The sequence below is a fragment of the Zootoca vivipara genome, chromosome 9 (assembly GCF_965207765.1).
Source record: "Zootoca vivipara chromosome 9, rZooViv2.hap1.1, whole genome shotgun sequence".
Taxonomy (NCBI): Eukaryota; Metazoa; Chordata; class Lepidosauria; order Squamata; family Lacertidae; genus Zootoca; species Zootoca vivipara.
The window spans coordinates 36,506,008-37,082,723 of NC_142592.1; the positions used below are offsets into that span (position 1 = coordinate 36,506,008).

The window sequence follows — 576,716 nt, forward strand, 5'->3', positions numbered from 1 at the left end:
ATTTTTGTCTCTTGAGTCTGAACCGTTTCGGAATCTCCTTAAAAATGGCAATACTCTTGCCTTCGATCACCAGGGGTTCCTGTTTCTTTCTTTGTAAGATTTTATCTTTTAGCAAGCCGGAGTTTAGAAATATCAAACAGTCACCGGGTCCTTTAAATTTCTTGGATCTGTCCCCTCTGACTCGGTATATTTTGTCCACATCTAACGTCAGCTCATCTTCTCCAACACCAAGCCATGCCGCCAATTCTTTGCATATCTTTTCATCGATCCTCTCACCTTGTCTTTCGGGAACGCCTCTCAAACGAAGAATTAACTCTTTCTGCCTCATTTCTACTAAGGCCAGTTGGTCTGCCAGCTCCTCTTGTGCCTTTAGCAGTTCTCTCCTCTCTTTATCATTCCTTTCTTGCATTCTTTTCAGGTCCTTGCTCTCTGTTGTCAATTTACCAATGTTGTCCTCTTGATTATTGACTTTGGTATTTAGCTCTTTCACTGCTTTTTCCATTTCCTTATTTTTACCAAAGAGTTCCTTGATTTGGCCAGTCAATTCTGAAATCACTTTGGAATTATTCTCTAGTTTGGCCTCAACAGAAGGACAGCAGAAAATACCACTGTCTTTTCAATTGGTTCTGGTATATACTACAGAAGCATGCTATTAGGCAGGTAACAAAATTTAATGCACATATAAATTGTTTCTGGGTAATGGACTGGATTAAAGCCAATAAACTAAATAAATTAAAACAGAAGATAGAATTTCAATGCTTTTGCTTTATTGCAAGCTTCACCTTTTGAAGAGTATGGCATAAATCCATGAATAAGGAACCAAACTAGCAATTGCTCTCACCTGCCTCCAACAATTCCTTGTAGGTTTCCACTTCTTCTTATTCTTCAACCATGTCCCAGCCCTGAGCAAAATAAAAAGGTGTGGATTCAAATTCTTGCCTAGCAGGTGTATGGGATCACCCCAAAATGGTTGTAAGGAAGAGAAGCAACTCCTCCAACTGGACCATCACCTTTAAAGACTGAGTAAGATACTGTCATCCCTGGTCTGTACTTCTGTTGTAAAATGAAAATCGTCATTAGCCCATGGTTCTCAATGCTCTAGGCCAGGCATCCCCAAACTTCGGCCCTCCAGATGTTTTGGACTACAATTCCCATCTTCCCCAACCACTGGTCCTGTTAGCTAGGAATCATGGGAGTTGTAGGCCAAAACATCTGGAGGGCCGCAGTTTGGGAATGCCTGCTCTAGGCCTTGGCAACTCTATGGTGAAAGCCAATTTCATTTTGTACCAGAACTGTATAAAATGGAGTTAAGAAGATAACTGCTGGGCTTCAAGAGCAACATTCCTGCAGCAACATTGCGTGGTTACATCAAGGAATTGCAATATAATTATTCTGATGTTATAGCATGGCTATATAACTTTCTTCAGCGTAAGCTAAACAGCATGCTGTCCCACAAACTAATTGTACCTTTGCATGGGCATGTACACACCCAACACCAATGTATATCCGGGGGGACTGAGCTATGAAGAGCCCGAACAAAATAAAGGTGACTGAAAAATCAACGCAGCCAAGTATTCCTGAAGTTTATTCTTGCCAAGCATTCCCGATGTTCTAATTGGAAAAGAGAGCCCATCCTGTGGCGGGGCTAGAAAACAGGTCTTCCTATGCTAAGTCTGAACTGAAAGCAGGAAGGAGAGAAATACTATGTTGAAATCCAAGTGCTAGTTTTTCTTCCAAGACCAAAGAAAGCAGCATGTAGAAGGCAGGCAGGGATACTTCTTCCCACCCCAACATAATAGTTGACACTGGCACACACAGCTAGACTTGCATGGGTGCCATTATGTAAAACCTGTTGGGATCTGAGTCTCAAAGTCTGTGCTGGCTCAAATGGAGGAAGGAGTGGCATGCAGCACACTTCCTGAATTCTCAGAATTACTCATTTTCTGCCTGAATTCTCAGAATCACTGATTTCTTTAAAAACACAAAAACCAAGTTTTCATCAAACCATCAAAATATACATAATAACCTTAAGCCAATATGCACTAAAGCAAATACAAAAATACGAACATACAATTTCCCCACCCCATAATATCCCATTTTTAGGCAAACATAAGATTTCAATGGCCAGTTCAAGGCTGGAAATAATTCTGAAAATAATTCCAGATATAAACAAATGCAGCCATAGCCTGGGAACCCCATCTTTCATCCATGTGATAGATAGGCATAGAGTTAGTTAGTTGCTTTCTGTTTCAGAACAAACTTGTGTGTTAAATTTGTAGTTAAGAATAAAGAATTCTTTTAAGGTGGGGAAACAGATTGAGAATTGCTTACTGAAGAGTATCCAGAGAGTTCAAAATACAGCAGGGAAATAAATACTACAAGCACATTGGAAATGGCAATGTTGCAGGATAATTTTTTGTTAGGACCACAGCAGGGGAGGAACGGGTTAGACTCACACCCTGCAACTGCTATGCCTGCGATGACCCCAATTATCAGCCCCTCTATTTGCATTTTTTACAATTTGCATGTAAAGGCAAAGATGTATTTTTAAATATTGCATCTAGTCTGGCCTTCAGTATAAGGCAAATTCATGTGTTCATGCTACCAATTTAATTGGCATATTTTTCAGGGGGGGGGACGGACCCAGTAAAGTTGTCTTTTTATTTGTCATATTCTGCTATGCCACTTTGGTTACAAAAAAAATTCTTGCTTAAGTGAGAAAATATGTGAAGAGCCTCAGCAATACTGCAGCAGAAAAGGGTCTCAAGTACAAGCATGCATATTCTCTTTTCAGTAAGGAGTCGGAAAAGGTTTGCATTTGTGCAGTGCTTTTTTCCTGGGGGGATGCAGGGATACGCATACCCCTAAACATTTTGTGAATCTAAGTTTGGCCTCATTGAGGGGCAGTATTTCAATATGTGTTGGAAAATGAGAGTACCCCTAAACATTTTTTATATATATAAAAAAGCACTGCATTTATGTGTTGCTTTGTATTCTCCCTCTCAAGGATCTCAAGTCTGGTCCCCTGTAGTCCAAATTCAACACACTGTTAATTATGTAACATTGTCTTCCATTTGTCAGAAAACATATTACACCTTCCCATAACTTATTGAATGTAACCCTGTTCTCCGAATCTTCATTTTTGCAACGAGGAGGGCAAACTTCAATTTGGGGCACAAGAGGAAACGTGTTTTAAACTTTTACTCTCATACAGTCTGTAACTCATTGCTAGAAGGCATTTACCAGTTTGACAGTACAAGCCTAACTGAATTTATTCAGAAAAAAGCCTGAGTTCAATGTGGCAACATCAGGCACACCTCTTGGTACTCACCAAGGCCTCCTGACCCTAACCAATACCTGTATTCAAATTGAGGGTTGTTGGTTTTTTTGCTTTGTGGGTTGGGAAATCACCTATATTCTGGTGTATAAGACGACTGGGTGTATAAGACGACCCCCAACTTTTCCAGTTAAAATATAGAGTTTGGGATATACTCGCCGTATAAGAAATACGACCCGGCGTATAAGAAAACCCCCGACTTTTGAGAAGATTTTCCTGGGTTAAAAAGTAGTCTTATACGCAGGAATATACAGTATTTTGTTTTGGGTCTGTGTATATTTGTTTCAGGTACATATGTGTTTGGCTTACAGGTTTGTTTTCTTTTTATCGGTGTGTGTGTGTGTGTGATTCTGAGCATTACAAGTTTTTCTTTCTCTGCCAGATGGGTATATTGCTGTGTCCGTCTACAGTTTAATTGGATTTCCAAATGTGCCCCTGGGCCCCTCCAAAATTGGAGACCCCTGCCCTAGCAAGTGTGGTTAAGATTGCAGCCAGGCTTCCATCAAATCACTCACCAGGGCCCTTGCTGCACTGGCCACACCCTTCAGAAGGTGTGGAGAGGGAGGGAATCAAACCAGTCTCTCTGTAGGTTAGAAAATGATTGTTCAGTTATCTTATCTACGTTAATAGACTGGAGTCAAGAACGCAGGTTAAAAACAAGACTGCGAGAATGGGAGGTGGAGCTTGATTCACTTTTAGTCTGCAATCCTTGCAGTCACTGAGAAATCTCAGAACTGAAAGTTGTTTTCTAATCTGGAAGGGTCTAGGACAGGGTGGATAAAAACAATTTTAAAAAAAACTTTTTTTTAAAAAAAAAATATTATTCCAAAAATGAAACCTTCATCTGGTTGTAAATATTAAGATTATACCAGCAAGTTTGAGTCTTTCTGTAAAAATAATAATAATAATTAAATCAAGTCTTACTGACTAGTGATTTAAATCATGATTTAAATTGATTTGATTTAAATCAAATCCACCCTGGTCTAGGATCAATAAAGAAATAAAAACAAATGAAAAAGTCGGGCAAATAATCCAATTGCACACTTTTTTTTTCTTTGGCAGGGATTCCAACTTCAGGTTACCTATTTAAATGATACCACTTTTTTTTTGTAAGATCCAAACAAAAGACAAAAGACAGATTTCAGCTGCCTGATGAAAAACCTCTGATATACAGTAGTTTAATGTATTTTACTGGTTGAGCCAATGCATTCACAAGTCAGCACCATTGAGTTCACTAGAGCTTACTCCCAGGTTAAGTATGCACCGTACGGCACTCATGCCCCCCAAAATTCATATTTAAGATACCAAATGATTTCTTGTTGAAACACTGCCGTCACTTCCTTCATTTTCGTACCAAATTTCTTACAGACTACATCTTACTAGCAAAAAAAATATTAAAAAATCTTCATTTCCCCACATTTTGAGGTTTACATAAGAATACAGCTAGATCAGGCCAAAGGCCCATCTAGCCCAGCATCTTTGTCCTCAAAGGAGTCAAGCAGATGCCTGGATAAAGCCCCTAAGCAGGACCTGAGTGCAGCAGCAGTCTCCCTATTTGATTCCCATAAACTAGTGTTCAGAGGCATACTGCCTCTGACAGTGGAGGTAGATAGAACGTAGCCCTCTTGGCTAGTAGTCATTGACAGCCTTAAAGATAAAGGTAAAGGGACTCCTGACCACAAGGTCCAGTTGTGACCGACTCTGGGGTTGCGGCGCTCATCTCGTGTTATTGGCCAAGGGAGCCGGCATACAGCTTCCAGGTCATGTGGCCAGCATGACTAAGCCGCTTCTGGCGAACCAGAGCATAATAAAAGAATAGGCAATTAATTAATTAATCTACTTGCCAAAATGCAATAACTGTAATGAGTCTTTTGTCTGTAATTAAATCCGAGGGAGAGTAACTTCCTCTGTATTTTTATATTATTACTTGCCCCATAATCCTTTGGAAATCCATGTTTGGTGACCCCATATTTCTCTTTTCAGCAGCAAGCTGAAAAGGTTTCTTGAAAATTCCAACAAAGTATCATGAGAAAGCAATTTAGCAGCAGAGAAAGTCTAAAGATGTTGTTTATATCTTTAAAAAATTAACAAACAAAAACTGGATGAAGTCACATAACCACAAATACTTAATAAAGATGTATTTGTCTCAGAATACATTGCAGAATTTTTTCAGGGTGAATCAGATGGGCTTAAGGAATTTTTTTCAAGTCTAAAACTAGGCCACATTAAATGAAACTGTCTTCCACAACAGATTTGTTCCCAACTGTTTAAAAAAACCCATGGACCTGTTCTGCTGACATTAATTCTAGTACGTACAAGACAGACCAAAAATGTAGGCAGTACCTTAGGAATATTTACAGAGTTGTTGTCCTCCAGAAGGGAAACTAAAACTAGAGTTATTAAGTTATCCAATGTCAATAAATTATAGCTTAACTATAAGGTATATCAGTCTCATAATTGTATACTTAAGTAGCAACACGTTTTAACATGTGCATATATCTCAGAAGGTGTTTACTACACATGATTTGATAATAATGCTTAGTCCTATGTAATTTACTCAGAGGTAAGTTCAGAGTTCATAAGGTAAGCTCATTAAATAAGTTCATGGTTCACAAGGAACTAGGCACAGGATTGGAGCCCAAATTTGAAGACAACAAAGTAGTAAATAGGAGTCCAATGCATTGAAAATGTACTTTTAACCAGCTAGTGCTAGAAATAAGGTACCCATGGGAAAAGTGCTCTAAAGAGATATGCTTGCAAATTACTTTTCTCAACTCAGTCAAAAGCAACAGATTTTAATATAGCATTAGAATTAGAAACATGGAAATCTACAGTGCTGTTTTTTACTTTGCCTCCATAGCCATCTTGAACTGGACAAATAGCCAGTTACATATTACTCTCTATAGGATGTGTTCAGGAAATGAATTAACACCTACAAATTTTTAAACCCATATAAACCAGATCCTGAGCATGTTTACTTAGACACAAGTTCCAATGGGAATTGCTTCCTAGAAAGTAAGGCAAGAACCATGGGAAACTCCAATTATTTGAAGTAAACGTAGGGGGAATCAAAGTCCTGCCTATTCATAACAATTGCTTACAACAGACAGATACAACGTAGTTCGAAGCACACATAAATATTTTACTTATTTATCTAGGAAACTTGCCTTTTCAACATAACAATTCAAAAAGGAGAACAAAAATGAAAGCAGGATACAATCTAAAAACAACAAACCTATCTGAAGAAAATAATAAGTGGGAATGCAATACAACAACCAAGAAAACCGATCAGGTATGTTAACCATAAAATACCTATCAAACTGAACAAGTCTCTGAGGCCCATTTAAAGGAGCCACAGTCCTAAAATCTGGTAAATGGTCTTTCTTGAGGCCATTGGCTCAAACAACCTGAGAGCCATTCCTGAGAAAGAGCTCTCTCTGGCAGCCACTAACCCTGACAGGCAATAGCACTCTAAGATGATTATATCTGTGCTAAAAAGGAGGCAGGTACACATGAAAAAAGATACTCTTCCTCAAGTACCCTAGTCCCAGATCACCAAGAGTTTTAAGGGTGCAATCATAAACACTTTTAATTAGGGAGTAAACCTCTCAAAGACAGTGGGACTTACTTCTAAGTAAACATGGAAAGTACTGAATTGTGAAGTTAAGAATCAAATGCAGATCAGTGGAACTCACACAGAATTGGCATTATATGGCCCTAAATCCCAAAATTAGCCTGGGTGCTGCATTTTTAAAAGGTATGAACCCACTTCTTTCATAATTTTCTCAGCTTTAGCAATTCTCAGCTTTAGTAATAAATATGAAAAGATTTTATCTTTGTACTGTATTTCCATGTAACAATTTGTCTTGCAGCAGATGGGTTTTATGTTGATAGATAAAAATGTTTCCATTGTTATGCTGTTTTACTCCCTCCATGGGGCTTCTTTATTTGTAATTGTCTAATTTAAATTGCTCGGAAAGGGTAGGGTTTATGCTTTATAAGTAAAATAAAAATCAAATGTAATTCAAGGTTAGCATTACATGGGCTTCACCCTCCTGAGGAGGGAAAGATGTAAAGCATGACGAACACCCTGGATTTTCTATTACAAAAAAATAATAATACAGTGGAACCAAATGCTTAACATATGACATGGCCCTAAGTCTGAACCATGTATTTACAACCATTCAGAGCTGCAGTTTAAGGCTGCAATTCTACACACAACTTGGGAGAGAGTATCTTTCATCTTTTATGTTGTGAACCGCCCTAAGATCTACACATACAGGGCTATATATAAAAATTTAATAAATAATAAATAGTAATAATCTCACTGGGACCAAATTCCACATAAACATGACTGGGGCTTGCTTGGGATAACATGCCACACATTCATAAATGAATTCCATACCTATCTCTATCACAGTAACTTTTTGTGTTGTTTTCCTGCTGCCACAAAAGTTAAAGAAAAAGCTTTAAGCACACCATTGTTTTATTTTCAGTGCCTAAGGGCATTATCTTACTATAGCTTTATTTATTTTTATTATTATTATTATTATTATTATTATTATTATTATTATTATTATTATTATTATATCATCATTCTGTGGTCAATAGTAATTTATAGAGTACAGTAGAACTCTCATTAACAATATTTCACTGCATTCAGTACCAACTAGTAAAACAGGTTCCTTGTCTTTTACAGGTTCTAAACCACCACAAGCAGATGCCAAAGGGTTTTTCTTAATACTGTACACGTCCTTAAAGGAAACAGTGATGGTGTGTTTGTAGAAACCTGTTTTCACTGTCCATGCATATCATGCAGTATCAAGCCCAATGCCAATTACATGGGGGAATTATCCAACAAGAGAGAAACAAATTGCCTTCATTCCATGGGCTTTACTAAACTTGGTGAGGTGGTGGAATAATGCTTGGTTATTCACAGTCTTTACGGGCAATTTCATTTTGTTCACTAAGAAGAATGGATCAGTTGTTTCCTTAGCTACTTTGCAACCAAATCCTATGTTTATTTGGAATGAAGCCCCACTGTGTTCAACAGGATTTATTTACAAGTGAATGAATGTACTGTACAGGAAATAAATCATTAGAAATGGTTATAGGTTTTTCCCAGTACAAACTCATTGGCACACAATGCCCATTCCTTCTGGGGGAAACAAGCAGATCTAAAACGGCTAGTTTACCACATTTTGAAGGAATGCATATTACCTAATCGACCATTAACAACAACGATTTCGTTGCCTCTTAGCCGCTACCTCTGGGCCACTGCACACTTTCAAGCAGAAAGCACCACCGACCGATCACGTGTCACAATCGCACACACGTACTCAGCGAAGGCAGTGTACACGCAACGGGAAGCTGCGCAGCGCAGCCAATGGTGGCTTACCAGAGTACGTACACGCGTCTGCCACGTACACACAGAACAGATTCGCGCCATCAACACGCTGGTTCGGCATAGCTCCCCGCGATGAAGGAAAGGTTACATATCTCCAGCCAGCCCAACCGGTTTCGTACGACACATTTCATAGAATCATCAGAGTTGGAAGGGACTCCCAAAGTGATCTAGTCCAACCCTCTGCAATACAGCCGTCACCGGGTGGTCTCGAACCACCAACCTTCTGGTTAACAGCCAGATGCACAAACCCATTGGGCCACTGGCACGTTTCTCCGTCCAGCTCTCTTTCAAAACACAGACACCAGAATCTCTCTGACAACAACAACAAAAGCTGCAGCATCGACTCTTTTCCATTGGCAACCTGTCAGTTGGAAGAAATGGCTGCTTCCTAGTGATTGCAAAAAAAAAAAAACCTTTTCAGGGGCGGGCGGGCAGGCGAGGCTGTTATTCAGGGCGACAGGCGCTTATGTTTTGTTTTTGCAACCGCACCACTTCCCTCCCACTCCTATTGTGAGGAGAGCGAGAAAGGAGCGGCGGCCGCTATCGCTGCAGCTGCTAGACGAGCTCCATTGAAAGCCGAGGCGCGGGAGCCGGGCTGTCACGTGACGCGGTTCCTGGAAAGTTCTTGGAAAGCGGCCTTTGCATTTTTACCATTCGAGGGAGGGAGGGAGCGAAGGAAGGCGGCGCAGGAGACGGGCAAGGAGCGGAGCACCCACGACGCGCCTCCTTGTTTTGAAGTTTGCGAGGTGCCGTCGAGCTGAGAAGCCATGCAGGACCCCCCCTCCCTTTCGTTGAAAGCTGCCGGCCCCAATTCCTACAGAGCAAATAAATAAGATGCAGCGAGTCCGGTGTGTGTGTGTGTGTGTGTGTTTGAAGCGTTCCCCACGTGCATTCTGTACTCTTCGTTATGCCTGCCTCTCTCCCCCCCCCCTCTCGTCACCCCTACCCGGCGGCTGGGTTGGCGGTATGAGTGCGCGCGCGCGCCAGCGAGAAAATCCCTCCAGCCCGCCGGGAATTGTTTGCTGGGCGTCACGGCGTCACATGCAGATTTCCTGCCCCTGGTAGTAACAGCCCTTTGCAGAGAAGAATAACCTGAGCTCGCCTGCTCCCGCTGCGAGACAGCCAGTCTTGCCGGGGGGGGGGGGGAGAGACACACACACACACAGCCGCCGCTGCTGCTGCTGCTGGCCGATCCATCTCCGCCCAGCTAGCACCGCGCTTCTCCCTCTTGCAACAAAAGCGAGGCTGAGCGCGCTGGCGGGCGAGCGCCTGCGTTGGCCTCCCGCGTCCAAAAAACAAAGGCGAGCTCCTGCAAGCGCCTTCGGCCAGTCCGGGGAGGGAGAAGCGGAGCGGCCGAGCGGGGAATCCATTGCAGGCGGAGGAGGCGGAGGTAAGAGTTTGCCGGAGTGCGCGCGGCCCCCGGCTCGCCCCTGGGGCCGCCCACCGCGTGTTTCCTCGACAGCAGCCCGCGCGCCCGGCTGCCTGGAAAGCGAGGAGAAGGCGCTCCACCTTGAGGTCAGCCAGAGGGAGCCCGATCGTGCTGTCCCGGGTCTGGCCCAGGTGGAAACCGGCGAGGGGCCCTTGCCCACCTTCTCTAGTGGTTGCCCGAAGGCGGGAAAGCCTGTGAGGAAATCAGGGGGAAGCGGGGCGCACCTCTTTCGCTCCGTCTATTTGCAGCGGATGCTCTGCAAGCCTAGCGGGATTAAGCACGAGCGCTCCTAAGCGGCTGCCGGCTCTTTTTCTCTCCCGCAGGGTTGCAGGTTGCTGGCGGCCGGGATCCGGATGGGCTGGGGCAGCCGCCGGGGCCTCGGGGCCGGGGTACGGCGCTCCTAGCTTCCCCCCTCCCCCTCTCCCGCTCCCAAATCTCGAGCCCCCAAATGACCCTGCGCTCGGCCGAATCCTCGGATGTCACTGACAGGACTGGGGCCCAGTGGGAGGCTGCCGGAGCGGCGGCGGCGGCAGTGGCGGCGGAGCCTTCAGAGGAGGAGCGCCTGGAGTTAGCCATGCGGGAATTGAGGCTCGCAGGTAAGTCAGATTGGGAGCAAACGTGGCCTTGGCGGGCTGGAGGTCCCTCCGGGGTTGCTCCGTGGTGACCAAAGAAGAAAAGGCTGGGGGTTTCTCCTTTTGCTGCGGTCCCTGAACAGTGGCCAGATACAAATAGGGGACTTGTGCGGCATTGGGGACCAGAGGGTTTCCCCCCTCCTTCCCTGCCAGTGCCTTCGGGGCTGTAGCGTGGGAAGGGCTGGGAGGAAAAGCGGACATGGATCGGGTTCCCGAGAGGACGAGCGCGACATCTGCGCGCGTTCTGTAGGATCGGAAAAATGGGACGCGCAACTTCGGGGGCCGCTCGTCGGGGGAGGAAGAGCAAGAGCTTTCGATCGAGATGCGAGTCAAAAATATCCCGCAAGCCTGAATGCTCCCCCCTCCTCCCCCCTTTGCCATTGAGGAGGCTCCCTCGAAAGCTGCGTCGCGGTTTTCGTTCCGATCATTCACGATCTAAAATAATGAGCGGAGCAAAGTAGAAAATCACCCATCTTGTATAATGATCTTAGGGCGAGGCTTTGCGAAGGAGAAGAAAACGAAAAATCCGCACTCTCCCTTTCTAAGCGTTAAAGAAACTTATATAGTGGTGCGCCACAACTTCGTTGTGTCCCTGCTTTCACGTTTTGGATTGGGAGTCTTAGATACGTGTGAATTATTATGCGGGGTGTTGCGTATTAGGATAGCTTCAAGGATAACGATGCCTCTCAAAAGCTGTCTTTTAACTTAAATGGCAGCCTTCTCTGTGAATCGAGAGTCGCTGGAGACTTTCTGGGGAAACAGAACTGTGCCTTGAGCAGAAAACAGTTTAATTTCTTCAGTGTAGTTATGGAGCAGAATCTCTCACATGGACAGAATATTCTCTTAAAGTCTTTCAGCTTATTATGTCCAACATTTCTTCCAGGAAAGGCTTTTCAAGAGGGCAGTGATTAGAATTTTACTGCCTTGTCATGGGGATTTGTACGAACAAAGAGAACAGTTTTACTACAAAAGCTAGACAGCAAAATATTCTCTTTAGTTTTTTTAAAAAAAGATTGAAGATGTGGGAAGTTATTACCTGAAAGGGATGGTTTTCCCATCCCTGATTTGTTTTACCCAAGAATAAAGAAGAATATTTGGCTGTAAGTATGCCTGCATCTAAAGATTATACTGTACAGTATTGTGCTTTGCTGTTGTGCTCTCTGCATATAGTTTCAGGCATCAGAACTTTGTTGGGGTACTTTGGGGTTAAAGTTACTGTTAATCAAATAAGACACATTGCAGGATAGCACGAGCTTAAGTACTTCTGTCACTTATAGCACTTGAGCAGCCTAATTCTGTGCACACTGCTGACTCAAGTAAACCCCTCAGTCTTGAATGGGACTTATTCTCTACAGTAGAGACATGCAGGAGGAAAATTGCTCTTGTCCTTGAGACAGGCCACTTTCACTAAAAGTGAAAGACAGTGAGTTGTTCAAGGCCACCCAGTAAATGTTTGGTTCAGCAGTGACTGGAAAGGGGTGGGGGGGTCCTTCTAGTGGAATCTACTTGAGTCTCTTTGTTTTCTTCCTCTTATCAGGATGGTACTGGGGTAACTTGAGTGTTGTAGAAGCCAAGGAGAGATTACAAGATACGTCTGAAGGTTCTTTCTTGGTCAGAGACAGCTCGCACTCTGAGTACCTGCTTACTATTTCAGTGAAAACGTCAGTCGGACCTACCAACCTACGCATAGAATTTCAAGATGGCAAATTCCGACTGGATTCTATTATCTGTGTTCGGTCAAGGCTCCGGCAGTTTGACAGTGTGGTCCACCTGATTGAATATTACGTTCTTATGTGCAAGGACAGAAGAACTGCGTCTGAAATGCCTTCCAATGGAACAGTCCACCTGTATTTGAATAAACCTCTCTATCATTCAACTTCATCTCTACAGCACTGCTGTAGGGTAGCTATAAACAGATACACAAATGAGATCCAGGAACTTCCTTTGCCAACAAGACTGAAGGAATTCTTGAAAGAATATCAATATCGGATATAAATATATCATCTACTCTGCCTCGCTTTTTTGTAAAGATATGAATACAGTTTTATGAAATCAAAAGCCCTGTGCAGTCAGCTGCAAAAAAGTATTGTGTAAGGTCATTCTGATAATAGCCAAGGTAATCTTTATGTGTAGAAATGGCATGGGATGAGGTAGCTTGAACTCAGGATTCCACAGTCAAAACTTTGCAGCAGAGTAATCTCTGCTGTTTCTCCTGAATGGCCAGTCTCTTAAACCTCATTGAGAAAAGTGCCTGTGTTGCAGTGAGGTTGAGATGCAAGCAGTGAGGTTGAGAGGAAAGGTTTGTCATTCTTCCGCATTGATGCCTTCTTTTGGCTCTTAAAACCCTACTCCTTTATATTGGGGCAGTCCTGCATCTAAAAGTCAGGTCTACCAACCTATATCTCGTTTGGCTCTGCCACATTTGACTGGTTTTCTCTTTTGAGAACCATTGGGAGCAATCTTCCTGTACAACCGACAACAAACTAATTCAAGCATTCTGTTAGTGGTGTGGCTGTCTTTGAAAAATCACTTCTGTACGAAGAATGGGATTTGTGTGATTCATCACCAGTGATGTCATAGGCGTTACCTAACGCATGTCCCTGAGACTTGTGCAACCGCATTGCAAATAGCAATCTCGATCGATACAGTACCTTGTGGGAGATTCACATTTCCCAGTAGCAAAATACTGTAGTTTGAGAGCTGAGGTGCAAGTGTCTTCTCGCCAAAAGGTCTAAGGTGAGAGCAAACATCTGGATCCCATGCAGCAAATGACTTCCTAACTTTGCATTTATGGCACTCCAAACTTTTCAAAATTTCTGTAGGAGAACTTAGATACTGGGATATAAATTTCCAGATGAAAATAAACAACTGGCACAGAAGTTCTTGGTGGGGTGGCAGTTCTATAAGGAATGGGTTAACACTGATTTTAAGATGAACTTGAGGCTTCCTAAGATGCTGTCTCCTTGCAGCATTAATTGCAGCCTGCTCATTCAGTTAATAACTTGTACATTTTAGTTTATGGCTGAAAATCGGGACATTGTAGAACATAGTGGATATTTTACAACATTATAACACCAGAGTTTTGTTCATATTTACCCCCAAATGTTGACCTAGCAATGCTTTCTGATTCTGAATAACTTATGAAAACCTTCCGATTAGTTCTACTCATTTTTGCTCGGAAATAAGTGTTCTTGGGTTGCAGCCAAGTCTCATTTGGACTGTCCATGGAATAGACTTCTAAGCAGATGTGATTAGGATCAGTTTGTAAGACAGCTAATCACATTGAACCAGAATTAATGGACTCTGCTTACTTGTATATACCTACAATGATCTCCCTTCAACGTATGGGGACTGTACTACATTGAGTAATATAATTAAAATGGAACCTTATTTCAAATAAAGCTGAATTGAAAAAGCAAACCCTTCACTCTCTGTTACAAGGGCCCAGTGGATCATTTTTATATTAGTGTAGTATACCAAGGTTTTTGTTAGTGTGACAGAAAACTTCTTTTTCATTTTAGATCCACTTACTGCCTATAATAGGCCTCCCTTGAATGAGACACTATATAAGCCTAGACTGCGGCCTTGCAGTTGTGGTTTCCATGCCTGATCATGGATAGCAGCAATTATAACTTCCTTCTACAATGTAGAATTTTTTATTCTTATTTCCTTGATATGCAAGAAAGTTTGTGTGATCTAAAGATTGTGTTTTCAATGCCTTAGCTGTCAGATTTCAGATTGTATTAAATAAAGTAAACATAATTGCAGAGGCTGCATGTCCTCAATGTGTTTGGGTTATTCGGAAAGTATATTGTACAGCGCTTAAAAAAACATTCATTGCCTTCTTCCTTCATCTCCATTGAGAAATATGTAACAAAGAGAAATCTCATATCACATTTCGTACACGTTCATTCAAAAATTAGGTACCTAACATTGTGATTGGTGGTGTTTGTTTTAGTGTACTTTCTGTGCTCCACAATTTTTGTCTAATGTATTCCCACAACAACATTAAAGTTTAAAAGCACCCAATGTGTTATTGAATTCCCACAAGTGAAATACTACTACATATTAATACATGTAGTAGCATTCATAATTTGGCACCTATGAAGTTAAATAGAAGGGTGGTCAATCTTAAGACGGGTCTTGCTGGATCAGACCAAAGATCTATGTACTCCAGCATATTATTTTCCCCCAGTGGCCTGTCGGCTGCCTTTGGGAAGTCCACAAGTAAGGAAATAGATTTTTCTCAGTGGTGACCTAACATCTGGTATTCAGTGGCGTTCTGATGCTGAACCTGAAGGCTCCACCCATCTATCATGCTTGATAGTGATTTGTAAACCTACACTCTTGTCTATTAGAGCTGTCTGAACTAGTGGTCAGCACCACAACTTACAGCTGAATTCCATGAATTCATTATGCATTCTGTGAAGAACGAATTGCTCTTGTCTGTCCTGTCAGTCTGCTTGTTAGCCTGCACTTTGAACGTTGGTTTTATGAACGAAGGGGGAAGTATTTCTATCTGCTTTCTCTACACTAGGCATATTAGCTGCATACGACATTGTCTTGTAAAATCCTATGCAAGTTTACTCAGAAGTTCAATGGTACCCAACATCGCTTTAGGACTGAAGTTGGGGGCTCCTTGTATCTGTATTCTGCTTTCCCCCCTTTCTAGCTGAAGTTTGAATACCGTATGTCATGACGAGAAGAAGCAACAAAAACTCCGATCTCCTGAAGATTTCTCAGCCCTGCAACAGATAGTAAGACAAACTTTATTTTTTTAATTTTTTTACCCCAGCCCTCCAAAGCTTTAGTTTATCTGCAAGAGTTAGAGTAAGACCACACATTGAGTACACAAGCAGTCTTGGTCTTCCTTGGCTATGTATTTGTGGGGATAAATGTAGGTGATCCACAGAGATAATGAACAAGGGTGGCAGCAGTTTATGTGATTTGGCCAAATCTGTGCTCACTTGGTTCATACATTCCTTTGTTTTGGGCAGCTTTGTCAAGCAGAACCTTCTGTCTCTTGAATCAAGTAATGAGGGACTTGCAATGTCCTCAGGAACAAATTGCATGTTAACATGGTGCTCTGCCACCTCAAGGGACTAATGTGCTTCCTCCAACCCAGCTGCTATCTGAAATATATCCCTGTATCCACTACATCAGGCATCCCCAAACTTCGACCCTCCAGATGTTTTGAACTACAATTCCCATCTTCCCCGACTACTGGTCCTGTTAGCTAGGGATCATGGGAGTTGTAGGCCAAAACATCTGGAGGGCTGCAGTTTGGGGATGCCTGCACTACATGGTTCAAAAGGACTGGGGGGGGACTCACTTCTCACTGGGTGCTGAATATACAGCAGAGCAGGACGTTTTGTGTCTATTCTGGCTGAAGCCAAGGAAAGTGTAAAGGTCCTGGCTCTTGATGGGGGGCATTAATGGAGCTGGCAAATGTTAAAGCCTGATGATTGATGGTGCCGACACAAATACATGCATAGAGAATGCCAGTACCATTTGTTAGTGCAAGAAGTTGAGGAGAAGCGGAAGGACCATGCTACGATTCACAACAAAACATCTGTCTCACTTCCCTGTTCCTTCTCACAAACTGGGATAGGAGGTCTTCCATTCTTTTAGTATTGGTAACTCCAAACCATATCTACGTATTTTTGTTGTTGTTGCTGGTTCAGTTTAGCAAAGGGAAGAAACTAGCTTTCACCTTGGCCATAAGAGGTATAAGAGACTAGGCAAGTTAGATATGTTTCTAATGAACAAATTCAGAGACTCACATTTCACATTTTTTGTCTCCAAACTGGAATGCTGCTCAATAGCCAACTGAAAACCAACTTAGCCCTAACAGATTAAATTTGATGGTACAAGTTTATTTGGTTTTGTTTTCTTAAAAGAAGGGCAGCAACAAATTTTGACTCATGTACGGTAATAAGTCCTGCATACTTCCTTATTTTATAAAATTAAATGCTTTACCATTTCTTAAACCAGTGATGGGGAAGCTGATGCCCAGGGAGCAAATGTGCCACTGCAGGCCTCTTATGTCTGGACCTCAAGGCCACCGCTGTCCCTGGCCCAATTTGCATCAAGTGTTTTTGCCTGGGTGGAATGTGTCCTTAAGTTCCGATAATGCCTTTTGCTTGACTGTGTGGAAGGTAGAGAGAGGTGTGTGAAAGCATATTGTTGCACCACCCCAATCTCCGAGCGGTGTAAGATTCTAGGGATTCCAGGCACTTACGCTGGGTTTCATGTTTCCTTTTGGAAATGAAGCACAGCGGGGACTGTGGTGTCCTTAGGATAGATGACTTATTTACACATATATACATCCTGAGCCTACAATGAAGGGGTTCACAGCATCAACACCCCAAAGAGGTCTTGCTTCTCCCAAAGCCACAGCCGTGGATTCAAACAGAAATAAACCATTGTGCTCTGACCCTCTCTCCAGCTTTATGCCGTTAACCGCCTTGCTGAATCCAGGGATTCGATGTCTGGCTTGATTAAATTCTAGCACTTACTGGGTCCAGGAATTTAGGGGAATCTGGCACCCCAAAACTCATAACTATATATAGAAAGTAGCCTGCTATACAAAGATAAAATTGACATTTTTTTTTGCTCCATTCACTTTTGACTCTATCTGGGCATGTGCTCCCAGATGGTTGTCCAGAAAGTAATGCAGCCGTCAGGCTGAAAAAAGATTCCACATTCCAGTCTTAAATTAACCATGCAATTTATTTATTTATTTGATGTGTCGAACCTCTTGCTATTTTTAGTGGAATTTGAAGACATTGGCGTTCATTCTCTAGCATTAGTCATCCGTGTTCGAAAGATAACAGTATTTTGAGAATACGTTATTACTTTGTCTCCGGTTTTGGCTGGCAAATCCTGTGCTCCAATCCCAAATATGCAATATACAATTGTAGAATTTATTCCAACACAATGTGTTTGGAATCAAAGTTTATTTTCCCAAGGTCATAAGACTTATCCAATAGATATCCTATTTTGTTACCTGCTAGATAAAAACAGCACTGATCAGCTTGTTCATGTACATATATTGAGTGGTACTTAAAGCATGTTTAAGGAACTTTTTAAAAAATGGATAATTATTTCAACATGTATACACTTTTTGTGTACGATTTTGTTTATCACCATTTAAAAATTTTTCTTTATAATCCTAAATGCTTTACCATTTCTTAAACCAGTAAGTAAAACTACCACATCATACACACTGATCTGAAGCTTAGGGATTCATTGAGTCCTAATTTGCTTAGGAAGTTAATGGCTAAATCAGAATTTGATGTGATGTTTAATTTCGTTCCTTTCCCCACAGTTTATGAAAATCCTGTATTGTCAGTTGGTCACCCCATTTCTGAACAGCTGTGGTGAACATTATATACCAGTATTGTACTTCCTTCTTGGCAGGCTATCAAGTTCTGGGTCATTCAGATGTTATGAAGAAGTGCAATGTATTTAGTTTGGAATCAAAGCTGTTTGTGCTGACATCTACCTACCCTGTTCACAATATTCACCCATGCCTGGTCAAATGAGAACATGGTAGCTAAAAACCTCAGGGGACTCAGCTCCCAATCAAGTTTTTTTGGAAACAATAAATGGATTTCCATGAGGAGACTTGGGAGCCATTATTTAACTCACCAGATCCTTTGTTTCCCAGTAACTACTACATATTTGTTTTAAATCATGTTTCAGCATACAACGTGAGAGTTTTTAAGAATGATAGGTGGCCAACAAACATTGAGTCCTTAAACAGGGCTTGGCGTGAAAGGCAAATCTCCAGGTTTAAATGAGGTGGCTTGGCACCAAACGGTGTTGAAGAAAACAGTGTGACTCGATCCACACCAACACATCCAACACACATGACTCCTCCTCAAAGAAGCCTGGGGAAACTGCAGTTCTGTGAGTGGGAAACAACAGTTCCCATGATTCTTTGGGGGAAATCACATGCTCTGAACACACTTTAAATGTATTGTGTGGATCTGCTATTTGATGATACAAAATTAGGAATTCTATAGCATGAAAACATTTTTGATCATTTCTGCAGTGTTCAAAATGCGTGGGTTTAAGAGGTTGCAACCTCTGCAAACAAGAACAATCACAGGCACCACACACCATCAATAATTAGGCTTGAAATAAGTGGCTTTGTGGTGTGTGTTTTTAGAAGAGAGCAAAACATATGCAGAAAGGTGGACATATTTAGTGATCTACGTACAATGGAAAGACCGTGGTTTTGTTTCAAGTCTTGGTACAGTTCCTAGATAGCCTAGTTCAAGCTGAGCAAGTAAGCATGATCAGGTAGAGCAAGTAACACTGTACCTGCTATGACTCACATGCAGGCAACATTTGACATTTTTGATACTTGGTACATTAAGCTCGGAAGCAAACACTGACATCCATTATGAAAAGAAATTGCATTTAATAGCGTTCAACGTACTGTGAGTCACAGATCTGTCATTTATTAGATACAATTCCAAATACTGTAGAAGGATGAAGTAAATGGTGAGGGAGAGATGTTAATCATTTTTGGGACCTATTTTTGAGAACCAGAAACTGGCAAGTTAGAGATTGCTGGTATGGTGATGCACATGGTATGTAAACTGGACAGATTCTGGTTCATCCCCATTGTTTTCAGTGACCACTTCAGGTCCTTCCATTGCCTTCAGTGTGCATTTAATATTAATTGTCATTGGGACCACTGTGTTCAGTTGACTAAGTGGTTAGATGAGTCAGTTTTGACTGATTAAAAAGGTATTCCCAATGAAAACAATTTTTTTTAAAGATATAAATGCTTACCAAAACCACACCATCCTCAAATAGGCAATTTCCCTTTCCCTTACTGGAGATGGTGAAAGGTTAGATGATATTTGCAGCAGGAGCTTCATAATAACTTCTTTTTTAAGAAGAAGTTATTATGGTATCTGAAGAAGTGTGCATGCACACGAAAGCTCATACCAAAATAAAAACTTAGTTGGTCTTTAAGGTGCTACTGAAGGAATTTTTTTATTCTTTTTTAAAGAGCTTGAAAGCAAGGCTAGAAGGGTAGAGAACGGCTAAATTGCATGCCTAATTAGGTCCGCCAGGCCTCCCCATTTTGGCCAAGCCATGCCCCACAGCCCTAAACCTGACATTGTTTATGACACCAGGTGTAGAGTAAGTAGAAAGCTGGTAGAAGCCAAGAAAGCATTTATGCCTGCAAAGCATAGTGCCCAGAGTTTTGAAAGGCCCTACAATCAGATCACACCTCAAGCCAGGGACAGGATAAGGTCCCAGCAGCCCTCTTCAGCATGGGCAATGGAAAGGGGAGGTGGAGTCAGTGTAATACAGAGGGACACATGTTTCCCATTCCTACCCTATACAGTGGTTCGCCTGTCTTCCCAAGTGATGTGTACGGTAAGATTTTTCAGAGACACCGTTGATGGAATCTTTCGAGAAGTTGGAGATGGTGTTTGTAGGTGGTCCATGCTTCACAAGCATACAGCAAGGTTGGTAGTACAACAGCTTTGTAAACAAGCATTTTGGTTTCCCTGCGAATGTCCCAGTTCTCAAACACTCATTGTTAAAACCGTGTTTATGGAAGACAATCTTACTCGGCTACGAGTTATCGCCAAAGAATAATAATACAGTGGTACATTGACTCCTGGAACAGTTCAAAAACCAAGGCGCAGCTTCCAATTGGCTGCAGGAGCTTCCTGCACTCAATTGGAAGCTGCGTCAGATGTTCGGCTTCCAAAAAACATTCGCAATCTGGAACGCTCACTTCCGGGTTTGTGGTGTCCGGGAGCTGATTTATTTGGGACAGTGGTGAAGCTGCATGCTCTGCTACCAGGGGCAGAGAACAGGCAGGGGCATGACTGGCACATCAGGGGTGCGTGGTGCGCTTCCGGGGGCGTGGTACGCCGCCCGTGAGGGTGTGACATGCGTTCTGGGGGTGTGATGCGCTGCCTGTGGGGGCGTGGTGCCCAGCGCACGGGAGGGTGCATGGCACATGTCTGGGGGGGACGCCACAATGGCACCCTACCGGAATAGTGGTGCCAGGGGCGGTCCGTTCCCTCCGCACTTCTGTTCGCCAGTGGTTCGGGAGCCAAGTCATTTGACAACCAAGGCACCACTGCACATGCTTTCTTCTGGAATATTATTATTATTATTTCTCCACCCATCTGGCTGGATTGCCCCAGCCACTCTGGACGGCTTCCAACACATCTAAAAACATAATAATGGAAATAAGTACATTTACTACTACTCCCAGTCTTTTGAACAAGTATCCATACTGTGTTGTTGATTGTGACATTGCATTCCACCAATATAATCCTAAGAAGTTGACAGAATTGCCGAGACTTGTTTGTTCCAAGCCTGCATCTGACAATACCAGGTGGATTATGAGGATGCCTTCCCTCCAAACACAACGAGGCAATAACATCACTACATCACAGCCTATGCTATTTTCAGCCTCAATTTCAGCTCCAGACCACAATACTAGGAGTAAGCCAAGTACAGAGTAGCTGCAAGCCACTTTCTTTGGGCCTCCCACCCCACCCCCCGCAGAGTGGTGATAAAACCACTGGACCACATTGCAGGAGTGTTGCAAAACCACAAAGGTTGCGTTCCACCAGCTAATGTTGAGAAACTGACAGCTGGGACTACTAGTCTCAGTCCATATCTGATCTGTGGAGATTCATGCTCCAGGGTGGGTTTCTTTCACTTACAAACATGGAGTGTGTTGATAATAACAACACGACTGTGTGCTCAGCCTTAGACGCACTTCCACCTCAAACGTGCCATATGAACAGCGGGCTGAGCAAGCTTGGAATCTTTCTGCAAATCTTGTGTTTGTGTGTTTTTAAACAAAACCACTGAAATGACTCTCCACTGCACGCCACCCTCACACGAAATAAAAACCCAGTTTGAAGAACCGCGAACTCCTGCCTGCGCTTCCACCTTCTTCTTCACCTCAGCGGGGCGAGGACAGGGAGAGAACACGCTGCTGCTCACTCACAGTTTATGCAAAAAGCCTTGACATATGAACCATTATTTCCTACTGGAAACTGTCACGTTTAGGGAAATGGCGTCAAAAGTAACCAGGAACTTCCGTCTCCAGACGATGCATTTTATCCTCCGTTTTATGTTTTGCCCTTAAGAAACATGGGCGGACAACACTTCCTGTTTGGATATTTTGCTCTCAAGAAAGTTAGTGCTTGGAGAGCGAGCTGGGAATGCCTGAGCTTGATGAACAATAATCCCTGCGCTTAAATTTGTAAGTATTTTCACCGAAAACATCCATCGCTTCCTCTCTCAGGTGGTCCGACTATACAATTTCTCTCGGTTTTTTTCTGCAAAGCTTCTCCTGCGAGATTCTGCCCTCTTTCGTTTCTCTGCTGTCTTTATTCTTTCAAACGCTTCCGGACATTTTTTCGCTTTTTTGTTTTGTTTTTTCGGAGGGGCTTAATTAAAAACCCGTTATAGAAATGTAGGTATGGCTCCCCACTGTGCATAGATCTTTATTTTTGGTTCTACAATTTGTGATGCAGTTGTGGTGTATCTATTTTGTATCTAGAAAATATAGAGAATCCTGAAACCTTAAGAGCAATGAACAATCTATTGTCGCCTGCCCTGCTCTTCTTTAGCTAAAGGGGGTATAATAAGGATTGCTGCCTCAAAGAGCTTTACTACAACGATTCTGCTACAGTCTGGCAGGTATCTAAGAGAAAAAAAACATATTCTTTCTTTCTAGATTGGGCCCCAGGGCATGGTGTGAATGTACTTGGCGGAAATTAAGGAAATCAAGGTTTGCAGGTTCCTGTCAGGGAACCCCATACATAATTTCTTAACAGTAAGAAATGTAGGATATAAACAGAAGATGAGACACCTGTAATATTTCCCAGGTCTTTTATACTATTTTCTCCGTTTTAATGTTGCTGCTGTCATGGGCGTACCCAGGATCAAAACTAGGGGGGGGGCAAGGGGAGGGGCCAAGGCACGGAAGGGGAGGGGCCACAAAGTGGGCGGGAACAGCGAACTCGCGCTCCGCCGGGCTGTGCCCCTCCCTAGAAGCAGGGCTGGTGGGCGGAGGCGGAGCCCAGCCCAGCGGAGCGCGAGTTCAGCGTTCCCGCCCGCCGCGCCGCGCTCCCTGGTTCCCCGCCGCGCTTGGCCTTGCCTGAGGGCGCGCCGGGGAGCTGGAGGGAGGGTGCGGCGCGGTGCGGCGGGAATGGCGAACTCGCGCTCCGCCGGGCTGTGCTCCGCCTCTGCCCACCAGCCCTGCTTCTAGAGTAGGGCAGCTGCCCTAACTTGCCGAATGGTGGGTACGCCCTTGGCTGCTGTGTCTTCCTGGATTGCAGTTTTGAACAGGTTTTTTAAAATATTGTTTACATACTGGTTGATTAGTTAGCTGTTGTTTGAAAGCTGCCCTGGGAGATGTTGATTCAAATGCTTTTCTCTTACCTCTTCGGTCCCAAACTGGACATACCACCAAGGCTGCTAACGCCATACAAAGCAGCAGTATATATGCTAATATAAGTAAAGCATAACAAAAAAATGATAATATAAGTGAAAGCAGGGATAAAAATCAGCTCTGTTGACCAGAAACATGTTAAAGTAGGACAGTTTTCATAATGTGTCAAAGCATCATTGCTGATGCAGCTGACCTATAGCAGAGAATTCCAAAGTTTTGGTGCCACAGTGGAAAAGGCCCTGGCCTGTGTACCCAACCAACTGAGCCTTTGCTACTGACAGGATATGTAGCAAGCATTTGCTGAAGATTTTGGGTGACAGAATCAAATGGGGAGAATGTCTGATTGTCTGCTTTGTATAAGATGCCTTGATAACGTAAATCAACAAAAGATGCAGCCTTTCATCAATTTGATGCTCACATACTTCCAAAACACTTTGTGCTCTTCATTTACTGAAACCGATCCAGCTAAAGTACTTTCAGGCTTTTAAAAAATAGGTTCCGACCCTGTCTGGGCATAAAAGGCGCATTTGGAAATCAAAGGACCTGTGGTGGAGTCCACGAAATAAAAACTTGCAATGCTCAGAAGGCATCCCCCCCCCCAAATAAAACCCCTACATAATCCCTGTAAGTATAACACAGGCAAATGATAGTAATAATCTAGCACACAAAAACCTGCCCCTACCTTGGAAATCATTTCTGAAAAAAAGAAAAATTTGGACAAATAACATTGGTGGGTGCTGCAGTCCCCACAGGTGCAACATATATAGCATTTAAGTTCTCTCTGTTTATTTTCCTTCAGGATGGACGCCAGGGACAAGCAGGTTCTGCGCTCGTTGCGCCTGGAGCTTTGTGCGGAACTGCTGGTGGAGGGCCTTGTCATTCAGTACCTTTACCAAGAAGGCATTCTGACAGAAAGCCAGTTGCAAGAAATAAGGTCCCAAGTCACCAACCACAGGAAAACCATGATGCTCCTTGACATCTTACCTACAAGAGGGCCCAAGGCTTTTGAGACTTTTCTAGATTCCTTACAGGAGTTTCCATGGGTGAGAGACAAGCTTGAGGCAAAGCGCAATGAAGTTATGCTAATGGCACTTGATGGTAAGTTTTCAAAACTATTATTGGGTCCATTCTTCCTTTGATCGAAGAGCTGCAACGGTAGAATTTACAGTTGGAAGGACTGGACAGGGCTCCTGAAACTCTAATAGATGTGCAGAAGAGGGACTTTCAGTAAGTGCAGCTTGCCACGCAAAGAGCACAGGAAGGAGCTCTGCCTTGTCTTTCCATTTGGCACTGTAATCCTACATGTCTCTACTTGGAAGTAAATCCGCTTGAGTTCAACAGGACTTGCTCCCAGATAAATGCATATAGGACTGCAACCTTAGTCTGTTAGCTGGTTATTTTCTACCGTGTTTCTCATATTATAAGACACGTCTTATATTTATTTTTTCCTCAAAAAAACACACACTATGTCTTATTTTCAAGGGATGTCTTATTTTTTTCCCTCTTCCTCCTGCCGCAGCCAGCATTGCTGCTGCGCCTATCACTATGTCTTATTTTCGGGGTATGGCTTATATTCCTTGAATACTTAAAAATCCTGCTATGGCTTATTTTATGGGTATGTCTTAAAATATGAGAAACAGGGTACATTGTTGTTATGTTGTCTGCCGCCACTTGCCATCTTCTAATTTTTAAAAACCTAATTGAACTTTTTATTGTGTTGCAGTGTGTTTTTGCTTTTCTGACTTATTTTTTTTGTGAGCTACAGTTGAAAGACTGGACAAGAAGTCATGTTATAAAAATAAATATTCAGCTATGTGAGCCTGCACTAGCTCTTCATCACCTTGGTGAGATCTAGGCTGTAGTCAGCCTAAGTAATTCATTTGCGATGTGGAGTTAGCTGTTGCAAAATGTGATACAAAGTCTAGAGTTTTGAGTAGTCAGCTTGCTTCAAAACAGATGTCCAGACTGGTTTGTGTGTATAAAATCCATTATCTATTTAAAGGGTTCGTTTTTACCTTATAGGAAATTCTATGTGATGTACTAAATCTCTGCCCACGACGTTTCCTGCGCAATTCCGGGGTCGCCGGGATCGGTCTTCTTCCCGCGGCTTCCCTGCTTCCCCCTTCTGTTCCCAAGCGGCGCCTTGGCTCAGCTACCTTGCCCGAGCCCTGGCTCCTACTTCCTGATTCCTCGCTAGAGACATCCCCCTCTCCGCTCCCACTTGCACTTGGGGAAGAGCTTGTGGATAAAATGGGAGGCGGCTGTCTATAACTTCTGTCCCTCACACCACCTTTCCTCCAAGGAACTCAAAATGGTCCTGCTCCATCCCATTTTATACTCACAACAACCCCATGAGATAGAGACAGGGATTGGCCCTGTGAACTTCATGGCTGAGTGGGGATTTGAACCTTGGTCTTAGTCTAGCCAGGGGTGTAGCTAGCTTCTCCGGCACAAGGCACAGCACAGGGGCGCTGTGACAATCCACGCATGAGGGAGTACCACACAAGGGCGCCACGGTGATCTGCTCAGGGGGGCAGCACGGCAAGCTGACCAAAGAGTCTGCCTGGCGGATGCAAGCCCCACGCTGCCGTTTCGGGCAGTGCGGGGCTCTGAGCCACCGCGTCACTCCCAGAAGAGTCTTGTGGCTTGGGCACCCTGCAGGCTAGGCCCCGCAGTAAGTGCCGCCCCCCCCCAAGTGTGCCATTTTGTCACCTCCCTCAAGGATGACACCCAGGGCAGACTGCATCCCCCCACCCCTTCCTACGCCCCTGAGTCTAGCCCTCTAACAGCTACACTGAACTACAGTGGAACTGATTTTACAGTTGAATTATTGTCTCTTATTTGCTTGCAAACTAAAAGGCATCTGTATGAATGAGAGTCATTATAAACTTTTCCTCCCGAGAGATGACTAATTCTCATACAGTAAAATGAAGGGAGAATGGAAAGGGACAACAATAGGGTAAAAGGGAAAGGTAAAGGTAAAGGGACCCCTGATCATTAGGTCCAGTCACGGAAGACTCTGGGGTTGTGGTACTCATCTCACTTTACTGACCAAGGGAGCTTCCAGGACCGGTCATGTGGCCAGCATGACTAAGCCGCTTCTGGCGAACCAAAGCAGTGCACAGAAATGCCGTTGTATAATAGGGTAGAGACTGTACAGTGATGGCTTGGTAAACTTGGAATATGTGGGTTTACAGTGGTACCTCGACTTACGAACGACTCGACAACCGAATTTTTCGACTTATGAATGGGGGTAATGGCCGCGCGCTTACGAATGTCTCGACATCCGGAAAAAAAACCGTGGCGGTTTTAGATAGGGATTTTTCGACTTACGAATTTTTAGATAGGTTTTCAGATAGATTTTTTGACTTACGAATTTTTCCATTTCCAATGCATTCCTATGAAAAATTGCATTTCCAATGGCGTTTTTCGACTTACGAATTTTTCAACTTACGAAGGTGCCTTCGGAACGGATTAAATTCGTAAGTCAAGGCACCACTGTGCATCAGATATGTTGTATTCCTTTTTGCAGGGAAAGAAAGAGACATGGGGAAAGGGTTCTGGTAATAACTGGTAATTTTCAGACAACTGCTCATCTCTTATTATCTGATTTATATACACACACATACACACATCCTTGAAGATACCCTTCACTTAGAGCCTTGGGGTCTCTTAACTTTAGGTTTTATCTTGGGCTAAGTGATCCAGTGGCCTCAGACTCATCACCCTAGTACTATTATTGTTCTGTACTGTGGATGGATGAACTTGGATGTTCATGGTTACTATGTTTTCGATCATCCCTGTTGAAGGAGAAAGGGCAACTTAAATGTGGATAAATGTTTATGTTGTTTTAAGGAGGATAGTTACATTTCAGTAAGAGTTCAGGAAGGCCTTTTGTGATAGAGGACAGTGTCCTGTCAACAGCGTTGAAATAAGATTTAGCAGCCAGTCCATTTTTCTTGTTTAGGTGGAATTGGGGTGGTGGAGGGGGCAAGCAGAAAAATGTCTTTGGCCAGCTCCACTGACAGTTTTCTAGCATGGATGTTAAATCAATACTCCCTGTTTTGGGGATAGATTTATGAACAAGGATGACATACTGTAATCCTTAACAAGTTTCTGTTACACAATCCTTGAGGTTACGTAGATTGTAACCTTGAATTACTTTCAAGATGTTTATGGGAACATTTTTAATAATAATAATAATAATTTGATTATTTCACTTAGAATAATTTCTTTCCCCTCTGTCTCTGTTGATGTGACTCTTCATAATTGCAAAGTACGGCTAACAGAGTTTCCAGCTAGGTTTGGAGTGTTCGCTGGTCTGTATTGATGTTGGTCAGTTATCAGGCCTGGCTAAGAGTTGGGAGTGGGTGGTGGTGAATAGGCTGGGGCAAATAATACTATAATCCCACAGCCTCTTCCTAGTCCCATAGCCATAGTTAGTGCCCATGCCTGTGTTATTCTTGCACAGTTGTACAATTTTGGGGGGAAGAGTAGGAAAAGCCTAGTTTGTTTATATTATTTTATTTTTCCACTACGTGGGACACCTTGTGTTTGTGGACAGAAAGGTAGTTAAATACGTTATTCAATAACTAATCTACTTCTAATGATTTGTACAATCCCTGTTGCAACCCAGGGTTAGCCAGCTGGCAGCATAGAGTGGGAATTTACTACCAGCGCAATTTAATCTGGCCTCTGGTAACCCCTTCGTATATTAAAGAGATTGTCCAATTTCACTAAGGTGGAAAAGAACATCATCAAAAGATGTGTACATTTTAAAATGTTTCATCTTTTTTTACTGTGTCATCTATGCAATGCACAGGGAGCCCTGCGCAGTGCAGATTCCTCTTTCGAACTCTGCAGGAGTCAGCCATCGAACTGCACCGCACTGGACTCCCCGTCTGGCCTCACACGTGTGTCACGTGTATGGCATCACATACTCACGACCCATGTCCCATGCAAGATGTCACACAAAGATGATGCACGCTGCCGCCCCACCCAAATCTTGTAGGCAAGACAGCCCCTCTGCTTCCACCTAAATCTCCTCCCTGGACAGCTGTTTTCCCAGCCGCCTTAAACTCCATCATGGAGGCCCCCCCCCCGTGTTCTCTGTGCTCTTTGCTCTTTGCTCTGTTACATGCAAAGCTCATCCACTGCCACACCTGCAGATGGGAAGGAGAAGTAGAGCTGTGTGTCATCAGCATATTGCTAACAATGTACTCCAAAATTCTGGGTAATCCCACATAGTGGTTTCATGTAGATGCAGAATCTTGAGGAACTACATGTTGAAGTCTCCACAAGGCGGAAGAGCATGCCCCAAGCATCACTCTCAAAGGGCAGAACTGGAAAAAAGCAAATGGGGTGGCTGCTTATCAACCATCCAGCATCCTTTCTCTCTATTTATCTACCCATCAAGCTTTCATGGTGTAGTATACATTTAGCAGTTGTTGTGCAAGCTTCTGGTGAAGCTCAATTCTTCACTTCTGTTTTTTAATTATTATAATAATTAAGAAATAATACTTCCTGAGTACCCCAGAGCTGGAAGAAACCTTAGAAAGTAAGGTACATGGTATAATTTCAAAGATAAAATAGTTTTTTACTTAAACCTGTTTATAAAATTACAGTGCGAATTTTGTAAAGTGCTATGGAACGCTCCTTACCTGAGCCTTCATGTATCCGAAAGTTCTTGTCTAGATTCAAATCATTCATGTTCCAGAGACAGCATTCCTGTTATAATGTACCTTTTGATTATTTATTTGACTTGGATGACCTCCCCAGGCTATTTAGCTAATAACCCCACCTTTTCTGGACTGCAATGTGCAATCTGCTTGTTAGCTTCAGTTAGTAACAAAGCTTGGATTTGTGGATTGCTAACCTTGTAATTTTAAGTACTGGTAGAGTTACCAGGGTCTATTCCTATAGGAAGGCTGCATGTACATAGGATTTGGAAGCAATAGCTTTCTACCACAGTCATGGGAGCCAACTTCTAGAGGCTGTGGGGGCTTCAGCCACCACAATAAAATATTTGAGGGGGCTGGGCCCCCCACAGAGTTGATGGGCATTCCCATTCAAATGGTGTGTGTGCACTGCATCATGTGATTGATTATGTGGGGTGGGGCTTACCTGGGCCACCACAATATTCTATTCAAGTTGGCACCCCTGATCTCAGCTGTTCCCCAGCAACTGGTATTCAGAGGTATTCGTCCATAGTTGGGGTTCAGTTTTGCTATAGTGGCTGTTAGTACTACTAACAACTACTTGTGTAGTTCCCCTTCAAAGACACCTATTAGAACATGTGGTTTGGCTGTCTTGGCTTCTTAATGTATTTTTGCATTTAATGAAGGGTCTGACTCTGTTGGGTGTTGCAGCCTCCTTTTGAGGTTCTGAACAGTCGACAAATGCACATACACAGTGTTTTCTATTTTAATTATTTTCCTGGAAAAACTCAAGCAGACTGCTGTGTGGTATTTACAGCGAGAGAGAAATGCTATATGCAGAACATTATTCCATCCCAAAAATTTGAAAAGGAAAGAAAGATTCTGATTTTGTGCCTTGCATAGAGTTAGTATAATCAGATTCTATGAGGGATTCTCAAATGTTGTTCTAACAGCTGGGCCTGTTTGTTGAAGTGGGACAGATATGGGATTGTTTTATTGAACAGTGTGACATGATTTGTAATTTTATTTTATTTTATTTTCTTAAATAATTGTATGTGTTTGCATGTTATGTAGTGACCAGGGATAATTTTCTGATGAAGAGCAAGGTATAAATTTGCAACACCCACGTACAGTATGTAGCTATAGGATCAAGGCATTCTTTAAGAACAACCACATGTAAATTGTATTACATAAGTACAATCATACCTCAGCTCCTGAATGCCTTGGGAGTCAAACATTCCGGCTCTCGAACGATCGAAAACCGGAAATGAGTGTTCCGATTTTTAAACGTCTTTTTGGAAGCCGAACATCTGGCACGGCTTCCGTCTCCCCCCCCCCGGTGTGGCTGCACAATCAGAAACCAATCAGAAACTGCGCCTTGGTTTTCTAACATTTCAGAAGTCAAACAGACTTCCAGAATGGATTCCGTTCGACTTCCGAGGTATGACTATAATTGTGCTCTACTTTATCAGGTTAAAGAAGACCTAATGTTACAAAATAATATGTACTGTATATTGTTTCTGTACAGTAACTTGTAATCTACAAACCGTTTCACACAACTGCATTAAAAACCAGTTCAGTTCCATTACAGTCCGTTGAATTTGGAGCGAAGACTGAGAGGTGAGATGATAGCCATCTTCAGATATAAAATGGGCTTTCACATGGGTGATGGAGCAAGCTTGTTTTCTGCAGTTCTAGAGTGTAGTACCTGAACCAAATGGATTATAGTCACAAGCAGTGAGATTCCGACTAAACATTAGGAAAAACTCTCTGTTGGTTAGAACTATTTGACAGTGGAACGGAGTAGCTCAGAAAGTGGTGGACTCCCCTTTATTGGAGGTTTTTAAACAGAGGTTTGTTGGGGTTTTTTTAGCTGTGATTTCTGCATTACGGAGGGGTTGGACTAGATGACATTTTGTGTTGCTTCCAGCTGTACAGTTCTATGATTCTAACTTAGCTGGCTTGAAGTTAAATGCAGTTAAAGTACTTGGCTTTAAGCTGATGTTCGTGAGATCAGGCGTTCCCATGTTTATATGGGCAATTGTAGAGGAGATTTCTCCCCCCCCCCTTTTAGGGTATGTGTGATTGTTCAAACAAGAAGTAGCAAAAGGAAGTGGGATAGCTGTGCAAATCTTGATTTCAGACTACCTGCGTTTGTGCCTTGCTACACAGTAGGATTTTGATTACAACAAAAATTATCTCTAGGCACCAAAACCGTTTCAATCCTGCTTCTGACATCATTGATGTATTTACCTTGTGAATAACAATCATTTTGCCAAATACTAATCAGCCTCACAGCAGGATTACTTCCTTAGAGAATATTTCCAGTGTGGGCAATCATGACAAAGAAATATAAACGTCTAAAAGCCTCTGCATAATATTTATGATTATCAGGAAAAGCCAAAGTTATTGGCAGGAAAGTGGAGTTCTTTCTAGGAACAGCAGACTGTTACATGGTGTGTGTTTCTATAATGTGGAAAATGTGTGCTATGGAATTGTGTTTTCTAGGATTGCTTTCTTAGTTAACTTCTTTCCAGAATCTATTCCTTTTCTCCTTTCTGATTTCCACCTCTAAACCCCATTTATATAGACAAAGGTTAGATGCTGAGAAATAGCACATAGTCCCTGTACATAGGAATCTCGACATTGGTGAAAGGTTCTAACCTATCCTCCTTTCGGACATAAAATGTTTTTGGGGAATGGGGATGTTAATTGATGAGCATTCAATCCTGTGAATCCTTTGTTGCAGTTAGTAGTGAAGTCAGGATGCAGCTTTCCTGCCATATTTGTTATTTGTGAATAAAAGTATTGTGGCATTTGCTATATTTATTTATATGTAAATATTCCTCTCATCTGTTTGCCCTACTTTATCATTTTCAAAAGTTCTCTTAATGCATTTTTCTTTGGGGGGAGAGACTGAGATTTCTGTTAAAATTAAAGTTATCAAAATAAGAATTGGAAGTTCAGTAACTGTGAATGTACATTTGTTTCCCACTTCATGTTTTATTTTTTTGCTCTTGCCAGTGGGGTATAATTAGATTGTGATTCTAAGACAACAGTCCTATGTGCATTTATAGTAAGGTTACCAGATTTTTTTCAAAGAATCCAGGGACACTTTTAGAGAAAAAAAGTTATTTTTAAAAAAATTAAGAAGTAATACCTTCTCTTCTGTGGTCTCCTCTGTTGTGTGGCCTCAATCTGGGCACCGGCCTGCTCTCTTGGAGCGCTAGCCATTGTGGAGTAGGCTCAGGTCGGACCTGGGCTCAGCCATGTGTCCTTGCCCTTGCGGTGTCTCCTACCTCTCCTCCTCAGCAGCGGCAAGGTCGGGGCTCCCCTCTTTTTTCTCCTTCCTCTTTCTCTCTCTTCCTTCTCCTTCTCCTCTCCTCCTTCTCCCTGCATTGGCTCCAGGGTTTTCCTGGCCCCGGAGCGCTGCTGGGCAGTCCGCCGGGTGGTTGGGTGCTCTCATTCCCAGCTCATATGATGTGTCTTGTGCCGTTGAACCAATCACACAACATTCATTCCCTACTAACAAATCTACAGCACTTAAAATATAAATCCGAGGACATTAAATGAAATCCGGGGACATTCCGGGGACGGATTTTGTCCGGGGACAGATATGTAAATCCAGGGACTGTCCCTGGGAAACGGGGACGCCTGGCAACCATAATTTACAGGGAACACAGTGAGCCAAGTAAGACTTGCTTCCAACTAGACATGCGTAGGATTGCAATGCATGAAAACGATCAGAAATAATTAAAAGCACATTTTCTTTGAGCTATTTCCCAACCAAAGTTAAAAATATGGTTAAGTTCTCTTGAGTTCAGGGGTGATTTAAGTACATACAGAGTTAATAATTCTATCAGGCTTCTCCAGATATGGAAGATCTCAATAATTTTAGACCAGTGGCAAATCTCTGCTTCCTGAGCAGTCCTCAAGAGAGTGGCACCTAATCACTTCTAGACTCTCTTGGATAAAACTGGTTTTCTGGATCCATTTCAGCTGGGAATCAGATCCGAATTTGGCATGGAAACCACTTGGTTGCCCTGCACAATATCGGAAGAAAGTCAGGGGTGTGTGACTCTGTTGATTTTCCTTTAGCTTTTTTTGATCATGTCCCAGCTTGCAATGCTTCTTCTCCTTCTTGGGTGGCTTTCTCCAGAAAGTGGTGCTTTGGGGGGCTGGGGGGGCGGGATAAGTGCTTAGAGTCAAGATTTGTAGTCTAGTGTAGTCTAGTACCATCTGCAGTACTGGGACCCAGGTGGCGCTGTGGTTAAACCACTGAGCCTAGGGCTTGCTGATCAGAAGGTCGGCGGTTCGAATCCCTGTGACGGGGTGAGCTCCCGTTGCTTGGTCCCAGCTCCTGCCAACCTAGCAGTTCGAAAGCACGTCAAAATGCAAGTAGATAAATAGGAACCGCTACAGCGGGAAGGTAAACGGCGTTTCCATGTGCTGCTCTGGTTTGCCAGAAGTGGCTTTGTCATGCTGGCCACATGACCTGGAAGCTATACGCCGGCTCCCTCGGCCAATAATGCGAGATGAGCGCGCAACCCCAGAGTCGGTCACGACTGGACCTAATGGTCAGGGGTCCCTTTACCTTTACCATCTGCAGTGCCACAGGTTCCCCATTCCTGCTCTCAAAGCATGCTTCCTGGTTTGGTCATATAGAGGCGATTCTTAGCCTCTGAGGCTATTGGAAGAGTGTCTGTTTACAGTTGAACAAGCAGCTGTATTCGTATTTGCCTTTCAGTTTATACAGCCAGCAGCATAAGAGATGAGTTCTCCGGCTGTTGAGCCAAATAAAAGGAAAGAACTAATGGTAGCTACGAACACAGGGGAGGAGTAGTGGGTGGTGGTGTTTATAACAGAGTGAGTGTAATGAGGGGGATATATTTCCTAATAACAAGCATAAACCGCCACACGCAACGTGCCTCCACTAGCCTTGAACATTGATCTGAGTGGCCTTCCTGGATCACTGATGACGTAGAAATGCTTCTACAGTTGTTGGAGTCACTAGATGTTGGCTCAGTTCCTCAAGTTTTAATCTGGAGTTTTGTTGTTGTTGGCCAGTTGCTTGTAAACACATATGTGAGTTTCTATTTCTGTTAATAAGATATTTTATCTTATTTGGGAACCTTTGCTCAAAACATTATTTAGTACATGTTTGTTTCCTTTTCTACCTCCTCCACATTGGATATCTATATCTCAGAATAGACTGTATAACGTGTATCTTTCTGTTAAAAGCATGTTTTCTTAACGTTACCATTTCTGTTCCCTTAATTTATTGCTCATTTTTCCCTGCTTCGGTTGGACATGAGGTAATAAGCTCATACCCAAATCTGATTTGACTTTACTCATACAATCATCTCTGATCCTTTGGGATGGACAGCAGAGAATGGAAAAGATCTAGTTCCTTGTTCTTGTTCTATTCATCCATAGAGCAGTTGAATCTGCAGCACACAGATAATGTCCCTCGCTTCCAAGAAAAAGAAATCCATTTATGGCAGGCACCTGTTCCAATAAAGTTATTAAAGTAGCAGATGAGACTGGAAAGTTTTGACATAGATTTCAAGGTGGGTTTTTTTTATTACTACATAGCTTACAGACAAGTTCTTGGTGCTAAATTATTCAACAAGTCAAAGTGACCCAGTGGATTTCCTTCCCATCACTGCTTCTATTATTTAGCCTTTCTCTAATGCCAGCAATGCTAGACTATAACTGTCTGGTTTGTCTTTCATGGGTCTGAATACTTTCCTTCATTGTGACCAGTATTTATTTCCTGGCTATTTTTCTATTACCTGTTGGCCCATCTCTACCAGCTGATGAACTTTATTGTAGGAGTGGTATATAAATGCACACATTCTGAGAGGTGCATCTAAGTTCTTTGCAGTGCTGGGGTGCAGTACATAGGTTGCATGTGGCTGTACGCGATTCTCCATGGTGATACAAGGAATCTTGTGGTGAAGCTTCCAAACTGGAAGTCCCTTGATGGGTGCCACTAAAATAATGACCACTCCTTGGATTATTTGTGCAGGTGGCAATCTATAGAACTGCAGAGCAGGGGTGCCAGCTCATGGGGGCCAAGCTGTCCCCCCCCCAATATCTTTTGTGAGGGGGCCGGCTCCTCCTCCTGCCATGGAAGGAGGCTCATTTGGGAGAGGAGCATTGAAACAGTGCCATGCTCAGCTCTATGCTTGGCCTCCTCCTGAAGATGCTACATCATGCGCATGGCATCACACATACACATCACACGGGCCCCCTAAATCTTTGGCACAAGTTGCCGCCTCTGCTGCAAAGTTTGAATATTACTGCAAGAACTTTGATACAACATGGGTTTTGTTCAAGAATGTGCAACTCCCACTCTCATCATCTTAAGCCAGGGTGGCCAATGGCCAGAGATAATGGGAGCTGTAGTCCAAAAAAAAAATCTCAAGGGCCACATGACTTATTTAGAGCAAACAATATGTTAAGTACAATATTATTAAAATGAAGGGATGCTTCGTACTTCAAAGCTTATACTTCATTCTGGAGCGTTATGCATCTCTCTCTCTTTCCCCCCACCATATCTCAAATGTCCTCATAATGTCACAGCATAAATGCCTAGAAAAAGTCCTAATTTGTGTGGTGCCCACTGTGCCAATATGAAGTTTGGATTGTTTTTTGTTTAACTCGGAGAGGGCTGTGCCTGAAACTGTACATACGAAACTGTGAGGCAATATTTGTTTTGCAGCTGCCTTTACTTTCCTCTTGATAAATAGAGGATTCATGTTTTCCCTTGTGTTGTCAGTCTTCTGATCTTTCTGAATAATAGCAACAGTTATGAAAATTTGCCTTGTAGATTAAGTGTAAAATATGTCACAGATCTGAATTAACAAGCAGCAAAAAGTTGATGTATATCCCTGTCCTCGCAGAAGAGTGCTCTTTTCCATGACTCAGGCAGCCTGGAATTTGCGGGGCAGCTCAGGCAGGGTAGTGGGAGCAAAGAGGGGAAGAGGGAAGGAGATTAAGGAGGAGTGAAGGCATAAAACACACCTTGCCTTCTCAGCACCCTGAGATCTCCCTCTGCTGCGCTGCAAAGTGCTAAAGGACTGCTAGCCTTGAAGAATTTTCATGCTTTTAATACTTGTGAATTTTGGAAGCGAAAGCTCCAGAGGTCAAACATCAGTTGTTGTTGTTGTTGTTGTTGTTGTTGTTGTTGTTGTTGTTGTTGTTGTTGTTGTTAAGTCATTAAGTCGTGTCCAGCTCTTCATGACCCCATGGACCAGAGCATGCCAGGCACTCCTGTCTTCCAAACATCAGTAACAATCCTTAGATGTTTCTAGGGAAATAAAACCCTTTCAGGCTGAATCACAGAACCGTACTGTTCAGCTCAACATCTATGGCTTTATATTGCTATTAACTGTGAATAGTTGAGTTCTTCATGTTTTGCAAGGAGGGCATGTCTTGTTGCAGTATTTTAATAGCAACCTTGCCTCTCTAGATTGAAGAGTTATATTCCTCTGTTTGATGAAATTTGGCTTCAGTTTTATAGAGGTTTCTTTCTTCATAGCACTTTATTTTCATTGTTAAATTTCTGCTTTTGATTGCAGGTTTTTGTGTCTTTAAAGCCTTCTATATCTCATAAGTAAAGCATAACATTGTGCAAAAAACTATTTGAAATTTAGAGTATTTCACTGTAGCTATGCATAATGTTTTAAATCCCTATATACTCCAAAGCAAGTGGAACATGTCTCTGGCCTCAGGCATCCTGTGGCAAAAGAGCACTTAAGGATTTGATAATTGCCCAGTTTGTGCTCTCGTCATAATATATTGAAGCCCAACAACTGGCACCAGCTCCACACCAAATCATATTTCACTTGTGTCAAAAGTAAGGCAAGTTTTTATTAGATTCCTGAGGTGAGAAAATGCCTTCATTTATATGTGTGCTCAGACAGAAGAACATATGCCACATCTTTTGTATCACATCATTTTTATTCTTCCTCAGTTCTTTTGATACTGCAATTTAATATATCATCACTTTCATCCAAGTGACAATGTGCAGGGACATCTTCTTCCGAGAATAACCTGCCCCCTCACTAGTCTGGCACAACTTTTTCTCTTGTCACAAAGAACATTCTTCAAAATAGCTTAAAAGGAGAGGGGTAGTGAGTGAAGAGTTTGGAGACTCGGGGCTTATCCATACTTCTACTTGTGCCGTGTCCAGAAGCATAGTCTGAATGGTTTTCTGCTTGACCTGAGCTTTCTAGGCACAGGTCTGAGCGGATTCCCCCTTGCCCTGCTCCTTTCCAAGGAAAACCCACTCTCTAGCGATAGATCGGAACAAATGGGAATCCAGGGGGAACCCAAATTGTCGTTGGTTCCGATTGAGTGTTAAAGAGTGTTTTTCCATGAATAGGAAAACAGAAAGACAAGAGGAAGTATGAGTAAGCCCTTACAACGCAATTGGCAGATTAGCTGTATCAAATATTTCATGTTTTAGATATTCCTCTTAGTTCTTTAGTGCCATCCTTCTGAAAAAGAGAGCCATTAATACTGGAAACTTCCATAAACCAAAACTAACTCCTTCGTGGGAGCAATTGTGCTGTCACAACTGATGGGAGTTGTGTTTTGATTCTAGACTTCGATTTCAGCATTGCTTAAAATAATGTTTCAAGGCGGTACAAGGTTTCTCCTCTTTTGTTTTTTCTGTGCTGAATTTTTAAAGAATGCAATTTGCTCCGAATGTTTCTTTGAATTGCTTCCAGAACATAAACACAAGGCATGGCTTAATGCCTAACCTTTCTGGAATGTATTTTATGTTACGAAGTGAGGAGTGCCTTTCACTATGGATTTCCAATTAAATCTTTCCCTGATTGTGTCTAAGATAGTGAAATGGCTGTTGCCTTTCTGACTCTGGTCATCTTACCTCAAAAAGGATGTAACAGAATGATTCAGAAAAGGGCAACAAAAATGACCAAGATGATGGAGCAGCTCCTCTATGAAGGAAGATTACAACAGTTGGGGATTTTTTTGTTTAGAGAAAATGCACGTAAGAGGCAAAATTATGGATTTTCTGTAGAAAGTGGATAGAAATAGACTTTTTTCTCCCTCCCTCCCTCTCATAACACTAGATTCAAGGCAGATAAAAGAAAGTCCTTCTTTCTACAGCACATAGTTAAACTATAGAACTCACTCCCACAAGAGGCTATGTTTTCTGATGGCTATGTTCTCCCTCCATTCTTAGAGGCAGTGATGTTTCCAGTTTCTGGAAACTGCAGGAGTGGTGAGTGCTGTTGTGCAAAAACAAGTTAGAGATGAGCTTGCAGTATCTCCAAATCTGGGAGAGTTGTGTACAGCTATTAACCAAATGAAAAACAACAAAGCCAGTGGACCTGATGGGATGCCTGCCGAAATCTTCAAAGTGGGCAGAATTGAACTTACACAACAACTTCACAAGCTCATCAAAAAAATCTGGGAAAGAAAAGAAATCCCAGCACACTTTAGGGATGCCAAAATTATCAGTCTCTTTAAAAAAAGGTGACAGAACTGATTGTGGAAACTATCGAGGCGAGGCATCTCTCTATTAGCTGCAGCCAGTAAAATTCTTGCAAGGATCTTAGCAAACCATCTGGTAACAATATCCGAGGTGACCCTTCCTGAATCCCAAAATGGTTTTCCGCCTTCTAGGGGGACAGTGGACATGATTTTCATCGCTCAACAGCTTCAAGAAAAATGCAGAGTGCAAAACCAACCCCTGTATATGGCGTTTATTGACCTGACTAAGGCTTTCGACACTGTAAATTGTAATGCCCTGTGGACTGTCCTTCTGAAAATTGGCTGCCCAGATAAATTTGTAAACATCATTCGGCTCCTCCATGATAATATGACAACAACAATCGCAGATAACAATGGCTCTCAAAGTGAACTATTCACAATGGGATCAGGTATTAAACAGGGTTGTGTTATCGCCTCAACTCTATTCATTATTTTCATTGCCATGATCCTACACTTTGTTGACGGGAAACTCCCTACCGGAGTAGAAATCATATATCGAACAGATGGAAAGCTCTTCGATCTGAGCAGGCTGAAAGCAAAAAGTAAGGTTACCATAACTTCCGTCATACAGCTTCAGTATGCTGATGACAACGTAGTGTGCGCACGCTCAGAGGATGACCTCCAAACCATCCTAAATATCTTTGCAGAAGCTTACAAAAAGCTTGGCCTATCACTCAACATCCAAAAAACCAAAGTGCTACACCAACAAGTACAAAATAACCGCTCTGCAGCGCCACAAATCCAACTCAGTGGTGTAACATTGGAAAACGTTGATCACTTCTCCTACCTAGGCAGTTACCTTTCCACAAGGGCCAACACTGATGCCGAAATCCAGCATCGCCTGAGCTCTGCGAGTGCGGCTTTCTCCTGATTGAAGTGCAGAGTGTTTGAGGACAGGGACATTTGCAGGGAAACAAAAATGCTTGTTTACAAAGCTATTGTACTACCAACCTTACTATATGCTTGTGAAATATGGACTACTTATAAACGCCATCTCCGAAAATTTTTAGACATCACTTGGGAATACAGGCGAACTAATATCAGTGTATTGGAAGAAGCAAAAATCACCAGTGTTGAAGCAATGATTCTTCAACATCAACTTTGTTGGAACGGTCATGATGATCGTCTTCCAAAGCAACTACTCTATTCTGAACTTAAAAATGGAAAGCGTAATGCTGGTGGTCAACAAAAGAGGTTTAAAGACTGTCTCAAGGCAAATCTTAAAAAATGTAGTATAAACCCTGACAACTGGGAAACACTGGCCTGCGAGCGCTCCAGTTGGAGAACAGCCTTTACCGAAGGTGTCATGGGCTTTGAAGAAACTCGATCTCAGGATGCAAGGGAGAAACATGCTAAGAGGAAGGCACGCTTGGCAAATCCACACCGTGATCAACTCCCGCCTGGAAACCAATGTCCCCACTGTGGAAGGACGTGTTGATCCAGAATTGGCCTCCACAGTCACTTACGGACCCATTGTTAAAACTGTGTTTATGGAAGACAATCTTACTTGGCTACGAGTGATCGCCAAAGAAGAAGAAGAATGGTATTGGTTGTGGGCTTCCCATAGGCTTTTTCAGAAAAATAGAGGACCCCCAAAGCTAGTTTGTCTGGCCTCCAAAACCTCATTTAGAAATAAATCTAAAGTATTGATTGAGCTGCCAGTCTAGTACCCTGATGGGGATGCAAACCAAGCTCTCTCCAGTGATTCATAATTTGATGGGTGGGGAGGGGGTGGTAAGCTCTCTGAGATCAGCTAAAGAGGGAGACTGTGTGCTTGCAAGTATAGGACGCCCCTCCCCAAACTGCTAGCATATAGCTCTCCAGAGTAGATGCCCAAGCCAATGGCAAATTCCTCAGTCCAGAAATGGTTAGCCATTCCTACGATAGACAACTTAAGGTCACGTGAACAACTCCCACTAAAATTTGCTGGGGGGAATACAGGTACAGTATGCTGTTATTAAAGGGTAAGTCATCCTAACCTTAAGCAAGGCACTGCCTACCAGCAAGGAAGACTGTTATGCTAGGTGTGCTTACTCGAGAGAAAGGCCCACTGAACAAAGTGGGACCATTTCTAAGAAAACGTGTAAGTTTGGGCTGTTGTTCTATTTCTACTGTCAGTAACTGTTAGTTAATTAGTATCAACGAAGACTTCCGCAATTTTGCTCTTGCGATCAACTCAAATGGTAGTCGCATAGCCTTGAAGAGACAGTTTTGTTAATGTGCAATCAGTATTAGCGTAAAGGCTTGCGGTTGTCACAATGTGTTTCCTTGTATTGAAGAGTTAGTTAAGTATAAAGCTCTCAAGTTCAAGGGGGGCAGGAGCTGTCTTAATGAAGAACAGCTTCAAAGGTTTTCAGTAAAGATAAAATTCCAGGAAAGGTGCAACATGTTTCCCTACTAAGAATTTTCTGTTTTGCATTTTCTAAGAAATCTTGATGTCATCAGGAATGGTGAAGTTCCTCTCTCCCTTTTTGGAACAGTTGCATGTAAGAACAAGTGAAAGATTTGGATGCAGTCCAGGACTCATGGAAGTCAATGGCAAAATTCTTGTTAGGGTGTGTGCGGGTGGTTCTTGCTGTCACCCTTGAGCTGGTTTAATTAAGAACAAGTACCTATTTATTATTTATTTATTTGCTTCTAGGTTGAGGCTTTTGGGGATGTCAGGCACACCTCAAAACTACACCAGACAGTAATGACCTCCACACTGATCTAGGTAGTCGGAATGACAAACCAGGGACTGTGAGGATCAGTGCAGGTAGCATAGTTCAAAACAGTGATCTTTGGCACACAAACACCACATTAAAGTTGTACCTCTGCCATGGATGGTGCTATATATTGAATGTAAATACCCTATTGTAGTGGTGCCTGTCTGACAACAAAATACTGTCTTACTAAGAGTTCCAGTGAAGTGCTACATTTGAAAATGTTGAATCTTTTAGTATTTAGAGCTGAAGGAGTAAGGCAGCAAAAATGTGAAAAATAAATAAATTGCTAAATGTGGGAAAATATGGGTTTTAATTATAGAGATAATAATCTTTTGAAGCTACTGTTTCAAAGCATCTTTGGCTGTATGTCAGCAGTCCAAAGCCAAAGCATGTGTAATTGAGCTTGTTCATATTGCTCTCTTGTTAGCCATGATTCTTCCATCCTTACTATTTACATTTTAGATTGCAAACCCCTTGGTAGCAGAAACCAATGGGTTTTTTTGGTTGTTTTCCCCCCATATCACTCTCCAAAGTGGTGCTACATAAATATCCTCTGCCATGTTCACTATCAAACCTCATAACATATTAACATAGAATCATAGAATTGGAAGTTGACCCTAGTCTAATCCCCTGCAATACAAGAATATGCAGCTATCCCTTATGTCTTCCTTATTCCAGCCATTTTTCTCACTGTCAAATATTGGAGGGTGGGCAAATACAGGTTTTCAGAATCATGGTAAACATGGATTTTAAAAAGAACACCTTCATGCTTGTTTAATGAAAAATAAAATTCTTCTGCAGCTACTGAACTGCTCGTGTAATCCAGCGTGTTTAACAGTGAGAGATTTCCAAGAAGGCAGGAAACTGTAAAAGGGCAAGGCTTTCCAAGCTCTCCTCTTTGGTTTACAAAACCCTTGTGTTTTTAATGCTAGAACTCCCTCTGCCGCCTCCCCCTCTTTCTCAGAATCCCATCTCTAGGAAATCGAGAGTGCTGGAGAACTGTGAAGCACTTAGATTTGCACAGACGACTCAAAGTCTCATGCTTGAAATAATCTGCTTTTCAAAACACAAACAAACCCACCAAATGACGTATATAGCCCTTCTTGGCCCCCTTTCCCTGCTTGCTGTGTAGAGTGACTTGATAAAGGCAAGTTTTGGATAAAGGTGAAATAAAACACTGGTTAGAAAAAGATTGTGATCCTGGCATTGTGGGAGTTATCTGAAATTTCTTAATCAAATTAAAATCTAGGCAGAAGTGAAGCTTTCGGCGACACCTTGAATCTGATCTCAGGCTGTAAAGTGGAGTGTAGTATTAACACACTAATAAACTCACCCACATCCTCCTCCTCCTCCTCTCTTTCCGCTGCCAATCGATTGCCCTGCTTTCCAGAACTTGTTATCACCTACTTTAATTATGGACAGTGGTGAGTGGAACTTCCTTTGTTATGGTTGGTATTTGCAGGCCCAAACAGAGGGTGGGCCATATGGGCCCTTTGGCCCGGGCCTCCGATTCCAAAGGGGGCCCTGGTCAGGCTCACTTGTCTTATCCCAGCCTACTGTACCAGCTTAGCTTCCTTTCTTGATTAGCTCCTGAACCCCAGAGACAAAGGCACAGGGCAGACTCATGTAAACAAATCCCAAAATCCCTTGCAGAATCCCAAAAATTTCCACTCCCCCACCACCCCAGGGTAGGTGGGCTTACCTGGCTGGTTGCCACCCATCTTTCTATAGCTGGGGGTGGGGCAAAGGTTCGTGAAGGGCTTCATCTTTGTTTTCTTAGCAGCTATACTGCTCTTGGTCTTCGTTAGGTAAGTGCTTCTTACCTAATTCTGGGGCTGGGATGCGACCTGTTGGGCATCCTGAGGATGCCGGGGGCTGGCTCCGGATAGTTGTAAAGGCCTTGGAGGCCTCCCACGGCCTGTAGGCCGATCGCAGAGCCTCTGCAGGCCCGGGGGAGGTTGGGGCTTGCCTCTGGGAGGCTGCAAGGCTTCGGAGGCCTCCCATAGCCTACAGGCCCATCGCTGAGCCTCCGCAGGTCTGGGGGAAGTCGGGGCTTGCCTCTGGGAGGCTACAAGGCTTCAGAGGTCGATCGCAGCCTACAGGCCCATCGTGGAGCCTCCGCAGGTCTGGGGGAAGTCGGGGCTTGCCTCTAGGAGGCTGCAAGGCTTCGGAGGCCGATCGCAGCCTACAGGCCCATCGCGGAGCCTCCGCAGGTCAGGCGGAAGTCGGGGCTTGCCTCTGGGAGGCTGCAAGGCTTCAGAGGCCGATTGCGGCCTACAGGCCCATCGCAGAGCCTCCGCAGGTCCGGGGGAGATCAGGGCTTGGCTTCGGAAGGCGATAAGGTCTTCGGAAAGCTGCGGAAACTCACTTCCAGGTTGAAATCTCAAAGGGCAAGCTGCTAGGATCTGGCAATGCAAATGGTATCACAAGCCAGGGCTTAAATGACTCTAGATCAGGCATCCCCAAACTGCGGTCCTCCAGATGTTTTGGCCTACAACTCCCATGGTCCCTAGCTAACAGGACCAGTGGTCAGGGATGTTGGGGATTGTAGTCCAAAACATCTGGAGGGCCGAAGTTTGGGGATGCCTGCTCTAGATCATGGGTAGGCAAACTAAGGCCCGGGGGCCGGATCCGGCCGGATCGCTTTCCTAAATCCGGCCTGCGGACGGTCCGGGAATCAGCGTGTTTTTACATGAGTAGAATGTATCCTTTTATTTAAACTGCATCTCTGCGTTATTTGTGGGGCCTGCCTGGTTTTTTTTTTTAATACAGTGGTACCTCGACTTACGAAGGAGATCCATTCCACGGCTCTTTTCGTAAGTCAAAACCTTTGGATGTTGAAGCGTTCAGTTTGCGCATGCGCGAAGCGCGATTTTGCGCTTTGCGCAGACCGTGCACGCCGCTTCTGCACAGGCGCAGAACGTGCACGCCGTGCGCGTGCGGCGAAAATACTTCCGGGTTTGCCAACTTCGTAAGTCGAAACCTTCGGAAGTTGAGGCATTCGGAAGTCGAAGTCCCACTGTATATGAGTACATGTGTGGTTTTATTTAAAATGCATCTCTGGGTTATTTGTGCTGCATAGGAATCCATTCATTTCCCCTCAAAAAATATATAGTCAGCATAACTTATTTGTCAGCATAACTTTTGTAAAAATTATTTATATACTTACTTATTTATAAGACTTCAGTGATCCCCAGGGGGGGAAAGGGGGGGCCACATTATCTACTTGGCCCGGGCCTCTGCCTGGCTCTGCAAGGGCCTGGGTATTTGGTTTGCAAATACTGTAATATTAAGCCACAGTTTGGTGCTATGGAATTGCCCTTTAGTTCAACAATTTTGGTTGTGGGTCTTTCATGGAGGGAAACATAACCTGCCAGGTTATTCTTCCAAATCCAAAATTTGCCCTTATCTCTGTTTTTTTGATTCTGACCATTGGGATTTGGGTAAAATAAAAACTCATAACTTATCTGATGTCTTTGGCAAGGTGCACAATAGCCAAATTCAGGAGAACTTTGGATGCTGACCTTATGGCAGTTGACCAACCAACTTCAAGGCTCTAGGAAAATCTAAGATATGGACAAATTCTATGCTGTTTTGTCAACTTTTATTGCTTAAGCAGCAACTAAGGAACATTGGTACGGACCTCTGGATTCTCATGGAAACCTTTGGGGGAACATTTTTAAAAGATAGACATGATAAGTGTAACTACTTCAGTAGAACTGTGCGATGCACTCCCCATTTCAATAATTACGTGTTGTGTTGCATTGTTTGGTATTTGAAAAATGAATAAAAATAAGTTGCATTAGAAAGCTGCTTGTAGAACTAGCACAAATCAGTTTTATGTGGTGACAGAGAATTTTTATATTTAATGGTCTCCAGAGATTATGCATTGTGAGACAACATGAATCAGTATGTTGGTTTATATGTATATTGGTCAAAATTTAGTTTGGTCTTGGAAATGTGCAGTCTTCGATCCCCTGTGGTGAATTGCTGTGTTAAAACAGCTGTAAAATACAGTATTTCAAACAGAATTAATAGTAAAAATTAATAATCCGTGTAGGCCAGTAAACCTTAAAGTCTCAACCAGGATGTTTTCTATGCTTATAGATTATTTTTCTGATTAGCTTTTTCCATTACATATTAAAATTTTCATTGGATGTTTTGTCAGTAAAATTTGTACACTCCGTTTTTAGTATTTGCATGATTTAGAGTGTTGTATTTGTTTTTAGTATTATAGGCCCCATTTATTACATAAAATCTGTCAAACTGACATGAAGGTGGAGCAAGAAAATTATTTGCTGCTTGACAGACATGCATGTATTTGTTAAGCCTGCCTCAACTTGTCAGAAGAAACTGCTTCAAAGTTGTAAATATAGTGGTTGTATAACTAAAGTAGTTGTATTAAGTTTCCAAAGGCGCATGGAAGCATGCTTATTTGTGTTTGCAGCCCAATCCTGTACACATTTATTCAGCAGGAAGTTCAACTGAATTTAAAAGAGCTTACAGTGGTACCTCTACTTACGAATTTAATGCGTTCCAAACGCACATTTGTAAGTAGAAAAAAATTGTAAGTTGAATCCCATAGGAATGCATTGGGAGAAAAAATTCGTAAGTAGAAAAAATCCTATCTAAAAATTTGTAAGTAGAAAAAATCCTATCTAAACCATATCCAAGATGGCGGACAGAGCTCCATTCGTAAGTAGAAACATTCGTAAAATTCGTAAGTAGAGGTACCACTGTACAGTACTTGTAAGTAGTGTACAGGACAGTAGCTTTCATTTTATTGGTCAACACAAACTCTACAAAGTTCAGGCATAAGATAATATAAAACATTTTGGTACTGATTGCTAGAACAGCTCTTGTTTGGTACAATAGCTGTACCAAACTTCTCTCAAGTGTTTCTTATTCTCAGGGATACCATGGTCCTTTTATTTCTTTTTGCTTTGCAAAACCCTTCCTTTCCTATGGAACATCCTGTGGAATGCAGGCTATGTTTCTGTGAATTAGCGTACAACAGTACCTAATTGCTGCTGGTGAAGAACGTAGTCTTAGGTCACGTAGTGCAGACTTTAAGAACAGCATGGTCTTCGAGGGACTTAATTAGTATCCTAAAGCCGCTAGACACCCCTGCATTTCTTTTTCTATATCGCCTTTCCTACATGATTGCTCTTTCTACCTCACTAGCCAGTGGCAGTAAATTGGACAAAGTACTGTACATTGCTGCTGTGTGTTCTACCAATGTATATATATATTTGTTGCTTATGGTGTGCCTCTGTCATGCACTGTATTTGCAGCAAATTGAAATAAGTCTTATTTTTATAATGTGTACACTTGCACCCCATACAGCAGGGCATTGAGAACTCTAACAATGATTTAAATAACGCCGTGCCCCTTCTCTCCCACAAGCATGCTTTTCCTTGCACACACCTGCATGTAGCTTCTTGTCTCCTATTGGACAGTGACACACACTGGGAAGGTGTGTAAACTTAAGGCTTTTCTGTACAAGGAAGCAACTACAGAAGGCCCATAAAGGACTTGTGTATCTATTTTTCTTGCTTTCCTTACCATTCTCTCTGAGGTACCTGTGATGTGGCAATTGCTTCCCCATGCATCACAATGGGTTTTTCACTCGCAACTGAAAAAACACCTGTCTCTGTGCCTGAATAATGGGGCTTGCATTTATAGGCCATAATTTATCTCATTTGTGGGGTCAGGGTGTATCAGCTGTGGAGTCGAGAGTTTCTTAAACTCTATTATTCACTTTGTGGATTTGCAGTTTCTTTTCATGCTTGTGTTTTGAGTCCCTGTGGGAACCCCATCCATGTGCTGGTTAATTATTTATAAGTGGTCAATACTATACTAGGTTTACAGTAGGTTTATTTTGGACTGCGGTTTGCATTCCCTAGTATTGTTTTGCTTGAGAGCTAGAGCTCCACGAGAGTATTTTCATAGCAGGAACCTGTTTTCATGTGATGGGTGGGAGGGAGGATATGAACCCGACATACCAGCACTGCATAAACAAAATACAAATGGTTGACAAGCCAGATATCCTGAAATGGAACATGGCCTCTGAGATTGCAAGGATCAGTCTGAAAGAAAGTTGTTAGGTTTTATTTTTATTTTTTTCAAAAATCAAAGATTTTCAAGGATGCTGAACTGTCCATTAAGACCTCTTAAGTGCATCGGGACCAGTTTACCTACAAGATCACCTCCCCTCATTTGTGCTCACGCAACTGATTGGGTTGGTGGAATTGGCACAACTACAGGTGCCACACAACACCTGTTCTGCATTTGTGAGAACTCAGTCATTCCGTGCAGCAGCCCCTGCACTGTGGAACTGCCTGCCTCTTGAGATCAAGCAGGCGACTTCACTTACACACTTTTCAGCGCCTGCTTAAAACATTCCTGTTTAGACAAGCCTATCCAGGTAATTAGAAAGCTGAGGTAATATATATCTGTTTTGGTATTTTAACTTTTGTATGTTTTAAAGTAGGGTTGTAATTTTTTCTTTCTTGATTTCAGTGTTTTATCTTTTTATAAACCGCTGTGTCGACTCAATCAGCCTGTTTTTACTTACTACTTTAGCAATTCCTAGAACTCAATTTTGTAACAAGGCTGGTACTGACCTCAAAGGTTTATCACTGTACAGTGGTACCTTGGTTCTCAAACTTAATCCGTTCTGGAAGTCCATTCCAAAACCAAAGCGTTCTAAAACCAAGGGACGCTTTCCCATAGAAAGTAATGCAAAACGGATTAATCGGTTCCAGACTTTTAAACACAAACATTGCCTAAAACAGCAATTTAACATGAATTTTACTATCTAACTAGACCATTGATCCATAAAATGAAAGCAATAATCAATGTAGTGTACTGTAAAATAAATAAGACAGTATTGTAGATGATAAAAATAAAAATTAATTTTTTTCTTACCTGAATGATGATAATCATTGTTTGGATGGGGAGCTTTTTATCCATTTCCACAGTCACACAATCAATCAATCAGTAGCTGAACTGGGTTCCACTCAGTCACATAAACAAATTAACCGAAAAAGCCTCAAAAACAAAAATGCAAAATAAATAGCAAAAACAAAAACACCAAACTTAATCCATTCCAGAAGCACATTCTGGTACAGGTGCCCCAGAAACAATAGCCGACAGCCTCATCAGATGTTTGGCTTCTGAAAATCATTTGAAATCCAGAACAGTTACTTCCAGGTTTATGGCATTTGAGAACCAAGGTACCACTGTATCTGCCTACAGAATAAGCATACAAAGATTCCAGAACCAGTAAACATTTTTGGAGGGGGTGCTGCGTGGACAAGGAATGGCATGAATTCAGGGGAATCATTGTATTTATTTACTCTCTTATGTTGCCTGGCCTTTGGAGTTTAATTTATGTCTCTTTTCAGGACTCGCCTTTTGATTTTTGATGTTGTTGTTTTTTACCCTTGACCTGGAAGTGAATCCCACTTTGATCTTGTGGCATTCTTACCAGCACCCACCCTTCCGTACCCTGGCAGAATATTTCACAAGATCCCTATCTGCAGGCCCATCTGCGTGTCCACATCAACTGTTTGCAAATCGCTACAATATAGGCTCAAGTTGAAAACCCATGATTAGTAAGCAGTCTATAGCTCCCAGGTAAGTCTCGTGTGTTTATTCCCTAAACATCCTTTTGGAGTGAAAGGTGGAACAGAAATCTAACAGCCAAGTAGATTAAAAGGGGAGGAAACAGCGAAAGTAATTGAACTTGTCTTGACTGAAAAGCTCCAAATGACTAGAAATATACTTAGCTGTGAGAGTGGGATCATCTTTCAACCTTCAACTTTCGTCTCAGGGGAGCTGTCATTCAGGCCAGGTGTACTGAGTGTGGTTAGATGGTTTTACACTGACTTGATTTCAGTTCTGAAAGAAAGACAGAGGTTCCTTTCAGGGCTCGCTCCAGGTTTTGGCTGTTCTTTGGGCTTGCTACTTTATTTTTTATTTTTTTATTATTATTCTATCCCACCTTTCCTCCAACTAGATTAAGGTGTCATATGTGGGTTTCCCCCTCCTCTTTTTATCCTGTGAATGTGAGGTTAGGCTGAGAAATGGTGATTGGCCCACAGTCACCCCGTGTCTTCCATGGCTGAGTGGGGATTTGAACCCTGGTTTCTCAGATCCTTGTTGAACACACTAACCAGTATGCCACGCTGGCGCTGAGAATCTGAGCATCATTCCTCCCTAAATAGGTCTACCTTTCTACTACAGTGGTACCTCTGGTTACGAATGCTTCTGATTACAAACGCTTCAGGTTACAAGCTCTGCTAACCCGGAAGTAGCTGCTCCTGGTTGCAAACTTTGCCCCAAGATGCAAACAGAAATCACGTGCCAGAGGCGCGCACGCAGCGGGAGACTCTATTAGCAAAAGAGCGCCTCAGGATAAGAACGCTTTCAGATTAAGAACGGACCTCCAGAACGAATTAAGTTCGTAACCAGAGGTACCACTTTATAGTCACTGCCCCTTCACTCGTTCTCTTCCTCTGAGCCCAACCTATATTTGCAAGGAGAGAGCAAGATAAGCGGAGGTTGCTCCTTCTCCTTCATAGGTCTCCAGGGTCCCCCAGCTGGAGTGTGGGTCTTTGCAAGAGCCAACCCTTGACCTTGGCCCCATTGCAAACTTCTCCAGGCAACAGCCAGTTTGACAGATATTTGGAACATGTTGTAGTAGAGGGATAACTGCATATATGCCCTGCTGATGAGCCTCCCAGGGACATCTGCCTTGCCGCTCATGGATTGAAAAGCTGAACTAGATGTATGCTAAGCTAGATGTTCTGATGAGTGTTTTTCTGTAACAAAGCAGCATTGGCTGTAATTGGAACTAAAAATAACTGTAACTGTTTTACTATAATCTCTGAGCTTAACTGCATTATATAACCGCCTCTCGTAAATGGCAATTATTTTTATGATTGTAAGAGCAAACAGCTGTAGCAGAAATCCCAGATCCATGACCTCAGTTGTTGTGATGTTGCCTGTGGAAATTTTCTTCTTTAGAAATTGCTGTAATAAGAATTTTGCCCGGTCTAGTTGATTGTTTTGCAAGCATCCTATAGATGATACAGTGGTGCCTCGCTAGACGAATTTAATTCGTTCCACGGGTCTTTTCTTATAACGAAAAATTCGTCTAGTGAATCCCATAGGAATGCATTGAATTTTTTTTTGAATTTTTTTTTTTGCCCATAGGAACGCATTAATTGAATTTCAATGCATTCCTATGGGAAACCGCGATTCGCTAGACGAATGTTTCGTAAAACGAATTCGTCTAGCGAGGCAACCTCCGCTAGAAAAAAACCTTTCGTTAAGCAGAAATTTTGTTAAGCAGGGCATTTGTTAAGCGAGGCACCACTGTACTTGACAGGTTTTGCAAAGAGAGAAAAAGGAGTGAGATTACCATGAGAGCTTCACTGTTTACCATAAAGACTGCATTCAGACTATCATATTTCAGTTTATTAAGCTAATATTTGAACAAGCCTTATGACCCCACAGTCAGCCACTTTGTTCCTCCTTTTGCAAAGCCATGAAATGAACCAGTTAAACTTAATTTCTCCTTATTTATAAACTGTGACGCTATGGTTAACAACTTCAGAACAGCTTGAAACCATGGTTTCATAATGTGGCTTGTTTGGAAGCCTTGATGTAGCAGAAAACTATGGTTAACTGAAGACTTCTCAGTTTGTTTGCCTGCCTACACAAAGGGGGAATGGCTACATTTAGGGTTCCAAGGCTCATTCCTGCTTGTTGAAGACATTGGGATACATGGGCGTAGGTTTTTTTTCTTCAGTTAAGGGTCTCCTGAGATAAATCCTGAAAGGCCAGGATGGGGTTTTCTCCATATCGGAGGTTGGTTGAGTTTCTGAGGTTGTTCCATATTTCTTCTTTCTTTTTGAAGCAGGTGGAGCACATGATTATGTCTCATGAAGGGGCGTTGGCTTTTGGCATGGATCTTAGAGCTCTGTGTGCCCTGTCCAGATTGTCTACTTTGAGTTTCAGGTTTGGGATTGTGGTTTTTAGCCAGCATACAATGAGATCGGCCGGGTTCTTGTCTTCCATTTTCTTCTTTCCATTTCCCCCAGCGCCAGGGACCCAGGTGGCGCTGGGTTAAACCACTGAGCCTAGGGCTTGCTGATCAGAAGGTCGGCGGTTCGAATCCCTGTGACGGGGTGAGCTCCCGTTGCTTGGTCCCAGCTCCTGCCAACCTAGCAGTTCGAAAGCACGTCAAAATGCAAGTAGATAAATAGGAACCGCTACAGCGGGAAGGTAAACGGCGTTTCCATGTGCTGTTCTGGTTTGCCAGAAGCGGCTTTGACATGCTGGCCACATGACCTGGAAGCTGTATGCCGGCTCCCTCGGCCAATAATGCGAGATGAGTGCGCAACCCCAGAGTCGGTCACGACTGGACCTAATGGTCAGGGGTCCCTTTACCTTTACCTTTACCTTTACAATGAGATCGGCCGGGTTCTTGTCTTCCATTTTCTTGGGGAAATTGCGGAAGCGGATATTGCAGCGTCTACTGTGATCTTCAAGGTCTGCTAGTTTAATTCTCACTTCCATGCTTTTTCTTTCTTGGCAGCTATCCATATCAGCTAATTTATTTTTTAGACGTGTGTTTTCCATTTGGAGTTGCTCTGTTTGTTTTAGCTGCATCTGGTTTTTCTTTTCTGGAGTGGAGATGGTAATTTTGACTTACAGGCAGTTTTTATTTCACTGTGGGGCCCACGGGATGCCGGGTCCATGGGTTAGGGCTAAGGCAACAGTCTTCAATGGTTCAGGCCTCTTGCGTGGGCACTGTCAGGGTGGTTGCTGGCTACCCTCGAGCAACGACACTCCAAACCATCTTGTCTTTAGTGCTTTTATTGTGAAAGCTATTTACAAGGCAAGAGCTTCATGAAAACATGTCTACTCAGTACTATCAGATTCTCCCAATGGCACTTTTCGGCTCCTCCCCCAGCAGAGTAGTTTGGAGACCCCAAATCTCCCCCCCCCCCGTGTTTGCGAGCCGCTGATCGCCTTAGTTCCGGGGTAAATTTGAAAGGACACCCCTCTGCTGTTTCCCCGCTGGAACTCTCTGCTGGCCCCTCCTTCCTTGCTGATATCACAGGCTGCAGGTAGGGCTCTTATATGCTGCCTGAGTCCCGGCCCACTCCGCTCACTTCCTCCTTCCTGTCTCCCGTCCTTCCGCTGTTGTCCGAGCCATTAGAAGAGCTGGATTTGATGGGGGGGGTGGCTGTTCCCTGCAAGCCCACCCCCTTACAGACGCCATTACAGTTCTCCAAAGAAAATAATAAATAAATAAATAAATTCCAGCAGGGGAGAGCCTGCGCTGCATTTGTTTTTTCCTGGGCTGGTCTCTGGTGTGCGGTTCCCCCCTGGGCCCTGGCCTGCTCTTCGCACTAGCCGTCAGGGAGGTAGGCTCAGGGTCAGGCCTGGGCTAGGCTGTGTGATTCCTTGCGGTGTCCCCGGCCCTCCCGGTACACTCCTACCCCTCTTTCTTGGCGATGGTGGTTTCAGTGGTTGCCGCAACAGTGGTGGTAAGTTGGTGCTTGGCTGGGGGTGGGGGTGGCTCTGCCTTGCCTCCTGTTTTCCTTGGTTTTTGTGTTTGGCTCCGGAGGCCTCCGGGCCCCGGAGCTCCACTAGGTTGTCAGTGGGGCGCTCTCGGTCCCAGCAAGATTGAAGTTGTGGGGAGGGGCTGAAGGCCCTGCGTGGCCTCCTTGGTTGTCATGCTGGACACCCCCAATTTCCCCTAATCATGGCAGCAGTGACACAGGGACTAACCAGGTACTGTAGTGCAGTTGGTGCTAGCAGTCTTCAGGAGCTCTGTGCAGCCATGCCCCCGCTAATACCGGTATAGTATTTTCAGCTTCTCCCTTTGCCCTTCTGCTTGAATAAAATCTCTGGTTAGATCAGTAGGAAAACATCTACCATCCCTGTCCTTTTAGGAGTTCTTGGTTTCCATGAAGTCGAGTGAATCAGCACCTTTGGTTATTTATGTGTTTCCTGTTGTGGCTGTTGAAATATTCAAATTGTACTGAAAATGTTACCGTTTTTACCTGTGTTGGCTTGATGAAACGAGCATCTGTTTCAAAGAGGACAAATTGGAGAATACTTGTTTTAAAGGCTATTTCAGTATGAATCTGCGAATCTTTACCAGTGTGTTACACAGATTTTGGCCTTGTGCCTTTGTTTGTGCTGTCAAGGGCACCTAGCATTAAATCACCTCATTTCCTAATCTTTCAGCTGTTGTTTACGGCCATAATTTCTCGTGGGGTTGACTTGGGGCACAAAATGAAACCTGTTCTTTGTATTAAAACTTTAACGTGGGTGACTTAAAAAATAATGCTCCTTGCCATATTTTCCAGTCAGTATATACTTACTCTTGTAAGTCGTATTATGTGATCAACTCCTAAAGCACCCCCTGTTCTTCCTTTCTGCGTTTGTTACGAAGACGATCTTGCAGTTTTAGCATTTCACACTCCCAGCAGCAGCCACTCTAGCATTCAGGGCAGATTTATCACTTAATTCAGTGGGTGATTTTGAATTTCTTGCTGAGGGAGATGAATGCTTTTAACCTTTCATGGCTACACGTATCCATTGCATGTTGGACTTGCGGGCTGTTGAATTCTCTCCTCCCTGGAGGAGTTTATCTCCTTTGTTAGAGGAAAAACTGCATTAGTGACCATACAGTTGTATTGTAAAAATAGAATTAAGTATACTTAAATAATAAAGCAATTATTTAGTTATTATTTCTGTTGGGACTGTGGACATGACTGTGGAACAATCTTTTGTTTACACCTCTCTTAAGGCATTACAACGTAAAAATTATACACACACACACACACATACACACGTATATGTATACCGTATATTCTGGCGTATAAGACGACTGGGCGTATAAGACGACCCCCATTTTTTTCAGTTAAAATGTAGAGTTTGGGATATACTCGCCGTATAAAAAATACGACCCGGCATATAAGACAACCCCCAACTTTTGAGAAGATTTTCCTGGGTTAAAAAGTAGTCTTATACGCAGGAATATACAGTATGTATATAATCTCACTTTACTGAATATATATATAACATAGAACATAAAAAATAAAAAAAATTCCTTCCAGTAGCACCTTAGAGACCAACTAAGTTTGTCATAAGGACGCAGGTGGCGCTGTGGGTTAAACCACAGAGCCTAGGTCTTGCTGATCAGAAGGTTGGCGGTTCGAATCCCTGCGACGGGGTGAGCTCCCATTGCTCGGTCCCAGCTCCTGCCAACCTAGCAGTTCGAAAGCACGTCAAAGTGCAAGTAGATAAATAGGTACCGCTCACTACAGCGGGAAGGTAAACAGCGTTTCCGTGTGCTGCTCTGGTTTGCCAGAAGCGGCGTAGTCATGCTGGCCACATGACCTGGAAGCTGTATGCCGGCTCCCTCAGCCAATAATGCGAGATGAGCGCGCAACCCCAGAGTCGGTCACGACTGGACCTAATGGTCAGGGGTCCCTTTACCTTTACCTACGTTTGTCATAGGTATGAGCTTTCGTGTGCATGCACACTTCTTCAGATAGAACATAAAAAGAGCCTGCTGAACCAGGCCAAGGGTCCAGCATCCTGTTCTCACAGTGGCCAGCCAGATGCCTTTGGGATGCTCACAAGGAGGAACCGAGAGCAACAGCACACTACCCTGAGATTCTCAGCAACTGGTATTCAAAGACATACTGCCTCTGTTCCTAGAGGTAGCCTATAAAAATGATGACCAGTAGACTTATCCTTCTCTAATTCCATTTTAAAGCCGTTTAATTTGGTGGCTAGTAGCCACGGATAGCGTTATTCACCACCGATTTGTCTAATCCTCTTTTAAAGCCAAAATCCATTTGTTGTGTACAGAATGATTAGATACGTGTATTTACCACTCTTGAAATATGCTTTGTATTTTTTACGCATCTCCAGTATACATCCACATAACATTTTTTTCTAAATTAATTGCCCTTGTATTATTATCTTAATTGTTCCTCAACAAATCACAAAACACTTCGTTTGCCTAGTTCCCACGATTTTAAAGTGGCATTTGCCATATGGAACTGTAGAAGAAGAAGCCACGGTGATGCCGTAGCAAAGTGTGGAATTCCTATCTTGAGGAGTTTATAATCTAATAAAAAGGCTTGAGCAAAACCAGCGCTGAGCAGTGCTTTCCTGGAAACAAAGCAAGTGGCGAGCGGTTGCTATAGCTGCAGTGCTTCGAGGAACATATGGCCTTTTAGGAATCACTGGAGACCTTCCCGCTGTGCTCCATGAAGAAATTGTTGCTTCAGTACAAGCATAACCTCTGCAGTGACCTGCTTATTCGCGTATATCCGCTGTGCATTGAAATCCTGTCTTGATCACAAACAGGGAACTAGAAGAAAATGCTGAGAGATGGGCAAAAGCATTTCCTCCAATCAGAAATAGCTTAACTAAATTTATCACACTGTTTCCTCTCTCTCAGCTCTGTTCCCATCAATATTCCTTAACACAGGGCAAACATTCTGGAGCTCCTTAAGATCATCACATTTATTTCCCATCATACAGCCCTCTGAAAAATCACTTATCTATTAAAATATGCCAGTTTCTAACAGGGCACATTCACTGCTACTTCCATGCCAAGCTACTGCTTGTCTGAATGGCAAAGCTGGGTATAGCTGGGCACTGTTTACCAGTAGCAGGCAGTGTGGTGGGTTGTCAGCACACACCTCTGACCTCCTGTTGCCCAGGTCACTGCAACAGACTGAGATGGAGAAGGGGAAGCAGTGAGGAGGTGGCGAGGATGACATGGTACAAATGCAACAGTGGAGCTAATCCCCTCTTCATCCCAGTGTGCAACAGCAATGCAGAAGGTCAGATGGCCACCACTAGCACACCTACTGGCCGCTACTATTATTTATGCTACCACAAGTTTATTCTACTTTATCTAATTTGTCAGGCTAGAAGGCTCAGTCAACTGAACCTTCAGTGCTTTAGTTTGTTTATTTCACCATGGTAGGATGTGTCACCGTTGCCACGAAGTGTGCACCAGTTTTTGGGTGTCAGTGAGGTTAGAACCCAAAAACCAACCTCTCAAATTTGCAGCTGTATCAGGAAGACAATTCATACAACCATTTCTCATCTATCTGATGATGATAACCCCTGTATGTAGAAAGACCCCTTTATTGCATCAGCAGAGTGCTTTATGATCATTGCCTCTGACTTGAAGCTATCATAGCCAAAGCCACCCATCTGAATCCAGAACTCCAAGGTCCAAGCCAAGTACTCTTATTTATGCCATCTGGTTCTCATGGGAGTTGTAATGTAAAACATCTGGAGGGAAACAGGTTGGGGAAGGCTATGGTAGAGCATACAGCGGTTTGGAGAGTGACTTCACTGAACAGCTGTGTGGTAATGCCTCCTTCATACAATGTGATGATTGCAACCAGTACAAGAAGCTGTAGTTTCTGAATTGGACGTAATATCATACCTTTCAGGCCTTCTACAATATTGTGTTCCTTTCCTATATAGATTTTCTTTTGTCTGCCTGACAGCTTCATTATATTTCCAGTCAAGTAAAAATGAAAAGAGCATAGCTATACATTACTTAGCATGGAAAACTAAATCGTTTGGCTTTCTCAGTTATAGTAATGATTGATTACTTAAAGAACGCTAGCAAAATGTTAAATTGCTATTCTGATGGTATCTTGAAGGGAGTAAGGATAAACTGCTTTAAGATAGTTGTGATTATTATTCCTCCCTCCCTCCCTCCCCCCCCTCTCACACACACACACTTCTGCATGTGATAGTGAAATATTGCTTGTGGGAAGAGTCTTATCTGTTATATCCACCACAAAGAGATGATGAGATCTTTGCATGATGTCATCTAGTTCAAAAGGAAGCAACTAACAGTAATGGTTCCCTTAACGGGCAATCTATTATTGCAAAATAGGACGCGGGTGGCGCTGTGGATTAAACCACAGAGCCTAGGGCTTGCTGATCAGAAGGTTGGCGATTCGAATCCCCGCGACGGAGTGAGCTCCCGTTCTTGGTCCCAACTCCTACCAACCTAGCAGTTCAAAAGCACGTCAAAGTGCAAGTAGATAAATAGGTACCGCTACAGCGGGAAGGTAAACGGCGTTTCCGTGCGCTGCTCTGGTTCGCCAGAAGTGGCTTTGTTATGCTGGCCACATGCCCTATAAGCTGTACGCCGGCTCCCTCGGCTAATAACGCGAGATGAGCGCCACAACCCCAGATTCGGTCAAGACTGGACCTAATGGTCAGGGGTCCCTTTACCTTTACCTTACTATTGCAAAAAAGTAGAACACTTATTTTTAACATCCAGTACGTTCACCTTTCAAGCAAGAGCTTATTTCTTTGAAATGTGTACATTTTAGAATTTTAAGACAATCTGAATTGGACCAAAAAGATCTACCTAATCCATCATCTTGTTTGCATCTGCAGCCACATGCCTCTGAAAAAGCCACAATCCCTCTTGAGCTTGAAGGTTCCATTAGACATTGTATCTCCTCATACCATTAATAGCAAAATGTATGTAGAGTGGTGCTGATCTTTTTTTAAAGACATGTAGGCTAGTAACCAGCACCCCAACTTGTGGGAACAAATTCTATATTAATTATGCACCATATAGCCAATGGTCAGGGATGGTGAGGGTTGTAGTCCAGACTGTGGGAGACTGGTCTGCAGCCTTTCTGGAATTCAGTATTCCAAGAAATGAATAAAAATAACAAAACAACAATTGGAAGTCAAACCAGAGTTAGCTTTATTAAATATATTTCAATGCAACAATCTTGATTTACATAATAAATAATTAATAAGCCATTTATTACAAGCAGCGAGACGTAATATAACTGTACACTAGAAAGACCTTTCTGGCACAATGATAGACAGAACAGTTTAGGAAACAGCTCTCCTTCAGACATTAACAAATAAGCTACAGTTGATAGGTGGAAAGATAAAGAAAGATTCCTTTACCCCGGTGTGGTTACATTTTATAACATATGCCAGTACAATCGTACCTCGGCATTCGAATGGAATCTGTTCGACTTCCAAAACGTTCAGAAACCAAAGCGCAGCTTCTGATTGGCTGCAGGAAGCTCCTGCAGCCAATCTGAAGCCGCTGAAGCCCCATTGGATGTTCAGGTTCCAAAGAACATTCCAAACCGGAACACTCACTTCCGGGTTTGCGGCGTTCAGGAGCCAAAACGTCCGAGTATTAAGGCGTTCGGGATCCAAGGTACAACTGTATTCCAGAAAACGAACAAGCCCCGCCACCAGCATTTGGCTCAATCTGGTTGATATAAACATAAATTACTATCTTTGCTTTCAACCCTTCTCCCGCATTTGTAAATATACCAACACTATATATTGTTTCACTGGTAATATAAAAGGAAAAAATGACTATTACTCATAATTAATCTAAGCACAACCATAAGGGCTCATGATTAGGTGTTTTAGCAGGTGATCTTGAATGTTATATGTTAACTATGTTCTATCCTGTTTCCCCTTTGTTATTGTTATTATTTAAACCACTCCGTGAACCAAGAACGTGTACATGGACCACTAATAATGAATATATGTCGTAGATATTACTGCAGATTCATTAGGCTATTTTTGTGATGTACAAATGGCATGAGAATCAGTATTATTTATATCACTTATTATTCCTATGATCCTGTTTATAAAGCCCAATAAAAAGTTTTTTTTAAAAAAAATAGAAGACTCAATCCCACAGACTATGTTTTTGTCAGAAGATCTCTTTTCAAGTTCTTACTGTTTGTGTTGGATAGTTCTTATTATCTGAATAACTGAATGCTGTATTTTATTTTATTTTTAAAAAGGTTGTAATAGTACCTGCCTTTTCCATCTAAAAAGAACTTTGTAATATGCTTATACAATCTGTTCTGAACCATCCAAATTATCTGCTAAGCCTTGCAAATCCATCTATACTCTTCCTAAAAAGAAAAGAAAATGGAAACTTTTGACAATAACGTAGGAGTTGTATTTTTATTATTACTATTGTGCTGCTTTGATGTGGGGTTGATCACTAGCTGACTGTTCCCCAATAACAATATGGCATTAAAAGTTGTAACAATTTTTCATAGTAATGTACATTTTCTTTTATCCTAGATGATGAGATACCTGGAATTTCTCGAGACGCTTTGAAGATTCCACCAACAGATCAGCAGATCAACAAGCTTGCTAGGAGACTTGGACCTGAATGGGAGTGCATTGTATTGTCCCTGGGATTGACGCAAAATGACATTTATCGTTGTAAAGTCAATCACTCATACAATATCCAGTCACAGATTGTGAGCGCATTCATTTTATGGAGGCAGCGCTTTGGGAACAAAGCTACCGTGGAGAGCCTGTGTACTGGTTTGAAGTCAGGAGAAGTGGATTCTTCTGTGATCCAGCAGATGTTCCAGTGAACCCCTAGTGTGACTGGAGGCTCAAAAGCATCCTCTGTATGAAATTGAATCCAACATGTTCGCACAACTGCAAACCGGAAAACATTTGGTGTGCTTCAGTCCCTTTTGAAATGGATATAAGCATGCAGCTGAAGTAGGCACTCATGAGGTAGCACTACAGGTAGGAAGAAGCGGCTGCCATTGGGCAGCAATTGGGCCAGAGGAGCTCCCACAGCCTTTGCTCCATTTTCATCAGCCCCAGTGGTCAGGGATGATTTAGTCCAGCATCCTATGTGTGGGAAACTGAGCCAGATGGGCAGGGTATAAACAAACATGATGATGATGATGATGATGGAGAGCCACAAGTTCCCATCCTTGCATTAGGAAATGCACAGTGACAGAGGCAGCGCTTCATGGAATGCTCCCAACCAATGAGCTGCCATGCACCTGTGTAGTGCGGCATGGGCATACCCAGGATCAAAGCTAGGGGGGCACACCAGCCACGCCCCCCAGCCACCCAATTGTCTAGCTGGCAATGACGTGGCCAGGATCCCCCCAGGAGGCATGGTCAACGTGCACCCCCCCAGAGAAAAGGGGGCCGTTTGCAAGGCAGCACACGGAGCCACCCGCGCTTGCACTCCTGCCTCGCCCGCTCCTTTAATGGCAGCGGCACTTCATTTGCATGTATGCAGATGAGGTGCCGCAGAGCATTGTGGGGCAGCACTTTCTGTGCTGTGCTCACTGTGACTTGAAGGAGTGTGGGCTGAAGTTAGCCCAGGTCCAGGTCCAGGTTTTTTTCAACGGAGGCAGCTTCGCTGCTGCTGCCATTTCGCTTCAGCCAAGCAGGCTGAGGCGGAGCACAGCAGGCAGCGCCCCTGCCTGTCCTCTCCAGTTGTCCTGCTTCTAGGGGAGGGCAGCTGCCCCCCCTGCCCCATGCTGGGTACGCCCATGTAGTGCGGTGCCAAGTCTAAACACTCCTTGCCTCATTTCCAGCCTCACATTTCCTGTCAGTGATATCTGGAGGCTCCTCTTCCACACAGCTGACACCCAGCGGCTGCAACCATTTCTTATCCATTGTACTAACAACTGCAGCTGTCAACGTTTTGTTTATAAAGTAGAAGGGCTGACAGAAATAAGCATCCGCTTGTAGGAGCTTACAGGTGAAACTCAAAAAAATTAGAATATCGTCGAAAAGTTCATTTATTTCAGTAATTCAACTTAAAAGGTGAAACCAATATAGGAGATAGACTCATGACATGCAAAGCAAGATATGTCAAGCCTTTATTTGTTGTAATTGTGATGATTATGGTGTACAGCTGAAGAAAACCCCAAATTCACAATCTCAGAAAATTAGAATATTAAATGAAATCAATAAAACAAGGATTGCGAATAGAACAATATTGGACCTCTGAAAAGTAGAAGCCTGCCTATGTACTCAGTACTTGGTTTGGGCCCCTTTTGCAGCAATTACTGCCTCAATGCAGTGTGGCATGGATGCTATCAGCCTATGACACTGCTGAGGTGTTATATTGCATTTAACATTCTAATTTTCTGAGATTGTGAATTTGGGGTTTTCTTCAGCTGTATGCCATAATCATCACAATTACGACAAATAAAGGCTTGACATATCTCGCTTTGCATGTCATGAGTCTATCTCCTCTATTGGTTTCACCTTTTAAGTTGAATTACTGAAATAAATGAACTTTTCGACGATATTCTATTTTTGTGTGTTTCACCTGTATGTGCCAAAAGCTACTAAAATGGTACCTTGGTTTTCTAACGTCTCTGTTGATGAACATTTCGGTTTTCGAACGCCATAAACCCAGAAGTAAATGCTTTGGTTTTCGGGCATGCCTCAGAAGTCGAACATGCTGAGTGCAAGATCCTGAGGCCTAGCTGTCGGCTTTTGAGTTTTTGGTTTTCAAACGTTTCAGAACTTGAATGGTCTTCCGGAATGGATTACATTTGAAAACCGAGGTACCACTGTATACATTACTTAGCCTTCTTCAGGCATTCAGTTTACTGATGTAAATACAATCACATGAGGAAAGAGAGTAGGGACACATTTTGCCTTCCAACGTAATGCTTTCCCCCCTTTCTTATGGCTGTCTACCATAAGGATGAAGGTCTGAAGTGGTATACAAGTACAGAAGCCTTGCCACTTCAGAACTTCACTGTTGAACTCAAGGAGGACTATAAAGAAGGGGAAAACAATACTTCAGAGAAAGCAGGATTTGCCAGCATGCCTCTAATTCCCCATCCATGGTTGTCTTCAGAATCTGTGAGACGTTAGGAGAAATGTCCTAGGCTCTGAGCTAGATCATCAGTGGGAAAACCTGCTTGAAGTGCTAGCAGGTACTAGGGGGTGTGCTAAATGTAAATGGCCGTGTCTTAGGACAGAGACTTGATATTCACTCACACTTGCTGGAGGTCACTTCAAACCCTGTGAAGATTAACACGGGCAAAGAGAGCTCTGTTTTGGAAGCTGTCACACAGCTTCTTCTGGAATAGAATTTAGTTCCATCCAGCCAGGAAGACAGCTTCCTGTTGATTCATATTGTCAGTATAATAGAAGCAGAGTTATATCCCTGTAACAACACTCTGTGGCAACTTGAAAGGTCCATGCAGTAGGAAGGGCAAAGAAAGTTGTTGTTTCTCATATAAATGTTCCTGGGGCTCAGGTGACTGCGTCGGAGAGCTGTTTCATTCCAGATTTATTCAATTTTATGGACCACCTTTCTGCTTTACTATCTACAAAAGCATAAAATGAAATCCTAAAATCCTATTACAGTGGTACCTCAGGTTACGTTACCTTCGGGTAACGTAATTTCAAGTTACGAACACGGCAAACCCGGAAGTGTATACTTCCAGGTTTTGTCGTGTGTGTGTGCGCAGAAGTGCTCTATTGAACCGCGTGGCACCTCCGGATACCGAATTTTCAGGGTAAGTACGGACCCCTGGGATGAATTAAGTTCATATCCGGAGGGTCTACTGTAATACATTTATAAAGAGAGCAGCAATATAGAATGGCCAATATTTTTGAAATGTTTTGGATTTGTTGAGGCTCAAAATATCCATTAAAAGGCATGGTTGAAAATAATGGTTTTAGTCTGGTGCCTGATTAGTGCTAATGTGGGTGTTTCTCTGTATGGTTGAAGGTTGTTTCTCAAATTCTAAGTCCTGTGGTGTGCCCAGATGTGCCCAGTTCGTGTATAATGTGTTTGTGGGAGGGGGGGAGGGTTTTTTGGTTTTTTGTTTATTGGTCTTGTTTTTAACATATTCTTTGTGTTTTTATATTGTGAACTGCCCTGAGATCTACAGATGAAGAGTGGTATATTTAATAAATGAAATGAATGTAATAATAATAATAATAATAATAATAATAATAATTTATTATTTATACCCCGCCCATCTGGCCGGGTTCCCCCAGCCACTCTGGGCGGCTTCCAACAAAACAGAAATTCTAAAATACAGAAATCCATCAAACATTAAAAGCTTCCCTAAACAGGGCTGCCTTGAGATGCCTTCTAAAGGTCTGGTAATTGTTGTTCTCTTTGACCTCTAGTGGGAGGGCATGTTGCTATGTACTGTATTTACTCGAATGTTATGAGCACCTTTTTTGGTCAAATTCCGTTGCGAAAATTAGGGTGCGCATTAGATTTGATGGCACATTAGCTTCGAGTAAATATGGTAGTTCAGTTCCATACACAGATGGAGGAGGTTAACTGGAGCTGTCCTAGAGCCAGCAGTGGAGAACCTTTGTGGCTCTGGAAGCCAGATCTTTACCTGGCTTCACCTTGCAGGCCAATTTTGACAGGTGGGTGGGGTAACCCACATGTCAATCAAAAGATGCCACTATAATGTCACATGACTTTACAGGTGGGTTGCCCCACCCACCTGTCAAAATTGGCCTGCAAGGTGAAGCCAGGTAAAGATCCCTGCAGTCCCTGTTATCACATTTAAGCAAGGGAGAGTGGGGATTGAACATTCTCTCTGCAGCAGTATCTTCCACCCTTTTAAAGATTACTGCCAGAGTAATCTTTAAAAGGGTGGGAGAAACCTGCTTTGAGTCAGTCCCCATTCTCCCATCTGATGGCAGAGGAATGTGGACTGAGCGGTGAGGCAAGCACATGTTTCTTCATTGCAGTGTGATGGAGCAGCCTCTGTCAGAGCAGAAGCCTAAAACAGACAACAGCTGGTTTAGGCACCCTATTCTGTCATATAGCAATGAAGAGGAAAACCAGGCCTGCTTTCAGGTTTGCTGTACATGCAGCAAGGAAAGCAGACCTGGTCTTTTTTTTGAAAACCTGCCTCATGCTTTTCAGAGGTTGAATGGATCAGCATGGTGCAGGTTTTCCAATAAGGTTTTGCTCTTCAGTTGATGTCACCAGTGATACCAGCTGATTGGCTATTGGGCATCATTTGGAGGGAATGGCCTTGTGGGCCAAACTGGACCCCCTGATGGGCCCATATTGGCCATGGGCCAGAGGTTTCCTACCCCTCTCCTAGGGTGTGATCAAATTTTGCATGCTTGCTTTGTCTGTCTCTACTATACAGAAACTGCTAAGCTTGTCTAATACTTTATTTGCAGTTGGTTGCCATTCAGTGTTGCTAATAAACTTAAGAAATGGAAAGTTTTCTGTGAAAAACTAAAGCACTGGAAAGTGTTCTTCCCCTCCACCACAGGCTTTCTATTGTGATAAATAAATCCAGCAATAAAAATATATACTGTATATTTTAGATTGGAGATGTTAGATTTCTATAGTAATGCCTAGGCAATTTCTGTAGATTAAAAAAAAATGCTGCAAAAAAGTTTGACTAAATATTTTCAATCAGAAATATTTTGCAGCCATGCAGTTGACTCTGTGTGGGTTATGCCTGTCAGCCCAATTTCCTGCCTGCAGTTCCAAGAAACACACCATCAAGTATTTATTTTTGATTCACTATAAAGCAGTGCTGCACCACTTGAAGTAATTTCTGCTCCAGTCAAATTTTTAATTTTATCCTGGTGATAATTATGTAAGAGTATCTGCTTCCCAAATATGTAATCAGTAAGCCAGTTTGGCCTTGGGGTCTTGTTTCTCATCTGTCAATCTTGTTTGAACACCATGGGAATGTATATTTGAGCTGTCAACAAATTAAGTGTAATCTGTTAGGGGTGCTGTTCTGTAAGTACCAAAGAAATTATGCAGTATAGTGGTAAAGAAGTATGAATTACCAGTGGAATTTGAATCTCAGCTGAGCTCTAGAATGGCCTTGTCAAGCCACTATCTCTCAGCCTGGGCTCTTCCCCTTATTGGTACTATGAAGAAAATAATAGCTTACCTTACAACTGGGGACTGAGACCAGTGTACTGGACTAACCTTTTGGAAAGCATTTCCACTTCATATATATGTGTGCAGGACAGAGAGGGCAGGGCTGGGGTGGCACAAAAAAATATTTGCCTACCCTCTGATCTGGCCCCATCCACCATTGGCTGTGGCCCCTCAATTGACCCTGTGTGGGTCAGCTTCATACAAAAAAGTTTCTCCAGCCTTCCTTACAACACTATTCTAAACTGGGGTGGCTAACCTGTGGCCCTCCAGATATTGCTGGTCCCCAATTCCCATTCTCTCTCGCCATTGGCCATAAGGTGGCTGGGGTTGGTGGGAGCTGGCCAACAACATCTGGGGAGGCCACAGCTCAGCCATCCCTCTAAGCGATTATCCTTAGCAGTAGTAGAAACAGCTTGCATTAACTACTACACTGAGGGTTTTCACAGTTAAATTCACAGGAAACTAGCACTAATATGCCCAGGAACCTCACCAAAGTGCTAGAGAGGATGCACCTCCACAGGCACATACTTCCACATGTGGTGGGAATGCCCCCAAATCCAACTTTTCTGGACAACAATCATACAAGAAATATGCAAAATAGCTAAGCAAGTATTAGAAGTCACCCCAGAACTGGCCCTACTAAACATCTTTTAATAATTCCCACTCACATCATAAAGAGCTCATAACCCACCTATCTCAGCAGCCAGACACTGGAGAGACCTGTCAGGAGTAAGCATGGAACAATGGTATCAAATAGTATGGGAAACAGCCTTATTAGAAAAACTAACCAATAAAGTGAAACTGACATGGGGACAAATAGAAGAAGACGCCTTCACCCCGCTATGGCTCCCCTTTATCACATCACAGCCCAACAAGACAATGACGAGAATCCACCAGCAGCATACAAATCAATATGGCTAACCTGAATCAAAAACACACACACACCCAACTCACACACGAAAACAAAGTTCACCACAGCCAATCACAAAGCAACCGCACCCTAGGGCCAACCCCAACCTCTCTCACCACCAAAGGAACACAAGCAAATAGTAAAGAGAACCCACACAAGCGACGCTGACACAAAACCCCAAACATACACTAAGTTGAATAGAAGCATTGCCATCTGACCCCACCCCCACTCTCCATGCCCCCTCCAGCTCTTTTCCCCTTTTCTTCCTAATGTTAACACTAATGTCTCAACAAATGAAACTGATCTGTAGAAAATGTAACTTGAAAAAAGAGACATTACACATTTATAAACCAAGAAATCTTTTTAAAAAATATGTTATACAGTATAGAAAATTCACATGGGCTTTGAACACAGTCAGAGGATTTCTGGATCATTGGAAACATAGTTTTCTTCTGGCATGGAAGAAGAGGAACAGAAGCTTTTACAACAACAACAACAACAACAACAACAACAACAACAACAACAACAACAACAACAAGGTACAAACAATAACATGATTTGCAATTCTGACGGGCATGCAGGTTTGACACCCTCCCTTGCCCAGGATTTAACGGACTCACAACCTGTTTAGAGAACCCTATATATAATTGCTCTCAGGCTTTACAGCATTCTACTGCTACTGCTCTCTCATCACAGTTGAAAGGATTATGCTAAAAGGAAACCAGGACGTTATCGTTATCGATGCAGCAAACTCTGTAACTCTAGCAACAGTTGCTAAAGCACACTGCTTTCATGCTTTGCATGTTAATTACGCTTGAGCAGAGTCAGGTTTTGTACCCATGGGTCCATTATTACCTGGTTTCTTGAAGCACAAGACTAGTCACTCTTGGAAGAATTGTTGGGGGAGGAAGGTTAGAACTTTGAGAGACATTTTCAGTTAAAATTAGACTCACTAAGACATTCCTAGATAGTCTAATTTTAAAAGGTGAATCGGGTCATACAATCCTGAGAGTAAGTCTCATGGAATTTGGTGGGCTCACTTCTGGATAGACATGCATAGAATTGCACACTTACGTACTCACAAGCCAAGAGGGCAGCACCAGTTCAAACAGCAAACAAAAAACTTGCTCAGGTAGAGTACTGGTAGGTGTGCAAAAATATAGATGTGTATTCTTCACAGTGAACTGGTTCACACATAACAGGACCTTCTTGGTAACATTCCTACACTTATGGAATGTCCTCCATGGTAAGGTGCATTTGTCTAAACCCTAAAAATGCTTCTCTTTGCATCTCAAAGTTTACCAAGACTTTATGTATGACCAAGCAACTTGTCTTTCCTCTTTACGTTTAATAGCTTTGTAGAGGTGTCAAATTGCACAACACCCTTTATATAATGCTCTATCTCTCCCATACCACGATAAAGCATTTCAAAAATCCTTTTAAACATTGCTTTTAGGCTTTTGTTCTTAAATGAGGGGAAGCACAGGAAACACAGTGGGTTCATCTCCGGGTTGCGTAATGTTACCACAGCATATCTGTTACATTTCTGGTTATTTTCCCTCCCTTTCAAGATAAAGTATAGCATAATTATTTCTTCTTTTTGTGGCAAACCAGCCTTAGTGACTGAAAGTTACAGAAACGATGAGTGTAGCTCTTTCGTTTTCTCTCTACCTGTAAACCTGTTTCAAACATAATTTGTCATGCTGATTCAACATGGTTTTTCTCTGTGTTGGGATTTTCTGCCTGTTGGGACTTTTGACTGCCGGTTACTGCCTTGGAGATCCCATTGGTGGTACAAAGTGAGGAATATAAATATTTCAATAAACAAATATATGGCTGACGCTATGCGTCTTTATTATGGTAACATATAACCTCCTTTCCTTTTTTTACACTGCCAGGGTAGAATAATAGAATCATAGAGCTGGAAGGGACCACAACGACCATCTAGTCAAGCCCCCAAACCCATGATCCTAAGATTAAGGGTCTCATGCTCTACCAACTGAGCTGTAAGTTAGGGGCTATCAGCAATATGGTCTCTGAAGCAACATTGACGAAAGCCACTACTGCCCACCTCCGGAATCCTTGGGCCAAGTTTGGCGACAATATCTCAAGAGGTGGCCAAGTCTATAGAGTACAAGCAGATGGACAGACGGACAAACCACTTTCCAAAATACACAGCACAAATAACCTGCAGCTTGTGGGAAGTTTACTTTCCAGGGATTGTGTGTAAAGTCAAAATTGCATATAGTTAGAACCACCCTGGAACTGCCCCTGCCCAACCATCGCTACCTTTCCAAAGCCAGTGCCCCAGGCCCCAGGACACATGTTGAAGGTGGGTCGAGACCCTGACAGTGATACTGGGATTTGTAATTCCAGTGTGTGAACCAGGAATGGTCCCATGTGGGAGGAAACACAAATAGTCTCACTATCATGCAGAACCCAAATCATGCACAGCAGAACGCCGAAAGAATTTAAACAAGTCTTCTCTTAAATTAACATTAGCTTTTCATTTTCTCAGTACTGTTTTGATAACTTCCTCATAAAATGTCGTTGCATGTAACAGGGAAGCAACTGTGCTGGCAGTGTCAGGCATCTGTTCCCTCTTGTTTGTATTCTTAGAATGTCAGGCCATTGCGTGAATATTTTGGTGCACTGTGTGCGTCAGTGTTTGTTTCTTTGGGCACTGCATGCAGCAAGCACTGGAATCTCACCCACCAGCTGCACAAACCAAACGGAGATGCAGATAAAGCCTAAATAAGAAGGCTCTTTCCAAACTGCTTCAAGATGCCAGCTGCTGCAGTATGCAATGCACCAACACTGGTGGTTAAACATCAGGTGATGCTAAGACAGAAGAAGAAGAAGAAGAAGAAGAAGAAGAAGAAGAAGAAGAAGAAGAAGAAGAAGAAGAAGAAGAAGAAGAAGAAGAAGAAGAAGAGTAGTTTGGATTTGATATCCCGCTTTATCACTACCCGAAGGAGTCTCAAAGCGGCTAACATTCTCCTTTCCCTTCCTCCCCCAAAACAGACACCCTGTGAGGTGGGTGGGGCTGAGAGACTTCAGAGAAGTGTGACTAGCCCAAGGTCACCCAGCAGCTGCATGTGGAGGAGCGGAGACACGAACCCGGTTCCCCAGATTACGAGTCTACCGCTCTTAACCACTACACCATACTGGTGTAGGAAAGGGAGGAAATATTCAAGGAATTATTGACCCAGCCTTGTATATTCAGCTGTATTCTGGTCAACTGCAAAACAGCAACAAATTTTCACAAGTCACATCCAGCATATACCCAACCACATCAATGCTGGTAGTAGCAACGGTGTTAGTGTCTGCTGGAAATTTTCTCCTTGCTGTTTGTTATTCTCCCAGTCTAAATAATACTTTTAATGTAAGCAACAATACAGATCCTTGACCTAAGGTGCTTACAGTCTACATTTTGTCAGTAAAGGGACAACAAAAGGAGAAAAGATGAACAAAGCCATTGCAAGTGGTGGTGTTGTCGTTTAGTCATGTCCGACTCTTCGTGACCCCATGAACCAGAGCACGCCAGGCACTCCTGTCTTCCACTGCCTCCCCCAGTTTGGTCAAACTCATGTTGGTAGCTTCACAAACACTGTCCAACCATCTTGTCCTCTGTCATCCCCTTTTCCTTGTGTCCTCCATCTTTCCCAACATCAGGGTCTTTTCCAGGGAGTCTTCCCTTCTCATGAGGGGGGCAAAGTATTGGAGCCTCAGCTTCAGGATCTGTCCTTCCAGTGAGCACTTGGGGCTGATTTCCTTAAGAATGGATAGGTTTGATCTTCCTGCAGTCCATGGGACTCTCAAGAGTCTCCTCCAGCACCAAAATTCAAAAGCATCAATTCTTCAGCGACCAGCCTTCTTTATGGTGCAGCTCTCACTTCCATACATCACTACTGGGAATACCATTGCAAATACTTGGGCTTTAAATCAGACCTTGATTTAAAAGGGTGGAGAACCTCCAGTCCATGCAGCTTTGCTCCTGCACTAGTCTCAGTTTGGCCCATGAGGCTGTTTTCTCTGAACCATGCCTACCTGCCCCCATACCTGAAGTCCTCGTGCCTTGGAATCTGTTGAAATGAAGGGTGAGTTATAAATACACCTAACTTAACAAAGAGCCAGTTGAGTCTCTTAGGAGCAGAACATGTGCTGTTTAATACATGAATGCATTTAACATGCCTCTCCCCCATACCTGTAATAATAACAGCCATGGAGGATCAGTACCACAACCCACAGGGAGGGGGAGTTTGCCCTTTCCTCCATGCCACATTTCCCCCATCAATCCCCCCTAAATTCCTATTGAGCTCACATCATAAAACCACACATAGGTCTTAGTAAGCAGGATACTCTTGACCCATGCTAACAAATACAGAGTTTTACCCATGTAACCCCTAGGGTACCATTTTTAAAATCTATAACTAATATGTTCTATCATAGAATCATAGAATTGATCATAAAACCACACATAGGTCTTAGTAAGCAGGATACTCTTGACCCATGCTAACAAATACAGAGTTTTAACCATGTAACCCCTAAGGTACCATTTTTAAAATCTATAATTGATGTGTTCTATCATAGAATTGGAAGGGACCCTGAGGATCTAGTCCAAACCCCTGCAATGCAGGAATATGCAGTTGTCCTTTACGGGGATCAAACCTGCAACCTTGGCATCATCAGCACCATGCTGTAACCAAATGAGCTATCCAGGCTTGATCAACCTCACTCAGTGGCGGTAGGTCCATTAGAGTAGATGCCTACTTTTCACCAGTGCAGGGGGTTGAGCTGCTGTCAGCTGCCTCCTTGTGTTGCCCTGGTAGAACTCAGCAGAGGGAAACTAGAATTAGTTGGCTCTGGCTCCACCTTCTGTTGGTCTCCCTGACTTCCACCCCACCAGTTCCAACAAGCATCAGCTGCAACTGATGCCACTGTTTATTTTTTAATCACTAGTACTTTTTTTATCTTCACTCTTTAGAAGACTCTTGTAAAATCAAAACATTTAGTCAATAGTATTATTTGGTGTGCATGGAGAGTGCATTTCTGCAGAAGGCATTTCTCCTGTAAATCTGAATGCAGAAAGAGCATGGAAGGCCGTTTTGTTTATTCAGCTCTTTGATAAATCCCATGTCATTTAGTGTTGCATAAGAGACATTCCTTCTGTATGTAACACAGGATATAATAATGCTGACTTAAAATAATGCTGGTTGTTGTAAGGAAAACATGAAGATAATTTACGTGAAACACTCTGAATACTTGAAGGTGCTATGCAAATGTTAAAATAATGATGATGTTACTGTTGTGGAAATGCAAGCCATCATTCAGAGTGCAATCCTATGCATGAAAAGTAATCTGTCTCACAGATGTGACCGAGTAAGATACAAAGCTTATTTGTTTACTTATTCATTCTGATATACAAGCTGTTGCCTTTAATGGCAGACAAAACCCTCTCAAGGTTTCTGAGAAATGGCATATCTATCATCTATCTATCTATCTATCTATCTATCTATCTATCTATCTATCTATCTATCTATCTATCTATCATCTACAGCAGGCATCCAGATGTTTTGGCCTACAACTCCCATGGTCCCTAGCTAACAGGACCAGTGGTCAGGGATGATGGAAATTGTAGTCCAAAACATCTGGAGGGCCGAAGTTTGGGGATGCCTGATCTACATTATCTATCTATCTCCTTCAGAGTCAGTGTGAAGAATGTCAGAAGTATATGCTCGAACATAACATTTACAGTCCTTTGGGAGCAAAGGAGACAGTGACACATCCATTCCACATGCGAAGGAACAGAGAACCTGCCACTGGTTGATAAACTGAATCATCATTGTTGCTCTGAAGTATTATTGTTTATGAGTGCTTGCGGTTTTCTTTCTTTCTTTCTTTCTTTCTTTCTTTCTTTCTTTCTTTCTTTCTTTCTTTCTTTCTTTCTTCACAGTAATTTACACTCTAGCAACTAACCTTAACATTGTTGATAGAACCTAATTGCAGATGGATGTGTTTATGATCTGCTCTGTGAGGTATTGCTCACCTAAATGTCTGGGTATTGATGGCAGCAATGCAGTTGTAGTTCTGCTGCCAGAAGGGAAACAGGACTTAAGAAATGCTGATTGGCACAGGTCAAATTCTGCTGGTCGTCATTTGTTTGAGGTTGTGATGTGGCAAGAACTAAGGAAATGAGCTGTACTGGAGGTTGTGCATATTGTGCAGAACAAGGAACAAGATCTGCTCAGCTCTATCAGTCAACACTCTTTTCCAGAAGATGACCTATTGAACATTTCCAGGAATAGCCCTGCCAAGCTTCTCAACTGCTTTCTTGGCAATGCACTCAAGAAAAATGGCTTCAGGCCAACAGAGATGTACAGAAATCCTGGACTGGATCGCGCACTATACTTAGATGGAGAGAAGTCTGCCTTTCACAGCTGCTGTTTCAGGATTCAGAACTTTCATGCTTCCATGTATATTTGCTGCAATTATTTGTTTATTGTTTATTATGGAGGGGTGTTTTTTTTGTCATGGAGATAGGACAAAAGAAAGAACGTATCCTTTACCAAGCTCTGGAGGACGAGGGTGCTGCTCTCTCATTCTAAATGAATTTAGAGAAGCAGTGTATTTTAGCATTTGCTTATATATAGAAAAGGTAGTAGATTTAAGTTAAACTATTTTTGCAGTGCAATCTGATACATGTCTATTCAGCTGAGTTCAATGCAAATGATTTCAAGGTAACTGAGTCTAGGCTGCCTTTCAGTGGAATTCTTAGAGCTGCTTAGAGCAGAACACCACATACACACAATATAGAAATCAAGCAGAACACTAAACATTAAACAGAAAACTTGCTAAACAGGTGGCTGCATCATCCCCAAATGTGCACATTCACATACAGTACTTGCAAATGCAATAATGCACCCTCACAATAACTCAGTCGCTTAAAAACAGAATTTTAAATATGAGATGTTATGAGAGGTTCCGTCAGCAGGATTGGAAATGATCAATGCATTGGATACAAACATCAGGTTCTGTTAAACTCCTCACCATGATTTAGTACCACGGTTGATGTCATTGTGTGGTCTGGGCTGAGACCAAATGCACAACCTAACCCCCTGGGGAAGCTAAACTTGGTGGAAGTAATTAGAAACCAATTAATTGCTGGCATTGGACAGCAGACATTTATTTGGCAGTAGATGGCAGATGATTGTCCCTAGGCTGCAGTTCACTACCAGCTCCTCCTCAGTTCACTATCATCTTCCTACTCCACCCATTTTGATATTTTATTGATTTGGTTTCTCTTCAGAAAAATAATGTAGTGGGTAAATGTAGACACCTGCAGATTTGGTGGGTGCTTTGATGTGCTTGTGGGTTTTGTAGACTTTGGAGAAGATGGCAGCTTTACAAACATATTCAGCTGACATAAACAGGAAAGTCCTTGTGGGGTTTTTCATGTGCGCTTTTAAATAATAAAAAAATCACTACCTGGGAATCTGAAGACTGATATAATGCACGCAAAAAAGAACTTAATAGATATGTCAATATGATCAGATTTGAACTAAGGGTTTGACACCTTTTGTTGACTCCTAGCTTTTCTGCTGCAGGTTCTTAGGATGTCTGCTTAGATGGGTGGCATCTACAGGCTACAGCATAAACCCTGCAGCTCTGGTTGGGCACCACCACCTGGATAAGGGTAAGCCGGGGGGAAAAGGGGGGGGAACTTTGTTGGACTTAATTCAGTGAATGAATGAACTAAAGGCACATTTAATAAAAATTATTTGTTCGCTGGCTCTTACCCTTAGCAAGGGATGCAAGCCCATGATCTCACAAGATTTGCAATCTCCAACAAAGACTTATTCCAGTCTTAACTGAATAATTGAAAAATCATGTAGACATGTTTTTCATATAATATTACTTCCCGGTAAGCATTCCAAAGTTGGGGGAAGATGCTCAGATATTTGGAAAGCAGAACATTTGAATAGTTCCTGAGAAGGGTAGGGTTGTGAGCTTTCCATTTCCCAGAGTCTTATCATTGAGCGTTTCAGATTTCATTCATCAAAATAATTTTACACCGACAGACAACAGACAATATGGAGCTGGTGAGTATTTTTTTAACAGTGGTCTTTTGATAGAAAATCTGGCTCCTGTTACAGACAAATGATAACTGGATAGGAGTTTGTTATAGCAATTATTCATTTTCTACAGCTGAATTTTTCATTTGACTTTTTTAAAAGTCATAATATGAGTTTTAAATAAAAACTACACTGACTTCCAGAACAATTATACCATCATGGATGGCCATCTGTTATGGATGCTCTAGTTGAGATTCCTGCATTGCAGGGGGTTGGACTAGATGACCCTCACGGCCCCTTCCAACTCTATGATCATACACAATCTTTGAAATATTTCACAAGCAGCTGCCTGGATGAGTGATAAAAGTGGTGGTTTTCAGATTGTGAACAGAAGAGCAGGATGTTGAACAACCAAATAGGCAAAACACTTCAGGCTTCAGAATTACCGTGTTTCTCATATTATAAGACATGTCTTATATTTATTTTTTCCTCAAAAAAACACACTATGGCTTATTTTCAAGGGATGTCTTATTTTTTTCCTCCTCCTCCTGCTGCGGCCGGCATTGCTGCTGTGCCTATCACTATGTCTTATTTTCGGGGTATGGCTTATATTCCTTGAATGCTTAAAAATTCTGCTATGGCTTATTTTATGGGTATGTCTTAAAATATGAGAAACAGGGTACTTTATTTTTGTCAAATATTGTAACTCTTTAGTGCCTCATACAAGTTTGGATTTGGAGCCAGAAATAGAGCCAAGACACATAACACTCCTTCTCTTTGAATCTTTTTTGCCCCTTTCCCTCTTTATCCCATCTTGCTTTTCACATGTAACTGGCAGCCCAAATCAAATAATACCTAGTACATTTGACCCTGGGGCAGTTTCTTATTGACAGTGCTGTGCAAATGGCTCTCCTGATCATAACATTGCAGCCATCTCTGTCCTTGGCTCTCGCTTGATTCAAGTTCCTATTATATATTCATGATAAAATGTTGTTACCAGAAGTGCACTTAGTAAATTTAGACTCTTGGGGAGGGGAGGGTGGAATAATGTATCACTTCAAATGGCCTAAGTGTTGCCTGTAATGTGTATGTGTACTTCACTTCTTCCAAAAAATGTTACGCCAGTCCTGCTGCGTTTGGGGTCTCCTCCTCCTTCTGCATGGGACCCTGGACTTCTGACCCAAAGGCCTGCCCTGATTGTTATACTCTCTCCACTTGCCAAATAGCCTGACACATTATAAGGCAGTTCCACTTGTTCATAAATGTGTGTAGGCGGCTCACACACACGACTATGCTCCATGCCATAGGAAAATGGGTGGGGCTTCTCCCTCTTCACCTCCCTGCCATGTAGGAGAACAATATTCTCAGAATTTGATGTGGGACAATGGATTTGGTTGTCTGGAGGAGTGTTTAAGCTGGCTTTCCACTTATGTTTGTTCAACTCGTATATTTATAGCTAAATCAAATATTATTAAACACCATTAGTCTCCAGTGACTTATTCCAAAGGAAACGAAACCTAGTAGAGCGCTGCTCACCTGGAACTTCCACGTTGTTTTGAGCAATATAACAATATCCACATCATTGCTTTGCTTTAGGAACTCTGGTTCCTTTTGAAATAGAAGTATCACAAGTATGTTGCTGGCATTTTTGTGTGTGAACAGTTTGCTTTGCAAATCTCTCTCTCTCTCTCTCTCTCTGTGTGTGTGTGTGTATAATGCCCATGTTTTAATGTATTAATAATAAACATAATAATAAATGATCTTATTGATCTGAAAAAGAATAGTAGGCATTAGTTCTGAGTTAGATCAAATCTCTTAAAAAACAGTTTTCAGTTGGCACACAGTAAGTGAATTATTTGTGCTATTTACAGCAATAGTGCTTCTAGGCATGTTCCACTGCTGGAATTTAAAACCGTGTATTTTTAGACAAGCTTTCAACAGAACTTCCCTTCCACTACTGTACTTAGTTTGCTGTCTTTGTCTTTAAAGAGCAAGTGTAGCCAGTAGCGCCGTTAGATATAATTTTCTGGAGATCATGGACGGGGGCGGTGTGTGTGTGTGGGTGTCTTTAGATGGTTATGTGTATGACTTACTTCAAAACATGGTAGCCAGCCTTGCTGCATTTGGTGAGGGAGAACCTGCTCATTCTGCCCTAACGTTCTACCCTAAATACACCACTCAATTGAGTCATACTATACCGGGAAAGAAGAGACACTCTGTACTGCAGTTCTGATTCTTCCCTATCAGTGTGTGTGTGTGTGTGTGTGTGTGTGTGTGTGTGTGTGACCCTGATACATGCCACTCCAATCTCTGACCAGCAGGAGATTTCAGGAGTTCCAGTGCTAGTCCAGAGTTCAGTTTCCTTGGAACAAAGGTCAGTGGAGACCTTATATATATATATATATATATATATATATATTCACATATATCCAACCTGAGAATGGATTGTGGATGTGACTTAATATGGTTTCTATTTTCGGAAAAGAAGAACTTCTTTGCCTAAGCTCATGGGCTGCACAAACTTGCAAAAGCCAGATCTGATGGGAAATTTCTATGCCACAGAGGACTTATAATGCAAATGGTAAAGAACCTTGTACTAGAACACAAGGCCAGGCCACAGGAGCCAGCTATGTTTTTTAATTGAGTTTCTAGCATATTTTATAATTAGAAAAGCCCTAAGGATAAAATAAATTTAGCTGTAATTATTTCTTTATTGGTATTTTACCAGATGGCTGCTATTATGGCTTCATAAGCAAAAGACTAGCAGCATTATATTTGGCCTACATATCCTGAATTAATTTAGTTGCAAACTCCAATGTCCTCAGGTGGTAAAAATTACAAGGCTTAGCCTCCAAGGCTGTGCCCACTTCCCTAGGAGTAAGCCCTGCTGAAGGCACTGGGACTTACATCTGAAGGGACATGTGTGGGTTTGCACTGTGAAACTATAATACTGCTGCCAACTGTTGTTTAACAGGTCTAACTAGCAGCAACACATGTTTGGTGAGACGCATTGAAAAGTATGGGAGGAACAAATGACTGTTGGGAAGACTATGAACACTCCACAAGCAAACTGGGTTGAATGCTTGTTGTTGTGTAACTTCTCTGCAAGCAGAACAAATGCTCAATAAAGACCAGACATAAAATCTAACCTCCACCTAAGCTTTGTGCAAGCAAATCAGAACCAAGACTGAATAAATAGGTCATTGAAGGAGCCCTTAGTGCAAAGGGGGAATAATGCACAGTGCTTGCTGGATGGCATAGAGAGTTACTTCTTTGAAAGTCTTGTCAGCATGATGTGAAAAGAATTGAATACACAAAAGGAAAGCAATCAGAGTTTACATTTTAATCTTTTGCTTGGCTTCCCAAATATTCTTCAAACTGCCTCTGCTGGATGCGTAAGTACAGAGAGGAATGTCCAAAAATAACTCTTTGTGTTCAACATGTCAGCTAGACGTTACCTTGTGTGTTTCTTAGACAAGGAAGAAAGCAAAACAAAGGCTGTCATGTGTGGACTTATATTTCTTTTAATACGAGTGAAAACTCATGTGGTATAACACTAAAGTATTTGGGCAATTTTGAAACATTTAATCATTTCTGTTTATTCTTTGAATTGCTCCTTCCTATAGACAAAACAGACCATCTCTGTGCATTAGGCTTTGAAAGGAATACATTTCAGTTATGAAAATTCACATTCAGTCGTATAGATGAACACGTGTTTACTGCTTTTGTCAAATGTGAGCTTTCTGATATCTTGTGTACAATGCTGTGTGATCTGAAAATTTGCCAGTAAACTGAAGTTCAGTCAAGACAAGATGGAGGTTCTATTGGTGGGTGGTTACGTTGTTCAGATGAGTGGGGTTCACCCAGTTCTGGATGGAGCTGGACTCCCCTGAAAAAACAAGTTTGCAGTCTGAGAATGCTCAGTAATCCACCTTTGCAACACCTCTCCATGGCATGGTGCACCTTCTACCAGCTTAGGCTGGCACACCAATGATGATTCTACCTGGACAGAGATTGCTTGGCTTCAAGGATCCATGCCCTGGAAACCACCATATTAGAATACTGTGGTGCAATAAATACCGAGTCGCCTTTGAAGAAGGTTCAAAAACTTGCTGTGGAATGTTCTCCGTGGGGAGGTACTTATCCAGGTTTTTAGATCCTCCTCCCTGATGTGCTGCCTCCTGAAAGTACAGATTGCCCTGGGCCAATCCAACTTGACTTGCAGCAATCCATGGTTGTGTATACCCATCTCACCCAAGGCCCTCCAAATATACCCCATTTTGCTCAGGACTTGGTCAAATCCAATGCACAGCCTTAGTTTGTATAGCAAAGGCCACTTATCTTCTTCCTTCCTTCCTTCCTTCCTTCCTTCCTTCCTTCCTTCCTTCCTTCCCTGTCTGTTTCTCCTAAAACAGTATCTATGCCAATTACTATAAAGATATAATTTGGCACAATTAGCTACTGGCTGAAACAGGAGTCTTGTAATTCTGAGAGGCTTCCCAAATTGTGTTATTTGGAGCAAATTCAATCAATTTGCTGCTCTTTGGGATGAAAAGCTTTTTCATCCAATTGGCATGGATGCTCTCCAAGAGGGCTCCATTCCAGTTAAATGCAAAAGATGCAAAAATCTCTAATTACACGGATCAGTAGGATCTTTAGTAGCGATAATGTATCCAAATTCACTGCATGGCTTGCATTTGATAAAACCTCACATAGATTTGAAAACATTTCACTGATGAGGGGCTATAGCTCAGCAGCAGAACACATGCTATACAGAAGGTCCTAAATTCAATCTCTTTCAGGTTCAGGTAGAGCTGGGAAACATCCCCATCAGAAACCCTGAAGAGCTGTTGCCAGTCATTGTAGACAATACTGAACTAGATGAGCAAATGACCTGGCTCAACAAAGAAGACAGGTTCCTCTGTTCCCATGAGCCTGCATATTCATTGCCCATCGGTTAATCATGCAGGTGGCGCTGTGGTCTAAAGCACTGAGCCTCTTGGGCTTGCCGATTGGAATGTCATCAGTTCGAATCCCCACAACGGGGTGAGCTCCTGTTGCTCTGTCCCAGCTCCTGCCAACCTACCAGTTTGAAAGCACGCCAGTGCAAGTAGATTAATAGGTACCGCTGCAGCGGAAAGGTAAACAGTGTTTCTGTGCGCTCTGGTTTCCGTCATGGTGTTCCATTGTGCCAGAAGCGGTTTAGTCATGCTGGCCACCTGACCTGGAAAGCTGTCTGTGGACAAACGCCAACTCCCTTGGCCTGAAAGCAAGATGAGCACCACAACCCCATAGTCGCCTTTGACTGGACTTAACCGTCCAGGGCTCCTTTACCTTTTTCATGCATTAAATGATATGGGATTGGTGGCTGAATACAATGGCTTAAGAATCCCACAGGCATCTTGTTGGCCACAGTGAGAACAGGATATGAGACTAGATGGGTCACTGGCCTGATCCAGCAGGCTTTTCTTATGTCCATATGAATTGGGATGGGTCAGTTTGGACAATTTGGAATGACAACCCTCCGCGGAGAGAGAGGGCATTCTATACATGCTCAAAAGCACTCTGTCCAGTGTTGGGAAGGTTGAGTCCTTCAAGGGGCAAGTCTTAGGGGTCAGCAAACTTTTTCAGCAGGGGGCCGGTCCACTGTCCCTCAGACCTTGGGGGGGGGGCTGGACTATATTTTGGGGGAAAATATGAACAAATTCCTATGCCCCACAAATAACCCAGAGATGCATTTTAATAAAAGGACACATTCTACTCATGTAAAAACATGCTGATTCCTGGACCATCCACGGGCCGGATTTAGAAGGCGATTGGGTCGTATCTGGCCCCCGGGCCTTGGTTTGGGGACCCCCATGAAATCAAGAAACAAAGTTGCTCAGAGACAGGTTCTTCAGAACCCTGGACAGGTCCCAGGGATCAGGCAGCTTGTTCCACCAAGTGCATAATGTTAAGTTCTCATTTGGGCCTAATTACCCCTTGCAGACTCCGCCTCCTTGCTGCGATATGGAATGGCTTACAGGGCCATTGCCTGTAATATGGTACTCCATATTGCAGCGCTGACTTTTACTGGACACCCTCCCTGTAGTAGCAAGCAGGCTCAGCGGAGTGTGAGAACGCTGGGAGTGAGGACCCCACCCCTGCATCCTGATAGTTTCCAGCTTCAGGACTGCAGTGTCTGGGGATTCTGGCTTACAGCTCTGTGGTTCAAAGGCTCTAGCATTCCCTGCTTGCTGGGCTTCAGAACCTTGACAGTGCCCTGATTCAGCACCTCTTCACTATGTGCTACTAGCCTACTTGAGTTGACTGGCTCTCTCTGAGTCCAATGTCCAGGACACTGCTGGCCATCTGGGATTGCTTCTATGTTATATACAGTATATTTTTTTCTGGAATTGTCATCTTTTGTTCATTCCAAGCTGGGACCAGACAGGCCAATGTTGGGGTTTGCTCTAGCTATAGATTTCATGCACCGAGCAGAAGGTTGGACTAGGTGGCCTGCTGGACTTCTTGCAACTCTATGATTGTTTGTTTCCCTTTTACAGAGCACCCAGATGGCACTGGCTGCTTGGTGCTCCCCCCCCTCCTGTGTATTCCCAGACCTGCTATGTGGCAAATGTTTTTGGAATAAAATGCACTATGCAGGCTGGAGTGAGAAAGCTGTATTAAGGCTTTCAGGGTGCTTTATATTAAACACTTCCTCTTTATAGTTCCAGCCCATTTTTATAGCTTCCTGTTGATCGGGGCTGGAGGGTTAGCATGTAATTGCCCCTTCAACAGCCTCTCTGAATTGTTCCAGAGTCCACTTTTGTCTCCATGTGGAAAATTTTATTACTGATTTCTATGGGGCTCCTCTTGCTTTGGGGACGGGAGAATGAATTCAGATCAGAATACACAACCAGATTACCAGTGTCAAGGGAATACCCTTTTATACACTGAGGCTTTTAAATATGGGCTATAAGTTATTGTCTGCTGCCTCTGTGCAATGAGGATTTTGTTGCGCTACACACACACACACACACACACACACGCGCGCGCGCGAATTGTCCTGCAATGTTCAGGCCAATACTACTCTTCAAAGCAAAACTCAGCATAAAATATGCAATATCAAAACTGAATTCAAAATTGAAATTGCTTTGTAAATCAGTGTGTGTGTGTTTGAATGTATTATCCAGCTATAAAATAGTTCATTGGCTAAACTACAAAAAAATCAGTCTATTAAAAACAACAACCAAGCCATTCCCTCTATACCAAAAAAAGTGAATGGTCCTTACATAGCTGGAATAACATAATCCAGTTGTAATAGGAAGGCATCAAGGGAACCTTAAAGTTTGCAGAAGTACAAATTCTGCAAGTGGGGAGGGTGACCTTTAGGGAAGGACCTCCTCCCAAAGTAGCCCTAAGAGGACTGAATATGTCAACAGACTGCTGTGTCCACAGAATACTAACTGTATGTTGTGCAGAGACTGGAGATGACAGAAAACTGGGGTGGGTTGAGGGGGAATGGAATGGGGTGACTAGTATCCTGAACAGTAGCACTCCATACTGCAAGATTTTGTTGCAGGTCCCACTTATTTATCTGCCTTTGTATTAATATAGGAAAATAAATAAATCTGAGGTAGGCACATGTCTGCCTGAAGTTGTCATGGTATGAAAACTTTAATAGCTTGAGTGGCTTCCATACAGAAAATTAGTTCAAACCATGGTGCCATAATATATATTTAAAATGAGGATTCTTTGCTGGTTGAATTTGATTCTTAATTTCCTTTTTCCTTTTTCCAACGTAATTGTAGTCACTCAAATTTGATTAATCCACTGTTGTTTATGTGGCTGCTTTGAGTACTTTCAATTATTTGTGCTGTATACAATTGCTTAAGTAGGTCCTTGTGCAGAAATCCAAGGTCATTAGCTTCAAAACTATGAGGAAGCATAGATTTGGTAATTAAAATACTTATTTTACTAAACAACTGCATGTTGGCACAGACAGTTTCTCACTGCCCTCTTGGCAAAAGCACCATGTACAATTAATGAACAGTACAGTATACGTATTATTTTGTGTAACACCAGCTTGAGTCCAGAAGCTAAGATGCAGTCAGATCTTCAGTTTCCAGGAATTTTGCTGTGGGGTTTCATGTTTCTATAGAGACAGTATTTGTGTTGCTTCACAAAAATAGGCCTGATAATTTGTAACATCTTTCATTTTCTGTAATAGGCGTTACTCTCTAGATAAACTGCAGAAGGCATCATAAATTGCTTCTTTCCATGATATGATTTATGTGAAATACTAACCATTTATTTGGGCCAGAGCTGAAAAACTTGCACACTTTAATTGGTCTCTCTGTAGCAAAAGCTACTTGTAGGTTGTTTGACTGCATTAGTGCCTACGGTGGAATATTTTGTTTTTATTGATTTGAATTATATTTTGAAGCTAAAACACAGGCTCTAAACACAGTATCAACATGCAATGAAATTGCTTTGAATTTGAGATGAAAAGCTTTGTACAATAGTTATTTGAGCAAAGGGAGATGGCTGCCAAGCCTACCAACTTCTTTGGCATCTGTGACTGAATACACAATACTGTTCAAATTGTATGTTGATCATTTCTAGGTATTTTGAGAGTTCTAACCAGAACTCTGATTCTGGTTTTAAAGTTTCAGTGCCAGAAACAGCTAAAACAGTGCTTCCACTTAGTGTTAAGATATACCGGTAACATGAGGTTCATGCCCAAATATATACATGACCATAAGGCATTTACACCAACCATCGGCTGTGGCCGGCATTCTTTTGGCCACTGCACACCCTTCCTCTCATTTCTCAAAGTTAAGGTCCATAGCTCCTCAAGGCTAATCAAAGGGGTTTTGTTTCTTACCTGAAGCAAAAAAAAAAAAAAAAACCTACACAGGCCTCTCCTCCTCCCTGGCACTAAAGATTAATAATAAATTAGATAGATGAACAATTTGCTGCCATTTCATGAAAGCTAATTCACTTGGCCTAATAGTATTTATTGGCTTCTTTGGCAATGGGAGGTTTGATACACTGCAGGTGGGAAAGGTCACAATGTCTTGCCTCTGGCAACTCTCTTGAGGTACAAATGTATCTTGTAGTTCTAATGGATATGCAGAGTTTGGGGTTCTCCATGGGAAGAAGGATGAAATCTGGTTATAAAGGAAGAGTTCGTCGTGAATTTCCATTACATTATACATTATAAATGAAGTCTGGAGTATTAACATTAACGCTCTGTCTAGAATTTCACACCTAGGAGGACTGCTATAATGAGATATCACTGATATGCTTTTCGCAGTCCAGAAAACATGTTTTATATGCTTGTCACGCCAAATGTGTGCATAACAGAAGATGAAAGATCAGAAATCTTAATTAGGCATACAAGTGTTTTGAGGAAGTCTTGGCTCTAGGTGCCAGCCTTTCTTTCTCTCTACCTCTCTCCCAGACCTACCTCTTCTGCCTCTCTCAATTCTGTTCCAGATATTTTTGAAGTGCATCTTGCAGCAGGTGCTCATTGGCTGCAAATAAAATCCTGGCAAAGTGCTGATCCTGGATAGAACTGAAATCTAACTATGGGTAACAATATAGCTCTGGCACAGATAGCACTTAAGGTTTGTGGTTTCATAGTAGTCAATATGGTGCCCTCTAGCTGTTGAACTCCATCTCACATCTGCCTCAACCAGCATGGCCAATGGTCAGAGATGGTGGAAGCTGTAATCCAACATCTGGAGGGCATCACACTGGCCAGCCCTGATTTTGGGGCTTGGAAAGACAAAACCTGGAACAAATCTATTTTCCCAAGGGAACAGACGAGCCGTGTCTATATTTTACTTGGTTAAAAGTGCGAAAACAGGGTCTTCCAGGTAAGACAGAAAGGGAAGCTTAAACTTTGAGCCGGAAGGAGAGGAGGAAAAACTATGCAGACCATTTTAAATAAGCGCTTGTCTGTGAACCTCTTTTCAGAATATTTTAGAAACAGCAAAACCACATTGTACATATTTTAGGACCTTGTAATCATCTGACGAGACAGAGCTTTAAAGTGTTCTTGCTTTGCTCATTTGAACAGCACTTTGTGAGATGGATGCATTCCCAAATTTGTATACCTTTGTCTGGCTTTCTACTAGCTTACAGTTGCCAAATCTCATTATTTTGAGCAGGTCCAGCTATTTCATAGACTTCTTAGAACTGAAAAGAGAGGACATTCACTGGAATCTAGTGGCTTCAGGTTTTTTTTTGTTTTTTTTGAAAAAGAATATTATGTTAACCTGAAATAATATTTAAGCGTCTGAAGGCAAGCACAAAAATTGAAAAATAATACAATTTTAAATCATAAACTGACTCAGTCATGCTTTTTTGAATTTGAGTTTAAGAACAAGATGCAAATATGTTTTCTTGGTTATATATAATGGAAAAAGGGAACTGGCTAGTTTATGCATCTGCCAATTTTGAAGAGCACCTGCCCTGTTCTTTGCCCTAAGACAATGTAGGATTCATTCACAACCACATGCAGACCAGGCTAGCTTTGCATACAGCCACACACCACCTTAAATGTGGGTGTGGTGTGGAAAAGTGGCAACATCTGCTTGTGGCGAGTGAGTCATGTTATCTATTCACCACACAGAGGGAAAATGCACAAAGAAGAGCAGAAAGCCTCAAGCTAATATGTACCTCAGAGAGATGTATTCCTGTAATACACATGCAGTTTGATTTAAGACAATCTTCTATGGAGGCATAAATCAGTTTTCAACCAACGTTCTCAAAATCCTTTATTCAAGTAGTATCCACATTCATATCCACATCAGTCTACATCCCAATTCCAAAGAAGGGCAGTGCCAAAGAATGCTCCAACTACCGCACAATTGCGCTCATTTCACACGCTAGCAAGGTTATGCTTAAAATTCTACAAGGCAGGCTTAGGCAGTATGTGGACCGAGAACTCCCAGAAGTGCAAGCTGGATTTCGAAAGGGCAGAGGAACCAGAGACCAAATAGCAAACATGCGCTGGATTATGGAGAAAGCTAGAGAGTTCCAGAAAAACGTCTACTTCTGCTTCATTGACTATGCAAAAGCCTTTGACTGTGTTGACCACAGCAAACTATGGCAAGTTCTTAAAGAAATGGGAGTGCCTGATCACCTCATCTGTCTCCTGAGAAATCTCTATGTGGGACAAGAAGCTACAGTTAGAACTGGATATGGAACAACTGATTGGTTCAAAATTGGGAAAGGAGTACGACAAGGTTGTATATTGTCTCCCTGCTTATTTAACTTATATGCAGAATTCATCATGCGAAAGGCTGGACTAGATGAATCCCAAGCAGGAATTAAGATTGCCGGAAGAAATATCAACAACCTCAGATATGCAGATGACACAACCTTGATGGCAGAAAGCGAGGAGGAATTAAAGAACCTTTTAATGAGGGTGAAAGAGGAGAGCGCAAAATATGGTCTGAAGCTCAACATCAAAAAAACCAAGATCATGGCCACTGGTCCCATCACCTCCTGGCAAATAGAAGGGGGAAAAATGGAGGCAGTGAGAGATTTTACTTTCTTGGGCTCCTTGATCACTGCAGATGGTGACAGCAGTCACGAAATTAAAAGACGCCTGCTTCTTGGGAGAAAAGCAATGACAAACCTAGACAGCATCTTAAAAAGCAGAGACATCACCTTGCCGACAAAGGTCCGTATAGTTAAAGCTATGGTTTTCCCAGTAGTGATGTATGGAAGTGAGAGCTGGACCATAAAGAAGGCTGATCGCCGAAGAATTGATGCTTTTGAATTATGGTGCTGGAGGAGACTCTTGAGAGTCCCATGGACTGCTAGAAGATCAAACCTATCAATTCTTAAGGAAATCAGCCCTGAGTGCTCCCTGGAAGGACAGATCGTGAAGCTGAGGCTCCAATACTTTGGCCACCTTATGAGAAGAGAAGAATCCTTGGAAAAGACTCTGATGTTGGGAAAGATTGAGGGCACTAGGAGAAGGGGACGACAGAGGACAAGATGGTTGGACAGTGTTCTCGAAGCTACGAACATGAGTTTGACCAAACTACGGGAGGCAGTGCAAAACAGGAGTGCCTGGCGTGCTATGGTCCATGGGGTCACGAAGAGTCGGACACGACTAAACGACTAAACAACAACATCCACATTGTGTGAAAAGTATGCTTCCGTAACAGGGAAAGCAACCAATAGACTCTAAAACCATAATGCTAAGGTAAAGGTAAAGGGACCCCTGACCATTAGGTCCAGTCGTGACCAACTCTGGGGTTGCGCGCTCATCTCGCATTATTGGCCGAGGGAGCCGGCGTATAGTTTCCAGATCATGTGGCCAGCATGACAAAGCCACTTCTGGCGAACCAGAGCAGCACACGGAAACGCCGTTTACCTTCCTGCTATAGCAGTTCCTATTTATCTACTTGCATTTTGATGTGCTTTCGAACTGCTAGGTTGGCAGAAGCTGGGACCGAGCAACGGGAGCTCACCCCGCCACAGGGATTCGAACCGCTGACCTTCTGATCAGCAAGCCCTAGGCTCAGTGGTTTAACCCACAGAGCCACCTGGGTCCCTTATAACCATAATGCTACTTCATTTTAAAACATCTACCAGTCTGGATAAGGATGGTCTTCATTTATCTTTCTCTTTCTCTTAAAAAAAAATAAAAATAAAAGAGGCCATTTACCATCATTTGATGCAGTTCTGGTTCAGATGCACTTGAGTTTCTGATGCTTTTTAAGATACCCACCAGCCTGATGGACCATACTAGAGGATGCCCAGAACTGATATTAAGGGCCAGGCAGGCTCATATGGGTGCAGATGGTTCTTCAGATTGTTGGAGTTTGGTAAAAGATGGAAAAGAACATGTTGCCTTTCTGCCTACCCCTCTCCCCTGCTGGTTCAGGTAACTTATTTTTACTCAGAACACAACCTGGTCCCAAGCCATTTAGAAGTTTACAGGGAACAACCAGCTCTGTGAATTAGGCTAGCAAGTATTTCCTCATCCCTCTATCTCTCCTTTTTATGCCACCTCCACTGCTTTTATGGCCCTTGTGCAGCATGCATACATGTATGCCAAGACTTTTCTAAAGTCCCCAAACTCTGTGACCTTCAATTAATGTTTGTGAGTCTCTCCCTCTGGCCAACAGTGCGGGATTAATTATGCTCAGCACGCTCATCATGGAATGACATTTGTGTGCTTGAAAATGTGTAGATTTTTAATAGGAGAAATTAGGCTGTAAAAGAAGTTGTTGTTCGTACAGCAGATGCATTGGCTGCCTTGAAAAACAGCAGCTTCAAATCTCCTGCTCTCTGATAACATCTAGGAATACTCAACACATGACATAATATTCAGCTCCTGTTAAGATTCCCTGCCTCCACACTTGGCAGCCAGTGAGGGGAAGAATATGGACCTCACAGAGTGATGATGTCACATCATATACTGTACTGAATATCCCTAGATTAGAGCATGGACAAAGAAACTGTGGCTCCCCAGATGTTGATGGACTCCAGCTCCCATCAGCCCCAGCCTGCATGGCCAATGGCCTGGGATGATGGGAATTAGAGTCCAGCAATATCTGAATAGTCATCGCTGCTCTAGAGGCTCCAGGAGGGAGAGGAGGAGATAGACGCCTCCTCTTTTTTGTAGCATCAGAACTGGTTAATGTCTTGCAGTTTCTTTGACTTCATAGATAGACAGATGTATTTCCTCAATTCGCGAGTGAGACACTTTGCATTAACAAACAGTAAGTTCATAGCCTAACTAAGAGCTGCTGAACTTTTGTCTGGGGTGAACAGTAATCCCTTCTTGCAGGAACCTACCAGTGAGTTTTGTCTTCAGGCAGTTTACAAAAAAGATGAGTCACAGAAGTTCATCCTGGTTAAAACACTGCAGACTAATGCCCTTACACATTTAGCCGGGTGAGACACTAGGTAAGCATTGAGTGGAAAAGTTCTGACTTGATAGAATGGATTGTACCACATTAGGTAGCATATTGGTATTTAATTATTTCTAGTATTTTTGCATTCTCCCTTGTGTCAAAATGCAAGCTGAGCTAAAAAACCTTCTCAATGATATATGAGAGTTAAAAAAAACCCTGCAGGGTGGTGCTGGTGGTTATGGTTGTGTTTGTATGTATGTATGTATGTATGTATGTATGTATGTATGTATGTATGTATGTATAGGAGCATTTCCAAACCAGTTGTGAGAGTGCAGTAGATTCAGAGTAAATAAGAGTGTGTATTCAGCCTCTATTTTACATTGTTATAGGAGATGTCAGAGCTTAATTCATGCTCCTGTTTCTTCTTGGATAAACAAATGTTTATAAAGTCATTCTCCCAAACTTATGAACTGTGATTTTGCTAAATTACATACATGATCAAACACAGCTAAGGTTCCACTACACTTGCAGTGTAATCCTATACAGAAGTGAATCTTACTATATTCAATGTGACATGGGCTGCATACAACCCATACATTTAAGGCAGGCATAGGCAAACTCGGCCCTCCGGGTGTTTTGGGAGTACAACTCCCATCATCCCTAGCTAACAGGACCAGTGGTCAGGGATGATGGGAGTTGTAGTCCCAAAAACATCTGGAGGACTGAGTTTATACCTGATTTAAGGTTTTTGGCTTCCCCCAAAGAATCCTGGGAACTGTTTTTTTTTTAAACCACTACAGAGCTGCGATTCCCAGCATCCTTAACAAACTACAATTTACTTCTGGAACCCATCAACATTTGGAGGGCTATCAGCTCCAGTCAGCATGGGACCATGAGATTTGTAGAACAACAACCTATGAAATGCAATAGGTTCCCCATCTCTGAATTATTACCTTAACCTGGGATGCAGTTAAGGAAAAAGGAATCAATTGTCCATGGGCATGTATAGTGGGGTTGAAAAATAATTAAGCAATTGTGACTTGTGGGTCAATCCTAAATGGGTTTACTCAGACTTAAGTCCAAGTTGGTTTAATGATACTTACTTCCTTGTAAGTGTGTTTAGGATTTCAGCCAAGTGCTGCCATCCTGCCTATGTTTACTAAGCAGTGAGGTGGCAACCCTAAACCTACACCTTTGAGAGAAACGTCTAGTAAACTCAATGGAACTTACAGTAGACATGCCTAGAATTGTGTTGTGAGTCCCGTTATATTCAGTGACGCTTACCTGAGATAACTGTACATTGGACTGCAGCCTTAGCCTTAAGGTTGTTAATATGAAAAAGGCTTTCTAAACCCTAGGAAGCCTTCCCTGATTTACAGTAAAACTGAAATCCGATGTATGCTAATTCAAAAATGCATTTCATTTTATCTTTAAAAAAATCACTTGCTTTAATTAATAATTTGTACATTACCACAATACTTAAAATTCACATTTAAAAGGTCTTTATTTTAAGTAAATGTGTTTAAGATCACAATTCAAGAATACGTATTGTGAGGCTGCAGTAAAGAAACCACATTTCCAAAAACTGAGTAATTAGTGGCACCCAGTGGTCAAAGTTGGGATTTGCAGATGAAGATTCATGCCTTATAGATCTCATTCCCCTCCTGCTTGAATTAAAGAGACGGGTAGAATGGATCAAGAGAAAGCCAGGGGAAAGAATAAATGGAAACAAGTATAGTTCTGTCTATATATATATATATATATATATATATATATATATATATATATATATATATATATTCCACCTTTCTCCCAGAACTTGGACTCAAGGCAGCTCACAAAAATTAAAACAAACATGAATAAAACACAGAAAGCTTTAAAAAAACATATAGAAGATAACAGTTTAAAAGCAATTAAATTATAATAAAATTAAAATTATATAAAAACAAATTATATAATTATGGGTAGGAAAAGAGGAAAACACTATTAAAAGCCCTTTGCTTAAAAGCAGTCAGTTCCCAAATGCATATTATAATAAGCCAGAAGAAATCTTTACTGCAGTTTATTCTTTGGCAAACTACCCGAGATTTACCAGATTGTGCATACATTCAGGGCAGATCTTGATTGATATGAATATATTGTTAGACGTGATACTCATGCTAACATTTCTGTTTCTTGTGAACCACTTTGTGGGTGGCAGAAAAGTGGCTTCTAAAGAAACCTGAGCTGGCTTGACATTCCAATCCCTCAAGTATTTGGAATGCTCATTGATTTCAGGAAGAAAATATTACCCTGTGTTCAATCCATTAGATATAATGCTTACCATTGTGACATCACTGGAGTTTGTGAGTGATTGACATTAGACGGAGAGCAACTTTTTTTTTTGGTTATAAAGAAGAAAAATAAAATCCTTGAAGCTGGGAAGCTGAGTGAAATGTGATCTGACTTTCTTTTATCATTAGCTTAACGGATAGTTTTCACCAAGAACAGCGGCAGATATTCCGATGTATAATCCAGAACTATGGGTCCCAAGAGAATATTTGCTGTAGGCGCATTGTCCATTATATGAAGTGTATGCTATTGGATTTGGATAGCATTACATTAGCTCAATAAAAGCTCAGTGGAGAGGCTCAGAAGGACAAACATTTCTCATAGCATTGTGAGAATGCAGCGAAGGCAACACTCTTGTTTTATCTCTCACTCGATAAGTGAGTAGCTTGAACTGATTTGATTAGCACAAAATAATTAGGTAAGACTTGCATTTCTGGAGAGGAAATTCAGACAAGTCTTCCTTTGCATAACTGTGCTTATAGACACAACAATCCGAACCTTCAGATCAAGTGTGGTGTAGGAGACACAATGTTCAACTTTGACTGGGAAGTTCTGGATTTATGGAACTCAGTGAATGGCCTTGGAGCAGCAAGCATCTTTTAGCCTTCTACTTTATGGGGGCATTGTCAAGATAAATTGGATTAACCCCATCTACACCATCCTGATCTTGAAGAAACAACTGGACTCTATTTTACATTCGATTCCCCCCCCAAAAAAAATCAGGGTTGTGTTTTTTTTAGATGTCCAGCTCACTGACTACCTGGGTAGCAAAGTTGGGTACCTCATTTGTTGACATTTTTATTTTATTTTATTTCCTACCACACGTGAGAGGAGGGGCGAGGGAGGCAGCAATTTATTAATTAATTAATTAAAGGTTTTCCAAATAAAACATTCCTTCCAAACACACAAATGGTAGGGGGTGGGGAATCAATTTTTCTAAAATACTAATAACAACTGTTATACTTTACAATGACTTAGAACAAAGGGGAATGAGTGCTACACAGTTACCAGTTAATCAAAGTTATCAGCTGACAGTTATGAAGAATGAAACTTGTCCACTGTAAGTGACCGTGATTTATTTCATAGAGGTAGTATGCTTTGTAGTATGCTCTGGTCCATGGGGTCACAAAGAGTTGGACTCGACTAAACAACAACTCGACTAAACAACAACAGGGACCCAGGTGGCGCTGTGGTTAAACCACTGAGCCTTGGGCTTGCTGATCAGAAGGTCGGCGGTTCGAATCCCTGTGACGGGGTGAGCTCCCGTTGCTTGGTCCCAGCTCCTGCCAACCTAGCAGTTCGAAAGCACGTCAAAATGCAAGTAGATAAATAGGAACCGCTACAGCGGGAAGGTAAACGGCGTTTCCATGTGCTGCTCTGGTTTTCCAGAAGCGGCTTTGACATGCTGGCCACATGACCTGGAAGCTATACGCCGGCTCCCTCGGCCAATAATGCGAGATGAGTGCGCAACCCCAGAGTCGGTCACGACTGGACCTAATGGTCAGGGGTCCCTTTACCTTTACCTTTAAACAACAACAAGTATGCTTTGACTTGCTATCTGATTTGAGCAAACCGAAGAGAAATGGTGTACTCAAAAGGCACCAGAACTCAGTTAAGCAGTTGCCTGGAGGACAACGTTTATGCTATTTTTACCTCTATCTTTCTTTCTCTTTTAGTTTTCTACAACCCCTTTTTTCTTAGTGCTGCAACAGAAATACACAAAGTCAGGAAGTGTATCTGGTATTCCCCCGAGGGTGGCTCAAGTTCTGAGATTATCTTATCTCACCCCCATAAATCTCTTTCCCCCCCCCCAATCTCATGTTTCTTAGCTCACTGAAAGTAAGATATGCCCATACATGCATGCCTCAGCTGCTGCAATCATACGTACACTGACTTGGAAGTAAGGTTCTTTGAACTTAGTGGCATTTGCTGCAGGATCAATATGATTAAGATTGCTCTACTACGCTGTGAGTGTGGAAGCTGTGGTGCCTTGCTTCACCAGTTCAGTTTGTCCAACAGTATGAATGAAAATGGTATAATAATATAGTTCATTTGTAGGCATCTGAAGAGAGTGACTTTCAAAGCACCATGTTCCATATCTACAGACACAGAACTGAATTGAATATTGGTCTGATTATACTCTCATTCTGTGGATTTGCAAAGTGTGCAGTAAACAACCAGGAACAGAAACTGCTGACACTGAAAAAAACTTTTTTTTTGTTGTTTAAGTTTCCACTAGTCAGTTCTACCAAGTTAGGCAGTTGCCTGGCAGCTGATTCTGGGTTGTCATGAAAGGCCAGCAAATGGCAATTTAACACAGTTGCTGTGGGTTTTTCCTGCCAGGTCGAAGTATTTGTTGGATTTTCTAACTTTGGTGAGAAAATGATGTGTCTGGTCCTGGGTATTATGCACTAAAACATGGGCTGAGCAAAGGTCACCCCCTCCATTTTATATTGGGCACCACCATGTTCCCAGGCAGCAAAATGTCTTGGGTTGGACCTTATGCCTGTGACTTATACTCATCAATATTGTGTGTTGTATTTTATCTATTTTTGTAAATTGCCTTGGGATCTTAACAAATGAAGATTTGTTTAAAAGTGCAATAAATGTAAAAAAAGAATCATTAAGAGCACAGTATTGTACCCAGCTATCCACAATTTCAAGTAGCATGCCCTTGTCTTAAAAAAAAAAAAAGACCCCTTTGCCAACGTTTCTGGCATGAAAGAACAACAAATAATGTGTTTCCAAAATTACAATCCATGCAATGCTCCACTGTACATACTTTTTTGTGAATAAGTGTTTGGCAAGCAATATGAAGATGAGCCATCTCATTTGCAGAATGGGATATAACAATGAAATTCCCATGGCTGTGAGCAGAAAAGTGCTGGCAAAAATCTTCTGAAGCCATAAAACTAAAATAGTTGCTCAGGTGCCTGATGGAGGGGAGAAGAGGAAGCAGTCAGGGCAGTGGATCATAGAATTACAGAGCTGAAAGATACCATGAGGGTCATCTAGTCCAACCCCTGCAATGTAGGAATATGATTGAGAAAATTAACATTTTTTCTGTTTGAATAGGCCAAGTGTTGAAATTTATACTACGGGGCCCAAGCCACTGAGAATTTCTCCATGAGCCACAGAATTTCTGCAGAAGAACCTCTTGGTGGGTTGTGTCCTCATTTGCTATTTGACACATTGTTGCTTGCAGATGGAATGCCTTGCTAACAATGTTGCATTACATATGGTCATTATCCAAGTTCACCTCCATCGGAAGATACGGATCTGCTCCAGGAAAATATTTCATGCAGCTTAGTTGCTCTTTCATTTTCTGCTAAGTGGAGAATTTTACTCTTCTTGCTGAGCTTGCAGCATTTTGTTCTACTTTGCTGCTTGCTTACAGGAAAGAGAACTACCATGTACCATATTTAAAGCAGTCTAGCAAATATCTCTATTTTAAGTGAGATGCAATATATAAATTTTCGTTTTGAGGAAGAGGGATGCATGCTACTTTTATTCTGCAGAAAGGTGAGATAAATTGGGGAAATTTATTTCTCTCTCTGATTATTTACACTGCTCTCCTATGCACATTGAAATAAGATCCGCTGAATTCAATACTGTATAATTAATTCACAGGCATATATCCTGCCTTTGCCAATCTGGTGCCGTCCAGATGTTATAGACTACAACTTATGGTTACCAGACGTCCAAGTTCCCCAGGGACAGGTCCCAGATTTACAAATCTGTCCCCTGACAAAATCCATCCCCGGAATGTCCCAGGATTTCATTTAATGTTCCCGGATTTATATTTTAAGTGTTGTAGATTTATTAGTAGGGAATGAATGTTGCGTGATTGGTTCAATGGCACAAGACACATCATATGGGGACTTCTGGCGAGGCAACATGGCGAGCGCCACGGCAGCGAGCAGCTCCTGAAGTTACCAGGCTGGCTCCGAGCTGCTGAGTCTCCCACGGCCGCCACCACTACTGAAGGGGAAACAGGCATAGCTGCCAAGTTTTCCCTTTTCTCACGAGGAAGCCTATTCAGCATAAGGGAATTTCCCTTAAAAAAAGGGATAACTTGGCAGCTATGGAAACAGGGGTGCCTGGCGCATCAACCGGAGGAGCCACTGACCCCCACCCCATGACCCAAATCAAGCTGGGAGCGAGAGCACCCAGCCACCCAGCTGACTCCCAGCGGTGCTCTGGGGCCAGGAAAACCCTGGAGCCAACACAAAAGGAAAGGGGAGAGGAGAAGGAGAAGGAGAAGGAGGAGAGAGAAAGAAGAAAGAAAGAAAGAAAGAAAGAAAGAAAGAAAGAAAGAAAGAAAGAAAGAAAGAAAGAAGCCCCGACCTTGCCACGCCACCGCTGCTGCTGCTGCTGAGGAGAGATAGGAGAGTACCGGGAGGGCAAGGATACATGGCTGAGCCCAGGCCCGACCTCAGCCTCCCTCCACTGTGGCTAGTGCTCCAAGGGAGCAGGCTGGGACCCAGAGGAAGGTCGTGTGGCAGAAGAGACCACAGAAGAGAATATATTACTTATTTTTATTTTTAATAACCTCTCTCTCTCTCTCTCTCTCTCTCTCTCTCTCTCTCTCTCTCTTTTAAAAGTGTCCCCGGATTCAATTAAAAAAATCTGGCAACCTTACTACAATGCCCATCAGCCTCAGCCTGCATGAAAGAAGTTTTATGGGGCTTACTTCAAAGTAAACCATAGTTATGGGTGGGCAATACTGCTTCCATCCTATATTTTTTACGTACAGTAGAATATAGCGGTGACACTTTTTACTGTACAGAATGCAAACAGTTGGTTTAGGAATTTGATCAATGCCTCCCTGCCCAATCACATTCCACATTGATCTCCTTGAAGAAAGGGCAGGGTATGCGCTAGCATTATTATTTTAAAATTAGAATGATGCTAGAGGATATCAGCTATAATCCAATTGTTGTGTGTGTTGCAAATTAACCAGCTGGCAGCATTTAGAAAATAAATACCTTCTGCTCTGACAAGTGATGATCACACTTCCTTGGATGAAAAGGGTATCTAGATTAAACCCCGCCCCCTGGAGGTATTTGATGCTGTCAAAGCTGACAGTGCTAACCATTTGGGGCTAGTTCACATTTCAAACAGAGATCTCAAGATTCCCAAGAACCGTTTAAAAAACCGCAGCCATGCATTTGTGTCAGGAAAATATAGTGTCTTAATAGATTCACCACAAATGCTTTGCATGTCATGAATTTAACAGATGTCACCCAGAAAGGGAGAAGAAATGTAGTAGCTGCAGAGGCCCCAGAGCCTGGAGAGACTCCATTGGCTCCCCTGAGAGGTTTACCTTGCCACACACAGGCACCTTTCTCCTCTGACCATGCACAATGTTAAACGAGCATCATGCAAGTTTTAAAAAACGGAATGAAAATGGCATCAGGTGGCAGGGAAGCTGGTAATTAAGGAGGCTGGCCTGGTGCCTTCATTACATAGAAGAAGAAGAAGAAGAAGAAGAAGAAGAAGAAGAAGAAGAAGAAGAAGAAGAAGAAGAAGAAGAAGAAGAAGAAGAAGAAGAAGAAGAAGAGTTTGGATTTGATATCCCGCTTTATCACTACCCGAAGGAGTCTCAAAGCGGCTAACATTCTCCTTTCCCTTCCTCTCCCACAACAAACACTCTGTGAGGTGAGTGGGGCTGAGAGACTTCAGAGAAGTGTGACTAGCCCAGGGTCACCCAGCAGCTGCATGTGGAGGAGCAGAGACACGAACCCAGTTCACCAGATTACGAGTCTATCGCTCTTAACCACTGCACCACACTGGCCCTCTTTAGGCATTACTGTATGTGAAAATGTTTCTCTTCAACCAGACCTTTGGCTAATAACATTCTATGTCCTCTTAAGTGTGTTTGTGGGAGGGGGGTTATTAGTTTGTTTTTGTTTCTAATTATGTATTTTGTGCTTCTCATTTTGTTTTTGTATGTTGTGAACCACCCTGTGATCTTTGGTTGAAGGACAGCATACCAGTACACATTTAATAAATAGCAATGATCAGGACCAGAGTTGGCATAAAAGTGAAATTTAACCTTCTTCCTGCCCCTGTGATCGTAAGAAAAACCACTCTTCTGGAACTACAGTTTACTTGAAGGGGAGAATAACCTCCCCTTGGCATCTTGTTGGCCCAGAGACAGCACAGTCCTGGGCAGCTGCCTGTTGCTCAACTGCAAGAACAAGTGAGTGGTGGTTGCCAGGGACAGTCCCCTCTGCTGCCTCAGATTGCTCAAGTCGCCTCTCCCCTGGGAGATGTGGAAGATGTGCCACCCAAAGAGGAAGCGCAGGCCAGTGGCAAATAAGAGGAAGTTGCTCCTGCCTGCTTCCCTCAATCTTTGGGTGGTGCAGGGGAGAGGATTGGCCAACCCAGAGAGAGGACATGAAATGCTACCTTCTCATGCTTTCTTTCTCCCTCTGAATGTTGCCGCATGGAGGGGCTGATTCCCGCTGCTGTGCCAGCTAGTGTGTGGTCAGAGGGAGGCTGCTTCTCCCGTTGCTCACTTGTGGTCTCCCTTGGAGTAGTGCAGCTATTAAGATTGGGCCCACTGTGTTGCTAAGGAAGAGAAGGCAAATAAGTGTTATAGGGCAAGCAACTCCTCCCCCCACCCAGGAACTCTCTCTATATGCTCCTAGGCAACCTTATGGGGGACCACCACAGTGGCGGGTAGAGTCCATGAAGAACAATTTTTGTTAACTCCATCTTTATGCAATTCACACACACACACACACACACATGCAAAGCATGATCACGGCTCAAGGACTTATTCCAGCCAGGCAAGTGCACTCAATGAAGGCATGAAGCAAGACCGGCAAGGGGCGTGGCCAACAGATGGGGGCGTGGTCTAGAGGGTGTGGTCAAAACAGGCTCTGGGATAGGGTCATAGGGAGGAAGCTAATTCTTCTCTCGCAACTGGGCCCAATCCTCCCTACGACCCCCTCCCTCTTGTCGTTTGCGCACGCTCTCTCGCTCTCTGCGAACAAGGTCTCGTGGTGGGAGAGCGATTAGACCAGGACAACCAGCTGGCGGAGGGCGCAAGGAAGAGGGCGTGGTGCACGAAAACCCTCGTGTTGCCCAAGCAACCCTCCCCGCAATAATTTGGAACCGGCCATAGAGCTAAGCCACCCCCCTCAAGCGCCTATGGACCCCACCAACGTCTAAACAAGGCGTGGGGTGGGGAGCCCGTTCAGTTGAGCGTTTGTGGGGTGGGGAGACTGGGGACTGGCGAGAAGAAGCGGGCTGGCCAGTTGCCAACACGTGCAGTGCCCCGGCCGCACGCGTCTTCAGGGGGCGGGGACAGAAATTGCCGAGGGTAGGCGGTAAAGCTCGCGCGCGAGAGCCAAGTGGTGCTTCCCAGCGACGTGGAAAAAGGAACTTCTGCGCGCAAGTCTTCTGGGTGGCACAGAGGAAACCACAGAGAGAGAGGGTGGGGGTGGGAGGAAGAGGAGAGAGGGAGGTTCCCGCCCTCAGCGCGCAGCCATGGGGCAGCTGTCGGCATGCTGGCTGCAGAGCCGCCTTAGGTAGCCGGAGCGCGGCGTGCGTGCATGTGTGTGGCCATGGCCGGCTGGTGGCGAAGGCTGAGGGGGCGCCTGGGTGGCGACCTCGCCCGCTACTGCCCGCTGCTGCTCCTGCTGCTTTCTGCCTCGGCGCTGGCCTGGGCGGCCGAGGAGGAGGAGGCGGCGGCGCGCGCGCAGACCTTCCCTCAGCCGCTCGCCAACCTGGCGGTGAGCGCGCGGCGCTTGCTGGTGGCCAGCGGCAATCGCTGGTACGAAGTGGAGCCCTCGTTGTCCTGGGCGAAGGAGCACCGCAGCAACCCGGCGCTCGACTTGGTGACGGTGACGGTCAACAAGCTCCTGCTGCCCTTCGGCGACGACCGCCTGCTCACCTGTTGGACCCAGCCGCAGGGCTCCTGCTACGAGGAACGCCTCGGCCCCAACGCCACCGCCAGCGCCACCTTTTTCGGGAAAGAGGTGGTGACCTGCTTGCGGAATGGCTCCGCCGCGGGGTGGATCTATGCCCAGGACTCCGAGTGGCAGCTGGTGGTGGCCACGTCTCGCCGACTGGACGAGTCCAGTGACTTGGATCCGGAGTGCCTCATTGCAGAGAGCGACTCCAAAGTGGCCGTCGCTCTCCAAGAACGCCAGAAGGGGGTCTCGGAGGACCACCGGCTGCTGGTGGGCTACGGCTGCTATTTGCACTACGCGGACGCGTTCCTGTGGAGCGGGAAATTATTCTTTCCTTATTATCACCAAAGCCTCAGCCTGGAGCCCAAGATGCTCGTCGCCAATCAGATGCCGGCAGACCAGTTCTTCGGCCACGGCCAGGCGATCTTGCGCTGCGGCGGCGGCTTCACCCGGAGGATCCTCTCTTCCAACTACGTACAGGAGCGCGGGCTCTGGGTCGGCGTCTTCGGCTCGGCCGAAGGTCCGGCCACTCCGACCTCCACGGCCCTTTGCATCTTCAACCTCAGCCAGGTGTCGAGCGTTTCGGAGAGATGCGTCCTTGTCGATTCGAACACGATCTGCCCAGACGAGTCTGCGGAGACCTGCGTGAGTAGTTTTGGTTATAGATTGAGCGTTGTTGCCCTGCGGGATCGGAGACCAGAGGGCCGGCTCTAACAGCGCACCGTGGTTGTTGCTGGCTGGTCTGATGCTCAAGTTAGACCGTTTTAAAGATGTGAAATAACTTTGCGGTTTCCTTTGTGCTTGCAACAACCCTATAAGGTAGGTCGCGCTTTCTAGCCCACTCGGTGAGTTAATAGCAGCTGAGACACAGTGAGTTTTCTAGGTGAATAGTAAAACACATTGGCGGCATTACTCCCCTGGGTTCCTAACTATTCTTTTCTTTTTCTTACAGTGGCTTAATGTCACAAAGAGGCAGTCCGCAACAGGATTTCGCTTTCGTTTTTCTTATCAAATTATCTCCCCACCCAAAAGGCAAATCTGCATTAACTGACCTTTTTCAAGGAAACCACCAAAATGCAAAAGTCCACTGCACTGATCCCACAATAAAATACCCTACTCATCTTGGAAGTACTACCATATAAACACCTACATTTTCTGTTCAGTTACTCTCTCTCCTATCCCCTAATCTAGATATGGAGGGAGCAGTAAAAAAAAAAAAATCTCGCATGTACCCTGTGACTCTTGAGAATATTCCTGTCTTCACTGTCAATATTTATAGCTCAAGGTGCATAGAAAAAATACTAAGTAGTAAAGGGCAGAACAGGATGGTGAAAGAGTATAAGCTTTCTGTGTAGGTTTAACCATAAGTTTGAAGTTGTCCATACGGTATTAATGAATGCTGCTGCTGCTGTTGTTGTTCCAATTTATTATCTGCCCTTCACCCTAAGGTTCAAGGGCAGGTTGCAACAATTAAAATACAACATTAATATTAAAACACAATATAAAATTGTTTTTCAACAACTTAAAATTACTAAAACAAGTTAGGTGCTAAAAATATACATTACACATGTCAAAAGTCGGGGTGAACAGGTGAATTTTCCACATTTGCCGAAAGTTGTATGATGTGAAACAGCTGTCGTCAAGTTGCGCTGCAATATAAAGATTGGTAGAAAAAGAAAAAGATTATACCAAGCACCCAGAAATTCCAATATTTGGAGAGCTTTTTAAAAGAGTTAGACAAATTAAAGAAAGTAAAGCAAAAGCTACTGACCATGATGGCTATTCTGCACCTCCATGTTGAAGGTTGTACAAGGGGAGACTACTCTCGCACTTAGATCCTACTTTTGGGCTTCCCACAGGCATCTGGTTGGCCATTGTGAGAACAGGATTCTGGACTAGATGGGCCATTGGTGGGATCCAGCAGGCTCAAATTTAGAAGGAACTTTCACAGGGAATACTACACAAAAGTTTACTTATTGGTGGAAGACAGTCTCGCAACTGATAATGGGTAGCTAACCTAAGGAAGGATGCGGGTGGTGCTATGGTCTACTCTAAACCACTGAGCCTAGGGCTTGCCAATCAGAAGGTCGGCGGTTTGAATCCCTGTGATGGGGTGAGCTCCCGTTGTTTGGTCCCAGCTCCTGCCAACCTAGCAGTTTGAAAGCATGCCAAAGTGCAAGTAGATAAATGGGTATCGCTCCAGCGGGAAGGTAAACGGCGTTTCCGTGTGCTGCTCTGGTTCGTCAGAAGCGGCTTAGTCATGCTGGCCACATGACCCAGAAGCTGTCTGCGGACAAACACCGGCTCCCTCGGCCTATAGAGCGAGATGAGTGCCGCAACCACAGAGTCGTCCGTGACTGGACCTAACGGTCAGGGGTACCTTTATCTTTAACCTAAGGAAGCCTGGTGAACTTACTGCATGAGGGTTTTGGGGGGAGACCTATGACAGGGGATGCTTTTCTCTGGATATGTTGAACCCAGCAACAACAACAATTGCTCTTCACTGTAAGGTCCTAGGGAAGGTTAAAACAACAGCAAGTACAGTGGTGCCTCACAAGACGAAAGTAATTCGTTCTGTGAGTCGCTTTGTCTTGCGAAGCGCGGTTTGCCGCTGCAAAAAAACAAAAAAACCCGCCGAAAATCTTTGTCTTGCGAAACGCAGCCATAGAAAACTTTGTCTTGCGAGTCACCAAAAACATCGCAAAACGCTTTCATCTTGCGAGTTTTTCATTGCGCGAGGCATTTGTCTTGTGAGGTACCACTGTACAGTTAAAAACAAAGTAATCACCTCAAGTGCTGAAAGGCTGTGCAGATGTTGTTGTTGTTGTTTAGTCGTTTAGTCGTGTCCGACTCTTCATGACCCCATGGACCATAGAACGCCAGGCACTCCTGTCTTGCACTGCCTCCCGCAGTTTGGTCAAACTCATGTTCGTAGCTTCGAGAACACTGTCCAACCATCTCATCCTCTGTCGTCCCCTTCTCCTAGTGCCCTCAATCTTTCCTAGTGCTCTCAGATGTACCGTAGAGCAGATGTACCGTTTTGCAGATGTACCGTAACTCTATAGAAGAAGTTCAGTCAACATGAATTACTGTCAAGCCCCCTTTGCTTTCAGAGAGATGTTTCACTTTCCCACGGCAACCAGCGCACTTACTGTTGGATGAGTTGGCAAAAAGACCGGTGTCCTGCTATCTGGACATATATAAATGAAGATCTCATAATGTTGCTCAACATAGGAAGCAGAACATTGGGTTCGCAGTGGCAAGACACAGTTACTCAACAGTTTTGCAAAGAAAGGCATTTCTATTTGAAATGGCAAGTCAGCTCACCACATGCATGTGACCAATTTTTTTTAAAAAGCTTCTTGTACATTAAGTGCATCCTTTATTAAGCATTGACTTATAAATCTCTGCAACCACTCCTGGGGAAAAAAACAACAGTTTGCTGTTGTAGTGTTGTCCATTATCTAAAACAGCTTGTAAGGCAGAACAGCATTTTGTTGGTGCTGGTATCATAAGGAAATAAGAAGAGTCTGCTGGATCAGGCCAATGGCCTATCTAGTCCGACCCTGTTCTCACCAGACTCGCCAGATGCCTATGGGAAGACCATAAATCAGGATACACAATGGTGAAAATTTATCATTGGGATGAGGGTTTCCCAAACTTGGACTACAATTCCCATCAGCCCTAGCTAGCAGGGCCAGTGGTCAGGGATGATGGGAATTGTAGTCCAAAACCAGCTGGAGAACCAAGTTTGGGAAACCCTGATTTATGGATTGAGAACCTGTGACGAGTCTAGATGTTGCTGGTTCAGCATTCTGGATACATTATTATGAAAAGCAAGATGAAAATAGGTTGCCAACCTAGTAAAAAAATAGAAATACACTGAGTATGCACAGTATCACATTTTAAACCAGTGTTGTGGAACATTTTTGGCTATGTGGATCTTATTTGGCAGGTGGGCAGGACATCACATAGTTAGGACTTGAAAACACCTTGCATAGCCAGCCCGGTAGCTCTACCACTCAGCAGCTGATGGGTGTTAGAGTCAAAGCTTGCTGTAGGGTGCATGATGGAATTCCCTGCAGTGAATCCCCTTCCACACGTGTTCCAGAAAATATAACATATATTTAAAGTAAAGATAATAAAATGAGCATCTGTAACCCAACCAGCCACCCTGGCTATAAAACTGTTTTAATAAATAGGAAAACAAGTTATTTGTTTTTTACCGTTGTAACAATTTTCTTCTCAAAATGTGTCTTCTGTATCATGAAAAGTAAATAAAATCATCATCATTATTTTAAAGTGTAAGGAAGAGTCCCTCAGGCCTTTACTAGTCTGGTCGTTGTAACCTAGAGATGGGGCCCCCCAACATGGTGCCCTTGTGAACCCTGCTTGGTTCCCACCCAGGCCCCCTGCACCTCCCAATTTTTATTTTAAATTGAGGTGTGGTTTTGTTTTTTGGTTGTGGGCTGGTTGCATATTTTGTAGCTCCCAAGACCGTCCCTTAGATTGGTGCCCTTTTGCCCCAAGAGGTTGGGAACTTGAAAGGAATGGGAGCAGTGTTTGCTGCAAATGGAAAATGTTCAGGCTGCATGAGATGTTTAGAAAAGTAAAGCCTCTTCTACAGAGAGCCCTTCTAAAGATGAGCACCTCTGGTCTGCAGGCTTTCTCAGAAGTATTTCAATGGGCGTCCTTCCAGTAAATGTATTTGGGATTGCTGCCTTGGATATGTAACATGAGACTGAATGTTGTAGAATAGGAAATCACACTTGGTGGATATTTTGTGCCTTGTCTAGATATTTTTGTTTTCAAATTCCAGTGGTACCTCAGAAGCCGAACAGAATCCATTCTGGAAGTCTGTTTGACTTCCCAAACGTTTGGAAACCAAGGAACGACTTCCAATTGGCTGCAGGAAGCTCCTACAACCAATGGGAAGCCGCGGAAGCCATATCGTACGTTAGGATTCCAAAGAAAGTTCACAAACCAGAACACTCACTTGCGGGTTTGCTGTGTTCGGGACCCAAAACGTTCGACTCGCAAGGCGTTCGAGATTCAACCTACAACTGTACTTCTAACCCCCAGTTAAAGGACCTGTACAACTATTCAGAAACTTAGATTGCCACACTGGTTGTTTTTTAAAAATACTTTATTTTTTATTTATTTTTATATACCATTAAATCATAAAGAATATATCACAACAGTTTACAACAATAAACAGACATAAAATGAAACAATAAAATAATAAAGAGTTGAAAACAAGCTTGAAAGCAAAAGGAAATTAAAAACATGCCTGCTTCTGGTATTTTAGCACTTATTGTTACAGCTATTCAAGTTGCCATGGTAACTGTGCCGTAGAGCTCCACAATTGTCCTCCTCTCACACTCTTGCCACTGAGGAGTGTTCCTCATTATGTGGTGAGCATACCTTTCCTGGCTTCTCTGTAAACCGGGAAAAGGGGAAAGGGTTCTGCCAAAAATAGAAGTTGCGCAAGGAAGTTCTGCAAAAGTCCAATTAGAAATTAAACAATAACTATTTGCCCCTAGTAGTCTAGTTCACATTTGCATTGGACTTGGGGATGCTGAGGGGCCTTTGTTTCACATCCATGAAGGCAAGAAGCAACATGGTGGAGAAGGAAAACCTAAGAGAGGAACTTGCACCATATCTTGTTTTCTCCTAAAGCCCACATGAGGTAAAACAACACCTCCTTCTTCCACAAATCATCTGCAGGTGCTAGAGACTTCTGCTTTCTACAAATGCCATATGGGAGGTGAGTTTTGTTTCTTTTCCAGCATGGCATTTGTAGAAAGCAGAAGTCTCTTGCACTGATTCTGCTTTGGGGGAAAACTCCATAAATTGTATCCCATTGTTCTACACCTTATATATTACCCATAAAAGAAAGCAAAACCAGCTTTTATCTTGTGGGTGGCAAATTTAGTTGTTGTTGTTGTTGTTGTTTAGTCAAGAGTTATGTGAAAAGAATAAAACACAGTAATAAACCCCTCAAGAATAATTTCTTGGACTGCCGTATGCAGACCACATGAATATAAAAGGGTATGCTTGTAATCTGACAAGAATGTTAGCTTAAAGTTAATGAATTTCTTTTTAACATACCGTGTGTCAGGTCTAGCTGTTTTCAAAATGGGGTGCATTTTAAGCATAGCTTTCTTTTAAATAGGAATTAAATCACAGAAGTCCTATAAGCCTTCAGATAAATAAGTCTGATGAAAGATTAGCATGGTGAGCCATCTGGCCTGGCCAGGTGTTTTGTGTATACATTCAGAGAATGAGAGAGAGATTTGGCTACAGAAAGAGAGGCAATTCAGTGAATGATGCTGGAAGGAGGGATGATCTCTCTATCACAATCTGGTTTTATGACAGAGTTGTGTTACAGTTAACACATTCCCATCAACACGTTTCTCATGAATTCTGTGTGGCCCAATTCAAAGTACTATAAAGCCTTACATGGCTCCGGACTTCAATACCTTAAGGAACGCCTTTCCCCCATACAAAGCGACCTGGACCCTACACTTGTCATCAGAGGCTCTTTTCTATGTCCCTACTCCCAGAGAGGTTTGGAAGGTGGCAACAAGAGAACAGGCCTTTTCTGTGGTGGCTCCCCGATTGTGGAATACTCTCCCCAGAGAGGCTTACCTGGCACCATCATCACATGGCCTATGTTCTGTAATGTGTTTTTAATGTAGTACACCACCCTGGGATCTTTTGATAAAGGGCAGTATATCAATTGAATTACTGTAATAGTATTAGTAGTAGTATTGCAAGACCAAATCAGATCTGTGCCAAATCTTCAGATGCCTTAAATGGTATGCTATAGGCTTGGAGTATCCTGTTGCATCTTTTTGTGCCATTTAATACTTGCACAACTTGTCTGTTAGCTTCAGTGGAATAAGTGCTAGCTAAAACAAATACACATTTTATAAAGAAGGAATAAGTTTGCACACTGTGGAAGGGCTTCAGGGGGAGGACTACAGTACGATTGCAACTTGCACAGGGGTTACGTTCTGGGGATGATGCATATAAACAAAAACACATATACCTAAACAGCCCCTTTGGAAACACCCCCCCCCCCAAACCATCCTTATTTTACAAGAAAGGCAGAGAACTTTTAAGCTCTCAAGACCTGCATACTAAGGTCTGGGATGCTCTTGTGAGATCTCACAGGGCCATCCAAGTTTCCATAAGATATTATTTAGTTATTTATTTATTTATTTATACATACCCCACCCATCTGGCTGGGTTTCCCCCGCCACTCTGGGCGGCTTCCAATAAATACCAAAATACATTAAAATATGACAGATTAAAAACTTCCCTCTGAGAGCATCCCAGAGCCTGGTACCAGCAGAAGGAATTTTTAAGCTCTCCGCCTTGCGTGCCATTGATCTGCAAGATTTCAGACATTCAGCTTTCAATTGAGTAAGGTTGAAATTGCTCGGGTTAATTGTGCATAGGATGCCATCCTACTACATTCCTGCATAACTTCAATTGGACAACATTAGCAGAGAACAGCTATGGAACTTCCCCAGCCCTGTTCGTTCCAGAAGAGTTTGGACTCGTTCCCTCTATCCTGCATCCTTGCTGGCATGACTGATGGTTAGTGATGATGGGAGTCGTAGAAGAACAACATTTGGAGAGCCTCATGTCGGTTACTCATTTGGGGTGAAGATCATCCCCACTGAATGCCTTCTAGCAGCTTCAGCTGGTGGCCCAATGATGACAGGGATAATTTGGCTACAGTAATCTATTCAAAGTGCTGGTTTCCATCTATAAATACCTTTGTGGGAGTGTCTCTACACCATTCAATCTTCCTTTGAGGCCCTTCTCCTGTTTTCCCCTCTGAAGGGGGTTAGGAGGGTGTGTTCTTTTCTGTTTTTTTTTGTATGGGTTATTGAAATGGTTTTATTGAACACATTGTTTTGTGGATTTATTCTTTGTAAATTGTCTATATAGTAAGTGAGTGATAAGTCAAATAAATTACAATAATACACAGCAGTAATTGTATTAAGCTGGCTGTGGGTGGTGAGAATTTTAGTCCAACCACATCTGGGGATTAGGTTGAAGAAAACACTTCTTTAAAGCATACCTCTTTTAACTAAGTGTGACATTTGTCATGCAGTTTAGTCCCATTGACACCAGTGGGACTTTTCTTCTTACTGCAACACACACACCCCTCCAGTCCCAACTGGGGTTGTAGTGAGGACAAGGAATTAAAGTTCTGCCCTGGATTGTTTCTGTATTTTAACTTTAATGTATTAATAATATAAATTGGTTAGCGCGTTATATCTCTTGTACACCACCTTGGGATGCCACATTAAAGGTGATCAAAAAATCCTTATTAAAATAAGAACCCCTCTCCATGGCTGTGGTGGCTGGGGCTGATGGGAAACACAGTCCAAAAAAGCATGCAGTTGGGATGACTGGATAAATAAAAGACAGCTGTGCAGAGCCAAATTATCTCACCAGTGTCAACTCTGCCATCACTATGTGTAGTTTAGGCCGTAGATGCTTAGGTTGCTTGGAAGTTAATTTCTGTCAAAATTTTCAAGTGTTGCTGATGGTGTAGTCACACTTTTCTTTCCCCTCCTCTCTTTTGTAGACATGCCTTATTTAATAGACTACATTGTGTGGAGAAGAGGGGAAAAATTATTTCTTTCTTGGTGTTACAAAGTTGTTTTCCTGTCTTGTTTAAAAGTGGTTGTGAAACTTTGTACAGGGGTGAGAGCTGACAAACCGCGTATGTTGATCGCTCAGCATTCCATGCCCTTAACACTTTAGACCACAAACAGCATTGGCAGATGCTACGGGAGCAGCACACATTTTCTTGAAGTACAGCCACAACTTCATGCACACGTGTAATTAATGCCTGGAGCTTCAATAATATGGGAGATTGAGTGGCAAAACACCAAATTATATTTTGTGTTAAATCTGTGTACGAGAGTTTTTTCTTCAGCATCCAAAACACAAACATACCCATGAACCTAATATATAAAATGGTGTTATATGTACTCAAAAACATGATAATCTACCATACATCTTTTTGTAAATGTTGTATAAATGGATCATCATGTTTGTGTGTATAGTATAGCATAATTTGATATATTATTAGGGTTTTGTGTTTGTGTTGTTTTGAGTTGAGCCACTTTAAATGAAATTGAGAATATGATGGAGGGGAAAGTTGGCTGGATTCAATTTCCTGTACTCCCTCTTTACTGTTAGGTGGAATTTAAAAACATTTCTGTTCGGCATTTGATTGCTGAAATATATTGTTCCTGACAACCTTGAAATTATTTACCTGTGAGGATATTTGATCGTTTCTGAATGTTTTCTATTGTTTTGCTGTATGATGCACTTTGGTTCCTTTGGGAAGAAGGAATGTGATTGAAATTTAATTAATAAATAATTGTTAAACAGCACTTTTTTCCTAAAGGGTCCCCTTTGAAAAACATGCAGTCCCCTGTTGCTTTGCATAAACTCCCTTGGATTGAAGATTTGACTGTCTTCAGATGGTTAAAAATTGTAGGTTCCTTTGCTCTTCCTTTCACATGAGCAGGGACACAAGCCAGCAAGCCTAGTTAACCACAGCTTCTTGTTACATTCATTTTGAACCAGGGAACTGTGGTTAATGGCTCCCAATGTTTGCTTCCAAATCCTGGCTTGTTTGAAAGCTGTTAATCATAGCTATCAGTTTAGACATAAAAGGAAGCTATGATTAACTGTGACTTCCTGGGTTGTTTACCAGCTGGTGTTAAAGGTTGAGTGAAATGGGAGAGTATTAAGTTCATGCATATCCTGGCTTCTAAAGCCAAAATCATGATATCTGAATGGGACCCATCACGCCCAGTCAAATTGCTTATTGCTGCAAGTTTTTATCTCCTTTTTAAAATGATACCGAAATGCAGCACAGTTTTTCATTTCTTTGGTTTTTGGCCTTTACATTTCCCTGAATTTATAGTTCAGTTCCCCACCTAATTGTTTATTTGTGTTTGCAATTATTAACTGATCTAATTAAACTGGTCTCCACCCCCATCGTTCAGCCTGGATACTGAGGTCTAGCGCCAAGGACCTTCTGGTGGTTCCCTCATTGCGAGAAGCCAAGTTACAGGGAACTAGGCAGAGGGCTTTCTCGGTAGTGGTGCCTACTTTGTGGAACACCCTCCCATCAGATGTCAAGGAAATAAACAACTATCTGACTTTCAGAATATGGTACATCTGAAGGCAGCCCTGTTTAGGGAAGTTGTTAATGACTGATGTTTTAATGTATTTTAAATATTTTGTTGGAAACCGCCCAGAGTAGCTGGGGAAACCCAGCCACATGGGCGGGGTATAAACAAACAAACAAACAAATTTATTCCTCATTGTGTTACACTCTTTCCTGTAGCTTCCAACATGTAATCTTTAGCTAGGTTCACAGTAAATATGGACTAAAGAACATGTTGCTGTAGTTCTACAGTTAGGAACAGCTAAACTCATGACTGATGAGAAGTTTGCCAGAAGGCATAACTGTTTTCTGTATGAATGCTTCCAGTGTTCAAGTAATACATGCAGTTTGTTTACAGATTTTTCTCTGGTCTTCTGATTCATACTCTGCTTTAAAACATGGCATTTACACCTAAGATATTATTATTTCTCACCCTGATAGGAGAAAATTGGAAGCATCCAAACTTCACCTTAGGGCCGTACTGGGGTGGGGTGGTCATGTGAGTTCAGGAGAAGGCTAGGGTCATTCTCATAATACTAAACTATGGTCTAGCATTGTATCTAAACTGACCCATAAGTTGCCAAAGTTTTGCAATAATACTGTGTGGAGTCCTGCTTGAAGTGTAGCGCTACCTCCCATAAAGAAGCTTTCAGCAGCAAGTTATAGTTAAGGGAGCTTGAAAATAATAAGTTGCATATTTGATAAAATGATGTATACTCATATTTTGCTTCTGTATTTGATTTTTCAGAACAAGATAGCTTGGCCAATCAACAATGCAACTTTGCTGAGCCACTCTGATTTGGTGTCAGTTTATGCCACTGTGGTTCTGAACAAGATTGTTTTGTTTTTGGGAACAAGAAATGGACAGTTGCTGAAAGTATGTGGCTTATGGTTTGTTTCATGGTTTATTTGATGACGCATTGTGGTTGCATTAGTTGATAGAAGCTGCTTGGAATTTTGCATGTAAAAGTGCTAGATAGTTGCTATATTGGCAAATACAGTCGTACCTTGGTTTTTGAACAACTTAGTTCTCGAACATTTTGACTCCCGAACATTGCAAACCCGGAAGTGACTGTTTCGGTTTGCAAACTATTTTTGGAAGCCAAACATCCAGGAGCTTCCTGTAGCCAATCGGAAGCGCTGCTTTGGTTTTCGAATGTTTTGGAAGTCGAACAGACTTCTGGAACAGATTCTGTTTGGCTTCCAAGGTACGACTGTAACTTCTCTTCTTGTATAATATTTGAAAGATGGCTCCTCCCCCCCCCCCCGAGTCCAGTGGCATTCTACAGTGAGGAGGAAAAGTATTTGATCCCCTGCTAAATTTGCCTGTTTGCCCCCTGACGAAGAAATGACCCCCAGTCCATAATTTTAGTGGTAGATTTATTGTAGCTGTGAGAGACAGAATAACAACAGGAAAACTCCCAGAAACCCAGAAGACAAAAGTCAGAGATTGATTTGCATTATAATGAGTGAAATAAGTATTTGATCCCTTTACAAAAGATGACTTAGTACTTGGTGGCTAAACCCTTGTTGGCAATTACAGGGGTCAAACGTTTCTTGTAGGTGGCCACCAGGTTTGCAAACATCTCAGGAGGTATTTTGTCCCTCTCCTCTTTGCAGATCCTCTCCCAAGTCAGTAAGATTTTGAGGCTGATGTGTAGCTACTCGAACCTTCAGCTCCCTCCACAGATTTTAGATGGGATGAAGGTCTGGAGACTGGCTAGAATGTGATTCTTCTTGAGCCACTCCTTTGTGGCCTTGACCGTTTTTGTTTTTTGTTTTTGTCATTGTCATGCTGGAATACCCATCCTCAACCCATTTTCAATGCCCTGGCTGAGGAAAGGAGGTGCTACCCCAAGATTTGATGATACATGGTCCCATCCATCATCCCTTCGATGTGGTGAAGGTGTCCTGTCCCCTTAGCAGAAAAACAGCCCCAAAGCATATGTCCCCCTCCATGTTTGACGGTGGGGATTGTGTTCTTGGGGTCGTAGGCAGCATTCCCCCTCCTCCAAACACGGCGAGTTGAGTTGATGCCAAAGAGCTCGTTTTTGGTCTCATCTGACCACAACACTTTCACCCAGTTCTCCTCTGGGTCATTCAGATGTGCATTGGCAAACTGCAGACGGGCCTGTACATGTGCTGTCTTGAGCAAGGGGACCTTGTGGTCTCTGCAAGATGTCAGTCCTTCACGGCATAGTGTGTTACCAACTGTTTTCATGGTGACTATGGTTCCAGCTGTCCTGAGATCATTGACAAGTTCCCCCCGTGTAGTTCTGGGCTGCTTCATCATCGTTCTCCTGATCATTGCAACTCCATGAGATGAGATCTTTCATGGAGCCCCAGACCGAGGGAGGTTGACAGTTATTTTGTGTTTCTTCCATTTGCAAATTATTGCACCAACTGTTGTCACCTTCTCACCAAGCTGCTTGGCAATAGTCTTTAGCCCAGTCCAGCCTTGTGCAGGTCTACAATCTTGTCCCTGACATCATTGGACAGCTCTTTGCTCTTGGTCATGGTGGCTACTTTGGAATCTGCTGGATTGCTTCTGTCGACAGGTGTCTTTTGTACAGGTACTGTAACGAGCTGGGATTACAGGTAAAACCTCTCCCTTACAGCAGGTGCTTCTAATCTCAGCTCATTACATACAGTGCAGATACCAGGTAGCCTGCCATCTGGCTGGTTGATGGGGATCAAATACTTGTTTCTCTTATTATAATGCACATCAATCTCTGACTTTTGTCTACTGGGTTTCTGGGGTTTTTCCTGTTGTTATACTGTCTCTCACAGCTACAATAAACCTACCATTAAAATTATGGACTGGTCATTTCTTCATCTGAGGGCAAACGGGCAAATTTAGCAGGGGATCAAATTCTTTTTCCCCTCACTGACTGTACATAATTAAACAATGCCTTCTCTCCAACAAAAATATTTGTTGGCCTTTATTCAACATTTCCTTGGATCGGTTTTCAGTGAAATAACTTAAATAATTTAATTTCAAAATAAGGTTTTAGGCTGTTTAGTTTATCTAGCTTTTTGAAAAGCTTTTATTGCTGTCATCTTACACTTTTATTGTAAGCACTTTGAATAGCTGACCAAATCGAAAACATACAAATGCTGATCATTAGTCACTGAATATGCATTCAAAATAGGTCCTTGTATCTTTCTTGAGATAATAGTAAAAGAACATGTTCTCTTTCCAGGTAAAAGTATTTGTTAGTTTATCCATGCAGTTTGCTTCTTATCTGTTCAATTGAGGTTCTGCTTGCACAGTGGGACTTCTGCTTCCCCCTTCTCCCCCCAAACATGTCCCCCCCCCAAAAAAAATCTGTTCCAAATTGCTGATGATGGTGAGGAATAGAGGAACCATAGTGTATTCAAATAGGGCAGATAAATTGGCCCATTTTAACATGATAGTGATTCTTTTTGTTTCCTGTGCTTTTAGGTTATTCTTGATGAAAACATGAAACCAAATTGCCCAGACATTTTGTATGAAATTGAAGAAGAAACACCAATTTTTCACAAACTTGAACTTGACCCTGTGAATAAAGATTACATCTATCTACCATCTGGTAACAAGGTGAGCTAAGAGCAGCAGTCAGCACAAATAGTACTTCTGAAGTTGGCTTTCAGTCATCTGGCAAAGTCCTTGTTAACTGAAGTCCAGGAACCTGCTTTACGAATATGAGTAGGTGTGGTTTCTAGTCAACAGAGATTCAAAACTATGCAACTGACTTGATTAGTTCTGTGTAACTTTAGAGATTAGCTATCACATCATTTTCTTAGTGTTTGCAGTTGCGTAACTGACTTACATTGTCTTAAGTGAGTACAGAGACTTTTAAGAACTGAGTTGATGGAAACAAGAGAAAACTTGGATGTCATCAGCTTGATGACCTTAATATGATTTCTCTCTCAGCATCTATCATTTATCCATTTATCCATTGAATTCAGGAAGCACCAGGAAGCGCTTGTGAGAAATGTTTGGATGGATGATGAGTAATCACCACACAAGAGAACTCCTTTCAGTCTCTACTCAGATTAGGGAATTAATGCATACATCGCTCACTGTTGCATGTGCATGTTCAGGCACCTTTATCCACACAGATGCTTTCAATCTTACGGCTCCAAAAACTATATCCTCCTTTCTTGTGCACATTAGTGGGTGGTACTTGATAGGATGCATGTTACTGCACTATGTAGTGTTGTCTCCTTCCCTCAAATATTATTATTTCCCTGAGGTCCATTGTGGATATGTGTGCAGTTATTTCCTTGCCTGTGTATGCACTTTTTAAAAAAAGTACAAATCTGGAATATACCGGTAAGTTTTTTTCAGAATTGCACAAAAGTACAGTAATTTTTAAATAGAGTGTAATACTCCAAGCCAGATAAGATTAGGAATCCTTCATATGAAAGACTCCTACTTCCTTTCCTACCTTTTCCTTTGCCATCCACATGCAAGGGCAATTTATATATTTTAACATAGCTGCTCTGTGAAAAACAGCTGGGTTAAAAATTAAAATTCCATGAACATGTCTTTGGGGCTGATGGGGAACAAAATGGAAGAAGTAAACGTGGCAATAGAAACCATCCAGTGAAATGTCATCACACATGTTAAAAGCAATGACGCTTCCCACATAATGAGCTTCAGAGGATCCACATTTTTGTATTGCATTTTCTTTTCCTATTGGATTATCCACAGATTGGCAAAGATTATGTCACCACCAGCTGTCTCCTCATAGTCAAGAAGAGTGATTGGTTGTAGAGAAGGTTTCTTCATGAGCAAAGGACTGTCTAGAATTATAGACAGGACTCTGTAGAGATTTCTTGAGAGGCTGCAGCTGGGCCTAGGGTGGGATTCTGGTGCCTCTGGTTTAAGAGCCTCAGTGCAAGGCTGAGAGAACTGCTGGAACAATGGCTTGCTAACCAACACCGTTTCTTGTACCTGATCCCGACCATCTGTTTACCTGGACCTTGGGTTGCCCCTCAACTCTGTTAAAATCACTGCTTGTCTGGAATTGGACCTTGGATTGGCCATGGAATTTGCAGCTCTCCGTCTGCAATAGCCATGGTAATCTGGAAGGCTACTTGCAGCCTGGGACCCAGCTAGAACAAGACAGAAAACAAACTTAATTTAGCAAGGGGAGGTGCAGGCTGCCACTTGGATGAGGAGGATGCTGTATGTACACTGCAAAAGTGAGAGAGAGAAATGCAGCTTCAAATCCACATTAAACTCCAGAGTGGAAGAGCCCACAGTGGCATTGCCAATAACACACTTTAGTGTCAAAGACTTGCAGCAGGATTTAATAGGATTAATAGTGGAGTTCAGTTGCTCGTAGCAATCGCCAGCCAGGCAGAAATGGTTATGAGAGACCACACACTCCTTCCAGACCAAAAGCCACGTTAGCAGGTGTGCAGAAAGTTGGTGGTTTTTAAGTGCTGAAGGGCAACCACACATTCAGCAGCCTTTCCTAGAAACAGAAGTTTAGAGACAAAGGCTGTAACAGGCAGGGAATCTGCATGCAAATTATTTTTGAAGTCCTATGCCACCCTGTTGGCTCTGAATTTAAGTACAAGTGAGCACAGCTGGCAAAGGCCTTGTCACAAGTCCAATTTGCAAATGATCTCCTGCTGATGGTATGATGGATCCAGACAAGGCTAACTTGAAGTGACATGAACAGCATACCTTAGAACAGGCATCCCCAAACTTCGGCCCTCCAGATGTTTTGGACTACAATTCCCATCTTCCCTGACCACTGGTCCTGTTAGCTAGGGTTCATGGGAGTTGTAGGCCAAAACATCTGGAGGGCTGCAGTTTGGGGATGCCTGCCTTAGAAGGTTGTTGCAATATTGTAAGAAACTACATTGAATTCCTTTTTTAATGTTACTGATTTGTTTTTCTTCCTATTTCCTGGGTTTATGGAAATTATTTTACATTTTTGAAAATGTTTACTAGAAACATGCAAGAGTGATTTTTTTCCCCTTTCCATTTTAGATCTGGAGAACAAAGGTTGCCAATTGTAGCAAGTATATTTCCTGTAAAGAATGTTTAACTGCCATGGACCCTCACTGTGGATGGTGTTATTCATATAACAAGTATGTATTTTCTGCTTTATAGGCCCATATGAATAAATGCTTCATTATTGGTATTTTTTTTCATTCTTGATGCCTTTTTAAAAAATAATAATAATATTGAATTTTATAACAAATAATGGTACAAATCTAATTCATGTTATTTACAATTATTCTCCCTCCCCTCCTGGACTTCCCCCAACTCCCCCTCTGTTGAGGTTTTTAGTTTTATTTATTGTATCCTGCTTTTCCTACACAAAAATAAAATCCCTTATCATTTCTCTGAAATATGTTACTCAAATGAAATTGTGAAAGTTCATTCAAATCCTGCCAGTGAATCCAGTCCATTCTGTTGTTTCTGCAAATAAACTGTGAATGGTTCCCAGACTCTTTTGAAGTCCTTTTTGTCCTTCTCTAATAATTTGTCCGTTAGCTAAGCCAATTCTGCATAGTTGATCAGATTTTCTTCCCATTGTTCCTATGATGCTATTTCTTCCATCATCTAATATTGTGCAATCAAGATTCTTGCCGCTGTTGTAGCCTACATAAATAATGTCCATTTTTCTTTTGGTAGCTCTTGATTTGAGATACCTAACAAAAAAGGCTTCAGGGTGTTTTAACAAAATTCATTTTAAACATTTTTTTCCAATTCACTGTATATCATTTCCCAAAATTTTTAATGTCATTCTTGATACCTTGAGGCTGTATCCGCAGTTGTTTTTACAAAGCCATCTTGGATCAGTTTAAGTCTGCAGTGACTCTTCCCATGATGACACTAGCTAATAATATTAATGTAAAGGCAACTCAAGCTTCTCTCTTAACCTTCCCAGGATATTTGTGTTAGTATTCTAATTGGGCTAAGACAGAATCCTGGGGCCAAATAACTTTGAAATTCTAAAACAACAAGAAGACCATAACATTTATTTGCTTTAAAATTATTTTTTTACAAAGTTTGAGCAAAAACGAGCGATAAGACACAATAGTGACAAGCCAGTAGCCGAGCAGTAAATAAGAATTTAGTGTTTTAGCAATTAAAGCTAGCATGCAGTAAGACGCTTCTTAAAAGGACACCTATAATTGTGGTTATAATTATAGTTAGCAGGAAGGAGATATTTGGATAGTTGCATTAAGTTCTCATACCCTATTTTTAATTTGAAATTTGAGAAAGACCATAATGATATATTCTCATAAGACTGAAAAAGTCATAGAGTAGTCCCAAGGAAAATAATGTAAATAAATTTTCTTCAACACTGACTTTCCAAAACTTATATCTACTCTTGGGTCCGTGGCTTCGAGGGACAATGGCATCACAAGCCATGAGAAAGAATCAATGGGTGTAACTGGTTTTTTATGGTTTTAAAGACAGAAATGCAGCAACAATAAAGCAATAAATTTTGATTGGGTTAATCAGTTCTATCTCCCACAAATTTGCATAGCTGGCCAACAGGGTTGGCTTGAAAGGAAATGATGGAATAGATGTTCATTGTTTGATGTACCTATCTTTTTTAAAGCTAAATATCTGGAACACTATTTCTCAGCTTATTAAGAGCTGAGAAGGCACTTTAGAAATGTTCAGTCAAGGTGGCCACAGTTTGGCTAGGAGATACAAATAATGCAGACATATATAATTAAAAGTGTTGGTGCTGAAAGTGTTGGTGCTGACCTTTAAAGCCCTAAACGGCCTCAGTCCATTATATCTGAAGGAGTATCTCCACCTCCATCGTTCTGCCCGGACACTGAGGTCCAGTGCCTAGGGCCTTCTCGGTAGTGGCATCCACCCTGTAGAATGCCCTCCCACCAGATGTCAAAGAGAAAAACAACTACCAGACTTTTAGAGGACATCTGAAGACAGCCCTGTTTAGGGAAGCTTTTAATGTTTAATAAATTATTGTATTTAAATATTTCTGTTGGAAGCTGCCCAGAGTGGCTGGGGAAACCCCGCCAGATGGGTGGGGTATAAATTATTATTATTATTATTATTATTATTATTATTATTATTATTATTATTATTTTATTAAGTGATTTCTCTATTTCTCTCGTGCATATATTTGGTTTTTTTCCCCAGCTGCACTTTAAAAGGGGAATGCCCAGTTTCAAATAACATAATAAACTGGACAAGCATTCCATATGGAACAGATAAATGCTTGAAAATCTACACATCCAAGCATTACAGAGGTGAGGTATGTTAAACATCATTTTCATTTCATTTATAGTATAACTGCACTACTTAATACATCATTTTTACAAATGAGAGAATTTAACCTGGCAGTGCTGAACTCTCTCAGTACTCTGGTCTGACTGAAACATAATAGTCCAATCCTATGCTGCTTACACCTTTCTCCTGGTGTAACAATGGGGTTCTATGTGGGTGAACCTGGGTAAACAAAACCCTATTTATTTTTATGTACACAAAAGCATGTATCTGCCCCAAGCTTCCATATTTGGCATCCTCTTCAAACCATCTTGTAGACAAGTAGTTCATCCTACTTGATAAATCCAATATATATGGCATACTGGCAGAATCCCAGCCTCCCATACTTGCGGATCACACTGTGTCAGTTTGCACACACACAGCAGGATTGGGACCCCTAACCGAACTTCCTTGGGTGGCTCCAGTTGTTTGGTGCCTTGCACAAAAGGAAAGCCCAAGCTGTGAAGGTGCAGGTGAATCCTTGTTAGAGCAATCATGATGTCTTCTGATGCTCCCTGCTTTCTGCTTGGAATGGTTTTAGATCATGTTGCTATAATGTGAAACGGTTAATGGTTCCCTCATGCTGGATATGGATTCCTATAACCATACTCTACCTCTGAGGGGTGGCACTGATGTGGAAAGAACACGGACATACTTTAAAACAGGATTTGTTAATCTCTTAAAGTACACTCACATGTCCGGGTGGACCGTCTGCCTGAATCATTGATCACTGCAGAGTGTAGGGAAAGTAGAGCGAAGCCAGGTTCACCCAGTGGGACAAAAAAGAAACACACGCTATTCTGACTTCTGTTGGTAGTATTATTCTCCCATAACGTTGGCTCTTCAGCATCCTTGTGGATGACAAATTGTGCGCCAGCCTTGAGCATGATGCTGTTTGACCTCCTGCCTCTGAAACTATTTCTCTCTTCTCTTCCTGTTGTTAGTCATCATTTAGACATACTGATATAGTTCATGGTTAATGCAAACCAGGAATCTTCCTGACCATATATTGAAGCCAAGGTTTGAAGCAGATTTACAAACACTGGTTGGTATGAATTCTGGTTTGCATAAAACATGGTCTACATGATGTGTAGAATCATCATCATTCTAGGGAGAGAAGGAAGTGGGAGAATCATTTTGTATAAATCTCATGGCTTCCCAGTAGGAATCATTGGGTGTGATGAATGGAGTTGGGCAGATTGCAGCAGCTCCTACTATTCAGCCAATTAAAAGTTGGTGGTATGTTTTCAATTGTTTCTTGCCATTTACTTTTTATCTAATCTTTAAGTAGCCTATCAACATTTGCCCTGAGAGTTTAACTCTGATTCTCTTGGAAGTTCCTCCAGATTATCATCTAAGAGGTGAAGAAATCTTATCAATTTCTCATTCCTTTAGATTTCTGTAACTGCAGTTGGAAATTCTGAAGGGCCATTCACTTGCAAAGTGATAGATGTGAATACCAAAAAAATTCTTTGTGAGAATGTGAAGGAAGTCATCATGAACTGTTCTTGTCACCTTAAGGCAGCTGATGTAGTCGGAAAAGGCAAGTTTTCTTCATATTTTACCTACAACAACTGGAATGTTTTGTTGTATGGAATGTGTGGGGATCTATATTTGGCCTGTTTTTTAATTACTGTGCTTGAGGCGGGTGGGGCGAGGATAAAGCCACGTTGGTTCTGAAAGAGGAAGCTTTGAAAGTGTGTTATGGATTGCTGTGGTTGGATGTTGGAAGAGAGGTTGGCCGATGTTTGTGGTTGGTATAAGCCTGGCTACTATTTTATCATGTCACACTTGTCAGTCTTTTCTTGTGTGTGCAAGATTGGGGAAGATGTCTGGCACCAAGATGAATGCCAGTTCCTGAAACCAGCCCTGAATCCCAAATCTTGTGTTGACAAGATAAAGACTATTTAAACTACATTAGGGAAAAGTTGCTATAGAAGACTGAAGACTAATTGTCATGCAAGAGAAACGTGACCCATGTTATCAGCTCTTTGGAAATTCATCTTCACTTAAAAGAGCAGCATAAACAGAACAAATAATTAAGTAATACAATTATCTGTGGCATACCCTCTTCATTTATGTCTGCTCTATGCATGGGTATCTGCAGGAAGATAAAGGGGATAGCCTCTTCACCCAATGAGCCTTAATCAACATATTCCTGGCTTTCATTTTTTAAAAGTAAAAACGTAGTAAGTTTCTGGCATTTTATAATTTGACGGATGAGTTAGACCAGGCATGTCAAACATGCGGCCCTCCAGATGTTTTGGCCTACAACTCCCATGATCCCTAGCTAGCAGGACCAGTGGTTGGGGAAGATGGGAATTGTAGTCCAAAACATCTGGAGGGCCGCATGTTTGACATGCCTGAGTTAGACTGTGCCGGCACTATTCTTCTCATTTGCTTCTGTAGACACTTTTTATATGATTTGGCATTCCTTTATGACATATTCAGCAGAAAAAAAATATTTTCAAGATGTCCCTTGTCACTAGCATGGCAAATCTGGAACTATATTTGATGATCTAATGAAGTTGATAGCCTTTACTTGGACTTTGTTATTTTAACTCATTCCACATGCCTATTTCATAGTTTTGTTTTTCATCTTTTAATTTTCATCTGGTGTTATAGTTGTTCTTTCTATTTTATACACATTATAAAATGAAATAATAATAATAAACTTTACAAAGAAGAAAAAAGAAATACTAGCCAATGAAATTTAATAAAGGAGACCTAACCAATTAGTCCAAGAGAAGGCAAGAGTAAAACACCCTTAATCAAAAGTATTGATTTATTGTTAAGCTTCTTCTGTTGGTCTTCCCTGGCAAATAAGTGATTGCTGCTCCATAGAAAACAATTTGATTATACAAGATTTTAAGGTAGCTGTGATTTGGGACAAGTGTGCCAGTCCAAGAACAAAAGATAACAGCAAAGAAGGAGTTCATGATTTTTCTATCACAGATGTAGTAATAAAATAACCTTTTATATGAAATGAGTTTGTAAATATTTTAAAAATTACTCTGCTAGTGCCAGCGCAGATAAAGTCAATCAGTGTTAATAGCTATATTGCAGGGGGCAGGACTATGGCTGAGATAGTATGGGGTACGCCAGCCCTACAAAGTAGCCCAGATTTGTTACACCCATTTTGCTGAATGGAGGGAGGAGGCTGTCTTTTTTAAGTTGTGAGAGGACTTTGACATTGATTGTAGGAGGAGTACAATTAAGAGCTAGAGGAAGTGAAGGCAGCTAGGCAAAGAACTAAGACTTTCAGCAGTGAGTGGAAGGACGTTCCCTGGATGTTTACTCATTGAGAAACAACAGATGGGTGGATCTGACATACAGGTTGCTCAGGGACCAAATCTAACTAGGCCTTTCCATTGCAGAGTCATCAGTGCTGCCAGAAATTTTGACCTGTTCTCTGATGCTAGTTATATTTGTCTATTTATTTGGAGTATTTTCCTTTCCCTCCTTGGAAAAATTCCTGGGGATTCCCTTGTACCTACTTTTAAAACAATTGTATCTCAATAAATGATTATATATATGCTTGTGCCCAATATATAAAAATGTTTTCTTTTTCCTTTTCAGTTGCTCAAGTATTACTCATCTCTAATTCACAGAGTTTATCGGAAATATTTAAATATGACTGCTCATTAGAGAAAACGTAAGAGATGTTTACATATCTTTTTTGTGGATTGTGGAACAACTTCTTTTTTTAAAATTTAAAAATATACTTTATTGATCTTTTAAATTTTTTTACAAATCCTTAAATCATATGTCTCATACATATCAAATCCATTCATACAAAACGTAAAAATTAACTAAATCAAGTAAATCATATAAACCATATAACTCATACTCATATACTCAAATAAATCTTATAAATCATATCCAACTTTCCAACATAATATAACTAATAATTACAAAATCATAATACTTAAATTATATAAAGAAAAAAAGAAAAAAAAGAAACAAATAGAAATCCAAACAAAGAAGAAAAAGAACAAGTCCACAACATAAGAGTAGAGAAGGTTAATAGAAAACAGATAAAAATTTCCTTCCTACTATTTGCAACACGCTTCCCTTTATCTAATCGCTTTTTCTGCTATTTCTCTTTATTTTCTTTGTTAATTTTTTCTATTGTCTGGTCATTTTTCCTCTCCTTTTATATCTCTATTCTAGACACGTTACTATGTTATTTTCTATGTTCTCTTTTTCCAGATAATCTTGTACATATTTCCATTCTTCTATTATTTTGCGCTTAGGTATGTTTCTTACTATCGCCGTTAGTTTCGCCAATTTTAGATACTCTATTAATTTTTCTTGCCATTCTTGGTACCTTTTCTTCTTTCCAATTTGAGGCAATCAATATCCTTGCTGCCGCACAGGCGTATAGTAAAATATTTATTCTGTCTTTTGGTATATCTACTGGGACCATACTTAAAAGGAATAATTCTGGCTTTTTTTTCAAATGTATGTTTTATCATCTTTTTTAGTTTTTCATATACTTCATTCCAGAATTTTGCCACCTTAGGGCATGTCCACCAACAATGGTAATAAGACCCCGTCTTTTCCCTGCACTTCCAACATTTGCTATCTCCTGATCTGTCAAATTTGGCAATCCTCTCCAGGGTTATATGCCATCTATAAAACATTTTTAAAATGTTTTCCTTGATTGTTACACAGGCTGTAAATTTTGTGTCTAATTTCCATAATTTATCCCACTGGTTTACTGAGATTCGTCTTCCAATATCTGTTGCCCAATTTATCATTACCTTTTTAGTTAATTCATCTTTTAATTCCCAATCTAATAAAAATTTGTACATTTTTCCCAATAATTTCTTGTCATTATTTATTATTATTTCTTGCAATTTAGATTCCTTTTTGGGGAAGCCAATTTTTATGTGTGTTTTAAATAGACTTTGTATTTGGTTATAATGTAACCAGCTTGAGCAGTATGTTTTTATTTCTTCATATGGTTTCAGATTCAGACTATCCCCTTCCTTTATTACCAGATCTTTATAGGTGGGCCATTTACCCTCTCTCCTGATGTTACCCATTACCGTCATTTCCACGGGGGATGCCCACCAAGGGCTTTGTGGCTCTACTAAATTTTTAAATTCCTGCCAAATTTGATACAAAGATTTTTTGATTACATGATCTGAGAACAACTTCTTTAGGGTGCTTCCACATTAGATGTTTCCTCTTGAATTGTCACTCTTTGTTCTCTGTACTGTTACAGGACATCTACACAGTGTCATCATAAATGTGTTATTTTGTATTCTCCCCATGGTACTTTCACCTCTTTTGAAACTGTTTTTGGGGATTTTTTTTTAAGGAACAGAACATAGTGCAATATCTGCAGATGCAGTGCTAAGTTGAAATACGCTTCTGTCTTTTTGAAGGAAAATAGTTGTAGATCAGTGATATAGAAATCACCCATTGCATGCAGGACGTCTCAGCTTCAGTCCCTTATATCTCTAGGTAGGGCTGGGAAAAATAATTTTTGAAACCCTGGAAAGCCTTCGCCAATCAGTGTAGGACCAACCTTCCCTGCCAGATGTTTTGTGTGATGACCACAGGCCATATTGAGTGGGCCTGATGGCAGCTGGAGCTGAACATCTGCACAGCACCAGACTGGAGAAGACTGGTGCAGACAATGCTGTTGATCATTCAGGCATCTGAGACTATTCCCAGGTCTCTACTCTTCAGTACATTTTTAGTAATGTTATTTTTTAAAAAGTCAAAATAACACCTTCACCCATATTTTAAATCTATATTTGTATAATTACACTTACATGAAAAAGCTATATAGTGCAACATGTTAAATAGATAAAACACTGTTTTTCTGGTTGGTGCCATTTCAGTTAGCTTAAAAATTATTAGCACAGTAGCAGTTAAGGAAGGGGAAGCGCTTTTTGGTAAACATGGAACACCCCCCCCCCAGTGTGTATGTTTTGAAAATAAACATCGTGCTAAAAGGGTATGACACACACAAGTATGGATGATGTATAACAGGATGTACATTTTTTTTGTAAAGTGTGAGACTATCTGAAGAGTTTTGCTATTCTGCATGTAGGGTGGAGGAAGTGCAATCTCTATATAACACTTGTCAGTCTGGAAGCAACCTAAGCAATTAATAAGACTTATGGGTAGGCTTGTTGTTTTGCTTGGAGCTATTATTAGCACATAGATTTATAACCGTACTTGGCCCATGATACATTCTTTTGCTGAAGCATCACTTTAGATCTCAGCTCTGTTTCCCTGCACTCATAGCACTAGGAGCCAACCTCCAGATAGTGATGAAAAAGAGCCACTGTGGATTCTGTTGTGCATTAACTCTATCCAAGCTACTGTGTGCTTCACACAGAAGCATATTTTCCAGAATTGAGAAGTTGGTGAGTAGGGGGCAAGGAAGGTCCAACATGAAGGCTTGGTTTCCTAATTAATTAGTGCAATAAGACTTGCCACTCAAGACTCCTTTTGTGTTAACCAAAGGGTTGTTGGAACAGCTCCACAACCTCTAGCCCAGGCTTCCTCAACCTCAGCCCTCCAGATGTTTTTGGCCTACAACTCCCATGATCCCTAGCTAGCAGGTCCAGTGGTCAGGGATGATGGGAATTGTAGTCTCAAAACATCTGGAGGGCCGACGTTGAGGAAGCCTGCTCTACTCCCAAGGCAAAACTCTTTCAATGGATTTACAGTTTTAAGTGAGATTATAGGGATGATGGAAGTTTAAATAGCAAGGAGGAATGGATAGTGTGATTTTTTGCACCACCTTCTTAGCATATAACCTTTAAGTCAGATGGTATGAGCCATCTATTTTTGCCAGCAGTTGAAGCAACACTATAGAAATGAACCACTTCACTTGCCATGTTCAGAGGCAGCAGGGCACTGGATTCAGTCACTCAAAATCAACAGCAAAGGAGGACTGTTGTCTCCATGTGATGGATTTTGGACTTCCCAAGGGCATTTGGTTGGTCACTTTGGGAGGCAGAATGCAATGGTCTTTTCATCTAATCCAGCAGGGAGCATTGCTTTCCCATGCCTAATACGACAGAGGTGCCCTTGAAGTTCTCCTGCTGATCCAAATTGACTTTACATGTTACCATTAAATTTCCAAGTTTTCAGCAGGCAGTGAAAGATCTGAATTGTAGACGCCTGTCTGATTTCAAGAGGACCAGTGTTCTGAATTACTGAGGCCACTATATGAAAAGCCTTAGCTTGAGTAGAGCTAAATAAATATTTATGACATGTAAGCACCCTGGGTAAGACCTAGAATTATATATATATATATTATATACCTCTGCTGGATCTCACCAATCCCTGCAGTTCTGTAACTATTATTTTGTATTCCTAGATGTTCAGAATGTTTGTCTCATGCTGGTTGCACCTGGTCTACTAGAGAGAACAAATGTGTCTCCTCTACCATGACTTGTACACAAAAGGTAATTTTTCTTGTATTGAATTTAAATCACTATATGGAAAGCTTTTTATTTGATGAATAGTGGGGTTTTTTAAAAAAAATATTCTAAGGAAATACTTTCAATTTTTTTCAGGTTGACTGTGATTCAATTCCTACCAGTGCTTCAGATGGGAAATATATTTCACAGAGGCCAGAGGTCAGCAGATATTCTGAAACTGATAAGTTATAGCACAATTGATCATGGGGGGGGGGGGGTTTCACCCATGTGCTAACACTATCTCCCCCTCTTCCTATAATGTATCCAGCTCACTGTCAATCATATGCTGTTTTCACTGATGGCAATACCTCTTGCACTACTACCAAGTGTGAAGGAGGCAGAATACTAAAAGGACATGGTGGAAAATAAGGGGAAGCATTGCAGGGTGATGGTTGGCAATTGGACACACTAATTCCCCCTTCAATACAGGACCTTTTTGAGCTTCTGTAGACCTTTCCCAAGTCCAAGCTCAGGAGAATTCCACTGGCTTTTCTAGTCTCTCTTGCTTATGGTATGAAATGCTTTGCATAAATCATAAGACTAGTAGCAGTATCAACAATGTTAGTAAAATACCATGGGATGTTAGTGTTGCCTTCACTTTCCACTGCTGAAATAGGTAGATAGTTGATCTCTCTCTCTCTCTCTCTCTCTCTCTCTCTCTCTCTCTCTCTCTCTCTCTCTCTCTCTCTCTCTCTCTCTCTGTGTGTGTGTGTGTGTGTGCTTTTACCCTTTGTATTTATGGGAATTTGTGCTATAATGAATAACAATACTATGTTTGGGTCAGATACCATGACACTATAAGAAATCATTAGTTGTCATTTCATATAATTAGTGGAAGGATTTCATTTCACAGAGTTATCCTCTGGGTTGAATTCTAATCCTGTTGGATCACATTTCTCCAAATCTAGCTAGCAAATGGCTTGATCAAGCTTACAAAACAACAATACAGAACTGAATACATACATACTGCTGCAATTATCTGCTGTATGTGTTTTCGTCTTCAGTTATTTGGGATATATAAGGTAAAGGTAAAGGGACCCCTGACCATTAGGTCCAGTTGTGACCGACTCTGGGGTTGCGCGCTCATCTCGCATTATTGGCCGAGGGAGCCGGCGTATAGCTTCCAGGTCATGTGGCCAGCATGACAAAGCCGCTTCTGGCAAACCAGAGCAGCACAAGGAAACACCGTTTACCTTCCCGCTGTAGCGGTTCCTATTTATCTACTTGCATTTTGACATGCTTTTGAACTGCTAGGTTGGCAGGAGCTGGGACCAAGCAACGGGATATATACTTAAGAACAAAAAACAGTCAAAATGTAGTTTTGATTTCCTGTGTAACTTTAACTGTGTTTTTCATTAATATTTATTGGATAGCACAGATGTTGTCCAAAGAGCACACTGTTGTTTGAGGGAAGAACTGCGTTGCAATATGCTAGTGAGTTGACTGTATTATTAGTACTGGATAGTATAAATTAAGTTTTGCAATTCTTGGTTTGTGTATTTTTAGGCAACCGAACTCTGTGAATCACCATAGTTTCAATCTGATTTAAACATGTTATTATTGAAAGTGTTTATTTCCTTGTTCTCTCCTTCCCACCACCAAATCAAATTTCTTCCCTGTGTTAGACTGATAAGCCATTACGCATTAGATGGTGCTGAAACTGTAGAAGCAAATGTTGTGTTGGGTGGAGTGAATTAAAACTGATCTGCTTGTTTTAAAAAATGGGGGGAACTGGAGGTTTAATCGAACTAATCTCTAAGCTGGATGGTAAGATTTCCACCACAGGAACAAGAAAAGGGAGGCTGTTGGGTATGGGAGACTCACTGAAAATGGTTTCCCTCCCTATTTTGCTGGCAGAAGACTTATCATCAACTGCTTGCCTCACCCCCCTTGGTACCCCCATATTACTTCAGGTTTCTAGTGAATACGGTGACAAATGTAGCCCGTTTTTCTAAGTGTTGCTGCCTGACCAGGCATGGCAGCAGCCAGCCAGCAAGGCACTGCTCATCAGGTGGGGGCCTCTGATTGGCCCATTTGAAGCTAGCTTTCTGGAGGGAAGTCCCACCCTATGATCCTGCTGCCCAGGGGAATTCCCAAATGGCTGGCAAGCACCTGTGATCTGGTTGCTGGGGATGGTGGCAGAGGGCGAGGGGCTGCAGCTGACACTTACTGAGACCTGGGAAAGGGCCGAGCAGCCATTTACTACCCTCCTACTTCATTTTAAGTATAATTCAGCATCTTTAGTTCTCTTTTATACCAAAATAACAATGAGGTCAACGAAAATGTATCTAATCTTAATCCATAAATAACATTTTTTGCTTAACGTTATCACATTATTAGTATCCAAAGAACTTCCTGAAGTTTTCCCATAGGCCTGTGCATTCCCAGTAAAATTGTTTACTTTTTAAAACTTCAGATATCACTTTTCTCCCCTCTGCTGTTTAGAGCACTGTGCATTTTAAATTCTTCTCAGTTTCAAACCTAAATTGTTTTGTGGAATTGGGTGGGACTTGCAGTTCAGGAAACAGAAGTCCAAAGCCGTCAGTGTTCATATATGAGTATAGTTCCCTGCCTAGATGAGCTTACAAAAGAATATTGTAAGATTTAGTTTGCTGTTTTGCTAATTCTTACGAAACCCCAACATATACGGTAATTTTAATGTGTGTTTTGTGTGTGTGTGAGAGAGAGAGAGAGAGAGAGAGAGAGAGAGAGAGATGCATATTGATAGACACATATCAGATTGGACTTCCTGTTGTAGCTTTAGCTTTTCAGCAGGAAACCAATTCAGCAGCTAACATCAAGGTTAGTTGTTGTTGCTGAGTCCTTTTGAAATATAGATGAAATATTTGGATTAAAAGACTCATGAAGGAAGAACCAAACTAATAATTTATAAACTTTTTGTGTCATTCAAAAGAGGGCTCATGCAACTTAGAAACATTAATTATAGATATTGCTATGAAGGATTGTTACATTGTATCCAAGTATACCATTAAATTTGTGCTATGATTTATGCAGTGCCTATATTATTCTCATTGTGACTTTATTCCAATGCTATTTTGTGGGTATGAGTGTTTTTGTGTTCTCATGGAAATCTCTGTCTTAGGTTTCCCCACTCTGTTTAATGGAGGGATTAGAGTCTCACTTTAATTTCTTGGTTTTTTTTTTTTTAGTGTATGTGCATATGCTCTGGGTGAATGGCAGTACTTTTGAAACTCTGTGGAATGTATGTTCACAGAGAGATATAGATGTGGAATGTGTTTTAATAAACATTTCCAAATTATTGTTGTGCTTTGGATTTTTAGCACCGGCACATAAGTAATGCTAGCTATATGAAACCCAAAGCTTGCCAGTCATACACGGTCCTCTTCTTCTCTCTGGAATAAATTCTCCTGCCAATCTTTTGCTTGCCTTAGCTGTGTTTTATCATTACACCTTCATTGTCACTATCCGGGTTATTCAGGTTCATGGGAACTGTGGTTGGCATTAACTATGGTGCATATGTGACACTAAACCTTATAAAGGCTAGCTCATTGACCACAGTTTGTAGGTGCAATAATTTATTTTAGCTATACACCAGTTTTTTTGCAGGGATGCAGGTGGTGCTGTGGGTTAAACCACAGAGCCTAGGGCTTGCTGATCAGCAGGTCGGTGGTTTGAATCCCCGCGACGAGGTGAGCTGCTGTTGTTCAGTCCCTGCTCCTGCCAACCTAGCAGTTTGAAAGCACATCAAAGTGCAAGTAGATAAATAGGTACTGCTCCAAGCGGGAAGGTAAATAGCGTTTCCGTGTGCTGCTCTGGTTCGCCAGAAGCGGCTTTGTCATGCTGGCCACATGAAGCTGTACACCAGCTCCCTCGGCCAATAACGTGAGATGAGCGCCGCAACCCCAGAGTCGGTCACTACTGGACCTAATGGTCAGGGGTCCTTTTACCTTTTATACACCAGTTTATATTTCACACAAAAAATATTTTAAGCAGTTTACAAATTCCAACCCGAAAGCAATAAATATAAAAAATACAAAAATACAAATTCCATATTCAAAACAATACTACTAATACCATAAAAACAATCCCACATTTTAATTAGCATAATTAAATGTAAACATAAATAAGAACCACAAAAGCAAAACATATACAAAACAACCAAATGCAGCATAATGACATATCATCATTAAAAGATCTCTAATAATATTATACAAAGCACATAATACAATCACCGAAAATCATTTAACCTACACATTCACACTGCCCAAAACTAATGTAAACATATATCCCCCATATGTGCAATTACCCAATAGTCGTCTTGTACCCATCATTTCATCCATTCCTCCCTATTTCTCATCTGGGGCAATACAGACTTGTGTCTCCACCAGCCAGACGCTTGTGGATTTGGTTATGCTCTTCTATCTTTTTTTTTTATATTCCATCCTGAAGAATATGAAAACCAATGGAAATTATGGAGCATGGAACAACACTTAGTATCTACCCATTAACAAGAAAGGTACAAGTTAAACATGCTTAAAGTGCATGGCTGGATATTGAAATCTTGTTATACTTTGTTTCCAACAGCCCATGCACATTACTTCCATTGAACCGATGTGGATATCAACATTAGGCAGCAGTGAAGTACTAGTCAGAGGAGAAAACTTTTCAAATGAAGATGTTTTGTTGGAAATGACTGGAACCACTAGCTGCAAATCAGAGGAGTGAGTAAAAATACAATCAATTATTTTATATTTGAAATTAACACGCACCTGTGCCGCATAGATATTTATCCTGGAAATGTTTGGACTGATGATTAAACTATATAATCAAGATGGAGCCTTTTAACTGTGTGATTTAGACTTGCTTATTCATACTGCGCTTATGTGCTCTTTTGTCACATTAGTTCCAAAAGTGAAACTTTAGTAATCACTGTAATAATCCCAGTTGTTTTAGGTTGTCCTCCTATTCCTTGGTAGATAGTCTAATCTCTATTTCCCCCCACTAGATTACTTCTATTCTTATTTTTCAATTTTCCACATCTGCAAATGGAATTAAAAGCAACGTTCATTCTTAAGATGCTTTCTTCCTCTTCTAAATCACATTACACTATGAATTTTGATTGAATCCTTGGGCTCCGCATGTTGTTAATTTTGAGTTCCAATGAGAGTGGGCTGGCAAACTGCTTTAAAATTAAATAGCATTTGGGTTTGGGGAGAATTTGAGTGATGTTGTTCTTCTTTTCAGAATATTTGTCACCAAAGTGTTAAATCGCACACACATGAAATTCTGTTTACCTCCAAGTCGCAAAGAAGCCAAGAGCATATGTATAAAGAAAACTGGCTTTCCATGTTCACTCCCTGTGACGCTGTATTATGTCTCTCTCCCCGCATGTACTGGAATATTTCCAAATGTCACCTGGAAGAGGTAATCTTAAATTCTTTTACTTCTTATAAAAAGTAGTGCATTGAATATGAATGTGAAATAGTTAACTTAGTATCATAACAGACCTTATTGTCACTTGTAGATCCTTCAGTTTTAAAGGGTGTGGCTGCGCATTGAGTTCAGCTGTTCATGGTGTCATACCAACACATCCATCAGCTCAGCATTCATTCATTCATTCATTTACATTTGTGTACCGCCCTGTACTCGTAGATCTCAGGGTGGTTCACAACATAAAATTACAATTTAAAAAACAGAAAATACATAAAACAAAAACATAAAACAAAAACAAATCCTCCCTCTTCCACAACACATTTTAAAAAGGTATTAGATGTCAGCCAGCCAAAGGCCAAGTTAAAGGGCCCAGCTGCACCCTTATCTGGACAGGGATGGCCTAACTTCTCTGTTAACCTCTAAATTAGATTAATGCAATGCATTATAGGTAGGGCTGCCTCTGTAGAAAATTCAGCTAGTACAGAATTCAGCAGCTAGGTTACTCACTGAGGCAAGACAGTTTGAGCACGTTACATCAATCCTGGTCCGATTGCACTGGCTACCAATTAGTTTCTGGGCCCAATTCAAAGTGCTGGTACTATAAAGCCCTTAAATGGCTCAGGACTGCAATACCTCAAGGACTGCAGCTTCCAGCCATCACCCCTCTTTTATTGTCCATTCTGGGTTGCACAACCACTGGTACAGTGTCCATTTTCTTGGCAGATCAAGATAAACAGGTGACAGCAAAAGTTACAAGGTTTTTAACCGGGGCAATTAGAATAAGATCCGTTATTTGACCCCCGAAATGTATTTTATGTAATTAACTGTTTACCTTTATCTTCTGTATAATGCATTTTGTTTTATTGCTATGGCTAGTGGCTGATGCAAATAAAGATTCGTTAATTCATCCATCCCAGCCATCACCACTCCCATGAGTGACTCCCATACCATTTCAGAACCACTGCTGAAGAAGTCAGTCCTCTAGGGCAGTGTTTCCCAACCAGTGTGCCTCCAGATGTTTTGGGACTACAACTCCCATCATTCCTGACCACTGGTCTTGCTAGCTAGGGATGATGGGAGTTGTAGTCCCAAAACATCTGGAGGCACACTGGTTGGGAAACACTGCTCTAGGGAAAGGGAAGACAGCTGGTAGTCGTTAGATCCTACTGGAGATTCTGTTGCTTACATATCATGCTAGGCAGACTCGGATCAATTAAAACTCCTAAAAGAGGTGAACAGTCACAATCAGTATGGATAGGAATTTTGTCAAAAGAAGACAGTGTACTGTAGGATCTTACTGTCTTACGCATGACACACAAATACTCGTTCCTTAAGCCAGGCTTGAGATTGACATTTGTGTTTGTGAATAAATTTGCTTTGCAGTCATACACTGAGAATATGTAGTAGTTTTTTATTTGCTGTGGGGTAACTGCGGGAGGCAGTGGAAGGCAGGAGTGCCTGGCATGCTCTGGTCCATGGAGTCGGACACGACTAAACAACTAAACAACAACAACAAAATGTCTTCTGAGCTGCAAACTTGATTATTATTTTTTTTGAAGGAGACCCCAAAATTGTAGTTTTTTATTTACTGCGAGTTAAAATGTTTTCTGAGCTGCAAACTTGTTTGTTTCTGTTTTAATTTGAAGTAGACCCAAGTTCCAAGCTTATTTCCTTTCCCTTTTTTTGCAGTGGAGGTCGCAACTTGACTATACGTGGGAGACATCTAAATGTCACAGAAATGGTTTCTGTTTTAGATGGAGGGGGACAAAACTTGGCAGTAAGTGTTGTGAACTCCCCTCCCCCCAAAAAAGGTTGGCTATATTTACATTAATTATAAATGCCACAATTCTGCAAACTGCCATAAAAGGCAAATGAGTGCCCTCCTGGAAAGTGTCATGATGTTTGGGTCCTGTATCATTAGTACTCTTTTTCAGTAGATATTATTGCTGGAACTTGCTTCTCTTTCCCTCTCCCCCCCCCCTTTTGGGTCTTCCAATGAAGGATAAAGGCTCTCTTGTTTTGGAGAGTCTTGGGGTTTTTGCCAATTTGATTACCTTTTTTTTTTGGCTGCTATTATCATTTGAACTTATATAGCTTGCTGATCAATAAATATTTCCTGGGCTGCTTACAAACAAACAAAGTACAATATGTCTACCCCTGTGTAACATTACAGGCTTGCCTCATTAATGAAGCCTAGGATTCCTTGCAAGGCTGTATATAATCTGTATCAAATATCCAAGTTCTGCAGAAAGGAATTCAATTGTTCAAATGGTTGGTTAGCTAGAATGCTTTATTCTGAACTTAACCTGTGCAAAATCTGGTTGTATTAATTATTATTGGCAATTGGCTGTGTGATGATAGATTTATGTTTAAGCAGGCTGAGCAGCATCTGGGTCTCTTTAGTGTAAAGTGGGGCAATGATAGAGGTGTGTATTATGCCTGGTACAAAGAAAGTGGCTGGAGAAAAGTTTTTCTCCCTCTCATAACACGAGAACTCATGGACGTGAAACAAAGCTGAGTGTTGGGAAAATTCAGAATAGATAAAATAAAGTACTTCTTCGCACTGTGTATAAACTATGGAATTCGCTACCACAAGAGGTAGTGATGGCCATTAACCTGGGTGCTTTTAAAAGAGGATTAGACCAGGGGTCAGCAACCTTTTTCAGCCGTGGGCCGGTCCACCATCCCTCAGACCATGTGGTGGGCCGGAGCCGGACTATATATTTTGGGGTGGGGGGTGGGGAATGAACGAATTCCTATGCCCCACAAATAGCCCTGAGATGCATTTTAAATAAAAGGACACATTCTACTCATGTAAAAACACCAGGCAGGCCCCACAAATAACCCAGAGATGCATTTTAAATAAAAGGACACATTCTACTCATGTAAAAACAAACTGATTCCCGGACTGTCCGTGGGCCAGATTGAGAAGGCGATTGGGCCACATCCGGCCCCCGGGCCTTAGTTTGTGGACCCCTGGATTAGACAGATTCATGGAGAATAAGGCTATCAAAGGCTACTAGTCACAATGGTTATGTTTCACCTCCATTGTCAGAGGCAGTGTGGTTTTGAATTCCAGTTGTTGAGTATCTTAAGTGGGGAGGCTACTGTTGCTCTCACGTCCTCCTTGCTGGCTTCCCATGGACTTGTGGTTGGCTGCTGTGAGAACAGGATGCTGGACTAGATGAGCCTTTGATCCAGCAGGGCTGTTCTTACGTTCTCAGCGGAGGGTCCATGGCATGGCATGAAACAATAAAGAAGGGATCCATATTCACAGGACAGAGAAAGTTTATTTGGGGACCCACGCCTGCACATGTGTAAAAGCTAAAAAAAAACAGTGGATTGTGATGTGATTGGTATTTATAGCTTTAAATGCAAGTAAGCTGCAGCCTTTAGACTGCTTACTCTGCAGAAATAAATGAGCTTATTGTAGGAGTAAGCATTTTACGGACTGTACTCCACCTTAAGGTTTGAATTCAGACTTTCGCTTAGTGGAGTTCCAGTCATGCTGGAGGAAGCCAGTTCCTCCTCCCTGCCCCAGTTCTGAAAACCATCTGCAGAGTGTTGGGTGGCTGTCCAGAGCAGCATGAGAAATGGGGAAGGACAGCAGGGGGTGGGGGTGGGAATTGGTGAAAGCAGCTGACCTATGTTCCAGTGGAGAGGCTCCATTGGATCTCAGTTGCCCCCTTGAGTCCAGCACAAAGTGTCTTAATGTTGGCTTGCCATATGTCAGACAAATTCTAGACAGGTCCAGGTTTTTGGTGTCAGGAGGGAATTTTGCCGAATTGGCAAAATTTCAGGGGAAAACCCGGCTGTATGGCATTGCAATGAAAAAAAAATCAGTGTAAACAGCTCCAAAAGCTTAAAATCACCTTTTGGGGGGGGAGGTTTCCCCCAAAAAGCTCAACAAAATATAGCAACCCTACTTAAGGAATATTGTGTATATGAAAGTATTAAGTTAAATTCCATGGAATTCTGTGATGTAAGCATCATAACTGTGCATAGAATTGAAGCCAACATATTGGCTACAATTTAACAGTGTCTGCTATATAAAATTTGGCAGTGCTTTATAGTTTTCTCATTTCCCCCTTCCCCCTTTTTCTTTTTCTAGAAATTTACATGCCGCAGTGACAGATCTGAGTGCAATTTCACAACACCAGCTGTTAATACTGAGAAAAGCAATGTAAAAGTTGTTCTAAAAGTTGAAATGAAAAATATGCCTTGCATTGAATTTCAATATGAACCTGACCCTGAATTTATTCACTATGAACTGACAACTGATATGCATCCTGTCTTGGAGTTAAAAATACATGTAAGATGCTGGTTTGGGTTTTATAAAGAGAAAACACAAATCTTCTTTGAATTTGGTGCATATTTCACACTTCATAGTATTTTCTCATCTCTTTCCAGAAAAAAAATGATGAGTTAAATATTTCAAAACGTGAGATTGACGTTTTTATGTCCTGCACGGCTGCTGAGAAATTGCTAAACATAACTTTCACTGTCCAAAATATTTCACAAACTGAAACTCGCAGCACTATCTACTGCAGAGCCCAACAGACATCCAGTGACAAGATCGATACATCCAGTGTGAAGGTTTATGTGAGTAAAAGCTTATGGGCTATATATTTTTTTCTTATTACATGTGAATATACTATTTAATCTAACATAAAACAAAGAAGAAAATACTGCCATTGGATTAATGAACAAAGAAACATAAGTGCTTTATAGTCTTAACCAAAATTTTCAGTTCTTTAATTAATATATTACTCTCAGTGTGACATTCACAGTTACCAAATAGCAGCTAGCAATGATAAGGACAATACCTTAAATTCATTTCTTGCTTAATTAAGAGAGTATCAGCACAAAACTATGAGTGTGCACTAGCAATAAGTTCCATTATATATCCATGGGCTGAAGGTCAACTATCACTGCATTGGAAGAGGTACATTCTCTCCCAGCACTTGCTTCTAATGTCTGAGCCCTGTGTTGCATACATTTTCCCTCTCTTCAGAATATGCTTCCCAATAAGTAATTAGTTTGCTTTGATTCTCTTACTTTGGTAACATTTGTGACACCAACATTTATTTCTTAAGGATTCATCAATCCAAGCTGAGACTTAAACTAACAGGGTTGGGGGACGCGACCTCCAAAAGTTCCCCCATGAGGGAATGCATTTGGGGGTAGAGTCCCCCCACCCTGCTATATCAAGGGGGTGTGTGGACATGCACACAGCTCACCGAAGGCAGAAATGCCCAGTTTTTGAGAATCAAATATAAAATCAATTAAATTGAGAACAAAGGGGATCAAAACTGTATGAAAACAGGTATGCTTGGGCATTATATCTTCCTATATTAATACTTGTATGATAAATATGCAGTGCAAAATATAGGTAACCAGAAGCCATGCACAAATACTGATGTGTTATACTCCTTCAGCATGATCTTACAGTAATTCTAATTTAGAAACGGAAGTGCTGGTAGAAAAGCATATGATTTAATTTTACATTTAAAAAAATCCCAAAGATATAGCTCCAAAATTAATATGGGGCAAATTTATGCATCTTAGTTTTCCCTGAGTCTTTTGTGGGGAGTAGATTGGTAATGTTGAGCATTATTTTGGTGTCCTCCAGTTTTCCCTCAGGGGTGTAAACTCAGATCTTGTGTTGTACAATTGATTTAATCTTGGGCTAGATAGCACTGTTGAGTTTCCTTCTTTCCTGCATCGCTTCTATATATAGCAGCTCAGTCATTGTTATTTCAGTCATGCGTGGAGCTGCAGCTCCCTGTGCAAATGGAGTGCTAGAAGGAGAGGTAACAGTGTATGGTTTCGTCTATTGATTTCAACACATAGTATTAGCTCAGCTGCAGTGTGCTGTTTTTTCCAGCCACAGAAGAAGGATAACAACCCACCGAGGAGGGTCAAGAACTACATTTCAATATAGGCCTTTCTTACATATTCATTTTCCCCTCCCCAATCCACTAGGTCAAGGTCGGAAACTTTAAGCAAGAAGTTCCAGATGAAGCACGCAACTATTCATATTTGTACCTTCTTTCGTTAATCCCCGTAGTCATAGTCATTGCTGGTAAGTAGCACTATTCATGTGTCCAGTTTTCCATCTGTTAAAAACCAGTAAGCATGTGCAATGGTGGTCAGTGGGGTGGTTTGTTAAGTGAAAGAACCAGCAGCCATGGCACAGCAATCTGTGGTGGATGAGACTTTCTGCCTTTGTTTTGTGGTGGTGGAGGATGGAGGGGGGTTTAGTAGCCCACACATGCAAGTTTACAGTTCTTGCATAGCTGGTCATTCCCTAATAACATCAGCAACCAGTACACTGGGGCAACCAACTTCTTTGTAACAATGTGTTGTAAGGTGGCGGTCACTACTACCTTTTGGTGACTATTCTGAGACACAGCTGTTTTCAAAGTACTGCAAATTCCTCTTTTTGATAAAAAGAATGGTTCTTATTCATGTTTTTTTTTAATTGAGTATCGACTTTTTTTCCCCAGTTGCAATTTTTGTGACCCAAAGAAAATCCAAGCAGTTGAACCGTAAACTGAGTGAACACCTGGAGCTTTTGGAATGTGAACTCCGCAAAGAAATACGTGAAGGTGTGGGTTTTAATTTTTGGAAGCTCTTTTGTGGATGAGCCGCCTCCTGGTCTATCAAGTGCATGTATTCCTTCAAGTAGATCACCATTCTGTGATTTCCCATAGTCATAACACACACAATTCCTTCTTCATGTCAGTATTAGCAGTTCTGTGATAGCATAAGGTTATATCAGGGATGGCCTGTGTGGTGCGGCAGATGGTAGTAATTGGCTGCCATCATTCTCTAGAAGCCAAGGCGAAGAGAGATCAGCTGCTTTCGAGTGGACTATAATGCAGTGCTGTTGGAAGCAGAAAGTAGCTGGGTCAGCACCATGTGTGCAGTTATTGATTAGCCAGTGGCACCTAGTATGGGCACAAACTGGCATAACTAAGAGTGTTTTGTCTCTCCCTCCACTGCTGCCCCACAACTGCCCCTGGTAAGGATCTAGGCCCCAATTTGACCTCGGTGCAGCTGCCATTTTCTGCTGCTAGTCCACCTTCTTTGTACTGCTACATTGTGTTCAACAGTGTAAATGGGATATTTATTTAAGTGCCTTTAGTCCCATTTGCCCACTATTGTGGAATGCTCTGCCAATAAATTCAATAGGCACCTTTTGTTCCAACTCTGAAAACTTTCCGATTCCATCAGGTTTATGCAAGCAGCTAAGAATACATATTTCCATGAGTTAGATGAGTCCTTGTTTTAACATTCTCATATGACTTTTGCTGTATGATTTTACATTTAATTGTTGTAAACTGCTTTATTTTTATGAATAAATAACTATTAAAAATCATATGCAATCAACATTTCCCATTGCATTAAAAATAAGTACAGAGATAAATGTATACTGTGAAAACTGTCTCATGATAGCTACTTTCCAGTATCGTTTTGAAAGCTGTAATTAAGATAATGTTATATTACAAAAACCAGCACTCCAGGGGATCTTTGTTTCTTGCAGGCTTCGTAGAGCTGCAGATGGAAAAATTGGATGTGGTTGATAGTTTTGGAACAATCCCCTTCCTTGACTACAAACACTTTCTTATTCGAACTTCCTTCCCAGAGGTAAACGACTGCTTACGGTATATATTTGTTATAAACCTTTTGCAGTAATTGAAATCACCCAAGTTGTAAATGTGTCATGGCTTTGCATACAGTTAAATGACCTTTATAATAAAAGGGCAGTGCTTAGACAGAATAAACCTTGCTGATTTTAAGACTTGTGGTTTGGTTATGTTTTTGTTGCTGTTGAGCTTTTGTGGGATTTTTTGGGTTGAACTCAGCTAACTCGGTGTGCTAGTGGAGGCCAGCACAAAGACTTGCACTAGTGCAATGGGACTTTCCTCTCATCTCCCCATGTGCCCCCACACCTTCCCAAAATCCACTCTGAAGGGTTAGGAGAACCCCAGAACAGTACACAGGAGCAGGGAAGAGAGGGCAGATGCCATTCATCAAAGTATTTTCAGGGAATGTTGTTTTGCTGCCAGGTTACCTCAGGTGCTGTGACATTCTACTAAAAAGTTCACCAAAGTTGACTTCAACCCAGAAAACTATTACGTGAATCCAGCTTGCTTATAAAAATATGGGGCAGTTTATGCAAAGGTTTTCCTGTGAAAAATCATTTGGTTATTGTGTACATGAAGCTTCACCATATGGGCCAATCCAAACCACTGCTTTTTGAATGCTTTATCTGTTTTGCAATCTTTTGTTTTGCAATCTTCTGTCAACATCATAGTCGCCAATCTGTTATTTTAGGCCGGAGGCACATCGTTTATCTTGATTGAAGACTCCAGTGAACCCCTTGTAAGTGTTTTACATATAATTTTAGTTCTCTTACAAAAGAGGCAACTGGTTTAACAGAAATGAAAACTGAGTACAGTCATACCTCGACAACCGAACGCTTCGATTTCCGAAGGTTCCGACTTCCGAAGTCGACAACCCCCGGAAGTATTTTCTCCCCACGCGCCTGGCGTGCGCGTCCTGTGCCTGCGCCAAAGCGGCATGCGCCAAAGCGGCACTTTGACATCCGAAAACCTCAACTTACGAAGACAGCTGCGGAACGGATCGTCTTCGTAAGTTGAGGTACCACTGTGGTAAGATTCTTTTACTGTTTCTAGTGCATGTCTTTTCTCATTTTTTGCTGTATCTTGCTTTGAATTCCTATACAGATAATGCAACAGATAACTTTTATAAATAAGAACAACAAATCTAATGCTGTAACTAATTTCCATACAGAGATGTGCACAATTCACAGGATGTGTGTATTATTTTCATAAGCATGGCAGGTGGCAAGCTATATTTTACTGGCAGCCTTGTGCCCAACATTGCTTGGGAATTGTAAGAATCTGTCAACCTGAGGAACGCTACCCCTCCCCAGATCCATTCTCAAATACGTTCACAGGCAGAACTAATGTTTAATTAGGGTTTTAAACCACTAATTAAACATGTATCAAGGAGAGGGGTGGAGGAAGTTATCCTTGTGCCTCTTTCCTCCTACCAAGACCAGGAGTGCCTTTCCCCCAGGACTGCACTCTCAGGGGGCAGCCAGGTTGAAAGGAAGGTTTTTCCCACACTTCTTACCTGCCTGTCCCCTGACAGCCATAGATTGGATCACTCTGAGCCACCCAACTAATAGTGATCCATGACTGTCTGAACTCGAGTTGATGCTCAGGTCCTTCCAAATAGGCCCAATTTGCCTCGGGACAAAACCGAATCCCCTGCACAGCCTTCGTAGTAGGCTACCTGCTCTGAGCTAAATAAAAAAAAAATTCCTTCAGTAGCACCTTAAAGACCAACTAAGTTTATATTTTGGTATGAGCTTTCGTGTGCATGCACACTTCTTCAGATACACTAGAAACAGAAGTGTCAGACCCTATATATATACAGAGGGTGGTGGGGGTGGGTGGGAATGGGTGATGGGCTGATGGGAGTGGTAAACCTGTAGATGGCTGTTAATGGCTGCTGATGGCTCTGAGCTGTTATTGATAGGAATACTTATAAATCCTTGCTATACGGGGAGTTAATGAAGTTTGAAATCCTCACGCTCTTCTTTTTCAGAGAACCAAAAATACAGTGAATCTTAAAAACCTGCTAACAGGGATGGTGAAGCTGTGGCCCTCCAGATGTTGTTGGACTACAAATTCCATCTCCCTGAGCACTGATCATGCCCGTTGGAGCTGATGGGAGTTGGCATCCAACATCCTTTGGAGAGAGACAACCCATCCCTGACCTAGCAGTTCCCAGCAGTGGTTGGTTAAAACAATATTACCTTGCCTGCCTCAACATCTTTTTTGTATTCAACTTTTTTTTGTATTTGATGCTTGCAGCTATAATTTAAAATAAAACTAACAACATATTAAAAGCAAAGAAACAGACATACAATTCATGTATTTCAGAGCAGAAATCCTGAGCAGAAGGATGAAAGCATTACAGCATTGTACGCCTTAATTTGTAACAAGCATTTTCTTGTTACTCTGATTCACACGCTTGAAAAACAGAAAACCTTCTCTGTAAAAGACAGGTATGCTACAGAACTTCGATTCTTCAAGTTGTAGAAACACTGAAAGAACAACCTGCACATATAGAAATGTTGTTTCTGTTGACTTTGATCCCTCACACTGCTCCAAAAAAAAATCTCATTAGTCAAACTTCTAGAAAGAAAATGTAGGTGGTAAGCAATGAAGTTTTGGTTCAGAGTACTTATTGAAATTAATGGAGCTGCCTTAGTCATGTTCATTAAGTTCAGTGAATCTACTCTGAATAAAACTTGGTTGAATACAACCTGTATCTGATCCTTACAGAGGTACTTTCACTGTTGGGTCTGTATAATTACTTTGAAATAGAAAGAAACATATTGGAATCTTAATAAGAGTTCAGTAACTTAGAATATTGATACAGAATATGCAGACCAAATTGCAGTAAGATAAGGCACTGTTCTGTGGAATGAAATTAACATATTCATTGGTGTTAGTTATTCTGTTTTGCGAATACTAATAACATTCTGGGCTTTATTGGATTAAACGACTTGGAAGATTGACTGGATGGAATAGCTAGAAACCAAAACTGGGGAAGGTTAGAACAATGCTAATACAAAGGGACACCCAGTAAGATAATTAACTCACTTCTCTCCAACCCTTGCATTTGTGGGCTTGGGGTGTTCTGAGAGTTGAAGTGACAGGCCAAGTTAAGGATTCATCTCCACTGAAGTGAAATTCCAGGTATTGAAGATAGCTGGAGGTTGCTTTTTTTAGCTGCATAATTTACACAAGTATGTAATGTAAATTATTACATTTATCTCATAGGAGCTTCCAACAATCATTTTCCTTCACTTGAAATAATACAAAAAGTTTGCAGCACAGTGTTTAATGGTCTAGATGAGCCTTTCCCAACCTTGGGTCTGCAGATATTGTTGAAATACAACTCCCATCATCCCTAGCTAGCAGGACCAGTGATCAGGGATGATGGGAGTTGTAGTCCAACAATATCTGCAGACCCAAGGTTGGGAAAGGCTGGTCTAGAAAATAACTACAGTGTTCCTGCCATGTGTCCTTTTCTTTGGTTACCTGTAGAGTGATGGACAGAGTTTAAAACTCTGGCATTTTGGTTCTTAGGTCTATGGACAGTACAAGTCTTGGTTTAATTTGAGACCTACTTCTGGAGCTTTGTCATGTGGACTGTTTGTACTCACTGCCTTAAGTCAACAAGCAATCATGCATTTGTATCCTCCATTTTATTGTTCTCCAGGTTTTCTTAGTAGTTCTCCTATTTTATTTTATTTTATTCTGGAAGTGCTGGTATTTCATTCAACTTTATGTGGCAGCTGCCAGGATGAGTGTGGCAGCATATAAATCGAGGTAGTATTTCTATTACTTAGGTAATGATGTCGGTAGAATTACATACAGTGGTGCCTCGCTTAACGAATGCCCTGCTTAACGAAATTTCCGCGTAACGAAAGGTTTTTTCGAGCGGAGGTTGCCTCGCTAGACGAATTCGTTTTATGAAAAATTTGTCTAGTGAATCGCGGTTTCCCATAGGAATGCATTGAAATTCAATTAATGCGTTCCTATGGGAAAAAAAATAAAATTCAATGCATTCCCATGGGATTCGCTAGACGAATTTTTTGTTATAAGACCCGTGGAACGAATTATATTCGTCCAGCGAGGCACCACTGTATTAGCTTATATTCAAGTTCTTCCTCTTTTTGTCATTAAATTTATTATTCTCTTTATAAACAGATGCTTGTTTGCATCTTTCTTGACGATCGCACTACAAACAAACCTAGTCTACTTAACCCATATTCTAGAGGTCTTGACAAGGGATTTGATGGAACAGTCTAGCAATATACAACCAAAGCTAATGCTAAGGCGTACAGAGTCGGTGGTAGAAAAACTGCTGACAAACTGGATGTCTGTTTGCCTCTCTGGTTTTCTTCGGGCAAGTATTGTATCTTTTCATTATACTTGCTTGTTTTCATGCAGAAGGAACCACTTGTGATGTGCATGTACAGCAGCTTTCTTGCCTAGCAGTTTGTTCAGTACTTAGTAACATGCATGCACTCGAAGAGTCCCCTTCAGTTCAGTGGAATACGTTTGCATGAACAGGTTTTATTTTGAATCATTAAATGGGAACCCCACATTTGAGCACCCATAAATATTTGGGGTAAAAGATGAGTAGGAAAATGAGCTGTTTAGACTGAGAAAGAAGCAGCCTTTCCAGGTTCATCTGTGGCATCTACCATTTCAAACATTGCTTCATATTTTTTTAGAGACGCCACATGCATAGGCAGAAACGTGAAACATAGAGGTAGAACATATTTTGTGACAATTGCACATGTGTCTCTTCCACTAAATGTATGCATAACTGTATCATGCAGCTAGCTGCTGCTTCCCATTACACATACATGATATGTAGATGTGAAGAAATAGATGAGCATGCAATCTATATGTGGGGTTCATATCTTTCCTTGCATGGAAATACATATTATTTGCAGCAGACTTTAAGCAGGGGAAGTGATTAAATATGGGCAAATTAGATCACAGTTTTTCCAGTTGTTTCCCCTGTTTAACAGATAAATTGTAATGCACAGGAATGCAAAGAAAGAGGGTATAAGTTAAATAACATTGTGTGTCATTATGTTTCTTAGGAGACATTTGGGGATCTATTCTATATGCTTGTGACAACCCTAAATCAAAGGATAAACAGGGGCCCTGTGGACGTAATAACCTGCAAGGCCTTGAACACACTAAATGAAGACTGGTTACTGTGGCAAGTAACTGAATTCAATACAGTGGTATGTCTTGTTAATTGTGTGTTCAGGAAATGAAACCAACAAGTCTTGTATGGTAGGAACTATATGACTAAACAGGGGTGGAATTCTAGATCAAGAAGTGGTCTCACATATGTAGCCTACGGTCGAATTGTGGTTCTTCATAGACTGACATTCATAACAGATTCTAGTGTTATGAGGGAGAGAAAAAATGCCAGATTGCTTTCTCCATACAGTCTATAATTTGTGAGATAGGTCACTTAGTTTTTAGAGATGGATGATCTTGAGGTTGAGAGATACTGGGTGCAGTTAAGCTAATACACTCTCACCTCGCCTTTCCCAGTGTGGTTGCAAGATCAGAAGCACCCGCTTCTGTTTCCAAGTATCCATAGTTTATCTTATTATGTGAACCATGGCAAATTGTAGCTTAATCTATTGTTTGTCCAAACCAAGGATAAAATGGTGATTTCTGATCCTAGCTTATTTGGATAGGCCATAGCTAAAAACACCAGTTCAAATAAATAAAAAACTAATTTATTTATCTGGAAGCAGATATTTACAATTTCATGCCTGCATCAGAAGAGGAGATAAGAGGTGGTTATTTCATACATGAAAATTATGCTTTATTATGAATAGATCAGGTTACTGACTTGCCCAAGTCCACTCAGCATGCTTTTGGGTATGAAACTGAACTTTGCTGTCTGTGGTCCAAACTTAGCACACTAGCTCAGTTGGGACTGAGTAACTGTGAAGTGTGAAAACAAGTTTTTGAAAGGTCTATATTAATTTCCTCTGACATAATACAAGATTTGCTAACACAGATTATAATGATTTGCATACAAGTGATTTACATATGACTGCTTGAACATTAAGATAATCTTTGGAGGCCCTGCTCCAAGCGAAGTGAGTCAGGTGGCTGTCAAGGAGAGAGATTTTTCAGTGGTGGCACTTCGGCTATGAAATAGGCTCTCCAGAAAGACTTCCTTGGCACCAGCTATAAGGTCTTTTCAGTGGCAGGTGGTTATCTTTTTATTCACCAAGGGTTTTTATGTGCTTTAAATCTGGGTTGTAAATTATAGTGTGTTTAAACATTTGTTCTCTTTCAGGAATTAAATGTTGTCTTTGAAAATATCCCACAAAGTGAGTGTGAAGGCGCTTTTCAGACAATTCAAGTTAATGTCCTGGATTGTGACACCATAGGGCAAGCCAAAGAGAAGATCTTGCAAGTCTTTCTGAACAAGAATGGCTCTCTATATGGTCTTCAGCTCAATGAAATGGCCTTGGGTAAGGCATTGCCACTGCCCTATATTTGATATAACTTTATAATCAGGCATTTATTTTCCTTTGTTTACTCTTAGAGCATAATTTAATAATGGGTTTTTGAAAAACCACAAATGACGATTTCTCTGCTCTTAACAGATGAGACCCACAAATTACTGTACTTTGAATTCATTAAAACCAATCTGTTTTAACTAAACAAATTCTGTCATTTGTGGATTACAGTTAGCTTATGTAATATGTAGCAACCTACTGAGGACCGGGCAAATTAAATGCTTGGCAAGCACAGTATCTCAGTCTGTGTTGTTGCAGTATTAGCCGAAGCAGAATGATCCATTGGGAATAACCAGTACAGCACTGGTAGTAGTGATCCACCTCAATAGCTGTTCTCAAAACCCTATTGTGATACAGAAGCTGATGTGGCCATGAAGGAATGGAATATGGTTTCAAATGGTGCACAAACCCAGCCTCATCAATGCAAGTACTTTTAGCATCTTGACCTCTTATGAGAATTTTAACAGAATGGCAAAATATGATAGGGTTGCCTCGCAAGCCACTAGTAGCATCTTAAAATCTAAGCACAGAATATGTTTGAATTGCAACTGTTTTAATTGTTTGGCAGCTCTTCAGTCAGGTGCACAAACAACCGAACTTTTGGACATAGATAGTTCCTCTGAGATTCTGGAAAATGGAATTACCAAGCTGAACACCATACGACATTATGCGGTAAGAACAAAAATCCTTAATAATTTGAAGATCTCTCTTTTGTAAGGACAATCTGGGATAGTCCAGTCGGTAGGGCATGAGCTCTTGATCTCAGGGTCATGGGTTCAAGACCCATGTTGGACAAAAGATTCCCGCATTGCAGGGAATTGGATTAGATAACCCTTGTTGTCCCTTCTAACTGTAAGATTCTATGAACTTCCATGATCTTCTCAAATACTGTATCTAATAGTTGTCATATGGTCCAGCTGAAAGACTGGACCAGGATTCTCTTGCTAATGCTATCACTTGCTTGATGTGGGTCTACAAGAAGTCACTTAAGCTGCAGTCCTGTACATTCTTTCCTGGGAGTAAATCTCATAGTACTTGTGAGACACAGGATCGCACTGTTAGCCAAACTACATTTCCATGCACATTTGGTTGAAAAAGCATTAGTTCTGAGTGTTTATAAACAGTAAATTCATAGAGAGAAAAATGAAACCTTTTTCATGCCAAACATAAATGTCATTGACCAGTCAAAAGTTAAGCTTTTTAAAGTTTGTTCCTAAACCGTTTCCAGCGTAATCAAAGGGACTTAATTGGTCACAACCAAGTTACTGAAATGGTTTCAATTGTATGTGCAGCACAAGTCCCACCAAGTTCAAAATTCTTAGTTATAGCTGCTCTTAGTTGGATTGGGGTCACTAGAATTAACTGGGTATAAGGCAGAACTTTGTGTTACCGTGTTCTTTCCTACTGTGGTTTGGGGAAGGAGATCAGTGCTGGAGCATCTGCTTAGCATGCAGAAGGTACCAAGTTCAGTCCCTGAATTACCAAGATAGGGTTGGGAGACTTCCCTGCCTGAAACTCTGGAAAGCCACTACCAATCTGTGTAGACAATACTGAGCTAGATGGACCACTGGTCTGCTTCCTATGATTTACACCTACTCATTGCCTTTCCAGGTATCTAGTCAAGTACACAAAACGACAAAATCTCTCTTATGTTCCCTTTAATTTTTTTATGATTGTGTAATCTGAGATGTTTTCAAAGACTTACAAAGGTTCTGGAATATTATATTCCCTTTTCCATTTTTGTCAATGATGTTTAGCACTTCATCACAGAGGGAAGTGAAATTTGTTGCAATGCTCTTTCCCCATAAATCCGGTTGAATTCATCTTGAGTACTCACCCACAAAATACACGTATTTTCTTGTACTTAAATGTTTATTTACCCTTTTGTTAGCCCTGTGCCCCTTGAGAGATTAGATTTTATTAGGAGCTATCTTTACTTTGTTTTTGCTATCTTCATTTTGCCTCTGCTTGGCTGTGCTTCATGTTCTTTTATTTGTATTTGGGGAAAGCCCTATAGCTCAGTAGTAAAGATTAAGCTGTGCATGCATAAGGTTCCAGTTTTAATCACTGCCATCTCTACTTAAAGATTTCAGTAACAGCTGCCTGTGATTTGGGAGAGACACTGCCATTTGGCCTTGGTAATATTTTGCTGGATGGATAGTCCGATAGTAAAAGAGAAAAACAAATGCAGTTTTTTATGTTCTTCGTATTTCAGTTTTTGTAAATTTCCTGTTTCAGGTCATAAAACACTTCATCAGTTGAGCAAAATCTATTTTTCATGCACTTCGTAAATTTTGGTGTAACTGCAGGATTCTATTGGCAAAGTATAAGCTTTACACTGGGCCAGCTGCTGCACTGTGATTCACTTTTCCCCATTTTTGGAAGGCATCCTATTCTGTGCAAGTCATTTCAGTAACTGAGTAGCAATATGGAAGCACTGTGTTTTCAAACACACAGCATTCAACTGCTGAGCACTGCAGCTATCAGCTGGATTACTTTTGGACCCATTATATGGATAACAGCCTGGCTCATCAGAATGTTTATGGTTTTAACAGCCTATGAGCACTGTTTTGGTTGGAACTCTTAATCCAGCCATTCCAAGGTTTGTTGTCCCACTTGATTAATGGGAAAACCTGGACTGCATGCTTCAGCACATACCTCATGCAGTGGAATGTGACCAGTTTATGCCTAAGCAGTCATTATGATACATGTGCTTTCAAATAAGTACATCACATTACATTTTTAAAAAAGTATTGCACACATCCCAAAATATAAGGCCCTTTAGGAACGTCAGCCTTCGGCTTCCTGTTTCCGGCGGTGAGAAATGGCTGACTCCCATACAATCGGATAATTGTATGCCGATGATTCAGGGTTGATATGCGGGTAATTAGCCCTGGCAGACTCCCCAGGGTGGGGGAGGACTGTCTCCTAGACCTGCAGATAGTCCGAGATTGTCAAGCTGCATCAAGGATATATGATTTCTGACATGATTGAGAATTGCATAGCCAGGGACGGAGAACTTTAAAGCGTTAAGATTGGAATGTGGAAAATATGAGAATAACAAGAAGGCGGCAGGAATGAAGATATAGGAGATATACTTCAAGAGGTCCAGACTATGGGGAGCCTGGAAAAATTAATAATTAGGACTGTAATTTGGTTTTTTAAATTTATTGTTTTTAATTGGATTATGATTATGGATATGTTAATTGGCTGTTTTTATTGGAAAATTAATAAAAATGATTTTAAAAAAGGAATGTCAGCCTTCATTGCATGGCTGGCTGGCTGCATCAGAATAGAAACTTTGCACTTAGGAAGCCTCAGAGTGGGGAAATGAACACAGAACATAAAGCATTCTTTGATCTGTGCTGTGTATGGGCCTGTGCTGGCTGGGAATGAAGTAACAAGTCACATACAGTAGATCATGTGAACTTTGAGGAACCATGTAGTTGCAGAAAAAATACATATTACAAAAGCTGTTTTATTTCCTTTTCAGATTTCAGATGGAGAAACTATTAAAATCTTTAAGAAAAAAACAGATCTATCAGGTACTGAAAGCAATGCAAGCCTGATTTATATAATTGTGATGGCAGGATGGGGGATCCTTCCATAGGTTGTTGGACTGCAATGCCCACCAGCTACAGCCAGAGAGGCCAATGGTCAGGGATAGCAGAAGTTGTAGTCCAGCTACATATGAACAGTTTCCTGCCCCCACTGTAATGGGTTTTATAGAGCTATGAGTATATAGCAGATCATTTGAGCCATAGTTCTTAAGCAGCAGTTTATGCCAGGGGTAGACAACCTAAGGCCCATGGGGGTCGTTTAACCAGCCCACGAGCTACCCCCGAACCAAGCTGCCCGCTTGGCAAGTCCTCACACACTGCGCTAAACTGGCACAGCGCAGTGCGGGGACTCGCTTCTGCAGTGCCGGAAGTCATGTCTGCGCATGCTCAGACACCGACGCTGGAAATCACAGCCGCATGCACAATCCGGCCCATAGAGGGATCTCTGCTGGAGTTAACCAGCCCAGGCGAGGTAAACCTTACCGACCCCTGGTTTATGCGAAGGGCCCAGTTTTATGATCTATAAAAAGAATAAGTTGAAGAAACTCACAAGGATGGGGAACCCGTGGCCCTCCAGATGTTGGGCTACAACTCCCCCCATCTTGAACCATTAGCCATACTGGCTGGGACTGATTTCAAGTAACATCAGGAGGGCCACAGGCTCCCCATTTTGGAATAAGCTCCGATTAGTCTAAAAGATCATTAAGCATACAGCCAGATGCTTCAGGGAAGCTTATGTAGGTCATAAAGATAATATTACCCTTTCTTGTATGTTTGCAGAGAATATAGAGGTTCCATTTAAGGCCAAAGTAGACAAGGCACAAGAGAAATTTGTAATTTTACACATCAGATTGATGCAGGGTTGGTTTCACGAATGCAACAGAATGCTACAGCAGATGTTTCATTCTGCTTTTCTTCCTGCTCCCAGAGGGCTGGGATGATATTTTGTGACAGCAGCTGGCAAAAGGGAGCAGTAAAGCCAATGATACAGATAATTTATTTGGCCTGTCTTCTTACTGCACAGAGTGGTGGGAATTACGTTGTGTATTTATTACATTTATATCCCGCCCTTCCTCCCAAAGGAGCACAGGGTGGCAATTACGCAACCTCAAGGTCCTGCACAGGAATATAATTAAACATGGATTACCTGGATGTCCTTTCTTGGCAACTGCACAATCCCTTTCACTGTGTGCATTTCATTCATTCTCTCTCTTCCCCTTTAAGCATGTTTCTCAGATGGGGAATACCCGAACGACTATTGCCATCTGGTAAGTCAGCAATATCGGACAACTAGATGTTTTTGTTATATATTATTACCCCCCTTAAGCACTGAAACTGCATACACATTTATGTAAACCTTTCTTACAGATATTACCAGATTCTGAAGCAGCCAAAGATACACAGGGTGCAAAACACAAAGGAAAACAAAAATTCAAAGTGAAGGAAATGTATCTTACTAAACTCCTTTCTACAAAGGTAAGTGCTGAACTTTATTTCAGGCTAGGCCAGAAAAGATAAGATTAAGAAGCTTCACAAAGGGGCAGCAATTAACTGATGTGACTTAAAAACACAGAATGAGATTGTAGAATCTATAGTAACCACCTACATCTGTTTTTCCTTCTTGGCACATGCAGCTCAACTGGGCTTCCCCATTCATTTACATGAAAAGGGAATTATTGTGTACAGATGCATACAGAGCTGCCCCTTCCATTGAGATGGATCTGAAGTATAAGAAAACACTGAGAAATGGCTTTTATACATTGTGATAGTGCCAGTCTTGAATGGGTGACTGAAGAATGTTCAGCTCCATTCTTGTTGCACAAATTGTCCTTGATAGATGGAGCTCGTTGTTTTGTTAATTTACATCTCAGAAACTCTTTTGTCTAAGCAATAAAAGCATCGCCTTTTTCTTTCTTTCAAAGGTTGCAATTCACTCAGTTGTTGAAGAGCTGTTTAGGAGCATTTGGACTTTACCAAACAATAAAGCCCCAGTTGCTGTGAAATATTTTTTTGACTTCTTGGATGCTCAGGCTGAAAATAAGAAATTTACAGATCCTGATGTGGTCCATATATGGAAAACTAACAGGTATATATATATATATATATGAATGAATGTGCTTCATGTAAAACTCAAACATAATAATGCAAGAACTGGTAGTATGTTCAGTAGTGAAGGGCACATTAGAAATATACTATCAACTGAGGACATGATTATTTATTAGGCTGCTAACTTGCATGAAGCACTGATGTTAAATTACTTTTAGTGGGATTAATAAACTTTTCCTGGAACATTATTAATTTGAAGTTTGCCTTTTCTCTTGCCAGTCTTCCTCTTCGCTTCTGGGTGAATATACTGAAGAACCCTCAATTTGTCTTTGATATTAAAAAGACTCCACATCTTGATGGCTGTTTGTCAGTAATTGCACAAGCGTTTATGGATGCTTTTTCTCTATCAGAGCAACAACTGGGAAAGGTAGTATCTCGATTTCATGTTTTACACACCCTTTCCTTAGGCTATACCAGGCGTTGGCAACGTTTTCCGGCCGTGGGCTGGATCATTCCCACAGACGATCTTCCATGGGCCGGACATGTGCAGAAGCGATTTCCATCGCCGTGCTGCCCATGTCCAGAGCTCCGGAAATCGCTTCTGCGCATGCCCAGACGCGATTTCCGGAGCCCCGGACATGGGCAGCACGGCGATGGAAATCGCTTCTGCGCATGTCCAGAAGCTGAAAATTGCGTCTGGGCATGCACAGAAGTGATTTCCAGCACCACTCGGCGAGTCCCCGCGCCACGTTGCACCGGTTTAGCGCAGCGCACGGGGGACTTGCCGAGCGGGCGGCTCGGTGACCGGGCTGCTCGTGGGCACAGATGTCATGGGCCGCATCCGGCCCATGGGCTGGAAGTTGCCGACCTATGGGCTATACCTTGCAAACCAATTTTTCTACAGTACTGTCTCTGTTGAAGGCAATCATTTTACTCCAGACCATTCTTCTGTAATTCAGCATTCACTCCGCTTCACATGCATGCCCTGAACTTGCAAGAACTTAAGTGTGCAGGTTTCCACATTCAGAGTGCTTTGTGGGATTAGATCCATAAAGGGAGTTACATAGTTAATAAGCTCTATCTGGCATCTGGAGTTGTGCATATTACAATCCTTGCTGCATCAGGTTCACTTAATAGACGAGGCTGTGGGAGATCAAGTAGTTTACATTTAACACACACACTCTTTCTGTGCCCCACTAAGATAATGACACCAATTGTCTGATTTGCATACAGGAAACATATTTCCTATTTTAAAGTTTTTAATGTTAGTGCACAAAAAAGTCAGAATGGAAATAATAAAGGAAATTTCAGAAGTGCTAGATTTATCTTTCAGGCTTCCACCACACTGCTCATGAAAAAGCAACTGCTGCGCTCTGTTATATTTAATGCTTAACCCTGTTTAAAGTTTAAAATTTGAGCCAAAGATGCAATTCCCTTTGCATCTGAGCAAGTGGCTGTGATTGAAACTTCAAAGCTACCAAGAGGCTTCCCTTATTGACTTGTAAGGAACGGGTGTGGTTAACCTTCCTTCAAGGGACCCAGCTGTCTGATGTGAAGCTGGTGATGATTGGGAAGTTGCCCTTCTTGATGTTGACCCTACAGATGGTTGTCTTTTCAGTGCCAGACAATTACCTTTTTATTCTCCCTGGCCTTTAATATCCGTCTTGCTTAGCCAAGGGGCCATCACCAAATCATACTGTAATAAAAAGGTACACCACCAAAAATGTAACTAAAACAAACTATCACAATCCATTGCAGCATTCAGTATCCATTTTTGTTAGAAAAATGATAATAACTAACTAATTCCAACTCTCACTACCAAAAAGGGCCTTTAAAATCTGAACTGCCGTACAGTTTTAATGCTGTAAACCTGCCATTTTATTCTGTGCTTTAATTGTTTGGCACTGTAAGTCAGCCTGACATTATTTATATTGAAATATAGTGTATAGAAATTAACTGAATTTTCACAGGAATCCAAAAAAAGAATTGCAGCATAGCTGTGACCATTTGTAACATTAGTTGTCCTTTGTTTTCTTTTTTAAAGGAAGCACCAACAAACAAACTTCTCTATGCTAAGGATATTCCACTTTATAAAGAAGAGGTTAAAGCTTTCTATAAAGCAATTAGGGATTTGCCTTCATTGACCACTTCGGAGCTAGAAGAATTTTTAACTCGGGAATCTAAGGTATCATTTCATTGTTTCTGCCCACCTATGCAGATGGTATGGCGGTATGCTGTGCCTTGGCCATAAAGTAAGAACTGGCCTCTTGAATGAGAAACATCCCAATGGTGCCCTGCAAACACTAGTAATGTTTCTCCCTCACCTTGCATATTTATTAACCCAGTTCACACCAAGTCCTAAGCCAAACACGTGAGTTCCTAGAGCAAAGATTGTGGCCACTGTGTTTCTCCCACAGTGCTGCTGAGGCATTAAGCCATAGTTTGGCATAGTGTTTATGTCCAAACCTGTAGATAATACCATGAGCCTTTGTTGGGACATAACGTCCATGTATAGTAGAGCAGTAGCAGGCCCAGTAGAGTATAACGGCGGCTGTGATCTTCACTCCAGAAAGCCATACAGTGGTGCCTCGCTAGACGAATGCCCTGCTAGATGAAAATTCCGCTTAACGAAAGGATTTTCTGACCGGAGGTTGCCTCACTATACGACAAGCTTTTCTATGGCCACCGCTTCATTGTGCGAAGCGTGGCCATAAAAACCTCTGATCAGAAAATCAGGACATTCATCTAGCGAAAGGGGAACCAGCTGTAGCAAGGGAATAAGGCAAAGGAAGATCAGCTGAGAGGTCCTGACAGCTGTCAGCGCCTCTCAGCTGATCTTCCTTTGCCTTCTTCCCTTTGCTGCAGCTGGTTCTCCTTTGTGTTCCGTTGGTCTCTGCCCTGGCAGAGACCAGCAGAACACAAAGAGGAACTAGCGGGGGAGAAGCGGAGGGGGGGGGGAAGAGGAACGAAGGAAGGGAAAGCAGCCCTTTCTCTTCCTTCCTTCCTCTCCCCCCCGCCGCCGACAGAAAGGACAAATCCCGGGGTTTGGACAAGCTGCAAGTGCTTCCCCAAACCCCGGGATCTGTGCAGGCTCAGCAGCAGGAGGAGAGGAACGATTTCGTTCCTCTCCCCCTGCCACCGACAGCTTTATCCGATCCCCGCTGTGTCGGGCGGGGTGAGGGGAAAGCGGAGTCCGCTTCTCCCCCCCCCCCGCCCGACAGAGCCGGCATTAGGCGGCAACGGCGCCTTCTCGGCGAAGGCAAGCGATTTCGTTCCTCTCCCCCTGCCACCGACAGCTTTGTCCGATCCCCGCTGTGTCGGGCGGGGTGAGGGGAAAGCGGAGTCCGCTTCTCCCCCCCCCCGCCCGACAGAGCCGGCATTAGGCGGCAACGGCGCCTTCTCGGCGAAGGCAAGCGATTTCGTTCCTCTCCCCCTGCCACCGACAGCTTTGTCCGATCCCCGCTGTGTCGGGCGGGGTGAGGGGAAAGCGGAGTCCGCTTCTCCCCCCCCCCGCCCGACAGAGCCGGCATTAGGCGGCAACGGCGCCTTCTCGGCGAAGGCAAGCGATTTCGTTCCTCTCCCCCTGCCACCGACAGCTTTGTCCGATCCCCGCTGTGTCGGGCGGGGTGAGGGGAAAGCGGAGTCCGCTTCTCCCCCCCCCCCCCGCCCGACAGAGCCGGCATTAGGCGGCAACGGCGCCTTCTCGGCGAAGGCAAGCAGGCGGGCTAGGTGTCCCCCGCTTGCCTTTGCCAAGGAAGCCTAAGCGCAGGCGGGATGGAAGGGGAAGCGGAGGATCTTTTCTCCGCTTCCCCCCATCCTACCCGACACATCGGGGATCGTAGGGGGCTTCTCAAGCCCCCTACGATCCCCGCTGTGTGGCAGGCGGGATGCGGGGGGAAGCGGAGGATCGGCGGGCGCTGCTTGGGGAAGGCAGGCGGGCAGGTGGCAACAGCCCGTGGAAGCTCCGGGGCTGTTGCCATCTCCCTGCCTGCTTCCACGAGCTGAAGCGCCCGGGGGGGGGGCTTTTGCCGTTTACCTTCCCCGAGCTAAGGGGGAGGCAAATGGCGAAAAGCCCCCTCCCACGCTGCACTTCGGCTCAGGGACTGGCTTGGCGGCAGCGGGAAGAAGGGGAGGAATTCCTCCCCTTCTTCCTGCCACCGCCAAGCCAGTCCCCGAGCCGAATTGCGGCGCGGGAGGGGGCTTTTCGCCATTCGCCTCCCCCTCGCAGTGCTCCAATTCGGCTCCGTACCCCGGGTGCTTCGGCTCAGGGCAGCAGGCAGGGAGATGGCAACAGCCCGGGAACTGCTGCGGACTGTTGCCGTCTCCCTGCCTGCTTCCCCGAGCCGTAGTGCATCGGGGGACAGAGCCGAAGCTCGGCGTGCGCTGTTTGCCGGGGTTGACAAGCCCCGCAATTAGCGCCCGTCAATCTTTGTGTGACAGGCGGGGCGGGGGAAAGACAGAGGAACGATCTTCCGCTTTCCCCCCACCCCCGCCTGTCACACAACACAGATCCGAAGATCGGTGGGCGCTGTTTGCTGGGGTTGACAAGCCCCGCAATTAGCGCCCGTCAATCTTTGTGTGACAGGCGGGGCGGGGGAAAGACAGAGGAACGATCTTCCGCTTTCCCCCCACCCCCGCCTGTCACACAACACAGATCCGAAGATCGGTGGGCGCTGTTTGCCGGGGTTGACAAGCCCCGGCAAGCAACGCCCTCCGATCTTTGTGTGACAGGCAGTGGGGAAGGCCGGCAGGCAAGAGAGCAAGCGCCTGCCTGCCTTCCCCGCTGCCAGTCCCCCGGAGCCCATAAGAACGCATTGATTAAGTTTCAATGCATTCCTATGGTAAACCGGGACTCGCTAGACGAAAAATTCGTTACACGAATTAACGAATTAATTTCGTCTAGCGAGGCACCACTGTACATCTGCTTGCTTGCACTCAGCTATGGTTTGGCTCAATGTTGTCTGCAAGCCATGTCATTATTAACTATTTCATATGCTATTAGTCTTGTTTCACCAGTTTCCCTTTCTCCCCCCGCAGAAACATGAAAATGAATTTAATGAGTCTGCAGCCTTGACTAAAATTTACCACTACATAGCAAGATATTATGATGATGTAAGTTCCTCTTTTCACTCCCTCTCTTTCTCTAGTTACCAAAATGTTTAGTAGTATGCCATTTATCTATACTACACTGTGCCTGGGGCTGCAAAACTTCTGAGTGGTTGACTGAGGAAGTCTGTAAACATTCAGACCACTATTATTCCATGAGTAATGTACAGTGCACATGTACCTTTTGATCAGAACCTAAATATACAGCTTGGTTCACGTACAAAATGGAACGCAGGAGGTGGTTGAGCGTGCCAACTTTTGGCATTGCACAGGTTGCTGCTGAAATTTGAAACCCCAAGGACTGCCACTGCATGTCTTTTTATATTTAAAGGTTACTTCAATGTTTTAATTGTAGAACAGTTCAGCTTGTATTATATTTAAATCCATTTATTATAATGTGCTCTATTTGCATATATATATATAGGCATATCACTGTTGATCTACTGTCAAATTCTGTAAGGTAAAATAAAACTTATTTATGGCAATTTTAATAATGCACAAACTATCCCGCATGTCAGGGGTAGTGGCTTAATGAGTGGTGTCAGGCTGGTTAGAGTTGAACAGAAAGTTAACTAAGGATTAGTCTGATGAGAACAGAGGAAGGGGATACCTGGTAGGACCTGAAACAGGAACCTTTACCAAGTTATGAGATTAAGCAATATGATTAAAAAGCAGTGACCAAGTTTCACTAAAGTTTATTGTCATAAATACCTGTTTACTCATCCAAATTCTAAACACTTTTGATGCCACATATAATTCCCCTTTAGTGGAACCTAAAACTGGGCCACTCCTCTCCCCATTTCATAGCTTCCAAAGTGTGACTGATTAATCATCTTAGTCTAAACATGCCCCTTCAAATCACACCCTATTCTTACAACTGTTGAAAATGTTTCAGTCTGTGGCTTTGGAATAAAGGATGTGGTCATTTTATTGATACAAATTTCTGCTTTGCCCTTGTTATGCCACTGGGGGACGGGACAGCTTTCCCATATTGGCTGTGTCTTTCCTCATGACTGTTGCACATTGATATGCTTACTTCATATTGTGCTGCTACCATTACATAAATTTGGGCTTACATTTACTAATGTTTGTGGTTTTTAATTTAGGTAGCTCTTGTCAGAGGAAGTGTTTTATAAGTTTATTGTCACTCACAGGATAACAAGATGCATAGGCTGGCATTAGAAGGAAATGTGGTTTGCTCAAGCAGAGCTACTGTGACATTGAAAAAATGTGTTAAAATAAGGCTGCACACATTTCTTTTGTTTCCATAGATACTGAATAAATTGGAGAAAGAACGAGGGCTGGAAGAAGCACAGAAGCAGCTGCTGTATATAAAATCCTTAGTTGACGAAAAGAAAAAATGCAAGTGGATTTCAGATGAATCAACTGCTCCCTTACTAAGCTAGTATGAACTTTAAAAACTGCTACTGTCAGTGGAACATTCAAAGCATCAAGTTCTCCTCAAGCATTAATAGTATGCAACAGTAAGTCCAGATGGGAATGAGCATCCCTAGCTGCACCGAAGACGCATCTCAGAGCAGCCTGGATAAACATTACATTGTTGATGTAAATATGCAGCCAGGCACATAGGACTGGAAGCTTGCTGCCATGTGCAGATTTCCCTTGCCTGTGGGAAGCAAGATGCTGCACTTGATAGAGACCTTCAGACTGATGCATCAGGGAGCATCTTACATTAAGTAATTTTGGCAGTGTTTTAAGCACTTTTGATGTGGGTTTTGTTGTTGGTTTTTTAAAAAAGGCCCTGAGCCACAAATCTATAAAACCAACCTGCTTGAATTTCATTTTCAGCATAGTGCTCCAAAGGCCTACTTTGCCAAAATAATTTCCTTACCTCATTGAACTGAGACAACCTCCTTCTCTAAGTTCCACATGAGCACAAACATGCAGTATGTTCCAGATACTTGGGTGCTGCAGCCTAAAGAAGCATAACCACTGGATCTAGGAGGCCCGGCCTACTGAGGTCATTTGCAGCATTCCAAGAAAACAGTTTGGAACCTACGTGGAATGATATGGGACACTTTACATACCTTCTTGTGGAGAAGCATGCAGAATGGATTGGCTGGCTCACATCCCACTGAAATTTTCAATTGCTATAGCTGTGTCCAGCATTATCTATGTTCTAAGCATTTCTTCCCCCTGCATAGACAACAGATAAGTTTCAAAACAAACTCAGGGACCACTAAGTATTAAGGTATTTTTAATTGACCCTTTTTCTGAGGCAGAAAAGGGTGCTCTGATTTATTTTGTACCTGCAGTTGTTCATATTTTTTAAAATTCTAGATAAATGGAAGGATTACCAAAATAAATTCTACGTAGCTTTGCAAGTACATGCGTGTTTTCCAGCTGGGGTAGCTACAGTAGTCTTTGGCTTTCATGGCCCACCATCCATTTCAGCAGAAGCATGAAGTGTTATGCTAAGTTGGCAGGTTAGAAATGCTAGAAGTGCAGACTGTGACAATCACAATAAAGCTTAAGTGTATGTAAAAAGCATTACATTCACAAAACATTACAATTAATGAAATTAATACAACTATCTTGGCATTGGGAAGCAAATTTGCAGGTCACTTCTCCAGGCAATACAAATGAGTGGGAAGAGTCACAAACAGTGGTCAACACTATAGGATAGTTGTCTTACCAGGAACATTGCAGGTATTTTTTCATGGCAGAACTGCTTTGTAAAGTGCTCATCTGATATTAACCTCAACTGTAACTTATGAAACTAATGTAGGTGTCAAGCTGTGTTGTTGCTTGTAGGACCTTTGATTGGCTTGATAACTGTACGGTAATATCTTGCATCAGTCAGAGGAACTAAATAGTGAAATGAAATATTTGTGACAATCTACAGCTGAAAGCATAACACTTATTGTAAACTGCGTAAAACAATCAAAACTTATTTTTCAGATGTCTGCAGGTAAATATTTCATCTGATCATGATACATCTTAATAACTCCTATGAAAATGAGACATTTGTATAAAAATGCATTGATGGAAAATACATGATATTTACATGAGATGTTTATTTCAAATACAAAGTATTTGTTGTTTACTTTGCTAACTTGTCTTTTTGTTTAACTTGTAGTTTTAATTATATATACACTTCAACTTTTCAAAGCAACTCAAAGTTAGAACACATGTCAGACTTTTATTGCAAAATCCCTGCTTTACAAAAGGAAAGCTAGAGTGGCATGAAATGACCATTTCTCCATTCTTCTCTGGTCTCTCAGCTGGAGGTTCGTATCACAATTTTGGAATTTCTGGAATCTGGCTGGTATTCTATACAAAGCAATGGTCTGACTTAAGATTCCAGTTGGGAAATAACTCCCTATTTATATGCATAACCTAAGAAGGCCCAGCCTTATTCAGAGCTAAACAAGTATCGTGACACAGCTGTTCTAAAATCATATATCCTGGTGCATAAAGTATGCCTAGAATACGTTCTAGACCTTATTGCCGCCTTCTAATATTTGCACTTCAACATACATGGCACTTTGATATTCAAGTTACAGACAGCATGTGAAGGAATCAGAGATTACCTGTGAATATTCCTTTTACTTGTTAATCGATGACTCAGGAATTGAGGTGATCTCTTCATCCACTAGACATCAGTTTGTTGAGGAAATCTTCCACTTCTTCCCTAGACCCAATTACTCAAGACATACTAGCATAAATTCACCACAGCCAAAAACAATAACTATAGCTTTTGGATTCTCTGTGATTACCTGATAGTTTTAAGATTAACCAAACCGCTTGTGAAAACTAATTTAATGAATTGTCATGCAGGACTGCTTGACAAGAGTTGTATAGATTAGAGCAGGGAGGGGCAGAGCCACCATAGTTCATCTACAATCAGTTTTGAGTCTGTCTCCAAAACTGTAGGAGGAAGTTATTTCATATCTGAAATAATATCTAGAACCACCAGAAAAATGATTGTTCCCCTGCATGGCTTGTTCCCCATTAGAACCCAAAACTGGATGACATTAGGTGAATAGCATGAAACTCTGAGCAACTTCCAACACATATGCCATCACAAAAGCTGTATTTTCACTGTTACACAAAGAAAAGGAACCAGATGCATTTTAAATTATTTGCATGGTAATCAAGGGCACTTTTTAGGAACAAAAAACCCCTAGACTGTATTAAAATAAGAAAATCAGTGCTCTTACACCACTGCTGCAATTAAATAACACACAACAAGGAAGTCGATTTTACAAAAATATATTATAATAAATAGATTTGTTCACTTTTTTGTTAACAAACAAAAATTGTTTTGCACCACACACATCTCTCTATAAAGGTAAAAAGCATATATTCATAATTCATAATCATTTTAAAATATTGTTACTTCTGATATCCTTTATAATCATATTAAAGTGCAGAAAATAAAGTACTTTATAAAGGCAGAGATCAAATTCCCAGAATTTTACCTGCCTTTAGTTGTTAGGGTTCAACTAATAATGTTCTGGGTTGTTTCAGTATTTTTAATTGCATGATGCCAGCCTCAAGCTCACAGTACTATGGAGAACTTCATGATCAAACTGGAAAGGGGGATTTTTCCACACAGCTACTACACTCCCTAAGTGACTTGAGAAAAGTCGTTAGAAAAAAAAGGTTTAGTGCAACATAATGGATCTCCTCTTATAATCTAAACTCGAAGAGCTCACACACACACACACACACCCCTCATTCTTTTCTTGAATTCTACTGCTGTTGTAACTTTTAAAAAACAATCAATTAAAAATATAGAAAATGATGCAGTCTATCCTCTACTTCAAGGCACTTCTGCGTGTGTTTTTGGCAAAGGACAAAAAGTATATGATGCTTTAGAGTCAAGTGTTTATTTGGCATCCCCAGCTGGTAGACCATACTCTTCAACAAGCTTATGTCTATCAGAGTTCGAGTCCGTGCTTATTACTGACCGAGCTCGTTCAGTAGAGGCCTCAAGCTCTTGCAGCTGTTTCCTCTGGGTGGTTTCTAGTTCTTCCAAGCGCTTGCGAAGCAGGGAAAGCTCTTTTTGATGTTGTTCCTCCTTGAAATTAAGAAGCAACCCATTATGTTTAACATTTAGAGATATTCTATGACTAACACTTTCATCGCAATCTGATGTTGTGCTTGGGCCTTTCCAGCTTCTGTTTACTTTTTAGATATTTTTGTACGCCTCACTAAGTCAATGTTGTTGTTTTTTTAAAAAAAAATTAAATATGAAACCTATATATATATAACCTGTATATAAAATAGTCCATAATCCAAATGAGAGGGTGTTGGGATTCTGTTTCTCTAAACAGCAGATATCCATGTAATATGGTGAACAACTTTTGAAAGCAAAAGTCTTCCCAAAGCATTTTTTTATAAAAAGAACACAGAACTCTGATGTTTAAAGCAATGAAGTAAAAACTCTTACTGGCTTTGCTTAAGGTAATTCTTTGAATTCTGGGTCTAGTCCACCACAGACTACCTTGGGGCTGTTTTATATATTTTCTCATACTGTCTCCAAAACTTTCAGAAACCTGCTTCGAATTTTAATCTTTCAACACTTCTTCCTGTGTTACAAGCTCATTTTCTTGTTATCACCACCTTAAACCATCTCTTTGAGAACGGCCATGTAAGTTATCACCTACCGGCAAGAAAGGGAAGGATGCCTCTGCTCCAGGTATCGGAGTTGAAGACAATAAGCCTACTTGATTCAGCACTGGGATGTTGGGAAACAGAATTAACCTGCGGAATTCGTTATGTCTCCTCTGCAAATCCTTTAGTCTTTTCTGAAGGCGAATATGTTCTTCAAAAGGAACATTCTGCCTAAAATAATCAAGACGTGAAACAAACAGGACACTGTCTTCAAACATGCAAACTTTACCACCAACGCCATCTCAAGTGATGCAGCAAAGAATTGACAGTGGCACCTCTGGTTGCGGACAGGATCCGTTCTGGAGATCCGGTCGGATCCTGAGGTTTTTGCAACCTGAGGACTGCTTCTGTGCATGCAGCAAAACCCAGTCAAATACTTCCGGGTTTGCCACTTTTGCATCCTGAAGTTTATGTAACCAGAGGGTTACGTAACCGGAGGTACTACTGTATGTCGAAAGCAATGTTAAACCTTAATGATGACAGTCATTCTGTCTCTAAAACACAGCAAAATTCAAGAGCAAGCAAGATCTCAATGTACCTATTTAACACCTGGTTTTCCGTTTCCAGTTCTTCTCTCTTGGCTTCCAACAGCTCTATCTTCTCCAGTAACCTCTTTTGCTTTTTGTCATTAAGTGTCTTCCTCTGCAAATAGGGCAAATACTATGTATAGTTAGAGAAACAAACATTCATTTGATTGTTGACCTCCAATGCAGCATTCCATTTTCTAACCCACATCCTCCAATTGGAGTATTATCCCCAAATTATCAAATTAGTTACATATATTCATTGGGAAGGAGGTACTTAATACTGAGCACATCAACATGCTTACAATAAGGGAAAAAATCAAGTATGGAAGAGGAAGCATTTGAAAAATTGGTGTATTTATTGGGGGCGGGGACATATCCATTTGGAGTTACTTTGATTGCCAAAAGAGAGACAAAATTATTGTCATTTTATTACAAGCATCATTTGTAAAGTGGGAAAGGCTAGCAGGAATGATGCAAACAGAGACCTTGACTGAAAAGAGGAACAGAAAGAACAACACATCCTACTAGGGCATCAAGTAGTGGGACAAAGCCTTGTGCTTCTTTCTCTCCTCTGTCACTGAATTTTTCTGTTAATTTATTTGGTGTGTGGGAGAGAAGGAAAGAAAGGTCACTGGTACTCTGCAAAGCTGTGAAAACATTTCTGCAACACTTTTGCATTTTTCCACAGAGGGAGAAAAAAAAGCTACATATTTTCAAAATCTAATTACCTTTGGTGTGTAGCTGTTAATATCTATCCACAAACAAAAATTAGATGTCACAACTAGGGGTATTTCTCGGTGCTATCACAGCTTCTTTTTGCCATTTAAAACAAAAGCTTTCAGCAATAGAGGTCAATATTTTGTTTTACAAATTACAAATATTATGTTGGCTACAATTAGAATCGTGTTATAGAAGCATAATTTTAGCTAACCCAGAATGAAAAAGTTTCCCTCAGATATATGCTGTAAGTGACATGCCTTTTTCTGAGCAACTGCTGCCCGGTGCAATTTTTCTTTCATTTGGTCATACTTCTGTTCTACCTCTGTAATACGCTGAATAAGTTTATGTTTTTCTTCTAGCCATTCGACATGTTTGTCTTCCAAATTTCTGGAGGGGGAAAAAAATGGTTGCCCTGCATATCAAATCCACAGTTAATCACCTCATTCATGAATGTGCTGAGTATATCGCACATGGCTAAATGAAACCCAGACATACCTATGGGAAAGGTGATCTGAAACTTGCAGGATGTCAAGTGCTAAATCAGCCCTTACAAAACTGTACGTTGGGGCACTTCTATATGGCCTTATAAATGAATTAGTAGAAGTAAGTAAAGGCTCCTGTGAGTTCAAATATCCATCCAGAGAGAAAACTGACCAACCTTACCTTCCAAGCAAGGCGGAGAACTTTTAGATTGCCAGGCTCTGGATGCTCTCCTGAGATCTCACAGAGCCACCTGAGTTCCTGAGATCTTGCAAGAGCATCCAAGAGCCCAGCAAGCATCCAGAGATTTTAAAAGCTCTTTCTGCACCAGGAAAGTACAATACAAAAGCAGTTTCAACCAGCCAACTTTCAACCATGCAAGAATAAAATTGTGCAAGTTAATTGTGTGCAAGATGTGATCATACTGTATTTTGTTTTTATTGTGAGTTCCTGTGAGAGGCAGACGATAGATTAAGAGATAACTAAGTACATGGCTATATGTACAGGCTACATTCACACTTAATGGAACAAGGTAAATTACTTTCCTGCTACAGAAAAGACATAATTAGTTAATAAATCCTTATGTCACAATTCTACCTAGAGAATCTATGTGTTTTTATGGCAACATTACGTATATCGTCTTAATGTGCAGCACATTCCTATGCATGTTGTGCTTAATAAGGCTTATTTCCACATTAGTGTACATGGGATTGCATTCAGGTTATCAGTGCTATCAAATAAGTACAGGTAGGTAGCCGTGTTGGTCTGACATGGTCGAAACAAAAATTAAACATTTTTTAAAAAAAGTTTTAATTCCTTCCAGTAGCTGGAAGGAATTTTTTTTTCTTTTTTGTTTCGATCAAATAAGTAGGTAAACCAAGAAATAATTAATTCACATTTCAAATCTATCATAATAGATAAAATTCATAAGACAGGCAACTGAACCCAAGATAAACATCTGGGGCCATTTACTCTCCACAGAACTTTACTTTCTTGAGACAACAGTAGCAAAATATTAAAAATGAAATCATACTTCTCTGAATCTAACTGAGCCCTTTCTGCTTGACTTCTCGCATTCTGACATTCATGTTTTAATCTTTCCATCATTTCCTTCAGTTTCTGATTGGAAACTAGAAAATTATTCTCTGACTGTGACAGAGAAGCCACTTGGAGTTGCAAATCTTGGATGCGCTGCAAAAGAAACATAAAAATGATAGATGAAATAATTTATCAAAGCTCTAGAAGTCCCACCAAACAGCATATAAGCCCTATGTACACATCACTCAACTGTAGCAGTTACATGTGAACAATAGGAAGTGGAGCCACACTACAGGACCCAACCCAATGTGCCATAGATCCTACTCCCTCAACACCTGTGCATTTACTGCAGACATCTGCAAATGAGTGCCTACTTGCAGTCGGTTTAAAAAGCCACCCTGAACACCACTTGAAAAGCCTCCATTGTTTCTCCAACCCTCTCCACAAGTCTCTCTGGCCTCCTCTGATCACCCTCTCCAACCGCCTCTTCTGTACCCAAACACTCTCATTAAGGCTGCTGGCCATTTTTTTCCTGCTCTCCTGCAGCCCTCCCTGCACATGCCATGTTTGTGCCATTTTCTTATTTTTCCCGTGTGCCATTTTTGCATCTTTTAAAAGTATTATTTTTCAGTGATATGCATACAGCTGCAAGCTCGTATATTAAATAAGCTGTGGGGGTTGTTTTCTCAGAGCATGATAAAGAACTGGAGGTACGTTAGTGCCTTCCACAGAAGGTGCATTAAAGACAATCTAGCATGGCCCTGCTTCCTGGAGCAAGTAGGAGGAGTCACCTATACAAATTGGTCCCACAGGAAAACAACTCTAGTCACCCAGTGTTAAATGTTTGGCAGACTTGTTGGGACAAAGAAAGCACTTCTTCACACAGCACATAACTAACTTCCAAAATTCACTGCCATAAGATGTGATGATAGTCACTTTAAAAAGGAACAGGAGAGAGTGATGGAGAATAAGACAACAGCTACTTGCCATGATAACGAAACAAGCCTGTTCAGAGGCAATGCACATCTGCATGCCAGATACTACTGACAAGCACACCTGTTATCATATGCTGGTTTCAATACAAGCGGCTACAATTAAACCAGGAAAGTCATGTGATCTATTTTGAGAAGATGACAGAGTATGATGTTGGATCTTACCCCCTTTAGATTAGCATTTTCACTTCTCTCTTTTTCAAGCTCCTCAGAATGAATAGTTTGCTGTTGAATCTTTAGCCTATAAATGAATACAAAGTAGGATTTGTGATTTTTAAAAAGTCTACACTAGATTGGCATTTTTAAATTAAACAAAATCTGACACAAGAGTGGAATTATGGAATTAAATGAAAAACTAATTTCCAGCATATTGGAAAGAGACTCCACAGCATTACCTTTATATTTATCACTGAAATGATTTTTATCCTGCTCTTCAGTCAAAAGAGGTTACCAGAATAGCTTATGAATGTGATAAGATTGTCCCTCTCTCAGGCTTGGATATATACTTAAGACTAATTCGGCAGAATATTCTGCACAGAATGCACTGAGCATCCAATGGAATGTTTTAATAAATGGTGGGTTAATATTAATACCTGTTGGAAGTGTTGGGGACAGGGAAACATTTTGAAACATATATAATGAAAAGGTCCAGTAACTGCTGAATTTTGAGAAGTGGCTAAGCATACTAAGTCGGTCCTAGGAAAATGTGGAAAGTGGTCTTATGGAGTGTTGATATTAGGAAACATCCCAGCTTTTTCAAACTTAGAGAAGGAACAAAATGCTTAAGATTAGAACGGCAAAATTGGCATTTAAATTAAGGCTATTATTGCATATTGGAAATATAGTATAAAAACATACATTGACACCTGGTCATGAAGAGTTAAGTGGATTTGACTATACAAAGAAGAGGTACAGATGTTTTTGACAGATAAAGAATTTAAAAGGAAACAAAACTGAAGACCACCTGCTGCTATGCTTGACTTGAATTCCCCACTTTTCTTTTAATCTCTCCTTTTCTTTTCCTTGTGACCTTCTCTTTGACTCATTTGATTTTCACTGTGTTGTGTGCATCAGAGTGTAAATGGGTATGAATTCATGGTTGAATATATAAAAAGTTCACAAGACGAACCAAAATTCTTAACAGATAGAATGTTTAGAGAATATTGAAACTGGAAAGACAAACTTGAAGGGCAGGAGAGAAAGAATGTTGAGGAAATGAATGGGAGTGACAATGCATGTATTGAGGACTGGTTCCAAACAACTTTTAGCAATATATGTGTGTATAAGATATAAAAAGAAAATCTAATACAATGGTTATCAGTTTCTTCACTGTATTTTATAGCGTACAATACAATATATGTACAGCTACACATATTGTGTAATTGTGAAAAATGTAGAAGTTTCAAGAATAACTTTAGGCAACAGCATGCTTGAGCTGGCAAAGAAAATGGTGCAAAACAAGGGTCTTCCAATTAAATACCTATTTCTAGAAACCCATTTCTAGAGAAACAAAAACATCTGCCCAGCTTAGACACAAGCAGTGAAGTGTCAAGGGCTTTGTTCAGCAGGCAATAACACTTTCTGATAAAGTGTTAAAAACTCCAATTCCTAAATAGAATTAAAACCTCTACAAATTACCTAAGATCCTTTATTTCCCTTCTGCTGGATTCTTCTGCCACCTGCAGAGCAGATAACTTCTCTTTGTACTCATCCTTTTCCAACTGCCTCTGAGTATCTTGCTCCACTTTGATTTTCTCCAGTTCAGATAATCTGGCTTCAAGTTCTAACCTGAAACATTATGGAGTGTTTAAGAGCTGTGAAAAACAGATTTTTGTTTTTTAAATCGTATCACAAAAACACATATATAAACATATATATATGAGAGAGAACACTTCTACTTGGCTGGTATAGCTTCAGTGTTCCATGACTAGTGCAGAAACAGCACAAGCTCCTTTCCTCAGATTTCATAGCCAGGCACAACTAATTCAGCAGCTTCCTTGGACAGGGCAAGAGTGATTTCAGGATACTGAAGCAATGTGAGATGCGTTTAAAACACCCTGTCCACTGTAGCAATAGCAACTAGCAGCAGCAATTTTACAGCTGGAACATAATGCACAATGACTATATTCATAGGCAGGGAAGTTGCTACAATTTTAAACTCTTTTTGAGCAAGAGAAGAAAACATACAAGAACATACTTACTTTTCCTCCTGTAATGCTGCAAGTTTTTGGAAGCCTTCTTCTTCTGCAGCTTGTACTTTGCGTACCAATTCACGATCCTTTTCTATTAAAAGCATCTTGTGCTGCTCAAGTGTTTTCTTACGTATTTCATTATCTGAGTGTAAACCTGTTTTTAAACATTTGCAGTATTTGAAAGCTCTGAAAATCATTACACAGAAGCTGATAAAACTGAATCTGTTGCTCACTCACGTAAGCTACCCTTTTTCTTACATTCAAGTACAACTTTGCCTACAACTTTCCCACTACTTAAATCAGTGTAGCTTTAGGGAAGTATTATAGAATTAGGCTAAGAACCTTCAATGAATATTTACTCAGAAGTAAATCCCACTGGGTTCAGTGAAGTTTACTCCCAGGTACACGCACACAGGATTGCAGCCTATGTCCCACAAGTTTCAGAAGGAAGGTTAAGTTTCTGTTTAACTTTCACCTGTGGGAAAATCAATGACAATTAAATGTGTTCAAACTTCACCAGTAATGCATTTCATATGCATTTACAGAATTAAAATTAGACACTATTTCTACTGGCATTAATGGGAGCATTAATGGAGGGATATTGTGGCATTTTTATGATAAAGTAAAACATGAATATATTCTCATATTGCAATAATTGTGTGAACCCTCTCTTAAATGAGAATTGTCATCCATTCATGATTATTTATACTTAAATAAAGGAGGAGGAGGAGAACAACGAAGAAGAGGGTCAAATCGAGGGATAACTGAAGGTTTAAATGTAGTGAAGGGTTTTTATAGTGTTGTTTACTTTATCTTATTTTTTTTTTACCTTTTTTTGTATTTTTCTGCTTGATAGCGTGTTTAGATAATTGAATTTAAATTTTAGTTAAACATAAACAATTATTAAGACCTATTTAGATTTGAGGGAGGAAATAGGAGGAACTAAGCAGATAAGGCAGAAGTTTGAGGGAAAATTGATATCTCCTTGGTGTTTAAAACTCTTTGCAAGTTCGTGAAATTTATTTTAGTGATTGGGAAAGTGTTATAATATTAATAAAGGAATGAATCTCAATATTATTTCCTGGAATGTGAACGGTTTAAATAATAAACTTAAACGGAATAAGATAGAGCATGTTTTGAAAAAAAGCCAATGGGATGTGATATGCCTACAAGAAGTTCATATTGCAAGAAAACATGAAAGAGTTTTGAAAAATAAAAAATTGGGGGAAGAATTTGTTTCGCTAGACCCAAAAAAGAAAAGAGGGGTAGTAACATATATTAAACATAAAATAAAAACAGAAAAAATATTTCAAGACAAGGAAGGGAGAGTGGTCGGAACGAGACTCTATCTCCCCAATGGTAATGTCATGGTAATAAATGTCTATGCGCCAAATGGGGGGAAAATAAATTTCTTTAAGGAGTTAAATGACTGGATAGGAGAATTTGCGAATGATGAAGAAATAATCCTAGTAGGAGATTTTAATGGGATAGTGAGACCGGATATAGACAAATCAAGCAACCAGAAAAAGAATAAAGGGAGACTACCAGGTGTGTTTTTCAATATCGTGGAAAATTTTGATTTAGTAGATTGTTGGAGACTAAGAAATGAAAGAGAGAGAAGATACACCTTCTATTCAGAGTCTAAAAAATCAGCGTCGAGAATTGACATCATGTGGGTATCTAAAAATTTACTTTCCAAAGTAGTGAAAACTGAAATAATGACAAAATCTTTGTCAGACCACAACCCGGTGATGTTGAAAATAAAAGATAATTATAAGAAATTTACCAGATGGCGTCTAGAGTGTTCTAAATGATGAGAATTTTGTAAACAAAATGAAGAAAGAAATAAAAGAATTTTTCCAAACTAATGAAACAGAAGGTATGAGCTTAGAAACAGTCTGGGATGCAGGTAAAGCATTTATAAGAGGTATGTATATACAGCAGAGAAGCAAAATAAAAAAAGAAAGGGAAAAAAAATTAAATATAATTAAGGGGAAAATAGAGGAAGGAGAAAAAGAATTAGCTAAAAACCCTAAAAATGAGAAAGCAGCAATTCAAGTTAAAATCTGGCAAAATGAGTTATCAGCATTAATGGGTTATGAGTTAGAAAAGAAAATTAAATGGGCAAAACAGAGAACATTTGAAGCCGGGGGGAAAATTGGGAAGTTATTGGCATGGAGGTTAAGGAAACAACAAAACGGGCAAACAATTACAAATATTAGAAACGGGGGAGAAAATTGGATTAAAAGAGAAGACATACAAAAATGCTTTGTGAAATATTACAAGAAATTATATACAGGGAGGAAGGTAGAGGAGGCGAAAATAGAAGAATATTTAAAAAATTGTAAAGTACCACAAATAAGTGAAGAAGAAAAGAGAATCTTAAATAACCCAATAACAATACAAGAGATTCATGAAAACATAGGTAAACTCAAAATAGGAAAATCACCGGGACCTGATGGTCTTTCAAATTTACATTATAAAGTATTCAGATCAGAATTAGAAGGGATGTATCAAAAATTAGTAAATAAAATATTGGAGGATGGCGTCACCCCCAAAACCTGGCAAGAGGCGTTTATAACGTTAATACCTAAAGGAGATAAAAGTAATGATCAGGTGGAAAATTTTAGGCCCATCTCCCTACTGAATTCAGATTATAAAATTTTCGCCGGAATTTTAGCAAATCGCTTGAAAGGGATTCTTAGTAGAATTATAGGAGCAGATCAGCAGGGTTTCCTACCAAAAAGGAAGATGAGCAGAAATGTGAGAATTGTATTAGATCTTATAGAGTTTCTGGATTGGAACCCTGGGAAAAAAGTAGCGTTTATATTCCTGGACGCAGAGAAAGCTTTTGATCATGTAAATTGGAATTATATGAAAAAAATGATGGTGAAAGTAGGAATAGAGGGGAAATTCTTCCAAGGTATAAACGCAATATATAAAAGGCAAGTAGCGAAATTAATTATCAACGGGGAATTATCAGATGAATTCGAAGTGTCAAGGGGGACACGCCAGGGGTGTCCACTGTCTCCTCTCCTGTTTGTGCTAACAATAGAATGCCTGTTGAAAATAATAAAGGAGGATGAGAACATTAAAGGGATCAAAGTGAAAAACAATGTGTTTAAAATTAAAGCATTCGCTGATGATGTAGTAATAATGGTAGAAGATCCAAAGGATTCAATAAAAAATCTTGAATTGGCGCTACAAAAATATGGAGAGGTGGCAGGATTAAGGATAAATTGGAAAAAAACTAAAATATTGGTCAAAAATATAAGAGGACAAGATGAAGAGGAGATAAAAGCAATAACAGAGTGGGAAATCGTGAAGAAAGTAAAGTATCTAGGAATTGAAATAACAACAAATAATATTAATTTATTCGAAAATAATTATGCAAAAATTTGGAAATCCATTAAAAAAGATTTAGAAAGATGGGGAAATTTGAAATTATCATTCTCAGCCAAAATTGCGGCAATCAAAATGTCAGTCTTACCCAAAATGTTATTTCTTTTTCAAATGCTTCCTATTATAGATAAAAAAGAGGTTTTCGAGAATTGGAGAAGGGATTTAAGTAAATTTATATGGGAGGGGGAAAAAGCTAGGATTCAATTTAGGTTACTTACTGACATTGAGGAAAGAGGGGGGTGGGGAGTCCCAGACTTAAAGATCTATTATGCCGCGGCAGGCTTGTGCTGGGTCAAGGATTGGATAAAATTGGAAGATAAAGAAATTTTGGATTTGGAAGGGTTTAGAAATTTAGCAGGCTGGCACATATATTTATTAAATGAAAAGAGAGGAAACCCAAAAGAATTCTCAGATCACGTTTTCAAAAAAGCATTATTAAAGATCTGGATGGACTATAAACACCTGTTGGAACCGAAAACGCCTTGGTGGACATCACCTTTAGAGATGACGGCCGTATGTAGTAGAACTTATGATAAAAGATGGCTAACTTATCAAGAATTATTGATTAAGGAAAATGGGAAATTAATATTGAAACCGTATTATGAGATCAAGGATAAGTGTTCGAGCTGGCTGCAATACCATCAGATGCAGAGTCTTTTAAACAAGCACAGGGAAATTGGTTTTATAGATAACAAATCTAAATTACAGGAGATCTTGTTAGATAATGAAAGTAAACTATTAGCAAAATTATACAGCCACTTGTTAGAGTGGGAATTGAAAGACGAAGAAGTCAAATGTACAATGATAAGGTGGGCACAAGATTTAGGAAGACCGATATTCAGAAAGCAATGGGATAATTTGTGGAGGGAAGGCATGAAATTTACAGCTTGTTCAAATATAAAAGAGAACATGATGAAGATAATATACAGGTGGCATCTCACACCGGAAAAGATAGCAAAAATTTATAAAACTAATTCGAAAGAATGTTGGAAATGCAAAAAGAAATTAGGAAATTATTACCATTGCTGGTGGCTGTGTGATAAAATACATGAATTTTGGAACAATGTGTATGAAAAATTAAAAAAGATGCTTAAGTTTACATTTGAGAAAAAACCAGAGATAATGTTATTGAGTATGGTGCCAGATAATTTCCCTAACGATAGGAAAAATATATTATTATATGCATGTGCTGCAGCTCGCCTTCTTATAGCAAAGAACTGGAAAGGAGAGAAAGTACCAACAATTGGTGAATGGCAAGTAAAATTAGTGGAATTCATGAACTTAGCAAAGATGACAGCAGCAATTAGAGATATCCCGATACAGAAAAGTAAAGCAGAATGGAAATATGTTGAAGAGTATTTTAAAAAGGAGAAAATAAACACAAGTTTGGTGATATGCTTTGAGTAAAATACATATAGGATGAATAACAAATGGGTAATTAATGGAGGAAATGTTAATTTGGTAGATAATGCGGGGATAGAGATAAAGCAGGACAAAGTAGAACTGATAAAGGGAAGCAATGTTCAAACAATAGGAAATATGTTTTCCCCCCCCCCCTTTTTTTTTCTTTTTCTTTTTTAATCTGTATTATATTTCTATGTTTATGTAAGTGTTGTTTTTTATCTGGTATGTATATGTATATGTGTATGCACACATATTACATATGCATGGGAGTATATATATATGCTATACTCCTTTTTTTTTTCTTCTTCTTCTTTTTTTCCTTTTTTTCTTTTTTTTCTTTTTTTTCTCTTCTACTTCTTTTTCTACCTCATTGATTTATGCTCTACGATTTTGTTATGTAACTTTGATATATAATTTATGATTTATGGTATATGTTTTATGATCTCGTTTGTAATTATAAAATACGAAATAAAGGTTAAAATTTAAAAAAAAAAAAGAATATATTCATGTTTTACTTTATCATAAAAATGCCACAATATCCCTCCAACCCCAGAAAAAGACATTAAAAATGTAAAAATTAAATATTCACAATGCTATGACAGTTATGGCGAAAAGTCCCTACTGAATTTAAGAATTACACTAATTATATCCATGATTACTTCTGTTATGTCAGCTTACTGGTATATGAGCACATAGCTGGGTGCAGTGGGGCTACATGTTAGACAAAAACCATGGCAGCTTATTGAAAGTGACACATTAAAATGAAAGTATCCCAGTGAAAGGTATATGGCTGCACGACAGTACTTACTGGACTGTTCTAAACTTTTCTCAAAGACAAAATTCTGTATCTATAATTGGTGGCAATAACAAATCACTGAAGTAATAAAGTTTTACCATCTATTTCACTTTGAATCTTGTTTCTTTCTCTTTCTATCTCAGTCCTAGCTCTTGCCGCTTCCAGCTTGATGTTTGTTATTTCTAACTTGTGTGAATGCTTAAGTTCTTCAACCTATAGAAGATAATGTTTTATCAATTTCCAGTTTTGATCAGAACAGTTTTTCGCCTCTTTCTGCTTAAGGAGGATAAAATCATGCAAGAACCCCTCCTATCTTCTTCTGGATGAAAGATTCTGAGGTTTTCTCCTACTTCCATAGGAGTTCCCCAAGCTAGAAATATGGTAGCTGAAATGATTTATGAAAAATATTTTTAAAATGGTAACCATTTAAAATACAGCCTGCTCTGGGTGTCATTGCCAAATGAGAGGTGGCAGGGCAACCACTAGGAGCAGAGCCTTTCCAACAGTGGCACTCACACAATGGAACACCATACCTAGAGGTCTGTCAGACCCCAACACTATATTCTTTCAGGCATCTTGGGTGCCTTGGTAGAAAGGTAGTATATTAAAGATAATAAATTAATTCCCAAAGTAGGGAATTACAGAAAAAAAATTAAAAATACTGTAGACCATAAAAGCTTTCAGGTTATGTTCATCAATGTCTGACTAAATAGGGGAATCTAGTGCCATGTATCTGTAACAGACTGCATTCAGTGATCAGCACCTTCCTTATACCCAATTTAACAGGAGCTGGGTCTCCACCTCTCTTTTGCACACACAAATATTATTTGGAAATTCTTAAGATAAAATTTCAAACAATTATTAATGAATACCCCAATCTGCTATTATTTAACTTGCAACAGATATTAATAAGAACTGTGACTAGGTAATAACTGATACACATGTACACCTGATACATATATGCAACCTGTAACAAGGCGCCTCTCACATGAAAACTTTTTGTCTGAACCAGGGCTTGCTTGCATGCACATAGACACATGCAAACCAATTTCACATGAAAAACCTATTTCCTGGAGCCATGCAAATTGGCTCCAAGTGGCTTAAGCATTCAGGTCAATGTTTAAATGAAACTGTCAACCTCATTTCAAATAAAAATACTATACACCCATGTGGGAATACTATTTTTTTTAATGAGCACTGCTGAGAAATGCACTCAATCCATTCCAAGCTGTGCTGATCAGTTAGGATACAATACTTGTAGGTACTGCTATCAGAACACTTGTTATCCAAAATTCAGTTATCTGAACATAATTATGCTCAAAATTCACTGTGTGAACGACCGATTCAGATATCCAAACAGGCAGTTTGCCCACTTCCTTAGTTTGTGCTTTGCTGGTCGGCAGCAGCCATTTTCAGGTAGAAACAATGGTGGTGGTGCAAGGAGGGGAGTGGACAAATCAGAGAGCAAGAGAGACTGGGCAACTCAGTTTTTCCTTTGTCTCTCTTCTGCTACCGGTAGTTGGCAGTAGCCATTTTAGGAAGTAACCATTGCAGAAGGGGAAGAGAGACCACAGATTAGAAATATTCCCATAGCAAAGAATGGAAATTGTCAGCTTGTTATGCGATCGCTTTCTAACAAGTGATTTCCTGGGGACACATTTTGTTCAGAAGCTGGGACCTACCTGTACTACTAAACTGGGTAATCAAAGGTGATAACATAAAAGAGCATCCTTAAAGGCCAGCATTCAAATGTCTAAAACTTCTACAGTGTTTTAAGAGATTTTAAAATAGACACAGAGGAAGCACACAATTTGGCAACTTGCTGTTTTTACTGAGTTCAATGTTCTGCGAGGCAATCTGTCACTCGACAACATAAGCTTTCATGCTAGAGAAGTGCTAGTCTTAACTATGCCATTAAAATCACTGACCTGGTATAATTGGCTCAGTATTATGGCAGATCATCTATCTCTTATATGTCACACAGCTAACCTTGGAAAAGAAATTTCAACGTGCTTCGTCACAAACCCAACACAATGTAAAACCGAAGCAGCTGTCTTCCTGCCACATAAGTAACACTGTTTTTTCAATAGAAAAATCAAAACATTGAAGACAATTATTGTCTGAAATGAACTGAAATTCTAGTTTAAACTTTCCTAGTACAGTAATTATAGGGCTGTTAAAAATTAAGCAGTAGGAGAAAGCTCTTTTCAATGTCAAATGTAATCACAATCCGCTACTGTGTAGAAGCTACAAATGTTTTAAGAATTAGTATTTGATTAAGCAACTATAGTTAAGACACTGATTTTCTTAAAGGAAAAAAGGAAGCTCCATTTGTCATTTACACATCACAAGGTTTGACCACATCCCTTCATGGTCTACCTGTCATCAATGGTTATTCTAGTTAAAAATGTTGGTTTTTGTATCACTGCTGATCAGGAACATACGAAGCTGCCTTAAACCAAGTCAGACCACTGCTACATTTAGCTCAGAACTGTCCACAGTAATTGGCAGTGACATTTCAAGATTACAGAGAGGGCTCTCTTGCACCCTACCTGGAGATGCATACAAAGCTATTGCCCTCCAAACCATCTTGGAGATCCTTTTCAGTGGTTACCTGTAGGGCTGTGCAATATCTGCTTTCCATATCTCAATACACCACCAGCTAAATGCCACAGCTTGGATGAGAGCACTCCCTTCAGAGTCAAATCCACATTTATCCCCCATAATCAGGATTTCAGGATAGAAGCTTTCCACCATGAAATTATAAAAGACTTAGACAAATTGGAAAAACGGCATATTCCCATTAGACATAATATTACTAAAGAACAACAAGAATTAATTCAGAAATGGGCAAGTGACCGCTCGATTACAATCAAACCTGCGGACAAGGGAGGGGCAATCGTGTTAATGGACACAGACATTTATGAACAGGAAATTATCAGGCAATTGTCCGATAAAAAAATATTATTCACCCCTCAACAATGATCCCACCCCTAAAGTCTTTACCCTGATCCGAACCACAGTGAATGAAGCATTAGCATTAGATTATATTTCTATACAGACTGCCGAGTTCTTACTCTGCAAAAATCCACGGGTCCCAATCTTTTATACTCTCCCCAAGATCCATAAAAATATTTTACCTCCGCCTGGCCGCCCTATTGTCTCAGCGGTTTGGTTCACTTACTGAACCACTATCCAAGTACCTAGACTCATTTCTATTTGAACACTCCACTGCAACCACCACATATATCCGTGACACCAAAGATCTCATAGCTAAACTAGAAAATGTTCCCATCCCTAGAGGTGCTATTTTAGCAACCCTAGATGTAGGTTCCCTGTATACCAACATTCCACTTGTAACTATGGTATAAGAGGAACCATTGAGAATTCATTACGTTCCAGACAAGAACAAAATCCACCATATCATTTCTTAATCCAATTATTGGACATTGTTCTTGAAAATAATTTCTTCCGGTATAAAAATGACTTTTATCTCCAAACTCAGGGTGTCGCTATGGGAGCGGCTCTGGCCCCTTCGGTGGCCAATATTCATATGTTTGATTTTGAAAACAAATATTTCTATTCTGGATCTAACCCTTACTTACAGGATATTATTTTGATCAAAAGATGATTTGTTTATAATTTTTAAATCTGAAGGAACGTGCACAGCATTTCTAGAATGGGTTAATACTCTGGATCCCCATTTAAAATTTACTTGCCACCATCATGACGAAGAAATTCCTTTTTTGGACGTAATTGTTTACATTTCCGACAAAAACTCCCTGGAATTTAAACCCTACAAAAAGCCAACAGATCGCTACTCCCTACTCCATTATTCTTCCAGCCACCCATCACATTTGAGAAGGAATCTACCGTACGGACAATTAATCAGGCTCAAAAGGAATGCTACTGTCGAGAAAGACTACCAAAATGCAGCTCACAAGCTAGGAGAAGCCCTTACTAATCGGGGCTACCCTGATTACATTATATAAGACGCATACAAACGCATCGACAGTCGCAACAGGGAAGAGTTACTTGCAACACCACCTGACAACACCAACAGAAAATCCTCCTGTTTAGTTATGGGGATGGATTTCACTCCCCTAGCCCATCATATCAGAAACATAATATACAAACACAGGCACATTGTGGAAGACATTCCTGGCTGTAAAGATCCCCCGCTCTTAGGGTTTAGAAAGAAAGGGACCCTACGCAATCAATTGGTGAAAGCAGATTGCCTAGAACCGTCATCTATTATTACCAAAGGCCACTATAGGTGCGGCTCCTGCAATTTGTGTCCTTACAGTTTGCCAATTAAGGAGATCAGGAGTGAACACACTTGGTTCACCTTTAAGATTAATTCGATGACAACCTGCAATTCTAAGAATGTTGTATACTGCATAAGGTGTCCCTGTAACAAACTGTACATAGGAAGCACTACGCGACCCCTTAAGGTTTGCATAGGGGAACATAGATATTGTGCTTCCGTAACCAAGTCATGGAAGCCCCCCTCACATCTCACTTCCTACAAAAGAAGCATAGTGATTCGGACTTCATGTTTTTTTGCATCTGGCAGTATACCCCTAAAAAATACCATTTGTTGTTTAGTCGTTTAGTCGCGTCCGACTCTTCGTGACCCCATGGACACGAAAAATACCATAAACAGGATATTTTAAAGATTCTCAGGCAACAAGAAACCAAATTGATTTTCATGCTTAAGACGTTACAACCGCATGGCCTCAATTCAGAGCTTGATCTTTCAGTATTCATTTAATCATACACCAACTCGGTCTTTTCAGTACTTGAATTCTGCCTCTCCCTCCCTAATTGCTTATCTCCCGGGAAGGAGTTTCCTGTGTATGTGTGACTCAAACAGAGCAATCTTGCTTAGGCCACCTTATTCAATTCTAACAAAGAATATAATATTAAAATAACACATTCTAACTAAGAATACAAAGAATATAAAATGTGTAAGCTTTAATTTCTGATATGCTTGGTTTAGATATCTGTTCTTAATAATGTGTATAACTGAAATCAGTATTCTATTTTTGTTGTTAGTGAATTTGAAAAATTAACAAGAAAACTCTGTGGCCTAAGCCTAAATAAGAAACTGTACTTTCACTGTAAGTATTGCTTGTACAAATTCGTTTGTCCAAACACCAATTCAGATATTTTGTTTAAATATTAACGAACTTAACTTGAATGTATTACAAGAACAGAAAGAAGAAGATACCACTGAAGAAGCCCAATATTGGGCAAAACAGGTCTTAAACGCCGGCAACCTATCTGTTGCGTCGTTGCTGATCCACCCTGTATCGCCTGTACTTTGCGTTTACCTTATTTCCTGTTAATACATTAAGACTTTGGTTTTTTCTGTGCCTTCGTGTTCTGCCTGTGTTGTATCACATTTAAACGTCACGATATGGCAGCATATTACGATGTCGGAAAAGAGGTGGGGAGGAAGAAGGCAACTGCCAGCCATGGAGACAATTAGCATCACTGTGTGCAGCTTCTGCCTGTTCCAAAGCCGCCGCCTCCTCCAGTGCCCACCTTGGCACAGGTGGGGCATGTGGGTGGCCTGCCTCTTCCTCCAGGAGAAAGAGGTAAAATGGCCACTGTGCGTGAGACTGGGGGGGGGGGACTTGATCAGTAGAGAAGTGGGCTTCCTTAATATACTTCCTTTATACTTAAATGTTAATTCTCACAATGAGAATTATTCCACACTGAAGCAGTTGCAGCTCCATTCTCTATCATATGGATGCCTGGCTTCTTTAATAATAGCTACTGCTGCAGGTATCAGCGTACATAGAAGGCCGTTAAGATGAAAGATCACAGTTTATCATTTCTACAATCTCCAACAGTCATCTTGTGGTTACCCAGTTTCTGTTTTTGTGTTTCTGTGCTTTAAAACATAGTTTCTATTTTGCCCTCATGGAAGGAAGAAAACAGAATAATATGAGGAATAATTTCTCTAAACTAACCAGAACGAACCAGAGCAGCACACAGAAACGCTGTTTACCTTCCTGCAGGGGCGGTACCTATTTCTCTACTTGCACTTTGATGTGCTTTCGAACTGCTAGATTGGCAGGAGCTGGGACCGAGCAATGGGAGCTCACCCCGTCACGGGGATTCGAACCGCTGACCTTCTGATCGGCAAGCCCTAGGCTCTGTGGTTTAACCCACAGCGCCACCCACGTCCCCCAAATTAGTTCCCACTAAAATCAAGTCACATTGTGACTTAAGCACAACTATCTTAATCTGGATCCCATCCCCAACCCTTCTCTTTAGGCAGCTTAGACTTGCTGCAAGGAGTCTTATTTTCCCCCCTTTCCCAAACAGAATTGAGATGGAGGGGGAAGGTGCTTTCTAAGAAATAGGCTGTTATCACAGGTAAGATCTGGCACAAGCTTCAGGCTGAAAACATGAAAGTACAATTCTCCCCATCTGAGAAATAAAAGCCCACTAACATTTAAAGAGTGAGAATCTTGAGATCGCAAGTGAAAGTACTGGCTATTTAGATTAACTTGATGCAGCAATTTCTTGTTTATATAACTATTGAGAAGGCATGCCTTACATCTTAATAACCAAGGTGGATTTTTTAAAAAGTCACTGCTCCCACTTCCACATGCAAGGAACTTCCACTCATGCAAGTGGAATGCAGCACATTTATCCTTCACACAGAGAACAAACATATCAAGGAAAAGATTAGGCTAGAAGTTCTCTCTCCAACTTCTAATTTTTGTATGGAGAAACATTATGTGCGAAAGAGCATTCTCTCTATCATACAAGTCTCCACCTACTGGCTGAAGAGGTGCAGGCTAGAAACAGTTTGCTACCTCAAGTAACTACCGGTAGTTCTCAGAGTTGACTAGCGCTAGGCTAGACCAACCAACAGTCTGATGTGGCATAAGACAACCTCCTATATTCACAATAGTAAGTGGTATTAAATGTGATTTGTAGATGTCATTACTGCTTCAGGGAACAGTGCCAAAAACAAAATGCTAGCTATGTTTTCATGCCAACAGAAAAATACAAAGAGAATAAGAACCTGGCTTTTCAAACACTGAATTATGAAAAAGGAGAGAAATAAAGCCATGTAATAGAGACAATTTGTCTCCAAATGGTTGGTTGGAAGGTATGTTCATAGCTAATGGTTCTGGTAACATCTCTGAAAAATCTGTCTTGACAGCATCAAAATACTTACTTTAGTTGTCAAGGCACTGATCTCTCGTTCAGCTTTATGTAGCTTGCTTCTTAAGAGTGTATTCTGCTCACTGCTCAGCTGCAGATCCTTTTCAATGCGTTCAAGCTGCAGCTTAAGGGATTGTTTTTCTGCCTTAAAATTAAGAAATGAAATCTTAAATTGCTTCACAGAAATGAATCCTGAAACAGAGTTCTAAACCTATTTGCACAAAAGTAAGATTCCTTCACCCAAAACCTCATTACCTGGCTGGGACTGATGTGCTGGTTTCAAGAGGCCAATAGAATCAGTGCCATTACTTCTAGTAAGTAAGCATTTGAGGTCTCAAATCTTTTTGGGATCTCTGGGTCATTTTACATTAACATATTTTAGATGGTTAGCTTATTTGCTCTGAAGTTAAATAGCTTCCCTAGGAAGCTAGGGCTAGTTCAAGCACCAGAACTACATCACAATAATCCCTTCTCCCCTCCTAAAAAGTCTCTTCCCCACCTCGGGGGAGGAGATGTTGTGGGCACCACGAGGCCTTCACGTAGGGGGGGGGGATGGTTAGCACTCCCCCCAGCCCATTGGCCCGTTCCCTGCCGCGGCACACCCGCAGCGCACCCAATCCGGGTGTGCTGTGGGGGCGTGGCCCGGTTATTTAAGCGGGCGTGCGGCGGGGAAACGACCTCGCTTCTTTGACCTAGCTCCGAAGTTTCTCCCGCCCACCTCCCCCTTTTAGGCAGGGTTATTCCGTGACTTCGCTACGGACTACGGTCAGTCGCCTATTGAGGCTGGGTAGGAATTTTCCCACCTGGCAAATTGGCTCAGGCCAGGTGGTTTTCGCCTACCTCGTGGCAGTTTGTCACAACTTGGTTTTGGCGGTAGGCATTGGATTATCTCAAGAAGGTACAGGTGTGGGGGGGAGGTTGCTGGTATCACCTCCCCCAAGATTTGGAAAGGTACTCCCTTAAGGAGTCCGGGGGCGTTGCAAAGTCCGAAGCCGTGGTAGGTGAGGGCCAGAGAGCACGCACCCTAGCGGTGGCCCCAGGATGAGTCCTACTTGATGTGCATCGCAGGACTCATTCAACGGTGGTTAACCTTTCACAGACTGCCAGCAGAGCGGGCTGGAGTCGGATATAGTCGGTTAGATTCAATGCCTAGGCCAATACCTCTCTACATCCGTAATCAATAAAGTTGTGGCCTTTTATGCCCATTAACCTTATACAATGTGTTGTGTCTCTTTATTTCTCGGGGAGGCGTCGGGGTATTGCCACACAACAGCCTCTCGCCCTCTCAGACCTGAACAGGAATATAAAGTTCATGCACCTATTTTATGTTTAAATTTGTATACTGCCCTTCATCTGAAGATCATAGGGTGGTTTACAACACAAAAATACAAACTGAAAACACAAAATGCATAATTAAAAACAAAAACAAACCAATGATCACCTCCCACAAAGACATTTAAAAGGGCATAGAATGTTAATCAGCCAAATGCCTGGTTGAAGAGAAACATTTTCACCTAGCGCCTAAAGATATGTAATGAAGGTGCTAGGTGAGGCTTCTTGGGGAAAACATTCCACAAACAAGGAGCCACCACAGAAAAGGCCTGTTCCTGTGTGGCCACCCTCCAGACCTTATGTGGGGGAGGCACCCAAAGAAGGACCTCAGATAATGATTTCAGTTCATATGAGATGCAGTTCTTGAGGCATTGTGGTCCTGTCTGAAGCCCTTATCAGGGAACTGTTCTTGCCCTACAGACCCCATTTATTCTCTCTAATTGGCACTAATTCAAATAAAATTGCTATCAGCTGGCAAGCAAAACAGGGTTATAAAAATAAGTGGTTTCTATTTACCCAGACATCTCCCCAGCTTCACAGAATATGCAAGTTGCATTTAAAGCCTGACAATAACCTGTGAACCTCCTGGACACACACAATGCTAGGGGATCCTTTGAAGAAAAAGAAAATAGGAAACTGAAGGTGGGGGAAGAGGAAATTGGTCTACTCAAGCTGCAAGCAGCTTATAGAAAGTAACCTGGCGAGGGGTGATTAGAATAGGGAGGTGTGTTTCTTTAAAAAAAAACCCTTAACTTCCTGCACTATACAAGTCTTCTGAAACTCCCCCTCACAGCCCTTAGTCTTCTAGTAAGTTTAAACAGCTGTTTATTGTTGCTGGACCTATTTGTAGAATTTGCTTATTGAATGTTTTGTACCTTAGTATATTATTCAGCTTATATATTTATTTATTGTTTCTAGAGACAAATTTGTTTACCAGAGTAAAATATCCTTCCGCTTTCAATCTCATGTAAAAAGTTCAAACCTGTAGACTCCGCAATGATTATTCCAAATATTATGATTCAAACCACCTTGTAGATAAATCTGTCATAATTTTCAGAACTATTTTGCAAAATAGTAATCTTATTACTAATAGGAAAATGGGAGTCTGATTAGGAAGAATCAAGCTCATTGATAGCCTGATGTGAGTTTCTCATTGTTTAAGTTAACACACAGTGTACACCTTTACTATGTCTTGTAAGGAGACAATCAGAATCTCCTACCTCCAAGGATCGTGTTGTAGCTTGCATCTCAGTTAACTGTCGCACCTGTATTCTCTGCACATTTTCCGCTTGCATACCAGAGTTCTCCCTCTGAGCTCTTAGTTCTGCTACTTCTGCTTCAAAGCCCTTTAATTTCTGAACTAGTTGAGCCTTTTCTCTTAATAGTGCTTCCACACGCTTGCCATCTCTTGTAGGATCAATATTAAGCAGCTGATTGTGCAATTCTTCTTTATCTTTGCCAAGTCTCGTTATCTATGAGTAATTGAACAGACAACACTATGGGCCCACTCCAGTCTGAGTGTGACTTCAGAAAACCCATAAGATTCAATAATTATTTGCACCAAATGTACACACAACCATGTATGAAGACGGGAGGGAGGGAATGAGAACCCACTGCACACAAACCATGTTCCTGTGCTTGGAATTGGTCAAAGTGTATTTATATATACGGTAACATTATGTTGATAAGCCCAGAAGTATTAGAAAAGCACATAAGAGTAAATATATTTGTTCTAAAATGAAAATACATTTTGATTTCATTCAAAATAAGCAATACATTGGTAAAACTAGAACTATGTTTTATAGGCCCTTTTCTCACAGAAAAATTAAAGTTGCAGAAATGTGTCCCCCATAAAATTGGAACCAATAATACACTTGCGGTCATTTTAGTCAGGAAAAATATCAACACATTTTCTAAAAAAATTTCACTTGATTAAGAACAGCAGAACAATGAAATATGCAATTAGTTCATTATCACAACTGTAAGGCTGCAGTCCTACACACATTTACTTGGGAGTAAGCTGACTGAATGCAGCAAGACTTAAAGTTAATATATGGCAAACTGCATATTTCCTCCTTTTTCTTAAGACATTCATGAAGCAGAAGGCCTAATTAAGCTTTAGGCAGGGTTCAAATTTATTATGGTTGATTACATTTAAAACTTTAAATTCATATTCAAATGTTATGGTTTTTCTTATATTAAAATATTATTCCTTACCTCAGATTCATATTTTAATTTGTTCTCTTCTAAAATATGGGCATGCTCTTCTTTCTGATGCTCAAACTCTGATTTAAGGAAGGTATGTTCATAGCGAAGTTTGTTATATTCTGTTCTCCATTTTTCTGCTTCCTAATTAAGAAGAACATATGTGACTATATCAAAGTGAATAAAAAATACAAACCCATGCAGGAAAAAATGAGCACACAAGATGCTTAGCAAGTATCAGGTGTAAACTTAAAACAGGTCAACAATTGTTAATTTTTTTGATGGCTACATTTACAGTTGCATCAAAAGAAATACTGTACAGTAATACTATTGGTTGGCTTAAGCTTCAGAAGTAACAGAGAATGCTCCTTTCCAGTCACCGTTGCGGCAGTGGAGTCATATTGCCAGGAAGTGGAAACAGTTGAGATTAGGGCTGTGCTAGAAATCAATATATCAGGTTTTAGATCAAATCATGATAACAGTTTTTTTTAATGACTTTGCAATTTATCACATATTGTGTGTATGGTATTAAAAAAATCACAATACAGTGGAACCTCGGTTTACGAACACCTCGGTTTACGAATTTTCGGTTTACGAGCGCTGCGGACCCGTCTGAAACGGATTAATTCACTTTCCATTACTTTCAATGGGAAAGTTCGCTTCAGTTTATGAACGCTTCAGTTTATGAACAAACTTCCGGAACCAATTGTGTTCATAAACCGAGGTACCACTGTATGCTTCTTCCTGTGTGTGCAGCGCTCGCTAACTCCACCTCACTCAGCTCTTTGCTGCCTCCTGCAGCAACAAGAAATAGCTAAAAATCACTACAGCAGGCTGACTCAAATATCGCCCAGCAGATATCGCCAAACAAAGCTTCAGTCAACCTTTCCTCTCTCCTGCAGGAGAAGCAATTTTTAGGGAACCTTTGATATCTATACTACTAATTACTTCTACAACTTTAATTTTACTGTGTTAATATTGGTACAGTAGTAACAATATGTTAAGTAAATATTTATCAGTTTTAGAGTTAGACCCATACCTAGTAGCAGTTGCCAAGACACTGCCATGTTCATCTCTACATAGCTCCAGCCTTATTTCACATATTGTGATATATCAAAATACAGTGCTACCTCAGTTTAAGAACAGTCCTGTTTATGAACGATTTAGTTTACGAACTCCACAAAACCAGAAGTAGTGCCCCGGGTTTGCGAACTTTACCTTGGTCTAAGAATGGAATCCGAATGGTGAAAGGGCACTGGCAGTGGGACGCCTCATTGGAGAAAGCGCACCTCAGTTTAAGAACGCTTTCGGTTTAAGAACGGAGTTCTGGAATGGATTACATTCATAAACCGAGGTACCACTGTATCACAATGTTTAAACTGGTAATATATCGTTATGTTGAAAACAAGATATCGCCCAGCCCTAGTTGAGATAGCCTTGAGCCACTGTCAAGAGAATCCTGTTCTTTCTCTTAACGTTACCTTTAGTCACTGAAGGGTTGTACCAGCCTCTGTGACTCTCATGTCCCCAAAAGCTTAATAGTGCAGCGGGTAAGATCCTATCTCCAGCCTCCTTAATCACAAAACAGGAGGCACTGCATGGTTGCATAGCATGGAACACTAACCCAGTTTAGCATGACATAGGTGAGCCAAAATGTGCCTGAGCAAAACATTAGGCTTACACACTACTCACTTTCCTCTCCCATGTAGCCAGGGAAAGGACTTTATCAGAATTTAAATTCAGTTTTACAGACACTTGCTTGCTGTTGTGTTCAGCCAGGGAAGCTGAATTAAAACAAACTGTTACGTTTCATGGCAAGATACCTTCGATCCATGGGTCTTTAAGCTCACTTAGAAGATAAACACTGACCTCTCCAGTCCATCAAATATAAGTAACAGTAGATAGGAAAATATATTTTGGTTAGAAAAATTGTACCTAATTATGGAGCTGCCTAAGAATATTTTTGTACTTTGAAGAAAAGGCTGGATATAAAACTTTCATTTCATAGAAAACTTTGTTTCTACTTACTTTATCTAGCTTCCGAAGGTTCTCTTTCAGAGGTGCTTCTATGTTGTCTCTTATGTCTGTTTTAAGCAACTCCAACTTCTGTGGAGTAATTACCTACATGTCCGAAGAAACATATAAAAAGAAATTAACCAACAGTTTCATCATTTGTTTCTATGAAGATTATGCCGCCACTTAAAAGATCTGGAGTTCCCCCACCTCAGGATGGAAATACTCCACTATTATCCTGTTATGCTGCATATATTCCTAAGGTACTGGACCTGGCAACAATAAAAAGGTATAGGATCTGTTTGAACACTGCTATTACAACAAGGTTTTCATCACTGGGCAACTGCCAAAATGACTCAACCAAAGGAAAATACAAACTAAATCTACTGTCCTTAACATACCTAGAAGTAAGGTCTGTTCAGCTCAATGCAGCTGGCTTGTGAATAGACATGTATAAAATGGCACTGCACAATTCCTAACACAGATCAAAGGTACATGCATATTTGTTATAGTATACAGTCTGCCTAACTAATAAAAGTTCAGTGTTGAGAGACAGTATGAATGACTAGGACTATGTAGACTCAGGTACAAATTCCCACTCAAGTCATGAAACTGACTGGATGACCTTGGGCACTTGTCTCTCAACCTACTGTAAGTCATATGGGTATTATTAAGATAAATGCTGGGGGTTGGGGTGGGGAGAGAAACCACAAGAGATTTCTATGAAATATAGAGAGGTGTAAAAATTAATTAAACTCCATAGCTGCCATAGGAAGCCATGCCGGAGGTTCAGCTTCCAAAGAACGTTTGCAAACTGGAACACTCACTTCCAGGTTTGCGGCATTTGGGAGCCAAAATATACGAGTGCCAAGGTGTTCGCTTCCAAGGTATGACTACAGTAAAAGTGCATGTCATGTTCCAGACAACTGGTAAATAAACTACACGAGTCAAAGGGGTCTTTAAACTTATTTTGAAATGGCACCTCCCATTCCTCAGGCCAAATTTATTTTTGAAACTGAGCAGAGTATGGCATGGAGATATTCTGCATGAAGAGGGGGGAAAGTCACAAAGTATTCCTACATGATCTAAGCCACTGGTCTTCAACTGGTGGGCTGGGACTCACTACCAGGTCATGGCTGTACTACCACAATACAAATATGTGGTGAAAAAAAAGTAAGAACTATGTCTCCAAATGCAGTTCTTTAGATACCAGTCACAGTTTAACAAGAACATCAGACATAATTAGCAATGTGGATTAAGATACAGTACTGTATAACATATGAATGAATATGTAACTTAAAGAATTGTGGCCTCACCTGCTTCTTTAACTCCTCTACTTCTCTTGATTTATCCAACAATTCATCTCGGAATTCACTGAGCAGACACTGAAATTTATCATGAACAGTTTGCTTTTCACGTAACAACTGTTTGAGCTCATTTTGTGATTTTGTATATTCATTCTGAAGCCTGAAAAGAAATCATTTTACAATGTATCTGCTTTTTAGTTTATTGATCTATATCTTGGCACATTGAAGATAACGGAGAAAGGAGAGGAAACGGGAAGCAGGATAAACAGGGGAAGCTTATCAGTTTACAGTCATACCTCGGTTTAAGTACACTTCGGTTTGAGTACTTTCAGTTTAAGTACTCCACGGACCCGTCTGGAACGGATTGATCCACTTTCCATTACTCTCAATGGGAAAGTTCACTTCAGGTTAAGTATGCTTCAGGTTAAGTACGGACTTCCAGAACCAATTACACTCATACTTCGGGTTAAGTACGCTTTAGGTTGAGTACTCCGTGGACCCGTCTGGAACAGATTAATCCACTTTCCATTACTTCAATGGGAAAGTTTGCTTCAGTACGCTTCACGTAAAGTACAGACTTCCGGATACAATTGTGTACTTAAACCGAGGTACCACTGTATTTCAGTTACATAAAGGTAAAGGTACCCCTGGCCATTAGGTCCAGTCGTGACCGACTCTGGGGTTGCAGTGCTCATCTCGCGTTATTGGACGAGGGAGCCGGGGTATAGCTTCCAGGTCATGTGGCCAGCATGACAAAGCTGCTTCTGGCAAACCAGAGCAGCACACGGAAACACCATTTACCTTCCTGCAGGGGCGGTACCTATTTATCCACTTGCACTTTGACGTGCTTTCAAACTGCTAGGTTGGCAGGAGCTGGGACCAAGCAACAGGAGCTCACCCCGTCGCAGGGATTTGAACCACCGATCTTCTGATCGGTAAGCCCTAGGCTCTGTGGTTTAACCCACAGGGCCACCCGCATCAGTTACACATACTTAGGCTTAATTACAGCTAATATGACACAGGGAGTTGTGCCAAAAGACTGCACAGAAAAGGAGAGATTTGAAAGAAGGAAGAGCAGTAAGAACACGGAGGTGTTCTGGGTGGCAGCTTTGATGTTTGCTTCCTGTTTTTTTAATACTGAAAATGCCAATACACATTTTTAAAAATCAAGATTGTACATATTTTTAAATACACTAGCACAACAATACAACCCCCACTTTGTGGTGGGCTGGGAGGAAGTTGATTGGGTGCAAGTATCCCTCTACCTAGGCCTGGCAGTCTGTATCTGGCAGAGAATTCCCCTCCCCCCTGCCAAAAATGTGGAAGTGCAACTAGCAAGATTCCCACTGGAAGCAACCAGTAGAAATCTCCAAAACAGAACTCTCCAGGGGCAGGGCTAAACTGGCCTGGGATATGTTGAATCCTAAGCAGGCCCTACTAAAGTAACATGATGGTCACTTCAAGGTTGGCACAGTAACCTGCCAATTCTCCACCTTCTGTGTGGGAGAGCTGTATCTGCCACCCTGCTACTCCATAAAGAACCACCAAGCAGAGAAGAGATAGAATTGTTCCCTAAATCAGCATTTCTCAACCACTGTTCCGCGGCACACTAGTGTGCCGCGAGACGCTGGCTGGTGTGCCGCGACATGCGGCAACAAGAAGGGCGATTTGCACTGTCACGTGCCTGGCGGCCGCCAATATTGGGCACTGACCCGCCGGAGAGGAAGCCGGCCGGGTCACAACGCGGGGCGAGCGCCCGCGTCGTGACCCGGCCAGCTTCCTTTCCGGCAGGTTAGTGTTGTTTATTGGCAGCCGCCAGGCACGTGACAGTGCAAATCGCCCTTCTCGTCGCCGCACGTCGCGGCAAAATTTAGACAAACTAAACTAAAATTTAGACAAACTTAAAGAAGCTGGCTGGATGAGCTCAACATGAAACTTGCTGAGCAAAGGATTGTGCTGGCAGAGAAATCAGCGGCTTGTGAAGCCTTATTACAGGAGATTGCAACCAACACAGCAATTGGCAAGTGTTTCTTACAGTCATAATTATATAGTCAATATAGGGCGGCACAGAGTTAAATTTTTTAACTTTTTTAATGGTGGTGTGCCTCGTGATTTTTTTCATGGAACAAGTGTGCCTTGGCCCAAAAAAGGTTGAGAAACACTGCCCTAAATAACTGAAATCTCAACATCCCAAGAATCTGAGGACCAGTTAAACAGAAACCAGAAGCAATACAATGGCAAAGTGAAACAGAATTGCATGGAGGCTGCTCCATTTGGCAAATTGTTTGTGTGCTTTTGCCAAGCTTCAACAGTACGCTGCCCATACTGGCCAAAGAAGTAATGTTGGGCAGATGGAAGAGCTGGTTGCCACTGCCTGAAGGCAACGCCCAACAGCACACATGCCCACACAGTATGTTCCCTCAGGAAAGACCAGGGTGCAGAAAAGGACGTCACTGTGTGAAGGTGCATTATGTATCTTTGGGTAATGGTGCCTTTTCCACATTGAGGAGGGAATACCAGCTAAAAAATGTCTACCCATCCCTGGTGGCTGTGACTTAACTATGCAAATCCACCTGCAAACTGGCCCCCACTCCCCAGAAAAGTTTGTAGCTGTGTGCTAAACTTGAATACTATTCATCTAACATCTGATTAGTACTGCAACTAGTTTAGCTATAGAAAACCTATGTTTTATTTTCATGATCAAAATATTTCATTAAATAGCTCAACATTAAATAGAAAGCAAGAAAGCATACTATACCTTGCATGTTCTGCTTTAAGAGTTTGGTAATTGTTTTTATGGTGTTCACACCGCATTCTTTCATCATTTAACAGTTTTTGTACTTCTGCTTGTGAGCTAAGATCTCCACTTCCACCCACTGATGAAAGGATATGCGGAAAAGTGTCCATTCTGACTGAATGTTAATGAGATGACAATGTTAATAAGGCTGTCAGCACAAGCCTGCCACCGTCATAGAGACCTCTTTCTCTCCTGAGGGCATCCCCCGAGGCCAAATTACCTGTACAAACAGAAAAGCACCCAATTAGTTGTCAGTGGATTCATAGTTTAAAAGGTTCTGCTTTGAATACATGTTCAAAAGCTTCATGGTTTCTCTGACAATGCTATCTATGAAAAAATTTAATTGTGTAATCTAATTTCATTCTCAAATCTATCACAGTAAACAAATTTAATTTATGAAATTACTGCATAAACTTCCCCATTACCTAAACCATTTTTCTTTTCTACAGTGTTGAAGGGTCCCTTTGGGTGCAAAGGTTCTGTTCCTGCAGGACTGTTTACTCTGAAGGATTATACAGAAGTCAGCCAAACTGTGCAATATCCTCTGAGGATAATGCATCCCACTTATTGAGAGATGCAAGTTGCAACCAGTATAATATTCAACACTTTGCCTGAATTGAACGCCTTGCTAAAATGTTCCCTGCCATTGCTACGGTAAGCACTAAACAGTCCAGTATACCTGAAGGAGCGTCTCCCTCCCCCCATTGTTCTTCCCGGACACTGAGGTCCAGTGCAGAGGGCCTTTTGGCGGTTCCCTCGCTGCAAGAAGCCAAGTTACAGGGAACCAGGCAGAGGGCCTTCTCGGTAGTAGCACCTGCCCTGTGGAACGCCCTCCCACCAGATGTCAAAGAGAAAAACAACTACCAGACTTTTAGAGGACATCTGAAGGCAGCCCTGTTTAGGGAAGCTTTTAATGTTTAATAGATTATTGTATTTTAATACTTCTGTTGAAAGCCGCCCAGAGTGGCTGGGGAAACCCAGCCAGATGGGCGAGGTACAAATAATAAATTATTATTGTTGTTGTTGTTGACCTACCAATGGTATTAGCTGAGCAATATGGCTAATACAGTATTATTTTGTAAAACAATTAATATTTGGTTTATTTGACATATGATGCCTAAACTCATTGAGAAAGAAAAAATATTAAAAATACAAGCCTTCAGGCTTTGGCACAGGATAGGCTATAAATCAAAAGTAAGCACAAACATTAAACTAGTCAATGGCACTTTACACCAGAGCTTTAAGCATGCCCACTACTAAATAAAATTTGGAGAGCTAGGTTGCCAGATACTGTCTTGCAATTAAAAGGCCGAAGGATTTGCAATACAATTTTTAATACTTACAGATGAGCAGGAGGGGGGGGGGGAGAGACTAAGTCTCCTCATTGGATCTCACCCAGTTTTTAAAAGATTCGTTTTTAAAACCATATGTTTTATGATTTGTTTATTAATTATTATTATTTACAGCCATGACAAAAGATATTAGGATACTGTAGATGCACATTGTGGAAGACAGAAGACAGTAATCAATTTGGATTATATTGACCCCTTGTGGTTAAATTTCCAAATGCTTATAAAACTCTGTGAGCGGTTATTTCTCCAGAGTTACTGTACTTAAATCAGTGCAGCTAAATTGCAGGCAACTTTTTAGAGCAGCAGAACTAGAGCGGTTAGCCAGCATTACCTTAGGAGCATCTTGGCGGTATTTTAAAAAAATAAAATAAATCCCTTTGAACGGTGAAATTATCTCGGTGGCATTAGTGCTTTCTTTTTTGTAGAAAAAGAGGTACCGGAACTCACCGGGAACGCCTCCCTTGCTCCCTTATAATGGCAATTTTGCCCACCTGAGAGGTGCGGGATCAAAGTCCCTGCTGTGGGGGTGGAAGAAAACAAAAAGCCCTGGATGGCAATATTCCGTGTTTCGCCGGACTGGGGTTTTTTTTGGGGGGGGGGGAGGCGCCGGTCTTCCTTCACCGGCCTACCTCAGAGGACCGTCGTGAAGGCGAAGGGCGGGCGGCGAAGGGAAGCCTCCAGCCCCCTCCCCCAGCCCCCACGAAGGAAAGCGGCTGACCGACCCACGTCGAAAGAACGAGAACCGCGAAGCAAACGGGCAGCGCCAACCGCCTCGGGAGCAGCCCTGCCCCGCCGGCCCTCCCTGCCTCCTTCCCTTCCTCGCTTACCCGCCACCTCAGGCGGGCATCGGTTGCCTCGGCTGTTTAAAAATGGCGCTTCGGCTCCGCTCGCCCCGCCCCTCTCATTTTCCGCTGAGCCCTCCCGGGACCCGTATGCTCGCCTACCTTTCCATTTTGCCTGGAACCCACCGGACAATGTCTTCGCCAATCCCGGGGCATCACGGGAATGCGGAAGCGTGGTTGCCGCGGTGCAATGGATGCAAGAGGCGGGAGGCGGCGCGCGAATGCAAAAGTAGGCGGGGCCAATTGTGTTAACCCTTAGCTTGTCGGTTTCCCATGAACGTTGCATGATTACAGTACGCCCCAGGTAGAGACCGGTCTAATCGGAGGAGCCATTTCGTGCGTTCTTTAAAAGCGAAGTGCAGTAACCTTTGATAAGAGGGAACCAATATTGCGGGGCGGGGCGGGGCGGGGCGGGGGACGAGTTTTAGGGTACAGTCCTGAGTCCTGACTGACCCTGCTTTCCTAAGAGTCAGCGTCAGCCCCATGGAATGAAATAGGAGCTCCTTCCCAGCAGGCACAGAAACATCTCACAAATTGAGAGGAAGCTGTAAAGCGCGATGATGCTTGAAACAAAGCTGTTCGTTCCCGTTTGGTAGCGCCTTCCTAAGTTTTAAGTGGTCAGGAAAAACCAAAGAGCAGCTGTACATGTTTCATCCTGCAATGTAACTCTTGTTTTCTGATCTCATGAAAAGAAGAACGCACGCCATTCACCTGTTTTGTACTAATCAGATACAGATTTGTAGTTAGCATTAGCCCCCCTAGAGGGTACTATAGCCACAGATATGGAAAATGTCATTTTTGAATGTATGTACAGTAGTTATACAGTACTGTACAGTGTACTGCAATGTTTCCATACAATGTTAGTAGGGACCAAGCACTTCATTGAGCGGGTGCATGGAGGGTACTGCTTCTCAGAAACGCCAGTGGATCGCTGGAACTAGCCATTTTGAGAGCAATTGTAAGAATTCGAGGGTGTGTTTGGGTTTTTTAAAAATCTAGTTGAGTGAAGATAACCTACTCCTGATAATGGGCGTAGCCAGGATTTTTGTTAGTGATGGCATGACTTTTGTTAGGTGGGGGCAGAACCTTCTTGATTGGTTAGTTAAGTATTTCTATTGCTTTACTTGATCTAGAGGGGCAGCTGCCCTTCCCTGCCCCACCTTGGCTCCTGATCTCAACCTGCATAAAATATGAGACGCTCAGACCTGGCTGTTTCTTCTGAGTTTCTTCTGCCCATATAGAAAACACCCTATATTTTGGAGGAAAACGTGCATTGAGATATGCCAGTAGCCGTGGTGGCCAGATAAAGTATGCCATCCATGTACAAGGGACCACAGCTGCCCCCCCCCAACTGTTCACATCAGCACTGGCTTCAAATAGTTTCCGTTTGTTTATACACCTGGGGGCATGTGACAAGGCATAACACCCTATGCAAAGGTGTTAACACTTTTGCTAGAAATGAGTTAGAAATGGCTTAAGGACTCCAAGCGGTGTGAAACTAGCTTGAGAAACAGCATTCAAACAGTAGTGTTTAATAACAAAGTATAGGATACATAGGCATTTTAGAAAATGTCATGTGAATGTGGATGTTCACATGATATTTGTGAAAGTGTCATGTGAAATGAGTGCTAGAAAGATAGTGAGTGTACAGTAAATGAAAGTGTGAACACAGCCTTCCTTGGTTTCAGCTGCCGGTCTGGTTGACTCTTGTATGGGAGTCACCATCTTTTCCTTCATCTCGGGAAACAAAATGCCTTGAGCCATCCCAGCCAACTCCATTACTGTACTTTAATTCCTTCTCTGCTATTACAGTATGTTTGTGTCTCCTCCCAACCCCACTATGTATATTTTCCTCTCTTATTGGCAGTTATTGCCATTCTGAAAATACTGGACATACAGTATTTTAAATAAACTCAGCATAATAACAACTAAATTTAAAAACTTTTATTTTGTTTTTTTAAAAGGTGGCTCCTTGGGGCAGACATTATCGCCTTATGAAATCTACAGAACACAATAAAGAATGAAAATACATTTATATTTACACAGTGCGGCCACACAAAATGTAAGTGGTATGGTTACACTGTATGTTACATACACGGAGACAAAATTGTCATTCAGTGAAAATGGATTGTTCAGAAGACTTTTAAGTAGACTTTCCCCACAGTGCCTAATTGGCATTACTTACAAAACAAGAGGAAGGAAAAGCCTGAGGAACAACTTAAATCACTAAACATATGCAATAAATTAAAATATTACATGACAGCTCAACCAGTCACCATGCAAACAGTATGTACAGTGTTTTAATTCATACTGAGAACAAAGATTCTAAACCTAGATTTGTACAATAACTCGAGACATGAAAGGTTCCAGGAGTATTTCAGGAACCTGAAAGGTTCTGCCTGAAATCTATAATTATTTTTTTAATGCAGAATTAGCTTACATGTAAACATGCTATCTGCTTAGTTCTACTTTGCACATCCTTATTCTATAGTCACATCATTTCATTTATAACCAAACCAGGCAGACACTGACACAGTGCAATATATAACTCTTAGCATTAAATTCTTTCTAAGAAGCTAAACAGTCTTATAAAATACATTGGTGACTTATATTTAGAACATAAAGTATGGATTTTTGATGTTTAAAATTATATATATATATTCAGTAGTGAAGTAGCAAGACCTAGTATAATAGAGAATTTGACAAAATAAAAGCACCTTTGTGTTCCATGAAGAAGACACTACTATACAAGGCCAAAATAATGATGGTGATGATAAGGTAAATGAGAATTCATGATTCTGTTGTGGGGGGAAATTGTAGCAGTTAAATCTTTTGACTCAGATCTGCATCACACATTACAGTTTTACACATACACATAAACAGGATATGAGTGCAAACACATGCATGTTTGCAGACACAGGTCTTATAAAGATAACAAGAAGTCACAAAGTGAATACAAAAGGCAGTTCCAAGAGAGTATACTCTTAATTCACTTTGGTTCCTTGGATGTTTCTGTGAACCTCTGGCTAGTACACCCACAAAGAAGTTGAGTTTGGCTAAAATGGCTTGCTGAGTAGACAAACACAGCTTTGTTATGAAGTAATCCTAAAATGTTGGACCTGACATTCTAAGAGAGATCATTGTTTACAAACTTGATTAGAACCAACCGGGTTTTGTGCCAGCTATGGTTACTGCAATACCACCAAACAAATTACTAATATAGTAGATTAATTATTTGATGGTGGTACGATCAAATTTTAATATTTCGGAAAAGTAACTTCCAGGTTTGTTGGTTTGTTCATTTGTTTAAGTAAAAATCTGATTAACAAATCAGCATAGATTGTGTTTGTAAGAGGAATGGTTTGCTATTGACATCACTAGAACTTTCTTCAAAATAAATATACTTAAAATCAGGTCTAAATCCAAGCACTCCATTAAAAATCAAGTGATTCCCATTTCAGTCAATTGAAACAAAATGATTTATATACTATTATTTTGGCTTAAGGAGGATTCACTGAAAGGTCTGCACACAGCAGAATTTCAAATTCTGCATTGCATCCCTCTAACAATTTGAATTTTACGACCACCTTATTCATCTGTGCCTTTCGTTAGCATGCTTAAAGTAACTGAAGATTCTATTTTTTAAAAAAAACCAGCCAAAGGGCAATAGGTATTTCTCCTTTTTAAGATATTAATGCCTTAAAAGTGTTCTGCTCTCTCCCTCTTCAGATTGCAATCCACCTTCCCCTTAGCCAAGCCAGTATTGGCTACAATGGCTCCCAATTTCTGCTTACAATCTGTATCTGGGCATGAATTCTATTGGATTTCCACTTCTCACTTTTTTCCATCATCCAAGTTGTTGTCTAGAAGAAACCTGGTACAGTAATGGATTTCTTCAGGTACCCAGCAACTGTCATGCATGTATTATCTATACCCCCTTCCTACAGTGGCTTACCTCTGACTCAGGAGTCCTCTGTTCTTACATTTGGAACGATCACATTGGTTTCAATTAGGCATGTCCTTACTGCAATAAATTAACGCCAGGTCTGCAAGTGCTTTGTTAATTTTACAATGGGACTTTAGGGTTCTGTGAACTGTGCTGGTAAGTTGTGACCTGATATTTTTATGCAGCTACATGGGCGTACCCAGGATCAAAACTAGGGGGGGGGCAAGGGGAGGGGCCAAGGCACGGAAGGGGAGGGGCCACAAAGTGGGCGGGAACAGCGAACTCGCGCTCCGCCGGGCTGTGCCCCTCCCTAGCAGCAGGGCTGGTGGGCGGAGGCGGAGCCCAGCCCAGCGGAGCGCGAGTTCAGCGTTCCTGCCCGCCGCGCCGCGCTCTCTGGTTCCCCGCCGCGCTTGGCCTTGCCAGAGGGCGCGACGGGGAGCTGGAGGGAGGGCGCAGCGCGGCGGGCGGGAACGGCGAACTCGCGCTCCGCCGGGCTGTGCCCCTCCCTAGCAGCAGGGCTGGTGGGTGGAGGCGGAGCCCAGCCCAGCCCAGCCCAGCGCGAGTTCGGCGTTCCCGCCCACCGCGCCGCGCTCCCTGGTTCCCCGCCGCGCTTGGCCTTGCCTGAGGACGCGCCGGGGAGCTGGAGGGAGGGTGCGGCGTGGTGCGGCGGGAATGGCGAACTCGCGCTCCGCCGGGCTGTGCTCCGCCTCTGCCCACCAGCCCTGCTTCTAGAGTAGGGCAGCTGCCCTAACTTGCCGCATGGTGGGTACGCCCTTGTGCAGCTACATTTAATCCCTGGACCAAGTCTGTGCAATCTCAGTTAAGTGCTGTGTACAAACCTGGCAAGATCATTATTATACACCGAGTGAATTAACAGTGATGGTTTTGTTCCTTACAAACCTGAATATACATGCTGCTGCTGTTCAGCACTGCTAAACGCTTCTGCTTTATCATTTAGATGCTAGCTAATTACAGCAGCAATATAAATAGAGCAAGCTACATCTGACACAGAAATAATGACAGCGTATTTGGATAAATGTTGAAGATTAATTTATTCTGGGCCACATAAAAGATTTTTGGAATATAATTCTGTTCTGCAGTTTGGAAGGTATTTCGGGGGCATCAAAATCTAAAATAATGTGAGCTGTTAAATGTTGGGTTTATCTTAGCTATTTGGTATGGAACTAAGATAAGACCAGGAACAGAAAACGCAGACATGTCAGTTAGTCTAAAGAAAGTTTCAAGTAAACAAAGAGACTGTTTGGACATAACATGTGCCATCCACTTGGATAGCCTTTGGAATTACCCCAATTCCTATGTAAATGGGGAAAATTCCCACTAGAGTGTGTCTTCTGTGTAGATTCAAGCATTGCACAAGCTCCATTAATTTCAAAGGGGCTTACATAAGCTCCACTGAGATGAATGGTGGTTTATATCATTACTGTACCTACGGTAGAAGACTGCACCATAAATTAGTAAGAAACAGGAAACAGTATAAAGTTTGATCTTTTTTGTTTCTTCTTCAAAATAGTAAAGCTACTAACAAGTGAATCCCACATTTTGTGAAACGTAAAGTATCCCAATATTTTACATATCACCTCAATAGGCCAGCTTGCAGTACTATACATGTAAAGTAGGAGAGTGTAAACAAGATAATACTCATTTGCAGCAATGGGTGATACATTAAGAAAAAATGACAGTTGCACCTGAGGGGGGTAAAAAAGAGGAAAAGATACTAAACTAGAGTCAGAATTAAATAGTATATAAGAGAATCCTTAGTAGTTTGGGGGTGGGGAGAAACAGTTTTTAAAATTGCCTTATGGAAACAGATGTATAACAGAGAAAACTTTTTGAATTTGGAGCATAGTGTCTAGTTCACGGCCTGGAACATCCCTATTGTCAATGCTTACAGTTCTATTCATATGAATAAAGACGGGAAAGCACTGTTGAACCAAAGGAAAAGCAAGATGTTCCACAGCTGCGTCACAAGGGCTGGTAATCAAAACAAGGGAAATCCTCCTGAACAGAAGGGAAGTAATCTCAGGACAAAGTCCCAAGAAAAATACCGTAAATGCCATTACCCAGAAGAAACGCCCGGGGCCAGAGCTGGGGAGGGTGGGGAAATTAAACTCAGTTGGCACATTAGCTTTAAAACAACAGCACATATGCTACTGCAAATACTAATTGTTGTTCAGGCAAGGTGCTTTGGGAACAAATTTAGCCATGGTCAAAATACATAAGCAAGATGCAACAACTCATGATTAAGAGGACGTAGCAGATAAACTCCTATGGTGGAATTCCACATAACGCTAAAGAGATCATTTCGCCAGGCAAGGAATGATCTTCTCTCTGCAGGCTGTTTGGGGGTTCCTCCCAGCTCTCCAGAGTGGATTTGAGGGAGGAAAGCCCTTTTATGCTAGTGTGACTCCTTTCACTGGCTTCCACTAGTGGAACCAGAGGAGAATTTAGGGCAGCATGACTGGTTCCGCAGCACTGGGCACTGAGACTAGGGGACACAGCAGGGCATCACAACTATGACATAGTGAACTGAGCAGAATGGAAGTTGAGAGATGAGGGGGAGGGTGCATGCCGAATTTTGGCCTCAGACAGGGTGCCATTGAAATTTGAAAGTCCACTCATGAATTTGAGTTGTTGAGGTTGGGGAAGGGGGCAAAATTCACTGAAATCTACACTTCCAACATGGACTGCCATACATCCAGATTTCCCCAGACAATTAAGTGATTTCTGCCCAGACGCTGCTTACGAGGGCCAAATGGCAGCTATGTCTGGGAAATTCCGGACGTATGGCAACCAACCCTATCAGAGTCACTGAATCTGGCCTTTAACATATCTGGTGAAGAAAATAGCCAAATGTGACCAAAGGAGGTTTGGGGGAAAGAACCTAAAAGGAACAAACTATTATCTTGAAAAATTTAGAGGATATGATATAGATTAAGGCACTCAGTTTAGTCTCCCCCCTAAAAAAATTAGGGGTACTTTGGGATATTTTGCAAATAATTCAGTTTATTGGGGTATTCTGTCTCATACTTGAATTGTATGAGGGGGAGAAGGGAAGCAAGCTTGTTGGCCCTATTCCATAAATTGCACTTCCAACATTGTTTCCATGTACAGTGGTATCTCGCAAGACGAATGCCCTGCAAGGTGAATTTTTCGCAAGACATGGTGACTCGCAAGACAAATTCATTTTGCGAAAAATTCATCTTGCGAATTGCGGTTTCCCATAGGAATGCATTGAAATTTAATTAATGTGTTCCTATGGGCCAAAAAAGAAATTTCAATGCATTCCTATGGGAAACCACGATTCGCAGGACAAATTTTTCACAAAACGAATTGACTCGCAGAACAAATTAAATTCGTCTTACGAGGCACCACTGTATTGGGAAGGCAAACATCTGCAGGAGGGACCTCTTCTACTAGGTGAAGCTCCTTGTGGGAACCATCAACATCCCATGCAGGGAGCTTATGTGTGTAAAACCAGACTCTTCACTTGAGAAGTTCTTCCCACAGTTGCATGGGGGTCAATGCCTCCACAGGCTCTGACACTGGAGGGGGACAGACCCAGTACACTTATCCACATTCATCCTTCCTCAAATTAGAGATTTTAATGCAACGATAATGGAATATTGGGGAATAAATAGTAAAATGGAGGACTTTTTAAAATAATATATGCCTGTTGTCTCCATTGTCTTCTGGATTACTGATATAGTTAGCACTGCTGTATATATAGACGATGTCTTAGTCTTTGTCATCAGCAAGTTCAGTTCCAGATTTGTTTTTTGTTTTTTTAAAAAGCGAAAATAAAACATTGCACATACTGATTTTTAAAACCATTTTTAAAGTGCAAACTTTACCAGTATTTACATCGTTAGCAAATTAGCTCCTGAAATTATGCCAAGCCTCAAGGGGGCTTTCCAAACTCTGGGCTTTTCTCAGGAGAACTGCACAGCCTTTACTAAGCCTTCACTTTTCAGCAAAATATAATTCTCGCAAGTGCTGCCACTATTGCTTTCCTAGCACTAAAACTGCTAAGTAAACACTAGCCCTGATCCTTCCATGACGGGCAGGGTTCTTACTATAGCAGGCTGGCAACAGCACAGTGCTAGGCTTCTGCACAATTACATTCATAGGCAGATGCCTCCAGCTGGAAGTGCCCTTGGAGCACATTTTCTCCTGTGTGAGGTAGAGATGAGGGAGAAATCCGGTTTGGTTCACATCTTAATGGACGTATCCATGCCCTTGTTTAATCTCAACCTACCTGTACCTCCATTCATTTTCCTTTGTCCACATAGCATTCTCCTCCAAGTCACAGTCTATCCTCCTCCAGATTTTCTCATGCCCTCTCCTTCTGGAGCATCCCTGGTATGAAAGAATCCAAACTGAGGGAGGTCAGTGATTTGGAGGAGAACATCATATGGACAATGGAAAATTAATGAAAGTGCAGGAAAACTTACTGTTCCCATTAAACTACAGTATGGATGAGCCCAATGTGAACATACCTTATTCACACTTCCTGAAACAATGTACGTGAATTTAAATACAGGTAGCTTTCAAAATTCACAGTTCTGTTATTTTCACGACGCAGTTCTCCAACCCAAAGATGTGTACAAAAATGCATATATTAGGGGAAAATGTGCATCACTGTAAAATGCATAGCCAAAACATAAAATAGCAAATGGATGCAGAAATGTGGTAAACTAAACTTAAAATTATAAAAATGTGAAACTCATGAGAAACTGAAACTAACAGTTTCATCATTCTCTAGTGTGAACCCCATTAAAATTAATGGGAGATGTGTGACAGGGTAATTCATTACAATTCAAACAAATTACTGTTACAACATTCTTCTGCAACCAGTGCTGATAATTAAATTGGCAGGTGCCTTTTCATCATTTTTTAAAACAAAAAAAAGCACCACTAATGTATTTCTCACCTTTTCACATCCTAACCATATTTATTCACATATTTTATACAAGTATTGTCATACATGAAGTTTTATTTCAATACAAACCTCACAGTGATTGCGGTATTATTTTAGGCTAAAGACAATGATTTGAGAATACTGCTCTGCTATAGCTAGATGTTGGGAGAGCATCACAAATTATCACCAGAGAAATACATCAATGTATTTTAATGTTTAAAAGTTTTTTAAAAAAACTGGACAGGAAAAATGAAAACAAAAGCCAAAAAGATTTGGCTGTTTGGACTGCATGCTGTTGTTCTTATTTACCCATGACAACATCAGTCACTAGACAGCTGCAGGTTCCTAAAGGGATGTAACTCCTATTACTGCATTTCAGCCAAAAAGTAGTTCCCATTAGACAACATAGATTTCTCGAAAAGAGATAAATATCCATGTTTGGACCACATGATTGGCAGGTCGTCATTTATTCAACAGTTGGGACAGTATACGTTTTTAAGATCATGAAACAAAAGTGGAATGGAATATAATATTTAATATAAACTAATCTGTAAGGCAAAACAATTTTGGGGCAGGTTTAAGTAAGAATTATCTGATTATTGGGCCAATGTCAGCAGCAGGCAATAGAGATAATAAACTCCATCACAGTTTCTACCTTATAAATATCTGTCTTCAGGAGATGCTGAAAATATGACCAGCATTTCTCCAAGGTGTGTAAATCTCAGCTTACTGTTTGCATAGGGATAGGGAACAGTAGCTACTGTACTATGCATAGGGAACAGTAGCTACTGTACTATGTAAAGTGGAATGATGCAGGTGACTGTTCATGAAAATGGAACCTCCCAACTAGGATTGCTGTTTTTTATTTCTATTATACTTCTCCTAAACCCCAGTCTAGTTAAGATCATGTATTCAAGACTTGACCATTTAGGATTTCTGCAGCGTAGAAAAAGTAGATTGGATTAAGGCAGAAAGATTTACACAAGTAATTAGTTGATAACAGATTCACCTCATTTCATATAAGGTGGCTGACGAGGTGAAATACACTGCCAGGAATTATCACTATCACATTTTAATACCCAATAGAAAAGTCTTCATCTAGTCTGCACAGGTAAACTGCAAAATTAAAGATTTGGTAGTTTGTTTAGATGTATTTCTTCTTTTAAAAACAAAAATGCTCTGGGCATTGTGGATTCATCTTGGTATGATCATCTTTTCTATGGCACAGACAATGTGATCCCAGTTTTTGCATAAAATTGCAAGAAGAGTTACTGCGAAGAAGGTGCAAATGATATGGAAACGGCTTCTCATCATAGGAGCTATGAACTTTGCTATGGTGGAGACGCACACTAGGATTACGGTCATGAAGGCCAGGACTACGTTTATACATTTCCCCAGCAAGACTTTGGCATTAACGGTTTCTGACTGCAGGGCCTGCTGTTCTTGTTGATGAATCTCCAGCTTAGATACCCGTGTTTGGCAAGATTCCAAAGCTTCCTGTCGGTATAAAATAGGAAGGAGGGAGGGAAAGAAAAGTTAAGGAACCATCACTTTTATACATAAAATACATTTTCATTCTACCTGATCAGTTAAGGACATCACACCCCATCTGTGCACAAATCAATTAGCAAAACAATTTACAACTCTTGAATCGCGAACTCTATAATTCTATGCACCTCAAAGTTGAAAATGTATTAACACAAAACATTAGAACAGGCAGCTGGATCAGGCCAGTGGCCCTGGCCCATCTTGTCCAGCATCCTGTTCTCACGCTGGACAACCAGATTTGAACACAAGAACACTCTTCCCCTGCTTGTCTCCAGCCATACATAAATGTACACAGAACCATAGAATTGTAGGTGTCTTTTTCCCCCTTGAAGGAGAACTGTGCAAGGGCCAGTGTTCATGTTCAGTTCAACCTCCTAGTGAGGGAGGTTATAATTTTTCCCATGGACAACTGCAGTTGTTCCTATCTTGCAGGAGCAGTGTCATTTCCACGCTATAGTTCCATCAGAGATAATTGTGAAAAATTAGTGGTTAGATGTGAAAGCTCTGGCTATGAGTTTATGGCTGCAATCCTAAACATGAAAGGGAATAAGGTTCATTGAATGCAGTGGGGACTTAGTCACCTGAATAAAGCTGGATTGGATTTGCAGTATTTCTTTGAGGGTGAGATGCAAAAGTTCTTTTTAAAGACGCATTGTTGTTGTTTAGTCGTGTCCGACTCTTGGTGACCCCATGGACCAGAGCAGCGTTTCTCAACCGCTGTTCCGTGGCACACTAGTGTGCCGCGAGACGCTGGCTGGTGTGCCGCAACGTGCGGCGACGAGAAGGGCGATTTGCATTGTCACGTGCCTGGCAGCCGCCAATAAACAGCGCTAACCCGCCGGAAAGCAATATTTCTCCTCCTCTTTCCCAAAGCTCAGTGCAAACGAGCCTGGCGGCCGCCAATATACAGCACTAACCCGCCGGACGGCTTGTGAAGCCTTATTACAGGAGATTGCAACCAACACAGCAATTGGCAAGTGTTTCTTACAGTCATAATTATAGTCAATATAGGGCGGCACAGAGTTAAATTTTTTAACTTTTTTAATGGTGATGTGCCTCGTGATTTTTTTCACGGAACAAGTGTGCCGTGGCCCAAAAAAGGTTGAGAAACACTGGACCAGAGCATGCCAGGCACTCCTGTCTTCCACTGCCTCCCGCAGCTTGGTCATTAGAGAAACCAAAGAATAGGAAGCATGAGTGATTTCCTTCTCCATCTCCAAAGGCCCCAAACTAGTCTTAAATTGGAACTCAGATCTTCCAGTCTAAAATACCCTGTGCTTTCATCACTGGACCACAGTGACCAATTCTTTGGAAACAAGAAAATAGTATGTTATTTAATTTCAAAAGTTGGTACCTGAACATCTCGCGACCGTTCATAGGCCTGATAGGCCACCTTTTCTTCAATACTAGCAAGTTCTTGCTTCAAGTTGGCTGTCTCGTGCTGGTGGAGGTCCGTTAGATCATTCAGCTGGTCTTCTAATCGCTCATACCTTAACAGAAACAAAATTTACTTGGCTTTTATGTGAAATCTAATGAAAGTGCACCTCTCCTTATTTGTAGGTTGCATCATCACCATTCTTTATCAGGGTCACTTTTTGTTTTCCTGAGCTGAAACGCTGCTGGCTTTAGAAAAGTATACTACCTTGAATACAAGATGAACACTGTAAACCTTTAAAAAAGTGACCTTGTTATTATAGAAACTAACATGACAAGAGGTCCCCACCCCCCATGAGTGCTCACCTGATAAACCTGCTGAGAACTCTGAGAATACACTTCACACATTACCCTAACAGCAAATGTGGTTGCCTCTTCAAGTGAATATATGATGGGGAAGCGTTGACATGTGCCTATGTCAAGCATAGGCAAACTCGGCCCTCCAGATGTTTTGGAACTACAACTCCCATGATCCCTGACCACTGACCCTGTTAGCTAGGGATCATGGGAGTTGTAGTTCCAAAACATCTGGAGAGCTAAGGTTGCCTATGCCTGGCCTATGTAGTACATGCAGCTGATCATTGTCATGGGTGGAGTTCAAGGGTACCTAGTTCACTCTTCTCTTTGTTGCATTGCTTTGACACCACCTCATTCTCATCTACCTGTGCACATCAATTTCAACTGGCCAACATAATAACGTACCTGTACCTTTCCTCCTGCAGCGTTTGAGAAATAAAGCCATACTCTCTTTTGAATTGTACTTTTAAATTCTCAATGTCATCTGCCAACTGGGATTGTGCTTCCTTTATTTCCCGCAGTCCCTCAAAGAGAATTGATAGTTTCCCATGGCTTTCCAGAACATTTGTCCCACCATGGCCAAAGGACTGGTTTCCATTGCTGTCCGCAGAGCCAGATGTTGCACTTGAGCACTCATCATCACTGGTGTATTTTGGCTTGGCCACTATAGTAGCACTTCCACCATAGGCCCTGGAAGTAGTTTCTGGCCTAAAATCATCCAGGCTGCTCTTTAAGTGAGCAATATTGTCAGCACTACCAAATTTATTCCGGATCAGGTTTGCAAATTCTCTGGATTTGCTGAAAACAAACACTGGTGGTGTCAAGGAGACCCCTGGAACACCTGTTTTGCTGCTCTCATTGCTCTGGCCAGTAGTACGAGATTTACCATGAGCATCTTTCAGAGCATGTTGGATTTCCTTCAGGCTGTCTTTGGAAGTATCCTTGGTACTTTTGGAGGAACCATTTTGTTCTATCTCTTTGAGTTTTCTGTGATACTGCTCCAATTTCTTCTGCAACTGGGCTATGGAATGGGCAGACTTTTGATTCTTCTTTTCAAATACTTGTTTAATTCGCCCCGCTTGTTGCTTGTCCGCACTGTTCACGAGCTTCAAATACTCTGCCACATTCCCATCCCGAGCTGTTTGTTCTATTTTGATCTGCTCCGTAACTTTCAGAATCTTTTGCTTCAAACTGTCTGCATTGAGTTTTACTTTGTGAAACTCGAACACACCATCAGGTACGTCAAAGTTGAGGTTGGTGTCCGAACCTCCCCGGCGAATATTAAGAGGCAGGCTGAGGGTATTCATATCATGTCTTTCCACCTATAAAAGAGATTAAAATTCAACCTTAGTTTTCTATGAAATAATTCATAAATAATTCTAAGAAGAAATTAATATAAGATCACAAAGCATGACATTATTTGTGATGTGGGAACATTATTGCAATGCAGGAACTTGGGCCAATGGGGAAATAAGTGTTCTGCTCATTCAGCCATGCAGAATACTAGTATAAACATCCAGTTAGCACCACACAATCCCCTAAAATAGTAAATACTAGGAATCTAATGCTGTAGTTCTATACACGCTTGCCTGGGGGTAAGCACAACTGAATATAACAGAATTTCTTCTGAGTAGACTATGCTGCTCATGCCAAAACAGTGCCATATTACTCAAAACTGGCATCAAACGATAAAGTTAATACCATACTTGGCACAAAATGTCTTCCAGATTTAAAAAAATCCATAAGGTTCTTTGTTTGATGCACAAATAAATCATCCTCCATTTTCCTAACTATACTCTCTAAATTAATTTTGCTGAGCAACCGTTTCTGGTTTTCAGACCAACCAAATACTTCAGTTCTTTTTATCAACTTAGTAGCCAATGCAACACATTGCTTTCTTATTTGACCTCTTATTCTGTAGCTCAACTGGTACCCCTAGCAATTTGATCCAATACTACATTATTTCTCTCCCCTGCAAATGAGCAAAGCTAGTTTCTCACAACTCATGAATATTATGTACATCTGACAAATACATAGTAAGTATGCTTCCTGAGACAGCACACCTGCTATACATTTAAAGCACACTTTAAGCACATACTCTCAATCAAATAACGTTGGGCACCGCAATTCACCCCTCATTGAGTTACAATTCTCAGCAATGACAGGGCCTAGAATTCTTTGAGGAAGGAATAATATGCTTTGAATGTGCTTTATAGTGTGTACATAGCCTGAGTGCAAGTAATATACCTTCAATTGTACCCTAAGTCTGAAAAGCTATCCAGTCATGAAGTGGAAAAGTGCTAAGATGGTAAGAGAACCAGGTTTGTAGTGCAATCTTCACACAAAAAGCAAATACTACCACTTCCAAAATTCTTGAAGGTATCCAAAATTCCTGGTTGAGCATCACTAAGTTTAATTGCGCTTCTAAATGTCAGCTTTGTGAAATGCCTTTGAAAATGCAAATTCTTCTTTAAGGAGAAGAGAATGTACAAGGCAGCAATACTGTATCTTAAGTTATAACCTACTGGATACTTTGCACATTGGACCTGATAAGCATGGTCACACGATGCAATAAAGGAGATACACTAATCATTATTATTATCCTTATCCTGATTCTTAATTGCAGCAAAACATAATTTTAATTGTTCAAGACTGCCTAGAAAAAACAACAAATCCCATAGAAATGAATATGTTCCCTTATACAACACTTCTTATGTAGTGTTTGCGCATGCATGACAACATTATTCTAACTAGGATGTAATATGCAGTGCAGGTGAGATGTAACATGCTCATCACAAAAGATACGTGCACCATCAGCCTTAACATTCAAATTATGGTAGCTGTTTTTAATTAAACACGAATGATTTTTTACCACACATAATAACCAGACTAAATCAGAAGTCTCTGCAGATGAGAGAGAGCAAAGGGGTTGACTATATACATACACACACACCATAATCACAAAGCCCAGCATCTCGCTTACTCAGCTTTGGGAAAGCAGCGTGAGGGACATTTTGTGTGTGTGTGCGTGCACCAAAAAGGGCCTTGAGGGGCCATGTGTTGGACCACCCTGGCCTAGAGGCATACTTAAAATGACAGTGAGGCTGAATTCCTTGGTAACAGATTTTAAGAAGAAACTATTTTCTTAAAGACTGGCCATGTTCCAAACAGGAAGGAAGAATATCACACTGTTGGTACTGTATTTTAGTACAGATTTATTAGTTTATTTCAAATATTTATATTCTACCTCCCAGCCTTCATTCTCAAGACAGCTTGCAACGAAATTTAACAATCCATGCAATAAAATGAAGGCAGTAGCCGAACGTGTTATTGCTCGCTCAGTTCACAGTATAGGACAGTTTTGATGAATGAGATTAATGGTCTGCCATGCTAATGAAATGACAAATGCATCGGCTGAACAAAATTCAATCCAAATTAAGCAGAAACATTTCAATATTATCTCAGATCTAACACTAAACAACTGACAAGAATTATGAATTATAAGATGCTCCTATAATAAATGTGGGCATAATATTTGTAAAAGCAGCATTTATTCCATAATAATGACCTAATATCCAATGTGGTTTGCTTTTTGAAAGCGGTAAAAAAAGTAATCTCAACTCTGAATTTATCTGCATGTTCATCCGTCACACTTTATAACTGTTACTCAATAGGCGTACAACACACTGCAAATGTATAATCGATAGTCTGACGTATTGCCACAGGGATTTTAAGAATTCTGGGAGTTAGATCACAGAGTGATTACATGCAATACGCCACACAGCAATTCAGCACCAAAAGCAGAAATGTCCTCAGACCTTCATGATTTTAACTCTTGTACGTTAACACTGAGCCACTCATTTCCTAAAGCAATTCAGCCCTCTCGACTCATTGCAAACTCAGACTAACATTGTCAGCTAACATGTTTATACAAAATCTAATCAGCAATGTTACCCAGGACAAAGCGTACATACTTCCAAGGCCGGGTGGATCTGCTCACAACCTTACATTAATGTTTATTTCCTTTAGTACAAAAGTATTCTAAAAATATTTTGCATATAACAAGACATGAGCCCGAACAGCTGCTGTTCTGACCCTCTTCCTCCCTACTTTAAAGATGGAATCTCTCTTCCTCACAGAGGTAAATCGCTCCCCTGTGATTTCCTATGACATGCCATAGAACTGGACAAAAGGCAACTGCAGAACAGGGAAGAGTTCATCTAAGGCTGTGAACCTACCCCATTTGCTCTGCTTCCAGTGCACTACCACTGCTGGTCTGAGAAGCAGTGTACACATAACATTAGTTGTAATTCATATCTACCCTGTCATTTTTAGAAATTAAATACTGTGTTTTGATGCACCGCAGCTTCAATCCAAACTGAGAAAAAGAACCAATTGTATGTTAAGCTAGTACTGTGTACATAGTGTTAGCTGGAGGAAAACATCATACATACAGAATCACATCACCTACTAAAGCCATGGGGTGTTAGAGGAGGGATAGTACCTATGGTGGGGGACACATTGTGCTCTTTCTGGGGTAGTTTTCCCACCTTTGGTCCCCACTCTGCACTCAGCTCTCACCTGTGGCTCCTAGAAACTATTAGCATGTGACAGGACCACATCCTGGGAACGGCTTCGACTGGCCTTAAACCATCAGTGAGTTAAGGACATTCCCTGCATGCAAAGAAAGGCTCTGGCGGATAAAGCAGACGAGAAAATGGAAGCTAAATTGTTAGGCTGAGATGCACCAGATTCAGCACATCTTGCCTGTGCTAAAAGGTCTATAGAGGCTACCAGTCTGTTTTCAGGCACAACTGAAAGGGATGTTCTTGACCTTTAAAGCCCCAAATGGCTTGTTAGCAAGATTTTTAAAGGACTGCCTTCTTCAATAGAAATCTTCACTATCTTAAAGATCTGCTTCTGAGACTGGTCTACAGGTAACCCAATAGTCAGGAGATAAGGTGAATGGCAACTGGGGAATTAGCTTCTTCAGTGGTAGCCTCTCACCTTTGAAATAGCTTTTCTGGGCAGATCTGTGAAGTGCCTATATCATCATAAGGTGAAATCTACTACATTTTAAAAACACAGGTTTTTGCTTTTGCTGCTGTATACTGAATTTAAAGTTTTGGTGAACTGCTGTTTTTAAAATTGCTGGCTGCTTGTTGTTTCATATTTTCTGTTGTTGTTTCATTGTCAGTTGCTTTAAAATGCTTAACATAATCATTTTTTTCCGAGGTGCTGGTCAGAAAGCAACTCACCAGAGCACAATGTTAACTATCTCCCATTCATTGTAGGTATGTGCACATGAATAAGTAAAAGGTGTGCCACACTTATCTGGGGTGGATCCAGGGCTAAGTTAGGTGAACTTAGTACACACTGAAATCAATAGGAGTCAGGTTCAACTACTTTGTCAAAATTTGACCATTATCCTTTCCTCTCCTTCAAATTCCAGCAGTTGGTTATTTTTAATGATATCTTGTTAATATTCCAGCAATTCCCCTTTGTACCTGGATAGCTACCTAACATGCTCTCCTTTTTTTCAACAGAAGCGCATCATTGTGTGGTTTTAGCTTCTCCTTTTTTGTATGCTACTCTCCAGGACAGAAAGATGTGCTAAGAAGTAATGCACAGCAGCTAATTTTGGTAACATACCTCTAAAAGCTGAAATGGTTGTGATCTATCATTTACACACATATACTTCTCCATATATACCCCACTGTGTGGAAGGAAAGCACTATGCAGTGAGAAAATAAACTTAACATAGTCATGTGGAACTTCCCCAAATGCCATTGCTCAGCTGTAGCTTCCTTAACACATAATCACACTTAGTTTGAAAGAATATATGTCTACAGCATTTCACGACTCTATAAATTATTCCATCATGCAGACAGTACACAAGTGAGTCATTTGCTTATTGTTATCCAACCCTTCCCATTTTCCTGTATACTGAGAGTAAGAAACCCTTCATATGCAGATTTTGACTGTAGAAGAGGCTGTAGATGTATATTGTAAAAGAGAAGTGATGAAACAGCAACACTGAATATTGAACTTATTAAAATCTGCCCAACTCTGAAAAGAGTTATCAGCAGAAGGACACCTTAACATTTCTTTTCCAAGTATTCTACAGTGAAGACTAATTCTTTGTTCACATTTTGCTTGCAAATGTAGATTTGTTGTAGATTTAATTACCTATCTGTACCTTAACTATCTGTATCATCCCAGTAGTGATGTATGGAAGTGAGAGCTGGACCATAAAGAAGGCTGATCACCAAAGAATTGATGCTTTTGAATTATGGTGTTGGAGGAGACTCCCATTGACTGCAAGAAGATCAAACCTCTCCATTCTTAAGGAAATCAACCCAGAGTGCTCACTGGAAGGACAGATCCTGAAGCTGAGGCTCCAATATTTTGGCCACTTCATGAGAAGAGAAGACTCCCTGGAAAAGACCCTGATGTTGGGAAAGATGGAGGGCACAAGGAGAAGGGGACGACAGAGGACAAGATGGTTGGACAGTGTTCTCAAAGCCACCAACATGAGTTTGACCAAACTGCGGGAGGCAGTGGAAGACAGGAGTGCCTGGCGTGCTCTGGTCCATGGGGTCACGAAGAGTCGGACACGACTAAATGACAGAACAACAACCTTTTGTTTACTATGAGGGGAGAAAACATTAATGGGGATAATGAAAATAACGATGCAGCTGAACGAAATTTTGACAAAGTAGTCTCATTGAAATCTTTTGTTGTTTCCAACGAACCAAAGAGCATATAGCTTTATCCAGATTACACTCATTAAACTCTAAGACGAATATACAAGCATTATGCAAGAGCAGCTTCACATCTGGACTGTCAAAATCAACAAACGTGAAATGTGCACACCCTAGAACGTGCAATGTGTCCATGCCATGAACAGTGCTCATAATGTATGTTCCAGTGACCCACACAGAATATCCCCTTTACAATGTAGCAGAGGATCAAGCCAGGTCACCAAAAAACAAAAAAAAACAAAAACAAAAAACCTGTGCTAATCCTTGCTGTGAGGTTCATGCAGCTTCCAAGAGCTGCCCAGGGGAGCAGCTTTGGCAGTCTGTGTCCTGAGTCAACTGTTAGCAAATTAGATTGAAGGATAAGAGGCAGCTCCAGATGTGCCCTAACAGCTTCATCAACACACAGTCTGTTCCTAGTATTTGCATCGCTGGAAATGTAAGATGTAATCATTATTTGGAAAAACATATTCAAGCATTACTTTTTCCTGTGTCCGTGACTGTAAGGATAAGACTGTAAGACAGCCTGGGATTCTGCATGGGCACGTCTAGAGAGGGTATTTGCAAATGCCCAGCAGTGCAATTCACAATGCTTAACACCTACAAGCATGGGGGATTGTTCTGATTGCTGCCTGTTGACCAGCAGAATAAGCACAGGTACTACTATCACTCAACTAACATCGCATAGCATTTCTGGGTAGGATGTACTTCTGAGATGTTGCCTGGTGTACTTTTTGTGCTCCTGAAGGAGCTTTTGCCTGGAAGCTCCCAGTATTTGCAACTGGGGCTGCCTACACAATCATATATTTAAGGCACCCAGATATACTCCAAGAATCATGGGAACTGTAGGTTACCCCTCCCAGAGCTACAATTCCCAGCACCCTTTAAAAACCCCTACAGTTGAAATGCATGGTTTGCATCAAGCATTTTCTCATTCAGAGACCAATTTTATACAAATATGAATGCCACTTGGTATCATTAAGATTATATATTCACCTTAACTATACCAAGTGTGCAAGAACGTAGAATTTGGGAGGCATTAAAATGCACTCTGTGCATAGTGACTGTCAAGTGCCAGCAGATGGAGCTGCTGCTTTTAATCAACTATATTGAGAGGAACAGCAAACCTGAGTGCTGGATGGAATAATACGGCCTCCTCTCTGGATACTGTGATCAAGATTGTGATAGTTATGTTTTTCTTCTTGGTCTCGTTCTCAGGCTACTTGGTGGTCTTTTAATTTATTTATTTTTTAAACGTATCTTTTCAACTCATCCACAGATTCGTGAGACCACTGAAGTGAAATGAAGTGAAACTCACTGGTTGACAGGCATATGTCAAGAATGCTTTGATGGTGTTTCCTGCTTGGCAGGGGGTTGGACTGGATGGCCCTTGTGGTCTCTTCCAACTCTATGATTCTATGACTTTGGGTCAGTCACAGTCCGCCAGCCTAACCTATTTTGCAGAGTTGTTGTGAACATAAAACGAGGAAGCAGGTGAATGGTTTATTCCACCTTGAGCTCCTCAGAGGGAATATTTTATTTATTATTACATTTATAATAAATCCTATTTATCAGATTGTAGGCAACCTGGCAAATGGCATTATCGGGTACAGGGGTGCACATTCCACCCCAATATTTATTTTAATAATAAAATAATAATAAATAATAGAAGTCCCAACATTGAAGAAACTAGGCTAGTAGTGTGGCAACAGAAAGGGTCAACAAAAGTTAATTCCACATCAGTCATGCCAATGCTTGTAATTCTAATCCTTGTGCATTGTTTTGTACAAGAAGATCAAAACACAGAGAGCATTGACTGTTAACAGGAAATTGTGCAAACAGATAAAATGAAAGCATCAATGTGGACACCACCCTAGTCCTTAATTTCCTTTCTCTCTGTGGCATTGGATTTCCACTCATGTCCCCATGAAAATATGTACAGTGCTGTCTTATTATTTATCTTTGTTTTGTTTTGTTTTTATTCTTAGAGAAAGAGTTACTTTGTTGAGATCCCTTTTGTTCATGTTCTTAGAAACAGAAGCTAAAATTAGTAGGGCAAATTATTATCTAAATAGGGCTTAGGTCTGTATGCTATACATAAAATATTATCAGGAAGTGAAATATAACTTCTCATATATGTATAAAGAAATGTTATAAAAGTGGGGTTTTTTTAAAGAAAAAAACATGTATTACCGGCAACATTTTTCTACAAAAATGCATTTTAATCATTTGACAGAACATATAGTCCTTGCCAAAATATCATATTCTCTAAGATTGCATTAGGATATAAAAGCAGTAGATTAGGGTAAAGTAATCTCAGAAGCCCTAGCTTGTATGCCATTTTATCATTTTCAAAAGTCAATTCATTATCAGAATGTCAAAACTGCTAAGAGGTGTAATATCCCAGATAATATCATTAACAATTATATAGCCAGAGTAGTCCTGTTAAAATCAAAACTTGTCAGGACCAACTTAAGTTAATAGTTTTCCATTTATCTACCCTAAAAATGACAGGAAATTGGCTATCACCCACTGTGTTTCACTATTCATTTTCCATTAAATTTATTAAAAATGAAATCGTCTGTTCCAGGTTCCAAAATAAAAAGTCCATATGGTATGCAAGTACTTTTGTTTTATTACATAACATCTAATTTAGTAATGTGCTGTGACCGAAAAACTCATTAAGTATCTCATTTGACCAAAAGATTCAAAGATTCCTATACTACAGAGGACAACCAATTCAGCTACAGACATCGCTTTTAATACCCTCAACACTATTTGTTAACAGCGTTCTCAAATATTATCATAATTAGCCTTCCAAAGCCGTGAAAACCTCATTTGGCAGCTGCAATCTCAGTATTAACAAAGGAAAGACAAACAGCTTAGAGCCAAAATAAAAAATTCCTTCAGTAGCACCTTAAAGACCAACTCATGTTCCCTCATCTGGAGGCAGGCAGGCCAAAATAGAAGGGAGGCCCAGGAAAGCCAAAGACCATTAAAAAAACAAAGTTTGATATATTTGTAGATTGTACCCATCAATCCCATGGACTGCAAGAAGATCAAACCTATCAATTCTGAAGGAAATCAGCCCTGAGTGCTCACTGGAAGGACAGATCGTGAAGCTGAGGCTCCAATACTTTGGCCACCTCATGAGAAGAGAAGAATCCTTGGAAAAGACCCTGATGTTGGGAAAGATTGAGGGCACTAGGAGAAGGGGACGACAGAGGACGAGATGGTTGGACAGTGTTCTCGAAGCTACGAACACGAGTTTGACCAAACTGCGGGAGGCAGTGCAAGACAGGAGTGCCTGGCGTGCTCTGGTCCATGGGGTCACGAAGAGTCGGACACGACTAAACGACTAAACAACAACAACAACCCATCAATCAGAATAACCTCTGCCCATTATCTCTCTGGCAAAAACAATATTTGGTTTTTCTCCCCCTACATAGGTTCTGAGAATTGAATTAATCTGCAGGAAGAGGAACTGCATCCCATGGCCAGTTATTCAAAAGGAGATGGCTTCTCACGTGCTTGTAATACTACTTACCATGAAGGAACATGGAGCAAAAACCAAGTATGGACCAAACATGCAGGGCTGTTTGAAACCAATCATTGTCTGGTGACCGGTAGATACACCATGCATAGGATGGAAAGTACTAAAATTGTTTGTTTTCAACGAGCAGCATCACTTTATTTAGACTTCCATAGATAATTTACTTTCCGTCCTCCCAAACCCTAAAAGGGCCAAACAAGACATGCATTTAAATACCTAAGAATGTTGTTTTCCACAGGAGTTACAGAACCTAGGGGTGAGAAGGAAGGTTAGGCTTCATCACTCCCACACTGCAGTTTGCGTGAGATCATCCCCTGCTCCCTGGCATGGCTAGGAACCTTAGAGGGGGAATCTTCTACCCCTGTAATTAGTTAGGAAAAAACCAAGTACATAGCTGCCTGCTATGTACCGTATTTAAGCAAACATGTAGTCTGGTCCTCAGTCATCCAGTGACACAGATTCAAAAGGAAGTATTTCTTCATCCAGTGCATACAGTAATTACCTCTGACTGTCTCCACCTTGCCCTACTTGTGAGCTTCTCAGTGTTGTGGTTCACATGTAACATTACACTATACAGTACTTAAAAGCAAACTATGATCTACTGTGAATTCGCAGTGAGCTAGTGCACGATGCCAAAAACGTACCACTCTACTCTATCCCCAACTCCTGCTCCTCTCCCCTGCCAAGGAACAAGCCAGTGTGTTGCTTGGCTGTGACATCCAAACCTCTTGCATCTGAAGCAGTGTGTTTGGAGAGTGCTCCAAACCATCAAATGGGAATCAAGCTTTCTTTTTGGCTTACTTGTGGTGCTTGGGGATAAACAAACTGGTGCAGCCAGAGCCGAGGAAGAGCGGAAAAGGAAGAGCAGCATGATACGCATTCACATTAAGCCATTGTTTTTAACTAGGGTTTAATGTGACATGTGGACTCTGGGCTATTGACAGGTGCAGGCTGCTGGATCAGATTGGCTTTTGACAAGATCTAGAATACTATTCCTTACTTTCTGAAGATCTGAAAAACAACAACCCTGTTCTGATCAAGTTTTATGTGGACTCTGATTTCAGAAACCTTTCAGTGGGCAACTATACAGACAGACCTGCTTTCTGTACCTCAATATAGAGCAGGCATCCCCAAACTGTGGCCCTCCAGATGTTTTGGCCTACAACTCCCATGATCCCTAGCTAACAGGACGAGTGGTCGGGGATGATGGGAATTGTAGTCCAAAACATCTGGAGGGCCGAAGTTTGGGGATGCCTGATATAGAGGCAAGGTACAACCTGTTGTATAGGGATTAAAAAAGCTCTGCTTGCCAGAACTCCTACTCGACACAGACCTTAAAAGGTACTGCAGCCTTCCTTTCCCAAAAGACTTATTAATTTAAAAAATGTCTCTCCTGGCTCTAACAAGAGGCACACGTACCACTTCATCCCCAGTCCACCGTACAACCACAAATCCATTAACAGAAGTCATGTGTGTGAGCAGGTAGACATTGATTAGCATCAAGCTGCTGTTTCTAGCACAGAATAAATTGAATGTATATAGAAACCATCTAAATCTAAAAACCTCACTAGACTTCCACAAGAAAAACTACTAACAAGTTTAGAAAATTGATTCTTTGACATATTACAATATTTGCAATGATCTAACATGAAGAAAGTAAGATACCTAAGTCTTCTGTTCAGCTCTCAGCAGGCAGATGAAATTTTACGTTTCCTATTAAAACATCATTTAAAAATATGGCTTCTGTGCAGTGATCTGAATGACAGTTTAGACCTATTACAGTTTAACACAGTAAGTTGATAACCTATGCAGAATGTTCCTCACTGGAAGAGAGAGGGGGAGGGAGTGTGTGTGTGTGTGTGAAGCAAGCCTTAGGAATTAATTATACCTACTAATTATACTCAATGGATTCTACCTTCAAGTGGGGAATGTGATTCAAATGTTGTCTTGTGCCTTCCCTCCCTGTCCGCCTCTTTCCCCCTTTTTTCTTCCCAATGTCTCAACAAATGAAACTGATTTGTAAAAATGATACATGGAAAAAATACGAGAGAGAGACATTGCACATACTTTTGTAAATCAAGAAATCTTTAATAAAAAATGTTGTCTTGTGCCCACTGTTGCATAAAAAATACCTTTGGGTATTCCAGTAGTTGCTGGTGAGTGACTGGTGAGTCAGGGAGTGGATTTATAATCATGCAGTTTAAGTGGCTACACAAGGAATAAGGGAATTGGTCTGGCACAGACTGAAAATGATGACTGAAGAGATAACAGCACTGCCCACTCACCTGAAATGGTTGGTGGGTTGGCCTGGGGGGAGGGTTGAATTATGGGACTTGGATACTAGGGCCTCTTGGCTGTACTAGGCCTTGGCCAAAGGACAGGAATGGAATAACTTCTCTAAGTTGCTTTTGGCAACTGGTGTCAGAGATCAAACAGTTCATGAAGGAAGCAATGCCAAGTCACTGCTACCACTAGTAGCAGTTTAATTTTAGTGTCCCATTAGCAATTCCCCCCACACCCCTGGAGCTGTCCCATAATATCCCAGGAAGTCCAGCCAAAGAGCATGAATAACACTAGCTGAAACTGAAACATGCTACTGTATTTGTGAAGAGTAATACTCAGAAAGAAGGCTATACAGTAAACTCAAGTTTAATCACCTGGATGGTGACCACATTGTTTACAATTCAAGCAACAGCAAATGCCTGAAAGCAGCACTTTGGGTTATGAAACTATTTCTACAAAGGTTGCACCACCTCCAGTCTCTGCCAAAGGGTAGCAAGATTCCAGGGGGTTCCAGAAGCTTACCCAAGGCTGTGTTTCCACTGTGAATCAAGGTATGGCAGAGACTGTTGTGTCTTTAAGAAATATGGTTTATTGTATCACATATTTACACCTAGGTCTACTTTGCAGAGAGTTCATCTCACAAGGCACTTATTCCTCCCAGCAGTGTAGCACTGGAGTCCAAGGCATCCTGCATGCCATTTCCGTGCCTTTGTCCCACCCTCCCAAGGTGGTTCTGGCCTTGACACCAGCTCATGGAGTTCTGCCCACTTCTTCTGCCCAACACACCTTTGCAGAAAACAACTCTTCCCCATCTCTCTGCTCGCCCACCCCCCTTTCCCAGAACTCTGTTTTTCAAAAGGGCAACATTTTTCCTGTGTGACACAAAACACACACCCTGCCACCTTGGCAACCTCCTCTCCTCACTGACAGAGCCTCCATTGATGAGATAAATAATAATAATAATAATAATAATAATAATAATAATAATAATAATAATAATAATAACAACAACTTATTATTTATACCCTGCCCATCTGACTGGGTTCCCCCAGCCACTCTGGGCGGCTTCCAACAAAATATTAAAATACAGAAATCCATCAAACATTAAAAGCTTCCCTAAACAGGGCTGCCTTGAGATGCTTTCTAAAGGTCTGGTAATTGTTGCTCCCTTTGACCTCTGGTGGGAGGGCATTCCACAGGGAGGGTGCCACTACCGAGAAGGCCCTCTGCCTGGTTCCCTGTAACTTGGCTTCTCGTAGCGAGGGAACCACCAGAAGGCCCTCGGCGCTGGACCTCAGTGTCCGGGCAGAACGATGGGGGTGGAGACGCTCCTTCAGGTATACTGGACCGAGGTCGTCTAGGGCTTTAAAGGTCAGCACCAACACTTTGAATTGTGCTCGGAAACGTACTGGGAGCCAATGTAATTATTTGCTTCCAGCATCTTAACAACAACTATACCAGGTGAGGCCCTGAGCTGGAAAAGAAGCTTAGCCTGTATCTTTCACTGGCCTGGCATCTTCCCTACAAAACTCCAAATAGTATATAAATTCTACTATTTATTAATTTCTAACATTCACTAAATCTAGCAGTTATGGGCGCCCTTGCACACACACCCCAAACTCTGTTACCCCAGATCTGTAACATTATGCTTTATCCATGCCACGCTGTGCTTCCCAATAATTTTTTTTAAAATTACTTCTAACATTTTTCTTTTTTATAGTTCAGTGTTTCTGTTTCATGTCACAGTATTGTTTGAAATTATAAATATAACACACACACACCCCAAAAAACCCAGCAACAACTTGAAGCCAAGGGCTGAAAATGAGGTCAACTAATGTAAATGGTGTTTGCAATTTATGCAAGACAGGGAAAAGAAGGATTAAAGAACCAGATTATCTTGAAGCTCAACTAATAGTTGATTAAAGGAAGGAAGTCACTTTCCTGATTTCGTTACCGCGAAAATCATCTTTTTGCTCCCACAGAGAATAAGGCTATCAATGGCTACTAGCCACATTGGCTAGGTTTTACCTCCAATGTCAGGTCAGGGGCAGTATCTGCTGGGAACAACAACTGCTGGGAACCACAAGTCTTGATGCAAGCAGGATCTGAACAGAACTGTTCTGTTCAGATCCTGCTTGCAGTCTTCCCATACGCATCTGTTGGTCACTGCAGAGAAAAGAAGGCTAGACTTGCTTGGCCTGATCCTGTAGGGCTCTTCTTGTGTTCTTATGTACATTTAGGATAAACATACTAGGATGCAAGTCCAAGTAAGACTTACTTCTGAGCAGACACGTTTGCATTTAAACCCTGCTACTACATCGTTGCTATGTTGCTTCATTGATGTTTTGCACTTGCTAATTTCAATCTTTGCTACGTGCTATTTTATTCAGAACTAAAGAAATACAGAAAATGAATAATCAGGCCTATATCACCTGCCTTTGTAACATGCTGAACAAAGCAAACCACATAGCCCTGAAAACCTACAAAATGCAGTGCTCTCTATCTTAACATAGCTATTACGAACAATCCTTCCTTAATCTCATCTTCGTAACCTAACTACTGGTAAATCAAGAAGACATTTGCTTGAACTTCTAACCTTAATGTATTCTGAACATACTTTTTTAATATATAAAAAAATGCTGTAGCTAGTCCAGATCTTTGTTAGCTGAAATTGTTCTTGACAAAAGGTAAGGGCTTTGAACCTTGGCATTTGTGCCAGAGTACCATCAAGACTTTCGCTATGAGTGCAGCACAAATAGTGAGATGGACCACAGATGGAACAAACAAAATGCTTTTCAAAAGAGGTAGTTTATAGAAGGGGTAGCTAACAGGCTGATGGACAGATGTTGTTGGACTACTACAGCCTCCATAATCCCTGACTGTTAGCCATGCTGTCTTGGGCTTATGGGAATTGAAGTCTAACCACATCAGGAGGGCACAACATTGACTACCGTGATTTACATTGGCAGTGTTAAGTTATCATGTACTAAATAAACAAGCAATGAGTGATAAAGATGATGTACAAATTGCATAGTTTGCCTATGCACATCTGAAAAGATTGCATATACAAATGCAGAAAGGGGAATACGTAGTGGTTTTGTTGCCCAATATCTCAAGATCACAAGTATAAAGTTCCATGCAAGGAATGTCAGTATGATATTCTGGAAGAATATCTAAAGGAAATAAAAAGAAATAATCTCAGAATCAGCATCAAATTAATAATAATATAATTACATTATAGAACAATAGCTTCTAGAAATCAAAAGTAGAATTACGGTACTATAGCATAACATTTCCAGAAGACCAAAAACAGAAAAATCATTTGTCGCACCTCAAAAACCAACAATTATTATTGCATAAGATTTCATGGACTACAGAAAATTTCATCATAATATAGATTGGTGTTGTCATCTCTGAGAGTTTCCTTTTGCTGTTATTCAAAGTCTGGTAGAGTACTGTATCTATTTCATACTGTCACATGACCAGGTATCACTGCAACACAGAATGATTTACAACCACCCACCAAGAAAATGTAACTCTTAATTTGTGTGTGTCATCGCAGTGCAATTTCAGTGTCATTGTGAAATACAGTATAGAAGCGAGAATGAAACCAGTTGTTTGTTTCCCCTGAAATCTGAGCTGACATTTAAATAGGCTATGAAACTTGCCTAACTGTTAGAATAGTAAACTGATACACCATAACGTGCTTTCTACAAAGGGTGGCTTAACAGTTACCCAGTGCAAATACAGTAGAAATAACTGCTCTGCAATACTAACAATACATGGCAAAACAAAACAAAACATTAGGACCAACTACTACAGCTCCTTTCTTACTAGCAGTTTTGTTCAGGTTTTACCCCATTTGCTTATTTAGTTCTGAGAATGCAGAAAACATTCATTAAAAAAAAAAGGTTTTTGCATCTCCTTGCATTCCCCTTCTCATTCCATTTTTGTTCACAGGCTAAGAAAAATTATTACATTTTCAGGACAACAACTGCACTATATTTCTTTATGCATGAACTGAGTGTAGAAAACCCTGGTGAAAGCCTTGTCAGTTTCACCAGTTTCCCCTGGAATCACAGCTACAGGTGTCTGGAAACACCATAAATTGCATATTTCTGTCAACTCAGTAAAATAAACCCATAGTCCAAAAAGCTAAGGCTCTATGAGCTAAAGTCCTCCCCACTGCCCATTGTTAATCCGTTGCTGCTTCTCATATCAGTTGATAATGTTTTCAAACAATACCAGCTAAATTATAAATGAAGGAGATTAAGATATTGTGTGCAGAGAAAAGCAGAATGCCCTCAATATGAGATTAATCACCCACAATCTTTGCAGTTCTGAAATATATACTCATTAACAAATAAAGCTCTCTCTTTTTATGACCCCAGATTTTCCGCTGAAATAATATCTTGTCCTTTGTGACAACGATCTCACAATCTAGTGTCATGAAACCTAGGATTATATAAAACTTTTTTATTTTTCTCTCACACATAAGTATAAAAGTTAGACCTGGAAAAGTCAATGATGGAAATTTCTGTCTGTTGGGACAGGGGAATCTGTACTTTAAAATAGAAATCAAGCTGTACTAGTTTCAGTACATTTCAAATAGAAAACCTACCCCTGCAATATGCTGACTCTCGCAAGACTGAGAACTCCCTTAGCCTAATGAGTTGTGATCCATCATCATCTCTCTTTCTCTCTCACACACAAACACAAAGCATGGGGCTTAATTTGGCCAGTATCAATAATGCACACATCTCCCTAATATACAACTTCCTCCAGAGGAACAGTTTGTACTTCCTCACCCTCCAAGGCTAACAATGTTTCTCCAGCCAAATATCTATTTGCAAAACACAAGGACTTGAAGTAAGACTCATTTGAGGGTTGACAAAATTCTCTATAGAAAGAATTCTAATTATTTCTCAGTATTAATGGGTTGGTTTTTTTAAGAAACAAAAAATTATTGAATTTAGGCAAACTTTGCCAAACAATCCAAAGCTTGATAAGTGACTATGAAATGGGATCATACTGATTAATTATGGCTTTTAGTACTCACACTGTACTGATTTCTGTACTTGCAGTACAATCATAGCTGGGAATAAGTCTCACGGAATTCGATTGGACTTTCATGGTGAGGATTGGGCTATTAGGCCTGAACTCCACTAAGACTGCTTAGAATTGCAGCCACAGAATGCTATACAAAAGCAACCTTCAAAATTATCAAATACACTGAAGGAAGAGGAAGCAATAAGGAATTTGCATTTCTAGATAACATATAGAAATAGTTAGCTGTGGTGTTAATTTCTAAATAACTGTGCTATCCATTTCTATATACAAAGATTCTATTTGTAAATTCATAGGGTAAGTGGATCATTTTTCAAAGCACAGGATGAACAGTGAAAACAGCATCAGCTATCTAAATACTGCTTAAAAGGGCAATCAGGTCCCTGGAACAATTAAATTCTGTGTCATTGATTCCTGTTCCTCCCCCTACAAACTTTGCAGATGCTTTCCTATTCAGAAGTCATACCCCCAACCCTCCTCCAAGCAAACGTTTTTCTATACTCTGTCTGGGTCTTTGTCTTACGGTGCATCCTAACGTCTGAGCTCCATTGCTTTCTTTTTTTCAAATTCGCCAGTGAAAATGCTTGTGACTGTCTTCTAACATAACTAGCAAAACCAAAACTTCCAGGGTGCATTTGTGCCACTATTTAAATAAATCACTTCAGAAGCTTATAAGGCACAGTCACATTGTTAGTCTGCAAGCTGCACAGAAAATATTTAAAAGATTTTGTGATGAGAGGGGTACAAGGGAAAATACGTTGCTCTCTGAAGCACATATCCTTCAAAAGCAACATAGGGTAAGTGGATTAGGCAGTTGTTGAGCTTTCTTTAGGTTGAAGTTGTTTTTACCCCAGGAAATAAACTGCCACAGGGGCTGGATTAAACTGACCGGCGGGTCAAATTACCAGGTAGGCCCTCTAAACGGACTTTGGACATGCCTGCTGTATACAGTACTTGACATTAGTTACAACAAATTTGCCTTTCTAAATGGTATGATCCCCCCCCCTATTTTACTATCAAGACGATACAGTGGATCCAATTCATTTCTGTACGCCTTCTAAAATTCTATCTTGTATCAGCAGACCATTGTCCTTCAGAGTTTTCAAAAGGAAAATGCTAAGCAAAGATCATGAAGATACAGTAATTCAGGTTTGCAGAAAGAGGCTGCATATACAGATTGGTTCAAAATTGGGAAAGGAGTACGACAAATATTGTCTCCCTGCTTATTTAACTTATATGCAGAATTCATCATGAGGAAGGCTGGACTGGATGAATCCCAAGCCGGAATTAAGATTGCCGGAAGAAATATCAACAACCTCAGATATGCTGATGACACAATGTTGATGGCAGAAAGTGAGGAGGAATTAAAGAACCTTTTAATGAGGGTGAAAGAGGAGAGCGTAAAATATAGTCTGAAGCTGAACATCAAAAAAACTAAGATAATGGCCACTGGTCCCATCACCTCCTGGCAAATAGAAGGGGAAGAAATGGAGGCAGTGAGAGATTTTACTTTCTTGGGTTCCATGATCACTGCAGATGGTGACAGCAGTCATGAAATTAAAAGACGCCTGCTTCTTGGGAGAAAAGCAATGACAAACCTAGACAGCATCTTAAAAAGCAGAGACATCACCTTGCCTACAAAGGTCCGTATAGTTAAAGCTATGGTTTTCCCAGTAGTGATGTATGGAAGTGAGAGCTGGACCATAAAGAAGGCTGATCGCCGAAAAATTGATGCTTTTGAATTATGGTGCTGGAGGAGACTCTTGCGAGTCTCATGGACTACAAGAAGATCAAACCTATCCATTCTGAAGGAAATCAGCCCTGAGTGCTCCCTGGAAGGACAGATCGTGAAGCTGAGGCTCCAATACTTTGGCCACCTCATGAGAAGAGAAGACTCCCTGGAAAAGACCCTGATGCTGGGAAAGATGGAGGGCACAAGGAGAAGGGGACGACAGAGGACAAGATGGTTGGATAGTGTTCTCGAAGCCACCAACATGAGTCTGACCAGACTGCGGGGGACAGTGGAAGACAGGAGTGCCTGGCGTGCTCTGGTCCATCGGGTCACGAAGAGTCGGACATGACTTAACAACTAAACAACAACAACAATATACAGAAACATCTATTGGTATTTAATGTTGTTTAATGTTTTAATGGATACACTGCTTTGCTATATTGTATTATCTTTTTTTAAGTGACAGTGCAACAGCTTATTTTAACAGAAATATACATAAAGTATACAAACGTTTGAGTTAAGATGATCACAGACAACACATAGTGTTCAAGGGTTTGTCCCAAAAGACTTGAAGGTTTAGATTCTTTTAAAAGTTTAACATTCTCTTCCATAATTAACAAGAACTGCCACAAATTTTGTTATTCCCACTTCTCAGACGATAGCAAAATTACACACCTACTCATAAGATAACGTTAGAGGCCTGAGCTGTTGTTTTCTTTAAAAAAACCTCACCATAAACATAAAATAGTAACTTTAATTATGCGCATGAAACTATAATTGATACAATGATTCATTTTGTTCAGATATGTCAAGAAGGTTAAGTGACACCTTACCTTAAACTACCTCAAAACACTTGACTACCTTCAACAAATTGAGTCACGGAGTATATATTTATCTGTCTGGCCAGCCTATTAGTCATCAGTCATGAAAAAAACATTTGTCACTATATAAAAGGATTCAGAAAGATGAGTCTGAAAACATTTGCAAGCTGTCATTTGGACCCTTCTGAATCAGAAGACACTTTGCCTACCTTTGTATTCTGAAAAGCTACAACTGCCTTAATTTGTTTAGCCACATAGGATTAAGGTTCTTCCTATTTATTTATTTTTTAAGTAACACTTTCTTGTTTCCTATGTTTCAAATTTTGAGAGAGTACTGGGCGAATTGCTTAGAAAGTACCTGCACATTTTGTCCTATACAGTAACTTTCTTTTTAGGAAGACTAGCAAAACTGGGAGGGGCCACTTTATACAGTAGGCTACATTCCAATATGGAATGTATGGACGCGGGTGGCGCAATACGGACATGGGTGGCGCTGTGGTCTAAACCACTGAGCCTAGGGCTTGCCGATCAGAAGGTCAGTGGTTCGAATCCCCGTGACGGGGTGAGCTTCTGTTACTTGGTCCCAGCTCCTGCCCACCTAGCAGTTCGAAAGCATGTCAAAGTGCAAGTAGATAAATAGGTACCGCTCCGGCGGGAAGGTAAACAGCATTTCCGTGTGCTGCTTTGGTTCGCCAGAAGTGGCTTGGTCATGCTGGCCACATGACCTGGAAGCTGTACACCAGCTCCCTCAGCCAGTAAAGCAAGATGAGCGCTGCAACCCCAGAGTCATTCGCGACTGAACCTAATGGTCAGGGGTCCCTTTACCTTTACCTTCCAATAAGGAAATGTTTGCAGTTTCTAGACATGCACACATTTCTCCGTCCTTCAAGCAGGCAAGCAAGAGTTGTTACTATAGTTTAAGAACACACTCCACCCCAGTAAAAGCATTCAAGGCGACTGCAGAGCGGGTACAGGGACAGGCATAGTCTGGAGAGAGGGCATGGCTTAAGGAAAACCCAAACTGCCAGACAGAGAGATCTGGAGGATTACATTCATTCCCAAGGCCTGAGGTTCCCATCCCTGCAGCAGGCAAGGGACCTGCTATTTCCTCAGACCACCACCCTCCAGCTCACCTGTTACTTTTAGGTTGTCACAGCGTTTGTTCAATATTTGATTTGCAGATGCTCCAGAATAGCATATATTTAGAAATGCAGCACTGTCCTTGTCTCATAACCTCTGCCTACCTTAAGAGAGGCCTTTGAAGAAGACACTTGTCACAGCAACTTAACTTTCATTTTGTGACTAAGCATGCAAGAAGCTACATGGAATGTAGAAACTAATTCAGCTCACAGCCTAGAGAACTTATAATCTACTTCAGGGGCACAAGGCAAGAGGAGTATACACATGACCACACACTGAATGAATGCATGGAGGTGGTTTGGGGGACAAGTGGAGGAGCCCTGCCAACCACCACTGGCACACACACTGCCACACACCAACAAACATCTGTTTGACGTTCATCAGTTACCTGCACATACATGCGGAGAGTGTCATGAGCCCTGCAGCAATGTCAAGCTCAGGCTTAGATTGGCAGATTCTGGCACAGGAGGAGGAAGAAGAAACAGAGGAGGGGGTTGAATTGTGGGAACCTGGGTTCAAGAAGGGGGCACATTAGTAGCTTTGGAAGCAGGACAAGGGATGCTGGTTCTCCCCTCCAACCTTTCTGCAAGGCAGAGTGCCTCAGGGGAGGGCTTTGATCAGCTGAGGCAGGAAGCTGAGCACAAAACATCTGGGTCTGAACAACAACCTGGGCAGGAGGGTCCAGTCTTGTCACCTAGAACCAGGCACTGCCGTTACAGATTGGAGCAGGTGCTTGCATTTTGATAGGGAAACTCTGTGGGAGACTCTCTTTGCTTCCATCTGGTTCTGAACCTCTTTCTGCGCTCCAGAACTCCTGCACTGTGAGTCTTAAGGCCTATGGTCTACTCTTCACAGGGCTGGCCAAAGACATTTTGTTACCTGAGGCAAAATCCCAAAATGGCGCCTCCTCTGCCAGGGAAGAAGGGAGTGAGTGAAGATCTACATCAGGAACAAAGGAGGAACAACTTTGGGATTTGCTGCCTGTCTGAGGCAGTTGCTTCACCTTGCCTAGGATGGCCCTAGCTGCCTAGCCTGCATTGTCACTTGCCTGAATAAAGACCTCCTTCCTACTCACAAGTAACAGCTCATGTTTGGGGCAAGAGTCAGGTCAGAGAGCTCATATATGCAAGAATGGGTCCTCTTCCTGGAAGATTGGATAAAAGGGCAAGTATGTGTTAATAGAGAACTAGGTGGCAGTAGCAGTGTACTAAGTAAGAATGTGGGATGTGAGGATAGTAGGATGGCTCAGAAAACAGAGCACAATAACTATGAAATAGAGGGTGTTCCAAACATAGAGAGCAGCATGGCAGAAGGCACAGAGGTGGGAGTAGAACAGCAATATGAAAGGAAGCAGATAAGAACACAAGATGTGCCCTTCTGGATCAGGCCAATGGCCCATACAGTCCAGCATCCTGTTCTCTGTGTGGCCAGACAAATGCCTATGGAAAGCTTGCATGCATGAAATGTATCTGAGAACTGGCAAGCTGCTGGCCTTGGTGACAATAACTGCACCCTATACTCGCTGACGAAGAAAAACAAAAATACTGAAGCAGTCCATCCAGAATAAAACACAGACCAATTTGTACACAAAACCTGCTGTATCTCTCTTCTTTCCAAAAGCAGTACAGTACTGTACTCACTAGACAAGGATTCGTTTTTTGGGAATATGATTTCCAGTAATATGGCCAAGTCCTGTAGCTTGTGAAATAATAACAGAAAAAGTGTCTCTAAACATGCGCAGAATGCTTTCCCTCACCACAAAGAAAGCACACAGCCTGTTGCCAGACCATGATGGTTAAGAAGCAGGGCTATATAGGGCAACTGTTATGGGTCAAAACCACAGGATTAATTACAGTAGCAGAAATGCTGGCAAACATAGATAGCTGAAGAAAATTGGTATGATTCCCAAAATGATTCAAAGAACTCTTTATCAAGTGAAAGTCTGCTTTGGAATGCTGCAGCATGAAAAGACATTTCAAGCAGTTTCAACAACCTTGGTAAAGAATTCTTCAAAACCAACTGATATCTTTGTGTTTGGCAAAAGCTATAACTCACAGGTAGGCTTGAGCCCCAGGACTACTATACCTGGAAATCAAGGGCTGCTCTAGATTCAGATAGGATACTGCTACACAGGCTGGTCAAATGATATTCATGTTGAGACTGCCTTTCTTCCTCTCAGGCGATTCCTAGAATAGAACTAGGTTATTTGTATTAGGCATCACAGATTGTACTCTTGTTCAACAGGGCACAGAGTACACAAGTTCTCAAAGATACCATTTGTTCTTCTGTAATTTTGCAAAATGAAAGCATAAGGATTCAGGTTTTTTAGCATACAGTTTGCAAGTGTAAAAAAAAAGTAGCCTTGTTTGTTTTCTGCATAAAATCCAATGTGCCAAGTCACAGAGTTTCAGCATCAGGAAGGAACTGAATCAGTCTGAGGAAGACTACGAAGGACAGACTTTAATGCGTGGTTTGATTATTCTTGTCAGCCAGAAAGGTTGTTTCTAACTTTAATTACAAAACTAGAGGCCAAACAAAATGTGTTGCACAATGATAAATTTAGCTTATATTGTTAGTTTGAAATTATCTTTCCCATATTTATTGAAGAGCAGAAAGCAAGCTGTGCATTCATACTAGTGGTTATGACAACTGGTTGTTAGAGGTTTAGGGAAGGTCAGTAGGAGAGCAGATTTTCAGCAAATTAAGAATTTGACTCTCAACTATATTACAAACATGGGAGCAGTTTAAAAATGCCTTAATTGTTGAAGGCAAAAGCACAAAGTAATTATAAAAAGTTAAGGGTAATAAATGCGTATGAAGCAATTCCACATCAGAAGCAAAAGCCCAACACAGTAAAAAGAAGAGGAGGAGGAAAAATAAACATTAAATTCAAACTTCTGCAAAACTAATTAGAGTGTATAGAAATGTTAGGTAAATCTGAAGCAAACAAATTATTCGGGAATATTCTGGATTCTTCTTTCTATGAGATTGACTAGGTAAGCAACCAATAGTTGTTTAAATCTAGGATACCATACTTGGGTGTGATGTTCCCTTTAAACACTCTGACTAATTCTCAATAAAACACCCAAGAGAAGAGAGCACTCTTTAAAAACACTTGCCAAGTCCTAAATCACTTAGAAATGTGTAGGTGAGCTCCAGTGGTCCGAATTTGAAGACACAAACTAACAGAGCACGTCTTGGCATGTTTGCTTCAGCCAATGTATATGGGTTGGCTTGTCAGCTGCTGTTCTAGCTCACAGCTGTCTAAAATAAATACTGAGAATAAAGTTGCATTCCAACTATTTACTCCCCAGGCTATTTAATATCTACATGAATAGAACAACTTCCTGAGTTGTCCAGGGTCAGGTGGCACCAATATGATGATAATCCAACTCTACTTCTACTACTTTTTTAACTGAGTCAAACAAATATGTGTCAGGATTATGGAGTGAGTGATAAGATAGGGGTATTGTACATGTGGGGAGAACTTATCTACCCAAGGGCTGGTTCTTTGGCTATGCTGGATAGAGTCACATTTTGCTTAAAACGTCAGGGCTGTAGCTGCTTGGAATGTTCTTCAGATCTTGCCTTTGGAGTCCAAGTGGAATCCATGTTTACTTCACCTCTTATCAGCTCCAAATGATACATCAGCTGCAGTAGTTCTTGAACAGGAATGACCCTCCCATAGGAGATATCCATGCTTTGGTCACATAAAGATTACTGTAATGTGTTTTATGTGGGCCTGCCTTTGATAACCATTCATAAACTTCAGTTGGGCCAAAAATGTAACAGCAAGATTTCTGATTGCGTTATCCCACAATGGACTCGTTAACCTAGCCTGCAAAATCTACATCAACTTCTGGAGTGTTGCCAAGTGCAATTCAAACTGTTGGACTTTGTCTATATAGCCCTAAATAGCTTGGGACTAGAGTATCTGAAAATTTCTTCCTCATGTACAATCCAGCCCATATGCTTTGGATGACCTTTCCTAGGTTCCCCCTCCAAGATGACCCGAGTAAAAACTAAAAATGTCTTCGCCACTGGGCTAGCATGCCTATGGAACCCCCTTCCGTAAGCGTTTAGGTTCCAAACAAAGAACTACCCAACGCAGACTAGCCCTACCATTAGACAGAATGAGGCAGCTGCCTCAGGCAACTGATTTTCCTTATTATGAAAGGGCACCAAATTGCTATTTAAGTTATCGCTATTTTCAAGGAAGGGGAGAGATGGTGCTTGTGAGATTTATTTTTTTGTCTCAGGTGCCAAAACTGGCCTTCAGTACCACACACTTAGACTTAGAAAGAAAGAAGCCATTTGCTTATGGACCTACACAGCAACATGTCTTGGGCTGGCATTTACACTTCGATAAATCATAGTTTCTTTATTTTAGCTTCTTCTTTCTGGTAGTAAAAACTTGAAATAGTAAAAACAATTTCTTCTTTTTCATTATGTCGTTAAGTGTAATTAATTCTATTCTTTTAATTTTTTATTGTGATTATAGTATACTGCTTAGGACACACTATTTGCAATAGTGGAGTATAAATATTTTCCCTTTTAATTCATTAATAGTAGCTATTGATCATGACTTTTTACTAATTGACTGGCTTGTTCATTTTAAGCTACAGATCACATAACTTAAGGGTTACATTTTGTTTTATGTGATTTTATAGAATCCTAGAATCCTAGAGTTGGAAGGGTCATCTAGTCCAACCCTGTGCAATGCAGGAATCATGCATTATACGCTCTGCAATCTTCCATGGGAAGATAATAATTTCTACCACTCAGTGTTTTTTTAAAAAAACATATTTTTAAAAACCACCTAAATGCATGGTTTAGTTCAAAAGGCCCTAGGACTGGCTAGAAGCTCTGTTTCTAAGGTCCCTGTGTAAAGAGCAAGCTCAGAAAATGGTCCTATTGGTTTAATTGGGCCAAGAAACTGTAACTGGCCGTCTCACAATGCCAGGGGGACTTCTGACTAAACTGTAGTATTGAGTAACAAATCAAAGTCTAACTTCAAGAAGTGAAACTGACAGCCTCTGGAGTGCACAGACATGGTGCCAGCTGGCATTGCATCTGAACATTTTGCACAGAGACAGCAGCAATGACAAGTGGAACTCCTTAGTTGTCTGTGTCCCACCAAGGAAATGCCAAGCTGACAGAAGGATAACTACACGTCCTTCAAAGTTTTCCAGAAGCATGATCTATGGTTTCTCAACAGAAATGTTAAGAAAAAGAAAGGTATGCACAGGTTTCAATATATTGCTGCCTTCAATCCCAGTTGGTCACACAGTCACGTAACAAACATCTCACTCTCCAACTCAAACAGCAACTAAAATGCTTTAGAAATTTAGGCCAGGGACGAGGAACCTTTCACCCTCCAGATGTTATTAGCTTGCAGCTCCCATCAGCCGCAGCCATTATGTCCAGGGATAGTTGGAGCTGTAATCAAAGATCATCTGGAGGGTCATGTGTTTTATTCAGAAGTAAATCACCCTGTTTTCAATAGGCCTTACTCCCAGGTTTATGCCAATGGCATTGCATATCCTGAGTACATGGTAAGCTGAGTTTGGTTTGATAAGAATATAATTACAATGAATATTTAGGTTTTTCACAAAATTCCCATTAAGAAGAAGAAGAAGAAGAAGAAGAAGAAGAAGAAGAAGAAGAAGAAGAAGAAGAAGAAGAAGAAGAAGAAGAAGAAGAATTTATTATTTATACCCCGCTCATCTGGCTAGGTTTCTGCAGCCACCCTGGGCGGCTTCCTGCAGGATATTAAAAACACAATAAAACATCAAACATTAAAAACTTCCCTAAACAAGGAAGTCTTCAGATGTCTTCTAAAAGTCAGATAGTTGTTTATTTCCTTGACATCTGATGGGAGGGCGTTCCACGGGGCGGGTGCCACCACCGAGAAAGCCCTCTGCCTGGTTCCCTGTAACCTCACTTCTCGCAGTGAGAGAACTGCCAGAAGGCCCTTGGCGCTGGAGCTCAGTGTCTGGGTTGAACGATAGGGATGGAGACGCTCCATCAGGTATACTGGGCTAAGGCCATTCAAAATATAAAATAAAACAGAGAATTTCTCTCTCAGTATCTTCAAATTTTCCACCCACTCTGGTCCTGCTTCCTCTTGTTTGAAACTAATTTGGAACAAACAACTTTGGAGAATCTGGGAGAAGAAGCAGTGAACCAGACCAGTGAGGCTGATGGATTATCCAGATTTTGACAACAGATAATCCCATCATTAAGCTTCTGACTACTTTAAGTAAAACAGTCTTCTGTTCTCTGTATCTGCGAAGAAAAGGTTCAAAAATGATACACTAGCCCAAGGTTTAGATTGCTGTATGTGGTTGAAACAGTTCTTACATGGTGGGGGAACATAAATGTGCCCGATGGAGTACCGCCTTCTCGGTGATGGCGCCCACCCTGTGGAACGCCCTCCCAACAGATGTCAAAGAGGAAAACAACTAACAGACTTTTAGAAGACATCTGAAGGCAGCCCTGTTCAGGGAGGCTTTTAATGTTTAATAGATTACTGTGTTTTATTTTTCTGTTGGAAGCTGCCCAGAGTGGCTGGGGAAACCCAGCCAGATGGGCGGGGTATAAATAATAAATTATTATTATTATTATTACTGTATGTGGCTTAGGATCAATATCATTTTGTCATATTCGTTATAAAGCATAATGAAAAGCAATGGCATTACTGAAACTTCATAGGAGACCTGAATGATTCAGCAAAGTGGCTTTCAGGAGAAAAATGAACCTGGCTGGCTGTTTCAGAGGGGAAACCTCCAGAGTAATATGGTGTGATTTAAAATATGTAAAAACTTCAGTTACTCCCAAGTTACTCACACAACTATTTAAACATGATCCTCTAGGAAGAGCAGTTCCCTATTAACTCATACTCTACTTCTAGAATGTTACCATCGGACACGGGCTTTGAAAGACATATACTGTACTTTACAAATCGCAGCAGATCTCTGCCAGAATATGAACAGAGGCATCTTAGAGCTGTATCTCTGCATTTCAATTTGATAAGAATGTCAGTGTAATTTGGACCCCTGTTACTCCAACAAAGAGTATTGTGGCATCTTGAAGACTAACAAAAGATAATAACAAGAACAACAACAACAAGAAGAAGAAGAAGAAGTAACAAATTTACTATTGCATACCATGGCGTAGTGTTGGGAGTGGGAGGGGCATGATTTCTGGCACAAATTTATGGGGGGGTGCAACCAGGCACCCCACAACAGGCTCCCTCATCGAGGCCAGAGGTGCAAGGAGGCAAACCACACCCAGCTGGGCCTTCAGGGCTGGGGTTGCGCCTCCTCCTCATACCCAGCGAAGGGACACTGGTATGCGCCCTGACCCTGGGCCAGCAGAGAGAGACGGAGGGTGAGGGTGCTGCAGATGCCCACCGAGAAGGAAGGGAGGAAGAGGAAGTCAGGAAAGCACTGCCGGAGCCACATGCATTGCCTAAAGTGCCTTGCTGCAAGGACAGGAGGGTGACATAGCGGCCCTCCTGGCTTTGCATTTCTCTGCCTCATCTCTGTTTCTAGGTTGGGCCTAGTTTGCAAGGACAGACTCCCTTGATTAGACGCTGGCAGGCGAAGGAAATGCCCAGTTCACCAGGGGGGCACAACACACCCCACCATGGGCGCAGACAACCCACGCTATGCCCATGATTGCATAAGCTGTCCATTGCATCAGATGCATAAAGCAATACTTATATTTATAACAGCGGTTCCCTCCCCCCCCCAAAAAAACCCCACCTCTAGAGTGGGTGGGGAGGGAGAAAGAGTTTTCAGGAAGGAGACTGTAAACAAGGAGGTCAGGAGGAAAGCTGCTTTTAAAAAGAACATATACTGTACGTTTTCATTGTTTTATACTTGTAACGGTTATATTATATTGTTGTAACCCGCTTTGGACCTTATAGTAAAGACTGGGTAAGAAATCTTAAAAATAAATAAATGGATCAGGATTTTTTTTTCCAATAGGGAGACAATTCAAAAGAAAGGGCTGTTGTTGAAGTTATCACCCGAGCTTCATTTGGTTTTTATCTGTCTTCAGTTTGATGGACTTCATGAGTTTGAGACACCAAGAATCATCCATCAAAACACACAAAAATATTTTGGGTCTCCACCACTTACCACCCTGCCCAATGCCAGTAGTCATACTAAATTTCAATCCATAAAGTGAACAAAAAGTTCACTGTTTCCTGTACTGCCTTGTAGAGAAATAGCACTTGAATTAAGCAGAAATTTGTACAATGATGACAATCAAAGCCACAGCAAATGACCTTATTTATTTTAAAATGTTTAATTATGCAGAAACAATCTGAAGCACACCCTCTGTTTAGCAATGTCCCTTAATGTTTAGTAATGTCCCTTAATGTGACGAGAGGAGCTGAAAGAGAGCCTAACATTCTGTTCAGGAAGACTACTTCCTTTCCTACACAGATAAATAATCCAACTGCTTCAAGCTGTGAAGTTTGTTTCTTTTGAAGCACTAAAGATCTCATCCTAGAAGAGCAGACTTCTCATCTCCAGAGCCAAAACCAGCAAGGCCAAATTATAATGTAAATAATCAAGACCCACTTGCTTTGTTTTTACTAGACAGATATTACTTTACTTACTCATAGCTGACTGGCTAAAATGTGTGCAAAATAGACAATTCTTTGAACTACTGTAATCATTTGGGAAGCAAACTCGGTGCAGAACAGTCATCTAGGTTTATCAACACTGCATACAACACTTATCCAATCTCCCAACTAAGAACAGCTCCCTGTGTGACATTTTAATATTAAGAAATATTTCTTAGATGAACTACCTTCCCAGGTCAACAAGCCCCATCTGCCCTCAACAGCACACACAGAAACCATCTTCTTGACCATTGAACCTGCATATTGAGCAGACAAGGCCAATAGCAGGTTCAGTGGTCAAGAATGGGGCTTGTCTGCTCAATATACAGGGGGTATGGGGTATTTCTGGTCGAGGACATGTTGTGCTCCTTCTAGAGTAGTTCATCCACATTTTGTCCCCTCCATGCACTCAGCTCTCACCTCTGGCTCCTAGAAGCTGATAGCAGTCACACCCTGGGAGTCACTCCTTCATGAGAACATGACCACATCAGCAAGGCTGAGAGGGGAGCCGTTTTGTCTGGGCAGCCCAGGACCTCCACACACACTGCCCTGGCTTGTGCCCCAGAGAGTTCGCTTTGGTGCTGTTAACACAGCAAAAACCACACGGGAGGCAGCAGTTATGATTTATAAGCTCCACCTGATTGTTGTAAGATAGAAGTGCTATGGGTTGCCTTAATCGGTAGGGTAATCATCATGTCTCACTGGTCAGCTACTACACGCCTTAAGTTGAGCAGCTCCCGATACATAAAGTACTGACCCAGCATTGTCAGCCTGCTTCAATGGGAGCTTTGAGGTTAGAGTATCATTCAACAAGCCAACCAGGAACTCTCCTGCATCAATCTGTACAGCCACAGCAGGCGCTATAACTCTCCAATGGTTTTATTCGCCCCGAAAGGTACACTTTCCCATTGTCTTCTAAGGCAAACAGATGCCAATGAATAGTTCCTATACAGGGCCAAACCAACAGCAAAACTTTGTTTCAGTGGTCATATCTGGCAGCTCCTGGCATCAGTTGCAGGTGGGTGCAGTCAAGGGGGCAAAGATGTTGACAACAGTCTTGTTTAAAGGACCCTGGACCCAACCAATGGAACACAAATGTCACAAAGAGAGGAAAATCACCAGGGGCTAGAGCAGGGGTCAGCAAACTTTTTCAGCAGGGGGCTGGTCAACTGTCCCTCAGACCTTGTGGGGGGCTGGACTATATTTTGAAAAAAATAAAAATGAATGAATTCCTATGCCCCACAAATAACCCAGTGATGCATTTGAAATAAAAGGACACATTCTACTCATGTAAAAACACCAGGCAGGTCCCACAAATAACCCAGAGGTGCATTTTAAATAAAAGGACACATTCTACTCATGTAAAAACATGCTGATTCCCGGACTGTCCGCGGGCCGGATTTAGAAGGCGATTGGGCCACATCCGGCCCCCGGGCCTTAGTTTGGGGACCCCTGGGCTAGAGGATGAAGCAGGCAACGTGGCAATGACAGAAACCTCTCCACACACCGCCTATTGAGATCTTGGCAGGAATGACTTAACCCCTCTGCCTAGACAGAATTCAGGATAAGAGGCATGGGGCAATCTTAAAGTGCCTGGGGAGAGGGCAGACCTATGCCATACCCCATCCCTGCTTTAGACACTCCAGTAATTAACACCTGACTTGCTTTTCACTCTTTAGATTGTTGCATGTGGTCTTCTCATTTACTGTACTTAACTTTATTCAAGCTCCATCTTTGCAATTTTGGCCTTGTACAAATGTCAACACGTTTTACCACTTAAACGGAAAGCAAAATAGACTTGGTTTAAAATGAAGGTACTTATGAATATCTTTCTTCTAAAACCAAAACCAAAACCCAGATCTTATAATAATTTCAATGCAACAGCACAATTGTTGCTGAGCAGAAGCTGGCAGCAGTAGAATCTTTGGCACTGGCAGATACTGCCTGTGATGTCAGTGGGATCTCCCAACTTTACTTTGAAACCAGCCCTAGCATGCTCTACTTTTTATTAGATCATCAAAACTGGTCAAACTGGGAGAGTTAACCCTTTCCCCTGTGCCATTTCCCTGATCTATTATTATCTAAGATACTATTAGCCCAGATTTCACCCCGGTGGGACTAATAACTCCACAGCAACAATTTATATCACAAAAACGTGTCATGGGTATAACCCCCATCCTCAATGCCACTACCCTGATCGCGTCTGAGCAGGTCCTGGCAGCTTTAAGCTGTGCACACATTACCATTTACTCTGGCTCCAGTGCACTCCCACCACTGGTGTTTGAAGCTGCGTACACATGACATTAGCTATAATCCATATCTAGAGTTCCTTGAGAAATATTGCTATTTGACATTTCCCCCACCCAGCCACTTAAACCAGCTTCCATTCAGTTTGAAAGCATAAGCCACATTCACTCTGCAGTTATACGGAGGTGTGTAAATTTGAGGCAGCCATTGCACATGCGCAGACGACAGCATATGCACAGATGACAGCCCCATGCCCCATGAATGGGTTGCTGGGTGGGTTGCAGGAATGAGAAAACCAAAAAAGTAATGTGGATCAGGTGAAGGCATCCCAGCCCCCTCCCTCTCTGGTGTGTACAGCAACCATGGGAATGCAACCTGAAATGCAACAGACAGACACCGCAACCTCACTGCATTTTAAATCGCTAATATGTACCTAGCCATAAGGTCAAAAGAGCAAATGTTGAGTGTTCAGAACCGCAGGCCCAAAGGAGCTCCTAGGCAAGTAGTTTGATGCAGGGATACAAAAAAAGGCTGTAGAAATGACAGAATGGCCAGCTCTAGTGTTTTATTAATTAAGAGTGCAAACTTTACAACACTGCATGCAGAACATTGCTGCCTTTACAGACACAGGACAGACACTGCAACAATGCGAGGTTGTCATGACTTGTCTGCACTCAAGCAAACGTATACATCCTTTATGCAAAAAGCAGCATACGTCAGTTTGCCCAGAATCTCCCATCACACCTGGGATAGGTGGCACCTGGTATAGGTTCTCCCCTCTCTGGGCCTAGAGCCCATCATCCCAAGGTCCACAGATAAGCATAGCATCAAAGCAAGCCAATTAGGATATATCAAAGCAAGTGAATATAAACATAGGTATGAGCTCATTCTTGCCACAACTACCAATTAGTTTGGGGGTTATCCTGACTACGAAGATGGCATTTGTAGGCCTTCCAGAATATTTCATATTTGGTTCAGCATATCAAGCTCCTGGTTCCTGACTGTTTTGACTGGCCCCGAGTTCCAAGGACACTGCCCACCTGTTTCAACACAGCAAACAGCCACATACTGACTGAGTTCAGGGTGCCAAACACTTGGTTCCAAACGTCTGCTAAACTACATTCAAATAGTTAGGGAGTGGTTAATCCTAGCTTTTAATAATCAGAGCGTTTTCGCCTGTGCAAAATCCTTGCATGGAATATCTTCAGAGAAAGGGGGAAAGCCCTTCAGAGACTCTTGTCCTATTAATTTTTAGCAGCTCTCCCAACTCAGGCGCCCACAATGTCCCAAGTCCGGATAACTGTTACTAAACAACAGAGGCATAAATGCAAGCGGGGGCCGGATGCCCAGCCACCAGCGACTGCTCCTCCGGGCAGCAAGGCAAGTTGAAACCTGACATTTGACACATCGCAAAGGCACGCTGCTGAACTGGAGCCTGTTTTAGGGACATGACACCTGCCTCCGACAACACCCAGAGGCGACGAAAGGCGCGTCCCCAGAAGTAAACATAGAGCGAGCTTCAGCCTTGAACCGTCCCAAAGAGTGCAGGGGCAAGAGGGACGCCAGCGGGTATACTGAATCAAACTAAACAGCAACGAGGTTTTGCAGCGATGGCTCAGTTCGAGCAAGTGCCGATGAGAAAAGCAGCGCCGGGCGCTTTCAAACAAGACCCAGCCTTGCAAGCGAGGGAACCCTCAGCCCTGCTGCAGGAGGAGGGAATCGAGGGGGCAGAAAGATTACCCGAGTCTTGAAGCGCCGGTGCCTCTCCGGGTCCGAGTAGGTCCTGTCCACGGCCAGGGCGGTGTCGCTGCCAGGCATGGTGGCCACGTTCTTTCCTGCGCCCTCGACACCCAGCCAGCGCCCGAAACCTCCGTAGCCGAGTAGCGAGGTTGTCGGAGTCCCTCTGCCTGGCCAGGCACAGCACTAGGCTGCCTGGCTTTCGCCGCCTCCTGGGCGTGTGTGCGAGGGGGGGGGCTGGAGCGGTGAAGCTTGGACGAGGCACGCCCACCAGAGGCTCGCCGAGCTCGACTGACGCCCTCCAGCCTTCCGCCGTCTCGCGGCGCGCCTTCCTGAAAAGCGCTCAGGAGGAAACGAGCGGCGTCTATGCCAAAGAAAAAGAACCTCGCCAGAGACAGAAGCGACCGCCCTCCGAAGGTGAAAGGCAGGGGGCTGCTTGGGGGCTGTGGGCTAAACCGAAACCCCCACCCCCCAAACCGCGCCGCCACCCTGGGCTCGAAACACATGTTGCTGCTCCAGTCCCACCCGCACATCCCAAGAGACCACCAGTAAAATAAATTTTAAAAATGCGTGGAACCTCTTAGTTTGCCAATCAAGCCAAAGGAAACGTGCGCGCGCGCACAAAAATAACAGGAAATCTAACGCTTTGCTAGCAACAGTTATCAGTACAGTAAGGCAAAGTGCTGTAATGGAAACGCGGGACTCTTCAGGATCCAAATGGGAAAACTCATTTCCTTGATACCATATACGGATATGAATCGGTAATCAAATGTGATTTGAGCAGGGCTGCTTGAAAAGTGTGAATGGAAACTGCCCAGTTAATTCAGTGGGAGTGGGGGCCACAGGTCCAGCTGCCCTGTTTTAATTTAAAACACAAAAAAGGATAGTTGGAGAAACGGCAGAGAGGAGTAGGCCAAACGGATCAGTGGGACTGGAACACCTCTTCTTTGTAAAGGTAAAGGTAAAGGGACCCCAGACCATTAAGGTCTAGTCGTGACCAACTCTGGGGTTGCGGCGCTCATCTCGTATTATTGGCCGAGGGAGCCAGCGTACAGCTTCCAGGTCATGTGGCCAGCATGACAAAGTCGCTTCCGGAGAACCAGAGCAGCACACGGAAACGCCATTTACCTTCCTGCTGTAGCGATACCTATTTATCTACTTGCACTTTGACGCGCTTTCGAACTGCTAGGTTGGCAGAGCTGGGACCAAACAACAGGAGCTCACCCCGTTGCGGGGATTCGACCCGCCGACCTTCTGATCTGCAAGCCCTAGGCTCTGTGGTTTAACCCACAACACCACCCGCGTCTTCTTTATAAGGAGAGGCTAAATGTTTGGGACTTTCTAAATTGAGATGGGGAGGTAACTAGGGTGAGGGAGTCTGATATTTATGAAATCACAACTAAGATATTGTAGTATGCAGTGCTCATTTAAAAAGCTTTCCTGCCACCCCATTTCTGCTATATCTGTCAGCCAGCATCCCATGATCACGGAGCATGCACAGAACACATTAGGAACATAGGCAGCTGCCATACTGAGTAAGGTCCTTTGATTCATCTAAGACTGTCTACACCAGGCATCCCCAAACTGCGGCCCTCCAGATGTTTTGGCCTACAACTCCCATGATCCCTAGCTAACAGGACCAGTGGTTGGGGAAGATGAGAATTGTAGTCCAAAACATCTGGAGGGCCGAAGTTTGGGGGTGCCTGGTCTATACTGACGCTTGCAAAACAACATCAAACCTGTGGTTACGTAAAATACACTCAACAAACACACAAGACATAACTGACTGTGCTCTTACATAAATAAAATATATTATTCACTGTATGATATCAAATAACTTATAGAGTTCAACGGAAATAACTCACAAAGTTCAATGGAGTAAGCAGAAGACCCAATAGATCAGTTCATTCACAGATCAGTTCATTCACGAGGTCCATACATGTACAGTGGTACCTCGGGTTACAGACGCTTCAGGTTACAGACTCCGCAAACCCAGAAATAGTACCTCACGTTAAGAACTTTGCTTCAGGATGAGAGCAGAAATTGCGCGGGGGTAGCGGGAGGCCCCTTTAGCTAAAGTGGTACCTCAGGTTAAGAACAGTTTCAGGTTAAGAACGGACCTCCAGAACGAATTAAGTTCTTAACCTGAGGTACCACTGTACTAGTGTCTATTCCACCTGTGTCTTTGTACAGTGGTACCTCGGTTTGCGACAGCAATCTGTTCCGCGGAGGCGGTTGCTCGCCGAAATGATTGTTCGCCGAAGGCACGCTTCGGCACATGCGCAAAGCGCCGATAGAGTACTTCTGCGCATGCTCGAGCCGCGCAAATCGCTTCTGCGCGTGCGCGAGCTGCGCAGATCGCGTCTGTGCATCCGCCGCCGCGGAACCCGGATGTAAACACTTCCGGGTCAGCGGCGGTCGCTCGCCGAAGCGGTCGCTCGCCGAGGTAGGCATAAACCGAGGTTTGACTGTATGTTCACATGGGAGCTTGTACAGTTCCACAGAATCCTTTCACAGAGTCTAGACAAGGATTTCTGAAATATTGGCCTTGTTTCGCCATCCTGTAGTTTGCAACTACTACTATGCCATAAGATCCACAATCTTATTACATCACATATGAACTTGTACAACTGATGAAGCCCAACGAGGCCAACATTCCGGAAATCCTTGTCTAGACTCTGTGAAAGGATTCTGTGGAACTGTACAAGCTCCCATGTGGATTGTTTGGACTTTATGAACATACATAGACACACAGGTGGAATAGACACTAGTACATGTATGGACCTCGTAAATGAACTGATCTGTGAATGAACTAATCTACTGGGTCTTCTGCTTACTCCATTGAACTTCATGAGTTATTTCCGTTGAACTCTATAAGTTATTTGATATGATACAGTGAATAATATATTTTATTTATGTAAGAGCATAGCCGGTTACATCTTGTGTGTTTGTTGTCTACACTGACAGGCAGCACCCTGGATTCATTTAGAGGATTTTTTCCTTTAAAAAAATACTACAAATCTTTGGGTTCCTCCCCCCTACCTGCTCTTCTCCTTTAGCGATCACTCATAGCCAAGTAAGATTGTCTTCCATGAATACGGTTTTAGCAGTGTGTCCATAAGTGACTGTGGAGTCCAATTCCAGCTAATACTTTATTGAACTAAGGACTGACACATGAGCTGTATTAATATTTAGGTTGAGGCATGGTGGAGAGAAAGTGAATAGATTTACACCACCAACTCCCTCCTAACATTAGGATTCAAAGCAACCCAGAAGAACAACAGACAAAAGAGAGTGATTCTTCATCAAAAAACACAATTACTGTATGGAACCCCTTACCATAAGACCTGGTAATGGCCACTAGCTATCACAGCAGAGAGCTATGGATAGTTGCATTCATTCCTGGGAATCTGTCCAATCCTTTATAAAAGTTAATGGTACTGAATTTCCTAAGCTAATTACATACATGCTACAAATAAACTGAGACTCAATTCTTTTATATAAGCTAAACAAAAAGCAGATGTTTTAAGGATTTATCCTACAATATTCTCTCTGGTGCAGTGAATATTTCATAAATCATGAGCAACAGCTGTCTAAGTTGATTGATGAGTAAAAGAAAACCACTCAGGAGGTCAAGCTGAGCAATCTAAGTTTGTGCTTTTATTTTATTCTCTCCCCCCCCCCCATTTCTTCCATCTAGTACAAAAGTCTAATACAAGACAGCTTTCCTGTTTTTCTCAAAATTGCCAGACCATGTGGCTCAATTAGTGTTCTTGAAATGGAAAGGCATTGTGCTGGGCAGCAATGCCCTCCTATCGTCACTTTTTCATCTCCTTCTCTTAAAACTCTATCTGTGCTCCCCAGGTGTTATTTCAGTCATTTTGCATTTTGAAAAGAGGGCCATGCAGTGATTTTCTGATGCCGTTGTGGTAGTATAAGATAACATGAAAGCAAAAGCAATTTTCAAGAAACCCTACTTATAGCTTTACTTTACTATCTGAGATTCTAGGAAAATGTATAATAATAGGATGTAATTTCTAATGGTTCAAAAGATGGGTGGCACCTTACTCTCTAAACTACCCGCTCTATAAATGTTTATTGGGACTATTACACAGAGACTGACATGCAGAGAAGCTCACTTATCTCCCTTTCCTTTCCTCTTATCATGCGGCCTAATCAAGGAGTATGAATGGGACTGAGAAGAATGCTTTCTTTGGTTCCTAAGAAATCTTCCTTGCCAGGGATGGAGATGATTCCAGAGTGGCAGTCTGTTCACATTGAAACAACAACAAGTAGACCATGAAGTTAGGATAGCTCAGTTGGTTGAGCATGAGACTCTTAATCTCAGGGTTGTGGGTTCAAGCCTTACATTGGGCAGGGGTTGGTTTAGATGACATTCATGGTCCCTTCGAACTATGACAGGGCAAGAAGCTGACTGCAACATATAACTTATAATCTGTTTATCACAGGAACTGGTCTCTACACCTCAAACAGGATACTGTACAACTGGAACAAGGGTGGCTTGAATAAGTGCTTCTCAAGCTATCTGAGATGGTGGACCAGCAAACCCACCACCACCAACACACTATATGCCAAAGACTTGTTTCATGTCTGGTCCCTGAAGTGCACCATCCAACCTGGGCTGTGATGGTGTTGCCTTTGAGTAGCAGTGCCTAAATGGGGCTGGAGCAACTCCTCAATGAGGACATATTTGCAACATTTGGGGCTTTTTCATTTATAAAAGACTTAAGTAAGGAAGGAGTAACGTACTAATGAGACATAAAATTATGCACCGAGTGGTGAAAGGAAATTAGAGCTTTCCTCCCTCTCTCATAATAGCAGAACCAGGCTCATCCAGATAAGCTGACTATTGGAAGATTCAGAACAAACAAAAAGAAGTACGTCTTCACATAGCACTGAGTTTAACTATGGAAGTCACCACTCACAAGATGTAGTAGTAATGGATGCTAACTTACTTGAGTAGCTTTAAGTGGTGCAGCAGCAAAACTGCTAGCACATGTGCAAAGCTAAGCAGGGTCTGGTATGGTTTCAAATTGGATGGGAGACCGCGTGTTGAGTTTCCTGCATTGCAGGGAGTTAGACTTGATGACCCTCGGGGTACCTTCCAACTCTATGGTTCTATGAAAAGGGGATTAGACGGATCGATGTCTATATAGTCATGATGCCAAGATACTACATCTAGTATCAGAGGTGGTACACTGCTGAAGTCTGAATGCCAGTTGCTGGGCAACAGGAGCAGGAGAGCCCTGTTGTGCTCATGTCCTGCTTGCAGGCCTCCCACAGGCATCTGGTTGGCTACTATGAGAACTAGATGGGCATTTGTTCAGATCTTGTAAGGCTCTTATGTTCGTGGGTGGACCAGAAATGTGGAGATCAGGAGTTCAAATTTACAAACACAATCTGAATCCTGTCTACTCATAGCAGTTATTGCGATGCATGCACACTGGACACCTGCACAGAATTGTCTAATAATAATCTGAAGGACATTTGGTTCAATCCTCTGTAAATGCAACGGTGTTATCCACATTAAGTACCCTTTACAAACTAGCTGGTATGATCAAGGCTGCAGCGTGTTCAAATTGTAAGCAGAAGCAAACAAGGTGCCCTATACAACTTTGTTTTCAAGCTTCAAGTAACAGCACCCATGAGACATGCATATACATTGCACCTGCAGATACCCAAGGGATTTAATTCAGATTTTCAAATATTCCCATAATTGCTTGCATGGTTTACTAACCATTCTATGCGTAGGAAATACCACAGTCAGCAGTTAATTGTGCAGAATTAAAATATCAAATAAGCTGCATGGAAACACTGATAGCATGAAGAAGAAAGGTAGCTCACACGGCAGTTTTCCATCTCTACCGTATGTATAACTGCGTATATAATATCAATTGTCTTCTTCTTTCAGAAAATTATTACCATTTCAGTGCATTTGCTTGTGAATAGATAGCAGAATTACCCTCTATAATGAGTGCAACCTAGTTTATAGAAACTTTAGGCCTAGTTCCACAAACAGCTGTTGAGGTGGTAAACCTAGGTCCAGACTGTGCAGGCAGGAACTCACATGACTGAATGCTCCTTCCCCAATTTACATTAAATCCACAGGGATTTTTTTTATGAAGGATAATTTAATCATGTACTCCCATCTGGAGTCTGAGGTAGTACAGTTCAGACAGAGGTTCACTACCTCAGCGTTTCTCAACCGCTGTTCCGCGGCACACTAGTGTGCCGCGAGACGTGCGGCGGCGAGAAGGGCGATTTGCATTGTCACATGCCTGGCGGCCGCCAATAACCAACACTAACCCGCCGGAAAGCAATATTTCTCCTCCTCTTTCCCAAAGCTCAGTGCAAACGAGCCTGGCAGCCGCCAATACACAACGCTGACCCGCCGGAAAGCAATATTCCTCCTCCTCTTTCCCAAAGCTCAGTGCAAACGAGCCTGGCGGCCGCCAATACACAACACTAACCTGCCAGAAAGCAATATTTGGCAAGTGTTTCTTACAGTCATAATTATAATATAGGGCGGCACAGAGTTAATTTTTTTAACTTTTTAATGGTGGTGTGCCTCGTGATTTTTTTCACGGAACAAGTGTGCCGTGCCCCAAAAAAGGTTGAGAAACACTGCACTACCTTATCTGCTTTTTTTGGAAGAAGCAAGCCTTAGTGCGCTACCAATGAAGGATGGAATATAAACTTGATCAGAAGCTGCCAAAAGTATGCACTTTGCACAAAACTAGCTGTCTAGTCCTGTTATGTTGGGTGAGTTTCAGTTAGTAAGGCTTGAGGATGCAGACAAGGTGCTTGAATTGGTCAGGGCAGCAACTTGCCCCCTTGGCTGATAAAAACTAGCTGGGAGGGGGCAGGTGGCTGGGCCAGGGAGATGATTACCGTAATGCCTCCTTGTGAGAGGGAGTGGTCCCTGCCTGCTTCAAGCAGGCAATGGTAAAACCCTTTCTGGATCCAGAAAATCTAAGTAATTATATTGGCCAGTTACCAATATCCCTTTCTTGGCCAAGGTTCTTGAGTGGGTGGTTGCAGACTAGACCCAGGTGCTCTTGGAGGAAAATGGTTTTCTAGATTCATTTCAATCAGGGTTTAAGCTGGGTATTAGCACAGAAACTGCTTTGGTCACCCTGTGTGATGCCTTCTGTCGCGGGGGGGGGGGGACGTGTTCTTGTTCATTCTCCTTGACCTGTCAGTGGCCTTTCATACCTTCAACCATGGTATCCTCTGGACCAGCTCTCTGATTTAGGGGTGGGTGACACTGCTTTATGGCAGTTCCAGTCCTACTTGGATGGTTGTTTCCAGAGAGTGATGCTTGGGAGTGCTCTTCAGTTCCATGGAACCTTTAATGTGGGGTTCCTCAGGGTTCTATGTTATCCCCCACACTGTTTAATATCTACATCAGGCATCCCCAAACTGCGGCCCTCCAGATGTTTTGGCCTACAACTCCCATGATCCCTAGCTAACAGGACCAGTGGTCGGGGAAGATGGGAAGTTTGGGGATGCCTGATCTACATGAAACCACTGAGTGGGGTCATTGGGAGTTTTTGAGTACTTTAGCAGCAGCATGCTGATAACATGCAGCTCTACTTTTCCTTTACATCTGCAAGTGTGGCAGTGGATGTACTGGACCGTTGTCTTGCCTTGGCAATGGACTGGATGAGAGCCAATAAACCAAAGCTCAATCCACATAAGACTGAGACACTGTTAGTGTGTGGTTCCTTAGACCAGATGGATGGGACTTGGTGGAGTTACACTCCCTCTGAAGAAGCAAGTATGCAGCTAGAAGGTACTTCTGGATCCACTGCTGTCACTTGAGGCTCAGGTAGCCTTGGTCACATGGTCACCAGCTTCAGCTGGTGGAGCAGCTGCACCCTGTCTGGTGTCATGGACTGGCTGGATGTAGAGGAGTGGTGCAGGGCACAAGCTGGGGAACTGCCAGGGGATTGGTGGTGGGACAACAATAATAGCTGTCTGATAGCTGAGTGGTCAGAGGGAGCAGATTGGGAGCAGGATGTCAGGAGTATGGGCAGGAGTCAGGCTCTGGGGCCTGTAGTGCTTTGCAGGACTGGGGCCTGCCTCAGCTTGTGCTGGGGAAGCAAGGCATGGCCACACAGGTGAAGACATCAGCTTGTGCTGGAGAGGCAAGGAGTAGTCACCCAGGTGAGGCCACTTGAGATCTCACTGCACCTGGTGGCAGGAGCTGGGAGGGATAAAAGCCCAGCATTTCCCTTCAGCTCTTTGCCACAGCAACGCTATCCCTGCCTGTTTGCATCTGGCCTCTTGATCCTTGCTCCTTGGACCCTTGCCTTGCCAACACCTTGATTCTTGCTCTGTGGACCCTTGCCTTGCCAACACCTTGATTCTTGCTCCGTGGACCCTTGCCTTACCGACGCCTTGATCCTTGCTCCGTGGACCCTTGCCTTGCCGACGCCTTGATTCTTGCTCCGTGGACCCTTGCCTTGCCGACGTCTTGATCCTTGCTCCGTGGACCCTTGCCTTGCCGACGCCTTGATCCTCGACCCTTGTACCTTCGCCTTGCTTCTTGTTCCTTGAACCTTCGCCGTGCTTCTTGTTCCTTGAGCCTTCGCCTTGCTCCTTGCTCCTTGGACCTTTGCCTTGCCGACGCCTTGCTCCTTGACTCCCAGACCTTCGCCTCTGCCTTGCTCCTTGACCCTGCGACTGCCTGCTGCTGGACCCTCAGCCCTGCACCTGTTCCTGCTTCTACACCACCATCTTGCCTCTGGTCCTGACGCCCGTCGACCGGACCGTGACACAGGAGGTGTTGGAAGCTGACGAGGTAACAGGGTTTAGTGAGCAGGAAGAGCTCTGGCTATGAAGCACTGCATCACAACTAAGGGTTCTTATTATTGTATGAGCTCTCTCTGTTGTTGACAGAAAAAGCATTTCAGGCCTTATCTGTTTGACCTTGTATGACAGATAATAGCCACTATGCAGGAAATCACAAAGGTTTTATTGTCCATGCTTTTCTCATTTTCCAGTATGCTATGATCACAAGGAAAGTAACTGTCAACCAAATGCTATTTGGCCTGCCATGTAAATAGCAATAAGCTGCAGCAACTATCAGTGCCAGTTCTGTATCAGCCAAGGAATGAGCGGCATGGCTGTGTGACACAGGACATGCTGTATTTCACAAGAACACTATCAATGAACACTCCAAGTAACTGTCATCCTTTCACAATCTCATTAAATGAGGTATTCCAACTGCTAAGGCAAGTGCATCTCTCAGTCTAATGCAACGGACACGAAACCACACAAACTGTTGTGGTATACTACATAAACTTACTCAGGTAGTTGATTCCATTTGTCATTTCCCCTAATAACCGAGGCGGGTGGCGCTGTGGGTTAAACCACAGAGCCTAGGGCTTGCCGATCAGAAGGTCTGCGGTTCAAATCCCAGTGACAGGGTGAGCTCCCGTTGTTCGGTCCCTGCTCCTGCCAACCTAGCAGTTCGAAAGCATTGACATGTGCAAGTAGATAAATAGGTACTGCTCCGACGGGAAGGTAAACAGTGTTTGCATGCGGTGCTCTGGTTTCGCCAGAAGCAGCTTAGTCATGCTGGCCACATGACCCAGAAGCTGTACACCGGCTCCCCCTTCCAGTAAAGCGAGGTGAGCGCCACAACCCCAGATTTGTCCACAACTGGACCAAATGGTCAGGGGTCCCTTTACCTTTACCTTTAATCATAAGCTGAAAGCAACTGGCTTGCATTATATTTATGAATCTGGATTTACTTTTCTCACCTATGTATAGAAAGTAAAAGCTAGGCAGAGAATAAAAGAAGTTCTTCAAGTTTGAGTTCATATGTTTGTTGTTGTTTAGATTTGTATACCGCCCTATACCCATTAGATCTGAGGGTGTTTCACAACATAAAAATACACAAAATACATTATTTATATTATTTATAGTGTGCACATGAGGACGGGTCTCTGCCTAGAAGAGGTTGCAATTTTAAACTTGCCCATGGCAGGAAAGCAGAGGCTGGGGTAAACAGGGTACCAGTATATGATTCTTCCTGTTGCATCTGCTTTGACTTAGGCCACATTCACACCATACATTTAAAAGCTCTATGAAACTACTTTAAACAGTTGTGACTTTCCCCCAAAGAACTCTGGGAGTTGTAGTTTGCTAAGGGTGATGAGAGTTGTTCGGAGACTCCTACACTTCTCACAGAGCTACCATTCCCTGTGAAGAGGGATTGACTGTTAAACCACTCTGTGAATTGTAGCTCTGTGAAGGGAATTGGTGTCTCCTATGTGTGTGTACATACAGGTGTGTTCTCCTAGTACCACCACACATTTATTTTACCTAATTTTCAACCTTGTGATAAGTCCTAAAACCAGCCGTTTAGCATGTTAAAACCATTAGTCAAAAACTGGATAAAATCATGACCTTTAGATAATATGTGCATTTTTCTGCAAGTGGTTTTCCCTGGCTTGCCCCACATTATGCAAATCCTCTTTTGAAATTAGAAAATCAGAGTTCTGTAACTATGTAACCTATGTAACAGGGTAATAGAATGGGTAATAATGCATTAAGTAGTCTTGTGTAATAGCCCATTTAAAAAGGAATAGCCATAGAGGAAATATCTGCATGTCGTACATTACTTAAAGCTCTTAAACAGCTAAAGCCCAAAGGTGTCTTGGAGGTGTCTCTCTAAATCTCCTAACATAGAAATTATGAACGTGTGTTCACTGCATTTAATAAGGGTTTAGTTTCCAATCACAGTTTATTTTGTGGCCCAAACATTCAATGAACACTTACAGTAAATAGAAAACAGCAGATAATCTATTTCATGCTACATACATTTAGAGTTTAAATGAACTGAGGCCAGCTACTGATTCTCAGAAATGCAAAGTCCATGTCCCATTTTACAATTACTGCCGAGGGAGTTATCGACTTCGCCTGCAGAGGTCTAAATGAGCTTTTCATGTCAGATGAAACTGCTGCAATTCTACATTTCTATAACCAATATCATATGCTTTAAAAAAAATGTTCATATTGCACAGTTGAATTGCTGAATTGTAGAGAGACAAAGTGTTAGCAATTTCAGGAACAACTTACCAAAAACATCAAGTTCAAAACATATTTAAACGGCTATTAACTAATAAATTGCACGTCTTTAGTGTCTACAATACCCAACACTGCTGCATTTATGCCAATGCCCTTTTAAAATGCTCCAGCATCAACTGAAATTGGCAATAGAAATATTCAGGACCTCTTCATTTTCTAAAAATGTTTGCTGTTTTATCGCTGGGATCAGCTGAATGGAATAACCAATAGACCAATTAATTAACAGGCCAATTATGTTTTGATTCTTTTATGCAAGGACATTTCTTTATCAGTTTTTCACAGTACCTAAGCAGACATCTCAATATTCTAGAAACAGGAACGTCTGCCCAGCCCTTGAAAGGAATCTGAAGATTCCTGCTAATTTAATCTTATTGACCTCATAGCCACTTTCCCTTCAAGCAGTCTTGACTCTTTGAGAAATGCATTGTTTTTACAAGAAGAGGAGGAGGAGGAGGAGGAGGAGGAGGAGGAGGAGGAGGAGGAGGAGGAGTTTGGATTTGATATCCCGCTTTATCACTACCCTAAGGAGTCTCAAAGCTGCTAACAATCTCCTTTTCCTTCCTCCCTCCCACAACAAACACTCTGTGAGGTGAGTGAGGCTGAGAGACTTCAGAGAAGTGTGACTAGCCCAAGGTCAACCAGCAGCTGCATGTGGAGGAGCGGAGTCGCGAACCCAGTTCACCAGATTACAAGTCTATACCGCTCTTAACCACTACAGCACACTGGCAGAGTTTGTATCATTAACATAATATTTTAGGTTTAAAAATGTCTTAAAACTGACTATACACTACTAGAATGTAAATGAAATTTACGTGTCTTGCGCTCTGCCACCTGTTTAGACTTGGTTCTGGTAAACTGTGTTGGGAATAATTTTATCATATCCATACTTCCCATAGATATAGCATCTATGACTTAGCTGGATTTAGAAACTTTGCCTCCCCCAGCTTTTATAACTTAAAATACAATAAATTCATTTTTCCTGTCTGAGGGTGTGTATTTATTGCATGGAACCAATATTTAGGGGAGGGGGGAGCCAATATGTTGTTTTAGCATGCAAAGGGCAACGGTTTTTCTGTCACTCATAAAATATGAGTTGCTACATGATGAAAAACTGAATTATAGTTATAATTATGATAATAATTCCCGAAAAGAAGTACCTGTATTGCAGTGATTAAATACTGAAAATCCCAGATATTCCATCTGTAATATTTTACTTACAAACATTTTCTGAGCGATAAAGTCATCCTGTAGATCAGGCATCCCCAAACTGCGGCCCTCCAGATGTTTTGGCCTACAACTCCCATGATCCCTAGCTAACAGAACCAGTGGTCAGGGAAGATGGGAATTGTAGTCCAAAACATCTAGAGGGCCGAAGTCTGGGGATGCCTGCTGTAGATGATTTGTAGAGGAACAAAGATGCACATCTATTGATAAATTTGAGAATGTGTCAACATACAGACACTTGGCAACACACCTCGTGTTGCAATCCTGCACTCAGTTGTGCAATTTTCAGACTATAGATGTTAGTATTTAGCAGAGTACAAAAGATTGACAGCAATAATTGATGTTCCCATTATTTTCCTTTCAATAATAGAAATCTGTGTAAGCCAAATGTTTTTAGTATATGAAGAACAAGACTTTCCATAGAGAGTGTAGTTTCAAATCCTAACCAATGAGCTCATCAACATTTCTCTCTCTCTTTCACACATACACACAGAGAGATCTCTTTGAAATGAGAATGATGTTAGTTATGTCATGCATTGGAGACCAAGCGCTATACATGTGATAAATTAATAGCAAAATTCAGTCAAGCAAGAAAATCAGAATGACACAAGACAAAAAGCTTAGTTTTCTTACAAGACAGACCACTTGCAGATTCTCTCTTGTAAATCTTAACCATCCAAAGAATTGTGTTCCCTCTCTCAGATATTAAACTACATTTGTTCTTCTACAGTCATCATAGAAATATGACACGAGTCAGCTATCAACAGTGGTCAGATTACGACATCTTGGGGACAAGCATATGAAATGCAAAACAATATTAGATTACATATTCTGCAGTAGCAGAGATAAAACCATTGTCGAGGAAACTGTCATGAATTGCTGTTGATTAAAGTTTCTTGCTAGTTATTATCCTATGTAACATCACATGTCTGATTCAGCAGATGATTTCAGAAACATACTCATTATATTTCTGCCTGAAACACATTTACACTGAAATATAATCAACCCCATTTGATTTAGACAAGAATTTTCTTCCAAGTAAAAGCTTTGAATTTCACTTTTCTGTTTTGAACTTCAGAAAAGTTCCAAATTAGTTTAAATCAGGCCACCAGAGTATATCTACTATAAAGCAGTACTTAAAAAACTAAATACATTCAACTAAAAATCATTTGCAGTATTTTAATGTCCCCTGTCCAACCAGAGTTGGGAAGCGGAGTCTCAGAGCTCCCCCTTGTGAGCATTAAGTGCTCACAACATGGAACCAGGCAGAGAGCCTTGAGTTGCATGACCTACCGTATCTTCTGAGCTATAGTCTACCTGTGGCCACCTGTACATACTGGCTGGGGTGTGCTGCTATATTTGGAAGCTGCATTACACCATATTGTCTGTTCTGTCATGATGACAGGAAAGGACCATAGCTCAGAGAGCCAGTGTGGTGTAGTGGTTAAGAGCGGTAGACTCGTAATCTGGGGAAGCGGGTTTGCATCTCCGCTCCTCCACATGCAGCTGCTGGGTGACCTTGGGCTAGTCACACTTCTTTGAAGTCTCTCAGCCCCACCCACCTCACAGAGTGTTGTGGGGGAGGAGGGGGAAAGGAGATTGTTAGCCGCTTTGAGACTCTTTCGGGTAGTGATAAAGCGGGATATCAAATCCAAACTATTCTTCTTCTTCAGTTGTAGAGCATCTGCTTTGCATGCAAAAGTTCCCAGGTTCAACTCAGGCATTTCCAGATAGATGTGGAAATGTCCCTTACCTGAAACCCTGGAAAGTTGCTGCTGGCCGTTGTTTATCTCAGATGGATCAGCTGATCCACAAGTGTCTCATACATGACTGGATAAGTATTTGTTTTTTTAAAATTTGTTGCTCCTTTGGGAGAAGAAACTCCAATTGGAAATTATTTATATAAATGAACATGAAAAAACCAAGGGCATGGTTTTTTTTTTTACGTATGGGCTGGTAGAGTTTATACAGGGGAGGACAAGCAAATGCTGTGTTTGCTTGTAGAAAGTTGCCCCATGTGCGCTGCATCTCATCATATACCTCTTTCAAGGTAGTGCCAGGATATGGTGAAGGTTGCCATACTTCTGGAATTTCCTGGACATATCTGGAATACTGCTGTCTCTTGCATTGTCTAGGCGGACAACTTTGCCAAAAAACAACTTTTCTGTCCGGATTTTCACTGTTTGAAATCTGGGAACCCTACCCTATGTGCCAACCAGGTTTAAACAAACCTACTTCTGTGGTGGAGCATAATAGAAGATTCCCATCAGAATCATTCCTATGTTCAGAACTGATTGCCATATTTATGGTTTTATAAATAGAATAAGTAAATGCGAATATATCTCTCTAGTACACAAAGCTGTGGCGAAGTTTGTGAGCTGCAAAGCAGGAAGTTCTGAAACAAAAACAGCAAGATAACACCAGGCATCTCAAACTGAAGACACATTCACCTGGCTGCCAATTTCACTGCAGCAAGCCTGGTCAGGTTTCACTGAGTCACACACAAATACACGGTAGCCCGTGCCAGCTAAATGTGCCAATCTGAACCAATCTAAGCCAGTCACTGTAGCTTGGTGTTACTTCCCTTACAATCATCACCCAACCAACTGGAAATGAAGGAATGTTGATTTTTACTCAATGAGCTGATACTGAAATGAGAAAAGTGGGCCACAGAATTGACACACCTTCTAGGCAGTCAGTCTGACTTATCTCTGATTCATGCATCACACATTTATTCAGTTGCCTCGGCCAACTATTTCTAGGGGCATTTTGCACTCATTTACACACAACGTAGTTTTCTCCTTTAGCCAAGTCAATACAGACAGCATACATTAAGTGGGTGATCAGGGACCATGGGCAGGTAAGAAATCTAATTTAATAATAATAATAATAATAATAATAATAATAATAATAATAGTACTAATAATGCTTCAGTGAAGGTCCATTCAAAGGGATTTTGTATTACCATCTAGGTAGAGCACATCTTCTTTCCTTTCTATGATGTGGCAAGACATCTTTCCTTTCTATGATGTGGCAAGACATAAACCAGTCCAAACCTCTGTCTTACCTACTGGCTGCAGATTGTTCACTTGAGTCCATTGTCATTTGCAGATTCTCCCAGCCACCTATCTGGGAGAAAGTTTAAATGGCCCAACCGCATGACTGGGGACTGCATGCACAGGCCTTTCCTACAGAATTGTCATTGTGCCTGAACAGGATTCAACGGGAAAGCCCCACCTATGTAGTTGGGTTGTTTAAAAATATTGTCCCAGTCAGGGTAAGCGATGTGGTTCCCATATGGCTGTGAAAACATCTAGAGAACATTTGACTTCTGGAACAAAGACTTGATCATTTAATATAGGGTAGACATGACTTTGTCACCAGGCTGCTCAGTTTACAGTGACGGTTCCATTCATATGATAGCTGCTCCTAATTTAGAGCAAAATCAGATCAAACGCTCATTAACTGGAAGACAAAGGAAATTTTGCTTAGCAGGGAGACAAATTTATTTTCTTTTGTATAGTTGATGGACTGTTTGCCATGCAGGAAGAGTAGGTGGTTGACTATGACATCAACCTATTGTCTGTTTCTAATTTAAAAACATGCCATGATTTGAGAGGCCCATCTATTTGCATATTTGCATAAAGCAGCATAATTGCAGAACAGGTGCTGACTGATCACCAATGAAGTCTACAGCTTAGCAATCTTAGCATATTCACCCTATAACTGGAAAATAATGATCATAAAGAGCACATAATTGCTGCCTGGACACTATACTTTAAAAGCCCCTTTGTTCCCATTGCACATTACTACCTATGCGATCCTTATGTCGTACAAGGGAGCGGATGGCAAGATTCAAATATGATTTGCCTTATGCTGAATCAGGCATAAGGCACTTCATATTTCATGGGGTCACGAAGAGTCGGACACGACTAAACGACTAAACAACAACAACAACAATGCTGAATCAAACCATTGGTCCATCAAGCTTGGCACTGTCTACTCTGGACCAACTGGTAGCCAGTCTCCAAAGTTTCAGCCAAAAATCTTTCCCACCCCTATTTGCAGATGCAAGCGATTGAACTTACCACCTTTGCCATGCAGACTACATGTTCTACCACTGAGCTACATGCTAGGGGAATTTTCTTCCATTCCTCTGGTGGGGTTCAAATGCCTGAAACCATGGTATGAAGTGAGTTTCTGATTCCAAAGGACAAAGTTGATCAGAATCTTTTCAAATTCCATGTAGGCAGGATTTTTAGCATACATATTGACATGTGAAATGCCCACTTTTCCTACAATACCAGACTATGAAGACACCATGTGTATACACCACACACCCACACTCATTTCACCTAAGTGTGTGAACAAATGCAAAACAACATCTTTTAGAAAACAACTATTCTGGGCTTCCTATTTCCGGTGGTGAGAAATGGCTGACTCCCATACGATCGGATCTCAGCTGTGCCAGTAATTCAGGGCTGATATGGGGGTAATTAGCTCTGGCAGACTCCCCAGGGTAGCGGAGGACTGTCTTGAAGACCCACAGATTTTCCGAGATTGCTAGCTTGCATTGTGCAAGAGGCAGGACACTGGGTCACAGAGCACGACACAGCTGGCACTCTCTGATGGGAATATCTATTCGATAAAATAATCAGATTTGGACAATAAACAGACATAGCCTGGACCGAAGAAGACTGAGAAAAAACCTGTAGATTTGTACAGTCCCTGGCTAGGACTTGAAGGCTCAAACTTCAAAGAGATTCTCTTCATGGTGTTTGGATTAAGGAGGTATCATATGATCTTTTTTTCTTCACAATACTTACAATTGGCTTCTCTGTCAAGCCTCATTAAGAAATCTAATTTATTTTGAGGAATATAGACGGACTATTTATAATTGGATATTCAACTGCGCAACCTTATTTGGTTTGAAAGACTTGATAAAAAAAGGAACGAACAAGATGGTGCTCGTTAATGACGCAGCACAGAAAAAATGTAAGTTCCGCCCTGTTTTGAGGGAAGTAGAGATGCTTGTTGGCTGACTTTGTAGTGATTTGAAACAATAATGTGGGATAACATGCATAGCAGCTGTTTGCAGAATTTCTTCATTAAGTGCGAGAGAGAAGGCTAAATGGATGTCTAGCAGCCCCCCTCCTAGGGCCAGGAGGGGGAATGTGTGGGCTCCGAAAGCTGATTGATCGTCAAATGATTTACATCTGTGGAATACAGTTTACTTATAGTACAAAATGCAAACAGCATGCCTTTCATTAAGCGACAGACTTCGGTAACAGCCCGGATGGGAGCAATTTAACAACTTAATAACACGGGAGTTGCTGCACCATTAAATTTTAAATGAGGTCTTGGACAACAGCCTGGATTGGAAGTGGAATGAGATTGGGAGGGGTTGCGCTGGTAGATAGACAGTTGGAAAAATACACACTTACAAATAAAGCTGTACTCGATGGATGTAAGGATATATAACTTTTGACATGATCGAGAATCGCACAGCCAGGGACGGAGAATTTTAAAGTGGTAAAATCAGAATGTGGAAAATAGGAGAACAAGAAGAAGAAGCAGGAACGAGACATGAGAAGGCTCTTCAGGAGGTCCAGACTATGGGAAGCCCGGGGGTGTGTGTGTGTGTGTGTTAATAATTTGGACTACAATTTGGCTCTCTTCTTTTTTTATTTTAATTGGCTGTCTGTATTGGAAAACTAATAAAAATGATTTTTTTAAAAAAAGAAAAAGAAAACAACTATTCTGAATCCTGACATTTTATGCCTTCAAATAGCATGTTCTTGTTAATCCTACACACTTCAGTGGGACGAGGGACTTACTCCAATGTGTTTTCTTATCATAGCTGTAATGCACTATGCCGGCTTTTTGAGGCTCTTTCTACTTGTGCAGATAAAAGTGAGTTGGTCCTTTCTAAAGTGGGTCAGAAGCAGTAAGCAAGGCAAGGCATAATCTCAGTTGGAAAGAATTGTTTTCTTTGTGTTCATTAGGATGAAAGCAGCTTCTGTCCCATTTTGGACAATAGGACTTTCATAGCGGTAGGGAGATAATGGGAGAATTAATGACATTAGCCCAGAAATAGCATTCAACAGTCCGCAAAGTGGCCTACAGTAATAACTATCTTTCGCAGTGTTCCTGTGAGGCAAATAAGCATGTACTATTAGACTGATATAGAACCTGTTTGCTGATAAAGAAGACCTACCCAAGACCCATATTTTTAGCAATAGCCTCTAATTTTGAGTACTGCGGATGAATTCCCAAATAGCAAAAACTTACAGGAGGCTGCATTGCAGGCCTGCATTCATGGTTCTTAGCCTGTGGTTGTCAGAGTGGGAGGATAATGTCCAAAAGGAAGCAAAGGCTGATAGCAAAGAAGCTGGATTTTTCCTACACCATTCCACACTCTCCATTCCCTTTTCCCATTTGATTAAAAGGAAAAAAACACAGAACTAGCCAAAAGCCTTCTACAATATATTATTAACAGTTTTATGAGCTGTGTCCACTCCAGTGATTTATTGCTAAACAGAGAGTCCGCAAAGAAGCCATGAACTCAGTGGTCTTGAAAACCTTGTTCTTTGCACTTCCTATACATTGTGCTCCCATTCACCTTTTCTTTCATAACTTACCCTGATAATCAAAACAGCAAATGTGGGAAACACGATATCACAATATTGTGCACAGGTGAAAGGGATTCAGCCCACATGTAGGAATGGGGGAGACAAACAATTCAGGTCATACTTTAAGACGAACCTACCTAATCCACACTTTCTGAAACAATATGAGAACTGCACAGCTCATCCTTCAAAATTTGCACCTCTTCAAATTTTGCAACACGGTTTTCTGATTTTTGCAATGCAATTAAATGCAGCTGTACACAAATACTGTGTACAAAAATGCATACACTGTGGTAAAGTGTGTACAAAAATACATAAATTAGTAAAAACAAAGTACAAAATCAGAGGAAACTGATTTGCAGTTGTTGTTGTTGTTGTTGTTGTTGTTGTTGTTGTGTGTGTGTGTTTTGTATTTTAGGCAGAATTGTATACATTTTTTTATAATATATTTTTATTAGTTTTCCAATTAAAAACAATTATATCACATCCATTATTTCAAATTATACAAATACATATCAATCAGACCGAATGTTATGCCAAATCATCTAAAATTTTCGGGGTTCCCATGCTTCAAGAAATTGGGGATTCCTCGCAGCTGCCCACTGGCGTCTTTTTCTAAAGTCCAAATCATAACTCAAAGTCTATAATAGTCCCGATCTTTCCCCTACAGTCACAAAGATGTTTTCCTCTTTCATCCGATTTTTCCCCAGCTGCTGAGATAAGTATCAAACGAGATTTCACATATGTTCTTTCTCCTGTGTGAGTTAATCAGTCCGGCCTCCCCATAAATCTTCTTGGTCTGGAGCGTCCCTGTTGCGTCGGTCTTTCAACACTGAGCAGCGCCATCTTAGAAAACTCAAATCACTTTCGTTTTCTTCTCATTAACGATCTTTACAGCTTTTCCAGGCAGGAGACCCAGCCGTCACCTTATGCATAGACTCTTGATAAATTAGTGGCTCTCCTTGCCCTATAGCTGAACTTAGCTTCAGGTCGCTGCTCAAATTCAAAGTGCGTCACGCCTCATAAATCCTCCGAACGCTTTCCAGGCACTCCTATCCAATTAGAGGGGGGCTTCTCTCGTCCACAATTTTACATCTTCAAAAAGTATACTCAATATCAACAATTTATAAAGTTCAACTCCCACAGATATCTTTTATTTCTCGTTCGTTCCAAACAAGCAAGGACATCACGTCCGGGAAGGTATGGAGTAACTCGTAGAGTATATGAAAAAAAATAAAAAAACCTCACTTCCCTTGTCGTTCCGTCCCCATCAATCCTTCTTCCAGATATACTACAGCCTTTGACTCCTCACCCTCAGCAGCGTAAATTCCTCGGCAGTAAACAGAGCTTCTGCCCCTCCTTCTGAAGCGTGTCCATGAATTTAAACCTAATTATCTTCTTTAATCATGGAGATCCCACCATGCAGTTTGGCGTCCGGGAGTTCCGACATTCCTCATGAGTGCTCAGCCCAAGCCCCCCCCCACTCCTTAAACAGTCGGAGTGGGTTTGGGGGCATCGCGGGCCAGCGGCCCCTCTCCGTAACCCCCGGAGAGGGTAGGGGGTTGCCATTTACTCCCCTAGCAACCGCCAAATTCCTGCGGAACCGGAACCTCTAGGCAGAATTGTATACAAATGTGTATATTAGAGGAGATATTCACCAAAAATATGGGTGAATTTTCATCAGGGCTTATTTCATTTTCTTTTTTAAAATCACAAACTGGTGTGGTGATCTTAAAGTTGGAAAAATGGGAAACTGAATGAAACAAAAACTGACAGATTCACCCAGCTGTCCCTGGGTGGGCTCAATCCAACAACAACCTATGGTTAAGAGCCAGACACTGACCCATTGCACCACAGACACCAATGCCCATAATGATATCATGTTTACAGTTGATGTTTACAATTTGTTTTATTTGTATGTTAACTTTAACATTGCATGACTCTTTCAAACGTAGAAGCTGTTTCAATGGCTGAAGCTTAAAACTAAATATTATGCTTTCTTGCTTTCAAACCCTGTTCTTGAGCAAAAATATGTTCTCTCTGCATAGCTACAAGGCAAGAAGGAACAGGATTGTTTGCTCTTAAAAGGCATTCAATGTGCTTTCAAAAACATGTTAAGAATGCTCTCCATTTTATCAAGTCAGATGCCTGCAGGAATATCTTCTTAATATGGATTTCAAATTAAAATACTGCTATTGAATGATGCAGTCCATCAAACCCTGGTTCTACAGAACTTCCATTCAGTTGAAGATTCATTTTCAAGAGACTGAAATGTGAAAAGCCTAAATATATACAGTTCTACAGGGGAAAACCCTGATGCATAGAGGACAAAAATGCACATTATAGAGAATATATCTGTTCACAGTTGATGAAAGGAACATTGAAATGCTATTCAAAGTCCAGAGTCTTGCATGGCCATCAATAAATTTTAAAACCATATTACAAACAAATTTAACACCTAGTTTCTGTCTTGCACTCATGTACTCTGACCACAAGAGAGAAGTGCAAGAGCACTTCAAGTGAGACATGTGAATATCTGTCATTCTTCATATTCTAGTTTTTCAGGCATCAAAGACTCTGTGTGCATGCATTCATTTATATCTCAGGGACTACCATATTAAAAGCAAAACCTTCTCAGCAGTGTCCCTCTCTGTCTGAGGAATGCTTTCTCTAAAGAGGCCTACCTGCACCAGGAAAAACATCCCATTTTAGTTAACATTATTATAGACTATTTATTATTAACACTTTTGTCTTTATTTATTGTCACTGGGTAATTTGATTGTGGCTGTTAACATTTATGCTCTGTACTGCTTTTGGGTTTTAATATATATGTGCTTGTTTTAAATTCCTTGTACACCACTCAGAGAACTAAATTATGGGAAGATTTATTGTTATTTTACTATTATTTATTAAATTTGTATACCACCCTTCACTAGAAGATCCCAGAGAGATTCACAATAGAAAAAATACAAAATGAGAAAACAAAAATACCTAACAAAAACCAAAAACAAACCAATAACCCCCCTTCCACAAACACATTTTAAAATGTTTTTATATTAAAGCTCAATAAGGATTTTTAAATGTAGACTTAAAATACAATTGCTTTTTAAGTGCAAGAATCAATGTGCTATGAAATTTGCGACCTACCTGCAGCTCCTCCTTGTATGTGGAACACACCATTTTAAAACAGTTATTAATACAGTATAGGATTACTCTTATTGTATTGCAATAATGTCCTGCGAATCCAACAGAGACCGAGTTACATAAAGACATTTATAGATTATAGAACTTCCCTAATGAAATGCTGAATTAATAATCACTATAATTGAAAGTAAATGAGTGGGAACAAATGTGTCAGAAAATAAAATAAAAATGTGGAGAGAGATTTAAAACAAAATGTTTTGACAACAGGTGGTGTTCGGGCAATCAACATTTTTATATTTCTCCTATGACATGTAAAATGAACATTGTATTCTTTATTGAGATGGAAAGAGGGGAAATAAAACCAAATTTATAGCAATGGTAAAACTATATTATACAGAGACCACTGGGTAGAATCATATAGTTACTAGGGTTAGTTTCATTTTCTCTCAATCTCATTGGCAACAACAATCTTACCATCTGATTTCCTTTAGCTCTCCATATCCAATATTCTCCTACATAAATTATTATTATTTCATAAGAATGGATTTGCTATTTTTTATACTGTACAGTGAAAAGCTTTGTTTTTCTGAAACACGTTTGTGTGAGTCTGAAAAGGGAATTTGTACCTTTCTATCGTGGATGAGAGATTGTGCTCTGTGGGCTTCAGATGCACATGAACACACATGTATCTCATCATTCTATGATTCCATGTGCAAAAACTAACCAAGTCAGGGGCTGGAATTTACTTCAACAGTGGTGATAAGACAGTGCCCTGTGCCCTCACCTCAGAGTGCCAGGCTATCTTAGAGGGGTGAAGGCACAGGGCAGGACACATACAGCTCTTCCTTTCAACACCTCACTGTTCCCCAGCACCTCCTGCCTAAGGGGGTTGCCTCACTCAGCCTCCTGGTGGTGTCAGCCCTATGCAAAGGTATCTTTAGCCTTTTCCTTGAAAGGCTATATATCCCATGAACATAATTGTGAATCCCATAATTGCGACTGACGAAAAAGGACTGTTTTCAATGATCAAATCCCGCACCAGAGCATTAGTAAATTTCAAAATCAGTAAATATATATCTATTGTTGTGGTGGTTCAATTTTTTAAAAAATAATGTTTCAGTATATCAAAATGTTATGAGTTGCTAGGTTGGGAGGGGGGAGGAGCTAAAATCCACCTAAATGTGTTGTGAATTTAGTAAAAGTTAGACTTAATCAAGGCTTGATTAAAGTTTGCCCAACACGGAAAACCCCTGGATTCAGTTATGCTGACAAGATAAGCCAGCTCAGCAGAGGGCAAAGCCCAATGATGGCTCATCAAGTGAATCATCAGAGGGCAATGTAAAGTAGGGGGGGCCTTTTTTTGCTGGGTGCTAGTGGACAGAGGCAAAGGCCAGGTTTAGGGTTTCAACTTTGAATGACGTAGGCTTGGAACTGGGTAGCAGCGAGAAGAAGGCAGGACAGAACTTAAAGTGAGCTGGGGGTGACAGGATGAGAAAGAGACACAGAGGATGGCTTTTTGCTGTCCTTTGAATCCAATGAGGCAGCGTATGGAGGAGGCTGGACCCTCTTGGGATGTGAATGCTCTGAAATCCCTTCATTTAGGTTCAGGTTGTATATATGTGCAAATAAGCCATATATTATAAAGATACCATAATCTCTGCTGTGCCTTATTCCCAAAAGGAAACAGGTAAGTGACAGAAACCACTGGAATATCCAGCTCATGGAGATTGGGGTGTCGTGTAACAATATATGTTTATGTTGCATCCTGCTCTGGAGTTGGTTTTAATGAGTTGGTTCTAAATCACCTAAGTAAATAAATATTGTAAGTCAACTCGGGCATTACAGAATTAGAAATTACATGTATAGATCATAGAGGTGGATGGGATCCTGAGGACCATCTAATCCAACCCTCTGCAATACAGGAATATGCAGCCGTCCCATACGGGGATCGGAACCTCCAGCCTTGGCATTATCAGCAGCACAGAAGATGTAAACAGAAAAGTAATTTGTGCATGAGATTCAACTTGGATGTGGATGAAAAGAAAATGTCACATGCAGCCCTGCACAACATGCTGTAGTACCTAAGGGAAAACAAACATTTCCTTTTGCAAATGGGTCCTTAGATGTTTCATCTAAATCAGCAAGGTTTTAGTGCTTAAGAATCCATAGACCCCATGGAACCTATTGCTCCATAAAGATGCAAAGTCACCAAAAGTATCCTTCACATTGCTACTAGAAACAAAGTACATGCAAAAGCATAGATTACCTTTATTATATTCTTTCCCACATTTTCTAATCCTATGAGGTCAAACCACACAAGTCAATGTGATGAGTATTCAGTACCCAGCAAAATCAAGACCCTTAATGAAAAATTATGCACAATTTGTAATGGCACTGTTTCTCTCTGGTTTTCTTGCTGTTTTACATGTTCTTTCTTTACCTCAGGGAGAGAGAGAGAATAATTTGGAGAACTTTGAAAGCTCATTAATAACAGACTACTGTAATTGCTGCACAATAATATGTTATGTTCTTATAGTAGGCATCCTAAAAATTATACTTTCAGATACATTTCAGTAGCATTTTCCTTACATTTTAGTCATCATGCCAAGTGTCTCATATGAAAATGTTTAAAGGGTCATTTATCTTTTCCCATAACATGAGCATGCACATACAAACATTTCAGTTTAATCAAAAGATACCAATATTTGCACATGCTCACTTACAGTAGTTAAGTAATTCAGGACACAACAAGGCATGGGATATCCAGCCATCCTGTCTGATCACTGCAGTTATATTTTATAGACAATCACTTCATTTTAACATCTATCCATTTAACACCCCAAGGTCTCATGATATTATCAGGCCATCATAAGCAGAACTGAGGCTTGTAAACCACGACAGTACTTTTTATGAGATAATCTTCCTATTTGTAATTTGATTTTGACTGTCTCTTCAAGTCTTGGTATAAGGTATAAGGTAACATACAACTGGAGCATGAAAAAAAGTAAAACTGCCCTGGTGATCAATTCATAGCAATGCATTTTCCCGCTTCAGGCAAACATGTATTAGTGATTTGAGTATCCTCAATTATTTCAAGGTAATATGCAAATGTGTTCTGACTGCATGGTTCATATATGGACATGTGCTTTTGAATCTACAATAGAGGGCACTACATCTATATGGCAAATATATATTTTTGAAAATTAAATTGAATATTTAAATCGTGTGTTTATGTTTATACACACAAACACAGAGAGAGAGAGAGGGAGAGAGGGAGAGGGAGAGGGAACCTTAAAAATAACAAAAGACATTATAAAATCTTTTTTGGGATTTTTTTTCATCCCACCCCACAAAACCACACACTCCTTTGCATTAAAACAAACAAAACGGCAGGTTAATAAAATGCACAATTTTTTTACCAGAGACCAAAAGATCAAATTCATGATTCTGACAGAATTTGAGAATCCTCGGTGTCTTAAAGACATTGGACCACCACCATAATTTCTTAACTCCTTACCAGCAGATCTGCACAAGTCTTCTGCTTTAAATTTCAAGCCTTCGTCTGAATCACAGTCTGGGTCTGCCATTTGGTTGGTCAAAAAGAATTATTTCAGGGTCCTGGGTTTGCCTTCACAAGGCACACCAGCTTGTGACCATGACTTATACTAGCACTAGTACCTACAACAAACAGCACAACGCGTCAGGTAATACCAGTTGAAACCTGTAACACAAAAACGAAGTCTGCTTTCCTAAGGAGGCAAAGTTCATGGGTGGCATTTGCAGTTGATGGCCAGATAGGTTGAGCTGCTGCAAGTGACTGCAATACCAATTAAATTCAATTCAGTCCAGTCATGTGACTTCCAGACAGTATGTAACTATGCAATACAAAGGTGTGGCAACCACTAGACCAGCCCTGGATCATGCTGATTATAGAACCAGGACGAACATAAAAGACTTGACTTAATATTTACCTGTTCTTCTGGGGGTGCTTTCAAGCTTCCCAGGAAAATTTATTACCTAGGTAAGAAGAGGTGGAACCACATTCGTTTGTTAAAATATACAAACAACCCCAGAGGACTTTGGCCATTACAACACAGATAGCAATCTTAAAATAGCTCTGGCAGTGTGCCAGATTACCAATTTATAACCCTCATCTAGGAGTTTCTACATTTTCAGATATTGTTCCAAACTCTTGTTCAGAGGTGAGGAACAAAAAAACCCCAGTCCCTAACATCCATCTCTTTCTACCCCTCTGTAGCGGCAAACCTCCAGTGTCTACTTACACCAGGTTGCTCCACACTCTTTACATAAATTAATGGGGAAGTTTCTCACCCCTTTGCTCTCTTCTCCCCATTAGCTCTCTTACAGAATAATATTATAATAACCAGCTTTTATCACCAGAAATTTCCTTGGATCTGCTGCTTGGAACAACAACCGTACCAGAACAGAATTCACCCTCATAGTAGGCAAAACAAGGGTTTCTAATTCACTGCAACTCTAAATTCCTATCTGCCTGTATACAAGAATGATTTTGGGAGGAGCCCTATTCTTGTAGGTGTATGAGAATGGTCAAACATTGGGTAATGCTGTTTCCTAGACACCACTAAGAGGTGTATGCATGACTCTTCTGCAACATTAGCCTTCAAATTGTCAGACTGGTGCCTACACTTTGCTACACTAACAAACTGATACCTATTAGAAGCAGACATCTTTCATCACGGCTGCAGTGCTTATTTCAACATGTAGGCACATTTGTTAGTAAGACAGGGTAGCAAATGGGTTGACCTTATGCTGTCTCATAGATTTCAGAGAAAGGCAATCAAAGGGGGAAAAAGTTGTCAAGTGCAATTGTGGCTGACAGAAACACTGGGCGAAATCAGCACGCATACTGCTTAGACAGACTCATAGCATCATATATCATGTCCTTCCTAAAAGAGGGCACGTGTTGCGGCGAGACCTGGAGACTGACCTCCTGGTTGTGGGTGGGTATATTGGATAGCCACAACACCTGATAGGTAGGTCCCTCATTGTTGGGTGTATAATCTGGCCAATGGGGTGCAGTTGAAACGGATCGAGGGACCTATACCTACCCTATGCACATGACCCAGAGCTTCCTCTTTCGGCTCGTGCATCGGAACACCCGCCCACCTCTCCCTACTTTTAGGGCATTTTGCGACTGACCTTGCTATGCCTTCGTGTGTTGTGTGTCGTCTGTCATTAGGACAGGGGCACGGCAGGAATTTTCCCCACTTGGCTGATTGGCTTTCGGTTTCACCTGCTGCATACCAAATCATCACAACTTGTAAGGTTGTGGATAGGCACTGGTTCAGGTGATAGAGATGGGAGAACAGTCTCGCCATACCTATGTTAAGGGTATTCCGTTAAAGGAATCCAGGGACTCAACTTGGTTTGGTCAACCCCTGAAAGAGGGTTGTACCCGTGCCTGAGTCCAGGGGAGCATCTGGGGAATTAACAGAGTCTGTTCCCGGGCTTTTCACCTACCTCATGTGTTCACCCTTGGGTGACCTATGATGGAGCTCTGGGTCAGCGCTACTTGCAAGGGTGCAGGGAGCTAGTCGAACCAGAGCCTATGCAACCACTCTCTTTTCTGTAATCAATAAAGTTGTGGCCTAAATTCTGCCAAAAACCAAAACTAAAATTTGAGTCAAATGTGTGTTTACAGTGAGGGGGGAAAGTATTTGATCCCCTGCTAAATTTGTCCATTTGCCCGCTGACAAAGAAATGACCAGTCCGTAATTTTAATGGTAGGTTTATTGTAGCTGCGAGAGACAGAATAACAACAGGAAAAACCCCAGAAACCCAGAAGACAAAAGTCAGAGATTGATGTGCATTATAATGAGTATTTGATCCCCTATCAACCAGCCAGATGTCAGGCTACCTGGTATCTGCACTGTATGTAACGATCTGAGATTAGAAGCACCTGCTGTAAGGGAGAGGTCTTACCTGTGATCCCAGCTCGTGTACAAAAGACACCTGTTGACAGAAGCAATCAATCCAGCAGATTCCAAAGTAGCCACCATGACTGTATTTAGGGGGGAGGTATCTGGGTCTGAACATGCAAAATTGTAGAGTTGGAAGAGACCCTGCAGGTCATCTAGTCTAACCCTCTGCAATGAGGAACCTCAATTAAAGGCATCCAACAAAGGCCCGTGCAGAGCTCATCTGAGGCCCAGGGTAGGAGTCTTGTTGGCAACACAAGAAGTGGCCTTCTCTGCAGTGGCTCCCCATCTGTGGAATGGTTTCCCCAGCGAAGTTCGCCTTGTGCCTTCATTATATACCTTTAGGAGCCAGGCAAAAATGTTCCTTTTTAACCAGGCCTTTGGTTGATTTGATTGACATCCTATGCCCTTTTAAAATGTGTTTTTTCATAGTGGGGGGGATTGTTGGGTTGTTTTTATTTTGATTATGTATTTTATGGTTTTATATTTTGATTTTATTCTGTGAACCGCCCTGAGACCCCCGGGTCTAGGGCAGTATATAAATTTTAGTGATGATGATGATGATGATGATGTTATAAATTCAAACAAAAAAGCAGCTAATGGAGATGTACTGCTGCAAGCCCAGTTTCTTACATATATATGTAATACACTTTCATCCTTACTGACAACTAGCCTCCATTTTTCTCTATGGATTAACAAAATCACCAACGGGCTTTAACATCTTTTCCTGGCAAGATAAATACAGTACTTGTAGAAGTATTCCCAAACTGAAGGTAATCTGTTCTTATCTTGAAGCAGTTATTTAGGACTGGATTCTCTCTTCATTTGTTACAGAAAAAGAAGCTGCAGGAGAAAATATATCTAGGAAAATCAGTGTGAAATATATTTCTACTCTGACTTGTCTGACAGCTTCATTGTTTAAGAAGGCAAGTAGCCTTTAATTTTAGCAAAGAATTGTATCATATTCCAAAGCCCTTAAACTGTTGTTTTTTACTAGTGATATTATTTTCCCATGCTTTCTTCTACAATATATTTATAATTCAGATTCCTGCAGTAGGAAAGCAGGGATTAATTGTCGGAGCTAGAGGCAGAGGGGGATGATACTCAAGGGAGCCCTGACCAACTCCTTTTTCACTTTTTCTCTCATCCATTTTGCTTCTCCCTAGCCACTGAAAGTCGAAAGGAATCTGATGAGGGACTCAAGGCAGTGGCAATGGGCCAAACATTGCTTACAAGACAGCTGCTTGTTATGTCTTGACGTTTTGACACTGTGCTCAAATATTTGCTTTCAAAAAGTCAGGGCTTGGAAATGTGAACATGGTTAGTAGCCTCACCTCTGGCCAAGACAGCATCAGCATATGACTATTCAATGAATCTGTCCCCCAGCATGCTAATAAAATCCATTTTTTAAAAAAGCAAAGCTTTAAAGTTAAACACTTATTAAATAGGAGAGGGGTGAATATAAGACTTAAGTTTAAAAGCCAAACAAATACATTATTTATTAAAACATACAAAATATCATAATATATTTGCAGGTTAGATTTTTAAATGACACTTTCTGTAAACCTACCTAGATATTTTTCCTAGTCTAAGTCAATAGCGAACTCCTCTTATCTTTTCCTCCCCAGCCAACTCACAGGTTTATACTGCCTTCTGTCTAGCAGTACAACTTACTGCTTCTTCTGAACAACTGCCAACAGCTGACAATTTGACTCCTACTGTTCTGGAGGGCTGCTGCTGGAGTCTTGTTCTCCCTGTAGACCTCCTCAGTTTCAGCCTTCTGTGATTTCAGCTTCCTGATCTTCTTCTTTGCACAGCCACTGCCTGCTGCCACTGGGACCTCTCAGTTCTACTCTGGCTTCTGCTTCTTCCACAGGCAGATACTGCTGCTTCAGCTCCCAGATACAGACTCTCACATGAGCCCTTCAGAAGCTCTGCCACTCAGACTATGAATTCCTTTTTATTTTACACATTCAGAACCCTTTTACCTATCAAAAGATTTCACTGGTTTTTAATCAAGGACCATTATCCCATTTAAGGTGATCTCTAATGCAAACTGGCATAACAATAACAAAAACAAAAACAAACCCTGACAAGGCACATACTGTAGTCAGCCTTTGTATCAACCTAGCTGTCCTTGGCAGTCTGTGATACCTATGTACCCTGTTTCTCATATTTTAAGACATACCCATAAAATAAGCCATAGCAGGATTTTTAAGCATTCAAGGAATATAAGCCATACCCCGAAAATAAGACATAGTGATAGGCACAGCAGTAATGCCGGCCGCGGCAGGAGGAGGAGGAAAAAAATAATACATCCCTTGAAAATAAGCCATAGTGTGTTTTTTTGAGGAAAAAATAAATATAAGACGTGTCTTATAATATGAGAAACACGGTATTATAAATCCCAGGCCTCCATTAGAAGTGAATTGCAAATATTCCCTGTGGGAAACTGGCATGCACAGCAAATGCAGAATTGAACCCTGCCCATCAGCCGATGTCACACACTCAATGGTTAACAGGCAAGCGTGCTTCTGGGGGGAAAGACCTTGTAGGCCAAATCAGAAATCTTGGTGGGCTAACATTGGCCTACAGGCCAGAGATTGCCGACCCCTGGTCTATACAAATAATACACATTATCATCATAACACCTTCAGTTCGGGATAGAAGATACGATGAAATAAAAACTCCCCATATTATTGATCACCACACAGGCAATCGACTTAGCACCTCTACAGTTACACAATACTAACATTGAGATCATTATTTTATCTTCTTCCTCTTCTTGAAGTTATAAGTTGCGCTATGAGCAATATCAAATCCCAGAATAGAGACAAAATCAGAGGAACACAATGGCAATGCTGTAATACTTGTTCTGACAGGCAACTGCAATACTGTGTGGGTTATAACTAAGAACCAAAAGCAGATTTGTCAATTTTACAGTATGTACTTGTCAGGATCAAATGTGTTGTGTGACACCATGCCATCTTAGATGAGCCATCTTGATCTAGATAACAGCATCCTGGAGCAAAGACACATTGACTTGAAGAGGACACATCTTGCTGATTAATGTGCTTAGGATCACAGCCAAAATGCACATCTTTAAGTTGTTAGTAAAAAAACATACTGTTTCATCAGTTGTTATTAAAGCTTGTCAAGCAGCATTCAGACCAAGGTTTGATTCTGCTTAATTTAGCTTATCTGCACATTAGGTTAGCCAGTGACACAATGTGTATAGCTTACATCAGAAGCAAAGGCTTCTTGTTATAATGCTCCTTATTCAAAGCATTCCCATCACTGATTTGGGAAGTGAAGGACACGAAATGATAACCACATTTCATATCTATCCTGTTGTTCCGTATGAAATACTGTGTTTGGATTAGTTTTTCCCTAAACCAGCTTTGATCCAAATTGAGAAAAAGAACCATCTACTTGGTAATGTAGACAGCCTGAGACACACTGAAGGACTGAATTGACAATTTACAATGAAATCTAAAATGTATTGTAGGTGTGAATTCTTATCACAGAGCAGCTATCTATCGTCACATGGCATCAGTTCTGAGTGTTGTTTTTTTTTAATGCCATAATTTCTGGAGAATCTCAACGAGACTATTTAATGTGGTAGTGGAATAAAAAGCATATCTTTTAGGTGCACTGTTAATGAACTACAGATTTTAGTAGCGGAGGATCACACATTTAGTAACTGCAAATTACCTGGGAAGTAGACTGAAATCGTATACACACTATGCTTTAAAGCACCTTTGAAACCCATCCTTCCCCTCTATGAATTTTGGGCATTGTAGCTTACCCCTCACAAAGTTAACCCTTAATAAAATACAGTGCCCAGAATTCTTTGAGGAAAATAATGTGCTTTGAATCTGCTTTAAATGCATAGTAGAGAGTGCCTTGAATAAAGAGATACCACTCTTTGAAAGTTCCAAGCCCGCTATTTTAGCTTACATGTAATTTTGCCAGTACATGCTTTAATCCATCCACTGAACAGCCACTGTGGGAGTTTGCTCTACAGAAGCACAATATCCACAGGTATATAATCCATTTGTCTGAAGCCCCAACAGTCAGTTAATACAAATAGCTCAGCAGGTGCTGGAAGAGCCAATGCAAAGAAAAACTGTTACGCTGACAACAAAGATCTTCCTCAAACAGCAGTAGAATCGATTGGAATTTGCAGATCTTAGCCATACTGAAAATCTCTTAGTACACTGATACACCTTGAATTTTTGAAATTAACACTACTCTGTTTACATCTTGGCTCCTTTTCCCTGAATAATGCCCTTGAAATATGCCTTGTAAAATTATTAACTTGTCATGTCTACCACAATTATTATGATATTAAAATCCAGAGCTGTAATGCATAATCATGGGACATTTTATAGAGGTGCAAACTACTTTGAGTGCACCATACAGATAGCCTTCACAACATTGTCAATGGTCAGTGACGCTGGGAATGGTTGTCCAGTTGGAGGCCCACTGGTTCCACATTTCAGCCCTGAACCAAAACTAGATCTTAAGGACCACTAGGGTTAACTTTTAAAAGTTGGGGTTTTTTTTATTTTTGAAAGCTAGTTTGAAAACTGTAACCATTGTTTCTCACTATAACATACTTTACTCATTCTGTTGGCCCAGTATAGTAGCTAATAGTTGTGCAGCACAATTTTATACTCTGCAGTAGTTCTGGTAGAGCAACCTACTTATACGACAACGACAACAGCAGCGTTTTATGAGTTATGTGAATTAAGCACATAATTATGTTCTATGGCTGTACCCATAGATATTTAGAGGTTGTGCTGTGATCAGTGAATTGCTTGGTTCTGCTGGTATCATGTTTTGCTAGACTGCAATAGTGACTGCTGATATCCCATAACTGTCAATTTTTGCTGCTACATGAAGCAATTTCTCTGAGACCTGCCAAATTTTGAAGTATTTCCCACAAAATTTTAATAGCACAAGCTACAGAACACACACACACACACACACACACACTTATCAGACACAGTATTTTCAGCAAATTAAAATTGGATGGGTGATACAGTTTTCTTGATAGAGAGATTGATAAGATAACCAGAAGCTATATTAAGTCCAATCTCCTTGCCAGTGTTCAGTGTGCCCTTCATTAGTTGACCCAATACTGTACTGTGCTGGCCTTTGTACATTGATGATTTATGCATAAAGAACACCTCAACATTCCAAGGTGCTGGGCTGAGATGCTTTCTCAAAATTAGTATTTCCTCATGCAGGAGATACTCCAGCTTGGCCTATGAAAGGGTAGACTGGGGCACCTTGTTGCAAGTGGATTTACTCACTGTCACCAATTACAGGTAAGTACTACAGCCATGCTAAGTAAAGCAGGAGGCTAAAAACCTTCTCACACATATATTTCCTTGCAAAACAATGCATCAGTCTGCTATTTCAAGTGACAGGCTGAACCACGTGCTTTGAAAAGTCTGTCCTGACATCAAAGAATACTGCAGGAAAAGACGGCAGCCTGCAAGTGAACTTACGTTTGCCTCTCCCACTCTCTGCTAGGAGAAAACCATGGTATTCCTGATTCAGCTGCCTTCCTGTATAATGTTATGCTGTGGTTCTACAATATTGCATTTGAGGACCTAGTTGACTGGATTATTTGCATGGTAGCCAACTTAAAAGAATAATAAAGAATTGAAGTTTTATTTTTAGATAAAACGGTATGTTATTATAATATGATCTAATTAGAAGAAATGTGGTTTCTCCTCCAAAGGCAAATGAGATAGTTTACATATATTAGCCCATCACAAGACACTTTATCTTTGCACTTTACAGGTTAATCACTTGTTGGCCTTGGGTTCAACACAGTAAAAAAGAACAAAAAAAAACGATAACCACTTTGTTAAAAAAGGCAAATTGAGTCAGTTCTTGAGAACAGTCTTTCTAAAAAGCCTTCCTGGCATAGCAAGAGTAATCAAGCACTTCATAATTAGAAGTATAGTACACAGAAAGAAAACCCTCTATTGCTCTCAGGTAATTGCTGTAATCTGAATCCACATTATAGTTGTTGTAGCTTACACAAAGATCATCTGTGGGTGATCTCAAGTTGTTTTGGAAGTATTAATAGATTTTCATCAGAGGGGGTTCTTTTTTGTACAGGAATGTGGATCAATGTTACAGTAGCCAGGTGATAATAGTGTAGGGAGCTTAGCAATGAAGAACAATATGTACAAAATTGGCCATGTGGGAACTATTAAAACCCATGAGTTTGTACAAATGCATTTGTATGAAAACCATAGTGTTCCCAGCTGGAGGCATATTCTGGAGTACCCTGAAATGATAGGTTTCTTGCAGTCCATGAGACTCTCAAGAGTCTCCTCCAGCACCATAATTCAAAAGCAACAATTGTTTGGTGATCAGCCTTCTTTATGGTCCAGCTCTCGCTTCCATACATAACTACTGGGAAAACTATAGCTTTAACTATACGGACCTTTGTCGGCAAGGTGATGTCTCTGCTTTTTAAGATGCTGTCTAGGTTTGTCATTGCTTTTCACAAAAAGTCCCCTTGCAGAGCCTGTCCGCAGAAAACAAAAGCTGACTTCCTGTTTTGCCAAATCAATTAATTTAAATCCAATTTCTTCTTTAAAGCTTTATTTGGTCTTTACCTCTAATTGGAAAATTCGCTGCTTAGTGACAGCATGTGGCTTCGGCTGTAGGGTGCAATGAAGCCGTGAGCGGGCTCAAGCCTCTTTCCTTTCTTCCTCGCAATGACAGCGGTGAGGAGGTCGGGGTTGGTGAGTTCCCCAACACTCCGTTGGACCCCTGGGGTCCCCACTCAACCGTGGGGGGGTTTCGGGGGGGTGCCTAGCCCTGGTGCACCCTCCCCCGGAGCCCTGACAGCCAGAACCATGTCATCCTTTACAGTACTCAGATGACACGGAGCACGCTGCCATTCCCTCCACAACGAACTGGAAGTCTGAAGCAAGCATCACCATCTGCAGTGATCATGGAGCCCAAGAAAGTAAAATCTCTCACTGCTTCCATTTCTTCCCCTTCGAGTTGCCAGGAGGTGATGGGAGCAGTGGCCGTGATCTTAGTTTTTTTATGTTTAGCTTCATACCGTATTTTGCACTCTCCTCTTTCACCCTCCTTAATAGGTTCTTTAATTCCTCCTCACTATCTGCCATCGAAGTTGTGCCATCTGCATATCTGAGGTTGATATTTCTTCCGGCAATCTTAATTCCGATTTGGGATTCATAGCCTGGAGGCTACCAGCACATAAACAACAGAGGTCAGGCTATCCCAGTCCAGAACAGTTTCAGTTGTCTTACTGGCAGAAATTGGTAGAAGGCACCCTTAGCCATTTGGGTCACCTAGGCCTCAAGCAACAAAGGTGAATCAAGGATCACCCCCAGACTACAAACCTGCTCTTTTAGGGGGAGTACGACCCCATCCAAAGCAGGCAACAACCCACAGTGCCTCCATCTTGCCAGGATTCAGTCAGTTTATTGGCCCTCATCCAGCCCATAGAACTGCTTTATCTAGCAAGCACTATTCAAGTTTTATTGTACCAAGGCCACATTTTCAGGAAGCTCAGTTATTCATGAGCATGCTGAAATTTTGTTGGTGCGAGGCTTTATTCCACTGTAAATCCCTAGAGCACTTTTAATATCAGGATTTATAAGAAAAGTAACAGAACTAATGGAAAGGACCTGCCTACTCTCAGTTCTCTCTGCTGGTAGAACATACTGAATGATATGTTCTAATGAGAACTCTTACTCTGATGCTAAAAATGAACCGCCGGTGGAGGCACAAAGCTCTGCATGCAGATTTCAAAACTTTAATTTTATAAGCTCTGCACTCAGCTCAATGTTACGCTTCTTCCTCAGGTGGGATAATAAAACATTAATGTGTAAGGAAGTACAAACTCCACAAGCAATTAAAGCTCAAGCTAACTACCAAGTTCCTTTCTTTTTGCTTTTTTTTATTTGAGCCGTTTGATTTAGCAAGTTCAACCACTGTAGTAAAAGGACTATTTACTGGGGGGGGGGGAGTGGATACCGGTACTTTCTTATAAACTGTAACAAACTTATGTTTGCATGCATCTCACAACTCCTGCAGGCACATTTGCTGAAATATTAGATAATGACCAGCACGGCCAATGGTCAGGGGTTATGGAAACTCTAGTTAGCAAACTTAGTAAGGGATTAAGGGAACTGTAGTTTAGCCACAAGCTACCTGCCCCTGAGTTAGAACAAATTCTTTCTGTACCCTGTGGCTATGAATGGATGGTCACCTGGCCTCACTCTATACATGTTCTTTAGCTTCTGTTACAAAAGCAATGGTTGTGCCCGCAGCATGGCATGGAGAATGTAAGTAAGAACAGACTGCCTACAGTGGCTTTAAAAATAGCCACAGCTTTCATTGACCAGAATGCTAGCAGAGTTTGGTGTAGCAAAAGCTGAAGATCCAGTCACAGGACAGTCTTACTACAAACTAGTACCATGGCCCAGCCTGCATGCCAAATGCATGTTGGGGAGTGGAGTGTTGAAGGAATTTCAGGCCCACAACCATAAGAACCATGACTGTGAGCCTGTCCTGTTACCTGACTGTATGGCAAACGTGCTAGTCCCCAAAATGGGCTGGGGCCTTGAAGGGACACCCTAATATCCATGAAAGGATCCCCTGCTTACCTCTCCTGTTGATCCAGCCAAGTGCTTTAAAGTGTCTGCAATGAAAAAGTTGTGACAGAAATATGGAACACTGGAATTAAATGATAAGCCACACGTATTGCTATGAGGAATGTAGAAAGTCTTACACTGCAGAGACCAGCAACTAACCTAAAATATACTTGTCCTGTAGTGACTTCATGCTCTTTATTGCAGCTTGTAAAACAGTGAATCGAATGCCCCCCAAACCTCAGGCTTTTATATACAGTACATTATTTACACAATGAGTCCCATCTGATTGGCTGATTCTGCTTCCCTCCTGGGGCCTGATTGGTCTTTTCCTGCAGGCCAATCAGTTGTTGCATTCTACAATCCTACCAGCCTAATAGGCTGATTAACTTCCTCCTGGAGCCTGATTGGTCTTCTCCTGCAAGCCAATCAGTTGTTGCATTCTAGGATCCTACTTGCTTATTGTTCTAAGATCCAAGCTTAGTACGTACATAACATAACCTTTGTCTAGAGTAAGGTAAAGGATTCTAAAATGTGGGTTAGTATGTGGGCAATAAGCAAAGCTAAAGCTTCTGTTTAGGAGTGGATCAGAAGGAAAAGGTTCTCTTTCAGGTCTGACTCCCCCCCCCCCCGGACCTGCCCACTAAAACAGCCTGTTGCAGGCTGCAGCCCATTGGCTCCTGGACAAGGCCTAGTCACAGCATATTGGGTGATACACTAGTTCATTACGCCACCCATATTTGCAGGGAGATATCCTTGATCCCTCCCACATTTTAAAGTGGCAAAATCATGGTAATGATTCAGGCAGCTCAAGACTTTCACCACCCAGAACGATTTAAGTACTGTATGCAAGTATTCACATGATACATTCTACTTATAGAACTGTACTGTACCACTGAAACACACACACACACACACACACACTTTGGGGGAGGGAGGGGAAATCTCTGCATCAAAACTTCCACTACATATTGTACTGTATTTGGAGGTGGGACACACTCAAACAAGACATGAGGCTGGAGCCTAATTTCCTTCGGGATCTTAGAATGTCATGCAATAGACCTTTTCCTTGGCACCTCTCCTCCCTCAGCCCTGTTTATAAGGGATTCATTAAATAAACCAGAACTGAAACATATTTTATCTTGTAAGGGAGATTTTGTTGTTAATCATCTATATCTAAAATCACATACTACAGCTTAACAAAATGTTTCTTGTAGATGAAGAATTCCTCTTCAATTGCAAGTCTATTGTTGCTGCAGTACTAGAAGGGTCTTAGCAGATGTGCTATTATTCTGTAATAATTTAAGTCATTTATCTTCAGCTTAGCAGTTTAACCATATTAAGTGATCGCTTAGCAATGAGAAATTGTCATGAACAATTCACAAAGTCTTGAGGCAATTATGGGTATGGCTTGCATAAACAACAGGCTGTGGGAAAATAAGCACACAGTATAATGGTTTCTGCATAGTTGGCTTATTTTGGTATTCTAGGGTGAGAACAGAAAATGTTCCCATCTACTTTTTAAAAGCAAACGGGTTTATCTTCCTACCCTTAAATTACATATATTGGCTGTGGCAAAGACATCATTTTGCATTACAAATTTAACATACTTATTCCATAAGCCAGAGCTGTATCACAACAATACCTAAATCACATGCCATAAGTGAATTAATGAAAAATGTATTTGTGATTTAGTTATAACCAAGTTTATATCAAGGACTAGGAAATTAAATAAGAGAAGCACATGCTAATGCTGAATTCCAAATCAATATTTGTCTTAGGAACCAAAAAGGCATTTCAAACACTTCAAAAGGAGCAATTTCCTATCTATCCCATTGCCCATTTCTTACTCAACGGCATAGAAGGCCAAGTACATTAAAGTAGATTTGCTCCAATTTATCCCTTGTTAGTCTTGTCCCTTCTCTCCTTCTGTCCTCTTCCTTCCAAATCTGTATGGCATTTTTACTTATCCTGTAAAACAGGTGTGGTGAAACTTTATCTCTTTGGATGTTGAGCTACCACTCCCATTAGCTCCAGAAAACATGGTTATTGGCCAAGAGGATGGGAGTTGTAATTCAGCAATATCTGGAGGGCCAAAAGGTCCCCACACTTGCTGTAAAATACCAAGTGCACTGATGCCACTAAGATGTTGTTGTTGATGATGATGATGATGATGATGATGATGGAGGACCAGCCATGATTTGCTGAATCTCCAGAAATTTTATAGCTTTAGAAGCCAGTGTGAATGGCTGTATGTACCCTTCCTGTATGAACTAAGCATACAAACAGAATAATTGAGCGTATCATAGAATTGTAGAGTTGGGAGGAACTCTGAGAGTCCAACCACCTGTAACACAGGAATCTCAGCACTTTGCTCCTTATCCAATTTGAAATCATACTGGACCCTGCTTAGCTTTGCAAATGGGCTAGCAGTGGGCCTAATAGATCACGTGTAACCAGTGTGGTGCCCTCAACAAGTTGCTGGACTACAATTCTCATCAGTCCAAGCCAGCATGGCTAGTGATGAGAGAGGATGGAAGTTGGATGGGGATACTATGTTGTAATAGATTATGTTGGGGCAAAGGGTAGTAGATCATATTCAAGGTATGCAGGGTCCAGCCTAGTATAGTCATCTATTCAAAGTTACTATTCTCGTCACATATTAAATTGTTAAAACAGCTTTTTAATTATAAAAAGCAGCCATGAAAACCTTAGGTTCCCCTAAGTGTTATCAATACTCTTAAGTGCTTCCTCTTTGGAACCTGTTGGCCATTAAAGTCTGAACCAAATCCAAATGTGGGTTTTTGGCATTTTATTTTTATGTGATCATTTGAGCCATTCATTCTGTTCTTCCAGGTTCATCAGTACTTTGGCAAACTATATTCAGTCTAAGCGTGGCCAAAAGGTTAACAAATGCAAATGAAAATTCCTTCAAAATGTTTCTGATTTGCAATGCAATTTTTGTAGAGTTGTACCCTATGAGTCATGTAAGAGGTGCTTCAGATCTCCCAATCAGTCACTGATCGAAAGGAAAGTCAAATCACCAATGGGGAAAATCTTTTGATTAATACCCCTGATAATTCGGGCAACAGGTTTGTTCGTAACAAACCATATTTAAAATCCAGGTCACAATTCTACATGTCATAATTCAAACACCAATTTGACCCTGACACCTATTTTCAAGGGGGCCAGGAAGAATGTAAAGAGAATCCCAGTGCAAAAGAGTGGTGTAGCTTGCAGAGTGCTAGACTGGAGACTCTGACTGGCTGCAGGTACAGCTAGCCAGAAGAGTGGGTAGAAAAATTTGGGAAGGAAAAATAAAAGCAACTGGAGTATGGGTTACTGGCATTCAGCTGGATAGGGGTATATAGCCTCTGAGTTGTATGTAATTCACCCTGGCTGGATCTAGACACATCAAAGAAGCATTTTAGTTAAACACGTTGTAAACTCTGTACTGTATGAGAAATCAGGTTGGCAAATTCGAACTCCACAACGCCATCTGGTACCACTGTGTTATAATGCATATTCCTTCCAGTAGCACCCTAGAGACCATTTTGTTATTGGTATGAGCTTTCGTGTGCAAACTAGTCTCTAAGGTGCTACTGGAAGGAATTTTTTTATTTTGTTTCAACTACGGCAGACCAACACAGCTACCTACCTGCAACTAAACAGAATAAATATTATATGATTTTTTTAAAAAAATCCAATAGCAAAAATTTTTTCACATTGCATAGTAATAGTTTCAGAACTACAAAAATACTTCCCCCCCCCAATCTGAAATAAACATCCGTTTGTACAATGCCCACAATGAAAACATATTTTGTTTAATGTTTATTGCTGCTCGCACTACCCACAACCTCTTTCTTCCTCCTCCTACCAAAGCAAGCAAGCCAGCCCAATCATACTTCAGTCCTCAAAGGGATGGAATTACTAACACTGCAGCAAACCCAAACACATTTGCCAAGAGAGACAAACCTATAATTCCCTCAGAGCAGCAGGGCCCGTGTGCCTGCTGAGACACCAGACTAGAACTGTCTAATACAAAATGTCACATTTCAGCCTGAGCTCACTGAATGCATTTACGAAGTGATGCAATTAACTCTGTGAGAATAACTGTGAAAAACAGAGCCTTCTCATCCCTGCGAGCTGCTATAAGCTACTAAGCCTTTCAAATAATTGCTACATCCAGCAAAACACAAATAATAGCACACAGGGGGGGGGGAGAAACATGGAAAACTACTGTATAGCACATGTGACTTCACATGTTTGCATGAATTAGTGTAAGAAAAATGAGAACATTATAACTATGGGATTCTATTTTACTGCATAATAGTCCATCATGCAATACAGAGTCTTTATATTACACTTTTCATTCAGCTTGTCAAAATGTCTTTTGGAGGCAAAGAAAAAGCAGTTATCCCCATAGTCAAAGTACTATTATGCCTGCTAACATTTAATTCAAAATTCAAAATACTGCTGAGAACCACACAGAAACTTGGCCCACTTTTCACAACGGGAAGCAAAGGTTACAGCCTTTCTAATCCAATGCCAGGTTGTGTGACATGATACTTTGGAATACACTGCTGACAATTTTTCACTGTAGTAGTAGTAGTTGTTGTTAGAGAGAAAGAAATGTTTCTTCCTTGGAACTCTTTCTTTAAACCAGTGGTTCCCAACTGGTGGACCATGGACCTCAGGGGGTCAACACAAGCCGCCCAAGGGATCCCTGGCACCATTCACACAACAAAAACTACCACTGAGATATCAGGGTGGTATAATGGTTAGAGGGTTGGACTAGGACCTGGGGAAGCAAGGTTTGAATCCCCACTCAGCCAAGAAGCTCACTGGGTGAACCTTGGGCCAATCACCATGTCTCTTAGCCTAACCTACCTCACAGGGTTGTTGTGAGGATGAAATGGGAGGAAAGAGAACCATGTACACCACTTTGAGATCTTTAGGAGATAAAAGTGATCTATAAATGTAATGATTAATAATAATAATTTCCAAAAAGTAGCTAGCACAGAGCTGCAGCTCCAAAACACCTAGATGGTACCAGATTTTGGTGAAGGCTGCATTAACCAAATAATTAAATAATCTGCCCTAAATCATGTGTTAGCGCCTGTGCATATAAGGATTATCCACATGTAACCACAACAGGAAAATGGGTGGTTGATCCACTTCAGCTTCCATCTCTGCCAACTGTGGGAACACCACTAAATTTAATAAAACTTGGGTGCTACTATGCCACCATTCTCTGTACAAAAAAATGTCATTGTGGATGAAGATTCCAACCTGCCTGTTACTCATCTTAACAGGTGTCTCTTCACATTTCTGCTTGCCAGTTTTAATGAACATTAAGATCTCCTGTGCTTCTCTACTTAAAACTATTATTACGACAAGCTTTACACGAAACGAGCACTGAAAAGTTTTGTCATCTAATAAACTATCTTCCTGCCTGAGATGTTTTGCCAGTGAAATAATTCATGGCCACGCAACCAACAACAGATGCAGGCAGAACTGCCACACACCAACAATCCCTAAAGATAGCTCACGGCAGTTTCTCAGCTCTTATTCTTTGGCTCAGCAAAGGCAAGGGCAAGTTGCTTTCATCAATGCAACCCCTGTATCAAGTAGCTGCTGTCAGTGCCTCTTCTGTGTTTAAGTGCAATGTAGAAAGGGATTCTTCTTAGCCTACTTGAAGTCCTAGAAATATAACACTTTCATTTATTTAAGCTTTGCAAGAGCCATAAACAATAGCATGTGCTATGAAGTTGACTCAGAGGCTGCAGCTAACATTACGTTTAAGTACAGGATTCCATGGCAACTAAAAGCACATACTGTAGTGAGGAGAGGCTTCTGCTGTAGATGGGAAAGTTTCGCTACCCAACAGCTCCAAGCTTAAATAGGTATTTACTGGGGAGCAATCTGATTCAACACCAACAGGATTTACTATCAGGCAAATGCAGAAATGAGGGGGTGGTCAGATGGAAGGCTTTGTTGAACCCCAACACCAAACAATCTCAGGCAACTTTAATCAATCATGATTCAAGCCAAAAGAGTAGCTACATACAGTTGTGCTCTTCTTACTGACTTCAAAAAGTGCTTATGTTGAATAATCCAATGCAAACCTCTGCAATTTCCCTCTGACTAGCTCCTGTGTGATGTAGGAGCTGCAAGATCGACACAGGTTTAGTTGTACTGTATATCGCTTTAACCATTTCAAGCAGCACAGTGGATTTTTTTCAAACACAAGTTGCAAAATGGAGCCCACAGTCCTATAGGTGAGCAAGTGCAGTTGCCACAAATAAAAAGTGTAATGGTGGCATTCAGTCAATCTTGGCTCCATGCTATGCATGGGATTGATTACAGCAAACATGGTGAACTAGGAGGTCCATAATAAAAGTAGCATGCACAAATCTACATTGCAATGCTATACAATATTACGTAAGATTACAAGAGTCAAGGTGTTTTTAAAAACGCCTTCAGGTGATGCTGCAATTCAACTTCTAATTCAGAATCCTGTTCGATAAACCCGAACTCCTCTTAGGTTCCCCCACATTTTTTACTTCATCTTTTACTAGCAGGACCTAGTGTTTATCAATTTTTCCACCCAAAACTGACTCCTGGCATCCTGGTGACACACTTATGGCACACTAGTGGCTCTCATCCCATGATTCAGAATTTTTTTTTTCTTAGATGGTTTTAAGGAAACTGCTGGGTGCACATATCAGATCAGAGGCTTTAAGTTTGGACTGAGCAGACCTGGACTAGATAACCTCCCAGTAAGAGTGGCCAAGGGTAGCTCCGACCTGCACGCCTTCAGTAGTGATGTAGAAGAGGGAATTTCAGCCCCAGCTTTTACATCTGACCATCCTGCCTACCAGGTCCCATGACACTTTCCAGTTCTGTGAATCACTGCACTTGTTAGATTCACATCTGAGTGCTCTTTAACTAGAAACAACTGAGAATGATTGTACACAACTGAAAGACAAAGGAGGTTGGCACAATGCTGATCACAGTGATGACATCAGAGTCATGATAGGAATAACAGGGAACTGCATTGACCTTACCACACACCTGGGCAATAGCTGTGCTAAGAATCATACCCAAGCACATTAATTCCTTGCAGGAAGTTAGCAATTGTTTCCAGAAGTGTTTACAATTACTAGGACTGCCAGGTGTCATTTGAGACATTTCCTTACCTCAAGACATCCAAGCATCACAGGTCCTATATTTGTTGAAATTTTCAGCTCTGCGGGGCATATGGCTTCAGGGCACACCTCAAAACTCAACTGCAGAGCAGTGTTTTTTCTTTTACATGCAAAATGCTTCTCTGGACACCCTTAACACCATCATTTTGCTAAAAGTTTAATACTGGGGAACTATTTCTGAATGAGTTGGTTTATCACCCCTTCTAATAGCAAACTCAGTTGCTGAGTGCAGGTAGGATTGTGCTGGGGCAAGTGGAAAACAAGCATGCTCAGGCGAAACCTACGGTCTACGGAAGTACAAAAAATACTTAAGGGAAGTAAAAAGCAAATGCAAAACAAAAACAAAAACCCACATACCCAGATGCTGAGTGACCAGAAAGTGCTCAGTGTCTGCTGTGGAGGGGAAAACCCAGAAAACCAAGAGAGGTGGAATGGAGTCTGCTGGAGGAAATGAGGCTGGCTACTCACTGGCACCCTAAACCCTGCTACAAATGGAGCACTTGCAGGTCCTATTTGAATATTACAAACGAGAAAAATCATGAACAAGGTCTGGAAGTCCCACTTCATGAGTCACAGCAGGAGCTGGCCAAAAAGTACTTCCGCGCCACTTCCACATAGCATATGAACTGCTTCTGCACAACATTCACAAGGTGCTTCCTCTGATACACACAACTGCCCATGTTCACGCCTGAAACAGGGCAAGTGAACCATGCACATCCCACAACCCAGGATGCTTCCTCTCAAGCAGTGGTATGCACAGGTGGGTAGGGCTCCAGTTCCACACCATCTATGGGCTGTTGGGCCTTGCCCATTGATTTGCCTGAGGTTTTGTTTCAGCCCTGAGCGAAAACACAGCCAACATCCAAAATGAGGTGAAGCAGTCAGGTCAGATGGCTCCGAAAGAATACCTTTCGCTAACTGCCTTACCAACAACCCCCTCACGACAAGAAAGGCACATATTTGAAGATAGACATCTGCCTAGAGAAAGGTACCACTTGAGGCCGAATTACTGGGAAACACCCCCCCCCCCAAAAAAACCCCCAAAGATTCCTCACTGTAGTGTAAGGAACTGGGAGAGATTTTGGGGAAACAGCGCGCTCTAACGGCCAGATCCCGCAAAAACGCCTAGGAGAGCAGAGCAGATCCGTCTCGTGCGCGTAATAAATGGTAAAAGGGCGCCGGGTCACTCGCTCACACAGACACAGCTTTCGTATGACCCACAGAGCTGCTCGCAAGGCTTGGGACACACTGTCCTTTGAAATAGAGAGACACCACTAGCCGTCAAGACACCGAAGAGCCGACGGAAAAGCCCCCTCTGCAATGTACCCTCTCCGGTGTTTCCTCCCTGTCAGTAACGTGTGACAACCTCCCCATTTTATTTGCCTTGGGGCAACCGCACGGAGAGGTGGCGGCGGCCCTCCTTTCCTTCCCTGGGTCTCAACCAAACGAGGCTCCCATATGTCGTTGCCCCGAAGCGCGCCAATTCCGAACGCGAAGCCTCGCCGGCGCCGAGAGGGAGGAAGAGGCACAGCTGCTGCCCGGGGATTCCTCTCAGCCTCGGCGACCCTTCGCGGCTGTGGAGAGAGGAGCGCCGCATCTATCGCTTACCTTCCTTAGCATGCTGGTCAAGCAGCGGCTGGGGCTCCTGGCTCCGGCCGGCTCTTCTTCGCCTTCTTCCTCCCGTTCCCCCCTCGGCCATTCAGCGGCGCCTTTCTTGCTGGGCGATTTCGCCAGCCCGAGGAGCGCACATTTCATGCCCGCCGAGGCAGCGGCTCCGATCCCGGAGTCTTCGCTCCTCGCACATGCGTGTGGCAGCATGCACAGGGTCGCTCCCCCGAGAGCCAGGGCTGCCTCGGCTGCTGCGAGCCCAGCGCCGGCTACTTTGGCTGGAGCGTGCGGCAGGGCTCTCGCAAAGCAGCCTCCGGCTCGAGTACGCGGCGCGGCAGCAAGCCAACCAGGCGGCAGGGGCTGCAGCTGCTGCTGCTGCTGCTGTTACTGCTTTTTGCCGGCCTCAGCAAAGCCGAGGAGGGAAGCAGGCGGCGGCGGGGGGGACTACCTCGCGCTCCCGCCCCCTCCGCCGCCCCCTCCTGCCCTTAGCCTCAGCGCGCGAGCTCTTCCGCGCGCTCGGAAAGGCGCACTCGGAGGTGCGCAAAGGACGCTCGCTCGCGCGCGCTCCGACACCACCAACTGAGAAGACTGGAGTGACCAGGCGCTGCAGGAGCAAGCCGCTTTACAGAACGCGGGGCAGGGGAGGTCCTTAGCTGTGGGGACCTCTCAGGGCTCACACGCTCATACGCCCCCCCCCCCAAAAGAAACCATTTATCCAGCCATTTCTAACAGGGTCAGACTCAGCAGCGTGTGAAGCTGTCTCGTAGCGAGGCAGATAAACCTGGCTAGCCCTGAGTGGTCTTCCTGGCCCCGTATTTTCCACTCCTGCTCTGCTGTTTGACGTCCTTTGGCTGGAGCATTAAATGCACGGCTTGGGGCCCTCCTACCGAGCTTAGCCCCCCTCCCCTCTGAAATAAAAAAAATTAAGGCTATATATATATATAATGAATGTTCATCAATGTACCAAGCAGACAGGTACACAAATGTATAGACCACATGTGTGAAGCAGCCCTGAAACCATTTTTGACTCCCAAACTGACAAAATGTTTCTCTGCAAGGAAGGAGGGGGTGAGGGAACTTTCCCATTGTCTCAGGAATACCATCTCAGAGAAATGGCCATACTACCAGGCAGGAAGGGCAATCAGAGAAGGGATTATCAGATAGCCTGGCAGATAAAACAACATACAGTGTACTGTTGTAGACCACCCTTTTCTGTGATACGGTATAGGTATTATGTATCTGGGGTGGTGGTCTTGGACTCCAGGGTGGGGAATTTAAATGCCTATATAAGGGTGGGCACACCATGGTTCTGGATCCTCCTCCTTTCTCCTGCGTGAGAGGGGAGCACCCTGTTACAACAGTTCAATAAAGATCAGGCTTACTAGCTGCTTTGCTTCTCAATATTCTCTGGTTGGCCTCTGTTATTTTCTCCTACCAATGGAGAACCTACAAAGGACTCTACAAGGGCTCTTGTGTACCCCATAAGGGAATAAGGGTAGATTTTGTTTATTGCACCTTACTGGAGTCTTTTCTTTTCTTTTTTAAGTGCAGTCCCCGTCCCCCCAAGGAAAGCTCCTGCAAGCGTGAAATGACACGTCTGACAAATTCTGGTCATGCTCTGTGAGCTTTTTCCCCAAACTGGAGTGTCACTTTGGTTGTTAACAGGGCAAAACGAATGTTGGCCTCGGTGCAGTGGAGGCTAGGCCTTATTTATCTTATTGCATTTATATCCCACCTTTTCCTCCAAAAAGCTCAAGGGGAAGTACATGGTTCTCCTCCTCGTTTAATCCCAACAACCCTGTGGGGTAGGTCAGGATGAGCAGCAGTAGTTGGCCTCAGCAGGTCACCCAATGAGCTCCATGGGGAGTGGGACTTGAACCCTGGTCTCCCAGGTCCTGATCTGACACTCTAACCACTATACCACATATGTTGAAGGAATGCCTAGATGCCTAGAGGGTAATAGATGTAAAAAGTGGCAGTAGTTCTTGATGCTTTTGAATTATGGTGCTGGAGGAGACTCTTGAGCAGGGGTAGGCAACCTAAGGCCTGTGGGCCGGATGCGGCCCAATCACCTTCTCAATCCGGCCCACGGACAGTCCAGGAATCAGTGTGTTTTTACATGAGTAGAATGTGTGCTTTTATTGAAAATGTATCTCTGGGTTATTTGTGGGGCATAGGAATTTGTTCACACACCCCCCCCCAAAAAAAATATAGTCCGGCCCACCAGATGGTCTGAGGGATGGTGGACCGGCCCATGGCTGAAAAAGGTTGCTGACCTTTTGAGAGTCCCATGGACTGCAAGAAGATCAAACCTATCCATTCTGATGGAAATCAGCCCTGAGTGCTCACTGGAAGGACAGATCGTGAAGCTGAGGCTCCAATACTTTGGCCACCTCATGAGAAGAGAAGACTCCCTGGAAAAGACCCTGATGCTGGGAAAGATGGAGGGCAGAAGGAGAAGCGGACGACGAGGATGAGATGGTTGGACAGTGTTCTCGAAGCTACTAACATGAGTCTGACCAAACTGCGGGAGAGATAGTAGAAGACAGGAGTGCCTGGCGTGCTCTGGTCCCTGGGGTCACGAAGAGTCGGACACAACTAAACAACTAAACAACAACAGTTCTTGGGCTGGTGTGGGAGTGAGGCTGGTCATCACTGCATCCTTCCTCATCTCCTCCCCACTTTTTTCCCTTTAAAAAACTCATTGGAGCAGCTGTGTATGAGAGTAGTTACATAACCGTTTTGTTAAGTTTTCCTTAAAACTTGTATTAGCCATCTATACAACAAAATTGTGCCTTTTCCCAAGTAAATATGTTTCGTTAACATCAGGGCAGCAGAAGGAAACTCCTTTTTATTCCTGTAGTGGCATTCCTGACAGTACTACGATTTAAGTGAATTTAAACTGTGAAATGGGCACATGCTCAGAGTATTCCACCACCACTCCTCTCTCATGCCTGGCAAACAAACCTGTGCATACTCCTACTTCAGGAGTGTAGGAGCAGTTGTAAGGGCATGGAATGGCAGTGATAGAGAATGGTGTGAGAATGTATGCAGAAAGAAACTACTGTACAAAGGCTAAATTTGCATTTGTTGCTTCGCCCACTTTCTTGCCTCCAACTCCACCCACCACTGATACGTGGCCCTTAGAAGTTTCCCCACCCAGTTACCCAGTTTCAGTTGCCTCTTGTTACTGGATCTCTATGCTGTTGCAGTAACCACTTACCTTTTATTTTCACTTTTATTCACTCTATTTTAGTTTTGTGTTTTTATGCGTTGGTAACCAGCCTGGGATCACCTCAGATGTGACGAAGGGTGTTCTATAAATGCAACATGTAACTAACTAAATTCATTTGGTTTGAGGTCAATTATTTATTTTCATATGATCATTTATTTCCTGTTCCTAAGAGAAATCAAATGCGTTGTAATTACAGCTATATGAGCTTAAAGGTACATTAAGCTATAGTCTAATCTACACTTATACTAGTTACAGGTAGGTAGCCGTGTTGGTCTGAGTCGAAGCAAAATAAAAAAAATTCCTTCAGTAGCACCTTAAAGACCAACTAAGTTTTTATTTTGGTATGAGCTTTCGTGTGCATGCACACTTCGTCAGAAGTGGTATCTGACGAAGTGTGCATGCACACGAAAGCTCATACCAAAATAAAAACTTAGTTGGTCTTTAAGGTGCTACTGAAGGAATTTTTTTATTTTGCTACACTTATACTGACAATGTCATTTTATTTTTCTAGTAGAACCACTGTCACCCCATCCTCTCCCCTCCCTACCACCCAACATTGTGTGATGTCAGTACATATTGTGATGTCATCACCATGCTTTATTTTCTGAATTGATTTGATTGGAGCAAAGGGGCCTTGTTGCCATGACAATGTTGTTGTATTGACGCTTGCAGGAAGGAGAGTGGTTTGAAGTGTACTTTTAAAAGCCACATGAAGCTTGGCTGGAGATAACATAAGAAATATCTCTGTGCTCGGGGCACTTACGGAGAAAATATATTGAGTTTTATTCACATTTATTTATGGAAAGTCAATATGCCAAAAATAGATGCACTCTTACAGTGTGATAATAGAGTGTTCAAGTGTTGTAATGTTCGACGGGGCTTATTGTCAGGTAAGTGTGACATGTTTGTAGCCTTAATATCCTAAAATACCTTGGTGGTTAAATGTATAAATATATAAAATTAAGATAAAGTTTAATGTTCTAAGGTGAAATGAATAATGAAATTCTAGAAATTAAGAAGGTATGACACTACCAGGGATTTTGGATTTTCCACATTTCGTTAGGCATAGCATATTTTTTAAATAAAAAGTTTAAAGCACCAACACAGTTTTATTCACAGTTTGCACCTGGGAGGTATCAATAAGTAGAGTTATCCACATACTTTGGTCACCAGCTCCATGCTGTGGGACACTCTTCCCACAGAGATTCAGCAGGCATCCTCACTTTTGACTTTTAGGCATCTCTTGAAGACATTTTTATGCCAACAAGTCTATGCAGTTAAATGCTTAACAGCATTTAACTATCCTAGTCACTATCTATCTATCTATCTATCTATCTATCTATCTATCTATCTATCTATCTAGCTATCTAGCTATCTGGCATCTGGAAAAGAGAGGGAGAGAAAACTCCCCAGGGGATTGGAAGAGAAGACTGAGCAGACTGGGTCCACCCGGCAAGTGACATCAACCAATAGATATCTTCAGGAATGTGAAAAGCCTGCAAGGGGAACATATGGGAATGTGTTTTGCTGTGCATGCTAATGAAGGGTACATTTGCACTAAGCACTCTTAATGAATGACATAACAGAATCAGGAAGGAGATAGAGGCTACTAGACACCACCCCACAGATTATACTTAATCACAATCAAGAAAACCCTCAAAGCATTTGCAGGACATTTAGAGCTGATGGATAACTGGTAAAGCAGAATGGCAGACACAGGCATTCTAAAGGGTGGTAGAAGGGGTGCATAGAAGCATTTGTGATGAAGGCAGTGAGTGTACAGTATTCAATCCACTTCTTCAACCCCAGTTAGCAGTGCTTGCCTGTCTTCATCCAGATAGGAATGAGCAGCATGAAAAAGGGGTGGGTGGGCAGATTATTCTTATCAATGCTACAGACCAGAAAAACATATATGCCTTAAGCTGACTACAAAATTGGGTTTGGGGAACACCATTACAAATGGATAGCAGAATTCAAAGCTGGAAAATTTAAAACATTATGACCAATACAGTCTCACGTTCCAGAAGAATAGTCCTTTTGGTTTGATGCGGAAATGAAAGAAGTCTGGTGGCACCTTCAGTCAAAACTAGCAAACCAGCACACACATTTGTGAGCCAGAGCTCCCTTTGTCAGATGACAGGAGGATTGGCAAATATGTGTTTTACAAAACTGGAAAACACAAAGAAAGAGGGTGTTGTTTTAAATAAAAGTGAGGCCAGTGCAAGAGGCCCTGCTACAAAGAGCATGAATGAAAATGAGATACAGGGTGGATCTACACACAAGGGGAAAAAATGCTATAAATACGCCAGAAATTAAACTGTTATAAGAAAAAAATCCTATGGAAAATCGCTTAGATTTTTTTGCTCTCTGGCGCCATCTAACGTTGCATCTTTATAACACATTTAAAACATTGTTTCTTGACTAATGTAGCCAAGTCCACAGTCACATCATTAGAAAATCCAGTCACTTTCTGTTGTGAGCTACCCCCTTCCCAACTCTACTGAGCCCAAGTGCAATATTGTCAAAATTGCAAATGCATTTTGGCACCTTTATTTTTACATCTGTTACTGTTACAGAATATCTAGGTCAGTGGTGACTAACCTGTAGTCTTCCAGGCATTGCTGGACTCCAATCCCATCAGCCCCAGCCAACATCACCAAATGTCAGGAATGATGGGAGTTTTAGTTCAATAACATCTGGAGGGCCACAGAGACACCACAACCCTGATCTACGTAAATTGAAATGCTCCCCAACTGATTAATCATAGCTTTCTCAGCAAACTTTATGTTAGATCTTCTTCTTCTTCTTTGTTGCCAATAGATAAGCTGAAGAGTACTTATCAGTATAAAAGGTTAGCCATAAAGCTGCTAATGAAATTGGAGAAAAAGGTGGGAAGTAATTTGGTGTTTTATACATTTTTCTCGCTCAAGTTCATTGTCTGAAAGGGAGCAAGGAAATTGCTGTAGCATAGCAACTGTGATGTTAGCAAGCAGTGCAGTGGCATCGTTAGCTGTGATGCTGTTCTTTGTGTCTCCAGGCTTTCGTACGGATGACAACACAACATTTGCCTGCAGTTTCCAATCACAGAAGCTTAAACAGAAAATTAAACAGGGCTTATTCACATCAGGGGCTATATACGCAAGCATAGCTCCTTCACTATCTCAAATCATTACAATAGCACACATATCAAATTAGTATTTAATGAATTGGTTTCATATTTGTCTGAAGATAGATCTGTGACGATTTTAAGCAAACTACGTAACAGAAAATTGCTCTGTAGGAAGTGTCGGATGTTGTTTTACTCTGCTACCTAAGTGATTGAAGCCACAGCCTGCAAAGCCTCTAGCTAGAACTTTCCCTAAGCCAGTTTGGTAGAGCTGAGTAACTGTGAGTTAACTTTGACAGTGTGTCTGTGTATCTATTTTTAGGGACCGGGACAAAACCTCCCCTTTTACCTCGGTTTTTGGCCCTTAATTTGAACAGTGTTTAAGTATTTGTGACCTCTTTTAGAGGAGCAAAGTCTAAAAGACCTGGTTTTTATTTGCATAGATGTCTGTGTTTGTTTTTAGTTTTTATTTATTTATGGCATTTAATGTAATTTGTTTAAGTATTTTTATTGCATCTGTAAGTTACATTGAGTCACTTCCATGAGAAAAGTGACTAATAAATATTTAATAATAATAATAAAATGTATGTATGTAAGCTTAAGTATACACTTTTAAAATACTGTTTGTATTTATATGTCTGTATAAATTCATTATACTGAACTTGTAATCAAAGGTGAGAGATGTAAGGGCAGCTTGGAGCATCTTTCTCCAACCTAGATGTTAAGGACTGCAGCTCTCCTCAGCCCCAGGCAGCATGCCCAGCCATTAGGGATGAAGGAAACTGTAATCTAACCCATCAGAAAGTTATCAGGTTTAGGAAAGCAGGCTTCTACAGAAATTGGGTTACCAACTGAAGGAGTGGTTGGTACCAATTCAAGTGGTTTAGTCTCCCTCTCTGTCCCTGGTTGCAAAAAAACAAAAACAAAACCTGGGTCAGGTTAATTTATTCTGCACAATAAGCTGTTAAATGCAGAACTATAAACTTTCATGTCATAGAGCAGTGGTTCTCAAAGAGTGTGGCAGGAGAGGATGGCAAGTGTGGCGAGAAGATTCAAGGACAGTCAAAGAAACGTTTAAACATTTCATTGTAGCATAGTATAGATGCTCTTATGCATTGTTTTATACTTTTTGGATGCCCCATGATAATATCATAAAGTAGTTGTGCTCTACGTTATAAATCAAGCACTACCAGGAGTTGTTTCTTTTTGTTTTCCAGTGTATTATCAATTTTAGAGTCTATGATGGCAGTAGCCAGAATGGCACCCTGTAAATGCAGTTGGCCTCCAGGTCGCATCAGTTCCCATCAGCCCCAGCTATCATGGCTAATGGTCATCAAGGGCACCAAATTGACTAACATGGTCTATGAAATGCCCAAGATGATATCTGGAACACTGTGTATTAACTCATTCAGAAGAAGACTCTCTTATCCCTGTGGTACATCTGAGGACTACATGTTTCCTCCTTCTCCCGAACATTAAAAGAGCCTGCTGGATCAGGCAAAACTGATGTCTGTGGGAAGCCCTGAAAACAGGACCTGAGAGCAACAGTTCTCTCTTCACACCTGCGATTCGCAGCAACTTGTATTCCCAGACATGTTGCCTCCATTAACAGATTGGTTAATAGGTCTACTTTTACCTTGAAAACTTTACAAAGTGTGCTAATAGCTTCCATTTTATTTCCATGCACAAAACTATCTAAGTTCAAATCAGCTGGGAAGTTACAACCAGACAGAAAATATGACAGCAATACAAACCTATCATATTGCACATTCCAGGGACATTTAGAAATTTCACCAATGGGAAAAAAAGAAGATACACAAAGATGAGGGATGGAACACAGGGATTCACTACAAAGCTTGGAATCAAAGAAATGGTAAAAGGTCTTTCGGCAGTAAAATTGTATAGCAACTGTTGCCATACAATGTGCAAGTCACACCAGTAACTAATTAGACCATACTGCTATATTTATGGAAGCTATAGAAGAAGCCATCGTAATGCAGTGAAGGACTTGTTAGATTGATCCAACAGTACTAAATAAAATTGAATTCTCTTACTAAACTTTGGCTAGAAACACACACACCTCAAAGCAAAAATACCGTATACAGAATAGAATAGCAAACAATAGCATGCAGAAATTGAAGATAATCCCCTTTCTCTATTTTAGGTGGTGAAATGTGAAGATACAAGGTGTGGACACCAACTCCCCTCAGCCCAGCCAGCTTGGCCAATGGTCAGGAACGATGGGGACATTGACCAGCAACTTTTGGAGGACCACAGGTTAGCCACCCCTGTTTGAACAGGACAAGTAGCAGGCAAGGGAAGATAGGAGTTAAATTCTGGAACTCATCCTTACTCAAAGTAAGGATGGTCTGGCTTGCAAGTCACAGGTCACTAACAGCACTGAAGCTGACTTCAGCACTGGAGGAAGTGACTATACTGGGCTGTTGCTTAATTATATTGCTAGAATCAGAGACAACCAGGACCAGGACAACTGCAACTGTTAACAGGTCGATCTCATACAGAGCTAGGGCACCTCAATTAATCTGTAGGTTTCGTGCATAGGATTGGGCCTCACTGAAATTTGTGGAAAGTTTAATAGATTCCAGGCAGTTTAACAGATGCTGATTCTAGGCTCTGCAGCTAGACCTATGGAGTCCAGTATGCTATACCAATCACACCTTTGGCTAAGAAGATTCACAGTGTTTGCCAAACTCAACACATTTGGGGAGAACACAGCAACAGGAGGAAGCCAATTTGCAAGTTTCCTTTCCATATGTATTATTTCCCCCAGTTCTTGACACATTCCTTAAATGATAACCAGGAGAGGAAAGTGTGCAGTAATCTTTAATAGCAGCCATTGTGCCCCTTTGTTTTTAGAACACACTCTATCTATGAGCATGTGATTAAATAATGCAGAACTGATATTAAGGCATGTGCAACCACTTCCCCACATTTACCACATGTGATTAAATAATGCAGAACTGATATTAAGGCATGTGCAACCACTTCCCCACATTTATGATGATTTACCTTTCAGTCTACCTTCCCCCTTCTATCAGATGCTCTCTGTCATTTACTGCTAGCACCATACATGAGGTCAGGAGGACAGCTGGCTGGCAGAGTAGTGAATCTCAGTGACAACAAAATGCCACTGATACAGCCCTACTGTTCTGTTATGCAAAATGGAGAACTTGCCTCCTCTGGGCTTGACTGTGCATAGGAGGACACCCAAATGAATGGTATTAAAACTATATTTACTCATGAGTATTACATGTACTCCAGTTCAGATAAATCATGTGGTTAGGTTTTGCTGTCTCTGCCTTTCAGTTTACTCACCTTTGCACTGAGCTCATACTGCTTGGATTATCATTTTTATTTTCTAGAACAAGTTTTCAACCTTTTCAGACCTGGGACCCACTTTTAGCCCAAAAATGCATTTGGGGCGACACCTCATTCATTTTTTTATGCATTTGCAGAATGGTAATGCTGCTGTTGATACACTTTAGGTCAGCTTTCAACTCAGTAATGGGTCTCAACAAACCATTTGTAGACCAATGTTCTAGGAACCAAACTATCCCTGAATCCATTCATTGCCTTTGTTCGGAAACTCTTTTGAACAGTGATCTACGGCATATGACAGCTGAATTTGACAGCATATGACAGCTAAAATTCCATGTGGCAGAGCCTTCATTTGTCTGAAGGTAATCATCCTTAAAATTCAACGAGTCAAAAAGAAATTAAGCATCATTAACTCAAAATAGATGGTGCTTTCCTTGTGCTCTACTTAGCTCCAGCTAGCTAGATGATGATTCAGTATTCCTTTAACCAAGGTCTAATTCATTTGCTCTATATTTATATTTATGACATGATTGCTCTCCAGGCTGAGCATACTATAGTGAACACCTTTGCATTTTGAGAGTCAGTAGGGGCCATTGGTGCTGTGATGACTATGAATTTGAAAGATCAAAACGCAGCTTACAGTGCAATCCTAACTAGATTCAGGTAGGTAGCTGAAGATTCAGGTTGGTAGCCATGTTGGTCAGACGCAGTCGAAATAAAAAATTAGAAAATAGTCCAGTAGCACCTTAAAGGTAAAGGGACCCCTGACCATTAGGTCCAGTCGTGACTGACTCTGGGGTTGCGGCACTCATCTCACGTTATTGGCCAAGGGAGCCAGCGTACAGCTTCCAGGTCATGCGGCCAGCATGACAAAGCTGCTTCTGGCGAACCAGAGCATCGCACGGAAACACCATTTACCTTCACGTCGCAGGGATTTGAACCGCCGACCTTCTGATCAGCAAGCCCTAGACTCTGTGGTTTAACCCACAGCGCCACCTGCGTCCCGCCAGTAGCACCTTAAAGACCAACTAAGTTAGTTCTGGGTATAAGCTTTCGTGTGCAAGCACACTTCTTCAGATACCTAGTCCAGTAGCACCTTAGAGACCAACTAAGTTAGTTCTGGGTGGTGCTGTGGATTAAACCACAGAGCCTAAGGCTTGCTGATCAGAAGTTCAGCGGTTCGAATCCCTGCGACGGGGTGAGCTGCCGTTGCTTGGTCCCAGCTCCTGCCAACCTAGCAGTTCAAAAGCACGTCAAAGTTCAAGTAGATAAATAGGTACCGCTACAGCGGGAAGGTAAACAGCATTTCCGTGTGCTGCTCTGGTTCGCCAGAAGTGTCTTTGTCATGCTGGCCATATGCTGGCCTGGAAGCTGTATGCCGGCTCCCTCGGCCAATAACGCGAGATGAGCGCCGCAACCCCAGAGTCGGTCACGACTGGACCAAATGGTCAGGGGTCCCTTTACCTTTACGGTGCTACTGGACTATTTTTTAATTATAGCTACTCAAGAGTCCTATTGAATTCAATAGGGCTTACTCCCAGGGAAGTGGACCAAGGACTTAGGCTTTGGGCTTACCTGGGAGTAAGTCCCATTGAATTCAATCAGACTTACTTCTAGACATTGCGCTGTTAGTCAGGAACTCAATGGATGAACCCTCCAATAGGTCAAGTATCATGGCAATTCATTCTGCTTTTGACAAGTGGATTGATTGGCTTCTGCCTGTCAGTTTGTCCAAAAGTCGCAGCTGTCTGAAGCTGCTTAATGTTGACTCTTTTACAAAAAGCAAATATAAGTTGAAATATATCTTTTCCCTGTCCTGTATCACAGTGAGAAAAGGCTGCATTTGGAGGTGGTGGGGGAAAACTAAATAAACTGATTTAGCCTGCAGCTGCTAAACCAGCATCATTGCAATCCTTTTGTTCTCCAGTCATCTTCTATATAACCTTTAGAAGACATCTGAAGGCAGCCCTGTATAGGGAAGCTTTTAAATGTGTAATGCCTTACTGTTTTTATATGGGTTGCAAACCACCCAGAGTGGCTGGGGCAATCCAGTCGGCTGGGCAGAGTACGAAAAACAATAACATTAACAATATCATCATCATCATTGTCATCATCATCATTATTCTGCTCACTCCTGTATACAGAAAAAAATTATTGGATATGCACGTCAGGTAACTTTGGTGTGAGATTGAAAAAGTAAAAAATAAAATATTTGCAATAAAAAGCAGGTTCAAGCAGAGCCAAATAAGACTGCCTGTGGAGGGAGCCACAGACACTTGTATTGCTTTTGCTTGCTAAAGCTAAGCAGATCTGCGTGCGGTTAGTACTTAAGATAGGTAGCTGGCCAGGAACTCTTTTTCACATTGAGTCTCATTATGGAACGAAAAACTGGATATAATAAATTACATGTGTCTCTTTGACAAAGCAAACATTTTCAGAAGGTCAAAATGTGACTACACGGAATAAGTGAGCTTTACTTGTGTTAGCAAGATTCTTCCATGTTTTAGGGCCCATGTGAAAAGCAAGCAGTGGCCCCAGAATTAAAGTTTGTAATTTATTACAGGAATCAATCAAAAATGACTTCAGTATGCTTTGAACCACAGACTATGGTTTAACATTCATGACTGTAAGATTGAAAAACCGAATAGATAATAAACTAGGAGTGATTTGGATGGACCCAGGACTAAGTCTCTATTTAATAATGGTCACTTACCTCAAAGTTGATGATGCGGGAATCTCCTTACAGAATCCTATGGGCACATTTCTCCCATTTTCTGTAGAAGTGTTTTCTGAAACCATAATCAGCAACTGAGAATTGTTTTTCAATACAAGAAGTGACTTATGAGCACTTAACTCCATTGCATGTACATACCTCCTGAATGTCAGACTGGGTGACAGGGAAGGAGGTGCAGAAGGCCAAGGTATGAAGACTTTGGAAGCAAGTGTCATACTGCGTGCTGGTACTTTGGGCTCCCGTTCAATAGAGAAGTATATAGATGTTGAAAGTGAGGGGTGAGCTAAAAGCAGGAATAGGGCTCTCTCTTCAAGTGAGCAAGGAATTCATCCTGGAAAAGGTTCTCGCTGCATCTACCTATTATGAGCGCATTACTCAATAAAGTAATAAGACATTAAAGGGGAGTTAACACACACATGCCCTGTTTCTGTTCTGTTCTGGGCAAACAGATGCAGAATCATTCCTACCTGGTTTGTGGCGCTTAATTATACAGTGTAATTAAAGGCAAACTGTGTGCAATAAATAAAGGAACATTTGGACAGAGGAAAAATAAACTGTTGTTCAGTACTGCAGTGTCAGTACAGATGCACAGAAAAATGGTAAAAGCTTAAACTGTAGAACAGCCCATAAAAAGGATGGATTACTGGAACTCTTAAGCCTAGTGTGGAAAATCACTTGGGCTCCAAAGAATGTAAGTTACAGGGCAACACAAAAAATAATAGAATTTTTTAAAAAATGTATTTAAGTGAACAATTGGGAATGCATGCATGCATTTGGGCATACCGGTAATTGTCCAACTAGAGAATTGGTAGTACACAGAAGGCAAGTCAAAGTCTGGAGAAAAAGCTGCAAACATATCAGGAGCATTTCAGTCATTACAGATCACTGTGGATTGGACACATGAGAATTAGATGTGCAAAACAGTTTTGAGTTCCCATTAGATGACTCATGAGGCTTAGTGGGAAAAGATACAAGGCTTTTAAATGACTTTAAATGCTGTCTCCCTCACCCCTGATTTCATGCCTTTCTACTGTTCCCTGCATGCCTCCCACCTCTTTCTCATCTGCTGCCATTCTTGACACTATTTGCAGAAAAAGATATCATTTATTAGATGTGTGGAAAGAAATAGCATACTTAATATTTTAAATATTAATTATGACATCCAGAGAACTGCTTTTGGTAGCTTCCATGGGGGGGGGACATGAGCACTGCTGAACTTTTATAAGGTTTTGAGCCTATAAGGCAACTTTACACCATCATCGCATTAGAAATGCACCATAGTAGCGAGGTGTGAAAAATAGAAAGCAGGAAAACCCGCTTATGAATTCCATCGAGGGCCTTAGGCAAGTCCGCTGCAGTATCAGGATAGTAATGTCCTGGTTGACATGAAAGTGCCAAGGATTACTGAGATAAGGTATAATAATATCCCAAGAGTGCTAGAAAATCATTATTGGTTGGATCCAGATTCGTAATGAGCAGAGTTCTTTTGAGAGTGGAGAAAGGGAGGTCTTTTTCACCCGTTTCTCCCTCCCCTGCAAAGCTTCTGTAGAATGTTTTGGGCATATTATGGGAAGTGGTTATAGGGACTCAAGGCAGGAGGAATGGGCAAAACCCTCCCCTTCTTCCTGCAGGGATCCTCTGCTAGATTCCAAACCCTTCTATTCACAGATGAAGCACATTTGGATCCAGCCCTATAAAAAAGGAATGCATTTTTTCATTTACTTTTTATGCTGGTTCAGTTACAAAGATGTCCAGACATTTTTTCTTCAGTTTGCAGGAAAGCTGCACATCTGCTCTCACTTTATGAGATATCCTCTCTTATGTGGTGTTCTCTCTTCATGGGATAAAGACCTCCCCTGCAGTGGAGAAATGTGATTATAGCCAAGAATTGCCTGTGCACTGGAATCACAACATATTTTTCATCAGTTGCTGATGCACAACTTGCCTTTGAAATCCCAAGGTATTGCAGCTGTTTGGTAAGGCCAGTATAGCCGCCACCATTCCATATTTTCCTGCATTTTGAAATGTGTTCCTTGTCTCCTAGAACCACTTTCAGTCTATTTTTTCACCTGGATGACGAGTTTGTGTTGAAATGTTCCTATCATTTAGCAGTATAATCCTTGGGTTTTCCAATGAAACCTTCATACTAGCTGTGTGAGATCACCAGCACCTTAAATTACAGTAGGAGCAGTTCAAAATACTCCAGAGAGTAATTTGTAGCAGGAAAGATTTAAATAGACCTGAACTAAGTGCAGGGATAATTGTTAGCATGCACACACCTAAATAGAGAGAAGCTGTGGAGCATGGCACTGAAAACTGAACACGATGGATGTAGGGCTGAGTATACTTTTTTGAGTCCAAAAGTTTATTTATTATTGAATTTTAAAGGCCTAAATGGCACATGATAGGGCTCTAGGAAGGACAGCTTGTTCTCATATGAGCCTACAGATATGGGAGCTCATGTAAGGTAAGATTCAAGGCACATCTGATTTTTAGCTTAGTTTATTAGTCACTATGGTACACCCTGGCAAAGGCCAATCATTACACTGGTCAATTTTGATGCAAAAACTACCCCAGGTTGTAAGTGGGCTATGACAGTAGCACATGCCAAAAACTTACCAGCTTCACTAACATATGCATAAGAAAAGCTGATTGCTCATAAATTTGGCAGTTTCTTCTTTTTTGACTCTCAAAGGACATTAATAATTTGCAGCAGTTCTCAATACTCTGCACTGCATTTTTACAACAGTATGAAACATCCATATGCTCCTAAGATCATCCTATCAATGATATATGGTAAGAATCCATAGTAACAGCTTTTTTCACTCTAGAGAGTACTGTTATTCAGAAATAAAACTTGTAGGTTCCAAATAATGAGAGGATAATCATGGATCATTACTATCCATACTAACGTAAGTTAGACAAAATAATGTGGGGGTGGGGGTGGGGGACTGTGTATGGTTTAATAAACTTCTGCAGAACATAATCAGAGTGCTAGCTGTGTTAATATGTAGACGTTAAAGGTCATCAAATTAGGGCATAAGTTGTTGCATCTGTTGAAGTGGACTTTTATCAACAAAAGCTTATGCCATAGTACATTTTCTGGTCTTTAAGATGCCAAAAGACTCTTGCTTCTACAAAAAGATACTTCATGCACAACTGCTGTCTGACAGATTATTGCATATTCTGCCATTTGCTACTCACTAGTTCTCTTCTCATCAATATTTCTGATTTCAGAAGGTTTCTGATCAAAGACTTTTATTTTGAAAACTGAAGAAAGCTACAGTTCACATTGTAGGTCTAATGCTTTGCAGATCATCATATTCCTTTCTTTTCACTTGCTAGGTGTAGAAGGTGGGACCCACTCTTGTATCTTCTTACGTGTGGTAGAAAATGGTACATACTGTCCAGGAGTACCACTTAAATTCATTTTATGATTCTCCCAAATGAATTTACGAGGCACTGGAGGGTGTGTAGTTGGAGGGTCTTCTGTCATACAGTGAAGCCAACGATGCCTTAAATGGGGGGAAAACACACACACACACAAACACACACAAAACTGATAAATATGTTGTCCTAATAGCCCCTGAAGCATATATGCAGAGAGTTTCAAAAGCAAGCCAGGTTTGATGGACAAGTTACACTGTATGAACCATTTTGAACAGCTACATTTCAATAAGTTTAATTATGCAGGTTCTGTTCAATTTATTGATTGCAGAAGCATGTTTCCTAACTGTTTTAAGATGTTTCTTTTATTTTTAATTGTGTTATTTTATCACTGATGTGTTTGCTGTCCTTGATTCCTTTGGGAAGAAGAGTGGAACATAAATTTTATAAATAAATATGCCAGAAAATGATATATTTAGCACCAGAAAATTAGTATTCTACTACAGACAAGTAGGTGTTGCAAAAAAGGTTTTGCAAGAGTGTTGCCCCAACAGAACAAAGGCAGGTGCAATCCATTTGTGTCATGGGCACACAAAAGGGTGATCCAGGAGGTGCTCCTATGACTATGTAGGTGGTCCTTCTTGTTGGACTATACAAGTAGTACCCAAAAGATACTACTTATCAACTATAATTGGGTAATCGTTGGTGCTGCTGTTGCTGCTGCTGCTGGTGGTATCTGAAGCCAAGCTCTCACTACCTCCCTGTCCAAACAGTGTATGGGTACTATCAAAAGCTGGCAGCATTATGCATCCTACTGAATGCAATGAAGTTACAATAGGACTCTCTGTGAGTACTTCCTTACACAGCATTACTTGCAATAATGTATAATAATAATAATAATAATAATAATAATAATAATTATTATTATTATTATTTATACCCCGCCCATCTGGCCGGGTTCCCCCAGCCACTCATTTTCAACAGGCTCTCTTGAAGGCAATCATTTTTCTAGATTCATTTCAACTGGGGTTTAGATCTGGTTTTGGCACAGAAACTGCTTTGATCACACTGTATGATGCCCTTTGTTGGGGAGGAGGGAGAGAGGGTGGGGAGGGTAATGTATCCCTGTTATTTCTCCTTGAGCTCTCAGTGGCTTTTGATACCATTGAACATGGTAGCCTTTTGGAATGGCTGTCCGAGTTGTGGGTGGGTGGCACTGCTTTCTGGTAGTTCTGGTCATTTTCAAAGGGTGATGCTGGGGGAGTTTCATTTGACCCCATGGAGCCTTCACTTAAGGTTCCTCAGGGTTCACTGTTTAACATCTACATGAAACCACTGAGTGAATTATCTGAGTACAGTGTAAGCAATATGCTGATGACATCCAGCTCTTCTTCCCCTTTACATCTGCAGGTGGGGCAGTGGATATGCTGGACTGATGTCTTGCCTCAATAATGGACAAAAATGAGAGGCAATAAACTAAAGCTCAATACAGAGATGACTGAGGCACTACAGTATAAGTGGGTAGTTCCCTAGACCAGATGGATAGTGGCTGGCCTGCTCTTGATGTTATTATACTACCACTGAAGGAACAGGTATGCAGCTTGTGGGCTACTTCTGAATCCACTGCTGTTGCTTGAGGCTCAGGTGGCCTCAGTGGCATGGAGTACCTTCCATCAGGTTTGGCTGGTAGCCTAGCTGTGCTCCTATCCGGACAGCCTAACTTCTGTTGCCTATGCTCTGGCAACCTCCAGGTTAGATTACTACCTTGGGGCTTAGCCAGCCTGTCTGTAGCCAGGGGTACCGTGGGGCTAAATCTGAATGCAATTTGGTGAGAAACTACAGTGACTGCAGAATTCAGCAGCCAGGTTGCTCACCAGGGCAAATGGCTCAGGACCGCAATACCTCAAGGAATGCCTCTACCCACACAAACCATCCCAGATCCTGTGATCATCATCTGAGACACTTCTTCGTGTGCCTTCCCACACAAGGGATCCGGAGGGCAGCATCACGAGAACGGGCCTTTTCTGCGGTAGATCCCTGCTTGTGGAATGTTCTCCCCAGGGAGGCTTTTTTTTTGCCTTCGTTACATATCTTTAGGCACCAAGCAAAACATTCCTCTTGTCCCCTGCCTTTGGCTGATTAAACAAGCATTAAAATGTACTGGGGAATTGTTTTCTTGCTTTGTTTCTATTATGTTATGTATTTTATGGTTTTATACTGCAACTCATCCCATGTACTTCAGGTGAAGTTCACCTGTTTATAATAATAATAACATAAGAATGAGAATAACAAGAATAAGAATAATTTTCATGTAAATCCTATATGAAGAAATAAACCATTAAAAATGATCCAACAGTTTCCAAGAGCTATAAAAGGCTGCATATAATTTCTCATGTACATTTTACATTATTATTATTTGGCTACCTGTAACTCAGGAGTACACTATCACTATGCACACAACCTCCTTACCATTCACTGACACCTCTAGAAGCAAGCTTCATATTTCCCCATACATCCTCATAGAGTACACAGAGTGAAATAATTGTAAGGCTGGACCCATCTGTTCAATAAATGACTTTTTCCCATATTAAGTGACCCAACAGTAACAAGTATAGCAAGATTAGTGCATACTGTGAGAATGTTGTGGGCACTGGGCAACTAATTCAAGTAGTCACAAAAATAATATTTAGGTCAATTGTTTTTAGTGCTGCAATTATCTGACAAGTTAAAAAATGCAATTTCCTGAAAACACATTTTCAGTAAGCTTACAATTGTGTTAATTGGGGTGGAAATGACAGAGAAACTGACCTGTTACTAAAACCAGGAAAGCTACAGTATGTTTGTTTCTCACCGTTCAACAATCTTGACAAGGTTACTTGTGACCATACTAGATCTCTACATATGGACTGAGCCCTCTTCCCCACCCTCAATGCAAATCAAAGATAATTCATTTGGAATGTGAACATCCAACTTCACAGCTATACACAGAAAATACCGTATTGGCTCGAATATAAGCTGCACCCGCAAATAAGCTGCACATTTAAAATTCGGGGGGGGGGGGAGACAATACCAGACTATAAGCCGCTCCCTTTAAATTGGGTTATAGGCTGAAAATCACTGTGGTTGGTAGAATTGTAACTCCGAGCCAATTTAAGCCTTTGATATTGCAAGCCCACAAAAGTTACCGTACAATCGCTAAAATCGCCAATTGTTATTCAATTGCTACAATTCCACAGGCACTCACACGCGTAAATGGCAAATGAACAGACTCAAGCTCGCAAATTGGCAATACTGTAAAACATTTTTTGGTTCCGTTTTACCGTATGTCTGCTTCAGCAGCAATATTATAAAAGCCTATTTTTGTAAGGCTGTGAATTTAAGCTGCACTTTAACTTTTCATGGTTGGAATTTGGGGGGGGAAAGTGTGGCTTATATTCGGGCCAATATGGTACTTTCAGTAAGATTGTTTTTTCTAAAAATCAAATGTCTTCTAAATGTCACTTCACAACTCTCCTACTTATTCCAGTAAGACTGTTCCAGAGAAAGTGGTATGGAGACTGATACTAACAGGCACAATTCAAAAACTGCCATGACCAACAGTCTATGCCTAGTAGGGCTTTGGTCATACAATTATTGAGCAACACCACAGTGAAACATAATGTATATCATTAAATTAGGTAGTACTGCAAAAGGGGTGACCTAGAGACTAGTGATGACCAACCTGTAGTCTGCCATTTTCCCTGGCTACAGACAGGCTGGCTGAGGCTGATGAGAGTTTAGACTCCAAAAGCAACTACACATTAGCCACCCCTCACCTAAGCACATCTTCAGTTTTCAGGCAGAAAGCATGCATCTACCATAATGTCCCTTTCAAACAGAAGAGTGGTGCCTGATCCATGCTCTATCCTGGAACTGGTGAAGTACTTTTGCTGGCAGAAGATTAGGGGATGATGTACTGTTAAGAGGATTAAATTTTCATTTCCTTGCTTTTGCGTGTCAGCCTCAGATAAGTTGGTTCGTTTTGAGGTTAACTGTTTCACAAGGTTAATACAACATATAATCACAGAAATGCATGCAGTAAACTAGCTGGTTTACCATTCAGGGGGCACCATGCTTCCATCCATTTCCCAGAATGTGTTCTTGCCATTCATTTCATTAGTATATATAACCCACCTATGGCGACCTTAAATAGGAAGATAAGTAAACATTTACAAATTATATTCAACTGAACCAAGAAGTGAAGCATAGATTTATTACATTTTATTAGCTATAAAAAGGCTGTACTTACCACCACCACCACCACCCCACACACAATTCAAATTTTGTGAAGTTAAAATTCTGTGCTCACATTTAATTATTGTGCCTGCAAGATTCTCGCATTCAACAAATACCACTTTTGGGAAAGGACTGGTTTTGCAGAAGGCATGGAAGGAGTAAACCGAGGCAGTGTAAGGCTTCGTTGATAAGAATCCACGTTGGGACCACCTCACATACATGTTTTTTCCCTACAGAATGTAGGACGGTGAAGTGTTTATGTGGCCACTTGCGAAGAGCTCACCGTATTTTTCGCTCCATAAGACGCACCTAATTTTTAGAGGAGGAAAGCCCTGTGCAGCTTTTTTGCAAAGGGAGAAAGCTCCATTTTTTGAGCATCAGCTCAAAGTTGTGCAGCTTCTTTTGCAAATGAGAAAAGCCCCATTTTTGGGGGGGGGGGATCAGCTCACAGTTGTGCAGTTTTTTTGCAAAGGGGGAAAGCTCCATTTTTTTTAGCATCATCTCAAAGTTGTGCAGTACCTTGCAAAGGGGGGGAAATCCTGTTTTTATGGAATTCAACTCACAGTTCTGCAGCTTCTTTAGGAAAGGAAAGGAAAAGAAAGGGAGCCATTTCTACAGTTTCCAGACAGATAATCTAATCAACCAGTCACATGTCGCTGGGGAAACACAACAATGGAGGCCTGGGCAAGGGGGTGGCTAGCTTCTCTTATCTCCCTCCCGATCTCTTGCAATCAGCTGCTGAGCGGGGTTCTCTTTCCCTCTTGTTAGCCTTTAGCTCTTTCTAAAAAAAAAGAAAAAAGCACGATCTGCTTTTTGCCCCTGGGCAACTGGCTCCAGGGACCATGCATTCACTCCATAAGACGCACAGAATTTCCTCTTACTTTTTAGGAGGAAAAAAGTGCGTCTTATGAAGCGAAACATATGGTGGTTTACTACAAACGTAGACCAGAAAGGTGACGAGTATATGGTCTGAATGTAACTAATATATTTGCATCTAACAAGTTACTGCGTTATTTCCCACATCAAAATTATTTTTGTGAAGGAAAAAAGTCACACATGAAGGGACCTCAGAGAGACAAGCAGCAGATGTAGGAGAGTGCACATTAATTTCCATTAATGTAGTGTTTAACAAAAACCCTCAAAATACTATATTAGCCCATGTAACCCAATAGTGCTGCAGCCTCTCTTCCCTGCAATTCGGGTGAATTTTAGCAATCCAAGTGTTGAGACTGGAAAAGGGATCTTAATATTCAAAGTAATGAGACTGCAAAGATAGTGGTACCTCACTACTACTCCCTGAACACCATCTGGTTTCTCTGTTTCTTCACATCTGTGTACCAGTGCAAAAAGATGCTATATTTACAAGCATGCACATAAATCCAAGTTCCTGTTGTGACAACACCTCACTAGGACTTCTTACTGTTATATCCTCCTACTTGACACCAACAATTACTTAGAGCTGACTAAATTGTAATCACACTGAAGAAGTGTAAATTAGCCTAGCTTTTTCAGAAGATTAAATTCAAATTACTGAAGTATATCCACTTACCAAAAAAATATCTTTTGTCTTCATAGTATTTGTTTCCATATTTATCAACACCTACTAGTGCGCCAGTCTTCAGGTCACTGACCCTGCAGGTTTCGAAAAACAGAAGTAGTAAAATTACCCGATACTGAACAAATTTAAATATGAGGAGCTGTTGTTGCTCCATGGTGGAGCACTTTGAATGCAGAAGATCACACATTCAACCCTTGCCATTGCCAGGTAGGGTTGGGATGTAACACTGAGCTAGATAGCCCAATGGTCTCTTTGTGGAAGGTAACTTTAGAAATTCTGTTCGGTTGTCAGTGGTCCTAGAAGTCAAGGGACCAGAAGCAATCTCAGCTTCGACTCTAATTACTAAAACTGAAAAGACAGCCATTTTGCACCTAATGAGCATGAATTATTGCATAACGTGCTTCTTGAACAATTGTATATGGCTAGTGTTAGAAATTCCCCAGGAGTACAGAATAAGTAAAACGGGATGGGGACATGAGGATGCATGCAAACCCAAACCCAATGTCCCTGGGCTGGTCTTCAGATCAGGGTTTTGAAGTGTGTGTACTTGAATGCCCTTAGAAATGCTCCCCACAATTGGAAACCCTGATAATCTAAGGTTCCCACTCACTGGAAGAGTTTCTATGTGTGATCAACCAAAAGTCATTAAAACCCCTTTTCAAGCTTTATTACTAACTTTGCAGAGCTCTGAATGTAAGACTTGTATGCATGCTTCCCCGCTCGCCCCAATCACTAATCACCTTTTCAGGCAAATGGTGTTATAATTTCCAGAAAGGCAGCAGTGTTAATCTGTTGCAGCAAAAAATCAAAGAATTTTGTGGAACCTTGAAAATGAACAAATATACCGGTATTATGGTATAAGCATTCATGAATTACAGCATGGGCTTAGCCAGGATTTTTGGTTTTTTTGGGGGGGGGGGCGGAGGACCTCAGTTAGCGATGTATTTTTATTTATTTTTATTTATTTAGGGGGGCAGCTGTCCCCTCCTTGGCTACACCCATGGACTACAGTCCGCTTCATAAAATGCACCTGACAGACTGTAATCTGAGAAAGCGAATGCTGTAAGACCCTTGTACCAATATATTCAAAATTAAGAAAACTAATTATAAAAAGTTATGTATGGAATCCTACAAGCTTTTTCTGACTATGTATGTATAAATAACTTGTATAATTGAACTTTTCATTGGCTGTTTCACTCTTGCTGTCCCCACAAGCACGATAGACTTAAAATTATAACCAGCCAGTTCCTTTATTCCTGTATTGTTATGCATGCAGTTTTTTTAAAAAAATTGCCTGGATTTTTAACTTTATTTAAAAATTAAAGCCTATGATAGAAAGAGAGAGCTAAGATGTTCTGCCTCACAGCGTAGTGGTGGTAGGGAAGGGGGAAACAGAGCAAGATAAACAAATACAGTACTGTATCCCCAACTTTTCGGCTTGAAAACTGCCTAGCAAGAGAATTTCCTTCCACGGAAACAAGTTCACCAACTGGATGCAGGGCATTTTCCACACCAAGGACCAGTTCATTGGTTTAGTGGAAAAACAAACAAAACAGCTCTGCCGAGTTCAGGAGGACTTACTGCTAGGAATACTAAAGACAACCATATGAACTCGTATGTCAAAACAGCCCAGAGAAAGGAAGTCCGCTTTGTTATCTAGCAAATAACAAGCTTTTTCCAACCCTTTCCCTTTGCCGAAATGACCGGGAGGCGCAAGCCTTGAAATGACCCCGCTTCAGAAAAGGTCCCCCAACTGGTCCACCTTGATCCCCTCGACGGAGTCTTGGGTGCCTGCTCGTCTCTGGGGTTCCGGGAAGGTCTAGAGAAGCGGAGGAGACCCATTTCCACGCCAACCAGACAGCGACCTCCTCCTGCCCATGACCAAGGTGACCCTCGAGCGCAAGCAGCCGCTCCTCTCCCAGCCTGCCGTCACAAGCCGACGAACACGGCGGAGGGGCCGAGCCATCCTTTACCTCAGCAGCTGAAACACGGCCCCGCGAATGCCGCCGTGACCCCCGAGCTGCTGCAGCGCCCTCCTCATCACCTGCAGGTACTCCGCCATCTTCCCGGAGGCCCAGAGCGGCCCGGCGCCTCCTTCCCTCAGCCGCAGGACGGCGTCTGCGCAGCCGCGGCAGGAGGCTCCTCCTCCTCCGACTCCAGTTCCAGGGAAGCGGAGGCAACTAGCGAAGGGAGAGGCGGGCTGCGGCCTGCCCTGGGGCCCCGCAGGTGGCAAGGAGGCGGCCGTTTCTTATATAAAAAAAATCATTACAGCTTAATAATTATTTCACTATTAATATCATTCACTATTAATAATATCACTATTAATAATTATTTCACTGTTAATATTTGTTGTTGTTTAGTCGTTTAGTCGTGTCCGACTCTTCGTGACCCCATGGACCATAGCACGCCAGGCACTCCTGTTTTGCACTGCCTCCCGCAGTTTGGTCAAAGTTAATATACTTCTTTTTAATTGTATTTCAGTTCAGCAATAACTTTGATAAAATACATATTTTGTTATGTGCAAATGGCTTTAGGTCCATAAATTACCATATATATTCAACACAAAAAAGCGACATTTTTTGTTGACAAAGGACAGCTGGAAATATAAAGGGCCTCATTACCTTCAGTAGCTTAGGACCTCATCAAACCTAAATCCGGCCCTGCACCCAGGTAAGTGTGTGTGTGTGTATGACTGCTTTTTGTCTGGGGGTGGGGGGACGCAGGGGGACACATACCGCTAAACATTTTGTGAATCTAAGTTTGGCCTCATTGTGGGGCAGTATTTCAATATGAGTAGGATAATGAAAGTACCCCTAAACATTTTTTTAAAGAAAAAAGCACTGTGTTTACAGTATATATATATATATATATATATATATATATATATATATATATATATATATATATACACAGAGACACACAAATAACTCCCTTCTAAGGAAACATGCGTTCGGCTGGGTTGCAGACTGTATTCAAAACCACAAAACCCCACAGGTACATTAAGTAGAAGCACTGCCACCCGACCCCACCCCCACTCTCCATGCCCCCCTCCTCTTTCCCCTCTTTCTTCTTAATGTAACACTAATGTCTCAACAAATGAAAATGATCTGTAGAAAGTGTAACTTGAAAAAAAGAGACATTGCACATACTTTCGTAAACCAAGAAAGCTTTAAAGGGGGGGGGGATGAAATACTGTTAACTTCAACAACATAGACTGCGTTCACACTTTCCAAGAATGAATTTCTGGCACGAATGAATTTAAACCTTGCCTTTCTGTTCAAATATAACTATTTAGAGCATTGGTTCCTAACATTTTTTGGAAATGCCCCACCTAAGCAACTCTAAAATCCTAATCCCCCCGGTGACATATAATTCATATTATTCAAAAAGTGAACTCCTATTCACGTGGAGGAAGACTAAAAGGTCATTAACTGTTAATAACTCATTCTCAAATTGCCCACCCTTAAAAATCAAATTGCCCCGCTGTGGAGTGTGTGCCCCACATTGGGAACCAAGGATTTAGAAGATTGGGGGGAGGCACTGTATTTTGATGTCAGTGTCAACAGATGCAATGGAACATCCATCCTACATTAAGGATACTCAACATTTTATTTCTGTTAGAGTGTCAACAGATGGCCTAACAGAAGAGAAAAGGGGTTGAGATTGTTGCAAGTGGTGGTGGGGAGATGCTACACAGACATGCTGAAGGGGTACAAGGAAGCCTAAGACAAATTCATGGGACTCTCATGTCATTGGAGGGTGGAAGACCTGCTCTTTAAGTGACATGAGAGGAGTGTGTAAAGAACTCACTAACATTCAACATAGAACAGTCAGGACTGATAAAATAAAGTACTTTGCCCAGCACATAAAGTACGGAATGCACTCCCCACAGGAAGCATTGATGGTGACCAACCTGGATGGCTTGCTTTATTTTTAAAAATTATATCCCACTTTTCACCATTTAGGTTTCAAAGCAGTTTACAACAATAAAATAGACATCACAGAAATTTTAAAACATAAATTGTTGTTGTTGTTGTTTAGTTGTTCAGTCGTGTCTGACTCTTCGTGACCCCATGGACCATAGCACGCCAGGCACTCCTGTCCTCCACCACCTCCTGCAGCCCGGCCAAACCCATGTTCGTAGCCTCGAGAACAGCATCCAACCATCTTGCCCTCTGTCGTCCCCTTCTCCTAGTGCCCTCCATCTTTCCCAACATCAGGGTCTTTTCCAAGGAGTCTTCTCATGAGGTGGCCAAAGTATTGGAGCCTCAGCTTCAGGATCTGTCCTTCCAGTGAGCACTCAGGGCTGATTTCCTTCAGAATGCAAAAACATAAATTAAACCTTTAGAAATTGAAACCCCAAAAATTTAAATTCTCAAATTAACAAACAAACGAAAGGAAAACATGAGAAGTATTCAGGGTGCAAAGGCCCCCTAAAATAAGGGAGTTTTGACCAGCCATCTGAAACTCAGTAGGGATGGTGTCTAACTTATTGTGGGAGGATTAAGAGAATTAGACAAATTCATCGTGCTGAAGGCTATCCTCTGCTTCCGTGGTTTGAGGGAAGAGCACCCTGTTTCTCACAGGGGCCCATCAGATGCTTCTGAGAAGCCCATACGGTTTGAACATGACAGGTCTTTACAAGGCAAGAGACAATAGCTCACTAGAAGACAAGTTGCAACACCTCTGCAATCTACTCATCCTCATCTAGCAGTCTTTTAATCATCTGAATTGAACTTCTTGAAAGCCAGATATATCTCCTGACAAAAAAGGTTTATCTGTTGCAATTTTTTTAGTACTACCAAAGTATGTTGGTACAGTAAACAAAGTTACTCAATTCTGCTATACTGAACATGCAGTAGTAATTTTCAAATTTTAAAAATAAATTCCTGAATTTTTGTACATACATGGACCAAGAGAAAAACTAATTAAAGCACAGATATTAAAGTACCAGTGATACACAATGGCTGGAAAGCTTAACTAAAAATAGCAAAGTGAATGCATCTGAGCCAAAATAATACTTAATTCACTCTATCACAATGCTGTAAAATGTTAAAAAAATAAGGATAGTAGATAACAGTGCATCTATGTACATAAAAAACCTAGTTCATGTGAGCTTTAATTGAAAAGAAGATTAAAGAGATAACAGCATTCTATGATAAAAGTTACAATTTATTTTTAAAAATACAGCCAAAATAGAATTTACACTTCTTCAGGTTTCAAGACATTTACAGTAGTTATTATATAGCAACAATATAGTAATTGGGACATTCTGATGCATACACAAAAACTGAACCACAAAAAATTATGTACACAAAAGTGGAATGAAATGCAGAAACAATTTCCAGTGACAGTGGAGAAGAACTAGCTGTAACAAATTTATTCAAAGCATTCAGAAAATGTGTAATATAGTTTACCTGTACAGACTTAAAACAATGAATTGTTTAACTACAAGATGTACCTAGGAATACATCATTTATTACAACTGTATGATACAAGCCTGCCTGTGCCCAAGTGCATAAGCATGCTTATCTTTTAGGAGAGAAATTAAACTGTTCACTACATTATTGTTGGTTGACTCATTCTGAAGTATATAAAAAGGTACCTCTTTTTATTAAATCATTTTTTTTAAACCTTGATAAAAATAACGCTGTCCAGATTACAGAAGGCCCATTTCATTTGTTGGTAAATACCACAGTTTGACAAGAAGAGGCAGCTGTCTCTAATTATTCAGTATGATCAATACATAACACATGAAATAAGGGTGAAAACAAGATTTACAAAAAAAAAAAGTTACACGGACAATCCTTGACACAGTAAATGAATATTTTGTGTTTATGCTAGATTAACTATTCTATACCGTAATTAAAAAAGGAGTAGCCTTTAATGAATCACAAAGTGCATCTGGAAAAGTTTTCAAAGGCTGAAGATACTCAGTAGCAAACACAATATGAAAACACAAAATCTGCAATGATGAGGATTCTGTGATCACTACAGGGTAGGAAAAACAGAATACTATTCCGTAACACATACTTTCCATCAAGGTTTATTTCTCTCCTTATGAACATTTAAGGAACTCTTTCTAGTCTTATTTGAATTTAATATGAGAACTTGAAACTTGTTTCAACCTTCAGGAAAAGACAGGATTGCTAAAGGAAATCCAATTCTAATATGAATGGTAAGTTTGTGCGAGATGGCTCATATGCTCATGTGCACCTTAATGCTTATAATCAACCAATTTCCTAGCTAGATGTACGAGCACAAATATTACTAAAAATACCCAGTTGGCACTGGTGAACTGATTTGCATATGTAAATAATATAACAGGACTCAGGAAATAACACACAATACTTATCTGATACATTTAAGGTATCTAGAATTTTTTTTACTTCTAAATCATATTAGCAGCGGATAGAACTCTGAACATAACAACTATTTGTGACTCAAGTTAAACTAAATATAATCATTGCTTTGGGGCACTAAAAGGCTTTCAAGCCAGTTTTCCAGCTTTTCTGTAATTAATTTTCAATTTAAATAAATTCTAGTTGGCTAATAAAAATGTTTTAAGTTCCATCCAAAGCTACTGGAAATATATCCAAAGCTTTGTAGTCCAGGGTTTACTATCCACCTAGGCTACTCAGAATATACCCTCTGAAATTAATAAATTGAAGTTAGTCATGTCCATTCATTTCAGCGGATCTACTCCGAGTATGACTAACATGGGATGCAACCCTCAGTCACATCAGAAATAAGTTGCCTTGTTCAGGATTTCAGACTTACATCAAACGGACAAGAATGAATTTGTAGAAACAAGATACTGAAAATACAGCATTGGGAAGAATGTTTATTTTTTGTTTCTAAAGTATCACATAGAAATGCCTCGATGAAGTTTTTCCATTATCAAAGGCTTGTTTTTCTACATTTTTTAGAATTCGTTATAGTCATGTTCCACGTATAGCTAAACTACAAAAATAAGATGAACTACTCTTCTTGATTTTCATTAGATTCTAAAGCAATATACAAAGTTCTTGAAAACCAGATAAAAGGTAAATCATCCTGCACCAGTCAAGATAGTCTACTGTGTTTCCAGAATGTGTTGGTAATGAGGAAGCTGCACCTTCTTGTATTTTTCTTGTTAAAATTGCACAGAAAAACTTGTTATCTCTTGGAGATAGTGTACATTTACAATTACCATGATTGCCATGGTATAGAATCCGTGGTTTTAACTTTTATACAGCATGACCAATTATTTGAGAATTATAGTCTGCAGTCTCCATTCTTAGAATATATGGTATGATGCTGTCAATCTGAACATTTCCAATTAGTCCTGCGAAAAACAGTTCTTCCGTTATAGCAGCACTCATCAGTCTCAGAGCAGGCAATCTGAGAAGCAGCCTAGACAGCCTGGAAGACATATTTGACAAAAGGGTAACACAACTTTACATTCAAAAAACAATCTTCAGCTGTATTAGTAAGCAAAATATATGGTTTGTTAAGAAATATATGCACATGGGGCTGATCCATGCACTCATGGAAGGGCATCATTTGTTCCCTCCTGCCAAAATGAGCCTAGTGCTCTGTCCTTTAAACATTTGCCTCTGAAGTGGCTTATAAAACCAGACAACAGGCTTGACTTCTAGGAAACCCTACTGATTTTAATCAGACTACGTATAACCAGAAGAATGAACTAACCCTTTTCGTTAAGTTTGCAACTTCAGGACCTGCCACTTTGAAGCAAACACAATAATGGAACTTTAACTAGAAATGAAAGCTTACAGCTACGTATTTATTTCATACATGCAAAGTATGAAGGAATAGCATTATCTAGAGAAATTACAACCTATCATTAAAGAAAATATATTCTCACACTTCAAACACAAAACTAGTTCCCAGACGTTTCCCGAATTAATACAACTCAGAAAGGAAACATTTAAAAAATCAGATATGTGTGTATATATATACCTGTAAGTATCATCTGGATATACTTTTGTTACATAATCCTGAAATTCCATATATGCTTTTTCTTGAAATTTTTCGATCTGTAAAATGTTTTCTAAGCCAGGGTGATCTAAAATAAAGTATGTTGTTAAATCGACTGCAAATCAGACATAAAAGGCAGCAAAGGACACATAACGGCAGATATTCTCTTACGACCCAAAATGGAAACAAATTTTGCTACTTAAATTGCCCAGTATCTGCTGAAAGCTGAAACTATGAACTGCAAAGCAACTTTATTAGAATCAAACAATGGGCACTTGGTCTATTTTGTTTCTTCTCTTTTCCTGAATTGTCTTTATGATTGTATTAGTGTATAAAATGGTAAAAATAAATAAAAGCTGTAAATAAACAACCAACTTTATTGCAATAATAAAATATTATTTAGCACCTGTTTTTCTTGTGCCCATCCAAAAAAAAAAAGCTAGAACATTAGATTAAACCCACCCATCGTAAGTTAAGCAAAAAATGCTTCTGTTCAAACAGGAAGAGACAAAGTTCTCTTTCATTGAGAATGCTCTCATGCACTACTGCTGAAGGGAATATCCCAAGCTTTTCAGATGGTATAGGTGGATGCTTGCAGTAGACACCTGTTGAGATGGGCTGATTGCCATCCCAACCATCACAGACCACAGATGGGCTGATAACCACGCCATCTAGACCACTACAATTACCTAACAGCATGAAACCTATCTATTTTGGGGGGGATTCATTTAAGTTTGTTTAACCATATCCACATACTCCAGACATTGATGTAAAACAGGTATAGTTGTTCATGGGTGCTTAAGTTAATAAGATGTAGAACTAGGTATCATCTGCATACTTGTGACATGCCCCCACCCAAACTATGATAGTCTCACACAGTGGATTTATGTAGAAATGTTAACCGGCGACACTAAATGAAATGTCCCCAAAGGGGCTAAGCTATAGCCATAAAAATCACACCCAACGTGAAATCAAACAAAAAAGTCCAGAAGCACTTAGCTTTAGCACAAATAACCCAGCCTGGTCTACTTAGATGGTACAATTCAAAGTAAAGTAGCTAAGCATATCTGCTCCAAGAGCAAGCTGGTAAACCCAGCAAGAGACTGAATGAACAAGGCCAAAGGTTTTAGTTTCTTGTTTTACATACCAGGGCTGAAGAGGACGATTGCTTTCAAATAAGCGTATTCATAACCATCAAGGCAAAGCTTCACCATACTGTTACAGAACTCCTGCAGTTTGAAGATATGCTCCATCACTAGCTTTCCTCTATCTGCTGACAGTTTATCTAAGTGAATACAAAACATTGCAAATTTAATAGGGGCTCTTACTGTCTTAGTTATGTGAATTTGTTAAGTTATATCTGTTAACCCTCTGTGAGAGGGTTGATAGTGGTGTAAAAGCACCTTGAAGGCTAGAGCTGTTTCCACAAGTAAAGGAAAAGGCACAAAATGAATATGAGCAAATGCAATTATTTCAGTAGCGATCAATCAATGACCAAGCAAGTCAATGTTCCCATCCATACCAATTCTGAGACTTGTAACAATGTATCTTACCTTGTTGTAAACTACTATGAAGGTGATTAACAAATGCCGTTAATATAGTTGCTACGTTCATTACTTGTGAACACTGTGCAAGACCAAGTGTAAAAAGTTCATTCCAGCAGGCTTTCACTAATGATATGCTGTTATCCTGCCTATTGAAAAGAAGTAGAACTATATTAATGGAACTGTTTGGTTTGGTTCAGTTCAATACAAGCCTGGTTCACATGTCACACAACTAAACTGGCTTAGCTTAGCTCAGCACAGCAAAGCAGCAAGCTCCTCACCAAAAGCCCACATTCATGCAAACCCATGGTTTGGCTCAGTGTAACGTGTGAACCAGGCCATAGTGCACGTAGTCACAATATTCAACACAAACAACAGGCAGACAAGACCTCTCTCACTATGAAACTGAATTTCCTGGCATACCTGACATGAAAACTCTGATCACACTCAGGTTTCCTAACTACAGAAAAGAATGAAATGTATAGGCAGGGCTTTGAATCATATAAATATTTATTTAGTTGCGTTGCCACTCATGACCCTGGTGATATTTGTATTGAAGACTTTGAGCACTGAATATTTGACCAACACAGGAATCAAGCCACACCACCTTCCATTCTGTTCCTCAAGGTCTCCCAACCCTCTGGAGCTGATTTTCAGGGGGCACTGAGAGTCAGCAAAAACTCCCCACCTCTTGAGTTAGAAGAGGTGTCTGTGAATTTACAGTCCTTCCACGAGTGTAAGAATGCCAACTGGACTCCATCTAATATTTTTAAAGATAAAATGGCAAACTTTTTGCAAAATGAAGTTTACATCCATGCCAAGAGGAATTCTGTTTTGAAACCTTGGTTACATTAAGTGATTTTTTCAATACTCACCCCAGAGCTTGGAAGGAAGGAATAGAACGTGCCCAGTGCATAGATAAGAAGAGCAACCTGGAAGCCGATTCACAAATATAATGAACATTCAGGTACTCAGGCATAGGGGAAGGCATGGTGAGCTGTCACAAAAGTATAGTTTAAAACAATTAATGACTTGTCGTGTCTCAAAGAATACAAATATAGTAATATAGCAGAAAAATTCAAAGAAAATGAAAAATGCTTATTATAATATTAAAAATGCAGGACTGGAAAACTTCATGATACATCAATGTGCTCTACAATTTACCCTAGATAAATGAATGACTTTCAGACGTAAAAGCAGCAAATGTTTCAGTGCAGCCCTTTTGAAAATAAACTACAAGCAGGCTTATCTTTGATAGAATTGATAACATAACAAATCTAGTGTTAAAACAGGCAGGATTTTTTCTCTCAATGGCCCCGTTCACCCCAAGTATGTCCAAGAGCTTCTCTTCAGACACATTCCTATTCCTCTAAGTATTTGCTTCACCCAGAAACCTTTCCTTGAACTCTCTGCTCTCTTGCTGACCTTCCTCACCCTAAACACATGAAAAAGTTCTTTCTCCAAGTAAACAGGAGTTTCTGTACACAGATGCTTCCCCCAGGAGCCTTCTATCCCTTGTATGTAACAATATTGCACAACCAGAGTAGTTGACAATCTCATATTATCTGAAACAAGTGTCAACTGACCACCAAAATATGTTCTTCAAATGTTATTCTTTCAAAAGGTCACCTAACAGGTTTGAATTTGTCTCTACAAAAGTTAAATAGCCTGGGGTTATGAATAATATATTATGTACCCTGAAAGCTACATGAGCATCACTCAGAAGTGGGCCTTCTATTTCAACAATATTCATGCTGGCTTCTTCACCAACCAAACGTGCGCTGGCTTCCATACTTTCTGCAGAACTCTGACACGAGGTGCTCTCTCCTGGATTTAGTGCTTTTGCAAGAGTATCAAATGCCCTATAAATAATATATGGAAAACGTAAGAGCAGTCAAGTTGGATAGGATAGCAAAACAAAACAAAACAAAACCATTTTAGGCCCAGAAAACACACATTAAACCAAATTAAAGTAGGAATGAGGGCAGTATTGACATGCCTGTGGTTCCCAGGAGTCTTCAGTCCTGAAGCATGAGTAATGCTGCACACTTGTATGGTTCCCAAGGCATGGCCACTAAGTGAATGGCTTTTGATGTGGCTTCTTTTGGCTTTCTTAAGTGGGGATATCACAAAGTGTTGGTGCCTGGGTGAACAGGCACCACCAGGATACTGATAATTCACATTATTAAAATCATTCTTTCCTATCGCACCAGTCCCTTCTGGGGCATCATTGGCAGAAATAAGAACAGTGGCATATAACCAGCACTATTTCTCCACAGCCAGCTTTATAAAAAGCGATTTGTATAATTACAAATTAATACTGTATTTTAAGAAGTTGGAAGTATTTCTTCCAAGCCATAAGACACGGAAACTATGGTTACCATATCAGAACAAGTCAGAATCTTAAACCAATTTCAAAGAGTGATTTACAGTCTTGGCTTGTTCTGGTAACGACAGTTTCTCAATTCAGGTGTAATTGAAAAATATGGTTAATTAATCCAGTAAGTCTGGAATCACAGTGTAACAAGAAAAGAGGGAAGGGATCCTGAGAGGACATTAATAATAATAATAATAATAATAATAATAATAATAATAATAATTTATTATTGGCAAAGTACATTTTCCAACATACTTGGAATTTGTTTCGGCTACATTGCAATGTAAACATACACACACTGTTCCACTCACAATACAAATAAGCAAAGAAACCCACCCATAATTGACCTCCCCTTCAGCTACACATCTACAAATTTAACAATTTAATGGCACAAGGGAAAAAACTGTTCCTGTGCCTGGCCGATTTTGTATATGAAGACCTGTAGCGACGTCCGGATGGGAGTAAATCTAGCAGATGATGACCGGGATGTAAAGGATCTGCTGCAATTCTTTCTGCTCTCTTCTTAACTCTTAATGCATGGGCACAAAGCTTTTGCATATCTCTGTCTAACAATATGTGGGTCTGAACCAGATTCTTGTGTTAGACACCATACATTTAGGCTGATTAAAGCATCTGAACATGCCTGTAAATAGCTGATCACTTAACATGTTCATTATGCTATTATTACACTTACCCGTATATTCCGGCATATAAAACGACTGGGCGTATAAGACAACCCCCAACGTTTCCAGTTAAAATATAGAGTTTGGGATATACTCACTGTATAAGAAATACAACCCAGCGTATAAGACGACCCCTGACTTTTGAGAAGATTTTCCTGGGTTAAAAAGTAGTCTTATACGCAGGAATGTACTATTGGAGGCTAAAGTGCGTACTATTGTTCCTATGTTTTTTGTCAGACCATTTACTACTTTCATATGCAACCATTCTTTTACCTTGTAATATCAGTATTTGCATGTTCATCTTGCTGAAGTTCAGACAATGATGTGTCTCCATTGCTTAAGCTTTCTATCATGGACAGCTCAGGACTACTTTGAGGCATGTCTTTGGACTTGCTTAGACTTGCTAATGATGTGACCACATTTGCTAAAGTACTTAAATCTCCTTGACATGTTTCAACCTAAGAAGGAGGGGAGAGGAAGTGAAGAGTTAATTTTTTTTACCACAACAATTAATCTTACAGTGGAACCTATACTAAATTATTAGATAAGAGATCTCAGTTGCAAGTATATCTGTGGCAGAATTGGTAATCACTAAAAAGACAAGCTCTTATTCATAAATACTTTCAGATAACATTGGTTAATATATGTTAAAACAGCTTCCCCCAACTTCAGGGAAGTGTATCATCAATGACTGTAGCAGAAGAGTAATACTGTAAAGCAGTAACTTCCAGCAGATTAAAATGCCTGGGGAAACAACAACAGTTTTGCCTTGTGCCAAAAAGATTGCAACACTTGACTGAGGATATTCCAGGGTGCCACCACTTTTAAATCCCTCTTTCTTGTTATTGAATACCAGTGATAAGAAAGACAGCTGAAGGAGGGATTTGACAGAAGATTTCAGTATGTCTTTAAGAAAATGTAGAAAGAAGATTCAAACTGGCAATGACCATGGTAGTAAAAGACAGCAAAAAACCCTGTGCTTGCCAGATCTTAAGTTCAATGGAAGAGTGTCAAGTTTGTCTCCTAAGTTCACAACGACCCCCCCCTTGTTTGTCTTTGGGGGCGAATATAGACAATCTCACTGAGCCAAACTTTGTATTTTAGCAACTACCCCACCCCATTCGTGAACTCTGGTGAGTGGAGGTGAAAGATTGGCAGGCTTCTTATAGAAGCAGATGAAACATGGTTGATGTCATTTCAGGGTGTACACTTCAAGGGTGGATAGTAGCATTTGCTGGAGTTGAGGGTGTTAGTTAGGAAGATGTTTAACTGAAGCATCCATGGCACAGTGACCCCCCAAGTTTGTATTGGGCTCAGAAGAACACAGTTCGAAGCAATTTGATTTGCTAGCTCTATCCTTAAATGAATAAAGGCAGGTAGGAAGAAAGAAGGAAGGAAGGGAGACACAAGGAAAGAGAGGTTGCTTCCTGCCTCTGCCCTGCTCCCTGCCATAAGGACCTGCAGACATTTTCCTGTGCATACCTCAATGTTGCTGTTTTATAAAACAGGACCACACAGCAGGGGGGATGGACGGACAGAAGAAACATTGATTCCTTAGCATGCCAAACAAATGTGATTACTACAAAATATTTGGACAAGTGAATCCACTAAAGTTTATTTCATTAATGTGTTACTATATCATATACCTTATCCTGAGTCATCAACACTGCAGGCTCATTTTTTATACCAGACTGATGAATGTTCACAAACATTCCGGACTCCAACATTCCTGTTGATCTAAAATAAAAAGGCGAAAATGTTTGCTTATGACCAAAAAAACTGCCACAAAACTATTTAATCTAGAGCCATATATGCATACCTAGCTGTTTCACTGTCTGTTACAAAAGTTGGAGTGGCTGTAAGTGGGCTCCGCAAATCTTTTCGGATATAAATCTTTTCTGTAGAAGCTGCACAATTTGAAGACTTTTCCCGTGATACTTCAACAGGTTTCCTCTCACACTGAACAGCTACAAAAGGGTGTGGAGCTATCAGTAACAATCCAAAATTCACACACAATTAGCTGTTAAAAACAAGTTTCTTTTCAGTTTCTATTGTCAACTTTGTAGTTTAAATAAACTAATCCTAACAAATTTGTTTTCTGTTCACTGAAAACACTTATTGCAATCTCCTTACTATGATCAGAGATTTAAGACAAAGGACAGAACCTCCCATCCCTTCAGTTCTTTCCCTCCTGTGTATTAACTCCACTAGCCTTTAAACATAACTAAAATCTAGTACGTTTACTTTAGGCTTGATACAACTATGGTTAAGTTCACTGGAAGGAATTCATGCATGAGAAGAAAAGGGCTTCAGGCAGAAATTCATAACCCCACAGCTCATATCTAAATACTTTCCAGTCTCTTAGAACTGGCAATGTTGTCTGTTAACTCATGGATACTCAAAAACATTGAAGGGCTATGCCTGTTTATACATTTACCATCATTTGAACAAAGCAGTACGTTTGACAGGAATACTATTATTTGCTTAAGTGTCTCTCCAGCAGGTGCTTTTAAATTTTCCACCTTCAAGGAAATCCTATTCACAGTTGCCAATCAACAGTTTAAATTTGCAGGAGTTTGAGATTAAGGACTTAGTCCCTGTGGGGTATAGCTTGGCCCGTTGGGCCTCATGTCTTCGTAGATAAACTGAATGCACTCTCTAAAACATAGGGATGGGGGACATCTGGCCTGCCAGGAGATCCAATTTAACCGCAAGGTCATTCCCCCCAAACCATGCCCAGCAACTGACATAACTCTTTTATAGGCTTTCTTTGGCTGTTCGTGTGAGTCAACACAGCAAGATTCAACCCCCAACAGCTAAGGTAAAGGTAAAGGGACCCCTGACCATTAGGTCCAGTTGTGACCGACTCTGGGGTTGTGCGCTCATCTCGCATTATTGGCCAAGGGAGCCAGCGTACAGTTTCCAGGTCATGTGGCCAGCATGACAAAGCCGCTTCTGGCGAACCAGAGCAGCACACAGAAACGCTGTTTATCTTCCCGCCGGAGCTGTAGCTATTTATCTACTTGCACTTTGACATGCTTTCGAACTGCTAGGTTGGCAGGAGCTGGGACCGAGCAACGGGAGCTCACCCCGTAGCAGGGATTCGAACCACCGACCTTCTGATCAGCAAGCCCTAGGCTCTGTGGTTTAACCCACAGCGCCACCCGCGTCCCCTCAACAGCTAATGAGAGGAGGTTAAATTCTGCTGAGTTTGGCTGCACATGCCTTTTGCTAGCATAGAACATCGGCTGGCTGTCACGACACTTCGGAACTCTGCACAAGGGATTTTGATAGGTGTGTGGACAAGCCCCATGAGCTAATAATGACTTCATGTAAGTGGACAGTCCCACCCAACTGTCAAATTTGGCTGTGAGGCCAAACTTGATATGAATCTGGTCCATAAAACTAAAGGGATTCCCCATCTGTATTTTAATACTACCCAATCACCCCACTGGTTGGGTGACAGAGGAATGATACTGGTGAGTAAACTATCTTTTGCAGAGGCTTGTTCAAAATTACTGATCATTTAAGAACATGGAAGGCAGTTAGAAAACCACCGCTTTGAGAAATTTTTACTTTTGATTTTGTCTTATTTTAGTACTGAAAATCAAAAGAAGTCTCTCTCAACTGCACAACCACTGCACCTCATATGACCAACCACAATATACAGGAAACAACGGTTTTGCATGTGACCAAAGCACATGCGATCACTGACACACACACTGCTTTTGGCCCCAGAAGCGGGTGGGAGCAGAAGGGGACAGGGGCGAAATGAGCTTACACAAGCATTGCAATGACCCAGAATATAACCCCTGCATAAACAGGGAGTTGCCTGTATATTGAAATATAGAATCATAGAATCGTAGAGTTGGAAGAGACCACAAGGGCCATCCAGTCCAACCCCCTGCCGAGCAGGAAACACCATCAAAGCATTCTTGACATATGCCTGTCAAGCCTCTGCTTAATATGTTTCAATATAGAGCATTTTATGAGATGGTGGGGAAGATCTTGTCAAATCCCAAGTCTGAGTGTCTTCCAGAAATAGTGAAAGGCTTTTTATCTTCAACTGTAAGCAAAAATGTTAGGGAAAGGCCAATATGCTCTTGACACTTGAAGACTCATGTACAGGACTTCAGAGCAAAAAGTGACAATCCTATCATTTAAGTCTTCGTAGCATCAGTAGCATATTGCCACTAAAAATTCAATTAATTCCCAACTCCTAATTTGAATGTAATGAGTGAAGACTGGGTAAGAACAAATAGCAGCAATTAAATCCTCCAATTATCACCCTCCCCACAATAAACCTATAAACACTCATACTTACAATCTTGTTTCATTCCAAATGCAATACATCTCTGAAGTCTACAGTACTGACATCTGTTTCTGTGATGTTTGTTAATCACACAGTCTCTTGTCCCACGGCACGAATACACTAAATTCTTTCGTATGCTTCTTTTAAAGAATCCTTTGCATCCTTCACATGTCACTGCTCCATAATGGCGTCCTGAATACATAATATAATGCATTAATTATGAAATATTATTCTTAAGTTTTGTTTAATTGCGTAAATTTGTATTCATTTAATAGAATTTTATATACAGTACTGCTTAACCATTGAAACTTCTCAGTTTACATATGCTATCTACATTAAAATTAATAATGAAATCAGATACTAAAAACAAGAATTACTATACTAGGAAAGACTTAATTAGTTGTGTTGAACAAATGATGGCCTATTAATATTCAAAAGAACTTGTAAGACATCAGAACTATGCTTGCTGTCCTAGTACAAAAGGCTTGTTTGAAACACATAAAAACAGTGTAGTTACAGGGGGAAATTCCAATTAAATTTTTGCAAAGTAGAACTACATAGTGACTTACCTGATGCCTTGTCTCCACAAACAACACAGAGATCAAATACTTTATTTAGGGTCTGTTCTATGGAAGAATTGTCTGTTAAAATCTGAAAACAATCAAACAAATAAATGACTTCTCAATTCCTCCAACTTCTTGGCTTAAATTATTAGCTATAAATTAAATGCCTGATCCTGTGAAATGCAGGAACATGAAATAGCACTTTTACACTAAACTATAGCCAAGATCCAGAAGATACTTTTGGCAATAAATATATTGGAAAAAATTAAACCAGAGATGGGGAACCTGTGGGCCTCCAAAATTCATTGGACTATAGCCTTTGTAGGGCTACAGGCAGGCCATACTAACTAGGTCTGATTTGAACATGTGGAAAGCCACCAATTTCTCTCCCTTGCATTAAATGAATCTAATACTAAGTAGGAAAAAGTGAACCACAGCACTAATGAGACACAGGACCAATCATGTCACTCTATAGAAGGACAAAGTGTGCCAAATTGCTGGGCACTCAGATGACAATCTGAGCTGCTTGGAGAGTGAGTGAGATAATGATAAATAAATAAAACTGGCTGCCTTTCAAAGCAATAAACCAGCATTTTGTGAACCTTAAAAAAATTAAAACATTTTCCTCTCAATATTGCTTCCTTTTCCAGTAAGAAAGCACACATGTCCTGCAATATTATTAGTTTACAAGACAGCAAATAAGCTACTTTCTTATGCATAAGAGGACTATCAATCCACAAAACATATACAGCAGGGGTGGCCAACTCCCAAGACACTGCGATCTACTCACAAGTTAAAAACTGCCAGTGATCTACCCCCTTTTGGGAGGTTCAAGTTGTTGAGCTATGTTTAGGGAGGAGAAAAGCCCATTTTAAGGGGTGCAGGGCAAAAATGCTGAGCTTTTGGGGGGGCAATGTTGTTGAGCTTCTTTGGGGGGAACCAGTGATCTACCACAGACTTCCAGTGATCTACCAGTAGATCACGATCTACCTGTTGGACGTGCCTGATATACAGGATATTGCACTGCAGCTTATAAAGCAGGACTAGCATGAGCATGAAGTGGAAAGTCTAGGTCTCAAAGTAATTTGATAAGTCGTACAAGTATGAGACACCATACCTGAAAATGTTGTGCAGATATATCTGGGGATGCAAAAAACAGTTGGTTGACTCCTGCAGCATCTGGAGTTGTTAGGAAAACCTTTCCTGGAGTGGCATCTTGTCTTGCAAGGATCACTTTGCTTGGGGTAGAACCATCATGATTTGTTAATATGAACTGCTTGCCTGTTGCAGTCTGATCAAGTGCTGTAACAATCTGAATCTTCTGCCCCGTCTGCTGATCTGTGACAATCTGGTGACACATTTATTTCAAGTTATGGTAGCTTATGATTAAAAGTTGTGTCTAGCAGAATTATGGTGTAGTCAAGCGTGATTAAAGAAAATGGAACTATATTAACTGTTTTCAATAGCTGCAGCATATATTACATGAATCAGCATCCTAGCTCCTTCACCTAGTGTTATGATAACTCAAGAATTAGGAGTGCTCCATACTGTAAGGCACATCCACATTTAATTTGCAAAAAGACAAAAACTTCACAACCGTCCAGCTTGGAAATTAGATGCTGAATTCTTCCTAATTCATTCTAACATAACATTTGTGAAGAACGATTCTCTGTTTTCAAGGAGGGTTACTCCTAGGTAAGTATGCACAGGATTGGAGCCTGTGATATGAGGTCCACTATGGCAGGAGAATTCTGACACTTTAGCTTTTTACAATATACATTTTCATTTGTAAAGCACTCAGTTGTAGAAGATCACAATATAATCTCTCCTAAATTCATACATTTTGAGTGATATTCAGTGATATTAGTCACACATGGAATAGACGTTAATAAAAGAACCTCAAGTCCTTTTATTTCAATAGGTCAACTCTGAGCTTGACTTGATTATATATAACCCTTTGTTTCCAGGAACTATGGGAACACGGATACCACAATGGTGAAAAACCAATCTGCAGTGCACAAATTAAGATTAATTTAGTAAAGCGTGTTAAAGCATGTATTGTGTGCATTCACAATATAACCCCAAACTTAAGAGTTGCCAGGTTTCACAGATTTGACCTGAAGTTTCAGGGTTTCAGTTTCCTTCCCAAGGTTCTCTAGGAAAACAATGTAATGTTCTAAAAAGGGATGGGAGGGCAATATCTTTTGGCTCAGGAGCCATATTTATGGCCTGCCACCTCTCCAAGGATCACATGCTGGTGGTGGGCATGACATTGGTCACACTCACACAGAGGAACATCATATTTGGGTTAAATCCAGTGCTTATAACACCACGCTTTGGTTGTGGGAGAACTGCACAATGGGGTAAGTTTCACAGAGTCTCCATTTATTGTTCAATTGTTTCAGAAATCTATTGTTATATGGTGCTCAGGACACATTTTTCAACTAGTTAAGTATTTTAGACCGGCTGTACCTGTATGCGCTGGGGTAAGGAGAGACCTGTATCAGCAGGAACAATCTGAATTCTTTGTGCCGTCCCATCCATTAGTGTTTGTGTGACAGATCCTTGGGAATGTGCTATCTAGAACAAAAAACAAGGCACACTAACTACAAGTGTGCATGCACACGAAAGTTCATACCAATGACAAACTTAGTTGGTCTCTAAGGTGCTACTGGAAGGAATTTCTTTATTTTTTATTTTTTTATTTTGTTTGGACTACGCCAGACCAACACGGCTACCTACCTGTTACATGAGCAAAGTTTGGCAGGCACAGCAAATTGCTCTTTCACTGCAGCAGCACACAAAAAGCTAATTCAGAAATCAATGTTGATAGCTGAGTATCAAATAATATGCTTCACAGAAGTGGATTTTTCCAATAAGTGTTAGTTAAAGACTGTGCTACAGCAATCCTTCTACACATTTGTATTCCCTGAACCACAGAACAGAATCACTGACTGACAGCTGTGCTTAAAAATTGGCTACTTGTTTAAGATCCACTTTAAGCACAATTCCTAGTTACTCGCACCTGACCCCAAGAGATTCCTGTATCTGAATAACCATTACATACACACACCTGGCTTACTTATAAGCCACTTGGAATGTATCTGCTGTAGATAATCAAGCTAGGTGGGTATTCAGACACAGGAGTAACTAGTGGAAGCAGTTCTTTGTAATAAGTAAACATGACCTTCTCCAAAGGAGGACAGCTGTTATTTCTCCAAACTGTAAGACTTAGCTGAATTATCAAACAAAATCACCATCAGCTAGAATTTTCTGGAATGCAACTTAGCATCTTTAACATAAATCAAAAAAAGCAATATATTACAGAGCAATGGACAATTACTAAGGACATTTTTATATAGCAACTTGATTCAGTATAGAGCTTGTGTAAAAATGTACATGTACCTCCCCTATCTGCTGCTCAATAATTTGATGGGCCAATTCCTCAATAGTTGCCATGATCTTGAGTCACTAGTGTTTCCTGTAAAACAGAGGTTTTTAAGAGAAAACCAGGAAAAAAGCAAGCAATGGTTGTCAAGATTTTATTGATGGCACATCAGCATCAGTGCTCTGAAAAGCAGCAATGCTTGTCAACTCTTAAAATACACAGCAATCTTATTTGCAAATTACACCACACTACTGCTAAGCTAGTGATGTGTCTATAGCTAAGTCTTATGTTTAACAAGGAATTCCATGTTGATGAGGCGAGTGTGCTAGTGGACAACAAACTATTTCTTCTTTTCCTCCCCTGCAAGTTTGGTTTCTGCGCTAGCTGTGGAGAAAAGCAAGATTCCTTCATGGTAGAAGAGAACTTTTTAAATTAGCAGGTCAAAAGACTCAAAGCCTGCATTTCCATGCTAGATGCTGAAGAGGGGACCTCCTGCATGGCCAGCAGGGAAACAGCAGATAAGTTTAAGAATAAGCTGCAAGTCAGTAACATACATGGGCTTATTTACAATTCTGCTATAGTTACTTGTGAGTGGTACCTCAGTTTTGAGTACAGTGGTACCTCTGGTTACAAACTTAGTTCCGGAGGTCCATTCTTAACCTGAAGCCATACTTAACCTGAGGTACCACTTTGGCTAATGGGGCCTCCCACTGCTGCCGCACCGCCAGCACGCGATTTCTGTTCTCATCCTGAGATAAAGTTCTTAACCTGAGGTTCTACTTCCGGGTTAGCGGAGTCTGTAACCTGAAGAGTTTGTAACCTGAGGTGTTTGTAACCCGAGGTACCACTGTAGACAGAAATATTTTCATTCTAGAAAATACTTTTACAGTACTGTCTTTATTTAACAACCACCTCAATGGAAAAACAAATAACTGTCTTGGATACTATGGTCAGAAAGATGAGATATAAATAAATACTATGTCCTGCCACTTGGGTTCTCCTGACATCATACATTTTAAACCATTCATAACATGCCAGATCTTAAGTGCTTTTTGTTTGCTTTCCTTTGGCAGGGTAAATAGTTCCTCTGACAAAACATCCCTCTTGCTCTTCATCCAAAATATTTCATATTGACTAATTGCACAGATGAGACACTGTCATTGCTACATAAAGTGAACAAACAAACCAATCATCAAAATATCAGTAAGCAAACACTCTCCCATGCAGATCCACAAATACCCCTAGTTGCTTTCAACATAATCAAATGGGGCACTAGATTTGACTTAATCAGCAAGTGAGAGAAGTACACAGAAGTAGCAGCAGTTGTGGCCAGGTGCCTTCATTCTCTCCTACCTCCCCAAATATCTTCCAAAACACACACACTAAAACTAGTTGCTTACTAGAGACCTTATCCATGAAGGATCATGTGCAAACATTCTCCAGCTGAACAGAAAACCATCTGCCAATTTTTTTGTCAATTACAAGTGAAACATTTTCGCTTATAATTTATTTTCATAAATCTCCCTCTGGATAACCTTTTTGCACATTTTCTACAGACTTCTCTTAAATAATCATCATAACTGTCTGAGACAAAGGTTATGACTAATTATTTTTGCAGGAAAGCCACAAGATTACAATTACAGTATAATTAATATTTAATTGTTGCTTCACTGCTATAATCTTCAAGCGCTCTGTGAAAAGGGTAATCAATTCATGTTTTAGAAAGCTGGAGCACTTGCAAACATGTGTGTTGTAGTTGTCATTAATTTTTTTTTACTTATTTTATTTATTAGTTACATTTATATCCCACCATTCATTCATAGATCACATTTCATGCACTTGTAAATACACAATCAAAATGTGTCTTCTGTGGCAATATGTTCACCTCTGTCAAAATTCAAGAAGGAAGCAGGACTGATCCTCAGCCTGCTACACTGATAAACCTCTTGTTCTCTACAGAGAACTCACAAGAGGGGAATTTTTCTGCATAAGCAAGAAAGGGAAGGGGCAACTAGGTTTGTGGACCCTTGACCAACTGCCTTATTAACCAAAATACAGTACATGAAATGTACAGTGGACCAAATCCTACACTTTATGACTCATAGTTTTGCATTTTAAATGGAATCAAAGATATGTACAAATTAGCATTCTGCTTACCTATATACCAATGTTATACGCCACTTCTGGTGTACATAATCAATTTCTAGAGACTCCTATAATTAAATAAAAAGAGATCATTTTAGTTTTAACTATCTTATGGAATTGTTTACAGAATGAAAATAATTTATAATTTTATGTTCCACAAATAATTATTAAAGTACCATCTATACAGATTTATAGAGCATTTAATTATATGATTTAAGATTTTATCAGCAATTACTTAAAACTATTCAATAGCATTATTACTTCATAAATAAATGAATCAACTTATAAGGCATTTATCTGCAGAAAATAAAGAGCTTAACTGTACAAGCAACAGCTCTCTAAATATTTAAGAAAACCTAATAGATTTGTGAGATGTGCACTGTTCCATCAAGTTCATAATGGTGCAGTCTAGACATTATCTAGCTCAGTGATGGCGAACCTATGACACGCGTGCCAGATGTGACACGCTGAGCCCTCACTGCTGGCATGCGCCCCATCGGCCCATTCACACTGTTGTTGTTGTCCCCCCCCATTTGTTCTCCCGCTCCTCCTACAGCTCGTCTCCGCTAGAGCTTGTCTCTGCTGTTAAAACCCGGATCCTTTTTTGTTGTTATTGTTGCTGGTAGCCAGAGATTGGTTTTTTAATCTGTGCTTTTTTTTTGGCGCTTTGGCAGACTATGTCGGTGCTGCGTGTTAGTTCCAGCGAAGGTATTATTCGTCATTTATTTCTGTTCTCTTTCCCCCCAAAAAAGTGCGGCAGCTTTGGGGCATCCCCCCAAAAAAGCAAAGCAACTTTTGCACCCTCCCAAAAAACCTCCAAAACTTTGGTCAGCAGCTCCCCCCAAAAAGCTCACCAACTCTGGGCCCTTTGTGATAAATAAGGGGTTTTTGGTTTGGTTTGGTTAAATTATTAGTTTTTGGTTTATTAAATACAGTTATATATTACAATTATACATTTTTGTTATTTAAACTATAAATATCGCAAAATTATGTTTTTTTGGCGAATTTTGACACACCAAGCTCAAAAGGTTGCCCATCACTGATCTAGCTGGCAAAAGCTAGATTCTTCAGTTTATAAATCTGTACTGAGTTTCTCCCTTTACGCCTTGGAAGGTAAAGGGAAAGCGGAGTCTTGGAAGCTGTATTGTGTTGCCACAGCTGGCTAATGTTCATTAACATAGGTACTAAATTTTATTTCCTTTTCTTTGTACATTTGTTTAACTCTTGGCTTTTACTGTACCCAGCAACAGTGGATCTCAATTCATCAGTTATCTTAGGTTTCTAGGAAGACTCTTGTACATGTGAAATACCTGTTTAGTATACAGGGAGTGGGGACTGTCTTCAAATGTTTTATATACAGTAATAAAAGATAGACATACTGTAGTTGAAATAGATATGAGGAAATATTTTGTTTCTTAGTACTACAGTATGTTAAAAATTCACCAAGCTCAGATTTTGTTTCAGTGTGTGCATCTTGTAAAAACTGCTCACTATATAAAACCTTTATTCTCATTAATAATGGAACTCACAGGTGGAAAATACTTTTTATAAACCTTTATTACGTGTAAAGGGAATCATTGTGTGGGTTAATATTTTATTATTCCTTTGGAGCTGTGCTGTATCTTTGTACTTTTTTCCATCTAGGCTGTGATGTTAGAGAGCTATACACCCACATACACACCCACACACTTTTGTTTGCACTTTGTTGTTGTGATTGTTGTTAATACATCAGTTTGATACACTGAATGATAGAATGATAAGAGTTGGACTGGGACCCCATGGATCATCTAGTCCAACTCCCTGCAATGCAGAAATTGTCTCTCAAACTTAAGAGACAACATGAATGCAAATAACTTCTGACGCAGTATGTTAATGTTGATTTATCAGGCTGGTGATGTGCTCTTATTTAAGTGAGGTCTAATGACAATGTTTATAGAAGCAGATGTTTTGAAAAATTGGCAAGAACTAAAAACTCAAATTGGGAAAACTGAGAATATAATTAGATTTCCAGTCCAGCTGGTTTCTAGTTATGAGTTACTGTACTTTCAAGAATGTGGCATAAAGAAACTTGAACTAATACTTATCTAATGCTAACAATAGGTTGAATAGCTCAACAGTGAAAGCGAAGATGTACCATCAATTAATATAGGGAAACTACCGGTAATCTTGGAGTGCTGCTCTTGCTTAAAATTGGTTCATCATGTTTGAGAATGAATGATAAGTGTACAGTACTGAGAGAGGTGATCCAACTGACACTGTGTACTTAAGACTTACAAAAGGCTTTTGGCCAAGTACTTCACCAAACGTTGTTGTCATGTGTTACCATATCTCCGGATTTTCCCAGACATTTTCTTGCTCGGACACTGCTTCCGAAAGCAGTACTGTGTGTGTCCAGGAAATTTTGACGTATGGCAACCCTAGCTTAATATATTTTCCCCACATTATGAGTTAAAAATAGTAGAAGTTTTAAACTCAGTTGGGTTGAGTTGCTGTAGTTTAGCCTGGAGAAGAGAAGGTTAAGGGGTGATATGATAGCCATGTTCAAATATATAAAAGGATGTCATATGGAGGAGGGAGAAAGATTGTTTTCTGCTGCTCCAGAGAAGCGGACACAGAGCAATGGATTCAAACTACACGAAAGAAGATTCCACCTAAACATTAGGAAGAACTTCCTGACAGTAAGAGCTGTTCGGCAGTGGAATTTGCTCCCAAGGAGTGTGGTGGAGTCTCCTCCTTTGGTCTTTAAGCAGAGGCTTGACAGGCATATGTCAAGAATGCTTTGATGGTGTTTCCTGCTTGGCAGGGGGTTGGACTGGATGGCCCTTGTGGTCCCTTCCAACTTTATGATTCTATGATTCTAGTGCAGTGCTTAACTGTAACAGTCATTCGATTACTGTACTGCTACAATTTTATACAATATATTTTATAACTGAACTATTAAATTCAAAGCCTTAACAAGTAGAGAAAAATTAAGATCATTTTTGTTTCCAGACACTTTTAATTTTATGCTTCAAGCAATGAGTGGTTTACAGTACAGCATGCAGTAGTAGGTCACTGGCTGAAAGACTTGGTGGATGTAAAGGATTCACATAACAAGCAAGTTTTACTGCTGATTCTTTTTGCCATTAAGCCATTTCCATTATGAATGTTGATATGCTGTATTTGTATCTGGTATGAATAGTTTTGTTCATGTCCACTGGAATCTGCTTTGATTGACAGCCTAAAAATATTTTAAATAAAGCATGTGCAACTCATGGATACAGAAGCAATCTATAAGGTACAACTCTTGTAAATTATTTCAGTTCTGATTACATTTTACTTTAGATCTTATACACATATGTACACATCAAAACAGCCGGCTGAGCATTTCAACAGGCATTCAGGGGCATACTGTCTCCAACTGGGGGGGGGGAAACAAATCAGCTATCATCTTCTAATCTAGATCATGATTCCTATCAAAGGAATATGTTCAATATTAAGTATCTTTAATTACAAGTTACAAATAAAATTCAGTTTTCCAGCCACTTAGTCACATCATCTGACAGACACGTTAAGAAGGGTAAATTGAAAGACAGGGAAAGTGGTTAAGTGTCATTTTCTCTCATGGCAAAAGGTATGCCCTTCCTTTTCACTGTACCAAAAATACCGCACCCAGGGCCACAAGCATCTCCAGTATGTCAAACAGGAAAATAATAACTGAAGGGCACAGACCAGAATGACCCGATGCCAAATAAAGCTATCACTCCCTATTCAAAGGAGCCACCATTGCACACACAAACAGATGTATAGGAAAGGGGCAAGGAGGAAAATAATGATCTATCTTTCCATTATTGGTTAATCATCCAAAAATATGGAACAAAGGATGACTAGTGGCTACCACTTGGGCTGTATTTTCATAAGCAGCATTTTTGTAAGTGGTAAGCCCGACTCTAGACTACAGGCGCTATAAATATTTGAACACTCCCCTGCGAAAAGTACACTGAAAGCTGGCACACAAGAGACGAGGCGAGGGCAGAGCCTTCCCCCGCCCAGCGAACACTGAACACCCACGTGCGGGAGGTTCTGTCGTCGCTTTTGTATGGGGGATCCTTCAACCAGGTGTGTTTCCTCCACCTGTAACTTTAGTACAGCATACTGTGAAAGACGAGGAAGTGCCGCGGTATCTGTCTCGCGTGCACAAGGTCCATTGGTACAACCCCCACGCCCCGGCATCTCGAAAGGAGGAAATGCCCCCTGCGCTGGAAGGCCGCTGCCGGCCAGTGTAGACAATACAGAGCTAGAAAGGGCCTGGGATGTGACTACTGGGGTAAGGCAGCTGCTTCCTACGTCACACGCCCAAGCTCCTCGCGCCGCCTTCACCTGCCGTTTGAGGCTACAAGGCCTCAGGTTCCAGCCAAGGACCAGAGCCAGGCCAGAGGGAGGAAGGCAGGCGGGCGGGAGCTGTTGCCGGAGCGACCGGGGCAGCGCGATGAGGGCCCAGCCCGCTGTCACTCGCTCGCACAAAATGGCTGCTGCGGGGCCAGACTGAGCACCTCCACCTCCACCTCCGCCACCCGCTCCCACCTCGCGCGGCGGCCGGGCTGCGTGCTCCATCAGCCTCGGCGCAGCAGAGCCCTGGGCCTGCGGAGAGGAGAGGAGCGGGTCCCGGGGCGCGGCTAGGATCCGGGGAGGGGAGACGCAAGCCTTTCCTGTGGGTGAAAGGTCAGAGGGGCGGCGGCGGCAGCAGGAGGAGCTGCTGCTGCCGCTGCTGCTGCTACCGCCGCCACATGGGGAACGGCGCCCTCCCGCCGCCGCCGCCGGGCACGGAGCAAGCGCCGACGAAGAGGCTCCCTGAGGCGCCAGCGCCAGCCGAGGCCCAGGCGCACCGGGAAGGCCTCGGGCAGCGCCACCGGAGCCCCTCCTTCTCCTCCCCCCTGCCCTCTCCGCGTCATACCTGACAGCCGCGGCGCAGCAGCAGCTCCTTGGGGTTTAATTTGCCGGTGGCGGGTCCGGATCTGGGAGGTCAGAGTTCGTGACCCCGCTCCCCGCGTTCGGTCCAGCCCCGTCTCTCGCGTGGCGTAACGCCGTTCTGCCTTCCCCTCCCCCAACCGCCGCCGCCGCAGCTGCCGCCGCCACCAGCATCAGCACGGCTGCGCTTGCGCAAAGCGAGCCCATGGCGGAGGCGGGGCGAGTGTCACCGTGCCGGCGGGGAGAGAGTGGGGGGAGGAGAAGAGGGAGAGAAGAAACCCCCCCCCATACACACACCCTGAAGCAATGCTGTGACGGGCGGGGTCGGCAGCTAGAACAGCCCTTCCGAATCTGTAACCGGAGTTAGCTTAGAAGTTGTCTGCGCATGCTCGCGGAAGGTCTTTTTTGGCAAGCGACATGTCGGGTTGCTTAATTGGAGAAGCAGCAGGAGCTCATCAAGAACCCTGGCTGCTGGCCATTCAATCATGAGGGACCTCTGGCCCGCAAGTCCTGTACTGTATACCTGAAGGAGCGTCTCCACCCCCACCGTTCAGCCCGGACACTGAGATCCAGCCTTCTGGCGGTTCCCTCATTGCTAGAAGTGAGGTTACAGGGAACCAGACAGAGGGCCTTCTCCGTAGGTAGGAGGACCCGCCCTGTGGAATGCCCTTCCATCAGATGTCAAGGAAATAAGCAGCTATCCTAATTTTAAAAGACATCTGAAGGCAGCTTTTAATATTTAAAGCTGTATTGTTTTAATAATCAATTGGGAGCTGCCCAGAGTGGTTGGGGAGACTCAGCCAGATGGGTGGGGTATAAATAATAAATTATTATTATATTATTATTATTATTTGTTGCTTTTGGACTCCAGCTCCAGTCAGCCCCAGCCAGCAAGGCCAACGGACAGGAATGATGGGAGTTGTAGTCCAACAGCATCTGAAGGGCCAAAAGCCAGCCACCCTTGTAAAAGGGTGCATATAGCCTTGTAAAAGGGTGCACAAACAAAAAACAATAAAAATATTTAGAATATTGACATATTTATTATAAACAAAATGTTCTATAAAGGTAAAGGGACCCCTGACCACCGTTTACCTTCCTGCTATAGCGGTACCTATTTATCTACTTGCACTTTGACATGCTTTCGAACTGCTAGGTGGGCAGGAGCTGGGACCGAACAACAGGAGCTCACCCTATCGTGGGGTCGGCAAGCCCTAGGCTCTGTGGTTCAATCCACAGCGCCACCCGCCCCCTCTACAGCGCCACAATAAGGATAGAAGTCATTGAGTAAGCAGGGACATTCAGTACCATTACATGTAAAGGTAAAGGGACCCCTGACCATTAGGTCCAGTTGTAACCAACTCTGGGGTTGGGGCGCTCCAGAGCAGCACACGGAAACGCCGTTTACCTTCCCACTTGGAGCAGTACCTATTTATCTCCTTGCACTTTGACGTGCTTTCGAACTGCTAGGTTGGCAGGAGCTGAGACAGAGCAACAGGAGCTCACCCCGTCACGGGGATTTAAACCGCCGACCTGATCGGCAAGCCCTAAGCTCTGTGGTTTGACCCACAGTGCCACCTGCGTCCCTACCATTACATGTACTTAGGCCTAATTTCAAGAGATATGATGATATTCTTGTTATGTTACCTTGCTCAAAGCAAGTTGCAACTAAACAAACACGACACCATTTTAACGTGCAATATAATGAAAAAATACACACTTGTGACATGGGTACTGTTATAAGAAAAAAACCCTGCTCCTTTCCCCTTATGGGGTATTCCAGAGCACGTAGAGTCCTCCTAAGGTTCCCTATCAGTAGGAGAAAGTAATAGAGACCAACCAGAATATATTGAGAAGCAAAGCGGCAAATTCTTGCAACAGGGTCCCCACTCACCACACGCAGGAGGAAGGAGAACCCTGAACAATGGTGCGCAAGTCCTTATACTTTTGAAATTGCCTACCCTGTAGCCCAAGACCACCCCCCTGAAACATCATACATACATCACAGAAGGAGGCGGTTTACAGCAGAAATCCTGTTTGCCAAGATACCTGATAATGGTCACTGATTTCATTACCTGGGCAGTCTGGCCATTCTTTTGTGATGGCTAATACTTTAGTTCCTGAATCCAGGTCACAGGCTCACCCTATTCATACACAAATGCGGCCTTAAGACAGGATTTGCAAGCAAAAAGACAATGAGAAGGCTTTCCTCATTTGCCTCCCTTTCTGCAGAGGAATATCTGAGGTCATTGGGAGTGTCAAAATGGCTTCAGGATTGCTGTCCTGTACCATTTCAGACACATGGTTTGTATACTTACGTATGTGTTTTGCCTTGTACATTTAATTTATATTTGAGACCTTTGAATTATTGTAACAGTATCTTGCCCCTTAATGAGTCACTGTAAAAACTGAATCTGCTTGGGACCTCCGGAGATCTAGATGTGAGTGAATAAGTACCGTAGTACTGTTGCTTGGGAAGCAGGTGAGCCAAGGATGGGTGTGCAGTTTACCTTTGATGTAGATGTATTCCTTCACCTCCTCCGCTTCAGTGCTGCTGCTGCTTTGGGAAGCTTAGGTGATTGTGAGCAAGACTGCAATCTTGTACAGTACACAGTTATCTGGGAGTAAAAAAATGCCCCTTTTCCTTCAGAAGATAGACTTGGCCATTGTCATTAATGTTTTAATTGAAAAATTCATCTGGCTCCAGCTCTGTTGACCTGCTTATGAACTTGAGCAGGTCACTTGTCTCAGTCAGTAGTCTGTCTAGGTGTGCACAGTGATTTTTTTCTAGAAAAGACGTGCCGGAACTCATCATGAATGCCTCCCTTGTTCACTTATAATGTCAATGGCACCCACACTGAGTTCCAGCTGGGGGAAAAAGCCCTGAGTGTGAACCAATTGAGTACAAGTCACTTGGCTCCATCCCGTTTCAGGCCAAGGGAACCAGCGTTTGTCCACAGACAGCTTTCTGGGTCATGTGGCCAGCATGACTAAACCACTTCTGGTGCAATGAGACACAGTGACAAGTGCCAGACTGCACGGAAACACCATTTAGCTTCCCAACGCAGTGATAACTATTTATCTACGGTACTTGTGCTGGTATGCTTTTGAACTGCTAGGTTGGCAGAAGCTGGGACAACAACGCAAGCTCACCCTGTCCTGTGGATTCAAACAGCAGACCTTCCAATCAGCAAACCCAAGAGACATGGTGGTTTAGACCACAGCACCACCTGTGTCCCTATGTAGTGGTATACACTGTAGCGTAGCCTTGTATTTAAGTGATAGACAAGGAATTGCATTGAGGTGTGTGAGTGTCAGGCTGATTGAGGAGGGATGGATTGCTTTGTCCCTCTATGTATGTCCAACTGAACAACCAAGTGGGTTTCCAAAAGAGGGACAACCCCTCCATGGCCAACATAGAAATGCAAAACTCTGTCCCCCTTTTGCCTGGCCCTGGAAGACTAATAAAACATTTTGTAACTAGTATGGTCTTATTTTATTTCTTTATTAAATTTATATAGCCACCCATCAATAAATACTTCCTTGGTGGCTTACAAAACAAATAATGAAGACAAGTGTACAGTATTTAAAATCAATATGCAACAAAAATTACAACATTTTATTTATAAATTACTTATTTTACAAGGCTCCTCTAAGTGAATGGCTGCTAAAAAGAGCAGCAGCAAGCATCCCGGGGAGGGGGGGGGGCTGACAGTGCAGTAGAAACTCCCAGAAATATGCCCAGGTATAACGTCTAGCACTTTTGTTTTATTTTGAAACACCCAAACTCCATAACTGTGACTGATTTGCAGGCATCTCATTACAGGACCCAAGCTATGTTTCTTTGGAAAGAAGTGCACAGGGGGCAGAGACAGATTGTCAGCCATATGGCTGTCAAATCCAAATTTTGTATTAGGTAAATCTAACAGTGGCAGAGAATATTTTGGGCAAGCAGGTAAGTAATATTTTATCAATACACACAAAGTGTTTATTATATTCAGGAGAATCTGCTTTTACTCATTTGCCACTGGGCGGGGGAGACACGTCAAATTTATTTTGATAAAAACATAACTACGTATTTCTGATTACTTTGTTATTTTAATTTGCAATATTAAAGGTTCTGTTCATTTAGTTATTGTCAGACAGTACAATCTATAAGAGCACTTGAAAAAATATAGAACAGTAGTTGAAGCAAAACTGTCAGTGCCTCTTACATTCTGTGACACTTCTACACTTGAGATCACTGAAGCCTGTTAAGCATATTTCTTAAATTGTTAAGGGATTACATAAACATACCACATTCCTTTTTTGCAGACACTTAATTGGAAACAATATTGGTTGCTCTTTTCTACAGCATCTACTTGACAAGGAGTAAATCACTATAACTATATCAACTCCCTCTAAACCAGACCACAGCAGCGGTAATTAAATAAATCAGAACCCAGGAGGTCATCTTGCAACATCATTGTGCACAGCACATCTTTTGATTCATTTCTCCCTTCCTGCTAATGGCAGCTCTACTGACCAAGCCATCTCTGAACTATGCTTCAAAATGTTTCCAGATTCAGCACCAAGAGCAGGGGAAGAGTGAAAAGGCCCAGCACCCTCACGCAAGCCTAAAAGGGCTGCCTAGATTGTGACTGCAGTGTTTGTTACTTGGTTCATAATGGTAGTGTTATTTGCCGTCTTACATTTCTTTTCAAATACTCAGGAGCAGCCTCTGCCAACCTAGTGCTGTCCAGCAGCTGTTTTGGGGCTACAACTCATATCAGCCTCAAGTCTCCGAGTGTGCTCCAAATTCTTCCTTTGTAGTCACACTTGACCAGTGCTTTTTGAACGCAGTGCCTTTTTCAGAAAAAAAGGGCTCAAAATTGAAGGCATGGCTGTGAAGGAGGAACTGGGAGGACACCCAAGCTTTAGAGCAGTATTATTCAACCTTGGTGCTGATGGGACTACAACTCCCATCCTCACCAGCAAGCTTAGCCAATGGTCAGAGGTTATGGGTACTGTAGTTCAACAACATCTGGGGGCCCAAGTTTGAAGAATACTACTTTAAAGTGTGCTCTCAATATTTCATATCAACTGATGTGATATGCCAGGTATTGGCATGTGGGTGGCCCCACCCAGGTGTCAATATGACCTGCAGAAAGTTGGCCAATTTGGGATTCCATCCCTTGAGCTGAAAGTGGCTTCCCACTTCTTCTTTAGGCAAAACTACTATACTAGCAAGCTCCTTGGTATTTTGCTATCATTCTTCCTGCTTATTAAGAACTCTTACGCAATCACCTTGGGGTTCACTGTTGGGTAAAAAATGTTGTGTGTAGCACACTCTGTACATGGTCCAAGACAAAGTGGGACTGTGAGGCGGGAGCAGAGTGTACCAGCCTTCTTCAACCAGTGCACTCCAGATGTTGCTAGACTCCAATTTCCATTAGTCTTAGCCTGCATGGCCAAGGATCATGGACTCTGTAGTCCAACAGCTCAAAGGCACCAGCTGGGGAAAGCTGAACCATACAGAATAGCTCCTCAGTTCTAAGGGATTTGAATCTTCCCATTGAAAACAGATACCTACTAACATGAAATGAGTTGCTTTTTTTCTCCCACATAGGCCAGCCAATATATTCAAAAATAAAAAATGCACATTCCCTAAGATAAAGCAAAATCTTTGGGACCATATGCTCATCTTTGGAAGCAAGGCAATTTTTCTGTTAGTGATGCTTTTGATACAACCACCCTTGTACTAGAAGCTAACAAAAAAATCAACATATATTTTTCTTCTTCCACATTGTAAAAATAATTAAGAACAATGATGTGAACAAGCAATTTGGTGAACACCAAAGTATCCTATTCTGAAATGTTCACCAGGATATTTTCAGCATAGATACAAGAACTGCATAATTACCCACCTTCCTAACGTTCTAAATACTATTTCCCTGACTTGTCCTACCTTGTAGTAGTACTAGTTTCAATTATTATATACACACATTTTCCAAATATTAAATAAATATACAATTACTAATTGAGTGCTTTCATTTTAAGTAACAGTTTGCTAATATAAAAATACAATAGAAAAATAAAATAGAAAGATTTTTTGACGTGTCCAGCAGATCAAATTGTGATTGAAAACGAGAATGACACCCCTTGTCAATGTTATTCCCCAAAAATATTGTGCATTCTTGATACTAGAATTCCAGTTTCAGCTTGTGTTAAAATAGTACAGAAAATTTAAAAATCCCCTGTTAAGCCCTTAGCTATCATATTCTACAGTATGTATGTGACCTTCTTTTGTTTCTGTGGGAAATCGTGTATCAGGGAAACGTTATTATGCTGAAAACAAACTTTATCCTGCTTGAATGATCTGATTCACGCTTCAGGAAAATACAATGATTATGAACATTAATTTTAAAATCACTTCGGTATTTATGATTTGATACCATCTGTGGTGTAATGTTACACGGGCAGTTAGAATAATAATCCTTTCAGCTTTCTTTTAAAAACAAGGGCAGGAGGAATTTACAGGCGACTTTTGCAAGTGGATATTAACAGGTCCTCTTTGAAGTGAAATTGAATACACAGACTCATCGTTTCATTATGCTATTCTGGAGTCAGCCGAGAACAGTATATGATCAATGGAAGTAATTTAGTTTAAGTGCACATATGGAAGTGTTTACATGTTCATGAATCTTTCTATATGTATACTTAAAAAGGGCTCAGAAACTATTAATCTACCTTGCACTGAGAAAGATTGGACAGCATTTTAGTCAAATTATCACAGATAAAAAATAAGCATAAGGAGAGGCCTGAGAGCCTGCTGAAAGGCCTTGCTCCTTAAACTTTCCAAAAGCAAAATGAACAGGAAGCCTGAAATAGTGCCCATGACAAACCAAGGAGCAACCGCCTGCTACAACTTTTCAACAAACAAAATTCCCTAAGGTCAAGGACACTTTGGAATTCAATGTGAATCTCAGAAATGATTCTGACCATTAAGTAAAACAGTGACAAAGTTTTTAATAAATAACACTTTTTGTATGACAAAAAGACAAGTATACACATTTCTTTAAATATTCCTGAACAAAGATGTTATGCCAGTGAACAATCCAGCTTTGCTTAGGTTGGTGTTTGTAAAATCTGATGACTCTTCAATAAACAGAACCATAGTATCGACCTTGTCATCGGACTTTCTTTCCTTTAAGTAACAAAGCAAGCATGCTACAATATTGTGGCTTCTTGAAAAGCTTCTATCCACCTGTTTGAAAAGGAAAAGCGTTTAATATATTTTGAGCAAACAGAATGGTTTCCAGAGCTTGTATAATTGAAAACTTTCAACTCCATTTGTCACAATATTTATAAAGTACTGGTATATCCAGACACTATTGAACAGCTTTCAAAATCATGAATAAAAACTGCAAAGGACCATGAGATTAGAATGAAAGTATATTTTGAACGTATGCAGTCTTGAACCAGCATACAGCTTGCTGATATCCAATGTATAGGGAGAAATATGTAGTTTTCGCTCCCATTCTTTTGCACTTTGCAGAAGCAGCATGTTTCTGCTTGTTCTTTTTACAAAAGCCTAGTGCAAGGACAGGGCACATTAATCCTTTCCCTAATTTTCTGCAGTTTGTGAGAAGGAGGGCAGAGGCTTTGTAAGTGAACTTGAGGAACCTCTTCTGACTGAAATGAACAGGCCAATCATACCTGTATATACTTCTACAAAACTGTATAAATCCCCTAATAAAACTTAAATAATCATGAGACTTTTTAATTAGCATTTTTTTAAAATGCTCACTTACTTTTGTGTTGAATGGGGATCATCCGCTTTGAATATATAAAATAAAGTATTCTTGTGCAGCAAATGGAAAAGTTTAGATTCCGAGTGTTCATCTTGGACTTCAGCAACTGTAAATCCCAATAAAGGCTGGCTCTCCAATGCAGCCACATCCTAATTTTACAAAGAAAACTACTGTAACCATTTGCAAAATAATCTAAGGTGTCAATAGCTTTCAGAAAAGTGTTTCGTGCAATATCAGGGCATCACCAGATCCATGGGATTAAGGTTTCCTTATGGGATTTCAACACCATTTGTCTATTTAACCAGAGAGCAGGAACAGGCAGTGGATACAGCAGCAGAACCAATCCAGTGCTCTGACCAGTGTGTCTACAGACTCTGCCTCCACCCAAGCAAGCTATAGCGTCACCAGTGTCGGGAGGGCAGCTCTGCCCCATCACACCAGCCACTATTGTCCGTGATTTCCTGAAAGCCCCCTAAAGGTCTGAGCAGGCCTTTAGACTCCATTCCCATCATCCCACTCATTCAACCATGCAATGTTCTACATTAACTTGTGGGATCCGATTTCTCACCTCACTAGCAGCATATGTGTAGAGCACCTTATTTTTTATCACAAACCACAGGTGTTTCCATGGTTTTTTGCTGCCCTTTGATCTGTATAAGTAGCCACTCATTGAAGAATCTTCTGTATTTGCAGATACCTGAAATTAGAACAAACATGGTACTCGTAAGAGTGCATAAGATTGAACAAATAATGTTTTGATTATACAGTACCAACATTCTTCATCTAACCGGAAATGTTGGTATGAATATCTTTATTATAATCCTGCTAAAAAAAGCCTGAAATAACACAACATTATACATGAGGCTAAGGATATGCCACAATTTCCAGCTGAGAAAACCTGAGCTCTCACAGTAAGTTGCTAGGCAATGGTAACTCGTGCTGTGTTTTCCAGGACTGGTTATACAGTAATCCTTTTGGCACTCATTTCAAAGCAGAATTGAAGTTCTACTCAAAATAGATCTATTGAAATTAATGAACCTAATTTAGTCATGTAAATCAACTTCATTGGGCCTAGTCTGAGCAGGGCTAGCATTGCATTGGATACAACCTTGAACTCATTTCTCCTTGAAATATGGCAATAAATATAATCTAGAATCTCAGGCATATAAAAGTTATGACGCTGGAAGATGAGCCCCTCAGGTCGGAAGGCGTCCAACATGCTACTGAGGAAGAGCGGAGGACAAGTACAAGTAGATTCAGAGCTGATGAAGCGGCTGGGCCAAAGCCGAAAGGACGCTCAGTTGCGGATATGCCTGGAAGCGAAAGGAAAGTCCGATGCTGTAAAGAAAAATATTGCATAGGAACTTGGAATGTAAGAACCATGAGTGGAGGTAAGCTGGATGTGGTCAAAAATGAGATGACAAGAATAAATATCGACATCCTGGGCATCAGTGAACTAAAATGGAAGGGAATGGGCGAATTCAGTTCGGATGACTATCATATCTACTACTGTGGGCAAGAATCCTGTAGCAGAAATGGAGTGGCCCTCATAGTCAACAAAAGAGTGGCAAAAGCTGTAATGGGATGCAATCTCAAAAATGACAGAATGATCTCGATACGAATCCAAGGCAGACCTTTTAACATCACAGTAATCCAAGTTTATGCACCAACTACCGGTGCTGAAGAAAGTGAAATTGACCAATTCTATGAAGACCTACAACACCTTCTAGAAATGACACCAAAGAAGGATGTTCTTCTCATTACAGGGGACTGGAATGCTAAAGTAGGGAATCAAGAGATAAAAGGAACAACTGGCAAGTTTGGCCTTGGAGTTCAAAATGAAGCAGGGCAAAGGCTAATAGAGTTCTGTCAAGAGAACAAGCTGGTCATCACAAACACTCTATTCCAACAACACAAGAGACGACTCTACACATGGATATCACCAAATGGACAGCATCAAAATCAGATTGATTATATTCTCTGCAGCCAAAGATGGAGAAGCTCCATACAGTCAGCAAAAACAAGACCTGGAGCTGACTGTAACTCAGATCATCAGCTTCTTATAGCAAAATTCCAGCTTAAACTGAAGAAAGTAGGAAAAACCACTGGGCCAGTAAGATACAATCTGAATCAAATCCCTTATGAATACACAGTGGAAGTGAGGAACAGGTTTAAGGATTTAGATTTGGTGGACAGAGTGCCTGAAGAACTATGGATGGAGGCTCGTAACATTATACAGGAGGCAGCAATGAAAACCATCCCAAGGAAAAGGAAATGCAAGAAAGCAAAATGGCTGTCCAACGAGGCCTTACAAATAGCGGAGGAGAGGAGGCAAGCAAAATGCAAGGGAGATAGGGAAAGATACAGGAAACTGAATGCAGATTTCCAAAAAACAGCAAGGAGAGACAAGAGGGTCTTCTTAAATGAGCAATGCAAAGAAATAGAGGAAAACAATAGAATGGGGAAAACCAGAGATCTGTTCAAGAAAATTGGAGATATGAAAGGAACATTTCGTACAAAGATTACCATAATCAAGGACAAAAGTGGTAAGGACCTAACAGAAGCAGAAGACATCAAGAAGAGGTGGCAAGAATACACAGAGGAATTATACCAGAAAGATACGGAGGTCTCGTACACCTCAGGTAGTGTGGTTGCTGACCTTGAGCCAGACATCTTGGAGAGTGAAGTCAAATGGGCCTTAGAAAGCATTGCTAATAACAAGGCCAGTGGAAGTGATGATATTCCAGCTGAACTGTTTAAAATTTTAAAAGATGATGCTGTTAAGGTGCTACACCCAATATGCCAGCAAGTTTGGAAAACTCAGCAATGGCCAGAGGATTGGAGAAGATCAGTCTACATCCCAATTCCAAAGAAGGGCAGTGCCAAAGAATGCTGCAACTACCGCACAATTGCGCTCATTTCACACGCTAGCAAGGTTATGCTTAAAATTCTACAAGGCAGGCTTAGGCAGTATGTGGACCGAGAACTCCCAGAAGTGCAAGCTGGATTTCGAAAGGGCAGAGGAACCAGAGACCAAATAGCAAACATGCGCTGGATTATGGAGAAAGCTAGAGAGTTCCAGAAAAACGTCTACTTCTGCTTCATTGACTATGCAAAAGCCTTTGACTGTGTCGACCACAGCAAACTATGGCAAGTTCTTAAAGAAATGGGAGTGCCTGATCACCTCATCTGTCTCCTGAGAAATCTCTATGTGGGACAAGAAGCTACAGTTAGAACTGGATATGGAACAACTGATTGGTTCAAAATTGGGAAAGGAGTACGACAAGGTTGTATATTGTCTCCCTGCTTATTTAACTTATATGCAGAATTCATCATGCGAAAGGCTGGACTAGATGAATCCCAAGCCGGAATTAAGATTGCTGGAAGAAATATCAACAACCTCAGATATGCAGATGACACAACCTTGATGGCAGAAAGCGAGGAGGAATTAAAGAACCTTTTAATGAGGGTGAAAGAGGAGAGCGCAAAATATGGTCTGAAGCTCAACATCAAAAAAACCAAGATCATGGCCACTGGTCCCATCACCTCCTGGCAAATAGAAGGGGAAGAAATGGAGGCAGTGAGAGATTTTACTTTCTTGGGCTCCTTGATCACTGCAGATGGTGACAGCAGTCACGAAATTAAAAGACGCCTGCTTCTTGGGAGAAAAGCAATGACAAACCTAGACAGCATCTTAAAAAGCAGAGACATCACCTTGCCGACAAAGGTCCGTATAGTTAAAGCTATGGTTTTCCCAGTAGTGATGTATGGAAGTGAGAGTTGGACCATAAAGAAGGCTGATCGCCGAAGAATTGATGCTTTTGAATTATGGTGCTGGAGGAGACTCTTGAGAGTCCCATGGACTGCAAGAAGATCAAACCTATCCATTCTTAAGGAAATCAGCCCTGAGTGCTCCCTGGAAGGACGGATCGTGAAGCTGAGGCTCCAATACTTTGGCCACCTCATGAGAAGAGAAGAATCCTTGGAAAAGACCCTGATGTTGGGAAAGATTGAGGGCACTAGGAGAAGGGGACGACAGAGGACAAGATGGTTGGACAGTGTTCTCGAAGCTACGAACATGAGTTTGACCAAACTGCGGGAGGCAGTGCAAGACAGGAGTGCCTGGCGTGCTATGGTCCATGGGGTCACGAAGAGTCGGACACGACTAAACGACTAAACAACAACAACAAAGAATCTCAGTACAAACCAGGAGTTAGTTAATGAAAGAGCTGGAAGAAGAGGAGACATTTCCTTGAAATGGAAGGTGGTATACAATGTTCTCTGAGCATGCTGTATGTTCCATATGTATGCATGTGAGCTGTTCACATGCTAAGGTGAAGCAACGTAAAACATATTGCAGATATTCTTCTACTCCCACAATGCAGACCACAGATATTCTCTCCAAAATGTGGAGTGGCTTTCCTACAATAGGTGTCTGTTACGTCCCAAGGGGGATTCCAAACCATGAAATTGTCTCAATTTTTTATTTTCACTGCTTTTCAGAAAGATGAGTAATAACGTTTTAGTAACCTAAGGCTACCATGAGATGATTCCAGGGACTATTAAAAGGCAAGGATGACTGGGTTAGATTAGAATGAGTAGTTGGGACATGTTAGTCTCAAATCAGAACAATGAAAGTGACTGCAATGCATGCCAGGTATATTCCCTGACAGAAAGTGCTATAAAAGAAAGTTATTGTTCTAATTAATATTTTCCATTAGATGCATCTTCCTACATTTTGCCCTATAATGGTAATTTTAATGCAAACTGTAGAGAGAGGATTTAAACACACCTTTTTAAATTCCTAACTGCAGCTTTAAGTACAGTTCAATGTGAACAGTATGGATGAAAGCACCCAAGACTATTTTCAACAGGACATAGCTATAAAGGGTAATAAAACTAAAAGGTATTTAAATAAATTCACCACTTTTCCAGAAAGAGACGCCTTCAGCATGAAAAATTATTTGGCAGTAAGACAGCATCCCTAGAGAGAGAGAGATGGGCCAAATGGCACACTGAACTTTTGTGTGTCAACAATCTATCAAGGCAGCATATTGAAGGTACCGCTCGTAACATCTTTTCCGGGGAATGTGCATGTGCAATACACAGAGAGAATACATCAAGAATTAAAGTAACTCCGAACAACGGGGTGCTAAAAGGTTTCCTACAGCAACAGCTGGTATATGAACACAATCAAACTACATAAATAATTTGTTTCATGAAATTCCTCAGGCTGTATGATGGGAAGCAGACAAGGGGGGAAAGGTTGCCTAATTGAGATTCTACGAATACTCTGTATCAGTATATGCAAAGAAATAGCACACAGTACTACTATGCTAGGGACGCGGGTGGCGCTGTGGGTTAAACCACAGAGCCTAGGGCTTGCTGATCAGAAGGTCGGTGGTTCGAATCCCCGTGACGGGCTGAGCTCCCGTTGTTCGGTCCCTGCTCCCAGGGCCGGCTCTAGGGGTAGGCTGGGTGGCGTGGGGCGCCAGGGCGCCGGGCCGGCAGGGGGGCGCCGCACGGCAAAGCTGTGCTGCGTGCTGTGCCCGCCCACCAGGGCGGGGGCGCCAGAGCGATCTCCGCACCACGGCGCCAGACATGCTTGAGACGGCCCTGCCTGCTCCTGCCAACCTAGCAGTTCGAAAGCACATCAAAGTGCAAGTAGATAAACAGGTACCACTACAGCAGGAAGGTAAATGGCGTTTCCATGTGCTGCTCTGGTTTGCCAGAAGCGGCTGTGACATGCTGGCCATATGACCAGGAAGCTGTACGCCGGCTCCCTCGGCCAATAATGCGAGATGAGCACCACAACCCCAGAGTCGGTCATGACTGGACCTAATGGTCAGGGGTCCCTTTACCTTACTACCATACTAAATGTGAGCACCGTAAATATTCAACAGTCCCCAAGATAGCAATTCATATGCATAAATATATGTTCCTTTTTGCATGCTTAACAAATAATTATCCAGTCATTTTTAAATTTAGAACAGTGAACATGAACATACATTCACAAAAATCATACCCAGCATTGTAGAATTGTAGAAGCCCCCCCCCCTGTCATCTCTCTCTATAACTCTCCTATGGGTCTCCTGAGCAGTCTCCTCCATCTAAAAGACTCTATTTCTCTCTTTCACTTTGGGAATGCTGCATTGTGACAATTCACTTCCCACGTGGTGCAGTATAATATTGGTACAACTGTATAAATGGAAGCCTGCAACAACATCTGTGGCCTACTGGAGCACAAGTACTTTGCCCAAGAATGTTGAAGCAAGTAGTGAGGAAGTTAAGAAGGACAGCCCTTCCCACTCTTTTACCTGGTGACCAAAATAGAAATGTGTGTGCAAATCACTGGTATTTCACCAATTGCAAGAAGCACAAGAATTATAATGGTCAGGTTTCTACATACTAAACCAAAGGACCTCACATAGTTATCTCTTCTGTCTATGTGCCCAGGAGGATTTTTGCAAAGTTTAGTTTAACTCTGAAAGGACTCAAGTTTAGCGTTGGGATCCCTGGTTTGTACCTGGCTTGAATCGAACTAGTCATGTACTTGGTCCCATAATAAGAGGTAAGAGGGAGGAAAGTTTCATTCCACCATGCTTCCCACAATTCAAATTCCCTAGCCATGGAAGGAATTGGAGACAGGTAACACAGGGCAATACTGTATAATATCTGGGGCAGAGGAGGAGGATTGATAGTGGCAGTGGTTGCACCAAGGGAGCAGCACAGTGCAAATTAATCTTCAACCACACCTGACTAAATATATTTCAACTATCTGTCCTATTAAAAGTCTATACCAAAAAAAAATAAGATGCTACACTTGAAAAGATATCCCTTCTAAAAGCAGTTTACTAAAGATTAGCAATGGCGCCATTAATAAAAACAGATAATTTAATACTTAATACTATGCAACACATACTTCCTTAAGAGCAGCTGGGATCTTTTTCTGCTTTCTTCCAGATGGGATACTGTGCAACACTGTGGATAAGGTGCTAGACGGAGTTCTGTGATTTACTGGGGAACCATTTTTAGGAGGTGTGTTCAGCTTATCTGAAATGGAAACAGTTACTTTTGTACTTCATACAAATGGAAACATCAATTTAGAGTGAATTTCTTCACGAATTGCAAGTTTTAAGTGCACACCATCTGCCCACCCGGAGATTGTCATTCTAATAATAATTATTATTATTATTTATTATTTATACCCCGCCCATCTGGCTGGGTTTCCCCAGCCACTCTGGGCGGCTTCCAACAGAAAAATGAAATAAAATAATCTATTAAACATTAAAAGCCTCCCTAAACATTGCTGCCTTCAGATGTCTTCTAAAAATCTGGTAGCTGTTTTTCTCTTTGACATCTGATGGGAGGGCGTTCCACAGGGCGGGCGCCACCACCATTCTAGTTTCTCACATACTATTTGTACACACTGGCAGAGGAAGAGGTGTGCCCCCCCCGCCCGCACTGGGTGCCACGCCTCCGCAGGTGCATGCCACGCCCCTGCAGGCAGCGCACTATGTCCCCAGGACACGCCCAGCCACACCTGCTCTCCGCCCCCAGTGCCAGAGCATGAAACTCTGCCACTGTTTGTACATAAAAAAAATTCCTTCAGTAGCACCTTAAAGACCAACTAAGTTTTTATTTTGGTATGAGCTTTCGTGTGCACACGAAAGCTCATACCAAAATAAAAACTTAGTTGGTCTTTAAGGTGCTACTGAAGGAATTTTTTTTATTTTACTTCGATCCAGACCAACACGGCTACCTACCTGTAACCAGAACTGTTTGTACATATATTGCAGTTTTGAATGTGCTTAAACCTATGGTCCCATTTTCAGTGAATAAGCCTGCCTTCTGAACACAGCAGGATGGTGGACAAGTATTTGGGGGTGATGGTTAAAACAATATTCTCTTGCAAAACTGCTGCATAACAGATGTAAGCTTTTACTGCTATCCATATTAAATCAACTATAAAATGCAATGCGAGTTAATCCATGTTATGTAAAACATGAGTAAAGCAGGAAAGGATATTAATCTGAGCGGTATATTTTCATCTGGAGAACCACACTGTTTAAAACTAAAACAATATTGCATTATTATTGTCTTTTGGGAATTTGATTCTGTTCTATTTAATCCTCAAAAAATTGTGCCACTACAAGGCATGCTAAAATGAAGACTGCTCCAATTTAGGGGGTTCACATGCCCTGAAAACATGTTTGTAGCAAAAAGAGAAGCATCAAAAATTGAAAAGCTGGTTTAGCTTTAGACAAAGTTTTTACCTTACCCTGTTTTTGTAACTCATTAAAGCAATAGTCACATACTCTTGCAGAGTGATGTTTCATATAGTCTAGCCCATGCTTATTTGATGAACAAGCTTGGCAGATTATCTGGAAAAGGAAAAGAAACATGAAGTACACACACCACACATCTCTAGTTTACATTTTAAGATGATAAAGATATGTGGTTCAAAACAATCAGAGAGCTTTCCTATTAGAGTCCTGCTGGATCAGGCCAGTGACCCATCTAGTCCAGCAGCCTTTTTCCACAGTGGTCAAGCAGATGCCTATACAACAGCACTATTCTCACTCGGGCTCCCCAGCAGCTGGTATTCAAAGGCATGCCATCTTCAATACAGGAAGCAACATATAGCCATCCTGACAAGCAGACAGTCATAGCACTTATCCTCTTTGATTTCTTTCTAATCCTGTTTTAAAGCCGTCAAAGTTTCTGAACACCATTACATCTTGGGGAAGCAAATTCCCATGCATTGTATGGAGAAAGTTTATATATATATATATCCTCTGTCCTGAATCTTTTAACATATCACTTCTTTAGAAGGTTCTAACATTCAGCTTCATCCAGGTTCTAGTATTATGAAAGAGGGAGAAAAACATTCCTGTGTCCACTTTCCCCACATAATACATCGTTTTGGACATCTCTACCCTGTCCCCGTCCCCCCTCCCCCTTACTTGCTTTCCCCGCTAGACTTAAAAGCCAAAATTGTGGCTTGATTCATAGGGAAGTCGCCCCAGCTCATTGAATGCACTGCAGTGTGATCTTATCAAAACTGCAACATTTCTTTAACAGGCTGCAGTCAAGTCCAACCACAGAATATTTTGATTAATACAGTAGCTACAATATGGCTGTGAAATGTTTCCAACCTTCCCACATGCTCTGCAATGGTGTCTTCTCCATGTGAGTGTGAACTCACTAGTACAGATCATACACATGGTAGCTCTAGTATCAGGAATCCAGATTGGCGCCTTTGACCCTATAGGACTATCTTCGGTCTCTTTTTCTGGGTCTGCCTAAGGGAGAGAGGAAAGAAGATCTCACATGATCACAGATTTAAAGAAACAACCACCACAATGTTCTAGTTTTCTAACTAGTGCGGTACATATTACAACTCTTCACCAGTTGATGAAATTAAACTGAATTGTTTTTAGCAGACGTCAGTGTGAATTTGGGGGTGTGGGGAGGGAAGGGAACACAAAGCTTTCATCAAGGAGGCATAGGGGGAGGAGATCATTTGGGCCTCTTGCATATATTTGAGATTCAACTGCAGGAAAACTCCCCAAAGAGGAGCATGTTTTAGCAGCATTTGTTACTTTACTATCAAGCATCTGGTGGGGAACTGAAACCTACCAGCGAGGCAGAACAGAGGGGGGGAAAGGCCATTTGCAGGTGCAGGCTGAATCCAAATCACACCAGCAAATGGGCAAAGTGGGTTTTGCTGACAGCAAGCCCTTTATGCTGCACAAGGGAGTTCCTAACAGAGAACTCCTTCATGCAGTTGGTCCCAATGGGGCTCACAGTCAGTGCCATCCAGATGACTGGAGCCATCAGTGAGCCACACATGCAAAGGAACAATCAGGAGCTCATTTTAAGCTCCTGACTGTTCTTTTGTAGCTACATCCTTACCTGCCCCACACCTGACATTACAGGTGAGTGCAATTTGAAGAAAATGGCCTGCATGCCAAATCACAACCCTTGCTGGGCCTTACTAGGCTTGCAGGTCAGAGGTTCCCCTCCCCTGCTATTATTTTTCTTAAAACTTCTTACAGTAAGAAGTACCTGGGACCAAGTACCTAGTAGAGTAATGGTCTCTCCCTCACTGGAGGTCTTCATGCTGGAGGTTATCTGTTGGCTATGCCCTAGCTCTGGATTTCCTGGGTCAAGTATCAAGTTGGACTCTGATGGCCTACAAGGCCTTCAACAGAAGATCACTCTACTAGGTAATTGATTCCACAGTTGAACTGTTCTTACTGTTAAGATGTTTCCCCTAATGTACTACTGAAAAATCACTCACCAGTAACACAATAGCTATGTAACGGTTATCAACACAGGACAAACAACCGGCCTTTTCTCCTGGCATTAAACCCTTGTGCCTTTGGCATGCGTAACAGGTCTATGGACCCAAATCACCATCTCTGCCATACGGTGTGTACAAGCAACAATCTGGACCAGAACAATTTGGACATACCTCTTCAATACTTTTACTGGGGTTAAAAGTGATTCTTTTCTTTGTATATTCTTCGATTGACCTGGAGATGGCTTCTAACCATTCATCTCTTTCTGTGGCAGAACTGTTGGGGGTAAAACACATACAACAATTTGTTTATTTAAAAGCATTTCTATACCACTTAGTGTTACAGTCTAACAACCAAGTAATGTATTATTAAAACAAAAACATAATCTAAAACCAATAAAACAGCAATATAAACAGAGAAACATATAAAAGTGAATCAAACAAAATACAGGAGATTCAAACACATAAAGCAGGGTCCAATCTCTTGGGACCGGGAAAGCCTGGGCAAAAAGTTTTGATGGTTGCTACTTCATGTATGGCAGAGAGAACGACATTCCATAGTACAGGGAAACAGCAGAAAATGCCCTTTTTCAGGTCACCACCCTATGACATTCTGTAGGGTGCTGTAAAGTAAAATTTTACCAGTTGATCTATGTGATCTTACACATCTCTTTAAGGGCAGGTGGTCTTTCAGGTAACCAAGTTGTTTAGGGCTTTATATGTTAACAACAAGACATTGAACATGGTCTAGCAGCTGATTGTAAAGCAACTTTCTCACACCCAACATAACTAAGCAGCTTTGTCCTTTTATCACAACATTTAACTAGCCAATAATTATTGAGGAGGAAGCACTAAGCAATACTTTGTTATCAAAATACACATAATGTTGTGCCCAAGGCATACCTTGCTGACAGAATGAAAGATCGCTCTACACTTTCTATGTTCAGTTCATTCTGATAAGCTTCATGGGTTGGCTTTCTAACCTAGGAAGGAAAAAGAATGAATAATCCAGTTGTAAAACAAGAAAAACAAATGTTCTGTCAACCTGCCATCTCAAAAGGCTTAGCAAAGGAAAAAGGCATAACAGACCAGTACAGTAGTTTCAGAAATTAGAAGCAGAAGACAATTTCAACACACACACACACAAAAGGAGTAACATTTGCAGGAGAGAAAAAAACTTTTAATCTGGGAAACCCAGATATTGGAACGATGAAAATATTTGGCCTGGTTCGCACATCACGGTAAGCTGAAACCTGCCTAAGAGTGAAGGTACCAACTCCCAGGGAAGAGATAGTGGCAGATTCACTCCTCCTCAGTCCTTCAGTTTGGTTTAGCATGTCATCCATATCTGGGCTCACAGTTCTGGTCTCTCCAGAGTAACCATAAACCAACAACAATCCTTGGCTATTGCTCATGGTTAGTCTGGAGGGATTTCAACCACAAGCCTGCGTTCAAACAACATGCCAAGCCATGGCTAAATTCAGCATGGCACAGCAGCAAAATTACAGCAGAGAGGCAAAGTGGCCATGATCTCCTCCCTGGGAGTCTGTGCTATGCTAAGACATGGCTTGACTTAATGTAACATGTAAACCAGGCCATTTTTTCTCTCCGAGAGCAGTAGCATGAGAGGGGGGCCTATTCTGCAGTGCTCCCCTTCCCAGGTTGTGGAGTGCTCTTTCCTCGAAGACAGATCTTGCACAGTATGTCTTTTGTTGGCACAGCTTTTGGGGAAGGACGGGGGACTGTGGTGGACTGTATTGTACAAAGATAAGATACCTTCCTTCAACTGAATACTGTTTTAAATTGTTTTGATCACAAACTAATACAGTTTTATGAGATTGTTTATTTTCAACTAGATGTTACATCGTTTTATCTATGAATGTACCCCGGGACTATTAGTGAAGCAGGGAAAGACGCACATAACAAGCATGTTAGAAGCACAAAAGGCTATCAGTAAATGAAAGACTGTATTCTTTATCAGCATTATAGTATGTCTTAGCACACATTAAATGTCTGGGCAGGCATTCAAGCTGTGAGTGACAAAAACATGTTGCAGAAGAAATTTTATCTACTCACTTTCATTCCAGCCAGTGACAGCATGTTGTTGAGTTTATACATTCCAGACTGTACGGGAGTTGTATACAGCAGAGTATCATTAAACTGCAATATAAATATTTTTAAAATGTAACTGAAATTACATGTAACATATAGGGAATTTTGTATGTTTCACATAACAACTTCCACCAACACAGGGCAAGGTGCAGAAGACCATCTCTGCCCTCTTTCTATCTTCTTTGTTCCCCCATTGTTCATGTTTTTCCTGCCCCTGGGGCAGAAAAGACAAGCAGCAAGGCCTTGCAGAATGTCCCCCTCTCAGTGAGTTTCAGTGGGTGGGTGGGTGCATTTTGATGATGACAAAAGTGGTGGGATTGAGGGGAGGTCCATTCCCCTTCCACCTTAGGTGGTGAAACAGGACAGGCTGTCCGTGTCCCCAGGCTATGCTGGGCCCATAACAATATTCTGTAGCCAGGCAAGGCAACCCAAGCTTGTTCTCTCTGTTAGGAACATCCTGTGACCTTTTTCTCCTCAGGTCCCCATGTGTAGGCTACTCAGCACAAGGATTTCATTAAGTTCCATGCAGAGGAAGCCACGCTGTGGCCAAAATTCACTTGTACCAGTCAAGATTATGGAGTTAAAATCACCCTGCTGCTTCCAGTTATCATCATCATCATCATTAATATTAACAACAACAACCATTATTATTTTTTCTTGCAAAGTTCACCCAAGTGATGTTGAATGCATGAAGCTTAATCAAATTCAGATCTGGCCATTTAAATATTAAAACTTGCTTTTGCAGTGTGTCCTTGTTTCCTTGATAAGCAAAGAATCATTTTTTAATAACATTATTTAGGATAGATTAAAATAAAACATTGCAAGTATAGCTAAATGCTAAATAGTTGCCTTGATAGCATTTGATCAAAGACCCTGATGCATCTGAAAAAGAACCTTGGACTTTGAGCAGAACATTTTTCAAAAATAAATGCTACATTAAAAAAAAACCCCAGCAGGAGAGAAAAGATGCTTTATTCACAAAACCACTGTGAAAAGGAGACAATGATAGCATAAACTGAAATATAAATTATTCAAAACCATTAACTGGAGTTGCTAAGATTTTGAAATTGCAGTGGGGACTGACTGTACCATTATGAAATCACTCTAGCATTAGGTATGTAAAAACATCCATGGCATCTTACCAAAAAAAACATTCGCGGCTGCATAACCTTCCTGGACAGTTTCATCAATGTTCCTTCTTTCAAAAAGACCTGGGCATTCAAGCAAGCAAATAAATGTAGTCAGTTGCTAGGAGTATAAAACTCTCCCAAGGAGAGAGAGCAAGAGCAGTTCCATTTTCAAACATAGTATTAAGTACATACAGGTGAAACTTGGAAAATTAGAATATCGTCGAAAAGTGCGTTTATTTCAGTAATGCAACTTAAAAGGTGAAACCAATATATGAGATAGATGCATGACATGCAAAGCAAGATATGTTAAGCCTTTATTTGTTGTAACTGTAATTATTTGTCGTTAGGCGGGTCAATTATAAATGGAATGTAATTAATGAAATGTAATAGCGATGTTTATTTTTGTATTATTGTAACTATTTGTTTTATTACTGTGGAATTTCCAAAAGAAAGCATTTGTAAAAGTTAAAAGAAATAATAATAATAATAATAATAAGTTGCATTACTGAAATAAATGCACTTTTCGATTATATTCTAATTTTCCGAGTTTCACCTGTACTAGCCAAGAGCCCAATAAGACAACAGAGCAATACTGTAGAGACAGGAAAGGGCACTGCTAAAAGAGAGGTGGTGGGATTGCTAGGAGAGGAACAGCTACTCCTAGTACTAGAAGTAGTTTGTAAGGCCAGGATGCTGCTTTTGCAAGTCAAGTGGGAATGGGACCTACTTGTTCTGCCCAGAGGCAGTATGGCAATGTGGGATGGGCAAATACAGGGGTGCCAACTTGAATAAAATATTTGGGGGTGGGGAGAAGGTAAGTTCCACCCCACCTAATCGATTACATGACTTGATGCACACACCACACCATTTGTATGGCAATACCCATCAATGTGTTTTTTTTTTGGGGGGGAGCCAAAGGGACCTCAGCCCCTAGGAGTTTGCTCTTATGGACAAATATTTGGTTGGTTGGCCTAAGCTAGACTTTTCCAGCCTAGTTTCCTCCTGACATATGGAAATATAATTCCCATCAGTCAGCCAACACAATAGGAGTTGGTAGTTCAAAATATCTGCACAGCACCAGGTTGAGCAAGGTTGGACTAAGCCAGTGATGGCCAAACTTGGCCCTCCAGCTTGGGACTACAACTCCCATCATCCCTAGCTAACAGGACCAGTGGTCAGGGATCACGGGAATTGTAGTCCCAAAACAGCTGGAGGGCCAAGTTGGTCTAAGGCTCTAAACAGACCCCCACAGTGCACTACACACTAGACTAATGGGCTACAGTAGTGGCACCAGCCTTTGTTTGTCTTATTCCCATCACAGGAATTAGCACCTTTGCCTTTGCAGAGGCAATAGTTACTATCACAGATGGAGGTGGCTGATGAAACAAAGAAAAAGGAACCCCAGAGCTTCCTTTTCCCTTTTAGAGCTAAAACCCATAAATGGGCCATAAAAGTGGTTTTCACACACTAAGGTTTGTTTGCTTTTTGCAACCTGCTTTTTGCTTGTTGGTGAACTTACCCTTCCTGGCTGTACAATCTCATGATGACCGTTTAAACTGTACTGTATTTGCATAAGTTTCTGAAAGTTGTCCTAGAGGGTGGAAGCATAAATAAAGTTCTTGTAAACAAACTGATGAAAAGTTCCATGGCGGAAGAATCCTCTGCGAACACCAGGGAGCCACATTAGTTGTTCACTCTAATTGGCTCCAGAAGTGTTGAAGTCAAACACACTTCCACATTCTATGGTGTGTACCAGTATGGGGAAAAAACCACACAAATCAGAAAAGGGATATTTGCTGAATTAAAGGAGCTGAGCACAGGAGATTTAAGCCTTAGAGCTTAAAACTGTAGAGTTAGTTCTACACACAGGCCTCCACAATTTAACACACACTGCCCGTAATAGTAAAAAGCTCAATGTTCTCTCCCTTGTTTCTCATTCGTAAAGAGAATGAAGTTGCTTCAAGTGACCCATTTAAAGTCATGTATAATCATATCTCTTATCTAGAGATCTATGAGCTTTCCAGGCAACTCAAATGTGTCATGGTTCAAACTGAGATCCACAAAGTTGGGCTTTCTAGTATACAGCTAAAGTAAAATGGCAAAATACAGACAGACAAAACCCCACAAAGCTGCTGAAAACCATATTAAAATGTTATTTCATCAAGCCTTCAAAATGGAAGTCTGTACCCCAATTTTTGTCTTTATAGGATTTGAACAGATTTTTCATATGGGCTATTCTTGTAAATGGATGATATATATATGCTTAAAATTATATGTTATTCCTTCGACTTTTCTTATATATGTGGCTTTTATATATGTTCATATTATATCATAAATCACTTCAGGATGCCTCATGGGAAGAGATTAATAGATAAATAATATTTATAATCATAATTATTATCACCAACATTATTCCACAACTGAGATACTTACTCCCTGTTTCATGATGTCATTAGCATGGTTAGCCACTTCTATCACAACAGCAAGAGCATCTTGAAAACAAAACAAAATGTATTTCAGCATTGACTACAGTATGTGAGCCAGTATTAATGGAAAGGACATTGTATTTCACAACTTAATGGAAAAGTTGACCAACAAAGTTCAAGATCAAGGGAAAAATACAAGATCAGAAATTTTTTATGCAATATGGTTTCGATTTATTTCATATGCATTAACAAAGAAAGATGATTATCAACCTCTCATGACTCATGGGGACATGGCAAGACACCTTAATTTAATTTGGAAACATCTGTATAATAATAAATGACACCACTGTGCTCAACAGGGAGGGTGGGGGAAGGTAATTTTTGGGGTATGTTTTCTAAAGTTGTTATATCTGAAAACGATTCCTGAAAAGGCAAGGACACTGTGGAATAAATCTTAAAACAGTAGCTCAGCATCAACAAACATCAGGAAAATAGGCAAGAATGCATGAGATTTTAAACCTTCCAACTGTGGGAGTAAGAAGCTTATATTCTCAACAGAGGCAACTAAAATCTATCAGGCTACATTAGGCCTGAGGAAGGTCTGCAGTCAAACATAATATGGCCTTTGCCCCCTGACACAGAAGAGTTCACACCCCTTGATCCCTCAGAGTTTTTGTATCAGGAACCTCTGTAGCCTTAAGATAGCCAGCAACTATAACACTATAACTATAACTATAACAGCGTTATGACGCTGGAAGATGAGCCCCTCAGGTCGGAAGGCATCCAACATGCTACTGAGGAAGAGCGGAGGACAAGTACAAGTAGATTCAGAGCTGATGAAGCGGCTGGGCCAAAGCCGAAAGGACGCTCAGTTGCGGATATGCCTGGAAGCGAAAGGAAAGTCCGATGCTGTAAAGAAAAATATTGCATAGGAACCTGGAATGTAAGAACCATGAATGGAGGTAAGCTGGATGTGGTCAAAAATGAGATGACAAGAATAAATATCGACATCCTGGGCATCAGTGAACTAAAATGGAAGGCAATGGGCGAATTCAGTTCGGGTGACTATCATATCTACTACTGTGGGCAAGAATCCTGTAGAAGAAATGGAGTGGCCCTCATAGTCAACAAAAGAGTGGCAAAAGCTGTAATGGGATGCAATCTCAAAAATGACAGAATGATCTAGATACGAATCCAAGGCAGACCTTTTAACATCACAGTAATCCAAGTTTATGCACCAACTACCGGTGCTGAAGAAAGTGAAATTGACCAATCCTATGAAGACCTACAACACCTTCTAGAAATGACACCAAAGAAGGATGTTCTTCTCATTACAGGGGATTGGAATGCTAAAGTAGGGAATCAAGAGATAAAAGGAACAACTGGCAAGTTTGGCCTTGGAGTTCAAAATGAAGCAGGGCAAAGGCTAACAGAGTTCTGCCAAGAGAACAAGCTGGTCATCACAAACACTCTCTTCCAACAACACAAGAGACGACTCTACACATGGATATCACCAAATGGGCAGCATCGAAATCAGATTGATTATATTCTCTGCAGCCAAAGATGGAGAAGCTCTATACAGTCAGCAAAAACAAGACCTGGAGCTGACTGTAACTCAGATCATCAGCTTCTTATAGCAAAATTCCAGCTTAAACTGAAGAAAGTAGGAAAAACCACTGGGCCAGTAAGATACAATCTGAATCAAATCCCTTATGAATACACAGTGGAAGTGAGGAACAGGTTTAAGGATTTAGATTTGGTGGACAGAGTGCCTGAAGAACTATGGATGGAGGCTCGTAACATTATACAGGAGGCAGCAACGAAAACCATCCCAAGGAAAAGGAAATGCAAGAAAGCAAAATGGCTGTCCAACGAGGCCTTACAAATAGCGGAGGAGAGGAGGCAAGCAAAATGCAAGGGAGATAGGGAAAGATACAGGAAACTGAATGCAGATTTCCAAAAAACAGCAAGGAGAGACAAGAGGGTCTTCTTAAATGTGCAATGCAAAGAAATAGAGGAAAACAATAGAATGGGGAAAACCAGAGATCTGTTCAAGAAAATTGGAGATATGAAAGGAACATTTTGTACAAAGATTACCATAATCAAGGACAAAAGTGGTAAGGACCTAACAGAAGCAGAAGACATCAAGAAGAGGTGGCAAGAATACACAGAGGAATTATACCAGAAAGATATGGAGGTCTCGTACACCCCAGGTAGTGTGGTTGCTGACCTTGAGCCAGACATCTTGGAGAGTGAAGTCAAATGGGCCTTAGAAAGCACTGCTAATAACAAGGCCAGTGGAAGTGATGATATTCCAGCTGAACTATTTAAAATTTTAAAAGATGATGCTGTTAAGGTGCTACACCCAATATGCCAGCAAGTTTGGAAAACTCAGCAATGGCCAGAGGATTGGAGAAGATCAGTCTACATCCCAATTCCAAAGAAGGGCAGTGCCAAAGAATGCTCCAACTACCGCACAATTGCGCTCATTTCACACGCTAGCAAGGTTATGCTTAAAATTCTACAAGGCAGGCTTAGGCAGTATGTGGACCGAGAACTCCCAGAAGTGCAAGCTGGATTTCGAAAGGGCAGAGGAACCAGAGACCAAATAGCAAACATGCGCTGGATTATGGAGAAAGCTAGAGAGTTCCAGAAAAACGTCTACTTCTGCTTCATTGACGATGCAAAAGCCTTTGACTGTGTCGACCACAGCAAACTATGGCAAGTTCTTAAAGCAATGGGAGTGCCTGATCACCTCATCTGTCTCCTGAGAAATCTCTATGTGGGACAAGAAGCTACAGTTAGAACTGGATATGGAACAACTGATTGGTTCAAAATTGGGAAAGGAGTACGACAAGGTTGTATATTGTCTCCCTGCTTATTTAACTTATATGCAGAATTCATCATGCGAAAGGCTGGACTAGATGAATCCCAAGACGGAATTAAGATTGCCGGAAGAAATATCAACAACCTCAGATATGCAGATGACACAACCTTGATGGCAGAAAGCGAGGAGGAATTAAAGAACCTTTTAATGAGGGTGAAAGAGGAGAGCGCAAAATATGGTCTGAAGCTCAATATCAAAAAAACCAAGATCATGGCCACTGGTCCCATCACCTCCTGGCAAATAGAAGGGGAAGAAATGGAGCAGTGAGAGATTTTACTTTCTTGGGCTCCTTGATCACTGCAGATGGTGACAGCAGTCACGAAATTAAAAGACGCCTGCTTCTTGGGAGAAAAGCAAAGACAAACCTAGACAGCATCGTAAAAAGCAGAGACATCACCTTGCCGACAAAGGTCCGTATAGTTAAAGCTATGGTTTTCCCATAGCTGGACCATAAAGAAGGCTGATCGCCGAAAAATTGATGCTTTTGAATTATGGTGCTGGAGGAGACTCTTGAGAGTCCCATGGACTGCTAGAAGATCAAACCTATCCATTCTTAAGGAAATCAGCTCTGAGTGCTCCCTGGAAGGACAGATCGTGAAGCTGAGGCTCCAATACTTTGGCCACCTCATGAGAAGAGAAGAGAAGAATCCTTGGAAAACACCCTGATGTTGGGAAAGATTGAGGGCACTAGGAGAAGGGGACGACAGAGGACGAGATGGTTGGACAGTGTTCTCGAAGCTACGAACATGAGTTTGACCAAACTGCGGGAGGCAGTGCAAGACAGGAGTGCCTGGTGTGCTATCGTCCATGGGGTCACGAAGAGTCGGACACGACTAAATGACTAAACAACAACAACTATAACACAGAGCATTAGCACTGGCCTTGTAGAAGTTTTTTCTGATCTTCAGGGATTCCTAAACCAGTGGTGCTTACATCAGGGGTTTTTTAAATGCTTTTTATACATGTTGGAAGCCGCCCAGAGTGGCTGGGGCAACCCAGCCAGATGGGCAGGGTATAATTAATTAATTAATTAAACAAACAAACAAACAAACAAACAAACAAACAAACAAACATGACTGGACGTGAAGCAAGGTGATCTCTGGCAATTCCCTCCCTCTGGGAGCTTCCTATGCCACCTTTTCTGTTGTTCAGAGGATGCGCCCCAACCCTAAGAGCAAACATGCAGGCCACTGCAAGAGAAGTGTAACCCAAGAAACCTGAAAGTCTGGATCCAGCCTTGTGGCTGTGCCACCAATGCAACAACACCCCCCGGGCCCATAAATTCAAGAAGATGTATGCTTTTCATTAAACTATGGACTAAATACTATAAAAGCAATTACCCTGAGTATCTCTGAAGTCAGCAGAATCTTCTAAGAGGTTCTTTAAATAATCTGTGGAAAGAGAAATGTTATTAAGGAAGAGAACAGGATGAAGTTATTACAATGAACCTCTAGGTGGCCCAGTTGAGCCATAAGATCATTATGTCTCCGAAAAGGTTTGCATATTTACAAAGAGTCCTCACACTCACTGATTTCAAAGGGAATTAAACACGTTTAATGTAGCTGAAATGCACTCTGAATGCACAGGGTTTAAGCACTGGTCCATGGCATTTCTAGAAGTGCCTTATGCATATATTAAGGAGAGGATCTTCTCCCTGGTGCTCCTTGCAACTTTGAAATGCCCTCCCAAGGAAGGCATTCCGAGCAGCGACTTTGTATTATTTCTGGTGCTAGGTTAGAATATTTTTATATGCCAGGCATTTTAAATTACGGTGTTTGAGAGGATTGAATAATTTTATTCCCCTTAGTTCCATTGCATTGTTGCTTAGGTTTCATGTTAAATTTGTAGGTTTAAAATGCATATGTATAAGTGCCCCCTAATCTATTTTTTGTTATATGGTTTATGAATTTTTAAACATAAAGGCAGCATGAATACGGCACTTGCTCTCTTCTCCCAGCCAGAAGGCAGCAAGCATCTTGGTAAGAAAGAATTGGGCAGCCGGGTCGGACTGAACTTAGCTTTTTTTGCAAGGTGGCTGCATCATGTGCCCTCAGACCATCATCTGAGAGTGAGCATGCTGTACTCTAGCCACACACACACCCCTTCCATAACTTCTCTGCCAGTTGGGGATGATTAACAGCAGCAGTCTGGATGATCTTCCTGACTGCGTGTTCATGCAGATCTCTCACACAGAAGTGGTTATTATTTCCCAGTGGTTTTCTGAGTTTACAGTACAGTAATTAGCACCGCTCTTCTTCAACCTCAAGCACCAACTATAAGTTTACGTTACAGACTTGGATTTTTTTCCACAATGACAACATGGGGGGACAAAATTCCACACAGTACTACTTTCTAGGCAAACGCAGCATTTTTGCAGAGTCATAAGCAGCAGTGAAAGAAATCTTACTATTTATACAGCAGCTGAGAAAATCAAAGTAGCGGATATTTTTCTGGCATGCAGACAAGCCCTAGAGAAGGATGCGACAAATAATAATAGTTTGTAGGATAAAGGTGAAGAAGGCCTAATGGATATGAATAAACAGAAGGGAAAGAAATGACTACACTCTTGAGTCAGAGGAAGGCCTACTCATTTTGCTGTGTTTTGCTCCTGGAATTCAGTCAGTCAGGAATTAAGTTAAGCTAGGGCATCCCAGAGCAGTCCAAGGTTTTATGTATATTATGCTGCTTATGGGTTAGATCAGGCATCCCCAAACTGCGGCCCTCCAGATGTTTTGGCCTACAACTCCCATGATCCCTAGCTAACAGGACCAGTGGGCGGGGAAGATGGGAATTGTAGTCCAAAACATCTGGAGGGCTGAAGTTTGGGGATGCCTGGAATAGATCTATGCTACCAGCTGCAGGAAGAGGGGGTGAAAAGGTGATGTTTGTTTATTTCTCCTTCTCACTTGTAGTCTCCTGTGCTCCAGAAAATCTGTTCCAGAGGGTTAGTGGACCCTCCAGAAGACTATGGGAAATAGTGCTATAAGCTGCAGGGAAACTGGGAATCATCAAAAACTGCTTCTTCCAGAGAGTGTTTCTCCTGTATCTCATAAATGAAGGGGTCCTTTCCTTTGTGGGAGGGCAATGACTCTAACTCAATATGTATAGAAGTGTTTTAGAGAAAGTATATTTTATGTAACAAGCTATATTATGTACCGTATTGCAAATTGGTGTGCACATCCCTTTCCTATATCAGAGTAATTAGCACACTTGACTATTCATTGAGTCATATATTTGAGGATTCAGCTGAAGAGCTACTTAACAGAAATGATGCTCAGAAGAACCGTAGAAGACAGGTTGTGAAATTATTTTCTTCTTCATTTTGTTCTACGGTCTTTCTCAAAGCCTAAGAGCAACAATGTCAAACCCAACATTTACAGCTCCTGATTTCCCAAAGTACATACACTACACAAGAAAAAGAAAATAGAGTGAGGAAGTTTGAATAATGTGAAATTCACTAACTCAGCATAAATCATGTTCTCTGCATCTTTACAAAAACCTGACATTTCTGCAAAAATCCGGCAGAATAAAGCAATAAATAAAAAGACGTCAGAGATTCAGAGAGCCAAATGTTGCCTATGACCAACAACAGATTGGAGTACTACTAGTAGAGCAGCTCTTTCACTATTCATTATGAATACAATTTCATGGGAGCAGCAAAGCAGGAACTGAAAGAATAAGAGGAGATTGCAGCATAAACTTAGCCTGGTGTACAGACCTCATCCCTCCTCTTCAACAGTTTGCAAAAGAGATCAACAGTTTGCTGTTTCGATGCTGCTTCTTTCATTTTCTCTTACTAGAAGATACATTTCCTGTCTTTTTAAATCAAGGATGGGGAACCCGTGGCCCTTCAGAAGTCTCTGGGCCATAATTCCCATTATCCCTGGGCATTAAGCCATGCTGAGTAGGGCTGATGGGAGTTTTAATCCAACAACATCAAGAGCGTCATAAGTTTCCAGATCCCTGATTTAATTAGTCCACTACTACTTGCATGACTATTAATCATTGACAGTACAGGCAACCCCTCAATTACGTGGGGGTTACATTCTGAGGCACCTCGTGTTTTAGTGAAATCGTGTATATTGGGAACACCATTGAAAGCGCCTGCAGACACCCTCTAAAACTCTGGAAACCCTTTAAAAAACCGAAAGTCCATGAAACCCCACCACAATCACTGCCTCCAAACTTCCTTGCTCAAACTCTCCACAGGCCTCAAAGGTTGGTGCAAAGGTTCATGGGATTGCTACACTGTTTTTGAACATGTTTGCTGTTTTCACGCTCTTTTAGGGCCATATTTGCTGCTTTTCATGCCACTTCCGGGTTCGTGGCAACGCTCATGTGTACGGTGGCGTTGTGATTCAAACACCTGTGATTCAAACACAGGAGGTGCCTGTACTACAACCCATGAACTTTTTTATTTTGGGGAACTGCATGACAGTGACCATCAATCCAGGAAATTTCAACTTTTTGTGTAGATTCATAGTAAAGGGATTATATGTTCAGGGCATTACCAGTGAGACATGTTAGAGGTCCATAGATGGCTGAAGTTCCCACACACTGGTAAGGAAACAGCAGAAGGGAGCCTAGATGGGAAGGTGGGACTATGCAGTATCCTTGGACTACTCTCAACATCAAAGAGCAGGGATTCTGTTACAGTGTCATCATATGCATGTTTACACAGAAGTCCTACCATGCTCTATTATTGCTTTATGGCAATAGGGGGGAAAAGGAAAGTCAATTTTACAAAGGAGTAGTAGAGTATGGATTTATTTTTTTAACTATAGCTAAAACTATAACAACATGACCAAAATAAGAATATGCATGGATCAGCACTTGGTATAAGAAAAATATTTATATTATATCAGTTTTCAGAGCTTCCCTTTTCCTTTTGAAATCAATACTGTTCTACCCTGAACAGCAGAACCAGAATGAACAGCTGTGGAAACATAGCATAACATCATAGCCCTGATGCTTATCACCATCAACATTTATTCAGCAGAAGACGAAAAAGAATCAGATGTGTTCTTCCTTTGCATTTTTATTCACTGCAGAAGAATTTCTCTGTACAATAATTTTTCCATGCATCTGAATTCAGGTAAAAATATTCTTAGCAAGTTGAGGTTTGCTACCTGTAGAGCATTGACTTTTTAGCTCTTACCTGTCAAAAGCAGCCTGTACTGGGGGATCCTCTGAACTGGCTTGAGCAAATAGTGCTTCAGTGCCAAGTTAGCACAGCGGGAGCTCATCTGAAAAAGAAAACACCCAGGATTTTGAAACTTAACATTCTTTTAAAACAACTTGCCTGAACCAGACCAAATAGTTTACTCTTGCTACTGTCTGCAAGCTCTATTGGTTGTTTTTTTCTCTTTCTTTTTTTTTAAATGGGCTGTTATTCAATTGTGGCTTTGCCTTTGCAGAAAGAAGTTCTGATGAAGCCAGTGGCTCATCTAGTCCAGCAACTGGTATTCAGAAGCATACAGTGGAGGTAGAGTATAGTTATCTGGTAGCCACTGATAGCCTGATCCTCCAGGAATTTGTCCAATTCTCTTTTAAAGCCATCCAAGTTGGTGGACATCCCTGCCTCTTGTGGGAGTTAATTCCATGGTTTCATGATGTGCTTTGTGAATCCCAGAATCATAGAATTGTAGAGTTGGAAGGGGCAACATAAGTATTTCCTTTTGTCTGTACTGAATCTTCCAGCATTTAAGTTTAATTAGATGTCCCTGAGTTCTAGTATTAAGAGCAGGGCTGAATTAGCCATTAAATGAAACAATATTTTGAATTAGAACTATATGGGGGCACCAAAATCTTTTAAGTGCTTAGGGTCTCCAAAGGTCTTAATCTGGAGCCCTGATTATGAGGGAGAAAAATGTTTCTCTACTCAGTTTCTCAATACCATGCATACTTTTACACACTTCTATCGTGTCTCCTTTTATTTGCCTTTTCTCTAAACTAAAAAGCCCCAAATGCTCACCCTACAAGCAATCTAAAGAAGACTTTAGGCTGGCTCAGATTTATATAGATGTAGGATTTAGCCAACATGTCAGCATGCTATGATACCAACAGCTTCACCATTCTGATCATTTCCTCCTCACCCCCAAGTGAGCAAAGTATAATTGTGTCTACTTTAGTGCCACATACAAAGCAGACAGGCAGCTGCAAAGCGTGATAGAAAATAAGGATTTTCTGACTTAACAAATCTGAGGCACCATGCGTCCATCTAAATTTGTCCTCAGATAAACAAATGGTATAGACTCAACAAGCAATAATTAAGGAATCATGGCAGCACGAAGCCTTGGATTTGCATTTTGGCAGAAAACTGAATCTCAAATGGAAAGGGACTCAGCCAAGAGACTTGACCGGCTTCTAACATTCCATTCAGTTCAAATGGCCTGAAAAAGTCATTTATTGTGGACAGAAGACTTGTACAGGGCTGACGAGAGACTCATTAATAGAGGAAATATTACTTCCTTTCTTGCTTACATTTATTTTCTTAACCTCAGTTATACATTTCACTAGATGAAAGAACAAAGAATGCTGCTGCCAAATTGCATCTGATGCAAACCTCCTTGCTAGCTGTAAGTCCACGGTCACCAAACTTCTTTAAAAAATATATACGGTATATTAGTTTTGATTGTTGCTTTCCATATCAGGTTTTGCCAATTCATTAAAAATGAGTTGTTTCAAGGAAATCAAAACACTCCAGCCAATCTTCTACGGTGCCTATTCTATATCATATTGGTGGATTAGACTCTTACTGCATCAGTTTTCAGAGGAAGCCTATGAGACAGTAATCAATTTTGTGTACAAGGGTTGCATACACTTTATTGAAGAAAATTTCAATGGTGATGCCAAAATTAACAAAAGGTTATTTAAAATGAAAATATTAAATGTATAGGTTTTATAAATCTGTCAACAGAACTAGATACATTTTGTAAACGACAATATGGCAGACAAAATCTTTTGATCACAAAGAGATTCCAAGACACTTTTCATGATATTGTATCTTTGAAGAATCAGTGCTTTTAAGAATGAATGTTTCAGTTAGAATTCTGACTTGGGTGTTTTAAATTTCCAGTCGTTTGCTCTGCATACCTGCCAAGTTGCTGTCGGAGAAATAACGGACCGGCTGGAAGTAGCAGACTGGAAGTAGTGCTGCCGCCATTTTGGAACAGGGCGGAGCATGCTCAGAAGTGACTTTTGATGCTGCTTTGCCCAGTTCCAAAATGGCCGCCACGCCAGAAGTCGCACTGCAGCCATTTTGGAACTGGGCAGAGCAGCATCAAAAGTCGCTTCTGAGCATGCTCCGCCCAGTTCCAAAATGGCCACCGTGGCAGAATAACCCGGGGGAAAACAAAAAAATCCGTTTTTCCAGCTAGGAACAGCTGGAAAAACGGGGATTTCCCAGGGAATACGGGAGACTTGGCAGCTATGTTGCTCTGCTGTACTTCCCCTGCAGAACTTCGGTTATACAGTAATCGTAAAGAGAATGTTTACTATTTCCAGTTTCATATTATGCTCAAATACGATGTGCATGTGTTGCTTACCAGATGTAATTCTTATCGCTTGCTTCTTGATCCTTTAAAAAAGATCCAAGCTACTATGGGGGATGTGCAGCATCTCTGCTCACACGCATTTTAAAAAGGGACCAAAAGTGAAAAAAATATGCACACTATACCTGACAAGAGACACGTGCGTGCATTTTGTATTCTGGCATTGTGCAAACCAGCCCTTAGAGAAAACTAAAGTCAAAAGATGGACTGTATCGTCTGACACCATTGATAAAAGGCTCCATTACCTCAAAGTCTCGAACAACAGCAGCAAACCCAGGGTTCTTCTTGCATTGCTCATCTAGAAGAGCTACATTCCTATCGAATTCTTTGATGTACGTTGAATACATCTTTAGGTATGGTCCTTTCTTCACAAATATATCAGCAATTCGCTGGTGGTCAATCCTAGAATTTAACACCGTGGACAATTAGAACTTAAACCTGAAGAATGCATGATGGAGGGAACATATCCCGGGAGAACAGTGCCCACCCCCAGGCCTCCTCTGCGACCCCCTGCTCAGTCCCTTTCATGTGTTAAGAATGAAAGTGTTTGCAAGGACTGCTATTGAAACGAGCATCTAAATCAGAAGGGGGGCAAGCTAGTAGCCTTTGAGCTAAACCTGGCCATTGGACAAGCCTCACTTCTTCATATATACCCTTCAAGGTAAAAAGAGGGGCCCTTGTAAGCCTGGTCAATATTTTTCTGACTTGGCTTCATAAGGGCAAAAGGTATGGCAAAAATTCAGATTTTCTTCCATCTCCTTTTCCATCCTTGCTACACTGCCTAGCAGAACTCAGCCCCTAACAAGACATGATGCTATCAATGTTGCTTGGCAATATTAATTAATTAGTTTTTACATATAGACATTTGGGATAGGTGGAGCTTTAAACCTTTCTGCCACAGCCCTGGTCCAGATGTAGGGGGGAGGTGCCTGCTATTCAAAGTGGGAGGAAAGCACCCATTGGTACCAACGGATGCTATCCTCCCACTGCAATTAGCAGCCAAATGGCAACAGGAGGCTTGATCAGGAGTATGGTGGAACAAATAGTTAAAGCCTTCCTCCTCCCATGTCATAGTCCTGACCTGGCTCAGCCCCAATCACCCAAATAGCCTATGGTAAAAAATAGCAAACATAGCCAAGCAAGGTCAAATGACATTTTAGAAAGGTTCATTTAGTCATGACTGATTTGGTCATAGAAAGTAAAGATGAAGAGGGGAAGGAACTTGGTACCTTTGACTCCAATAGCCAATCTAGCTGCAAACTACTAATATATGTGAGTACATAAACACACACACACATCCAGGGAAAACCTTGGTTCAAAAATAGCTGCATTGCAACACCATATACGGTATTAGTAATTCAATTTTGTGGTATAAAAACAGCACACAGTACTAGAAGCCTGAATATCTCAAAATTCTAACCAATAAGTAAGCAGGAATCTATGCTCTCAATGTGTAGTTACCAGTGGGACAGCCGCTCTTCAAGTTCTCTCAAGAGGTCCCGATTAAGCTCATACAGTTGAGGTAGGTAGTACAGGATCTGATTTAGAATCCTGTCTTCAATGACTGGCTTTCCAAGTTGCCTGGAAGCATGTGCTACTGAATCCCGGAAATCCTGTTAAGAGTACAAACACAGGCACACAAAGAGCCTCTGAAAAACTGGCCTCCAAGCAACTACCAGTAATATAGGTCATGTTATTCCCCTTGTATACATGCAGAAGGCCCATTCAGCCACATTCCCCAGGACCAGATATGCAGCCCAAGGTCAGACACTCTCACTTCTGTGCTTTGGAAAAGAAGGGAAGTTCAGGCACAGTTGATCTGATCCTACGCTTAAGCTTACTGGAGAAAATAGGTACAACTTCTAGGGGAAATTTGCCTGGAAAATACCATACCTAGCCACAATCCATTTCTCTTTCTGATCTAATAGAATGGAAAGCTGTTTGACTGCATTTTGTCAAAGGTGCTGAAAGTTCTTAGGAGACCCTTATTCTCCTCAAATAGCTACAATTCCCAGAGTTTCCCAGGAAGTGGAATTGATTGTTAAGTCACTGGCAATTGTGTCTGTCTGAGGGGAATGGCTGTCTCTTAACAACTCTGAACTCCTTAAATTATAGCTCCCAGGACACTTTATGGGAGGCAGAAGACATTACAGTTCGAAGTGGCTGCATATGGAGGCAAATACTCAAAAATGTGCTCTTTTCTGAATTTCTCTGTCTTTTATTTTGTGGGGTAAGGGGAAGATCAAACACGCCATCTCCTTACATACTTAACCCACCCACTGAGTGGGTTCAGTTCATCTTTGCCAGCCAAGCAATACTTTATGTAAACAGTGTAATAAGGAGAAATGTACAAATCTAAACAAGGCAAAGCAATTATGTAAATGCACGCACAGCTGTTTTGCAACGTGTGTGGGGGTGGGTGAACACTGGTCAGCACTTTCCTTTCCTTACAACCTCTTTTAAGATTAGAGGACTTGAAGCAGAAAGGAACAGAGGTATGGTTTGGTATTGGAGACTCAGCTGCACAAGATTTCAGTGGAAACAGATGGCCTCATTCATATGGAAATGCTGTGTTTTTGTATGTTGTAAGCCAACTGGCAACACAAAACTTAACTAGCCTTTTTACATCCGGGGGGGGGGGGGTGACCTTCAAACACTGCCTTCACACAGATAAATAAGTTGAGGAATTACTATAGCTAATCGAACCCAGATGGAACACAGGAGCTCCAGAGAACTTTAAGCAAAGCGCAAGATGCATAACATTTAAAAGGGAACACTTTTTAAAACATAAGAGGAAAAATATGCTGGGAATGTGTACACACTTAACTTGCACAGCCCAGACCTGTGTTGCGACCCAATCTTGAATGCATTTATTCATGAATCCAGGACAGTCAAAGGCTAATAAATGGAGGTCTAGCTCTTTTTGGCTTAAGACTTGCAACTAATTATTCCTTCTCCTCCCTATTGATCTGATACATTCCACCCACAAAAGAAAACAAGAACAGATGTATGCTTCATGCTATGTGGAAAAGCAAAACGTTCTGCATGAGCAACTGCAGGTCCAGTGATCCAAAACTCTTGAGCCTAGTGCGGCACATAATGCGATATTTCTCCCACAAAAGGATAGAGTAAAACTATCTTGTAACAGGAGCAGGCAAGGCAGAAAATTCGATTGTTTGTGCTGTACCAGAGACAAGAAAATTATTCACCACATTTCTGAAGCACATACTGCACCTTACTGCCTTTCTTTCTTAACAGAGAGGTCTGGTGCTTTTTAGAGCTGCAAGACAGGCAGCAAATCAACAGAAACAGATTACTCCACCATTGCATTGCCTTGCTGAGGAAAGCCACACACTGAATTTTTCTCAGCTTTTACAAGCAGCTGCTTACAAAGTATCCAAGCAAAATTCGTTACAGGCAGCAGTGCAATACTTTGCACTGAAGACGTTTCCCTCTTAATTCTTTAACATAAAAAGTACATCTGTCCATCTCCAGGAGCCACTGCCTAGTCACTTCAGGTTCTATATGCAGATTCTAACATGCCTATGTGGCTCCTAGGTGAGTCCCAGGAAGGGCTCAATTACTCTAATAAATTTTAATGGGTTGCAGGTGCTGCAGTCTTGAATTACAGACTAGTAAAGTTCAGTTTCATATACTGCCAATTTAAAGCAAAAAAACCCCCAACAACTTCTGCATCGTCTTGCAAGAAATGTTGGAGCAGTGGTGTAATCGAATACTGCCTTTCATCTTTTTTTTAATTAAAAAAAAACTTACTACTATATAAAAATTGCATTTCATTATGCCTGATGTCATGTAATCCACATATATACACATCCTATCACCTTAAAATCCTTTTTTGTTAACTGGGGCAGTGAGGTTATAAACCCAGCACATTTACCAAAGAGAGATCCCGGTGAAGTCAAAGTCTCAATTGTCATGAAAGATCCATACGCACCTATGCTCCTTCCTTCCATTTTGCACACTGCTTTAATCAGTTGCTTTCATTTACATCTGAATCATCAAACTATACTTTGCTCCTACTGACAATTAAAAAAGCTGCACCAGACTCCACAATCCCCAATTACTCCTAAAATTAATAAGAAAAAACAGACTATGGGGATCTTTGCTTTCCATCTGGAGAGATTCAAACAGCTCTTTTTACATAATGGAAGACTCACTGTGAAATTTAAAAAGCCCTGACCTAGCAAGCAGTCCTCAGCCTCTGAACTTTGATTGCCCAAGAATCAGCAAAACCTGAACAGTCAGGTTCAAACCTGGCTGCCTAGTAAGTCAGGCTCCTTGCAATACTTGAAAACAATCTGTAGAAAAACTATTTTCCTTTAATGCCTAGCTAAGCCCGAACACACCCTACTACAAGTATCACTTTTCAGTATTTCTTCCAGTTTGGATGTTCTTCAATGTATATACAACCAAGCCTACACATTCTAAGAGAAGGCAATGCAAGTAAAATGACAGCAAGATAGGGCTGTGACAACCTTGTTCACTGGCATATGGCAACAGGAAGCAATAAATCTGAAGGCATTAAAAGGGTGAGTCTGCCCTTGTCCCCCTCAGTGGTTCACAGAGCTGGCAAGAGTATGCTATTTTCTTTCCCAGCACAAAAGACTACTTGGCAACTCAAAAACGAATTAAACCTGGGTGCACACTATTCTTTAGTGTGCAAAAGTTCACCTGTGTGCACACAAACAAGAGCTTTCGGAGTTCAGAAGCAAAAACAAATAACAAAAGAGCACCCTTCTCCTGCTCTACTGCATTTCTGACCAAACTGGGAAGTCACCAGAATTTCTGACAGCTAGACCTTCCACCTTTCCATCTGCAGGCCTAGAAATATTCTAGTACACGTTCTAAGCACATTTGTAACATTCAAACTTTCTGCAGCACTTCAACAGAAAAATTACCGCACCCCAAACATTCTATTCCTTCTATTCATTAGGAAGCATTCCAGGAGTTTGGGCATTGATATTTAATTGCTGTTTCATTAGGCTATTTTTTTAAAAAAAAGAATGAACATTTAAGAAACTCAGTTGAATACATTTTCTGAAAATAACTTCATAAATAATTAACTTTGTAGCAAACATGCTTATGAAGTGAAATAAATACAGTACTTACAATGTGCAAAAGCTTCAGAACATCTACAAACCTAATACAAAAACAAGAACAGTAAATATTATCTCAACCACAAAGGAAAAACATACATACCTCCATGCATAACTTATTAAATTTTACACCAATACTTACACTTTCTCTGAGCTCATTATTTCTTTAGCAATATGATAAACTTTTGTTTTCTTCCCAGCTGCTTTAATCTGCAAATAAAATTAAACTTTGTAGAATGCAGACATGCTATTTTTAAAAAAATGCAACAGCCCTAAATCTTAGTTTTTTTTCTGCTACAACTTTATTGGCCTATTGCTCTGTACTCTATATTCAAGGTAAAAAAGGTAAAGGACCCCTGGACAGTTAAGTCCAGTCAAATTTGACTATGGGGTGTGGCACTCATCTCCGCTTTCAAGTATTCAGGATACAAGTGAATTCATGTTTAGGTGCCATAAAAAATGTTAATGTTCAGTTAATTGCTAGTTGCCGCCACTACTACCTACTTAGGAGTCTCTCTTAAAAATGGCACCTCTTATCTGTTGAAAGAAATTTGAGTCAGGATGAGGTTATTGAGGCATAACTGAAAACTGAAAGTTCTCCAATTATGGTCTACCAATGAGAACACACAGCCTCTGGTTTTAAAAAAGTTGATTGTCTTCACTTTCAAACAGTTATTTTTTTTAATCAGAGCTTGGCAAAGGCCAAGAGATATATATTTGTTTGGCTAACAATTTATACATGCTTTTAATTTTCTCTGCAGCTGCAGAATGTTTTGCAATGGTCAAGGAAGGAAGGAAGGAAATTTGATCCTCAACTGCAAGATTCAATGTTTGGTAGGCAAGCTTGAGAAAGAAGATGATATTTGCCAATTAAGTCTTAAGTTCCATGTATACTAATACATGTCCTGTGAAACACAAGAAGCTTTCCAATGAAGATGGAATTGTCCAGTATGACTTTCCAGGGATGTTCCATGCACATCATTAGATTTTAAACTATATCTGTGCCTCACAAAGTTCTGGCAACAGGCTTTGCTAACAGCAACAGCCAAGTGCAGTAATTTGGATAAACTTTGGAAGTTGAGGACCAGAAGACCTGGCAGGACTGGGCCCAGGGATGGATGGAGACAAAAAAAAAATCATCCTTCTAACAGAAAAGTGTTATTTTACCCAGTCAATACTGTGATGATTTTACTCCGACCAATTCCATTCAGTGTTTTAACTTTAATTATTATAATGTTATTATTGTTTGCTTTCTACTGTACTTTTCTTATTGTTCTGAGCTGAGGATACAGGGGAACCACCACTTACGCGAGCGTTCTGTTCCTGGCCGCTGCTCACATCCCCAGAATGTGTGCAAGTGGGGATTCCCCGTTGTACCTCACCCTCTTTTGGTGCTGAAAATGGTGCATTTTATGTGCTGTCATGAGTAACAAATTGCTTGTATTTATACTAAGAGGTGGTACAGAAATGGAGGAAGTAAATTAACATTAGAATGCTAGAGGAACACATTTGCTTTGATCCTAATTAATGTGCCACTGATAGAAGTACTAACAGGCCACTCCCACCTGATGGCAGTGTTTTTCCCTTGGTCGCCATGCCTCAAAAATCTACTCTGGAGGGTGGGAGCACTGGTTGAGAGGCAGTGATTGAGAAAGGGGAGAATGGTGAAAAATGTTGCTCTGCTCCTATACTCCAGTAGTAGTTCACAGAGGATCCAAATTCTCTCCGTTTAGAAAGTTAGCTAAGCTCCAAGTCACAATATCTACCTGCTTATTTTCCTGTGTATCAGGCTCTCCTTTGCTAGAGTCTGAATTTGTGTCATCATCGTCATCAGAGCTATCAACATCTCTCTGTATCATCTCATCATCTGAATGTTCATCTTCCAACACCAAATCAGAGCCATCAAGTACTTCTACTGAGGACCTATAAAACAATTGTTTTACAATATAAAACACTGTATTATAATGCTTTTGCTGAGGCATAGTCACTGTTCATTAAATAAAGCTACTTCATTGCTAATACAAACCTAAATTCTTTAACATAACCCAAAGAAACGAGCCAGCAATCCACTTAAGGTCTGCTACTAAGACTGTTTCACAGGTACAGTACTATAATGGCTTCCAAGTGCCTTAAAAACTAAACATCCTGGTGAATGCGTTTAAAATTTCCCAGACAGATGCCAAAATCTATCTTTGTCAATGTTTGGGATCAAGCTCAGGATCTCTCTATATGCATGGTTTCGTTTATTTTCTGTGACACAACCATGAAAGTTGTCCTCCTTTATTTAGTTTCTTATGGATTCAAGAACATATTTTTTTACAAAACAATGTACACTGGTGCTAGAAGACTGTGGCCAAATTCACACTACACATATGATACCACTTTATACAGTCATGCCTTCCTCCAAGGAATTATGGGAGCCATATTTTAAGAGTGTTGAGAGTTATTAGGATACCCCTATTCCCCATAACTGAGCTACAATTTAGAAATTGCGGCTTACCAATCAATCCCTCTCCCTAGGGCACTCTGAGCAGGCATGTATAGGATTGCACTGATAATGTATATTATAAATTTATACACACACTAGTTATTATAGAAGTCAGCTCAAGTCTGCAAACAAAAATGCTTTATAATATTATTCTGACACCTGTCACAATAAATTTTTAAGTGACATCTGGGGACTCCATACTGCTAGGACCCAAGATGCTGTCACTTTTCATTAGATACATCCATCTTCTTATAGCAACTCAGAGAGGTAGGCCACCCTGACATCATGAAGGTGCTTGTTCCTCTAATGCTAGCATATAATCAAATTATTTTTTTAAAGTATGTTGCTTAGTAAGAAATTTATTGAATATTTTGGAGGAGCAGGGAGCACAGTTCTTTCAAACTACTTTTGCCTTCAAAATGAATTGGCTAGAAATAATTGGCAAAGAATGAAGTGGTATAAAGTAGCTCCATCGTGCCAATAGTTTCAAGACACACTGTTTTGTGTGCAGCAAGCCCGCTCACCCTTTTCTGTGGGGGCATTGCGGGACAGAGGAGGCTTCACTGGGCCCCCGATGGGGGAGTTCAACCTGGCTGCGCCCTTCCTGATGGGCAGAGGGGACATAAGCCCCCTCTGCCTATCAGGAATCAGATCCTATGCCTGCACCCGGCTTTGGCAAATGGGGATGCAGGCTGGGATTTGGGCTGTGTGGGGGGTGGAGCCAATGGAGCTGGTAGTGGGCTTCCCTTGGATCTGCCCCTCACTCATTTAAGCACCCAGCACCCTGGGCTCAGCCGGTTTCTTCCTGGGCCATGTTTTCTCCAGGCACCCACCCTCGGTTTAAGCAGATAGTCAATGACATTGCTGTGGCTACGGTGGTCGCTGTCCTTCGAAGGGGCCGGGTAGGAATTTGCCCACCGGGCTAATTGGCACTACCTGACAGCAATCATCACAACTGGTTGGGCATTGGGGCAATCCTTTGTTTTGGGTGGAGGGGAGGTTGTAGTCTCCGCCTGCCCCTCCAAATGCTGGGTATCCCATTAAAGGGATCTGGGGGGAGTGGCCATGTCCACATGCCCAGGTGGGGCCAGGGCCAAAGGCACTCCTCCAGGCCCTGCAGGGGTCACTCTATTGGATGTAAATCTTAGGAACCCCCACCTGGATTGACCACACTTCACTTCCGGCCGGCGGGCCAGAAGTATTTAGATTGCCCCATGCCCAAGCCAAACCTCTTTCATCTGTATTCAATAAAGTTGTGGCCTGTTTTGACCCAAAACGAGTCTCTTTGGTCTCTCATTATACAGGTTGGGGCATGGGAAGTCCGATGCCTGGTCCTGCAAGTCTGCTATAAGTGAATTATAAAAGAAAAAAACAAAGTTCAGGAGTAGGTATTATTATTAGCTCAAGGACACATTTTGGCCAGGCAGAAACTTGAATCTTAGAGTTGGAAGGAAACCCCTGAAGCTCATCTAGTGCTAAGCCCCATTCTGACCTCCAGGAAAGGTTATTCCCAATCATAGGAACAACCAAGTTCTGAAATCTTGATCTCAGGACAAACTACTTGAGGATCCACATAAAGACACAATGACGTGTGAAGCAGCACAGTCCTGGCCACTGTGAGAAGGCACTAAGGGCCTTGCCCAGGGAGAGGACCCAACACCTTAGTCTTATCTGAGAACAATGACCTAGCAGAAAAACTCATGGCTTACATCTGTCCACAATATTACTGTGCAAGTGACAGAGGTGCAGCAATCCTAAAAGCAACAGAATAATGTACACATGAAACCACGTTTATCTTCTCCCCTTGGATTTCTTATTAATTTGATAGAATATCTTTTAAACATCTGCCCAATACTCCTTTTTTTTATTTGAACCCCTGACCTCATATCAGTTTGTCATCAAATTTTCAAATTTACACATTATCTCTGAATAAGTTTACAAAATGAATGAAACGTACAATGTGCCAACTTCCTTTGAAATATTAATCTCCCACATTTTCTATGTCAAGGATTGCCGCATATAAGCTTTTTTTGGAAGAGAAACTTCTGCATTAGCAGTCATGTGAAACAAGTCACCATTAAATCACTGCACTAGTCTTTGAGTAAGAATGCCCTGTTGTATCATGTGAGCCAGCTGCCTTTCAAATACACACACACACACACACACACACACACACACACACACACCACAGCTAGAGTCTCTTTTGCTGAACTTAGAGAATTTGCACTTCTTGAAAAGTATCAGCTCAATCACAATGCAAGAATATTGCACTGCCTTATTAACTTTAAGTTCAGAGCAGGTATCAAAAAAAAGCAAACCCGGGAAAACACATTTATGTACTTAGAATAAAATATTTCCAACTACAACTCTCAGCATAATTTCATCAGAAAATGAGACTGCTGCCAGACATTTTGGAAAGGTCACTCTCATTGGCATATTTACGGTATCTTGCTAAACCCAAAAACTGAAGATTTCTTTTTACAATGATTACAATGCAGGATTACTGGGAATAACAGAGGGCATTTCTGTCACAGTAGTAGTCCAGAAGTGGAGAACCTCAGCCCTGGGACCAAAGGTGACCTTCTCTTTCTGGCTCCCAAGGCACACACTATACCAGGCATCCCCAAACTTCGGCCCTCCAAATGTTTTGGACTACAATTCCCATCTTCCCCGACCACTGGTCCTATTAGCTAGGGATCATGGGAGTTGTAGGCCAAAACATCTGGAGGGCCGCAGTTTGGGGATGCGTGCACTATACCCTCCTCCAGCACAGCACTTCTCCTCAGGCCACTGGTTCTGCTTTGCACCCCCCTTGAGTGTTTTTACCTGCCTGGAATGTGTCCCTGAACTGTGATAAATGTTGCTTGCTTGGATGGAAGGATGGTTGGGAGTGTGTGTACAAACTATTTTATGGTACAAAAATTGTTCTTGTTGTTATTTATATATCACCTTTTATTTCAAAAATAAATAGCAACATCTACACACAGGAATATCAAATCTAATGCTTCAATTCTGGGGAGTTGATACTTACTTTCAACTTAACAGCATAACCAGCAGCTAGTTTATCAGTATACAGTAAATACTCATTGGAAGTCTCATTTAATTGGATACTCTCTCAAGTGTGTCAAAAGTCTATCAATTGCACACAGTTTTACCTTGTGCCACCTTCAGATGCATGCAAGTCCACATAAATTATTACAAGAATAGTCAAGTTCACATAATACAAATGAAGACTTCCTAAACATATTAAGACAGTTTAGCAAGAGTAAAAACAACAACACTTCTACACTTAACAGTACGAAAGAAAGGCACACCAAGATACCACACCTGATTCCTATAAATAAATCTTCATGGCTGCACAGTCAACCCTAGTGGTCACTTAACTGAAAAAGGTGCCCCATCAATGAAACAAAATGCAGTCTTGATCAACAGCAGTGTAGCAGATGTGTGCAGTTGACATGTTGCACCCAGCATGCTCCAAAATCGCAAGATCAACTGTTACAGGGTGTGTACCTTTCAAATCTCACCTGACTTCTCAAAATAGCTTGGGCTGTGCTACTCAATCTTCTATAAAAGTTTATTGTAACAATAAAGGATCTCCTGGTGGCTTGTGATCCTCAACTGAACCCCAACACAACCCACTGTAAGTGAAGCCATCCTAATTTTAACCCCCCCCCTTTAAAGAGAGAAGAAACAAAATACAAATGTGGTCTGTTAATTAGGTGTCATGCTGTAGGTTGTGATTAAAAATGTGTCCACTTATAAATATTATGGATAGTTGCTACAGGAAAGCAGCAAAACATGCAGGTACGTATTGGGCCAGTTCAGATTTACCTTCACCAACAAGCTAAACCATAATTTAGCATCTGAAAATAAGCACAGGGACCACAATCTCCTTTCCTTCCTTTATAATTTATTTATTAAATTCATACCCTGCCCCTCAAAGAACCCCAGGCCAACACCTCAATCCTTGTCTAGTTAGGTCTTTCAGACATAACTGGGAACTAGCTAAGTGTGGTTTAATGCCAGTTTACTAACTAGGATCTTAAACTATAGTTTGGAGTGTGTTTGATGTGTTGTGCATATAATCTAATCCCAGTTCTTCTTAACACCAGCTTCATTTGTCTATGCAATAGTTATATGACAACATTCACAGTATGAATGATGATGGACCTATATTTCCTGCTAGCATATTTTCTGATCCCCTTGTAGCTATCCAAATAGCCAAAAAAACAATATGGAAGTGCTATACAGAATCTATTGGTTGTGCATAGCATGGAAAATGTCAGAGCAACCCCCTGCCCTAATATTTTATTAGCTCCTTATCAAACAAAGCATAAGTATCAGCACTCCACATTTCTATGCGCACAGAGAATAAAGAAAGAACTCATGTGCAGACATGTCTAAATCATTCCTAAGTTACCACATTGTTCACATTAGTGGAAGCTGTAAAAGCAATAAGGGAAACAGGTCTAAACACCACAGGGCTTTTGTCAGCTTTCAGTATATTGGCATTGCTTTGGGTCTTTTTATGTGCTACTAGTGTTATGCTATTCCTGCTTTGAATTGCACCTTACTTGGCACCCATCCCTACCAGTTAAGTATACAGCTGTAACTCATTCTGATCTCCCTGGGAACTTAATCTTCAAAATTACTGAGCCACAATCTGATGAAGGGTACAGTTTAGTTAAACACCTGGACCGTGGCCCCAACATAGTTAACAATGGCCCTCAATTCCATAAAGAAGGTATTTAGAAAAATGGCACTAATAATAAGAATAGCCCTACTCCAAATTATACAAACATTAAACTAGCATGTTAAGGAGAAGACAAGACTAGCTCTTGTTTTCCATGTGCATGGAATTTTGTGTTTTGGTTTTTAGTAAAGTGAAAGAGTCATTGCTGCAGTTCACCACCTGCAGCTTGAAACAGTTTTGCCATATGATTATCTGCTCATCTAGAAAGCTCCTGGCTTGCACCAGTTTTTGGCAGCCTGGTAACATTTGAACCCGTTTACTCTTGCTGTTAAATTACACGACCTCCCATGGGCTTTCCGTATTGAAGGGGGTGGAATCCTTTCCTTATCCAAGAGGCATAGGAAATCCTTTTCTACAATCTGATTTACTATAAACAATAACAAGAATCAGGGGTTCTAAAACAGGGATTAGAATGTCACCATGAAGGGGGAGGGGCAGACGGAATCCAATACTAATTTGTATTTCCTGAGCTAGCTGATGCTGAAAATAACATACAGGAAAAGGCTGTTGTCCAGTTGTACAAAGAGGCCTTTCATCCATTCTGATTTTGTTAAACTTTCCGCTTCTCTTTTAAGTTACAAGTGTCTTCTGTGATTGTGTCGTAGTACATTGCTCTTACAGGAAGATCATGTCTTTTTCAAGGGGGGGGTGTTTGGCAATCCTCCTCTCACTAAGCTGCTACTCAATCCAGGAGAGAAGCTGCCGTTGGAACAGAATTATATAAAAGGATGTTCTGCTTAAAAAGCAAACTAATTTATGGTTTAAGAAGAATGCTGCTACTAATTATAAAAGGGGTAGAGGTAATATTTTTTGTTATTTTTGTGTTATTTGCACAGCAAATTACTGGTGAAAGCTGTTGACTGATATTAAAATTTTGTGGTCCAATATGAAATGTGACAGGGTTCAAATGAATATCCTAGGACATGGGTCAGCAAACTAAGGCCCGGGGGGTCAGATCCGGCCCAACTGCCTTCTAGATCCTGCCTGCGGATGGTCTAAAAATCACATAGATTGGTGTGGGGATTCTGATCATTCCGGCTGCGCCATTTCCCCCCCCACACACACACACTGCAGCAGCGCCTCCTCCCTCCCTCCTCCTGATTTCTTCCCACCCTGCCTAGAGGAGGAAGGAGGCTGCGCTTTGTTGAGCCGCGGTTGGCTGAGCACCATTTTAAGCATCCCCTCTCCGGAGCCAGCCCTTTCACGACACTCATCATCCCTCGGCCACCACCGCCAGCCCCTGCCGCTCACAAGGCACAGGTAAGCAGCCACCGGGGCTCATCTGGTGCTGTGGAGAAGGGAGGGGAGAGTCAAGGGGGATTCCCCCCCCAAAAAAATATAGTCCAGCCCTCCACAAGGTCTGAGGGACAGTGGACTGACCCCTGCGGAAAAAGTTTGCTGAAAGGTTTATTCACGGTGTACATTTTAAGAATACTTGAGCAACTTTATACTTCTAATAAAAAGTTTTACTCTGCTAAAGTTTGTGGTGCTATTTTAAAACAAAACAAAATAGGGTGCTTATTCCTTACATGCACATTATGGTGGGGTGATCTGGGCACTGGGGTGAGCTCTTCCTTCCTCTTTGAGAAATATATGAATTGGTAGAATTATCCTGTGGAAATTACTCAAAACTTCATGTATATGCCTAACAGTCCCTGGGCTGTATACGGTACAAACAATTTAAGACATATATTGTATAGCTTTAAAAAGGTTCCCTGTAGTCAATTTATGTCCAACTCTTCCTTGGACATGCCTGTGCACACATACACCAGGTGTACAAATCCAGCTGCAACAGGAGAAAAAGCACCTGGAGGCCTCCTCTGCACAGCAGGTAAGAGGGCAGGGATAAACAACATTACTATATGGGGAATTAATGTAAGGAACCATATCTGCCTTTCCACTTGATTCAGGTAAAGATTTAAATAACACTGATTAAAATGTTGCAGTAAGAGATGGCAATTTCCATGGAGAATCATTTATCCAGTTTATGCATAAAAGACAGGCTTTGTCTTCTCAGTCACTCCTAATAATCACATGGGGGAAATATTAGGGAGAATTAAAAGATTGCAAAACTGGGCTATAATGAAGAATTAGGTTACAGACATTATTTGGTCACTGTCTCAAGAAGTCAGCATTAAATCAACATTAAGTGTCTAACTAGAGATGTGTCAAGGTTTAAGAAATAACACTTTCCAAAATGACAAGTTATTCAACATCTCTACTGATCATGTATGGATGCAAAAATATGGAGTGATAAGGCCAGCGTAATTCATTAAATATGACTTCCCAGTCCTTGAGGATATAATCGGGAGTGTGTCAGATGGAACACTAGGACACACACAGGATTGCATTGTGACAGTCTGCAGAAAGAGTTTAACCAACCGTTTGTGTAGATGGACACCAAAATGTGTATGATTTGCTCCCAACTCCAGTATCCTACCTGCTAAACTCTGAACAGCTCCTTGTTGCATCATACAGTTCTTGTACCTCATACACATCAGCATCGTGGTCTTCAGCACTGCTAGACTTGTGCCACTCAAAAGGTGGATTTTTATCAGTTGGCACAAAAGGTAAATTTTCATACTCTGGGATTTCTTCATAATGGCTCACATTTTCATATTCTGGTACATAGTCATGAGTAAGAGAAGTCACATGTCCTTGCGATAAGAAACTCTGTTCATCTAAGGACTGTGATCTCTGGCTATTTGTTGATTCATCCTGACCCCTGGACCTCTGCTTTCCCTTTTGTGAGGATAGGCTGCCTATTTCTGCAGAATGTGCCTTTGAGGGTTTAGTTTTCCTTCCATTTGTTGCACTAGCTACATTCCGAGTTTTGCCATGCGCTTCATCATTGGAAAAAGTAACAGTGCCACTATCCGCCGATTGGCTACCCTTGCTCAAAAATTTCTGGAAGTCACTTTTCATTAAGCAAACAGACAGCTTCATATTTAGGAATTTCTTTAGTGAATATTTCTTTTGAGGCTCTTTTGGGGGCTTGTGTATTCTGTCCATATCTACAGAAGACAAGGATTTGGCTCGAGGTTTTGTCACAGCACTTGCAAGTTGAGTGTTTTTTGCATTCTTAGTGTTTTTTAAGGCTTCCGGATTGCCAGAAAATGGAAGAATGGGATGAGGTAATTTCCAGACAGGTCTCTCCAATGACAACTTTGGAGTATCACAGGATTGCAATGTGCTTTGTTCTTTGGCTGACAAATGCCTGATACGAGGTCGCTCCAAGGGAGGATCTAAATCTCTCTGTTCACTAGTATGGTAGGCACTTTTCTCTATCAGTTCCTCTGATGCGGCTTTTTTCAGTAGTCCAGCTGCAGGGATGATATGCCTTTGAGGCTTCTTAGGAACAACTCTTGGTGAACTTTCATCTTTATATTCAGCACCTTTATGTTCCTTCTCTTGTGCAAAATCATCTAGGCTCTCAAAGGCAGGCATATGCTGGTTGCACGATAATTTCACTTGCTTAGGCAAACTCATGGAAAGATTACTACACCTTATAAATCCAGGTTTTTTGTCATTAGCAGCCAACGTGCAGTTATGTTCCATTTGTATGTCAGCAGGATTTACTGAGTTAAGGTCTAAAGACTGCTCAACATTTCCTACGTGGTGAGGGCTTTCATGTAGAACCTCAGGCAAGACATTTTGTTGGATCATTTCTTCAGATTCAGCAGATTCTGCCTCCTGAATCATTTCTCCAGCAACACATGAAGGACTCTCTGATTTATCAAATGCATGTATAAGTTCTTGGTTGTTGTAGGAAACGCTTTGAAAAAGAACATTAATGTTTGTGGTTTTTCTAACAGCACGCTCGGAAAGCCCAGCAGAACTGCAGTCTGAAGCAAGTAGTTCTTTTGTTCCTTCTCCTGAGATATCTATGCCATCTTGCCGGATTAGACATGGAGCAGCACGCAGTTTTCTTGGTTTTGGAACTGGGGCAGATTTAGGGGATGGTGCAGAGCCTGCTCTTAATGAAGATAAAGATTCATCAGTCCCTTTTGTGGAGATGCCTGTGTGCAAATCACTAATATCAACTTTTTCCAAAGGTGCTGTGTCAAGTGAGCAACAGGAACTGTTGATATTTTCAGTCAAAAGAGGATTTTCTGACATTTCAGACTCGATCCTAGGTATTTCTGCATGGTCACTTGAATTGCCCATCATTTCCTCAAACCTGGATGATGGCGAAACCAGGTCTGTAAACTCAATTTCAATGTCCCTTTTATAACTACTCATGTTATCTTTTTCAAATTTGTTCAAAGGTGTTTGCTTCAAACAGCTGTTATTGGGGGATACACTTTGTGTTAGTACGTCTTTGAGCTTTTCATCTAAAAAATTAGCCTTTAAAATTACCCTATTTTTATGTATACTTTTACCATTATGGCTATCAAGTCTTGTTCTAGATTTCAGAGATGATGGTGGTTGTTCAGCTCTATCAATGTTCTCTAAGTTTTCCAGCTGTTCAAAAATGGTTCGATTTTTGCAAGTATTCTCCCCATTCCCAAATTTATGCATGCATTCAAAACTGCATGAACACACAGATATAATATAAGCAGCATTTTCTCTTGGGGCTCCATTTTTGTAATTCAAATGAACCAAGTACTCAGAAGAGTCTATTTTGCATTCTTCTAAACTTTTGGAATTTTTCCTTAAAGGTGATGGCACAGTTTTAATCTCAGGAACAGAAGAACATTTGAGAACCTTTGGTTTTGGTGCTATTGCTGGTTTCGTTTTCTTTGTGGGTTGTAAAACATCTGCAAGGACAACATCTGGTTTAGGTGCCACAGGAGGTGGCACTACTTTATGTCCCACCACAAATTTTGGTTTTGGGGCCACTGGTGGCTTCTTAATTTCTAGAAGGGGAGAAGAAAGAAAAGAAATATTAGGTTGGTCTAATTGATTCTAATTAACAATACTGATCAAATAAATATAGGGTGAAACTTTTAAAAGCCAACTGTACTACTGCTACCGGTATTTGGGGTCATGAAGAGTCGGACACAACTGAACGACTAAACAACAACAACAAAAAAGCATCGATCACAATTTGTAATATACATTCTGGTTCAAGCATGAGACAACTTGAAGAATTTGATTTATCTGATTGTTCATAATCAACAAATTATATAGCAGTGGGAAGGAAGACTGTGGTTACCATGTCCTTTAAATGCTTTCCACACTAGCCATGAAAGCATGACAACCAATGGTAACAATAATAATTTATACCAAGCATTAGATATAAAATATAAATTGCAGAAAACATTTTTTAAAAATCTTATATCACATTACAATCACACTTTGTAGTTTGACTGCACCTCTTTTTACTCATTTCTCCCCAAAATGCTTAAGTCAACTTTGCAAAAATTCCACAAAACTATAGCCACTAGCCAATAAACATTTTCATCTATCTGCTATCCTACACGTAAGTATATTAGTCATCTGTATCCTGAAAGAAAGAAAAACTATCAGAACATCCAGATGCCATCATTAGTCAGCACATCTGGTTCCTTCTTTTCTGCCATCATATGTAGAAGGAAGTGAGGAGCCTGCAGCCAGAGAAGGACAAGACAATCTAATGAAAATCAATAAATCAAATTAAATTTTCCTACCTGGCATCTTAACAGATTTTTTTGCTCACTCTGAGCGACCAAGCCAATTACAAGGCTGTCATAAATTACCATGCACAACTTGAATAATTTGTAGCTCACCAGACAATGCATAGCTGCCAAGTCTCCCGCTGAAAAATGTGGGATCAGCAGCGGCACAGCACCGGAAGTCGCTTCTACACGTCCGGACATGCGTAGAAGCGACTTCTGGTGCCGCGCTACCCATGTCTGGGCACTGGAAATCGGGCAGCGCCAGCACCCAAAATGGAGCCTCTGGCAGGTAGGAAATCCAGGGGATTTCCGGGATTTTTTTCCATTCGGGAGAACAGCAGGAAACGGATTAAAATCTGGGGGTTTCCCACGAAAAACGGGAGATTTGGCAGCTATACTGCCAGACAAGAACATCCAGTTGGGACTGTGAATAAGCAGGTTCAAATCCCATTCACTGACAGTTTCACAAGTGATCTCAGGCCAGCCATACTCCATGGGTCAAGGAGACCTTACTCCCTGGCACAACTACATCCAGTGGTCATGTACCCACCCCATCACCCATGTGTTCAGCATGTGTGTGATGGGACTTCATGTGCAATGTGATGGATGTAAAGTTCTCCATGCAAGGTATTATATTTTTGGAAGTTTTGTGGTATTTTTTTAATGTTGGAATCTGCCCTGAATACTCTGACAGTAGGGAGGGATGTCTTAAAGTAGGTGGTCTCCAAAGCAAAGCAAAAAGCTTCAACCACTTATTTTCTCAGCAGCAACTGCAAGCACTGCTGTTTCATTAGGGAAATATTCAATTATAGCAGATGGTGACAAAATACAGACTAAAATCTTTTAGCTTATTTCTAATTAACATTCTGAGTACTTTCTGTTGAGGAGTCTAATAAAAAGGTCAAGCACAGACAATGAAAGGCAATGCCATGAAGTGTTCCTTGTCCTAAACACAAGGGTGGATTTACTAAAGTTTCATTTATGTCATCCAAACAATGACATTGCTTCAAAATATAGTCTGGTAGATGTTTTCCTAAAAGTCTGAGCTTCGAAGACAATTTTGTTGGATGTGATCCACCCTCAGTGGTCTGAATTATTTCCACATCTAAGCAACTAACCCTGCCATATATTTTATCTTTAATTAATGGATTTGCGGTCTCTATATTCACTGTGATAAACTTATCTGTAGGCGCTGCATAAATAAAGTCCCATACCATTTAATCTAGCAATTTATTTTATTACAAGCTATTCTCACATGCCTTTTGTGGGGGGAAACAATCTACAGCTTTACCCACTGTAAGAGGAAGACCATTGTGTGTACCCTTCCACTTGCAACACTTAGGCCAATTTAGAATCACTTTAATATATTTTCAATCATTTCTAAGAGGTTGTGAGTCCTCCAACCCCCACAGTTTCGTCCCACAAATTTTAGCAGTTACTTTCTCTCTATTAGTTGTAGAAGTTACAAGTTTCCTCCTTTGGCATGCAAGAAATTCAGTATGACCTGTACAATGTACTTTTTATGACGAATGTCTCCATTCCAGTTCATCCCTAAAATATTTCTCCTGCTCCATGTCAAAGTCATCCACAACTCATCTGTTAATTTTAAGCTTATCACCAATCACCAACCACCACCACCCCAAACTTAGAATGTATTTTTAACATCAGCAGGCTCTTTCAGCTAACTTGCCAACTTAATGCTCAGTGGTTACAGGTAGGTAGCCGTGTTGGTCTGGATCGAAGTAAAATAAAAAAATTCCTTCAGTAGCACCTTAAAGACCAACTAAGTTTTTATTTTGGTATGAGCTTTCGTGTGCATGCACACTTCTTCAGATACAGTGAAATGGAAGTTACAGTGAAATGGAAGTTACAGAAGACTTCCATTTCACTGTATCTGAAGAAGTGTGCATGCACACGAAAGCTCATACCAAAATAAAAACTTAGTTGGTCTTTAAGGTGCTACTGAAGGAATTTTTTTATTAATGCTCAGTGATTTCTGTAATGTACAGGGCAAACAAGTGCAGACATGGTGATCCCTCATCCATCTCTTGAGAGAACATTCATCTTCCAGTCCTACTATTTTTCAGTCATAGAACAGCTACATAAATTGCACAGCCTATGGCAGTCTGGAAAACAATTCATATAAAATACACTATAAACCTATGCCCCCCCCCACTCCTGAACAACTGCGGAGCATATGCGTGCGCTGCCCAGGGTGGATGCACTCCCAGGGGGGGGTGGAGATTGCCCTCCCAGGCGCAGGATAGCCGCTTGGGTGCACGGAGCAGCACGCCCTGCAACCGAGGGCAGAGCGAGGCGCCGATGGCGGACAATTGATGTGCAGCCCGGCCGCAACCCCCAAGCCTCCCTCGAGCTGTCAAAATGAAGGGGGGCATGCTGCCGGCAAAGCGGTGCAGCTCCCCCCTTCCCCCGACAGCTCAGGTTATGCTTGGGAGTCGCGGTCAGGTGGCACACCAAATGTCACCCCCCCTCAGTGAAGACACCCAGGGCAGTCCACCCCCTTCCTCTGCCCCTGTTCCTGAACAGCTCTGAGGTGGTGGGTGGGAACCATAGCTGCCAAGTTTTCCCTTTTCTCGTGAGGAAGCCTATTCAGCATAAGGGAAAATCCCTTTAAAAAAGGGATAACTTGGCAGCTATGGTGGGAACAGAAGCAGACAAGGAACAATATGAAGATGTGTGTAGCTTGTAAGAACATGTTTCTCAATGCTCAGGGCAGAAGAGGAAGCTCAGCTCAGAAACTTCTACACCCAGAAACTTCCTGGACTTGTTCCCCTGTAGCTCCTTCCTTCAACCCAAACCAAGTGATGGCACATCAGCACACTAGTTCCAGAAAGACTACGGATTCAAATCCTAACTGTGTCTTTCCCTTTATGGCTGTACATAAAAATGAAACCCTCTCACTAAGATAATTACACATTGTGCTCATACGGATAACATCATCTCAAGTCAGTATAAAAATCCACTTACACTTGTGTGTATAGCGTTGAACTTCAGTGGCCACCATATATCAATGTACTATTGGTTCATCATAATGTATCTATTAATTTATGGTCTTTAAAACTTAATGCCTATTCTACCTATTCTAAAATAACTATGTTTATTTCAATCCAAAGACTAAAAAATCCCCCTACACCAAAAGCTTTCATCCTCAAGTTGTCTCAAGTAGCACTCTGGACAGATATTAATTTCTCAAGCATTATCCTCAAACAAAAGTTCACTTTGTGGCTATCAGCAACCAAGCATCTCCCCATCTTGGTTTTGTAGCAATTAAATGGAATAGTCACCTATGATATCACAGAACATCACCTTTTCATAGAAAACCCCTTCATAATTTTTCAGCAGCCTCAGACGTTAATCAACCCGTCTCAGACAATTCAATTTAAGTCAGGTTGAAACTTGCCTTTTCCTTTATTTATATCATGAGGTGCATTTCCCACACATGTGAAGCATGAATCATACTCAGCTGGGTTTAATAGGCACAGCCCATCTGCTCACCAAGGCGCTCCAGTCTCCTTTAAACAGGATATTCAAATTCTCTTCCAGTCGTTCCTCACAAATGCAGAATCTAAGTTTTCTGAATAAGAGCAGCTCTTCGTGGACACAAAGAGGAATTTCATGAATGCCTGTCTCAATGGCCTTCTGCCATGCCCTGAACCTCTGCACTTCTCAGACCAACTATATGTCTTTTCTTTTGTTATGCAATGCCAAACAGATATTCTGTCTCCTTTCCCTATCATTGACTTTTTTCTTACTTAAACTCATATATATATTTTTAAAAATTCCCTCATTATAAAGGTTATGGTTTTGAATCTAAAGAGTACCAGGCAATGTGTAAAAGTGAATACAGCAGTTCCACCTTCTCAGTCTTACACTGCAAACCTTTTCCACCTATTCCAGGGGTCCCCAGACTTTCTGCACGGCGGGCCGGTGCCCGCCGCGCCGACCGCGCGGTGGGCCGGAGGGCAGGGGAGTGCGCGCACAGCGGGCCGGAGGGCGGGGGAGTGCGCGCCCGTGCGCATGCGCACACGCACACGGGCGGGGAAAAAATCGCCAAAAATTGCTTGTGCGCATGCGTATGGGCCTCCCCCGACCCGGAAGTGCACCAGAAATGACCTCTTCCGGGTCGGGAGAGGCCCATACGCATGCGCACAAAGGATTTTCGGCGATTTTTTGCCGATTTTTTAGATCGTCGCTGCGCCGCGCGCCGTGAGAGCGGGCGGCGGCAGCGGGCGGCGGGAGTCGTCGCGGGCCGGATTGGAAGGCCGATTGGGCCGCATCCGGCCCGGGGGCCGTAGTTTGGGGACCCCTGACCTATTCTGTTTGCTCAGTGTCTGTGATTTTTTTCCTTCCTTCAGGTGCACGAGTGTTCAACATAAACACAAAAGGAAATGACTCACAACATCCCGGAAGATAGGCAATCTTTCAAAACATGGGATTGGGAAAGATATATTTTCTAAAACTGTGATTGTAACTGACATAAATGCATCCCAAGTCCAAAAGGAAAACATTAACTTGCTTTAAACCATGATGAAGGAAAACAGGAAAATTGAGAATAGCTTTAAAATGAATACAGAAGAGATGAACAAACAACTTCCTTAATCCGGATGGTGCAGCTGTACCTGAACAAATAGTGGGCTTTTTAAAGGTTCAAAAGGACACCTTACCCTGCTAATCTAATTTTTTAGCATTTCAAATAAAAACATTGAAAGAGAGTTCATCTAGTTGACTTCCTTTTCGTTGCGTATTGCCCTCATCTGTGGTACTACTAAGAGTTCCTGGTTTTCGAAAACAGAATAAAAACTGCAGTTTAGTGCATTCAGATTAAGAGCTCAAAATTAGGACTTTGTTCTGCAACTGCATCACCACAACTATATTTCTTCCAAGGCATAGTCTCCAACTTCCAGCCTGATCATAAAGATGTTTACTTGGTGGACTCTTCAATTTAGTACAATAGATGTACAGTCAAATCCTATGCATGTTTACATAGAAGATTAAGTTCAGTAGACGTCACTTGCAAATGTGCCTAAGGCTGCAATCCTATGCGCACATACTTGAGAGTAAGTCCCTTGAGTTTAGTGGGAGTTAATTACTGGTACAAGAAAACATACACAAGATCAGAGATGGATGTAGCTTTTAAAATGATTTCACCACTTTTTATGGACCTGCACCTGAACATTTACACTCACAGAACACAAGGCCACATGAGCATATATTTCACAGCAAAAATGCATAATAATCTGATATTTGCTGAATATGCTTTGGGGGTGTGTGTGCATCCTCCTCCTGATACATTTTCATCAACCAAAGAAACAAACAAGCCTTCCAACATTTTTTGTCATTGTGCTCATCCCAAATCCCTAAATCTGGCAAATTAATTGAGCAAGCACAAAGCCCAATTTCTAGACTTGCTATGTCAGCTATCAGATATGCAGGGGGGGTAGCTACACTGTCACACTGTTACAAAATGTTCAACTGGTTCTGCTGCAAAGCTGACATAGTGGGAAGATGCCCTGCCAACATTCAATATTCTACCTTAGCTCCAACCCTAAACCATCCTAACTCAAGTTTATAAATGGGATTATATTAATTCATACCTCGACTTCAACCTTCACTAAAGGTACCTGAACAAATATTCAGTCATGTAGCCAAATTTAGCTTCTATGTAACCACGTCCACTACACACTCTAGGACTCTTGACATATTAAGTGGGGGAAATGCAGGAGATGAAAGCCTACTGAGTGTTTGCCAATAATGTGCATGTTACTTATGAGATCTATTTTATGACCTTCTTCATGATTTAAATTCTCTCATTCAAGAGCAGACATTTACCAGAGTGGTCTAGCTGCTAGGAAAACTCCACTGGCTCTTTCAGAGTACTCCACTGTTAAAGCTACTCTTTGCCACCTCCAAAATGCAAACAAATCCTGTTGCAAGGAAAAAACTTGTTTGAGCAGCTCCCCAAACCAACCATCACAAATCCTGGAAAATGCATTGTTAAACTAAACCCAAAGCTAACAATAGTCCACATCATCCTAACACTGCTCTGAAAAGAAGCTGGTAACTCAGAATTATCAAAGTCTTAGGTACCTACAGAGTTAACATGTACATGCAAGGATTAGCTGGCTTTTTTACACTGTGGAACCCTTTTAACCTTCTCTCAAGCATTACCAAAGCTTCTGTCTCTGATTCCAATAGACAGGCTTTAGAAGGTTTCCAAAACAGATCAATGGAAACATAACACTGAGGATCAATTCGTTTTAATTTTAAGGAGCAGGCCCCAGTTTCACATGTTCCTTCTCTTGCAATGCCAGTTATTCATGGTGCAATGTTACATCTAGTTAGCTGTAACCCAGTTTAGCTCTGCAAATCCTGGTTAACATTTGTTTGTGCAGATGCAACAGCCACACCATGGTTACGAGTGTAGGGGGAATGAAAGGGCTGGGCTGGTAGTTAATGTAGGTGAGGGATGGAGAGCCCATTCCTCTCTCTTTGTGGTAAAGATATCACCAGCATTTCTGTGCTAGGTTATTGAGATGTTTTTACCAACTTTGTAACACTACCACAAAATGTGGAGTGCAATACATTTTGCTGAGCACTTATTTCACCATCCACTTCATTAAGTGCAATTTTGTAATCGGGCAACACTGTTGCCTTTCATTCCCAAGTTGTTTCTGGTACAGTAATAGGAAACTCCCTTCAATTCAATTTGGAACCTGTTGGCATTTACAATATTTATTGGAGAACTATTGGGAAAACCTCAGTTTCCACACAAATTCCCTCCCAACTGGTAACAACGACACATGTGCACGAATGCCTCTTGTTGTATTACTTGATTTTAAGGGGCCTCTAAAAATGTTCTCATTAAAATAATTATGCAAAGAAATAATTTTGGAAAGAAAGCTAGGTAGTGCAGAGACTTAATGGATTTAAGGCACTACTCCAAAATGCTTCCACAGACATCTGAGGAGCAACTATGGGACAAGCTGAGATATGTCTACATTTGACCATAGACCGCAATCACTAATGGAATCCTTCCCATTAAGGAAGCCAGTGTGGTGTAGTGGTTAAGAGAAGTAGACTCGTAATCTGGGGAGCCGGGTTCGCGTCTCCGCTCCTCCACATGCAGCTGCTGGGTGACCTTGGGCTAGTCACACTTCTCTGAAGTCTCTTAGCCCCACCCACCTCACAGGGTGTCTGTTGTGGGGGAGGAGGGGAAAGGAGATTGTTAGCCGCTTTGAGACTCCTTAAGGTAGTGATAAAGCAGGATATCAAATCCAAACTCTTCTTCATCATCATCATCTTCTTCTTAAGTATCCATTCTGCCTTATATCTGTTTTTTTGATACTTCCATGAAAGGAGGTGATAAGGATGATTTATCTGCTGCTTTCCATTCAATGAAGTTTTCTTATTTATGCTGCTCATGAAGGCATAAAGCAGCTATTAACCTAGAGAATGGGCAAACAAAAACATAGACAATGTACTCACCCTTCCCTTAAAAATACCCAGAAATACAACATCTCATTTAAAGGTGAAAAATGGTTAGGGAATGCCAAGCACTGATGTTGATCAGTTCAAATAAAAGCCTAATTAATGCCTTCCGTGATGTTGATCAGTTCAAATAAAAGCCTAATTAATGCCTTCCATGATTAACATATGTGACTAAACTTGTATGATCTTGATTAAGATGGGAGTATGCTCTTCAAAAGGAAATAAATATCAGTGGAATTAGCATCAATAATTCTGGTAATGCCACATAAAGCAACAAAATAATGCTCTTATAAATATTGAGTGTTATAGTAAAACATGTGTATTTAAGATTTATTTTCACACAAGAGGACAATTCTCCAAAGACTTAAGCTTAAAATTCTACTTTCCTACAGCTCACTCTACCCCTGAAACACAATAATTTTGCTGTGCATTAGAAAACCCCAATGACAGTCTACAAAGTCCAGACCTCACCCAGATAATAAAACTGTGTGTCACGGAAAGGGCAACAGATAAGAATACCTAGTCATGTATGCTCCGCTGCTGTAGAGACCTAGTAGCAAGCCATTATAGGTCAATGAAAATTCAGCACTGGATCTGAAGAAAGATTCACAAACCAAGCACCTGTACACCTTGGTCACTTTCCATGTCATACAGAGTATCATGTCATACAGAGTATCATGGCTGCTGCAAGCCCTGCAGTTGTTTCCACGTCATTCCTGGAGTTTATCTGTTGCCTTTGTGCACACATGGCTTCTCAGACACAAGCTCTATTGAGGTCAATTAGATTTATTTCCAAGTAAGCCTATATATGATTACACTTGAAGGCTGCAATCCTATACACAATTAAGTGAGTAATCATGCACTCCTAAACCCAGGTGCAATCCTACCCCCATTCCTACTGGGAGCGGCTAGGATGTGGTGAATCTTAAGTAAATTATTTATCTAGGAGTTATCTACTCCAACTGAGGAAAGGCCTGCTTACTGCCGGTGCAAGTTAAGACAGCCCAAGTTACACTAGGAAAAAGGGGTGTGTCAAGAGTAGGGAATGGGTGGAGTAAGGGAGAAACAGATACATTGCATATTTACCAGTTTTAAAACACAGTACCAATGCATGCACTGCAAACCATTCAAACATGAGCTCCCCACAGTTTTATGATTTTAAACAAAGCTGACTTTGTTTTCCTTAATTGGGGTCATGGCATAAAATAAAATATGCCTTTGTTTTCTGAATCATGAAGGGGTAGCTAGGGTCAACTTTTTTGTTCCACAGCAAAAACTGAAAGAAAGTTTACTAAAGACTATCTTCCTAGGACTATTTGTTTATAAAGTGGGAGCTCTAGGCCTGAAGCCATACAGATCGTTTCTCCACAATGTTAGTAACTGAATCAATTTAAAACCACAAGACGACACAGAGTATCAGAAATGCACTCAACAAGTTATGGGTTATTATGAGTTCTATTTAACTTGAAAGTTTGCCACATGCTCATTCAACACAATAAAAGTCATCTGACCTGTCTGTGTACCTCACAAAATGGCCAACTACACCTAGCAGAGTTTCTAGGAGTAGAAAAGTACAAGCATTAGAAGATGACGCCTCCTTTCCCCATCAAACCAGTAAGTGTCCTTCGGAAAAATAAGTTTTCTACTGAATATCTTTCTCTTTTGGGTATTACCTTGTGGTTCTAACAAAGACACCCACCCACCCAAAAAAGAGAGATGGGTGGGAGAGAAAATGAAGATTAATCATTTCCTTGAGTTTCTGCAGGCACAAAATAAGGAGGAGGATAGAGTCCAACCATACCAAGCAGGAAACTGGTTCTTTTTAATTTCCTTCCAGTAGTTAGAATCACGAGAAAACAAAGACGGACTTCACAGGACACTACCGGAAAAGCAGTTATAATCCCAAAAAGTAAGAGCACCAGATCATGCACTTCTCTCAGGGTACAAACCTCAAGACGAGTATTTCGGAATGGAAAGCTCTCCGAAGGGACTCCGTTGTTGCGTGAAGGGGGGGGGAGCCCCAAAATCTGATGAGGGGCTTGGGAGTAACGGGGGGGGGGCTCAAGTAGAGGTATAGATTAAACCTTCCCAGTAAGTGCTCTTCTCCCACTCCAGCTAAGGGGGGAAGGGACATGACACGAAAGACAACGGGACAGCGGGGTGGGGTGGGGGCTGTGAACAAGGACAGCTCGACTTCCAGCTTAGAGGAAGTTTGCCAGAAGACGACCCCGACCAAGCCTTTAAATGGAAGCAGAGAATGAGTGGAGGCGGGGGGGGGAGTTTCCTTGCATTGTCTGTATCCAGCCGTGTCTGGCTGAATAGCCCCGATGTGTCTACTGTGTGTGTGTGTTTCTCCGCTTGTCTTTCCTGCACCTTGACCGGTCGCAGCTGGCTTAGGTGATGCCCGGCCGGATGAAGAGAAACTTCGCAACTTTTCTTCGCTCATCCCGTCGAGAAACTCACCGGCTGAACTCATGGTGCCTCCTTCCCACGCGCCTCTCTGCCGCTGCTTGCCTGCCCCTTAACCCGGCGTCCTTGTTGTTGTTTTTAAGCCATAGCAGCTCCTCTGGAGTCTGCTGAGAGAAAAACAGGCCTCTGCTCTGTCTCGGCGGCTGCAGAAAAATGCGGCTCGTTCCTCCGGCTCCCGCGGAACATCCCCGTCGAGGAGAGCGAGAGAGCGACTAGCACCGAAACGAGCCCCAACAGCGACCGACTCTCCGTATAGGATTCTTCCACAGCTACAACACGAAAGCCCCCTAGAGGCCGAGAGCCGCCAGTACAGGCTTAAAAAGCAGAACCAAAAAAAAAAGCCTCTGTTCCAAGATAAGCTTCCAATCAGCGGAGCGCTACCTGGTCTGCCTTTCTCAACCCCGCCCCCTCTGTCCTTCGCGGTGGCTGCTGGGAGTTGTAGTTTTCTTACGGCGGCTGTTGGGCCGTACGGGGAGATTATATACCGCCCGGGCTCGGCGGACTCGGTTTCCCATCGTGCCTGGAGGGTAGAAGCACGGATGGCGGAGAAGGATGACACCGGACTTTGACGACGAAGTGGTGTTTGAGGTAGCGATAGCGCGGCCTATCTGGGGGGTGTTTCTGCGGAGGCCGCAGGCGGAGGAGCCGGCGCCGCGGGTCCTTCAGAGCCTCAGGCGGCGGAACGGGGTGGGGCGGCCCCGTGCGTGGACGTTGGGGATAGGGGTATCTCGCGGGGCCTTCTGCTGGGAGCGGGGGCTGCCACAGAGGGGCAGGAGGTTCTGAGGGGGTGCTGGTCTTTGAAACCGCCCCCCTGAGAGGGAGGAAGAGTCGCCTTTATTAAGCCCTAGTGAGGGCAGCGGCTCAGACAAAAGGGGCTGGCCATCTCGCCACGATCCCATCCGTGCCTGCCAGACTGGAGCCAGTTCCAGTAGAGTTCAATGGCACTTGCTCCCAGGTGAGGGTGCATAAGATTAAAACCTGCTTTTGTGGGAGGATAAAGGCACCTTCTTCCCCCAAACCGTGGTTCTCTTTGCCATTTAAGCTCAGTAGCCTCAGAGTTGCCGAGGCAGATGTGGGCAATATGGAAGGGGCGCCACAACAGGGGGCTAGTTGCCCCCATAGTTACCCCCTATTCAAATAGCCTGGTTAGTTTTGGCAACTCACCCCACCCCACCCCACTCTCCGGGTTGAAAATGCTGCTGATCAATGCCAAGCTGGGGAATGGTTCAAATGACAGCTCTCCAGGACACTTGATCCTAGATGCACATGTTGACCTGGTTTTTATTGGATGAAGCTGGGAGTGGGGTTAATTTCTCTCAGCTTTGCCCCACCGGGTTTCTCTGTACAGCCAATGTTAGAAACTCAGATATATACAGTAACGTAATGGCCAATTGGCACCTTAAACCTGTGTACAGCAGCAGGCAAGATCTAGGGGAGGGGTCTGTCCTGATTGCATCTTCCTGACCAGATATCCTCTTCAGCAGCCCACTGGGTTCAAGTATACATATCTGAAGATAGATGGCTAGGGCAGAATAGGGATTCTGCTGAAGTAGTGCCCACCCTGATGCTCAACCGTCTCCTTTTCTGAACTAGCAGGGAAGGTTGGCATTCATGCTGAGGCTTCACTGTCAGTAGTGGATCAGGATTTCATGTCTGCCATGCCAACTTTTGAGTCTGTCCCAAGTAACTTCTGACTCCTACCCATGCTGCAGGACACACTCTGGACTTGGTTTTTTGCATTGAATTGGGTGGTGACTTAGAGTGGAGGCACTTCCTTTAGTTCTCTTCACATGGTTATATCACCACCTTGTGGGGCTTAACCTTGCTGGATCTCAAAGCCTCTGCAGCAATTGGGGGGGGCAATTAAGATGGCCTGCCAAAGAGCACCAGTAATATTTGAGAATATAATTCAGGGTGGTGACCCCCTCTACCAGTCAAAGGAATAGAGGATACCTTTAATAAAGGCAAGAACTATCAGTGAGGGAAAGGGCATAGCAGAGTGAATTCTGACCACTGACCCTCCATTTGTTAACACAAACTCCTAGTGCAGATGTACTCTTTCTGATTAAAGACAATGTATTAAAGTATAAGAGCTTTTTTGAAAGAAAAAAACACCCCACCCAAAGATCATACATCTCTCTTTCTGTAAATAATCTTTGTTTCCCCCACCACTGCCAACTTATTTATATATTTACAGTCGTTCTATGGTAAAAAGGTAAAGGTAAAGGGACCCCTGACCATTAGGTCCAGTCGTGACCGACTCTGGGGTTGCGCGCTCATCTCACATTATTGGCCGAGGGAGCCGGCGTATAGCTTCCAGGTCATGTGGCCAGCATGACAAAGCCACTTCTGGCGAACCAGAGCAGCACACAGAAACGGCGTTTACCTTCCCGCTGTAGCGGTTCCTATTTATCTACTTGCATTTTGAGGTGCTTTCGAACTGCTAGGTTGGCAGGAGCTGGGACCGAGCAACGGGAGCTCACCCCGTCACAGGGATTCGAACCGCTGACCTTCTGATCAGCAAGCCCTAGGCTCAGTGGTTTAACCCACAGCGCCCGTAGGATCTAATTCCCCTTTTTGTGGCAGACCTGGCACAATGCAAATGCTGTTGTCTATTTCAATAATATTGGTTAGATTAGTAAATAAAAAAAATGAATCCAGCCTCTTGAAATGTATGAAAGAAAGCACTTTCTTTAGCATCATAGGCGTATAGTGTAGCATGTGTTTTTCGTGTATGAGGTTTCTTCCATTAGAAATTCTTGTGGTTGAATTGTAATGATAAATAGTAATTACCCCTTGAAGCTGCACTGAACAAGAAGTTTATAGAGTAGGCTTTGAATTGGACATCTCCCTTAAAAGGGGAGACCACTAAAAGAGTGTGTGTGTGTGTGTGTAATTTTGTGCTGTTTGGGTTTTTCTGCTATATTTTAGTTGGCCCAATAAAGGTATTGCCCAATATGAACTTGAGAAACTGTTTACTTAGAAACATACATGGTGAGCTTGGGGATCAGCCAAACATCCATTCACCCAATGGTCTTGAGGTTTTCCTCTTTCTTGCTAGCTACCGTGTTTCTCCGAAAATAAGACACCGTCTTATTTATTTTTCCTTAAAAAAAACCACACTATGGCTTATTTTCAGGGGATGTCTTATATTCCTTGAATACTTAAAAATCCTGCTATGGCTTATTTTATGGCTATGTCTTATTTTTTGGAGAAACAGGGTACAGTATCTACAAAAACTCTTCACTATTTTGTCTTTTAACTGTGTTCCATCAAACTGCTTCCTTGACCCCCTTCCCAGACAAATGGCAGATGTCCAGGAGCTAGTAGTCCCTACAAAATCCTGAAACGACGTTCTCTTACATGTTCAAAGATACTGGTAACGGTCCTATTATGCTTATTATAATAAGCCATGTTAATTTCTTCTCTTTCAGTTAGTTCATTTTTTGCAGTCATAATTAAATTAAAGTGTTTACTAAGTGTAATCATTTCCAGAAGAATATTAGATGAGGATAATGGAAGGGGGGTGGAACTTAACATTTGGGAAACCACCATGGCTTGCCTTCAACTATTGATTCATATTGGTGAAAGTTTTGCAATGAACCTTACTGCCCAATCCTATGTTCTCACTAAGATGGTTCCTGCTACATTCTTACTTGCATCCATGCATGAGTGTAGCCAGGATTTTTGTTAGTGGGGAGCAGAACCAACATGATTGGTCATTAGTTAAGAATTTCTATTGCTTTACTTGATGGGGGGGGGAGCTGCCTCCCCTGACCCCCCCCCCTTGGCTATGCCCATGTATCCATGCAAGCTACGGTAGTTGTTATTCTATGCTGTCCTTTCTCAGTACATGATCCTTTTGTATTAGTGTGTTTGATATCTTTATACAATATACCAGTATTTAAATGCAAAATAATAATTCATATTCTATCTTTGCTGTAGTATGTATGTAATTTATTTATTTGCCCCTCATGTATTATGGTATGCCTATTCCCTCTATTATTTTGGGAGTCGTGCATACATTGCACAATTAAGTTGCATGACCTGATGCAGAGAGTTGACTTTCATGCTGTACTAGTGCAAACTACAAGCAGTTCTAGGCTGCTAAGTTGCTTTTTAAGTCCAGACATTGGTTGATAGTGGTTTGTGGGAAAGACCTAATGTACTGTGCACAACACAGAAGTAAAAAAAAAACTTTTAATGTAATTCAATGAGGTGCAGGCTTGTTTTCAAAAGTTTTAAAAACACTCTTTAAATTGAGAGTAACACCCAAATGTTATATATATTAGATAAAAAAATTCCTTCAGTAGCACCTTAAAGACCAACTAAGTTTTTATTTTGGTATGAGCTTTCGTGTGCATGCACACTTCTTCAGATACACTTGAAACAGAAGCAACCAGACCCTTATATATATATATTAGATAGATATAGATATAGATATCTGATCCATTAATTTGCAAGTCTCGCTGACTTCCATAAGGCTTCCTTCCAGATAATTTGGTTTAGCTTCAGATTTTCTGGAAAGTTTTATGTGTATCTATTTAATTAGGTGTAACTGTGGCAGTTTCAAGATGTGTGGTTTGTTGCACTAATAAATCACTGCTACTGGTGGAATTGCTGTTGACGTTCTATTGTTTTGGGCTTTTTTCTGGATGGTCATTCCTCTGTTTCAACTACACCAGTGGGCATAACATAACTGCCTGTGGTGGAAAAGTAGAAAGTCCAAGGAATGTCAAGTTGGAAAACTGAAACCAAACAATCCTTTAAAAAATAAATACATAAAAATAAATTAATTACCATGAAGCACCTATTCATTTAAGCACAGTTGCCCAATGCTAGTTATGCAATGCCAAAAACCAAAATATTTTAATGTGTTTTGTTTTGTTTTTGGATTGGAAGTATTAATTGGGGGGTGATGGCAGATGCTAAAATAGAAGAAACCAGAATGGGATTTTTCCTAGATTTTTAAATTAGTTTTATTTTGTAATTTCACCATAAAACTCTTTCATTTCAGCACTATTTTCTAATATTTTAAAAATATATACCTGGAGAACCATTTTAGTGCTAATTAAAATATCAATTAAAAATTGTTTAGAAAATGGTACCAACTGCAAAGGTTATAGTAAATATGTGTGATGTATTCAGCTCTGATATGTCACTGCCAAAACCATGACTCTTAAATGTACAGAAGTGTAATGCTACACCTGTGGAGATTGTTATATTCCACACATACCCCACACTTTATCTTCGCCAAAAGGCGAAGAAGCAAAATACTTTTTCAACTATCTCAAAAAAGTCAGACTTTCTGTGTAAGAAAAATGGAAAACTCTAAAAAAAAACAACCATCACAGAATTATAAGTGGATGATAATATGTAGACCTCTTCCCTTTTCTCCCAGTAAAATGTGAATGAACAAGAGGGTGATTCACACTGAATTCCTAGTGTAGAAGCAACCCATAGTTACCAGGAAGTGGAGAATGAAATTGGCATGTATGAGGAAAGAAGTTGCATATGCTTGTAGCATATTCCCAGTCTCCAGCCCATGGAGATGGGCTGTAATGTCTGAATTGAGCCCTTGGTGTAAGATCCTAAATGCTGGCCCCCAAGCTATTGATGAAATGCAAGTGCAAACTGCAGTTATTGAAAAAATATTACAAACTGTGAAGTGAATTCAATATCTAATAATATTCTGTTTTAAATGTGACTTATTCCCATATATTCACAGGATTGTAGCCTCAAGCAGTTGACTTCATGCTGTTTCATATTCAAGTTTGAAATACATATCTATCCATTGCAAAAGCAAACTGGCAAGTGGAATGAAAAAATGGCAGTCTTAATGATCTGGTGCAGTTCTTTTATGAAATGTTCTCATTAGCTTTAAAGGGTTTCCTTACTGTAACCACATCTTTTTTGTAATTTATTCATGAAGCCTGTGCTGTTACTAGAAGCACTGTTGATGAACATTCAGTTGTATTTTCCTTCATGTTATTCATTGTATACTTGTTGGAGATAGGGAGCATTCAGTATGGAACTGAGATGCTTGAGGCACCAGAACGAAACATGGTTGGCAAAACACTTTATATTATCCTTATACTTCTTTTGTGTGAACTTTGATACCTAGTCATTTTCCTGTGTGTGTGTGTGTGTGTGTTTTGTTGTTGATCATATTAATGACATAATTTAAAATGCCTTCACATTTACTTAGTAACTGTTAGCTTCCATTAAGAAAAAGCTAATATTTAAGTTACTCTGAAATACTAAAGCTTGATATGAAAGTTAGAGGACAAAGCCGTTTAAATAACTTAGCTGTAACTTTTCCTTATCCTGCTATGAAAACTATTTTAAGTTTTAATGAAAGCCTCTTGCTTTCTCCTTAGTTTGATTTTGAAGGAATTGGACACGTCCCCAACCCCCCTTCATATCTTTTCTACTGCCTGTAAAAAAAATTATTGTGGTCTAATGGCATTTAATTGAAGTTTTAGGTATTTGATGTTTTACTGTGTTTGATGCTTTCATTTGTTGGAAGCTGCCCAGAGTGGTTGGGACAACTCAGTCAGATGGGCAGCATATAAATTAGTAGTAGTAGTAGTAGTAGTAGTAGTCAAAATTGGAATTGGAGTGAACTGGTTAGTCCAGAATTTCTGAGTAGCTTGGCAGTTGTTGTTTTTAATACAGGGAAATTTTTGAGACTTAATTTAATTATTTGACATATTATAGTGGCTAGCAAATGTCTGAATGACATACAATAAGGTAAACTCTTTTCTATCTTAACTGGATCAATAAAACATTTTTATTATAAACTAATTGTTGTAAAGTTAAAGTAGCCATTTTCATAGATCCACAGGATGAAAATCGTGTGATACACTCTTATGCTGTATCAAACCATACACAACTGAAATAGTATAGGACAAGGGAAAGATTAATGCTGTTAAAGTGTGAAACATAATCCTATCAGTGCTCAGAAATCTTTTTAGTAGGCTAAATAGACTTAACCAAAAGGAAGCATATACGTACATTTTTTCAATTTATTTTACAAATTGCCCTTTTCTTTGCAAATACTTGTTCCAGTTTGATATCAGCCTTCTGAATGTCAGTAACCAAAACTAAAACCAGTGTGTACAATTAGACATGAAAATACAAATATAAAGGTTAAAGTATAAATATTAGAATGACTATTCTCTTGGAATACTAAAGGAATCATGTACTGTACGTCATCAAATATGGAGTAAAATCAAGAAAGAAATTGGAATCCATCAAATTAAATGATCTTAAAGCCTTGTCTTTAATTTGATAGCATTGAGTCTGGCTGTGAGGCAATTTTGGAAGACAGAAGGTTTTCATTTGAAAAAATGTGAGAATCAAGGGAGCAGGAGCACAACCTTTACATAGGGGGAAATAGTTTTTATATTTATAAATAATGTACCTTTCTAGAATCCCTGTCTTGTACTCATTCAAGATGCAATTTATGAGTAATTGGCAAGATGATAAGCAGGCCAAGATGATTATGAGCCAAGGGACTATGAGTAAGACATTTAAATTCAGTAGCTTGGCAAGTCTTTGCAAGGGATTTTATATAATATTGATGTGCATTATTTCTTTTAAGCAGTAGCTTCCTAAAAGCCTTTTAAAATCCATCAACTGATTGTCGGTTCCTCCTATCATACAGTAACAGAAGAAATTGCAGAGTCTTAGTGAGTTGCTGCTGGCTGCTTCTGATGATGCTAGGAAAATGCGCTTGTGTGAGAGCACAGGTGCAGTTTTTCTGACCGATGCTCCTCATTTTCTGCTCCAGTCATCCTGGAGAGGCAAGTAGAAAGAAATGGGGAGGTGGAGGAAATTCTCTCCGATGCACTGCAAGTGTATCTGAGAAAGAGGTGGAATCATATTTTCCAGGAGACAAGGAATGCACTGCCTGTAAGTCTTTTATTCTTCTAATCACTGCACCTCAGAATAAACTTGACTGACTTTTGTTTTAGGCATTAGCAGAGTTTAGTAGTTGTTTAGGCATAAAATTTAGTAGTTGTGAGGGATAAAATTTGAGAGAGAAAGAAGTTTCAAAATGTTGTTGGGAGTGTTATCTGTTGTTTTTATTCTAGTTCAGGCATGTCAAACCTGCGGCCCTCCAGATGTTTTGGCCTACAACTCCCATGACCCCTAGCTAGCAGGACCAGTGGTTGGGGAAGATGGGAATTGTAGTCCAAAACATCTGGAGGGCCGCAGGTTTGACATGCCTGTTCTAGTTCATTATATACTAGATTTGCTGTGGTTTAAAGCAAGAATATTATTGTCTGTTAATCTAAAGGAGGTTTTTAAGTTCCATTGTTAATGTGGTTAAGAGTTAATAAAAGGTTAGATCCACAGGAGATACCATAGGGTGGGAGAGGGAGGAAACCTGAGAGATACTAATGGAGAAAGTCTTAGTCATTTCCTTTATAATGCATCAGCAGAAATTACAGAGGTGTGGTTTTGATTTTAGAAATACTGTAATGAATTGGAGGATTACTCAAATTTGTGTCTTAGTTTCAATTTCACTCATTAAAACAGGTAAACAATGGTAGCTATGCATAGTATGACAAGGGTTGAACAATAAGTTAAAATCTTTCAGAAACTTCTCTGTTTGCTATTTGTTGTCCTGAATTTTTTTAATCTTTGTGGTATCCAGTTCAGTAAAAATACCTTACATCTTTTAAGTAAAATTAGCCAGCTAGTTGCTAGGGGTCTGGGGCATGCATTATTATTAATTAGATTCTTTACAGCAGTGTTTCCCAACCAGTGTGCCTCCAGATGTTTTGGGACTACAACTCCCATCATCCCTAACTAGCAAGACCAGTGGTCAGGAATGATGGGAGTTGTAGTCCCAAAACATCTGGAGGCACACTGGTTGGGAAACACTGCTTTACAGCATGTATTTATTAATACTTCACTTACCACTACACTATCCATGTACAGGCAGGTTCAGCAGAAAGATAGGGACTAGTTCCAGGGTTCTTTAGACATATATGCTAGGCATGTACCTGAGAGCTGTAGAGATAAAAGCTTCAAGTTGTACTTCATCATATTGAGCAATTGGCGCTTTCTGAGGGAAACCCCCCTCCTTCCAATCAGGACACAGCCTGGAAAGGAGAAGAATATTTCATTTTGAGGAGACTTCATCTTACCAGATTGCCATTGCTTGAGTTCAAAAGCAATCACTGGGTGTGTGGAGGAACTGTGGCTGAGAAGAAACTTTTTAGCTTAGGAGTGGGAAACCTGTGTCCCTCCAGATGATGCTGACTCCAGCTCCCTTCAGCCTGAGTCAGCACAGCCAATAGTAAGGGGAAATGGGCTTGTAGATCAACCACATTTAAGGCCACCAGTTTCCCACTGCTATAGTATACGACTTTTTCCATTCTTGTAGGGTATGGCTAGAGGAGTTGACCTTTCAGCTGTTGGAGCTTTGAACTACAGCTTCAGCAGGGAGGAGATTGGGTTCAGTTGATTCCTCCTAGCTGTTTCTCCTACTGTTGTACTTATATGTAAAGGAGTTGGGCCCTTTGCTGTTCCCTTAGGACCTTAAGCTACCGTACTTGCTTACTACAGTAACCAATAGTAAAGTGAAAGCTTACTAATACTAAGCAGCATTTGTCTGATTCATTTTAGTAGTTGGAAACACAACTATTTGGTGGTAATATAAACATTGTTTTAATTTCTAACTAGAATATTGTAGCCAAATAATTGGCTATTTAGTTCAAATTCTTATATTAAATTCAGCTCTCATCTTGTTCTCTAAACCTAACAATCCTTTGTCTCCTAGATCTGATGACCAACGGTGCTCACATCTCCTTTGCTTATTTGTTTCTTACTGCACAGAACCTATGAAATCTCCTGTCCTGAAGCCATATGTGTAGTTTTGCTCCCTCCCATTCCTGTTCCCATAAGTTGCCTCTTAAAGCGCTCTATGCCTTCACCACCTATTTTTCCCTTGGGTTTTTCAGCCTATTGTTTGCTCTCACTTCCTTCACCTCTCATGATTCTTGGCTAGGTTCCCAGCCTGTTCATCTCTCCCGTTTCTTCTTCCTGCCTAAAAGCATCCAGTCACTTTAAAGTGTTTATGCCCTATCTTGTCCTCTTGTATTTTCCTTGGGCATCTGTTTTCACCAGCTACTGTTGCTAAAGTTTCTGTTCCTCAGCCTATTTCCACCCCTTTTTTCAACAACCTCCTTCTCCAGTGTCAGACTTACCTGATTCTGAGCTGTCCAGTTTTCCAGGATTTCTTCCTATTCACCTTTTTTGTTATGAGACTGCCTCCCATAACTCCTCTTTAGTAGCTCTTATGTGACACTTTTCTCTTTCCTTGCAGAAACTCGACTACCAGTATTCTGTTGACAACTTCATTCCTTGAGTAGTTTAAATGTTTGTGAACATTCCACGATATCACTCCTCAGCTAGAAGCTTAGCAGTAAATCCCTTAACATACTATAATGTAGAATGGACTGTTTATAATTGGTCCGGAACAGGTTAATTAAGTTTTTTCATGTCATGAAGAAGTTTGGTTGGACTTTGGCTGGAGGAAAACAAGAATACTAAAGTGGGAGCAACTGGGCAAAAGCTCATACCCTTCCAAACATCTTTGGAATGCCTTTGTTAATTTTGTTATTGATTAGTTTTGTGGTTTAATTGTCTTATTTCAGTAGAATTTGTAGTTACCTTGATTGTTTAAATTGTGGTATTTTTAACATCTGCCCTGAGACTATTCAGTGAAGGGTGGGCTATAAATAAAAATAATGAATGCTTGTTGAACTCAGAATACTTCATATAAACAAATCAATTAATTATACCTTTAATTTTTTATTTTAGAATTCACCACTTTATCAGTACTTACAGGACGTAGGACATACTGATTTTGAAGTATGCTCACCATTGCTACAAAAACCGGAAGAATGTACATTCGAAGAGGGGCAAAAAGACATGGATACAGTTGCAATTCAGACCGTAAGTACTCAATTTGGCTATTCAACTGCTACATAATCTCTCAAATGAAAATCCCAGCCTCTATTTAAAAATGAATTCCCATCATAATGTGTATCCTTTGCCTGCTTTTCAGTGGTACTGAATACTGTGCATTATTGTGCACTGTTTATTATTAACAGTTTATTATTGTGGAGAGCTAGTCCTGCCTTTGGATCCCTTGTGCAAGTTGTCCAGATGTTGTTTTTAAGGGGCAGCTGAAGTCAGGTAATGGTCAGGGTTTTCTCCCCGCCTCCCCTTACATACAGCAGTAAGATCCTACACTCGCTCTCCCCACTCTGTAGTCATGGTATCACTTTATTTTTGTCCTAACTACTTATTTAATGTTGTAATACAAATAGTTTGAGTTCCCTAAAAGCAGACCAGATTCATTCACTGTGTTCTGTTGCCAATTTTTTCCCCTTAACCCACTGCTCTTTTACATAATGCAGCCTAGAGGAGAGGGGGATGATATAATGCATGTGGATTATAGTTAATAGCTTAATGTCTGCTGCATATTGAAGACAAAAAAAGCAAGATGAACTTACTTTAACCCAGCATGGTAAATCATTATTTTCACTTTTCTTTAGTTTGCATTAGACTTCATATAATAAGTGTACCACTCAAATTTTACAGGTTTTTAATTGAATAAATCTCCTAAATCCTGTTGAATTTGTTCAATTTGTACTTTCCCCCACCAGAAACATGTCTCATTCTGATCTGGCTCAGAATCCAATTATAATAATGAAAGCTGAACACTGACCAGTTTCACTATAGCAGGCAAAGAAGCATCTTTTTTCCTGATTAACTGGGGTATTAAGGAACATGCTAGGACTCATTTTCCAATGACCAGTCACTTCCACAGTAGCATGTAGAGTATGCATATGGTCATGCATGCTTTTGTGCAGAAGAAAACACACCAATCTTAACATGGTATATCAAAGCCTGGAATCCACCCTAGACTGCTCAGAAGTGAGTGTTTTAATGAAGATTATTTTGAGTGTCTAAAATATCATAGATTTCAGAGGATCTTAAGTTTCCTGACTCCCAAACAATGCAACCCTATGTATATCTGCTCAGAAGTAAGTTTGAGTCCAATGGGACTTAATTCTAGGTATGTGTGTGTACAATTGCAGCTTTAGTTAAGATTGCTAAAGTTAAATAAAAATATCGGCAGAACTTCTAAAACTAGTAACCAGTAGCTTGCATGACATTGTAAGGGAAAGGAAAAATGTGTGTGTGGTGGTGGTGGTGGTGAAATCAATGGAAAATGGAACCTGAAGTTTAGGGTTTTTTTCCCATGTCAGCTGGAGCCTCATTTGTAGGGGCTTGGGGTACAGGAAGAGAGGAACTGCATATTGCAATTCATCTATATCATCTGCTGAGCTCACACTGTGTCTCATTGCTCCTCCATATTGACGATTTGCATAAAGATGGAGCTAGCAGGCGCTGCCCCATCCAGAGCATTCAGGTATCTTCTTAGTGCAAGGTTCTTCCTGTGCAATCGGTGTTCATTTTTCAAGCAGTTCCTCCTGTACTTTGACAATAAACCCCGCTAGGGAAGAGAACACCTGCATGCTGCTGCTCATTTTGTTTCAAAAATGCAGTGTAATGAATTGTTTGCTAGCAATATATTCTAAGCACAGTGAACTTGTATAAGGATAGCACTGGTCACATGCTGGAAACGCATCCATTTTTATGTCATCTCTTCATCTTTAGCACCTAGCTAGAGCATGCTTGGCCCAGTTTTTTCTGCCTGTCTCTCTTCTTGGTAATGGCGAGTTCCTTCAATGGCCATTATCCATCTATATGCTAAATGGAATCATGGGAGAGGGGACTTTTCTGCAGACTCCCTTTGCTATGACTCTGCAGGCCAGAGGCCTTTCTATTGTCCCAAAGGGGAAGGATATGAAAAACCAGTTGGAAAAATTTGATGATCATATTCTGAAAAACATGGTGTTTTTACTCAGCTATGGTCATGGCATGATGCAATAGAATTGTTAATAGCCAATGGCCTCGTTCACATAAACCATAATTAAAATTGTTAAAAATAGTTCAATGGGATTGAGCAGCATGAAATTGCAGGTGCTTTGCTCCTCCCATGCTGCTGCCATGCTATGTAGGAAATGAGCCATAGTTTGCCATTAAGTCCTAAGTCAGGCTGGTGGTTTGTTTCCCCCCCAAACAGTAAATCGTAGCAAACCTCCTAGGTGTAGCTGCAGCAGGACTAAGGCTGAAGCACTTGCAATTTCAACAGCATGCATCGACATGCAGCTCCTTCACACTAAGCCAGAGATAGGGAACCTGTGGCCCTCCAGGTGTTGCTGGACTTCCATCAGCCCCAGCCAGTAAACTTAGTGGTCAGAGATGATGGAAGTGGTCCAGCAAGATCTGGAGGGCTGCATTAATCCATCATTTACTTTAACAGTGGTTTAACATGTCTTGCAAACCAGGTCAATGAGTCCAACATAATGAGTCCACAATGAGACCAAAAATAAAAGTTGTTCTTAGTGTCTATTTTAGTTCTTTTACTTCTGCTTCTGAGATTTTTCTATCACTGCAGTAAATCTGCTGAAGAACACTGATTCATTGTCAGCATTTTACTAAGGGCAGAACTATACATTATGTTCCCTGTCCCATGTTTCCTCCAATATGCTAATGCAGAAGTCCTTGGTGGGTTGTTCAACTCTTCATCCAGATCTAATTTCACCCTACAAATGCATCATGGCCAGTTTTTAAACTGTTTCCCCACCCCTTCCCAGCTGGGCTCAGAGACTAGAAGTCTTGTTTGTCTCTGCGAAAGTGAGGAGGAGATGACCTGGGGGAGTCATGTGGACGGAGAATTGGCAGTCAGAAGGTTGTATACTGTTTCTTCTGTCAGTCCTCACCTGCAAATTCCCGAACCTTGCAGGCATGTATTTTGGAAACTTGTGTCTTGCTTATATAAATACCTAGTGCTTGCATAAAGAGAACACCTTTGTAATTGGAGACCTCTGCTGGAATTGAGGAACTTGAATTCTTTATTTTCTGCCCTCATTTGCATGTGATTGTGGAAAATGGCTTGGTTTAAACTTCACTGTTCAATATAACCACTTCTATTATTATTATTATTATTATTACCCTTCATCTGTAGATCTCAGGGCAATTCACAGCATAAAAATTCAAGATAAAAATGCAAAATACATAATAAAAACAACAAGAAGAAACCCATCACACCACCCACATCTATAGATGATAATTGCAGTTCTGGCACCATTTTTTGGCAGAATTGTATCTTGTGGTTTTAAATCCGAGAGAAACCTTTCAAATAGAGGAGGGCAACCAAGATGACCAAGCATCTGGAAACTAAGCCTTACAAGGAGCGCTTGAAGGAGCTGGGTGTGTTTAGCCTGGAAAAGAGGAGACTGAGAGAATATATGATAGGCATCTTCAAATATCTTAAGGGCTGTCACATGGAAGAGGGAGCATGCTTGTTTTCTACTGCTCTGGAGGGTAGGACTCAAGGCAATGGCTTCAAGTTACAAGAAAGGAGATTCCAACTAAACATTCAAAAAAAAAATTCTGACAGTAAGAGCTGTTTGGCAGTGGAACAGACTCCCACAAGAGGTGGTGGACTCTCCTTCCTTGGAGGTGTTTAAGTAGAGGTGGGATGACTACTCTTTCATGGATGCTTTAGCTGAGATTCCTGCATTGCAGGGGGTTGGACTAGATGACACTTGGGTCCCTTCCAACTCTAAGATTCTATGATTTTATATTTCCTACATTTTGCAATTCAAAATCATCATTTTAGACCTTTCTTTTATAATGGATAGAAATGAAATATATATTTCGCATATTCTAAATATATATTTAGCTATGAATTAGAGGCCTAGAAACACTAAAATTAGAAGTGAACAGTAGTTCCTATATTTACCAGGAAACTCAGCAGGCTACTTCCTTTTCATCCTCTAGTATTGCTGATGGCTACACTACATATACTAAAAATAGCTTATTACAAAAAAATCATATTTTGTAATAATCATTTTCATCTCAAGTGTTGCTGATTAAAATGATTCCGTGTTTAGTAATGAACAGTGTGATACTCAATGAAAGCAAAAATCCTCTTTAATGAAAATTCACTTGGCCAAAAAACAAAGTGAATATTCCAATCTCTTCTTCCAAAAGTACCTAACCATATATACAAATACTTAGATAATAGAACCTTAATAGGCCATTTCATTAGGCAACTTTTGAAAACTTTTATATCAAAAGATCTTTTGTTTTTTGTTTAAATGAATTGTGTAGGATTTTTGTTGTAATGAATATTGTGATGATGTTTGCAGGAAAGCTGGAGATTCTCAATACGCATCTACCAAAGCACACATTTATAGCTTGCCTCTTGCTAAGGAGCAATTGTGTCAAATAATTTATGCATTTTTTAAAAAATGGTTTTTGCTGCCCTCAATACATTTGTGTACACAGTTATTTCAACATGAAACAGTTCCCCATCATATTCTCTATTCCTTGTCCTTTTTTGGTGCCTAAAGTGTCCTTTGCACTCGTAATTGTGATTTTGGTCAGAACATTATAAACATTGGTGTGCTGGTGTATTTGACTCTTGGTGCAATGACTTGTGTTATTTGTAGGCTTAAGCTACTTAACAGACATCATCTTCACATGTAACTAGACCAGTGGAATAAATGAAGGCAGTTTTTATGATAATTATTATATTTATGTACTACTGTGTTGATTTTTTTTTTATAGAAAGACGTCCTATCAAACTTAGCTGAGAAATTTAAAAGCTGGCTTTCTTTTTTACCATATAAGAAAAAAGATGAACTACTTCACCAGTTGGTAAGCTGCAACTCTGCAATTTCCCCTCAAGCCTTATTTAATTCCCAAATAAATAAATAAATTTCTTCTACCTTTTTTTTTTTTGCTAAACCAATAGGTCACAGCTTGTTCTCTACATGACATAGCAAAGTATGGCAAATTGTTTAATGTTCAAATCTGTGTAAAAGAGGAGGGGATCAAAACTCAAGCTTTGCATATGTTCTGATGTTTTATGAATTACTAGCTGGCCCGGCCACGCATTGCTGTGGGTCATCCCTGTGATTCCCCCCACCCTGTCCCGATCCATGACGTATTCCACCCCTCCTCCCTCCAACCCCCTTGTTCATCCCTGTGTTTCGGTAGGACACCCTTCCCTCTGTTTTCCCCAGGGAGTGTTGTGCCCTCCCCCCTGTACCGTGTTTCTCATATTATAAGACATGTCTTATATTTATTTTTTCCTCAAAAAAACACACTATGGCTTATTTTCAAGGGATGTCTTATTTTTTTCCTCCTCCTCCTGCTGCGGCCGGCATTGCTGCTGCGCCTATCACTATGTCTTATTTTCAGGGTATGGCTTATATTCGTTGAATGCTTAAAAATCCTGCTATGGCTTATTTTATGGGTATGTCTTAAAATATGAGAAACAGGGTATCGCCATACATTGGCCCCTGTGCACGCATCGTGAACATTTTTATATATTTAGATTTAAAAAATTTGAAATAAGAACATGAGAAGGAGAAGTTATTGTTTAATTTTATTTTGGGGGTTGTCATTTATTTTGGTGGGTATTGTATGATTTGGGTGTTGTTGTGTGTGTGTGTTTTATTTGGATTTTCTAATTTTGGAGTAGGTGACCCAGAGAACCTAGAGAACTACTTTAATAATCCCGACTGGGGGGGGGGGTCAAATAGCGAAGACCCACAGCCCCGTAGCAACAGAAGGCGAGTTCCGAAGCACCCGAGCTGTTTGGTTCCATTAAAAACCCAGGAAATGGCAAGGGGAAGGTAGGAGATTGTAAATGGGGGGGGGTGGCCACTGCAAATATCCGAGGACTTAAACTGGGGAGGGAAAGTGCATGGTTGTTGTTTTTTAAAGACACAGAGGCTTGCAATCAGTCATAGTATAAAGCGTAGGTTAAAAGGGGCATTAGTGCTCTTACTTAAAATGGCCACCGGAGCCTCACATGTGACACAACGCCCGCTAAATTTTAAAGTAAAAACCCCTTGCCGTGCGTTGCTGTGGGTTATTCCCCCCCTGGGCCTAGTGGGGGCCTGGCAGTGGGCTACATAAAACAAAGGCCGTGCTGTGTCCTGTGATCCGGGCACACACACACCCCCGGGCCTATTGGGGGCCTGGAGGCCTGGCAGGGGCCTACATAAAACAAAGGCCATGCTGCGACCTGCAGCATTGCTGTGTGTTACTCTGTCAAATGGAGGGTAATAGCCCCCCTTCAGATCCCCCTGAGCCTCAGAGTCCCCCTGTTTTACAGGATCTCATGGCGGAGGCGGGGTTTGTGGGTGTGGCGCGTTGTTGTGGCTAATCCTTGTGGCTGCCCCCACCGTGTCCTGATCCATGATCTATTCTGTTTGTGTCCCCCCCCCTCCATGACCGGTTTATCTCATGACGTTCTGAAGGATGGTATTTATTTTTGTCTTGTGGTTATTTGGTGGGGGAGGCCTAGTGGGGGCCTGGCAGCCTGGCAGGGGGCTACATAAAACAAAGGCCGTGCTGCGGCCTGCGATCCGGGCACTCCCCCCTCCCCCCCAGGCCTAGTGGGGGCCTAGCAGCTTGGCAGGGCCTAGTGGTCTGGTAATGGCCCCTTGGTGGTTTCAGTTGCTTGGTTGGTGATGTCATTATTTGGTTTGTGGGTGTGGTGTAGATTTCACAGGAAGGGAGGGGTGTACTGTGGGAGGAATTCCACTTGAGGGCGCTGTTTTACTTGGTGGAAAAGCAGGTTTCTACCTGCGCAGGTGTAAGATTTGAGGGATTTCCCCCCCTGCAAACACTCGGGGACTGGCATGGATCGTTGTGTCCAAATTTCAGGATGATTGGTCAAGCGGTTACGGAGAAAAGTGGAGCCCACACTTTCACCATTTTTTACATTTTTATATATAGAGATTGCTTGATCATTTCTGTAGCCTGGTAGAAGCACACGCCTCTTTCTTCCAAAACCTGGTTAAAATTACCTACTCCGTCAATATCTTGTTTTGTGATTTTGTTCACAAACTTTGTAATTTAAAAATACTGTTTTCAGCCTTAGAGTGCTTTAAGCAAGAGTTCTAGATCTCCTTTAATCTGAGAATTGCTTTTGAAAGGTTCTGTCTCTGTTAGTGGCTTCTGACCTGTATTGTTGTTCGCCTGCACGGCAAAGTTTAATGTACAAATCCACCTAACTTCAGGGCTTATTGTTGACTGTGCTTTGTTACTATGTGCTTTGTATTTCACAGCATCTCAATTTATGGTTGTACTAGTGTCATTCAGCCCATTTAGAAAATGGGCGCTAGAAAAGTGTGGGCACTCTGCACATGCTCAGAGGTGTTGCTGCCCGACAATGAGTTCCGGAGCGAGCACCGCTCCCGCCGCTGGGAAAAGGGGGTAGGGAGGCGAGACAAAGGGAAGAGGGGGCTGAGGGGAAGCCGTGAGCCCCGCTCGTCGTCGAGGCATTTCCCCAGCCGGCCTCCAAAGGGGGCAGAATGAGGCCTGAGGAAGGTTTCCGAGCTGTCCGGGGGCCGAGGGAGGCAAGCAGCCTGTTTTCCCCTCCCGCCCTCAGACCACCGTGCTCGTGTGAAAAGCAACGTGGGCCAGAGAAGCTCCAGTCGAGCCCAGCCTCTCCCGCCCCCTGCCCTCCCCGTCGCTATGGGCGGACTCCTCGTCGCCTCCGCCCGTCAGGCACTGGAAGAGATCTCCAGGACCTGAAAGCAGCGCGGAGCGGCATGGGCGCCCTTGGCAAGCTCAGGGCGGCGCTCCTGGCTGGCCTGCGGGCAGTTCAGCCGCCAGAGAGGCTCTTCGGAGGCGCCTCCGCCCTCAGCCTCCCGTTCAGGAAGCGGAGGCGGCCGCCGCGCTCTACGTCCATGTGAGTTCGGCGGGAAGAGGAACGCGACCCACCGCACGCATGAGGCAAAAAAAAAATTGGCGGTTGGCGGCCGCAGGGAAACGGTTAGGGAAACGGTCCAGTCTCTGCGTCCAATCCCTGTGTCCCCGGGACACATGCGCATTAGCGCGAAAATGGGACACAGGGACTGGACGCAGGGACAACTTGGACTTTATTATATAGGATGTGTTCATTTCAGAAAACTATTCATATAGCAGAAGTGATCTTGGCAGTAATAAGCAGTCACTAATAAGCAGTCACATGACCATTATTGAGACTTTCCATAGAACTTAGAAGTCTTTGGCATGATCCTCCTTAGTTGCCATACCCTAATGGGCATCCCAGTCAGATGGGCAGGGTACAAATGCTGTTGTTGTTAATCTGACACAACCTGAAACTAAGCCAAAGCATGTGCAACTGAAACAACCATATATTGCTTTCCCATTAGCCTTGCCTCCATTCCTCTTCTCCTTCTGTCTTTTCCCATGTTGAATGTTAAGATCTTTATAGCAGGGATCTGTCTTCTGTTCAGTAAAGAACCATGCAGACTTATGGTGCTATATCTGTATTAGCAATAACAACAGCAACCACATAATGTTTTACATCAGCATTGGCAGCCCCTTTTTTGTCCTGAGGGCCACATTCCTCTTGGTACATCTTCCAGGGGCTGCAAGCCAGTGATGGATATGGCCATCTCATAGACACATGCTATCACAGGCACAAATTTCCTTCACCTCAACTGATGCATGCACATAGGTCCAATCAAATGATCAATGGATGACTGCAGAGGGGTGGCTTGCTTCCTTATCAGGGGCACTGGGCTCTATCCACCTCAGCTCTGTGTCTAGTTGAACCCTGTCCCCTGCCTACCTTTTGCCTCACTCTGTAACCAAAATCAGTGGGGTCTTAGGGGAGGCAGAAAAATCTGCCGGGGAGGTGGTGGTTCGGACTCCTAAAGTAGGAATTGGCCATCCTTGTTATATATTGCATAGTGATTGGGGGGCGGGATATTTTATTTGACAAATGCTTGTGTATGTGAAAGTGCTGTTTTTTCTCAAATTAAGGATGTTGGTTTTCGCTCGGAGGCTCTCTGCACTATCCTGCAACAGGAAGTTCTGCTGCAGGAGGATGTTGAACTGATTGAGCTACTTGACCCCAGTATCCTGTCTGCAGGGCAGCCCAAGCAACAGGAACATGGACATCTTCCAACGCTACGCTCCCTAGCAACTCCTAATATTTGGTATTGCCTTGAGCTATCTGCATAGATTACAAGCTCTGTTGGAGGAAGTATCTTGCTCTTCACATATATAACCTCTTAGAGAACAGGAATTGTTTTTCTTTCTCTTTCTTTCTTTCTTTCTTTCTTTCTTTCTTTCTTTCTTTCTTTCTTTCTTTCTTTCTTTCTTTCTTTCTGGTCCTTATTATTCAACCTTCTATCCCATGGATTTAGAACTGACTTCACCTTTGTGTATTCTTTGCTTTGCATTAATTTGGGCAGTGTACAGCAGGAGCATATTTTATTAGGTGTGAAATTTTGAAGATGGTTATCCACAAGTGTGCATGTGATAGTCCCTTCTTAACAGTTTATTACCCTATCTCTTGTATTGATTTTTAATGCTCTGGCAATTGATAAGCCCATTTTTCTTAGTGAGCTTTCTATTTTGTGGGTCTGTGTTCTGGGGTACTTTAACATACTCTCCCTCCCCACATACACCTCCCCGATATGTTTATTTGAGGCTAATGGAAAGAGTGTGTCGTTTCATACAAATTCAGGTTTCTTTGGATTTTGCATCATTTGATTAAAATTTTTTTTATCATTGTCTTGGGAGAGGCTCGTTATACAAGCCTGGATGTAGAATATATATATATATATATATATATATATATATATATATATATATATATATATATATATATTATGTCTCTGGTTCATTTTAGGCAATTCTGTTGGTTCTTCTGGTCCATTCTTTAGATTACATGGCTTGCACACATAATAATATTGTAATGACCAATGTTTCAAGAAGTAGCATTTGATAAGAAAATGCAAATTTGTCACAGTTTATAATGTGCAAGAAAGGAACTAGACTTATTCATGTTGAATGTTTTAGTGCCCCTGCAGAGACTTGTATTTTGCAACAATTTTGTAACAATTCTGCAAATGTGACAAAAACAAGTGAGAGAAGCTTTGCTGTTGAGCATATATGGTTTTAAGAAAAATAATGAGCAAACCATTTGAAATGATGCCACGAAAAGGTCTTTCATATTCTGCTTTAAAGGAAACCAGGCGTGCACTTTTGGACTGTGATGGTCAGATTAAATGAAAGGTGGGCAACAGCTGGCATGCCCAGAATCTGGGCAAGCTGCAAAAAAACAAGATGTGGCTTATACTGGCTATTTTGTTTTGCAGGGATATCTCATTATTATTTGCCTTCATCAGCACGCTGATTATTCTTCCTTCTTCATGGAATGGATCTCTTGGATTGGTGTGGGGAGTAGGCTTGTTGGTTTACATGTGCTTGCGAGGTTTGGACACACTGAACACAGCCAAGCTGCAAATGTCTCTAAGAAAATGCCAACTCCAGCTAGAAGATATGGTGACTAATTGTCGAGCCTTCACTAACCTTGTGAGAAAATCTCTACGGCTCATTCAAGAAACTGAAGTCATTTCCAGAGGATTTACTCTGTGAGTCTGATTTTTAGGTTATTTTATTAATTGGTTCAGTCATCCCTCTTTAACCAGGAGTGAATAAACTTTTCCTTTAAAATGTATAAATCTAAGATGTTTCACTTATTCACACAACATATTTGTCATGAAGCTCGAGTCACTGGTACCAAAATCAAACTGATTTGTGGAAGGAGATAACAAGGGCATGAATGGGAATGAAGTGGGTTTTGATATGTAATTTGCTTAAGAATAGTTTTAGAGAGATGTTTTAAACATATAGAACATTATACAGGTTATGGAAAGCCCTCTTCCACCCCATGACACTTCAGAACCTTTAAATGCAACATAATTTAACATCATGTGTTTAGGAGATTATTTGTTTCCTATTCTGCTTTTAGATTAATGGCTACACTGAGTTATAAGAGTCAAAATTCTTCTAGATGTCTATTGGCTTCAAAGATTACTTCTTTCTCTAACATACTTCATAAAGAACAAGAAACAGCAATACTATCCAGAGTTTGTTGCTTAAACATTCTCATGTGTATATAACATTTTAATCTCTATTTACAGAGCATGTGCTTCTAATACTAGATCTGCTGTGTGGTTTGCAAATGCAAGCAGCTACATGTAAAACTAAAAGTGTAGCCATCTTACAGTAAGCGAAGTTTCCAAATGCAGAGAATTCGTCTGAATTGAGCTTTACTGCCCCCCCCCCAAAAGATTATCTTGTGGAATGTTTAGGCATGTGGTAAGACAATCCAAGCTTATTCTTGGCAAGGTAGCATACAATTAAGAATAGTTAATACTATAGTTAAAACGGTACTTCAAAAGAGCTAAGTGTTAGCTGCAGTCTGGGCAAAATACTTATATTTTATTTTTGCAGATGGACCATGTGAAGAAAATAGTCTAGTTATCCAGCTTTTAAAAAATAAAAAGTTAGTGGCTAGGATCCAGTTCAGAGAGAGCATTAGCAAAAGACACTTCCATTTCTGAATCTCTCATTTCATCCATTGCCTCATGATCTGCAGGAGCAGTTTTTCAGGGTATGGAGCAAGGAAGCCTCTTAATGATATGGTGTGCCAGAAGCAGCTGCAATGGGTAGCTGCCACATGCTTACTATTGAGCATTTGGAAGACCACAATAAACTTGTGGGTCATGCCATTTGTCACTTAGCTTCTTCAGCCTGAAAGCCTGGCATAAGTATATTTCTTTATAAAAACATTAGCTGGCCCTGCCACGCGTTGTTGTGGGTTTTTTGTGTGATTTCCCCTACCCTGTGCCGACCCATGACGCATCCCTGTGATTCCCCCACTCCTCACCTCACCTCCCGGCTTATCCCTGTGATTCCCCCCTCCCTCATCCCTGTGAATCCCCCCAACTCTGTCCTGATCCATGACCTATTATGCCCCCTCTTTCCGCCACCCCCGGCTTATCCCTGTGATTTCCCCCCCTCTCCTCCCCCTAACCCCCCACTTACCCCTGTGATTTCCCTCCTCTCCTCCATCCAACCCCCCTACCCGGGTTATCCCTGTGACCCGTTCATTTTGCACACAATCATTCCCCCAATGCGCGTGTTCTCTAAAATTTTGCTCTGTCCCAACCCTGACTCCCCTACCCACATGTTATGTGAAATACCAGGCAGAGGGCCTTCTTGGTAGTGGCGCCCACCCTGTGGAATGCCCTCCCACCAGAGGTCAAAGAGAATAACAATTACCAGACCTTTAGAAGGCATCTCAAGGCAGCCCTGTTTAGGGAAGCTTTTAATGTTTGATGGATTTCTGTATTTTAATATTTTGTTGGAAGCCGCCCAGAGTGGCTGGGGGAACCCGGCCAGATGGGCGGGGTATAAATAATAAATTATTATTATATTATAAATAACATTTATTCTACCCAAAGGCCCATATTCAGTTGATTCTATGCTGCGGCCTATTCGCCCCCCATCCCCCACCCAGGCAGGCCCCTAAATCCACTCAGCCTAGTCTGCAAAGCCGAGGCGAGATACTGTGGAGAGGGCAGGTTTCATCCCCGTGTCTTCCCCCACCCTGTTCTGACCCATTACCTATTCCTGCCCCCTATTCGACCATCCCATTCCCCCCCCCCGGCAGGCCCCTACCTCCACTTGGCAATGTTGGGCCTTGTTGCTGCAAAAGGCCTGTTTTCAGTTGGTTGGGCCTTGTTGCTGCAAAAGGCCTGTTTTCAGTTGGTTGCTGTGGAATTTTGTGATGTCATCTGGTGGTGCTGCTTTGGAGGCAGCAGTGGGTGATCTGCCTTTCTATTGGATGCTGCTGGAGTCTTCAGAGCTTCTGCTGGTGACGTCTAATTTGGGCGCCACTTTTTTGTGTTAAATCATTATTTTAGGTATGAAAGGTTTGATTTTTTTGGGGGGGATTATACCAGATCCCTCACTGATGGGCATGGAACGTTGTGGCCAAATTTGTTACATTACAGTTCAGCGGTTACGGAGAAAGGCTGTGACCTCTGCGCACGCAATGCCTACATTTTTTATATATATAGATGAAATTGGTGCCTACAGATCTTATAGGATTCTGAAGACTGGGAAAGACAGGGGATTAAAGTTTAAATGACTTTATACATTGCTACTAGCAATGTGTGGGCTTCTTTAATTTGTATAATAATGAAATAATCATTCAATTTCTCAATATGCATGAAGGTATATTACATAAAATGAAAACATGTAAGATGATAATATTGATTTATTTTGTATTTTTATAATTACTTAGGACATCTGTACAGTTGTATCACATTTTACTTTTCAAGTTTGCTTGACAGGGTCAGTGCTGCTTGCCCATATAATAAAGCCGGACAGCATCCTTGTCAGCATCTCATTGGTCTTCGGAAAGCAGTTTATCGGTCAGTTCGAGCCAACTTCAGAGCGTCAAGGCTTGCTACCTTGTATATGCTGAAACAATATCCTTTTTTTGAAATAGGACATACTGGAAAAGGCTAAATAGATGTAATGCAGAATAAAAGATTGCTGGACCTCCTTTTATGTTTGTGTTGTTCATTTTGTCTCAAAGAACATAACACAACCTTGTGTTTCTTGTCCATGGCCTTAATATCCATAATATTCACTAACTCCATTGTTTGGTTTCCTTCATAACAGTTTTTTCAACCTACCATGCAGCACATGCGTCACTTTATGCTTGCAAGAACCCTGTCAGACAGGTTAAGGACTGACCCACTTCATGGCTGAGTGGAGATTTGAATCTGGTTTCCTTAGTGTCAGTCCAGCACTCTAACCCTGCGATGGGGACCCTCAGGCCCAGCAGCCAAAGGTAGTCTTCCAGGACTCCCTGTCTGGCTTTCATGACTTTCACCAGGCCACATTCCTCCCTTGTGCTACTTTGCACTCTCCTTGAATGTTTTTGCCTGGCTTGAACATTCTGATAATGTTTCTTCCTTTCCTGGATAAAGAAGAGAGGAGTGTGTGAGAGTGTGTGTGTGTGTCAACTAGCCTACTGTACAGAGGTAAAATGGTATGTACATGGCTCAACTGGAATTCCTCCTCCCGTCTTTGGAGTAGAGATCACAGAATTGCAGCGTTGGAAGAGACCCCAAGGATAATCTAGTTCAGCCCCCTGTAATGCAGGAATCTTTTGCCCAACATATCGTGCAAACCCACAGCCCTGGGATTAAGAGTCTCATGTTCCAACCGACTGCACTATTTAGCCATATGTTGAAGTGTGGGGCAATGGAATGCCCCTCTTTGAATAATTTATACTTTTCATAAAGCTCATTGTTTTAATGATACTATATGTGGTGTTGATTAGTATTCTTTTTAATGTAGATAAATTTTTGCATTCAATAAAGATGGATAAACACTTGAGATGACTCTTGTCAGTTTCAATTTTATTAACAGTTATGATTTGTTGCTAAATAGAAAAAAAACAAATCACTTGAGGTTTTTTGTGAATGAATATGTCTTTATTCTGAAGCTTGTTAGAAGTGGAGAAATAGTTGTTTCTTATCTATACATAAGAGCACTTTATAGAATCTTTAACTTCTTTGAAAAGCTTCTGGTCTCTTTTTTACTTCATGTTTGCCCAAGTTGCATGTCATACAAAAGCTTCTTTAACTGCCTTAACACTAACTAAACTTACCCATTGAATTCTGAGAGCGACAATGTGACAAACTACATCTGTGTGGTGCCTTTCAAAGAATTGGGCCTTGGACTCAGTGAAGAGCAGGTGTCTGCGGAAGAAGCACACAATCTCACAGATGGCTTCAGCCTGCCAGCACTAAAGGTAATCCAGCCAGGTTTAACATTGGCCTATTTTGTAACTACTTTCCACTTGTAGCAATTAAACAGGAAAACCTGACTGAGCCTGTTAGCTAACTTTTTTAAAAAACAAACCACCCAATCCAAGGTTCAACTCAGCTGCCTGGAATATATTAAGTTAACTTACATCTTTGGGCTGGACTTGTATGTTACCTTTCATAAGCGTTAGTTGTAGACTCTTGAAAGGATATTTAATTTTCAGAATAAATTGCTATAGTATATAACATTGGGAAACCCCTGATTTACATCTGTTTTTTCCTACTTTTTAATATAATTGTTTAAAAAGAGGGCACTGGATGAGTTCCAGCAGTTACAGGCCATTGAGGTGGATCAAAAGAGTCAGACAACCAATCTCTCTCTGTCTCTCTTGTTGGAGGTTTTAATAGAAATACAGTCATTCTTTGGAAGTCAAACGGAATCCGTTCTGGAAGTCCGTTCGATTTCCAAAAGGTTCAAAAACAAAATTGCGGCTTTTGATTGGCCGCAGGAAGCCGCAGAAGCACAGTTGGACGTTCAAGTTCCAAAGAACGTTTGCAAACCGGAACAATCACTTCCGGGTTTGCGCCGTTCGTGAGCCAAAACACCCGAGTTCCAGGGCGTTCGGGATCCAAGATACGACTGTAGCTCTTACATAACTGAATAAGTTGTTTATTTAAAACATTTCTGGTCTCTGTGGCGGCACTCACTTTGTGGAATGTCCTCCCCTTGCAGGTGCCAACTTGGCATTTTAGCACCTAGTTAAAGCCTACTTGTTGGCTAAAGGTTTTTAAGTGAGTGACTGTGTGGCCTACCCAGTTGTTTTTAGCTACCTTAAATTCTATTTGTAGTATTTTTTAAAATATTGTTTTAGTTTTGTTGTTTATGTGCAATGTATATTTTCTTGTACCCTGCCCTGATATTGATATTCATGAACGGTGCATTATAAACGTTAAAAAAAAAAGTTTGTGGTTTGGTAATCATATTATTGTTGAATCGCTTAAAATGAATGGGAAAGCAGGAAAAACAAAATGTCATTGTTTTCTTCTGTAATAATTAGGACTGTAGTAACTCTTCTGTATTTGTAGGTTTTATTTCAACTTTGGGTTGGACAAAGTTCTGAATTCTTCAGGCGGCTAATTCTTCTGCTGTCCCCCTCCAATGCATCCATCAAGACCCTGATTAGGCCAGAACATTTGCCACTTTCTACCTTTACTGATGTGACTCAGGGTCTTCATCATGCACATGCTGCCTGTTTAGAAGAGCTTAAACGGAGCTATGAATTTTATCGGTACTTTGAAACACAACATCAATCTGGTTTGGAACGTTCAGTCAAAACCGAACAAAAGTCAAGAGAACTAAATCGTCTCCACACAGCAGTGCGCAGTTTACAACTCCATCTGAAGGCCTTGCTTAATGAGTAAGTTGTTCTTTGGGAGTGATTTGTCACTACACACAGGTCCGCTTGTCAGAATGCTTATTATCTGAAATCTCAGTTATCTGAACACAAAAAGTATACCCAAACCTTGCTACACAAACAGCTGATTTAGATATTGGAACAGCCAGAGTTTGCCCTCTTCCTTACTTGTTTCCGTTTTACAGATTAGCTGAAGCCTTTTGGGGCAGAAACCATGGGGGGGGGGAGAGAGAGAGAGAGATCAGGGAGCAGGAGAGATCAGGCAAATCAGTTTTTCCTTTGTTTGGCTTTTGCTGATCGGCTGCAGCAGTTTTGGGCAGAAAGCATGGAGGGAGAACCCATGGATTAGAAATGTTCCCATAGGAAATAATGGAAATCATCAGCTTGTTATGCAACTGCTCTCTTAATGAACGATTGCCTGGGAATGCATTGTGTTCCGATACTGGTACCTGTAGTTTAATTCCAGTTGTAGTTCAAGTTGTTTTTTTAAGACAAGAAGGTAATATGTAATGTTGCAATCGGAAACTACTGATAAGATTTATGGAGGCAGATATTGCTGTAACTTCTTTGCCTTGTTATTCTAGCTCTTATTTAATCAAACAATCTAAGTTACGTTCAGTAAAGAGGTGTGTTTCTTGTACTAGCTGTACACAACTGTATATGTAATTATATACAATACTATTAAAACAACATTGAGAGTTTATTACAGGGCTGATATTTGGCACTGGCTATATGAGAACTGCAGAGGAGTCAGATTGTTGAATAATACATACAAAAAGCAAGAGACCACAACCTAACACGAGTTTTATGTTTGCTGAAGCCAATCTATTTTAATATGTTTCATGAAAATCAGTGGGCTTAACTCTGTGAGCAAGTGTACATTAATGACTTATTTGTTTTACTGAGATTACCCCTAAAGGAAATGATTGTACTGTACTAATAATTTTTTAATGAGAGGGAACAGAAAACTGATTCCATTTTGGTACTATGCCTACTTGTTGTTTAGGCTAGGGTTAAACTAAAAAAAGAAAACATGGATGTGTTTCCCTAAACAATACCTTCTTTGCTGATATGTGTCCCTCTATTCATATTGATCCTTCAGACATGCTGTTTGAAGCAGAAACGTTTACTAGTTCCCTAATAAACTCTCCATTCACTTGCCCAAAGGTTTACAATGTAAACTTATGCATGTCTACATAGAACTAATTCTCACTGAGTTTAGTGGGACTTATTCCAGGATTCAGGATCCAGGATCTTTCTGAATGTCTTTTTAGATGGAGATGTAGGGAATTGAACACAGGACCTTCTACATGCAAAGTGTATGTCACAAGTGAAGTTATTCTTATGAATTTATGGATTTCTCTCTAGCCTTCATTAGAACATAGCTGCTAGTCACTGTGCAGTGGTTGTGGTCTTTTACTGCTGTTTCAAAGGCTTGGATTACTTGTCTAAAACTAAGTTCACCCTTTTAGCCTTGACCCGTTGCTTCTGGCACCTTGATATCATACATATGGGCTCTGCCTACATAGGTAAAACTGATAGACTGTAAGAATAAAAAAGGAGGATATAAAATCTGGAGACTTATAACTGCAGTCACATCAACTCACTGCCCACAGCAGGTCCATAAAATATTTGATTTGGGTCCTAATTAAATTGTTTGTTGTTGTTTTTTGTCCAGAGTAATAATTCTTGAGGATGAACTTGAGAAGTTTATTAGTTCCAAGGAAAGCCAAGAACTAACTTTGGAGGCCTACCAAGTTGTAGAAACAAAACTAAGACTTGTTCAACCTCACATGCAAGCAAGCAACAGCTGCTGGGAAGAGGCCATTTCTCAGGTGGAAAAAATGGTTCGAAGAAATCCAGAGAAAAAAGGTAAATTGTCTTCACAAAAGCATTGAGAAATTCCAATCACAGTAAAATAAAATCTTCAGTAGGCAGTCGTATATGCAATAAATAGTAACTCCAGTATTGCAATAGCAAAATGCCTGGGTTTGTAAGTAGGTTTTTAAAATGCATCAAAAGGATAATGTGGATTGCACATCCCTTTCTGATTTACATAAGTGAAGGGCTACATGAACTCAGACTTTGGGCGTAAATCTGGAAGGAGATACTATCTTGATTGTTCATAGCAGTAGATCTGAGCTTGCCATAAATTCATGGGATCCACTGTGTACTTTCAGCTGTGATTCATGACTCCTAAATAATATCAACTGATGTCCTTAAGTTGTTGTTTATTATGTTTGTTTTTAAAACTTAGGACAGTGTCTACCTGCCCCTTTGGGGCAGATTTAGGTAGGGCAGGGAAAATTGGCTGACAAGAGCCCAATGGGATGACACTCAAATGGGATGACATTAAAAATAATTTTAAAAAACCAATTCTGCTGACTCCTACTTTCTCTGCTGCTTCTCTACTACCTCCAGGCAATCCTGAACCATCATGTGAGAACAAGCAATGCACCATGGTACCTTTGCTGCAACCATCTGTGCATATAGAGGATAAAGACCCAATCCCTGAAGAACAGGTACAAATATTATAGTCTGTAGAGCCTAGAAATGATAATCCATAGGTTTATTTTTTAAAAACTCTTCATTATTTATTTAACAGAATTTCTATACCATTTACTAGAATAGAACAAAACAGACTTCTAAGTGGTATATAATACTGCTTATCAAATATTATCTTAAGAATCTGTCAAGTAAGGCCTTTCTGAATAGATTTGAAATTATGTGGAATAAGTGATATTTTTGATAGATGCTATAGTACTTGCATTGTACCACATAGCAGAGCTCCCAGTCTAATTTAACTGCCTCTTAAATAATACAATCAATAGAACTACAAAATACAGTATGCCTAACTTGGGCTACAGTCCTATATTGGAATAAGTCCCACTGCTCCGAACGAAGCTTTTGAGTAGACTACATTGGATTGAATTGTTGATCAAATTCAGGGTTCAAGCAAAGACTTCCATTTAAAAATAAGATAAGATAAGATATCTTTATTGTCATTGTCCCCTTGCGGGAACAACGAAATTACTTGGTTGCTACATCCACTCAGATAAAGCATTCCGCATAATCCAAAATTACAAAACCTAATTAAAAACAGTAAATATAATACAAAATAACAAGTAAAATAAGATGACTTCAAAGTCCAGACTTTCCATTTAAGGCCAAAATCGCTCTAGAGAAGAAACTGTTCCTGAGACGGCTCGTTCTTGCCTGCATTGTTCTATATCTCCGTCCCAATGGCAGGAGCTCAAAGAAATGGTGACTAGGGTGCGTTGGATCTCTTGATATGTCTAGTGCTTTTCTATGGCACCTGGTGGTGTAGATTTGTTCTAAGGTGGAGAGTGAGCAGCCAATAATGCTCTCTGCTGTTTTAATAATTCTGCACAGCCCTGCTCTATCCTGAGAAGTACCACACACATAAACCATACGTGAGCACACTCTGTATGGCACAGTGATAGAAGGCAAGCAGCAGCTTTTGTGGAAGATGGTTTTTCCTTAAAATTCTCAAAAAATACAGTCTCTGCTGCGCCTTCTTCACAAGCCCCCTTGTATTAATACTCTAGTACAGATCCTCCTGTAACTCAATGCCTAGAAATCTAAACGTTGTTGCCCTCTCCACACAAATTCCGTCAATCAAAAGTGGCTGGACCTTGTTCCTCTGTCTCCTAAAGTTCACCACAAGCGCCTTTGTTTTCTTTGTATTTATGAGCAAGTTATTAACTCTGCAACACTCTGTCAGCCGCTCCACCTCATCTCTATAGTCCGTTTCACCCTCCTTATCAGAGATGAGCCCAATCACGGTTGTGTCATCTGCAAATTTGACAACCCTATTTCTAGGGTGGGCAGCGACACAATCATACGTATAAAGAGTATAAAGGAGCGGACTAAGCACATATCCTTGTGGTGTTCCTGTGTTAGTCCTAAGCATATTAGACATATAAGGGCCCAACCGAACCCTCTGGGAGCGATCTAAAAGAAAGTCCAGTATCCACCCACAGAGTGATAGCGGGAGCCCCAGATTTCCCAATTTTGTCAAAATAAATAAAGCACTCTGCTAAAGTTATAAGTAGACGGAGAATAAATGACATGTCACATCATTTAAAACTAGTGCAAGTAAATACCTTTTTTATGTTGACATATTCTAAGCATTTTTGAGAAAACTATTTGAAAAATGTTCTCGATTCTGTTTCTTCACTTTCCTGTGAAGTGTTTCCGGAGGATTGAGGTCCTTTGAGAAATTGTCCTACGAAGATTCTAGCATACAGCAGCCTGAAATTTATTCTAGTATAGAATGACATAGAAATTTCTAGGATAGAACAGCATAGAAATTGTCCAAGAAAGAGTCTAGCATAGAACAGCCTGTAAAGGGAGCCTTCAGTGTACAGTGAGCTGAAGCAAGATAATACATACATAAATATACCATACATCTTGGAGGACTGTACTGTATGCTTTTTACAATGATATAATATAAAGACAACTGAAGGATATGTTGGAAAGGATTACTTTTGTCAACCACTGGTTAGAATTGACTGAAAATTCACAAAATGTGTCAATATGTATATGTTTATTTGCTGATTGAGGGAAGTATAATAGTGTTCTGCAGTTGTATCAGCATACTTTATTCAACAGATAAAGTCCTCTGCTTATGTATTTACTTATTCTGGAAAACCTAATAAATATATATATTAAAAATTTGTAAATAATTCGCTTCTCATAGAGAAGCTTGAACATGATGAAAATGGTTGTCAGTTGCATCTTGTTACTTGCTATCTTTATTTGCTACAATGTTTGTGCTGGCAAAGAAAATTTCTGCTGCTGTTATATAGGATAAGAGTTTAGTGCTAGGTACTGTATATAGCAGGAATGAAAAACCTATAGCCTTCACATCAACCTTTATCAGCATGACCAGTGAAAAGGAATGATGGGAGCTGTAGTCCAATAACTAATGCCAGGCCACTGATTTCTCCATCCTTGGCATTTTCTTAACATGTGACGCCTTGGATGTAAGGCTATGATACTAGGCTATGTAAGGCTATGATACTAGTGGTGAAGCATCATTTTAAATATTGTCAACTAAAAATTTCAGCCACCCTAGAGAATCTGTTGACAGTCTTTGTGTGTCTGAATTGTATAAATCTGAAATACCATAACTGACCTTAATTAACATTCCTTTAAATATTGGTAGAGTTATTTCAGAATTCCCTTTGGCCTATAAATCATACTTGGGATCCAAATCTTGTAGTTTAAATAAATGGTTAAGAACCATCACTGTCTTGCAGTTTTTGAGTAATTTTTAGATGCAACAAGATGTTTGTTAACTTTTTCCTCAGGAACTTGAAGCATATGTTGATGATGCAGATATAGACAGCGAGTATAAAAGAGATGACTTTTATTACTTTTCCCTGGAAGACAGAGAGAGGCAAAAACGCGAAAGAGAGGAATCCAAGAGAGTGCTGCAGGAATTAAAATCTGTGCTGGGATTTAAAGCTTCAGAGGCAGAAAGACAAAAGTGGAAGCAACTCCTGTTTAGTGATCATGGTAAGTGTTACTTTTGTTGTTAATTTAAGGAAATCTCTATGCAACTCTTTTCTGAATTGGTTCATCTCCCAAGGTCCTAAAGTACTATACATTACAATCACAACTTATATGTATTTAACGAGCTATTTCAACCTTGTGCAGTTGAAGGCTGCTCATTGAAATTGCACAAATGCATGCAAGGCAGAGACCTTAAAAGCTCTATTTGCATTAGGTTTTCTTGGTATGGAAAGAGCCTCTAAGCTCTCTGACTTGATTATTGAGCAAGGCCCATTCAGTGTGTGGGCTCTGGGATGCTGTTTCACAAGATCTTGTCTATCATCCAAGGATAGGCTTGATGCATTGGGTGAGAGTTTCTCTAGACTAGGCATAGGAAACCTTGGCTCTCCAGATGTTTTGGAACTACAACTCCCATGATCCCTAGCTAACAGGGCCAGTGCTCAGGGATCATGGGAGTTGTGATTCCAAAACATCTGGAGAGCCAAGGTTGCCTATGCCTGCTCTAGATTCATAGAATTGTCAAGAGTATTCATAATATGTTCTCTTGAAGGATCCTTTCAGATTTTCCTTCTAGATCAGAGGTGGGGAATTTATCAGTATGAGGGCCACATTCCCTTCTGGGTGCATCCAGAAGCAAACATGGGCAAAGCATGTTTTGCATTTATTCAGTAGCAACCAGTGGGAAGCGATGTAACAGCTCCAATGTATGGGTGATGAAATTACTAGTTGTTTTTTTAATTTTCCATTTTGTTTTATAGTTATTCTATACCTCTTAATGTTTGAGAGGACATCTGTTACCTTATGCGTTCACCATCCTCTGTAGTAAATATGAATTTCATATGAGAGCAGTACATTCTTTAAAACTTACAGTGAAGTTATTTTGAGTACTCACTCCATATTTCCCCCTCTTTCAAGCTGCGATGAAACCCTTGCCTGGTACAGAGCAAGAGGAATCCATAAATATTTTGGGATTGCCGGAGAATTCAGAATCAGGCATGCAGGTGTGCAGCAGAGATGACAGCTTGGAAGAAGCAGTCTCTGACTTCAAAACACAAGCTACTGACGGTGAGAAAGATAGGGTGGAGTACCTCTTTGATGGATCTGGTAAGAACAAAAATGACATTGCTGCAAATGGTGACTCACCAGAAGTTGAAAAAAGAACATGTTACCAATGCAATGGAGAAGGTGAAGAATCTGAGTCAGCTGGTGTGGACAGAGTTGATGTGTCGCAGCCACCTGAGAGAGAGGTGTTACAGTCCTCCATCAAACAAAGACTGGCTGAGCTTCATATATCAGCAGATTTGAATTTCACATCAGGACTCGCAGCACAGGTTGCCGCCAGGTCACTGACATTTACAACCATGGAAGAGCAAACATTTGGCGATGAGGAGGAGGAAGAAGAAGAGGAGGAGATACAGGAAAAGGAAGACTTTTTTGAAAAACACAAAGGTGAAGTAAATGACTGCAAAAATGAAGAATCATAGAGCCCACCTAAACTTTGCCTTGCCTATTTGAACACAATGGAAGGCTAGTGGGATTAACAGCAGCAGCACATGCAAAGATCCAGCATTGATAATATTGGATGTTGAAGAGAAGATAACCATTAAAAATCATGACTTTAATTGGACTTTACTAGTCTTTTGAAATATATCCATGTGCAAATATCAACTAGACTCCAAGTGTATAGTGTGGTTCTAATAGGTACCACGAATGAATGGCATTTCTTTTAATATTTTATCTTTATTTATTTATATTATTGGGCATTTTTCCCCAAAAATGAAAAAGCAAATGGTCTAATTGTCATTTCCTAATTGCTGATTGTAATGTTGACCTTAATTATGCAACTACTTGAAATGGTTCTTTAACAAGAACCTAACACCGTGTGGGTTTTCCTGCCTACTTTGCGTCCTGTCCTTTCTGTATTAGATCACTTAATGACCTGCATATTTGTTGAACTGTTGGTTCATCAGGCTCACAGCCTAAGATGTGGACTGCTTTGTTTAATGAAAGCCATAGCTAGTGTATCCTGGGATGCTAACCTAAAATAATAAGAAGTTATTAGCAAAGGGTTACAAAGCAAAACAAAAACCCAGCACAATCTTGTGTATTTTAACTTCTGGACTGTGGAGAATATTTTGACTGTTTCATGTTTTTTCAGTGATTTTTTCCATATTGCAAACACTCCCAAGTTGTCACATGTGACCCCCCCCCCTTTTTTTTTTGCAGATAAGGGAAATTAAACAGATTCTGATCAGGTCTTCTCCCCTGTTTCTTTCCATCTGTTACCTTGTGTAAAAACAACTTTACTTCTGCAGCAGAGACTAACTGAGACTTGGTGTCCTTTGATTTCAGTTTCTACTTTGTTTTCCATTGGGTCACATTCTCTGAAAATGCTCCATCCAAAGGTAACTCAGATTCTCCTTCTATTGGTTTCATGTTCAGTCTGATCTACAAGTGTTTTCATGTCTTTCACTTCAGCACTTCCACCACCATTAGAGTAACTGCTTCACCTGATTTTCCCTACTGTGGAAGGTAGTGGCAGCAGCTGTTGACTTTCACACATGGAATATAGCCTCAATAACTGTAATTATTATTATTATTATTATTATTATTATTATTATTATTATTATTATTATTTTAATTTATATACGGCCCTCTACCCTGGAGGTCTCAGGGCGGTTCACAGAACAATGTGAAATGATGGAGGGTATGCCTTCCTATTATGTTGTAGCAGCAATATGCTTAGCAGATTCCCATATTGGGTCAAAAGCCTAAGAATGCTCTGTATTCTGCAAATTTTACAAGTACGTTTGCAACATCAAGTATAAAGCAAGGAATTCAACATCATGGTATCACGGTCACTTTGTTAGCGCAAGCAGTTCTGCTTGCCTCATGGAACAATCTACCCTCTCCTCCCCCTAATGCCCTGTTCCAGAGGGAGTCTCCTGATCCTCCAGAACTATTGGGGGACACGGGATGAGAGTGGAGGAAGCCGTATTGTACTAGCATGATTTCTGCTGACTTCCACCAGTGCAATGCTTTAGTGGAATCTGGGCCAAAGTGCATTGCTTTGTTCAATAGTGGAGTCAAATAAAAGTAAAAATGCTATTATCACAAATATGATTTCTTTTTAGTCTGGGGACTAGTAAAGTTACAGCAGCCTGAATTTACTATAATATTTTAACATAATATTTTTTTAACAAAATATTTCACTCATCACCCCAAAAAACCAGAAATACAGTACATTCAGTTTCCTCCCAAAAGTCCCATTTTTCATTTCAGACTTTAAGAAAAAAAGCAAAAAACAACCTCCATCCATCTCACACATCTTTTTCCAAGATTCTTCCTCTCCCACTTCATGTCCATTCTTGGGTTTTTCTTCTTCTGTACAATGATCCTCTGCAGCTCATGGTGATTTTGCAGGGGGAAATAATAATTTGAGTTTGGATCTGGCTTCATTTGTTGAGATGTTCCTGAGTGCTGGTGGCTCCTTTGTATAAGCCGAATAGCACAAAATCATGGGTACTTGGTCTCCTGGTATATTTCAAAATAAAGTACCAAGCAAAATGTGTAAATATTCAACAACAATATATAAAAGAGTTCAAACACAGTCTGTGACCCAGATGGCATGTGTATATACGCACACTGGAATTTTCTGAGAACTTTAAAGAAATGGCCCTGAAGGCCCCAAACACTTAAAACACTATGAACTCTATCCTTGGCTTAAGATTTTCTTTCTAGTGGGGGCAAAACAACAGCCTAAAAAAAAGGCCATTATTTAAGATTCTCATGTAAGACATTCCTTTGCAAATCATTAGCTTGAACTCTTCCATAATTCCTGTGATTTGTGTTACCTCAAAAAGACAAAACATCCAAACCCCAAGGTGCTCATGGTGGACATGAACTGAAACTGATAATTTTTTCACCAGAGCATGTGAAGTTCAAGACAAAATAATTATTTTTCCATACCTGTCAGTGGCATAGCAAATACAACTAGAAATATCGTGTAAAATCCTTGCTTGAGTATGTTCAGGGTAACTCTGCAGGCTGTTTTCAAGAGAGCTGGAATACAAAAAGCAAATTAAAGTACTGCAGTTATAAGAGAAATCAGGGTACACTTCAGTATACTTTATTACTATGTATTTTATAATTTTAGGTTATTAGAACACAGTGGACTTTAATTTTTTTCCTAGACTTAATCACAAGCTTAGTCCAACAACGTTTCCATTGCATATTCATTCTTCACTTAAAACCTAGTCATATAATTAAAAAAACCTAGTTGTATAAGTTAAACCCATAGGTGAGTAGATCAGATCACCTATTTTTTAATTTGGATTCCTGTCTCCCTCTCTGTTCTCGTTAAGGACTCTCACAATTTTAAGTTCAGAAAATTCAAGTGCTATTCTTTCAAGTTTTTTTAAGCATATATTTTAGATCCTTCACACTGAAATCTTACATGCTCTTACCTAGGTGTCACCCCCAGAGTGTAGGACTTATTTCTGAGTTAACAGTGCAATCCCGTATGTGCATGTTGCTCAGTTCAGTAAGGTCTTCCTAGTACTTTCTGGTTTCCCTTTTAACAACAGTCCTGAATTCAATGATAGATAGATAGATAGATAGATAGATAGATAGATAGATAGATAGATAGATAGATAGATAGATAGATTAGATATGTAGGTTTGCTTTTGGGCCCTGGTCATTAATTTATTTTGCTGACCATTTTAGCTTCTCTCATATTTTAGTCTTGTCCACCAACAGACATACTTTAAATCAGGGGTCAGCAACCTTTTTCAGCCATGGGCCGGTCTATCCCTCAGACCATGTGGTGGGCCGGACTATATTTTTTTGGGGGGAAATGAACAAATTCCTATGCCCCACAAATAAATGCATTTTAAATAAAAGCACACATTCTACTCATGTAAAAACACGCTGATTCCTGGACCGTCTGCAGGCCGGATAGAGAAGGCGATTGGGCCGCATCTGGCACACGGGCCTTAGGTTGCCTGCCCCTGCTTTAAATTAATGGAAATAAAAAAGGTGTTTGAAATACTTAACTAAGTACTCAAAGCACTTCACTTACATTATCTCAGAAATCTTTACAACAGCACTGAAGAGAAGGCTTGTGTGATGTCACGGTCTGGCTGGATGCAGAGGAGTGGTGGGAGGCGGCACCAGCTAGGTAATTCCCAAGGGAACCCCTAGGGGAAGAAGACTCAGAGCCAGGGGACTGGTGGTGGGATGACAATGAGTGGGAAGAGGGAACAGGCTGGGAGGAGGAGGTGTCAGAAGCAGAAGAGGTAACAGGGTGAGCAGGAAGAGGCTTTGGCAGAGAGCAGTTCAGACTCTGAGGCTGGAGAGGAGGTTGGCCAAGAGGCAGAGTTAAGACAGGCTGCTGAAGAACCTAGGGGGTCTCCCCATCCTGCTGTGACCAACTCCCCCCACCCCACCCCCCTGTCTCCAAGAAAACTCAAGAGAAATGAAAAGAGCAGAGCAGAGATCGGTTGTATTCAGACGCAGTTTGTAACTGTTTGGGAAAGATCCTGGAGAGGAGGAGCCTTAGAGAGCGGTAGGAAGGCAGGGACCTTCAGTCCTTGCAGCTGCCTCAATGGGGGCAAGACCTACTGGGAAGAGAGGCTGTTTTGGTTTCTTTGAATAAAGAGTTAACTTCACTAACATTGTGATTTTTATTGCTGACCTATGCCTGACTCTGGCTCCTGACATGCAATTATACTTGAATTATAGATTGGGGCGGGGGGGGGGGGGTAACCACATGCAGAGCTGACATTTTGTTTTACTTTTGAACTAGTGCAAACCACTTTATAAGTGCTTATGTTTTGCTTTAAAGTTTACTATAACCAAAACAAGTATTAGAACACTGAGTGAAATTAAACATCCTATTACAAATATTCCATCTGTGCAAGCATTGCAGTTTTCCAGATGGAACAATAGCCCCTCCCCTCATGTGCTGTTTAGAGGGTACTCCCACCTCACCCCAGAGCCAGTTATGGGGGGGGTGTAGGGGGAGGAGATGTGGTAGGTGAATCTCACCCTTTGTTTCTGATATCAAATTAGTTGAATTAAATTCACACTTTCACTGAATCATTTGCAATATTCAGTGTGGCTGTGAAGCCCAGAAAGGGTATTTTAAGATAAGCAACCCAAAGGTTTTTACTTTCTCTTGAATGTTGTTCCATATCTTTGGTGTCTTTTACGGCTCTTAAACAACCATTACTTGACATATCATGGTTCATACTTAGATTTGTTCCTTCTTGTCTAGAATCCAAAACTCATTGTCTATGGTTTTTTTAAAACCCTACTCTTCATTGTGCAAATACATACTTCTCCAGTTTGCAGTAAAATAGAAGGTGAGAGGGGCAAATATCTGCTTCATCAGCACTGCAGTTTTTGTCTATTGTTTGTTGTTTATAACTTGATTTTCTACTGAAGATGAATTTCTTGCTAAATGATATTGGCAACAGCTAGTTATGCAATGCACAGTGCTGGCTCACTGTTCAGGCACTTCACTAATGAATGTGGGTCGGTCCTGTCTTTATACCTGCTGACTGGAGGCACAGTATGTACCGGTATTATTTTTCCTCATGCAGTAGCTCTGAGGGAAACTTTTACTGATTCAGATAAGATCTTAATGACTCTGCACCAATCCAACACACAACCTCTGCAGAGAGAGCTTTTTGTCACACCAAATTAAAAAGTTGCTAGCCAGAGACCATATGAGATTAATCAGTAGAGGGAAGCAGGCAGCACTTGAGGATGCTGAAAGAGAATACTGGACACAAAAAGGTCTATAAAGGATGGCTTCAGTCTGGATAAATCCCAGTCACCCTTTGCATGCCTTTAAAACGGGGGTAGTTGTGTGGCCTCAGATATTGCTGACCATGGCGATAATGGGAGTTGTAGTCCAACAACATTTGGAGGACCACAGGTTAGTGCAGAGGAGAGGCCAAGTTGGTAGCTTTTCTCCTAAGCTCTGTATTGCAGGCTATGTACTCTTCTGCAGAATAATGGCAGCTTTAAAATGCCATCAAGTTTCTGAAAAGTTGTCTGTACATAGCCTCAGACTCTCTCCTTGCCATTGTAGTAGCCTATGATCACAGTGGGAAAGTCAATTCCCTCTGCGAATTTACCTTAAGGTTAAGCCTGTACATTCAGCTGAGAGATTTCTCATCAATATATGAGGTGATGTCCCATCTCTACCTCACTGCTGCTGCTTTGGAATGGAATTCATTTATACAGATAGGGAACTTGGTTTTTCAGCCAGAAAGCAGAAAAGAGATGCTGCAACTGAGGCAAACTGTTTTCAGGAGGTGAATTTACTGTATATTCCTGCGTAGAAGACTACTTTTTAACCCAGTAAAATCTTCTCAAAAGTCGGGGGTTGTCTTATACACCTGGTCATATTTCTTATACGGCGAGTATATCCCAAATTCTATATTTTAACTGGAAAAGTTGGGGGCCTTAAACGCCCAGTCGTCTTATACACCGGAATATACGGTATATTGTGCGGAGATTGACAGTTGCTTGATTATGTGATATACCGTAAGTTTCCTAGAACTAAAGGTCTGTTTTTTCAAGTTCTTCTAATCCTATATAATAATGTCCATGTTGTCCCTGCGTCCAGATGTCCCGTGTGTCCCTGGGGTACTGCGCATGTCCCCCAGAGACACAGGGATTGGACGGAGGGACAACCAGGGACACAGGGATTGGACCCGTGCTCTCGGGACACAGGGAACAGCCAACTGCCGCTCCGCCAACCGCCGCTCCGAAGCCCAGTCTCATGCTGGAGGTGCGCGGTGAGGCGGCGGGGGAGAGAAGCACTCCCCCCCCCGGCAGCCTTGCCGCACACCTCCGGCATGGGACGGCGCTTCCTCGGGGAACCCGAGGAAGCCGAAGCGGCAGCGGGCGCGGAGGGAGGCCCGCTTTGGCTTGGCAGCGGCGGGAAGAAGGGGAGGAATTCCTCCCCTTTTTCCCGCCGCCGCCAAGCCAGTCCCGGAGCCGAATTGCGGCGCGGCGGGGTTTTTCGCCGTTTGCCTCCCCCTCGAGGGAAGGCAAACGGCGAAAACCCCCCGCTGCGGACTGGCTTGGCGGTGGCGGGAAGACCCGCCACCGCCAAGCCAGTCCCGGAGCCGATTTGCGGCGCGGCGGGGTTTTTCGCCGTTTGCCTCCCCCAGGGGAAGGCAAACGGCGAAAAAACCCCACTGCGGACTGGCTTGGCGGTGGCGGGAAGACCCGCCACCGCCAAGCCAGTCCCGGAGCCGAATTGCGGCGCGGCGGGGTTTTTCGCCGTTTGCCTCCCCCTCGAGGGAAGGCAAACGGCGAAAAGCCCCCGCTGCGGACTGGCTTGGCGGTGGCGGGAAGACCCGCCACCGCCAAGCCAGTCCCGGAGCCGAATTGCGGCGCGGCGGGGTTTTTCGCCGTTTGCCTCCCCCAGGGGAAGGCAAACGGCGAAAAGCCCCCGCTGCGGACTGGCTTGGCGGTGGCGGGAACATCCCGCCACCGCCAAGCCAGTCCCGGAGCCGAATTGCGGCGCGGCGGGGTTTTTCGCTGTTTGCCTCCCCCAGGGGAAGGCAAACGGCGAAAACCCCCCGCTGCGGACTGGCTTGGCGGTGGCGGGAAGACCCGCCACCGCCAAGCCAGTCCCGGAGCCGAATTGCGGCGCGGCGAGGTTTTTCGCCGTTTGCCTCCCCCAGGGGAAGGCAAACGGCGAAAAGCCCCCGCTGCGGACTGGCTTGGCGGTGGCGGGAAGACCCGCCACCGCCAAGCCAGTCCCGGAGCCGAATTGCGGCGCGGCGGGGTTTTTCGCCGTTTGCCTCCCCCTCAGGGGAAGGCAAACGGCGAAAAGCCCCCGCTGCGAACTGGCTTGGTGGTGGCGGGAAGACCCGCCACCGCCAAGCCAGTCCCGGCAGGCCGCTTCCTCTAGCGCCCGTTTTTAAACGGGCTAAAATCCACTAGTCATTTATATTAGCTTAATTTGATGCTGATAAGCTTGTTTGCTAAAGAAGCCCTTTCCAGATTTATGCTGCCTTTGTTTTGAATATTTGTTTGATACTCTATCAAAGTGTATACAGGCAAATGCAAGTATTTCATGAGAAAGAGCAACACTACCAGCTGGATTGTCATTCTTTCTTGTGTAAGGAATCATACCTGTTTCCTAAACTAACAAGAATGTACATAGGAGATTGTAACTTTTGAATAAGTACTTTATGTAATAAAACATTATTTCTTGTTTCTGAACTTCTCTATTAATTCTTCTGATGCTTGACTTATATAAACTGTACTTTTATATAACTTTCTGAATTTCTCCTTTCTCTCATTAAAAGCTATACTGCCCTCCTCATCCCCTCTCTCTGCTGTGTTGCTTTGTCACAACAATTCTTCAAATAATTTGCTGGTTTAGCCCCATAGACAAGGTTAGATGGGAACATGGATGGAGCTGAGCTTCAGGCAATGGCCATCCACACTGTGCAAGCAAGGTGCAAGATCGTTTAAGAAAAAGTTGAATAAATACAGGGCTAAGATGCAACCCTGTTTTACCCCTTTGTTGGCAATGATTTCGGGGGTTAGCTTGCCTGACTAGGAGCATCTCACCTGACAGCACATGGAAGATCTCAAGAATATTACATGGCACATTAAAACTAAAGTAGCCTTTAAAACCGTGTGCCCTTAAATTTTAATTGGTGTGCTGTATTTTAGCTCCACACACACACACCAATTAAACTACTGTGGATTTTAAACTATTAATTAAAACTTTGAATCCTAACACCAGAAAGAAACTGAAACAACTTCAAACTTCCACCACTCTGTGAAAGTGTCATCATATGATCTACCAAATTATCTATTATGATGGGCTGCAACAAACCACATTTAAAGCTATGTATCACAGGCATGTCTACACAGAGTAAAATACCTCAATCTATAATCAGGGGGTAAGTGGTAGCCCCTGTTGTAATTGTTCCTTGTCAGGGCAATCTGCTTTTGAAGATCTTTCACTGATTTGCTGTATCCATTGAAAATGTAGTTGGCAAAGAGCAGCTTTCCTTGAATGTACATCTGCCAAAAATACATAAAACATCAGCCTGTAAGTAGAATGCAAAAGCTGCCTTTGAGGAGACATACAGGAGAATGGGACTCAGTTTTGTCTGGAGCCACATTACAAATTTTAAATTCATCAGCAGGCCATATCACACCATCATGAGTCATCCTGCTCACCTGCTGAACTGACTGCCCAGAACTAAATACAATATCACAGCTTTACTCAGCACTGGAGAGACCCGGCACCTTCATAAACCTTGGCTAAGATGCCTCCATCACTGGCATTCTTCTGTATTGTAGCATGAGCTAATGTTTAGTTTGTCACCTGCAATACATTGTTAACCTTTTTAGATCAACTGTTTTCAGCTGGGCATTTGCCATCTTGCTCCTGGGGTAGTTAATTTTGTTTAGTGGCAGGCCAGTAATCCAGCTCATTAAGATTTGCTGTTTTTAGCCAATTGTATGTTTCATGCTCTAGGCTACACAAGTTTCTCAGCCAGCTTGCAAAAAGAGACACCTTCTGCTTCAGGTTGGTAACCCATTTATCTTGAGTACAGGTGATGTGGCTTGCTTATGAGTAGATATGCACAGGATTGTCAAATGCGGGGCAGCCTGGGCAGATTCGGGTCTGCATTTATGGAAACCCTCTCAAACAAAGGAGTCCTGAAAGCTTTTGATGTTGTCCTCTAGAGAGAGTTTTAATTGAAATGTAAAAGTTGAGGAAACTGAAACAGGTATCTTGAATAATGTTTGGGTTGATCACTTCCATGGGATAGTTTCAAGGATTTCTTTTATCCTAATGTAGCACAGTTTGGGGAGAATGTTTCTTTACCTGCATAAAAAGAGGCAGCCCTGCATTCTAGAAGAATGGTCATAGCTCAATGGCTGAGTGCATATTTTGCAGGCAAAAAGCCCAAGGGCCAGTCCCTGGTATCTTCAGTTCGGTTGGGACAGACCCCTGTCTGGAAACCTGGAGAGCTCCTGCCGGAATACTGAGCCAGGTGGATCAGTGGCCTGACTCTGTAAAAGGCAGCTTCCTATATTCTCAACTAACACCAAGAGAAACAATTGGCCTACTTTGACAGTTGATTGGGAAAAAGCAATCAAGTGCAAAAGGCCTTTCATCAGTTAAGGTAATTGATTCAGGTAAGTCAAATTTGAAAAGACTGTGCACAAACCAGAAGACAGATGACACTATATTTCTGCTCTTTCATGACACATATTTTATTCACAACAATCGATTATTATAAAACACTTGGTATTTGTCAGTTTGTAAAGACTAAGCTATATTGTGACAATTGTTTTCACATAACTTTTCCTTTTTTTAACTCGTGCTCCCCAGTTTGCACAAACATTCATAATAACCCTGGAAAACCATATATTTTACGAGACCTACTTCCTCACCGAGTTGAAATTGAGGAGTCAACTGTAGTGGTTCAGAAACTGAAGTAATTTGCAAATAGGAAGTAGCTGCAACAGATTAAAATGGAAGGGAAATCTCTTATAGATTAACAAATCTAGGATGTAGGTGGACAGGGGCCCTCTGCTGGACAAACTTAGAAGTTACAGTTGCTTAGAGGTGACTGCAGAGAGATATTTTGCTTGCTTGCTTGTTTCTTGGAGAGGAATACAATATGCTAGCATGTAAAAATACCCTTCAGGTGAGTCCAATGCACTCATTTATTTATTTGCTTCTGGGAGAGCAGGTATACACTGCTTACTGGATACAGGCATACAATGCCCAATGGAATAAGTGCTCATTAGTAACCATGGAGAAGACGTCCAGTTGCCCCAGTAAGAATAAACCTTACTCTCAGTCCTGGGAAGTATTTGTCCTGCCACTTCAGAGTATTTCAAACATGTCCCTTGCATTGGGAAGGGATCATGCCAGCTATTTCGTTCTTGCTTCTGTTAGGTTCCACAATCCACATTCAGAAAATAAGGTGGAGGAGTCACCTTCCTAGAGTTCATATCATTTGCTGAGAACAAATTTTAGGCTGATTCACTATAGTGCTTCCATCTCTCCCCCTTTACCTATCTATTTAAAATAGTGAGAGAATAGAGAGATATTTGCCTTAGTTCTCAGATCAGAAACATGAGCAGTTGTTCTTACCAGACCCCTTTGAGGGAGAAACTGGAATTTTATGTCTTTTTCCAATCAGTGCCATATCTTTCACTATTCTGCAGAACGAAACCATTCATCCTTATGTTCCAATTGTTGTGATGGCACTGATCCCAATGGACAAGAGGAAGATGTCAGCAATGTCTTTGTGCTACATCGCCATTTGCTACAAAATGGGGAATGGACTGTCTTGAACAGGCTTCCCCAAACTAAGGACTATGAGGCTCATTTATGCGGCCCCCGGCAACTCCTGCCGCCTGCTGCTGCCGCCGCTCGCTCTCACCAGCACGGTGTGGCACGGCTTCCCACTTCCGGGTTGCTGGAGCATCAGAAATAGCCTGTGCGCATGCGCAAGCGTTATTTCTGACGCACTTCTGGGCCAGAGGAGGCCCATGCGCATGTGCACAAGCTATTTCCGGTGTTCTGGCAACCCAGAAGTGCGCCAGAAATCGTGTGTGTGCACACGTATGGGCGCGCTCCGGCCTGCAGCACGATTGGCGCTGGCGGCACCAACCCTCGGCAAGATAAGTTTGGGGACCCCTGGTCTTGAACGAAGAACATAAGAAGTAGAGTCCAGCCATAGGATCTGGAAGCCATTTGCTCAGTATGAGTTGAAAGGACCTGGATGTGCGACAGGAAGGTTATAACCTACCAAAAACATGCCAGGAGCAATATTATGCCTTTTCACTAGTAGTGATCCACAGTGGCCTGTAAACTCATCTGCAGACCCAATATCGTATTTGAGTAGGCGAAAAGAGTCTAGGTGACCCTACAAAAACAAAGACAGCATCATTATAAGACTAGGTCAACAATAGCAATAATAAATCTTATTCTACCAGATGTCAGAGCACAATGTTCCCATTGAACAAGTCAGCATTAAAGGAATTGAATTATTCAGCTATTTACTGCTCACCCTGGCAAGTGGCCCAAGTACATTTAACTTAGTGATGGACAAGCCTAATTGTCAGAATGTCCCTCTGATGTACTCCCACCTTACCAAAAAAAAAGGGGGGGTACTACTGTTAATTTAGATCTAGTGTGTACTAGGGAAACAGCAGCAGCATTCATGCTCAGAAAAAACTCACCCATCTTAGGGCTGTCATATTTTGAAGAGCAAAAAAGAGGACACATTTGCCAACTTCTACTTTTAACTATGGATCGCTAGGACGACTCATTTTACATACCCATGAAAAAGAGGTCATATGACAACCCTAGGCTTGTACCCCAATCCACAAATAATGTAAATGGAGGTTTCGTGGCATTAAACTCCTATGCCAACAACCCAATTTCTCTGTACTTGTAAGAAGTCAAAAATATAAAATGAAGCAATTTTTTCACACCAAGATGTTATTCAAAATCATCTTGCTTTTACATCAGTCATCGGCCCAGTTCAAATGCAATACTAAGTTATACCATGGCTAAGTGTGAACAAGCAAGCAGGTGGGTACTCACAGGAAAATATCCCTCCCCATTTCCTGTTAATGCCATGCTACCTGGACCTAAACCATGGTTTCACTTAGCTTTACATCCAAACTTGGGCTCATGGTTTGTCTGGGGAACAAACCAAGAACAAATGTTGGTTACAGCTCATGGTTTGTGTGGAGCAAGACAAACCATAAACTTAGGTTTGGACGTAAGACTAAGCCACCCACAATTTAGCTCTGGCTAGCATGCCAGCAGGACAATGAGGCACCTGCAATTTTTGTGTGTTCATGCTTCGCCATAGCTTGGCTGAGTGTCAACAGGTGAACTGGGTCACTGATGCGATTAAGACACCAACACCCGAGAGCCCTACCTGTGTACATGGCATACTCCTGTTCTTGTTCTTTCTCTCATAGAGCTGCTCTAGGTGCTTATCTGTGCTGGGGTCATAATCTGCCGCTCTCACTGAAGTAGTCACACAGACCACAGTGATCTGCTCTGAGGAAGACACCTGGTTGTTAATAATGTGGTCGTATTCCAGGTCTGTAACATATGGAATCTGATGGTTGCTGCATCTGCATATCCTCACTTCATCTCCCAGCATCATTCTTCGAAGGACTACAGGGCAGGCACTGTGTGATGCAGTACATGCCTTTTCACTGTCATGAGAAAGCAGTGGTAAAAAGGAGCATAAGTTGGAGTGCGAATGAACTGAAGTAACAAAACTTTAACCAGCTTACACTTACTTGATCTACCTAACAAAGTCTCTCTGTTTCCCAGGTAATTCAAAAGGCTGCTGCAAAATCATATCATTGTTTTTGTCATCATTATGCTTTTTCTCTACAACTTTTAATGTGCCTTTTGGGATCAGCTATTTCCTTGAGGGCTATCCAACATTTTGTCGCTAACTGTAGCTCTTCTGTTTAGTTATTCATTTAATTAACATTGCAAAGGGGCTTACAATATTTTGCTCTAGATCCCTATAGTTTTCAAGGGTCCCTGAAGACACTGAATGACACTGAAGCCAACTTAAGTATGTGTGTACTGTATATACATTCTGTCTGTCTCCTTCTCATCCTCACATCTTTGAACACGTTGTTGTTGTTGTTTAGTTGTGTCTGACTCTTCGTGAACACACATACCTATAAACAAATTTCTTGGTAAATTGCCTTTTTAGTATTTTTGCTTTGTAATGATGTCTATTACTATTTTTTATATCCTTTAACCTTAACCTCCTTGCTAGTTATTTAAAAAACAAATCCTACCACTGTGCTCAAAAGGGAGACCTCCAAAATGATTCCCAAGCTGTGCACCTGGTCCTTCAGGGGCACAGTTACCTCATTCAGGAGCAGGGAGTCCCCCCACACCTTCCCACCCCATGTACCCCCAAAACAGTACTACTGTATTGTCAGGATTCAACCTCAATCTGTTAGCTGCCATCCATCCTCCAACCACCTTCAGACACTCACCCCAGGCGCTTCACTGCCTTCACTGGTTCAGATTTGAAGGAGAGGTAGAGCTGGGTATCATTTGCATACTGGTGAACACCCAGCCCAAACCTCCTGATGATCTCTCCCAGTGGCTTCATATGTTAAAAAGCATGGGGGAGAGGACGTAGCCCTGAGGCACCCCACAATTGAGAGTCCAGGGTCTGAACACTCATCCCCCATCACCACTTTCTGGACATTGCCCAAGAGGGAGGAGTGAAACCACTGTATAACAGTGCCCCCAGCCCCCAACTCCTCTAGACAGTCCGGAAGGATGTCATGATCAGTGGTGTCAAAGGCCGCTGAGAGATCCAGCAGGACAAGGATACAGCTTTCACCTCAGTCCCTGGCCCGCCAGAGATCATCAACCAGCACGACCAATGTAGTTTCAGTCCCATGATGAGGCCTAAATCCCGACTGGAAGGGACCTAAATGGTCCACATCCTCCAGGCGTGCCTGTAGTTCAGCAACCACCCGCTCAATCACCTTGCCCACACTTCTTTTCTCCTTGCATTGTTGTACAAATAAACCCGGAGTCCTGACTTTAGCTGAAATCCATGGTTTTCTAAAGGTATAACTGTGTCGACAGCACTTTGATGCTCTTTCTGATCCTTCAGAGCAGAAGAACTAGCCAAACTAGTACTGTATAAAGAAAACTCCTAGCAGATGTTCTTTGTGTGGATAAACTGGCTGAACAAGTTCTGAAGACAGCTTCGAACAAAAATTGGGTAAGACGCTGAATAAATAGTGGTAAGGTCCTGAAGTGTGTAAGACACAAATGCTTATTTCTGTGGAAAAACAAGAACAACTTGCTTCCAAGACTACCAGAACTGAATCTAGCACTGTTACAGTGATAACATTACAAATGTAAGGAAATATTGGTCGCTTGCTGCAGAGGAAAAGCGCTGCTTTCTTCACATTCCTAGTTGCAGATTGCAACTTCAGAATCCAAGTAAACATAGTAAAATGTAGGCCACTGGATTGCAAGCAGATCAATTTTAGTCTATTTTACAAAGATGAAATATTGTTGGAGGGTACAGAACCATGTATGCTCTCCTGAACTCCTTGGAGGAAAAGTGGAAAATATAACATAATAAATAGAATAATAAATATATAATATAAATAATGCAAAGCTATTCTAAATTGATCTAATTGTCATATTTTCCTTACTTCTCCAAAGTAAAAATACTATAAAATCATCTGAATATATATTTGAGTCATTCTTAAAACATATGCTCCAAATAATATAAATGACATTTAAAGAATCTTAGTAAGTCTTCAAAGAACATAGTAAATGGTATTTAGTTTTACTTACTTTGCTTTGTGAGAGGTTTGGAGTGTGTCATTGTTTACATCAAGGTGAGCTGTGAGTGGTTTATTTGTTCTGAAAATGCTGCTCAATAAATGAGAGTCTCTGCAAGAGAAAATAAACACACAACAGTTTTTCTGCAATTCTAAGGGATCTATGCTGATATGCAATGTAAACCCATTTCTAATGACTGTTTCATACAATGCAGCATATGTGGGGAACCTCTGGCCTTCCAGGTGTTGTTGAATTCCAAGTCCCATCATCCCCAGCCAACATGGTCAATATTAAAAGATAATGGAAGCTGTAATTCAGCATACAGGGTGCAACAGATTCCGCACCTCTGCAGTATCGTTTTAGTAGGTACACGCTGCATATTCAGCACGTTAGAATTCCTAAAACACTTAATCAGAGCAGTATAAGATCCCAGTATAAAGGAAGTTGTTCCACTCCTCTCTGGTGATTTATCAGTTGAGCTTATGTGTGCTGTGGTTAATTCATGACCCAATTTTTAGCATGCACCTATCTTAATTAAGGGACGCGGGTGGCACTGTGGGTTAAACCACAGAGCCTAGAGCTTGCCGATCAGAAGGTCGGCGGTTCGAATCCCTGCGATGGGGTGAGCTCCCGTTGCTTGGTCCCAGCTCCTGCCAACCTAGCAGTTTGAAAGCATGTCAGAGTGCAAGTAGATAAATAGGTACCGCTCCAAGCGGGAAGGTAAACAGTGTTTCCGTGTGCTGCTCTGGTTCACCAGAAGCGGCTTTGTCATGCTGGCCACATGACCTGGAAGCTGTACACGGCTCCCTTGGCCAATAACGCAAGATGAGCGTCGCAACCCGAGTCAGTCACGACTGGACCTAATGGTCAGGGGTCCCTTTACCTTTTTATCTTAAGAGGATTTGGAAACTAAACTCATCGCTTCAAAAAAGAATTAATACAGTATTTCAACATTTTACATCTGCCCCTTTGGAATATTTTCTCAATTTATTTTCCTTTACCCAGCACAAAGTTTTAAAATTAACTTTAATAAAAGAAAAGTAATATTCTGAGCAAATTGGGAAATTTATCCACTAGTGCAATGAGGCTTTTCCTTGGTCCCTGCCTGCCCCCAGCCAAATTGGCTTGGCAGCTTGCAGGCAGAGGAGAGGGGGGAATCGTTCCATCTGGCAAACTGAAACGCTTGCACTGAAGAAAGGGTCGTCATAGTGCTACATCAAATTCCTAAATATATTCACAGAATGGTGAAGTATTTACTCTCCATTGCAAAGGGAGTTGGTAGGCATTTGACTTCTTGTGCTTTTACCTGTAAGAACCAGGTGACACACCTTTAGTGGGGCCACAAGACGGAACAGACTGGAAAGGAGGATGGTTGCCTGGTGTAGGGGTCTCCCTGTCATTCTCTTTTCCCTGCTCTGTATGGAAGCCAAGGAAAGCACCCGCATGTTGTGTTTTGCACCGTCTGCCAGCAATCCGAGGGAAGGCTGAGGTTCTGTGTGTGTGTGGTGAGCTGATTTCTGAAATGCAACAATACACCACCAAGGCAACAAACTTAAAAAAGGCCTTAAGCTCACATATAAGACAGCTGACTTAGATGCATGTGGAATTTAGTTAACTGTGTGAGCACAACTGCACATCACAAGAACTGAAAGTGCAAAGCAAAATGTTCCCTTCAAGTGGAGTCCTTCCCATTCATACAACTTCCAGGAAATATTGTTTTAAGAAGTTAAGAGTATAAAATACCTTTTTATACACTTAAGAAATAATTGCAACCAAATGTTAATTTTTATTATTTATAACGCTTAGTGTTTCTGTACTGTGAAAAGGAAGAACTTTGAAAATAGCTACGAAAATTAACATCACATTTTGATCAAGCAAGACATCTGCTTCCAATAAAACGCTGGCCAAAGGAAAGACAATGTTCATAGACCACATTGCACTCTGCTTCTCTGCTTCCCCTAGGCTCAAGCTTCCACCAGCGCTTCACCTCTTTGCTCTGGTGTAGAGAAATTGTCCCAGTTCTTATCTTCTAGCCTAGTGAGGGTGAACCTTTTGCCTTCCAGGTGTTGTTGGATCCAATTCCCATTAGCCCTAGGCAGCATGACAAATGATCAGCTCAAACTCAAGCTAAGAACACAAAGTGTTCTTCTGCTATATATGGTGAGTGCCCTGGAGATGTAGGATAAGGAAATACCGGTATTCCTGTTTCTCCTGTCAATACAATAGGCTGTGGAACTAAGGGAAATGAAATCACACACAGAATACTGGCTTAGTTCACACATGTATACATATATCATGTGGGGTTATTTTTAATCAATCACACATGACTATGTGATGTATGTATTTTCATGTATACATAAATGAAAATAATTAGTACCAAAAGTCCAATCTCAAAGCATACCCTGCAAACAAACTAATGAAATGTGAAATCAATGGTTATAGGAAAGTGTACCTTTCAGATTAAAAATGTAAAACAAGATAAAGCAGTATATAATTTCATTAAGTGATTTCATATTCCCTTTTTGCAAAGCAGATGCAGCTGTTAGGTTAATATCACATTAACAGATACAAATGCAGATGAACTGTAATGTTTAGTCTATACATACTGATTATAATTTTAAAATATATTTAAATACCCAATGCCAAAAATATAAACCCTGTCATTACTTATTTCATCATTCCTCTGAATTTAGAAGTGTTAGCATCCTCTTTCAATACTTATGCTACTAAATTAAAGACTGACCTAAGGCTATCCGGTAATATTCCATCCAGTCTTCTAGGACATTCTTGATTTTACATCTCAGCACTTTTAATTCTCTGGTAGGGTTGTAGTCTTTGACATGGCTTAGATCCCCTTCTGGAATTCTAGGTATTCTCTCCTGTGGTAATTTTTAAAATCAGAAATCAGATCAAATTCTGAGCAGCACAACAAAGAAAAAGCAATAAAAGTAATAAGGGACCTGATAACAATAGAATGGCTGGTACAAACATTCCCAGAAGATAAAAACTAAATAAAGGTTCTAGCAAAGCAGTCTGAACCTGGAACCTAAAACTGAACAGTGTGCCATAGTGGTTAGTCAGACCTGGGAGACCAGGGTTCCAATCTCTACTTAGCCATGAAGCTTGCTGGGAGTCACTGTCTATCATCCTAACCTACCTTACAGAGGAGTTTCAATGATAATATGGTGAGGGGGTGGGGAGAATTATGTACACCGCCTTTATCTCCATGGAGGAAAGGCAGGGTATAAATATGATGTCACATATAAAATACATAACAAAAAGTCAACATGTGATCCTTTATGTGGCTGGTATTCTCTTCCTTGTTCTCAGCTGCTTTGTTCCACTTTCCATTCTCTTGGCCTATATTTCTGTTCTATTCTATTGCCTCCACTTGATCCCACCTCAGCTTCTGCTTTTCCCACATGTTATCTCCTAATCTGCCTGCTTCATTCTTTCCTTTGTCCCTTCACCTCAAACCCTTGCTTCCTTCCCTTCTCCTTTCAGTTCATCAAAGTACAACCCATCAAATGGGAGGAATATGTACAAAGTCATAGACATGACCAGTAGACCAGTAGGCAACAATCTTGGCTGGCTTCAACTTGTATTTCCTTTCTCTTGGCCCCTGCTTCTTCTGTCTTGTGGCCCCCTTTGCTTCTGCCCTTTCTCCTTCTTTCCATCCTCAGTTATCTCCCCGCCCTCTTATTTATATTTATTCAGTCTCCTTTCTGCATTTGCAGGTATGTGGAATCTTTTTGTGTCACCCAAGCTTCCAGTAAACAGCTGCAAATATTGTACATCTGCCTTTCATTTCTATTGGGTTGGTCAAGACATATTCTTACGTTATTGTGAAATAAGGAATCAAAGCTACATTAGCTGAAGGGGCATTTTGCATACAAGTTTTATGGTGTTAAATCAGCATAACAAAATAAATTGTAGCAAAATACGCTGCTGTTAAATCAGCATAACAAAAATTGTAGCAAAATATGCTGCTGTTACAGTATCCTAGTGGGTGGGCAAAGGCAGAGGAAATGTTAGAAAAAAGTAAGCTGTAGCAGTGTGAAAATAAAATTACATTTACCGTACTTATTTTAATATTGAGTTTCTGACAGCTGATTACTTCTTTTTTAAGAGATTTTTTTGTCTCTTCTGTTTTGCCATGTGTTTTAGAAAAGCCTTTTACTGATGTAGATGGTAGATTAACTTCTGTGAATATCTTGCTCTAGAAAACCAAGAGAGAACAAACAACAGAACTTGCTTTAATTATGTGCAATCCATTGAGTTTCCACCCATTTTTCTTTCCTTCTTGTCCTATAATTTCCCATAGCTACATGACAAGCAACGAAACAGGTGAACCTTTTGTTCGGCAACTGCATCTGCTGTTGAATTGCTACCAGCCATGAAGCACATAACCCCATCAGAAAATAGCGGAAGCTAAATTCTGTGTGACTGACATCAGATTACCTGTAACCAAACAGCAATATACTTCTGTTTGGCTCCTGGCTGTGATGTGGTAGCTGCTTAAAATACTGCTATGTGCACCCCAATCTCCGAGCAGTGAGAGATTTCAGGGGTGCTGTCAGCACATACCTCAGGGTTGGTTTCCTTAAACTGTAGGTCACTGGAGACTGTGGTGTCTTTGTTATATTATGGGATGGTGGGAATTGGGAGTCCCTATCCCTGATGTAGGAGAAAATAATGTGGTAGTGTCTTCTCTATATTCATTTGTCTCACTATTGCACTTGCCTGGATACACGCAATCCACTATGACTCTAACATTTGTGTAGGGCTTCCAATATTATTCCCATAAATTTAAATATCAAGCTAATCCTGATTTTGAACTGAATGGAGAAGTCCATTTGCATGGAAACAGTATGCTGGAAACGGCCCTCTTCTATGTTATTCCTTTTGAAACTACTGTGCAACAAATATTTTATTTCTTGCACATCTTCTCGCAACCAAATTCTCCCACAACCAACCACGGAGAGCTATTATCTCCCTGCAACCTCCCTATAGGCTCTAGCCTGACTGGCATGTTGTGTGGGATTTTTTGCCTCATGAGCTATTGCACCATACCAGATTTTCTAACTGTGGACCAGCCACACCTCGCACCGGTGACAAAGACAAACGCACGCTTTCATGTCGCCACTTGTAAAGCAATCCAACAGCAAAGCGTCCTGCAACCTTCACAGTGATGCACTTGTTAACCTAGAGTAAGACATAAGAGATGTGTACTTCACAGTATTGTTCAGCTAGGAGATTTGCCAAAATGAAGATAGGAAGCCACAAGGGAAATCTGTCACTAACCAGAGAGCTCTTGTTTATGGTGTTCCAGTGCACCTCTCCAGGATACTCCATCCCACCTCCCTTCCCGCCTGATGTTCCATTCCTCCCCCAAAGCAGTTTGGTCCATTCAGCTCAGAATTGTCTATTCTGCTTTGACTGGCTTTGGGGTTTCAGACAGGAGAATTCCCCAGGCATATTACCTGAAGGTGCCAGGGATTGAACCTAGGGCCTTCTGCATGCAGAGCAGGTGTGATACAAATGAGCTATGGTGCTTTCCCAGAAATACTGTTGTGGGAATGCAGGAATCTGTCAACTACTGTATCATCAAAACCACTGGTCTATCTACTTCATTACTGTCAATACTGATTGGCAATGACTATCTAGGATTTCAGACAGGGTTCTCATCCAAGTCTACTTTGGACCTTTCACATGCAGAGCAAGTTTTCTACCACACTCCTTTTAAAAAAAACAAACCCAGTGTCTGCAAGATATAATTGGGCACATATAATTGCAAGATATAATTAGGCTTCTGTACTTCTTGCCAGATGTAGGTTGCTGGGGTAGTTGTAGCAAGTACAGAGCATAGCTAGTTGCCAGGATTGCATAGGGTTGGGTTGCTAGATAAAGGGGTAAAATTTTATCTCTACTTCAAATCTTACATCATAGCAAGGAAAGGTCGAGTGCAAACATGACTTTTCTACTCTTGACAGTTTAAGAAGTGCTAGGTTAAGCATGTTACCTTAGGGGGAAAGGAAGGGACAGGAGCAAAGCAGTTCAGTTTTAAAGTAATGCAGTTTCCCACTTCTCTTCTGTTTTATTATTATTAGGCTTCTTAAGTCAGTTGTTACACAGATATCTCCAGGCAACTTAGGTAAAGGTAAAGGTATCCCTGATCATTAGGTCCAGTCGTGACCAACTCTGGGGTTGTGGCGCTCATCTCGCGTTATTGGCCAAGGGAGCTGGCGTACAGTTTCCAGGTCATATGGATCAGCATAACAAAGCCGCTCCTGGCAAACCAGAGCAGCACACGGAAATGCCTTTTACCTTCCCGCTTGGAGTGGTACCTATTTATCTACTTGCACTTTGATGTGCTTTCAAACTGCTAGGTTGGCAGGAGCTGGGACCGAGCAACGGGAGCTCACCCCGTCACAGGGATTCGAACCGCTGACCTGATCAGCAAGCCCTAGGCTCTGTGGTTTAACCCACAGCGCCACCTGCGTCCCAGGCAACTTACAACACACTTAAAAACATAAATATATTATAATAACTCATTCATACAAAAGCACATGTAATTTATAAAAATATGGATTTCATATATGAATATGATCCTGTTTTGTACCATGATGGCTCAATCTTCATTGTAGTGTTTGTGCTGCTTAATCTTGGGAAGAAGAAAATTAATTCAAAGTACCATTTTCTTCATTAAACTTCATTCCTCATTAATTTTACTGTGAGGTAGCTTAGGTAGTTAGCTACTTCTGTTAGCTGAATAATTTACAACACTGTAAATAACAGCATCCCCCAGAAGGAAAGCAGTACAGTATTAGAAAAAAGAATTGAATAAAAAAAAGAATAAATGCTACCTGCATAATAACTGGGTCATCAAGCTTCCCTTCCCCAGGCCATTTCCACTGGCGTAGTATTTCTCCATCTTTATTAGTCACCATGCCTCCTTCCTGATTAAATATCATTGCTATGCTGCTGCTGCAGAAACCAAAAGCCAGTTTTTCACGGTGCCATTTAGTAAAACATAATGGGTAACTCAAGCTGTCTACTTTGATCTTGGTGCTTTTAATTAACATAGTAATTTGCATATTTATTGCTTCGTCTATATTTTCATATAGCATTCAACACAGGTGTGCACAGTGGCTGTGAATGAAGAATCCAGCCTTAAGAGAGTCACAAAATTATTTCGTAACATAGCCATTGCTTTTTAACTGCAAAACATGAAGGTGCCTGGAAAACCCCATGTTAACACTGGTTCTTATTCTAGGCATACTTTACAGGAATCAATGACCTATCATATATATTATATCCCATTGTGGTATTATCCAAGGCAAAAAACCCACACTTTCATCTGCTAAGGCTATGATCCACAAATCAGTAGAGGCATGCTGCACAGCCTAGGCTGATAGGGTTAAACTAGGTGTGAAAGACTTTGCTCTCCCTTCCCATTCTATTCCATATAAAAAATTTGTGTCAATGGAATGCTTTTAACTCACCACAAGTTGAGAGGATACTTGAACTCTACAAGGCTCTGATTCTACACAGCAAGTTGGTACATGGCCTACCTTGAGCTCTAAACTACCGTGTAAATTAAACAAGATTTTAAAGAAAGGGTATAAGAAGTGCTGCACCAGCAAGGCACCTCCACCTGCTGTGTCAAGTGTTTTGAGCCAACCAATGGCAGGTCACCAGGCCCAACTTGATGGATCAGTGGCTGTCACTGCACAGCAGTGCCAGCTGCTACCTTAAGATGTCTACGCTGTTCTGGGTGGAGTGAATGGAAGCTTTTGAAGCACACTTTTAGTTTGCGAGGGAGTGAGTCATGCTTGAAACAATGTGGGAGCCTTTTAATTATGCCCTACATTCAGTACATTCCAGAAAAACGTCTACTTCTGCTTCATTGACTATGCAAAAGCCTTTGACTGTGTCGACCACAGCAAACTATGGCAAGTTCTTAAAGAAATGGGAGTGCCTGATCACCTCATCTGTCTCCTGAGAAATCTCTATGTGGGACAAGAAGCTACAGTTAGAACTGGATATGGAACAACTGAGTGGTTCAAAATTGGGAAAGGAGTACGACAAGGTTGTATATTGTCTCCCTGCTTATTTAACTTATATGCAGAATTCATCATGCGAAAGGCTGGACTAGATGAATCCCAAGCCGGAATTAAGATTGCCGGAAGAAATATCAACAACCTCAGATATGCAGATGACACAACCTTGATGGCAGAAAGCGAGGAGGAATTAAAGAACCTTTTAATGAGGGTGAAAGAGGAGAGTGCAAAATATGGTCTGAAGCTCAACATCAAAAAAACCAAGATCATGGCCACTGGTCCCATCACCTCCTGGCAAATAGAAGGGGAAGAAATGGAGGCAGTGAGAGATTTTACCTTCTTGGGCTCCTTGATCACTGCAGATGGTGACAGCAGTCACGAAATTAAAAGACGCCTGCTTCTTGGGAGAAAAGCAATGACAAACCTAGACAGCATCTTAAAAAGCAGAGACATCACCTTGCCGACAAAGGTCCGTATAGTTAAAGCTATGGTTTTCCCAGTAGTGATGTATGGAAGTGAGAGCTGGACCATAAAGAAGGCTGATCGCCGAAGAATTGATGCTTTTGAATTATGGTGCTGGAGGAGACTCTTGAGAGTCCCATGGACTGCAAGAAGATCAAACCTATCCATTCTTAAGGAAATCAGCCCTGAGTGCTCCCTGGAAGGACAGATCGTGAAGCTGAGGCTCCAATACTTTGGCCACCTCATGAGAAGAGAAGAATCCTTGGAAAAGACCCTGATGTTGGGAAAGATTGAGGGCACTAGGAGAAGGGGACGTCAGAGGACAAGATGGTTGGACAGTGTTCTCGAAGCTACGAACATGAGTTTGACCAAACTGCGGGAGACAGTGGAAGACAGGAGTGCCTGGCGTGCTATGGTCCATGGGGTCACGAAGAGTCGCACACGACTAAACGACTAAACAACAACAACACATTCAGTACAGCAGGTACCGCCAAAGGACTGTCTCACAGTGCCTGCTGCAGTTAACATTTGATGTTAGGAAGCCCTCTCGAACGTCTCTTCTTACCTGTTAGAGAAGCAAACGCTGCCATGTCCAGAAGGAGTAAATGTTCCAAGTAACGCACGATCGGGACAGTCATTAAATATATTGGTGTACAAGCCACCACAAGGAAGATCAGAGTAACTCTGACAGACTGCAACATGTCCAGAGGGGTAGGTAAATGAAGAGTCAAGGAATTTGTCTGAGATGGATATAGCATTTCCAGGTGTCTAATTATAATGCACTTTAATAATAATAATAATAATAATAAATTTTATTTATACCCCGTCCATCTGGTGGGCTTCCAATATATATAAAAACATCAACAAAACACTACACATTAAAAAGTTTCCCTATACAGGCTGCTTTCAAGTGTCTTCTAAAAGTTGTATGGTTACTTATCTCCTTGACATCTGATGGGAGGGTGTTTCACAGGGAGGGTGTACCGGTAACTGCCGAGAAGGCCCTCTACTGGGTTCCCTGTAGCTTCACTTCTCACAGTAAAAGAACTGCCAGAAGATGCTCAGAGCTAGATCTCAGTGTCCAGCTGAACATGGAGGGAGGAGATGCTCCTTCAGGTATACTGGGCCGAGGCCATTTAGGGTTCTAAAGGTCAGCACCAACACTTTGAATTGTGCTCAGAAATGTATCTTAGCACCAACTATTGCTGGTAAAGGGGAGAAATCTACCGTAGATGTGCAGCAGATCATCAAACTACCAGGAGAGAGAGATTGAATTGGGTTCAGTGACCAACAACAAAGCCAATACAGATTTCTGAGGACCAACGTAAAAAGGTCCCAAGCTTGAAAGCACCATCTAAACTCTGACTGCTGCATTTTGCACCAATTGCAATCTCTGAGGCATCTTCAGGGACAGGCTTGTGTAGTGCAAATTACAATAGTCCAAACAGGAGATTACAAGAATATGGATAATCATGGCCACGCTAGCCATGTCCAGGAAAGCTAAACCAGCCATGCTTGGAAAAAGATACTCCATGGAAGTGGAATACAGGCATATTCCCCCCGCCCTCCACCAAAGCTATGGACCTGATCTTTTAGGGAGGTCCAACCACAGTCATCTTTCTGTTTCCCAGATCTAGAAGCTACCAAACCACAAGCACCTCTACCTTGACGGGACTCAGCTTCAGTTTATTGTCCTCATTCAAGCCATTACTATTTATGGTATAATGAAGAACCTTTAAAATGCTATAAAAATAATTTTAAAATAAAGCTTGCCAAAGAGCTATGGGGAGATGGGTATGTATGACGGATAGCACCAGATACACCCAGTGAACTACTAAAAAAGGTGCCTGCAACAATGACATGCAGTCATGACTGAAACAACTCTAATATTAGTGCCTGTTTTTTTCACTCATAATACATGTAGAATTGAACTAAAAATTGCACTGAGGATTCAGTATTGGGATGTACAATCATGAATGGCTTGTGCGATGCAACTGTAAATTACTCATTCTATTTCTTGTCTACCGTACGTTTGACAGCAGCTCAAACTTGATCGGTGCTTATTCAGAGGATTTACCAAGTACCCATCTACAAACTTCAAAATTATAAGCAGTGTGGTACGCAGCAGTGTACCTATCTGTGCTAAAGTGGATGCTATCATGAATGACTTTCCACATCACCACTGTTGGCAGCTGTTTGTCTGCTCAGATGGCTAGATGATAGATAGATAGATAGATAGATGATAGATAGATAGAGAAATGCAAAGACCTGTTTCTATATAAAACTTTAGACAGTTTGAGGTTTAGTAACTTCAAGTGATAAGGGGTCCTTCTCTGTTTTCTCAAATCAGCAGCAGGTAATCTAAAATTTTGACATTCAAGTGAGTAGGAACGAAAATGCTTGGGTCATGACTCACTACTTTCCTTCTTTTCAGTTTGGATAAAAAGTTCTAAAGCAAGTCCACACACACAAAAATCACGTTTTTGATTCCAGACTTAACCTGCATAAAACCGCACACCATTATTTGGAAACAGATTTTTCAAAATGTCTTGCTCCTGTAAAGTGATCTAGATTCTAGAACCTTTTATAGTGGAACCTCGGTTTATGAACACCTCAGTTTATGAATTTTCGGTTTACGAACACCGCGGACCCATTTGGAACGGATTAATTCACTTTCCATTACTTTCAATGGGAAAGTTCCTTTCAGTTTATGAACGCTTCAGTTTATGAACAGACTTCTGGAACCAATTGTGTTCATAAACCGAGGTACCACTGTACAGTTCAATCCTTAAAGACGTTTACTCAGAAATCCTAAACAAATTTGCTTCCTGCCTGCCAAGTGAATTAAGTAATTTTAAATCCATGCTTTTTCTTTGTTGTAGAAATGTTTCCTCCCATTCCTGATAGATGGAATTCTCTTTTATGTTACACTTTCAAAGGATATTAAATGAAGGATGATCCATCAACCAATCCATAGTGCAGTTTTTTTAAGGCTGGCTCAGCTTGTTTGATCACTGGCAACTGTGGTTTTTCATACAGGCTCTCAGAAGAGACTTTCTTACTGGGCAGCCCTTTGATGTTTTGGGGAAAGGTTTCCTTCTTGATATCACCATAATGACGAAGAATAATAGGCTTGTCAAATCCTGATTCTTTCAGCTTAGACAGTTGCTCAGTTCTGTTTGGGATATATTTTTTTGATCAATTATTTACTAAGAAATTCTCTTAAATAAGGTCTTCAACATAGCTAGCTTTTAGGCTGAAAAAGTTCAGCTTTCTATATGATCTCAATAAGCAATGTAGTACAGCATATTCCAGGCACCAGTCTTCTATTCATCCAAGTAAAAAGCAGTTTAATTCAATCCAAACCCTGTAAGAGCTTTGAAAATACCCTTTATATTTAGAAAGAAAAACAGTTTAGAATGTAAGATGCAAGTCTAAATTCACTTGCCTATTGCTCAGGCAACTCGGTAGAGTCCTAATACAGATTCTGAACACAGAAATCCTAATCTAGACTACGTTTCACCCTCATTTTACATTTTTGGTTTTATTTTCAAAAGATCTTGACCAATTATTTGCCTGTTATTCTGAATAAGCACATTAATAAAGGAACACCAACCAGTGCCACGGCTCAACCCCAGTCCAGATTTAGCAGTAAGTCCATGTGCTGCTCTGGTTTGCCAGAAGCGACTTTGTCATGCTGGCCACATGACCTGGAAGCTATACGCCGGCTCCCTCGGCCGATAATGCGAGATGAGCGCGCAACCCCAGAGTCGGTCACGACTGGACCTAATGGTCAGGGGTCCCTTTACCTTTACCTTTACTTCTAAGTCAATAGTTGCCCCATCTCCCTTTTACACAGAAACCTGGACATCACCTGCAGCTCTTAAGTATCCTAGCAGTTACTGAGCTACAGTACTAGTTAAACAGGGAAAATGCAACAGAGCAGCTAGCTTTCTTCACTGTTGGTGCTGAAGGAGAGTGAGCGTTATATCATTTTGGCCTGCGCTTGCATAAGCTACTATGTGTACTTTATTCAAAGAAGAGCTACTGGACTGGACTGTCCTTTCCATTGGTAGGCAGCATATTTATGCGTCTTCAAGCAGCTTTATTTCAATGTCACTGTGAATTTTCTCATAGTCTATATATTACACATTGCTGACTTTGACAGTGTCAGATATCCAAACCTTTAACTGATGGCAGGAATTAAGCAGGAAAGCATTCCGGTAGCTTGTAATTCTAAATATTAGAGGAAATCTAAGGAGAATCCTTGACTGGAAGCCAACATTCCTTACACCTTAAATTCTGCAACAAGATAGCACTCAGGACACCTTTTTGCTGACCAGGCTAGGAATAAGCATTCAATAACACTAAGTCAAGTTCAACAGCATTGGCACAGAAACCTGGCAGCAGTCAGCGCTGTACCTTCCAAAATGGGGATCAGGATTTCAGCGCCAGGTCTATGTGCCAATAGGGGTGATAAACACTGAAAAAGAAAACATACTCTCCTCCTCAGGGATGGATTGGTTTGCATAGTTTTTGTCTATATAATTATATCTCAGATGAAAATAAATCTTCCAGTAATAATATAGAACATACAAGTGTAAAAACAGTTAAAGCTAACAGAAGATAGTCATTTGATCAAGATTAATCGAGTCATTCACTTAGAACTGTATAGGGAAACACAGGGCCCAAGAAAGTAAAAGACTTCTGAAAATGATATAGTTTTTCAAAAATACTTGCTAGGATTAATTCAGTCCTCACTACATTGGGGACGTTTTTAAAAATTACCAGACATCATGATTCTGAGGTTGTTGTCCCTAAGAAAAAGGTATCTTCATTTCCCACTCCTGTCAAATACCAAATATTCAATTATTTAATTCCCCCCCAATAGGAAATGAGTTTCTGTAATGTGGTTTTATAACATGGTTTTATGTTCCACATCAAGGCTAGCCCAAGACATTTTACTTTCTGAGGGAAAAGAGCAGAGGATGCTGCCCCGCTATTCTACGTCCAAAACCTGCCAGGACTGGCAGTAGGTTCTTATATCAAAACTGTGCTGCACCTGAGGGAAGCAGGAAACATAGGGAAGACCACTTGGTGCACAAATTCCCAACACCTCCTGCCCGAGGCAAAAGCCCTCCTGTGCCTAATGGTATGGCCAGCCCTGCTTCACATGATCATACAGGATTGCTCTTGGGCCCAACAGTGATTGCATGAGGGCACAAACTGCATGAAGCAACACTTTCACATGAGGACTTTTCACACCGTGTGATTTGTGCAGTCACAGTGGCTAAAAAAGAAGATGCTTTGATTATGACAAACTGCAACAGCTGTCATATATGGGTCCCAACTGGAAGCACCCACTCAGGCCATTGGTTCATACTGCCAGGGCCTCCATGCTACCCCTTTCCAGTTAGAAAACACCAGAGGCCCTGCCTACTCTCCCATGGGCCTCTCTGAGCATCTTGCTAGCAATTTAACACATCTTAAACCATCTCTGGTTATTTTAGCCTGTAATAAAATAGAAAATTTTCAGTTTAACAAGAATATATTTTTAAAGCCATAATAGAAAATCCCATTTTCAATATTACATTTCGATCTTTGCCATTCGTAATCTTTCCACTGCCCAGACATATGGTGCTTTCCATTCTAGGTCTTTAGAGTCACAGTCAGAATGTTGAAAAACCCAACCTTTATGAAGAAATGAAAAAAAACACCTCACAATTAGTTAACTGAAATGCTGCAAATAAATAAATAAATTTTAAGTGCCTGTCGAATTCCAAGAAATCAGTACATTTTTGATCAATTAAAAAATATACATTTAAAAGTTAAGAAAGCCGGTTTGTTAACACAAACACAAATATTAGTTATTGTTAGAAGTAAAGGCCACCTTTAATATTTTCTTTTTCATTCCCTATTACAGTCATCCATCAGAACCAATTAACCTCAAAATAAAATAAAAATAGTTTCCTCAAGTATCTCTTGGTAGTCCTGCTAGAAGAAAGGGGAATGGCAGCCTAGGAGAGGGTGAGGGCACCTAGCATAATCTTTGTTGTACGCTAAAGATGGACCTCTTTACCCTGCCCTTGGACAGTTAAGATATTTTGTGTTGTGAGACCCACCTCTTTTGTTTAATCTGTCTTGTTTTCTCTCTTTTTAAAGCTGTTTCACTTGAGTCATCCCCATCTCACCCTTGTAACTGCATCACTATAATGTTGTAACCCACCCTGGGACTGTATGGTGAAGGGCAGGTAAGATATCTTATACAGTAAATGAACAAGCTAACTCCCCTCCAACTGTAGTTCATTAATCTAAACATTAACCTGAATGAAGAGAGAGAGAGAGTGCACACATAATACCTCGTTCCTTGCATAGTTTTGATGACAGTGAGAAACTGATTGCAAAAGGCGAATCACTGCTATATTGCTGAGGGACTGCAGCTAAATAGGAGAGAAAAGAAACATATTGATCATGAGTCCTCAGCAGCATAAGCGCACATAATCACATTTATTAAGAACTGTTTGCTGTTTTATAATTACAAACTTGCAAAGAGCTAGGTAATGGCCAGAATAAGTGCTTATGTGCTGTTAACTTTTTTCATTATTGAATGAAGTGCTCTGGGTACAGATTGCCTCTCCTGGCTGAATACTGTGATTACTTTTTCACTCACCTTGAAATGGGAAAGAGAAGCTTCTGTAATAAATGGTTTGAAAAATTGCCTAGTTTATTTTCAGTTCCACCCACACCCCCAAGTGCTTGTACCTCTCTAACTTCAGCTGCAAGGCCATTTTCTAGTATTCTTCAGCAACTTTCCTCAATTAATCGCAGGAGATCTCTTACTTCTACTTGTGATTGTGGTCTGGGATGAAGATAGCAAATTTTAGAGCTGGCATTTTCTCGCTAGCCTAGAAGTGTCTAGAATAAATATCATTCTAAATGAGTGATAGTTAACTGGTTTTTTGTGTGGTCATACTCACCGGTATAGAGTACCATTCTTTTTGCTGCCCATAGCAGCCAATGTGCACCGGCACTCACAATACTTTTATTTATGTGCACCAGCACCTAATTTTTAACCCCACAAAAAGCACTGCATAGAACCATGTATTAAGACAAACTATATCTTGCAGCCTGAAGATTTACTTTGAAATTAGTCCCACTGAGAGCTACTCCTGTTTATGCTAATCAGGGACCTTTATCTACTGGGAGCTAAATGTATAGTAAAGTAGTCATAGTAAACCCTGAGTTTTGGTATTAGCATAAAAACCAATCAGTTTGCTCCTCATCTTATATGTAAAAGTTGCCCCAGGCATCCTGCATGTGGGTGGAGCGAGTGTAAGACCTCCCCGCCTCCTTCCAGGGCTGAAAACGCATGTCGGCAGTTGCGCACCAAAGAAACACTTGCTATATTGTTGCCACCTGTAGTATATTGGACAAGCTGAACCGCTTGTCCAATATACTACATATATATTAAGTATTAAGAGAAAACCAGTAAAATTCCTTACTCTTGCTTCCATTGAGTCGGTTTGACAGAATTCCAGGATTATCCGTTCCTTTTGTTGCACCCGTGGGAAAATCCACACTTTTCCTGCTTTTCCTTTTTACATTTTTAGCCGTCTCACAGTCAGTACATTCAAATGTAGGTGGCAATCTGTTGGACTCCTCTGATGCTTGTCTTCTCCTTGATTTAAAGTTTTTGTATGCTAATTCTTGCAAATATTTTTTATTTTGCCAGACACCTTCAACGAGATCTTTCCAACTGGAGCTCAATATATTTAAAACCCCTTGTGGTAAAATAAACTTAAACTTGGTAAAATGCTTCAACATTTCTTCCAGCTCACATAATATGCTAGCAGCCATGCATTTATGTTCTTCCAGTGAAGTTGACCGTAGGTCTTCTTCTGTAGGTGGAAATGAAGGTCTTAGGGAGAGGCGAGCCAGAGGATTCTCACAAATGTTTACAGATATAGAAGGACCATCTGTTTTAGTAGAAACTGGTTCTTTCTTTGCTATACTGTCTTTCACTAAAGCATCATTTCTTTCCCTGTGTTCATCCATGCCTCCAGAGTTCCTGCATGTGGACAGTAAATGTATATTATGCCTTTAATTCCAGAATACAGACTTTTCATACCAAGCGGGCCTCAAAAACTGTAGGTCTGCCACTGGGCTGGGAGAGGGGTATCAAATGTTGCATGTTGGACTACCCTGATATAGACCAAATACTATAGGTGTGAAGAAGACATAACTATGTACAGGAATCTTCAGACACACTTATATATATTTTCAGGCTTAAATTCTTATGAGAACAGCAGGACTTAGGTACGGTAAGTAGGAAGTACAGAAGACATACTTGTTTCCTGCTGGAACAGTGCCCATTTACATCCTATTCATCCTTTAAAAAAATAACATCAGAACAATTTTCAAGTTGCAATCTTCCCTTAACAGTTTCCCCATTTGAACTTTCCAACCAACAAAAATGGGGAAAATACTACATTTTAATATATAGTTAATATATCAATTCATTAATGCGTTCAATCAATTATTGCAATTTAAGTACGTCACCACTATTACCTGTGAATTTCATGAGGATCTGGATCTGTGCTGATTAAATTTACATCAACAAAGTGTTCTCCTGGTTCTATTTTCATATTTCGCTTGCGTTTGGTTTTGAGCTAAAATAAAATATAGGATTTTATTAAACCCTTAATAGATTTGGAGAGAGCAATAATAACGTATCAAATATGAGATGGGAAGTACCTGGTCAAAGAAATATATGGGTTCTTGTTCCAGGGTTTCAGCCATTTCTATCAGTAGGATTTTGTGCCTACAAAGATAAAATATGAATATACCAAGAAAAATGGGACACAAGAATACAAATGGTTGCATTTTTAATGAACTATAACCAAGACAAATAAAAAAAAGCACACAAACACTTATACCCAGAACAAACTTAGTTGGTCTCTAAGGTGCTACTGGACAATTTTTTAATTTATTTTGACTGCGTCAGACCAACACAGCTACCTACCTGAATCTATAATCAAGAAAGATTTGGTGTTCCTAAAGTAGTATCTAACAGAAATTGAAAATGTAGCAGGCCTTCTCAAGTGTACAACTGTGCACATAGAGCTCTCATGGGAGAAGTATTTTGCATTCTGCATTCATATCAGTGGAGTGAGACTTGTAGCTAATGAATGCCACCTGAATTGGTTTAATGTGGTATAGTGTGTTTGTGTGTAACACACACACACACACACACACACACACACACAGAGAGAGAGAGAGAGAGAGAGAGAGAGAGAGAGAGAGAGACAGACAGACAGACAGACAGACAGACAGACAGACAGACAGACAGACAGACAGACAGACAGTTTGGAAATAGTTTGACTTCTTTGCAATGGGGTATTAATTTTATGAACTCCTTGCAGAAGTGAGATCTGAAACATATTTGAACCAGGTGAAGAAAGGAACAGTTTTTTTATTAAAGATTTTCTTGATTTACAAAGATATATGCAATGTCTCTCGTAACATTTTTACAAATTAGTTTCATTTGTTGAGACATTGGGAAGAAAGGGGAAAAGAGGTAGATGGGGGAGAGATGGGTGGGGTTGGGGTTGGGTGATGATGTTTCTATTTTACTTAATATATGTGGAGGGGGGGTTGTCAGCGTCGCTTGTGCAGGTTCTCTGCTGTTCGCTTGTGTTCCTTTGGTGGTGAGAGATGTTGGGGTTGGCCTAGGGTATGGTTGTTCATTCGTGGCTGGCTTTGGTGGTCTTTGTTTCGTGTGTGAGTGGGGTGTGTGTGTGTTTTGGGTCAGGTTAGCCATATTGATTTGTATGCTGTTGGTGGGGTTTTGTCATTGTCTTGTTGGGCTATGTATGTGATAAAAGGGAGCCATACCGGGGTGATGTTGTCTTATTCTATTTGTCCCCCTGTCAGTTTCAGCTTATTGGTTAGTTTTTCTAGTAAGGCTGTTTCCCATACTATTTGGTACCATTGGTCCATGCTTACTCCTGACAGGTCTTTCCAGTGTCTGGTTATGGTGCTTCTAGTTGCTGAGAGTAAGTGAGTTATGAGTTCTTTGTGGTGTAATTGGGCATTATTGTCTTGGAAGATGTTTAGTAAGGCCAATTCTGGGGTCATTTCTAATGCTTGCTTCGTGATTTTGCTTATTTCTCGTATGGTTGTTGTCTAGAATAGTTGGATTTTGGGGCACTCCCACCACATGTGGAAATATCTGCCTGTTGGTACACCCTCTCCAGCATTTTAGTGAGGTTTCTGGGTGTATTAGCGCTAGTTTTCTTGGTGTTAGGCACCACCTGTAGGTGATTTTCAGTGTGAGTTCTAGAAAGGAACAGTTGTGGTAGAACAACTAGCTTTCAAATATGGACATTAAGACAAAACTAATATTGCAAATCTGTTGCGTCAAATGAAATACAAACTGATCCGAGGATACAATGGCACAACTGCCATTTCTAGTGTTATGCCAAGGACTGCCTGCAGTTGAAACCAAAATAAACATTAAATTGTTTCCTACCCTCTGAATAAAATTTGTTTATGTATCCAGTGCATTTATTTGTAGCTTGACTAGTTAATACATATTTTCACATTAATTAATATTGGCTTTGATTCTATAACATCAAAATAATATTAAGGGCATATTATTATACAGACTGATACAAACATATACTGTACTGTAATACATACAATTCTGAATTCAGGCTGACAAGCTATCTGTCTCATACTAGGTCAGTAATATATGTTCACCTTTTACAGCTGTATCATTGCTTCAAAGCCATAATCATTATTGTACCTAATACTGAACAGATTATTTGCTTTAAATGTGACTGTTCTGGAGCCAAACCAATGGTGTTAAGAATGAGACTAAAATTACTGTATATTGCCATTTCAATAAAGTTGAAATAATTTTTAGACTTTAAATAATTAGCCCATCATTTGGCAATGCAAATGCATTGCAATGGTTACAAACTCAACCCCTTTCACTGACAAACACATCTTCAAAAATAAAACAAAAAGTATATAAATGTATATTGATGCATTAAAAACAATGTAAACTCCATAGTCATGCAACTCCTTTGTGACATTTTGTAGTAGTGAACATGCTGGATATTACGTTGTTGAATTTTCCAGGCTGGATATTGTTAAATGGGGGGGGGGCAGGGAGAGAAAGGTAGCTTGAAGCTGAAGCCACAAAGTCGGCATTTAGTCACAGTCTTTAAGTTGGGGTGTACTGCAGATGGCAGGTCCACACCATACATTTAAAGCACATCCAAGGCACATTTAAAGCACATGACTTCCCCTGAGGAATCCTGGAAGCTTTAGTTTGTTAAAGATGTTGTCCGTGAGCAGGGCCGGATTTAGGTTTGATGAGGCCCTAAACTACTGAAGGTAATGGGGCCCTTTATATGTCCAACTGTCCTTTGTCAACAACAAATTGTTGCTGTTTTTTGTGTTGAGTATATGCTATATGGTAATTTATGGACCTAATAGGTATCTAAAACCATTTGCACATAACAAAATATGTATTTTATCAAAGTAATGGTTAAACTTATATTATATTTTGGAAATGTACATCCAGGTTTTTTCCCTTTAAATTTTTTTGCCCCCCCCCCCCAAGAGAGTGGGGCCCTAAGCTATAGCTTGTTTAGCTTATACATAAATCCAGCACCGTCCATGGGTGATGCAGCCCATAGGCTGAAAAAAGCTTCTCCACTCCTGGTGTATAAGATTGCAGCCTTAATCGAACTAAGCCATACTATGTGCTATGCAGGTTTCAGGTTGCACCTAGGGCTTTGCACCTCGGGACAAGGAAGCAAATGGCTTTCTCCCCATTTCTGAATATTTTCATTGGCTTCATGCATTCAACATCAATCCTCCTATATTTTACTTAACATCTTGGCTGATTAAGAGTTCTGGGGAATGTATTTCATGACATTTTGGCTGATGCAATTGGAGGTACTTTCCTTCTGCAGATTTTGGATTTTTAATAAATAAACATTTTATATGTGTTAATGCTTTTAGATGTTTTTGAATGTTTCTATTTTTAATTGCATTGTTTTACCACTTTGGTTTTGCTGCTCTGGACTCTTTTGGGAGAAAATGTTGGGATCAAAATTTAATAAATAATAATACCGGTATCAGCAATAATTTATTGATTGCTCTAGTTTACGAAAGCTAGCAATAAAGCCAGACTTAAACTTTTCATCTTCAGACACGATGTAAAAAGAGTTTCGTTAAATTCAAAAAAATACCTTTGCAGGACATTTTATGTGATCATGTTGGTTATATTTATCAAATGTGGTTAGTGTGCCTTACTACCTTTTTCAGGTCCCCAGCAGTCTTCCATCAGTATTTTATGGTTATCATTAATGCCATAAATTTACAGGTATTTATGGACTTTTCTGATAAACTGAACAAACAAATAATTCCCTGTTAAAACTCTTCCTTAATACAGATATGGATAATCCCTTGCTGTCTTTGTTGTACTCTCTCTTTTCAAACCTCCCTTGTATGATTCTGTTTGTATATAGTCAATAAAAGATATAACATACCTTAGAAGTCTTCCCACAGAGAGCAGATCTTGCTTGTCAGTAATGTAAAATGTAACAGTTAAAAGCTGTCTCTTTCAAACTGAACAGAATAAAAGTTTCCTCTCTGTGGTCGCAGTCAGTCAACACACTGTTGAAAAGCCCTGTTGCTTAGTTACCACATGGTGTGGATTATACCGAACCATACTTCCTTTCTGCAACCACTTCTAAGCTTTAAGCAGCAACCTAGCTACTATTAAAGCTACTCATTTGCGCACCAGCATAAGTAAATGGTTATTAGGATGCTTAACAGCTCCAGATGGTGGCTGATATTATTTCATTGAAAATGAAGTTTTTGCTTAGCTTCAGTGCTTTGTTACCATCATTTTATGTCCTACCCTAAAAAAGAAACATGAAAGCATGTTTGTTAACAGTGCTGGGAAATGTAACTCCGTGAGGGTACGCTAACATTCCCAGGATTCCTTGGGGCTGCTTTAAATGTCTCCCTTTTAACAAGCTGTAGTAAGAACTTATTAAGATCCTGCTACATCAGGCCAAAGGCCCATGTAGTCCAGCATCCTGTTCCCTCAACGACCAACCAGATGCCTATGAGAAGTCCGCAAGCAGGACTTGATTGCCACTTGTGATTCCCAGCAACTGGTTGTTGACATCCGTCTGTCTCGGGAGACAAAGGAGAAGTGCGCCTTTGAGGGTATTCAGAGGAACAGTGGAGAGAGAATAGAGCCATCATATAGATATTAATAGTGTTATCCTCCATAAATTTGTCCAATGCTCTTTTAAAGTCAACCAAGTTTATTAAGTACTGTAATCTTAATAAAATGGAAACACTGGGAAACCTTCCGTCTCAAATTAAGTGAATGTAGCTGAAGTGGCAGTCAGCTCTAGGACAGACTACTACCCATTTCGATTCAATTGTTCAATACTGCTTTTTAAAGAAAAACACATTGCCCCCAAACTGCAATATTCAATTGAAACTCTGAATCAAGGCTATTAAGTGGGGAAAGGGGGAGGCAGCACTTCCATATAGTACCATACAGGGATACAGGGAAGGGCTTTTTATTCTGCCCCCTCATTAATAAACATAAGCTGCTATAACTGTCCTCGCAGAAAGCGAGGAGGAATTAAAGAAACTTTTAATGAGGGTGAAAGAGGAGAGCGCAAAATATGGTCTGAAGCTCAACATCAAAAAAACCAAGATCATGGCCACTGGTCCCATCACCTCCTGGCAAATAGAAGGGGAAGAAATGGAGGCAGTGAGAGATTTTACCTTCTTGGGCTCCTTGATCACTGCAGATGGTGACAGCAGTCACGAAATTAAAAGACACCTGCTTCTTGGGAGAAAAGCAATGACAAACCTAGACAGCATCTTAAAAAGCAGAGACATCACCTTGCCGACAAAGGTCCGTATAGTTAAAGCTATGGTTTTCCCAGTAGTGATGTATGGAAGTGAGAGCTGGACCGTAAAGAAGGCTGATCGCCGAAGAATTGATGCTTTTGAATTATGGTGCTGGAGGAGACTCTTGAGAGTCCCATGGACTGCAAGAAGATCAAACCTATCCATTCTTAAGGAAATCAGCCCTGAGTGCTCCCTGGAAGGACAGATCCTGAAGCTGAGGCTCCAATACTTTGGCCACCTCATGAGAAGAGAAGAATCCTTGGAAAAGACCCTGATGTTGGGAAAGATTGAGGGCACTAGGAGAAGGGGACGACAGAGGACAAGATGGTTGGACAGTGTTCTCGAAGCTACGAACATGAGTTTGACCAAACTGCGGGAGGCAGTGCAAGACAGGAGTGCCTGGCGTGCTATGGTCCATGGGGTCACGAAGAGTCGGACACGACTAAACGACTAAACAAAAACTGTCCTTAGTTAATCCCCTTTTCCTGTCTTCCAGTTTTGGGGCCAATACATTTAAATTAACTGGGAAGATTTACAATAAAGGAAAGCCCTGCTTACTTTCCCTGCATTGTTTTATATTGATCAATGAAAGAGGCCAGATCTGTCTCTCCCTCATCAACCACAGCAGTTGTTTTGCTCCAGTTGGCCATGGATGCGTTCTGCACCGCCACCTCCTACAATTATTTTTCTGGCAGGTTAACTATGGGCATTAATTTTTTTCTGGCATGAAAACACATTGGTGGGCATATAGCATTTGTTTGGCTTGAGAACAGCTTGATAGGCATTTGGCTGCGATGTTTTAATTTTATTAAAATTATGGTAAGTTATTTCATAACTTAAGTAGTTCCTCTGATCCAGCTCTAATAGCAGACACATCCCCATTCACATCCAACAGATGTTAGTTATCATTCATTAAATGACAAGACTCTCAGAATGAGCACTGTCAGGTGCAGATGTGCATTTGTGGGTATCCCTTGCTGAATGAGGTAATTACAATAAAAAACAATAGAGAACTGACAACATACTAAAATAAAAAACAAAAACAATCTGTGGTTAACATCTTGTCAGGTAGGTATGCTCCTACTCTATTTAGCTGAGTATAGCTTATAGTACTTTTCAGGGTTATTTTTCAGGTGCATGTTGGGCCTGTGAATACATACTATATAGAACAGGAGTTAAGTCTCTGAAGCAACTTTTTTCAAAATTAGCATTTTAGATTAGTGAAATAAGCAGACAAATCCAGCCTTGTCGAGTGGAAATGGGCTCTGGTCCAGAGAGAATTTATGCCAGAATAAAATGTGTTGGGTTGCAATCCCGCCACAGTTTTAGGTAAAGGGAAGACTCACTCGCTGAACTCAACTGGGCTTCCTTCTGAATGGACAAGCAGCATAGGTTGGCACGGTTAAGTCTTTTAAGGTGCCATGAAGCTCTCTACGTTATGTTTTGCTGCAACCTACTCAGGGAAATTGGTTTGGGGGGGACGGACCCAACAAACACGTGGTGTGGAGAGAGGAGGCCCAGCATGACCTAAACTGCACCTCCCACGGACAGCCTCACAGACAACAACTCTCTCGCTCTTCCACAGCGCACGTGCTCGCTGCTCGTCCTGCTCCTCCTCCCTCCCCCCGCCGGGATTCTTAGCCCTCCATCTTTCCCGACGTGCCCCAGGGCTGAGCCATAGAGTAGCCGGGGCTGGAGCGGCCGCCCCCACCCTCGCTCTCTTGCTCTCGCTCGCTGGTTCTGTCGGCGGCGGCTAGTCGTGGGAGAGGAGGCGGCGGCGGCGGCGCTGCAACATGGCGGCTGTGGAGGAAAGGGGCAGCCCCGAGGAGGAGAAGCACCTGAACGGGGAGGTGCTCTTGGATCCCGAGGAGAGAGAAGGCGCGGCGGGGCCTGGCGCTGAAGAAGGAGCGAAGAAAAAGCGCAAGAAGAAGAAGAAGAGCAAAGGAGCCGCCGCGGGTAGGAACTGGGCCGGGCAAGGCGATGGCGTGGGGGGGGGGGGAGGCCGCCATGGGGACAACTTCGTCGGAGGAGGAGGAGGAGGAGCGGGAGCGAAGCCTCATTGGCCCCTGAGACGTCCGGGGTTGAAGGGAGCGGGGTGGGTCGGTGGGAGGACGAGTCCCTTTTGAGGGGAAAGAAAGACGACGTGACGGTCTCGTCGTTCCGTGGGGCCGTGTGGGTCGCCGTGGTGGGGAAATGTTCCCAGAGTCTGAGGGGTTTAGGGGGAAGCGATAGGGAGGATCTGGGTGTTAGGCCGTCAAGCCTTTTATCATCCTAGCCCACCGCGGTATATAAGATTGGAAATCGTTAAACTAGGGCGTGGGTCGTGTTTGGCAAGGCGATCTCGCGTGTGAGATTTTCTGTGTCGGGGTGGTGACATGCTACCGGGGTTTTCTTGGGAAGCAAGAGAGTGCTGGTATGCAGCTGTCAGGGTGCCTGGGGAAGAGAGTGAGGGCGGGGGGAGTTAATCAACATAACAGTCGGAAGATAACTTCTATGGTGGGAGCATGCACGAAATTCACATGTAATGAGAGATAGGGTATTCGGCATGATGCATTTGCCATCGGACACTCACACGTATGGTATAGAAGGAGGGCGATTGTAACTGCATGATTTCCTTACAGGACTGAGGGTGTGTGTTAAGGCTTAGAGACTGTTGCAGTTGCGTAATGCGGGGGTGGGGATGGATTTACATGCTTTCATTAGCACATGGTACCTGTCCTAAGGTTTCGGGAGAGAGGTTTCAATTTATGGAATTGCTTGGAAGAAAATTATTTTTTACCTAAATATAGAAACAGTTTTGTATAATTTAGAAAGTAGAGACACACAATTTTGAAAATCTTTGTTAGCTGGGTTTTGCGTTATTGTTTAAACTACCTGCTTATTTGCAAACAGGACAAGAAACCGAGAGAGAATCTGAGACAACACTTGATGAGGTGACAAAACAATTAGATAAACAAGCACTGGAGGAAAAGGAGAAAGATGATGATGATGAAGGCAAGTATAATTTACCCTGTCCATGATATATGTAAAATATTAATGTAAAATATTTGTAGCTTGCTTTAGTTAAGGGATTACTGGAGTTGGGAAATATATTTCATGAAGCAGTTTTATGTAGATGGTTGAAAGCGCTGCTGTATTAAAAGGCTATTATCAAATGTTTTGTTCATTGATTTTAAAAAGAGATCATATTATACTAAGTAATTATAACCTTGGAAGTAGCAACTCTTATCAGGGTAATTCAAGATGAGAGATAGGATCTATCCCAAGGGATGGCTGAGCACTGACTTTAACCTAGATCTCCTTTGTTCAGGTACAATAGGCTTTCCACTGCAACACAGTGACTGTGTTATATATTGAAATTCCTGTTGGGAATGGTAATAGAGAATATTGATAGATCTTTGGCTAATTTTATTGGTACAATAATGCTTGAAAGTAACAGATATTGAATTCAATTTATGAAGCCATTTCTGATGAGCTTTTGTTCTAAACAAAATGCCAGTCTTTCTGTTCATTAAAAGAAATGAAATAAAATGCAGCTTAATTCTTAAAGTGACAATTTTACCTAGATTATTCTATAAATTATAAGTCATTTAAACCACAGAAAACAGGCTTTATTACTGTTGTCCATGTATTATATCTACATTTTGAAAAGCCATATGATGGAGAAGATAGGAATGAAATATGAATGACAGCCAGAAGCCCCATTTTACATGGAATGGGCTTTTTCTGGACCAAGAGTTGGGGGTTGTATATAAGACGTGGTGGTTAAGCTAACAATGTTTTCAATACACTTTGATGATTTTCTCCTAGAGAGTTTGCAGTGAGTTTATTTATCTAAAAATAGACAAAACATTTCAGTTCAAGTTCTTTTGCAACACAATACAGTACCTGTTCACATTCATTGGTTTTGAACAAGAACAACCGTTAATGTGTTATTCCTGTTGGGTGTTGGAATAGATGTCTGGGGCGCCCCACACCCACCCATTTAATAGCTTAAGTTTTAATTAACTGGATTGCTAGTGACCTGAGCTTCATATAATTCAGAAGAGATCCTAAATGTTAAGAGACTGTTAAATGATGGTGATTAACTATAGGCTTCAAATCCCTATTCATCCATAACTCACTGGGTGACCTTGGTCAGCCACACACTCCTAGTCTAATCTACTTTACATGGTTTTTGTGATGGTAAAATGGAAGGGGGGGCATGTATGGCATCTTGATTGTCCTGTGGGGAAAGGTGTGTTAGCAATCTAGTAATATAAATAAATAGGCAAAGCTTTTTTAAACCTAATAGCAAAAATATGTCTCGGACCAAATTAAGAACCTTTCAGACAGAATCTTCATTGCTACCTGGTGTTTTGCATTAGGAATCAATTGTTCATGGTGGAAGCTAATACTTGGAATTAAGTTTCCATTCAACTCCTAGGATTATAGCCTTGATTAGAGACAGTGGTTGTGACTCTGACAAAAGGATGGAAATATTGCAGCACTCTTCAAGGACATGGCAGTCTAAACAGTTTGGCTTGCTGATTGGCAAATCTACCAGCAGTACCGCAGAAGAAGCCTGTAATAAGTGAACAGCAGCCACTACAGGACTGAATATTGCCAGAATCTGCAGTGGTTAGCATAGGGAACTGGAAAGTATTCCAAACTGGTAGATGAATGAACTGCATGCCAGAACTTTTTTTCTGATGTAGTGTAAATGGATTAAGCAAGGGCAAGAGGAATCTAATGCAGTTTTCATTAAAACGAGTAGCAGTGTTAAAAAGCATTGACTATTTAAAGAACGACTGTCTTTGTTTCAGAATGTGCTGTGACAGACTGAAATTATGCTTTAAAATGGGTTCTAGGTTTTTTATATTAAAAAAGTATTTACAGTCTTTAATGCCCTAACTATATCTTTTTAGTAAAATAAAATTAATTTAATGTAAAACATAATGTGTGTCATCCAGATCACTATCAAAGTGATAGTTTCTTATTTTAAAACTTAAGTTGTTCTAAAATTCAGAATTGTAAATGAAAAAGTGTGCATAGGTCAGTTACTGGAAACTAGTGGCTATCTGGCTAACTGGCTGCCTGAAGGGTACTCTCTTTCTCTTTATGCTGCCTCTTACCTTTCCTCTCCATAGAACTACAGAAACAAAGGGTTATTTCCAGGCAGCGGTCCTATCTTTTCATACAAGTTATCTCTCTCCTTTTTTGTTGCCAGAAATGTAGCTGCCAGCCAGAGGCCTTAGACTTCTCTGGTGGTGGCTGCTGTAAACTGAAGGGTGATGGAAGTGTGTGGCTAGAAGGAATAATCATTGACAGTGCTGAACAGCATATGATTTGCCCTTGTGCAACCGTGATTTTTATTGATTTCTCATGTGGCATTAATTAGTTCACTTTGAAAGCGGTTTTATTATGAATATTATACCCAACTGTATGTGTGAAGCACTTACACAATATGTTTGAACTATTATGCTGCTACTTAGCATCAGTAGGGTTTTTTATTTAAGAATGTGGTTTTGTTTTTATCTAATGTTGCCCTCTTATTCTTGTATTATTAGCAAAGTTGTATTTAATTACTTTAAACAACCAGGAATTCTACTCAGGGAAGTGCATGGAATTCTCTCCAGAGAACAAATGGACTGGCAGAGGAGGGACAAATCACTTTACCCATCTTTCACTAACTAGCTTGGCTTCAGTATACCCCATGGAGAAAGTGAAGCCCCTTGCTTCTTAGCCAGCATAGAAAGACAGTAAACTAAACTAAAAGTGTGGGGGAGGGGGATCCCCAAAAAACCCACTGAGAATTAAGCATGTCTTGTGGGCATGGAATCCTGATATATTTTTGTGTGGTAATGAAAAAACAGAGGAAATGAAATGGAGGGCATGGCTGGTTGAAACACTGACCAGGAGCATGCCACATTGCAATAGCTTGCTACAGATTCCACCTGTGCATACAAATTTCTATAATGCGTCTTTGTATGCTTCCAAAATTAAGCATATAACATATAGTGATTAGTGTACATTTTAAACTCCAGATTTCTGGTGTCATAAAGGGCATGTTGAAAGCTGCTGATGCCTTATTGAAATCGGAAAGACATCACAGTGAAGATGCTTGTGGTTACAGCCATGATTAAACTTGTCTCAATCTGCACTTAAAGATCTGGCGGTGTTCTATAATAACAGCAGCAGCAGCAGCAACAACATTACTATTACTATTTATTATACAAAGAAATATATTTATTGGAGTGTACTCAGGTCATCACCACTCATTTCACTGAATGATGTTAGCTATGGTTGTGTGTGCGTGAATGTGTGCATAAGGGATAGCTGCTGAGAAACCTTCATTGGTTACCGATTTCCTACTGCCAGTTTCAATGTTCTTGTGCTCACAAAATCATAAACAATTTGGGCCTGAAGTACCACCTGATTCTTTATGCTCCACTTTGATCACTTGTGCTGAGGCACTGAGGTTCAGCTGGTCTTTACCAGGCGCTGAGCCTTTAGTGTAGCAAACCAAATAGAGGTTCAGCAGGAGTTACCCCTGCTTGTTCTTAGAAATCTTCATGTCCTGTGCAGGTGTGAAGTTGCATGCAGTTTGGGAGAGTCTAATCGCGCTGCTCTAATATGTAGCTTTGCTCTAGCTCTTTAGCCAAGCCTCAACTCAATTTTTTCCTCTCTCAACTATAGAATAATAATCTTAGGTAGTAGAGCTATTATCTGTAGTTATTGTTTATTTGTAAATGTTTGTCTTCTGTAGATGGTGAAGGTGAAGGTGATGGTGCAGCAGGGAAGAAAAAGAAAAAGAAGAAAAAGAAGAAAGGACGTAGGTGTTTGTTACTATGGTTGTATCGTGCAAACTTCGTTTCTGCTTATGTCATGTTTATGGAGCTTACACATAGCGCTACCTTATACATAGCAAGAACATTTGTCTATCTTGCTCGGTATCGTCTACTGCAGGGGTAGGTAGCCTTTGACCTGCAGTCGGCACCCAGCTTGGCAAGTTGTAGCAAGTGAGCCTCCACAGCTTTATCTCCCAATTGCAAAGCTGTGGTGTTCAGTGCTGTGAAGGAAAGATAAGGCTCTTTGCCTGCTCTTTATAGGCCAAGTGGGAAATGTGTTATCCCACGCCAGTGCTGGGGGAAGATTACTTTCCCTTCATTTTAGCAGGTACATGGAGTGAAGTGGTGTTGGTATACAGCTATAAGGTATAGTTGGAAAAAAGATTAAATCTCAAAACACCAACCATCCTCATGTATATATTTTATAGAGACCTGGGAGAGGAACAGACACATGAAACACTCTAGTACATATGTGCACACTTTTACAGTCTTACCGGTATATTTTTAAGACAGGATAGTGATTTCAGTGATTCACCAAGGACATGTATCAGAATATAGGTGCTGTATTGGTAAACACCTATATTGGTAAACAGTGGTGTTTGAAGTGTATGCAGATATTTGAATTCTTAAAGAAATTGATTGCTATGCACAACCCAGGGTTTTTTTGGCTAAAAGTGACTCAGTGCTGCAACTGTAAAAGGCACTCAGAACTGGCAATGTTATTTAAGGGTATCTTGGCATGTTTTCAGTTTTAGATGTGAGCCCAAGTAAGAGGCAATGTAAAAAAAAATACAATGTAAAAAAAATTGTACAATGTAAAAAAAAATTTTTTTTAATGCTTTTGTATTGAAAATGATAGAACTATGCACTGCATCGTAAGAGATTCAAATTCTGCATTTCACCCAACAGCTAAAGTCCAGACAGATCCTCCATCTATTCCAATATGTGATTTGTTTACCAGTGGAATATTTCCAAAAGGTGAAGAGTGTGAGTATCCACCAACACAAGATGGGTATGTATCTTGTTTTAAAAATGTATCTTGTTTTAAAAAATTAACATGGACAGCGTGGCACATTGAAAAATTATTTTGTAGGCTCACCTAATTGCCTGTTGTTCATAAGTCTCTGCCCCAAGAGCTAGGTTATTATATTCACTTTCCTATTATCCACTACATTGAAGGTGTTAATTGGAAGTAAGTGAATTTTAGAGCATTCCTACCTGTAGATCTCTGTAAATGATTGTAACTGCATATTTTGTTGGCGGTTGATCTTGGGATGATGTAGATATGCTTAATGACTTGGGACTACTTTTATGTATGAATGGGATATGCATGGAGCAGTGACTTTGCCAGCTAACTATATAGTACTTGAACGTAGGCATAATCAACAAGGCATGTGCTTATGTATATGCTATTAAATGTATACATATAGTTTTAATTCTCTTGTTCTAAGTTTTTAGTAATTCCTTTTTTTAAAATCTGTAAGTTGCCTTGAGTCCCATTAGGGAAAAAGGGGAGGTATTAATAATAGTAATAACTATAATAATAATGCTTGTCACTCAAAAGTGACAATGTACCTGTGTATTTTATAGTTCAAAACAATGTCCTATTTAATTCTGTAGAGAACTGCACTGCAATCCTTAAAGCCTGCAGTAGGTTAATACTGTGATGGAAAAGCTTGATTCATTTATTCATGTTTGGTGGGAATGTCCCCATGTTAAAAACTTTTGGAATGGAGAATTCTCTACTTTATCCATAATTACAGGCCTTTCTTCAAATCCTGCCTTAGCCCTACTATCTTTGGACATAGACTTAGGCTCCACCCTGCACTTCAGATAACTTGTAGGCTTCTTACTGACTGCAGCATGATTAGCATATGAGTGTTTCACTAGACACAAGAGGGCAATTAAAGGCATAACAAATAGAGATACCTTCCAAGAAATGTGGACCCCTTTATGTTAATGACCAAAATCAAGACCTTGTTACACCAACCACTCAATATTCTCAGTGGAGAGGTTTCATTAAGTAATATGTTTGAATGTTGGATGTGTACGTGTTTGTCTAGAGACAATGGATAAATCAAACACCATTAGATGTGCTGCTGGATAAGTGCTTAGTGGTACTCTAATTGTATTAGTCTATTAGTGTAATTGTTTGTTTAAACAATAATTTTTTTTAAAAAAAAATACTGTAATGAAAGGGGGAAGGTTAGGAGAGCCTGCCTACACTCTGCACAGCTGCCTTGCAAAGTAGACCAGCAGTGTCCTCTAAACTATCCAGTAATTGCTGCCACCATCACTCAGTTTTTGCAGTTCTACAGTTGGATGCCAGCCTCCAGTGGGAGGGAATTCTGTGGTGTTCCAGGAAATAATAAAAATCTAGAATTCTGAGTCAATGCTACCTCTGCCTTTCAGTCACATCATTCTGTTTACTCAGGACAATGGGGCTGGCATCTATCTGTCTCTCTCATCATGGAATTCAGCACATTCCCTATGAAATCCACACTTTTGCCCTAGTAGCATATATACGTTCAGTGTTAAGCATGTAGGAGATTACCCGAATCCTAAAGTTTGGCATAAACACCCTTCAGACCCCAGCAGTCAAATAATAGAAAGCTTTATTGAGAACGGAAGAGGAAAAGGCAAATGGACAAATACTGAAAATCAAAGCTCTGTAGATCAAATATACCTATGCTGACCTAGTTATTTACAGACACTGCTTGGTCTACTTGTGAGTAACATGGCTTTAGGTGGTCAGTTACGTGGTTTCCTGATGGTCATCGATGGAGGATAGGTGGTGATTGAATGGAGAAAACAAAGCACTGTATACCCAAGCCCATTTTAAGGACTCTCTTCTGCTCATTCGTTTGAGTGGCATCTGGTTCTTTCTTGCTAGTTAGAGCACATGCCATGTTTTGGTGTTTTGTGATGGCAGTAGAATTGGCAACAAACATTGATTTTGAACTACTCTGGAACTTGGTCAGAGTGGGCTAGCTAGAGTTTAATAACTTGAGTGATGGTATATGTAATTTGAAGCATACCTCTGTTAATCTAAAATGTGTATATTAAAGTACATTTAATAAAACTGGAGCAGCTGGAAGCAGTTGAGGAAACCCCGGCCACGCGGCTGCTTAAATGTAGCAGGCCACGCCTGGATTGGCCAGCCGGCTGGCCTGGCTGATGACGCGGCCAGGATTCCTGCTGTGCACGAGGAGGGCACGTGACTGCCCACAACACCACCTCCTTGCAAGGTGGAAGTGGCTATATTAAAGTAGTAATCCTGTTGAGTATACCTGTGTCATCTAGTTTGGATTACACGCTAAAATGGCCAGTCTGACTATCCTTTTATCCCAATATTAAAGGCGAACTGCTGCTTGGAGAACAACAAGTGATGAAAAGAAAGCACTAGATCAAGCAAGTGAAGAGATCTGGAATGATTTCAGAGAGGCTGCTGAAGCACACAGACAAGTGAGAAAATACGTTATGAGCTGGATCAAACCTGGAATGACAATGATAGAAATCTGGTGAGAATAAAAGATCATAGGATCAAGGGAGGACTATACAAGGGTTCATCTCCATAAGTTTAATTGAATGTGCTGGACATAGAGATTAGGTGTGGGGCTCCCGTATATCAGCTTAGTTCTCCATCAGTTCTGGTGACAGTCGGTGATGATTGTATATATTGGTTTTTTGTTTTTGTTTTTTCACAACTGTTTCTATGGACTATGAGGCTGGGGGACAAGCAGCTAACAGAATGTTGCTGCAAAGTTGTTCAACGAGTATGATACAGCTGGAGATACAGCACTTCCTCAGTTCTTATATTCTTGGGGCAACAAATATCTCATATTCTAAGAGCATTCCCAGTAATATGCGTAGCAAAGGGAAGGAAGGGAATCGCTTGAAATTTTTTTTAATGTAGCAACTAAATAAAGCTGCTGGAAAACAAATCTGTTCATGTAATAAAGACCTTTGCTTCCCTAGCGAAAAACTAGAAGACTGTTCACGGAAGTTGATAAAAGAGAATGGCTTAAATGCTGGGCTGGCATTTCCCACGGGATGTTCTCTGAATAACTGTGCAGCCCACTATACCCCTAACGCTGGAGATCCAACTGTACTGCAGTATGATGATATCTGCAAGATAGATTTTGGAACACATGTTAGTGGTGAGTTTTCTCTTGCTTACTCTGCAGTTAGATCATTTAGTTGAATGCAGATTCTTTTATCTAATTTGTATCTAATTTCAGGTCGTATCATTGATTGTGCTTTTACTGTCACATTCAATCGAAAATATGACAGGCTGTTACAAGCTGTAAAAGATGCAACTAATACTGGAATAAAGGTATACTCGCAAGGGGAAGTGTAACTTTATCTCTTACCTGCCTACTTTGTGAGAGGGAATTTTTATCTTCAATTTCAACCTGTCTTGTGTGTGTGTATAGTGCGCTGGAATAGACGTTCGCCTTTGTGATGTTGGTGAGGCTATTCAAGAAGTTATGGAATCGTATGAAGTTGAAATTGATGGCAAAACATATCAAGGTAAATTTCCCTTATCTAGTACATGTGATAGTTTTGATTCAACGCTAAGAGAGAGAGAACATGTGTGGATACTAAATAGAGGCATTGCATTTATATTTAAGCAGAGGCTTGACAGCCATCTGTCAGGAATGCTTTGATGGTGTTTCCTGCTTGGCAGGGGGTTGGACTGGATGGCCCTTGTGGTCTCTTCCAACTATGATTCTATGATATGACTTGATTACTGTTGTTGCTCACAAGTAAAACATTTTGAGATCTATTAAACTTCTCAAAAGGTTTTGATTTTTGCAATTTATTGTGTTTTCGGGAATTTCATGTTGTCTTTCGGATTCCAAAAATTGAGAATAGGTTTCTTTTTTTAAGAAATTGCTTATTCTAGAAAAGTTAACTTTAGTAGTTACCTACATGTATTGATTTTATAGTGTTTCATATTTTATGTTACAGTGAAACCAATTCGCAATCTGAATGGACACTCTATTGGACCATATAGGATACATGCAGGCAAAACTGTTCCCATTGTGAAAGGAGGAGAAGCAACAAGAATGGAAGTAAGCAAATAACACTTACACTCTTACACCCTTACCCTCTGTACACAGAAGTATAGAGCTCAATTGGCCTTTACTGCCACTAAAGAATATGCACAGTATTAGGCTGTTAATATTTGCAGTTGAACTTCCAGTTTCATCTGGCCCTTGTTTGAAATTCTGTTCCCACCCCCCTCAACTTAGATGTTTTTTTGTCTGTAGTACTAAATTACTTGAAACCCAGGAAGCATATGGCTACTGCTCACAACAGAATGTTGTAAATAAGTGTGTAATACTTAACAGTTGGCATTAGTTTTATTAAAATGAAGAATGAATGGTATGCCTAATGTAATAAGAATGTATTTTCTTGCAAGTAATTCAAAATGCCCTATCCCCACAATTAAAATTTGTATTTAGAAGCAAAAGAAGGTATCATTAAAAAATTAAAAAAAAAACATGTGGAGTTGAACTACCTAATTGGGAAAAGTGGAATAATAATAATAAATTTATTATTTATACCCCGCCCATCTGGCTGGGTTTCCCCAGCCACTCTGGGCGGCCTCCAGAAAAATGAAATAAAATAATCTATTAAACATTAAAAGCCTCCCTAAACAGGGTTGCCTTCAGATGTCTTCTAAAAATCTGGTAGCTGTTTTTCTCTTTGACATCTGATGGGAGGGTGTTCCACAGGGTGGGCGCCACTACCAAGAAGGCCCTCTGCCTGGTTCCCTGCAGTTTGGCTTCTCGCAACGAGGGAACCGCCAGAAGGCCCTCGGTACTGGACCTCAGTGTCCGGGCAGAACAATGGGGGTGGAGACTCTCCTTCAGGTATACTGGACCGAGGCCATTTAGGGCTTTAACTGTGCTAAGGAAATGTACTGGGAAATCTGGCTGTTTAGTTAAGATGACAAAGGGCAGCAGGATTCATGCACTCTCTGATAGTTATCACAACTGGTCAGAAGATCTTGCAAACTGTTCTTTCTTATTCTAATACATGCCACTCCAGAAATAGTTCAGAAGTCTTAGAAATTTATTCTGGAAATGTCCCACTTTCCCTATTCTTATCCACTAGGAGTAAGCTTACTGGAATGCCATTCTCCCACTTGTTTGTGGCATTCTAAGTACTCTACTTTAGTCTGAGTCTATGAAATATAACTCCAGAACAGCTATTCCTAGTACAGGGGATTAAGTTATTCATTAAACTTGATTGGGCAGTGTCTAAGTAAGGAAGTATCACCCTGACAGTATTTGAAAATCTTTGATTTACAGGAAGTGAGTAGATTGATTGTATTTCATGGGCATGCTGCCTGTACATCTGCTCTGTGGGGTATTATGTGTTGTCCTACATTTATAGTTCTGAGAAATTCCAGAGGGGGAACTCTGTTAGTCTCCTGTAGCAAAATAATATTGTGCCAGAACCCATGTTTTCAAATGCAAAAAAGTTCTTGGATTAATTCTCAGCATGGACTCCAGTATGCTTATCTAGTATGTGTGTCTGTTTAATTTTAGGAGGGAGAAGTATATGCTATAGAAACCTTTGGCAGCACAGGAAAAGGTGTTGTTCATGATGATATGGAATGTTCTCATTATATGAAGAACTTTGATGTTGGACATGTGCCAATAAGGTTAGCCCTGCTTTTATTACAGTGGGTAAAGATGTCACTTTGTCTGTACTATTGAAAGAAATATCGTTGCTAATTCACAACTTGAAAAGAATGGTAAGTAGACTGCTTATACACTATAGGTGCACAAATGAGACAAAAAACAACAACTTTTAGGGCTACTTGTCCTTAAAGTTACTTGCTTTACTTGTGTGTTAGTGGACAGTAACTGACCACTGCTGAAAGTCTTCCAGATGTTTTTGAACTAACAACTATCAGCCCTAGCCAGCATTGTCAGTAGTCAGGGATAATCAGAGTCTAAGAACAGCTGGGGAACACCTGATTTGGGAAGAATGGTTTAGCATGACATCCAAATACAGCCAATATGAGCAGCAGCTTTAAATTACTGTGGTTTAATCATAGCGATTTCAAAAAATGCCTAGCATCTTAAATACCTTGAATCATATTCTTGGGGTCAGCAGTGGTAAATTAAGTGGCCCATGGGCTAGATCCAGCCCATCATGGTCTTTGACATAGCCCAGGCATCCCCAAATTGTGGCCCCCCAGATGTTTTGGCCTACAACTCCCATGATCCCTAGCTAGCAGGACCAGTGGTTGGGGAAGATGGGAATTGTAGTCCAAAACATCTGGAGAGCCGAAGTTTGGGGATGCCTGACATAGCCTATCAGCCTCCTGACTCAAATTACCTACAACGACAGGAATAACAACACTCAACAAGGCAGCTCTGTCTTCTTGAATACCGTCATTGATAGCAGGCTGGATCACTCCAGAAACAGGAGTGTTTTGATCTGTTCCAATGAAAGGGCAACACTAGGCTGGTAGGAGCAAGGGGGTTATTTTCCTTCCCATAGCAGTGCTGGAGAGGCTTTTTCCAGTGCTGCAATTGGAAGAAAAATCCCTTCCATGCTCCTTAGCCAACAATAAATGCAACCCTCAGGCGCCACCACAGCTTTATGTGTTCATTGTTACATGAAAGCAAAGACCACTCTGGAATGGTCTCGCCAGAAACAAGGTATGCAGCAGCGATGCGATTCTAGTGCATGCTGAACACTTCTTTTTGTTTACCGTGTCCTGTTGGCTACTAGTGCTATGCATCATGTAATTTTAAAGTATATTTTTACTGCTTCTTTACTGAACACAGCACAACTTACTCATGAGTAAACATGCATAGGATTGTGCAGTATCTGTCTGATCAGCATTTCCTCCTGCTCATTCAGTGCACTCTTTCTTCTAGGCTTCCAAGAGCAAAACACTTGCTGAATGTTATCAATGAAAACTTTGGCACTCTTGCCTTCTGCCGCAGATGGCTAGATCGTCTGGGAGAAAGTAAATATCTAATGGCTCTGAAGAACCTGTGTGACTTGGGTATAGTGGATCCATACCCTCCCCTATGTGATATTAAAGGCTCATATACAGCACAGTTTGAGCATACCATATTATTGCGTCCAACATGCAAAGAAGTTGTCAGTAGAGGAGATGACTATTAAAACTTCAAGGCCATTACCTCACCTATGTACTCTGTTGGAACACATTATGCCAGAATAAATTTGCAGTCTGTTTTAACAGTGGACCCATGTGATAACTTTCCATGTTCGGAAAGAGGAATTTAATCAAAGGCAAGCTCTCTCATGTATCTAACAAAAGGAAAAACAGCTTTTGAGGCCTCTAGAGTATTTCAGGTTACTTCTATTTTTCTTTGGGGAAAATATGCTATAAAGCTCAATTTTTAGTTTGGAATGAGTTATACATATTGTTTTAATATTTTTGAGAGAAGGCTTTTCGAATATTTATATTACCATATTCCCTACTTGAATGCTTTGAATGACTACACCTGATTTCTGCGCCTAAGTCGTCTCTGGTATTGCCTTTTAACTTCCTGGAATCCATTTTGTAAAAAATAAAGACAGATTTATGGATCTAACACCAAATATGGTTTTTTAAAGGGTTAAAAGTGCTAGGCAGCAGTGCTCTGGGGAGGGGAAACCTGCCTTATTAAATCCTGTAGATGTATTCTTTCTCTACTTACACTGGATATCAACACAAGGCATGGTCTACTTTTCTGAAGTTTTGTCTTATATAGCATGAGTCTTCCCTTGCTTTAGGTCATGAAGTTACGAACTTTCAGGAATGTTATCAGCCCTCAGCTGTGGTACACTGACCTATATTGCATAGCTTGATAGGTTATTTCTATGAATGGGCAATTGAAGTTGGTCTTATTCTGCTCATTTTTTTCCAGCTTAAACATTATTTGATACTTCAGTTATGACACTTATTTAAATGACAATGCAAATATTCCATTTATCAGAACTCTGGATATTCTTCATTGTGTTCAGAAACTGGATTATATTATTTTCCCATTACACTTGTTAAAACTAGTTTCATTTGAAATCTCTGCTAATAAAAGTTTGATACATTAGATGCTATTCTTCTGTACCCAAGTAAGTGGCAGTAGGGTTGAGGCTAATCAAAGTATAACAGGACTCCCGCATATTTTCTACAGAATTGTTCGATATTCTAGTTTGAGTCTAGAAAAGGTTTTAGCAGGTTGCATATTTCTTCTGTACGAAGCAACAGAAAAAGTCAAACTTAAGTGGTGCTTACCCGTATGCTTAATTGACCATTCATGCAGTAGGTTTTTGCAAACTGTTAGGATGTGCTTTGGAGTTAAGGTATAGAAAACACAGTTCATGCTCAATAAGGTATTATCTGTATAAACTGTTGTTAGATTGACTCTGGGATTTGTCCTGTTTGCAGTGCTGTTTATTTTATGACCTAGCATTGCCCAATTGCAATTGAGTTGGACCCCACTGCCATCAAGTACTATTTACCTTGTCCATGAGATTACTTAGTTTTTATTAAATTATTGCATAAACGAAAGGTGGTTTTAGAAAATCATTCATTTTATCCAGAAAGCTACCTAAGGGTTGTTTCATTTTATTTTTAGGTAGCCTCTATGCAGTAGTCACTAGATGAGTATAAAGGAACATCTAATGGATTGAGCTTTATGTTGGGAAAAGCTAACGTACTGTACATTGAGGGAGAATAGAAGGGCAAATGTAAGGCTATAACCATATATTAGATCCAGCCCATCAACCCCCTATAGGCTGCAAGCTTCTTGAAGAAAACTGAAGCAGCAAAGCAGCTTGTAGGAAAAGCAAAAAGCCAAAAGGGAAGAAAACCATCTAGTTGTCAGTAATGAGAATAAAGTTTTGAACAATGCTAATTTTGTAGGAGTCAAAGGAGCTGAGCAGAAAATTGGTGCCCGTGCTCATTGGAAGATGTGTCCTGAGCTTCTCTGGACTGACATGTTTCATTGCCTATCTGGAAGGCTTCAGATTCTGTGCCGCATAGGCACAGACAAACTCCTTATCAATACTTTTAAAATGCCTTTTGAGAAGCAGAGAGGTCCCTGCATTGCAGAATCAATTATACTACAGAAGTATAAATATTTAGTATGTATAATTTTTGGCATGGAGTTACTTGAGTGCTTTTGTTCTTTAAAGAATGGTGTTTTGCTTAGGTATCGACTGTGGAAGTTTAAATGAAAAACAAATAGCTACTTTTCTGATGGGCTGTTTTAAAAAGATACATTTTCTAAACTGAATAGGGTAGGGAAGTCCTTTTTCCCCCAAGCCACTTGCAGAGGAGGAGAAGCTTCACTTTGCTGGATTTCTGTTTATGTAGCTTTTTAAAGGCACTGAAACTGCAGCAGGAACAATAAAACCCTCTTAACTGAACTATCTCTCAGGGTACAGGCCAAGATAGAGCTAGATCAGACTTGCCACAGTAGGCCATTCAAAATGTAAGTGATTCTTTTTAAATCTGAAATAGCTTGTTGTTGTTTAGTCGTTTAGTCGTGTCCGACTCTTCGTGACCCCATGGACCATAGCACGCCAGGCACTCCTGTCTTGCACTGCCTCCCGCAGTTTGGTCAAACTCATGTTCGTCTGAAATAGCTTAGAATTGCCTTTTTTCTTGCTCATCTTTACCCCTTTTTCCTCTGCTTTTGTTGGGACCTTCCCTGTTTTTTCCTTTAGTTCTTGGTCTCTGCTTCTTTCTCTACATATGTTCTCTTTGCCCCTCCTGCTTCCTTTGCACAAATATGTTTCATTTACAGATTGGTCTTGTCCTATAACTGTGGGGTTACAGGTGGGTTTTGTCCTGTAACTGTGGGGTGGGTAACCTTTGTTGGGGTCCAACTCCCATCAACCCCAGCCAGCATGCCCAATAATCAGGTTTCAGACACCTGCACCCACAATGACACAATAGGCACCTCACGTGCTCAGAGGAAGACTTTTGACAAACTGGTTCAAGCTCTTAGAACTTAACTAGTTCATAGAATCATAGAGTTGGAAGAGACCACAAGGGCCATCCAGAGCAACCCCTGCTTAATTCTCTTTCGTGGTGTTTTTTTAAGTTGGGATATTGGGTTCTTTTAAGATGGTATGGTTTTCTTGTAGTAGGGAGGTTAACTGTTTGCTGTACTGATGGCCAACAAAGGAACAGAAAATATAGTACCCTTCTAGCCTGAGCAGTAGAAAACAGGCTGCAAATGAAGACATTTTGCTATTTAACATCAAATATTCATAGGCAATGAGTTTTGTGTTTAATAAAATATGTAGTTTTTATCTAGGTATCTCACTTATGTTGGGTGGCTCTCAGTTCAAGGTGGAGTTCTAGGACTAGTAAGATTACAGTAATTAAGACAAGTGTCCATGCTCAAGTTTCTGCCTTGTGTGCAAATAATCAGGGGACCTGCTGTGTTAAGAGGTCCTGAAAAAAGGGCTCTAACCATCATTATTTGGGTTCTTCATGCAGAGAGAGTGCCTGTTAAACTAGAGTATACAAAACTATTTTTTCTGTCACCCCAGATAACTTTGAGAAGAAAGTGAATTAGGGACTTAATACTTATTTTTATGTGAGCGTGAGACATGCATTTTTCTGTGGCATTTGAGAACGTCTGCACAGACAACTTCACTGTATTCAGTTCCCACCTCCCAGCCCTTTCTCTTGGGGTGGTGGAGTGCTTGCATTCCCTCTCTACGGGGAAACTTTATACAGTTCTCTGTGTCCTTCAGAGTTGGAAGGATAGAAGACGAAGGAGCTTTTTGTATAAGCAATACCTTCCCTCCATAATTCACACTAGGGCAAGTCACCCCAAACTCAAATCTATTTCCAGAGGGCAGGAGAGGAAGGGTTTGTGTCTCTTGCTCAAAGAAACCACTCAGCTATCTGAGCATTTTTTTTTAAAAAAAATAGGAGCTTCACATTAACCAGTTCGCTTTCTCAGCACTTTCTTTGTTGGAGGCAGATGTCCTCCAACAGGCATCACAATGTAAGGCTATCCCTCATGCTGGTTCGGAAGTGCTGAAGAATTCAGGAGGATTTTTTCCCCCAAGCAGAGCAGCAGGCAGTTAAAAAAATTAAGCTCTTACCAATAAAATAAAACCCTTTTGCTTTGCTTATACAAAACAAATCACAGCCCACAGTACTCCCAAGTTTCACTTACTCAGCTTCACTTCTTACACAGCCTATGGTCCTAAAAAAACAGATAAAAGACAAATAGAGCAACACAAGATTTTGTGAGGGAACTATCAGATTTGGGGTGCTTTATTGATAGTTGACTCAGAGGGGTAATAATTTGCCAGTTATTCTGCCCCTAGCACTGAGCAGTTGCATACACCGAATAAATATCTTGTTGCTTCTCCCCAGGACTTAGTGACCGAGTAGATAATAGAGTATGGTTTACCAAATGGAGGTAGGAAACAGAGTTGTATTTTGCTCTCTCCAGGACTTTTCAGTTCAGAGGGGAAAGCAAAGTTCTACATTTGATACCATCTTATTTTTTTTAATTCTGTGGAAGCAAGACATGTGCCTACAATGACTGGTACTTCAGGAAACATGGTATAAAATGCACGTTTTTTATAAAAAAAATTCCAAAATTACACGAATTGTTCACCAAAAATTCCTTATCTATGTTTTCTACAGCAAAATATCAAAATATAAAAATGCTGAAAAACAGCTTGAGGTAAGATTTAACGATTCAAATGGCAATTTTCTTTTAAAAAAATAGCTATACAGATATCCTAGTAATTTTGGAAGTTAACTACCATCAATAAAAAGTATTTATACTAAATAAAAATTCTCAAAACAGGTTTTCAGCTAGTACAAAAGGGTATGAAGATACATTGTACAATACTGCACTTACTCATCTCAACACATGTACAAGTGACAACTCTCAAGACTTGTACTGTACACATTGGCTTTGGATTAGCTGTTACTATCTGCATTGGAACAATTAACCTCAGTATTTGGCTGTTTTCCAGATGGTGAGTCAAGAGCTGAAACTTTACAGTGTCCATTTGCCTGAGTAATTCGTTGAGTATAAAACAAGATGTAGGCCTGGGCCTTGCATACTTCTTCCATAGTGCACATGTTGAGCTTGGAATCATTGCAATGAACCCAGAATCCTAGAAGACAAGAGCAATAAAAGTATTGCAGCACTGGTTCTTGTAACAGATCAAAGGATTTTATGTATTGCAATATAAGAATACAGTATTACATTTTACACAGAAATAGCGGTACTCCTCCCACCAAAAGGATATATGCAGAACTGTCCATATGACAGGCTGGCCTCTTCGTGCAGCATTCATTACAATTTTATAAGATTCCTCTGCTTAAAAGCCTATTGAGTTTAGGGAATGAAATATTTGTGCTAGCAAAATGATTAGCACTAGCCCAATGTGACACTGCCCCATGCACCACCCAAAAAACTACTTTATGGGATTGTGAGAAACCCCAGAAAAGATTTAGAAGGAATATGGTGGGGCGGGGGGCATTCAGTTGCACAAAGACAAATCCTTTCCCTGATGGAACCTTCTCCTTAACATTATGTTGAATATAACCCTTCTGTTGGGGCAGTGCAGCTACTGTATCTAAAAGGCAAGCTTAAATTGGATTTCAGATTCAAATTTATTTGTACCTCCTTCTGAATTGTAGCAATAGGCAGTGTAGTGTCCTGAGCCAAAACCTTTCCCGTGATGCATCACAACAGCAGACAGGTCATAGATAAAGCAATCCGGAACAAGGGACTTGAGAGATTCTCTGCAGCAATAGGGCTCCATGCTGAGCGTCTGATCAAAGCTGACGTGCACACCAATCTTCTCACGATGATTACGTCCTGACCATCTTGGGTGATGAAAAGTATAAAAAGGTTATTTTCTATTTCTTTTTCTGTCGGGTACCTTCAACATAACTAGAAGTTAAAAATCTCTATTTGTGGGCTAAAACCTGGAAGTATGTGTATCTCTTACAGTGTGGAAGCAGTTACAGAAACATAATTATAGGGCACCTTGTAGGCTATGTCCTACCGTCTGCAAAGTGCAGGAAATTCACAGTTAGCAGCATCCACAATAATAGTCTTTCCAGTCGCTACTTGGGAACCTCAAGTGAGAGAGAGTCCAACACACTTACAGTTTCATTGTGGAACACTTTCTGTTGAAAGTTTCTCTTAATCCTGTCATTTATGCCCACTAGATCAAGTCCTCATTTGCAAGACACTCCGCCAAGTATCTGAAAAATTGGTTTCTTATGTCTAGTTCAGAAGTTGGTTCCCTCACAACCACTCCCACTGTGACAAATTTGACTGGTTTGTTCAAACCCAATTGACAAATAAAATGTTTTTCTCTAATGCCACTGGTTCCTTAGGGATTTACAGCCACAGACTCTGCGAGGGCCATTTAAGAGTTTCATAGAAGGGAGAATTTCACCAGCTGTGCCTTCCCCAATCATTCCCTAGAAGTAACAAGAAAATCTGATAGAATTATTCCCTGCTTTGCCATTTACAAAGCATCTGTCTTTCCTATACAGTGGAACCTCGGTTTATGAACACCTCGGTTTATGAATTTTCGGTTTATGAACGCCACGGACCCATCTGGAACGGATTAATTAATTTTCCATTACTTTTAATGGGAAAGTTCGCTTCAGTTTATGAACGCTTCAGTTTAAGTACTCCGCGGACCCATCTGGAACGGATTAATTCACTTTCCATTACTTTCAATGGGAAAGTTCACTTCAGTTTATGAACGCTTCAGTTTAAGTACCCCGCGGACCATCTGGAACGGATTAATCCACTTTCCATTACTTTCAATGGGAAAGTTCGCTTCAGTTTATGAACGCTTCAGTTTATGAACAGACTTCCGGAACCAATTGTGTTCATAAACCGAGGTACCACTGTAGACTGCTTCCTGAGGTCTCTTCCCACTTTAAGATTTGCTTCACAGTGGTGCTTCTTGTCCCTGAGGCATATACAAGGTCTTAATTTATGTCAAACAACTTTGCCTCACAGAAGACAGGCTGCTAACATTTGGATACTAATAACTTCATTCCTTGAGCACCTGAAATGTTCAGGAACACCTCAATATTCACAGCAGTTCAAATCATTGTCAGAAGCTTCATCAAATTCCTTTAATGCAAACCACTATCGATAACAGGCATCATATCCCTTGGGATCTGGGTGAAGCGCACATTTTTATTGTAATCTGAAGAAAGAAGCATTCTTTATAATCTGACTAAATATACAGGTTTTTTTTATTAAAAAAACAACCTTGAGAGAAGGTTGCCAGCCCATTTTCCTTAATACGATAGCAAAGGTAGTTCTCTACAGTACCTGAACCGCTTAAGGTGTAACCGCAGAACTTGAGGTAGTCGGCATACCATAAGTTGCTTCTGTGCTTCTGTGAGTATAATGGGCTTAGAAGAAAACTTCCTTCGTTTTGCTATGACAAGAAAAAGAAAATCCTCCACTCATATTCACAATAGATGCAAGTTGTAGAAAAAATAAATCGATGCACTTGGGATAATACATGCCAAACATAGGTTGCCTCTGTCTAGAGCTTCTCAACTAAGCATTGGTTTAGAAGAATTTCTGTGTGTACAGTCAGTTTAGCAGGAATCCATTTTGGAGATATATTGTGGAAACATTACTTGAACATAAAGAACATTCAATATACAACTTTATATCAGTGATGTGGGGGCTGAAGATTTTCTGCAGAAAAAAAACTATCATAAGTTTTTGAATTAATACCAATTGCAAATAATTAGGAAAGCATGGCATTTTCAGAATATCTAGCCTTGTTTACTATAAGCAAATAAAACAAACCAAATTAGGCCATCAGAAAATTTTATGAAATGAAAATTTTCTAAATAGCAGATTTCAATGCAATTCAGTTCAAAAAATTCCAGAAAACCCTTATCACAGGTATGTTGGTATACAACGCAAGGAGCTCCAGTGAAGTATTGACAATGTGCTGATGCAATCCTGAGATGAGCGCATGGTATAAATACTAAAAAAAGTTACAAATGTGATTGATAGTTTCGTTCCTTGAGATTACCTTTATGTATCATATGACCTTATACTGTGAGCTCAAGGGACTGTTTTGCACAAATAAGAGGTATCTTGTTTTGCACAAATAAGAGGTAATTTTTCTGATTGTGATGTTTAAAAATGTACTGCCAGTATCTATGCCCTTAACCAAAGCTAGGCCACATGTTACATGAAAGTCAGGTGCCCGAGTACATGCTGCCTTTACTCACTGTTGCACTGATCACAGGCATATATCTTTCCTTCCAATGCTTCAGTTTCTGTAAACTTTGCCAACATTTCCGTCAACAAGCATGGATGCTGACAGGTTGTCTCCTTTCCATTGCAGTGGTATCGTTCAGGAAATTCCAGTGACAGATCCCAGAAGGGTTCTATAGTATTAGACTTATTATCACACGCAAGACACGTTACCTGTCGAGACAAAAAAATTACTTAATTTGACTTTCTTGCCCTCCCTTCTTTTGTAAGTGAATGTGCATACATATTGCAGATGTGTAGAGGAGGCGTGGAGCAATCCAAAACCCCAATCCTTCACACTGGAGGGGGTCTGGACAGAGTGAGAGGGGTCCCCCTGCCCAGCTCTGGTTAGTTCCACTGATGGAGAAGGGCATTTTGGGGATGGGCTAGACCAGCATGAGATCTGCTGCAGTCAAGCAACAGGAACGGGCCCAATCCAGGGTGGGAACTGACGCAATGAAGTGGCATTTGCCCCCTTTCTGTCTTGGCCAGTGCAAACACTGAGGCTATGGGTGCATGAAGCCCTGTCACTGGGATTCAGGGGATTGGGACTGTGGCCTTAGCTGCTTTGTTGCTCTTGAAAGCCTCATCATCATCTTAAAATTGATTAGATTTTTTTTTAAAAAAAATGTAAAATTACAGCTCAGTGACAGTTGATGTCCTTCCATTTGACCCTTCATTTCAGTTTACATGACCCATCCTGAGAGCTGTTTATAGTGATTTTTCTTTCTCCATAGTTAATTGAAAAATGCTTTTCAACTAGGGCCCCAATTCTGAAAAGCCTTCAGTGCACTGCAAACAAAGCCAGATACAGTGGTGCCTCGCTTAATGAATGCCCTGCTTAACGAAATTTCTGCTTAACGAAAGGTTTTTTCTAGTGGAGGTTGCTTCGCTAGACGAATTTGTTTTATGGAAAATTCGTCTAGTGAATCGCGGTTTCCCATAGGAATGCATTGAAATTCAATTAATGCGTTCCTATGGGCAAAAAAAAATTCAAAAAAAATTCAATGCATTCCTATGGGATTCGCTAGACGAATTTTTCGTTATAAGAAAAGAGCCATGGAAGAACTTAAATTTGTCTAGCGAGGCACCACTGTATATGATGCTCTTTGTTATTTTCCACTATAATTAATGCTGTTATTATTCGATCAATAAATATTTTATATAATACCAGTTTAATGTGCTTCATTAGTAAAGAGCCTTAATATTGATAGTCATTTTAGTATTTCCAGGGGGGGGGCAAAAGATATAATTTTTTATATACAGGTTATGAAACAATGTATCTTGAAGGTAAAAATTAAGTGGACATTCATGGGTATGGTGCAAATATTTCACTGTATTTGTTTCTAGGAAACAAGTCTGAAGTACAGTAGCTCGTAGCAAATGCAAGGTAGAGCAAATGAGAGGAATGGAACAAGAAGTAAAATACCCCTCAATGATTAATCAAACTGCTGAAATCTAGGGACAGAACAATACTGCAATTGCATTATTATGCTGACTGTGAAACTGGGGGCCCAGATGAAGTTTCCAAACCCAAGCAGTTCAACTCCATAGGGCAGACACCCCCAAACTCGGCCCTCCAGATCCCTAGCTAACAGGACCAGTGGTCAGGGATGATGGAAATGTTAGTGACTCAAGCAAGGTTCTCCTGGGTGCAGGCTTCTGTACATGAACTACCACAAAATGCAGTAACGACTTACAAGGTCCCGGTAGTATTTTAATGCCATTTAGGAATCTGCACATCAAGACTACAGAGGGCATTCTGATAAGTTATTATAGTTGCAATTAACAGACCACAGCAGTCCCTGTAAAATCAGTGGCGATGCTCTGAGATCAGTGAATTGTGCAGAAAATTGCTTGAAATGCTACTACTCTCAGTTCCTTAAAGATAAAAATCAAGCTTGACAAAAGGCTGATTAGATTAACTCTTTTAGATGAGTACTTTTTCATATACGGCAAAGTATCAAATGCATGTGAATTTAAATCATTAGATTTTTTACTGCGTATGAAGTAGAAAAGTTATAACAGCTGCAGACACTTATTCTACTGGCATGCATTATACAAACATCCCAATTCAGTGATGGAAATTTAAGTCAGCTTTGACCTGAAAGCCCCATGTTCCAGATTTCAATTATCTTAGTATGGGTCTCAAATCACAACAACCTGCAGCAAGTTGCATGTTTTTACTACAAATACAAAGATGTCTGATTCATAAGAGGCTAATAATTACTCTATTTTTTTCTCCTGGAGTAGTAGATTATGCTGTTTAATTTTATCAGCACTTAAAGAAAATAATTAAAATAGAAAGGAAAGCTGGTTTAGATGTTGGTTTAGTAGCACTCTGATATGGTCATGCCATGAATGATCATTATGCTCTCCGGAAGAGTAATGCAGATACTCCCTTCCAACAGCCATACCTCTAGCCTCCAACTTAATGTTTTCTTGCAAACTTGAAATAAACCAATAGCTGTAACTACCTACAATCAGTATCTTTCTGAATCTGACAATATTCTATCTTTTCTTGTGCACTCTTTAAAAAATTATTTTCTGACACTTAATCTACACAACCCATGAAGGCAATATATTTATTTAAAAGATTTATTAAAAGAGACTACACCCGTCCACTGATAACAGTAAAATGAGTCTTCATTTTGACCCATTAATTTGCATTAATACAGTGGACGCTCGGGTTGCAAATATGATCTGTGCGGGAGGCACGTTCGCAACCTGCATTCACAACCTGCAGCGCTGCATCTGCGCACATGCCGGTCGCAATTTGGCACTTCTGCGCATGCGCCGAAACCCGGAAGTAACCCGTTCCGGTACTTCCTGGTTTGGCGTGCCGTGCAACCCGAAAATGCACAACCTGAAGTGTCTGTAACCCGCGGTATGACTGCATTTTAAATCACTGCAGAGCTTTGTGAATGCAACACAACATACCTGGCTTAAAAGCTGTCCATGAAAAATTGTATTGACCACATTCAAAACCTGTTTAATGAGTTTCCTTTGAGAAGTAGGGATGAGGGCTGGGCATTTTGTACGAGCTGTCTCCAATTCTTGCTGTACTTTATCCAAAAGTTCACAGAGAAATTCCTGAGCATCTTGCTGGGCATAACCACGAAAGGCTGGGATGAGTCTCCACACAGAATGGAGCATGGCAAATGGAGATACCAGTGCCCACTTGCCAGACCACATGACTTGAAACAATGTATGCAGCTCATGACAAAGAGAAATGTACTTTGAGCTTGGCTCCTTAGGCTGAATAAGTTCCATATTTCTACTATTTGATGCTCCACCACTTAAGCCTGATGAAACACTAGATCGCCTTGCAGAAGACTCCTTGTCCTTAAATTGACTTTTGTTCACATGAAATATCGAGCCGGCAGATGGAGAATTCTTAGAAGATGATCTTGTTTTGCCATTGGCTGCAGCTGCTAACAACTCTTGAGTTTGGTTCAAATCAAGTTTTAAAAAACATTCCCGAAATATGAGCAAATGACTCAGTACCTGAAGAACAGAGTTCATATAACATGTATTCCCCAAGTTTCGTAATCCTGTTACACCGGGAGTCACAGTAGGCCTTCGTTTAACTGGAGAGTCATTAATTTTTTTTAATTTTACATCATCTGAGGTAGCTGTTACTTTCAGTTCTACAGCAGAGTCCAAATTCTGTGACATTTTTAGTGCATAGAGTGATATTTTTGAGGATTCCTTATTTTGATTTTGCAAGCGAAAGCTCTTTCTTGGAGGCATTTTTTCCATTTCTTCTTTCAACTGGCGCTTTCTCTCTTCTCTTTTCTTCTTAGCATTGATCCTTCTTTCTTCTGCTTCTTCCCTTAGCTTCTCTTCTTCTAAAACCCTTTTTCCACTTGGTGTCAGTTCAAACCAAGATCTAAAAACTTTGCCCATTAATGCATGCCTCCTGTGCCATAGAGCTGTGAACATACGGTCTTGATTACGAAGCAAGGCTTGAGCACTATTATGGGAAAGATAATCACTTGTGCCCATCGATCGCAAAATCCTGCCACTGCGAGTAGTACAGTCATAATTTTGACTCTTGATTGCATTTAATGTACTTCGCAACAGCTTTAAATCACCAGTTGCATTATCATTAAGAACATAGTCATCACAAAGGTAGCAGAAAACATATAGCTCATTCACTTCTAATGCCACTGGATGACTGCTTTCCTGAAAGTGCTTTAGTGCATGTTCTTCAATGTATCTTCCACAAGCAACATGTGAGCAGCTGAGGCAGGCCCATACAGATTCTGTAGTATTGCATACCATGCAATGCCACTTGTGAGGATTTACAATGGAATGGTCTTGGGCAAGCCGAAGTCTTCCTACATGTTTACACTTATCCATTCTCAATACTATAACGTCGATGAAATGCTACAGAAATTCATCTTCCAAAGAGTTTCCCAGCCTTTGCATTTTGACCTGCAAGCAGAAACAAAAGTTAGCTTCAGCTTTTGTAGGACGTAAGGAGAATCTGCTGAATCAGATCAAAGACCCACCTAGTCTAGCGCCCTGTTCTCACAGTGGCCAACCAAATGCCTCCAGCAAACCTGAAAGCAGGACATGAACATAGCAGCACTCTCCTCACTCATGCTCCTCAACAACTGGCCTCAGAGGCATACCAACTTAGATACAGAAGCAATCATTCCTTGTAACCATTGTTGGCAGTTTTCCTCCATTCCATGGCATGATGTTGGACTAGATGACCCTTTGGGTCCCTCCCAACTCTATGATTCTATGAATTTGCCTAACCCCAATTTAATGCTGGTTACAGGTAGGTAGCCGTGTTGGTCTGAGTCAAAACAAAATTTAAAAATTCCTTCAGTAGCACCTTAAAGACTTTAAGGTGCTACTGAAGGAATTTTCCAATTTAATGCTTTCCAAGTTGGTAGCCTACAATCCATCTTATGATAGTGAATTCTATGTCTTAACTATGGACTGTGTGAAATACTTCCTTTTTTTGTCCTGTAACTCCCAACACTCAGCTTCACTGCATGATCCTGGGTTCTAATACTATGAAAGGGCGAGGAAAAAACTTACGGTATTTCTATTCACCTGCTTCACTTAATGCATAACTGCACACACCTTTATCATCTTCCTCCTTACACCAAATGTCAAAATCTTTCCCCATAGGAATAAATTCTGCAGTATGGCATAACCTTTTCCGTCTACCTGAAAATTTGCACTAATCAGCATGAAGCATCAGTTTAAGACAGATCTATTTAATAAATCATGGCTCAAGGTGGTCCACTGACAAATATTAGGATGGGGCACAGCACCTAAACTTGTCACTACATCTGTATCCCATGACAAACAAGCCCCATGTGCCCTTGTACATATGGAATATTGTGAAACTTTAGCCTGACAAGCAGTCAAACTTTATAGGTACTGGATACTTCCATTGTTTCATTAGCACATATCATTCTGTTCAGCGTTGCACCTATTCCTATCTACTTTTTACAGGTTTATAAACATAGCATTTTTAAAACTCAGTTTAGAAACACTTTTTATTAGCTAAGCAGTGTACATAATTAGTATAAAATATTTATAATAAAATACCAATAATAATCATAAGACTTTAAAATGCTGGTAAAAATCAACAGAATCTTAAGAACAATAAACATAATTAAATGACATGTCTGGGTAGGCTTTCTGAAATAAGGAGGTTTTTAGCAGGCATTAAAAAAACAGTGCAATGAAGCCTGCTATTGATAGGCTTTGAGTTCCAGAGCATAGATGCTGACATATACTAAAATATTTTTCCTCACAAGTGCAGAATGAATATTATATGGCACTTGTAAAACTGCCAGTACCACAGCTTGAAGAGGTCAAGTGGGCACATATGGAGTGGCAATACTTCAAGTAAAAGAGTTGACGGTTTTATATACTAATTGAAACAAGCCAGAAGCCAGGAGAGTTCTGTGAGCAGAAGTATTATATGTTGACAGGATCTTACTCCTGTCAGCAATTGCGCTGCAGCATTCTGCACTAACTGTAGTTTCCAGATCAAGCACAAGGAAAGCCTCAAATAAAGCACACTGTAATAATTCAACCATGACTTTACCAATGCTTGGCCTACTGTGCTCAAACTATCCTGGTCCAGGGACAACAGCAGCTCCCGTCAACAGTCGGAGTTGATAAAATTATTATTATTTATTCAATTTCTATACTGCCATTCATCCGAGGATCATAGGGAAGTTTGCAATATAAAAACACAAATATGTATAACATAGTAACAAACAAAAACAACATCAAGGTTTTCTGGCTCATGTCTTAAATACAATTTTGAAATAACTGAGCAAATAGCCTCAATATACGGTATATCATTTCACTTTAAATACAATCCTTCTACCTGCTGTCCTACCTCACTGACAAAATGTAAAAGTAAGCAGTACCGGTAATCATTCCTTCTTTAGCCTCTACACATCATGAAATAATCACAGAACATGAATTTTTAATATGAAGTAAATTGTTAAATACAAATGCAGTAGCTTAACTTCTTACTAACACAAATAGGCACTCAGTGCAAGTCAGAAAATATGAACTCCTACTATCATAAATCAGTATTTACACACATGGCTCATAAATTATTTTCACCATTAAGCATCACATTATTTAAAGGAACAGTTCCCAAACTGGTGCAGTCCAGATGTCAAGCACAGAAAGTAAGTTACAATTGTTAAGTGCTGTGTAGTAGAAATTAAATGGTTATAGTGCGAATAACCAATACATGACAAATCTGGTCTAGTACTTTAAAATTGCATCTTAGCAGTACAGTCCTATACATTAGGAGTAAGCCCCAGTGAATTCAATGAACTTACTCCCAGTTAAGTTTGTATAGCAGGGATAGGCAACCTAAGGCCCGTGGGCCGGATGCGGCCCAATCGCCTTCTCAATCCGGCCCATGGACAGTCCGGGAATCAGCATGTTTTTACATGCATAGAATGTGTGCTTTTATTTAAAATGCATCTTTGGGTTACTTGTGGGGCATAGGAATTCGTTCATCCCCCCCCAAAAAAATATAGTATGGCCCACCACATGGTCTGGGGGACGGTGGACCATGGCTGAAAAAGGTTGCTGACCCCTGGTTGTATAGGATTTTACAGCCTAACAGCACAATCCTAACTATGCCTAGTCAGAAGTTGTATTGAATTCAATGGGGTTTACTCCCAGATAGGCGGGAAAAGGTGGGGGTCTGGGAGGGAATTAACATCTTATAACAATCATTAACTTCTTACAATGAAAAGTGTTTATTTGGCTGCAATCCTAACTATGTCTACTCAGAACTAAATTCAAAGTGGCTTACACCCAGATATGTGAAGTTAAGACTGTACACTGAAACCTGGATCTTCATGACCTTGTCATGTAAAAAAGTTCATGCACTACCAAAGTAATTTAAGTACATAAAAACTTAACAAATCTCTACCCTTTAGCATTATAATCACTTGCCATCATTAAAAGTCACAAACTTTTGTGTAAAATATACTACATGCAGTACCCCTTTCTACATAATCACTGTTAACCCAAAATTCTGGAAATAATAGACTGGCTTTTTTGCATAGAGTTTTGTTTCACTCCAATTTACATTTAAATGCAGCTCCATGCTGACCTATTAGCAAATCTACTAGTTCACATTGTTTCATAGATTTCCCCCTCCCATTATCTTCTGATACTTTTTCAATGAGTTTGATGCACACAAACCCTAAGTAACAGAGATTCAAAAGGTATGTCTTATTGTCAGTTACTCAACACAACAGAAGAGTTCAAGTGTGGGGCCAAGTGTGGATGCTTATTCTAAGAATATTATAAATCATAAGATTTATTAAGAAAATGTTTCCTCTACTCATTCTGGTCACTAGCTTTTCTTCTTTTTTAACACACTCACTTGTGATATACCTATCAGTGGATGTTCTCCAAGAAATTGTGTTTACAGACACAGCCTTCAGGTGCATACTCAAGATCACTTAAGATATATTTAGTAGTCCTTTGTATTCTCAATCAGGATAGTTAAGTGACAAAAATAGACAAGTTTCTCCTATCTTAAATTTATGTTTCATCTAATCTATGTCAGCAATTACCAACAGGAAGTATTCCAGATCAATGAGGTTGCAGGTGCCAACTTCCAAAATACAAGAAATATGTAAGGAAGGGTGGATGTAAGTAAGATGAGACTTATTAATTCAGAGGAGGTGACAACATACTGAGTGTATTAACCTCGACTTTCAAAAACCATCACAAACCTATTCCAGGTACAACAAGTGCTTCCTTCGAAAGATAAGAGTTACACCCCTGAAAGTAAACATCTCAACAGGTCCGCAGAAATCTGTTCCCTTTCAAAAAAATAATAATAAATCAAGGCAGAAGTAAAAGCTAGACGTCCATTTCCACAGCATAAAAAGTTTTTAACACACTTCCTTCCTATCCCACCATCTCAAAACGAAAACGTCTAGTCATCCAGAACCGGCTTTAACCTATGGAGGCCGATAACATGGGGACCGTCTCCACAAGAGCAAGTTACCTATAAAACATTTGTGAGCGCGCCGTGAATACACATCGGGAAACCAGCCCACTCGCAATTATTTAAAAGGTGCAGCTAATCCAGTGACCCCGACCAGCGCCCCCGAGACTCCCAACACTCTCAGGGGCGCCTCCGAACCCCCTGTTTTTCGTCCCAGGATAAGGTAAGGAGACTCTCGACGGGATGGCGAAGAAGCCGAGGGAGAGAAGTTTCCCCTTCGAAGAGGCGCCAAAAACCCAGCACCGGAGCGGGGGCTTCCCGGGTGACGGGAAGAGCAGCGGAGGACACTACTTGGAAGAAGTAACGGGCTGCTTCCTCGCTCTCGGAGCGCTTGGCATCCCCCGGCTGCCCCCGACCGGAACCCCCCACTCCACCTCACCCCACCCGCTCCGCCTTCAGAGCCCGCCAACTCTCACCGGACCGGCTCGAGCCATGTCCCTCCGCTTGCGGAGCGCTCCCGCTCAGCCGCTCAGCCCCTCGCGCAGCCGTCGTCCCCGGCGCCAGCGCCCGCCAGCAGTAGCCGCCGCCATCTTGTGCTCCTCGCGCCTCCAGCTTTTCAGTGTCACAAGCAACCGCCCCCTCGGCCGCGTCAGCGCCGCGCCTCCCTCGAGCGGCTCGCTCGCTCGCACACGCAGCGGGGATCCCGCGGGCGGCGCTTGCCTCGTGGTTCTCGCAGCGGCGGAGCCCCGCTCGAGCGTCTCTCTCTCTCTCTCGACCTGCCATAATAAGAGCCCTTCGCCATGTGCTGCCTCCGCCTCTGCTCTTTGGGGGTTACTATTGACCCAAGGTGGGACATAGGAAGCTGCCTGACACCGAATTCAGACCATTGGCCCATTCAAGCTCAGCATGGTGGTCACTGACTGGCAGCGGCTCTTCGGAGTTTGAGACAAGGGTCTTTCCCAGGGGCCCCTGCCGGGTGGTGCCTCAGCTGGAAGTGGGGACCCTGTTGCCAAAAAAGCGTCTGCTGCACCGCGGAGCTGCCGCCTGACTCAATGCATAAGGTGGCCTTGGATTGGGTCCCTGCTCTTCTTCCTCTCAGCGTGCCAAGACAGGGAGAGAAGAGGAGCGACTGGACGCTCTTAGGGCACCACGTAGAGAAACACAGAAGGCGGACGAGTGTGTGGAGGCTCCCGCAACCGAGAAGCCTCGTCTTGCTGAGACTCTTTGGGCGCTACAGCAGGAGTGGGGGGCGGATCTTGCTCTTCATTTGCTTATGTGCTCTTTCCGGACATCTATCCTTCTCCGCCAAGCTGCCCAAAGAGAAGAGCGAGCGGGTAGAGGCGCCGATTGCTTCTGTAATAATGGTCAGCCCTCCTCCTCTGCTGTTCCTGGACAGCCCTACTTGGCCTAACTAACCCATCCTCCTTTGCAGAGGGAGAGTATTTACATTCTTGTTTTAAAACTGAGTGCCATCGAATATCAGAAATAAAAGAAGAATTTTACCTACAATTAGAAATCAATATGAATCTTTAATGCAGATGCACAGTGAGCCGCCTGAATGGAAATTTGTGGGCATGCCAGGTCTGCTGTAAAACATATGTAGAAGAAAGAACCACTTATGCAGCAGTTTAGATCCACTCCTGCCCCCTGTTAAGGTGCGAAGAAGCATGTCTTTAAAAACACTGCACCTCCTGCCATGCAGGAAGACAGGGTCATTGTCTTGTTTCATATGCTTTCACACCAGAGAACAAAGCTCTCCCATTAGCAACATGATAGAGCTTATGCACATGGATGTAGTGGGAAGAATTCTTCCTTTAACAGACATAGCTGTATTCTGAACAGTAAGCTATAGGAAATTTTACTGCAGTTGAGTCAGCTTGGGCTGGAGAACACAGCCCTATAACATTGCAGATATTTTGAGGACAAAACAGGCTGCGAACAAAGCCAGACTTAGTCTGGAGTGTGCAGGAGTACTAGCAGAGGAAAGAATCACTGGTAAAAGGTATGTGGTTCAAAGCAATATCCCTTTCGGTTTTAGGTTGCATTATCATCTGTATTATTGGTCGATATGACAACGTTGTGAGGTTCCTCCGGTCTCATGAGGAGCCTCTTCAGTAGGGCTGGTGAGTGTGGGCCCGCCCCCCAAGCCAGGTGAAAAAGCCTTGCAGGGAGCAGTCTTCACACCTCATGAGGAGCCTCATGCGGCTACCATATGTAGAGCCTCATGCGGCTACCTATATTGTCCACCCCTTACTTTAGGGCAGTGTTTCTCAACCTTTTTTGGGCCACGGCACACTATGTTCTATGAAAAAAATCACGCGGCACACCAACTCTGTGCCGCCCTATATTTAGTTTAGTTTGTCTATAGCCCCTGCTTTTTGCCCAAACGGGCCCCATCCACCACCCAGCTGAAGTTCCCAAGCTGCTTGAAACCCACAAACGTTACAATCCGTCCCTAGTCCAACATTTACTCGCAAGTAAACCTCGCGCTCAGTTCGGTGGGCCTCAGTCCCCGCCGCCCAAGCAAGCATCGGCATTCAACCTGGCGACGCAAAGCTAGGCATTTCTACTCAGAAGGAAGCGCCGCTGAGTTTTAGTGGGGCTTGCTACCTGGCTAGTGGCTGCAACCGGATTGCAGTTTAAATCGGATTTGCGTGTGCAAGCCGGTTCCGCGGAGGCCATTGGGACGTTTCTTCTCAAATAATTGGGATTCGGCACATCTTAGGACACATTTACACGGGAGGAAGAAAATCCCAAGGGAAGCTGGCGCGACCTCAGCCTGTAATTTGCCGCGACGTGCGGCAACGAGAAGGGCGATTTGCATTGTCACGTGCCTGGCGGCCGCCAATAGCCGAACACTGACACGCCGGAAAGGAAGCCGGCCGGGTCACGACGCGGGCGCTCGCCTCGCGTCGTGACCTGTACGGCTTCCTTTCCGGCGGGTCAGCGACGTGACAATGCAAATCGCCCTTCTCGTCGCGGCACACCAGCCAGCGTCTCGCGGCACACTGGTGTGCCGCGGAACAGCGGTTGAGAAACGCTGCTTTAGGGAAAGGCCCTATAAGGTGGCTTACAATAAAAATGTGAAAAATAAATGTAAAATAATACACTTCGAAATTATTCTGGGATAGTTTTAAGACATGTGCCAGACTGTTCCGTGGGAGTAAACATGTTTTCTGTTTTAAGCAGAAAACAAATATTAAAAAATGTAAAATACAGATTACTGTATTACCAAATCTGCAATCCTATACAGACCATCTTTGCTGTGAGCCATCAGATTTTAGAGTTGGAAGGTATCCCTATAATAATAATAATAATAATAATAATAATAATAATATATTATTATTATTCATACCCCCGGCTGGGTTTCCCTAGGGTCACCTAATCCAATCCCCTACAATGCAGGAATCTCGAGGAAAGCATCCATGCTAGATGACCTGCTCCCTGCCCTTTTCCACCTGGGCTGGAAGGGCAGGGCCCTGACTGACTCCCTCCAGCTAGTCATAGCTGCCAAGTTATCCCTTTTTTTAAGGGAAATTCCCTTATGCTGAATAGGCTTCCTCGCGAGAAAAGGGAAAACTTGGCAGCTATGCAGCTAGTACAGACCCAAGTCATCAAGCCTGAGCTTCCACAGCCACTGCCCGCCATGAACCACCATTGGCAGGATTGACAGCAACAGCAGCAGGTATGGTCTGAGCTTATGATAATATTTTAGTCCTGTTAATTAAGTTGTTTTGAATGTATACTTTATACTTGACTGTTTTCAGTAATGCTTTATTCTGGATTGTTTTATTTTATGTTTTAATGTGTTGTAAACCACTCTGATAGTATTAAAAAATGGTATAGAAATGAAATTAATAATACTGTAATAGAAACTTGGGAGTAAGCCCCACTGAACATCTGAGTAGATATGTGTAGGTTTGCATAATAAGAGTGCAGCTTTCCTATTTAATTCATTAGCAATAAATAAATAAATACTGATTTTAATACTTCAAGTTAGTATCTCAGAAGCATAACCCTAACACTGCTATGGAGAAATAAGTTTAAATTATTTCAGTTGGATTTACTTCCTGGTAAATGGGTAATCTATAATTGCTATGCACTTACCTGGGAGTAGATCCCATTTAATTCATTGAGGCTTACTTTTAAGTGGACCTGGAGCTTACACTGTCTGAGTATTCTACAAATTTTATAACATGATTGAACTGCTTCAGATTGCTTACTGAAGTCCCACTAAGCACTGTAATTGAATTGCTGCCCTATTTTTCAGAGATCTTCCTGCCTCTTCTATCTAAGAATAAAAGGAAATGTTACAGCCCATTCTTATGCTGATTTGAATGGAGCTGCCCCTCCTCACTTAGCTTCTTAGTTCTTTTACTACTTCTCTTTTACTTGGGATTTTCTTTGCCAACAACCCCTTTGAGAATTTACTTTTATCTTTACTGTACTTATTGTTAATAGCAAAAGCAGATTAACAAGATTTTGCCTTGACACTTTAGGAAAGAGGTTTTACTTCTCAAGAAAACTCATCTAGAGATTTTATGCATTTAAAGCGCTATTTGCTTAAACTTGAATATATTCCTATTTCTTCTGTGAGTTCATGATTATGCTATTTTATTGTATTCGAGTTGTAGTCTGTCATATAAATTAAATTAATTATAACCCTGGGGAGTAGGCCAGAGACAGATTCTAATGCAATAGGAATGCATCCATCGGATTTTTCCATTGTTCTTTGGATATGTATAATGTGATTTGAGGGCTTATTTAAAAACAAAGGAATTACCTTATTGCAATTTAATGTCAAACATACAAACTGAACTTGGTGTAGTAATTGTTGCTCCAGCAAAGTCATTGAAGTTTACAAAGTCATTACAGATGGCTAAATCTGTGAAGATAAGACCAATGCAATGCTGTGATCAACTTCTTAGTTTCTTGGCGTTATGCCTGCTGCCCTTAAATAGGCAGTCACATCCTATCTCACTTCCCACAAATACCCACTTCTTGAATAAATTGATGGAGAAAGTGGCGGAGCAGTTTGCAGGCATTCCTGGAGAATACAGATTATGGAGAGTTGGGCAGAAGGAAGGCAACTCTGTTTCTGCTTCTCAGTCTCTCAGCAGCTTTCAATACAAATAATCATAGTATCCTCCTCGACCTGTTCTGTCTGAATTGATATTGGGGACACATTCTTAACAGTGGCTACTACTGTACCTATAGGTGAATAGTGCTGGGAAGCGTTTTTTGCCCCATGTTCCTTGCATGCTGTGCTGCCATGAGTGATCTTGTCTTCAATGCTGTTCTACTTCTATATGAAGCCAACAGGAGTGGTCACTAGTAATTTGGGCAAAATATCAGCAGTATTCTGTTCTGTTTCTCCATAACATCTGAGTCAGAAACAACTGTTTATGATCTAGTGTTTCCCAGTTGGTGGTCTGCGGACCCCAGGGAGTCCGTGGCACCATTCATGTAACAAAAACTACCATAGAGATATCGACTTTTCAAAAGTAGGGGGATCCATGGCTTGGCTTTTGAAAAACAGGGGGGCAGCAGTACTTAGCTAACTGGAAACCAGAGATCTAGACCATTGTCTTGGTGTCATAGTGACTTGGATGAGGGCATCTAAACTAAGTTTGAATCCTGGGGGAAAAGAGACACTGTAGGTAGGTTTACCATGTCTTAGAGATTGGTCGGTTGCCTGTTCTGGATGGGGTTAGATTCCATCTGAAAGAACAGGGTCATAGTGCTCCTGAGTCCATCATGGTTGCGGTAGCCTCAGTGGTTATAGTTCCTTTCATCAGCTATAGCTATTACACCAACCTTTCTGTGGAGCTACCCTGGGGTCCCTTCTGAAAGCTTCAACTGGTGCAAAATGCTGTTGCTGGACTTTTTTTTGAGGATATACTACTGCCAGGATATAACTCCAGTGCTTAAAAGCTTATACTGGACCATATGATGCTGGGCCAGATTCAGAGTTCTTCCATTGATTTACAAGGATACCTTAAGGACCACCTGATTCCTTATATCACTGCCCAATTACTTAGGTCTTTAGGGGAGTATTTGTTAGTAGTACCCCGTTCAACTCCCGCCTGGAAACTAATGTCCCCACTGTGGAGGGATGTGTGGATCCAGAATTGGCCTCCATGGTCACTTACAGATTCATTGTTAAAACCATGTTTATGGAAGACAATCTTACTTAGCTATGAGTGACTGCCAAAGAAGAAGAAGATTGCTTGGGCCCAGTTCTGTGGAAATCCTTCATGGCAGAAAACATATAGGCCTCCTTCCTGTTGAACTTCAGTGCTTGGTCATCTCCCTCCCCCCTTTCAGCAGGCACTTTAAATAAAGTTTTCTTATTTTGTAGATAATTTGACGGATTTTATCTTTAGTGTATCTTTTGTAAACGTATTGTATACTCTTTCTAGACAACAGTGCTAGGCAGAATATAAATAGTTGAAGTAAATATTTATTTGCTTATTTTATTGTTATTACGTACGTTATTCTATTGCTATTTTTACTTTTTATTTGTTCATTTTCCGAAGGACTCTAAGGAGTCCCCCCCCCCCCGCCCCCTGCTCCTAAGGAAAAAAATTATACTGATGGCCCACATATGTCTGAGTAGAATGTAGAACTGTGCACTTGCATGAATCAGCTGAATTTGTTAAATGTTAGCCACCCACCTCAGTGATTCTATTCTGACCTCACAGAAATATAGCAGCCTATAGATCCATAAAGGTTGAGTGTGTCTATAGCAGAGATTAATCACATCATGAACTTCTTCCCAGAATATCAGTCAGTAATTGAGCTAGTAGTTTGGCTGCAGTTGGAAGTGACAGCTGGGAATTCTGGTACTTTTCTCTAAGGGTGGGCAGCTATCCATTGTAATCTTGGCAACATATACAAAGCTTAAATGGCTGTGCCTTGAGAGACTCTGAACAAAACGGAAGCCTGAAGAGAAGAAAAACATTGAGGATTGATTGAAGATGAAACAAAAACACTGTAACACCACTGTGTCACCTCCAACCTGGGGAATTGTGGTTGTCTTATCAGCCAGATCTTGCGTCTGTGGCTGCTGCTGTTGAATGCCATGGCAATTCTCAATAAAACCTCCCTTATCAATGATATGATTGTGGATGAGGAGGCTGATCTGGTATGTATCACTGAGACGTAGGTGGGAGAGCAGAGCAGAGTTGGTCTCACTCAGCTGTGCCTCCCAAGGTACTCAGGGCAACATCAGGGCAGACCTGAGGGTCAGAAAGGTCTAATTATATTCCATCTCTCTCTCTTGGCTCTGTGTCCAGTTAAATGGGGATCTAGAGTGTTTGTTCCTGGTGTTGGATTAGGAATTTTTCTGGTTTACCATCCACTTCACTGCCCAACAGTCTTCCAACCTGAGCTGACAGAGCTGGTCTCTGAGGTATTCAGGACTCCTAGACTGCTGGTTTTGGGGAATTTCAACATCCATGCTGAATAGTTTGGAAACTTCAGTGAGTTCAGAATTCAGCAGCCAGGTTGCTCACTGGGGCAAGACAGTTTGAGCGTATTACACCAATCCTGGCCCAAGTCTGGGTGCCAATCAGTTTCCAGGCCCAATTCAAAGTGCTGGTTTTGACCAAAAAAGTCTGAAACAACTCAAGGACCATCTCTCCTCACATGAACCAACCCAGACCCTGAGATCATAATCTGAGCCCTTTTCCATGAGAGGTCCAGAGGGTGGCAGCACAAGAACAGGCTTTTTATGTGCCCCCCCCCATTTGTGGAATGCTCTCCCCAGGGAGGCTCACCTGGCACTTTCATTACATATCTTCTCGCAAGTCTTTGGTTAATTATCAACCTTTGGTCTTTTAAACGTGTGTGTGTTTTTGTTTTGTTTTGTTACTGTGCAAACCACAAAATGTACTCTCCCCAACATGCAATCTTACTAGGACATTTTCCACTTTTGTACAGCACCAAGCACTCACCAGCAATGATGATGATGATGATGTTGATTTTGAATTTCTACAGCACTGAGTACCTGGTAGCAGTTATAATAAATATTTCCATGTACAGCACCAAGCACTTACCACCCCTCAGCTGGAATCGCCTATGGTCAGAGATGACATGACACTCAAAAGCCAGTGTGGTGTAGTCGTTACGAGTGGCAGACTAGGGCCTGGGAGACCAGAGTTCAAACCCCCACTCAGCCATGGAGTTCATTGGGTGGCCTTGGGCCATTTTCTCTCTGCCTCTCTCTGCCTAAACCTACCTCACAAAATTGTTTGGATTAAATGATGAGGGGGAGCACCCATGTACCCCACATTCAATATAAATGCAGTAAATAAATTGCGGTCCAGCAACATTTGAAATATGAAGTCAAAGTAGAGAAGGCAACCAAGGCAAAAATCAAGGAACGGGTGGGTGGGGGGCAGAGGGAATGGGTGGGCAAGGGAAGTAGGAGGAGGTGTCAAAGCGGAAGAGGAAGCTGCTGCTCCACTGCTGCTTTACAAGGTAGGGTCCTTGTAGTTGCTGTGTAAAGCAAGGGCAGCCCCAGGGCAGTAGCTTGCTTCTCCTATAGGCCTGCTGTTCTTTGGACGCTCAGCGAATAGGCTTGCTGCTGTCATACATAGGCTATGAAAGCAGCAAGCCTATTCACCTAGGCCAGCTGCCCAGAGAGAGGCAGCACCTCAACAAAGAGGAAGAGGAAGAGAAGCTATGGCTATCCCACTGTGTAAAGGAGCAGCAGGGCAGCAGCTTCCTCTTCCTCCCCAGTGGCACTTCTCTTAGGCATTGGCCTCATCCTGTGTCATTGGTGGGCCGCCTCTGCATAGAGGACACGATGAAGCCAATGGCATCCCATAAACACAATGTAATTTTTTGCCCCAATCCCATTGAAGTGCCCTACTGAAATGACCCAAACAACCTTGGAGTCAGAGGCAGTATGCTCATTGAGAGTCCGTTTGATGAAATCTCCATTGTGTCATGAGTTAAGCGATGTCCTTATAATTTCTAATTATAGTGTACTAATAGTTTAAGATGAAACAACACCTCAGGATAGACTTAAGTTTAATAAACCAAATCTCTTTCCCCCCCTGCATCTATATAAGAGCACTATTTATTATTATTATTTTACCACCAACAGTAAATTTCTCTAACAAATATTGCCATTGTTTTAATGCAACCTCAGGAATCATAATTGGGAGGTGTTGGAATAGGAAGGTGAATTTAGGTTTTCCCCAGCCGTGAAAGATTATTTTTCTACTGGGCAAATTATTACAATACTTTACATTTCTTGAAAGGAGAACAAGATTTCATTTTCTTAGCCTCTTTAGATGTAACAATACTCAGGTATAGTGTTAGGTTTGATAGCTGCTGCAATCACCTTTGCTCTGTTACCAGGGACGTTAATAGATAGGAGGATGAGCACATAATTTATCTCATGCCCTATTGAAGTTGCTGAGCTGTTTCAGTAAGCACTGGAATGACAACCAACATGTTACTTAACCTCAGTAAGATGTCATTAGTAAATGTATTACATGCTGCCTCCTATTAATTGTAATTCCCTGCTCAGATCTTGTTTGCCAGCCTTTCAGTAGTTCCTGTAAAGTGTATAAAATGAACTGAAGAGAGGGGGAAGCCTGCTTGGTGCACTAGGATACTTTTTTCAAGCGTGAGTAGTACGCATTGACTCTAGCCATACCTTCTGAAGATGAATAGAATTGTTGGATTGCATTCAAAAAATTTAATCTAAAAATTAATTTATGTAGGAGTGTCATTAAAATTGGCCATTCTAAGTGATACAAAACGTTAAGAGCATCAAGCGATAATAAAGCTGTGGGAATTTTAATGATTTTGTTATAAAGAATAGTATTTAGAATTTCCTCACAGAATTTGACAATTGACATCTTGGCATCAAGCCAGTCTAGTCTAGTCCAGTATATTCTGTAAAGCAAAGTAAGGAAAGAAAAGGAAAGATTAAGCTGGGCTGCTAGGTTGGAAGTGAGCAATTTAGCATATTAAGAGATCAATATGGTGGTATTATTCTTGAGAGAAGGGATCATTACCTGCTTTTAATATGACTATGAGGTTCAATCAGCACCACATTTCTGGAATCACACCCCATTCTAAGATTTCATTAAAGGTAAAGGTAAAGGGACCCCTGACCATTAGGTCCAGTCATGACTGACTCTGGGGTTGCGGCGCTCATCTCGCATTATTGGCCGAGGGAGCTGGCATACAGCTTCCAGCTCATGTGGCCAGCATGACAAAGCTGCTTCTGGCGAACCAGAGCAGCACACGGAAACGCTGTTTATATTCCCGCTGTAGCGGTACCTATTTATCTACTTGCACTTTGACGTGCTTTCGAACTGCTAGGTTGGCAGAAGCTGGGACTGAGCCACGGGAGCTCACCCCGTCACGGGGATTCGAACCGCTGACCTTCTGATCGGCAAGCCCTAGGCTCTGTGGTTTAACCCACAGTGCCACCCACGTCCCATAAGATTTCATTCTTAAAAAAAAAAGCAGACTCAAACCTCACTAAAAGACTTGTAAAATGCCCCTCCAAGCCTATTAATGCCTAGGATCTTGCAATTCTTTAACTTTTCAATAGCTGCACAGGGGAAATAAGCTAAATTAAATGGTTATTCTGTTCCTAGCCGAAGGACTTGTTTTGGTCCTCTTTTAAAAATGCCTTATGCCACCAGAGCCTGGTTTATCAGACAGGGCCGGCTGTTTCATGGGGCAGAGTGAGACAGCTGCTTCACAAGGCAAATTGTAAGGGGCAGAAAGTGGCTAGAAATGTGTGCTACATGGTCAGCCTCTATGCTAGCTTGCTGCCTGAGGGTGCGGTGAAGGTCCTGTGTGAGTGTCTGGAGGCGGTTGGAGGATGGATGGCGGCTAACAGATTGAGATTGAATCCTGACAAGACAGAAGTACTGTTTGTGGGGGACAGGATGCGGGCAGGTGTGGAGGACTCCCTGGTCCTGAATGGGGTAACTGTGCCCCTGAAGGACCAGGTGCGCAGCCTGGGAGTCATTTTGGACTCACAGCTGTCCATGGAGGTGCAGGTTAATTCTGTGTCCAGGGCAGCTGTCTTATCAGTTGCATCTGGTACGTAGGCTGAGACCCTACCTGCCTGCAGACTGTCTAGCCAGAGTGATGCATGCTCTAGTTATCTCCCGCTTGGACTACTGCAATGCGCTCTACGTGGGGCTACCTTTGAAGGTGACCCAGAAACTACAACTAACCCAGAATGCAGCAGCTAGACTGGTGATTGGGAGCGGCCGCCGAGGCCACATAACACCGGTCCTGAAAGACCTACATTGCCTCCCAGTACGTTTCCAAGCACAATTCAAAGTTGGTGTTGACCTTTAAAGCCCTAAACGACCTTGGTCTAGTATACCACCCCCATCGTTCTGCCCGGACACTGAGGTCCAGCGCCGAGGGTCCTCTGGCGGTTCTCTCTTGCTACGAGAAGCCAAGTTACAGGGAACCAGGCAGAAGGCCTTCTCGGTAGTGGCACCCACCCTGTGGAATGCCTTCCCACCAGAGGTCAAAGAGAACAACAATTACCAGACCTTTAGAAGGCATCTCAAGGCAGCCCTGTTTAGGGAAGCTTTTAATGTTTGATGGATTTCTGTATTTTAGTGTTTTGTTGGAAGCCGCCCAGAGTGGCTGGGGGAACCCGGCCAGATGGGCGGGGTATAAATAATAAATTATTATTATTATTATCCTTCACATCAGGCAACAAAATGGCTTGGGCCACTCCTGATGTCAGAAGTAATCCATCCCGGGGGTCCCAGGCACCATTCACATAACAAAAACTACCGTTGATATATTATTTATTTATTTAAAAATAAGGGTCCCGTGGCTTGGCTTTTGAAAAACAGTACTAAATGGGGACCACTGGTCTAGGCAATAGTCTTGATATTTCTGTTTCTATATTGATACAAGAACCTTGAACCTGTCCCAGTAGCATCGGGACACTGAGTGCAGATGATTTATCAGAGGTGTCACTTTAGCTTTCTGGTCTGTGTTTGACAAATATTTATCACTGTACTTATGACTTCTCAGGGTTTCCAGGAAGTATCAGGGTACAGTTGTACATTTATTGCCATGCACTGTAGATATGCATCTCAGGTCAGAATGATCATACTGTCAGTGCTGCAGCTTGTGAGGAAAGCTATGAAATGCATTTAATGTATAAGATGACATATTTGGGTGTCTCCATACCACAGGGTCCGGATTACTTACTTACTTATTTATTTATTGCATTTATATTCCTCCAAGGAGCTCAAGGTGGCATGCATAGTTCTCCCTCACAATAACCCTGTTAAGAGTGAGTGACTGGCTTAAGTGAGCTTCATAGTTGAGTAAGGATATAAACCTTGGTCCCTCAGGTCCGACACTCTAACTGCTACACCACAGTGGCTATTATCTATCTATCTATCTATCTATCTATCTATCTATCTATCTATCTATCTATCTATCTATCTATCTATCTAGCATTCCCATGATCCACTGAATTATTTTAAATTTACAAAGAAAAAGTGCATGTATTCTCAGATATGCTTGGCAGTACAGTCATAATTAATAATTTATTCAGTGATTTGAATATGAGCACTTCCTTAAGAACATCCAAGGTGCATTGCTGGATCAGGCCAAGGTTTACCTAGTCCAGAATTCTTTGTAGGAATCGCAGCAACCAGTAGGGACTGCTAGGAAGCTCACCACTAAATACAGAATACCTCCTCACCCTGCCATAAAATATGCAGTTTACATTAAACATTTCCACATGAAGATTTTACTTACTTTCATTTGGCCACGAGATGGCACTCCAGGACAACAGCTCCCATGTTTCCCTGCCTGTAGATGGATCAAGTTGATTAATATTTGCAGACAGTTCTTGAATATGAAATATTAATTATATTGAAAATATTTCTTATTTTAATGTATTGGGACCTTGGTATAAAATGATTAAATAGGTCTTGCATTCTCATAAAATAAATGAAAACATGAATTTTATTTATTTAAAATAAATAAAAATTCATTCAGCAAGAAGGTCTCCACAGAGGTCAAAGCCATTAAGAAATCAACATACAATAAAATCACAATAAAAAAATACAATCAAGTCACATGTTAATACATTAGTAAAATAGGCTGCAGTTCAAAAGCAATGCATATGCTCTGATTTACATAAAATAGTTATTCATAGTATTGTTTTGGTACTAGTGATTTTCTGAAAATATTAAATTGTAATTTGCATTATTCCATTATTTAGCTATTGTTCAAAAAATATTTTTCACATTTTTATTCCAGTGTCATACAAGTGGTGACCATTTTGTGTGTGTTCAGTTGACACACAACTACCAATGTGTGGGTTGTTTTGGACCCAGAAGAGGGCAGAACAGGGGTGGAAAAAATATGCTTGCCTTATTCTTTCTTGCAGGAGTTGAAGTCAATTGTTATATTGGCAAATAGCAGGTCCCATTCACACACACCCTCAGCAATATGAAAGTCATCTCCCTGTGATATGTGAATAGAACTTAAGGCTCGTCTTCACTCTCAGTTTCCTGAAGTGAACAGCGGCAAAATGAGACAATTTTCACACACTGCTGAGTACAGTACTTAGAATTAGAGTTGACTCCAGAGCGAGAAGCTGAGGTGTGCCCTGTTCTCAGGATATGAGTCACTCCATCTAGAGGCAGCTGTTGTTGGTGAGAGATAGTTTCTTCTGCACTGAAAAAAAATAGTGTTGTGTCTTTGCTTAACAATGCTGCCATTGTTACCAAAGCCTGATGTAGAATAAGCAGCATTTGTTTTAAGCTCAGTGTGCTTTTGGTGTGTGGAGTTTAGGGATTGGCTTAAGCAGCTGGGTCTGGCACAGAATATCATCAGTGTCTATTAGGAAGTTTAGGTTTGGGCCCATCTCTGAGTCCTGTATTTCAGGTGTCTTATCCTTTGGAATTACTTAGCGATGGAACTGTGGTGATTTTGTAATTTAAAAGTCTAAGACATAAACAGTTTTGATAAATTTTGTTCTCACATGACAGAATTGCTTAAATCAAAGCATAATTGACCCTTTCCAACTTTTTTCACTATTTTCACTATTTTTCAACAATATTTGTAGGTCAATATTTGAGTCCGGCGGGAAGCGTTTCCGTGCAGCTTTGTCATGCTGGCCACATGACCTGGAAGCTGTACACTGGCTCCCTCGGCTAGTAAAGCGAGATGAGCACCGGAACCCCAGAGTCGTCCACGACTGGACCTAACTGTCAGGGGTCCCTTTACCTTTACCTTACTCTTAAGGTTCCATATTCAAATATTCACCCCACTGAGAGCGTGGAAATGAAGTGCATATTTTGATGCACTTTCAAAAGTGCTTTTTGATGCATATTTAATTTGCAGCTGTAATTCAGGGATGTTTGGAATTAAAGGCCAAAAAGAATAGTGAGCTACCAAGAGCAGTCCACTCTTAATCCCAGGACCTTTGCTTACACACTGCTGCTTTTATGTTACAATCACTAACACTCTGCCTGTCTTCCTGCTTGGAGTCTACATTGCTAGGGAGACAGCTTTTTTCAAGCAATGATAAGCAATGATATCCAGTCAGTGACAAGACCCACACATCCTCTAAGTTGCCTTCTTTCCTTGACATTAGAAACTGCAAATCAGGGTTGCAATTTACATAAAGGGGTTCACTTCAGACCTATGCACACAACCAATCCACTGCAAACACTTCAAGACATTCCCCCATCTTTACTCTGATTAGTATCCTTGGACCAATCATTATTCATTCTGGGTGCTTTTGGACAATCAGATTGCTGCTCCTGCATTTCTGTTCTAAGAGAGAGGAACTTGGCCAACACAACACTTCGGAGACTGGACAGGAAGCTGCAGAAGGAGGAGGCAGATTGTGCTGTTTTCATGGGCGTAGTCAGGATTTATTTTAGGGTGGGGCAGGCATTATGCTAGGGGGCAGAACCGAGTTATCTGTGACACAATTGATCAGTTAGTTAAGTATTTCTATGTATTTACTTGATTTGGAGGGCAGCTCCCCACCCCCCCACCCCGACCTCCCTGGCTACGCCCATGGTTCCTTTTTAAAAAAACAGGGGCAGGGATCTGGTTTCTGTGCTGTGCTGGGAGAAAAGGGTTTCCTTCCTTACACTGCAAGACAGAAAAGCTCTCCCCATAGCCCTTAGTCTCACTACTGTGGCCCTCTTGAGTGCCCTCTCACATAGTACAGTCAAACCTCGGTTGTCAAACATCATCCGTACCGGAATCCCGTTCAGCTTCCGAAATGTACAACTGAGGCGTGGCTTCCGATTGGCTGCAGGAGCTTCCTGCACTCAAGCGGAAACCACGTCAAATGTTCGCCTTCCAAAAAACATTTGAAAACTGGAACTGGGTTTTCCACGTTTGGGAGCTGAAATGTTCCAAAACGGAGGCATTTGGGAACCGAGGTTTGACTGTAGAGATGGCTTGAACACAAATACTGTACTGTAGAGAAAAACTCCAGATGAATGTAACTGGTGGATGCTATATTTCCCCATGTTTGAGCCCACACAGTGGCAATGAAAGCAGCAAAGAAGTTATTTTTCTCCACCTCACTTTATGTTATTCAACAGAGATTTTTTGAGTAATTTAAGGTGTTTTACATGCTGGTCAAGCTGTCTTGTCCATTTCTGTTGTTTGAGTTTCAATTGGTGCAGCTCAATGGGTAGACTAGATGCTAGGTCAGGCTCACCCAGTAACATGCCACTCATGGTTGAAATAAGTAGGGCAGGGACACCTGAGTAGGCCAGGAGAGGGATTTTTGTTAATTTTTATGGGTTGCCTGTTTTTAGCATTATATGGCTTCATTGTTTATAGTTTGGTTTAAAATTTTGTATATTTCTTTTATCCTATATAATAATTTGCAAGTTGTCCCTGCGTCCAAGCTGTCCCGTGTGTCCCTGGGTCACTGCGCATGTGCCCCAGCGACACAGGGATTGGACAGCAGAGACTGCACGCGCGCACTCTCTCCCCCCCCCTGCCTCCTCCAACCGCCGCTCCTGGCCAGAACGTCAGGGAAGCGAGGGTGGAGGCCGGCGGAGACCTCCTCCTCACAACCCTCCCTGGCCCGTGAGAGGAGCGGCAGGAGGCCACGAAGCAGCGGCGACGAAGTAGGGGTTTGTGTCCCGCGTCCTTCCTGTCGGCGGCTGCGGGAGAGGAAGGAAGGAGGAGAAAGCAGCGCTTTCTCCTCCTTCGTTCCTGTCCTGCCGGCGACAACAAGGACAGGTCCCAGGGTTCGGAGAAGCGCTGCGCAAGCGCTTCTCCGAACCCCAGGATGTCTCCTTGCTGTCGGCGGCTGCGGGAGAGGAACGGAGGAGAAGAAAGCAGCGCTTTCTCCTTCTTCATTCCTGTCCTCCTGCCGCCGACAGTAAGGACAGGTCCCAGGGTTCGGAGAAGCGCTGCCCAAGCGCTTCTCCGAACCCCAGGATGTCTCCTTGCTGTCGGCGGCTGGGAGAGAGGAACGGAGGAGGAGAAAGCAGTGCTTTCTCCTCCTCCGTTCCTGTCCCCCTGCCGCCGACAGTAAGGACAGGTCCCAGGGTTCGGAGAAGCGCTGCGCAAGCGCTTCTCCAAACCCCAGGATGTCTCCTTGCTGTCGGCGGCTGGGAGAGAGGAACGGAGGAGGAGAAAGCAGCGCTTTCTCCTCCGTTCCTGTCCCCCTGCCGCCGACAGTAAGGACAGGTCCCAGGGTTCGGAGAAGCGCTGCGCAAGCGCTTCTCCAAACCCCAGGATGTCTCCTTGCTGTCGGCGGCTGGGAGAGAGGAACGGAGGAGGAGAAAGCAGCGCTTTCTCCTCCTCCGTTCCTGTCCCCCTGCCGCCGACAGCAAGGACAGGTCCCAGGGTTCGGAGAAGCGCTGCGCAAGCGCTTCTCCAAACCCCAGGATGTTCTAGCGCCCGTTATTGAACGGGCTGAAATACACTAGTATTTTAATATTTATGTATGTTGCCTTGGGTCATTGCTAAGAAATGTGACATTAGGATTTTAATAAATAATAGTACTAATAAAAAATTAAAATGTATCATAAAAGTTGGTGCTTTGCTGTCACTTGCTGTGGGGGTATTTGCCCATGTTTATGCTTATCTTATTGTATGTTATAGTGCTTGCTGCATGAGTTGTCATTTACTGGGTTTTATGAAATAGAGGATGGGCCTTTCACTCATGGAATTGCTATAAATAAGTTACCATGTTTGAAATAAGTTATCCTTTGGAAGAGAGCATCATAAAAATATTAATAAAAAATAATAATGAGAATCCATTTCCTTGAAAGCATCCTTTCTTAACTGAATGCATATAATTCCAGTGAGAGTTTTCAAATAATTTTCTTTTAATTTTTCGTGAAATTACTTTTGAGCTTATTTACTACGGTGCAGCTACAAATAACTTCATTAAATAGATGTTCTGCCACTAAAGCAAGCTGTTACTTGCAATTGTATATGAAATGTAAATATCCTTAAGACATCACACTTGAAGGAGAAATTCCAGTCACTTGGCATACATAATATATTAACATAGCTAACATACAATGAAAATGTTTGATGCACTATGTACTGTACAAGATGTTTGCCCATCTGGGTTCATAGAGGATCAGGGCGAAAGAAGAATTCAACAATTGCATTGGGTAAGTATATTTATAAAATTCTGTAAGAATTACGTGGACTTATTTTAATGAAAATAAGTATATTGATTTGACACTTAAAGATTCTGTAAAGACACAATCAATATTTTCTGAAATTATAGCATTTCTAAGTTTCGTTTTGAGGGCTGAGCTGGGCAACAATGATTTGTGCACAGATCTCATATCTTTGAGTAATAACAGCAGTGAAGCGAGCAGAACAGAACTGGAGCCCTGAGGGAGAGAAGGATCAATTCAACTCATATCATTCCCCCAATGAGAATCACCCTCCTGAAGCTGCTGCTTGCTTCCTTTGTGGAAATCTTGTGTTTACAAAGCCTATACCTATAATTTTTCTCTAATACAGGGTTTCCCAAACTTTGGTCTCTTTTTTGACTGTGACTCCCATCATCCCTAACTAGCAGAACCAGTGGTCAAGGATGATGGGAATTGTAGTCCAAAAACAGCTGGAGACCCACATTTGGGGAACCAAATAGAAGCATTGGTAAAGGAGTAGGGTGGGGGTCACAGGCAAAAAAAAAAGCCATAGAGTAAAGGAAGCACACACACACATCCTGATAAATATCAGGTCTCCTCCAGCTGCCATTTCCCCAAATTTAAAGACATGGAGATCCGATCAGCAGAATGAACAGAGAGGCGCCTAGGATGCAGCTTGGCCAACTTATTGCTTTTTGGGATCACTGAAGTAATTCACAGTACCACCCAAGGAGTTCCCCTCCATGCAAGGGAATTTGAAGAAAGTGAAGTAAAGTAATGCACCTTACCATAAAAGGAGTGCCGCTTCCAGAAGACCATTTGATGAAGTCATGCCATCTAAAGGAGCGGCATAAAACTACTAAGTTAACTCCAAGTTTTAAATTGTCCCAGTACACTTCCATGGTAAATCCTGTTTCTTGGCTGTACGGCTTTAGGCTTCAGGTAGGGGCTGATAGGACTAGAATGCTACCTCATGAAAGAAGCGTCCCATGTTTAGACAGTGCACACTCTGTAAAGCACATTCTTTCCATTAAATAATTATGGGCACTGCAGTTTGCTAAGAGTTGCTGAGAATTGTAACTCTCTGAGAGGTTAACTACAGCACCCATGAGAAATAATGTGTGTTAACTGTGCTTTAAGCCATGCTTTTCTCTGATATAATTGTTTTCTCAGCTAGAACTTTTCTCCCTGAAACCTACCGTGATTTTCTATTTTAAGGGTTTGGGAACCAGGTTAAGGGAGCCAGATGAAGATGCTGCTGATCATTTCAGCCCCAAGTGAAATCTAAAGCAGTTTATACGCAGGTTTATCACCTTAGGGAGAACTAAGTCAAATCGCTTTCCCCCACAAAGTGATATAATTGCATCACATCCTGCATCACTAAGTCATCTGTATCACTCTGCCAAACGGTAAGCAGGATTTCCAAAACATCAGATGCAAATGTTTGGTAAAATAATTGTATAGATTCAGGTATGAGGAGTTTTCTTCTGCTTTTGAATTTCTATGTAGTATTTGAGGTATGTAGTATTTAGTTGAACTAAAAAAAAAAAAAACCTCAACCATTGACTTCACCCAGGAGATAAATTACTATATTCAGTTAAAATAACAATGCACTGAAGAAGAAAAAGATTCCACTAAGTGATAGTAATGATGTTTCAGCTTACTATTTGCATTTTGAAAATGCCATTTAACCCTTCTACCTGACCAAATAAGTGAACATTAAGATCAGTTTCCTTTTTAAAATTTATTTTCTGTATAGATAGAGATGCTTAATTTGCATGCATTTTACTCCGTGAATGTTGTGTTAATGTGAACGAAATACATTTACAATGTGTAAATAGTTGACTCAAAGCACCAGTTCAGTTCGCATGAATAGGCCTTTTAAGCTTCTTTGCCCTTTCTGCCCTGTGGATGAATAGATAAATAAAGAAAAGGCGCCCTTATTATTTTTTGCGGAGTCTTAATTTAAAGATCTTTGCTAAATCAACTAAACTCAGCCTTCACATTTTTACCCTATCACTTACTGCTGCTTAAGTTGCTTGACACAAATTCTATAAATAACTTGCTGAAAGAGCTCTATTTTCTGGGTGTGTTAAAACTAGACTCTCTGTTATGTCCCAACAACAGCAGGGTCTTTCCCAGACATACAACATGAAGTCTTGCAGCTGATGTGATAAAGCTTCCTGATTGGTATAATTAGATGGACGGAGCTTTTATCCTTTGACTTTTTCCCCCTTCAGTAGCGTAAATCCCAGAGAATGGGAGGATAATCTGTGAAGCATTCCCACAGGAGTAAAAAGAATTTTCAGAACCTACCATTTTAATATTCTATCTAGATAAACTGGACTAATTATTTAGAACCAGCTCATTTTCTGTAAGGTGGAATCCACTGACAAAAGCTTAGTGGTGTACTTGTGTTTCATGAAAGGCAAAAATGTTCTTGTCATAAAAAATAAAATTATAGCCTTAGCAAACAACCACATACCTTATATGGTAAAGCATATATAGTTATTTTCATGTAGAGAGGGCAGAGTTAGGCCAATTTTTCAGGTTGTATTTTGTAGTATAGCTTATTGATATAGTGCAACTGACTTTCAGGGTTGGTGTGTTGTGCGACAAGCACACAAAGTACAATGAGATTGAGTGTTTGTGGGGGGGGAGGCTCGGTTAATTTCATTGTACACAGGTTGTGCATTGACAATAAAGGCATTATTATTATTATTGACAAAATATACAAATATTAAAATGATTGACACTGAATTGGCAGGAGGGGATGGAATTACTGTAGTGTAGTAGATTGCTTCCGCAATCTACCAAGTTTCCTGGAAGCAAGTTTCCTGGAAGCAAGCCCCACTGAACTCAATGGGATGGTTCACATTTCATGCTTCCGCAATCTACCAGGAAGCTGAAGGTACCGTAGCTTATTTAACAGTGTAATTCTACACTTGTTTACTCCGAAGTTTGCCTTGACATGAAATGTGAACCATCCCATTGAGTTCAGTGGGGCTTGCTTCCAGGAAACTAGGTACATGCTTACAAAATCCACATTTTCCCTAATAGCTTTCCCCCCTAGCAGTCCATACCCAAGCAGCCTGTATCCGGGCATGTTTTGAAACACCTGATGGGTGTTTCCTTTTTTCACACATCAGTGTTTCCTGCTATGCCTGTCTCCAAGTCTACCTCTGTACAAACCACTCATTCCGCAACCAACTGAGCAATGCCAGCAAATAGGAACAAAGGGAGGCTTGGGAGGAAGTGGATTTGAACCATCCACAGTGGAAGACCTGGGGCAAGGAGGCCGTGAATTGCTGAGTAAGAATAGTTTACAGTACTGTACTCTCCTACCCTGTTGCTTTCCTATACTGATATTCAAAACGTAGGGAATCTCCAGATCTGGGGAAGATAACACCCCATGGACAAAGAGGAAGTAAAAGAGGCACGAGGGGTTCACAATCCATATTAAGCTGAGGTATGAGTTAGGTTCATGGTTTTAACACGGTAGTTATAATAGTTCATTTTGGACACCTACTTTGTTGAATTTGTCAGGGAGAATTTTAAACTGTTGATTTTGACATTCTAACCTAGAGGACTTCAATCAGTGTTGAAATCTGAGACAGTACTCTTTCAGCTTCTGTTAATATGGCGTAGATGAGGTCTGCTTAGCGCTATCATCTTATAGGAAGTTTCCTTGCAGCATATAGACTGCTGACAATGGACTGCTATTTATTGCGAAGGGCATTTTAAATTACATTGCTTTTTCTTGTAATCTTGTGTAATATTGCACAAAATATTACAACCTCAAACCAGGTTGAGAATTCTGGATTTGGAAAAAGGTACGAGGAGCATGGTGCGCAATACAAGAAAACGACCGAGGGAACAGGGATCTACCTAATGTATTTATAGTTCATGGATGAACAACTTCCTTCAGTTAATTCTTCTTTTTCCTCAACTTCCACCGATTTAACTTTGAGGAACTGGATATGAGCATTTGGAACCCTGGCCACTTGCCAGAAGCATGCTCCAGCCGCCTCTCAAGTGTCCCTTATTATTAGGGAAACAAAAGGGGGAAATCCCAGAGGTGGTTGTGCAAATGTTTTGAATAAAAATCTCTCTTTGAATGCTCAACACATTTGGAGCCATTTCAGGTTCCTCCTCAGGGAATTTTAAGACTGCTACAAGGGGATACCATTTCCACTCTTCTTGAATGCAAGAGCACCAAGGAGGCTGAGAGAAGAAAAGGAAATATTATATCACCACAGAGCACTTTTTAAGCAAATCTAAAAGTAGATACATACTGGATTTAATATTGCAGAAGGGCAAATCCAGACGTGGGATTGTCTGCTTATTAACAGCTGTTAATAATGATGTTGTTCATTTGATCCACTTTTTAAAAAAGAATTTGTTTACCTCACCCTCTTTTGAGATAATGTTGCCTTAAAAATGTAACAGTAGGACCCTTTACATTAGCTCCTGCGATGTTTACTTTCTGTTATGCTAATATTTCCTATAACTGTCATATGGATAAAATATAGGCACACTGTAGATTGAGGTGGGATGAAATCTTTCAACTGAAGGACTGTGTTCTACATACTAAATGTATGTTTGGCCAAAGTAAGAGAGCTCCCACACATATTCACCATGCCACACACACACCTACACACACACAAAATACATATATATCATATGCACACACCCTTTCATTCACAATGTATGAATGGTTTTCTTAAAAAGTGAACAGGAAGCCTAGATTAGGATCCTGATGGGGGGTGTAGGGGAATAACACCCCCCATGTTTCCCCAGTCTATAAATATGGCCTCTTGCGCTTGCCATTTGCGTTGGAAAGAAAACTTGCATTTGCCAATGGAAGCTTTCTTTCCAATGCAAATGGCATGCACCAATGGGAGCTTTCTTTCCAATGCAAATATCAGTTGATTAATATTTGAGACAATAATAGGACACAACGAGTTAAAGTCCTCTAGTCCTTGCCAAAATCCCAATCTGGATTTGGGGCCCTTTTGCCTGATATTTACCCATTCACATAATTACTCGCTGTGTGTATGGTGTCACATCTATTTTGGCCCTGAGATGTATGTGAAGGAGACAAGTAGTGCTGCTTAAATTAAAAACTATTTGCCTTTTTTTACAACAGCAAAATGGGACAAAGTATAGTTTGTTTTTCTTTAATTTAATAAAATGTATATGCTGCTTAATTTTAAAAGCTTCTTTATACAATATAAAATAGACATTAAATTTACTGATAAAATCAGTTGTTAAAACAAGTTTGCTTCAATTATATTAGATCATTACATAAAGCCGTAGAAAGAAGCAGCACCACTATCTCATTATACCTCACAATTGCAGTATAAGTATGCAGTTTAAACGGCTTCCAATTAAAATTACACTAAATCCCTTCTGACCCCATTCTTTTCATTCCTCTGAAAATGGAATGTTTCTGAAGCAGTAATGGCTGCAGACACTGTTGAATGTATTTACCTTCCCAGGGCATTGCTTTCAATATGTATTAAATATTTTGCAAGTTACAGTATACTAGGCATCTCCATTTGCTTAAGGAATCTATAGAATGTTTGTTATAGCAGAGCTAGGCAGTTGTGCCTTTTTTGTTTTAGATCTAAGGGCTATATAAAAATATGTATAATGAACTAGTCAAATTTGTATTTTGTTTGATAGCATCTTGAGGATGTTGGCCCTTGCTTCTTGCAGATGTCATGATAGTCCAGAAAAATATTGAATGTGGGATTTGTTTTACATGCACTTTCTCTGCTTCCTCATTGTTAGCTCGCTTGCGTACTTCTACAACCTTGACATCTGGAAATAGAATTGTCCAGATTGTGCAAAGAAGCACGGAAAAGTGCACCGGGGTAGCAGATATAATTCAGGGTCTCTATGCTGTCCTTTCCAGTATTGCAGTCAGTGCCGGATTTACGTAAAAGCTAAACTAGCTATAGCTTAGGGCCCCACTCTCTTGGGGGCCCCCAAAAAAATTAAAGGAAAAAACCTGGATGTACATTTCCAAAATATAAGATTAAAAAATTAAATAAAACCTACATACAGCAACAGTGTTTTGTGTTGTGTAGGCTCCTATTAGTTATGTGCAAATGGCTTTAGATACCTATTAGGTCCATAAATTACCATATAGCATATACTCAACACAAAAAACAGTGACAATTTGTTGTTGACAAAGGACAGCTGGACATATAAAGGCCCCATTACCTTCAGTAGTTTAGAGCCTCATCAAACCTAAATCCGACCCTGATTGCAGTGTTGTTTTTCACTGTCCATTTGTGAGCATTAGACAGAGACTGCACATAGGAGGCTGCCTTATGCCATTGGTCTGTCTAGTTCAATACTGTCTGCTACAGTGACTGGCAGTGGTTATCATGGGTTTCAGACAGGGGACGTTCCTAGTCTGACGTGGGGATGCCAAGACCAAACCAGGGACCTCCTGCCTGCGAAGCAGATGCTCTCCCACTGAGCTACATGTGTTGGGTGCTTCAAGTGGTAAATGCTGTAGGATGGGCAGTGGTGGTGAGGAGTGGGAGGACAGAGCTGTGTGTAATGCCCGGAGCTGTATGTGCCCTGCACCCTAGTCTGCTGCTCACAGTTGTTGTGGAGGACACTGTCCCATTACCAGTGATGAAGCAAGGTTCTATTGTCATTCCAAACATCTTTTCTAGTTGTGATGGGGTGGTGGGCAGCTTGACCTTTTCTACAAAAATCAATGTATATTGGGCCAGCCTTTTGACTGGCAGATAAGAAAGATAAGAAAGAACTGGAGACATTAAAAGTATCTGGCAATGATTTGTTTATTTTCAAAGGTATAGGATACAAATACCAGTACCCAGGTACTCAGTGCCAGAAAGTTGACTGGCCCTGCCACGGCTATTGCACTTAATAGAATCATAGAGGTGGAAGGGACCCAAGGGTCATGTAGTCCAACCCCTTGCAATCCAGGAATCTCAGCTAATGCACCCATGACAGATGGCCTTCCATGCAGGGCAATTCTGGGTGCTGTTGTGGAAAATAATTCTGTATTTTGGGTTGCCTTTGATGACAGATTCACATAGAGCAAACCTTGCTGAGGTGGATTGCAGACAGCACAATAAACTACCCCAACATCTGCACTGGCTCCCTCCCTAAAGTCTTTCAGGGTGTGAGCGTTGGTCTAAAAAACACTTGGCAACTTCAATTCTAAATTCCCCAGAGCCCACCTTGTCTCAACAATTCACAACCAGTTACTATTTATCAAGAACACTTTCTTGACTACCATCCATTCCAACACAAGTGCATGCAGGGAGCTGTTGTCAGTAGCTTCCCCACAACCAGATCTCTCCTCTGAAGAACTTCCCTCCTTGAGGAAAAGCATTCAGATTCAACAGTTTTAAAGCAACATTAATTTTACTAAGTACTGTATTTTGTTTTTAATGGATGTGTTGTTTGGTTTTTATTTTTAAACTGTAGTTATCTACCCCAATACTATGCAAAGGCGTGAGAGGGAGATATTGAACTAACCAACTGAAGAAGTGTGCATGCACACGAAAGCTCATACCAAAATAAAAAACTTAGTTGGTCTTTAAGGCGCTGCTGGAAGGAATTTTTATTATGTTTTAAATAACACACAGTAAGACTCAGTATATTGACTGACCTTTAAAAAAATATAATCAGAATGTTTCACCATTTTTATCAACTATTTGCTAACATAGAAAAGTCCTCCTTTAAATAGCAGTCATTATGATGGGTGTCCAAGCATGGCGGGTGGAGAGTTGAATTCTTGCCTTTGTTTTATTATTTTTTGTTTCTCCCTTCTGAAGCTCTGTGGCAGGGAGACTGCATAGTTCTAGGGGAGAAGGGATACTTGCATACTTTGGGAAAGAGATTTGTGTTTGGTCAATGAAAGAGAAAACAAGCTAGGAGGTGATAAAAATGTCAAGGTCATAATGTTCATGGAAGCTTTTTGACCAGCCAGGAATTTTTATTAATTCTTTAAATGCAAATACCTAGGCACTGTGGACACGTTCCATACCTCCTGCAGAGCACTAGGTGGAAAATTACAATTAGCCTCCCGGAACGAAAATATAGTCCTGAGTACAAGAAGCCAAATTCTCCTTGTGCAGAGATGCAAATTTATCCCCAGAGTCCCTCAGAATGTTCACTATTAGGATCCTATCGGGTTACAATGGTGTTTTGGCCCAAGACCAGGACTTGTTTGGCTCCAGGGATGCTGTGGAAATGTTTCCAGTTCCTAGGTGGCAAATATGCATATTGAATATTAGGTACGGGTTCCATCCAGTGGTGGATGTGTGCTAACTGGAAGCACTTCTGTGGCTAGTGCAAGGTGAGGCACCCCATTTGTACCATTCCTGCCCTACTAGTTGTAGCCCTCTTGGGTCTGTGCCATATACCAGTGTTTCCCAACCTTGTGCCTCCAGCTGTTTTCGGACTACAATTCCCATCATTCCTGACCACTGGTCTTGCTAGCTAGGGATGATGGGAGTTGTAGTCCCAAAACATCTGGAGGCACAAGGTTGGGAAACACTGCCATATACCACACTGTTCCAGAGGGTTCATGAACCCTTAGGAGAAGTTTTTGGGGCTTTGGGGGCATGGAAATGTTGCATTGGGTAGGAGGCATCAGTGAAAAATCTGATGTCCTATCTCGTCCAAGGGGGTGCACTTCAACAAGTGCAAAGCCGCTGCTGAATACTGTACAGCCCTGTGTGTCTGATTCAACTAGATTCTGTGTTCCTGTGAATACCATTGAAGTCTGTGAGATACCTTACCAGTTGACAGAGCTAGCAACCCACTACAGGTGCATTCCTATTTTAAAGGAATTACAGTAGTTCCATTGAGTTCAGTAGGACTTACTTTTGAGTAGACATGCATAGGATTGTGCTATCAGAGAGAGCTTATAAAGCCTAAATCATGCTGCATTTTCTATTCCCTTCCCCCATTTTATTTTTTGTGTATTGGACTCTACATACTCAATGGATATAGTTTATCAGATGTGTTCACCTGGGAGTTTTGGTGTTGCCTTGAAGAGCAAATTCAGATGAGGAGGCAGTAAGAAAACAGGTAGCCTCAGGATTCTGCTGCCTTGCCTGACAGCATCTGAGGAAGGAGCATTGAAACCAGGCCACCCATTTGCTGGTTCTCATAATTGCAGACCCTTCCCCATGCAACATGCAACTGTGCTATTAGGTATGCAGGACATATACTTCAGGAAACTTGAATGTGCTCACAGTTGAATGTGTGAATTAGCTGAGATTTTTGCTTGGCCTTAAGTTCAATTCCTATGTAGAGCCCATCCCTTTTAAGCATCTTACCAAATGTAAATAATAGAAAGTTGTGCTCTTTATTGTTGTTGTGCTGCCAGAAGCAGCCAGAAATTCAAGACAGCTCTAATTTTGAAAGTAAAAGGTAAGAGAGAACTACAGTTCCATTGGGCATATGCACTCCATTTTAAGTGCTGAATTTGATAAGGAATTTTTAGCAGAAGTTGCTTTGTATTTTTATAGTATGCATCTTCGCACTCTGGAACAGTAAAGTTCACATCCCAGTCTTAAAACATAATAAGCTCTGGGTCTACATCTAATGTCTAAGGTGACATTAAGAAAATTGGTGCTAACTAATACTAGATCTGTCATGTTGTATATTTTCCCCCATTGACACAAAAGAACATCTAACATGTACAGTAATTCTGATTCTAGTGAAAAGCAACATACCTGTAACTGCAAGAAACCTACTGACAAAAGGCATATATTTACACAAATGTCTTTTTCTAGATACTGTATTTATTCTTGACAATTGTTTCTTTGTTTACAGTTGGGGAAATAATTTCCTTGGCACCAATGTTCTCCTTCTAGGAGTGATCTAGTTCATTTCCCAGAGCAGAAAAAAAGTTATTTATTTTCAATGTCCCTTCATGGTATTTACACAAGAGGTATTCTTGTGAAAAGTCAACTTCAGGTCAGTGTTTGGTTTCAAAACCAGTAACCACCTGAGTACGAATCACAGCTAGTGTTAGCAGAATCTATTGTCTGTAGGAGGGTGGCAAACTGCACAAGCAAAATACATTCAAATATTTGTTGACTTGATCAAATGAAGAGAGCTTTTCTTTGGAACAGGAAAGACACAAAGTAGGACATGGGAAACATGTACCGTAGGTAAGAGTCCACTATCAATTGAGTCTTACCGTGATTCCCTAGCCGGTGAGTTAAATTGGAGTTTAAAGGCCTGCACATGTAATATCAACTAGCAGATTGTGTGGTGGGGCTGCGTCACTCACTTGACCTCTCTCTGGCTGAGTTGCTACTGCATACCAATGGGACAAGTTGGTAGTGAGGCCAGCGTGGTGCAATCATGCTGGCAGAGCCAATCTGGTGCTCCTGCCAGTGCTTGCACCACACCAACTGTTGTACTGCCTTGCTCCTGGAAGTGGGTCAGGTGACCAGCATGGCCCCACCACACCTTTTGCGACTGGTAGTATCTATACAATGTGTGTGTGTTACTGTTTTTGTGTGTGTACAGAAAGATATAGGTGCATATCAGTTCTTACAAATCCTTCACTTCAAAAAAAATGCCTTCCTGGTATTTTTTCTTGAGTACCAATGGGTATACTGAGACTACTGGTGGTGGAGGAGGAGGGGTGCAGGGGGAGCGCACCGCCCCTGGCAGCGCAATCCCAGTGGGGTGCCATCGCAGCTGCCTGCCCTACCCGCGCTGGGCGCCACGCCTCCGCAGGCGGCGTGCCATACCCCTGTGGGCAGCGTGCCATGCCCCTGCGGGCGGCACACCATGCCCCCTGGACGCGCCCCAGCCCAACCCCCGCCTGCTCTCTGCCCCTGGTGCTGGAGCATTAAGCTCCGCCACTGACTGCGACAAGTGATTTTCTTCCATACAAGCGGGTGGTGAGGTTACCACTTGTAGCTTCTATTACATGTCTGCATAAAATATGAAGAAAATGTGATGCTGACTACTTCTTACAGGATATTCTCATTCTTTGTCATTAGAATGTACTAAGGATTTCATGGGATAATTTTTGTCCTCTGTACAAAAATAGATCACTTCTTTTCTAAGCAGCTGTGACTTCCAAGCTGTCACTCTTAATGAATGACTATATGTACCAGTATGGAGCTGTGGGGGCCCAGCAGCAGTCAGTCTCCAGTTGGTCAGGTTTTGAGATCCATGTAAGGGCCTTATTGTCAGTACAGGGAGGGGAGCAGAGGCCCCACCCCATTAGCCTAAATTGTACCAACTTTCATTCAGTATTATTTCCTCTCATGGATCTGTCTTCATCTGTATCCATTCCAGCTGGCTGCATCAAGGTGAAAGTGAGTTGCCTCCATCAGGGCAGGTGTCCCCCCCCCCACATCATTTGGCTTGTGTCCTTCTGACTTACGCAGTGGCTCTGGGGACCTGAATTTATTTATGTTCTTCTTCTCTCCTTGACATTTTTTTTATCTTGTCTATTAAATTGTAAGCTATTAATTTAAGTTGTGAACATCCATTTATGTCTTTGCACTCTATAAATAAACTAAATAAATAGGACAAGTGAGTCAATGGCCACTGGAAATCCACAGAGGTCCACCACCACCCTTGTCACTTCATTTTCCAACTCACAGATGGGAAATGACAAAAAAGAAATATGGCAAGGGAAAGCATTAAGTAAGGGATGGGTGAGCATCTACACCCCCTATGTGGGCCTGAGGCTGCCACAGCTGGCAGCTCTTAAGGAAGCAGAAACATAAATGGAAGAAATACCAGCCAGGTATGGTGTGCTTGAATTAAAGAAGCCTTTTGAGGACTTGGCACAAAACTTTTAATATCAGCTTAGGTGGGGAAGATACAGCTGCCAGGCTTAGGATGTTAGCAGGTGGAGAGTTAATATTTCTTCAAGGATACCAGCTTGCTTAACTCCAAAATTAGGGCCTACCAGAGGGTATTTTTATGCCCAATCTTTTGTTCTAGGCAATGGGTTATGTTAATATTTCAACATGCCTTGAAGTTTTTCCATATATAGAATATTTCCAGAAATATTTTTCCTGCTTGTTTTTCTCCCTGTGGCCCTGTCCTCCCTCAGATTAGTGAGGGACATGTGTAAATATTTTTCTTACTGAACTGTGGGAAAGGAGCTACGAGCTGCTTTGACCTTCGTGCAAGGTTAGATTTCGGAACTCACTGTCATTGAAAAAAAATCAACAAGAAAGTACAGAAACCTTGGGGACCAGCAACTTTGGCGACTTATCAGTAAGCTATCTCTTCAGTGTGCTAGGAAGTGGCTGCTAAGGAAAGTTGAGTGTTGTTGTTGTTTTTTTAAAAAAACACACTATTGATATGGTACCAAGTAATCGTATCTAAAAATAGAGAGTGCATATTTGTTCCAAATTTGCTTTGTTTATTTATGCCAATGCCAGCTCCCTATTTAGATACTTTGGTAGTACCAGATGTTCTAATAATTTTCTGCGACATATGCATATCCCTGAAGATTTAGCCCATGGACGTAATTATACTAAAATACCATCTTTGTGTAATTTTCCATTGCACACAGGCAATTTCTCTTCTGCACTGTCCATAAGTGACATAATGTGGAACTAGTTCCCTACTGGATGTATTTAATTCCAGATCAGTAACAAAAAGAATTCTCCGCCAGGTGAAAGATTCATTTGCTGGTGTTTTTTATTTTGGGGGGGGGGAGTGTAGAAAAACCTAATTGGATATTGGAGTATTTATCCCCTTTTCCTTCCTGGCCCCTGGAATTGGACTCATGCTGGATCATGAATGAAGTACAGTATGGGTTGTTTTTCAACTAAGTTCTCAAAGTAGACCCACTGAAATTAATTGAAAGTCAATGGGTTTACTCTGAGTAAAACTTAGCTGAATACCACCCATGGTCTATAATATTGCAGTGACAATGACAGTGATGCTAATATAGAGGAAGGAATGTCTCTCTCCAGAGTTCACAGTGTTGCCTTCAGGAGAGTTCTCATACCATTTTCCAAATGAAAGCTAGATGTATGTTTCTATTTGTCGTGGAAACGCACGTTTTACTTACTTCCTGATCTTCAGGGATACTTGCAGTACTGTGAATGAGGTTTCTCAGGGTCATTTATGCTATGGGAAGCTGCTCTTGGCATGTGAAATTGAGAGCTCATTATATTTCTTTAATTAAGAGACACAAAAATGTGGAAATCCCTTTTCGCAGAACTACATGGTCTTTTGAGAATGTAGTGCCATCATTACACTGCTAATGCATGTAGACATTCATGTGAATCATCCCTGGCAAGACTTTATCTCAGAGTCAATAGAAATCAACAGACCTCATCTGCAGCACCGTTAGAGAAGAGGGAAAGTGTACAGCCTCTAAATGAAAACTCCACAGCACAAAGGATTGCTGTAGAGGATTTCGCAGCTTTTGTTGTTCACAGTGGAGCTAGCTGGATATTCCTTGTACTAAAGTGATACAACAGGGGAGTACAAAAGCTTCAAGCATTATCATTAAATAGTACCTACATTGGGGGGTGGGGAACTGTGTCACTGTTCCTCATAATGTTATAGGAACCATCAAATGGAGGTCCATGACACTTGAGTGATCAGATTCCACAATAGGAATAAATGTGTGAATGGTGTATATGTGTGTGTGTAGAAGGCGTGGTGGTGGTGAATATCGTGTGAGAAGAAACCCATTTTTCTTGTGAAAAAATATTCTATATTTCATTATAATATTATGGACAGGGTTCTAGAAAATATGAATCCATAAGAAAAATTATTTGGAATCATAGTGTATTTATTATATACATAAAATATAAAAACAAAATTTCAAAACAGTAACATTTTTGTGAATCCACAGGACCACAAGAGAAAACATACCTATGAACCATGGATCAGTGGTGTTGTTATTTCAATGGTATAGTAGCTCTTCCTTTATTTTTTAATGTATATAAATGGGATATATTTTGTGTCTGTTTACCAGAGAAGTATAGAATCTAGTGATGAATATGGCATTGATATTCCATAAATTTACACTATTTTGAAAGTTCTATGTAGAAACAGAAAGAAAGAAACTTGCTGCTCAAGTTTAAATATTATAAAACAAAGGCCAAAGCCAGCATGAATTATGAACAAGTCCATGACATTTCAAAAAGCATTCCCCCCCAACCCTTGTTTTCTCTTTTGATGGTATATACAGTCTCATCATAGCTGATATTTATAGAATTAGCCCATTAGTCTGAAGTTAAGACTTCATCTGAAATATATTAATTGCAAAAAAATATATCCTTGAACTGAGTGGCGATTGGCATAAATGAATGAAAACTATTCCTTTTATCCTTTATAGTCGTGGAGTGCTTCTGTTCCAATATTCATTTTCCTGTGCCACCTCTGTTCCCCAACAATATTAGAATTTTCACACTGAAAGGGGGCAGGCAATAAAGTGCTTTATACAATCAAATGCTTACATGTGTTTAATACCTCATAAAATAGAAGTGTTCCCATTTATACTTTATGGAACCAGTCTTTTCTTAAAACCAAAATTTTGATGAAAGAAGAGGTTCTACTTTCATCTGTGCTGGCTCAAATACAAAGCAGAGTCCAACTTGGGGGTTGCAACATATTCCCCTTGGTTTAACAGACTAGAAAATTTTACCCAGAATCTTTTTAAGTGCCCCAAATGAAAATCTTATTAATTCCTTTTTAAGGATGTCCCACAGAGTCCTGTTGGTTAAATGCATGCCCTAATTAGTTATTACATATTACTGACTTTATATGTTTTCCAATGGCGTTTCCCCACTGATATTAGTGTTATTTCCATACATGAATACGTCTAGAGATTTGCAGTAGACATTTAATCAAAACCTTCCTCTTAGTTTTAATATACCAGTATAAAAAAAACCCCACATTCCATTGCTTCTCTCTAAATTGGTAGTCTTTTGTCCATTTCTAGTGTACTGTATATTTACCGGTATCTTCCCAAAGAACATGAGAATGGGGTTCCAATTTTCAGATTCCTCAGTTGGTGCCAGTCCCACATACTTTAATTGGGGGGGGGGGGGTAAACAAAACACTTGTACAGCTGGACCCTAAAGCAGTATTGTCTATAAAGATTTAATTTAAGGGCTGTGACATAAGCCATATTCTGCTGAATAAATGATACTTATTCCCAGGCAGGTTGGTCCAATACAGACAAGGTCTGTGAATGCAGTTCTGCCCACGGAGACCCTTTTACTCCACCAAACAGATGATTGGTGGAAAGGTGGATATGGGTAGGAGAACTGCAGGAGTGCAGCTATGCATGCACAGGCTTTTGTTGGACTCACTTATTACAAGACCTCTACTCCCCCCTATACAATCAGCTGAAGCTATTGAGTGGGTGGGGGCTCTGCTTCTCTTGTGAGGATTTCACCCACAAACACTGTTTATACATACCGGTAAGTGTTGCAATTGGGACCAAAGTGTTTAAGAATCAAAGTGAAAGGCTATGACTTTAAATACCTCCACACATACTTGGCACTATTCCTTTCCATTCCAGTTTTCATTTTGAGAGTCTTCTTTCTATAGCATTTGCATTTTTGTGCATAAACAAATGCCCCGTTTGGCACTTTCAGCTACAATCTTTTAAAATTTCCAATACATTTTTCCCCAGAGCTGGTTTCCACTGCTGAACAAAACTTTTCATATTGACTATCAGTCTGCCTGCTTGAACATCTTCATATCCAGCCACAAGATATTTCAAACCTTTGAAAACAAAATAGTCAGATATTTATTGGACTGGTACTTCATATTGGATAGTATGCAATCATAAAGGGAATTTACTTTTTATACTGTAAACCACTTCAGATGAAGGGCAATATATAAATTTAATACAAAATAAAATAAAATACTTGTCTGTGTGCATATATATGTTTTGTGCATGTATGCATGTACATGTGTGTGCGCGCACATGCATATGTATGTGTATAATGCATATCTTTTTAATCCAGAAGTATATTTAATGTAAGAGGACAGGAGGCGATTTTGTTCACATTCCACCTTCTCAATGCAGCCCTCTGATAAACTGTTCCAGAGAGTTGGGGGGGGGGACCCTCTCTAAGAGAGTAGAAGTTGTGGGGTAACTGTGGGGGCAATCACCTCCTTTTCTCACAAGTTAGCATATGCTTCCATTCCATCAAAAGTCATTCTGTGCTAAAAGTTGCACAGTGTTAAGATCAACACTCTTATGCAGTACAGTGGTACTTCGGGTTACAGACGCTTCAGGTTACAGCAGGCATCCCCAAACTGCGGCCCTCCAGATGTTTTGGCCTGCAACTCCCATGATCCCTAACTAACAGGACCAGTGGTCAGGAATGATGGGAATTGTAGTCCAAAACATCTGGAGGGCCGTAGTTTGGGGATGCCTGGGTTACAGACTCCGCTAACCCAGAAATAGTACCTCGGTTTAAGAACTTTGCCCCAGGATAAGAACGGAAATCGCGCTGCGGCAGCGGGAGGACCCATTAGCTAAAGTGGTACCTCAGATTAAGAACAGTTTCAGATTAAGAATGGACCTCCAGAAGGAATTAAGTTCTTAACCCGAGGTACATAAATAATTAAGCACAAAAGAGAGTCTGGCTCTCTTTTGTGCTTAATTGCATTTGGTTTGTGAAACTTTACTACTTTTTTTGGTAGATGACAGAGCTACAGTATCACAAGCTCTGAAATGATTTCATCTGAGAAATTATTGCAAATGAGGTTTTTTCCCCTAGTAACTTTTGAGGTTTTTTTTTAAATGGTGAGAGTACTTCACTATCTAAATATTATGTGGTAAATCTACCCACATAGCTCAGTCAGTAGAGCATGAGACTCTTAATCTCAGGGTCATGGGTTTGAGCCTCATAATGGGCAAACAATTCCTGCACTGCAGTGCATTGACTAGATGACCCTCATGTCCCCTTCCAACTCTGCAATTCTATGATTCTATTATTTTAATACCTCCAAAGGAGAATAGGTACTTTGGAATCCACAGTCTATTGTTTTCAAATAATTGACCAGAGAAGCAGGTATCTTTGAGCTAATAATTTACTGAAACAGAAACTCTGGATCTAATTCGGATGTGCATGCAAAGGCCCATTCAAATACAGAATGTCTATCTGTACTTTATTATTTTAAATGAGATGTGTGTTTAGATATACATTGAGAATGTGGGTGGGAAAGCACAGCTAGTCATATATAGAAATATTTTTATGCATGACTAGAACTGGCTCAAGAAACAAATTTCAGTTTAATATAGTGATTGTGTATATTGAGTGTATCTTCATTGATTTGCAAGCACAACCAATGCAGGTGTGATGGGAATATCTTACATTCTTTGGAGACAGGGTAACCCTAGCTGCATTATTTTTCAAGATGTTGGTGAATGAATTCTGCATGTGTGCAGTTATGAGAGAAGATTCAAATTGACAAACGCTGTGGCAGGGCTTTGGTAATGATTAGTGGGTGATATAACAGGTCCAAAGTGAATCTAAAATTGAAAGGATTGTCTCTAGCATCACATTAAATTGCTTTAATTAGTAAGAACAGTGATTGTCATTTTAGTTTTCTGAAGTAATATTTTTTTTTTCTACCATAAGAATGTGGAAGATAATTTATTGCATATGTCCTGACTATAAGAGTGATTCTGATGGACATAAATAGTAAAAATAAATAAATGATGATGATGATAAAGACCTGCTTTTCATAATAAATACCTACCAGGATTAAGTACCGGGCAAGTGCAGCCTCTGTTAGTCCATGATTCTGGGTACAGAATCCGCTTCCCTCGTAAAATCTTAAGCTTTGTAGATTTCAGTACTTTTTGGATCTTCACATTGACCTCAGCATGGGAGCCTTTATCATGAGCAGATAAAATCTTTGCCTTCAGCACTGAATAAAGAATATAACTTCTGTTTTCATTCTAGTACATTGGTACATAGATTAATCTTGGGCACCATCAATGTGTGCACTGCAAACTGAGCCTCTTTGTACTTGCAGGGTGGGTGTAATTGTCGCTACTGCTAGTGTGATATAGAGATGTTTCTATATATTTCATCTGATGCAAGCAGAAAAGCTCTTGGTTTAGTCGAAAATATACTGTGCCAGATCCAGCCTGTTCAGCCTTTGCCAAAGACAGGGTGCAGGGAGATGCTCAGTGACCTGATTTTTTAGGAAATACTGAGCACATACACAGCTGCTTCTTCCCATTGGAATTACTTGGAACTGCTGCTAAGCTATCATTTTAAACTTTTTCACAAAACTACAAAATACAGCAATGGTTTCCTGTAGCCCGGCTGCCTGTTCCCATTATAGGCTTAAAATACATGTATTTTGGCAAAGAGAAGTAATCAGTTTAAAATAATCTAGCCATTTAGAGCTACATAGTTTGGTTCTTAGAAATTTACAGATTAAAAAGTGCCTGGGAGTTTCTCTCTCCCCCCCCCATCCCCCATAAGCCATGCATGGATGAATTTAAACTGTTAGAGTCTCCCTTTGAGAACTATGGCAGTAGTCTAATTGGCATCTCAAAAAGGACTTTATATTGGTGATAATTTATAGAAAAAGAGGTTTGTCTACATATCAAATGCTGGTTTTCTCCCAGGACACATTTTCTAGGCAAATGGACCATTTATTAGAAGATAAAAAATGTTGGAGAAATTGTACATAGCAGACAAAATATGCATGCAGCCATGCAGGTCCAATAGAAATAAATTTGCAACACAAAACAAGTTGTATTACCAAGCAAGCAATGTTCCAGATTTGCTTTAAAAAAAAAAGTCGATAACTCAGGGGTCAGAAACCGTGACACTCCAGATATTGTTGGTCTTCTGTATCCATTGTCTCTGACCATTGGCCATGCTAGTTGGAGCTGATGTTGAAACCAACAAAATCTGGAAGGGGGTGGGATTCCCATCCCTACTATATCTAGTGCACCACTTAAATGAACCTCTAGTTTTCCTAATATAAGTACCACAATATCTCCCCATCATAGTAGCTCTATTGACAATTCACACTGATAAATGAAACTGTTGACAGCACTAGGCAATTTGAATAATATATTTGATTTTTAACTCACCATATGTATATTTCATGCTACAGAAGATCTTGGAATTTCTTAAAACTTGGTCCTTACATTCACATTTTCCTACAGAAACAGAAAAATACCTCTCTCTTTAAGCACTATTTGATGAAATATTTTAGTTACCACGATTTCATATTGTATTCACCAGAATGTCTAGATTCAGCTACTAAACAGGGAGTGAATGGGACTGCTCATGTTATCAGATATAGTTTTGAAGGGCAGCACTTTTCTAAAGTTACTAAACATTTTAAGTACTGAATGGATAAGAATTTTTGTAGCTGCTCACTGGATCCTGGATATATTTATATCTATAGAGTGTGGTGTGTGTGTGTGTGTGTGTGTGTGTGTGTGTGTGTGTACACAGTATGGTTTATTTTTAGCTTGATGGAAAATATCAGCTGAGATTACATACCTGTTATTCAAACAGTGAACCTAACCAATTATAATAAATAATTCCACTTGATCTATAGTTCATTTCAAATGTTATATGAACACATAGGAAGAATGAGACCACACATATCTGACCTCCACATGTTCATTATAAAAACTGAAGGAGCCCCCCACCACAAAAAAGCTTTATACACAGAGGGCTCCCTCCTTGTGATCAGGAACCCAGGGGTCCTGATAGCATGGGAAAAGTAATCCGCATATATGTTTAACACCTGAAAGAGACTCCTATCCAAGGGCGTACCCACCACGGGGCAAGTTAGGGCAGCTGCCCTACTCTAGAAGCAGGGCTGGTGGGCAGAGGCGGAGCACAGCCCGGCGGAGCGCGAGTTCGCCGCGCCGCACCCTCCCTCCAGCTCCCCGGCGCGCCCTCAGGCAAGGCCAAGCGCGGCGGGGAACCAGGGAGCGCGGCGCGGTGGGCGGGAACGTCGAACTCGCGCTCCGCTGGGCTGGGCTCCGCCTCCGCCCACCAGCCCTGCTTCTAGGGAGGGGCACAGCCCGGCGGAGCGCGAGTTCGCCATTCCTGCCCGCCACGCTGCGCCCTCCCTCCAGCTCCCTGTCGCGCCCTATGGCAAGGCCAAGCGCGGCGGGGAACCAGAGAGCGTGGCGCGGCGGGCGGGAACGCTGAACTCGCGCTCCGCTCCGCTCCGCTGGGCTCCGCCTCCGCCCACCAGCCCTGCTTCTAGGGAGGGGCACAGCCCGGCGGAGCGCGAGTTCACCGTTCCCGCCCACTTTGTGGCCCCTCCCCTTCCGTGCCTTGGCCCCTCCCCTTGCCCCCCCCCTAGTTTTGATCCTGGGTACGCCCATGCTCCTATCTTTCAGTAAAAAACCCAAAAGTTCATATTCTTACCTGAATGTCGAAGGGCAGAGTATCCTTGTTCATCCTCCCACCCCCATGCTGGCTCACTTTTGTTATACGGAGAATAAAAGCCAGGGTTTTCATGGTACCAATCTATGTTTGCACTGCTGAAATTAAAGGAACACTGTGATATGTTTCTTACAAACTCAGTTAAATTCAAGTTTATTTGTAAACAACCCTCCACACAAAAAAACCTTGACAAAGCTTAAGTATTCAAGCAAAATTAAAAGAAAATATTTATTGTGCTAATTGTCCATGCTTCAAACATTTTTTCTGTTTTAGTTACAGGTAGGTAGCCGTGTTGGTCTGCCGTCAAAACAAAACAAAAATAAAAGAGAAAAATTCATTCCAGTAGCACCTTAGAGACCAACTATGTTTGTCATTCGTATGAGCTTTCATGTGCATGCTCACACCAATGACAAACTTACCGTAGTTGGTCTCTAAGGTGCTACTAGAAGGAATTTTTCTATTTTATTTTTATTTTTTCTGTTCTCAGAAAAGGGACTTACTTATTTGCAATTCATTTATAGATCTCACACAAGTTCAGAGCTTGGAAGAGATTTCTAGCAGTACCTGGTAGAGTTTTTAGGATTATGATATAGTTACCCATAGCTAATTTCTTGCAGGAAGGGAAGTTCTGTCCCCCCCCCTCTAAACTAGTCATGTGAGGGGGAATATGGAATGATAGAACTATAGAAACAGAGTTGGAAGAGACCCTGAGGATCATCTGCAACCTTAGCATTATGAGCAACATGCTCTAACTAGCTGAGTCATGCCTATGCCTTTACAATATATTTTTCTTGTTCCAATTCTTTCTTTCTTTTGTGGGAAGTGCTGTGTCTCAATATCTTCAAAGTAAGAGTTAGAAAAGTGATTGTTTCTTATTTCTGATGCATACCCCCCTCCCCCAAGTCAGATTAGTTTAGCACTTAATCCTTTCAGTCCAACTATAATGTGTGGTTCATGTGAGGTGTTACAATAAAACAACTACATTCTGTTCTAGAGCAGAGATGAGGAACATGCAGCCTTCTAGATGTTGCTGTACTTCCAACTCCCATCAGCCCCAACCAGCATGGCCAGGGGTCAGGAATGATGGGAGTTCTTATTCAAAAACATGTCAAGGGTCACAGGTCCCCCATCTCTGCTCAAGAGGTTTTTCTACATCGCTAACATTTTTATTACTTCTATTTCAAACATGTATTTATTGTAGATAAACTCCCCGTCCTTATGTTATCTAGCCATTTATAGTTAGCAATATGTTTGTCCACTCACTTATTGATGCAGTCTCCCTTTAATGGGTCACAGCTTCCTGCACAATCACATGCTCGACAGCCATAATCTCCAAAGCCCCAGTATCCTACCATGCACCTGTCGCACTGAGGACCAGCCACTCCAGGTTTGCAGGGACAGTCACCATTGATGGGATCACAGAAGGTGCTATTGCTAAAGGGAAGCACAGCTGATCCAACAGGGTGGCAGGAGCACACTGCAATATTGAAACATACATATGAGATGAATGTATATGGGGAGAGATTACTGTACGTATATCCTAAAGGTATCACCCAGCCTTAGTATTATTCTCATTTTACATTCAAGGGTTCAATAAATATGGAAAACATCTCTCTCCATAGACAACAACTCCCTCCCCCCCCACTTTCTCCCTGAAATTATGTTCCCTTTATGGTTAAAGTAAATGTGATAGTGGCAGTTCTATGTATTTAAACTCAGATTTGTTCCAATGATCCAATTTAAGAAGCAAATGGAATTCAAAGGTGGGCAGTGCTAAAACCTCACACTTGCAGCCTCCTATAACATTTTTCTTCTCAGCTTAGCTCCAGTACTGGTAGTAAGATGGGCTGGAACAACAGCATTTCAGGAAAAATCTTCAGGCTGAAGATGTTGCTGTACTCTTTCCTATGCAATCTATTTCCTTTTACATCTGACACTTGCTTCCTCTGTGCAGCTGGGACAAATCCAGGTATAAATACATGAATCTGCCACTGCTGTTTGTAGTTTGGCCCTGCAAACAATGTAAATGTATGGTTTCTCCCTGCAGTACGTTATTATAGTGCCATACAGTTTTTACCACTGTGGATTTTACAGATACATGGCAGACATATTGAAGTCTCACATGTGAAAATGCCCTGTATTGTTTCCCATACCAATCACTATACCGTTCCTTAAAAGTGTTGAATGGAAAATTTCACCTTTTTAGCTCTCTTTTTAGTTGCAAGATACTTGCAGTAAGGTGTGCTAAAAACACATGATCTCTTGCTTATTGGATAAATTGACTTAAAACTGAATCTGAAATTCAATATAACCATGGCCCTGGAGTATGGTTCTCAACCATAAACAAATTTCAACTGCTTTTGTACAACAGCCTCAAAACTTAGAATGCAGCAAATAAGCTCTGATTACTAGAACTTTCAGTTCAGTCTTGGATAACAAGATCCAAGTATTACAAGCATCTATGTATGGAATACAAGTGTTTTAAATTTAATGACTGTAATCAGTTATTAACCTTTTTATCACCCCCACTGACATTGTAGCAGTGTCTTTAAAATTCATACAGGTTGTTAAAAATAGAAGGTGGGAGAATCTATGTAACCTTCAAGAAGATTGCTACAGTTACCGTGTTAAATAAGAGCATGCCCTGCTTTATCTCTTACATACACACTCCTGAACAAATATTACACATTGTTCACTTTGCTTAGTGTAGTTTAAGGATTTGTGGTTTAACAGCTCCTTCATTTGCTTTGACCTTGGAGCTTTTCCATTTTCGTTGCTCCTCAGTGAGTGAGCTGGCAATATCTGCAGAATTCCATTGTCTACTACTATATATGAATAAGGTTATCAGACATGTCGTTTATCAACACAAACTATGCAAGACACAAGGCCTTTTTCTGTCGAGATTGTAATCTCTGCTTGATCCCCTCAAAGCACAAGCTTTCTGTTCAGCTGGAGCTATCCAAAACACTCCTCACACTTTACACAGCAAGTGAAAAGCTGTGACTGAACAATTTCACGCAGGAAATATCTGTCTCCTCTGTTGGCTCTATCATGTATCACTCTGACTCCATTGTTATGGACTTTGCACAAATGATAGCAGCTGAAGATGAAACTGGGATGGCTGCCCAGGAATGAAACTCATCATGGCTTAGAGGCAACAGCTGAGAGGAATTTGCTTTGTATCAATAGATTTTGCAAATAAAGAAAAGAAAAAAGTAAGCTGATCAGGAAGAGGAAGTCAGAAAAGAAAACTTGAAGGATCTATTGCTGTTACGGGGAAAGCTTTTACCATTTCTATGGATTGTATGCAAAATGCTTAAAAAACTTATTCGTCCTCCCCAAAACCCTATTATTTCCTGTATTTTAGAGATGCAGCTGAGACTGGAAGGAAGTTGTTATTGTTATTATATTAGTATGTATGTATGTATGTATGTATGTATGTATGTATGTATGTATGTATTCATTCATTCATTCATTCATTCATTTTATACCACCCTTCATCTGTAGATCTCAGGGTGGTTCACAGCATTCAAATATGAGATAAAAACACAAAATACATAATAAATACAAGAACAAAAACAAAACAATCCCCCACCTGCTCCCACAAGCACATTTTAAAAAGAAACACAGAAATAGTTCCAACATTCTTTGGCAACTTCCATAATCACATTCACAGCAACATTTTGTGCCAGCTGCTGCAATCAAGGAAAACTGCTGCCAGCCAGTATACTCAACATATTCTTCCAGAGAGTACTTGCCTGGGAAGATTTGTGTTCCTTGAAAAACAGTCTTTTCTGGCCTGAAATAGTCTCTCCCCCCCCCAATGTGATTCTGACAGTCCATGTAGGATTTGAATGTCATCACTGTCGATCCAAATAAAATATTCTCTGTAGGCAACATTTTACTCAGTAAAATGAGACTGTGGTGTTAGTGGATCTAATGGGGGAAGAATTCCAATCGTGTATTTCTACATATTTAGCTTAAAGGAAAAGATATTAGACAATGCTATTCCTCTCCTCTGTACTACTGTTCATTGGCAAAAATCTTATCTCTGGGCCAGGGGACTACCCTTTTAAGCACCTCCAATCTTCAGGAAGGTGTGGAACCTAGGAGGGTAGTCAGGGTCAAGGGAAATAAAAGGAACTCTAGATTTTATAGGAGCAAACTATAGCAAACTATAGCAAACTAAGTCCTGGTATTCACTCAAGTGTCCACTGTACCTTGTAGCCTCCTGCTTAAGGTCAGCTTAGGATTTCCTGCTATATCTTCTGCCATGATTTGAACACTGCATCTACAACTACAGTTGCCACAACTGGCATTTCACTGAATGCCAGAAATAGGAGTCATCAAATGGCAAAGGTACACTAGGAGTATGGACAATTTATTTGATAAAATAGTTTATATTCTACTTTTATATTCTGCTGAAACTTCTTTACATTTCGACTTAAAAAAAATACTGTGTTCAAGATGGCTAACAATTGTTATAGATATTGTTGTTACCAGTCTTGAGCACTTTGGTTTTTTTAAGGTCAAAATGCAGAATATAAACTAACAACATCTACAGCAATTGTTAGCCATCTTGAACATGGTCTTTTTTAGTCAAAATGTAGAAGAAGGAGTTTTAACAGGTGTAGATTTTCTCATTTCCACAGTACAAGCTGGACCTTCCAAAACTCCCTTTATAACAAAAGCAAAAGGTGAAGTTTTGTCGTCGCTGTTCATATTATTAGTAATTATTATACATCTACTTTGTAGAAGAGAATACTCCATTAATATGCTTCTTTAATCACTGTCAGGGACAAGAATCCACCTAATAATAATAATATTTATACCCTCCCCATCAGGTGTACATGAATAAAACCAACCAACCAACAGAAACCACTGGCTTATCACAGGCATTTTTAAAAATCCCCATATATTGGAAGCTTGCTTGACTGTTTCTATCACAGTTACATTTAGCTCCATCACCATTATTCTAAAGTACATATAGTACTTTACATATAGTAATGAATGGTAACTGGTGGAACTCCACAGCAAGCTCCTTGACTGGTAAACTGGCATTAGTTAGATATACTGCACAATGAAATATTTGAGGATTGTAGTTCCTTCATTTACAAATGTGAAGATGCTAAACTTTTATTTTTACCTTGGCATAAGAATGAGCAACAGAATGATCTAGTATTTAAATATTCATATTGAGAAATTCATATTAGCTTACATTTACAGGCATCTGGGGCAGAAAAGGGTCTTCTGAGGTCTCGGTAGTAGCCTGGTTTGCAACGCTGGCAGTGCTGCCCTTCTGTATTGTGTTGACAGTTATCACAGACCCCACCACTTTGGTTTCTTGATGCCAGCCATGTGTCCATGTCAAAGTGACAAGAGTCAGAATGTCCATTGCACTTACAGGCTGAAACACAGCCAAGATAAGCAAAAAGACAAATTAAGGATGCTCTTTTTTTAAAAAAATGCAGAAAAAACCCTTACACATTATGAGAGCTGATTAATAATAAAATGAAATGTATAAGTCAGCCTGAAGATGTTTCCAATATCTGCAAATTATCAGTGTTTAGTTACTCTAATGTGCCTATTTAGAGTGAATCTGCTACAACTTACCACAAGCCTTCCATAATGATGTTTTTGGTAGAATAAGAAAATATCAAATCAAATATTTTGAAGACCAGATCAGATTATCCTATGACAGATACGCAAATCCAGTATAATTGTTGTTGTCTCTGTATCTACTGTATTGTAAATTAAAACATTAAAATATTTAGTGTTTCAGTGTCTAGTATATATAATTTATTTAGGTGCCCCGAGAAAAATTGAATAGCTCAAAATTGGAAAATTGAAGGAGGCCAAACAAATGCCACCTTCTTGGTAAATGAATGAACATCTTTGTAAACTAAGGTGTTACCAATGTTTTAAAATGTTGTGGATAGTGGCATTGGTTTTGGCTTTCTAATTTGTTTACCCAGGGCCATTTCTGCATATCCTGATACCCCAGTAGCACTGCCATTAACTTGTTACTTACATCTGCATTCATTTGGAGTTCCTGTTCTGCCATTTGCCGCTTGCCATGGCTGGTCATTGTAGAGAGAAGCACAATGCTGACAATGCGTTCCTGCAGTATTGTGTTTGCACATGCACCTTCCATGGACCTAACAAAGGGGAAACAAACTGTGACAACTATGGCTGTAGTGGCATTTCTAGAAATAATATGCAGGTGCACCTATGGCATTATGAAATCACTGGTAATTTGGAAATGTGTCTGCCCGCTAACTACTTGCTAACTGTTTTTGTTAACTGCTCAATTGTTCTTTTCAGTTGAATTTGATTGCTTGCTCACATGGAATTATTCCAGCATTGCAGCAATAGCACAACACCTGCACTGAATAGGGGTCCTGTTCAGAATATTTGAAATGGTACACTGAATGCATGGAGTGAGGAGGGAGACCCACTGCATCAAGCCGACACACAGCATCCTTGTGCAGAGACAGGGTCCCAGTTTTCATGGCTGTATGCTTGTAGGTTTATGCAACAAATCCCAAGGATTCATGTACATAATCAACACTCATTAAGATTGGTAAGAAGTTGTTTTAGAGGCAAATACTGTAAGGAAATATTAAGGAGGGTTTGAGGAACAGCAAAGCAGCTACCGGTATAGTCTCCTCCTCGGGAGCCAACTATCTCTCAGCCTTAGCTCTGCATTCACAATGCAAGGATACTTGTTTGCCTTCCAGGGCTGCTGTAAGTTTTATGGAGATGATGTATATGAAGCACTCTGAATATTTGAAATGTGCTATAAACGTGCTAACCATTAATCATGGTAATAGCAGTATGCACCTATTATGCTTTCCCCTAGTTATTGGATAACCTGTACTTCTATCACCATTATTTATTTTATAAATTGTACTGAACCCCTTGCTATATCCTCTTTGTGTTTTATGACAGCTTTAGAATTCTCCTCCAAATAAACAATCCTCACATATATGTTGCTATTGTGCTGTACTAAAATGCCATTGCTTACGGTTATTACTGTAGGCCTCTCTTGATTAGACACTAGTGTGAGCACCTTCATTTTGATGTCAAAAATTGGATTTAAAATTTGGATTAATGTTAGAGAATTTCTTCCACATCTTTTTACTCAATTTTATTTACAATGAGTTATTTCATTGTGGTAAATTAACCCATTAGATTTTCCTATTGGAATGTGGGTGACTCAGGGAGAGTAAACAGTGTAGGCAAGATAGCTTATCAGGTGGCGCTGTGGGTTAAACCACAGAGCCTAGGGTTTGCTGATCAGAAGGTCGGCGGTTCGAATCCCTGCGACGGGGTGAGCTCCTGTTGCTCGGTCCCAGCTCCTGCCAACCTAGCAGTTCGAAAGCACGCCAAAGTGCAAGTAGATAAATAGGGACCACTACAGCGGGAAGGTAAACAGCGTTTCCGTGTGCTGCTCTGGTTCACCAGAAGCGGCTTTGTCATGCTGGCCACATGACCTGGAAGCTGTACGCTGGCTGCCTCGGCCAATAATGCAAGATGAGCGCCGCAACCCCAGAGTCGGTCATGACTGGACCTAATGGTCAGGGGTCCCTTTACCTTTTATGGCATACATAGCAAAAATATAAACATCTAAGTGGCTCTGCACTGAACTTCTTAATCTGTACTTGACATCCAGAAAATTCAGCTCTTATCATGAAAGTATTGGTAGCTAAAAGGCATAAAAAGTTCATAAGAGAGAGAAAGAGAGATTTTTGCCACAGTTACAAATAGGCTGCTGCTCAGAATACCCTTCTGAATGACTTTGCTCCCATTATATTTACAAGGCATTTTAAAGACTCTTTGAGCTTGTTTGTCCAGACAAAGTTGCTGGTGAGAGACGGTGTGAAGATCTTTATAATGTGGAATGTTTTGGGTCTCATGGCACACCATATTTAGCATCCAGAAGGAATTTCCCCAGGTCAAACTGGGCAATAATCCTAGTAATTTCTGACTTCCCCTGCAGCATCTGAATTGGATATGTTCCTTGAAGCTATTTGTTCTGCCAACACCCTCTTTCTGCTTGAGATTTATTATATAAAAGGGTCCTTGAGGAGTGGTAGATGGATAGTTGTTTGATCCTTCTTAGCTGTATGATTCTATTATCACAACTGGAGTGTTTTGGCTCCTCTTAAATAAAAATATGGACTGAGTCATAAACGGGCACTGTAGAAAAGCTAGTGATGAGCAAGGAATGTCAAGAGGGAACTGGTGTTGCTTTTCATCCTACTCAGAATATAACAGTCTCTGATTGAGAAGGTTGCAGAAGGATAAAATGTTATTAGTGTTATAGCTCCAGGTACAGGCCTAAATATTCAAGCTGATGAAGAATGAACCAGAGGAAAAAAACTATTCACGTTGAATAAAACAATCCATTCCTGGCAATGGAAGAGTGGGGAAAGTGACCACCCAGGAAGAATTTTCTGGAAATTGTTATCTAACTTCATAACAGGCAAAAGAAAAAAGAAAAGAAAAAGGACTGTATGCTTAAAGTAGGTGCCAGGTTTGCTTAGAGCTCCATGGAAAAAAATATCTACCACAGCCTGCATAAGTCTGCCTATTAGTAGCAGGCCAACTAATGAGGGCTGCTGCATGTAATACTACAAGCTATTTGGGAAAGAGACCAGTGTCGTATAGCTTCATCATAGAAATTTAAAAGTCCAGGTTTGTAAAAGGAACGAAATATTTCTCCAGTCAGAAATTGCCACATGGTGCTTCAAACCTAATAGTAGGTTGTAAGAATTGCATGAATGGGCAGCCAGCATGATATGAAGTATGAACTGGAGGTCCAGGGAGGGTGGTGAAAAAAAAAATACTTATGGATGGTATGTATGTAAATCAGGTATTTGTAATTAAAATGTATTTTTTTAAGCACAAGAAAGTTAGTTGTAAAAAGCGGGCCAGCAACTCGTCACTCACATGGCATTGGCTATGTAAAAAAACAACACACCAAACACATCCTTTCTGGCTCCCGTATGTCTCAATTTGATAATCAGTATATATATTCCATATTTCTGTCACTGAGGTTGCCATCCTGTACCCATTTCCCTGAAAGTTAGCCTCACTGAACTTAGTCAGAATGACTTCTGAGTAGACATATATAGGATTGCACAGTCATGTACGAAAAATGAGAAAGCAGCTTTTGAGAATAAGAAAGATCTAAAGAAGTTTGGGGAGTTAAATCAATAAGAAACAGCTGCTGCTGCTGCTGCTGCTGCTGCTGCCGCCACCACCACCATGAAGTATATAATTCTGCACTAGAATGTTCATATGCATGCATGATTTTCAGCCAGCCATGATGCATTTGTGACGACTAAACCAGAATGTAAACATTCTCCAGCGATTTCCATTTACCCCCATACTATTCAAGCATTACCCATAGCTGCCAAGTTTTCCCTTTTCTCGCGAAGAAGCCTATTCAGCATCAGGGAAAATCCCTTTAAAAAAGGGATAACTTGGCAGCTATGGCATTACCATTTTGAATCTTTATGAGGCATAGCTAAATAACACATTTCCCAGGATGTTTCACTGTTTTGTGAATTGACACAAGTGAGTTCATTTAACTAGAGTTCTTTTTTCGTGCTATTTTTCATTCTGTCATTAGCCCTTTCCATTTTACTCCACTTCCAGACTGCTTTCTTTCTTAGCTTGACAGCTCTCTGGTAATGTCGCTCATTATACTGTGCAAGGCAAACAGTGTTACAAAAGTTGATGTGTGTAAGATAAATTAGTGACTGATTTTCACACATGAAGACAGTTGCTAGGGCATGTTTCCTCCCATTGCCTTCCCATTGCCTTTTTGTTCCTCAATTAATATATTCAATTACTTCTTTTCAAATTGTCTGGGTTTTTAGAAAATACTTCATGACTTATGTTCCTGAATGTACTATACAGAGAAAGAAGCAACTAACAACAGCTCTTGTACACTAGAAGACCTGTCTCCCTCCCCTGAAACTTCCCTTTTGATTAGTATTGTTTATATTGCATAATGATTTGAGTTCTACACTACTATTGCAGCCTTATTATGGTAGATATTATGGTTTTTTTTACTGAGACAATGTAAAGCTTCACACAAGGGACAATATCGAAAGGATAAAAGAGGGATTGGTCTTTAGAAAATGGTTTTTAAATTATAGTCGTTATATTAGCTTTTTCCCAACAAAATAAATAGCAAAATGCTGCTGCGGGTAAAAAAAATTACCACAAGGAGAGTATATAAAATAAAGGTGGCTTTGGATTTTAGTAAAATATATGTTGACTAATGTTCATATATTTTCATTTTGACCCTACTCTACAATTTTTTATATATTTTGTTTGTTTAATCTATTTAATTTTATTTTTAAAAAAACATTCTATAGCACTTGATTGTAGGGGAAAACCCCCACTTCTAAGCAGTTTACAATAAAATGAAATGAAATGAAATTAAACATAAAAATTATTGATGAAAAAAGGTCAAAAAATTCCCAAAGGACATGCAATATCTATGTGTCTACATGTCTGGATAGGCTTGCCTAAACAAAGATGATTTAAGCAGGCACCAAAAAGAATACAGCACAGTGATATCAGTGCCTGATATCAGTAGGCAGAGTTTTAAAGCATAGGTGCTGCCACGCTAAAAGTGCAGAACAAGTGGGACACCTGTAGCAGAGCCAGTTCCACTGATTGAAATGGTTGACTAGGCATATATGGGGTAAGGTAATTTTGCAAGGTACCTGTCAGCAATACCAAAAAGCTAAAATGATCAATGTGGGTGCCTAAATGGAAATATTTTATCATTATATCTTGTAAATAACACACAACTGCCATTACACTTTTTCTCCCTCTGTTCTACTAGTATTACTTGAGCACTATGCAGGCTACATTCACTGTACTAACAGTAGTTTTAAATTGTAATGCACTGACCTTGCTTTTGATTTGATTTGCTAGCTTGTTAAGTCTTGCCAAACTATGTTTTTGTTTATCCTTCTTTGTTAACATTCTGCTACAACTCTTGCAGAACAAGTACATAAGAGAAATATAAACCAGGACAATTTATGTTACATACACAGCAATCTTGGGGATTGCCATCTTGTCTCTGTAGCTAGTTGGAAAAAACTTTCCACCAAGGAAACATCATATGAAAACTAATGGTTTCGCCTTTTGTTAGATATGCAAGCATTCATATTTGTGCATTTGCATACATGTTGTAATATGTTTGTTTTTTACATTGGGAAATAAACAGATCTCAGATTAGGTGTTTTCCAACATAGATCAGATTGGGTGCCAAATCATTTCACCAATACAGGTATAATGTAGGCCTTGTCCTTGAAAACAGCTCATATATCAGTTTCTCCCTCACCTCTGCTGAATCCTGCAACTTATTGCTTCTTTTCAAAGTCTATTTCAGGTTCTACATCCCTGTGAAATCGAAACTTGTGAGATGGGTGGTATACAGCGCATGCACTAATCAGGTTATATAAAGACAATACATAGAAGCAAGCTTGTATCAGAGCTGCGTTGGACTGCCAAAATATACATACTATTAGCTTATTTTCACATTGTGAACCAACATTATAATTTAAATCATGTAAATATTCACAGTTTTAAAGTAGCCTAGACTTTTGTCTAATTTAGGTAACTTCTAGATACAGTATTCCTTAGGTATGGGAAAGTCATAATATATTGTCTGTACTCTGTTCTCTTTCTGACTTTCAGGAGACTAATTCTCCATGCAACTGACACCAAGCTCAACAATTCACCTTATTTTCGGAACATTGATCTCTATACTTGAGACTTTGTGCAAGGTTTATCCCAACATAAACTTACCACATGGAAGACTCCTGCTGCCTTAACAGGCTTAAATCCTTTGATGGGCACACAGTGATCTGCATGACCATTACAAAAGCAGCTTCCTTTTACAATAAAATCATAGATTGCATAGTAGGTTAGTTCTGGAGGTTTTGCATTCATGTCATTGCTATGGCAAGGGCAGGATTGTTGCTTAAGCAGCTGCACGCGAAGGTTAGTGATCTTCAACTGTGCCTGAGCTTCATGACTGTAAGGATCATCAGCAGAATTGGGTGGTGACAGAGCTCGGTATATAACCTGGAAATAATATACAAGACAGAGTAAGTGAATAATAAAGAGATGTGCCAATTGGAGTCTTAAAAAATGGGTACATAAGGCTGCTGGCATCACTTATCAAGTGGCCATCTGTTATGGATGCTTTAGTTGAGATTTCGGCGTTGCTGGGGGTTAGACTTGATGACCCTCAGGGTCCCTTCCAACTTTACAATTCTATGAAACTACATCAAGCTCTGGAAAGTTTCCTGGAATTTAATTGACTGAAAAATATATGACTTGACCTCTGGAATTGGCAATGTGAAGATTTTAGAACCTGATTACCCCCAAGGAAAGGCTGCTAGTGCTGTTGTGGAAACACCTGTGAATGAAACAAGGAGTAAACTGTCATCATACTCCAGCTGTATGCTATCCTGTCTATGACGCTGTGGAGTATAATTTCATCACAGAGCAAACGTTTCTTTAGTGATGACTCCACTGTGCAATATTGACACATTTGCCTTTTGTTATTTTCTTGTTCTTTGGGCATATTATAAAACCATAGGGCTGTAGATCAGAAAAAAGATAAATCAGTCACCCATTTTAATGTTCTACTAAGCAGTACAGTGCAGATGAGTCTTGAGGTGGTTTTAGTTACTTAAAATTTGTTCCAACTATACTAGTTCATTTGACACCTGGCAGTGAAGCTTCAGTGAGATGTCACATCCAACGGGATATAGATATTCTCTGTATTAAACTTTGCAACACATCTTGCTTTTGAAACATGGAAATGTTTAATGCTCATGTCATGCGTATTAAAAAGGTCACTCCAAAGCAGTTCTGAAAGTGACAATCACAGAGGTAATTTAGCAAAGGGGAAAAGTGGCAAAAAGGCATTCAGCAAATATATTTGCTTCTCATTTTCATTATGCACAGCCAACGTATTTGGGGCAGGGGGAAGTCAAAATCATTTATACTCTCTTTTTAAAGTAGGAGATGTGACTTGTACAGAGCTTTGATAATCTTTTGCCAAAAGCCTTTCCTTTTATTAAGGGTGAAGCATTAGTTATTTGAGTATTTGATTCCACCACCTCACTGGACTGTCATTTTTGCGTCTTCTGGCTGCCACTGATTTGTGGTATTGATTCCAGGACCATCATGTCTAAACCCACTGTACTTTTTATCCAAGCTTCTCTCCTGGCCAAGATCTTTCTGCCTTCTAGAACTTCCTGACTTCACTTAGAGATTGGGAGGCTGGGGAGGAGTTATAAAGGAGCAGAAAAGGTTTTAGAATTTAGAGCATTTACATTTCTGAAATGAATGGAAGCAGTCTGCTTTGTGAACCTTGTCAGCATGCCAAAAGTCGCAGCAGCCAATGGGGCAGAGACAACTGCAACTGGATGTTTTGGTGCCTGTGAGCAGGGCATTAGAAAACAAGCAAAATAAAAAATCCTCATTGGATGCATAACTATGTGGTATTCTGTCCATCAAGTATCCATCTGTACGTATATGAAATTGGATACACGTTCCACTGATTGTCAGTATAATAGGTAAAGGTAAAGGGACCCCTGACCATTAGGTCCAGCCGTGACCGACTCTGGTGTTGCGGCGCTCATCTCGCGTTATTGGCTGAGGGAGCCGGCGTACAGCTTCCAGGTCATGTGGCCAGCATGACAAAGCCACTTTTGGCGAACCAGAGCAGCACATGGAAATGCCATTTACCTTCCCACTGGAACAGTACCTATTTATCTACTTGCACTTTGACGTGCTTTCGAACTGCTAGGTGGGCAGGTGCTGGGACAGAGCAACGGGAGCTCACCCCGTCACGGGGATTCGACCCGCTGACCTTCTGATTGGCAAGCCCTATGCTCTGTGGTTTAACCCACAGTGCCACCCGCATCAGTATAATAACCTCCCTTTAAAGGACCATTAAAACTGAAACGGGGAAAGTTCGGCTGGGAAAGGCAGTGAGAGAACAGAGCACACGAGCTGTGTTTACCATGAGTAAAAGTGTTGAGTTTTTGATGGAGGATCTAAATAATTAGTAACACATTTCAAAAGGCTTTTGTTTCCCTTTCTATAACATGCCAAACCTTTTAAACTTATCCAGGAATAAGGCTGTATCAGGCAGGTATGAACACAAACTCAAAGAATCCCAGCGCCACAACATGTGTACATCTGTAGGCTCTTCTATTTATTCAAATTTAAGTGCCGTACAGCCCTGACCACAATGACTTTTTAGCAGTTTGTGAACATGAGATGCCTTCAGATATGAAAGAAAAAAAATGCTTGGATGCAATCCAAGTTCTAGACATTCATTTCCTTTTCAGTGGATGATGGAAAATTCAGGCTGAGAAAAGTGCAATAAAAAGTGGCACCCTAGCTTCCTTTGATTAAAGATAAACTAAAATGGTATCTTAGATTTCTTATTGTTATTTCTGGTATTGATCAAATTTTCAAGGAAGAGAATGTTGAGAAATGAAATAATTCATTTTGAACATACCAGTGCATTTTTTAAATGTTGACCTGTCTGCAGATTATATACTATATCATGCTTGACACAAATAGTGCATTTACTTTTAAAGGCCAAACAGCACTTGCTGAATAATAACTAGCACTTTTCAAACCTAAAAATATGCAGAATGAAGTAAACTAGTAAAACAAATTGGCTGGAATTGTAAGTTTTATATTCTATCTAGTCCATAGAATCTAAAATATGTACAGGTATGTTCATGAAGCCCTTGGCTGTTCCTTATTGGTTTTTGAGGACAATACAGTACAACTGATTATAGAGTTAGGAATGCTCAGGTCAGGCAATGTGGACAAAAGGAGGGACCACAACAATAATAAAGTCCTTTTAGTTCAAAGTCTGGGAACCAATTATCTAGAGTAGAAGTCCCACTAGGACTAGGGCATCCATCTCTTCCAAATCTGTCTGTGGCTCATGTGGATATGCATGCCGTGGTCTAGTACACTGCTTCATTCTTATTTCCACTCTAGTTTCCTGGCTTTGTTTCAATTTTGTACATGGATAAAGAATATAGTTTACTTCTGACCTCAGTTGGAGCTTTGAACGATCCAGCAAAAACTGGGCAAAAAGTTCACAGTACACATACTTTAAAGACCACCTACTTGCCACAACCACACACATTCCTCTTTTCTCTGCACCCAACTCTACCCATTAATTGCACAGTTTTCCTATAGAAAGTACCCACAATGGCGATGAGCTTTTAACCTTTATTATTCTTATATGAAAAGCTCAAGTGGGAGATTTTATTGGGCCAACTAAGTTCTGTTTATAGTGGGATGTAAAAGTTAAAAGCAATCACCCTCCCAGTAACTGTTATGGAAATCTGCAGCTGGCAATTGCATTGATTTGTAGAAATTGTGATTGGGTAGGGGGTAAAACATATGTGCCCAAGGGGAGAATTTCCATAATGTAAAAGCTGCAACAGTGGCTGATGCTTTCAACTTTTTTCCAAGAAACTGAACTGGTAGCAATAAAAATATATTATATGTATTAAGAACCAGACTGGTTAAATGTTTTAAAGTAAAATATACATCTCACGTTAAGTGAATAAATGTGGGACCTATCAAAGCTATGCACTTCTACTTCAAAGGGTGTTCTGCCACTATAACTCTGCGCACAAATAACAGGCCTAGAACAATATATTTCTGCTCACACTTTGTTAAGTCTTAGTGTAGTAAATTATTCTAATTTTCTCTTCCAGCACCTACACAACTAGAAACTGTCCTTCATGTCTATAGAAGCAGAAGCCTAGGAAATCCTAAAACATTCTGCTCATCAAGCCAGCAACCTTTAGCCAGAGAACTTGTAGTCAAGACAACTGTACTGTACATGGTAAGTAATTATGGTGGCCATGAGCATGTGTAGAGTGCTTTTCTCACAATACTGAGTAAAACAGAATCAACTCTTATACATGTACTTAGGACACAACAGAAAAGGTTCCAGGATAGACTTCCTGGTTTGTTGAAGTGACAATACTTCTTATTCTAGAAATTCAGCAATGCCAGCATAACTTGGGCACTTCTTCAAGATGTTGACTATCCAGCTAGACCAAGTTGACTAGATTGTACCATATAAATTTCCTAGACAAGGGAACAATCCTACATTATATATTCTGGTTAAGTCTTTTACGTGCCTTGTCTGTTACCTGCCAGGCTTTCAGTGTGAAATAATAATAAACACTGAGAACATACACAATATACAGTATTTTCCTCACTAAGGAGTAGCAACAGTGATGTCTCAGCATCTCAGGAGGAAGAGATGGTTTCCCCATTGAAGTTGTGGTTTTCTGTGTCTAAGAAATGATCACAAGTTAATAGTAACTTTACTAGCCGTAAGAAAGCTCAACTACCATGTTCAATTTCTTTTTTTAAAATGAATGCAGTTTAACAGAATATTAATCTGCTAGCTAATATTCTACACTTTTACGCTGAATCCACAAAGAGATCAAAGAACACAGTCACAGCTATGATTTATAGCTAGCAAGGGTTTGTTTACACCCACTCCAAGTATCCCGTAGAAACACACACACACACACACACACACACACACACACACACACACACACACACCATCCATGCATGACACTACAGATTCCATGCTATATTTACACTTTATGAAAGACAGAGAAGTTCAAAGTATTGACTAAAATCACAAATCACAGTAACTATAAAAGAAGGGAAGCAAACCCAGGTATGACTGTCCATTTGCCAGGTAGGCTGAATGTTATATATTTTCCATACTGATATCAAACCCACCGTCATAAGAAGCAGCAGTAAAGAACAGGGTGTCTTTGAGCATGTGTAAAGTAGATTTCCCCCATCACTAATAAATTATTTCATATTTGTGACTTGAGTAGGAAGCAGCTTCCCATGTTAGGTCATTCCCCAGTACCTCTATTTGGAGAACTTTAGCACTTGGTAATTCAATTTATTATTGCTGTTGTTGTTTATTTGCATAGCGCCATCAATATGCAAGGTGCTTTACAGAGGTGCCAGCATAAAATTAACCTAAAATCATTAAATAGTTTGTCAGTTGTTAACATGCTATGTCCACAACCTCCCAAATGCCAGACAGAACTATTATTAGAAACACATTTTCTAAGTAAGTAAAATATGTAAAAGGTGCCAGGTGAGTCTCTTCTGGAAAGAAATTGACTAAATTTTGGAAATACTACTTTGTTCAATACAGATCCTCTTGGATTGGCAGAAGGGTCCTCTTGGTGGTTCTGCCACCCTCAGAAGTTCCGCAGGTGTCAGCCCAAGACAGGGCATTCTCTGTGATAAGGTGTGGAATCCTATCCCCGCAGCAAATTGTTTGTGCTGATTTTAACATTGTATTTTTATATCATAACCCACCCTGGGACCTCATGGTAAAGAGCAGGCAAGAAATTCAATAAATAATAATAAGGTGCAGTTGCTTCTTCCAAACAAAACTCTCAAACATTTACATAGCCTTCAGCTAAAATTTATATTTTTTTTCCTTTGGCCTTTCCAATTTGAAATGTATGGTCTTATCACAAATCTACCCTAAACATTTCTGCTAACGTAAGTAAAATGATTAGTAATAAGATACTTGAAATCCATCCATCTTAATTAACCTTTTCTTGTTGCAACTATCAAAGATTTATCTGACTTGTTTGGCACATTTTCTCTCAAATCTTAAATGAAATGAAAATACAAGCCTACATATAGTCTGCCTGTAGAACAAATATATTTCTTGGCAGAAGCTGCAAATAATTAACAAGACACAGGAAGTGTATACAGCTTTAAGTTGACCACTATTGCTTATTGTCCTCTTCCACTGTACAGTATCTTTGTCTGGCTGTCAGATCAAGTGGCTTCTGAGTGACAAATGTCTTTGTAGTGAAAAGCGTTAACGGTATTCCATCTGCCTTTATATAGTCAAATTGTGCACTTCAGCCCCCACTTCGTGCGAGGTCAGAAACTACAGAAATAAGAAATCATGCAACCCATCTAATTTCTACAGAGAAATACCAGTAATCACTTTTTAGTCAGTCACATCAATCAGTGAATAATTCCTTTCAAATCAGAAGATGCATTAAAAAAAAATTATCTCTGAAATTACGTATTTTATATCCATGATGGCAGTCAATCAATATGACAAAAGGACCATTGAAACAGCTGCCACTTGTGTCTTGCTGACACTGCATTTCCCATTCTAGTAATGTTTATAAAGCAAATACTACGAGAGGTAAATGGATTTTCCCCCCCCCCAGGCACTTTGACTTTGTTCTGAACCCATAATTTGGTCCCAGTTTTCTCAGGGAATGGAGCCTGTCCCCAGCTCTCTGTCTCTCCAAGATACCGGAACAGCCTGCTTCTCTCTATCAGCCTCAATCCTATACCCCTATATCTTGAACCAAGAGGTCGCCAAATTATATGATTTTTTTTAAAATTAAGAATGAAAAAAGGAAAGGAAGTGGGCAAATGGTCAAAGCACATTGGAAAACAAATGGAACTCCTTAGCCTCTGTGATATTATGGTCTTCTCACAAATCACACAGGTGGTGTGTTGCAGGTTTTATGATGGTTGGTGAGGGGACAATGGCAGTACACGGATATGTTTGCCATCAGTTCAGGATCATCTAGTCTGGCTCTCACATCAATGGAAACTTCCCTCCTAGCCCTAAAAGCAGCTTCACTGTGAGATTTTCATTGGAACTACATTATAGTGACACTTGCTCCACACCAATGGTAGTTTTTTTTTTTTACATTCTTAAAACTATATGCTTCATGCATATATAATTAAGATTACATGGCTCTTATTCACCACACAAAAATAAGGAGTTTTGATACATCTAGCGTTGCTAAATTTTACCGAGAGAGGCTTTATGCCTTTTAACAGCTGTGTGACAGGCAGAAATTCACAAGGGCAGACTTTCCTGGCATGAAGCCACAGTGACGGGGAATCTGCACCTGCTGAACTATGCTTGCCAGAGGGCTTAACTGGGTTATCCATATTTTAATTATGATAAAAAGCATTTTAAAGTGTCTCCATATGCTTACTATGCTTAATTGATGCATATAGAAATACAGTTAAGTGTTTCCTTGCCACAAATCTTTGTAGATAGAGACAAGGTACCCACATTTAAAAGCAAAATCTTCATTTCAAATAGCACTTTAATCATGTGCCTTTCTTTTCAAAGAAATTGTGCTCCATGGGAATAGCAGTAAACACACTCTACCCTGAACTATGGAGAAGCCTTTTGGTCCATCAGCAAGAAAGATGATATTTAAATACTCTCCCCTCAGGCAAGTTTCCCCCTTCCCCAAAGATTTATGTCCTTGGATTTGGCATGCCTTCACTACTTGTTGATATATGTCAGACCAACAAAGCTTGAACTTCGTCCCAAAACTAAGCCGAAGAGTGAATGAGCAGGAGAGCGAGTGAGCTGCTTTGCTTTCTTGTTCAGAGGCAAAGTCATTAGAAAAACTGGCTGACTCCCCAGAATATCCCCCACACCTCTGAGCATAGCACACAGCAGCAGAAGCTGGCAAAACGGACATGTAGCTAGCAACAACAGTAACAAATGTTGCACATTAAAAGCTGAGTTTTTTTCAGCAAGACTTTTCATGACCTAGAAGTTCACTTATACAGTGTTTAAATGTTTTTGTACTGTTTTTATTTCATGTATTCTAGGTAGGCACATCCCCTATTTCCTTGTTTCTGTTGCTTGTAAAATACTGTCACTTTATTATTATGGTTTTTCATTTTTAGGAAGATGTTGCTGTGGAGGGGGTTGAGTTGCCTTTTTATAACCCCATTTATGTGCACAGTTTTGTATTGGGATTCTTCAGATTTTGCCCTTTCCTTGGATTTTTGATGAATGTTTGAGTTGAGAATGGGTACATAATCTACTTAGTCATGTACTTGGATATCAAATAATCACTGCTTCTCTTCCATACACCTACATGGCCCATAACCTCTTGGGGTAGTAACTGTTCCAAGAGTTTTTTATTTGCAGAAATACAACTGTACCTACTGTAACATTAAACATTCTGTGAAGAAACTCTAGGAGCTGATTTAATAGCACACCCTGGTTTAAAAGTCAGTGCTACACAGGCAATTGGAGAGTAAAGGAATAGAATGGGCATTTAAGTGGGAGAAAACCATAGGAAAGTAGAAATGCATATAAGAACCCTTCAGATTGAGCCTAGGTAAATAGGCTTGAAAAAGGCACGCCAGAAGCATGCAGTACTATAGCCAGCCGAAGTGAATGACCCATGTGTCAATAGATTAATTCAGGTAACTGGTCAAATAACCTCCTTTACTCAGCAAGTTGCATCAGTATTGCCCATACTAGTTAAGCATTGGTTTTGCAGACCTGTCTAAAAGCTTTCAAAGATGCCCCAGGAACAGCTGTTGGTTCTCAAATATCTCACTATTCCAGTCCGAAGGTCTGCATCATATCCAGAAACTTGCAATTGGAACTTCATCAACAGCGAGGGCAGAGATCCTAACAGCTCTGTGCCCCAGGGCTAAAACAGCAAGTCTATTTAGAACTTTATTGCATCTTGTACAACATCAGGTTAAAGACCCTTTCAGAACTAGATGAGGTGTTGCAGGAATTTCAGTTTGCAGGTCAACAAGCATCACATACTTTTCCTGAGCATTGAACTTGTTCCCAAGCAACATGTTTGTGATGAGATGTTGAGCCAAGAGTCTAACATATTGCAGCCATTAAACATTCCAAGGCACTTTCCACGAGAGTAAACCTATTATTCCCAGTGTCTTGAGCATTGGCTGAAATCCCAGTCAGTCTGGATATTTTAATTCTGCCTACCTGAGTTTCTCTTGTTTGGTGGCATTATTCTCTTGCTTTTTTTTTTTTGTAAACTATTCGGCAACATTATAGATTTGTATGTTGCTGTCATAGTCTGAAATTGGCTGCCTTTCAGTAAAGTGGGAGTCTATAAATTAGTCGATAAAATAAAAGACTATGATCTGTTCACTACAGATGTAAATGCATTCCAGAGAATCTAGACATGCAACAATAGCATCTTCACCACATGCATGCCAACCCATGCTTTGAGGTTTGCATAGGAGACCCTGTTAGTAAGACCACTGATGGGTATCGTTTGCAGGGCAACGACTCATGGCTGGGCCTTCTCTTTGGTGCTTCCCAAGGTGTGGAACTCACTTCCAGTGGAGGTGTGTCTATCCCATGCACTGAAAGTTCCCCTTGGCTTTTGATACATGGATGTCAATGGGAATTCCAGCAGCTGGCAATGTCTTGTGTATGCCTGGTTTTAGATGTTTTAAAGATGTTTAAAAATTATTGTATGGACTGTATTCTTATGTTCACCATCCTGGACTCCCATGGAAGGAAGGCCACTGTGGAGAACAAAATTATTTGAGAGATCTCATGTGGCATAGTGACTAAGGATGTTTTGACTCATGAAACCTATCGTAAGTCTCTTATATCTATGGCATTGCTGAAATTTAGCATACCTGAAATCTAGCCTGCTGTACAAGGCAAGAGTCAGATGTGCCTACTTTTGCATCTGGCCACACCTCTCTCTGGCATATGGCCTCCATTAGCTTCTCCATGATGGAATGCAGCTCTTGGGTAGAAAAAGATTCCACATTTCTGTGTATAGGACTGCAGCATCAGCCAGTAGCTAAGTATATGTATGTGCAACTGACACTACTGCTTTCACTACCTGTGTTTAATTTTTGGTTGCAAGCTCCTTGGGGTAGGAATTTGTACTCTGGAAGGCATTATGCACACTGGTGATACTATATAAATAAACAATAGGTTGGATCCATATTTTGTGAAGCTAAGAGTAGACCCAGTGAAATCAATGGAACTTAACTGATTACGATTTTCTATTTATGTAAGTGGGTCTTGTCTAAACACAACTAAGGCTTAACTTAACTCAATTTGTCTTCCCTCCCAAATAAAAGCCTCTTCCTCTATTTCTCAAGAACAAAAGACTTTAAAAGAAAATTGCTGGAGGGAATGAAATAAATTTGTTGAAATGTGGTCTCTGACAAGCTTGCACTCAAACAACCTAATTGCTATTATGAAGCAATGATCTCTATACATATAGTGAAATAGCTGGTACATACACCTAAGTGCCTAAGGCTACATCCCTACACCTATTTATGAGCACTGGGCCACAATGAACTTAATGGGACTTATTTCTGGATAGACATGGATAGGATTGCCCTTTTAGTCTGCAGTCCTTTATGTATGGGAGTATGCCTCATTGACTCAATATGACTACTTCAGAGTAGACTCATTTAGGATTGTACTGTTAAGGAGAGCATGATATGCATTACTTTTTTTTGCAACTATCAAAGGAAAAGATGAAATGGCTTCCTTCTTGATTTTCCTTCTTGCTCGGTCTACCCCAGGGTCAGCATCCTAAGGCCCATGGGCTACAAGCGGCCCATGGGAGTCATTTAACTGGCCCATGGACCCCTGCCACCCGCTCGGGGACCCCTCTGTTGGCTCCCATGTGCTGCGCTAAACTGGCGCAGAGCAGAGCAGGGACCGCCTTCTGCGATGCTGGCCGGCTTCCCATTGGCTGCAGGAAGCTCCTGCAGCCAATGGGAAGCTGCACACACCTCCTCTGCGCTAGAAGGAGCGACGGAAATAGCGTGTGCACGTGTGCATGCACACTCCAGCCCACTGTGGCATCTGCAGGACCATGAACCGGCCCAAGCCACAAAAACTTTGCCGACCCCTGAACTACCCTTTCCATGAATGAAAAGCTGGTTTTGGCTTTTTTTCATTCGCTGCGCCTAAAACATAAAACCAGATAATCTTCCCCTTGAGCTGTGGCCACTCAACTTTTTAATGGCACAAGCAGGAAAATGGTTCTTTCAGGACTGGGATCTACAATCAAAAGTGATTCTTTCATGTCACTTCATGACTTCACAAGAATATAGGAGATACCTTCAAAAGATCTGGTTCTGCCTCTGTGACTACTGTAGTTTAATTCATTCAGATTATGTCTGCATTTTCCATTCCTGCTGCTCTGATGTGACAGGAAACAAAAGGAGGGTTAAGAAATACTTTATGCCTCAAAAATAGACTGTGAAGCAAGTTCAGATTTCCATTACTGTATATGAATGCACCTCTGTATCTCTGTGTTATAAGGATCCCCCAACTTAGAGCTTGGTGTGATCCAGTCAATTCAGGGTTGCTTTACCAACTTGTGCAAAAATGCCAAAATAGGCAAGCTGTTGTACATCTCAGTAGTATAATTTTGAATGTTACAAGTTTCTGCAACTTTGGCAAGCTAAATATTTTGGAGCCTTCTGAATTTCCATGTCAGCAGCAACATGATTCAAGCAATCAACCTTCCCCAAAATATAGTTATCCAATAAGGAACTTTATCCTGCATTCCAGTCAGTTCCACACACAAAAACTTTACTTTCATAGAACTTGCAAAAGTTGATTAAATAATTATACTCTCTTTTTATCTATGTTTCAGAATGAGGAAAATGTATTTAGCTATTAATTTTCCTTTGACCGATGGGAAAGATGAAGGTTCTAATTTTTGTATTGCTTGGAGTCTAATAGCACTCAAACTTTTAATGCGGGATGTGTTTAATGCTTTGGTCCCTAATCCCCTTTAACTTATTGCAAAAATAATAAACAGCTACTCTATATCCTAGCTATGATTCTCTTTCTTATTACTTTTATACCTAATGGCCTATGCTGCTGAGCCTTACAACTTTGTACAGGTGTACACCCATATAACTGTAACCAGGGGAGGGGTCCTGCATTTGGATTTATATGCAGCATAAATACATGCTTTGCTGTTACTGCCTAAAACCAACCTTAGTTATTCGTTAAAGATTTATTATTATCGTTGTTGTTGTTGTTGTTGTCGTCGTCATTATTATTATTATTATTGAAACTGTGATTTAATGCTTATATATTGCCAACACTTTGCTAGACATGGAATGAACACAGTATACCAGTGCATGAGACCATTTTAGCTGGACAGTTCGTGATAACTGTGCATTTTAAACTGGAATGAATGACTGTTTCCAGATGTCTGAAATTAGGTACTACTATGAGTAGGAGTACGTCCTCCATAACTCAAAACAGCTCAATAACCTCTTGTGTTGTTTAATGTGAGGTACATGTTACTATTGGCAGTTACAAGTAATTGCTTGAATGTAGCTGGCTGTAATAAATTAAATGTGATGTTTGCGAAATCTGCAGTCCTGCCATCTGGTCACCAAAAAGCTTCTGGTACTACTTTGCAAATAAATACAAATAGTGTTAAAATGCAGAGTGCTTTAATATGTAATCTGTGTGATCTCCAAGCCCCCTGCACTCAACACTTCCTGAAAACTTGAAACAATGTTGACATCTTAAATGAACATCTTTCTGTAACAGTTTGTGGCCTGGTTTATGCATAAGGCAGGATGAGGTTAGTCTTAAACTTTCTCATGCTGGCAGATCACAACACTATGTCACCATAGCAATACCTTTGCTCTGGCACAAGTTTGAAGTGGCAGAACAGACACCTGTGGTCACGGAAGAGTGGAAATTAGTCAGAATCCTATGTTCCCTCAGAGCAGGGGTCAGTCCCAACCATGTAACAATGGCATAATGGTGTGCAGCAAAGGAGAGTGGCATAACACTCCAAACAGAGATCCCCAGATGACTGCCCATGGCTTCCCCCTCTTCCTCCACAGTCACAATGGAGGAAAGGATTTCAACAAAGTCTGGAGCCAGTTATTCTAGAGGACCCAGCAAGTGAGCAAGATTTTTGATAACAAGCTGTACAAGTCGGGATTCCATCTCCTATATCCATGAGCACATAACTAGGAATACCGAAGTTGGGATTTTTATGACTGGCATTTTTACACAAAGGGAGCACTTTGCACCGAAGTTGCACAAACAATGAACACGAACAACCAAGGAGAAGCAATCAATTGACTAAATTTATAAACAAGTAATATGTCTAATTCCCGACTTCTCACCATTGTACAGATACTGTATCAACACCCACCAGGTGCCATCACCCAGAGGATCCTCAACTCCACACATGCAACTGGGGCTGCAAGGACAAAGGTAAGCAATGGAGGTGGCTCATCAGGAAGGGAGAACATGCTTCGAAGTAGTTCCTTTACACCCCCATTCATGGCACCAAGGAAAAAGATGTGTGTGTGTCTAGCACTCAGAACACCTATAGCCATTACATTTGTCTTGCCCTCCAAGCTGTTCTTGCACATTTGGAGCAGCGGGGGAGCTACGCCAGACTGCTTTTTGTAGATTTCAGCTCGGCATTCAATACCATTCTACCGCGACGTCTGATAACTAAATTGGGAAATCTGGGGCTCCCACTATCACTCTGTGGGTGGATACTGGACTTTCTCTCAGATCGCTCCCAGAGGGTCCGGTTGGGCCCTTATATGTCTAACATGCTTAGGACTAACACAGGAACACCACAAGGATGCGTGCTTAGTCCGCTCCTTTATACTCTTTATACGTATGATTGTGTCGCTGCCCACCCTAGAAATAGGGTCATCAAATTTGCAGATGACACAACCGTGATCGGGCTCATCTCTGATAAGGAGGGTGAAACTGAGTATAGAGATGAGGTGGAGCGACTGACAGAGTGGTGCAGAGTCAACAACTTGCTCATAAACACAAAGAAAACAAAGGAGCTGGTGGTGGACTTTAGGAGACAGAAGAACGAGGTCCAGCCACTTTTGATTGACGGAATTTGTGTGGAGAGGGTAACAACGTTTAGATTTCTAGGCATTGAGTTACAGGAGGATCTGTCCTGGAGTGTTAATACAAGGGGGCTTGTGAAGAAGGCGCAGCAGAGACTGTATTTTTTGAGAATTTTAAGGAAAAACCATCTTCCACAAAAGCTGCTGCTTGCCTTCTATCACTGTGCCATACAGAGCATGCTCACATACGGTTTATGTGTGTGGTACGGAAGCTGTACTTCCCAGGACAGAGCAGGGCTGTGTAGAATTATTAAAACAGCAGAGAGCATTATTGGCTGCTCACTCACCACCTTAGAACAAATTTACACCACCAGGTGCCATAAAAAAGCACTAGATATATCAAGAGATCCAACGCACCCTGGTCACCATTTCTTTCAGCTCCTGCCATCGGGACGGAGATATAGAACTATGCAGGCAAGAACGAGCCGTCTCAGGAACAGTTTCTTCTCTAGAGCGATTTTGGCCTTAAATGGAAAGCCTGGACTTTGAAGTCATCTTATTTTACTTGTTATTTTGTATTATATTACTGTTTTTAATTAGGTTTTTATAATTTTGGATTATGCGGAATGCTTTATCGGAGTGGATGTAGCAACTGAGTAATTTCGTTGTTCCCGCAAGGGGACAATGACAATAAAGATATCTTAATCTTAATCTTAATTTGTGTAATAACTCTATCCTTATTTAGCAGGTGAGACCTGTATTCCCCTCACAAGGGGCAGGCTGCATTCTCAGAATGGGTGGCTTCTGTTGGCCACAATCCCAAAAATATACTGGAAAACATAACACTATACTCCATCTGTATCTATATCCACTGCTGTCCAAACACTTGTGGCCCATTCTTGCACAAAGAAGAAACAGTAACTGTAGACAGCATTAGAAACATAAAAATAACACTCCTTAATGAGGCCAAAGACCCATCTAGACCAGCACTTTTTTCCTACCGTGGCCAACCAGATGCCAATGGGAAGCCATATGCAGGACATGAGTTTAGTTGTACTTCCTTGCTCATGTTCCTCAGCAATTGATATCCAGAAACATGCTGCCTCTGATCTTCGAAGTTGTACACAGTGTTCATTAGTTAGTAGCCTTATCCTCAATGAATTTGTCTAATCTTTTCAAGCCATCCATGGCCATCACTACATCTCATGGTAGTTTAACTATGCACTGTGTGAAGAAACTGTGGTTTCTGAAACTGACTTGGGAAATAAACCATAGTTAATGGTTAACCACAGTTCCCACTTTGGATGGCACAGAATGCTGCGGTTAACTAAAATGCAGGAGTGAAAGCTTCCAAACTCCTCCTCTCAGCTGCACAAGAAAGGGGAGTGTACAAGTCCAACGATAATTGTGGTTTGTGCGCATCATGCTGAAACTAAATCATTATTTAGTGCTGGGATAAGGAACTTGTGGTTCTCAAGATGTTGTTGGACTTCAACTCCCACCAGCCCCAGCCAACATAGCCAATGGGCAGGGATGATACAAATTGTAGTCCAACTGCATCTGGAGGGCCACTGGTTTAGTGTGGCATGCAAATATCATGAAAAAACGAAAGTCTAGAGTCAAAATAAATCTAGTTTGTAGTTTTTGATATCTTAATTAACTCACCTCTCCTCCAGTGCAAGGGAAGTGACTGGAGTATCTAGAAGTGCAAATTGCTCCTTTCTTGGTTACATCATCATCCAGCCCAAAGGCTGCTGAGCAGTTAGTGGAAAAATATTTGTAAGGTTTCCATGTTTTCCCAAAATCCTGAGATCGCTCCAAGACCATGGCTGCCGGTCTTGGTGACTTGAACACCATGATTAAGTGAGTGAAATAAAACTCAGTTTCCAAGTTCAGTTGGATCTTCTCCCTGTTCACCCCCTGTGCTGATTGCCACCATGTGTATGGCAGCCGAAAGGGTGAGTCAACCATGGCAGAAGGTGAGTGAGCCAGATAGGCATGCTTGGAGTTGCATTTGCTACACTTAGGCTGCTTGCATATGAAGTCTGCATTCTCACTGTAGGAACAGTAAAACTCTGTGGAGTTGTCCCCACACTTTGTATCTGTCCACAACTTACGCCCATATCCTAAATTTCCCATTCGAGGATTGCACGCTTTCTCACAGTGGGATCCAGCTTCAACAACACTGCTCAGTCCTATGTAGGAAAAAGTGTAATAATTAAAAACCAAGTTAGCATAAATTATTATCAACCAACTGTACCTAACACATAATTAAAATTCTGACTTTGCAATAAAACAAGAAGGCACAGTTAAAATTTTACTGGACCCACAAAGGATATAATACCTTAGGCAAGCTTTTATATTCTGAGCCTCAGGACAACGCAAAGGCACACCTTGTATCTGTATTATAGGGATAATGATACTGGCCTATTTGACAGCACTGCTTTAAGGATTACTGAGCTATTTTATGTGAAACACTTTGGACACTTGAAAGGTGCTATATAATGTGCTATTGAGTGTCTACAAAGGCCTTGGACCAAACTATTCGGTGTAACTATTTAGCGGCTCTTTGTAAACAGAAATATTGAACAATTGTCCACCTTCCCCCTGCTCCTCAATAACTTATTTAGTTCTAGGACCTTAACACTCCATGCCTTAGGCAGTTGTTTGTCTTCAAAAGAGGCTCATACGGTAGATGCACGGTGTTATTTTGTAACTGAATAAGCATGGATCATTTAAGGAAAAACACAAAAGTGAGTAAATATACTGGGAGCAAGGTGCTACCCTACACCAAACACTCAGACTCTGAATAGTTTAAAAATCATGGAGGTGTAAGAGGCCTCAGCCAAAGACATACTTCCCTCAGGGATATATTCACAGGTGGATCTTACCCAGAAGTAGAACAGTTTCTTATAAAGGGGCAGGTAGCAGCAGAATAAAATCCTGAGACACCGCCCAAGGGAATATGTTCTGGTGGAACATGCAAGACCCAGTGCAAAAGAAGGTGGGATAGAACTAAGGAGAACTATTATTTAGTATTCACTGAATGCTAAATCTCAGGGTATTTCTTTTATGCCCCTTCTTTTAGATTTGGTTTTTTTGTTTTGATGCTATGTATTAGTCTTGTTTTATTGGTTCTTTATATCATTTAAGATTTCATGCTAATGTTCTGTCTTGGTTTCATTCCTGTTTCTCAAGGCACTCTTTTTCAGGTTCTCTTTCTGGTTCTTTTATTTCCTCCTTTGATCTTGGTTCAGCTCTTGATACTTGTCACTTTTTAGCCCTTCTCCATCAGTTTAATATTGACTATAATTTTAATGCATATCTTCCTACTCCATATATTTTTGCTCAATTTTTCAAACTGTTTTCCCCACTGAAGTTCACTTTCTTGAATTAAGCTTCTTCCATGCCTCCTGCTGTTCATCTTTTTCTCTATTGCTAGGCTGTGAAGTAATTAATCCTTCTTCTTGGGTACACAGATTATATATAGAGGTGACCAACCTTCTGGGACCCACATGCCAGTGGTGGAGTGGGACCCACATGTGGAGTGAGTTTGGCCACTCCACACTTGCACACAGGGGTGCCAACTTGAACAAAATATGGGGGGGCATACCCGCTCCACATAATTGATCACATGACATGGCGCATGGACACCATTTGAATGGCAATGCTCATCAACTTGTGGGGGTTCCAGCCAGCGGCGTAGCAAGCCTCCGTGACACCCGGGGTGACAAATTGCCATGCACCTGGGGGGGGGGCACCGCCGCTACATAACGACGCATGCGTGCTACATAGAGGGGGACTGCACGCCCCGCGACTTCTAAATGGAGCCTAGATGGAGCGTCCAGGCTCCAGGTAGATAGCCCACTGGCACAGCACGCCCGCCACACCAGTGGGCTATCTGCCTGGAGCCTGGACGCTCCATTTAGGCTCCGTTTTAAAGTCATGGGGGGTGCAATCCCCTCTACGTTGTACGCATGCGCAGCATTCCACTGCACATGCATGCTACATAGAGGGAAATTGTGCGCCCCCACTTCTAAACGGAGCGTCCAGGCTCCAGGTAGATAGTCCACTGGGCGCAACGTGCCGCACCGTGCCGAGCGGGCTTTTTACCGGGAGGCTGGAGGGGCTCGCCTTGGGAGTCCCTGGGTGGGGCGCCGACTGTCACCCCCCCATAGTGGAACCCAGGGCGGACCACCCCCTAGCTCCGCCCCTGGTTCCAGCACCCTCAAATATTGGGGGGGGGGAGCTGAAGGGAGTTGGCTCCTATGCTTGCACACTCATAAAGGCACAAAGCTGCCGCCTCCATCTGAGCAGATCCATTGATGAGGTTATCACTCCATCTCCGCTCATCAAATTATCAATCTGATGACCAGGGAAGATATGATTTGCATCCTCATTACAGTTCTGAACTCCGGCCACTGCCATGTTGTGCCTACTTTTTACAAAAACCTTTTTGTTGTTGTTGCAAAATCCAGTGGTATCTTTGAGAGCCATAAAAAACATTGCTTGGAGACCAGCAGCCACACTTGCTCTGTGCTTTTTTTCCATTATTCACATCACTACTAGTTCTTGTAATTTCATCTGCTTATTCTCTAGGCTATACTATGGTTAATTCCTTACTTTTCCTTCTCTTGATATGTCCTTCTTTCTTGTTTCTATCTGCAGCCTCTATTCTTTAGTCTGCTGCTCTGCTTGTTTATTCTGCTTTTCATTTTGATCATATCACTCTTATTCTTTTGCCTCTCCATTGCCTTCATTTTCTTCAACATACTCATTTACAGCTTCTTTTGGTTTACAAATGTTTACATTCTACTGCTCTGGTATATCTTTCAGCTTTTCTTTTTTTAATACATACCGTCACCAATATTTGCTTCATCCCACAGGTTCCCTCTTCTTCAGATTTTCCTTTTCAATTTATTCTTTTGATCTACAAACCTAAGCTTTTTTTTTGTCTTACTCCCTTTCCCCTTTAAGTTATTTTTCTTTGGATTCCCTTCCTTGTGACGTTATGATGGACCAACTATTTCCTCTATTTGTACATTTGCAGAGGTCTTTTTCCTCTAGTCCCCTCTTCATGTGTTGCTATCACCTTGTGACTCTTGTCCTTTGCAGTATGCAGTAAGCTAATTTGAAATATATGAGACTTCTAAGTAAATATGTTTAGGATCAGGATAATAAAAAAGTATTTTTAGGCTGCAGGGTAAGCTCAAATGTATAATGCACACTTCTGCCAACAAAAGTAAATAAATACAACTGTAAAAGTCACATAGTAACACTGAGACCTTTTCAAAGTGCTGTACAAACATTAACTAATCTGCACAGCTCCCCTGAGAAGTAAGGAAGCAAGTATTATTATAATGTGTCTTATCACCTAGGCCAAGATAGATTGGCTTGATTTACATGCTGGCTGCTAAGATTTTTCAGTCTCATTATGCAATGTACGTAGTCAAGTTACCTGGTGAATGTTTACTGCAGCAATTTTCTCCATTATGCTTCTACTACTGGTGTGAGAAAAGTGCTTTGATATTGTTTTTTAAAAAAACAAAAATAACAACACGAATGCATATTCATGAGTCTGAACAGGTACTATACACTGTGCATCTGGGATACAACTTAACTTTCTGAGCCAAATATCTAGCTCCTGAAGTGGCAAATTACAGTTTGAAAATGTGCTGGATTAGTCTGACAGCTCTGCTTTAATTATACATAATGAAATCTTACAAAAATGCTGAATCATCTTCTCATACTATCAGGAAAATATAGTATTTTCCAAGTCTAAATATATTCCCATTTATTTCTGTTTGTTTTTTAGTTTCCTAATTGGTGGTGGGTTTCACTGCAGAGGAGTCAATGAGAAAACTGCATGTGGAGGCAATTTAAGACTAACTTAACAGTATTTTCTATGAAATTTACAATGTAAATTGGTTTTGTAAAAAGTAGTAAAGAGAAAAAAATATTAAAGACATAGATAACTTCAGTTCATGTTGTGTGATGTTTTTCTGTAAAGTACACTATACTGTCACTAGAACTTTGCAAAATGAAAATAAGCTTAGATATTGGAAAGTAAGTATTTTTACACTGTCAGCCATGAGACCATTAAAGGCATTTTCTGTCCTGTGCTCTTTGCCTCTCTTTCTCTTAATATTTATAGTTAACTGCACACTACCTTCCAGCCTATGTTAGTACACATGCCACTGAACAAAAATCTGTAGTAATGGACAAGAGCATACACGGTACGGCATGACTCACCTGTAAAACATTCAGAGCTAAATCAAATGTTTCCTGTTGCAGCATTTTTCAGCCAAAATATACTTGCCTCCTTTATTTCTCATTATCCATTTTACAAATTGATGGTATGACACTCATATTAAAATATAACAAATTCAAAAATAAAATACTTGACTGTAAACGTTACTTTAATAATATGCATAATCAGGCATTTCAGGCTAAAGAAACACCTGTGAAATAGGCATATCTCCTCATCACTGGCTTCTATGAATGTTTTACTACATAATAGAAATATCATGTAATGCACACTATCCCTATCCTCTCGGGTCACTGGAAGTGAACTCTCTTTCTCTATTGACAATAGCTGAAACTAGATTATTTGGTGGTTAATAGTTTTAAGTAACCCCCCCCCCCACAAAACTTCAAAAAGTGAAAAAAGCAGTCCCACCTATTTAACACCAGGCTAGGTTATCCTAAGGCCAATCAACACCCATTCCTGCCATAGAAGTGTGAATGAATGTTACCTTTCTGCTTTTTATCTCATCTTCTCCTTGCTCTAGGCCCATTCACATTAGGGAATGTGCCATTTTTTGTCAAAGGACAATGATGCAGACACCATGGGATGGCATTTGTGAGGATCAGTCCAGTCCAGGTGTTTATCTCTTTGTAGGATCTGTAAGCTCTTTTTTCACATTACATAAACAACAGTAGCAATCAGTTCAGAAAGAATGTATGTGTTCAGCTTTACCCTCAGAGTAGGATGCCGATAAATGATAGTAAAATAAACTGCAGGTGGAAGTGCTGGTGCATAGTTTTCCTCTGCAGCATGTTATCTGGTCCTTGTCCTGTTTAGTTCTGATAGGGGGGAAATAGATCAAAGCAATGTGGCTGCACAAAAGTTGCTTTCTTAACTTTGTGTCATTCTTGAAACTGTTAAGAAACAATTCACATGATTTCTAGGGGCAAGCCAGTGGCATTTAACTTTTGTGACTTGCAAAAGCACAAGTTGTTCATAGATGCTTTCATGGGTGTAGCCAGGATTTATTTGGAGGGGGGCAGGCTTTATTTTAGGGGGAGCAGAACCAAGTTATCTGCAACAGAATTGGTTACTTAGTTTTTTTATTTATTTACTTGATTTAGGGGCGCAGCTGCCCCACCACCACCACCCACCAGCTACGCCCATGGATGCTTTGAATTCAGGACCATTTTTATTCACAAGACCATCAGGGAACAGGTTCACATCTGCAAACCATGCTACCTACATTCGCCTTGAACTGCCCTGTTGTTACTTAAACATTTTTTTTAGTACATGCTATTTGAGAAAAGCAAATTCCCTATTCCTATGTTTTTTAAATAGATTAACTTCTTAGCTTTTTTTTAAAAAAGTCCATATAATTCAGTTGGTTACCTTGAGCAGCTGATTTACCAAACAAAATGGGAAATAGTTTATAATAGATACCAATTATTATTTATTATAGCTTGTACTGACTTGTGTTAGATGTATGAGACAAATGCCCATTGCACCAGAGTTTACATTTTTTTTCTAATCTGGAAGGAAAAATACAAAGCCTCTAATTGCTTTTAAGGATAGCTCTATGTTTTGTGTTTTTAAATTTCCATTTCTCAAGATGATGCTTTCTGAGCCAAGTGCTGAAAATGTTCGGGATTTGGTGTGTGTATTTGCAATATGTGTTAATTGGCTCGTGGGATGAACCAGTCTGGTTTTCAGCCTCTCTTGCCCCGCGCTTGACTTTTTAACACTTTCTTCTGAAGTCACGGAAGAGCCATCAACTGTTTGAAAAGCGAATGTTATCTCATTTACCTTGGAGGCATTTAAAAGGGGAGGGGAGGAGACAAGCGCTCCTGATCCGAGTTAAGACTAGGAGCCCCTTTTTCTCTCTAGCAGGCTACAAGAGGCGCTTCTTGGGTTACTGACAGGCGTCCCAACCCTGCAGCTTTGTTCGAGGCGAGCGAAGAGAGTGTGAGAGAGAGAGGGAGAGGGGGAGAGAGAAGCAACTCCCGGCTTTAACTTGCACGTTAACTTTTGTCGTCGGGATCAGCTCTTCAGAGAAAATCCTATTCTACCACCTGCAGGCCTGCTAATCCTAATAACTGGAGAAGAGAAAATTGATGCGGGCGAAAGGGACTCACATGCACGCGAGCGATCGCGCGCGCACAACGCGAGAGACCAACCTGCAGCCAGGGCAGAGGCGCCTAGCAACACCAGGTGCCAGAGCGGGCTCCCCATGGCGGAGCTCCCGGGCCAAGACGCGCATGGAGTCCAGGGTCGAAGGCTGCCCGGCGCTGCGCCTTGTTGCATCTCCTGGCCCTTAAGGGCAGCGGCGAGGCTCCATCGCCACAAGCGCCTGCGGTGCTGCTGCTGCTGCAGCCGGAGGACCTTTGGAGCCGAGCCGAGCTGCGAGTCCTGCCGCGGGCATCTCTTGCGCGCCTTGGCGTCGCCGAGGAGCCGGGCTGCCGAGTCTCTTTCAACGCCGCCGCTCGCCGCCGCCTCCTCCGCCAAGCCCGGGAGCTGCGGCCAGGTGCATTCGGAAGAGGCGCCGGCCCTGCTCTCCCGCCGCTCCCGGCTTGTCTCCTTGTCCCCGATGACAGCCCTGCGAGGGGAGTGGCGGCGGCGGCGGGTCATAGTACTGCAGCGGCAGAAGGAAGGGCCGGGCTGCTCCCCTCCCCACCCCCCTGAGGGAGAGGCGGCGGCGGTGGGGAACAGAGCCCGCCCCTTCGTCGTGCCCCCCACCTCGCCGCCCTTCAACCTCCCTCTCTAGCTGGCAAGCCACCCTCGTCTCCCTCAGTCTTTGGGAGGGAAAAGGAGCAACAACCTGGCGGCGGTGGCGGCGCCCCCCCCCCCCGCCGCCAGCCATCCCATCTCGCAGCATTCCTCAAAACCATTGACTCTTTACCGCTGCTCCATCGCGCCACGCGAAGGTGCCTCAGCCTGACAGACGGAGACAGCTCCAGAGAAGAAGGATCTGGCCGTCTCCCGCCTCGCTGCTTCCCAGCCCCCCCCCGTCGCATTCTCTTCCCGCTTCAGCTCCCCCACACCCCCAGCCGGGGTGACTGACCTTCCTGTCCCCAAATCAAGTGTGTGGCACTGCCTCCATCTTCCCTGAAGGCATTCTTGTCCACACACACACCTGGGTTGTCCTCCCCTATCCCTTTCCAAATTCTGTCCCTGATAACACTTCCCCTTGCCATAGATACCGACAATACCAACTACACGCCAGAGAACCACATCGCTCATCCATGTTCCAGAGATGGTCCACCTGACAAATGTTCCAGAGATGGTCCACCTCTGATCTGTTGACCCATCTCCTTCCACTATACCTCTCTCTATATCTCCCCCCCCACCACCCAATCCTGCTACAAGAGTATTTCAAAACCATCCAATTAACTGCCACAACTGTTATCTTTGGCCACTTCACCCCCTCAGTCCCAGCGTCTCTTCTCTCATCTCCAGTGCTTCCACAGGGGTACTCGGGGGTACTCAGTACCAGTGCACCTCTTTTTGTTGTTGATGAAAAGTGTGGCACTTACTCTAACAACTTCATGGTTATTACCAGACCTATTTTTCTAGAAGACAGGAGTGCCTGGCGTGCTCTGGTCCATGGGGTTACAAAGAGTCGGACACGACTAAACGACTAAACAACAACAACAATTTTTTCTAGAAAAAAGCACTGTGCTCATCTCTGATATCTGAAATCACAGAATTTGAAGATACACAACATGTACCAAGGTATCTACCCTGTAACAACTGCTAGAATACATTTATTTCGCCTGCTGAGAAACCTGTTGGTGACAAGGGAAAAAATAGGCATATAAAAAGAATTCCTGGGTGCGAAGATTCAGGGCTGGGGCAAGTACCCTAAAAATATGCCATTGTGACTTCCAAAGTTCCCCTCTTCTCCCAGCATAGAACAATATCACATGTCTGTGAAGTTAAAAATGGTTACTTACAAACTCTCCAAATGTCAGGTTCATGTGCTTTTCCATACAGCAGTCAGAAAACACAGGCAGTAAAACTTTGCTTAGTGGTGAAAGTTCCTAAATGATTGGTATAGAAACAGAAGAATGGCTTGAAAGAGCCATGTGGTCTTAGCTGCAGCAACCAGTTAAAAACTTCTTCACCATCAGAGCTTCTCTGGTAGACTGAGGTATAATAGGTTTTATTACCTTCCTTCCAAAGTGAGGAAGCTAAGCCTATTAGGGCAGCTTACTACTATGTGGCCTTAACCCCTTCGTGTATTAATTAGACTTAAGTATGTTGGTTATATGAGGCTGGTCAGCCCACAAAACCCACATCCCTGCTGCAAGTGCATAAAGTGAAATGTATACAGTGATACCTCAGGTTACACACGCTTCAGGTTACAGACTCCGCTAACCCAAAAATAGTACCTTGGGTTAAGAATTTTGCTTCAGGATGAGAACAGAAATCATGCGGTGGTGGTGCAGCAGCAGTGGGAGGCCCCATTAGCTAAAGTGGTACCTCAGTTTAAGAACAGTTTCAGGTTAAGAACAGACCTCCGGAACGAATTAAGTTCTTAACCCGAGGTACCACTGTACATGTGTCTACTGCCTTCATTTGTTGTTTTGGTCAGTCATCCTACCACTAAACAATTAAAGGTAAAGGTAAAGGGACCCCTGACCATTAGGTCCAGTCGCGGGCGACTCTGGGGTTACGTTGCTCATCATGCTCTATAGGCCGAGGGAGCCAGCATTTGTCCACAGACAGCTTCCAGGTCATGTGGCCAGCATGACTAAGCCGCTTCTGGAGAAACCAGAGCAGCGCACGGAAACGCCGTTTACCTTCCCACTGGAGCGGTACCTATTTATCTACTTGCACTTTGATGTGCTTTCGAACTGCTAGGTACTTTTGAAAAGTACTACATTGAAATCCAAATGATAGTGTCACTAGTAGTCACTTCTCACACCTTGTGACGCATACTGTACAGTGCTAAAATAAAAGCTCTCAAATGACTGCCATTCACCTTGACATTAGGCTGAAATTGAGGTTATTAGGAACATCAGTTTGCTCAGTTCATGTGATAGATAGAACTAGGCTTCTTAAGGTTGTGACAGGCAACCATTCATAGCTGAGACTGTCAAAAACAGTAGCTAGCAAAGAGGAGGAGATTAGATATGTGGTTCTGTGGCAGAAAGTTCCTGTCTAGACATAGACACATATTGACATGCCTGGATGTTTAGAGAAAATGATAGAAGCAAAAACACTTTCTCTTATTATGAAAGTGAGCAATGAAAATAAGATATGCAGAAATGATAATCTTAGCTGTTTTTCTAGTTAATTTAATATAATCAAACAAGATAGAACTATTGCTAAATTATTATAAAAATATGGATGATACTATTATGAGAGGGCATAGCTCTCATAGGAGATAGAGGCATATGACTGTGGTTGCTTTTTATCGTAGTGATTAGGTTTTGGAAGGTATTTTAATAGTGACAAAATATAAAAAGTGGCCCATGCTAATGAAGTCAGCTCTTAATAGGCACAATGGGCAGGGGCACTTCCCCTGCCATGCAAATTCCCTCTAGACCATTTTTCTCAAAGCCAGGATTATTTTTCTCATAGCCAGTTTCATTTTCCCCATAGCCAGTTTCATAGCTCAGTTTGGGGGAATTGTTCACCCAGAGCAGCAGATCTTGATGTCAGTCTTTCTTTTCATCCCCTGCCCATGCCTTGTTCCTGGGCTGGCCCTGATTTGCCAAGATGTTTGGAATATGATAACTCCATTGAACATTAGAATGAAGTTTAGGGCACAACTTCAGAACATACTGTATTCTAAGTTCAAATACCACATCAACCCACAACCATTTTCACAGGAGGCAGCAAAAATGTGAAACATACCAACAATGTGATATCTGACTTGAAGACAGCAGAATGAAAATCAGCATGAATGCTCACAGCACTATCATACATTTCTAGTTTGAATCTCACACTGACCTCTAGGCCTCTTTTCAGGTGGCTTGCAGAATATGCAAAACACATCCAAATGTGAAATCTAGCTTGAACATCAAGATCTAGAAATGAAAGTTGGTGTGCATACACACATCACATTTCTGTGTTTCAGTTTTGAGCTCTTGCACTTGTTTCAAGGTGTAAGGTGCAAAGTAGCTTTACTGCGTTGCTGCTGCTGCTGCTGCTGCTGCTGCTGTTGTTGTTTTATTACTTTCCTTTCAGCAACAAACCCCAGGGCAGCTTACAATAGTTTAACATTTAAAATTGAGAGCAATTACAATCACAGGTGTAGGGTAGCCCAGAAGGTACACAGTGAGATAGGCACACATTTCAGGTGTCAAAGGCCAGGTTAAAGAGGTGCATCTCCAGCATTTGGCAAAAGCTATACAGTATTGTGAAGAAGACAGATGCACCTTTGTGGAGAGTTAATTCCACAACTTAGGTGCTGCCACAGAGAATTCCCTCTCCCAGACCACTTCTGAGGGAGGTAGAACTGCCAAGAGGGCCCCCCTCTGCTGATGGTAACACCTGGGAGAGTCTTTAGGGAATGAGGCAGTCTTTCAGATATTTGGAGCCTATATTGTTCAGGGCTTTAAATGAGCACCTTGAATTGGGCCCAGAAACAAACTGGCAACCAATACAGCTGTTTTAGAAGAGGGCTATTTGAGTTCTGGCCACTGCATTGTGGACCAGTTGAAATTTCTGAGTTGTCTTCTAGGGTAGGGTTGCAATAATCTAATTGTCAAGTTACCAGAGTATAGAGTCCTGTGGCTAAAAAGGGTTGTTACTAGCAAACCAGTCATAGCTGGAAATAGGCACTCCTAGCCAATATCAACAGGGTCACCTCTATATGTTTGCTAAGACCCTCAAAAAGGACTTGAAGAGGTTAGTGAGACAGGACTTAACCTTACAGAAGCCAAGGCTTGTTCTTCTCTATGCTTGGTTATTTTATCTTTAGCCATATTTTCCACCAGTTTTCCCAGAACAGACATTAATTTAACCAGACTGTAATTTCCTGGATCCCTGTCTTAAAATTGGTTTTACACTGGCCACTTTCCAGTCCTCAGGTGTGGAGGCTGCTCTTAGGGACAAGTTATATATTTTTGTGAGAAGATCAGCAATTTCTGTTGGATGGATGCCATCTGGAGTGGGAGATTTGTCAGTTTTTGTTTTGTCTGTTAGACTTAGAACTTCATCTTTCATCACCACTATTTGCTGCAGTTCCCCAGACTCCCTTATTACAAAAGTTAGTTCAGACATAGCAATCTGCTCTACGTTTTCCACTGTAAAGACAGATGCAAAGAATTAACTCAGCTTCTCTGCAATCTCCTTATCTTCCTCTAGCACACCTTCGACTCCCTTGCTTTCCAAGGGTCAATTTTCCACTTTCCCACACAAGTTTCCATGCAAATAACTAATAACATGCTCTGCTTGTGTATTTGCCTTCTCAGAAACATGCTTCATTCTTCAGGCTGACTAATTCAGGAAAGAATGAGAAGTATTTTAAACTGACCTTGAATCAGTGTATAATTTGACAGATTAGCCATAATCACTGGTCCCTTCTCCATTGCCTAAATTAGAACTATCTTTTACTGCATGTATTAATAAAGCTTTCATTTAAGAGAATAAAACTAGGGTCAGAAAGTGCATCATCTCCATAAATCAGGCTATATTTTCTCCACTATTTATTTACTGCTTACAGAGAAATGCACTTCATGACTGAAGTTGCTTGAAGTTTTTCTGTTGTTCTCAGTAAGATCTAAGGATCTAACCCTTATATTTTATCAGTCCAAAAGATAATTCATGGAAACCTATATGATAAGAGGGCTTGGGTGAATATTGGCATATTTCCAACATTTATTAATAATATGGATCCTTATTTACCTTAATGAAAGTATTCTATATACCCAGAGTAGCATCATTCAGAAACAAAACTTTTAGCAAGCAATATTCTTTTTGCTTTACGCTAGATCTTGTTGGTCCTCTGGTTATTTTACAGCATTTGTTGAATGTCATTTTAAAGTCTTCAAATCAGGTGGTTTGAGGTTTCTGACATAACCATACAATAGAAAAAATTAATAAATCTAGGGCACTGTAATGCTGATCCATGATGTGCTTTCCCATGAGTTCTGCATACTTTTATTTATTTTGTTAAGAATAATTACTTTTGTTATATATATTTCTTCCCCAAAGTGTACAATTCAGCTTGGTTGCTTGCTTGCTTGAATCATTTGGAACAACTTTGTCAGTAGGCCCCTTACTGCACCCATTTGCAAATGGTGCGACACTGCAATTGGGATTCATTAGGATCAGAATCCTGAATGAGAACTGGTCCCACATCACAGTAGAAAATTGGTCAGGCCGGCCACTTGGTGTCCTCCATATTTATGATTCTATAACACTCGTTTCGTTATTGCAAACCATGTCACAGTATTCTTCTGAAGGCTCTTAGCTGAAGCGGGCCCTGAACCACACAGAAAGGTACTGCTGGATGACTAACCAAGGATGTGGTGATGGCAAGATGTACTGCTACTTCACCACAATTTCATGTCACAGAACAGGCATGGCAGTGTGTTCTTATGGCATTGCATGCTTAATGGTGGTGGTGGTGGTGGTTGTTGTTGGTGGTGGTGGTATCCCAGTGGCTCCTGCTTGGTAGAACAGGTAGAACGTTTCTGTATGCATGTGGTTGGGATGGGGTCAGGTAGGTTGATATTATGGATATTATTAGAGCTTTTCCCTTTCATCATGTGTAGACTGACTCCTTCTGTGCCAGGCTGATGTGCAGGTATCATTGGCATGCCATTCTGTGATTGGTGATGTTGCCATGCTGGAGATCTGGCTGGCAGGGTTGCTTGGTTCTGTTTTTTTGTTCTGTGTTTGTTTTCTCATCAGCTTTTGTGTGGATGAGTGTAGGAGATCCTGACTAACACTGTAATCCTAATCATGTGTACTCACAAGTCCTATTTAACTCAATGGTACTTATTCTCAGGTAAGTGGAGCCTAGGTTGCACCATATTCCACCTGTATTGCGTTGGTGGAGGAACAATAGGATTGCCTGGCTGGCTGCTCTGCCATTGAAATTGGTGGTGCTTAGGTCCTGCCCTAATTTTAGAAGCAACTGTTTGGCTATGATACTTTATTTGCTTTCCCATTTAAGTTGATTTGAATTTTAAGCATATTTTTGAGAAGAATTTGAAAAATGGGAACAATAAGGTTTATTTTTTAACTACAAGTCTGATCAAAGATCACTTTTTATATATTGGTATTTGTATAGGTATGCAGCATTCTTGTTATTGTTTAACAAGATGTCTTTGCACAGGGTTCAGTTATTCAGATTCTTTTGGCTACTTGAAGTAGTGTCATGTGTTTTTAGTTTGTTTCTGCCAATGTCTTGATTATTTTTCTCTCTGAACTTGAAACTAAATCTGATACTAAGTGTTCTGCTATACAATGGACGCCTTGCTTTCTAGTGCAAAAATAAT

At 41.3% G+C, this 576,716-nt stretch overlaps 13 protein-coding genes and 5 long non-coding RNA genes across 45 annotated transcripts in view; 8 read left to right on the forward strand and 10 right to left on the reverse strand.

Annotated features, from left to right (window-relative positions):
- The window catches only part of LOC132592736 (uncharacterized), a 21,478-nt gene extending 12,344 nt beyond the window's left edge, over window positions 1-9,134 (reverse strand). The window contains exons 1-2 of the long non-coding RNA XR_015945946.1: window positions 8,736-9,134; window positions 842-902 (exon numbers count right to left, since the gene is read on the reverse strand). This is a non-coding gene — a long non-coding RNA (uncharacterized LOC132592736). The remainder of the gene's footprint in view (window positions 1-841; window positions 903-8,735) is intronic.
- Window positions 9,135-9,400: 266 nt separating this feature from the next.
- On the forward strand, window positions 9,401-14,575 carry SOCS2 (suppressor of cytokine signaling 2). 4 transcript variants are annotated; one of them, XM_088652585.1, is made up of 3 exons: window positions 9,401-9,592; window positions 10,497-10,769; window positions 12,343-14,575. In XM_088652585.1, the coding sequence occupies exons 2-3, from the start codon at window positions 10,622-10,624 to the stop codon at window positions 12,798-12,800; spliced, it is 606 nt and encodes a 201-aa protein (XP_088508711.1). In that variant the 5' UTR covers window positions 9,401-9,592; window positions 10,497-10,621; the 3' UTR covers window positions 12,801-14,575. The 4 variants fall into 4 exon arrangements, with proteins under 4 accessions (XP_088508711.1, XP_034984433.1, XP_088508712.1 ...); XM_035128542.3 differs by lacking the exon at window positions 9,401-9,592 and adding an exon at window positions 9,675-10,134; XM_088652586.1 differs by lacking the exon at window positions 9,401-9,592 and adding an exon at window positions 9,747-9,805.
- A 7,355-nt stretch (window positions 14,576-21,930) lies between these two features.
- On the forward strand, window positions 21,931-62,710 carry CRADD (CARD and death domain containing adaptor protein). The gene is made up of 3 exons (XM_035128116.3): window positions 21,931-22,071; window positions 24,065-24,363; window positions 59,330-62,710. Exons 2-3 carry the CDS (start codon window positions 24,066-24,068, stop codon window positions 59,629-59,631), a joined length of 600 nt encoding a protein of 199 aa, XP_034984007.1. The 5' UTR covers window positions 21,931-22,071; window position 24,065; the 3' UTR covers window positions 59,632-62,710.
- Window positions 62,711-97,425: 34,715 nt separating this feature from the next.
- Window positions 97,426-157,343, forward strand: PLXNC1 (plexin C1). 3 transcript variants are annotated; one of them, XM_060279702.2, is made up of 31 exons: window positions 97,426-98,682; window positions 108,999-109,127; window positions 111,696-111,830; window positions 114,243-114,343; window positions 116,385-116,499; window positions 117,906-118,053; window positions 120,090-120,165; window positions 123,862-123,949; window positions 124,061-124,123; window positions 128,531-128,667; window positions 129,191-129,370; window positions 131,069-131,156; window positions 133,491-133,691; window positions 133,790-133,981; window positions 135,365-135,464; window positions 135,889-135,990; window positions 136,929-137,032; window positions 137,723-137,770; window positions 139,363-139,487; window positions 141,202-141,400; window positions 142,110-142,256; window positions 143,339-143,516; window positions 144,133-144,236; window positions 147,058-147,109; window positions 148,349-148,392; window positions 148,493-148,600; window positions 149,047-149,210; window positions 149,450-149,597; window positions 151,215-151,355; window positions 154,208-154,282; window positions 155,548-157,343. In XM_060279702.2, the coding sequence occupies exons 1-31, from the start codon at window positions 97,678-97,680 to the stop codon at window positions 155,680-155,682; spliced, it is 4,632 nt and encodes a 1,543-aa protein (XP_060135685.2). In that variant the 5' UTR covers window positions 97,426-97,677; the 3' UTR covers window positions 155,683-157,343. The 3 variants fall into 3 exon arrangements, with proteins under 3 accessions (XP_060135685.2, XP_088508715.1, XP_088508716.1); XM_088652589.1 differs by lacking the exon at window positions 108,999-109,127 and having other exon boundaries at window positions 97,570-98,682; XM_088652590.1 differs by lacking the exons at window positions 97,426-98,682; window positions 108,999-109,127; window positions 111,696-111,830; window positions 114,243-114,343 and having other exon boundaries at window positions 116,389-116,494.
- LOC148684597 (uncharacterized) lies at window positions 99,447-101,211 on the reverse strand. Its single transcript, XR_015945949.1, has 2 exons — window positions 100,826-101,211; window positions 99,447-99,686 (listed from the first exon to the last, which is right to left on the reverse strand). It is a non-coding gene; the product is annotated as an uncharacterized LOC148684597 (long non-coding RNA).
- Window positions 157,344-158,496: 1,153 nt separating the features above from the next.
- CEP83 (centrosomal protein 83) lies at window positions 158,497-190,714 on the reverse strand. 5 transcript variants are annotated; one of them, XM_060279703.2, is made up of 16 exons: window positions 190,612-190,714; window positions 188,277-188,535; window positions 185,528-185,678; window positions 184,227-184,319; window positions 182,211-182,342; window positions 181,214-181,465; window positions 178,675-178,806; window positions 171,569-171,683; window positions 165,878-166,022; window positions 165,315-165,464; window positions 163,842-163,917; window positions 162,680-162,837; window positions 161,424-161,553; window positions 160,458-160,561; window positions 159,913-160,090; window positions 158,497-159,323 (listed from the first exon to the last, which is right to left on the reverse strand). In XM_060279703.2, the coding sequence occupies exons 2-16, from the start codon at window positions 188,423-188,425 to the stop codon at window positions 159,132-159,134; spliced, it is 2,157 nt and encodes a 718-aa protein (XP_060135686.1). In that variant the 5' UTR covers window positions 188,426-188,535; window positions 190,612-190,714; the 3' UTR covers window positions 158,497-159,131. The 5 variants fall into 5 exon arrangements, with proteins under 5 accessions (XP_060135686.1, XP_060135687.1, XP_088508718.1 ...); XM_060279704.2 differs by having other exon boundaries at window positions 190,495-190,674; XM_088652592.1 differs by lacking the exon at window positions 190,612-190,714 and adding an exon at window positions 190,115-190,508.
- Window positions 190,715-192,438: 1,724 nt separating this feature from the next.
- Window positions 192,439-282,786, reverse strand: TMCC3 (transmembrane and coiled-coil domain family 3). 5 transcript variants are annotated; one of them, XM_060279706.2, is made up of 4 exons: window positions 282,210-282,786; window positions 203,085-203,995; window positions 202,297-202,432; window positions 192,439-200,891 (listed from the first exon to the last, which is right to left on the reverse strand). In XM_060279706.2, the coding sequence occupies exons 1-4, from the start codon at window positions 282,417-282,419 to the stop codon at window positions 200,589-200,591; spliced, it is 1,560 nt and encodes a 519-aa protein (XP_060135689.2). In that variant the 5' UTR covers window positions 282,420-282,786; the 3' UTR covers window positions 192,439-200,588. The 5 variants fall into 5 exon arrangements, with proteins under 5 accessions (XP_060135689.2, XP_060135688.2, XP_034982741.3 ...); XM_060279705.2 differs by having other exon boundaries at window positions 203,079-203,995; window positions 282,210-282,781; XM_035126850.3 differs by lacking the exon at window positions 282,210-282,786 and adding an exon at window positions 262,288-262,585 and having other exon boundaries at window positions 203,079-203,995.
- A 5,926-nt stretch (window positions 282,787-288,712) lies between these two features.
- LOC148684598 (uncharacterized) lies at window positions 288,713-301,074 on the forward strand. The gene is made up of 3 exons (XR_015945828.1): window positions 288,713-288,831; window positions 290,715-290,827; window positions 299,421-301,074. It is a non-coding gene; the product is annotated as an uncharacterized LOC148684598 (long non-coding RNA).
- Window positions 297,865-305,949, reverse strand: NDUFA12 (NADH:ubiquinone oxidoreductase subunit A12). The gene is made up of 4 exons (XM_035128365.3): window positions 305,817-305,949; window positions 303,835-303,917; window positions 302,106-302,193; window positions 297,865-298,138 (listed from the first exon to the last, which is right to left on the reverse strand). The coding sequence occupies exons 1-4, from the start codon at window positions 305,903-305,905 to the stop codon at window positions 297,958-297,960; spliced, it is 441 nt and encodes a 146-aa protein (XP_034984256.1). The 5' UTR covers window positions 305,906-305,949; the 3' UTR covers window positions 297,865-297,957.
- Window positions 305,950-308,994: 3,045 nt separating this feature from the next.
- NR2C1 (nuclear receptor subfamily 2 group C member 1) lies at window positions 308,995-331,976 on the reverse strand. 7 transcript variants are annotated; one of them, XM_035128370.3, is made up of 16 exons: window positions 331,769-331,976; window positions 326,848-326,903; window positions 324,708-324,783; window positions 323,775-323,882; window positions 322,420-322,650; window positions 321,309-321,390; window positions 320,752-320,931; window positions 318,247-318,394; window positions 318,074-318,164; window positions 316,701-316,885; window positions 315,064-315,229; window positions 314,243-314,364; window positions 313,377-313,516; window positions 312,971-313,108; window positions 311,806-311,911; window positions 308,995-311,247 (listed from the first exon to the last, which is right to left on the reverse strand). In XM_035128370.3, the coding sequence occupies exons 3-16, from the start codon at window positions 324,759-324,761 to the stop codon at window positions 311,073-311,075; spliced, it is 1,926 nt and encodes a 641-aa protein (XP_034984261.3). In that variant the 5' UTR covers window positions 324,762-324,783; window positions 326,848-326,903; window positions 331,769-331,976; the 3' UTR covers window positions 308,995-311,072. The 7 variants fall into 7 exon arrangements, with proteins under 7 accessions (XP_034984261.3, XP_034984258.3, XP_034984260.3 ...); XM_035128367.3 differs by having other exon boundaries at window positions 318,247-318,412; XM_035128369.3 differs by lacking the exon at window positions 331,769-331,976 and adding an exon at window positions 331,399-331,496 and having other exon boundaries at window positions 318,247-318,412.
- A 3,292-nt stretch (window positions 331,977-335,268) lies between these two features.
- On the reverse strand, window positions 335,269-394,208 carry FGD6 (FYVE, RhoGEF and PH domain containing 6). Of its 3 annotated transcripts, none has more exons than XM_035128371.3 (21): window positions 393,920-394,208; window positions 380,788-383,206; window positions 372,870-373,026; window positions 371,246-371,313; window positions 371,117-371,147; window positions 367,448-367,599; window positions 366,232-366,388; window positions 363,592-363,679; window positions 359,774-359,824; window positions 355,554-355,612; window positions 354,640-354,711; window positions 353,133-353,201; window positions 351,955-352,038; window positions 350,782-350,861; window positions 350,053-350,155; window positions 348,731-348,877; window positions 347,854-347,956; window positions 346,495-346,625; window positions 340,141-340,269; window positions 339,573-339,721; window positions 335,269-339,025 (listed from the first exon to the last, which is right to left on the reverse strand). In XM_035128371.3, exons 1-21 carry the CDS (start codon window positions 393,930-393,932, stop codon window positions 338,989-338,991), a joined length of 4,299 nt encoding a protein of 1,432 aa, XP_034984262.1. In that variant the 5' UTR covers window positions 393,933-394,208; the 3' UTR covers window positions 335,269-338,988. The 3 variants fall into 3 exon arrangements, with proteins under 3 accessions (XP_034984262.1, XP_088507993.1, XP_088507994.1); XM_088651867.1 differs by having other exon boundaries at window positions 348,731-348,873; window positions 350,049-350,155; XM_088651868.1 differs by lacking the exon at window positions 393,920-394,208 and adding an exon at window positions 393,406-393,717.
- VEZT (vezatin, adherens junctions transmembrane protein) lies at window positions 392,978-428,972 on the forward strand. 3 transcript variants are annotated; one of them, XM_088651869.1, is made up of 12 exons: window positions 392,978-393,070; window positions 404,765-404,899; window positions 409,658-409,747; window positions 413,882-414,057; window positions 415,225-415,500; window positions 418,261-418,410; window positions 419,600-419,747; window positions 420,847-421,178; window positions 422,854-423,047; window positions 423,597-423,697; window positions 426,512-426,719; window positions 427,632-428,972. In XM_088651869.1, exons 1-12 carry the CDS (start codon window positions 393,044-393,046, stop codon window positions 428,198-428,200), a joined length of 2,406 nt encoding a protein of 801 aa, XP_088507995.1. In that variant the 5' UTR covers window positions 392,978-393,043; the 3' UTR covers window positions 428,201-428,972. The 3 variants fall into 3 exon arrangements, with proteins under 3 accessions (XP_088507995.1, XP_034982971.2, XP_034982972.2); XM_035127080.3 differs by lacking the exon at window positions 392,978-393,070 and adding an exon at window positions 394,339-394,513; XM_035127081.3 differs by lacking the exon at window positions 392,978-393,070 and adding an exon at window positions 394,357-394,513 and having other exon boundaries at window positions 418,273-418,410.
- On the reverse strand, window positions 424,157-464,561 carry LOC118090829 (uncharacterized). Of its 2 annotated transcripts, XM_035127078.3 has the most exons (19): window positions 464,192-464,561; window positions 460,380-460,446; window positions 460,194-460,294; window positions 459,128-459,693; window positions 457,985-458,065; window positions 457,217-457,316; window positions 454,570-454,800; window positions 452,191-452,340; window positions 449,967-450,087; window positions 448,174-448,305; window positions 447,179-447,319; window positions 445,844-445,979; window positions 444,407-444,617; window positions 443,113-443,211; window positions 440,684-440,969; window positions 439,541-439,657; window positions 436,642-436,784; window positions 430,686-430,778; window positions 424,157-430,250 (listed from the first exon to the last, which is right to left on the reverse strand). In XM_035127078.3, exons 2-19 carry the CDS (start codon window positions 460,422-460,424, stop codon window positions 430,172-430,174), a joined length of 2,832 nt encoding a protein of 943 aa, XP_034982969.1. In that variant the 5' UTR covers window positions 460,425-460,446; window positions 464,192-464,561; the 3' UTR covers window positions 424,157-430,171. The 2 variants fall into 2 exon arrangements, with proteins under 2 accessions (XP_034982969.1, XP_060135690.2); XM_060279707.2 differs by lacking the exon at window positions 464,192-464,561 and having other exon boundaries at window positions 447,218-447,319; window positions 460,380-460,508.
- LOC148684599 (uncharacterized) lies at window positions 436,779-441,475 on the forward strand. Its single transcript, XR_015945829.1, has 2 exons — window positions 436,779-437,912; window positions 440,727-441,475. It is a non-coding gene; the product is annotated as an uncharacterized LOC148684599 (long non-coding RNA).
- Window positions 464,562-467,339: 2,778 nt separating the features above from the next.
- METAP2 (methionyl aminopeptidase 2) lies at window positions 467,340-481,506 on the forward strand. The gene is made up of 11 exons (XM_035127070.3): window positions 467,340-467,540; window positions 468,477-468,578; window positions 472,333-472,398; window positions 473,324-473,426; window positions 475,774-475,935; window positions 476,393-476,574; window positions 476,656-476,750; window positions 476,851-476,947; window positions 477,389-477,492; window positions 478,978-479,093; window positions 480,325-481,506. Exons 1-11 carry the CDS (start codon window positions 467,378-467,380, stop codon window positions 480,575-480,577), a joined length of 1,443 nt encoding a protein of 480 aa, XP_034982961.1. The 5' UTR covers window positions 467,340-467,377; the 3' UTR covers window positions 480,578-481,506.
- A 3,491-nt stretch (window positions 481,507-484,997) lies between these two features.
- On the reverse strand, window positions 484,998-497,809 carry USP44 (ubiquitin specific peptidase 44). The gene is made up of 6 exons (XM_035127069.3): window positions 497,662-497,809; window positions 491,650-493,149; window positions 488,685-488,883; window positions 487,759-487,867; window positions 486,073-486,278; window positions 484,998-485,560 (listed from the first exon to the last, which is right to left on the reverse strand). The coding sequence occupies exons 2-6, from the start codon at window positions 493,072-493,074 to the stop codon at window positions 485,361-485,363; spliced, it is 2,139 nt and encodes a 712-aa protein (XP_034982960.1). The 5' UTR covers window positions 493,075-493,149; window positions 497,662-497,809; the 3' UTR covers window positions 484,998-485,360.
- Window positions 497,810-528,601: 30,792 nt separating this feature from the next.
- On the reverse strand, window positions 528,602-569,901 carry NTN4 (netrin 4). 4 transcript variants are annotated; one of them, XM_035128088.3, is made up of 10 exons: window positions 569,436-569,901; window positions 562,677-563,206; window positions 547,080-547,358; window positions 541,270-541,396; window positions 540,457-540,645; window positions 536,502-536,715; window positions 535,221-535,333; window positions 533,918-533,986; window positions 532,561-532,731; window positions 528,602-530,568 (listed from the first exon to the last, which is right to left on the reverse strand). In XM_035128088.3, the coding sequence occupies exons 1-10, from the start codon at window positions 569,884-569,886 to the stop codon at window positions 530,435-530,437; spliced, it is 2,277 nt and encodes a 758-aa protein (XP_034983979.3). In that variant the 5' UTR covers window positions 569,887-569,901; the 3' UTR covers window positions 528,602-530,434. The 4 variants fall into 4 exon arrangements, with proteins under 4 accessions (XP_034983979.3, XP_034983977.3, XP_088508002.1 ...); XM_035128086.3 differs by having other exon boundaries at window positions 535,221-535,336; XM_088651876.1 differs by lacking the exon at window positions 547,080-547,358.
- LOC148684600 (uncharacterized) lies at window positions 551,044-566,991 on the forward strand. The gene is made up of 3 exons (XR_015945830.1): window positions 551,044-551,175; window positions 560,326-560,406; window positions 566,827-566,991. It is a non-coding gene; the product is annotated as an uncharacterized LOC148684600 (long non-coding RNA).
- Window positions 569,902-576,716: the final 6,815 nt, after the last annotated feature.

Coding starts and splice junctions, on each gene's coding strand:
- SOCS2 (XM_088652585.1), top strand. CDS start 10,622: ATGACCCTGCGCTCGGCCGAATCCTCGGATGTCACTGACAGGACTGGG. Junction 10,770..12,342: donor GCGGGAATTGAGGCTCGCAG/GTAAGTCAGATT, acceptor TCCTCTTATCAG/GATGGTACTGGGGTAACTTG.
- CRADD (XM_035128116.3), top strand. CDS start 24,066: ATGGACGCCAGGGACAAGCAGGTTCTGCGCTCGTTGCGCCTGGAGCTT. Junction 24,364..59,329: donor TATGCTAATGGCACTTGATG/GTAAGTTTTCAA, acceptor CTTTTATCCTAG/ATGATGAGATACCTGGAATT.
- PLXNC1 (XM_060279702.2), top strand. CDS start 97,678: ATGTGTGTGGCCATGGCCGGCTGGTGGCGAAGGCTGAGGGGGCGCCTG. Junction 135,991..136,928: donor CCGCAAAGAAATACGTGAAG/GTGTGGGTTTTA, acceptor TGTTTCTTGCAG/GCTTCGTAGAGCTGCAGATG. Junction 147,110..148,348: donor GAAAAAAACAGATCTATCAG/GTACTGAAAGCA, acceptor TTCCCCTTTAAG/CATGTTTCTCAGATGGGGAA.
- CEP83 (XM_060279703.2), bottom strand. CDS start 188,425: ATGGACACTTTTCCGCATATCCTTTCATCAGTGGGTGGAAGTGGAGAT. Junction 185,679..188,276: donor CTTAAAGCAGAACATGCAAG/GTATAGTATGCT, acceptor ATTTCTTTTCAG/GCTTCAGAATGAATATACAA. Junction 181,466..182,210: donor AATTAAAATATGAATCTGAG/GTAAGGAATAAT, acceptor AATTACTCATAG/ATAACGAGACTTGGCAAAGA.
- TMCC3 (XM_060279705.2), bottom strand. CDS start 282,419: ATGCTGCCACACGCATGTGCGAGGAGCGAAGACTCCGGGATCGGAGCC. Junction 203,996..282,209: donor TGACCAGCATGCTAAGGAAG/GTAAGCGATAGA, acceptor TCTCTTTTATAG/GTGGAAAGACATGATATGAA. Junction 200,892..202,296: donor AACGGTCGCGAGATGTTCAG/GTACCAACTTTT, acceptor TTATACCGACAG/GAAGCTTTGGAATCTTGCCA.
- NDUFA12 (XM_035128365.3), bottom strand. CDS start 305,905: ATGGCGGAGTACCTGCAGGTGATGAGGAGGGCGCTGCAGCAGCTCGGG. Junction 302,194..303,834: donor AGACAAAAGATATTTTTTTG/GTAAGTGGATAT, acceptor TTCCTATTTAAG/GTCGCCATAGGTGGGTTATA. Junction 298,139..302,105: donor AGCATGGTGCCCCCTGAATG/GTAAACCAGCTA, acceptor CCCCCATTTAAG/GCATCGTTGGCTTCACTGTA.
- NR2C1 (XM_035128367.3), bottom strand. CDS start 324,761: ATGGCAACTATTGAGGAATTGGCCCATCAAATTATTGAGCAGCAGATA. Junction 316,886..318,073: donor TGTTGATGACTCAGGATAAG/GTATATGATATA, acceptor CCTCCTTCTTAG/GTTGAAACATGTCAAGGAGA. Junction 311,912..312,970: donor AATCGTCCTCTTCAGCCCTG/GTATGTAAAACA, acceptor ACTTTATTTTAG/ATCACCCTGGCTTAGAAAAC.
- FGD6 (XM_035128371.3), bottom strand. Junction 353,202..354,639: donor AGATTGTACAGCCAGGAAGG/GTAAGTTCACCA, acceptor TTGAATGCCCAG/GTCTTTTTGAAAGAAGGAAC. Junction 348,878..350,052: donor CCAGTAAAAGTATTGAAGAG/GTATGTCCAAAT, acceptor TCTCTCCCTTAG/GCAGACCCAGAAAAAGAGAC.
- VEZT (XM_035127080.3), top strand. CDS start 394,478: ATGACACCGGACTTTGACGACGAAGTGGTGTTTGAG. Junction 414,058..415,224: donor CTAGCAACTCCTAATATTTG/GTATTGCCTTGA, acceptor TTTGTTTTGCAG/GGATATCTCATTATTATTTG. Junction 423,048..423,596: donor AAGAAATCCAGAGAAAAAAG/GTAAATTGTCTT, acceptor TACTACCTCCAG/GCAATCCTGAACCATCATGT.
- LOC118090829 (XM_060279707.2), bottom strand. CDS start 460,508: ATGCAACCATTTGTATTCTTGTGTCCCATTTTTCTTGGTATATTCATA. Junction 458,066..459,127: donor CCGACTCAATGGAAGCAAGA/GTAAGGAATTTT, acceptor TCTCCTATTTAG/CTGCAGTCCCTCAGCAATAT. Junction 444,618..445,843: donor ATATTACCGGATAGCCTTAG/GTCAGTCTTTAA, acceptor GTTGCATTTCAG/AAATCAGCTCACCACACACA.
- METAP2 (XM_035127070.3), top strand. CDS start 467,378: ATGGCGGCTGTGGAGGAAAGGGGCAGCCCCGAGGAGGAGAAGCACCTG. Junction 467,541..468,476: donor GAGCAAAGGAGCCGCCGCGG/GTAGGAACTGGG, acceptor ATTTGCAAACAG/GACAAGAAACCGAGAGAGAA. Junction 477,493..478,977: donor GAGAAGCAACAAGAATGGAA/GTAAGCAAATAA, acceptor GTTTAATTTTAG/GAGGGAGAAGTATATGCTAT.
- USP44 (XM_035127069.3), bottom strand. CDS start 493,074: ATGGATAAGTGTAAACATGTAGGAAGACTTCGGCTTGCCCAAGACCAT. Junction 487,868..488,684: donor TGCCTGTGATCAGTGCAACA/GTGAGTAAAGGC, acceptor TTCTTGTCATAG/CAAAACGAAGGAAGTTTTCT. Junction 485,561..486,072: donor TTGCTACAATTCAGAAGGAG/GTACAAATAAAT, acceptor CTTGTCTTCTAG/GATTCTGGGTTCATTGCAAT.
- NTN4 (XM_035128086.3), bottom strand. CDS start 569,886: ATGACCCGCCGCCGCCGCCACTCCCCTCGCAGGGCTGTCATCGGGGAC. Junction 563,207..569,435: donor CGCCTCTGCCCTGGCTGCAG/GTTGGTCTCTCG, acceptor TTTCCTACATAG/GACTGAGCAGTGTTGTTGAA. Junction 532,732..533,917: donor TAGCATGAAATATACATATG/GTGAGTTAAAAA, acceptor TTCTTTATTCAG/TGCTGAAGGCAAAGATTTTA.